At 48.8% G+C, this 467,936-nt stretch overlaps 6 protein-coding genes, 4 long non-coding RNA genes, 5 other non-coding genes and 1 pseudogene across 59 annotated transcripts; 5 read left to right on the top strand and 11 right to left on the bottom strand.

Moving 5' to 3' along the window:
* Nucleotides 1-7,632: 7,632 nt before the first annotated feature.
* Mir23a (microRNA 23a) lies at nucleotides 7,633-7,707 on the top strand. The gene has a single exon (NR_029740.1). It is a non-coding gene; the product is annotated as a microRNA 23a (primary transcript).
* Nucleotides 7,708-7,786: 79 nt separating this feature from the next.
* Mir27a (microRNA 27a) lies at nucleotides 7,787-7,873 on the top strand. Its single transcript, NR_029746.1, has one exon. It is a non-coding gene; the product is annotated as a microRNA 27a (primary transcript).
* A 56-nt stretch (nucleotides 7,874-7,929) lies between these two features.
* Mir24-2 (microRNA 24-2) lies at nucleotides 7,930-8,036 on the top strand. The gene has a single exon (NR_029741.1). It is a non-coding gene; the product is annotated as a microRNA 24-2 (primary transcript).
* Nucleotides 7,940-8,022, bottom strand: Mir3074-2 (microRNA 3074-2). The gene has a single exon (NR_037294.1). It is a non-coding gene; the product is annotated as a microRNA 3074-2 (primary transcript).
* Nucleotides 8,037-10,056: 2,020 nt separating the features above from the next.
* Zswim4 (zinc finger SWIM-type containing 4) lies at nucleotides 10,057-36,157 on the bottom strand. Its single transcript, NM_172503.3, has 14 exons — nucleotides 35,982-36,157; nucleotides 34,018-34,219; nucleotides 29,856-30,212; nucleotides 28,138-28,286; nucleotides 27,907-28,057; nucleotides 25,787-25,954; nucleotides 24,931-25,281; nucleotides 23,258-23,395; nucleotides 22,786-23,040; nucleotides 22,335-22,470; nucleotides 18,941-19,095; nucleotides 16,360-16,523; nucleotides 13,138-13,219; nucleotides 10,057-11,920 (listed from the first exon to the last, which is right to left on the bottom strand). The coding sequence occupies exons 1-14, from the start codon at nucleotides 36,117-36,119 to the stop codon at nucleotides 11,061-11,063; spliced, it is 3,306 nt and encodes a 1,101-aa protein (NP_766091.2). The 5' UTR covers nucleotides 36,120-36,157; the 3' UTR covers nucleotides 10,057-11,060.
* A 9,190-nt stretch (nucleotides 36,158-45,347) lies between these two features.
* Nucleotides 45,348-50,826, bottom strand: D8Ertd738e (DNA segment, Chr 8, ERATO Doi 738, expressed). 2 transcript variants are annotated; one of them, XM_017312495.1, is made up of 4 exons: nucleotides 50,499-50,826; nucleotides 48,731-48,950; nucleotides 48,589-48,644; nucleotides 45,348-45,808 (listed from the first exon to the last, which is right to left on the bottom strand). In XM_017312495.1, exons 2-4 carry the CDS (start codon nucleotides 48,816-48,818, stop codon nucleotides 45,668-45,670), a joined length of 285 nt encoding a protein of 94 aa, XP_017167984.1. In that variant the 5' UTR covers nucleotides 48,819-48,950; nucleotides 50,499-50,826; the 3' UTR covers nucleotides 45,348-45,667. The 2 variants fall into 2 exon arrangements, with proteins under 2 accessions (XP_017167984.1, NP_001007572.1); NM_001007571.2 differs by lacking the exon at nucleotides 50,499-50,826 and having other exon boundaries at nucleotides 45,350-45,808; nucleotides 48,731-48,876.
* On the bottom strand, nucleotides 49,691-56,439 carry Mri1 (methylthioribose-1-phosphate isomerase 1). Its single transcript, NM_026423.4, has 5 exons — nucleotides 56,005-56,439; nucleotides 55,359-55,534; nucleotides 53,291-53,467; nucleotides 52,978-53,202; nucleotides 49,691-50,826 (listed from the first exon to the last, which is right to left on the bottom strand). Exons 1-5 carry the CDS (start codon nucleotides 56,373-56,375, stop codon nucleotides 50,666-50,668), a joined length of 1,110 nt encoding a protein of 369 aa, NP_080699.3. The 5' UTR covers nucleotides 56,376-56,439; the 3' UTR covers nucleotides 49,691-50,665.
* A 442-nt stretch (nucleotides 56,440-56,881) lies between these two features.
* Nucleotides 56,882-69,573, bottom strand: Ccdc130 (coiled-coil domain containing 130). Of its 4 annotated transcripts, none has more exons than NM_026350.3 (10): nucleotides 69,457-69,517; nucleotides 65,951-66,189; nucleotides 63,424-63,477; nucleotides 62,977-63,059; nucleotides 62,108-62,163; nucleotides 60,855-60,915; nucleotides 59,658-59,800; nucleotides 59,409-59,581; nucleotides 58,228-58,366; nucleotides 56,882-58,041 (listed from the first exon to the last, which is right to left on the bottom strand). In NM_026350.3, the coding sequence occupies exons 2-10, from the start codon at nucleotides 65,951-65,953 to the stop codon at nucleotides 57,596-57,598; spliced, it is 1,158 nt and encodes a 385-aa protein (NP_080626.1). In that variant the 5' UTR covers nucleotides 65,954-66,189; nucleotides 69,457-69,517; the 3' UTR covers nucleotides 56,882-57,595. The 4 variants fall into 4 exon arrangements, with proteins under 4 accessions (NP_080626.1, NP_001281210.1, XP_006531379.1 ...); XM_006531316.2 differs by having other exon boundaries at nucleotides 57,410-58,041; nucleotides 62,082-62,163; nucleotides 69,457-69,573; XM_006531315.4 differs by lacking the exon at nucleotides 69,457-69,517 and adding an exon at nucleotides 66,668-67,466 and having other exon boundaries at nucleotides 57,410-58,041.
* On the bottom strand, nucleotides 79,991-80,719 carry Gm18677 (predicted gene, 18677; annotated as a pseudogene).
* On the top strand, nucleotides 137,746-439,366 carry Cacna1a (calcium channel, voltage-dependent, P/Q type, alpha 1A subunit). Of its 34 annotated transcripts, XM_011248285.3 has the most exons (52): nucleotides 137,758-138,176; nucleotides 155,940-156,240; nucleotides 214,759-215,058; nucleotides 260,605-260,710; nucleotides 261,801-261,940; nucleotides 314,078-314,169; nucleotides 317,726-317,878; nucleotides 322,131-322,324; nucleotides 332,509-332,612; nucleotides 335,176-335,291; nucleotides 335,517-335,573; nucleotides 336,548-336,643; nucleotides 343,689-343,898; nucleotides 347,624-347,736; nucleotides 348,572-348,684; nucleotides 348,793-348,924; nucleotides 349,480-349,552; nucleotides 352,128-352,245; nucleotides 352,377-352,444; nucleotides 355,819-355,925; nucleotides 358,131-358,805; nucleotides 365,063-365,508; nucleotides 366,734-366,872; nucleotides 369,018-369,147; nucleotides 370,312-370,371; nucleotides 370,902-371,008; nucleotides 375,398-375,409; nucleotides 378,585-378,684; nucleotides 379,178-379,338; nucleotides 380,329-380,466; nucleotides 382,674-382,875; nucleotides 386,160-386,324; nucleotides 387,864-387,974; nucleotides 393,252-393,335; nucleotides 396,595-396,600; nucleotides 400,504-400,620; nucleotides 400,871-400,936; nucleotides 401,039-401,154; nucleotides 410,713-410,863; nucleotides 411,400-411,527; nucleotides 413,810-413,906; nucleotides 416,907-417,012; nucleotides 428,718-428,825; nucleotides 428,940-429,040; nucleotides 432,322-432,431; nucleotides 432,528-432,666; nucleotides 432,765-432,878; nucleotides 434,664-434,699; nucleotides 435,627-435,813; nucleotides 437,727-437,980; nucleotides 438,353-438,504; nucleotides 438,644-439,366. In XM_011248285.3, exons 2-52 carry the CDS (start codon nucleotides 155,975-155,977, stop codon nucleotides 438,849-438,851), a joined length of 7,284 nt encoding a protein of 2,427 aa, XP_011246587.1. In that variant the 5' UTR covers nucleotides 137,758-138,176; nucleotides 155,940-155,974; the 3' UTR covers nucleotides 438,852-439,366. The 34 variants fall into 34 exon arrangements, 27 of the variants coding, with proteins under 27 accessions (XP_006530672.1, XP_006530668.1, XP_006530651.1 ...); XR_003947221.1 differs by having other exon boundaries at nucleotides 137,757-138,176; nucleotides 434,636-434,699; nucleotides 438,353-439,366; XM_006530588.4 differs by lacking the exon at nucleotides 413,810-413,906 and adding an exon at nucleotides 414,689-414,785 and having other exon boundaries at nucleotides 137,757-138,176; nucleotides 438,353-439,344.
* On the bottom strand, nucleotides 179,564-179,696 carry Gm23626. The gene has a single exon (XR_003947689.1). It is a non-coding gene; the product is annotated as a small nucleolar RNA SNORA9 (small nucleolar RNA).
* On the bottom strand, nucleotides 382,155-387,867 carry Gm32854. Its single transcript, XR_387847.4, has 2 exons — nucleotides 386,505-387,867; nucleotides 382,155-382,860 (listed from the first exon to the last, which is right to left on the bottom strand). It is a non-coding gene; the product is annotated as a predicted gene, 32854 (long non-coding RNA).
* On the bottom strand, nucleotides 406,247-416,422 carry Gm16183. 3 transcript variants are annotated; one of them, XR_003947423.1, is made up of 3 exons: nucleotides 415,318-416,390; nucleotides 411,187-411,571; nucleotides 406,247-410,939 (listed from the first exon to the last, which is right to left on the bottom strand). It is a non-coding gene; the product is annotated as a predicted gene 16183 (long non-coding RNA). The 3 variants fall into 3 exon arrangements; XR_003947421.1 differs by having other exon boundaries at nucleotides 406,247-411,571; nucleotides 415,318-416,422; XR_003947422.1 differs by lacking the exon at nucleotides 415,318-416,390 and adding an exon at nucleotides 414,471-414,501 and having other exon boundaries at nucleotides 406,247-411,571.
* Nucleotides 423,204-438,232, bottom strand: Gm39212. Of its 6 annotated transcripts, none has more exons than XR_003947427.1 (3): nucleotides 437,392-437,727; nucleotides 432,155-436,926; nucleotides 423,204-423,477 (listed from the first exon to the last, which is right to left on the bottom strand). It is a non-coding gene; the product is annotated as a predicted gene, 39212 (long non-coding RNA). The 6 variants fall into 6 exon arrangements; XR_879013.3 differs by lacking the exons at nucleotides 423,204-423,477; nucleotides 437,392-437,727 and adding an exon at nucleotides 438,180-438,232 and having other exon boundaries at nucleotides 430,684-432,317; nucleotides 436,849-436,926; XR_003947425.1 differs by lacking the exon at nucleotides 423,204-423,477 and adding an exon at nucleotides 438,180-438,231 and having other exon boundaries at nucleotides 430,684-436,926; nucleotides 437,392-437,569.
* Nucleotides 439,367-440,907: 1,541 nt separating the features above from the next.
* On the top strand, nucleotides 440,908-442,388 carry Gm39211. Its single transcript, XR_879014.3, has 2 exons — nucleotides 440,908-441,949; nucleotides 442,198-442,388. It is a non-coding gene; the product is annotated as a predicted gene, 39211 (long non-coding RNA).
* Nucleotides 442,389-460,445: 18,057 nt separating this feature from the next.
* Ier2 (immediate early response 2) lies at nucleotides 460,446-461,967 on the bottom strand. Its single transcript, NM_010499.4, has one exon. It carries the CDS (start codon nucleotides 461,864-461,866, stop codon nucleotides 461,201-461,203), a length of 666 nt encoding a protein of 221 aa, NP_034629.3. The 5' UTR covers nucleotides 461,867-461,967; the 3' UTR covers nucleotides 460,446-461,200.
* Nucleotides 461,968-467,936: the final 5,969 nt, after the last annotated feature.

Here is a 467,936-nt window from a genome sequence, read left to right on the forward strand (position 1 = left end):
GTCTCGCCCGCGCGCAGCCCGGCTCCCCTCCCCCGCGGGGAATTGGGGTCCGACTCGGGAGAGACTCGCGGGGCGCGGGCGGCGACAACTTTCCCGCGCGGCCCGGGGAGCAGAGAGGGGGCCGTGACCGCCTGTCCCGGGAGGCAAGCACTGGATCTGGCTGCGGGCGACAGCAGGTAGACTTACGGGGCCGAAGGCCTGACCCCGGCGTGGTGCAGCGCCGAGGCCACAGCCCTTGGTCTTGACGAGAGGCCTGCTGCTGTCTTGTGCTAGCCCCAGGCTGACCTCTAGATTCGCAGGCCACCGAACCCCTCAGCTGTGCGTGACCTTCCAGCCTGCCAGGCCCCACTGACCACTTGAGTGTCTAGGAAGTGCCTTGGCTCCCTGTACCTGTCCCCTTCCCAGCCAGCAGCAGCTGCCCGCCTCTGGCAGGGTGGCCTGAGAAGGTAAGTCTGGGGGCTGGACCACCCTGGCCCCGAGGCTGCCCCAGCCAGCCCAGCTCAAAGCCGGCACGCCCGGCAGGTGCGCAGGCTTCCAGGCGAGGTGATGCGGGCTCACCCTGGCCGCTCACCCACGCACTGTGCCTGGGCCAGCCTGGGCACATGTGTTCACACCACCACAGTGCTGGGAAGGGAGGATCCTTCACTGGGCCCATACCCTGAGGAGCATCATAGCTCTCTGTCCTTGCCGGGGGAGGGGGTCCCCAAGTGCATCCCTAAGACCCCTCGACTGGACAGCCCTTGCTTGAGGACCTAGCAGGGGGCCTTAAAATAGCTGTGGGCCCAGCCCAGGGCTGGCACGCGGCGCATGTGCGTGACAGGGCGTGTCCAGGGGGTCGGGCCTGTCTGAGCTGGCCCGGCCTCTGAGCTTGGCAGATTTTTACTTGCTGGAGAAAGGCAGCCAAGGCAGATGCCCCACGAGGCACCCCCATGCCATGGGCCACCCTATGCCTGTTGTAAGTGGAGGGCAGATGTTCCCAGCAGGCCCCAGCTAGCCCTGTCCTTCTGCACTTCCCTGCAACAGGCCTGTGTGAGACCAGGAGGGGTTCAGTGGAGCACAGGCCAACTTAGAGCTGATGTGGCTGAGGTTGGCATAGGACTCGCTGTGACACTCCTGCCTCAGCTTCCTGAGTGCTGGCATGACAAGATACAGCACCATACCTACCCTGTTCCCATAGCAGCATCGGGCTAGTTACTTTTGTTTTCTGAGTCTGTTGTAACCCAGGCTAGCCTCAAATTTCTGATCCTCCTGTCTCCGCACCTGAGTACTGCACCATCCCTGGCTTCCACAGTCCTGGTGATTGAACTCCGGCCCTGGGCATGCCAGGCGAGCACTCCACTCTTTGAGCTACATCTTTGTCTCCTGTTTAGTTGACAGAGACAGGGTTTCTTGTAGTCTGGGCTAGCCTCAAACTTGCCATGAAACTAACGGCGGACTTGAGCTCCGCATTCTCTTTCCTGCAACTCTCAAGTGCTAGGGTTATGGGCATGGGCCACCAACTCCAGCTCAGGCGGCCTTGTCTTTATGGAGAGAGTGTAGACATTCCTGGGATTGTCTCTGCCGCCTCAGTTTTTCCATCTGTGAATGGGAACTTTTGGAGATGCAGTGGAACAGAGCACACTCTCTAGTCTCCCATAGGGTGCTGAGGTCTCCTCATATCCTGTGTTGAATGTCCTCAGTGGACATGGAGGTGTGTCTTCCTAGCTGGCCATGGGGAAGGATTGAGGGTGGTGGCGTGGGCGTGAGAATTCTTGGGTAGGGAAGGACAGCATCATGCCGGGCATGGCTGAGTCACACTCGAGCGGCGCCTTGCCTCAGGCTGCTGGAGCTAGAACTGGCGCCACCCTGGGTGTGGCTACTGAGCTGTGGCCCTGGGCAGAGCAGGGCTGGGTGGCAGGATGGGCACATGGGCCTTGAGGGACTCGGGGGAGCAAATCTGGGATGCCCGGTGATACCTCCCTTTTGTCTCCTGTGTACATTTGGGGCTCTGGAACCCTAAGCTTTGGGCCTGGGAATAATAATAATTATCGATCTATTAATAAAAGTTTTTGAGGCATGATCTAATGTAATGTAGTCCATGCTGGCCTGGAACTGGATAAGTAGTCCAGGATGTCCTTGAACTGGTCCTTAGGCCTCCACCTCCTGAATGCTAGGCTTACTTGTGTGCACCATGATGAAGGGTTTCTGCTTTAAGATGGGACCTGCTGACTCCATGCTTCCAGCAAAATAGCCAAGCACTCTCTACCCACAGTCAACTTTGGGGGTCGAGACACAGTCTCATTTCATAGCCTACCGCGGTCTTGAACACATGGCAGTCCTCCTGGCTCAGCCTCCTGAATGGTAGACTGACAGAGACGCCTCACAATGCCTGGCTGGTTCCTGGAAGTTTTGCGGAGTTAAGGGAGTGAGCCAAGCCTTCCAGAAGACAGTGGGTGATGGAGGTCAGCGCTCCTATCTCCAGTCCCAGGCCAGGCCAGGACCTGGGATGAACTTCACCCTGGGAGCACTGATTGGCTTGAGGGGAACCCAGCACCGCAAACAGAATGTTAAGGAATAGAGTGGGGGATCTGGTTGTTGGACTGTGTGGCTGGCGGGCAGCGAGGGTGGGACGTGGCTGTCGTCTTTGCCTATTTATACCAAGTGATTCAGCCCTCCCTCACCCCTTCCTGCGCCCCCTCCACTCGCGGCTAGGCACTAGGCCCACCCACTTGCCTATGCCCTGCCCCCCAACCCGGGCGGGTTGTCTGGTTCCTGCGTGGGGACGGACGTGGAGGGCAGGCATCTGTGCCGCAGGTCGGGTTGGCCCCAACCCAGCCGCCCAGCTCCTGGGAAGAGTGGGCCATTAGCGAGCGCTGGTGGCTGGGGCGGGGGCGGAGCTGGGCGGAGACTGCAGCCCTTGGTATTTTCCGATCCTCGCTGCTTCGCGAGAGTGGAAAGTATTTGAGGATCAGGGTTGGGGACGACCGGAGGGCCTCTGCCCTGGTTCTTTCTTGGGGTTCACTGTGGGTCCTCCAGGGATGCCGAGGGCTTGAAGGCTGTGTGTGCTAATTTAACTGACTGGGATACCACAGCCCAAGGCCCCCCGCCCTGTTTCTCAAGCCCTCCAGCTCCAGGACTTCTGTCCCTTTGAGTCTCCCTGTGAGACTAAGAGTCAGTACAGGGTGTCCCAGCTCCTGGACACCTGCGTGGTAATGCCCCCTCCACGCCAGACACAGACCTCTGGTGTGTGTGAGGATGGGAGTGGCCTTGGCTGCAGCCTTGGGCTCTTTGTAGGGGAAACCCCACAGGAAACCAGCCTGGCCAAATGGCCGCCCTTCCCGTTCTGGTCCCTGGGACGAATATGCTGTCTCACTTCCGGAGGTGATTGGGGAGGCTGGTCAGCCTGTGGACCTGGGCTGCCCCCAGAACCCAAAGAGACAGAGGTGGATTGGGGCTGGAGACTGTGTGTGTGTGTGTGTGTGTGTGTGTGTAAGCACGCGTACTGGGGAAGACACATCAGAATATCTCAATCCTTATTCCTCATTCCTCAGACATCGGTGATGCCAGATCTAGACGTTAAATCCACTGTCCTGCCTGTCACTGCCTGATATGACTGAATGCTTCTGTCCTTGATGTCACCCAGGAACTCTTCCAATTATTGGGAAGTAGAGATTTTCTTTTTTTTTAAGACTTATTTTTTTACTTTTGTGTATGTGTTGGGTATGTGCATGTATGTGTAGGTGCCTAAAGGGTCCAGAAGAGGGCGCCACATGTGAGCCGGGAAACCAAATTCAGGTTCTCAGAAAGCAATATGCAGTCTAAACTATTGAGTCATCTTTCCAGCCCTGAACTTGTTTTCTTTTTTTTTTTTTAAGATTTATTATTATATGTAAGTACGCTGTAGCTGTCTTTAGACACTCCAGAAGAGGGTGTTAGATCTCATTACGGATGGTTGTGAGCTACCATGTGGTGGCTAGGATTTGAACTCAGGACCTTCGGAAGGGCAGTCAGTGCTCTTACCCGCTGAGCCATCTCTCTAGCCCTAAACTTATCTTTTTTAGAGTCTCATGTATCCCAGGTTGCCCTCCAGCTTGCTCTGTAGACACATTTCTTGTTTTTATTTTTATTTTGTTTTTCCTAGACAGGCTTTCTCTGTGTAGTCCTGGCTGTCCTGGAACTTCCTCTGTAGACCAGGCTGGCCTTAAACTTCCTGAGACATACCTGCTAATGCCTGCGGAGTGCTGGGAACATGTGTATAAACCACCACACTTCCTTGATATGGTACTGGGGGTGAAGCCAAGCCCAGTCAGTGTGCTAGGCCAGCAGCTGCCATTGAGCCTTACCCCTTGTTGCTTTTTTTTTTTTTAATTAAAAATTATTTCACCGGGTGTGGTGGCGCACACCTTTAATCCTAGCACTTGGGAGGCAGAAACAGGTGGATTTCTGAGTTCGAGGGCAGCCTGGTCTACAAAGTGAGTGCCAAGGACAGCCAGGGCTATAGCCATGGCTACACAAAGAAACCCTGTCTCAAAAAAACAAAACCAAACCAAAACAACAATTATTTCCGTGTGCAGATGTTTTGTCTGCATGTATGTCTGCAGAGTTCAGAAAAAAGTGTCAGGATCCCTAGAACTAAAGTTGGAGATAGTTGTTAGCCACTATGTAGGTGCTGGATATTGAACCTGGAACCCCCGGAAGAGCAGCAAGTGCTGAGCCATCTCTAGCCCTTTCTTTTTGAGACACACCATGTCTTGGTAGCCCAGGCTGGCTTCTAAATTGAGATCTTTTTACCCCTGTCCTAGATATAGGGATTACACGTCTGCAGTCTGCTGTCATGTCACATCATCTCGAGCTCTGAAATGATTCATTTTTGCTTTCTTGCAGACAGAGACTTTGCCACAGAGCACGTGTGTTCTTTGCCCATAGTCAGCCAGCAAAGAAGCTGCATAGCTCACATGCAGGCTGACGAGCTCCAGAACTGAGTGTCCCGTAGCCAAAACCCTTTCCTTCCCTTTCCTCCCCCTCCCCCTTTAAAAAGGGCCTCATATGTAGACCAGGCTGGCCTCAAACTCATATATATCTTCCTGCTTCTGTCTCTTCCTAGCTGGGATCACAGGTATGCACCACTGTAGGGCTTATATAAGACCTGGCCCTGGTGCATGGCATGAAAATTCTACTCTCCTCCCTTTTGTGTGTGTGTGTGTGTGTGTGTGTGTGTGTGTGTGTGTACAGAGTGCAATGTCAAGTGTAGTTTCTCAGGATTGTGTGTGTCTGATGTCCTAAAAGGTGGGAGACATAGAATCTCCTGTAACTGGAGTTACAGATGGTTGTGAGCCACTGTGTAGGTGCAGGGAACTCAACCCAGGTCCTCTGAAAGAGCAACAAATGCTCTTAACCACTGAGCCATCTCTCTAGCTCCAACCTTGTTTTCTCAGAGAAGGTGTCTTACTGGGACATGGAGCTGGTGAGGCGGGCTGGTGGTGAGCCCTAGAGCATCTTGTGGCTTCCCTTCCCCAGCTCTGGAATTACAAGTGTGAATTGCCATACCTGGGGACAACACAAGCCCTTTTGCTTACATGGTGACCACTTTATTGATTGACCTATCACTGAAGACCCTGATGTTTTTTTTTTTTTTTTTAAGATTTATTTATTTATTATATGTAAGTACACTGTAGCTGTCTTCAGACACTCCAGAAGAGGGAGTCAGATCTCGTTACAGATGGTTTTGAGCCACCATGTGGTTGCTGGGATTTGAACTCCGGACCTTCGGAAGAGCAGTCGGGTGCTCTTACCAACTGAGCCATCTCACCAGCCCGACCCTGATGTTTTATAAAGAAGACGTGTGTGTGTGTGTGTGTGTGTGTGTGTGTGTGTGTGTGTGTGTGTTGTCTGGTCTTTGTGCATGACAGTGCAGTACACTCAGAGACCAGAAGAGGGAGTGAAATCCCCAGAAGCTGGAGTTACAGGTAGTTGTGACAGGTGCTGAGATCCAAACTCGGGCCCTCTGCAAGAGCAGTAGCCACTCTTAACCACTGAGTCAGCTCTTTATCTGAAACAAGGTCACTTGTGTCACTATGTAGCCCTGGATGGTCTGAAACTCCCTACACAGACCAAGCTGGCCTTGAACTCTTAGAGATAGTACTGTCCAAGGCCTGGTTCTTGCTTTCCTTTGCCTTTCAAGTGCTGGGACTAACAGTGTGCACCACCATTCTTAAGTTTATTTTTATTGTCTGTTTGTGAATGTTTGCTTACGCGTACGTCTGTGCACCATATGTATGCCTGGTACCCACAGGGGCCAGTGGGGAGCGTTGGAGCTCTTGGGAATGGAGCTATAGATAGCTGTGCTTGTCATGTAGGTTCTGGGAAAGAAACCTGTCATCTCTCCAACATTGAAATTCTTTAAACAATTTTTAAAAATTGTGTGTGTGTGTTCCCAAGTGCAGAGATCAGAGGACAACTTGCAAGGGTCCGTATGCTTTTCTTCTTCGTGGTTCTTGGGTTTGAGCTCAGGGCATTGGGCTCCATAGCAGCTCTGCTCACTTGCTGGATCAGCTTGCTGGCCCCTGAAAACTTTAACTGGCACGCAGGACACTACTCTACATTGGGTAGGCCCCAAATTTTGTGGCTTGCCCTGGTACTGGGTGCTAAATACCTTCTCTGTAAGTTTTCACTGGCCTTCCTAGTAGAAGGTTTGGGGTTTTGTTGTTTTATTTTTGTTTTTCTTCTATTTAAGACTAGGGTCTCAAACTGTAGCCCAGTTAGGCCTAAAACTCATCATGTAGCTTAAGCAGGCTTTTGACTCCATTCTTGGCAACCTTCCTGCCTCAGTTTCCTCAATGCTGAGATAAACGTGAGCCACCAACTGCAACTGTTGTAGTCTGCTTTACAGATGGGGAAACTGAGGCTTGGAAGGCCTAGGGGAAACTTTACTGAGGTGTTATTGTTGGGGTGCATCGGCCTGCTTCTCCTTGCTTGGGCCCTAGGTGGTGTGGGGTGGGGGTGGGGTTATGTCTGAGCTGGCTGGGGAGGAGAGGGCTGAGGTGGGAGGCCCTGGAGTTTCCTCCTGCCCTTCAGGCTTCTAGGAAGTGGCGCCAGCTGGGGTGAGGTCACTTCCTCCCTCCAACCGTCCACCTCCCTCAGCTTCCTCTCCATGGCCCCATTTGGCCTGCTTTGGGCTCAGGGCTGTGGGTGGGGATAGAAGCAGAGTGGGAAGCAGCTGGGAAGGCTCTGCAGCCCCTTTGGCCTTAGGGCTTCAGGCACCTCCCGCTTTGTAGGGCTGGGGTAGAGGCACTGCTGGGTGCCCAGCATCCAGCAGCCTCGCTCCAACCTTCCTACGGATCGATGCTCCTCTTTTTTGGGAATGCTTCTTCCCTCTTGGAAGTAGAGGAGGGCTAGGGTGTGGATCAGCAAGCTGAGTTTAGATTCTGTCCCCAGCACCACTTAAACTGTGTGTGGTGAGGTGTACCTATAATCCTAGACTCCAGAGGTAGAGGCAGGAAGAACTGGTGCATTCGGAAACCTTGTGTTCAGCTATGTGAGACCCAGCCTGGTCAAGATAGGCAGGCAAGCAAGAATGCTCCAATCTCACTGTCTCTTCTTTCTCTCTTTAGGTGCTACACTCCGCTCCCACCTGCTGCCCCCCTCACTGTGCCTCGGACGGCTGGGGTTCCTGGGGATGGGATTTGATGCCAGTCACAAATCACATTGCCAGGGATTTCCAACTGACCCTGTGCTCTGCCTTGGGGGCTCCTGTCGCCAAGGATGTCTGTCTTGGGTACTGGGTAACAGAGAAGCCTATCATGACAACTGGCCTGAGGAGCAGGGCTTAGCTGCTTGTGAGCAAGGTCCACAGCAAAGTCGTGTTCACAGTGGCTAAGTTCCGCCCCCTGGACCCCATCTCCTCAGGCCGCTGCTGCCCACCCTGCTCTGCCTCCTGGCTGGCAGGGCTCTGCCTCTCTCCGGGCTCCGCCTCCCGTGCCTACTGAGCTGAAACAGTTGATTCCAGTGCACTGGCTCAGTTCAGCAGGAACAGGAGTCCAGCCCCCTAGGAGCTGGCAACCCTGCAGAATGTCTGCCGTGAGCAAGACCTGGAAACAATGGGGTAATTAGTCCAACCTAAGCCCCGTTGTCTGCTGGAGGCTCAGCCTCTAAGCCTGCATCTGGGTGTCCACCTTGAGATTTCTGTGGTTCCCCAAAGCAGATAGATGGGCGGGTAACCCTTGCATTAAAAGCCAGTTATGTCCCCTCAGGGCCTGGAAGCCCTTCTTTTCCTAAGTCTGGTGGGGCTCAGGCACCACCCCTTATACATACCATCTTTGAAGTCAGTTACCCAAGAGGAAGCTGCTTTAGGCCCTCTAACGGTTAAATGCCAACTCTCTGCTTCCGGAAGAAGGCACTGACCTGATCCAGTGTGCCTAGCAATCCCATGGGGTCTGCAGCTTTCTGCTGGTGACAGCGAGGCAGGGAGCGAGGTCCACACAGGCCTCAGGATATGAACAGATCCATGCCCCCCCCCCCCATTGGCCTGTTGAAGTAATCTCCAGGCTTGGAAGTTAAAAAGTTGCCTACTACCCACAAATGAGACTGCATGCAGACTAATTGGAACTGGCTGAGTTACACTTCCCAGACCATACAGTGTCCTCTCCCTACTCTGGGCAGGGGCAAATCGAAGCCTGGGTGGAAGAACAGAGTTGAAAGCTTGTATTGAATGTTGTTCTCCAACTAAATAAAAGCTCCACAGCCTCATTCCGTAAGGGCTGACGTCTCTTCATTCCCGCCTCCCACATGTGTGTTGCTGGCTTTTTTCATTTCTCTTGAAACAGCATTTCTGTGTAGACCAGGCTGACCTTGAATCAAACTCCTCCAGTGTCTGGAGTTTGGGAATACCAGCTGCACCACTATATCTACCACACCCTGGGCTCCTAACCTGCATTGCACCTATCCCCAACCTTGCTCCACCTGCTTCTAGGAAGGTGTAAATATAGTTCTGTGGTCAGTAGGTGCTGCGACCTGAAGATCCTGGGATCCTTTGGGGATGGCTTGAACGGGAGGGATAACCCAGACCTGGGGTGTATGAGACCAATCTGTGGTCACCCCAGTTCCATGAGGGAGTATGTTACAAGAATGTACTCTGCCTATGCTGGGATGCACTGACTGGCAAGATGCCAGGGCTTAAGGACGGGCACATATGCGCGCACAGACAGACACGCGCGCATGCACACACACACACACACACACACACACAGGGCTTAAGGACGGGCACATATGCGAGCACAGACAGACACGCGCGCATGCACACACACACGCACGCGCGCGCGCCCGTCTACACACACACACACACACACACACACACACACACACACGCACGCACGCACGCACGCGCGCGCGCCCGTCTGCGCCAGAAGGGCTAAGGGGCGGATCGCCTCTGATCGGCTCCCTGGAGCAAAGGAACGCACCATGAACTATGGCCACACTCATAGTCACAGCCAGCTCCCATAGTGCCCCACAGAGGCAACACACACACACACACAGCTTCCAAGAGAACGGTCCTAAACAATGACCCTGTCAGACACAGCTAAGGACATAAAGAACCGGAGAATGAGAAGAATGCCCAGGCCGTCCGCTGGATGAATCCATCTAAGAACGGGAGTCTCATCCACAGCCCAAAAATGCAATGGGCAGGTCACTGGGGACACAGGCGTCCCCAGCTGCCCTCCGCACCTGGTGAGACCTCCGGAGCTCCGAATGACGTTGTCTGGAGCCAGACGCCCCCTGGTGGTCATTTCCTGCAATGAAGGACAGTGCAATCTGGGTGCATTTTCCAAAAACCTACAGACTCTAGGTTTGGGCGTTTTAAGCCTCCTGACTTGCAGAGATTATGACATGCAGATGGAAAAGCAGTAAAGCCACCAGCAAGAGGTGGCTCTTCGTGTCACCACGATGCCATGAAGAAACCAGCAGCCTCTCCTGTCCCATTCAAGTTGTGCCCAAAAACCGAGATGGAAAATTTTTTGGTTAATTGAGCAGGTGGTAGGTACCCCTGGCCCCGGGTGTTTGTGTTAGCAATGCAACCCAGTCTTGAAGTTAAAAAGAAGTTGTGTTCAATCTTTTTTTTAAAAAAAAAGGAAAAAAAAAGGAAAAGAATACAGTATGGGGTTCAATAAATAAGAAAAAAAGTTACAAAATGATGCCAACTTTTTCCTTAATATACAAGAGAGAAGACAGGTGCGTCTGGGGTGGAGGCTCTCCCTTCTCTTCCTCCCTGGGCCAAGGCCTGGGATACAGGAAGGCCTGTCAGCAGCTGGGACTTGAGAGAGATGCAGACATGGGGAAACTAAGGGAGTGGGGAAACAAATGGAGGTGCAGAGCAAGAGGAAGACAGAACGGGGTCCCTGGCTGTCTGCCTGTGCCTCCCACAACAGGCTGGAGGGCAGCCTGACTCCTGAGTTGTGTATCCAGTTACTAGTGGTGGGGTCTGGCCAGCAGAGAGCTGTCCCCAGCCTACCCTGTGACCTTGGTGCCCAAGAGAAGACAGGCCCTGGCTTGACAAGGGTATTTGGGGGTGAGGTATGTGGCAGAGGCCCAAGACCTCTTAATATCCTTCAGTGGGGTGAGGCATTTGTGCTGGAAAGCTGGGGCTGGGGGCGCAGGGCAGTGGGACAGGAGCCCTGAGCTGTGGAGAGGGGAGAAACACAGTGGGAAGTAACTACCCTGATGTGAAGTGCCTAGGCTCCGGCCAGCTCCGGCTCTGGAGCATCTGCTGCACTGAGTTGGAGGCCTAACTTCACTCTGGCCCAGCCCTTCTCCTGGAAGTCCCAGCTGACCCTGGGAGTCTGGAAGAGCCAGAGCTTGCTTCTTCCGTGTGAGGTGCCCAGGCACATACTCCCTGCAGGGTCTAGTTAGCAGTATGGCTTCGGATCCTCAGATCGCATGTCCCGTTTGTCTGCACACTCCTAGGCACACACCTGGAATGATGTCACCCTCTGCCTCCCACCTCTGTAACTTTACTGCAAGTAGCCATGGGCCTCCTGTTTGAGGAAGGTGGGCCTGGGACACCCATGCTCCCGGCTTTCTGCAGTTCCTCAGCCAAACCGTTCCCGAACCAACAGCATCAACTTCTTCTTTCCCTTGTACGTCTGTTTCAGGTTTTCTAAGAACTGTGCGAACTGGAGGTGCCCGTCTGGTGCCAGAAGGAAGGTCTCTCGAGCTTTGCCCAGGAACTCAATGAAGTCACCATAGTGGCGTGGGCTAATGTGGGTGAGGCGAGAGTGGCTGGTGGTTATGTACGCGGCTACTGCGGCATCCAGAAGCTGACAAAGTGGTGCCCTGTCAGTCCCTAGTGGTTTGGTAGCCCTGCGGGCCCCCAGTGGGCCCAGCCCGGGTGCTGAGAGTGTCCAGCGTCGCAGGATGTCTGAGAGCATGGGTGCACAGTGGATGCTTCGGATGATGAGAGGGACAATGGCCGACAATTCGTGCCGCCCCAGCGAGTGGCTGAGGGAGCAGGCCCACAGCACATCGTTGACTGCAGGGTGGCTGTCTTGGTTGAAGGCAATGCTGAGTTGTGCCAAGGCTAGCGTGGCCAGCTTGTAGGCCCGCAGAGGCAGGCCTCGATGCTCCATATACCGTGCAACCGTGAAGAGGTGGGCGTGGCCGAGGCCACCGGCTGCAGCGTCCAGCACAATCTGGTAGGCAGCCTCAAAGGCCGCGTGGTTCTTCTCACACAGGGTCAGGGCTGGCAAGGCGCAGTTCTGGGGATCCTTCATGGCGCACTGCAGTGCCAAGGTGCGGGCACAAGCCCAGAGCTCCTCTCGCCCAGCTGTATCTAGCTGCAGTCGCAGCAAAGTGGCATGCGTGGTGCCTGTCACTGCCACTATGGTGACCGCCTCCACTGGGGTGAACAAGGAGTACCAGTTCTTCATGATGCTCATCAGCGCTGGTGGGCCTGGGTGTGGGGAGAGGGCAGAGTGTGTATCTGTGCAGCCAGACCCTGCCCTTTCCCTTCCCACCCTACAACCATTGGCTCTGAATCCTCCCAGCTTCATCAGTTTTTTTGTTTTTTGTTTTTTTTTTGGGGGGGGGTGTATGTGAAGGGGTGCAGTTAATCTCACTCTGCAGCCCCACTTGGCCTCAAACTCAGAGATCCAACTACCTTTGCCTCCCAAGAGCTAGGATAACAAGTGTGGGTCATCACGCCCAACTAGTTTTTGTTTGTTTGTTTGTTTGTTTTTGTTTATAAAGACAAGGTCTCATGGGGCTGGAGATGCTTAGTGGTTAAGAGCACTGGCTGCCCTTTCAGAGGCCTTGGGTTTGACTCCTAGCACCCACGTGGTGACTTAAGCCAGTCATAACTCAAAGGGATCATCTGACCTCCACAAGTACACATGTGGCACACAGATATACATGCAGGCAAAACACCCATACATGTAAAATTGATTAATTAAAAAAAAAAAAGACCAGACAAGCTTTCACATAGTCCAGGGTTACCTCAAACTTGCTGTGTAGCTAAGGATCAACTTCTGGTCTTCATGCCTCAACCTCCCAAGTGCCGGGATTAGTCTTGTACCACCATGTCCAGAGAGAACACAGGGCCTGGTGCATGCCAGATCTGCACTCTATCAAATGAACTACACCCAGCCTTCCTTTTCTACTGCCACTGGGAAAGTCAGTCCCTGCTAAGCAACGAGTCTAGCTCCGAGCCATAGCTCTGGCCCAGAGTCTTGAGACAGGGTCTCATTTCTTCCTCAGCCTCCCAGTGCACGGATTCCAGGTGCACTGTCTTGTCTGGATAGGAAATTTCCCCCCTTTTCAAAGGAGCAAGAGTGGTTGGACTGAGTGGATGCCCTGTAGCCTCCCTGGACTCCTAACTAGCTCAGCCTGACCATCACCCCACCTGATGCTCCCTCCCAGGCTGGCCTAGAGCTGGTAACAGGGAAGGAAGGGCCTGCTTTCTTTTGTTTCTATCTGTTTGCTTTGAGGCAGAGTTTTACTATGAAGCCTCAGCTGCTCAGGAACACTCTGTAGGCCAGGCAGGCCTCAGCCTATAGGTTCACCTGCCTCTGCCTCCTGAGTGTTGGGGTTAAAGGGCTGCATAGCATGCCAGGCAGGGCAAGTTTTTCTGGTGCCTGTCTGATTTCCTCACTGGCCCTTCCAGGTACTTACCAATCTCCGTGGCGCAGCTAACCAGCCAGCGAACCATCTCCCTGCGCCGCCAAGTCATGGTGTTCAGTGTCATCCGCATCACCTAGAGGGAAAGGAAAGGAAGGTCCTCAGAGTCCTGCTACAGCTGATGGCTTAGGACCTAGGAGGCTGGAGGCAGAGCTAATGCAGCAGGCCTGGGTGAGCTACCTCTGGCCTCAGTTTCTGGCTCTAAGGAATAGAGATAAAAACACAGACTAGGAGGAGGTGCCGGGAAAGATTAACAGCACTTGCTGCTCAGGCAAAGGGTGGGAGTTTGGTTCCCAGCACCCATGGTAGGCGGCTCATAACCACCTTTAACTCCAGCTCCAGGGTATCCAGTGCCTCTGAGGGCACCCACACACGTATGCACACATCCACACACAGCCCAAGTCGTCTCACACACGTACACACCCTCACAAAATTAAAAATAAAATCCTTAAAACATGAAATGTGGAGTGATGGCAAACAACTTTAGTCTTAGCACTTGGGAGGCAGATGCCAGCAGATATCTGAGTTCGAGACCAGCCTGGTCAACAGAGTGAGTTCCAGGACAGCTAGGGCTACACAGAGAAACCCTGCCTGGAAAAAACAGTGGAGGGAAAAAAAGAACTGTGAAGGTGGCTCAGGTAGTAAAGAACTTGCCATGCTAGCACAGAAACCTGGGTGATCCTTAGTGTCCTTATAAAACAAAATCAGGGGCTAGAGAGATGGCTCAGCGCTTCAAATGCTTAAGTCCTCTTCCCAAGGACTAAGTTCAGTTCCCAGCACCCATGTCCCAACTCTAGCTCCAAGAGATACCCTCTTTCCTGGCTTTCTTATCTGCTTGTACCTGTGCATACTAACACACACACACACACACACACACACACACACACACACACACACACACACACACACACACACACACACACACAAATAAATCTTCAAAAGGAGAATCTATTGCACGGTGGTGCTGTGAAAATGAAGGTGACATGGCTGGGGCTCTCTGCAGTGACACTGACCAGTGCTGCTGGGACCTAAGGCCTCACTAAAGTCATACTTATAACCAACCAACCTGCCTCCCATTCTGGAAAGCTCCACACCTCAAGTCAGAAGATTCTTCCCCGAGTCCCAAGGTGCACGACCTTCAGCCCCTGCCCTGTGAATTGCACCCTAAAGAAACCTCTTACATGTCTGCTTGTCCTGAGGCCCAGCCCTGAATCTGCCTCTGTGAGCCCCCACACTGGTCTCTCCTCTCCAGTCTTGTTGTCCCCTCACTGATCCCTAGAGTTATGAAGTCTGGGAATGCAAGTTGTCCTAGGTTGTCTCTTTGGTTGTGTGTATGTGCCTTAAGTCTACAGTGTGCCTGCATGCGGAGGTCAGACAGCAACCATAGGTGCACTGCTCAGGAGCTAGCCACAGCATTGTTTTTTAACAATTTTTTGGTTTTGGCACATGCCTTTAATCCTTTAATCCTGCCTTTAATCCGGGAAGTTTCTGAGATCGAGGCCAGCCTGGTCTATAAAGTGAGTTCCAGGACAGCCAGGGCTACACACAGAGACCCTGCATTGAACCCCTCTCCTCTAAAATGGTTTTTAATCATGTGTATATGGATGTGAGTATGTGCATGTGTATGCAGGTGCCCTTGGAGGCCAGAGGAGTTGTACCCCCTTAGAATTGGAGTTACAGGTGCTAGAGAGCTGCCAGACATGGGTAGTGGGAACTGAACTTGGGACCTTTGCAAGAGCAACAAGTACTCTCAGTGAGCTAGCTCTCCAGTGCCCATCTTGGTCTTACCTGTTAGGCTGCAATGGTGGATCAGCAAACCCTAGGGCTTTGTCTGTCTCCACCCCCACTCCCCATTGCTGGAATGATAGCTTTTAATTCTTCATATTTTTCTGGGTTTCTCTGTGTAGCCCTGGCTGTCCTCCAACCCAGAGATCCACCTGTCTCTGCCTCCCAAATGCTTTTTAATTATATTTTTAACCTTGGTCTGGGCACCTAATTTTCCTTTCAAGCACTGTACTGACTGAGTCGTCTTGACAACCACTCTCACATGGCTTGGTCTTTCCTGAGACAGGGTCTGTAGCCCATACTGGCTGTGAGCTCAGCCTCCCAGTACTACAGTGGCAGGCGTGCATCACCACGTGAAGCTGTTTGCACGTATTTACTTTGTCTCCAGAACTGTCTGAGGCCTTGTCCTCAGTCCCCATGCCCGGCTAGCCTTGCGAGGACCCCACAGATCTATGCCCTTGACTGCTCACCTATGGACGGCATGAAGACTGCCCTCAGACTTTGCATTGCAGAAAGTGATATTCAGCTATAGCTCTTGCTTACAAGGCTCAACCCCAGGAAGCCCTTCACCTGAACTGCAACACACACACACACACACACACACACACACACACACACACACACCCGCTAGCCTTACTCTATGTCCCAGTCCCAGGGGCGTTCCTTACTGGCTGAGTGTGCTGCATTCACGGTCCTTACTTTGCTTATACTTGATGTGCATAGTGTTCTGCCTCTGTCTATGTCTGTTCCTGCATCTGTGCAGTAGCAGAGGCAGGGAAATGGTACCAGGTCCCCTGATACTGGAGTTATAGCCTGTTGTGAACTGCCATGTGGTACTGGGAATTGAACATGGGTCTTTTGGAAGAGCAATCACTTTAACTGTTGAGACATCTCTCTAGCCTCACGGTTTTTATTTTAACCAATGGCACCAAGAGGCAAAAAAAATTTTTTTTTTCTACTGGGTATGGAATAGAGGACCTAGCACAACCTACTATAGCCCTGCAGTCACACCTGGCATCTGAGCTTGGTTTTTTTTTTTTTTTTTTTTTAAATGAGTTTACTTATTTTTGAGACAGGGTCTCAAATAGCTTAGGCTAGCTTCCAAGTCTCTATGTAGCCAAGGTTGACCCTGAATTTCTGACTCCTGCCTACACCTCCTGAATGCTAGAGCACACCTGGCTTAGGTGGTGCTGAGGCTGGGACCCAGGGCTTAGTGCATGTTAGCAAGTACTCTACCACCATTTTCAGCCCCTCGTGTGGCCCATTCCTCAGCTTCAACCACAGTCCTGGAGATGGGTCCCATTCACGAGCATCAAACCTACAGTGATCTCTTATCGCCTCAACTTTGGTCTATAATAACTTTGCCCCAGGGGCAGGGTCTCCCTCAACCACCGCAGGGCCCGCCCCCTCCTGATGTGTCAGCTGGGGTACCTGCAGGCCGAGCTCCAGCGCGATGCCCAGCAGCACGGTGTCTGGCGGTGCGCTGGCTGGAGTGGCTGTCTTGCAGGCATCCTGTGCCAACTTGAAGAGCAGGGCTGGGGAGTGGATATTTTGCTGGACGGAGCCCAGAACCGCATGCAGCCACTTGGTATCTCCTGGGCAGAAGGAGTAATAGAGGCCACAGTTGGAACAGCAGTAAAGAGAAGCCGAATGACCCCTCACACCAATCCTCACACAGGACCTCCTGTGTATGGCAGGGAACTCAGCAATGCTTCTGCAAAGAGGTAGCTTTAAGAGGCTCCCTAAGTGTTAGCTGTTTCCTGTTTGTACAGCTAGGGGATAGACCTAGTGTGTGTTAACCATCTGCTCTACATGCTGGCTTTGCTCAAATCATCACCAATTCCATCAAGTCTATGCTCCCCCACTATGCTCCAGTCTCACGAGTCTTCTGCTTATCCTAACTTCAGTGTTGGGAACAGAAGCCGGGGCATCACACATTCTAGGTTAGCAGCCCACTCTAAGTCCCACTCCCAGCCCATCCCTGGAGGAGGCTAGGCAGGAACTCTGAGCTGCACCTCCACCCCAGCCAATCATCTCATTCCTCAGATATCACAGCTGTGTTGCAGCCTCAGGGCCTCAGCTTTGGCTATGTCCTTCTGCCTCAAATGTTCTTGAAAGGCAGTGTGGATTAAACTGTGCCCCCTTCTCCTTCCAAATTCTTATGTTGGAAACCCATGATGGGATGGCCTGCTGGGTTAGATGAAGTCAGAGGCCAAGGCCCTGGGAGGGGAACTTTGTTTCCTTCCCTCTCCCACCACCTCTACTAAGTGAGGACAGCGTGTGTAAACCAAGAAGGGAGCCCTCCTGCCAACCGACCCTCTTGCCACCTTAATCTTGGACTTTGGCCTCTTAATCTATGAGAATCACACTTAAGCTGCCCAGCTTGTGTTACTGTGTTACTGCAGCCCAAGCATAGCTCTGCCCTCATATGGGTGTGTGTTTAAGTTCCAGCAGGGAACTGGGAGTGCAGCTCAGTGGCAGAGTGCTGGCCTAGCTTACACAAGACCTGGGTCCCACCCTCAGCACCACAGAAAAGAAGACAAGGCTGCCTGCTTCCGTGTCCCACGTGACACCAGTTCCGTGTCCCACGTGACACCAGTACCCTCTCTTTGTGCATGGTGATCTCCTCCTTGTTTACTGTCTGCCGGCTTTGTGTGTGTTCATGTGAGTGTAGATATGTGTGTATACATGTGTGTGTTCATGTGAGTGTAAATATGTAATGTATACATGTGTGTGTTCATGTGAGTATAGATATGTGTATACACATGTATGGGGAGGCCAGAGTCAAGCTTGAATGTCATCCCTCAGGCACCGCCCACCTTTTAAAAGAACACATTATTTTATTTTTATATGTAAGGGTGTTTTGTCTGGTGCCTGCAGAGTCCAGAAGGATGTGTTGGGTTTCCTAGAATTGGAGTTACAGATGGTTGTGAGCTAACACATAGGTGCTAGAAATTGAACTCTGGTCCTCTATAGGAATAGACAGTGCTCCTAACCACTGAGCCGCCTTTCCACCCATCTCCCTTAGGGCAAGGCTGGCCATCCAGCAGACCCTGAGGGTCCTCTGTCTCACTTTCCCAGTGCTGGGGCAACAAGTGTATGCTACCATACCAGCCTTTTTTATTTTACTTCAGAGCTCTGGCCAGCTTGGGATTTACTATGTAGACCAGGATGACCTCAAACTCACTGAAATATGCCTTCTTCTGCATCTGCCTCCCAAGTGCTGGAATTAAAGGCAGGGCACCTACCCTTATACCCATTGTTTTATGGAATCAGGGGACTGAACCCCAGTCCTCTCTCATGCTGGTGTGGCAAGTGCTTTACCAAATGAGCCATCATCCCCCAGGCCATCTGTGTGTTCCTGTGGTACTGGGGGAGCTCAGGGCTTTACACGTGCTAAGCAGGGTCTCTACTACTAATCCAGGCCCTGGCTAGTTGACTATACATCTTCTTCATAGAACATGGGATTTGGGATAGTTTTGTTACCTGCCACCTGGCAGCACTGGGTCCTCACAGAGCATGTGCAAGCCGTAGTACAGAGGAGACAGTTGGTAAGAGTAGAGCAGGTGTGGCAGAACATGAGGCCAAGGGGTAAGATCGTGAGTCAAGGGCAGTGTGGGCTGCATGGTGTACTGCAGGCAAGCTTGGGACTCATGTGAGACCATGTCTTTCTTAGAAGCAAGCTGGAGAGACAGCTCAGTGGTTATGGGCACTGCTGCACTTGCAGAGGACTGGAGTGTGATCCTAGCCATGTCTAGAACCCACGTTAAAGCTCACAACTGTCTGGAACTCTACCCAAGAGATTTGATGCCTCCATGGCTCCATGATGCACAGACAGACATTCAGGTAAACACCCGTTCACAAAAAGAGAAATGAAACCTAAAGAAGAAAGAAAATTAAAAGCGAAAACAGCAAAGAAGTGAAGGATGAGTGTGGGTAGGAAATGGAAGCAGGAAAAAGAGGGAGTCAGGGGACAGCAGGACCCTAGAAGGATAGCTGTCACTGCCCTCACCTTTGGCAGCCGTCAGCATGGTGGAGGCCAGCTCACACTGGCGGGTCTCCAGGTGGCCAAGGATGAACCACCGGGGGAAGCGGTTACTCATGATGGAGTCCAGTGGGTTGGGGTGAGATTCTCCAGCGGGGAATGTTGTCTCCAGCACAGGCAGCCTGGAGCAGGGGAGAAGAAAACACTGAGTGAGCTGCCACTGCTGCCTGCTGCCCCCATGAGAATCTCCCAGGGAAGGTGATGGGGAAGGGGCAAGGCTCAGTCTGTAGATTCCAGCACGACAAAGGCCCTGGGTTCCATCCCCAGCACCTTATCAAAAGAAGAGCTGGAATTTGACTGGCTACTACCATACAGAGAAGATACACATCCTGATAAGGGTAGGGAGGAAGGGGAACTCGTCGAGCTGCAGTGTCTGAGCTCAGCATTACAGCAGTGCCTAATAAAGCACAGCACCCTGCACTTGAGCCACTGCTCCAAAAACAAACAACAGAGAACAGAAGCTTATGCATGGTTGCCATGTGAGTTAGTGTAACTGTCACAGAAAGCAGAAGTTCTGAAGTTCCTTGGCGACTACAAACAGAAACAACCCCCATACACACACGCACACACACACACACACGCACACACACACACACACACACACACGCACGTATATGATCAACCCAACAAACTCACTGCTGGGCACATGTCCATAGTAAATCAGTATATTAAAGAGGGTGCCTGCTGCATACTGTACCACAATTCACAATGGCCACAATGGGGCGGTCAACACATGTGAACACATGTGTGAACACATGATGAACAGCTACAGAAAACGTAACACCCACATACAAAGGAGTACTATTCAGGCATAGGAAGAATAAAATATCAGCAGGTGCAACTATATGGTGGGAACATTCACTAGGATCAGACAGGCACAGGGAGAAACACCACAGCTCTTCAGTCATGAATAGGAGCTGGAGCAGATGACAAGCCAGGTCTGGTGGCCCACACCTGCCCCACCAGCACTGCAGAGGCTAAGGCTACAAGGTTGTGAGATGGCTCAGCAGTTCAAGTCCTTGCTGCTCTTCCAGAGAACCTGGGTTCAATTCCCAGCACCCACATGGCAGCTCACAACTGCCTAACTCCAGCTTCAGAGCCTCTGACACCCTCACACAGACATGCAGGCAAGACACCAATGCATATAAAGTAAAAATAAATAAATTACTTAAAAAAAGAAACTACTGGGCTGGTGAGATGGCTCAGTGGGTTAGAGCACTGACTGCTCTTCCAAAGGTCCTGAGTTCAAATCCCAGCAATCACATGGTGGCTCACAACCACCTGTAATGAGATCTGACGCCCTCTTCTGGTGCGTCTGAAGTCAGCTACAGTGTACTTATGTATAATAATAAATAAATCTTTTAAGAAAAGAAAAAGAAAAAAAAAACTACTTTAAAAAAAGAGTCTCGGGCTGGTGAGATGGCTCAGTGTGTAAGAGCACCCGACTGTTCTTCCGAAGGTCCAGAGTTCAAATCCCAGCAACCACATGGTGGTTCACAACCATCTGTAACAAGATCTGACGCCCTCTTCTGGAGTGTCTGAAGACAGCTACAGTGTACTTACATATAATAAATAAATAAATCTTTGAAAAAAAAAAAAGAGTCTCAGGCCAGTCTGCACAGTCTGTCACCTTGAAAAAGAGAAAGGGAAAACAATGGGGACATTCTCAAAGGGGGAGACGGGATGCTAACTATTAGAGTTTCTGCTATGGAGTAGGGTGAGAGTTGGAAAAGCTAGATCATAGGTGTCAAATACACATCCATGTCTCTGTCACCGTCCGACTCTAATTACCCATGTTTCCCCACTACCATTCTTTCTTTCTCATCATGTCTCACCTATCTAGTTCTGAGATCCAGTCTTGTTACTCAGCTCAACCTGCTCTGAAACTTGAGATCTTAGACTCAATGTGCTGGGATTACAGACCTGTGTCATCCCACCCAACTATTAAGAAAATGCATTTCAGCCTAGCAGTGGTGGCACACACCTTTAATCCCAGCACTTAGGAGGCAAAGTCAGGTGAGTCTCAGAGTTCAAGGGCAGCCTGGTCTACAGAGCAAGTTCCAGGTCAGCCAGGGCTACACACAGAAACTGGGTCTCAAAAAAACAACAAACAAACAAGACAAGAAAATGTATTTAAGGCTGGGCAGTGGTGGCGCACACCTTTAATCCCAGCACTTGGGAGGCAGAGGCAGGCGGATTTCTGAGTTGGAGGCCTGCCTGGTCTACAAAGTGAGTTCCAGGACAGCCAGGGCTATGCAGAGAAAACCCTGTCTCAAAAAAAAAACAAAGACAAACAAAAGACAGAGCAAGAAAATGTATTTAGCAGCGTGGTGCTGCATGTTTACAATACCAGGTGCAGGCAGAAGAATCGTGAGTTCAAGGTCAGCCTTGGCTATATAGAGAGTTTGTGGCCAGCCTAAGCTACATGACATTCTGCTTCAAACAACCCTCATCAGAGAAGACCAGACATTCAGACGCCCTGGGAATCAGCTGGTTTGTGAGTGGGAGGAGTTGTGTGTAGGTAGTAGATACACTCCCTGTGTTAGCCCCTTCCTCTAGCTGGCTCTACCCACAGGCCCACGGAGAGCTCAGAAGCCACATTTCCTTCACAGACCCTACCATAAAAGGGAAAAGGACACCCTCACTCCTGCAGTGCTCTGGGAACCAGTGTGTTCTCGGGGAGCCAACCAGGTTCTGCAGGCCAGGCCAGGCCAGGTCAGGCCAGTGCCTGGAGCTCCACACAGCCCTTCTGCTCCCTCCACTAGTTTTAAAATTGCCTGCCAGGTCCCCTCAAAGCCCTCATGTGAAGTTGCAGCAGCGTTCTGTCCAAGTCCTTCCTCTTTCTGTTCTCTTCTCCCTACGCCCTGCAGCACCATCTGCATGAGTCCTGTCAGCACCCGGCTCTGCTTTTGCAACCACCAGCACTATCTGGTCTGTTTAGGGCAGCCGCAGTCGCTGAATGATTTAATGCTGCCACTAACCTCTATGTATTTTAAACATGAGTAGAACTATAACTGCTGAAAAAACACCTGTGTCATATGGCCACTGCTGGGCACTGACCCCGACATCCAGGCAACTGTAATACTGCTGAGTCATACCCTCAGTGCATGAAACCAGCTACTCAAAAGTCTCCACTGAGCTTCAGGTAGGCTGAGAAAAAGCCTACACTTTGAGCTTGTTTGGGGTCCCTAGCTGTTAATCATTCTCAAGTTTACTGTATTATACATTTCCATTTAACGGTAACACACACACCCTTCTTCATGACACCCTTCTTCATGAGCCGCGGGAGGCCTCACTCACTAGACTGAGGCCCGGCTTGGAGGTGGGACTCCTAGCCGCTTACTCCTTCTCCCACCCTTACCTCATGGCTCGGAGCGCCAGGCGGAAGGCCAGATCTGGGTCGTGGGGCAGCAGCGCAGTGAACAAGTATCGGGCACAGGTGTGCATGGGTACGCTCTCCCGGAAAATCACTTCTCCAAAGCCGCTGAAAGGGCCTCCTACAGAGACAGGGTGAGTTCATCTGCACTATCCCTGCGCTCCAAATGCAAGTGGAGGCGCGGAAGAAAAGAGGGGTCCCTAGGCAACAGGGTTTAGTGAGGGAGGATGAGGTGCACCTGCTCTAGTCAATAGGGGGAGAACACTTAGCAAAGAGCCAATAGGGCTAGGCCATGGGAGGGGCCAGGATATGGGGCGGGGTTTACAATGTGGTGGTTGACCAGTCATAGCATCTTTAGACCACAGAGTAGTACTTTGAGGCCAGGCGTCAAGGCCTCATACCTAACCCGCAGGGCTGTGCGGGGAAGCCGACGCACCTTCCAGCAGCAGCCCAGCCTGCTTTCGCAGCACTTGCACCAGCCGCTCGTCCAGCTCCACCTCCTCCAGCAGGGCCAGTAGCTGTTCTTCATTGCGCACCACTTTGTCCTGGGCATACAGTCCCTCCGGCAGGGCCCGCTGCTGCCCTAGCCCCAGGAGTGCCACTTCCAGTGCCAGTGCCAAGTAGGACTCTCCAGGGCTCCCGGGCACCAGCACGTGCTGGTAGGCCAGCTTTCGCTTCTCTGGGGCTGAGTCTGGGGAAAACACGTCCACGGCTGCTGAGGACTAGACCTCCCTCCCCCCAGCCCCCCTTGACCCCAAGCTTGGTGACAGAAGTGAAGAGAGGTTCAGAGAGAGTCCCAACTCTCTTAGCCCCCTCACTTCAAGCAATGGCTCCTGGCCTTGATAGGGCAGTATCTGGCCAGCAGAGTTGGGTGCTGGCCCTCCTGCAAGTGTTTTCAGGGTGGGTACCTGGGAAAAGAGAGTGAGGCTCCTCCTCCAGGCGACAGGCCTCCAGCAGTGCCCTGCAGAGGCAGCCAATGGGATCCAGGGGATGGCCCACCCAACCTTCAGTGCTTGTGACACCAGTAGCACCTTTCTGGAGCAGTTCTGCAGATGGGAAGAGGTGTGCTCTACCCACCTATCCACCCAAGCTCTGGAGGCTCCCCTCCCATCCCCACAGCAGTCTCCCAATGCCACGTGCCAGCCTGTGAGCCACCTCATCTTCCTGCAACATGCAAAGCAGTGCTCTCTTTTCCTAGTCCTACCCTACTCCCCATCTCTGCAGCCAAGCTCAAAGGCTTTGAGGGGGCAATATGAAAGTTCAATGATGGACAACTGAATGTTCTGAAGGTCTGCCCGTCCACTGACCTCCACTGACCTTGAAACAATGTACCTTGCCTGAGCTCTGCCTGCGCTATCCCCTGAGGTACCTGGAGATTCCCTCTGACTCCACCACTCGAGCCTGTTCCTCCCTTACACTCTTCAACTTCATCAGCATCTGCCAAGACCTCAGCCAGGGCCTTCCTTCTGTCCCCGGATTAGTCACAGCCTCTCTCCTTCTGTTCAGTGTGACTGGTGTATGTATCTGTGTACACATGGTGTATATGTATGCAAGTGTGCGTGCCCCATGCATGTACTGAGGATAAAGCTCAGGGTTGGGCTCCTCCTCCAGCCACCTATATCTTTTGAGACAGAGGCTCTTCGGTGAAACTTCAGTTCTGGAGCCCGACTTGCTGCCAGCAATGCCCTGTGATCTGCCTGTCTTCAACTCCTAGCACCAGGGGACAGCGACATGCCCAGCTTTTATGTGGGTAACAGGGTAACAAACTCAGAAACCCTCAGATTCTCATGCTTGACAACCAGCACTTTACCTACTAAGCCATTTCCCCAGCTCTGTTTCCATCCATCCATCCATCCATCCATCCATCCATCCATCCATCCATCCATCCATCCATCTATCCATCCATCGAGACAGGGTCTCACATGGTCTAGGTGGGCCTTGACCTCCGACCTTGAGGTTCTGACTCTCTGGCCTCCACTTCCTGAAGGCTAGGCAAGCACTCTACCTAATAAACCAAACCCTTAGCCCACATTTGTGTATTTGAAACACAGCTCAACTTGTTGCCCATGTTTAAAAGTGAGCAAATTCTGTATCAAACAGTTCAATCTCCTAGCTTCTCTATACCCTGCAAAGCATATCTCGGGGGTCATGTAGCAGAAACCTGCCTATTCCAGGGTCTGGAAGCCTCTACATTAACCAGCCTGCTTGCGTAACATGCGGATGAACAGAAAGAATGCCATCAATGTTCTGAGGCAATGGCCCTGTAAGTAGGGTAGCCACGGCAAGGTGCAAACGGAGGCTTGAGAACTGCACATGGATGCTAACAGTTTCACCCGATCCCTCACTCTTGCTTTTTCTGGAGACCGAAGTCTTCAGGCATTGATTGTAACAGTCTTCTACCACAGAACTGCACCTGACCCACTGAGTTCTCCCATTACACAGTGCTTCAGATCCAACAAACAGTGCTTTTTTAATGATAAAGTCCTTTCTGCCTGCGATACCGAGAGTGGGAGCTGGGGCAGCAGTAGCCACACCTCTCATGGGGCTGGCGTGTGCCTCGGGCTCTTGGGTCCCCACTTACCTTTTTTCTGCTGCTTGTAGCTCTCAAGCTGGTGTCGCCTCTGCAGGCGCAGGGTGTTGATTATGGCACACGCCAGCCGCAGAGCCTTGTGGGGATAACCATGGGCCCGCAAAGTATCCACCCGTGCACAGGCAGTAGGGAAAGGTTCGCCCAGCCAGATGGGGTGGCCCTGAGGGTCAAAGGTTGGCTTGTCACTTCCCATACTGCCAGTGAGGGTGGGGCCACAGGAATCACTGGCCAGGATCCTCTGTAGGTGGCTGTCATTCCAGTGCAACTCTCCAGCCTGCAGTGCTCGGCTGAAAACTGTCCTGCGGGGGCTGGCGGCTGTCACCTCTTCTTCATCCTCTGAGCCTGCAGGAGATATGCTCAGTGTGTAATGATGGTGCTGGCAGTCACACTGTGCCAGCTGCTCCCCCCAGGTGCCAACCCCAGGTTCCACCCTAGGCAGGTAATGGATCTGAGTTCTTGAAACAAATCTTCAAGGGGAAAGGGGCTGGCATCTGTCATGGTGCTGCCACACAGGTGGGATGTCTTTTCCTCTTTGCTCTCCCTTCTCTCCTCCATCTTTGCTTCTTCCTGACCTCTCTACTGCCTTTCTTCCGTATCCCTCTTTACTTGCCGCACCCACACTCACAGCATGGCCCCTCACGCTGGGTTCCTGTCCTTTTCCCAGTCCATCTTCTCACTGATCCTTTGCTATCGGGAGGCCTAGTGAGCACCATCGTTACTCCTGCCCCAGGCACTTGCTCCCTCTGGATGGCCCTCTCATCTCTCTCCTGGGACACAGTGCGGTGACAGTAGGCTGAACTAGAGTAAGTGGTGATGGTTTTTGGAAACAGAATAGGCCCCTTCCTACCTGTCCTGGAGGTTAGAGCAGGCTGTAGGCTGGGGATGTCCAAGGAATAGTTGCCTTCTTCCAGTGGGCACACATCTAGCTTGTCCCATGTGCCAAGTAGCTGCAGCCATCCCGACCGCTCATCTGGTTTGCAGTGTGGGCTCAAAATGACACAGACCCACAAAGCCCCTGAAGAGCAGACAGACACTCAGTATCCAGGCCAACATCATTAACACAGGCTGATAAGCAGCTGCTGCAGCCTGGGCATGTGTCCTATCCATGGGTAAAGAAATAAAGTAGGGCCAGTGATAGGGCACAGCGGGTAAAAGTGCTTGCCATCAAGACTGATGACCCACGTTCAGTCCCTCGGACCCCCACACATAAGGAGAGAGCTCCACAAAGCTGCCCCTTGACCTACACATGTGCACTATGGTACAGCCACACATATATATACAATATAAGTAAATATAACTTAGGTCGGGGAACTGAAGTACGGCAGAGAAACTCCACTTGTTCTAGGTCACACTGCATGTGAGCTGCAAGCCAGGACTCACGCCTGCTCAGCTTAGTGTGCTTTTGCATTGTTTCTTTCTCCTTGTCGACGCTGCCTTTTACTATCTAACACAGCGCACAGCAGCCAATGGGCAAAACACTGTACAGACAATAAAGTCAACCCACAGTTTGGCGTTTCTTTCTCTCTTGTGATCTCTCTTCAAGTGACTATCAAGTTAAGATTATCTCTGCTCTTCTTCTGAGGCAGGGTCTTGCTCTGTAGCCCAGGCTAGCTTGGAACTCACCACTTTCCTGTCTCAGACCCCAAGGTACTGTATTATGGGTATTTCCAACTAGCTCTGCCACATTTTCACATTTTTTAATGGTGAGGAAAATATTAAAAAGAAAAAAGATTATTTTGAGATTTGTGCAAATGATACAAAGTTCAAAGAAACAGGAGTAGCTGCAGGTTGTACATGCCTGTAATCAAGCACCCAGGAGGCTAAGCAGAACTGAGCCAGCCTGAGCTATACAGAGCAAGACTGGCTAAAACCAGAAAGTGTCCATAGCTATGTCTTACTGGGATACTTCCCTACGTGTTCTGTAACTGTGTACACACTGGTGCTGGGAACAATCCTGAGGCCTTGTTCCTGACACACAAACATCCAACCATTGGCTGTGCCACACCCAATGTGACAGAGGTCTGGTTGGTTTTCTGCTACACTGGTGGGGCCCAACAAAGCTGAAGACACTATTTAGTTTTGTAAAACTGTGAGCTGTGGCGTAGCCTAAAGTCCTCAGCCCCACATTAGAGGATCCAACATCTGCTGATTCTATCAACCATGGATTGAATTGAAAGGACTTAATAAAAAACAAAAAAATGGTGTCTTTACTGGATAGAAACAGCCATCTTTTTCTTGTTATTATTCTTCAAACAATATGATGACAACTATCTCTGTGGCCCTGATCTTGCACTTTAAGTTAGCTGGAGGTAACTGAGAGAACACCAAGGACCAAGTGAGTCCCAGCTCAGGGTGCAGTACATGCTTAGCAGAACCTGGGGTTCTATCTTCAGCATCAATCAATTGATCAACCAATCCAGCCATCTCTGGTGGTGACCAGTGAGCCCTCCAGCACTTGGGAAGAAAGACCAGGAACTCAGGGTCATCCCTTGCAACACTGTGAGCTTGAGGTCAGCCTGAATCAAAACAAGACAAAACTATACAGAAAGGGTATGTACAAAGTCTCTGTAACACTGGCTGGTTTTACGTCAGGTCCCTGGGCATCCCAGATGTCTGTGCCTTGGAGGATGTGGGACACCATGGGACAAAGCTATGTAGCACTTAACCATCTATGCAAGCATGGATCCTCCCATCCACTCCCCATCCATGAACATATCCATCCACATTTGCTGGAGCATGCATACTATGCAAGCCTGCAACCACTGAGTTATATCCCTAGTCCAAAACATATAACATTAATCATGATCTTCCCTACTGGATATTAATCCCAGGAGAGCCAGACTTTTGTGTTTTGTTCTCTCTGGGAGTTCCAGCACCCAGTAGGTGGCTGGCATGTTGGAAATACTTAATAATGCTAAGTAGAGAAGAGATTTGGGGCACAGATGCTAACATGAATGGGAGCCTCACCCAGCTCATCCCACAGCTGCCGGCACTTGTCTGTCATGCCAGCACCTTGCTGCCGCCACAGGGCCAGGCGAGGGTCCTGCAGGAACTGCTCAGTCATGAGGATTAGCATGCGTGCCCCATTGGAGTCCCGTGCTCGAAGCATCTCCCGCACCTGTGCAGAGACACAAGTGGTAAGAAAGAGAAGTGCATACCAGGCGGGCCCTCTACTCTGCCCAGCCCCAGCCTTGGCACCTTGCTGAACATGGAGCGCAGCTGCTGGCTGGCCCCATAGTGGCCACCATTGGACAGCAGCTGTTTCACCTGCTCTTGGATCTGCTCCTCATCCAGATGCCAACAGTTGGCATCTTCTGTGCCTGCACCCGCTGTGGGATCTGGGGCACCTGCGGGGACAAGAGTAGAGTGTCCACTCTTGCTGTGTCCATTCCTCCAAAGTCCACAATCCATTCCACCATACCAGCAATCCACCTATTAACTCACCACCCATCCATTTGTCCTCTACACACTCATTTATCCAACCATCCATCCCTCCACCATTCTCTTCCATCCACCTAATATTCTACCATGAATACATCTGTCCATCCAGGCATTGGTCCCAAACACTACAAGCCCCTTCGTTCACTTAGTCAGGTACTATGGAAACACTGTTTGTATCCATTCATCTTCCACAAAACATCAGTCACTCATCCATTTCCTCATCCATCATCTTACCAGACACCGCCCATCCGTAGTAAGCCAGTTTCTATCCATCTCCTCATCTCCATACCAGTTCCTCCACACCCACATTCTGTACACAGCCTGGTTCACCAGTCTTGCCTCCAGCCCACCTTCAATGTATGCACTCATCCTATGACTCCACCTGCCCACCATCTGGACTTGTCTCGACACTCAAACTACTTCGCCTTGGATTTATCAACCCATCAGTCATGTTGTGCACTCCTGAGCTACTCTGGTCCACAAACATGCCTCCATCACACCTATCACTGCTCCATGCTCCTCCCAGAACAACTACCTACCAGTCCCCAGCATGCATACCTACTGGTCTGTCTGTCTGTCTGTCTATTTTTTGTTTTTTCGAGGCAGGGTTCTCTGTAGCCCTGGCTGTCCTGGAACTCACTCTGTAGACCAGGCTGGCCTCGAACTCAAAAATCCGCCTGCCTCTGCCTCCCAAGTGCTGGGATTAAAGATGTGCGCAACCACTGCCTGGCTTTTTTTTTTTTTTAAGGAAGGGTCTCACTCTATAGTTCTGGCTGTCCTGGAACTCACTATGTAGATCAGGTTAGCCTCAAACTCAGAGATCCATCCACCTCAGCCTCCTGAGTGCTGGGATTAAAGGTGTGTGCCACTATCCCTGGATACCCACTGGCCTTTCAGAGTCCCATGCAAGCCATCTCTTCCCAGCCACCCTTCCAACGCTTAGTCCCCTCACTGCACTGTACTGATCTACCCATCTGCTTATCCCCATACTCTTCCACGGCACCAGTTCACCCTGGTGATGAATCATAACCTCCTAGAATCCACCCAGCATCCCATGACCCGAGTTAGTTCCCATCCATTACTGTTACCTTTCTACCATTATAGCCAAACAAACCAGCAGCAGACCCCTCCCTTCCAATACCTCCTGGACTGCACACCTCATTCATAACTCAGTGATTCTCATCTTTAAGTCTTTACCCTGGGACTCTGAAACACCTCACCCTGGGACTAACCCTCTGCTCTTTCTCTCCTCCCTCCCTCCCTCCCTCCCTCTCTCTCTCTGAACATGAGACAGGGTGGCACTATGTTTCAATCCACCTTAGCCTCCCCAGTCCTGAGATGACAGGCCAGTGTTACAACTTCCCTGTTTCTAACTGCCCAGGTGCCCTGGGCTCAGGCACCTTAGGATGTGTCTGTCTCTCAGTGTGTCACACCCCCAAAGCAGGGCATCATGGCCCCTCCCTCCCTCTGCTCACCATGAACCAGGTTGATCTCAGAGCCCAGCAGGAGGATCTCGTCAGCAAGACGTTGGGCGGTAGGCAGCACCTCAGTGTGGTGTGCACTGATGAGATACTGCACAAACTTCTGAAGCTGATCCCGGTTCATTTGTGACAGAGTCTCAGAGATGGGCAGCCGCAGCTCCACCTGGCGAGCATGACGGATGCGGTACAATGACAGCGCCACCACGTGGGCACAGTAGAAGAGGTCCCGATTGTCGCAGCCACAGCTCACAGATGTGATCTTGCAGCGGTCAAAGCTGATGGAGACGTGGTAGAGATGCTCTGGCTCTCCTGGGCCCCCAACTTCTCGAATATTCCCACTCAGGTGGAACCCTAAGAAAAAACACACACTGAGGAGACGGGATCGCCCCTGGGCCCCCCACTTCTCTGATGTTCCCACTCAGGTGGAACCCTAAGACAAAACATACACCGAGGAGACTGGATCACCCCAGCAAGACCTTGATGCACAATTCTGCTGAGAAGCCCAGTATGGACCACTTAATCTATTCATGCCTCAGTTTCACCATCTGTGCACACACAGCAACGATGATCTCCACATGCCACTCTAATATCTAGGTGAATTAGTCACAAGCGTTTAGAATGGCTTGATAAAGTTAAATCCAAACTCCTGATCTTAGGCCGGACGTGTTGGCGCATGCATTTAATCTCAGCACTTGGGAGGCAGAGGCAGGTGGATTTCTGAGTTCGATGCCAGCCTGGTCTACAGAGTGAGTTCCAGGACAGCCAGGTCTACACAGAGAAACCCTGTCTTGGAAAAAACAAAAAAAACCACCTGATCTTTTTGGGGGGATGGCCTCAATTGTTCTTCACCTTGTTTATTTACCTTTGGTTTTTTGACACAGGGTTTCTCTGTGTACCCTTGCATGTTCAGGAACAGGCCATTTAGACCAAGCTGGCTTCAAACTCAGAGATGCCTGTCTCTGCCTCCTGAGTGCCAGGATTAAAGTATTAAAGGTGTGAGTAAAGTCCCTAAGTGGTGCTCTGCAAAAGTCATCACAGCAGCAGCTGTCCTAGCCTACAGGCAGGGTAAGGTGCCCCTGACAGGAGCTGTCAAAATGGCGGCTCCTGTTAAAATGGCAGTGCCCCACAGCTCCTCTGCCTGCAGCCATCGGTCACAGGAGCTGTCCACGGTGATGCACCTCCTTTCCCCCTCGGCAGGAGCTCTCCCTCCAGAGCTGCCCACGGTGGACACCTTTCCTGTCTTAGCCTAAGGCTTTCCTGAAACACCACTGCAGGAGCTGTCCACGGTGGCTACATCTTCTCTCCAACCTCCCTAAGCAGCTCCACAGAGATGGCTCCTCAGACAAAGCTGCCTGTGGCCAGGAAGGACTTCCCACCCTAACCCATTGGCCTGGTGCAGTGAAAACGGGGTGAAAAAAAGGCACCAATCCCTGAGCAGGAAACCCCACTAATCCCTGATTTTCCCACACAAACCCACCAATCCTTGAGCAGGAGAACCCACCCAAGCCTGAACAGGAAACCCCACCAATTCCTGAGCTCCCCAAGCTAGACTTGAAACCACCAATCCTCAATCTGGAAACTTCTGCCCTGAAAAGTGCCACCCCCTCAGAAATCCTACAGCCCTGCCCTTTGTTCATTTCCCTGCTGTCTGCTCCTGGGAGCAGAGGGCAGCCATCCCTGGATTCATCTGTCCACACCTGGATCCTACAAGAAATCTCCTTCATGAGGTTTTCTGCCTGGTGTGACTCTCTCATCAGAAGAAACCAAGAAGAAAAGAATTACTGAAGAGAAGCGAAGAAGCAAACAAGTGGAGGAGGGCTGAGGCTCCTGAGTTCCTCAGCTCAGCTGGGGGAACCCCTCCCTCCCCCCACCCTGGTCTCCAGGAACTGCAACACCTCTGCTAAGAAGCATTCCTCTCAGAGCTGTGTGGCTCCTGGGCCCCCATGTCTGAGGATGTCCTTCTGCTGGGACACCTTTTCCCCTTAGAGCTTTATGGTTCCTGGGCTTCTGAGTCCCAGGCTACCCTCCCATCTGAACAGAAACACAGTGAGCAACTTCCCTGGGCCTCCACCTTATTCTCTGAGACAGGTTTTTTTCCTTAAACATGAAGCTAGTCCTTGGCTAGGCTAACCAGCTAGCCACAAAGGTCCTCCCACTCTCAGTGGTGTGTTACAGACATCTAACACTGTACATGGATGCTGAGCAACTGAACTTAGGTCCTCACACTTGGACAGCAGGCACTTTAACAAATGAGCCATCTCCCTTGCTGCTCTGTCCTTATTCTAATGATCAATAAATAGTATTATCAACATAGATACAATGTTTGAAATGCTTTCCCCAGCCCTTGGGTTGCTATGGTTACAACAGCTTCAGAAGCTCTGAACTTCCTAAGAACATGCCAAGGGCCTGTGGCACTTGAGGGCAAGGGGATGATGGAGCAAGCCCTGGGCAGTCCTGGGTGTCTGTCAGGCTCATCCGACTGGTTGGGCAGCCTGATGCAACATGCGTCATGCAAGGCATGGCTTCCTCATACCAGGGGTGCCCATGGGGCCTGTGGCTAGGTTATGCCCAGGAAAAGGGGTACAGAGGCTGCCAGGCAGGGTTACCCTGGCTGAGCCTTGACCAGCTATCATGGAAGGTGAAGGATAAAGTCTGACTCATGTTCTGGCTCCATCACTACTGGTCCTTTTCCATGCTCAATGCTAAGATCTTTCCTCACCTTCCTCCCTATTTCCTAAATCCAGCCTTCTCTGGTCTTTTTCTTTTCTTCTATTTCAGAACTACTGGGCTTACTGCCTGGGGTTCAGAGTCTGTTTTCTCCTCTAGCTCTAATTTTTGCTCTTCAGCCTCACTGAGACCCCCTGATGTATGACAGCAACTCTGAGAGCTGACCTCAGATGTCTGCACTCTCTCCCAGATCTGCTGCCTGAGGTCTGAGCCCGCACCTCATGGCCTGACAACTTGTTTATTTCGTTTTTAACTTAAGTCATTCTCCTCATCAGCACACAGGAGCCATCCACATCCATGGAGTACGGTTCCTCAACACAACACATGACGAGCAGAACAGGCGACTGGCTTTTCCAGCTCTGTTCACAGTGATTACTTCTGTGTTTGGAAGCCTCTAACTTCTTCCTTTTAGTTCTTTATAAAAGACACAGTAAATTTTTGTCACTATAGTCACTCTACTGTTCTGCACGTGGCCTTTGATCACAGTCTCTTCCAGGACATGGTTGCCTAAGCATCACACTCTCTCCCAGCTTCTCCCTGGGTCTAGCTACTGAGGCCTGGGATCATTCTGTTTGTTGCGAGACAGGGTCTCACTATGACGCCTTAGCTGGCCTGGAACTCACAGAGATCCATCTACCTCTGCCTTAGGCATGTGCCTCCACACTAAGACTGTTTTGGTTTTCAGAGCAGGGTTCACTGTTTAGTCCAGGCTGATCATGACCTTGAGTTCTCTGGTCCCAGCCTCCTAAGCACTGAGGTTATAACTGTGTGCCACCACATCTAGTCTTCACATTATTTTCCCCTTGGCTTTGTACACCACTGCTTCGCAGATGCCCTCTGTGTGAGGGCAGGAACTGGCTCTTCCTATGGTCAACCCTCTGGCCCTCCCTGGGACCCTGCTTCCTCGTTTCTCCACATTTTTTTCCATTCATCAGTTCAGCTGCCTGACATTCTTCACCTTCAGTTCATAATCCCGTCTCCAGTCTAAAGCCCACATTCTAGAATTATCAGCCATGTCTCAATCCCTACAGCAAGAGCCAGTCTGGGATCCAGCATGAGCTCCACTGCTCTCCTCTCCCCTTACCTGGGTCCTCTTGCTGATGCCGGGCCTTCTGTACCCCCACTTTCTGGTTCACCTTCCTCTCGCTGAGCCTCCACTATGTTCTAGTCTCTGAAGTCTACTATATCATTATCTTCAGTACTTTTTAGTACTTTTTTATCTGCCTCATTGAAACAGGATCTTACTATGTAAGCTCAGGCTGGCCTCTCCATCTCCTGCCTCTGCCTTCCCAGTGCTGTACCTGGAGAATGCCATGGTATCTCACCTGAGCCTTAGAGCAGGTTCTTGGAAGTTCCCCAGTCCCTGGCCCACCTCTCTCCTCCAGCCTCCCCCATCTCCAAGCCTCCCCAGGGTGGAAGGCTCACTCACCTACTTGTAGCACTCGATCCACAGCCCCACTCTGTAGCAGGTGCAGCCCACGGGTGAATGGTACCCGGGTGTCCTGCTCACCTTCTGGGGGCTGGTAGCCCAGTGATGAGTACATACAGATCTCCCGCTCACTTCGTGGAAAAGACCAGAACACAATGCGCTTCTGAACCGGTTCCGGCACCCGGGAGAACCTTTCCTCCACCTGTGGGGAGTGCTGGTGGGTTAGAAACCTGGGATTGAATCCTGGCTTTGCTGTTTATAAGCAGCACAATCTTGCTGCTTATAAACAGCACCTGACTTCTCTGAGTCTGTCTTCTCAAGTATAAAATAGCAATGTGACAATCAACCATCCTATGGAGATTGGGAAGATAAAATATATATAAGTGAGCCACGAATGGTGGTACACCTTGAAGTCCCAACAACTTGGGAGGCTATACTTGTGTCAACTAGTTCAACACCAGCTTGGATGATACAATGAAACTCCCAGGAACAAAATAGGTTCCAATACAATCATATTTATTTACAACAGTGCCTGGCTCATAGTTAACATTCTAGAAGCTCTTACTGGCAGGTCGCAGGGGTCTGGGGTAAAACCCTCCTCAGCCCAGGCTTTGTGCAGGACAAGAAGAAGTTAGATACACGTGTGAGAAAGACCGAGGACGTGGGTTCCTAGCCTTCCCTCTGCTCAGCCCCTTATGGAGATGGCATCTTCACAGGGACACAAGATGCTGAAACCATAGCACTGGGTCAGTGTCACAGCCTCAGAACGAGCCTGAGGAAGCTGGCATGACAGCTTGAGAACCTGAAGGGGTCAGCATTACTACATCAGAGATGAAGTCAGCTCTTCAGGATCCCTAAACCAAATTGTTCAGACTCCCAACATCAGTTCCACCCTGGGTATTTCTTCCCCTGTTCCTCCCCTGAGGAAAAAAAAAAAAGCCCCTTCTCTAGGAGGGAAGGGCTGACCTGCCATCCCCTGTAGACTCCAAGGAATGGAGCCAGCATTCGAGGCTGTGTTCCAATCTGAGTTGGCTAGTGACTGGCTGGGTGACCTTGGGCAAGTTTCTCAACGTCTCTGTGCCCCAGTTTCCTCAAAGTGAGAACAACTCCACAAGGGCTCCAGAACCTGCCCAGAGTTCTCTTAGCACCTGGCTGGGCCAAGGCAGATCTGTGAGAGTCCTGAAGACAGTTTTACGGTTCTTCTGTGCATGTCACATAGGGTGAACAGCACGGAGGCCCTACCCAAGGTTTCTACGAGAGAAGGGGGAGTCAGTGATTCGGCTCCTGACAGTTGGCAGATGACTAAGGAGGGATTTTCCGGTCATGAATCAGAGCCTGCTCAGTCCACGGTCAGTCCAAACCCATCCATCCTAACTCAGGAAGAGTTGTGAGGCCAAGAACACTCAAAGTCAGACTGAAAGACAGCTGTATGGGACTGAGAGGAGCCTCGGACCCTTCCCATCTTCTTGGGGGACCCTTAGACAGAGAGAGGGGAATTTTTTCTCGGGACACCACTCCACAAGTCACAGAGTAGGGGTTCCAGGAGCCTCTCTGCCTCTGTATCCCAATCTTGGCTCTGGAATAGCTGGAGGGAGGGGGAAGGGGGGAGGAGGGGCACAGAGCCCTTCCCTCAGTGACCCTGCCTCTTGTCCCACAGTCGGGGATCTGGAGAGGACTGGTGGGCTCTGGAGGCTGGAGCAAAGGGATACAGGGGTGTCATGTATAGGCCCTGCAGAGACGGGGGTCTTCTTCCTGGAGGGTGGGACAGGGAAACCCTACGGCAGGAGTGGGGCAGTGTGGGTCTCTGGGCTGGTGTGTCTCTTGAGGAAGAAAAGAGGTCAGAATAGAGACCCGGAGGGTCGCGGGCAGAGAGGCTCGGGGTGCGGGGCCCGGGGTGGCGGTGTGGGGGGCTGGCTGCTGGGGAGGGGGCGAGGTGTGAGGCCTGGGGCAGGCCGGGGCCTTACCTGCTCGAAGGCCCAGCTCTCGGCCACCCGCTTGGCGCTAAGGTCCAACAACGGCTCGGGGCGACTGCGACGGGCCCCGGTCCCGGGCTCGTCCCCCGCGGGGCAGCCCCGGCTGCGCTTGGCCGCCGGGGGCTCCATCCGGCCGAGCCGGCCGGACGACGCGGCCCCTTTAAGACTCTTCACAACAATGAAGCCGTCTTAGCAGCCGCTGCCTCCTCAGACGAGGCCCCGCCCCCACCGCCCTATTTCTCCCTTTCTATTGGCTGTCCTCAAAGACCCGCCTCCAAGATGCCGCTGTTCATTCGACAATCTCCACGTCCGTCTTTTCTGTGCCATCCAATAAGAGGTCGCAAGAAGAGTCGCTGTCCATCACGGGGCGGTATGAGCCAATCAAAATGAGGGAACCCCACGGCTTGGCCTTGTGAGGAGTTTCGGGGAGGTCTCACGTTCATTCACAACATTCCTTCTCCGCCCCTTTGGGCCGGCCCTCTAGCCTGGCGGCTGGGGCTGCGCCTACACACGGCTTTGTTTACGGAGGGTCGCTTCCGGCCGCCTCCCGGCCGGGGTTGACTCTCTCTGAGCTGTAATGACCCTAGAAACTCAATAACCTCTCTGGGCCACTGGTACAGTTTGGATGCTCTAAGAGCCGACCCGGGCCAGCACAGTCCTTCCTAGCAATGCGCTCGCTGTGGGCTGTTAACTTTACGAGTTCCTCTTGAGCTGCGAGCTAAGACACCCCAATCCTTTCTACGTCTGTGGAATGAACATGAAATTGCCCATTTCGACCCATGAGAGTGTTAGTTTCATTAGATTGGACTTAATGCATGTCAAATCCCCCACTTCGAATCGTTTTTTCCCCCTGACTCAGCTTATATTTTCCACAGTGCGGAAGCCACTCACCATCTTCGTCATTTTTCCACACCCCACCCCCATGACCTAAGAGAACCTTGCGTTTTCCTACCGTCGCGGCCTCTCCAGCATCATTTATTCATCTAGTCCAGGATTAGATGGCCCACCACCCTGCACTACCTCTGAACCCCCCCCCCCCTTCTCTCATTATGTAACCCTGGTTAGTCTGATTGGAGATCCTCTTGCCTCATCCTTTAGAGCTCTTTGAGATACCAGGGTAGGGGGGTTGTTAAATGTCTCTCTGAACTCTGAGCTCCAAGGATCAAGTGTACGTCCATGGGGAGACAAGTCAGCACGTGGAACAGCGCCCAGCGTACAGTAGCAGTTCAGACTAAAACCTGCCAACATAGCTGTGATCCCATTTAGTGTTTAGGATCCTCAAAGCAGGAAAAACCCAACCTGGTCCACAGAAGCCGACTAGCCCACTGGTTGCTTTTGGACAGACCCCTCCCCACCGTGGCAACTAACAGTCACTCATAAGTAGCCTGTGAACCCTTGAAACAGGGCTGCTCAAGTGGGGCTCTTTTGTAGGGGGAAGAACACAATGGAGGAACTGGAGAGATGGCTCAGAGGTTAAGAGCACCGGTCAATGGATCCCAGAAGACTTGAGTTTGATTCCTGGAACCTACATGGCACATGATCGCTGTGACTCCAACTCCAAGGGAATCTTACATCCCCGGCGGGACCCTGTCTCAATAACAGCAGTGATGTCTTAGTTTTCTTTGTTTCTTTATTTCCATTTTGTTTTTGTTTTTGTTTTTGTTTTTCGAGACAGGGTTTCTCTGTATAGCCCTGGCTGTTCTGGAACTCAATTTGTAGACGAGACTGGCCTCAAACTCAGAAATCTGCCTGCCTCTGCCTCCTGAGTGCTGGGATTAAAGGTGTGCACCACCATGCCCAGCCCATGTGTGGGTTTTTTTTTTTTTTTTTTTTTTTTTTTTTTTTTTTTGTGATTGGGTTACCTCACTTAGGATGATATTCTCCAGATCCATCCATTTGTCTAAGAATTTCATAAATTCATTGTTTTTAATAGCTGAGTAGTGCTCCATTGCGTAAATGTACCACATTTTCTGTTTATTTGTTTTGTATTGTTGTTTTTAGGCTTTTTAGGGTAAGATGAGTTGAGTTAATGCAGCAGCTATTCACTTTCCTAATGCTGTGGGCCTTTAATACAGTTCATGTTGTGGTGACCCCCCCAACACCATGAATTATTTTTGTTGCTACTTAATAACTCTAATTTTGCTACTGTTATGATATTTTTGGAGATAGAGGTCTGCCAAGGGGGCAGTCACAACACACAGATTGGGAACCACTGGCTTAGAGGGTAAAGGTGATCACCATTAACCGAGAGGATCTGCGTTCAATTCCCGCAACCCACATGGTCGGAGAGAACTGACTCTCACAGGTGTCATCTGATCTACACGTGTGCTGTGGCACATACATGCCTTATCACCATAATAAATATAACGATTTAAAAGCATTTTTAGGGGGGAGGGTATAGGGAACTTTCCGGATAGCATTTGAAATGTAAATAAAGAAAATATCTAATATAAATAAATAAATAAAATTTAAAAAGCACTTTTAGAAAGCCAGGTGTGATGGTGGTCGGCTGGCATCCTGGCACTCTGCAAGCATCCTGAGTTCAGGGGAGCCGAGGATGCATCTTGGGAGCTATTTTGAAACAAAAGAAAACAAAAGAAAAAGAGTGGGTGGGAGAGCGAGAGAGCTCAGAGTTAAGGCACCGACTGCTCTTCCAGAGGACCCTGGTTGAATTCCCACCACCACAATTGCCTATAACTCCAGCTCTAGGGGATGTCTCATCCTCTTCTGGTCTCCAAGGTAACCAGGCATACACACGATGCACAGACATATATGCAGACAAAACACCCATACACATAAAATAAAAATAAATTCTTGGCATGTGCACACATATATACACACCCAGACAGAAAGTAAGAACAATTTAAAAAATCAGAGTTGCTGTCTTGGCTGGGGTGCGTTCTGTGATAGAGTGCTGTCTTTGCTCGCTAGGCCCAGGGTTCCATCCTCCATAACAAAAGAAGGAAGAAGGGGAGGAGGGGTAAGGAGAGGAGGGGAAAAGAGGAGGAAGGGGGATGAAAAGAATGAAATCCCCTAGCCTGGAGGTGGTGGCATATGCCTTTAATCCCAGCACTTAGGAGGCAGAGGCGGGTGGATCTCTGTGAGTTTGAGGCCAGGCTGTTTACAGGACAACCAAGGCTACAAAGAAGGGGAAAAACAAAATCCCCACAGCCTAGCCACAATGACAGTGACAACTACTTTCCATTTCTCTGATGGGAAAACTGAGGCTTAGAGAAACCTGCTTGCCAAGGTCACCCAGCAGGAAGAAGTTGCCTGGAAGGGCTGCAAGCCCCTAGTTTGCAGAGCTAGGGTAGTCAGACAGGGCCTCCATGTGGAACATGCTGGGGCAGAGACAGACCCATGGGAAGGGGTAGCCAGGGTGAGGGAAGGCTGGCGGGGGAGGGGTTAGCGTCTCCCTTCTGAGTGGGCCTTAGGGGCTGGCTACCGGGGAAATTTGTCAGAGTCTCATCATGAAGAGTTATCAAGTGTTCTGCCCATGAAAAATACAGCTTTTATTCAATAATAAGGACAGCTTTTAGAGTTATTTCATTTATTGACACAGGGTCTCAGTGGACCAGGCTGGCCTTGAACTCCCTGTGTTGTTGGGAATGACCCTGAATTTCTGACGTTCTCTTCACATCTGCAGTGCTGTGCTCACAAGCCTGTGCCACCACAGTTTATCCAGTGCTATGGATCTATCCCAGGGGGATTCATCTGCGCATTCTGTCACCTTAACACTCTGCCACCTAAGCTCAACTTTATTCTTTGAGATAAGGTCTGGCTTGGAATTTGTTATATAGTCCAGGCTAGCCCTGAGTTCCTGATGTTCCTGTCCCAGCTTCCCAAGGGCTGAGGTTACAGGTGTATTCCAAAATGCCTGGCTGCTTACTTTCTTTATTCTGTCAGGGTGGATATCGATATTGACAGAATCCCCTCTCACAAGTGAGGCAGCTGGGGAGCAGAAAGGCTGAGTGTTGACCTGACTGGGGTCACAGTAGATGAGGGTCTGAATCTGGGTTCAGAAAACAGGACAGATGATGGAAGTGAGGTCCAGAGAGGCCGGGAAGCTGCCCATGGTCACACAGCAATCCTAGTGTGAAATGGGGGGGGGGGTCAGAATAGATCCAGGAAAGTTGAGGGTGTCCCCCAAAGTCTCAAGACTCATTTCAAACATGCCCCTGTCTTAGGAAAGGTGGTGGCAGTGGTGTTCCAGCATTGGCAGCCCCCGACCCCTGCTGGAGCTGAGGCTCTGGCTTCAGGAAGTCCTAGCCATGTCTACTCAGCACGAGCCATGAGCTCACTGTCTAGGTATCTGGAGCTCCTGACCCTAAACCCAAGTGCTCTCGACCCACAGGCGAAGTAGGGCTGCCCTACAGGCTCAGATGAGGGAGAGGACACAGATGTAGTCTGGGGGACATATCTACCCTGAGGGTTCCCCTGTTCTGCTAGCGACAGCCAGCTGACACAGCCCTGCCAGCAGCAGCAGCAGCAGCTGACGCAGGCTTGCTTGTGGTGGCGCCACAGCTCGGCAGTCCTGCTGGCCAGTTCAGCTTTGTGAAACCTTTTGGAAATATAAGCTCATAGGTAGTGTTGCCAGGAGAAGTTGCATTCCAGACAGGGAAAAAGTTGTGTCTGAAATCTCATTTGATGGTTCCCTAGGCCTAGAGAAGGGGCCTCTAATGGCTAAGGACAGTTCATGACCACACTAAAAAAGCCTTGGTTACTCTAGGTTCCTGCTTTGTCCCACTAGGGTGGAATTCTGGGTCTCCATTTTAAATAGATGGGGCCATGGTGGCTCAGAGAGGTTAAATGACTAGCTGATGTTGTCACACATGCAGCCAAGAGGTGGCTAGACCTGTCTGTCATCACAGCATGAGCTAAGGTAGGGGCATGCCAAGTTTGAAGCCAGCCTGAGCTACTACACACAAGTATCTAGAACACAAGAACAACACACCTTCATGCAGAATTTGAGGTTCAGGAACTATTGGTGTCGTGTAGCAGGGAAATGAGGAGAAAGGTAGCCAGGAGTCCTAAGGGACAGCTGTGCCATCATTCCAGATCCCAGGCCATGGGGCCTTTTGAAGAGGCTCACCAAGCTGGCACCAGAGTCACAGGGCAGTTATTCCTACGGTTTCTTGGCTTGCCTCCAGGCTAATTGGGGGCAAGCCTGGCTGGGTTCCCAGGGCCTCCCAGTGGCCCATAGCCAGGTTCCATGGGTCTCCTGCTTTTCCCTGTTCCATAAAGATGGGTGAAAAGAGGGTACTCCAGGGGCTAGGGAGATAGCTCAGGGGTCAAGAGCACTGGCTGCTCTTTCAAAGGTCAAAGGTTTGATTCTCAGCACTCACACGGTGGCCTACCAATATCTAACTCAGTTCCAGGGGATCAAGACCCTTCTTCTGGCACTAGGGACACATGTGATGGACAGACACATGCAGGTAAAACACTGTCACATTCAGGAAAGTGCACACTCAGGAAAGCTCCTGTGCTTGTGGGTGCTATGTGGCAAGGGCAGCGGCTCAGAGGGGCAAGGTGTGGAAATGTGGAAGGTGAGTGACTCCTGATGAGCTGTGGCTCCCTAGCACTGGGCTTTCCTGCTAGAGCTCACAGCATAGGCTGGTCAGAGGCAGCAGCAGGGCAAGGTAGGTGGTGGGTGGTATGTGGAGGGGCAGAGCAGCTCCCTAGACACTGGACTTTCTCCGCAGGAGACGCTCTCCCTTCTTTTTCTCCCTTGCACACATGCCAGCTCACGGGCCACCCTCTGTGTCAGGTCTAGGAGAGAAGGACCTGAAGGACTTGGCCTCAGCAACAAACCACACAAGAGTGCAGGGCAGCAGGCCTGGCACAGCTTGCTTAGGGAAGCCCTAGGGTTCATCCCCAGAACCTGACCAAACACAAACAAGGTCTGGTGGTGGGTCCAGCACTTTAATCCTTTACATTTCAGCACTGAGAAGGCAGAGAGAGGTGCATCTCTGTAAGTTAGAGACCAGCCAGGTCTACAGAGTGAGTTCCCAGCCAGTGAGGGGCACCCAGTGAGGTCCTGCCCCACCTCAAGTAAAATAAAGAAGCCCCTCAAACCCCACACTTGCTGGTGGCCAGCAAGCTCTCTCCCACTGGACCCCGGCTCTTGGCTTTTGGACAGTCTTAACTCTGCAGCCCAGGCAATCCTGGCAAGCCTTCCACTGCAGGCCATCCTCATGCCTCAGCCTTCTAAGTCAGAGTTTACAGGTGCTCATTACAATTGATGGCTACATTTGGGGGTTGGGGAGTTAAAAACATGTATGTCCAACGAGCCAGCATTATCTCATTTGGCTGCGTGGATGGGCTTGAATCACCATCCCACAGTGCTTGGGTCTCTTCGTTGAACTTACTGAAGTCTTGCTTAGTCATGGGCATACTGCAGGCACCTAGCCTCCCAGACTTCTTTTTTTTTTTTAAGATTTATTTATTCATTATATGTAAGTACATTGTAGCTGTCCTCAGACACTCCAGAAGAGGGAGTCAGATTTCGTTACGGATGGTTGTGAGCCACCATGTGGTTGCCGGGATTTGAACTCTGGACCTTTGGAAGAGCAGTCGGGTGCTCTTACCCACTGAGCCATCTCACCAGCCCCCTCCCAGACTTCTAAGGTGAGGTGGTCTGCAGTCTTCAGGGGGACTCCAGAGGAGCTGTGGACATCAGACATAGGAGCAAACCTACCATAAGAGGATTTCTCACCACTGTCAGCATAGTCTAGTAGAATGTTCACTTCTGTTTAGTTCCAGAACTTTCAGTCAGGCCAGGAGGAAACCCAGTTCACTGTCCATCATGGTGCTCTCCGGAGTCCCAGGCAGCTACTTACCTGTCCTGACCTTCGATAGGACCGTGCCTGCTTATTGTTCTGCACCTGGTTTGTTACAAGGGCAATCTCACAGCATCTTTACTTCTGCTTCCTGAGTGCTGGGAAAAAAAGAGTGCACCGCTAAAGCCATTTTTCATTGGGTGTGTGGGTTGGGGTGGGGGCTCAATTAGCTCAGGCCTGCCTTGAACCATGTGGTGGAGGCTAATCTTAAACTTCTTCAGTTTCCTACATCCACCCTCAGTGCCACATTTACAGGTGTGTAAGCATTACGTCCAACTAACGTTGTTTCCAGGGCTCATCTATGTTGTAGCCTAGATTGGTGCTCTCTCTCTCTCTCTCTCTCTCTCCCTTTCTCTGTTTTGGGACAGGGTCTTTCCACGTAACCCTGGCTAGTTTTGAATTCCTAGAAAACTGCCTGGTTCTGTCTCCCGAGTGCTAGGATTAAAGACATATACTACCACACCTTGCACACTTCAAGTATTTTCAGTGAGTGTTTTCACACATGGAAGTACACCATTTGCATGTAGTGCCCGTGGAGTAGAGGGCTTTTGGAAGGCCAGATCAGGCAGTGGCGACACACTCCTTTAATCCCAGAACTTGTATTGCAGAAGCAGGTGGGTTTCTGAGCTCAAGGCCAACCGGTCTACAGTTCAAGTTCCAGGACAGCGAGGACTACATAGAGATCCCGTCTCAAAAAAACCAACCAAAGACATTGGATCCCCTGTGAGCTGCTGATACCTGTTCCTCTAACTACAGCATGTAACCATGGGGCCAGCCATCTTGCCAACCCTTCATCTCACCTTTATTTACACTTGTGATGTGAATGAGTGCTAGCATGCCCGTGCCATAGTGTAAGAGCAGAGGTCACAGGACCAACTTGCTTTTGGTTCTCTACCATGTGGGCTCGGAGGACTGAACTCAGGTTGTTAAACCTACTGGCAAATTCTTACCCATTCAGCTATTTTTCCAGCCCATTTTTTATGGCTGAAAAATATTCCACTGTGGCTGGAGCAGATTCTTGTCCAGCCCAGCTAATGCAAAGGTAGGTTGTTTCTGCCTTTCTGCTCTGCATCACTCCTCTGCAAGTGTGGGCATCAGGAACTGGCTTTATGGTTGCTGGTCACCTCCAAATCCAGTGATGTCACCCTAGGTGACCATAAAAGGACCCATGTCTGTTGCCATGGCAACCGCCATACATTCCCAGTGTCCATCTGCCTGCCCTTATCTCCTCCATCTTTGTTGCTCCCTTCATCCTTTTCTCCCCCAATAAACCTCTCCCATGGAAGTGTGCTGGCCTGGTATGATGAGCCACCACTCTAACACAACAGTAAGTGCCACCCTAGATACAGCTTCGTGTATCTGGGGTATCCACTAGTTCAGTCAAGCAGACAACTGAGCTTTTGTAGTTTTCAGACAGGGTCTATGTAACCCTGAGTGGACTGAAAACTCCATGTACACCAGGCTGGCCTGGAACTCAGGGCTCAGACTGCCACTACCTCCTGAGTGCTGGAATTAAAGGCGTGCACCACCACGCCCGGTCATCCTATTCTTACTGCCATAAACATCTGAGATCAAGCTAGAGAGCTCAGCAGTTAACAGCTTCCACTTCTCTTTGCACCCATGTAGGGTAGCTCACAGCTGCCTGTAATTCCAACCCTCGATGATGGGGTGCCTCTGGCCTCCTTGGGCACCCATACTTATGAGCACATATACACAAAATTACATAGGCCCTTAGGCATTTAATCTCAGAACTTGGGAGGCAGAGGCAGGGACAGCTTTAAGAGTTTGAGGCCAGTCTGCTCTACACAGGGAGACCCTGTCTGAGAACCAAGCTAAATGCATGGATGAGTGCCTGGGTGCTGTATCCACAATGGGACAGATCTGTTCTTTTAGACCTGTGGTGAGGGTACCAGAAGGGAGGTATGGCAGGAAGCTGCATGCCCGACACTACCCCATCACAATCCAGAGGCGGAGGTATTGACAACCACTTCGAGGCCAGCCTCTCAGGGCACCCTCCACGCTCACAGGATAGCAACTGTGTCCTGGTATGACTAAAATCCACGCTCATAGGACAGCAACTGTGTCCTGCTATAACTAAAACCCAGCAAGTCCTTCCTGTGCTTTCGAAGTACATTGGGTGCATCTCAGGTGCTTGCTTAGCATACACCAAGTGGATCAGAACCCCAGCAGTCAGCTAAGGTGAGTCAGAAGCCAGCCCAGGAACACTAGACAGTCTCAACACTAAATGCTGACCAACACTGGGGCGGTCACTAGTAATTTCTGACCAACACTGGGGTGGTCACTGGTGATCGACAAGTCTCTGCCTCCTTAGTGAGCAAAATGGCTGGGCACAAAGGGGCGGGCCAGCACACAGTCAATGCTTGCCCCAGGGCCACATCACGGAAGATTCCACCTGGTCAAGCACCCTGCATATGACATGATCAACATGTGGTCCAGCAGGTCTGGGACTACAGTGGTGTGAGTCCCTCAAGGACAGGAAAGCACCAAACAGCACACAGCCTCTGTGACACAGCTTTATTGGGTAACACTGGAGCATCCCCAAGTGGCTCTGGATTACTGGTGTGACAGGCTGACATTAGATGACTGGGGTGGGGACCCAGCACCTGGGGGTGAGATTATGCCCACTGAACGGCTGGAGAGACAACAGAGCCACATTTATCATCACACCAGCAGAGGAGGCTGAGCACCCTTCAGCCCTTGGGAGCTAGCCTGGCTTTACCATCACCTGCCCATTGTTCCAGGGGCCACCAGGACTGGAGCAGGGCCCTCTTCCAAGTCCAGCCAGCCTGTGGGGTGACCAGCAAAGTCCCAGTGCCTTCAGGATGGTGTCTTGCCAGGGATGGTGGCTTCTGATTTCTTTGATGCTCCCTTCAGCAGTGCAAGCCTCTTAGGCAGGCTGGAGCTGGCCTTCATTACCACGTCATGCTCAATCTTCTTCCGGATTCCCACTTCCAGGCTCTGTGAGAGGAACACAGCAAGCCCTTATTCTTCCTAGCCCAAACAGACACTGTTCTCTGAACCTTCCTTCTGTTCTCTGTGAACAGCTTCAGACTCAAGATCTTCCTGCCTTGACTCACCCCTGCAGGCCTGTATGCTACCCTGCTCAGGTAAAAAAACCAACCAGATCCTATTCTGTGTCTCTGCTCACACCCATTTTACAGATGGGGAACAGAGGTTCCTGTGTTAAGTAGGCACCAGGGTCCCAAAGCCAGGGGTAATGGTGATAACCCTTTCTGTCTCACACACTTTCCTAGGGCTCCAAGCGAGAGACCACAAGCCAGTTTTAAGTTACTGACTGGCAGTTACCCCACCCATTCCTGCTCTGCCTGAGCTCCTTATGACCATGACAGCTTCATGGGGTGGGCACAGGAGGTCTGAGGAAGACAAAACTGTGTCGGTCATGAGAACACGAGACAAAATACAGCTAATAAAAAAGGTTCCAAGAACCAGGCGTGGTGGCGCACGCCTTTAATCCCAGCACTTGGGAGGCAGAGGCAGGGGCAGGCAGATTTCTGAGTTTGAGGCCAGCCTGGTCTACAAAGTGAGTTCCAGGAGAAACCCTGTCTCGAAAAACCAGAAAAAAACCAAAACAAAACAAACCCCCCAAAAAACAAAAACAAAACAAAAAAAAAAGAAAAAAGAAAAAGAAAAAAGTGGTGTGCTGTGGGAGGAGCTCACTTAGGACCTGAGAGTTGGTACCCACGGAGCAGAGCAAGCTGTTGGGTAATCTATAGACTTTATTAAATTTTTTCTGTACAAGTGTTTTCCCTGCATGCATGTCTGTGTACCACATGTACACAGTGCCAGGAGAGAGCAGAAGAGGGCACTGGAAATCCCCTGGGACTGGAGTTAGGAATGACTGTGACCTGCTTTGTGGGTGCTGGAAACCGGATCAAGGTCTGTGGGAGAGTAGCAGTGATCCTAACCACTCTCCAGCCGCTGACTCTCTAACGTCTAATCAGCTCAAGCCTTCCCACCTGGATCACCAGTTAACTCTGACAATAAAAAGCTAGACGTTGTGTGCACACCCCATATGCCCAGCACCCAGGTGACCAAGATGGGGCAAGTTTAAGCCCAGCCTGGGCTAGAGTCAGATCTTTCAAAAAAGGCTGGAGCTGGGTGTGGTGGTGCATAACTTTAACTCCAGCACTCAGAGAGCAGAGGCAGGAAGACCTCTGTAAATTCATGGCCAGCTAGGGCTAGGTAAGCTGAGACACTATTTTAGGAAAATAGGGGGTAAAGACTGGGCACATGGCTCTGTTAGTAAAGTACATGACTGGTACGCACAAGTCTGAATTTAATCCACAGCACTACATAAACAGGGCTCAGTGGTCCACACCAGTAATAGCAGCACTCTGGAGGCTAGGCTATATAGCTCCATGCTAACCTAGGCCTGTGTGAGGATCTATCTCAAAAGCACAGAAGCAGACAGAACAAGACAACAAAACAGGGCTGGAGGAATGGCTCAGTGCTTAAGAGCACATACTTCTCTCAGAAGACCTTAGTTCTGTACCTAGCACCCAGGTCTGGCTTGTAGCTCATACCATCTGCAATTCCAGATCAGATGCCATCTTCTGGCCTCTGTGGGCATATGCACTCAGGTGCACACACCACACATAATTAAAACATTATTTTGGAGGCTAGAACATCACTCAGCCGTTAAAAGCTCTATCTATCTATCTATCTATCTATCTATCTATCTATCTATCTATCTATCTATCTATCTATCTATCTATCTATCTATCTATCTGCTGTGGTGGACCTTGCTCTATAGACCAAGCTGGCCTTGAACTCAGAGATCTGCCTGCCTCTGCCTCTAGAGTGCTGGGATTAAAGGTCTGGGCTATCACAAAGTTTGGAGCTAAGACAAAAGGATGGACTATCCAGAGACTACCCCACCCGGGGATCCATCCCATAATCAGCCACCAAACCCAGACATTATTGCATATGCCAGAAAGGTTTTGCTGAAGGGACCCTGTAATAGCTGTCTTGTATGAGGCTATGCCAGTGCCTGGCAAATACAGAAGTGGATGCTCACAATCATCTATAAGATGGAACACAGGGCCCCCAATGGAGAAGCTAGAGAAAGCACCCAAGGAGCTGAAGGAGTCTACAACCTTATAGGTGGACCAGCAATATGAACTAACCAGTACCCCCAGAGCTTGTATCTCTAGCTGCATATGTAGCAGAAGATGGCCTAGTCGGCCATCACTGGGAAGAGAGACCCCTTGGTATTGCAAACTTTATATGCCCCAGTACAGCGGAATGCCAGGGCCAAGAAGTGGGAGTGGGTGGGTAGGGGAGCAGGGCGGGGGGAGGGTATAGGGAACTTTCGGGATAACATTTGAAATGTATATAAAGAAAATATCTAATAAAAAAAAAGTCTGGGCTATCACACCCGCCTGACTAAGACCAGGGTTCAGTTCCCAGCACACACATGATGGCTCAAAACCCGTTAATAACTCTAGTTCTAGGGTTTTGGGCATCCTTTTCTAATCTCGTCGGGTACAAGGCACAGACACTTGTGCCACACTCGCGCGCACACTCAGGCTAAATATTCATACACAATAAACAACAACTCGAGGCTATCTGCTGGCAGTCCCTAACGCGCATCTGAAGCGCTCAGAAGCTAAGGGCGGGCCAGGATTCATCCAACTAGCGGAGGACAAAGCCTTGCAGTTGGGAACCCTCTCGGCTGTCCGTCCGTCATCCCGGATCACTTGCATCGCTTCACTCACCTTCTTCAACTTCTGCTGCTGAACAACGCGCGCCTTCTTGGGAGCGATGACTCGACCTGGGGGAGAGACACCAGCCGGTGAGCCTCGGCGGGCCACCTCAAGTCCGCCATCCTCTCTCCCTGCTCCCCACCTCATTCCTTACCGCCTTTCCGAGGCCCGCGGCTCCGCTCCGCCGCGGCAGCCTTGCTTTTAGGTTTCTGCGCCTGGAACTTGCGTTGTCCCTGCGCCATGTTCTACCGCAACCCGGAAGAGGCGGGGCCACGTGCAGAAAAGCGGAAGTCGAAGACGTCATTGGCTACAGTGGGACGCAAAGTCTCAAGGCCTCACCCGACACAGAGCGGCGCACTTAAAGGAACCGCTGTCTAAAAAGTTGGAAGGAAAATTAATTACCATTTTCAGGGGTGGGACCACATTTGTGTATTGTAAAACATGCGCGTTTTAAAAAAATGATTTATTTATTTCATTTATATGAGTACACTGTAGTCTGTCTTCAGACACTCTAGAAGAGGGCATCGGATTCCATTACAGATGTTTGTGAGCCACTATGTGGTTGCTGGGAATTGAACTCAGGACCTCTCCAAGCACAAGCAGTCAGTGCTCTTTTTTATACATAAAACTTCAAATAAAGCTTGGAGTCTGGTAAACGAGGAGCTCGTTTTTGGAGGAAAATTAAAGGAGTGTCAAAAACGTTCAGTAATCATTGGTGATGTGACTTGGTGGGTAAAGATGCTTGCTGCCATGCTTATTTGAGTTTGATCCTGGGTGGTGGCACAGGCATTTAATATCAGCACTTGGGAGGCAGCGAACTGACTCCCATAGATCACTTCCACCAGAATAAACCAGAATAAAGATATCACTAAAAAAAAAAAATCCCTCACATTAATGCATTAATTTTACAGCTGTGCTGGGGACAGAGAGCAGCCTCATATTTTCAGCACAAGAGTTGCCACAGCTATAGACACAGCCCCAACTGTGTTCTTTTTAATTTTAAAAGATTTAAAATATGCACCTGGTGGCTGGGAACATGGCTCAGGGGTAAAGTGCATATTGTTTATGTATGAGAACCTGAGTGGTATCCCCACCATTCGCTGGTGCACACACCTGCTATCCCAGTGCTAAGTTGGCTGAAGCGGGAGGACCCCTGGAGTCTAGCCTGATAGCTGAATTCCAGGTTCACAGACTCTCAAGAATAAAGCAAAGCAGGTTGTAGGGGCTCACACTTTTGACCTTTTGCTCAAGAGGCAGAGGTAGGTGGATCTTTGTGAGTTCTAGGGTAGCCTGGTCCATAGAGCAAGTCCAAGGGCAGCCAGAGCTACAAAGAGACTGCCTTAAAACACAAATATTTATCTTGATTACTGAACTTTGGTGTCTTCTTTTATAGGACTTGTTCTAGCACAGAGGTTTAGTTCCTGGGTCCCAGCTCCCATATGGCAGCTCACAACCACTTGTAATTCCAGTTCCAGGAGATCTGGTACCCTTTTCTGGTCTGGGAGAGCACCAGGGGTTTGCATGTAAAACACTCACACATAAATAAAAGTAAATAGCCAGTAGTGGTGCATGCATTTAATCCCAGCACTTGGGAGACAGAGGCAGGAGGATCTCTGAGTTTGAAGCCAGCCTGATCTACAGATTGTTCCAGGATAGCCAAGGAGACACAGAAAAATCCTGTCTAGAAAAAACAAAACAAAACAAAATAGAATCAACAACAACAAAAAAATTCAAATGTAACTAAGAGAACATCCTGATTATCTCTACTTTTGTTTGTCTGTTTGAATCTGTAGCCCAGGGTAGCCTAAACTCCAAATCTTCCTGCCTGAGCCTCCCAGGTGCTGAGATTACAGGTGTGTGACCGCCACATCTGTCTTTCATCCCATGCATAGATCATTCCAAGGATGAGCCTGGGACGCGACCTTAGGCAGCTTTGCTGTGGATGCTGAAACTCTGCAGAACCTGGCAAACCATATCTGTTCCTGCAGCTGGAAGAGGGAGTGTGGGTGAAGATGAACTTTGGGTAGCCATTTGAGAACTTTATTATAAAACCAGAGGAAGTCAGGGCAGGGCACGGAGGGCCAGCCAGTCACACCCAGGGACTATCTAGGGTCTGTCCCTCTGAGAAGACGGAGGCACTTAGGGCTCCTCGGAGCTCCTCAGGGGCAAAGACACCCAGTTCAGTGATGATGCCACCTGTGATGAGTTCGTGGGGGGTGACATCAAAGGCAGGATTCCAAACCCGGATTCCTGCAGGGGAGAGAGGGCACGTGAGGCTGGGGGTTGGCTCCGAGAACTCCCTGACTGTTGGCATTTGTCCTCACCACAGTAATTCTTAGGCTACAGAGTCCCGAGACTCTAGTGATTCACACATACAATTAATGCAGGGATGCAAGCAGAGGCCAAGAAAGAGCACAGCCTCTTCGTGCTTCCCAGGAAGGCTTCAGCCTTACGGATGGTTTCTACCCAACTCTTGCCTGCCCCTAGGATTTTAAGAATCTCAGAAATCCACCCCAGGACCTTTGCACTGACTCAGACATGGGTGTGCTTTGCTGTTGCATCTGTTTTTCCGGTTCTTGGGATTGGGTGGAGCCCTTCACAGATATTTCAAAAACCAGTTTAGCTGGGCAGTGGTTGCCCACACCTTTAATCTCAGCATTTAGGAGGCAGAGGCAGGCGGATTTCTAAATTCAAGGCCAGCCTGCTCTACAGAGTGAGTTCCAGAACAGCCAGGGCTACACAGAGAAACCCTGTCTCGAAAAACAAACAAACAAACAAACAAAAAAGAAAACCAGTTTAAAAACTGCAATTACTTCTCTAACACAGGGCCATACATGTAGCTTGGGCCTCAAATTTTCTATGTAGCCAAGGCCAGTTATGATGTCCTGGTCTTCCTGTCTCTAGTTCCTGAGTGCTAGGTTTACCAGATGTACCCCACCAAGATTGGCAAACTATTTTTTAATGTCTCTGTTATTGAGATTTTTGTATATGTACACAATGTATTTTGATTGCTTTTAACTTAAAATGTTTTTGATGTGGTTTTGGGGTTAAATCTCAGGTCTTGCACATACTGGCAAGTACTCCATACATATCTGAGTTATACTCTTGGCTGTCTTTAAAATGTTTATTTTGGGATGAAGTTAATATTAATTAGGATGGCTTTGAACTAGCGATCTTTCTGCCTCAACTTCCTGAGCAGCCGCCAGGGCTCAGGGTTTCTGTGTAGCCCTGGCTGTCCTAGAACTCATGCTATCGACCAGGCTGGCCTCGAAGCTCTGCCTCCTTCCACAAATGCTGGGGTTAAAGGGGTGTAATGCTGCCACCATAATCTGGCTCTGAGTTTTGAGATGTGGGGTCTCACTATGTAGCCCAGGCTGATCCTGAACTCTCAGCAGTCCTCCTGCCTCAGCCTCCCCAGTGCCGAGATCACAGGTATGGTGTGTACTACCATCCCTGGCTTTCTATGCAGACATTTGTCCAGGATGAGACTTGTTAGTTGTATGCCTTTCTGACAGGGCATCACTTGGTAGCCCACTCTGCCTGAAACTCACTTGTACCATGTGGTGGTCTTCAACTTGTGTGGCTCCTGCTGCCCGGGCTCCTGAAATGCTGGGATTATAGGTTGCACTACCACACCCAGCATACGTGTGTACGTGTGTACGTGTGTGTGTGTGTGTGTGTGTGTACGTGTGTGTGTGTGTGTGTACGTGTGTGTGTGTGTGTGCTTCGTGTTCTTGCATACAGAACCAAACCTCAGTTTGGTTCCTCAGGAACTGTCTGACTCATGTTTTGAGCAGGGTCTCTCAGTGAGCCTGGGCTCGCTGCCTTCTGTCTCCCCAGTGCTAGGATGACAAACCTGTGCCACCAGACCTAGCTTTTTAAAAAGTTGGTTCTGTGGGGCGGCTGGAGAGATGGCTCATCAGTAAGAGCTGATTGCTCTTCCAGAGGCCCTGAGTTCAATTTCCAGCAACCACATGGTGACTCGAAACCATCTGTAATGGGATCCGAGGCCCTTTTCTCTTATGTCTGACAACAGTTACAGTGTACTTATAAAATAAATAATTCTTTTTTTTTTCTTTTTTGTTTTTTGGTTTTTTTCGAGACAGGGTTTCTCTGTCTAGCTCTGGCTATCCTGGAACTCTGTAGACCAGGCTGGCCTCAAACTCAGAAATCCTCCTGCCTCTGCCTCCCAAGTGCTGGGATTAAAGGCGTGTGCCGCCATTGCCTGGCAAAATAAATAATTATTTAAAAAAAAAAAAAGTTGGTTCTGAGCCCCAAACTCAGGTCCTTTCCCAACTCTCTACCTACTGAGCTCCATCCCTGGCCTCAGTACTATTTACATAGCCTGGCCTTGAATTTAACCTCCATCATCATACCTAGAGTGCCAACCCCACACCTTACCCTGTGCAGCAATCCTGACTCCATTCAGGTCAGTTAGCTCCTGGCTGGGGCGTTCCTCTATGACAATCTCCTTTCCAGTCTCCAGATGGAGGTCACAGGATGAACTGGGGGCAGCCACATAGAAGGGGACACCGTGGTGTTTGGCGACAATGGCCAGCTGATAGGTGCCTATTTTGTTGGCTGTGTCTCCATTGGCAACAACACGGTCAGCTCCCACCACCACGGCTGGGGGTCGGAGGAGAGTTAGGGAGGTCACATACCTGGTTCTGGATGCCCAAGGCATGACCTGCCCCACGGTGCCCAGCCCACTGACCTGACACACCCCGGTGTGCCATGGCAGCCGCCGCCATGCTGTCAGTGATGAGAGTTGCAGGGATCTGCTCGTACACCAGCTCGAAGGCCGTCAGCCGGGCTCCCTGGTTGTAGGGCCGGGTCTCTGTGCAGAAGGTATGCTCCAATCGGCCCATCTCATGCAGTGAGCGGATCACACCTATGGACATACCAGCAGACAAGCAGGGTGGGCCAGCATGTGTGCATGTGTGGTGCACAGCCTTGTCTGTGCCCGACACTCTTCCCACATCTTTTTTTTTTTTTCGAGACAGGGTTTCTCTGTATAGCCCTGGCTGTCCTGGAACTCACTTTGTAGACTAGGCTGGCCTCTAACTCATTAATCCACCTGCCTCTGCCTCCCGAGTGCTGGGATTAAAGGCATGCGCCACCTCGCCCGGCTTTCCCACATCATTTTTACGTCTCCATCCTGACACCCTGAAGCTCCTTGGTCTCACACAGCAACCGCACTGTTCTGATCTTTAGCCCTGGCCTGTCCTCATCATTTAGGACATTTGTCATTGAGACAGGGTCTTGCTATATGGCTCAGGTTAAGCCTTGAAAGATGACCTTCTTTGTCCTAGCCTGCTGAGTGGCCTTTAGCGCCTTCTGTCTGTTTTGCTGGGGATGCAAGGAGCCCATAGCTTTGCATTCTGGAGGCAAGTGCTCTACAGCCACACACACAGCTCCTCGGAGGAGGATTCTCAGTCGTGCTCCACTGCTCACCCATGCCTCTAAGCCCCTTGTCATTCCTCTCTGTATTCTAGGCTGCAGGTGCCTGGTGTCTCTCCCATGGTTCATCACTGTGTTCTCACTCGCTGCAACAGTCAGTAGTTGCTTCATGACTGTTAGTGGAGTCAATAAACGGGGCACAGGAGCTTCTTTCTGAGATTGAGCTCTGACTCTGGCAGACAGCAGAGCTTCTGGGACAACCAAGGGCCAGGAGGAATCTGCTGCCTTGACTCCCAAATTGCTATCTTGTGGCCACTTACTCAGGGGGTGTCACTCTCAGCTCCTCTGTCCTCTGGGAGTTGACACTATGCCCCTTCTGTAGGTATGTGGCGCGGGCCAGGCCAGGCAGGTGACCCGGGGAAGTTTGTAGACTCTGATAGCAGAACTACTTCAATCCATGTGCACAGGGAGGGCCAGGGTTCTAATGCATGGGTTGGACTCCTTGATGTAGCCACCCCTGCAGACAACTCCCCAAGGGTTTCTGTACAGGAGCTGCTATACTGGGAGTAGGAAAAACGAACAAACTAATATGCGGGGCTGGAGAGACTGCTCAGTGGCTAGGAGAACTTGCTGCTCTTACAGAGGACCTGGGTTTGGTTCCCAATACCCACATGGTGGCTCATAATCATCTGTAACTCTAGCTTCAGGGGATCCAAAACCATCTTCTGTCCTCTGGGCACAATGTACATGCATGGTACACATATGCACAGCAGGTATACACAAAATATGATTTGAAAAATCAAAACAAAACTAATATTTACACTTCTGTGGTTGAAGTAGTTTCTTCATTTGAGTTTTGGGGACTAAATCCTGGATTTTGTGTATTCTAAGCTAAGTATGTACTCTTTTAAAGTATTTATTTTTATTTTTAAAGATTTATTTATGTATTTTATGCATATGAATACATCACCGTTGCTGTCTTCAGACACACCAGAAGAAGGCATCAGATCCCATTACAGACGGGTTGTGAGCCACCATGTGGTTGCTGGGAATTGAACTCAGGATTTTTGAAAGAGCAGTCAATGCTCTTTACCACTGAGCCATCTCTCCAGCCCTAGTGTTTATTTTTAATTATGTACATGTGTGTCTCTATGCATGTAAGGGCATGTGCTCGTGGAGGCCAGAAGAGGGTGCTGCAGGTAGTTACTGTGGGTGCTGAGAACTTAATAGGTCTTTGCAAGAGGGGTCCATACTTTTAAGCTGCTGAGCCAGCCCTAGCTAAGCAAGTACTCTTGCCACTGAACTACACCCCCAGCTCCAGTTGCTTTGCCTTGCATCCCATAACATGTCCCATGCCCTAACAATTGAAGGTGCCTCCTCACCTAACGCTGTACCATAGCCAGCAGTGGCCAGAGCACCCGTGTTACAGTGGGTCAGCACGGTCACCTTGCCACCCCTGGGGTTGGTCTGCTCTAGGAGATGGCGGGCTCCCAAGTCCCCGATGCTCCGGTTGTCTTTGAGGTCCTTCTCCAACATATCCTCGGCGAAGCGGATCACTCTGGGGACAGAAGAAGCTCTTAGCACTGTTGGAAGGGAGCTGGCTAACTTTGAAGGGGCCGCCCTTTAAAGGTGAGGTGGGGTTCTGAGAGCCTGAGGACACTTCCACTCTGATCACTAATATAAGTGAGCCAGGAGCTGGGGCTGACGCACAGCAGTAAACAGGAGGAAACCCTTTACCTCTGTGATGATGACGTCATGGTGGGAGAGGCAGTTGATGAACAGGAAGGGGCAGAATCAGGGACAAGGTGTTTTTACAGAAGGGGAGGGGAAGGAGCAGGAACCTGGAGATGAAGTTCTAACTCCAGTGCTTTAATGCTCTAGACTCTAGTCTCAGCCACAGGCAGGAGCCGTACCGGTGCAACAGAAAAGCAGTAAGAACCAAGTGGCTGGACCGGAAGTGGGATGGGAAAGAAAATGGTAGAGAGGAAAGCTGGGCAGAGCACACAAGACTGGTCCAGGATCCCGTACCTTTCCCGCACGGTCTCTTCAGTGGCACCCTCTCGTTCCGCCTCCTGGGCTGCCACTTGACCCAGATCGCGGGCGGCGCGGGCCATGTTGACAGCGGTGGGCCGGGCGGCGACTAAGAGGCGCAGCTGGTCTCGCACGAAGGCCACCAGAGCAGCGAGTCCGGGACCGCCGGCGCCGGCCCGCAGCTCCACGGCCAGGCTGAGGCAGCCGACCAGCGCGATGGCCGGGGCTCCGCGCACCTTCATGGCGCGGATGGCTTCACTAGCCTGCTGCACGGAGCTCAGTGCCTCATAGTGGCAGTGCTCTGGCAGCTGCAGCTGGTCGAGGATCTGCAGCGAGCCGGGCGAGTAGCGGATCGCTTCCAGTGTCATGTTGCCTACCCTGCAGGGCCACGAGGAATCCTGCACAGGCTGCGGGGCGGAGTTGCGTCCTGCCGCGTGCGCATGCGCACGCGCTCCTAGGTTATCGGGCGATTAGCGTCTTCCAGAGTGGCTGTAACTTCTCCCAAGGCCGAGTTCTAGCTCCAAGATGCTTGGTGATGGGGCTATTTTTTTGCCGGAAATCGTCCATCCGTTACTGAAGCGATGACTTGGAACTCTCAGCTCTGCCTATCCACGGCTCACAGACACCCAGCGCTTAATCAGCGTGTCAAACGACCTTCCGTGGGACTACTTTTGTCTCCATTTTTTTAAAAAAAAGCAAGCACCATGAGGGACGTTTATTCTCAGGGCCTGAAGAGATTGCTCAATGGTTAGGCGTGCATTCTGCTCTTGTAGAGGACCAAAGGCTTCACGACTGCCGCTAGTTTTAAAGGATTCAAGGCCCTCTTTCAAACCTCAGTGAGACAACATACTCACAACATGCAAACACACAAAAATAAACCTCAGATTTTAATTCCAGCATTCAGGAGGTAGAGATATATTTGTGAATCTGGCTCCACAATAGTTACAGAACGAGTTCCAGGACAGCCAGGGATACATGAGAAACCCTATTTTAAAGCTGGACCACACCTTGTCTCTATTGCTGGGGTGCCAGGATGACGGTTGTCTGCCCACTATGCCTGGCTGGATTAGGGTGTTTTTGAGGTTGTTTCACAAACATCCCTACTGGCTGGCCACTATGAGTGACCCACACCAGCCCATGACATGGAGTTTGGATGTTCTTCCTGCCTGCCGTTAGCTTTATTTCTCTGGCTCCAGCAGCCTGGCCCTCTTTCAACCTTCCTTATGTAGTCCTTGACACCTCATAAGGGGACGTCACCCCAGGCCGTGGCCAATCTTGGTCAGTATCTCAAACCCTTCATCGGGCTTTGTGGGGCCACACTGCCGTCACAACGATGCAGCAGCATCTGCTTAGTTGGCTGGAAGTGAGGGCAGGGCAGCTACTAGATGAGTTTAGAAACAAGGCAGGGACAAAGAACAGCACTTTAATGCTCAGGTATCAGGGTTACATCAAGGCACAGGCATTCTCACCAAAACCAAATAAATAATAATCTGTATAGGAAGGTAGGTCTGTATCTGGGCTGGCAGCAATGTGCCAGTCCCTAAGGTCTGGACGCGTCATGGCTTCTGGTCCTGGAATTCTGACTCCCTTACTCGCTCTCTGAGTCAGAGTAGTCAGCCACCAGGGAGGCATTGGGGGTGTTGGGGTTCAGCAGGTCCTCCTGGGAGGAACCTAGGGGGAAGGCCTGATCACTACAGTTTCTCTTGGATTCTGATGTCTTGCTGGTCCTGGATGCTTCTGCTGCCTCTTCAAGTGTCTTGCTACCCTGGGTGGTTCCTGGTGGCCTTCTTTGTTCTTCTGACAAGGAGTTGTCTGCTGCACACTGAGGACTTTCTGGAACGTCTCGAGACTTTCTCCTCACTATGCCCAGGTCCCCCACCGTGCCTGTGCTGCTGGGGGGTGGTCTGCGGCCCTGGCACAGCTTCTTCAGGACGCTGCTAGCTTTGCTGCTGCTAGCACTGGGTCCCTGGGCTGAGGGGAACCAAGAGCGGTGGATGATCTCTGTCCGCTTCATTCGCTGCTTGTCCTCATAAGCTGTAGGGAAAAGGGAGCATTGGACAAGGGCCAGAAGTTCAGGGGCAGAGTGGGCACAGAGCACACACCCCTAGTCTTGAGCTTTCTTCCCACCAGTTTAAATAACAGGGGCTCTAGGGACCAAGTGCCTCCAAACCCTACAACCTTTGCTTCCCAAGGACCTCCCAGTCGGGAGCTGGCACTCACAGTCCAGGGTGTGCAACCTTAGCAGGGCAGCCAGCCTGCGGTCATCCTCAGACTCTGGCACAAGAGGGATGGCTAGGCTGGCTTTTGCCTGCAGTGCCTGGTCCTTCTCTTCCTCCTCCTGCATGGCTTTCTTCTTCTCCTGTGGGTGGGTGTGGCACACAGGCAGGGACATCAGAACCCTCCATCCTGAAACCCATAGGTCTCAGTCCAGCCACTGGGTCTGCTTCTGCCTGACTGAAGCAAGGGAAGGGCCCACACAGAACCTGTGATACAAACGTGGCCCCCGTGTGTAGGCTCTCTGAATGTCAGTGTCCTGGATTCATGACAAAAAGATGGACACGTGCCACAACACTACACTTTGATCAGTGATGGGCTGCAGGTGTGACCTACTAGATAAATCATATAAAATCTGATAAAAAAGGTGTGCTGGCCCATGCCTGTGATCCCAGGCAGGGATGAGAATTTAAGGCAATACTTAAGCCTGAAGCATATTGACGATTCTGGGGCCCTAGAATTTTTCCTACTGTTTTATTTGGGGGATGGGAGGGCAAGGTCTCCCTTGGTAACTGAGACAGACCTGGAACTTGAAGTAGTTCCCCTGCCTCAGCTTCCTGAGTGTTGTGGTTAGAAGCATGAACCTCCAGGCCCAGCTTTCTGGTTTTGAGGTTAGTCTCCAACTCCTGGGCTTGGGTGATTTTCCCATTCCAGTCCCCTGAGTAGCTGGAACCACAGGTAGACACCATTGAAACTGGCTCCCTGCTTCTGTCGAAACTTAGCTCCCTCTGTGACAGCTGACAACATGAAGCTTTGGAGAGGCAACTTTGTGAGGGCTCTTTCTGTTTAAGGGGACTTACACAGGAGTGCACAGGGAGCGTGTGTTCCATCTGCCCCTTGATCCAGCAGGAAGCTTAAGGAATGAGATTGGGCGCTCTGTACATGGTCAGTCTGTAGGTGGCTCACTGCTAGATTTCCAGCTTGCACAGAAGTGCATAATATAATTCTAGAATACATTTCCCAGTCTGCGGTATGTTTGCTATAGCATCAGGGAAAGATCTAGGCAGGGCACGACTCCTGTGCTGTACATAGGGAGCATGAAGCCAGTCAAGAAATGACCAGCTTGCAGGTAGGATGCGGGGACACAGGTCTGAGTCTGCTGCTGTTTCCCCTGGGGCTTCCCTCACCCGGAAGTGCCTCCGTAGCATGCTATTCAGAGCGAAGTCATCCTTCCAGGCATTCTGCGCTTCCTGGATGTGGCTGAGTGTGGGGAGGGCCTTCTTCAGTGTGCTGCGGTCAGCCTCACCATGCTCTAGGCGGAACATGGCATCCGTCTCCAGCTTCTCTTTCTTCTCATGCTCTGCAAGGACCAAATAAGTGTGACTCTGGGGAAGCAGCCAGAGGTCGTGTGGGACGGGCAAGCAGATGGTGCTCACCTGTGGTCAGCACCTGCTCGTTGTCTTCCATGTCCCAACGCTCCTCCTTGCGACTGGCACCACTCACGATGACATAGTCACAGTTGGCAGGGTCTGTTTGCATCTCGATGTAGTTGACACAGAGGTGGCATTTCATCCTGAACCTAGAGAGGAACTGGAGTTAGGATGCTGTGGCTCCATCCTGAGACCCCAGAACCACTGCCCACTTCCTTTGGTGTACTACACACTTCCAGAAGTCACTGAGTATCCCTGCTCACATCTGGGCGAACCCTGAGGAAGACACACAGGCTTGCATACAGATGGAGCAACCAAGAGGCTGAAGGTGGGCCTGGAGGCTCAAAGTATAAAGCCTGCTCAGCATGTTCATGTTGGCTCTCACCTCTAGGGTGACAAAATAGCCCAACAGAACTGGTAGGTGTGCTGGCACCCATTTGTGATCCCAGCACTCCCCAGGCTACACAGTAGGACCCTATCTCCACCTACAGTCCATCACCCAGACACGGAAGCTGGCTCTTTCATTCCTTCGTTTGCTCATTCCTCACCTATCTACCCACCTCCCATCCCCCAGTTCACCCACTCACCTCCCCACCAGTTTATTCATCCACATGTCTATCTACCCATCCATTGCCTGCCCATTGGTCCATCTATGCATCCATCTTCAGATCCATCCACCCACCCATCCTCTCCTTGTTCACTTTCCCACTTATCTAGTCACTCACCTAGGCATCCTCACACCCACCCACCTACCCATCTGTTTACTCCTTCCCACTCCCCTCTACTGGTTCTTCTGTGCCAGGCTGGGTGTCAACAGTTGGGAAAGCTGCTAGTAAGACAATCTGCTCCGGGAGGGGCAGGTGTGCCTGGGGTGAGCATGCCCCAGCAAGAAGAGATACCCCACAAGAGGGGACAGCTTTGCAAAAGGGCAGTGTCGGAGCAGCACAGCGATGGAGCCGTTTAGCTTCTGTGTGGAGGGAGCAGAGATTACAAGGTCTGAAGCAGAGTAAGAGAGCCTAAGCTTTTACTGGGGAAGGTGGGAGCCATGAAAGACTGGAGGAGGTTGACAGGCCAGAACGGATAGTTCTACAGACGACGGCTCTAGAGGAAGGTGCTGCGTTCCCTTTCCCTTCAAGACTCCTCTATAGACTCTTTAGCCCGTGAAGCCACGCCTATCCCTGAAGTGCCACCAGATGCGCCTACCTGTAGATTGGAGTCGTGTAATAGTTGCCAACCTTCTTCTTTTCTGCATTGTAGCGCACACCTGAGAGGGCGGGGAGAGAGAGGCTGGGACCATGACACAGCAGCAGCTTTTCTTTGGGTGGGAGACAGACAAACTGCTGTTTGCTGCCTGGGAGGGCAGGTGCCCTGCAAGGGCCCAGAAGCTCACAGTAGGAAAGAATGAAGTTTGGGAGGCACTGGGGTACCTAGGCTATAGGACAGTGTGGACTGAAACAGAAAGGCCCGGTCCACCCTGCTTCCACTGACTCCCAACTGTGTCCCCTAGGCAAGGTGCCTCATCCCTCTGGACCTCTGTCTCCCATTTCGTCAACAGAGATGAGGGTGAAAATGTCGATGGAGAGATGGGTGTGGGGTATGCCCGTGACCCAGCACTCGGGAGACAGAGGCAAGATGGAGTTTGAGGCTTACCTTGATGACACAGCCAGACCCTGTCTCAAATACATACATACATACTACTCGAGTGAATAAGCTCAGCTTTCATTATTCTTTTCAAAACTATCTGATTTTTCCTGGGAGGTAATATAGTCCTATCTTCTGATTGTGAGTGGCAGGTACTGAGCCTGGGTGCTGCCCATGGCATGGCCCGGCTGCTCCTCTCTGGGGCAGCTGCTTTAGCTTGGGCTAGAGGTGGCCATGAGGTGTCTGGGGGTGGTTCAGCTCCCTGTTTTCAGTCCTGGGAACAGGACCCAGGGTCTTAAACCTGCCCAGGGCCCGATCTCTGCCCCAACAGTGCACACCTTAGGTAGGTCTGGGCTGTGGGCCTCTCACTTTCCTTCCCTTCCCACAGCCACCTTGTCTCCCAGATCTCTGCATCTAGGTTGTCATCTTCATTTCCTGGAGCCTAGCTGACCCTGAGGCAGGTCAAAAACACTACAATCTCTGCCCCATAGCCTAGCCTAGCAACAGCATCTGCCCTTGCTTTTCTGCCCTAGTGATGGATCCAAAGAAAATCCCTGCCCTGCCCTTGCCCAGGATCTGGACCTCAGGGCCTAACCTTCTCATTGCTCTCTGGCTTGGGTACCTGCCACCTTCTGATTTGCCCTTGGGATTGGCAACATCTCCAGTGTCTCATAGTACTTGGCACAGAGGGGGCCGAAGGAGTGGGCAGGGCAGGTGGGGTGGGCGACATCACCCACACTCACCCATGCTCACCCATGGCTGCGCTCACCCATGCTCACCCACACTCACCCATGGCGGCGCTCACCCACGCTCACCCATGCCGATGTGGTTCTTACAGCCGTCACACCAGATGTTGTATGGCATTTCAAATCTAAACAAAGACAAGGACTTTTTATTGTTATTTCCTTTAAAAGTTTTTTCCTACGACTTAGCCACTGTGTGTGTGGTGGTCAGAAGACGACTTTCATGAGTTGGTTCCTTCCTTCTACTACATGGCTGTGGGCACTGCACTCAGGATCTCTGGCTTGGCAACACTTCACCCACTGAGCCATTGCTCCCCCACTCCCTTTTTTCTTAAGATGTATTCTGGCTGTTCATGAACTCTTGGACTTGAGTAGCCCTCCTGTCTCAGGCCACCTAGTCCCGGGTAGGCAGGAGTATACACCTGTACAGGCCCTGGCTGGCCACTCTTTCTTCTGGCTCCTTTCCTTCTCTATCACCCTCTGGCTTGGCCACCCAGAGGAAGAGCCTGGCCCAGCCCTGGAGTCAGGATCTGACCAGACAATGGCAAAGAAGGTTCAATGTGTCACGTTTGGTCCTGGCCTTAAGAGCCCTGGCACTTCTGCTTCTTTTGGAGCCATGGTACTGCTGGTCTGCTGGAAGAGAGACCTGCTGTGGAGCAGTCTATCTGTACAGGCCAAGGCCCCACAGGACTAGTCTTCTGCTTCCTGGTACTCATCAATGAAGGAAGACGGCCTCGTCAGGTCCTTCCAAGCCCAGAAGAGGCACCTAGCCTTGTTATCAGTAAAAACTGTTTATTGTTTTGTTATACAGCAATGGCTGACTGATGCAATGTCTACCAGCTTTATGGAATTATAACGTTCCAGCACTGGGTCAATCAATCAGGGGATATAAGATTGATAGAAACTGGAGATCTTGGGAGAAGGGAGGGGTAGTTTCTTACCGGATAACAAGGATGCCTTGTGAGAGCTTCCGAGCCCGTTCTCGAAGTGGGTGGCTGTTGTGGTATCGGTTGAGAGAGCCATGCTGTATGGAAAGGGTGAGTGAAGCCAGGCAGGACCAAGCTGGGTGGCTTACTGCCCTGCTGTCCTACTGCTGGGAGACAATCCTCCCGAGGAGGAGGGGACTCATTCTTACTCCCTACAAGCAACATGGGAGGTGTGGAGGTCTTGGTAAAGTACGCAGCTTGGAGCCAGGGACAGACTGGTCCTTGGTATCTGAAGGAAGCAGTTCCAGGAGCCCCCAGGGACACCAGCATCTCTAGGAATGCTTTCTATGCAATGGCATGGTAATGGGGTAGAGCCTGCACACACCCAGGGGCTTTCGAGTCTTCTCTAGGTGACTTGTGACACTTGGCCCCGAAGCTGTGGGGTTGTGGGGAGCTGCTCACCTTTTCGGGGTTGAAGTCTGGGGGGTAGTACTTGTTCTGGCCTTTCCTTTCACCCTGGAAGCAGAGGGAAGCAAGAGTTGGAGAGGGTCATGCAGGGCCCTAGCGACGTGGTGAAGGTTCCACCTAGTGTCTGATCTACAGTGCAACCCGGATGGTAAACCAATTATTATTAGAGCTTTGGAAAACCCCTTAAGGCAATACACAGTTTTATTGGAGTGGTTACGCGCTCCTGGGGACTGCAGGCAATGGTAAAGAAGTGGGGACGGATGGACGCTGACGATGGTTTGTCTTTTTTTTTTTTTAAATACAACAGGGTTTCTTGTAGCTGAGCTAGCCACAAACTTGCTCTGCCTGTAGCTAAGGCTGGCCTTGATCCTCCTTCCAATGCTGGTATTAGAGACATGTCCCACAACTGGCTTACAGGTTGCTGGGGGTGGACTCCAGACCTTCTGCTAGGCAAGCACACCACCAGCTGAGTTACAGCCCATTTCACTTTGTTTTGAATGAGACAGAACTTCATTCCACAGCCAGGCTGATCGTGACCTCAAAGCAATCCTTCCGCCTCACTTCTGAGAGCTGGCATTACGGGGGTGAGCCACCATGCCCTACTAGCATTTCTCTTAGATTACTCATGAAATATATTTAAAGATTCTCCACTACCCTAAGCTATGGCTGTCAAGCTGGTCTCTAAATCTGGGTTGTGGAAGAAGATCCACTCTGATGTGGTAGCTGTGTCAGGTGTCAGAGGTTTCCATACAACAGGGGTTCAAAGCTAAGGCTTGTTCTTCACAGAAGACTGTCAGTCATCAGGGAGAAATAGCTGACCAGAATGTCTCCCAGCGGAGTGGCATTGCCTATACCACCCCACTCTATAACCAGCCAGGTTCCCATGTCCTCCTCCAGGGTCTAGACCAGTAAACGTGGTCTTTACCCCTCATCAAGGAAACTTATCTTTACAACACAGACCACTATAGAAAACAATAACCCATCAATATACAGGCTGTCCAACTGCAAAACACACAGTCCCACATCCATGGTGCAGCAAACATTGTGGAGGAGGAGGCAGGGAGACTGTAAGGTCCAGAGGATCAGGGACTTTGCTGTGAGACTGTCTCTTAGAGACATCAGAAGATATACTCATGTCTTTTAGTGACATCAGAAGGTATACCCATGAAGTCTTACCCACATGGCTGCCCAAATGTGGGCTGAACAAGAATACCAACCAACATGTCAAAGCGGACAGGGTGAAGACCATTAGGCCGAGGCCTCTACCCTATACAAAGAACCACAGGCAACTGAGGGAAGCTAGGAGCAGGAGAGGCTGCCCTCCCCTGAGAGAAACACACCAACGGGTTGCCCAGTGCCAAATGATAGCCCTGAAAACATACACAAGAGTAATAGTATCTGGATTCAACAGGTTATATTTGGGAATGTATACACAAATTCATATGTGCAGGCAAGAATAGCTGATGACAGAGCAAGGAGGGATAGGTGGGAGAGTTTGGAGGGAAGAAAGGAAGAGAGAAATGTTGTAATTAAAATACAGTTTCAAAACCAAACAACAAAATCCATGGTCAGTGTGGTGGATTAGCCCCCTGGTAAAACACTTGCCTGAGGGCAGCCCTGCCCTGGGAAAAGTCTATCCACACCGTACACGGAGGAAGATGAACACAAGATGCCGAGAGAGAAAGCAGACAGGACAGCATAGTGTGTTACATGCTCACGGCAGGCAGACTCAGCTGGAAGCAGCGGAGTCGCTATCAGTGGTGCTGAGGCAAGAGTGGCTCCTCAGGGATGATGTGAGTAAAGGTGTCAAAGGTGTCCGCGAGCAAGCCTAAGTCCTGAACTTGAAACCCGGGGACCACATGGTGGAAGGAGAGAGCCAATTCCTCCAAACTGACGCCCACATGCATGCACACCTGCTCTACAATAAATAAAGTACATGACTATCTATTTTTAAAAGTTACTGCTTAGCTTAGTTGTACAGGGTCTCCTTTTCAGAGTGACAGCTTCCTAGAGCTACACTGAAGAAGGAAGGGGCAGGGACACACTCACACACTTCACAGCGGCTAATGCAGGGCTGGGGTAGGGGAGGGCTGGGGTAAGGCAGGGCTGGGGTAAGGGAGGGCTGGGGTAAGGGAGGGCTGGGGTAGGGCAGGGCTGGGGTAGGGTAGGGCTTGGGTACAGCTCAGTGGCAGAGCACCCGCCTAGCACTTGCAAGGCCCTGACTTAAATCCCCAACTCTGCAGCAGGGAGGCATCATCTCTGCACTGGGATTGGATCTCTGAGAAAGAAGGGCCAGGAGTTCAAGATCATCCTTAGCTAAATAGCATCAGAAAGGAAGGGAAGCGGGCAGGATGGGAGCAGGATCTCGACAGAGAGGATAGACAGCTTTGTCGGGTGGTAGTTCAAGTTCCCAGCAAAGCTCTGAGACCATGATACCACGATACATAACAATCAATAACTACCACTCAAGAGCCTGGGAGGGACAGGGCTGCCAGGAGTCCAGATATGGGAATCTACTCACCATCTTGGGAGCTGCCTATAGGTCCTCACTAGCAAGGCTGCAACTATGAAATTGGCCTGGTCAACGCATGAAGATGCAGTGAGACGTGCCCTCCTGTGGAGCCTCAGAGGCCGCACACGGCTGTTCTGTAGAGGTGTGGCTGTGTCACTTGGATCTTCCTATTTCTTGAAGTTCACAATACTTCTGAGTTGCAACCTGATGCGGAGCCTACAAAGAGTACAGGAATGTCCAAGGAGAGCCTGGAGGGGAGACAGACAGACATGACAGTTAAGAGAACCATGTGGCACCAGACTCTACACTGGAGTGACCGAGAAGACACAATACAATTGGTGTCCTAACCATTCCCTTAATTCCTACCGCCTGTCCTGCTCCTGCTGCAGAAGCTGCAACGGGCTTTGAAATGTACATTTTAAAATATGAATTCCTGTATGTGCGCACGGCATGGTAAGCACATGGAGGTCAGAGGATAACTCGTAGGAGTCAGTTCTCTCCTTTCCACATTGAACCTTTCATCACTCAGGTTGTAGGCTTGGTGGAAAGCCACCGAGCCATCCCATCGGCCTGATACTTACATACACATACACACACACACACAGATATATATATATGTATATATATACATACATATACTCAGCATCACGATGCCCTGTCTAGTTTATAATCATATCTACAGGCCTTTCTGCCTCCCACGCCTTGCCCTCTGAGGAAGTCTCTTACCCTTCTCCTCTAGCCAAGTTGAGTTCCTGGCTGTCTGCAGAGACCAGGCAAACAGACTGCTCCTGAATTATTGAGACGGACTCGGAGCCTCCAAAGGCTAAGACAGTGCTCTCCCACTGAGTCCCACTTCCCCAGCCCTCACTGGAGGATTCTAGGCAGGGGCCCTAGCACTAAGCTATAGCCCATGCCCTAGATGTACTGTACTGTGGTAGCTTCAGTCATGCCACATCTCACTGCTGTGGTAAATTTCAAACCCAGGACAAATGGCTGAGGCACCTAGTTAACATATCAAATCAGACCTGGTCACCTGGTCCTTCCAGTACCCCTTAGACTCTGTCCCTACACATTAAGGGGTATGGCTGACATATCTTATCCCCTACCCTAAACTTTGCAGCCCAGAGGCTAGGCTGCTCCCCCACAAAGGCTCTCTCTCTATATATATATAAAACCCAGACATTTGAGTTACCCACTCCTTTTTGTATGTCTGCCCACCTGGGTGCTGCACCTTCTCCTCTCTCCCATATGGTCTGGCTCAATCTGGACACGTTGGCACTCTGGGCTCCCCAGATGTCTCTGCCCCTGCTCTCCCTTTTATCTACAATCAACTTTCTGCTTCACTTAGGAGTAACCATGGCCTTTATTCCTTTTCTCTTTCTTCATTTAGTGATCCCGGAGGACTCACAGAGCATCAGAGGCTGATGTTGGCAGGGCATTTGTTTGTGTGGGGCAAAGCTTCAAATGCAAACTGAAGTGCCAGAATTCAGAAACTGCATTTATTTAGGATTTTCTCCACTCTTCTCAGCTGTCTTGAGGATTTTTTATTTTTGTTTGTATCTGTTTTTTTTTTTTTTTTTGAGACAAGGTTTTTCTGTGTAGCCTTAGCCCTGGAACTCGCTCTGTGATCCACCTGCTTCTGCCTCCTAAGCACTGGGATTAAAGGTGTGCATCACCACCTCCAGGGGTAAGGTTTTTAAAAGAGAAATTTATTTTTAAATAGTGTGTGCTTGTGCCCAGAGAGTCTAGGAGAGGACATTAGACTCCCTGGAGCTGGAATTACAGGCAGCCGTTGAGTCACCTGACATGGGGACTGGGAACTGAACTCAGATATTCCAGAAAAGCAGTATGTGCTCTTAACTACTGAGCCATCTCTCCACCCCTAAATTAAAACAAAACATTGTGTGTGTGTGTGTGTCCAGGTGTGACTGTGCCATTGTGTGCAGGTCAGAGGAGGAGTTAACTCTCTCCTTCCCCCACATGGGGGATGGAACTCAGATAGCCAGGCTTGGTGTCAGTGTCTTCACCTACTGAGTCATCATCACACGTCCTGACCCAGATACCTTTGGTGGCCAAGTACTTCAATGCCCAGCCAGGTTTGCGAGGCACAGCTACCTGAGTTTAAATTCAAGCTCCATTCTTTACCAGCTGCGGACCTGGGTCTGACTGTTGTGGAGTGCCTGCTCATCGCCTGTCAGAAGAGAATACAGACCAGGGAGTGATGGTGTATGCCTTTAATCCCAGCATTCGGGGTGTGTGTGTGTGTGTGGAACCAGGAGGGTACACACTGAGTTCGAGACCAGTATGGTCCACAAAGCCAAGTTCCAAGCTAGCCAGAACCAGACAGGAAGACCCTGTCTCAAAAAGCAAAATCAAAACAAACAAAAATTAAAAACAGAGGGAAATGGGAGCGGGAGTGACTCTGGGGTTTGCTATAATGAAAAAGTGTATGGGCTGGTAGTGTGGACACCCAGCTTGAAGTGCTATGTGCTTGGGGTCTGCTTTACAATGTTGAACATGTTTGTTTTGGAGACATGCCTTTCTGTGTAATCCCGGCTGGCCTAGTACTCCAGATCTTCCAGCCTCAGCTTCTGAAGTCTTAAATGGCTAATCACCACAGGTAGTATCACAGCCAGATTACACCCAGTCTGCTCAGGTGGATGCACAGGGGCTCTTCTGTGCCAAGGGTCATTCCTGACCTCAAATGCCACAGCAGACCACAGCTTGGGCATCAATCTCCTCTCTGCTGCTTCCTAGCTGCCTGACTCTGGGCCAGGGGCTACCTGGATCCCAGTTTCTCCATTTGGGGAAAAAAAAAAGTTTTCTAAAGGATTCAGCCGCTGAGACTGCCTTTGGGAGTCATGACAGGTGTTAAGTATTGAGAAGAACAGGCATGGGACAAAGAAAAGTGACAATTTCAAATTTCTCCTACTTACTAACAACTATAAAAAATATTTTTGTTATGTGTATGTGTGTGCAGAAGTGAGTTCAGGTGACCGGAAAGGGTAGAGGGTTGGATTCTCTGGAGATACAGGCAGCTGTGAGCTCTGGGAACTGAACCCTGGTCCTCTGCTAGAGAGCAGGTCAAGTTCTTAACCGCGGAGCCACCTCGCCAGCCCCTTACAAATTACATTTATTTGTTCTGCGTGTGTTGGCAGAGTGTGCAACGAAGTGAGAATGTAGATCAGAGAACAGCCTACAAGAATCGATTCTTTCAACATGCTCAGGGGTCGAACTCTCATGTTGTCAGGTTTGGCCACAAGCGCCACTACCAGCTAAGCCACCTTGCCGGCCCCCAAGCTACTGTTCCCAAGCACTATGTTTCAATTCAGGCTAGGAGGGCTCATCTTCAGCATGAAGACGCCTAGAGGTGCCATTGGCCTAAAACGGAGGCTGGGCCCTGGGAACCCGCTCGCGTCCGCAGATACAGCATCTCCCGTGCCAGGACGCAGTGGTGGGATTGAGGACCTGCCACCCCCGTTGCCGTCGCGGACCGGTCCTCACCCCGTACCTACCTGCCCTCTCCCTGACGTCACGCCTCCACCAGCCCGGAAGCACACCCGGAGCCAGGAACCCGCAGAGCGCCCGCCTCTGCGGCCCAAAAGCGCCTGCGCAAGCTGGAGCGAGGCACTTTCGTCATCTTGATTGGCTGAGGCTATTGCAGACTGACCAATTCAGGCCTGTCTAGCCGTTAGAAGCCCCGCCCACCGGGAGTGGTCCAATTGGAGATGGCTTCCTCCCGGAAGATCTACTTTGGCACCGCCCAGCCCTCCCTGGCGGTTGCGTTTTCGAAGGAGCTGATTCGTCATTTTTAAGCTTTGATTTGACTGACGTTTGAGACCGGTTTTCTTGTATCCCAGTTTGACCCTGCATCTCATTATATTGCTGAAGATGACTCTGAATTTCTGACTCGCCTTGTGATATCCAAGTAGTGGGATTACCAATACAGCCCAGGCTATTTATTTATGGATTTTAAAAAATTATGTTTATGACCAGACGTGGTGGCCAACACCTTTAATCCCAACACTCTGGAGGCAGAGGCAGGTAGTCTACATAATCAAAGGCCTGTCAGGAGTACACTGTCTCAAAAAAATACATATGTATGTGTGTGGGTGAGTGCTAGTGTGCCACGACTGAGGGAAGTAGAGTCAGAGGGATATTTGTAGGTCTCTGGGCAAGTATGTGGTGCATACATATATGCAGCCAAAACACCTGTTCAGGTAAATAAATCTTAAAAGTACAAAGCAATGCCGGACGTGGTGGCTCACGCCTTTAATCCCAGCACTTGGGAGGCAGAGGCAGGTGGATTTCTGAGTTCGAGGCCAGCCTGATCTACAAAGTGAGTTCCAGGACAGTCAGGGCTATACAGAGAAACCCTGTCTCAAAAAACAAAACAAAACAAAAACCCAAAACAAAAAGTACAAAGCAAAGCCGGGGGACGGTGGCACACGCCTTTAATCGCAGCACTAGAGAGGCAGAGGCAGGTGGATCTCTGAATCTACAGAGTGAGTTCCAGGACAGCCAGGGCTACAGAGAGAAACCCTGACTCGAAAAAAATCTGCCCCCCCACCCCCACCAAAAAAGTAGAAAGCAGAAAAAAAGAGGTTTATTCAATGGTGGCACTTTAGAAAGCGATTCGGGGAAGGGACACTCTTAAGTTCTGGTGTGAGATCATGGTTTAAAGGTACAAGGATCTCACATCTAAGCAGTCTTGGTCAAGGTGTGGTCCCGCCCACCATTGACCCACCATTGTCTGGGCTTCAGTCTCATCCTGTAAGTTGGTCTGCAAAACCTAGAACTGGGTGAAATCTCTTTCCAGAAGACTTTCTCTTCCCCCTCTGGCTGGCGCCCTTTCTTTTGCCCACCATGAGATTCCTGGGGAAATTCCCATTTCTTTGGAGTTCATTATTTTATGGTCTGATAGATTGAGAGATGTGGGGACGAGTCTCTCTAGATATCTTCATTTCTGCCAGGTCTATTAAAAAATAAAAGGTTAGTAACATGGAAGATTCTTGAAGGCCCCTGAGCTCAGCTTTATATAAAGAGTCAATGACAGGGCGAGGGGACTCACAGTGTGAGCAGAGACTCTAGGGCCTGCTTTTGAGTCAACCCTTCTTATAAGCAACCCTGACACACACTCCTGTTTATAACCCTGGTAGGATGTCGTTTGTAGGACATCAGACTTCAGTGCAATGGTTACTTTGGTCTGTGTGGGTTCTCTTTCAAGGATGAGTAGATGTCTGTGTGCTGTATCCTCCCAGGAAAAAGTCTGTGGCAGTGAGAGAGGGGGAACCGCGAATTCAGAGATGACTTGGGAGGAGTGAGTTAGCCAGGCATGCATGAAGCTAACCCTCCTGAGGGGAGCATCAGAGGAGGCATTTCCGAAAAGCCGATAAGCCGGCCTTTCCTGTAGGGTGTTAGTGTACTTTATGCTGTAGCAGCAGTAGCAGGGTTCTTGTTATGGGTGTGAGCAACTAAGGCTGAGCTATCAGGAGTTGGAGCGTCCGTGGGAGGAATCCCAGGATGACAGTCTTTGTGTGGTCAGGTCCAGAAAAAGTCCATTTCCCCAAATTCCAAAAGTCAGAGGCACAAATGACTGTTTGTGGTGCCTATTACCACACCAAAGTACATGCTGGCCTCCAGGCTCCCTGAGTACCACAAGTGCCTGTTACACGTGTCCACCCTGGCCCTTATCATCTCTTCCCCAACCCTAAACTCTCCCCAGCTCACAGGCTTCCCCACCCCTAGCCAGTCTTTCTCCTTATAATATTGCTATTTCAGCTATACTCCCAGTCTCCCTCTCTCCCCCGTCTCTCTCCCCCACCTCTTTCTTTCTCTCTGTGTGGGTTTCTATCTCTGTCTTGAGACAATCTGACTCCATGGCAGGCTTCAAATTAGCAGTTAAGGAGAGTAGGCCTAAATCTCTGTCTCCAAGAACTGGCCAATTCCAGGCAAGTCCAGGCCTCAGAAGCTGCCCTGCCACCTGGCCTGGCCTGAGGCAAGGACAATGGGTCAGCAGCAGTTTCCAGACTTCCTCAACAAGTTTCCAGCCCTCACACCCTGGTAATGGAATGTCAGTAGAGACGGACCCAACAGATTAACATGGAGGTCACCTACCCCAAAATTCCCTAATGTGCTTTAAATCAGACCTGAGAGCTCACTTGGTTGTCTCTCTGTCTTGGTAATGGGAGACCCCAGCATGCTAGACTTCTACAGAATAAAACAGTCTTTGCGTTTACGTACTATTTGAGTCCTGGATATCATTCTTTGGTGAATCATGGGCCCTTACAGTCTCTCTGCTCTGCTCCTGCTTCTCTCATGGTCAGGTCCAGTCTATTTTTCTTTCTGCCCTTCTCATCCTCTCATCTCTGCAGTGAAACACTTTCCCTTAACCATAGCATAAAGCACTCATGTTGTCAGTTCCCACAGCACAGGGTGGTAATGCCTGCTTGGTGAGTGGGGTCCACCTTATGAGTTTTGGGATTCCCTGAGAATAGTTAAGTATCCAGGAAAAAAGTTTCCATCTAAGAGTGCATGCCAGGGTTCCCTGCTGCTGCTGTGTGTAGTGAGAAAAGTATCTGAGGCTGAGACAGCAGCCCACTAGGAATCTGCTTGTGTAAAGGCAGAGTTACAAGAGAGGGAGATTTGGCGAGCATCATCCATGCCAGCCTCTGGTTTGGCATGCAAATTAGGTCGCAGCCCTGTTTTGAGTTTCTGTCCTCACTTCCTTTGATAATGAACTAATGATGTGCAAGTGTAAGCCAAATAACCCTTTCCTCCCCAAGTTGCGTTTGGTTCTGGTGTTTTATCACAACAAGAGTAACTGTAACTCAGACAGTCACGGTGTTTATCACAGCAATAGAACCTTTGGCTAAGACAGATGGCTCAGTGGTCATGTGCACTTAGCGCTCTTGCAGAGGGCCTGATTCAGCTTCCAGAACCCATATTAGGCAGCTCCCAACTGACCATAACTCTAGTTCCAAGGGATTTAACACCTTCTGGCCTCTGTGGACACCTGTACACTTGTGGTGACATAAACTCACACAGACACAGACAGATGTACATAAGTCAAAATAAATTAGAAATACTTAAAAACGAAATAAAGCTTAGAAGGGGAGGTTGGTCCGTGTGAGCGGGTCACACTCCATCAGCGCTGCCTCTAAAACTGGAAGCGAGCTGGGATGATGGTGCCTGCCTGACATCAAGAGTCCACCTTTCTCACCAGCCTCATTTTGAAGAAAATTTGGCTTTGCAAAACTTCTTGTTGCCTTTTAATTATTTAATTGGCAAAGAAATTAAACCATTTTCTGCCCCTTTAAATGGCAGCACCACCTCCTCATGTTCCCCTTCTGTTGCTCAGTCTGCTCTGAATCAGCATATGGGTTGTTCTATTGATGGGGGCCAAGCTCTGTGGCCCAGACACTGTCCTGACCCCCGCCCTGAATGTTGCTGCACACAGAACCACATCCTCAATACAGGACTTTGAGGTCAGTGCATTTCAGTCCAGACTACAGCTACTATGTGTCCTTGTTTCAAAACACACCAAGGGACTGAGAGAGGTCAAGATATGCTTGCCAGCACCAGGGGCTCACACCTGCCAGTAGCCCCAGCTCTCATGGGGATCCGACACCCCTGCTTTCTCACAGCATCTACACATATGCACACATGCCCACACAAAGACACAGATACGCATGATTAAATCTAAAACGAGACTATGGTGGCCAGCTTCCTCAGAGACCGCATGGAAGCATCTAGCATGGATCTTAGTAACTTGTGTCTGGCAGAAGCAACGTAAGGAAAGTAGGGCTTTTAATTTTGCGTGACTTGGGTTTTGTTTGCTAGTCTTACTTTTTCAGAAAGGATCTCATTATATAGCCCTGGCTAACCTAGAACTGGCTATGTAACTAGGCAGGAAGTAGGTCACTCAAGGTGTGTCCTTGAAGGGTTTACTTGTCCCTAGTCTCTTCCTTACAGGCCTTTGTGCCTCCTAGCCACCATGAGGTAAACAGCTTTTCTTTGTCGTGTCTTCTGCCATGTCCTGCCTCACTTCAGGCCACAGCAACAAATGACCATGAGCTGCAGCTGCTGCAACAGTGGATCTGAATAAAATGCTACTCCTTTAAGCAGATTTTCTCAGGCATCTGGATACAGTCATGGGAAGTTGATGTTGGGATATGAAATGTTCCCTGCAGGCTCCTGTATTTGAGCACTTGGTTCCCAGCTGTTGGTGCTGCCTGGGCAGGTCATGGAACCTTTAGGGGATGGAAGTGGGTCACTGAGGAAGAGTCTCAGGCTTTATAGCTCATTCCTGCTTCCTGACTGTGGAAGCAATGTGACCAGTCACCACTCTTCTGCTGTGGTAGACTATGTTCCCTCAAGCTGTGAGCCATAATCAGCCCTCATCCTTTAACTTGCTTCCCACTAGGTATTTGGTCACAGCCACAAGAAGAGCAATTAATACAGAAGCCGGCTCAGCAAGGAATTAGGAGCCAGAAGGAATTAGCAGTGTCTTTGTTATTATTTATATTTTCAATTTGTGTGTGGGCAGTTTACCTGCAGCATTTCTGTGTACCACGTGCATGCCTGATGCTCATGGAAGCAGAGGATGATGTCAGATGCCCTGGACCTGGAGTTACAGATGATTGTAAACCACAGTGTGGGTGCTGGGAACTGAACTCAAGTTTAGAAGAGCAGCCAGTGTTCTTAACTGATGAACCATTTTCTCCAGGTCCCCAACTCTATTTTATTTTATTTTTGTATATGCTGTGTGTGTTTGTTGGCACATGTGCTATGATGTGGGTGTGGAGGTCAGAGGAGAACACTCAGGAGATAATCTCTCCATCATTACAGGGCTTCACTAAACCCGCTCCCATTCACGAGAGTCTCTCCCCACAGCTACTCATATTCATTCTCTTTATAACACTACTATTTTTATATGCTTTTTCTTTTGTCTCATCCCCGCTCTCTCTGTCTCTCTCTCCTTCCACCCTCTGTGTGTCTGTCTGTCTGCCTATCTGTCTGTCTGTCTGTCTCTGCTCATGTTTCTCTCATGGACAGTCTTCTGGTCATTTTCAGTCTACTTTCTTTCTCTGTCCTGGATCCTTCTAGATGCCCATGACTGTTCTCTCTCTATCTAGAATAAAAATCTTCCCTTAACCATACATGGTTCATGTCATCAGTTCATATAAATACCTTTCACTACAGCCTCAAATTATAAAGTAAAATATTTTTGGTCACAACTCTAAATAAGCAAGTGAAAGATTTGTTCAATAAACACTTTAACCCGGGAAGTGGTGGCTCATGCCTTTAATCCTAGCACTTGAGGGGTAGAGACAGGAAGATCTCTATGAATTTGAGGTCAGCTTGGTCTACAGAGTGAGTTCCAGGACAGCTAAGACTACACAGAGAAACCCTGTCTCAAAACAACAGCAGAGTAAAAAAATAGCTTTAAGAGATTGAAGTCGCTGGGTGGTGGTGGCACACTTCTTTAATCCCAGCACTCAGGAGGCAGAGGCAGGCAGATTTCTGAGTTCGAGGCCAGCCTGGTCTATAAAGTGAGTTCCAGGAGAGCCAGGGCTATACAGAGAAACTCTTTCTCGAAAAAATCAAGAGAGAGAGAGAGAGAGATTGAAGAAGACATTGGAAGATGGAAAACTCTCCCATACTAGGATTAATATAGTGAAAATGGCCATCTTACCAAAAGCAATCTACAGATTCAGTGCAATCCTCATCAAAATTCCAACACAAGTTTTAAACTTATTGTTCTCTTACATACTACATCCTGACCACAGTTTCCCTTCCCCCTTCCCTATCAGCACCCCCAGCCTCTCCCACAAACCCACTTCTTCTCTGTTTCCCTTCAGAAAAGGGCAGGCCTCCCAGGGACATCAACCAAACACAGCAAAACAAGACTGGACAAGGCAATCCATTAGGAGAAAAAGGGCCCCAAAAGCAGGCAAAAGAGGCAGAGACAGATCCTGCTCCGTTAGGAGTCCCTCAAGAACAGCAAGCTACACAACCATAACACGTAGGCAGAGGTCAGACTCATGCAGGCTTCCTGATTGTCTGTTCAGTGTTTGTCCCTGTGGGGCCTGGTTTGTTGGTGTGCTTTTTTCCCCCGCACTACTTTATTGGGTTCATGCAGGGTCGTGGGTGTATGGGAAAGGGGGAAGTAGGAGAGAGTGCCACCAGAGTTCCCACCAGAGTTCCTGTGCTCTGGGCGGGTAGATGCAGGAGGACTGCCGGATGCTTTCCATGCGGCCCTGGGTGGGCATCTGGCTGTGTTAAGCCACTTACCCCACACAGTGGGTGGTGGTCAAGGGGCAGCCCCAGGGACCAGGTTCTCGGCCTCTGGCGCTGGATACAGTGGAGGAGCTGAGAACAGAATAGGGGCCCTGGGGATCAGGGAAGAGGGCAGAGGGGGAGGGGCTCTCTGGGTGGTTTCCACGCAGGAGTCCTTAGTCCAGTCTGTGGCTGCAGTGTAGGAAGGCCTCCTGGCAGGAGGTTAGACACAGTTTGTTAGGAGAAAGCCTATCACATCGTTCAAGCGGGGCTTGTAGAGCAGACGCAGTCTATGGTTTTAGATCTTTATTGTAGAAAGGCAGGGAAAACGAGAGAAGGTAAAAAGAGAGAGAGACTGGCCATGGGCATGTAGAGAGAGGGGGAAGAGAAAGAGAGAAAAGCTAGAGAGTAAGAAAGGTGAAAGCTAAAGAGAGCAAGGAGGGGCCAAACAGCCCCTCTTATAGTGGGCTTGCTATCTTGCTGTTGCTAGGTAACTGTGTGGAGGAGTCTAGCCAGAAGGCCAAAGCTTGGGACATTGTCTACATGACTGCTAGCCACGAGTCTCTCCTGTGGGAGCTGTGGGGGTGGTAACTTTGACAGGAGCTAGGGGTCCAGGAGACATGGTCGAACGCCTTGCCTTCTGTCCCATGTAGATGGAAATTACCACCACTGGGTCCCACCAGGGTTCAAGACCTCAGCTCGACTGGAGACCAGGCTGTCTGTGCATAGCCCATTGCCTCACAGGTTCATATGTCTACCACCCTTCCAACCCTTATTCTACCCTAATCCATTCTAACCCCCAACACTAGATAGGAGAGAAAGAAGGTTAGAAGAAAAAGGGGGCTTAGATCTCTTTAGACCACTTCCTACTGATAACAGGCATCGAATTTCTTTGGGCAGTGTTGATCTTCTTAGTCAGGATATCCAACTTCTAGTCTCTTTGCTCATGACCACTTGACAAATCACAACAGCAGGAGCAGCAGCATCGAGGAGCAGCAGCCACCCCTGAGGGCACTCCATGCCAGCGCCTCTTGGGGCTCTGGCATTTATAACCTCTGAAAAGTTCCCAAAATTCCAAATGTAAACTTCCAGCAAAACCATGACCCTGCCAAAGCAGGGGATGAAGCAGCCTCTTTTCCACACCTGGGACTAAATCAAAACATATTCACATAATATAACTGGTTTTGCTTGTTTGTTTTTGTTTTGTTTTGTGTTTTTTTTTTTTTTTTTTTTTTTTTTTTAATTTTTGAGACAGGGTTTCTCTGTGTAGCCCTGGCTGTCCTGGAACTCACTTTGTAGACCAGGCTGGCCTTGAACTCAGAAATCCACCTGCCTCAGCCTTCCGAGTGCTGGGATTAAAGGTGTGCGCCACCACACCCGGCTCTGTTTTTTTTGTTTTTTTTTGTTTTTTTTTTTTAATTTAAAGAAACCAAAATTCTCACTGTACTGGTTAGTAGATTCTGCCCAACACATTCTTCACAGATATTGAAAGGACAAATTTCAGCTTCATATGGAAACACAAAAAAAAAAAAACCCCAGGATAGCGAAAAGAACCCTGAGTAATAGAAGAACTGCTGGAGGCATCACCCTCCATCTCAGACTGCACTACAGAGCTATAGTAATACAAACAGCTTGGTTACTGGCATAAAAACAGACAGGTTGGTCAATAGAGTTGAATTGAAGACCTAGTCATAAGTCCACACATCTATAGACACCTGATTTTTGATAAAGAAAACAGAAATAAATACTGAGAAAAACTATCTTCAACAAATGGTGCTGGTCAAACCTCACAGTTGCATGTAGAAGAATCCAGATAGATTCACACTACCTTGCCCAGAACTCAAATTCAAACGGATCAAAGACCTCAAAATGAGGCCAGATACCCTGAGTTTTTTTGTTGTTGTTGTTGTTGTTTTGTTTTGTTTTGTTTTTTTCGAGACAGGGTTTCTCTGTGTAGCCCTGGCTATCCTGGAACTCACTCTGTAGACCAGGCTGGCCTCGAACTTAGAAATCCGCCTGCCTCTGCCTCACGAGTGCTGGGATTAAAGGCGTGTGCCACCACCGCCCAGCTTGATACCCTGAGTTTAATAGAAGAGAAAGTAGGGAGTAGTCTTGAGCTCATTGGTACAGGAAAGAACTTTCTGAACAGGACACTGATACCACAGGCAGTAAGAACTATTAATAAATGGGAACCACATGAAACTGAAAAGCTCCCATATGGCAAAGGACGCTGTAATCCTTCTAAACCAGCAGCTTACAGAATGGAAAAAACCTTCAGCAATTATGCATCCCATAAAGGGTTAATATCCAGAAGAACTAAAAACCAACCAACCAAACAAAAAAACCAAACAAACTAGACCTCAAGGAAACATGTAACTCAATTTAAAATGGTGGACAGAACTAAACAGAGAGTTTGCAAAAGATGAAACACAAATGGCTGATCTCTGAGTTCGAGGCCAGCCTGGTCTACATGGTGAATTCCATGACAGACAGGGCTACACAGAGAAACCCTGTCTTGAAAAAAAAAAATCCCTCTTCCTGAGAACTCTTACAAATTGTGATAAGGGGGGTGAGACACATTCTTCCAGAAGACCTGGGTTCAATTCCCAGTGTTGTAGCTCATCAAAAGACCCTCACTCACACAAAGACCACAGAGACCACCATCGTTGCAAACGCATGAGGATTTTACTTATCCAACATGTTAGGGAACCCCCTCCCAGCATGCAGGCCGGAGGAGAGACCCAGAACAAAGAAAGAACACACTTTTTATACCTTTGTAAGGGCCGGATATAGGCACCAGGGTAGTTTGGCTTATTTTAATTGGCGTAGCCAATAACCTTTTTAGACATTGGTTGGTTTGTATAGGGTGACTCTCATTTTGTCTGTCCTTGAGGTTTTTAGTGTGAGGCGGTGCAGGGGAATTATTAATCTTGTTTTGGAAGCTTAGTAATTTTGACCGTTAAAACTATGTTTCTATATTTGTTTAGTCAGCCAGCTTTTTTTATCTGACTCTGTACTTGTCTTGTTAGTACAGTTTCAAAAGTCCTTTTGAAGGGGGAAGGTACTGGGTAGTCTTGAATTTATTTTGGACATTACACCAGCACCTGTCTGTAACTCTAGTTCTAGGACTCTGGAACTCACACAGACATGCATGCAGTCAAAACACCAATGATCATAAAATACAAACAAAATTTAAAAAAGAAAAATATTGTGGTAAGGATGCTGAAGTGTAGCTCTCCACAATGGATGGAGTGTGGGAAGGGGAGCACAGAACTTTTTAAGGGGCTGCCCAATGGGAGTTTGTCTATGCTCCGGTGAGTATATGGGCAACACAAAGTAGATTTGTGGGTTTCTTTTTTTGGGGGAGAGGGCTGATCACAAGCAGCATGGTGGGGGATAGGCCTGGAAGAACGGGGAAGTGGGTATGAATGGAGTTCATGATGAGAAGTTCCCAAATAATCAATAAAAATATATCAAAGGAAAAAAGAGATTCCCTCTTCTTAATATGTTTCCAGCTTGAATCAATTTGGCATAAAACATTTAAGCACACTGTATTTTTAAAAAATTTTAAAAAGACTAAGTGTGCTGGCTCAGAGATTTAGGCACTTGGGAGGTGGAGACAGGAGGATTGCTCAAATTTTGATGCCACATTGGGCCACATAGTGAGATCTAGACCAGTTTAGACTAGAATGTAAGACTGTCTCAAAACAAAAACCAACAAAACAAGCAACCACTTCTGAGCCTGGAGATGGACGGACGTGAATGTCAGTAGCTCAGGGAGAAAGCTCGGTAACCCAGGTTGGTGAAGGCAGCCACTCACCAGCTGGTGCCCAAAGCACTCAGAACCCCGCCCCGTAGGACTGAGCTCACACAGTCCCAGAGAGGAGTCAGGCACATGGGACTTATCACATGAGTCCTAATCAGTTGCCAGTGGCTGACACAGTAGCCGACAGGATCAAGTTCTGCTAGAATTTACTTCTGTGGTGCCTTCATGGGCGAGACCGGAGATGCCAGACCAGATGTGGAGGTCGTGTCTCCTCCACAGGTTATCCAGTCTGCGTCAGTGTCCAGCGCTCATTGTGGGCTTATAGATGTCCGTGGTTTGGACTTCTTTGGTTGTGTGGAGATCCCAAAAGCTGTAGCATTTCATTTCCCTCACCTGAAAACACCCCAGGGCTGTATTCCCACAGTGCCAGGCAATGATTGCAGTCTATGTGGCTGCAGAGCGAGGGCATGTGAGACAGTATGGGTTTCCAGCTCCATAGCATGTATGCAGGTGGCAGTCTTCCCCAGGTAAAATGAGGAAACGTTCTTCCACAACAAGCTGAAAAGCACTGATGACAGGTCTCACAAGGCTGGTCCTGGGTGAGGACTGACGACGCCACGGTTTTTCACTATCTTTCCTGAGGCTCTATTCATCTTCCCATCCTCAGACATGAGCAGATGGAAAGCAAACTGCACACGGGCCTGCATGGATATGAAGGTCACTGTAGGTCATGTGTGTGAGTGGTTTGTCTACATGTATAGATGTGCACCACATGTGTTGTTGCCTGCAGAGGCCAGAAGAGAACATTACATTTCCTGGAACTGGAGTTACAGGTGGCCGTGAGCTACCTTGGAGATTCTGGGAACGGAACCCAGGTCTTCTGCAACCCAGGTCTTCTGCAAGAACAGCAAGAAGTCTTAACCACTGAGCCATCCCTCCAGCCCCAATGCTGGTACCAAACTCAGATGGTGCTGGGAACCAAACTCAGGTCCTCCTCTGTGTGTGTGTGTGTGTGTGTGTGTGTGTGTGAGAGAGAGAGAGAGAGAGAGAGAGAGAGAGAGAGAGAGAGAGAGAGAGAGAGAGAGAGGGAGAGGAGTCTATGCTTCAGTTTTCCTCAACCACCCCTCGTTTATTTGGTTTCTAAAGTCCTTTGTGTAAACAAAACCTTGAAAGGGACATTTGCTTACAAATCTGCCCCTCTTGTAACAGCAGAAAAGCAGGACACAAAGGATTGTGGTCCACACGTACTTAGTGATACCACTGACTTAGCTTGTGGACATGCGCATGGGAGGAGCACAGATGATTAACAGGAAAGCTCCCTCTCAAATGTAGAAAGACACCTTCCATCAAAGTCGTGGCAGGTTTGGGGGCTCTGCAAGAAGAGAAATCACAAAGGAAGCTTTAGCCCAAAGAGTTCAAAACCCCTGTGCACAACCTCCAAACAAGAATGATGGGGCTGGAGAGATGGCTCAGTGGTTAAGAGCACTGTCTGCTCTGCCAGAGGTCCTGAGTTCAATTTCCAGCAACCACATGGTGGCTCACAGCCATCTGTAATGGGATCTGATGCCCTCCTCTGGCATGTCTAAAGACAGCTACAGTGTACTCATATAAATAAAAATAAATAAATCTTTAAAAAAAAGAAAAAAGAATGATCCTGGGATAGGGAGCTGGCTCAGTCATAGTGCCGGCTGTGCAGCATGAGGTCCTGAGTTCAGACTCCAACCCCATGTGGAAGTTGTGCATGTCAGCATAGATCTGTACCCTGGTGCTGGAAGTGAGGGTAGAGACAGGCAGAACCCTGGAGCTCATTAGCCAGTCATGCCAGCCAATCAGTGAGCTCCAGGCTCAATGAAAGACGCTACCTCAAGAAAATAGGCAGTTGACAAACACCTGGCATGGACTTCTGGCCTGACTACTCACACGTACACACCCCTTGACATGTGTATATATCACACACACACACACACACACACACACACACTGTCTCTGGCTGCTTTTCCGGAGGACCTGGGTTTGATTCCCAGCACCCACATTACACGATGGCTCACCATTGTTTGTAACTTCAGTTCTAGGGGATTCAATGCTCCCTGCAGAGTCCTGACTGGGAGTCTGCATTGAAAGGTTGAAGAGAGGCTGGATGGTGACATCTCTGCACTCAGGGGGCCAACCTGGGCTATACAGTAGGATCCTGATGGAGGCAGAGAGGGTTATCCAACTGCCTCAAGTTCCTGCTTTTTGCAGGCAGGTGGATGCTGGAGAGCACTGAAGGAAGAAGCAACAGCCTTTTGTTAGAAAGAAATCAACCACTGCTAAAGAGCTGATAGGAGCACTTGGGAGAGTCCTAAACTTTAGACATAGTGCATGTGCCTCATGTGTGTGTGTGTGCGTGTGTTTGTGTGTGTGTGTGTGTGTGTGTGCACGTGCCTGTGCTCATGCATCCTGGGTATCAAATCCAGGGACTGGTGCATGCCAAGCAAACGCTCTACCAGCTAAGCTACACTCCCAGCCCATCATAGAGCCTGGGTCTTAATTAATTTTTTCTCATGCACACACTAGGGTGCCTTGTTTTTAAACACCATAATTTCCCACAAACAAGCCCCCTGCCATGGGTGTAAACCACCACTGTAATTTACTTGTTAGAATCAGGCATAATAATGCATTTATCTGAATGGGAACAACAGCTGTATGGAGGTGAAAAGCCAGGGGGTGGTTGCTGAAGGGGTTCAATAATTTATGGCAAACACAGGAATTGGCTCCGTGGGTCAAGAGGACTCCAGGCTCCATCTACCGAATCACATAGCAAAAAGGCATTGTGCTGGCTATCTTCTGTCAGCTTCACACAGCTAAGTGACATCTGGGAATAGGAGACTTGCCTGAGGAAATGCCTACACCAGACTGTAGGAGTCTACTCCCGGGCATTTTCATGGTTAGTGATTGACGTGGGATGCCTCAGGCCCCGTGAGTAGTGTCACTCCTGGGCAGTATGACAAGGCAGGCCTCCAGGAGCAAGCCAGTAAACAGCATTCCTTCATGGCTTCTGCTTTAGTTCCTGTCCCAACTTCTGTTCATGATGGCGGGTCAACTGTAAGATTAAACAAATACTTTACTCCACCATAGCTTTAAGTTGCTGCGTGTAATTTTAAAAATGTGCTTGTTCTTTTTCGAGAGCTTGCTTTTCCCAAGAACCCAGGGAGCTGCGATTACTTTACACCAGCCAATCACCCCACAGCTAGCTCAGCCAGTTGCCAAAGACCTCCCCATGGCTGTGTCCTTTCTCCTGCCCACCTGAGTTGCTGCAGATGAAAAACACCAGACAACCTTAATATTTAAATACTAGCCAGATAACTCAATGGCTAGGCACAGGATCTATTGTTCTAAACTCATCAGCTATCCTATATCAAAATTCCGCAGGTGGCGAAGACCACCACCAGTTCTAGTTGCTCCCAGGCCTTACATGGTTCATGCTCCTCTCCCCAAAGTCTGGCTGAAAAGACCTCTCTCTGTCTCGTCCCCCTCCTCTTCTTCCTGGGACCCAGAAATCGCACCTTTTTTCCTTGGCCCAGGGATTAGCTTCTGTGGAAACCTAACACAGAAATTGGTAGCTGAGAGTGGGCAATTGTTGCAACGGATCTGACTGAATTATTTTGGGATGGCTGTTGAAGTATTTGGAAATTTGGGCCTAAAAAAAGCCGTATTCCAAGTTTAATGACTATTGTGTGGAAGCTTCAAAGATAAGAATGATGAGATAAATCCGTGGAAGTCTGGCTTGTGAAGTTTCAGAGTCTCCCAAAGACTCTCAGGGCTGTTCCTGCAATATGTTTCTTAGGCTGGAAGCCCTGCCCTCCCACGCACAAGCTGAGAAACCCAGTCTGCCCTCCCCCTCCCCCCGCAGCCCCACCCACACAGAGAACAACCCCCATCCCCCACAGACCTGCTTGGAGAAAACTCCAGGCTGACATGTCATCAGTCCTTGTCTCTGCGTTCACGGCAACCCACCCAAGAGTTTTTAGCAGTACGGAAGCTGAAGGACTGAGGGGTAATGACGAGCCGGCAGTGCCTGGAGCCTAATGAGACAAGCTGTACTGAAGATGGAAGAGGCAGAGAAATGGCGGGGCTGAAGCCCTGTGGGAGCCCAGAAGAGTGTGAGTTCCACATGCTGGACACATTAAAGAGTTTATGTATACATCTGGGTTTTGAATTTACTTTGATCTAACTAAAACTGTGCCCTGTTCTTAGACTAAGAATGTATGTAACTGATTTTTTTTTTTAGCTTAATATAGTTGACAGACTTTGAACTTTAAGGAGACATTGAATTTGTAGAGAGAGCTTGGATTTTTAAAGTTATAGAATTTTTTAGAAGGCTGCAGAATTCCAGGACGGCAGCCACACTGGGTTGATTTCACCAACACAGCTGACACTTACAAAAACATTGTGTAAACAAAATAAAGTAACTGTCTAACAGACCTAAGAGGAGAGGGGGTGTGCTGGGAGTGTGGCTGACCACTGCTTCACCTTGTACAAGGCTCTGGGTTCCACACCGGAAGCAGCAAAACAAGCAAACAAAAAGATTGGGTCATATGCTTGTCTGTGGTGCAGGAAATCCTAAGGGCCTGCTGATCTCCTGAAGGTTTATGGGTGCTTCCCCTAAACTTGATATTTTTGGTTCTTTATGCCATGTGACTTTATGGGTGTTTATGTTGATTGGTGTTTTATGCCATGTGACTTTATTAACTAAGATGGCAATGAAGTTATATGGTCCTCACCATCAAGATGATACCATTATGATAGCAGCCAAGTCACAGGGCTGTCTCCATCTTGATGATCTTACTATCCAAGATAGCAACGGAACAAGATTACTTTCCTTAAAAAAAAATTAAGGGCTGGAGAGGTGGCTCAGTTGTTAGGAAGACTTCATGTTCTTGCAGGGGGTCCAGGTTCAGTTTCTAGGTGGCTCACAGCTGTTTACCAGTTCCCAGGGATCTGGTGCCCTCTTCTGGCCTCTATGGGTATCAGGCATGCACACAGTGCACAGACATACACGCAAATAAAACATTCATATGAGTCAGGCAGTGGTGGCGCACACCTTTAATCCCAGCACTCGGGAGGCAGAAGCAGGCAGATTTCTGAGTTCGAGGCCAGCCTGGTCTACAAAGTGAGTTCCAGGACAGCCAGGGCTATACAGAGAAACCCTGTCTCAAAAACAAAAAAACAAAACAAACAAACATGAAAACCCAACCAACAAAGACATTCATATGCATAAAATAAACATTAAAATGAAAGGGATTTTATTTTGCATATCAGATTGTTTGCCTCTGTGTGTGTGTGTGTGTGTGTGTGCGTGTGCGTGTGCGTGTGCACCATATATGTGCCTGATGCTTACAGAAGCCAGAGAGGGCATTAGATCCCCTCTTCTGGCACCACAGATCCATATATATCTGCTCATATACACACATACATGTACATAATACACATACCACACACAATTCACACCATACGAACATATGTACATACACATGCATACAATACATATGTACACATACAAATACAATACTTGACATATACACAAGCCACATATCTCTTTATACACACCATATACACTATAGCATAGATAAACACATCCACACATATAAACATACTCCACACATATGTATATGCACATACACTCAATACCACACACACCACCCATAAACACTACCTGTACTGGCTAGTTTTGTGTCAACTTGACACAGCTGGAGTTATCACAGAGAAAGGAGCTTCAGTTGAGGAAATGCCTCCATGAGATCCAACTGTAAGGCATTTTCTCAATTAGTGATCAAGGGGGAAAGACCCCTTGTGGGTGGGACCATCTCTGGGCTGGTAGTCTTGGTTCTATAAGAGAGCAGGCTGAGCAAGCCAGGGGAAGCAAGCCAGTAAAGAACATCCCTCCATGACCTCTGCATCGGCTCCTGCTTCCTGACCTGCTTGAGTTCCAGTCCTGACTTCCTTGGTGATGAACAGCAGTGTGGAAGTGTAAGCCGAATAAACCCTTTCCTCCCCAACTTGCTTCTTGGTCATGATGTTTGTGCAGGAATAGAAACCCTGACTAAGACAAATTGGTACCAGCAGAGTGGGATATTCCTGTGACAACCTGACCATGTTTTGGGGAGGACTGTGGAAGGACTTTGGAACTTTGGGCTTGAAGATCCATTTGTTGTTAAGAGCTCTGTCAGATGTTGTGTAGGAGCTTGGAAGATAATGTTGAGAACGGTGCAGAAGATGGAGGTCTGGTTTGTGAAATTTCAGAGGGAAAATTAAAGACTCTTTTCAGGGCCATTGCTGCTTTGATTGTGAAGATTCTGTAGTTCTGGTTAGCTGGGGCTGAAGAATCAGCTGTGATTAATAAGATACCAGAACTACCAAAGCAAAAATTTTGCATTACTGGGACTATTGATGCTGGTTAGCTGGAGCTAAGAAATTAGTGGTGATTAAGAAGAGACCAGCATCATTGAGGTGACATCTTCTGGGAAGTGTTTTCTGAAAGAACAAAGAGGCTGTGTTCCAGAGATGGCCAAGGTTGTACTCCTGCTGCAGCGGGACTTGGTAATATGTAAGGGTCACCCAGGTGGTACTGGTTTTGAAGGCATGAAGGGGTCACGCAAAGCAGCTGAGGCTCGGCACTGTGAGAGGCCATGGAAGGCCATTGGTGAAGGTGCAGCCTTAGTTGCAATTGAAGGCCCAGGACTGAAGGGGTCATGCAGTGTTTTGGAGATGCCAGTACCATGAGATGACCACCAAGAGCAGCAGCAGCAGTGGAGTACAGGCATCTGGAGCCTAGAGGATGACGCGTGTGCTACATAGGGCCTGGCTGGAGAAGTGACCCAAGCCCTTGGAGGAGCCCAGAAGATCGTGAGTTGGATCCCAGACATTGGACGGTTGGAGATTGACTTTTGCTTTTGATTGTGACTGTGCCCTGATATTTTCCCTCTTGAAGGAAGAAACTGTTTTAGTGGAGCCCACAGTTAAGAAACTTTTAATTGTAAAAAGACTTTGGATTTTAAAAGAGATGGATATTTTAAAGAGATTGAAATTTTAAGAATATGTAAAGACTGTGGGACGTTTAAAGTTATTTAAGATCTTGGAGATGAATAAGAACTAAGGGTTGAGGCTTACTAGTGATGTTTTTGTGTGTCAAGTTGACAAGGGGTCAATTGTACTGGCTAGTTTTGTGTCAACTTGACACAGCTGGAGTTATCACAGAGAAAGGAACTTCAGTTGAGGAAATGCCTCCATGAGATCCAACTGTAAGGCATTTTCTCAATTAGTGATCAAGGGGGAAAGACCCCTTGTGGGTGGGACCATCTCTGGGCTGGTAGTCTTGGTTCTATAAGAAAGCAGGCTGAGCAAGCCAGGTGAGGCAAGCCAGTAAAGAACATCCCTCCATGGCCTCTGCATCAGCTCTTGCTTCCTGACCTGCTTGAGTTCCAGTCCTGGCTTCCTTTGGTGATGAACAGCAGTGTGGAAGTGTAAGCCAAATAAACCCTTTCCTCCCCAACTTGCTTTTTGGTCATGATGTTTGTGCAGGAATAGAAACCCTGACTAAGACACTACCCAAATAAAAACACCATGTGTATATATATACACGTTGTATGGTGTGTTCCTCTGAATGATAACATTCCCTCCAGCATGCCCCTACACTGGGGTATTGAACACCCTCAGGCCCAAGGGCCTCTCCTCCCACTGATGTCCAACAAGGCCATCCTCTGCCACATATGTGGCCAGTGCCATGGGTCCCTCCATGTGTATTCTTTGGTTGGTGGTCCAGTCCCTGGGAGCCCTGGGGGGTCTGGCCTGTTGACACTGTTGCTTCCTCCATGGGGCTGCAAACTCCCTCAGCTCCTTCAGTCCCTTCTCCAACTCCTCTATCGGGGACCCCTGAGCTCAATCTAATGGTTGGCTGCAAGCATCTGCCTTTGTATTGTCAGGCTCTGGCAGAGCCTCTCAGGAGACAGCCATATCAGCAAGCACTTTCCGGCATTCACCATAACGTCTGGGTTTGGTGACTGTGTATGGGATGGATCCCCAGGTGAGGAAGTCTCTGGATGGCCTTTCCTTCAGTCTCTGCCAGATCATTTTTTTCAGGAAGTTTTTTTTTTTTTTTTTTTTTTTTATTCTCACTTAAAAAGAATTATGATTTATGTGTGGGTCTGTGTACAGATGAGTGCAGTGCCCCAAAAGGCCAGAGGAGGGCACTGGATACCCTGGAGTTGGAGTTATAGGTGGATGTGACCTGCCCAGCATCGGGCTGGGACCCAAATCCATAGCAAGTGTTCTTCTCTAGCCCCCTTTTCACTAAACAAAACAAAACAAAACAAAACAAAAACCCCAAAACCAACAACAACAACAACAAAAATAAAAAACAAACAAACAAACAAACAAAAAAAACCCAACCAATCAAAAACCAAAAATGCCCAAAACACACAATTTTTTTTTGTTCTCTTTTTTTCCCCCACACACAATGCTTTTAATGGGGTGAAATTAATTTACTATTTTAATTTTAAGTTAAATTAATTTTCTTAGTGTGTGTGTGTGTGTCACACATGAGAAGGTGAGAGGACAACTTGTGGGCGTCGACTCTTTTCACTGCGGGGGTCCTAGAGATGGAACTCAGGTCTTCAGGTTTGGTGCAAGCCCCTTTGCTCACCTTTGCCCACCTTGCCTGCCCACATCATTTAAAAAAAATTAAACCTGGGCGGCATTATATATTGAGCGACACCCCAAATCTACATATCTTAGGGGTTCCCAGCACCTGCCAGTACCTCCCCCTGCACTGAGCCTTAACTCGTGGCCTCTAGGTTCATCATACCCCAAGCACAGAGTTAGGTTTTTCAAGATAAGAAGGCAGCACAGATTGGCACTATGGGATGCAGTGAACCATTCCTAACTAGTGTCAACCACTGCAACTGTGCCAGTTCCTGAGAAACAAGACAGTCAGGATCAACAGGGCCCTGTGTCAGAGTGTACACAGTATCAACAGGAAGGACCCTGTGTCAGAGTGTACACAGTCACACAGTCAGGATTAACAGGGCCCTGTGTCAGAGTGTACACAGTCACACAGTATCTACAGGGCCCTGTGTCAGAGTGTACACAGTCACACAGTCAGGATCAACAGGGCCCTGTGTCAGAGTGTACACAGTCACACAGTCAGTATCTACAGGGCCCTGTGTTAGAGTGTACACAGTCACACAGTCAGGATCAACAGGGCCCTGTGTCAGAGTGTACACAGTATCAACAGGAAGGACCCTGTGTCAGAGTGTACACAGTCACACAGTATCAACAGGGCCCTGTGTCAGAGTGTAAACAGTCACACAGTATCAACAGGGCCCTGTGTCAGAGTGTACACAGTCACACAGTCAGGATCAACAAGGCCCTGTGTCAGAGTGTACACAGTCACACAGTCAGGATCAACAAGGCCCTGTGCCAGAGTGTACACAGTATCAACGGGAAGGACCCTGTGTCAGAGTGTACACAGTCACACAGTCAGTATCAACAGGGCTCTTTGTCAGAGTGGTTTTTAAAAAAAGATTAATTTTAATTATGTGTCTGTGTGCATATACGTGTATGTATGCATCCGTGTGCATGCATGTGTGTGTTTGTGTGTGAATTTGATGACAGGCAACAGAACATTGGTTCCTTGACCTCTTCAGCTCTAAGCTATTATTTAAAGCAGAGCTTAAACAAGAGTGTGCTGAGCGGGGGCTGGTGAGATGGCTCAGTGGGTAAGAGCACCCGACTGCTCTTCCGAAGGTCCGGAGTTCAAATCCCAGCAACCACATGGTGGCTCACAACCATCTGTAACAAGATCTGACGCCCTCTTCTGGAGTGTCTGAAGACAGCTACAATGTACTTACATACAATAAATAAATAAATCTTTAAAAAAAAAAGAGTGTGCTGAGCGCCGGGCGTGGCCAGCACTCGGGAGGCAGAGGCAGGCGGATTTCTGAGTTCGAGGCCAGTCTGGTCTACAGTGAGTTCCAGGACAGCCAGGGCTATACAGAGAAACCTTGTCTCGAAAAAAAAAAAAAAGTGTGCTGCTTAGTTCTACAAACATTAAATTCCAGTAAACCCAGCAACTGTGGGTGTGGTGGTGTGCCGTGTGCCAGGAGGATGTATGTGGGCTACATACTCTTTCTCCAAAACCGAAGACTGGAGACAACAGAGCAGAGCATGCCTGTCAGTTCAGGGCCTCGTTGGAGGCTATAGACAGCACACAAGCAACTGAGCTGCAGAGAGTAACACAAACCAGCCAGGTTGGAGGGGCTGGCGCTGTCTGAAGGCTCCCTGCTGGCGCTCTGAGCTATTGTCTCCTGGTCACCAGAACATCCTCCCTGACATAGGCAACAAGGAGGAGGAGGTGAGGAAGCACAAAGAAGCTGGTGACTCAGAGGCCAAGGCAGTGGTCCTGAGAGGGATGGAGTTCCAGGGGTGAGTCAGATGGCCACCAAGGAAAAAAAAAGCAGATGGACCAGATGGCTCAGAAGGTACCGGCACCTGGGGCCAAGAATCCACAGGGGATGAGAGAACGGACTCCTTCAAGGTGTCCTCTGATCTGTATACATAGTGCATTGTGGGATACATGTCCCTCTTCTCTATCCTCTTCTCTGTTTGTCTGTCTGCCTGCCTCTCTATCTCTATCTCTGTCTCTGTTCCCCCCACACAAATGGAATAAAATGTTCAAAAAAATCTATACTGTAATATCAGCAAAACCAGCTTTTTTTCTTATGTCCTCTGTGTTGTTTGCATGTAGTTGTGCTCCTGAAACAAGCACGTCTAAGTTGTATGCTTACCTACGTGACTTAGCCACAAGCCATACACTTCAGTATGCGTTAAACACCAACACTACAAGCAAGTGCCCACAGGCAGAGGCAGCCCTGCCTGGAGAGGTAGCTTCTTCAGGGGCTTGTTGTCAGTGGAGGAAGCTGCCCACAGAATGCCAGCCTTTTCAGACCTTCAGGTTCCTTCCAAAGCATCGTGTATTCTTCCTGCTGCCGCCAGGAGGCGCCCGTGTCTTCATTTGTTAAGAAAAGTAAAATTTAGGAAACAAAAATTACTGCATTAAAAAAACAAAAAACATAAAGACAGAATGGCTCGGAGGGTAAAGGTATCCTGCTGTGAGTCAGGAGACCCAAGTTCCATCTCTGGGACCCACATGGTGGATGGAGAAAACGGACTCCCTGGAGTTATCCATCAATTGCCACACACGGGCTGGAGTATGCATTTATATAGACAGGTGCACACACAAACACAATTAATTTACTATAGAAATTAATTAATTTACAATAGAAATCAGGTGGAGGAAATGTCTCAGTGGGTAAAATGCTTGTTGTGTGATATCGAAGGCCATAGTTTGGATTCTCAGCATGTACACAAGTCCCAGGGGTTTCATGTGATTGCTTGCCTGTAATTCCGGAGCCAGAGGCAGAGCCAGGGGACCCCCAGAGCAAACTGGTTCATCGGATTAATCCCATCGCAAACTCTGGGTTCAAAGTGAGAGACACACCTCAATATATAAGGTGAAGACTGATCAAGGAAGACACCGGGCAGGGGTCTCTGTCTTCCAAATATATGCACACACATGTGTGTGCACCTACACAGAATTGAAAGTGCACACATTCTACATACTCCCACAGGGGGAAAAAATCACACTATTTAAAAGAAGCCTCATGACCTGGTATAGTGGCAAAAGCCTCTTGGTGGATCGCTCCGGAGGCGGGGCGGGAGGACCGTGGAAAGGCCGAGGGCAGCCTGGACTTTGTCCCACAGATGGAGACACAGAAAGCAGGAGCTGAGGCTGTGGCTCAGGGACACAACATCCTGGCTTCCATTCCCAGCACCACATAAACCAGGCATGGCTACCACCCCAGCAGTGGAGGCAGGAGGATTGGGATGGAGGGCATCAAGGACATCTGCAGTATTGTGTGACCAGCATTTCAGCCTAGCTCCAGAACACCTTCATCTGCTTGGAAGGTCAGTGAATTCAAACTGGCCCTGCAGCATGGCGGCCACACAGAAGTTGTTCTGCCTTGTGGTGTAACCTTTTCATTTGATGGCTCTCGTTTGTGTGCAAACTGGGACGGGGACAATGAACTAAATCTCAACTTGCTTGTGTACAGTTTTAAAAAGGTCGTTTCTAATTATGTGAAGGTGTGTGTATGTGTGTGTGTGTTCATGCATGTGTGTGTGTGTGTGTGTTGGTTGGTATGTACACATAAATGCAGGTGTCCCACAGAGGTCTGAAGTGTCAGGTTCCTTGGAGATGGAGTTACAGACTCTTGTGAGCCACCTCAGAAGGCTGCTGGGAACCAAACTAAGTCACATAGAAAAGCAGCCAGTGATTTTAACCGCTGAGCCGTCTCTTCAGCTTCTTGACCTATTAGATAGGCCCTCATGTAGTCCATGATGGCCTTCAAACTTGCTATGTAGAGGAGGATTGCCTTGAACTCCTGATCCTCCTGCCTCTACCTTCAGAGTGCTGAGATGACAGGCCTGGGCTACCTCATGTGGTTTATGCTGTGTTGAGATAGAACCCAGGGCTCTGTGCATGCTGGGTGAGCACTCTGACAACTGAGCCACACCCCAGCTCCTCTTGTTCTTTAAAAAAAAAGTGTTTTTAAAATTTTATGCATATGGGTGTTTTGCTTGCAAGTGCATCTGGGCACCACATGCATGCAGTGGCGTCAGATCCCCTGGATCTAGAGTTGCAGATGATTGTGAGCTGCCAAGTAGGTGCTGGCAGTCAGACCCAAGTCCTCTGGAAGAGCAGTCACTAAGTGGTGAGCATCTGTCCAGTCCCATCTCCTTCACTTCTTAACTGAAAAACATTAGTGTGTTTGTGGGACTTAGTAAAATCTTTTGACACTCGTGTGCTCTCTGGCATGGGGAAATCTGGCTAGTTAACTCACTATTACAGTTTGGAATCGGCATGTCTCCCAGAGCCTCACATCAAAGCTTTGGTTTCCACTGCAGCTTTGTTCAGACCCAGGGCCTTTCCTGTGAGCTCTCTCTATGGGCCTTGGCCGGGTGATGGGACTGCAGGGCTTTGTCTTCATCTGTGGGATCCACCCATGGGTGAGATCGTCATTTGCTGGACTGGTGGGAGGTGGGGATCTAGTCACAGTCAGTGGATCCTTGAGCGTATGCTGTTGGGGACCGTCCCAACCCATCCTCTCGCTCAACCTCCTGGTCAGCACTGAGGTGAACATCTCCTCTCTGCCGCACTGCTCAACTCACCACCAGCCCAGAGTTATAAGGCCACGTGGCCCTGGACTGAGATCTCGAAAACCCCGCTTTTAAACCGTTTCTGCTGTTTGTCACAGTGAAGGCTAACATGCCCATTGTCTGTCACACGGCTCTTTCTTTCTGTCTGGAGCTGGGTTCCAGGACCCCATAGACACTCAGCAGATGCCCACACTTACAAGGAAAAGAGTGACGTTTGCATATAACCTACAAATATCCTCCTGCGGATTTCAATCACCCCAGACTATTTATAATGCCTAATGCAATGCAAATGATCTGTAAATAGTTAGACTGTATTCACTAGGGGACAATGACAAGGAAATCTTGTGTTCAGGACAGATGTGGCTTTTCTGTGTATTTCTGTCCTTGGTTCATTGAATCTGAATCTGTGGAAGATGAGCCTTTGAAGATGGAAGGAAGGTGGTCTGTATGTGTGTGTGGTGTGTAACTTTATTTTTTTCAAACCTTTTAATGAAGGTTCTTTAATACTTTAACCTCTCTTTGTAGCCCACCAGAGGTAGTGGGGAAGAAAGGATACGGGGAAGTGGACCTGTTTAGAAAGGTTCTTTGGAGCAGCTCCCATCTGTGTTGTCTGGGAAACGGCAGTTCAGTTCACAGGTCAGCAATGGCAGCTTGATCCACTCACAAACACTTCACAGATGCACCAGCAGTCCAATTCGTTAGAGTTGGGATAGCAAACGTGAATCAGCAGAGATGGCACAACCTAGCAGAGACAGCCAGGTCTCAGCTTCAGCTCCAGTCACCAGGAGGGACCAGGAGGAACACCAGAAGTTCTTGGCTGTGCCTCTCTCACCAAGACTCAAGACCCAAAAGCTTTGCACAGCTGGCTCTATCAGCAAGCCAAGCTCAGCCTCCATCACTGTCCATCGAGTCCCTTTTATACTCTCTCCAAGCATCTTGTGTCCTCCACAGGTCTTGCCTCAGCACGTGAGTCTGTCTCAGCTGACGTCACTCTGCCAATCAGCCTGAGTCTGTGGAAGAGGCAAGAAACTGTAACACACCACCACAAGTTTTTCAGTGTGTTTCTCTCTATGAAGTCCTGACAAATGCAGCTCAGCTATGAAATGTAAGATGGACCAATACATGCATCATTAGCAAGGAATCCTTTAACACATGTCCTTTCCCATGCTTGCTTTAACAGAACATCATTTCTCCTGTGTCTGCTTCAGTGAAACATTCCTTCATGAGTCTGCCTTAGCCTCTCACCTGTTCATTTCAGCTAAATATTCCTTCACATGTTTGTCCCAGCAAAACACCATCCAACCCACTTTCCAAAGAACCCTTAAGTTTCCACTTCAATGGTGTGTATGTGTGTTTAGTGTGTATGTATGTGTGCTGTATGCATGTGTGTGTTGTGTATGTGTGTGTTGTGTATGTGTGTGTTGTATATATGTGTGTGTCTTATATGTACGTATGTTGCATATATGTGTGTCTTGGATGTATGTGTATGTATGTGTATTGTAAGTATGTACATGGTATGTGTATATGATGTATGTGTAGTGTATATGTGTGTGTGCTGTGTATGTGTGCTGTGTATGTGTGTGGTGTATGTGTAGTGTATATGTGTGTGTGCTGTGTATGTGTGTGGTGTATGTGTGCTGTGTCTGTGTGGTGTGTATGTGTCTGTATGTATAGTGTGTATTGGTTTATGTGGTATGTATGTATGTATGTGTCTGTATATGTATGGTGTATATATGTCTCTGTGTGTGGTGTGTGTGAGAGAACACACAGGTGTTCTGTGGGGTCACAGGACAATTTACAGGAGTTGTTTTTCTCCTTCCAGCCCATGGTTCCAGGGCCTGAAGACAAGTGCCTGTCCTGATGAGCCACCCCACTGGTCCAGAGGAAAATGACTTCATGCCTCCTTTCCCCCCCCTTTCTTTCCCTTTTATGTTTTAAATCCGTATATTTATTTATTTCCATAGTAGGAATTACAAGATGATCAGCCAAGTGTCGGCACAACTGTTTAAAGTGTCATCAGAAAAGTCGGCATTTCCTTTCTTTTCTCATTCTTAGTGGGAGGCTTTTCCTGCTGGCTCTGAGGTGGTGGCTGCTGCTCTCACATTGAGGTTTTGAGAATGGAGAGTGGGAAAGCCCAGCCTGCTTCCCTCCTCAGGATTTGTGTTTTCATTCATAGAGGGGATCCAAATGCTTTCCCTTTCATTGAGCAGGTCTTCTGAGACCTTGCTTTACAGAACGCTGCAAGGTTGTCATATCACAGCATGGCTGGAGTGGAAACCAAGCCATATGTTCATCTCTGGAGGTTCCCTAAAAGGGCCAGCCAGGAGAAAGAGAGGAACCCTTTGCATGTCCCGGTTATCACTTCTGTCACAAGCTCAAACACTAGTGCTCCTTGTAGGACACTCCCTGGTGGAAAGTGATATGTCAGGTATACTCTCCCCTTGTTGATTTGGAATGTACAATTAGAATCTTACTATGTTGCCCAGGCTATCCTGAAACTCACCATCTTCCTGCTTCAGTCCCAGGTACTGGGACTCTGTGTGCGTAACCAGTCATGCCATGGCCACCCCCAGCCCACCCTCGCCCCCAAATGTCTTCATTCTGAGTCAGGAGCTCACTGAGCACCTCAGCCCTCCTCAGCCCTCCTCAGCCCTGCGACATAGTGTACTGCTCGCTGTCTTTTGGAACTCATAGAATGAGTGTACTGCTCGCTGTCTTTTTGGAACTCATAGAATGGGAATCATGGGGGCCAATCGTGGCGATTCACATCTACACTCATGAGACAGAGGCAGGAGGATCACAAAGTCACAAAGTTGATTCTGCCAAGGTTATCTAGTGAGCCCCGCTTTAGTTTTTTTAAATTGAAAGTGTGTGTGTGTGTGTGTGTGTGCTTGTGTGTGCGTGTGCATGTGTGTGTGGGGCATCCAGTAGAATGGAGGTCTTTCTGAGTGATGGTCTGCGGTGTGGAGGTGTGTGAGCCACAGGGAATTCAGGGAAGCATGTTACTCCCTCACTTCTGGGTTAGAGCACTCACCACAGAACAGGAACATTTTCCAGGCTGCTGGGAAGCCTAGCACCTGATCTGAGTCACTCAGAGATGAGGTGGTCAGGCTCCCTCTGCCTACAGAGTCTCACAAATGTGTCCTGTGGCTGTTCTGCCCTTGTTTGAACATCACAGATTGTGTCTTCATAGCGGAGGATAGCTGCACTGCCACTATGTGATCTTGTGTGATACTTTGTGTCAACACAGAGCCTTGGAGTCTTTATCACCTTGGCTTATGAACTAGGGTCCACCATTGACCCCAGCCAGTGGCTGGATTTACTGAGAGGTATGGTAAGCTTGCTGCAGGGGGAGGGGCTGGAAGGAGCTGCAAAGCAGCAACGGGTGGGTGGCATCTTTTGTACCTTGGAAGAGACCAATTTGGTCCGGTCCTTATGTAAATTAGTCATCCAGTTGGGATAAACTTGGTTGGTAAATTTAAATGTGAATGAGAGACTCTGCATCCAGAATTGGTCAAGAAAAGGGCGGAAATATATAGGAAAGCCTGCTGAAGGGGTCAGAAGCTGGATAAAAATCACCACACAATACAGTGTAAGCCCATGAGCTTGGGAACTAAGATCTGCAGCCCCAGAATGCATCACAGCCTGCTACCCACCAGCCTTTGCTCTTTTTGTTTCCTGGCCACTTCTCTCCCTTGGAACTTTCTGTTCAGCTTCTGAGGTTTTGTAGTCTTCCAAACAGAGCAGCCAGCTGGGAAACAAACACACAGACCCGATGTGCAGTGTCGGGGCATTGCACACTCAAACCACAATAGCTTTAAATATCTTCCAGGCCAGAGTAACGTGTAGTGGTACATGCTGTGACTGCAGCATTTGAGAAGTTGAGGCAGGAGGATTGCCATGTGTTCAAAAGCCCAGCCGGGGCTGTATAACAAAATCCTGACTCAAACACACCCCCCCCTAAATAAAAAAAGCCAAATCTCTTCTGTCAGACCTAGGATGTGGCTCAGTGGCAGGATGATTGCTAGCTTGTGTGGACAAGGCCCTACCCTCCATCCCCAACATGGAGAAAAAAGGCCAAGAGTGGTGACATAGGTCTGCAATTCTAGCTCATGGGAAGCTGAGGCAGGACCATCACAAGTTTAAGGCCAGTCTGGGCTTCGTAGCAGACCTTGTCTCAAAAGCAACAATACGGGGTGTGGTTTGAGATAGGTTTGTAGTTAAGAGCTCTTGCTGCTCTCACAGAGGACCTGAGTTAGTTCCCAGCATGTTCTCTGGGTGGCTCAAAGCCACTTGTAAGCCGCAGGGGGTCTTGTTTTAAGTTAGAGCTTCTATTGCTGTGATAAAACACTATGACCAAAAGTAACCTGCCTCACAGTCAATCATCTTAGGGCAGTCAAGGCAGGAACTCAGTCAGGAACACGGAGGTAGAAACCGAAGCAGAGCCGTGAAGGAATGCAGCTTACTGACTTCCTCACTATGGCTTGCTGAGCCTGCTTTTTATATACTGCAGCCACCCGTATCAATCATTAATTAAGAAAATGCCCCCACAGGATGGCCTATAGGCCAATCTTATGAAGATTATTTTTTTCTTGTTGTGGTGCCCTCATCTCAGATCAGTTTAGCTTGTAACAAGTTGACAAAAACAAAACAAAACAGGACAATTGATCCCCTTGTCAACCTGACACAAAAGCACATCACTACTCAACAGCAACCTTTCCTTTCTTGTTTATCCCCAAGATCTCATATTTATCAATATCTCAACATAAAATACACAGCACCTTTCTAAAAAAAGATTTATTTATTTTATTTATATGAGTACACTTGTTGTAGCCCCCGAATTATTGATGCTAACTCTCTGCAGTTAATTGCCCTGCTCCTTGGAAGCCTCACCAAAGAGACTCCAGTGTTGTGTACAGACGGTTTGACTCTTCCTTCTGTGGCAAGCGCAGCACTCTGGCAGCTGGTTTCTGTACTGCATCTCCCAGCAGCAAACCCGTGGCTTCCTCCCCTCTCTAGCCACTCTGAGGAAACCCAGCCTGGCATTAGAATGATACTGTCCATAACCCCCCCTTAATAAAACACCCCAGGGAGCCAGATGCCAGTTTGAGACAGCCTCCCCGCCTTGTGACACCAGAATCTAGCCCTCCTTCCAATAAACTGCCGAGCTCTCCAGGTGCCTGTCCTTGAGACCTTAAAGAAATAACAAACTCAGAGAAGATTAAGGCCCCATGTTTAAATCATGGAGAAAAGGTAATCAGAGGTCACAGACAGTTATGACCAGCCATAAAATTGTCCCTGATAACCCCACAGCAGACACCCATTAATCCCCCTCCCAGCTTCAGTTCCATCCCACCAAATGATTACAGCCCTCCACTCCCCTTCACCCTAAGCATTCAAGGAATTTCTAACTATACTTTATTTAAACCCAATGCTTTCCAGATTCAGCATCGCATGCCAGCATTCACCCTGTGAGTGTGGGGCAAGTGACCCAAGTCTGGACTTGAAGCAATAAAGGCTCTTTGGCAAGTTGCAGTGGACTTCGCAATTCTTGGGCTCATCTGGGTGTCCTGTGGACTCAGAGCATACACACTGTTGCTGTCTTCAGACACGACCAATAGAGGACATTGGATCCCACTACAGATGGTTGTGAGCCACCATGTGGTTACTGGAAATTGAACCTAGGACCTCTGGAAGAGCAGTCAATGCTCTTAACCCCTAAGCCATCTCTCCAGCCCACATATCATCTTTTAAAGTCCCAGTCTTTACAAATTCAACACTTTAGAGGTTCAGTCTCTTTAAAATACCCAAATCCAAAGCATCTCACAAAATTTGAACTTCTCTCTGAAATATCAAAGCTCTCTCAAAAATCCCAAAATCTCACAACTGTGGGTTCCTGTTTAACAAACAAACAAACAAACAAACAAACAAACAAACTTGACCAAGCCAGCTAAGCCAGTCAAAAGAGTCTTGAGGGAGGGAATGAGGATTGAAAAGAAAAAGACAATTAGACAACACTGGAACATGCTATAATGTTATAACATTATACATTCCTGGAAGTGTTCCCAAAAGCTCTCCACACAAACTTAGATACATTCTTACATCAAAAGGGCATGGTCACAATCCAAGCAAAGCAAAGAGTAAACAAGCCCAGTGCTTGACATTCAGTATGCACAGTCCTCTCAACTCCAAAGGGCCTCAACAGTGGTGCTTCTCCAGCTCTGCCGTCCACAGTGTATGCAGCTGTTTCACAGGCTAAGGCTGGCTCCACTCCACAGTGGCCAACAGCCCTCGATGATCATCCTACAGTAATGATGTCTCCAAAATGCTGGGTTCTCCACTGCACTCCAGCTACACCTTCATCAATAGTCTCTCCTGGGCTCTGTTGAGGGATTCTGACCTTGCCACATGGTTCTAAGCCTCATCTTCTCTCCACGAGTCCTTAAATCCTGGAGCTTCTACTGCAACTGATTCTTCTCCTTCACCAGTGGCCTCTTCTGGACTCTCATGGTACCAAGCTTTAACTGTTTGCCATGGTTCCCTCATGGCTTCAAACCCAATACCACCTGGGAAGGAAACTCTTACATTACCAAGTTCAGTTACCAGCATATGATGCAACTTTGGCTCCCTCTGGACCACAGCTTCTATGTGCTTACCTTGAGAAAACACTTCCCAAAAGATATCACCTCAATGATGCTGATCTCTTCTTAATCACAGCCTATTCTTTAGCCCCACCTGACCAGTATTGATTGTCCCAGCACAGCAAAGGTTTAACTTTAGTGGTTCTGATATTTGTCAATCACAGCTGATTCTTCAGCCCCAGAAGACCAGATCACAGGTTTTTAATTCAAAATGCTGAATGGCCCCAATAGTCTTTGAAAACTTCCTTCTGAAACTTCACAAGCCAGACTCCTATCATCTGTACTGCTTTCAGTATTACTATCTCCCAAGGTCCCACAGAAACAGTCCACTGAGTTCTGAGAACTCAATGGCTTTCCCAGCCCAAAGTTGAAATGCCACCAAAATCCTTCTAAAAATACATGGATGACAGAACTATCATAGCAACACCCCACTCCTGATACCAATTTCTGTCTATTTCTTCTGCTTCTTCAGGTGATTTTTCTTTGTGGTCATCTGTTTATTCAATCACTCTATTGGGTCACTATCTAGTTGTACCCAATATTTGCTACTTTGTGGGTTCTTCTTTCCCCATTCTTTATCCTCCTGGTTTCACCTTCTGCCACTAGATAGGAAAGAAAGGGCAGAGGGGAGAGATAGAGAACCGTGCATCTTTCATACTCCAACCAGCCCCCTGGAACAGTCTACAACCCATGTTGCCTATCAGGGCTTAAGCATTTACATACTCTCTGAAAAATTCCAAGAATTCCAAATGTCACACAATTGCAGAAAGTATCTGCAGCTGGCAAAACCATATCCCTGCTAGAGCAGGAAGCAAATCATAGCTGCTTCAAACATTCTGAAGCAGCCCCATATCCCCACACCTGGGATTAAAACAAAAACACATTCTTATAATATTTCTGTGCTTTTTTTTTACAGAAATCAAAGTCCCAGAGTTCTCACTATGGGCTTTGGTGATTGACCCACATGGCCCGGCTGCTGCTTGACAAAGGTTCAGAATAGCCATACAGAGGATCACAGTTCTCCGGCATCGCTTTACTCTCATTTTTGATGACTCCCACTGGAAATTCTTTATGCTTTTTTCCTTTGGAAAATTTTGTATGGGCTTCAGTAGAAGATGTGAGTCCATACAATGGCAATCTTTCTATTCAAAGTAATTCTTTGGAAAAAAAACCACCACTGGGGAACCCTATAGTGTGACAACTCCACCTACTGCTACACAATTGCTGTACTTACTGTTTTTGCTTCAAAGAAAAATACTATAATAAAGTTGATGACCTCTTTCATTGTGGATGTTAAGAAACAGGGATAAAACTGGTTAAAAACAATCTTTGAAAAGATCATACACATCTTGGAATCATTAAATCTGCTTTCAATATTGCCTGTGGCTGAGCTATTATGCAGACACAGAGTAGAACAGGTGTCACATTTTTTTTTCAATAAACTAGCTACACTTTTTCAACCTCAGATGATATCAGTCTGATTCCCTCCCCAACTCCACACTTTCTCTTTGGGGCCTGAACCCCAATGCAGCTGGACTCCAGCAATTAATAAATCAGGAGGATCGTCAAATTGATCACCTAAAACCACTGACTGAGTTATCCTGTTATGATACCGTGGTGGTTTGAATAAACATGGCTCCCATAGGTCCATATGGAGTGATATTATTAGGAGGTGTGGCCTTGTTGGAGTAGGTGTGGTCTTGTTTGAGGAAGTGTATCACTAGAGGATGGGCTTTGAGGTCTCAGAAGCTTAAGCTAAGCTTACTGGCTCATTGTTTCTGCTGTCTTCAGATTAAGATGAGAACTCTCAGCAACTTCTCCAACGCCATATCTGCCTGCATCCTAACATGCTTCTGATCGTGGTGATAATGGGTTAAATCTCTGAACCTGTAAGCTATCCCCAATTAGTGTTTTTCTTTATAAGAGTTGCCATGATCAGGGGCTGGAGAGATGGCTCAGTGGTTAAGAGCACCGTCTGCTCTTCCAGAGGTCCTGAGTTCAATTCCCAGGAACCATATGATGGCTGGCAACCGTCTGTAATGAGATTTGATGCCCTCTTCTGGTGTGCCTGAAGACAGCGAGAGTGTACTCACATACATAAAATAAATAAATCTTTAAAAAAAAAAAAAAGAGTTGCCATGATCATGGTGTCTCTTCAGGGCAGTAGAAACCTAACTAAGAGAAGTGAAAAAAAAAATCCCTGTTATCAAAATTTTCATTAATTTAAAAACCTATTTCCATGCTTTCTGTCACCTTGCCACACTGCATGAACACCATCAGGATCATTTACACATTCTCCTGTTGTAAGAAACTGAGATCCAAGTGGATGTGAACAGACTACTCTACCCTTCTGCTTAATCTTTGGCACTGTTCCCCCCCCTACCCCCCTCAAAAAAGCTTGCTTGATCACTATATAGTTGTCCAAAATATAGACTGTCTTCCATGGCTGGTTCCTGTAGGATCTCCTGTTTGTATAATAAAATCCTTCTGTACATAGTGAATAAGGCAATAATTGTAATACTTTATTTGTACAATGTGGTGGTTTGAATAAGACCTGTCCCCATAGGCTCATATATTTGAATGCTTAGACAGCAGGGAATGGCACTGCTTAGAAGTTTTAGGAGGTATGGCCTTGTTGGGGTAGGTGTGGCCTTGTTGGAGGAAGTGTGTCACTGGGGGTGGGCTTTGAGGTTTCAAATGCTCAACCCAGGCCCAGTGTCTCTCTTTTCCTGCTGTCTGCTGATCCAGATGTAGAACTCCCAGTTACCTCTCCAATTTGCCTATGTGCTGCCGTGCTTCCTGCCGTGGACTGAACCTCTGAATCTCTAAGCCAGCCTTAATTAAATGTTTCCTTTGTAAGAGTTGCCATGGTCATGGTGTCTCTTCCCAGCAACAGAACATTGACTAAGATACACAACTTCAGGTAATTCAAGCCAGCTTGAGGTCATTTCTTGGTATATAAGCTGGTGGCCCAGAGTGTTCTCCAGAAAAATTGCCAAAGTGCCAGCACTTCCTTAAGAAACAACATCCTTTTCTGGTCTCTGCAGGTACCTACACTGTGCACATATATACAAGTGGACACACATGTGCACAGTCATGCATGGATACACACACGTGCACACAGTATGCACATACACACATATGTACACACTGTGCATACATACACAGGCACACACAAAAAAATGAATAAATCTTAAAAGAAATAAAAACCCTGTCTCAAAAAATGTTTTTAAAGGCAGAAAAAACTTGTCCTTGCAGAGCTAAAGCCCCTCACTGGGTGCCGGGTAGATGTTGGCACTGGGCTGCCCATCTGTGGGCACAAGTCTCTGCTTTCATAGGTCCTCAGGCTGGGGTGTTTATAGCAGCAGAAAACAGACCAAGGCAGTCTCTATGGAAAGATGGCTTAGCAGCCCTGGGAGGTGACTGTGAACTTGGGAGAGGACTCGGGCCACATAAGAAGGCAGGCTATTTTTAGCTGGAGCATGTGTGGGTGAGAGGACTCCAAGCAGAAAGAAGAAAAGAGTAGGAACAGAAGCCCAGGGACCCTTTACAGAGTGGAGGATTGGGGTGTGTGTGGACATGTTGAGTAAAAGAGAGGAAAGTGGCTGTCGCACAAGGCTGCCAGACACCAGAGGGCAAAGAAGTCATCCTTCCTAGTTTGTTATTGTTTTGTGGAAGTCACGTATCCCAGGCTGGTCTGACACTTGCTATGTAGCCAAGGATGAATCTCAACTCCTTCTGATCCTCTTGCCCTCACATCTGGCACACTGGGCTCACAGGCGTCTGCCACCATACCCATTATGCAGTGCTGGGCATAGAACTCAAGGCTTCATGCACGCAGAGCAAGAGCTCTGTCCAGTGAGCCACACATCTCAGCTCATGATCCCCCCTTTTTTGTTGCTTGTTTGTTGAGTCTCCTGTAGCCCAGGCTTGCATTGAACTCCTGCCTTCTCTTGCCTCTGCCTTCCAAATACTGGGATTACAGATGTAACCCCTGTGCTTAACCCTTTCTTTGCTTTTAAAAACAGGCTCTCGGGGCCAGTGAGATCGTGAAGAGGGTAAAGGTGCTTATTGCTAAGCCTGGTGACTCAAGTTCAATCTCTGGTAGCTCCATGGTAGAAGAAGAGAACCAGTTCCCACAGGCTGTCCCCTAGCTTCCATTTGTGTGTTCTGGCATGTTCATATATATGCACGGGTTGCTTGGACAGCCCTATTTCTGGCATTTGGCAGTATTCCTTGCCCACTATCTTCAGTACTGCTTGCGCCGTGACCAAGAACATGCCAAGAAGCAACTTAAGGGGCTGGAGAGCCAGCTCAGCAGTTAAGATGCTTGCTGCTCCAGAGGACCTGGGTTCAGTTTCCAGCACCCAAGTCAGGTGGCTCCTAACTGCCTATAACTCCAGCTCCAGAGGTTTGGCCTCTGGCCTCTCAGAATACTTGCACACAAATAGTGCACCTGTACACACACACACACACACACACACACACACACACACACACACACACACACCCCTAAATAAAAATTAAAAGAGAGGAAGGGTTTATTGGCGTTTACAGTCCAAGAAGACATAGTCTGTCATGGAGGGGAAAGTGAGAGGAGCTGGTTACATTGTATCCCATGCAGGTTACATTGTATCCCCATGCAGGGATCAAAGAGTGATCAGGAGGGGCCTAGCAATAAAATAAATAAATTTCAAGACCTTCCAGGAATGTGTTCCCAGGGACATGCTTCCTCCAGGAAGACTCCACTTCCCAAAGGTTCCTCAACTTCTCCAAATAGCACCACATTTGGGACCTGAGTGTCGAAAGAGAGAGTGCCTAAGGGGGACATTTTACATCTAAGCCACAGCACCCTCCACTCTGTCCTGTCCGTATGTCTCCTTTTTCGAGGTCCCTTTCCTCTGGGCCTCATTGGTAGCCCTGGCTGTCCTGGAACTTACTATGTAGACCAAGCTCTAGATCCACTTGCCTTTGTCTTCTGAGTGCTGGGATTAAATGTATGTGCTAACATACCCAGCACTCAAAGACATTTATTTGAAATAGTCAAAACTCCGGGACTGGGCTGAAGTGGAACCTGAAGGGTTCTTTGGAAAGTCAGTTGGATGGTGTTTTGCTGGGGTGAACATGTGAAGGAACATTTCGTTAAAGTGGACACAGGAGAATGACTAAGGCAGACTAGTGAAGGAATGTTTCACTGAAGCAGATACAGGAGAGAGGATGTTCTGCTAAAGGAAGCACACGAAAGGGCACGTGATGAAGGATTCTTTGCTAATAACGCACATGAATTGGTCCACCTTACACTGCTGCATTTGTTGGAACTCTGTCCAGAGAAGTACTCCAAAAAATTTCTAGTGGTGTACTGCAGTTTCTTGCCTACTTCCTTGGATTCAGGCTGATTGGAGGCAAGACCTGTGCTGTGGCAAGGCACGTGGAGGACATGTGATGCTTAAAGGGTATAAATGGACTCCATGGAGAGACAGAGACAGAGCTTGGCTTGTTAGTACAGCTAGCTGTGCAATGCTTGTAGGTCTCTAGTCTTCACTGATCTTTACTTCCCTGAGAGAGGCACAGCAGAGAACTCCTGGTGTTCCTGTTGGTCCCTCCTGCTGACTCAAGCTGAGGCTGAGGCCTGGCTGTCTCTGCTAGGTCATGTCACCGCTGTTGCTAATTCAGCTCTACCAAACTAGATGGCTGGTGTATCCCTGAAATGTTTGTGAGTGGATTGAGCTGCCGCTGCCTGTGAACTGAACTGCCGATTTCCAGACAACACAGATGGGAGTTGCTCCAAAGAACCTCTCTAAAAAAAGGTCCGCTCTCCCCTACCCCACTCCCACCCTGAATCCTTTCTTTTCCACTACCTGGGTGGTGGGCGACAAGGGAGGTTAAAATATTCAAGCTAAGCATTTAAGAACCATTATTTAAAATAAAGTTTGAAAAAATTAGTTAGCCATAGCTCAGTTGGTAAAATGTTTGCCTAAACTGCATGAGGCCTTAGATTCCATCCCCAGGGCCACATGAACTGTGTGTGGTAAAGCATGCCTGTAAAATCTCAGAACTCAGGAGGTGGAGACAGGAAGACTGGAGGCTCAAGGCTATCCTCATCTACATAGGGAGTTCCAGACCAGCCTGGGCTACATGAGACTGTCTCAGAACGGTGTGTGTGTGTGTGTGTGTGTAGTGAAACATCATCAGGTAAAGGGACTTTCCCCTGAGCCTGGTGCTGTAAGTTGGATCTCTGACATCCATATGGTGGAAGGAAAGGACTGACTCTAACAGATTGTCTTTTGTCTCTGTATGCAAACCAGGGCAGACAAGCTCCTCCTCCCCCAAATCAATCAATTAATTAGTATTTTAAGAAGCCCAACATGTTGTTTTTGTATTTTGAGACAGTCTCATACTCTATATTCCAGGCTGGCCTAGAAGTTGCTTCAGTCCTCCAGCTTTTCAAGTTGTGTTAGTTACTTCTGCTGTGATACAACACTATGACCAAGGCAACTTACAGGAAGGAGGAGTTTATTTGGTTCCACAAGGGTTAGAAGCCATGATGGCTGGGGACAACATGGAAGCAGGCATCGTGGCCGAATCCGCAAGCGGAAAGTTCACATCTTGAACCCCAGACACAAAGCAGAGAGTGTAAATGCTCAAAGCCTACTTCCAGTGAGATACTTCCTCAAGCAAGGCCACACCTTCTGGGTCTCCCCAAACATCAGCACCAACACCAGACTAAGTGTTCAAATACAGGAGCCTGTGGGGGACATTCTCATGCAAAACACTATACAAGAGCTGGGATTGTAGGTGTGAGTATGCACATTTGCCTGTTCTCAGCATCCCTACTGGGTGGCTGTACCCCATTCACTGGAATCTCTAGCTCCAGGAGATTGGACACCTTCTTCTGCCTTCTAAGGGCACCTGCATATGAGTGGCAGACACTCATGCAAACACATAAACCCCAGCAATAAACTGTATGACATTTTACTAGCATTTCATTTAGGCTGTGTTCAGACATACAGGAAAGTCACAAGAACAATACTGAGATGACAGACTTGTGGTACCATGCCTGGTTATTGTTGAAAACTCAGGGCCTCTGCCAACTGAGCTATAGTCGGGTATGCTCATGTCTGGTGCCTGCAGAGGCCTGGAGCTGGAGTTACATATAGCTTTAATCTGCCTGATACAGGGATGCTGGATACCAATCTCAGGTCTCTGGAAGCACAGTATGCTTTCTTAATTGTGATACAAACTGACCCACGAGATGTGGAATGGTTGTCAGGGAGCATGCCTGGAGCAAGACTTAGGCCCTGACAAGTCCAAAACCCGAAAATCTCATTCTGAGACAGCAAGAGTAAGGCTCGCTCACCTCCCTGTCTGATGCCACAGTGCTATCCTTGGGACTCCCACCTTCATCACTCTTGATATAGTCACATAGCCTGATGGCCATATTACAAGTTTAACTTCTCTTCTCCCTACAGCAAGCACCTGGAATTCTTCTTTGTGTAAATGAAGCATTCCCAGCACCTCACCCCCAGTCAGTAATGTACACACACCTTGGAAACCCCTACCCACTCCCCAAGGTTTATACAGCCCTTATTTACCCCTGAATAAAGAGAGCTGTAACTCTAAAAACCTCCTCGGAGAAGTCCTCCCCCCCCCCCGCACCCCAGCTTGCACTGGTGCCTGAATACCCCAAGGGCACAAGCTAAGCCAGTCCCCACTTATCTGCTGAGCAACAGGCTTTCTGTCTGTACTGTTTAAGTTTATTGTCACTTGCAGCAGCAGAGCAGGATTTATTGCATCAGAGCAACAGAGGCCACATGGCCTGCAAACCAAAACCTTCTGGCCTTTTACAGAAAACATAAAGCAACCAGTTAAGCCACCAGGAAGCAGTTATAGTGGGACAGGCCTGTGAGTCCCACTTAGGACGCTAAGGCAAGAGAGTGGTAAGTTCAAGGCCAGCCTGGCCAAAGTGAAACTCCAGTTTCAGAATGGCTGTTCCAACTGAACAGAAGTTCATTGAGGTGGATACATTTTGTGTCTGTAATTTCATGCAGTGATTTTTTTAAAATCACAAATTATTTATAATAAAATTTTAATAAACAAAAAAAGGTGTAAAATAAAATAACAAAGTCTATATTGTACCTATTGATGTGTTTATAAACAGGTAAAAATATTTCTATGGAGGTGTGGTGAGGAATGGGGAAAGGGAGTGCTTCAGTGAGCCCATGCTGAGGCAGCCCTTCCCCCTCCCCAGGGACCAGCCACACGGTATAGTATAGAATAGTACTTATTCAAGGCAAGCGGGGAGGTTAAGAGGGTAGTAGAGGCAGAAAAAGGCAGAGGGAGAGAGAGAGAGAGAGAGAGAGAGAGAGAGAGAGAGAGAGAGAGAGAGAGAGAGAGAGAGAGAGAGAGAGAGAGAGAGAGAAGAGGAGTAAAGGCTGGCTATGAGTACATGGAGGGTTGGGCAAGGGAATGGGGGGACAAAAGGGGGAAGGGAAGAGCAAGAGAAGAGCAAGAGACCAAGAGAGCGAGGAGGGGACAAACAGCCCCTTTCATAGTGAGTCAGCCATACCTGGCTGTTGCAAGGTAACTGTGGGGTGGAGCTTAGACAGAATGCTCACATTCCCCTATTTTGGTTTAATTACAAAAGGAAAAATTAGAAAGAGCTGATGGTGGAGCAGGAATAGGGTCATTGTGATCTCTGGCTACTTCATTCTGGCATTGGGGCAACGTGTCTCTAGGGAACCTAAGAGAATGGGAATATTTGTCCAGTCTTAGAGTTGGCTGTTTCCTTGTTGTCCATGGTCTGTGGAGCCATCTGAGGATAGGTCAGAAGGAACAGATCTAATAGAAGTGTCTGTGCCTGTGCCTGTGCCTGTGCCTGTGCCTGTGCCTGTGCCTGTGTGAGTCTGTGCCTGTGCCTGTGCCTGTGCCTGTGCCTGTGCCTGTGCCTGTGCCTGTGCCTGTGCCTGTGCCTGTGCCTGTGCCTGTGCCTGTGCCTGTGCCTGTGCCTGTGCCTGTGTGAGTCTGTGCCTGAGCCTGTGCCTGTGCCTGTGCCTGTGCCTGTGCCTGTGTGAGTCTGTGCCTGAGCCTGTGCCTGTGCCTGTGCCTGTGCCTGTGCCTGTGCCTGTGCCTGTGTGAGTCTGTGCCTGAGCCTGTGCCTGTGCCTGTGCCTGTGCCTGTGCCTGTGCCTGTGTGAGTCTGTGCCTGAGCCTGTGCCTGTGCCTGTGCCTGTGCCTGTGCCTGTGCCTGTGCCTGTGCCTGTGTGAGTCTGTGCCTGAGCCTGTGCCTGTGCCTGTGCCTGTGCCTGTGCCTGTGCCTGTGCCTGTGCCTGTGCCTGTGCCTGTGCGTGTCTGTGTCTGTGTCTGTGAGAGAAGATTGGAGCATCTGTAGGTTGCTTCTCTGGAGCTGTCTTGAATGTAGTAAGTGCTTGGATTTGACAAGATGCTGAAACACACACACATATATTAAAGGTAGAGATTAATTTTTTTTCTTAGATGTACATTTGAAACCCAGAGGAATCCACCCTCAGGAATAGGTAGTAAGTGGGAACTGTAGGCTATTGATTAGCAAATGGACTTATCTGGATGGAGTCTATTTGGTCCATGAGAGGTAGATCTGAGCGGGTTTCCTGTAGCTTATACGTTTACAAAAGAGATAACAACATGGGTTAACAACATGTATAGTCTATAGGAATAGTGTTAGGACTGTGGCATAGCAAGAAGAAGAAATATGAAAAACTTTTAATTAATGGAAACCAAGCTTAGGTAAGGAGGTAACAGATTACATCTATGAAAGCTTTTTCTAGCTGTCAGGTTATAGTTACCTTTATATTTTGATATGCCTAAAATTGCTCAATGATTGGGCCACTTCCTAACCTCCATTTGTCTAATCCACCTCTTTCAGATACCCCAAAGTTATTACTTGCAAGAATCTATATTCCATCTTTGCTGCCCTGGACCCAGTCCCTGTCCCTCAGCTTCTGTGTGGCAGTATGCTCTCTGTCCCGAACCTCCTTCAGCTTGGCGTCTCCTCTCCTTCACCTCTCCTGGCATGGTGGGTCTCCCTCCTCCTTTCCTCTCAGTCCCTCTCCCAGGAATCCCAAAAGTCCCACCTCTGTCTGCCCTGCCCAGTCATCGGCTGCTGGCATCTTTATTTACCAATAAGAACCAACTAAGGGACAGAGTCTCTTAGTGTCTTCCATTTGGACTCTTGCGCAAACAGTTTTGGGGACCCAAATAAACATAATACAAGCAGCATTTGGCCAAACCCACTATATTTTCCCCTTTTTGTCCAATTAAAAAGGCCCATTTCTCTTAGAAATAAGTTGAACACAACTGTAATGATTATGTAAATTATAAGGTATGATGTACACTTAATAGCCAGTCCATCAATTTTGTCAATACAGTACTTTACCATCTATCCTAACTTAAAGAGTTTGCAATTCTGTGCCTGAATTAAGTTGATTTTTAACTTGTATTACCATCTGAAATCCATTCTTTCAAATCTGGAACATGCTAAACAACTTAGGTTCAATTATGAGACTATAGCCAGTCTTCAACATCCACTGGAGATCTGAGAAGGAAGTAAAATTCCCTTTCCCTGCTATGTGACTGCCATCACCAGATGGCTGCCCTCTGACCTCCAGTCTCCTCTCCAGTCACATGGCTTCTGTTTCTTCTCTTTCCAGCTTCTTCCTTCCAGGCAGCTGTGACATTGCAGCTCTCCTTTTTTTTTTTTTTTTTTTTTAAAGATTTATTTATTACATGTAAGTACACTGTAACTGTCTTCAGACACACCAGAAGAGGGCGTCAGATCTCGTTACAGATGGTTGTGAGCCACCATGTGGTTGCTGGGATTTGAACTCTGGACCTTCGGAAGAGCAGTCGGGTGCTCTTACCCGCTGAGCCATCTCACCAGCCCCGCAGCTCTCCTTTTAAATGCTAGTGTTTCCCTCAAGATTCTGTGTGAGTCCATGCTTTGTCTGCTCTTCCAGTTATGCCTATTATGAAATTCTTTTATTAATGAGTCTAACAGGGGACTCTAATTTTCCCAGGATCATATGATGATTCTGTGGGGACTCCCTGAGATTTCCAACACACTTCATTGTCTCTAATTCTTAAGTCAACAGAGAAATAAGCAAGAACAAAAAAACAGTTTCTGCATCCCTGGATGACATCAGGGTCACCACACCTAGCTCTTGTGTTTCTGAACTAGTGAACCCTAAGATGCTTTTGCTCACTTTCAGGATGCGGTTATTTTGTCTGTTTTCTTCCCTGAGAGATCTTTGATACTTCATGAGTGGCTGGCTGGCTGGGTGGGCACATGGGTGAGTGATTGGATGGATGTGTGAGTAGGGGTCTCTCTCTCTCTCCCTCTCCCTCTCTCTCCCTCCCTGCCCCCCCTCTCTCTCTTTGTGTGTGTGTGTGTGTGTGTGTGTGTGAGAGAGAGAGAGAGAGAGAGAGAGAGAGAGAGAGAGAGAGAGAATGAATGAATCAACAAGTGGTTAGATGTACTGTTGGATGGATGGGTGACTGTGCAGGGATGGATAGGTGAGTAGGTGGACAGATGAATGAATGAATGAATTTATAGGTAGATGGATTGGTGCATAGGTGGGTGGTTGTGTGGATGGATGGATGTGTAGGTAGGTGGGTGTTTGAGTGGATTTATATATATATATATTTTTTTTTTTCTCAAAACAGGGTTTATCTGTATAGCTCTGGCTGTCCTGGAACTCACTCTGTAGGCCAGGCTGGCCTCAAACTCAAAAATCCACCTGCCCCTGCCTCCTAGGTGCTGAGATTAAAGGCATGTGCTACTACTGTCTGGCCATTCATTTATATTTATATCATTGCATTCAAGTTAGTAGCTCCTCTATCTCTTCTCTAGAAATTCAACTTTTAGCATCTCTTGAGGATATTGCAGGGATATTCAACAGGCTCTTGAGGTGAGAGTCCCTGGACCGATAGTCACTCATTCCCTCTAAATCCAGCATGACCTCAACTGCACAATATTAAGGCCAGGATAGCTCTGTAATCCTCAATAGCTCCCAGCAACTGGAATATTTTTAGACAGAGATACAAGCGAAGACCTGGCTGAGAACAGGTGTCTGTCCCACTGGCTCAGAACAAAGGGTTTTTTTTTTTGTATCTAAGGACTCAGATCCAGGAAGCAACTGCTCCCCTAATTCAGTTCCCCAATTCTAGATTTCCAGTGCTAGGCAGTTAGTTGTCTGCTTGCTGAGGATTCACGCTGCAGGGGGAACCCAGAAAGCCAGGAAAATGCTTGGAGATCCTTGAATTGTCCTTTAAGCTGTTGGGATGCTGCTAATGGAGATAGCACAGGGCTCTAGGGACCAATTCATTCATTAAATTAACTGTCTCGGGAACTGTCCCAGGTATAGCACTACAGCAGCGTCTCAGGTTGTATTCCTGAGTTTGTGAGATGTTGCACCCACAGTCAGGAAGCAGAGAGATGCATGCTGCTGCTTGCCTCATTTTCTTTGCCTTGCACAGCCCAGGACCCGTGTCCAGGGAGCAGGCCCACTTGCAGATTGGATGGGTCTTCCAACATCAGTGAACATAATGAAGATAAACAACAATCCCCACGCCCACAGGCATGCTCTGATGCCCGTCTTCCAGTGGTTTGGATCCTTTTAGGTTGACAATCTACACCAATATCCATTGTGCCTTATTTAGTTACTAGGGGGTGGGAAAGCCCATGGCGTTGCGTATGCTAAGTAAATACTGTATTACTTGAGTCACACCCCAGTTCAAGGGATTTCTTTATCTCTGTAAGTTAACTTTGTCAGGTCCATGGAGCCATGTATATTTATTGTCTCTTGTTGGGTGACAAAAACGTGTAGTACCATCCATGTGGCCAGGTCTCATCCTTAGGTTTGGTTCACAGATGTCATGGCTGAGTAGGACTGTTGGTTGCCTCTCTCCTTTGGAAGTCTGCATGCTGCCTCTGCTTCCATGAAAGCTAGCCCTCAGGGAGGCAGCATTTCAGGTCAGTTTCAGCTCAAGGTTCTCTGGGCCCTGTTTCTGAAGTGCACGGGGTGTCTGGGTGTATGTCTGTGCATGTGTGTGAGTATCTGTGCATGTGTGTGTGTGCATGTGTGTGGGGGTGATGGACCAAGAGCAGCAGCAAAAAGCTGTATGTTTGAGACATATGTACTCTTGGACATTCCTGGCCAACAACTCAAAAGGGGGCTTCTTATGTGTATAGTGGGAGTTTTGTTGGGTGGTCTTTAGCTCTCAGAGGATGCACAGTTAGCCCAGGTGTGAAAAGTTCATTAAAACTAGATATGCATATATATACACTGAATTTTTGTGTTATAGGTTTTTAAGAAGGGAACACGTAAGGTTCCTTGTAGTCTTTTTTTTTTTAACCCAGCTCATTTCTTCTGTAATTGCTCTCCCTCCCATCTAAGGAGCCCCCCTTCCCATCTCCCTGATCAGATCTCTTGTACCCCGCTATTCCCCTCTCTATTGCCCTGACTCTCTGTGTTGGCCATGGTCCCATTCTACTCTCCTGGGTTCTGTAGTTACTGTAGGCTATGAACTCACATCTGAAGGTTTGAAGCTAGGAGCGTTCAATAAGAGAGTTCATGTGATATTTGTCTCTCTGGGTCTGGGTTTCCTCATTCAATGTGATCTTTTTAAGTTCCACCTGTTTACCTGCGAACTCTAGTTTTCTTTACAGCTGAGTAGTATTCCACAGTGTCTATGGACCACATCTTCATTACCCATTCCCCAGTCATAGGACATCTACGCTGTCTCCAGTGTCCAGCTACTGTGATGAGAACAGCAATGGACATGGCTGAGCAAGCACCCATGGGGTAGGATGTCCAGTCCTTTGGGCAGAAGTCAAGGAGTAGTACAGCTACATCATACAGTAGATTTATTTTTAGCTGTTTTGAGAATTCTCCCCACCGATTTCCATAGCAGCTGTACCAGTTTGCAATCCCCACACAGCCCCCATCATTTATTGTCAGTTGCTCCTTTGTTCTTTTTACTCTGACTAGGATAAGATGAAATCTCAAAGTTGTTTTGATTTTCATTTTCCTAATTACTAGAGATGGTGAACATTTTTTTGAGATATTTCTAAGACATTTTTTCCTCTTCGTTTGAGAACTCTCTATTTGGGTGTGTCTTAGTTACTGTTCTACTGCTGTGAAGAGACACCATGGCCAAACCAACTCTTATAAAAGAGCATTTAATTGGGGACTTACAGTTCAGAGTATTATTGTTACCATGCTGGGAAGGGAAGCACAGTAGTAGACATGGCAGGATGGTGCTGGAGCTGGAACACATCCTGATCTGTAGACAGAGAGGGAGACACTGGGCTTGCCATGGGTTTTTGAAACATCAAAACTCACCCCCAGCTTCCTTCAACGAGGGCACACATACCTCTTAATCCTTCTAATCCTTTCAAATAGAGCCACTTCCTGGTGACTGAACATTCAAATATATGAGTCTACTTGGGGAGGGGCATTCTTTTTTAATATCTTATTTATTTTTATTTTATGTGTTTTGTCTGCATGTATTATGTCTGTGTGAGGGTGTGAGATCTTGTAGTTAAAGACAGGTGTGAGCTACCATGTGAGTGATGGGATTTGAACCTGGGTCCTCTGAAAGAGCAGGCAGTGCTCATTTGGCTTTTTGAGTTCTTTCTACATATTGGATCCTTTCTGTCAGATGTGTGGCTAACAGAGACTCTGACATTCTGTGGGACTCTTCTTCCCCTGGTTGGTTGCTTTTGTAGCTGTGTAGGAGCTTTCTAGTTGCATGTCAACCATTGTCAGTTGTTGGCCTTACTTCTTGGGCAGATGGAGTTCTATTGAGGAAGTTCTTCTTCCATGCCCAAAGCATTTGCAATGTAAGTTCTTGTGGGAAGCCATTCTGGACTCCCTGGCCAGCCAGACGGAAATCTGTGCCAGGTAGTAAACAAGTCCATATTTGGTGGATGGCTCGCCCTTAATCCCTGATTGGCTGAGCAAGCCTGCCTGGTGAGGTGATGTGACCTGTGGTGATTGGTTGAGGCGTGGTTGTGGCTTGAGTGCATAAAAACTCTTGCACCCCGAGGCGTGGGGGATTTGAAGAGAGAAGCTGCCTGAGTAAACTGCTTTAAGAAGAACCGGTGGTTGCGTTTTCCTTGCTGATCGAGTTAGACGCAACAAGTTCTGAGGCTTGAACTCAGGGCCTTGTGAGTGTGAAGTGAATGCTTTATTAGCTGAGCTGTCTCCCTAGCTCATTTTTATTGTTGTAAGATAAAGACTCACTCTGTAACCAAGGCTGTCCTGGAACTCATTATATAGCTCAGGCTAGCCTTGATCCTTCAATAATCCTCCTGCTTCAGTCTGCCTTTGATATTTTTTTCCTATAAAATTGTAACAGTTGCTTTTTTTTTTTTTTTTTTTTTTACCTCTCTGAGAAAATATCTGGCAGGAAGGGATCTCTGGGCTCATGGTCTCCTGAAATGTAGTCACAAGACTGTTGAGTTCCATCTCCAGCCACAGGAGTCGAGTGGCTTGCTCACATCATGGCAGATCAGGAAGCAGAGACATGAATGGACCTTCTTCTTCTTCTTCTTCTTCTTCTTCTTCTTCTTCTTCTTCTTCTTCTTCTTCTTCTTCTTCTTCTTCTTCTTCTTCTTCTTCTTCTTCTTCTTCTTTTTTGGTTTTTTGAGACAGGGTTTCTCCGTGTAGTCCTTGGTGTCCTGGAACTCACTCTGTAGACCAGGCTGGCCTCGAACTCAGAAATCCGCCTGCCTCTGCCTCCCAAGTGCTGGGATTAAAGGCGTGTGCCACCACTGCCCGGCTCTGGTGCTGACTCTTACACGAGACAGAAGAAGCAGGATTTGCATGCTTCACTCCCCAACTATCTGTCCAAGGGGAGTTTTTTGGAAGGCAAAGCCCAGCATCTGACCAGGAGCAAGGGCTCCTTAGAGCAGGAGATAGGTGTCTGGGCCTGCTTTGGAAGGTGCCATGTTTCCTGTCATCTGTTTCCCATAGCACCTGTCTATGAAGCTATCTTGGTTTTGGTTTTCTATTCTTTTCCCTTTTTTCTTCTTCTCTTTCCTTTTCTCCCTCCTCCCTCCCTTTTCCTCATCTCTCCTCTCCTTTCCTCTTCCAGTTTCTGGTCTCACAAAATCCTCAGCCTTCTGAGTAGCCAGCACCCTAGGCACCACCCGCACATCTGACTGGCTTCTATCCTGCGTCTGCCAGATATTTTTCACCCAGAGGCACTTTACATCCCTGGGCATTTAGATCTGGAAAAGTGAGCCCTGCCTCTTCTACTTACCTTCAAGTGGTGATTAGGTCTTTCTAATGACCTGCCCACAGGAACAGAGAGCTCCTGGGCTCCCAGAGGATTCTGGGAGTGTATATTTATCTGCTTCTCTCATGGGAGGCATTTGCTGAGAACCTAACAGCTGCTATTAGGTGGTAATGATCTCAATTCCCTAAGCAACATGGCAATCAACAAACAAGAGCTAGCGGGTTTTCCCTGCCAGTGTTCATAGGGGATGCACTCTGGCTCTCAGTCTCTGCATGCTGAGGACCAGAGGGATTAGACACAGAACCTACTCTGGTCAGGTTAAACCCTTGGATCGAAATCCCTTTGATTTCATCAGAGGGGTGACCAGATTGCATTCTTAGAGTGCTGAGCTTTATAAAAGCACCAGGAAGAAGTCTGTTTTTCTCCACTTAGTAACAGTTTACCTTCTATGTACTAAATGACTGCTGTGCTTTTTCTTTTTCTTCTTCCCCTTCTTCTTCCTTCTCCTCTTCTTCCTTCTCCTCCTCCTTCTTCTTCCTCCTCTTCCTCTTCTTTTTCCTCTTCTTTTCTTCCTCCTCTTCCTCCTCTTCTTTTCCTCCCCCTCTTCTCTTTCTTCCTCTTCTCATCTTTTTCTCCTTCTCTTCTTTCTCCTCTCCTCTTCCTCCTTGACATTGGGGAGCAAGCTAAGGGTTTGGACAGATCCAGCCTAGATTTGGGAGCTGAGAAAAGTTGGAGAGGCCCAGCCTCTGATGGGTTCCTAGTGTCTGGATTGTATAAGAAGACTATAAAGAAGATTACTCTTGGTCAGACTGGTGGACCTCAGAAGCAGAAGACTCCAAGAGTTAACTGTTGTCTTGTGGTTTCTGTTGTCACACAGACTCTGTGTCTTGTCTTGTGGATGTACCTGTCATTATGTATTCTGACTTGAAGGTGACCGGATAGATGAATGACAGGATTAATAGCTCTTCCAAAGGGCACTCCTAAAATGGAAGAGTAATGGTGAACTATGTAAGGACTAGGAAAATAAAGTTGCCAGTCTCCGTATGGACTGTGTGGTGGTTTGAATAGGTATGGCCCCTATAGATTCATGTGTTTGAATGTTTGGCCCATAGGGAGTGGTATGGTTAGGAGGTATTGCCTTGCTGGAGTAGGTAAGGCCTTGTTGGAGGAAGTGTGTATTTGGGCTTAATGGGTTTTGAAGTCTCCTTTGCTCAAGCTCCAACCAGTGTGGAACACAGTCTCCTTTGTTGCTTGCAGATTAAGATGTAGAACTCTCAGCTCCTTCTCCAGCACCATGTCTGCATAGACACCACAAAGATGATAATGGGCTGAATCTCTGAAACTGCAAGCCAACTCCAGTTAAATGTTGTCCTTTATAAGAGTTGCCTTGGTCATGGTGTCTCTTCACAGCAATGGAAACCTTAAGTAAGCCAGAGACAGGGGGTATTGCTGTAATTGGCCTCCCCATACTTTTGTTTAGAGGAATGTGGACTTTGGAATTTTGGATTAGGAAAGCAGTGGGATGCTTTATGGGCTTAATGGACCATTCTAGGAGGAACAGGAAGATATTGGTGCTGAGAGGTGGTTTGAATTTTGGGGACCTGGCTCAAGTGGTGTCAAAGAAGAATTTTAGTATGTGGCCTAGAAACTGTTGTGATATTTTGGCTAAGAATGTGGCTGCTTTTTGCATTTGTCTGAGGCTGATGTGAAGAGTTTTGGATTGCTTGGCAAAGGAAATTTCAAAATAGCCTATTATAGACACTGTTGTGTGGTAACTAATGTTTTTGCAAGCTGAACAAGAAAAAAAAAGTATGGATCAAGGATTAAAGGGGCACCAAGGAGTAGAATGGAGCTAAAATCTTTTACAAGGAGGTAAAGAGATTAAAGATATTAAATGGAATTAAGGGAATGGTGATCTCTGAGCAAGATCCCACCCAGCTAAACTTCCATTTTGTGAAGTGGAATTAAAGAAAAGCTTAGATCTAGGTGTGGTAATACACTCTAATATCAGCATTAGGACCCTTTAATCCCAGCACTCAAAAGACAAAGGAATGCAGATCTCTGAGCTCAGCCTAGTCTACAGAGCAAGTTCCAGGACAGCCAAACTTAGGCAGTGAAGAAAAGAATTGAAACAGAAAGCTGGTGAAGATGTAATTAATCAAGGGACCATGCTCCAGTCCCAGCAAGCAACAGAACTTGGCAGCTTTGGCCACGTGGTTCTTGCTTTAAAATCAAGGATGTAATTTCCCTCTGTGACTAGGAAAAGCCACTAAGCTCAGGAATGTGTCAAGGGTGTCCTTACATGGAGACTCAGAGAGGCCATTGAGTGAAAAGGTTTATGGGATCTCCCCCTGTGACTAAGGAAAGTTGCTGAGGCCAGGTGTCCAATACAGATGTTTCATGGCCCCCATAGACTCATGTGGTTGAATGCTTGGCCTGTGGGGAGTGGCACTATTAGGAGGTGTGGCTTTATTAGAATGCATGTGGCCTTGTTGGAGGAAGTGTGTCACTATGGGGGCAGGCTTTGAAGTCAAGCTCAAGCTCTGACCAGTGTGGAACACAGTCTCTTTTCGTTGCCTGTGGAACAAGATGTAGAATTCACAGTTCTGTAGTCTTTGGTTTTTTCAAAACCTACTTTAAATAATGGTTCTCAAATGCTTTAACCTCCCTTCTAGCCCACCAACCACCAGAGATAGTGGAAAAGAAAGGTTATTAGGATATGGGGACGTAAACCTCTTTGGAGCAAATCCAATCTGCATTGTCTGGATATCAGCAGTTCGGTTCACACAGATCAGCAGTAGCAGCTCCATCCACTGGCAAACACCATTCATGAATCAGCAACAGGTCAATTCAGAAGAAGCTTCGAGGCTCTGCTGTACCCTGTTAGACGGTGTTCCTTAGGGGTGATTTCAGTGTCCAATTGTCAGGATACCAGCAGTCCATTTCAGTAGTGTCAGGAGAGCAAACACCAATCAGCAGCAGTGGCTTCTGCTGGATCAGCATGAGTCATCAGAGATGACCAGGAGCAGCAGGGACACCAGGAGAAGTTCTCTGCCATGACTCTCTCAACAAGGTGAAAATCAGTGAAGACAAGACTTGAGAACAACAAAGTGTTGCAAAACACGCTGTCACTGTCCATTGAGTCCTATTTATACTCCCTCCAGACATCACCTGTTGTCTCTTGGGTCTTGTCTCAGCAAAATACCATGTGAGTCTATATTAGCAAAACTCCACTAGAGTCTATATCAGCTGACATATCCAGAAACTTCTACTTTGCTCTGCCAATAGGCCTGAGTTCACAGAAGCAGCAAGAAGCTGCCAGAACACCACCAGAAGGTTTTTTTGGTGCATTTCTTTCTATGAAGTCACAGCAAATGATGACTAGTAAGGAATGGCAAGGCTTATCAATACCATCAGCATTGTCCACCATCTGTTGGGTTATATTTATACTCCTTAACATCATGTATCCTTTCACATGTTTGCTTTAGCAAAACATCCTTTCACCTGTGTCTGCTTCAGTGAAACGTTCCTTCATGTGTCTGCTTTAGCAAAACATCAAAGAAACCAGAAGTTTCCACTTCACAGTTCCTTCTCCAGCACCATATCTGCTTAGATGCTTCATGCTTCCCACCATGATGATAATGGACTGAATCTCTGAAACTGTAAGCCAGCCCCAATTAAATGTTTTCCTTTATAAGAGTTGCCTTGGTCATGGTGTCTCTTCACAGCAATAGAAACCCTATGATAGACTGTATTCACAAAAAGAACTTCAAATCAGATTTTTTAAATTATAAACTGTTAAAGATTAAGCTTTAATATGTTCAGAACTGTGTTTGTAGTCATGCCAGTACTAAAGTGATTAATTATAGGAAAAACCTTTAGTTAGCCTCCTATATATGTTTTTAAGGTATATCTTAAAGCAAGTATCTAAAAATAATCAAGGGTTGTTTAACTCAGATACACTTAATAGATAATGGCCCTCAAACTTGTCAGAGGTGTGCTGAATATGACATTTAAGATGTTTAAACTCACTATGACAGAGACTCCTGGGTCCTAGCAGTGACCACAAAGTCTCCAAGAAGATAATGGTGCACAACAATAAAGACTCCATCTGGATTGTGGTAACACTAACCATTGGGAAAGACTGCCTCCATGTCTCACCTGCTGCCAGGACCCAGCCCAAACTGTGGACAAGAAGGACACTGGAGAGTTGATGGCCCCATTTTGTCTAGACAAAGTGAGGTCAATCTCCCCAAGTCTACAGGAGGCCAAAGACTGATGCTGTCCTGGTTCCTCTGCCTCCAACTCCATGGACCACAAGAGCCTGGAAAGACTGTCTAGGAAATGGACTAGGAACTGGTCTTTGTCATTGTAAGTGATACAGAGGCCATTTGGATTATACTTCTTGCTTTACTTTATCCTTCTCGGATCTCTGGGCATCGATGGCTAGGCTATCTGCAGCTTTGACAGCTCAGTGACAGAAGGCAAACAGCTCCTTCCTCCAAGACTGCAGCCAACTTGTCAGCACATCTGAAGCTACTAAGAAAAGGCAGACAAGTTTGTCTTGCTCACACACTTCATATTAAAGTATACACAGCTTTTAGGTATAACTTTTCACTGAAGAAACATACCTTGCAATGATTAAATGAAATAATTTTAAATTATTATTAAATTAATTAAATGGAAATAAAAAAGGTTTGAAGTCCATACAATTCCAAGGGTCTAAGAAAAATCTTATAAAATATATAAATGTCTGAGGATATAAAAGCTTAAGTAATTTTTTAGCATCTCAAAAATGATTTAATGTGGGACCGTGAAAGATAGCCTCTTTTCTGGCTGAGCTAGGTTTAAACCCTGGAGACCCAGCAGATAAAACTCTGCAAGGAATGGAAGGAAGGTTACCACACTCCCAGACACTAGGCTTCTGACACAGGTCCCAGCTCCATAAGTCTGTGGCCATGAGTCACATAGGGCAACGCCCCAAGCCCCTGGTACTCTGTCTGGACTCCACCCCCACAGTTACCTGGGGACAACCAGGTATGCTCCTCCCCACAGTTACCTGGCAACAGCCAGATAGGGGCCCACTATAAAAGGAGCTGCTTGCTGCTTGCCTCCTCCTCCCTCTCTCACTCTCACTCTTGCCTCTCTCTCTTGCGCCCACCCCCTTTTTCTTCCTTGGAGACAGGGTTTCTCTGTATAGCCCTGGCTGTCCTGGAACTCACTCTGTAGATCAGGCTGGCCTCGAACTCAGAAATCCGCCTGCCTTTGCCTCCCAAGTGCTGGGATTAAAGGCGTGCACCACCACCGCCCCCCACCCCCGCTTCCTCTTGCTCCCCCCCCTGCATTCCCTTCCCTGCTCTCTCCACGTGGCCATGGCTGGCCTCTACTTCTCTCTCTCTCTCTCTCTCTCTCTCTCTCTCTCTCTCTGTCTCTCTCTCTCTCTCTCTCTCTCTCTCTCTCTGTCTCTCTCTCTCTCTCTCTCTCTCTCTCTCTCTCTCTCTCTCTCTCTCTCTCTCTCTCTCTCTCTCTCTCTCTTTCTCTCTGCCTTTCTACAATAAACACCTTAAAACCATTGACTGCCTCTTCTCATTGGGATCCACCGTGTTGGAGCAATGGATCAGGCCCTTGTCTAAAGAGCCACGTCTAACCTTCTGAGGATGGCCTCTCTGCATTCCCAGACATGGTCAGCCACCAAGCCAAGCCAGCTGTTGAGCAAGACAAGGACTCTTCTCCCTGCGGGACCCAGCTGGAGCTCTCTCCTGCCCCTTTTCCCTTGGGTCCCGGGCTAGAGCCTGCCCGTAAACCCCCCCACTCCCCCCCCCCCCATCTATCAGTGTTTGCGGTGTCCTAGAGCCTGAGAACCTGTGGTCCTTGGCCTCCGTGCAGGCCTGGGGACCCCAAGCCAATCCCAGCAGGTCCACAGGGACCTCAGACTGCGCCTCCCCACCTCCTGGAACAGGGCCCTGTGGCTTCTCACAGCCTGAAGTAAGCCCTGGGAGAGGCGTGGGTGCGCACAATCAAGCTTCCTGCATCCTGCATCCTGCCTCCCGCCTCCATGAGTGACCTTAGCCCTGTGATGGGCTGTCCTGGTGACGGGGGACATTCTAATTCACAATTTAAGAGGTAGAAATATAAGTTGTAAAGGTATAAGAAAATGATGAATATATAAAAAGGCATATGAAAATGGGAAACATTTCAGATTCTTTTCCTTCTTCAATGCTTTTGTTACACTAAGATTTCAAAGGGTCAGAGCTTTAAGATTGATCAACGAAGTTCTGATAAGCTGGTAGAGCACTGACTAAGTTCAAGATTTTAAATCTCCTTTGATTGTTTTCTAAGTACAGACTTAAGGGTGCTTTTCATTGAGCTAAAAACATCTCTATCTAATATATATATTTTTTCTGACTCTCTGGGCAGAGAAAAAATGTTCATGCTTTTTAACCCTAAGCTGTAGTTTTTACTAGGCCTCAGAGGCACGAGTCTACTCCAGCTGTTTTACAGACATCTCTTAGCTGCTTAAAAAAAAAAAAAGTAGATTTCTGTACAGATTAATGTTAATACATGTAAATTTTTTAAACCTCTTTTTGTAAACTAAAAACTCAAGCTTCAAGAAGCCAAAGAAGTCATACAACTTGGATTTACCTGTCACGGATCAGATGGACTCCAGATAATTACAGCCTAAGATTCTACACCTGTCTGTTCCTGAGTGTGGGCTCCTCCTCCTGGCCCCGAGACTCCTCCCCTTCCCCAATTACTAGGACTATAGGCCTGAAATTTCCAGATATAAGCTTTTCCTTTAATTTCCTAAGTTTTAACTTCCGTTTCTTGTCTATATTTGTCTCTGTAGACACCATCCAGGAATCATCTGCGGACTGCAAACTGGTGAACTCTGGACTTGTTGAAAGCTGATATAAACCAGTCCAGCTGATGTGATTGCTTCCTGTCTCTTCAACTGGGTCAGCTAATCAGATGTTTCTGATAAATGCCCTGAGAGGCCAAACCTTGGGACTGAACCCAAGCTGCATCCACGTATCAGGAAAGACTCCATGGCTTGTCCCTGGCCAGCGTTACTTACTAGCTACTTTCTCACAACAGTTAATCAAAAATTAGTCTGATTGTTTCAGATGTACTTTCAGACCATTTGTGATTGTATACAATCTTGCTTCAGAGCACCCGCCTGTTGGCTTACAATAGACATTCAGTTAGATACTTGCCAGGATACCCTTACCCCCCCCCCATTTACTTCCATTCCCTATAAAACCTTGTCCTACTGAGGGTTTGAGCCTGCTCCACCTTCTCGTCCTGCTGTGTCAGGGTTGGGCTGAAGGAGAGCCCAAGCCCAAGCTTGTAATAAAGAGACCCTATTTCTGTTACATCGGAAATGGCTCCTTGGTGGTCTTTTGGGGTTCACGGATGCTTTCTGGCACAACAGCCCCACTGCCCAGCCTTTGACTCACCTTTCAGCTTTCCCGGGTCCTGGCAACAATGCCCTAATGTCAGCTGGACATAGTTACAGAAGAAAGCACACCACTGCTTGTTCCCCCAGCAGGCTGAAATGCTAAGTCAAAAGGAAGTTCCCTGCATAAGAGGCAAATGGCTACTTATAATGATGATTGGCATACCAGGAAAGTGGGCACAGATTTATTAACTGGTAGATTCATTAACTGAAATAGATTTATGATATGATAGGGCACTTGGCCTGCTTTGTGGAGAACAAAGAGGTATTATATGGCTTTAAGAAAAAAAATTATTATTTCTATAAAAACTATTTAGGATTATAATCTGGGTGTACTCAAAGGAACATTACAAAAAGGAGACCTGGGATAAAAGAAATGACTGGTACATCGTCGGTTTTCAGGCTTTTCTTAGATAGTAACTCTGATGCCTTTGGCTCTCTGCATCTGCTAATTACTGTTGGCTCTTTCATCATTGATACAACAACTAAATGATAATTTCTATCTGGGTACGATGAAGCTGGTTGTTAGATCTCATTATAAACAAGTTCCCATCACAGAGCCAAGGATTTAACTCAAGACTCAACTCAAGGGGGGCGGGATGTAAGATTCAAAGTGAACCTGTAAGCTTCACACACACCACCACCACCACCACCACCACTACCATCAAGGACCTGGTAACTCTGTGGAATGCTGAGAGTTCTCATTCTTGGAAAGTAACAAAGCCACATGGGAAGACATGGCGGCTGTATGCTTTTGTCTTTAAAAGCCACTTGCTGGGAAACCAGGGATGGTCCTGACCAAAGTCTATCCTGATTTGTGTTTAATTAAAACTTGCTTCAAAGTTGGCTCACAATTGTGGACCTGATTTTTCTCCTGTGAATCTTAGGATCAACACCACCTGCCATCTTGCTATAGGAGAACTGGGGTTACAGATATCTGCTGTTGTTCCTGGCTTTACCTGTTTAGGTTCTAAGATTCAAAGTCAGGTCCTTAGGCTTGGGCACGAGTCCTTTACAGTGTGGGCCATCTTCCCAGCCCTCTCACTTTCTTCCTTCAAAGAGAGACTTGAACTTGTGATCCTTCTGCCCTCAGGCTCCCTAACACTGGGTCCTCAGTTTCTCCATTCCAGCCTTTCCGGGGGTTGTTTTGTTTTCGATAAGCTCTCTGTAGCATAGTCTGGCATGGACTCCCCCTATCTTCCACCTCCACAGTGTTGTGATTACAGATGCAGCCTCTCAGAACCTCCACTCTTCTTTTCTTTGTTTTATGTTGATTATGGGTATTGAAAAGAACTTCCACAGACTCTGGCGGCATGCACAAGACATACATAGGTTCAAGCCAGGTATGGTCCTGGCACTGAGAGGGGGAGGTGAACACAGGCTCCCACCCCTAACCGAGAAGCTCTTTGTAATTTATACCTGCTGGCAAGTATAAATGTGCCTGCGTGCGTCAACCACACTCTAAGGCAGGCCCTGTGCTCCGTGATAGTGGACCAACATGAAATAAACTCTATGTTTTTTTCTTAATGGGTTTTTTGTGATGTAACCACATTTTAATTAACTCCCCTTTTCAACTAAAACATGTTAGAAGCCAGGGTGGTGGTATACTACATAATATATAGCAGGTACCAGACCAGCCAGGGGTCTTAGCAGGACGTTGGGTTGTATGCACAAGGCCCTTGGTTGAGCACTCAAGGGTCCCAGGCTGCAGCCCAGGATCTTTAAATATCCTTTAAAGGAAGGAAGGAAGGCCTGGTTAATAGAGAAAAAGAACATAAGTTGGATGGTGGTAGGGAGGTGGAGATGGATTAGGTCTGGAAGAAATTCAGGACAAATGGCTGACTGAGGTGTCTATTAACATATCAAAGTGGACACTGACTGCCAGGTTCTCCTAGCATCTTCCAGCATGGCAGGGACCTGTTTCAGAGTCCTGGCTCCCCTGGGCACTTCTCATCCCACCCCTACTCTAAACCTTTCCAGCCCCTAATCTTTGTTTCCCTTCCCCAGCTTCTCTTTCCTGCATAACCTCAGCCATTTTGGCCATGCACTCTCGTGGACCTTCTCGTTTCTTGGGCCTCATTCTCGTTGCCTCTCGGTCCCTCTCTTGGCTCCTGCTCTCCTCTCTTGGCCTTCTTTCTTCTCTTCCTCCGTCACTCTCCCTGTTCTCTCTTTCATGGCCTCATCTATTCTGATGGCCATGATTAGCCTGGACCTTCCAGATCCTTCTTGCTGTTCGCTCCCTAATATCTACAATAAAAACCTTCTCTCCAAACATACCTAGGAGTGGTCATGTCTTCATTTCCATTCAGGGAGAATCTGGGAGGAGTTTGTGGAAGGAAACAACATGATCCAAAGATATTGTCTAAGAATTTTTAAATAAAAAGATAAATGTGTGTGTATCCAAAGCTAACTTCTTAAGCTTTATCTGACTTCTTAAGTTTTCATTTGCCCTAATGTAAGATATGGTATTTTAAAGACCTGCAAAGCTAGGCAAGTTTTCTATCATTGAGCTATAGTCCTAGCTCTCTCTTCTGGGTCTTTGATTAGCTGCACTTGGATTTAGTCATATTACCCTTTATCTCTCTTACTGTCTACTACTTCACGTCTCTTATCTTTTTGTCTCACAGTCAAGGTTATTTCTTTATCTCCTTTTCATGAATTTTTCTCTTAGTTGTGTCTGATCTACCCTCTATCCTTTGAGTTTTGATTTCAGTTTTTGTAAATTCCATTGAAAAAACACTCCATTAATATGTTCCCAAGTTTTACTGATTGTGGTGGTTTGAAAATGCTTGGCCCATGGGAAGTGGCACTATTAGGAAGTGTGGCTTTGTTGGAGGAAGTGTGTCACTGTGCGGGTGGGCTTTGAGGTTTCTATGCTCAAGTTCTTCCCAGTGTGGAAGAGTCTCCTCCTGGCTTCCTTTGGCTTAAGATGTAGAATTCTTGGCTCTTCCTGCACCATGTCAGCCTGGATGCTGCTATGTTTCCCACCATGATGATAATGGACTGAACCTCTGAACCTCTAAGCCAGTCCCAATTAAATGTTGTCCTTTATGAGAGTTGCCTTGGTCATGGCGTTTGTTCACAGCAATGAAAGTCCTAACTAAGATGTTGACCTTTGGTTACCTTTTATTTCTTTGTCTACACTCCACAGCTTTGCAGTGTATCTGTTGCCTCTTGTTTCTGTCAATGGGCCTGTGACTTAGGTTCTGCATTCATGAAGTGCTGTGCCTGTTGTCTTATCTGATCCCTGAGTTTGAATCCTTTCTTCACCACCTATTGTCAATGAAAATTTCACCTCTCTATATCTTCAATTCCCAATTCATAAAATGCGGCCATCGTCATGAGAGTGTTTGGAAGTGTCTTGGTCTACTTTACATGGTTATAAGAAAATACCTGAGTCCAGTAACTTATAGAGAGATGTATTTGACATATAATTCTGGTAGCTGAAGGATCTAAAGAATATGGCTGTGGTGCCCTGGTCTTCCTGGATGTATTACCAGGTTGTGGAGGACTGCAAAGAAAACTGGCCATGTGTGGAAAGAGGTTGTAATGTGGTCACATGAACCAAACTTATAGTGTCAATCAGGACTAAATGAGATTTGTCTTAAAGCTAACTAAATTAATTAATTAATTAATTAAACAAACAGACACATTAATGGTCTGTCTATTGAATATTTATTTGGTTGCTTGTTTGTTTGTTTTTAGACGTATCTTTAGCTCAGGATGACCTGAAACTGAGACAGGCATAGGAGACAGTTTACCTTGGAGCATATTTGGTTTTGTGCTATGCACACATAATGCTCCTATAACAGTGCCCTTGGCAGCCTAGTTCCTTCACCTGCACATGCACACACAGCACTCTCCAAACAATGCACCCAGCAACTCCAGAACCCTCAAGCCCCAGCCTGTATCAGACTACACCACCTCATCTCTAAACAGAGGTATCAGTTTCTACATTCTGGTAAGAATCAAATGTAGATAGACAGCTTAAAGTGTATTCTCAATATATCTGGGGGAGATTCTTGCCTGAATTGGCTTTGGATGCATGGACATTAAGGAAAAATCATGTTCTCTAGTAACATTTTAGAGAGAACCTCTACTTACCATCATGTGCCCCTGCACAATTGCGTGTACAAATGATTAAAATCAGATGCATCATGGGACAGGACATGTCCAGATATAACGTTCTATGTGACTCCTCAATCCCTGTCCACCTTGCTTTTGGAGAGTTGCTCACTGCCCTAGAACTTTCTAGTTGGCTGGGCTGGCCAGCCAGGGCTTCCCCAGAGAGCTGCCTTCTGTGGCTGCAGTGACAGTCTTTAGCTGTGGCCTCTGGGGGGTTGAACCCAGACCTCTGGCTTGTAAAGAGAGCATGTTTGTGACAGAGCTCTCCATAACAGGTCTTACATACTCACTCTATAACCAAGGATGCCCCTGAACTTCTGTTCCTCCTGCTTCCAGATCCCGGGAGCTGGTATGACAGGCCTGCCCTCCCTCCCTATTCCCCCCCCACCCGGTTATTGCAGAACTGGGGATAAAAGCAGGGCCTCATATGTGCTAGGTAAGAACTCTCAAAACTGACTCACATTGTGACCTGTTCTCCAGTGCAAGCTTTTCTTTATTTGACCCATAGGGGTCAAATAAAGCTTATGTTCAAGATGCTGAAATTTAGAACTTAATTATCTACTTACTTTGGGTTTTCAGAGACAGAGACTCACTCTGTAGCCAACATTGGCCTAGAACTCAAAGTCCTCTTGCCTCAGTCTCCTGCACAGTGGGATCACAGGTATCCACCACATGTAATCTGAAGGCTAGACTATAAACATACATTTATGGGGGAAAGATGCCATTCCTCTCCTAACAGCCAATAACCAAGCACCTCAGTAAACTCAGCATTCCCTGGGAGCAGCATGGGGGACAAGGACTCCGCATCACATTCATCTTGTAGACATCAGATGTCACCCCGCCTCAGGAACAAGAGGTAGCCGAGGAGAGGGACAGAAACTCCCCGGTGGGCTAAGGCGAGGTCCTCTAAAGAGGGGCCCTGACCTAGTCATGAAGCTCAGTGACAGGACACAAGGACCGTGTCCTGCCAGCCACACTTCAGCTATATTCTGCTTCTCTACCATATCAACTTCCTGTCGTGCTGGAACCAGCACATGCGAGTCCCTCTAAGCCAGCAGAGCTAACATTTATTTTAGTCTCCAGCCCAATTAGAAGAAAATCGGGATTCCACCTGCTCCCACTTCCCAGTGGAAAACAGTTAGGAGATAAAAATGGAACAATGTCCTAAAGGCATCGAAAAGCTGGGGGATTGTGGGTACATCTGTTTAGGATCCTGATCCATGCAATGCATACATAGCTTAAACCCTATTTATTGAACAATTATAGGCCAAAAATGCTGCCGACACAAACGAGTGTTATTAAACACGGTGGGGCTTGCCAAACAGCCCACAGCAGGAAGACTCAACAGCACACAGCTGAACCTGTAGCAGTTTGTTACGAGCTGAGCGAAAGAGCACAAGAGCGGGAAACTATGGTCAAGTCAAGACAATGGGCAGAATGGCCTTCCAGGACCTTCTAGAAACTTCTCTTGTCAGCAACACCCTTGAGCACTGAGGTGTGGTTCTGCTTGTTGGTCAAGTGTCCTTGTAGCACACCTATTAAACAGTCAGTTTTCCTCTTTAATTTTTTGTTGTTACTGTTTAAATAGTATGTAGCCCTGGCTGTCCTGGAACTCACAGAGATCCACCTGCTTTTACCTCTGAGTGTTGGAACTAAAGGTGTGCGCCACACCCAGCTCAACTGTGTGTGTGTGTGTGTGTGTGTGTATGTGTGTGCGCGCGCGCTCCCACACTCCACAGTGCGTGTGTGGGGCTCAGAGGTCCACTCTGGAGAGGTAGTTTTTATCTTCACCTTGTTCAGGGTCTCATCTCTGCACTGCTCTGGATGGGAGCTCTAGGTGAGTCTCCTGTCTCTGTCCCATCTCACCATGGGAGTGTTAGGCTAATGGACATGGACCACCACCTCTGACTTCTTATGGAGGGAGTGGGGGCTGAAGTCTGATGATCAGGCCTTCAGGACAAGTGTTTCACCTACTGAGCCATCTCACTGATCCAAGATTTTTAATTTATGAACACTATTTTAGTAAACTTAAATGATTTGGTTGTGCTTTGAATGTGTATCCCCAAAGCAGAGGCTAGAAGCTTAGTGTCCAGTGCAATAGTGTTGGGAGGTGGGATCTAATGACAGGTGACAATCACAAGCTCACCATTAGGAGATCAGTGCTAAGCCTGAGTGTCTCTCTGTCTCTCTCTGTCTCTCTCTGTCTCTCTCCATCTGTCTCTGTCTCTCTCCATCTGTCTCTGCCTCTCTCCATCTCTCTTCATCTGTATCTGTCTCTCTCCATCTGTCTCTGTCTCTCTCTGTCTCTCTCCATCTCTCTCCATCTGTCTCTGTCTCTCTCCATCTGTCTCTGTCTCTCTCCATCTCTCTCCATCTGTCTCTGTCTCTCTCCATCCCCGCCTCTCTCTTTAACCTTCTACCATGGCATGATGCAGCAAGAAAACTCTCACTGAGAGTCTGACGACTTTCTTCTCTTTCTCTTTATTAAGTGTGAGCCCCGGGTTCATGGGATGGTGCCATCTACCTTCAGAGTGGGCATTTCCACGTAAGCTAAATCTTGGGAACTCTCCATGGTGATCCTAAATCCAGTCAAGCTGATAATGAAGACCAATCATCTTAAGTCTGTGAATGAAGGAGGCTGGGCTGTGAGCTGCTCGTAGGTGTTGCCCTGGAGCCCACAGAGGATCAGTTCAAGGGACTCATGGTGGCTCATCCACAGGCTCAAGCTGCTCCTATAACATGGTGCAATTCATGCATCGAGTTGATGCATGCTGTTCTGTGTGCTTCCCCACATCTGGGTTGCCTGTAGGAACTACAGAGTCAGTGTGTGTGAGACTGTGGATAAGCATGACTTGAGTTTTAACATTTGTGAGTTACCTGGCCTCCGGCATTTTGTTACAGTAACACTTCGAAGGCTTGGATGTGAATGACCCCACAGGCTCATATGTTTCAATGCTTGGTCCCCAGTTGGTGGAACTGTTTGAGAAGGAGGTATGTCACTAGGGTGGGCTTTGAGGCTTCAAAAACAGGCTCTTTCTCTGTCAACTTGAAGATCAGATATAAGCTCTCAGTTACTGTTCCAATGCCACATCTGCTGCCATGCTTCCTACCATATGGAAATGGACCTTGGAAATTGTAAGCAAGCTCCCAATTAAATGCTTTATTTTAGAAGTTGCCATGGTCACAGTGTCTCCTTGCAGGAATTGGATAGTAACTAAGATGAACAAAACAGACTAAGACAGACATAGTTTCATGACTTCCTAATCTGTTTCACATTTATCCTCAGTATCTAGTTACTCAGATTTCTTGTTTGTTTCAGTTTCTCTGAATGCCAACAAGTTGGGTATGGTTTCTTCTTCCTTTTGTATGTGTGTGTTTCTATGGAATGCCCCTAGGGCTGTGTGCAAGCTAGGCAGGCACACTTTTCTAAAGTTTCTGTGGGAATATCTACAGTTTAAGATTCCTTTTATGGGCTGGAGAGATGGCTCAGCGGTAAAGGGCACTAACTGCTCTTCTGAAGGTCCTGAGTTCAAATCCCAGCAATCACATGGTGGCTCACAACCATCTGTAATGAGATTTGATGCCCTCTTCTGGTGTGTCTGAAGACAGCTACAGTGTACTTAGATATAATAATAAATAAATCTAAAAAAAAAGACTCCTTTTATAAGATGCATGTAAAACAAGTGAAGAAGATTAATTTCATCTGATGTGTGTGCATATTTATCTCTCTCTCCCTGTGTATGTGTGTGTATATATATATATATATATGTGTGTGTGCATGCATGTGAGCCTATATGATAAAGGACAACCTCAAATGTTCTTTCTCAGGAGCCATCCACCTTTTTGTGTTGTTGTTGGCAGGGTTTCTTACTGCCCTAGAGCTTAGCAAGTAGTTTTTGCTGGCTGGCCAGTGAGCTCCCAGTATCTACATGCCTTTGCCTCCCAAACTCTGGGATGACAAGTGCGTTTTAAACTCAGGTTCTCATGATTGCATTATAGACTGAGCCACCCCCCAGGTCTGAACTGATCTCTTTAAGAAAAAATTTTGAGATAGTCTTATTGGGTTGGCTAGCCTTGAGTTTATAATGACCTTCCTGCCTCTGCCTCTAGAATGTTGAGATAAAGGTGTGTGCCACCACTTCTGGTACAACTAAGCCTATTTTAAGAACACTTCCCCCAAACTCTTATGGAGCTATAAACAGTGATTAAGAATTAGCAACATTATTCTCAAACACAGTTTATGGTTGTTCACAGGTAAGTTAGCTGCCACCTGCCATCAAAAAAATCTTTTCTTTACAGCAAGATGGAAATCATAATTGGACACAATGCAGAGATTAAAAGATTGTAGAAAGCCCAGCCCCAGTGAACACATGTGAGCCTGTGTACTGGAGGCTTTCTACAGAGATCTCTGGCCTGGCCATGTGTGACGGTTCAGGCAATATTAACAGACCTGCTGCCTTAGTTAGGATTTTATTGTTGTGAGGAGACACAATGACCATGACAGCTCTTATAAAGAAAACATTTAATTGGGGTTGGCTTACAGTTTCAGAGGTTCAGTCCATTATCATCATGGCAGGCCAGGTCAGGCATGGTGCTGAAGAAGGAGTTGAGAGTTCTATATTTGGATCCTCAGGCAGCTGGAAGGAGACTGAGTCACACCAGGCCTGGCTTGAGCATCTGAAACTCAAAGTCCACCCCCACAGAGACACACTTTCTCCAACAAGGCCACACCCACTCCAGCAAGGCCATACTTCCTAATAATGCCACTCCCTATAACTGTATGGAGGTCATTTTTATTCAAGCCTCCAAACCTGCTAATGTGGAAAGGGGAAAATTTCACTGGGTCCCACCCGTAGATGAGGAACTATAAGCAACTAGTGACTGCAGGCAGAGGGAGAATTAGCGTTTCCAGGGATGGCCTTCTTTATGGTTATCTAATACAAAGTAGTCAGCCCTAACACCACATGTATAAACAACAGAATGGACTCCTCAGGTTGTATTTATATATTTGCATGTACATACATACACACAGACATACGCATATATGTTGTGTAACATAGTGATCACAGAAAAACAAGCTATTAATTTGAGAGGGGGTAATGAGAGGGTTGGAGGGAGTAAAGGAATGGAGGAAAGTGTATAATTCTATTTTAATATGTATTAAAATGATTTGCTAGAGGGGAAAAAGGATGAAGTGAGAGGAAGCATCCTGAGTCCCACTGCATGCCAAGAGGGTGAAGATTGTATTTGCTTCTCGATTAAAGGGAACAGTTCCACCGTCTTCAAAGAATTTATGTGGTGGCTTGAATATGCTTGGCCCACGGGAAGAGGCACCATTAGCAGGTGTGGCCTTGTTGGAGGAAGTATGTCACTGTATAACCAGGCCTTGAGGTTTCCTAGCATTCAAGTTCTGCCCAGCACGGAAGAGGCCCTCCTCCTGTCTGCCTTCAGATCAAGATGTAGAGCTCTGGGCTCCTCCAGGACCATGTCTGCCTGCATGCTGCCATGCTTCCCACCATGATGACAATGGACTGAACCTCTGAAACTGTAAGCCAGTCCCAGTTAAATATTGTCCTTTATAAGAGTTGCCTTGGTCATGGTGTCTCTTCATAGCAGTGGAAACCCTAACAAAGATAATTTGGTTATCTATTTACTTGTTTTTATTTGATACAGGGTTTCTGAGGCTGGACTAGAACTCACTCTGTAGCCCAGGCTGGCTTCAAACTCACAGCAATCCTCTTGTCTCAGACTCCTGAGTGCTGGGACTGCAGGTGTGTGCCACTTTGTCCTGTTTCACCTGCCTTTGTTTTGATTTCCCTCATCCGCACAGTTGCCATGTGATTGGACTTTGCCCAGAACATGTAAGTAGTAATTTGCTTGCTGGATAAATGGCAGAGGTGTTCTCTGGGCGATGGATGCCAGCTGGCATGGCTCCCAGCCAGGGCCTGTGTGTGCAGCTTGGGCTGTCACACTCGGAGCGAGCACTCTCTGCTGCCCACTCCACGCCCCAGAGACCACAAGCAACATAAGTGCTCCCCTCTCCCTGGTGGAGCTCAGGATGCTGTTGCCAGGGGTGGGGATGTACAGTTGAGGAGAGGTTTTTCTTGGAGAACTGTGACACAGGGTTCTCTGGGGAATCTGTTTTCTTTCTTATGTCTGTATTCTTTGGTAGCAAGAAGGGAGTAAAATGAGATGAGCCCATAGCAGGCTAGTAAGAAGGCCCGACTTGCATCTGTAGGGCCCCGAGGAGGAAAACGTTGCCTGTTCCCTTGAGCTGGTGTCTTGCCCTTACTTGGTTCCTGGAAGGCTGAATCCAGAGAACAGCATCAGGCTCTGCTGTTTGTTCCCTGACTGACAATTAGATCATCCAACAGGAGTCTCTCATAGACAAAGAGAGAATGTGGGCAGACCTCAGGTGCTTGCTAAGCCTCCTGTAGTTGTGGTGCCTCTAAGAGAGCTTTATGTATCCTTTTGCCGGGGCCACACCTCTTCCTCTCCTTCTGTGCATTTTTGGAAACTTCTCATTGTTCTTTTAAATTTTGTAGCCTGTCCCTCCAGTGGCCATTACGTCATTTAGCTAACACTGTGTTTGTTGTTAATAGATTTCCTAAGTGCTTCGAAGGCCTGTCACAGTTTTGCATGCTGTCTGCTTTCTATGGACTCTTAGGGAGAGTGGTGCCGGCACGGGCTCAGGCTGTACAGCCTCATCACACACCAGGCACACATGTGCAGCGGCATTACACACCAGGCACACATGTGTTGCTTTTTCATAAGCCTGGAATGGAAATTTGAACATTATCATGTACATACTGCTGACTGTGAAGTTGAGGCATGGAGAGCTTAAGTGGGTTCCTGAAAGGCACAGAGCGGATTTAAGTGTAGGAGCAAAGAATCCAATGCTGGTTTTCTGGATCTAGGCCTGTAACTATTCCTGTTGCTCTGGAGAAAATGGTGAGGACAGTGATAATGAGGATCACCATGATGGTGATGTGGTGATGTTGGCCATAGTGAGATGAAGGTCATGGTGGTGAGTACTACAGTAATGGTGATTGTCATGGTGGTGGTGATGGTGGGGTTAGTGATAATGGTATTGGTGATTGTGGTGATGATGATGGTTGTGATGGTGACAGAATGGTGGCAGCAGTGACACCGATGGGTCTATTGGTCATGAATCTTACATCTAGGCACGACCTTCAAATGTTCTCTGAGTGAATGAAACTCTGCAATCTTCAGGGCAGTGGTGTCCCATGATACCTTGAAAGACCTACACAAGCCCTTGGAACTCAATATCCCCCTGAGACATGCTGCATTTCTGAAACCCCCTTCGCAGACACACCTAGCAACCAAGTCTAGCCAACTGGACAGGAATCTCAGCCCAATCAGGCTGACACCTGACTGAAATGAGCCATCACACCCACGCTCCACGATCAGTGGCTTCAACTGGGCATGGTCACACACCCAGGTCACCCCTGCACCCAGGAGACAGAGGCAGGGGGATCACCAGTTCTCCTCTATCCGAGGCTTCACAGTGAGACTGTGTGGGTTGCTTGGCATATATCCGGTTGGGGTGGAGCCAGGTGGGTGACTACAGGTGCCTTTTGTTTTCTTTGGGGATGCTTGTTCTCAGGGTAGGACAAGAGGACAGGCCATATCCACGGCTCAGGCTGCTCATGTGCCACCAACTAAAGCAAGTCATATGGCCACATCCAAGGCAGACGGCTGGGAAACACGTGCTGCCCCACTGAACTGCAGCAGGGCTCTGTGAACAGGAAGGAGGGGATAACTGGGAGTAATTGTTCACCCTAAAAGACCGCATGAGTTAGAAGAGAGCTGACTCAGGATGCTCTCGTTTGCCCAAAGGAAAATCAGAACTTTTTGACATTTCCAAAGGACTCTTAAGGAAGCCGGGATGGCTATTTATGTTCACAGTGACTCACATGAGTCACATGGCATGAAATAGGAAAATTTGATGCTAATTGTGTAGCCCTGGGGCTCCCTGACTAACAGTGGTAACATCTTGTGTCGTGCGGCCTTTCTCAGTTTGTGGCGCCTCTGACAGCCTTGTCTGACTTTACAGTCAAACAATCCTTCTTGGGACTCCACCCAGTTTTGAACAGGAGATGACACAGGCTTAAGGGACTAGCTCACAGCAACGCAGCCTGTGACTCAGAAAAGCACTTTTTGGGTGTAAATGTTTGCATACCCCAGAGGTCAGCAAACTAAAGACCAGGGACCAAATCTAGAACTATCTCATTTTTAGAAATGCAATTTTTGGTTGAGGGGCATTGATCAGTTGGAAAAGTGCAAGTCTGAGTACCCCAGAACCCACATAAAAGTTGTGTGTGTGTGTGTGTGTGTGTGTGTGTGTGTGTGTGTGTGTTGTGAAGCAACAGCCTGTCATCCTTGGGCTAGGGGCATGGAGGCAGGTGGATCCCTGGGCCTCCCTGGCCAGACAGCTGGTTTGATCAGTGAGTTGCTGGCCAATGAGAGATGCTTTTCTCAAAAGAGGCTGACACATGTATACACTCTGCACACATAGGTGTATGCACACACACATGCACATACATGTATTCCTGCATACATGCACACATATGCACACACACACACATATATAGACCTCCACAGCCTGTGCATGCCATGGTGTGAGTGTGGAGGGCAGAGGACAACCTCAAGAGTCACTCCCTTGGAGTTGTCAAAAAGGCTCCTCTCTACTGTAGGGTCATAGGGATCGAACTCAGGATGTCAGGCTTGGTAGCAAGCTCTTTACCTGATGAGACATTTTGAGTCACCTTTAAACATACACAAGTGAAGCAAAGAATGTAACAACTCTGTCGTGGGGTGCTCCTGCCATGGGATGTTTCTGTCGTGGGGTGCTCCTGCCATGGGGTGCTCCTGTTGTGGGGTGTTCACAGTGTTTTCAGCTGTGTTTTGTTGTTTATGCTTGTTTCTTTCTTTGTGTGTGGGAGATTTTAAAAAAGATTTGTTTTATTTTTGTTTATATGTGTGTATGTCTATGTGTGGGTGGGCACATAAGTGCAGGTGCCCTTAAAGGCCAGAAGAGGGAGTGCTCATGAATTTGGCTGCACGTGTGGAGGTCAGAGAACAAACATCTTGCTGGAGATGAGGGTTGGGGTGAGCCTATTAAATATTAGTCACAGATCCATCCCATGGGTCCCAGGGGTTGAACTCAGGTTGTCAGGTTTGGAGGTAGCACCTTTGTCCATTGAGCCAGCTTGCTGGTCCCTTGCAAGTTCTTATGGGAAATATATAATACTAACAACTTTAAAAAGAAACACAGGAGTCTAGAGTAGCAGTGGATGCCTGTGATCCAAGCACAAGGGAGACTGAGACAGGATGTCAAGTTCTAGGCTAGCCTGGACTACATACATAGCAAGACACTACCTCAAAAACAGGTAAGTAGGATCTGGCTCTGGTGGCACAATCCCTTAATCCTGGCACTGGGAGACAGAGGCAAGTGGGTCTGTGAGTTCAAAGCCATCCTGGTCTATATAGGGAGTTCTAGGACGGCTAGAGCTACATAGTGAGAGCCTGTCTCAATCAATCAATCAGTGGGCACATAAATCACGGGGTGCATTGGTGGGGGTGTGGTAGATTACCTGCCTAGCATTTTCCAAGTCCTGGGTTCCATCTTCTACAAAAAAGAAGAGGATAAGAATTTTTGGTCTAACTTCTCAGCGGCAGACAAGTGTGAAGCCTGCACTTTGTAGCACTGCACAGAAGAAATTGCTTTCTGTTTTTGAGGTCTTCTGTGGTAATATCGCTGTGAGGTCAAAGGAGCGGAAGCCTGTTTTCCAAGGCATATATTAGCAGCTGCACCCTAAATATTGTTTCTCTAAGAGCATGAATAATTTAAGTCGCCACTGGTAAAGGGGACGTAGCTGAATTCTGAGCAGCTTCCTGCCTTCCTGCAGACTCGCCAGGAACAGGTGGAACAGAACGGTTCCGTAAGCGCCACCCCTGCGCTGCTTCTTAGAGCATGCCAGTCCCTCATGCCCTCCCTTCCTTGGAGTTCTGCTTGGCACCGAGAAGTCACTGCGCCGAGTTAAGGGACACAGAAAAATCAAGAAAAAAACTCCTGATTCCCTGCAAGGAGCAATGGGGGAGGCTTGCTCTCAGCTCCTGGTTGGATGGTGCGAGATATTTGGCTGCGGATGATCAGAGAGCTTGGTCAGTCCGACCTTCCCCCAGCTTCAGCGGAGCTCGCCTCTTTCGCGCCACAGCTGGAGCAGCTGCCCTGTTCTGTCCGCACTGGCTTCGGTGCGCAGCTCTTGGTGCCCCACGCAGCGTTTTTATGCACGTTTTTATTCTGGTCCATGGATCTGTGTACCACTCACTGCTTGCAAGCCTGGATGCTGAGGAGGGACCCTCGGGACTCCAGGAGGACTGGCTGTAACAGCTACTAGATCCGATGCAGGTGAGCAGAGCTCCGCAGAGTTGGGTGCCTGGGGTAGGGCATGACGTTCGGTTAGGAGTTCGGTTTTCCTTTTTGTTGCAATAGATCTCCACCTCTCTCTGTGAATAATTTTTCTTTTCAGTTGCTTTCAAATTTAACTTGATTCTTTGGGAAAAAAAACAAACAAACCCAAACCCCTAACATGTCTTTCTTTGGAGAGTCTCTCTTAAAGTGGATGTAAGTGGATAGACTTATTTCTCTCTTCAAAGTAGGGTTTTTTTTTGGGGGGGGGCGGAGGTGTGGTCAGGACCTTGCACATACGAGGAAAGCACTTTGTCATTCAACCACATCTCCAGCCCTTAAATTCCTTTTCTTCTAACTACCCTCAGCTCTGGGTCTGCAGCCTCTGGCGACCAATGTCTTTGCCACCTGCTGGGACACGTGACTGGGCTGTGAGAGTTACTCTTAATTTAAGCCCAGCAGGCAGACAGTCTTTCTCAGCCCAGTCACTCACAGGGCGTCCCTGGGTTGCTGAGAGTCCCTGGCCCAGGTTCCACTCTCTCTGTCGCCACCTGGCCTGTGCGCCCTGGCAGAGCCTAGAGAGAATGGGGTTAGAACTCTCTCTCTCTCTCTCTCTCTCTCTCTCTCTCTCTCTCTCTCTCTCTCTCTCTTTCTCTCTTTCTCCCCTTTTTTGCTCTTTTCCATCCCTGACTCCCCTCTTTCCTTTTTTTCTTTTTATCTGTCAATTTTCTCTTCTTTGAGTCTCTCTCCCTGCTGATAGCCTCATGTACACCTCTGAAGGACCCTGGGCCAGCCCAGGTGGGACTGGGGTGCACAGATACCCAGCAATCTCCTGTCTTTGTTGCAGGGGGGAGGAGCGGGGATGTTCCTGAGACCTGCTCCAAGAAGAAGCCAAACCAAAACGTAACTAGAGCACAGCAGCTTGGGGTAGCAGAAAGAGCTGACAAAACCTTCTTCCTGCACGCCCTGCTCCCATCTCAAGGCCAAAGGCACGTCTGAATAACCCCTACCAGCAGCCCCATCTGGCTCAGAGCTGATGGCTTCACATGGCCTCCTTATGTCCCAGGCACAGAATTTCTGGGGTGACCTCAGGTCACTTGCAGATACTTCAGGTGTGCTTAGCTGCTACAAGCCACTTCCCATTATATGGCCTCAAGCCCCTCCCCTCTCCAATACCCTGCTCCCTGGCTTCAGAGAGACACCCTCCACCCCCCAGCAAGAAGACACACCCCTCCCAGACACCATGTTATCTCTGCTGGTGTCCTACTTCCCCCTAAGATGCATAAAGATGTCATCCTGTGCAGGGGTCACCTTCCCTCCATGCAAGATGGTTTAATTCAATGTCACCTTCTCCCAAAGAGCCCATAATGAGCAACCCTTGAGGTCGGGAGGGAGAGGGTGAATTTGATATTGAAAGAAACGATGGGGCAGTGGCCACCAACGTAGAGTCCTCTGAGCCCTTGGTCACTTTGAGATCTAGCATAGGGTTTACTATTTTATTATTTATTATCATATTTTTTTCTCTGAGACAGGGTTTCCGTGTAGCCTAGGCTGGTCTGGAACTTCAACCTCCTGAATGGTAGCATATTAACTCATGCTACCACTCCTGGCTACTTTTTAAAAATTGTTAGCCTACAAGCTCTGAGGCCCCTTAGGAAGGCTCTATTCTGGGATCTTTCAATCCAGGCTGTCTTCACGGCATGAGACAGCTTAGAGCTGCTGGGCCAACTCACTCTGACCCCTCAGGCAAGGCCAAGCTCATCTTGAAAGAAGATAGGGCTGATTTAACCAGTGGGTGGAGCCACCCTCCTGAGTCCCCACACACTGCCCTGGAAAGTCAGACCTTGGACAGCTGCCCTTTTTTTCTGGGATTCTTGGATCCTGCCAGCCCAGAATGAGAATGGTCCCCAGATTACTAAGATCCTAAGTGTCTCACTGGACAGTCGACCTTGGAGGCCTCACAGTCATAGGTGAGATGGACCATCCACCTACACTTTGGTCCTTTGCTGAGGATGGCAGCTGGGAGGCTGGGAGGCTGGGAGGCTTGAGATGTGTCACCCAACTCCAAAGTACAGGCTGCTTTCAAATCTACTATAGGAGGACCTGTGGCTTGCTTCCTCTCCCTCCCCACCTCCCACCCTCCCTCCCGCCCTCCCTTTGTCTATGTGGTGTATGAGAGTGTGCATGTAGCTGTTGATGCATGTAAATGTATGAAGGTGCATGTGCACATGTGTGCCCATGTATGTGGAGGTCAGTGTCTTCCTCAATTACTCTCTACTTTATTTCTGGAGCTTACAGAGTTTGCCAGGCTGGCTGGCCCTTGAGTTCGAGGGATACAGGTGTCTCTGTCATCCCTGGATGAGATTACGGCTGTGTGCCACTATGCGCATTTTGACTAGATCCTGAGGGATCAGAGGCGGTTCCTCATGCCAGCAAAGTAAGCATTTTACTAGTTGATCCGGTTCCAGTGCACTTCCTCTGTCCTTCCTTCCTTGGAGCTATTAGATCTGGCTTGATTTCTTCTTAAAACTGGTTACAATCCTTGAATACCCATGAGGTGGTATGGCCATCACCCTACGTAGTCTTGGTAATCTCCCATCACTCCAGATAAGAAGCATAGACCCTTGGGTCACTTCCCTCCCCCACCCAGAGCAGCAGCTATTGTCTGCCATTGGTCCTAGAGGTCATGTGCCTTCTGTTTCCTGCATGGAATCCCCACCTTTGTGCCTGGCTCCTCTCATTTCTGCTGTATTTCTTCTTAAGTGCATCCAACAACTGGATTAATTACACATACAAGCAGGGCTTGTGATGGGTAGAGCTAGTTTTCACCTTACGATCTAGAATCACTTGGGAAGAGTCCCAGTGAAGGATTATCCTGATCTGGTTGGCCTGTAAGCATGTTGGTGGGGGGTATCTTGATAACATTCATTAATGTGGGAAAACCCAGCCCACGGTGGGTGGCATTATTCCCTAAGTAGGGGGTCCTGGACTGTATATGTTTAGAAAGGGTGCTAAGCAGGAGTGGGCAATTACTCTCTCTGGACTGTGAATGTGACTGGCTGCTTCAAGCTTCTGCCTTGATTTCCCTGCTGTGCTGAACTGATCCTAAACTGTAAGGCAGCAATTAAACCCGTTGTCTTCTAAGTTGCTTTTGTCTTAGCAACAGAAATGAAGCCAGGACAGGCATGGGAGATGCTCTCAGTTACTACACAGCTTACCCCTCCCTCCTTTTCCCATTATTGTCCCTTGTCCTACATAGACAAGGCTGCACATTAGAAACAGGACCTTGGGGGGCTGGTGAGATGGCTCAGTGGGTAAGAGCACCCGACTGCTCTTCCGAAGGTCCAGAGTTCAAATCCCAGCAACCACATGGTGGCTCACAACCATCCGTAACGAGATCTGACGCCCTCTTCTGGAGTGTCTGAAGACAGCTACAGTGTACTTAAATATAATAAATAAATAAATCTTAAAAAAAAAAAAGAAACAGGACCTTGTTCTGACTCCCGCACAGGGGTACATGCCTGCAATCCTCACACTTAGGAGACAGAAGCAGGATGATTAGGAGCTGAAACTGTAAGCCTTAGCTACCAGGCCAGCCTGGTTTACATAGTGGGTTCTGGGCTGCATGGTAAGGCCTTGTCTCAAACAAAACAACCAACCAACCAACAATGCAAAATCGCTGAGTCCAATCACTGTTGCCCACAAGTACGTAACTATAGGCCCATGCACAGGAGTATGGACATCCTACTGGGGCCCACACCCCAAGAGGAAGCTGACTTTTCTGCTCCCAGCAGCCACTAACTACCAACAGCTCTTTAGCTAGCAGTGGGGCCTCAGGAGCCCCTCTCCCAGTCACCTTGATGTTCAAGGCAGGGCTTTCATGGGTTGTAGTGTGTGGGCTAGGTTGGCCAGCTTGTTTCTGCTTCTCAACTCCCTGGCTACAGCTACAGTCTCCACTCCATCTTTTCTTCCTTCCTTCCTTCCTTCCTTCCTTCCTTCCTTCCTTCCTTCCTTCCTTCCTTCCTTCCTCCCTCCCTCCCTCCCTCCCCTTCCTTTCTTCCTTCTTTCCCTTCTTTCTTTCTTCCTTTCTTTCTGCCTCCCTCCTTCCCTCTCATCTTTCCTCCACCCCTTGCTTTTTCTTTCTTCTTTTTCTTTCTATCTTCATTTCTTTAAGTTTTTTTTTTTAAATGTGGATGAGTGTTTTGCTTGAATCTAAGCCTGTGCACCCCATGAATGCCTGGTGTCAACAGAGGCCAAAAGAGGGTGTTGGATCCCCTGAAACTTGAGTTATAAGTAGCTGTGAGCCATCATGGGTGCTAGAAATTGAACCTGTGTTCTCTACAGCATCTAAGGTTTGATTTTGTTTGCTTCAATTATATGTATATGTGTGTATTAGGGTGGGGTTGTGCACATGGGTACAGTGCCTGAGGAGGGTATTGGATCCTCTGGAGCTGAAGTAACAGGTGGTAGTGAGCTGTTGGGTGTGAGTGCTGGGACCCAAACTCAGTCCCTCTGCAAAAGCAGCGTGCACTCCTAACCACTGAGCCATCTTCCCAGCCCCCAAATCTAGCTTTTCCCTAGAGGTCTGGGGATTGAATTTAGGTTCTCATGCTTGCATAACAAAGTATTTTATTGGCCGAGTCATCTCCCAGCCCTCTTCAAGCTTTCTTCAGGCCCAGACTCAATTTGTTTAAAGTGATCCTAACTTTTGGCAGCTGAGAGAAAAGACAGAGAAAGGAAAAGAGTGGGCTCTAGCAACCCCTTCAATGGTGCACCCACAGTGACCTGACTTCCTACACCAGACCCCACATTCTCAAGTTTCCACCCCTCTACCCACCAATGATGTCATAGCCTCACAATGCACTTACCCCGAGGCCCATCTCTGCTCACAGCCTCACTGGGGACCAATCCTGCAACACATGACCCTTTGGAGATGACTTAGATCCAAACCACAGTGACTGTCAATAACATATTTGTTCAAGACTGGGCACTGTGCTATGTGCCCTTCCTCATAGAGCTTGGGAGGCAGAGACAAGCACATAGCTGTGAATTTAAGGCCAGCCTGGTCTACACACTGAGTCTCTATCTCAAGATTAATAATATAAAAATATTTGTTCAACAAAGGAGCCACCAGTCATCATGACTACCCTAACAAATTAACATGTGACCAATTAACACTTCAGTGGCACACTGAGATGCCATGCCATTGAGCCGAAGGGGCAGGCTGAGTGAACATCTGCTGATGTTAAGCACAGAGGAATCAAATGCTCATGCCCAGCAGAAGGAAGTGCCTCGCCCTGCTGCCTAGAGTGACTGGGAGCACTGCCTGGATGCTGGGGAAGACATATTTGACTCTGTAGACAAGGCTGGCCTGCTTCAGCCTAGAGTTGGGCTTATAGATATGAGCCACCATACCTGGCTTTCTGACACATTTATGTATATATAGAGGAAGCTAGACATCAACCTTGTGTGTCATTTCTGAGACATCACCTGGTTTTGTGGGACAGTCTATCACTGAAACCAGAGCTTCCCCATTCATCTAGGTTGGCTGGCCAGTGACCCCCAGGAGCCCTCCCACCTCATCTCACCGGATCTTTGGTGTTGTAAATCTGTGCCACCATGCCCAGCTTTTCTGTGGGTGCAAGAGACTCAGGTTCTCATGGATGCCTACTGGTCTATCTCCCCAGTCTTCAAAGGCAACTTAAAATTATCTTATCTTTCTATCTTATCCATCTATCTATCTATCTACCTACCTACCTATCTACCCTCTGTCATCTAGTGTGTGTGTGTGTGTGTTTGTGTGTGTATGTGTGTGTATGTGTGTGTGTGGTGTCTATCTATCTATCTATCTATCTATCTATCTATCTATCTATCTATCTATCTATCTATCTATCTATCTACCCTCTGTCATCTAGTGTGTGTGTGTGTGTTTGTGTGTGGTCTACCTATCTATCTACCCTCTGTCATCTAGTTTATGTGTGTATGTGTGTGTGTATGTGTGTGTGGTCTATCTATCTGTCTACCCTCTGTCATCTAGTGTGTGTGTGTGTATGTGCGTGTTTATGTGTGTGTATATATGTGTGTTTGTGTGTGTGTATGTGTGTGTGGTCTATCTATCTGTCTACCCTCTGTCATCTAGTATGTGTGGTGTAGATACACGTGCTGGCATGTGTAGGTGCACATGTGTTTGAATGTCTGTGGATGCCCTCCATTGCTTGCTTCCTCACTAAGCCTGCACCTCACCAGTCAGCTTCTCTCCCTTGCTAGCTTGCTCATTGTTTCCATTGCTCCGCCTCCCAGGGCTGGGATTTCACAGTCACCACATCCACAGAGCTTTTATGTGGAGTTGTGGAGATCTGAAGTCTGGTCTTCATGTTGTGTAGCAAGTATTTTACCTACTGAGCCTCAGACGCAACTTAAAAAGAACCGTTTTAAATCACGCCTGGTCGAATGCTCTGGTGCAGGACTGGAGGAGGCAGAGGTGACTGTACTTCCCCCTTACATATGACTCTATGAAGTATGTGCTGCGGTGTCTACTTTATGGATAAGAAAACAGGCTCAGAGATGTGCAGTGATTTACCAAGAATACACAGCAGGCAGTGACAGGCATTGGCAAAGAGCCCAGGCACAGTGGATTTGAAAAAGGGGATCGCTGTTTGTTCCTGCCCACCCTTGGCTGAGGTTATCCCAGGTGTGTGTCTCCTCATAGCCTCTGAAATGCATCCATGGCTGGGCCTGGCTTCTGTGCTTAGAAGAGGCACAGAAAGGGAGATGCAGGAACAGAGAACCTCCATCTGTAGCCGCCAGCGGCCACGGAGAAGTGGGTACTTGAAAGGAGAGCTGGGGATGGATGGAAAGGACGGACAAAAGAGGAATGAGACCAAGACAGAGTTTCTGATCAAAGCCCAATGTTTAATTCTTAAGTCTGAATTTAAAGGGATGCGGTGGGGGGGGACCCATCCCCACTTTACTAGGATCAGGAAGACAAGCTCAGCTGCTCAGCAGGTAGTGCTTCTTGCCTGAAGCTGCAGAAGACTCTACCCTTCTAGAGCTGATTTAGCCAGCTCAAGGCTGGGGGAAGGGCAGATCCATCCACGCGCAGGCAGCCAGTGGCTGTGGCTTAGGAGACAGTGTGCCTTGAGCTGGATAGAGGTAAAAAGAAGACAGGGCATTCATGGAAGTGACGTTGATTTGTGCCAGGTGAGAGCTTTAGCCCAGTATACAGCAGGTGCTCAATATGTGTTGCTGCTGGGTGGATGGGTGGGAAGAAGGAAAGGAGAACTGGGCAGGATACAGGGGCTCAGATGTCATGAGCAGTCTGGGGTCTCCCTCCTCTCTCTTTCCTGAACTTAGGTCCCATGTGGTGGGGTTACCCATGTACCCATCTGTCCTAGGCACACTGTGACCATACATCTGGCTGGTGACAGGGACATGGATTGAAAGTGCACCAGCTGTGACCAGGTTTCTCCTCACTAGGCACACACTTCAGCTGATTCCTGCTGGCCTCAGCCGGGTGCTCAGCCTTTGCCATCTGGCCTGGCAGTTTGTTTAGCTCTGTCCTCATGGGACTTTTGCCCCAGGCCATGAGTGTGTGCTCATTGACCTGGATTTCATTCGGATTTCCCCCACTTCCACCTTGCTGTATGCTTGTCTGGGCATGAGTTCTACAGTGCCCAAGATGCAGCAGCTGTGCAAACACGAGGACCTACGTTCAGATCCTCAGCACCACATGAAAAGCCAACCATGGCATGTGATTACAGTGCTGTGGCAGATTAGACACAAAGATGGGTGGGGCTGGTTGGCAGTCAGGTTCATGGTCAGTGGGAGGCTCCATCCCCAGGGCAAGCATGAAACACCAGGTTACCCCAGGTCATCCTCTGGCATTTGTATTTAGGAGCACACACACACAGACACACACAGACACATACATAACACACACACACACACACACACACACACACACACACAGCTTAGGTGTACACACAGAATGGGCACACATTTTTTGATCACTTGTTAAGTGTTTATTCACATTAGAAAACTTGTGAATATATATCTGAAACCAAACACGAGGGGCGTGTGTGATGGCGCAGAGAGTAAAGGCACTTGCCACTAAGGCTGAGGATGAGTTTGATGCCTGGAAGCCATGTGGTGAAAGAGAAAATCCTCCCCCCCTAGTTGTCCTGTGGTCTCTACATGCATATCACAGCCCACACATATGTACATACAAATACACACACTCCACTCTTTTGTATTGTGTGTACACATGTGTTCTATGTGCATGCATGTGTTTCATATGGTATATGTACATATATATGTTGTGTGTAGGGTATATGTACATATGTGTGTGATATATGTACACATGTATGTGGTACATGTATATATGTGTTTGGTTTATGAACATATATGGGTTTGTGTATATATATGTGCTGTTTGTGTGTTGTACATACATATGTCTTGTATATGTGTCTTAGATATGTGTGGTACACGTGTGTTATGTGTGGTGTATGTGTGCATGTGTTTCTGTGTATAGTGCATGCACATGCAGAAGCTATGGGGGATCTTGGGCATTCTTCTCTATCTCTCTCCATGTTATCCTTAGAGACAGGGTATCTCACTGAACCTAGAGCTATGATGGAAGTTCGAAGCCCCAGAGAGCCTCCTGTGTCTCCCCATAGCACTAGGTTTACAGGCATTCAGTGACACTCCAGTCTTTTTTGTTTTTTAAGTGAATGCTGGGGATTTGAACTCAGGTCCCTGTGCTTATGCAGCAAGTGCTCTTTCCCACTGAACTGTTTCCCATCTCAGTAAATGCTCTATTTAAAGAACACCTGTGTTGCATTAGTCAGGGTTCTCTAAAGGAATAGAACTGATAGAATGAATATATCTCTGATATGTCAATATATTCTCATATCTATCTATCAATCAAAAAAAGGACTTATCAGACTGGCTTAGTCCAACAGTGGCTGTCTCACTATGGAAAGGCTGAGGACCCAGGAGTTGTTCAGTCCACAAGGCTGGGTGTCTCAGCAGTCCCAGTCTGGTGCCGGAGTCCTCCAAGATTTCTGGAGAGCTCCTCCTGGTCTTTAGTCTACACTGAAATCCTGTAGAAGCTCGTTCTAATACCAGAGAAAGAATGCCCTGGCAACAGGATAGATGAACTTGCCAGCAGGAGTGAGGGCAAGCAGGCAAAAGTCAATGGCTTCCTTTTCCCAAGTTCCCTTTTGTGGGCTGTCACCGTTAAGTGTGGTCCAGACTTAGGGTGGGATTTCCCACCTCAAATAATCCAATTAAGAAAACCCTCCCAGGAGTGCCCAGCTGCTGGGGTTATAGATGATCCTGATGATGCCAACTTGACAACCGAGATCAGCCATTACATGTGTGCTCACTAGACTCCACACTCTCTCCTCAGAGACCCAAGTCTGCAATGCCCCAAGTCTGCAATGCCCCAGGACTGTAACAATATTTATTATATATAAATCCTGGCAGCACATTCCTGCTACATGCCCTAAAGGTTTACATTCCCAAATGAAAGACACACACACACACACACACACACACACACACACACAAAACCTTTATATTTTGATATGCCTTAATCAGCTTAATGACTGGGCCACTTCCTAACCTCCATGTGGTTAATCCACAGCTGGTAATCCTGAGTTATTACTTACTATATCCCATATTCTATCTTGCCTGCCCTGGACCCTGTCAGGCAGCCCTCTTGGGCCACTCTCTCCTGGCTCCTTCACATGGTTGCCATAGCAGCCACACCTCTCTGTCCTACACTCTCCTCAGGCATGGTGGCTCTCCTCTCTTTCTACCTCTCTGTAAATTCTCAAGTACCACCTCTGCCCTGCCCTTGGCTGCAAGCTGCCTCTTCTTCTTCTTCTTCTTCTTCTTCTTCTTCTTCTTCTTCTTCTTCTTCTTCTTCTTCTTCTTCTTCTTCTTCTTCTTCTCCTCCTCCTCCTCCTCCTCCTCCTCCTCCTCCTCCTCCTCCTCCTCCTCCTTCTTCTTCTTCTTCTTCTTCTTCTTCTTCTTCTTCTTCTTCTTCTTCTTCTTCTTCTTCTTCTTCTCCAATCAGAACCAATTGAGGGCAGAGTCCCCCAGTGTCTTACATACAGACACTTGTGTTAGTTTTGGGGAATGTAATTAGCATTCACAATACAAGCAGCTATACAGGAGCATCTGTAAGTTGGCATAAGATCTTATCTTGCAGTTAATGTTTGTCTTCAGATGGTGGAGGACATCCAGCATGTGCCACTCTGAGTATCTGGACAATAAGGGAAGGAGACAAGTCTGCTCCTGTTTGGCACAGATGCCATTTTTCCAAATGTGATCTGAGGTTGACTGTCTAGGAGCAGAACCTGTGGTCATTGTGCATGCACTGCCAGGTGTCAGGGGGTCGCTCTGCACAGACTCAGATGATGAAACACTAGTTTCTGCCAGGAGAGTATTAGTGCTTCAGGGAACTTTAAATTGTGCAGTATTTAAAACAGCAAGTCTCCTCCAGGAATTAATTCATGGTATAGCAGGTGGCAGATCTCTGTACTGCCATTGGCTGCAACATTTGAACAACAACAACAACAATCCAAAAGACTGGCTAGGTGCAGTGGTGAACGGTGTATTACTAGCTGTTCAGGAGGGTGAATCAGAATGGCTCCATCCCAGGAGTTCAAGGCCAGCCAAGCCAACATAGCCAGACTCTAACACACAGAGGGAGGGATGGAGGAAGAGAGAGAGAGCAATTAGGGAGGGAGCAGGGAGAGAAAGAGAATACAGGAGCTGGCCAGGAAGGAATGAAGACAGGACAAACACAGGGATGGGACCCACAGAAAAGCTAGGACAGAGCACACTGGTCTCTGATGGAGAAGCTGCAGCATCCTGGAAGCTTAGGGAGTTTATTATACACAGCGCAACAGGAGCAAAGTGTTTACGGCATACAACTGCATGGGAAGCTAGGGTTATTACATTCATACGCACAAGGAGGCAGGGTTATTATATGAAGGAGACAGGTTTAGCTAATCTCAGTAGAAGCAGTCTGAAGGCTGTCAGCATCTAGGGGGAGAAAAGCTACTATGGGCATTTTCTGTACAGCTGTCAATATTCACACTCAGACCCAAGGAAGCCTTCGCCATCCTTCTGAGCTTCACCCTGGGTAAGCTTTGCCATCTTCCCATGGGTCTGGGGCATTTCAGTCCTGATCATGGGTGTGCCCATATCCACAGCACGCATCCACTCAGGACTTCATTCCCTCAAGGACTCCTCTGCTCCCCACGGAGGGAGAGAGGGGAGGGAGAAAGAGGAGAGAGAAAGTAGGAAGAAAAGAGAGAGTGGAAAACAGAGGAGAGAGGGGATGCCGGTGAGAGCTGGGGGCGGGGAGCAGGAGAGGAATGGGGCTGGAGCAAAGGCTGGACTAAGGCAGTGCAGAGCGTTCGTTGCAGCGAGCACCCTGAATGCCAAGGCGGCTCTCTTGCTCCCACAGCCCTTCTTACCTCCTCGTGGAAGAATGGAGTAGATGCTTCTGCTTTCCCACCACCTTTCAGGAGCATCACACATTCCCAAACAAGCATGTGGAGTCTGCCCTGATGAACCATTAGCTCTCTCAGTCAGTCAGGGTCTGGTCCCCTCCCTGACCCTGTGGTGAAGGACATTCGTCCCTGTGCACGTGGGAAAGAAGAGGCCACAATAGTGGCCCCAGCTCTCCCTATGGTCCAACTCTCCTCTTCCCGAATCTCTGATAGTGTCAGGCTGTAGGCATATCTTCAGGAGCCGTCGGATTGCTGTAGGACACAGGAGGTCCAGACTTGGCAATGGGCATTAGCCCTATCTCAGGCGTGAGCCTCATGTCTGTCATATGGGCAGGTGATGAACCTGACCTATGCCTAGCACACATGGTCTGTCCTGTGAGGCTGTCACATCCACGCTGTATGGCCTCCAGCTTATTTTCTCTCCTTATTGTCTCCTCTCCCATCCAGCTGTCCCTAGGTGAGGCACACCCATGTGCTTTGTCCTTTTGTCTGTTGGGCAAACACAGTTGGTAAGATTTGCACACCTGCTCACCAGGCCTGCAGGTGCCTGGGCCAGCTCCAGCTGGGGAGTATCTGCTGGTGGCCAACGGTTGTTTGTCTCCTGTGTGTACACACAGGACAGCTGTTGCCCAGCTCATGGGGGGGTGGGGTACCCGGTTGACCTTTCTGGAATAGCTTTTCCCAGACATTGAAGGTGCCTTACTCCTGCTTGCACAAATTCCAAACTCCAGGGTCTACCTTTCATAGCCCAAGGTCACTGCCATCTCCGGATCCAGATCACCCTGAAGGCTCAAGACTCTGCACCCTGCCCACCCTCTCTGCTGACAGCTTCCCTGTCTTTGGAGCCAGCCAATCATGGACCGAAACGGTTTTAAAAGGCTGGGATTTGGTTCAATGTGGCAGGATACTGGGTTCTACCACACAGCACAACATAAGTCGGGTGCTTGGGAGACTGGAGGCAGGAGGATCAGGAAATCATGGTCATTTTGAATACATAGTGCGTTCAAGGATAGCTTGGGCTGTTTGAGGCCCCTGTCTCAAATTTGTTTATTATTTATAGATGTGTTTTATAACTTTAAATTATGTATTTGTGTGTGTGTGTGTGTGTGTGTGTGTGTGTGTGTGTGTGTGTGTGAGCGAGCTGGCAGGCATGTGCATGTGTGAATGCAGGTGTCTGCTGAGTGTAGAAGAGGGCCTGGAACTGGAGTTCCAGCAACCACACTCGCCATGGGTGCTGGGAAGAACAGGACTCTTAACCTGTGTGGGCTCTCCTGACGTCGCTTTTATATTTACATGGCATCTGTAGTGGATATGTACACACTTTGTCTCCATCACTCTGCCCTGAACAGTACACACTAGCAGCTATTGGCACACCATCGATGTCAGAATGCAAGTTGTATGTAGCTGCTGCTGACAGACGGCAGGAGGACAAGATTGGGTTTTGTAGAGAGGACTTGAACACCTGTGCCGCAGGACCAGCATGGGTTCGGGAAGCAAGCTCCTGGGGACACTGAGGGACAGCATTTGTATCATGGTCCCTTGGTAATTCTGTAGCTTAAAATGAAAGCCTGCAGGTCCCTCTATAGCTGGTGGTGATGTCCTGGGTGATGGTGTCCTGGGTGATGGTGTCCTGGGTGGTGATGTACTGGGTGATGGTGTACTGGGTGGTGGTGTCCTGGGTGGTGGTGTCCTGGGTGGTGATGTCCTGGGTAGTGATGTCCTGGGTGGTGGTGTCCTGGGTGGTGATGTCCTGGGTGGTGGTGTCCTGGGTGGTGGTGTCCTGGGTGGTGGTGTCCTGGGTGATGATGTCCTGGGTGATGGTGTCCTGGGTGATAATAGGTTGTGTGTCCTTCGGGGTATACCATGTCTCCTTTCTACTGAAGAAGGGTCCAGATGCCCAGTGAGGGCTTGCAAGATGCAATGCACTTTTCTAAGGAGTACTTGTTCCTAGGAATGTTAAGGAACGTTCAGTTTATCTATCATCCACTCCTTTCCCTCCCCTTTTTGCTGGAGACAGAACCTTGCATGTGCTAGGCAAGGGCTCTACCTTTGTGTCATGTCCCTAGCCTCTCACTGGGGGAAATGAGGCAGGCCTTCTGCTACTGAGCCATGATCCCTCTCTCCTCCTCTTTTCTGTTTAACGCAGGAAGAGATAAATACTCCACAGCACACTGCACCTGTGAGAGTCTCATCTGTAAGGGTCAGTAAGGTTAGTTAGCAGGGACAGACCATTCTGTCAGTGACTGGAACATCACAGCGAGGGATCAGTGAGCCTGAGATCTATGCCTTCCGCCCAGTTACACGTCTGCAAAATAGCTGGTGTTTCTTAAAAGAATGGTACTCTTTTTTTTCAAGGACAGTAGGTGCGGGGCAGTGGGCACCAGGAAAATAAAGGGAGTGGGGGGGCGACTTGAGTCCCACCAGAGTTCCAGTGCTCTAGGCGGGTAGATGCGGAAGGGCTGCTGCTTGCTTTGCACGAGGCCCCAGATGAGTGGCTGTGTGAAGCCACTAAACCCCAGCTTGGCGGATGGTGGGGGGTGGGGGCACAGTCCTAGGTTCCAGGTTTTCAGCCTTGGGCATCCCAGACACCTTTGGACTGTGGAAGAGCTGAGAACAGAATAGGAGTCCCAGAGGGCTGCTCAGTCAGCCCCCAGGCCAAAGGGAGGAGAGGAAAGGGGGAAAGGGGGCGCTGGGTGGTTCCCACGAGAGCAAGAGTCTTTGGTCAGGTCCGTGGCTGGAGCATAGGAAGGCCTTCCAGCGGGAGGTTAGACTTGGCTCATTAGAGGAAAGCTATCCCATCATTCAAGCACAGCGGGCCTTGATGAACAGAAACAGTCTATGGTTTTGGAGCTTTATTGTAGAAAGGCAGGGAGAAAGAGAGAAGGTAGAAAGAGAGAGAGGCCAGGCATGGCCACATTGGGGGGGGGGGAATAGAGAGAAGAAGGGCTAGAGAGGAGGAAAGGTGAGAGCTTAAAGAGAGTGAGGAGGGGCCAAGCAGCCCCTCTTATAGTGGGCTGGGCTATTTTGTTGTTGCCAGGTAACTATGGGGAGGAGCATACCTGGCTACAGTCAGGTAACTGTGGGGGTGGAGTCTAGCCAGAATGTCAGGATCTTGGGACATTGTCTGTGTGACTGATAGTCACACACCTCTCCTGTGGGGGATGTGGGGGCAGTAACTTCGACAGGAGCCAGGGGTCCGGGAGACATGATTGAACACCTTCTGTCCCATGTAGGTGGAAATCACCACCCATTGGATCCCCCGGGGTTCAAGACCTATGCTCGACTGGAGACCAGGCTGTCTGTGCACAGCCGACTGCCCCACAAGTAGGAAAGTATTTGGCTCAATCACAAAAGCCTTCAGAGATGCTCACAGTACAGAGGGAGGTTGCAGGTCAGGATCTATTAAACCCTACAAGTTCCAGGATTTGAAAAGAGATTGGAGGGTTCCTGCACTTGTCACACAATTACAATGGAACTTGAGAAAGAGCACAACAGGGAGTAGGGAGGCCTGGCTTCCTGCAGTGGGGACCTTGCGATCGGGCTACTTGCTTCTCTGAGATTATATGTACAGAAAATTCATGGATGCTGGAGTCGCTTGTGTTTGTGTGAGAAACTTCCTAATTGCATTCTTCACTTGTGCCAAATTTCCAGTTGATTCTGAGAACTCTGGGCTTGAAAAAAAAATGCCATGAGAAAGGGTGGATTCCAAGCAGCAAGTATCACATGTCCTGAGAACTAAGAGAAGTCTTCCCTGTGGTCTGTGACACCTTGTAGGCTCCACTCATGTTCTCTGCTCCTCTCTTTGCTCAGTTGTTTTCCTGGGCCTTTGCTTGGTCTTTGAGCAAACCCCACACAGTTCTGCCTCAAGGCCTCTGCTTATACTGTTTCAGGTGGCTGGAAAGCCCTTCCTTCAAATACTGCATGATTTCTGCATCACCTTCAGGCCCCCGCTTGGCGGTCCCCTCCACAGTGGCCTTCTCTGGGCTCTATTTAATATGTTGCTGGATCACCCAACATGTCACATCAACTCTTCATTAAAGGCTAAACTGAATGCCACATGAAATTAGTATATTCAAGTGTAATTCCAAGTACCTTCAAATGGCTATATTTGGAGAAAGAATCTGTTAAATAGGTAATTTATGAGCTGGGGATGTAGTTCAGTTTGATGTAATACTTGCCCAGCATGCACAAGGCATGATAAAACCCTATAATGCTATAATAAACCCTTTCTGCGAGCCCCACATAAAGCCAGATGAGGCAGCACACATCAGTAATCCAGGCTCGGGAGATCACTGCAAGCTGGGCTACATGGTAAGATCGCATCTTAAACAACAGCTTCCCCTGGCCTGCTGGTGTTCTGCACTCACTGTGGAGAAGGACCGACCAGCAGCTTCAACACAGGCCAGGGCACACAGAGCCCCCATGGGCAGGGGAAAGCTTTCAGTGCCCATGGTTGAGTCTGTACTGAACACCCACATGTGATTTTCTTCCTAAACAATAGAGTGTGCCAGCCACATTCACACTCTAGGTGTCCAAGGTCACCTAGAGAGACTTTGGCGTCTGTAGGATTATGTCTCCAGTCTCTGTAAGTCTGTGGTGACAAATAAAAAAAGCCAGGCTGACAGTACAGGCCTGTCTGCCATACCAGCTTTTCAAGAGGCTAAGGCAGGAGAATCACAAGTTTGGGGCCAGCCTGGGCTACAAGAATAAGTTTCATGACAAACTTGGCGAAACAGAAAGTGAAAAAGAGCTGGGAGTCGAGTCCTTGCGTGGTGTGCTCCGACTCTGCCTCCATACTGCAAGTAAATAGAATTAAACCAAGGACAAAGTAACAGATTAAAGAGCTGGCATGGTGGTGCGTATGTATAAGCCTCGCACTGTCCAGGCTCAGGTAGAAGATTGTGAGTTTCAGCCTAGCCTTGGCAGCAAGGTGAGACAGCCTCAAAAATTAGTAAAATAGGGACTGGAGAAATGACTCCGTGGCTAAAGGCTCTGGCTGCTCCTGCAGAGGACTGGAGTTCACACCACACCCACATAGTGGTTAACAATGGGCAGGATCCCATTTCAGGGGATCCAGCACCATCTTCTTACCTCCCAGGGTGTGTACACAGACAATGCACAGACTGCATGGAAAAACACTCGTGCACATAAAAAAACAGCAAAATCGGAAAGGTATAGGATGGCTCTGTGGGTAAAGGCCACTGCTACCAAGCCTGATAGCTTGAGCTCAGTCTCTGGAGCCCAAGGATGGAGGGAGAGAACTGATGCCTACAGCATTGTCCTCTGATCAGTACAGATGGCCCACGGCACACCCATACACCCATCACACACACACAGACACAGACACACACACACAATTTAAATAACAACAAGAAGAAAATAAAGGGCTAGGGGGATAGCTTAGTATATTGGGACCTGAGTTCAATCCCTAGGGTGTGTGTGTCATGTCGGGGGTGGGGGTGGGGGTGGGGACAGAGGCCAGGCATGGTGGTACAAGCTAGAATCATGATGCTGGGGAGGCAGAGACAGGCAGACTAGACTAGGCTCACTGGTCAGCTAGCATAGTCTACTCTATTCCAGGCCAGTGAGAGACTCTGTCTAAAAAACTAAGGTGGTAGCCCCTGAGGAATAGCACCTAATGTTGATCTCTGGCTTCCGCATACATATATGCACATACCAGTGCCCCATGCACACTGCAAACACATGAATATAATAAATAAAACATCGAGACAAAGAAACTAACAGACAGGCTCTCGGTGTGCTTTCTAACTACACAGGAAGCAGATCAGGACCAGCCTCTTGGTCCAGTGCAACTGAGTTTGAACTTGCCATCAGGGATCTGAAGTCCACTGGACGCAGGTCCAGAGCACAGAAAGCAAGGGCTTTAGAGGGTCCACTTTGCAGAAGGGAGCATCTAGATGTGAGAAAGCACCCCTCCCCCACCCCTCCCCACCCCACCCCAGTTCGATCTGGAGCTAGGTAGTTCTATTGCTTAGCATCAGCCACACCCTTGCGCCCTTTCAACCCATGGCCTGTGTTGCCCGGCAACTGCTAGAAGTGTCTTTCCTGCCCCCCAGTTGCCAAGGGAATACTCAATCCTGGCAGCCGGGCCTGGGGCGCTGAACTTCCGGGCGCAGGGTGGGGTGGCCTCTGCTGTTCACACCTGCTCGCGCACAGCCCTGGCCTCCCCTCAGTTTCTCTCACTCTGCTCTCCTTGTCTCCTCTCTCCCTCCAGTTTCCTCTCCTGGGATATCTGAGCGAGGCCCATGGATGCCGAGGGCCTCTTGGGGCTCTGACCCCATGCTTTCTCCCCTCAGTCATGAGCTCCTGCACAGCCCAAGGTACCCAGGCACGGACTGCACCCTGGCAGGCTCATCCAGGACTCTGCATGTCCCGTGGTCACAGCAGATGAGCGGAAGCCTCGAGGGGCCAACTCTGAAACGGCGTGGTGGCGTGGTGGACCACCGGGATGTCATCTTGGCCCACCAGGCGCACAAAATGCACAGCACCCCTCAGGCCAGAAGGAAAGAGTGGGAGTGAGTATTCACGGGGCAGGCTGTAAGGGAGCTGTGCGGGGCTTGTGGGCCAGCCAAGCCTGAACTGGCAAGCTTCAGGGGATAGAATGCGCTGATATGGTGTGGGTGACTCCAGTTGTCCCTTGACAGTCCATCAACCCTCTGCCTTAAGGTTGCCTGGAATACTCTGAACCGGCTTTGTAAAAGACCCGGATCCCTTGTGCGCAGTGGAGCCAGAAAGGACTGGCAGAGGGGACAAGTGCTTTCTCTGGGGACTTGGGTAGGGTGCGGGGAGGTGGGGCATGTTGGGAAAGGCTGGGAAATTCTGCCTTCAGAGGTACTCTGGCCCAGCTGTGAGGGAACGAGCTACGCTGATAGCTAATGGGAAGTGGTTTGGAGAAAGGTTCAACTACAAACAATCCCTTTGCCACTGCATCTCTAAGCGGATTGCTAGGGCTTAATAACATTTTATTTCAAAGGTGTAAAGCTGGGGTGGTTTCCTGGGCTGACACTGATGGCTGTGATGTACCCATGAGTAACAGCAGGAGCCGCTGATGCTAGCAAGACAGGAACCAGTTTAAGTCCCTCAGTCTTCATACCCTGCCATCCCAGGGAGGCTGCGTGTGTGTGGTCACCCTGCTTATCTGCAGCTGCCACTGTTCCTGGAGAAGGGGAAGCCTGTGGGTGCTGATGGGCGGGAACGAATGCAAGGTGGGCCTGAGCACGTCTGGTAGGCTGGATGTGAAGCAGGCCTACTTGAAGTGCCCTCTGAGGTAGTTCCTAAGGTTATGGCTGGATGTGAAGCAGGCCTACTTGACGTGCCCTCTGAGGTAGTTCCTAAGGTTATGGCGACACCTGGTGGTATGTCTGAGCATCTATGGGCGGCGGCAAACTGACCCGCGTTCCTCACCCTTAGGTGTTGCCATGTATCCGGCTTTCCTCCCATGCATGTGTCCACCTGTTCACTCAGTATGTCTACCCATGCATCAGTTACCCCAACCATATGTCTTCCCACGTTCGCCTACTTTGCCTCTCCCTCCTCCACCCACACACTCACTGTCCAACCCATCCAATCCGTCCTTCACTAGTAACCAAAGCACCTAGATTGTGCCTCTCCAGGGCTTCTCCCCACCCTTCCTCTTCGGTCTCTCCGCATTCATGCTCTTCTTGCTTTTTTTTCTCAGAAGCAATGAGACCTTTAAAAGGTTGCAATGAGTATTCGCACAGACTTTCAGCAAGAAGATTCCCCGCCGCTCCCCCCCCCCCCCCCCCCCCCGCCTTTTGGAGACAGGGTTTCTCCGTGTAGTCCTGGCTGTCCTAGAACTTTCTTTGTAGACCAGGCTGGCCTCAAACTCACAGAGATCCTCCTGCTTCTGTCTCCAGAGTGCTGGGATTTAAGGTGTGTGCCACCACCACCTGACTCAGGAAAGAAACTTTTAGGGCCAAGAAAGTGTTTTGTTTTGTTTTTGTTTTTTCTTTTTAAGACTTATTTATTTATTTTATGTATGTGAGTACACTGTAGCTGTACAGATGGTTGTGAGCCTTCATGTGATTGTTGGGAATTTAATTTTTTAGGACCTCTGCTCACTCCAGTCAGCCCTGCTCGCTCAGTCCCTGCTCGTTCCAGACCAAAGATTTATTATTATAAATAAGTAAACTGTAGCTGACTTCAGACACACCAGAAGAGGGCGTCAGATCTCATTGTGGATGGTTGTGAGCTACCATGTGGTTGCTGGGATTTGAACTCAGGACCTTCAGAAAAACAATCCGTGCTCATATCCACTGAGCCATCTCACTAGCCCAAGAAAGTGGTTTTTGTAAAACACATTTTAATAGATTGTATTTATTTTGTGAGCAAGCACTTGGAGAGCGGTGTGGGGTGGTGTGGATGTGGAGGTCAGGTATTCTAGAGTATTCTAGTCAGGTATTCTTCCACTGTTTTCTACTCCTGCCAAGAAGACAATTTTTCAGCACATCCCTGGGTATTTACTTTGTTTATTTATAGATATATTCTGCTAAACATATCATGTGAATTAAAATGGAAATGGGGATATCCATAAAATATATAGTATTTTGAAGAAATTTTGTTTGTTGCTTTTGAGGCAGCAAATTTTCTTTCTATTCTTTTAAAAAAAATTCTTTTTCTCTTTTGTTTTTTTCCTCTCTCTCCCTCCCTCCCCCCCCCCTCTCTCTCTCTCTCTCTCTCTCTCTCTCTCTCTCTCTCTCTCTCTCTCTCTCTTTCTTTTCTCTTTTTTGGAGACAGGGGCACTCTATGTAGGCCTGGCTGTCCTGGAACCTGCTAGGTAGGCCAGGCTGGCCTCAGCCTCACAGAGCGCTGCCTGTGTCTGCTTCCTGCATGCTGAGTTATTGCTGGAAGTGGATCCTGATGCACGGGCAGGTGTTACCTTGTGATCCTGCAGTCTCTGGATTCCAGGCCTGAGTGCCAGGGTTAGCACTGACTGTCAACTTGACAGAATCTAGAGTCACCAGGGAGAAGGGCCTCCCGGGGATTGTCTTGGCTTTGTGGACTGAAATGTAGGGTCCTCCCCCTGCAGATGGCTTCCTTTCTTGACCTTCATGGGTCCCCAAACTGTAAAAAGGAGAAAGCAGACAGAGGGCCAGCACACAGGCCTCAGTCATCCCTCTCTGCTCTTCCCTGGAGGTGCAGTGTGAGTGGCTGCCACAGACTCTGCTGTGGCTTCCCCTGCAGCAAGGCCCTTATGAGCAGGAAGCTTAGAGCAAGCTTTCATTCTCAAATGTCCTCAGAGCACTTGTGGTAACTGGAACGAGACATTGGCTCCAAGTTCAACTGCAGCTAACCTCCTGCTGTGGACTTTGCCTTCCCTCTGGGTTCTTCTTTGTCTTATTCTGGACATGTTCAGTGCAGTATAAGTTGCTGGAACCCCACAAGTCTATGATCACATTCAACACTCACTAGGATCTTCAGGCTCAGGCCACAAGACCATGCCCCCCCCCTTATTTTCTGAGAATTTAAAAGCAAATCTCAGCCCTTAACTGCCTTTATAAACTTCAGTCCATCTCTAACGCACACGACCTGATCTCTTTGGGGGGTGGGGATGTGGGTGATGCTCTGTGCTATGTTTGATCATCAGCTCTGTTTTTATGATGGAGAAGTACACAGAGCACACAGCTGAACAAGCAGTGGCTTCAGAAACATCAAAATCCAGACCCAGATCTGGAAGTGGGTCCCTTATACAGCACTGGCCACTGGCCCTTGAGGCTATTGATCTAGGAGCTCCTAGGAATGGAGTCTCTGAGTAGCCATCGCTCTGACTAGATCGTCTGTGCTGTGGAGTAACCATATCAGGACGTCCTTACTGGCTCTCCCCTCCCCTCTTCCCCTCCTCTCCTTTCCCCTTTCTTCTGCCTCCCAAGTGCTGGGATTGCAGGTGTGTGCTACCAGGCTGGGCTAAAGTTCCCTTCCTTTGTGTGTGGATTTGTCTGCCTCGTGTGTGTGTGTGTGTGTGTGTGTGTGTGTGTGTGTGTGTGTGAAGGTGAACCTCAGGTGTTCTTGTCTGATCAGGAATTTGCCAAGGCTGGTCAGGCAGGGAGCCTCAGGGAGCCCATGACCTCCCAGTGCTGGGATTTCAGGTGTGCACCACTATGCCTGGTCCTCATGTCCGAGAATTGACCACTGAACCATCCTCCCAGTCCATCTTTCTCTTTTAAGGCTGAGTAATATTCCTTTGTATCTCTAGACTGTTGCACCTCTTACCTGCCCACCTAGCAATGGGACTCATGCTGGCTCCCTTCTGTGTATGAAGCCACACTAAGCATGGGTATACAAGTGTCCCCTCGGACACCCCCTTCAGTTCTTTGGAGATTATATTCTAAGTCAGAATTGCTGGAATTTCAGGTTTCACTAAACTTTTCTGTTGTTTAAAGCCCTCTCTGCTCTCCGTTTCCCTTGCTCTTCCCCCGGCATGGTAAGCCCACTCCTGCCATCCCAGCAGCTGGGAAGTGGAGGCAGGAGGATCAGAGATTCAAGATCATCTTCAACTACATAGAAAATTTCAGGCCAGCCTGGTCTGCAGAGCAAAATCCTGTTTTAAAGAAAAACCAAACAAAACCCCCCAAAGACCGGTGCTGTGTCTTGGTGAAGCACTGGCCCAGCTTGTACTAGGTCCTGTGTTCTACCCCAGCACCACAGAAACCCAGGTGTGGTGGGTGATGCAGATCTGTAAGTCCAGCATTGGAGATGCAGAGGTAGGAGTTCTTGGCTACATAGAAAACTGAAGGTCAGCTTGGGCTATGAAATTTTGTCTCAAAAAACAACCCCTCCTCCAACTGAACAAAACCAAACCTCTCTCTAAAAACATAAAGAGATAAAGGGGTTGTTGAGGCAGGCTAAGGGTTTGCTCAGTGGTCATGAACTCTTCCCAATCATAAGGACTGGGGTTCAGATCGCAGCACTCCCCTCAGGTGGCTCACAAATGCCTGTGACTCCAGCTCCAAGGGATCTGGTCTCCAAGGGTATCAGTGAGCACACACACACACACACACACACACACACACACACACACACACACACACACACACACTCACTCACACACTCAAATCCTTTGTAAAATAAAGGAAGGAAAGAAGGAAGGGAGTGAGGAAGAGAGAAAGAAAGAGGGAAGAGAAAGAGAGGGGAGAGGAAGGAGAGGAGTGAGGAGAGAGGAGAAAGAGACCCCCAGTGGGTCCTACAGTGTGTGCCTGGGTTATCTGAGCTGCTTCTGTGGTCCTGTGGCTGAAACTCCCCACCTGGAGTTTCACCTTGGAGCTAAGGAGCAAGGTTAGCCACCTGGGCAATGACTGAGATCCTCCATCATCAGTTCTGGCTACCCTTTGTTGACAAGCAAATTAGATCAGTACTGTTTGGTGTCTCTTAGGATGAGTGGAGTCTCTCCTTCCCTCCTTTTGAGACAGGGTGTCAGTCTACAGCCCAGGCTGGTCTGGCACTGAGTGACCCTCCTGCTTGGTACCCAGTGCTGGGACTGCAGATGTGCCCCCAACGCCTGATTCTGTCTAGTTTTCCCACCACCCTTTGACAGCCTCACTGTGTAGCCCAGGCAGGTCTTAGATCCTCTTACCTCAGCCCCTGGAATGCTGGCATTATATACACAGCCCACCACACTCCACCAGCTCAATAATTTCTTACTCTTACAGGAAACTATAGAAGAAATAGAATCTTGAAACCATATCTGTAAGCTCTTCAAGGATATAGGAATTAATTCTTTTAACGTTTAAAAGTATTTATTTTATATGCATGTCTGTGTGCCATGCTTATTCAAACCCCAGAAGTTCCCAGCAACCACAATGGCAGCTCATAACCATCTGTGACTTTAGCCCCAGGTCCTCTGGAAGAACAACCAGTGGTCCTAATCACTGAGCCATCTTTCCAGATCTCTCTCTCCCCCGCCCCCACTTTTTTCTTAAACTTGCATGGATGGGCTGGGGATAGGAGTGGTGGGGTGCTGGCCTAGCATCCTTGCAGCCTGAGGCTCCATCCCCAGACCCTCCAGAAAGCTCCACTGTTGCTGACTCACTCTCTGTCTAGTGAAGCCTGTGATGGCCACCAGATCCACATGTGCATGGGAGCCTGAATCCACCTGAGCTCACTGAGAAATGAGGGAGAAGCCGGTGAGCTATGATAACTATCACTTTAGACATACCGCAGGGAGCGAATAGCTGAAATCCTTTCTTTTAGCTGTTTTCAGGTGATGTTATTACTAACCTGTGCTGCAGACTCACAGCTTCCAAGGCTGCAGTCCATGCTCACCAGCTTCAGTTTCTGGGCTGTATTTGTGATGAGGCACGTCATGGTGTGTTGCATATGGTGAGGCAGAACTCACTGAGAGGTATTCTGGGAGGAGAGAGGGATCGGGGTTCTAAATCCCTGTTGGGGGTCAATCCCCTGTGACTTCAGTTTCTTCACTAGACCCCACCCCTCACTGGTCCCATCCATCACTCCCGAACACCAGCACGGGCTTCAGCATGTAGCCTTCGGGGCTCATCTCAGCAGTCCAGACTTTAGGAGTTTTATGAGTACTTACCTGGACATTCACGGTCAGTGTGTGGAGATGCATATGACTGCAGATATGTGTATGTTTGCATGCAGGTGTGTGCTGAGCCAGAGGACAACCTTGGTGACCTTCCCCAGGTGCCCAAGGAGGTCACCAGCAGACCTTGCGGTGAGCTCTGCCTCACTTCCCAGAGGGGGGCTTTTTAAAATTTAAGTCTGAGAGACTTAAATTAAAGATTTATTAAATTAAATTAAAGATTTATTTATTTTATTTATATGAGAACACTGTGGCTGTCTTCAGACACTCCAGAAGAGGCATCAGATCCCATTACAGATGGTTGTGAGCCACCACGTGGTTGCTGGGAATTGAACTCAGGACCTCCGGAAGAGCAGTTAGTGTTCTCAACCGCCAGAGCCTTCTCTCCAGCCCGCAGGGAGCGCTCTTAACTATGAGCCTTGTTGGTTTAGCCCCAGCACACACTGCCTGCCACTGCTGGAATTTTACATTGGTTCTCAGGTCCTAAGCTTGTGTAACAAGCGCTTTACTGTGTGAGCTGTCTCCTCAGCATCATCCCCCTTAGTGTTTTTATGAGACACCATTTCCTTACTCCCGGGAACATTTGGCGATAATTTTACCTCAAACAGCGGAACTGTGTGTGTTTGTCTGGCTCCCCGTGTTGAAAAATGCATCCTTTAGAACCTTTTAGGAACTGCGTTTGCGGACCAGTGGTTTAGAACCGCCGGGTTCCCGCTTGAAGGTTCTGTGGCAGACCACCAGGAGGCGCTGTGGTCCACGAGCTGAGCAGGTACCAGGCCTCAGAAGCCGAAAACGCAGATCCCAGGTTGTGTCTCCTGGCCTTTCGCTTCCCAGCTTTAGGGAGCAGTGTTCTGAGACACTGGTCGCAGAGCCCTCAAGACGTCATTTCTCACCATACCAGTCCTCACACAAACCAGTTCTTTTTAAATGCGAAATGAATCTGGTAAAGATCAGTTGCAGGCAGGCTAGCTGGGCTTTATGCACAAGTTTGGAGACCTGAATTCAATTCCTGGAACCTGTGTAAATGTGCCAGGAGCGACACGGTTCCACATTACCGTCTGAACCCTCTCTGCATGCTGTGGCTCAGGTGTGAGAGCACTCACATACACAATAATAATAAAGGAAAAACTTCCAAGATCAATTGCAAGGGATTGTGGCTGTCTTAGTGGCTGGACTCTCGCCTGGCATGTGGACAGAGTTTGAATCCCAGGTCTATCAGGGTCTACGCGGCTGACCCTGAGAGCGGAAAACCTCGTCCTCTCTATGGTCTGGTTTCCTTGTCTGTAAAGTTGAGACAGCGATAGCATCCAGCTCTGGGTGGCAAACATTTCCTTTTGTTCGTGGGTCTATACATGTTTGTGCGTGCAGGCGTGTATACACACGTGAGCATGCATGTGGAGGTCAGAGGTCAATCACAAGCATAATTTCTCAGGAGACCTCCACTCTGGTTTTGTTTTGTTTTGTTTTGTTTTGTTTTGTTTTGTTTTGTTTTAGTTTTTAAAGAAAGGTCTCTCTCTGTAACCCTGGCTGTGCTGTTCACTATGTACACCCGGCCGACCTGAACTCACAGAAATCTACCTGCCTCTGCCTCCTGAGTGTTGAGATTAAAGACATGTGCCATTTATGCCTGGCTTCCACTCTGGTTTTTAACACAAGTCTCTCATTGGGTCCTGGGGCTCATCATTAGGCTAGCTGTCTGCTCTGCAGCCCCAGCAACCCTGGGATCCTCCGGTCTCCCCTCCCCCTCCCCCTCCCCATGCTAGGGATACAAGGCTGCAAGATGTCTGGCTTTTTCCATGGGTCCTGGGGATGAAGCTCAGGTCCTCATGCTCAGAAGGCTTTCCGCACTGATTCTTCTCTGCAGCCTCAGGCGGCAGCTTCTCTACAGTGTGGGCTCAAAGACACTTGGCGTACATTCTCTGTACCAGGCAGAAGGGACAAATGGTCTCAGGGCCTCGTCTCCATAAGGAAAAGAAAAGAGATGAAACCTGGCTTTTAGACAGGACCTGCTTAGGAATCAGAACGCTTTCTTTCTATTCTTTCTTTCTTTTTTTTTTTAAGGGAAGGAAGGTTGAACAATTCTAGCCTAGTTGATATTAAAAAGAAATAGGTCTGGTCCCAGGGCGCTGCTTCTCCAGTGCAGCTGGCTGGCTTGCAGGGCAGAGAGACCCTCTTTTTGTCCTTTGAATAGTGGCCTTGGCTTCAAGCCACAAAGGAAGGTCTACAGAGGCTCTGGGGTGTCCCTCCCCCCCCCCCAGTGCCTGGCAGGCTCTCCATGCTCTATGCTGGCTCCTAAGTGTCTTGCAAGCACATGTCCCTGAAGTCTCCCTCCTGGCATAGGACTTTTGATGTAGGATTCACTTGTGCCTTAGGTCTCAAGTCTATAACAGTGCTGATCCATCCTTCCTCTTTGTGGGGTCCATGAGCTTACGCTGGCCCGTCTCTCCCTGGCTTTCACCACCAGCACAGGACGATTCTGAGCTTACAACGCCTATCACTTAGGTTTTGAGGCAGGGTCTCTGACTGACCTAGAACTTGTTCATGAGGCTGGGCTGGCTGGTTGGTGACCCCAAGGGCTCTGCCTGTCTCCACAGCCCCAGTGCTGAGATTACACACTTGTGCCACCCTGCCTAGCTTTTATAATCATCATTGTTATTATTTTTATTATTACATTTATATTTTTTGTGTTTATGAGGTTGCATATCAGGGTACACATGTGGAGGTTGGGGGACTTTTTGAAGTCATTCTCTCCTTCCATCACGCAGATCCTGGGGTTCAAACTCAGACCCTCAGTTTTGGTAGGCGACTCCTTTATCCGTTGAGCCACCTTGCTAGACCTGACCTGCCTATATATACATGTATGTATGTATGTATGTATGTATGTATGTATGTATGTATGTGAGACTTTTGCCTACATGTGTGTATTTGTACTGAATGCATGCCTGATTTTTGCAGAGGTCAGAAGAGGGCACCAGAAACCCTGGAAAATGGTGTTACTGACGGTTATGAGCCTCTGTGTGGACCTGGGAACTGAACCTGGGTCCTCTGCAAGAGTAGCAAATACTTATAACCTCTGAGCCATTTCTCAAGTTCTTTCATTCCCTTCTAATGTGTATATGTGTATTCCTGTGCATGGATTTGTGCACAAGAATGAGTCCCCAAATAGGCCAGGATAGGTCACTGGATTTCTGGAACTGGAGTTAGATATGCTATGAGCCACACCCTGCATGAGTTTTGGGAACCAAACTCAACATCCTTAGTGTTCGAGCCACTTCTCCAGCTCTGTTGCTTTGTGCTGCTGCCTCTTCCTCCTTCCCCTCCCCTCCTCTTCCTCCTCTTCCTCCTCTTCCTCTTCTTCCTTCTCTTCTTCTTCCTCTTCCTCCTCCTCCTCCTCCTCCTTTTTAAATGTATGTTCTGAATCTCAGACTCATGTCTTCATAAGAATTTTGGCATCTGTGCCCTTTCCCCAGCCGAGGTCACACTTCTGTGTACTTTAACCCATATTCAGTGCCTTACCCTCTCCCACTTATGCTCATCTGAGGCTCTCTCTAGCTCTTCATTTGCAGTTTGGATGTCACAAATCCACTTTGGGGTGAAAACACAGTTCAACACAAACAGATCAAAAGCAAAGCATGCCCAGAGCTTCCTGGGAGCAGAGTAATCCTGGTCTGATTCCAGTATGGATTCTCATTCCTTGAGGTCCAGTGGCTTCCCGTGAGGAAGCACAGTCTAGATGATTGTTCAGATACCGAGATGGTCGCATCCCAGCCAGTAGAGAGCAGTTGCTTTCTTGTGAGAAAGCTCCCTGATCCTTCCAGGTCCCTTGCTGGGTCTCAGATGCATCCAGAGCATCCATATTCTAGAAGTGATGTCATTTGCAGGTATAGGGAAGGGACCCCAGCCACAGATGCTCAACCCCTTTCCAGAATATGATGGCGAATCTACTTAGAACTTGTGTGCCCATCCCAGACACACTAAGGGGACTTCAAGTGACAGGATGCAGCTGAAGTAGAAAGCTGGGCAGGTGAAATCCACACCAGGCCTCATAAGTCCTCCACAGTCCAGGGAAGGCAAGGGATCCCCCCTTCTCTGAATTGATTTCAGATGATTGTAGCAGACAGAAAGAAAGTAATCACATTAAAAGGTGTTTGAAATCCTAGAGCTCTGCAAAAACAAACCAAACAAAACCTAGCAGATTTTTTGTTGTTTTGTTTTGTTTTTGCTCTTATTTCACCCGGTGTGTGTTTAGCACAGGGGCCATTTCCCCTCCTAGATACATTCAATCTCCAGATGGTTGAGTCTGTAGACCCAGAGAGCCAACCATTTTTTAAGTGCATCTTGGATTTCCACATCTGACCAGGTAAGTAGAGCACACGGCTGAGTGGGAAGGCCTGGGACCAGGGTGTGGCTCTGTGGTTACAGAAAGCAGAGCTGCTGCCCTGGCCCTGAGAGTGACTTCTGGGAGAAGCCTCTCTGCTCTACCCTTGAGTTTCATGGGGACCAGGTGACAAGGTGAAGTCACTAAGGATGTGAGAAGCAGAATCATTAGAACCAGCTATGTGTTGGGTTAGGGTATTGCTATGAAGCCAGGCTGTTCTGAAACTCTCTAGCCTTCTGTCTCAGTTTCTGGAGTGTAAAGATGTTGGCCTGTGTCACCATGCCAGGCTACACTGATGGCTCTGACCATGTTTTGAGCCATGAGTACTCTGCAGTCCGGTGAAGTCAAGGGACCCACCTCTCTGAATGATCAAACCAGACGGAGGAAGTCAATCATGTTGAAAGCATTTGAGATCCTGGAGTTGTCACAGACATGTTTCTCTAAGTGCTATGTACAGCAGAGCCGGTGGCAGATCAGAGAGGCCAAAGTAGTGGAAGTGAATGGGCTTTCAGAACCTCTTCTGGGTGACATAAACACTGTCTCTATTGGCAACAAAGTCACAAGGATCCTGCTGATCCCACTGCCACCTGTTGCTTTGAAGTGTCACTGCAGCTAGAAATGGTGAAAGAAAGATGTGAAATTTTTTCCATCCAGATTGCAGACTTTGTAAATTAAAATTAAAATTAAAAATAAAAATTAAAAAAAATACTGGGCATGGTTATACAGGCTATCACCCAGCATTTGGGAGTCTGAGGCAAAAAGATAGAGTGGCAGAGACTAGCCTAGGCTATGTAGACAGGGCTTTATATAAAAACAATCAAACAACCTCCAATAAATAAAGTGACAGGTAAAGAAAGAAGTGAGTTCAGAGGGAACACTGAAATTTCTTGATGGAAGAGGTGGTTAAAAAAAAAAGGAGGAAGCTAGGAGACTATAACAGGTTGGGACACAGCCTGAGAGGGCTCAGAGGTTAGCAGCACTCACTGCTCCTACAGAGGACCCAGGTTCAGTTCCTAGAACCTCTGTCAGTTAGCTCACAATGGCTTGTAGCTTCAGCTCGAGGAAGATCTGATGCCTTTGGCTTCTGGCCTCTTTGAGCACTGAACTTACATGGCATGCATTCACATGGAAACAGAGACACATATAACTAAAAATATAAATAAAAACGGGACTAGAGAGATGCTCAGTGGTTAAAACCACTTGTTGCATCTGTAGACAACCAGGTTCAGCTCCCAGCACCCACATAATGGCTCACAACCATCTGTAACTCCAGTTCCAGGGAATCTGATGCCCTCTTCTGGCCTCTTTGGGCACAAAGTATGCATATGGTGCACAGACTTACATGCAGCCAAAATGAATAAATATTTTATTTATATAAAATGAATAAATATTTTTAAAATTTAAAAATAAGTCTTTTAAGAAAAAGAAACCAGGGGAAAGTCAAAGGGGGCCAAGGGCTAGAGGTTGGGGAAACTGAGGAACAGTGTGGTTATGCCTTTGGGCTTAGGAGCCACAGCACCCAACATCAAGTCTTGATCCAAGTTCACTGCACCCTTGTAATGTTAATGTACTTGCTCACACCCCACTCCTGGTACCAATCGCAGACTCCATTGATTTCTGTGGTACCTTACGGGCTCTTTTCCTCATTTGTGACATTGCATTGCCCACTTTAGAGTGGTGGTGTCAGAATGGAGTGAGCCAATGAGTACCCCCAAAGCACTCAGATCCTAGACCCTCAGTTCCAGGACTCCTGTGAATACCCATGTTGTTCATTAGTTCCTTAGTATTCACTGAAAACAGTTTTAACTTTACTTGAATGGATCAAACAGTCATGCAGAGTTGGGCATTATGATGTGGTGTTTCAATCTGGTGCACAGCACTGGAAAAGTCAAAGGCATTACTGTGTCCATCATCTCCCAAGCTTCACATTGAAAACGAGGCTCTGAATACATCAGGGATCTTCTGTGTCTGTTCTCCCTCCCTCCCTCCTCCCTCCCTTCTTCTTCCCTCCCTCTCTCCCTTCCCTTTTCCCTTTCTTCTTTCTTTTGGATGTGTGTGCTTGTGTGCACATGCACGTGGAGGCCCAGGTATCCTCAGGTTCCTTTTATTAAGCAGGGCTTCCCTCTCATTGTCCTGGACCTTGCCATAGTGAGCCCCAGGACCCTGCCTGTCTCTGCTCCCAGTGTGTACATGCTGAGCAAGCATGTGCTTACACACTGAGCGAGCATGTGCTCACACACTCAGCTATTCTTTGTGTGGGTGCTGGGGCTCTAACTCAGGTCCTTCTGCTTGTGTGGCAAGCACTGCTTTTATTTAAGGCATCTTTCTGACCCCATGAGGAAATCCCTTACTCGCTGTTTTGTTTTTTGAGGCAGGCTTGTGCTTTGTAGCCAAGGCCAACCTCACACTTGTGCCTCCTGAGTGTGGGCTCAGAGGTGTCCAACCCCATGTCTGGCTGCTGTTGTTTGCTTTTGTTGCTTCTCAGAACTGCAAGGGGTGTGAGCTTTCAGTACAGTCCAGTTGAGGCCTGGCTAACCTTCTAACTCCCTCTGCACTCCTCCTCTTTGGATTAACTTTGACTGGCTTCTCCTGCAACCCAGTGAGACACAGTTAATAAAAATTACAGCAAGACTGGCTTCCAAGAGGTGCCTGCCCCTTCCTGCCCCTTCCCATCCTCCATCCTTCCTTCACGTCTTTCCTTCTTTCCTTCTTTCTTTCTTTCTTTCTTTCTTTCTTTCTTTCTTTCTTTCTTTCTTTCTTTCTTTCTTTCTTTCTTTCTTCCTTCCTTCCTTCCTTCCTTCCTTCCTTCCTTCCTTCCTTCCTTCCTTCCTTCCTTCCTTCCTTCCTTCCTTCCTTCCTTCCTTTCTTTCTTTCTTTCTTTCTTTCTTTCTTTCTTTCTTTCTTTCTTTCTTTCTTTTAGAAACAGGTGCCAGTCTGTGGCCCAGGACAACCTGAAAGACACTGATTTAAATCAGACTTACAGCTGTTCTCCTGCCTCAGCATCCTTAGTGCTGGGGTCATGGGCAGAAACACCACATTCAGCTCTGGAATGCTTTCTTTAGAAAACAAACGTCCCTTCCCAGAATCCCTGGAAATTCTTCAGGATCTTACTGGTCCACACCTGGCCATTTGTCTCAGTTAGGGTTTCCATTGCTGTGAAGAGACAGCATGGTCACTGCAACTCTTATAAAGGAAAGTGCTTAACTGAGGGTGAATTACTGTTTAGAGGTTCAGTCCATTATCATTGTGGCAGTGTGCATTTTGATCTGCAAGTAACAGAAGTGACCCCCCTCTCTCCCTCCTCTTTCCCTTTCTTCTTTCTTTTGTGTGTGTATGCATGTGTGCACATGCATGTGGAGGCCCAGGTGTTGTTCTTTTTTCTTTTTTCTTTTTTCTTTAGGGCTTCTTGTTGGTCTGGACCTTGCTCTATAGGCTACGCTAGCTTACTAGTGAGCCTCAGGACCCTGCCTGTATCTGCCCCCAGTATTTACAAGCTGAGCATGTGTTTATACGCTGAATATGTGTTTACACTCTGAGCATGTGTTTACACGCCCAGATGTTCTTGAGCCCAGCAGGCTTGAGCTTCTGAGACCTCAAAGCCCACCCCCAAGAACACACTTCCTCCAATGAAGCCATACCCACTCCAACAAGGCCACACCTCCTATTAGTGCCACTCCCTATAGGCCCATGGGAGCTACTTTCACTAAAACCACCACACCATCCATGAACAAATGGCTAACAATTGCAAGTACCCTGGACTGACTAGGAGGGTGTGGTCTCTGCCCTTTTTTGATGTGAGTTGGAGTTTACACCCCTACGTGAGTGTGGTTCTGAGTGGTGGCCGGGCCTCCTGTCCTGAGATGCTCCTCCACCAACTCCTCTTCCCCTGTGCAGTTCTGAGAAGGTAAAGGGGATGGTGACAGGATTGTGAGTGTGGCATCCAGTGTAGCTGGAAACAGCCATCAGGGCCATGGGCTTCCATGGCTAACCTGGACAACTCCAGGAGGCGCCATTTACACACATGGTGTAGACAAGAGTGTCCTCTGGGGCCTCTCTGAGGAGCAGCTGTGGTAAATGCCTTCCAAGAGTCAGTGTGAACTTAACAGTGGATGCCAAGTGTTAAGCTGCACTCATTTTGCAAACAAGAAAAAGAAAAAGAAAAAGAAAAAGAAAAGGAAAAGGAAAAAGAAAAAGAAAAAGAAAAAGAAAAGGAAAAAGAAAAGGAAAAAGAAAAAGAAAAAGAAAAAGAAAAAGAAAAGGAAAAAGAAAAGGAAAAAGAAAAAGAAAAAGAAAAAGAAAAGGAAAAAGAAAAAGAAAAAGAAAAGGAAAAAGAAAAAGAAAAAGAAAAAGAAAAAGAAAAAGAAAAGAAACAGAGGCTCAGTAGTCTAAGGTCACACAACAATGCAAGTAGATTTCAAATCCAAAAAGCCCCGCCCTGGATCCTGTGCCCTCATCACCTAGGAGCCATTAGTCTCTTGGAGTTGCCCAAACTGTGGTTCAGCTTCTCACATTTCACTTCATGTCTGGGGACTCTTCAACACTGTCAAGCCTGAAAGTCACTGGCTGGGCTAGGGTTGAACACCGCTGCGGGAGCCCAGCTTGAAGTCAGCTTGTTAATGTTAACTAGCATGGACACCCCAACCACTATTGTGAAGGCTGCGGAAAATTCCAGTGACTTGCCAATAGGTCTCCTCTCTTCGGGGTTTTTCTTGGCATGGAGAGAGCAGGTGAAAGTGTGAGCTTCCTTAAAGGATCAGAGGAGGCAGTGTGAACTCTGGGAGGCTCAGTGTAGACAGGGCCAGGACCAGGACTAGGGAGAGAATTCACCGGGGTTCTTGGCTTCTCTGTTCCTGTCTCTTTGTGGTCAGATTTCTGGAACTATGGGAAGCACCGTGGGAACAACATGAAGCAGCTAGAATTTGTTCTGGCTCACGGTTTCTCAGGGCTCAGTCCATGGTCACTTGGTTCTGCTGCTTTGGGTCTGTGGCAAGGTACCGTCTATAAGGTAAGGGCAATGCTTACCAATCAGGGAGTCACAGTCAACCCAACTCATAGCATCCTGAAGCTAGACACCAGCCAGGTCAAGGGCGTCTGGTCAGTACACAAGCTCCCCTTCAGGCTAAACCCACTGGTGAGTTGACACCCCCAGCTGATGCGGTGGCACACAGCTGCCATCCTAGTACTTTGGAGACTGATGGACAGGGTCACAGTCAGTCTGAGTTACATAGTGAGGCCCCCATCTCAAAGAAACCAAGAGCTTGGGCATGGTTTGATGGCAGAGTCCCTGCTTAGATTACTCAACTGAGGACCCGGGGTACGGCACGCAATAGAGCCCCTGTCCAGGATTTCCCAGTGAGAAGCTATGGCCATAGCCTAGTAATAGACTAGCTGGGGGGCAGGGGAGGGGGGCTGAGCCTGTGGCCAGGGGTAGAGCTCCTTTCCAGTATGCATGGAAGTCCACACTGGAAAAACAAGTTAGCTTGTGACTCACCTGAGAGCAGCTGAGACAGTGAATTCACCCATTTTGTCCTCTCTGTTGAGAACTCATCCCTGTGATAATCAAACTTGGCGTTGAGTTCCCTGTGGTTGCTCACCCTAGAGACCTCCTAAGGTGCCCAAATATGTGTTTATTTTCTGGGTCAAGGAGAAGTCCAGCTATGCAAAGCAACAGACAGGGCCCCGGGTGCTCATAGTCTCTACAGAAACAGAACTCTGGACCTAAAGCATGCTATCCAAATGAGGGAGGAAAGGAGCAATGGAGGGAGGGAGAGAAGGAGAGAGTGAAAGACAGACAGACAGACAGACAGACACACACACACACACACACACAGAGAGAGAGAGAGAGAGAGACAGAGAGAGACAGAGACAGAGACAGAGACAGAGACAGAGAGGTACCAAGGTACTGCGCTCAGAGGAATTCATCTTTGAACTTCTACAATGAGGGTTGCAGACCCAAAAAAGCCCCTGTGATAATTTGAAGATACAAGAGCCACAGCACCAGTGATGTGGGGTCTAGTCTAACAACCAGTTTTCCAGAGAACTCATGCTGGCCCAGAAACCTAGCCCACTCCTGGGAGACATCAGGAATTTATGGGCGGAGTCTCACCAGTGCTTCCCTCCCACTTAGAGGCCCCATCACCTCAACACTATTGCGCTGGGGACCAGGCTCCATGAAGAAGGGTAAAACAGACAGGTGGAGCCAAGCAGAGACTCTTAAAGCTTTGGCTGAGATTTTTCCCTGGTCACATGACCGTGCTGCATTGCAAAGGTGGCTGAGAAACCGTCAGCGCCTGTGCCCAGGCTTCAGACTGCCACGGGCAGCTTCCTGAGTGAAGATGACTGATTTGGGACACACTTGACAACCTTTCTCTGTGACGCTTTCCGCCCCGGTGAGGAGCAGCAGGCTCATAGCCTGCCTGTCCTGCCCTCTGGCTGCACCCAAAAAAGCCTTCCTGGCTTGCTCCCCAGGGCAGTGCTGTCCACAGCCCCGGGGCTTGCTGTTCTTCAGCACGGAGACATGGAGAAATCCACCAGTTTTTCCTCCTTTTCTCTTTAGAGGCCACTTTTCTGGATCCGGAAAGCGGCCTAAACCTGCCAACTAGACAGTCCATTCACAGAACACTGCGGCGTTCAGGTGTCCTCTTCAGTCATACATATACATATACATATACATATACATATACATATACATATACATATACATATACATATACATATACATATACATATACATATACATATACATATACATATACATATACATATTCCTTTTTTCAAATCATCTGTGTGTGGCTGTGTGTACACATGCCTGTGGGGGATGGGAGCATGCCGCATGAGTGTTTCTCTTCACCCAGCTTGAGGTAGGGTCTCTTCGGCCCTTGCTTGAGGCTAGCCAGCCTGAGAGCGTCTGAGTGGTTCTCTGGTCTCCGCGTCTCATTTCTGTGGGAACTCTGGGTCTGCAGATGTGCACCACCACATCTGGCTTTTTATGCAAGTTCCGAGGATCCTAAAGAACTGAAATTTCCAGGCCTGCCTTGACCGTGAGCATTTTTACCTCCAGAGCTGCCTTCCAGTCTCCCCACCTTATTTCCTGAGATGGGGTCTCTCTCTGAGCCCACAGCCCTCCGATTCAGCTAGGCTGCTGGCCTAGCTAGCAGAGAGCCCCCTAAAATCCTCCTGCCTCTGCCCCGGATTAGAGCTTGGTGTCTGCGGCCTTGCCCAGCTTTTACAGGCGCGCTGGGGCTTGGCGCTGGGGCTCTGGCTCTGGTCCTTTCTAAGGCAAGCGCTTTACTGACTGAGCACTTTCACAGCCTGACACATTCTAAGTTAGATTATATGTTGAGTTAGCTGTCCTTTCATTGGTGGTGGAGAAAGGTTGTGGGAGGTAAGACCTCGCATGCTTCAGGGCTTTCTTGTTCTCCTCTGGGAGAGGCTGGGGTCCCTCCAGCCCTGGTATGTATACTCAGCCTCTATAACCGCTTCCCCACCCCTCCTTTTTTTTTCTTTTTTTTTGCCTTAGAAGCATTTTTTTCCACTGCTCCAGCATCTTGCCTGCCAGTTCTCCTGAGTTCTCCTCTTCCTCCCCCCAACTCGAAGGCTTTTTCCAAAGCTTTCGGTTCTAAAAGTGCTGAGGCCGCTGCTGTCTCTAGGAGTTCTGCACTCCTGTAGTCACTGGAAGGCAGCCTGCAGAGATGTGCCAGCCCCTCCCCCTCAGGGCAGTCAGCCACCCTGTAAGTGGTAAGCTCTGAAAGCAGCCTTCCTCTAACTAGCCCGTGACTCTTCTGCGACTTACAAACAAACAAACAAACAAACAAACAAATGAAAACCAAAATGAAACAGAAAACCTCATCTTTGACTGTAATCATTTCTGTTTGTTTATTGAGTCAGGGTCTAACTGGTCACCCAGGCTGTTCTTGACCTCGAGGCCCTCCTGGTAGCCTCCCAGACAGTACCAAAGGGAATCAAACTGTACTCCCCATACAAGCCTGCATGGTCAATGCTAAAATCATGCTCATCCCCAGATCTGGAAACTCAGGCACAGAGAGGGTAATTGACTTACCTAAGGTCTCACAGCTAGAGTTGGCCCAGCTACACTTCAGACCCAGCAGTGTGAATCAGGAATTAATAAAGGAATCTTCATCTTGTCTGTCTCCAGGTGCTGGCAGCCTCCAAAACAGGTACCAGTGATCACACGTCCTGCCTTCCATTGGAGGTTCTCGATGATCCTCTTACCACAGCCGAAGTATGGCAGAGGGGAGGTCGGGTTATAAAGGGACACTGCTTTTGTCCCCCTCAGCTTCTGTGCTACTGCTGTGTATTGTATGTGTGTGCACGTCAGGTGTGTGTGCACAGATGGGGATGTATATGTCAGAGAGTACTTTTCCAGAGCCGGATCTCTTCTGTCTGCTGAGGCAGTCTCTCTTGCTTCAGGATGGCTGCCTATGCCTGATTCTTCTGTCTCTTCCCGGCATCTCACTGTGGGAATGCTGGCATTACATGTGCACACCACCTGTCTGTAGCTCTCTCTCTCTTTTTTAAAATGTGGTTTCTAGGGATTGAATTCAAGCTGTCAGCCACCATAACTGGGCTGCCCCTCACTCCAGTCAATCCTACGCCACATCTGTCTGTCTGTCTGTCTGTCTATCTATCTATCTATCTATCTATCATCTGTCTGCCTATCTACTTATCTATCTATCTATCTATCTATCTATCTATCTATCTATCTATCTATCTATCTATCTATTGTCTGTTTATCTATCTATTGTCTGTCTGCCTATCTATCTATCTATCTATCTATCTATCTATCTATCTATCTATCTATCTGTCTATCTGCATGAACCTATGTTCATACACACAAGTGCTGTGGCATGCATGTAGAGGTCAGAGTTCACATTGTGATAGTCAGTTCTATTTTCTCCATGTGGGATCCCTGGATCAAACGTGGGCCATCCAATCCTAAAGGCACTGTGTTGCAGAGGCCTCTCCTCTTCCATCTGCACGGAGATGGGGATCGTGTGTTAAAGCCTGTGTCACCATGTCTAGGGTGAATGACTTGAGACACCTGTTTCAAACTATCTCTGGTGAGAGTTCTATTTAGGACGCTTTTCTCCTGTGTTTTTCCCTGCTCCCCTTTCCTCCTTCCATAGCTCTGTCCTTTCCTGGTCACTTCCCAGGAGGCAGGGTAGCTGGATTGTGAGGGTTCTGAGCAGCTCCACGGCGAGCAGCTGGTGGTGGGGGTGTGAGAAGAATGTGCTAAATTAGAGGTGACTGTGGCTAGCAGTGGATGTAGGAGCTGAGTTGAGGTTCTCCATCAGAACTCCCCTTCCAGACAGATCGCCTCTCTGTACTTCTGACGCTCTGGAGGGTTCAGCCTGGTAGGTGAGCATAGACACAGCTCAGGCAGGGGACGACCACTGCTGGCAAGGGCCACAGCTTCTTCCTCTGTCCCTCCACATGCTTCGACTCCTCTTTAACCAGAGGAGAGATGCTAGACAAAAGCCACAGCCATGGTCTCCACTGCAGGCTCTGCTCTTTCTCTCTCTTTAAAAATAAATTCTCTGTTGGGCATGGTGGCACAGGCCTTTTGAGACAGAGGTAGGCAGATGTCTGAGTTTAAAGCCAACCTGGTATACAGAGTGAGTCCCAGGACAGTCAGGGCTACTATAAATACATACATACATACATACATACATACATACATACATACATACATACATACATACATACATATACACACACAAACAAAAATTTCCTGTGACTGGAGAGACAGTTCAGCAGTTAAGAGCACTAACTGCTCTTCTAGAGGACTGAGGTTCAATTCCCAGTATTAACATGGTGACTCACAGACATTTGTAATTCCATTTTCAGAGGATCTGATGCACTCTTGTGGCCATCATTGGCACCAGGCATGCACAGGCATACACACAGGAAAATACCCTTGTACACCAAATAAAAATAAATAAATCTTAAAATCCCCGTTGGTGGGAGGTGACACTTCACTGGTCGGTCAATTAGTTGTTCATTTGTTCAGTTAGTAGACTGGCTGTTTCCTGGATACTGCTGTGCTCAGGGCCTGGACACAGAGATGAAGGGGCCCAGACAATTATGCCTTGGGAACAAACAGTACAGGCACCACACAAATGAGCCATCTCCAGCAACAACGAATTCTGGAGGAGGAAGGCTGGGCAGGAAGTGGGAGCCACTGGGCTGGTTCTGCAACCAGGAAGGTCATATGAGGGAAAGGCACCCCCAGACAGGTGTGACAGGGAGCTGTGGTGTGTCGGGCTCATGAGTATGTTAGAGAAACATTGCAGGTAGTTGGCACAGCCCTAGGGCACTGGACTAAACGCTTTTTATATCAGAGACAGAACTACGGGAGCTGACTTAGGCTGGCTGCATGGTGGCAAAGGCTATGTAGCTCTGGTGCTTGGAAAGCAGAGGCAGAGGTCATGGGTTGTAGGTCCCCCTGGGGCTCCGCCGTGCCATGCTGATCCAACAACACAGAACAAAGCAACGTAACAGCAACATCTTAATTTTTAAAAGGTAGGAGACATGTGGATTTATTAACTCAAGGAATTTGAAATAGACTTAGGCACAACTGCACCTAGGGTGGGCATAAGTTCAGGTTCCAGGAATAGCTGTATCCAGGAACTGGAGTGATGTCACCAGCCTGTGTTTTAATAAAAGGTATTGGTCCTTGTTCTGGTTTCTAGGATCCTGGTGTACACTCCCGTAAAGCCATGTTCTATAGGACGTGTTCAAGGCTCCTGGTATACACTCCCGTAAAGCCATGTCCTATAGAATGTGCGGTAGGAGATGGGTCATACACTTCTTCTTTTTGCCCTGCACTCTTAGATCAGTCATGGACACTGTCCCAGTTTTTCCGTACCTGCTTTGCATCTTGAAATGGGCGATAGAATTCTCTCATGTGTGATGATGTGTGCATTCATCTACTCACGGGCGGTTCCTGGGGAGGCCATCTTTGCAGAGATGTAAGTGAGTAGGCGGTGAATACCACAGACTGGGGAGGAGGACAGGGTGTGCATACTTAATGTGTGTCAGGCTGGTAAGACAAAAGCATCCTGGGAAGGGGTGGTGGTGGCTGTACACTGATGTGATGGACAGGGACAGCGATGACAGAGGGGTGGGTAGATGGGAGTGCAGCTGAATGAATTGGTGGACAGATGATGGAAACAGAGCAATGGAAAAAAGGATGGACAGACGGATGGATGGATGGATGGATGGATGGATGGATGGATGGATGGATGGATGGATGAACACATAGATAGGTGGGTAGATAATTGGAATAGCTTTTTACCAATGTTCCCGCAGATCTTCCCAGCTGTGCCTTCCTATTTTCAGAGGTATGGCATTACACTTCTCTGGCAGAGGACTCTGGGCCACCCCAGCAAAGCACCTGCACCCCACCTGTTGCCACTTCCTGGTTTCGTGTGTGTCTCTTGGCTCCTGGTCACTTTGCCCAGTCACACACTGCTGTCTGTCCCAGTCCTTCATGTTACTGCTCTTCCTCCCTTCCATGCCTTCCTGCTACCTAGACATGTGATCTCAGACTAATCGTCAACTCCATTTAGGCCTCCGTTTCTTTACCTATAAAATGGGCATGGATGGGACACTTCTTAATCTGATTATAAAAATTCATAGAAAATGTCTTGAATATTTTTGGATAAGATGATGGTGCAAGATATAATTGCTGGGTTTTTTTTTTGTTTTTGTTTTTGTTTTTGTTTTTGTTTTTGTTTTTGTTTTGTTTTGTTTTTGAGACAGGCTGTCCTGGAACTCACTCTGTAAACCAGGATGGGCTCAAACTCAGAAATCCACCTGCCTCTGCCTCTCAAGTGCTGGGATTAACGGCGTGTGCCACCACTACCTAGCATAATTGCTGTTTTTTAATAAGAGGACTCATTATGTAGCACAGGCTGCCCTTGAACTTACAGTCCTCTTGCCTTAGTCCCTTGAGGGCAGGGATGAGTAGTGTGTCTCACCACACTTGGAAACAGTGCTTTTTTCTGTGGAGGTCTCCAGTGAACAGAGCTGGCCCCTTTTGATGGATACACAGATTATTGACAATATCCTCTCATAATGTATGAAGGCGTCCCTTATGTTGTATACTTATGATGCTTCACATATGTCCCTTGTATACAATAGTCTGATTAATAATGTTTATGATGGCTTCAGTGTCACATGGTGTCTTAGTTACTTTTCTATCGCTGTGATGAGACACCATGACCAAGGCAATTTATAGAAGGAAGAGTTTATTTGAGGCTTACAATTTCAGAGGGTCTGTGACCATCATGAGGAATGTCATGTCCGCATGACAGTAGACAGATAGGCACACCTCCTGATCCTTCCCAAATAGTTCCACAGGCTATGGACAAACATGCAAGCCTGTGGGAGCTATTTTGGTTCAAACAACCACATGTGGGAGACGGCACCAGGAGTTGTGTGTGACACACACCTCTGATCCCAGCACCAGGAGAAACTGAGATCATAGAAAAAGCCTATCTTTTTTTTAAAGGATTTATTTATTTCTTTATTCTCATTTCTATTTATTTACTTATTTATTTCACGTATGTCTGTACACCATTGCTGTCTTCAGACACACCAGAAGAGGGCATTGGATCCCCATTACAGATAATTGTGAGCCACCATGGTTGCTGGGAACTGAACTCAGAACCTCTGGAAGAGCAGTCAGTGCTCTTAACTACTGAGCCATCTCTCTAACCCTGGAGTCTCATTTCTTAGTCTCCATTTGTGCATTTCTTCGGTGGAAGTTCCACAAAACAGCCTGATGGTCTCTGAAGTACCATCAAGTCTCTTCTAGCTCTAACACCTTAGGTTTCCTAGATGGCTTGTAATTTATTCATGTGGCAGGTGTCTGCCATATTGTCTGAAATTTCTAGATAACCTTGCTCTGGAGAGAGCAGGGCAAGGCCTCAAACCACTTCAAAATTGTTCTGGCAAGCACTGTAGGAATGCACAGGGTCACTGCAGACCCAAGCATGCTGGGCTTGCTAGGAGATAGATATGTGTGTGTGTGTGTGTGTATGTATACATACATACACACACACACACACACACTGTCGCTGTCTAAAGACGCACCAGAAGAGGGCATCAGATTCCATTAAAGATGGTTGTGAGCCACCATGTGGTTGCTGGGAATTGAACTCAAGACCTCTGGAAGAGCAGTCAGTGCTCTTAACCGCTGAGCGGTCTCTCCAGCCCTGGAAAAAAATCTGTCTTAAAAATTGAAGAAAGAAAGGTAGTGGTAGACTTGGAGATGCTGTGTGGCTGGGGTAGGCTAGAGTGCCCTCAGCTTCTATCAATAGTGGGGACAGTGTATGTGATCATCCACCCTGCCTTTAGAGCATCTTCCCACTCAGCCATCCACTCATCTGCTCATCTATGCAGTTACCCACTTTCCCATCTACCCACCCAGAAAACCCTCTACCTAACTGTCCCCCACCTACCCACCCACCCAATTGCTTATTCATTTTTTCTTTTTGTTTTTGGTTTTTCCAGACAACGTTTCTCTGTTTAGCCCTGGATGTCCTAAAAAGCTACATTGTAGGAGACCCCAGGAGGACTCAACCTCCCCCAGGGAAGGGACAGAATTACTGTGCAGGTCTGGAGACAGGAGAGAATGCAGTGCACTGAGAGAGTCAAAAGGAGTCTTTATTTTTAAGTGTATGTGAGTGTAGCTGAGGCAAATGATGTCTAGTTGGGACATCATCTTCTCGTTATTTGGTGACTCCATTCAGATTTATTTCATATATGTACAAATTTTAAGAAGTGTCTACAGTAATAGGTTTGCGTATGACCCTGCGTTAATTGTCTCTCCCTTGCACACTCTCTTCCTTTCTCTTTCCCTTGTAATCCTCCTAGTCCAGCATCCCCCTGTGTCTCCTTATGACTATATATTTTATATTTTATTTCCCCTTCCTTAGGAGTTCATCCTCTCCCTCCTAGTCCCTTACTCCACCCCTAACCTCTGCGGCTATATGAATGGTGGCATGCTCATCAGAGGCCTGAGAGCTAACACCCACATTTCTGAGGTCTTGATTACCTCACTCAGGATGATTTTTTTTCCTAGCTCCATTCATTTATCTGCAAGTTTTATGACTTTATTTTATTTTTTTTTTAAAAAGCTGAGTAATGTCCATTATGTGACAGTACCACAATTTCCTGATCCATTCATCTGGTACATGCCCAAGAGGACTATAGGCAAGTCTATTTCCAGCCTCCCAGGGGCTGCCGCACAGATGTCCACAGTGTCTGCGCTCTACCAGCAGCGAATGAGTGCTCCTCACACCCCACGTTCTCAGCAGCATGAGCTGTCATTTGTTTTATTGATCTTGGCCACTCTGACTGGTGTAAGATGAAATCTCCAAGTAGCTTTGATTTGTGGTTCCCTATGACTAAGGATGAACGTTTCTTTGTTTCTCAGCCATTTGTGTTGCTTCATTTGAGAGCTCTCTGTTTAGGGCTGTAGCCCGTTTTTAATTCGGGTTATGTGTTTTCTTGTTACGCATTTTTAAAGTTAATTATATATTTCAGATATGAATCCTCTATTGGATGTGTAATTGGTAAAGATCTTTGCCCACTCTGTAGGCTGATGCTTTGTCCAAATGCCAGTGTTCTTTGCCATACAGAAGATTTTCAGTTTCATGAGGTCACATTTATTAATTATTGGTCTTAGTGCCTGTGCTAATAGTGTTCTGTTCAGAAAGCTCTTTCTTGTGCCCATGAGTTCATGATTGTTCACTGCTTTCTCTTTTTATCAGGTTCAGGGTACCTGGCCTTGTGCGGTTGTCCTTTATCCCATTGAAGAATATGCATGGATGTATTTTCATTCTTCTACATGCAGACATTCAGTCTGACCAGCACCATTTGTTGAACATGGTGTCTTTTTTCCCCCTTCATGCATTTTCTTGACTTCTTTGCCAAAATCAGGTGTTCATAGGTATGCAGGTTTATGTCTGAGTCTTCAATTTCATTCCATTGATTAACCTGTCTGCTTTTATGGCAATACCATGCTGTTTTGTTACCATAGCTCTGTGGTATAATTTGAAACAGGGATGGTGATTCCTCCTGCAGCTAATTAATTATTCCATATTTTTGTGTGTTTTCATATGAAGCTGAAAATTGTTCCTTCAATATTTGTGAAGAATTGTGTTGGGATTTTGGTGGGGATTGTGTTGAATCTGTAGACTGATCTTGGTAGGATGGCAATTTTCACCATATTAATCCCACTGATCCATGAGCACGGGAGATCTTTCCATCTTCTGAGATCTTCTTTGATGTCTTAAAGTTTGTCTTATGAGAGTATTTCATTTGCTTGGTTAGAGTTACCCCAAGGCATTTTTGAGGCTATTATAAAAACGTGCTGTTTCCATGATTTCTTCCTCAGACTGTTTGCCATTTGTACATAGGAAGGCTACTGATTTTTTTGTGTGTGTGTATTAATTTTGTATCCTGCTCCTGTTCTGAAAGCATTTATCAGATGTAGAAAGCTTCCTGGTGGAGTGTTTAGAGTCTTTTATGTATAAAATTGTATCATCGGCAAATAGAGATGCTCTGACGTTTTCTGTTCCTATTGTCTCCCTTGATCTCTTTCCGTTGCCTTACATCTCTGGCTAAGGACTGTATTAAATAGGGACGGGCATCCTTGTGTTGGTACTGATTTCAGAGGAAATGCTTTGAGTTTCTCTCTTTTTTGGCTGATGTTGGCTGTGGGCTAGATGTATACTGTATTTATGTTGCTGAGGTATGCCACTTGTATTCATAGTCTTTCTAGGAGTTTTATCACGAAGGGATATTAGATTTTGTCAAAGGTCTTTTCTGTATCAAATGAGATGATTTTGTGTGTGTGTGTGTTTTAACTTATTTATATGGTTAATTACATTTACTGCTTTTCCTATGTTAAACCATCCCTCCATCTCTGGAATGAAGTCTTCTTGATCATGGTGGATGATCTTTTTGATGTGTTTTGGATTATGTTTGCAAGTATTTTATTGAGAATTTTTGCATCTGTGTTCATAAGGGAAATTGGTCTGTAATTCTTTTTCTTTGTTGTGTCTTTGTATAGTTTAGGTATCAGGGTAATTGCAGCCTCTTAAAAAGAATTAGTCAGCCTTACTTTAGTTTCTATTTTGCAGAATAATTTGAGGAGTATTGGCATTAATTCTTCTTTGAAGGTCTGGTTGAATTCTGTGCTAAATTTGTTTGGCCCTGGGCTTTGTTAGTGAGGAGACTTTTAATGACTGCTTCTATTTCTCTAGGGGTTTAGTGGGTCTGTTTAAATTACTTAGCTGATCTCAGTTTAACCTTGGTAGACTATAAATGTCAAGAAGCTCATTCATTTCTTTTAGGCTTTCCAGTTTGGTGGAGTACAGATTTTTAAAGTATGTCCTTAAAATTCTCTGGGTTTTCTTGGTGTCTGCTGTAATTCACACTTCTTTTGCCTCCAATTTTATTGACTTGGATTTTCTTTCTCCACCTTTTAGTTAATTTGGCTAAAGTTTTATCTTCTTTTTTAAAGCATCAACTCTTCACCGCACCATTTATTATTTGTATGCTTTTGTTAGTTTCTATTTTATTTATTTTAGTCCCAAGTTTGACAATTTCTTGCCACTACTCTTTTTGGATGTTATTTCTTCTTTTTGTTCTAGAACTTTTTATGTGTGCCATTAAGTTACTAATATGAGATCTCTCCAATGATCTGTTGTAGGCACTCAGTGCTGGGAACTTGTCACCTAGAACCACCTTCATTGTGTCCCATAGGATTGGATATGCTGTGGTTTTTTTTCATTCAATTCTAAAAAGTCTTAAATTTCCTTCTTAACTTCTGTCTTGACCTATTTTTATTTCAGTAGTAAGTTCAGTTTTCATGAGTTTGTAAACTTTCTGTTGTTTTTGATATCCAGCTTTAATTGATAGGATGCAGGGTGGTTATTTATTTATTTATTTATTTATTTATTTATTTATTTATTTATATATTCATTTTGAGACAGGGTTTCTCTGTATAGCTCTGGATGTCCTGGAACTCACTTTGTAGACCAGGTTGGCCTTGAACTCAGAAATCCACCTGCCTCCCAAGTGCTAGGATTAAAGGCATGCGTCACCACTGCCTGACACAGGGTGGGTTTTTTTTTTTCTCTCCAATTTTTTCATATATGTTGAGACTTGTTTTGTGTTCAAATATGTGGTCAGTTGTGGAGAAAGTTTCATGAGCCGCTGAGAAGGGATATTCTGTGCATTGGAAAGATGCTCTGTAAATATCTGTTAAGTCCATTTGATTGATGATGTTACTTAACTCCAACTGTTTAGTTCTGCTTGGATGACCTATGTATGGTGTGTGGGAGGGATTAAAGGCACCCACTATAACCATGTGAGGGTCAAAGTGTGGTTTTAATTATAGTAGTGTTTCTTTTATGAGCTTGGGTGCCCTTGTGTTTGGTAAAACTGTGATATCATCTTGGTGTATTTCTCATCTGAGGAGTAGGTGATGCACCTTCCTATCTCTTTCAGTTACTTTTGGTTTGATGCAATTTTGTCAGATATTAAAATAGTTCCACCTGGTTGCTTCTTGGGTCTATATGCTTGGATTATCTTTTTCCATTCTTTTATGCTGAGGCATTGTCTGTCCTTGATAGTCACATGTGTTTTTTCTTGGATCCAGCAAAAAAAAAAGGATCCTAGCAAGGAGTGGTGGCACACACCTTGAATCCCAGGACTTGGGAGGCAGAGGCAGGCTGAGCTCTCTCTGTAAGTTTGAGGCCAGCCATCCTGATTTACACGGTGAGTTTCATGACAGCCAGAGTTACATAATGAGACCCTGTATTCAAAAAGCAAAAAGCAAAACAAAGCAAACAAGGAAGAAGAAGAAAAGAAGGAGGAGGAGGAGGAGAAGGAAGAGGAGAAGAAAAAGAAGGGAGAGAGAGAGAGAGAGAGAGAGAGAGAGAGAGAGAGAGAGAGAGAGAGAGAGAGAGAGAGAGAGAGAGAGAGAGAGAGAATTTGTCTTCTAATCCGTTCTGTTAGTCTGTATCTTTTTATTGGGGAATTGAGATAATTAATATTGAGAGTTATCAATGAACAATATTTACTGACGCCTGGTATTTTGTTGTTAGGGTGTGGGTTTCCCCCTCTTTTGATTCACTGGTCTATGATTATTTACTCCTTGTGTCTTCTCATGTGTGCTGAACCCTTCAGATTAAAGTTTTCCTTCCAGCACCTTCTGCAGCTCTGGGTGTATAGATAGAGACTGCTTAAATGTGGTTTTATTGTGGAATGTTGTTCTTCCTTCATCTGTTGTGATTGATAGCTTTGCTGGATATATTAATCTCAGTAGGGATCTGTGGTCTCCTTGAGTGTGTGGAACACCCACCCAGGGCCTTCTGGTTTTCAGAGTCTCTATGGAGAAGTCTGGTGCTATTCTAATGGGACTGCCTTTATATGTTACTTGGCCTTTACCCCCTTCAGTTCTTAATGCTCCCTTTGCTCTGTGTGCTTGGTGTGTTGGTTCTTGTGTGTCTACAGGAGTTTCTTCTCTGGTTCTGTGTAGTTAGCAGGCTGTGTGATTTTTTTGTACCTTGATCTTTAGGATAGGGAAATTTTCTCCTATATTTTGCTGAAAATATTTTCTGTGTCTTTGACCTAGGTTTCACCCCTTTCTTCTATTCCTATTATTCAAAGACTTGGTCTCTTTATAGGACCCCAGGTTTCCTGGATGTTTTGTGTCTGCAATTTTTTAGCTTTAATTTCTCTTTGACCAAACTATCCATTTCTTCTCCCTTGTCTTCAATGTCCAAGATTCCCCCCATGTCTTGTACTCTGTTGGTGAGCCTTGCCTATGAAATTTTTATTTGATTTATTTTAAAGGTTTATCTATTTTGTGTATGTGAGTACATTGTTGCTGTCTTCAGACACTCTGGAAGAGGGTATTGGATCCCATTACAGATGGTTGTAAGTACCATGTGGTCACTGGGAATTGAATTCAGGACCTCTGGAAGAGCAGTCAGTGCTCTTAACCACTGAGCCGTCTCTCCTATCCCCTTTGATTTGATTTCTTAAAGCTTCATTTCCGGTTTTATCTCAGTTTGAGTTGTCCTTAGTGATTCTGTTTCCACTCTTGTGTCTTAAACTGTTTTCATTACTTTGTTCCACTGTTTATGTTTCACAGATCTCATTAATGGATTTATTCATATCCTCTCTAAGATCCTTGAACATATTCATAACAGCTCTTGGGAAGTCCTTGTCTTCTGCTTCAGCTATATTGCACTTCCCAGGGCCTGCTGTAGTAGGGTTGCTGGGTTCTGGTGGGAGCACATTGTCTCAGCTGTTAGTGGTTGTGGTTCTGCACTGGTGTCTAGGTGTCTGGGGCCTGGATGATCGAGGTGATTCTAGGTGTTGTCTTAGCTGGCATGGTTCTGTTCCTTGGGTTCCTTTGCCTTCCCTGATCTTAGGAAAGCGTTGTGACTGTGAGTTGCCTGGTAGAGCGTGCTTCTGCAGGTCAGTGGGTGGCAGAGAGGGATAGAGGTGGGCTAGGAGAAAGGCTGAAAAGGGTGTCAGGAAAGAGCTAAGGGCATCCTGTCCACACAAAGAGATGAGCCAGGGAGTTGGAGGTGTGGTAGGAGGAGGGGATCTAGCAAATCAATTGTTGTAAGGCAAAGAATATACTGGAAAGATAGAGATGACAGGGCCAGGGGGATGCTGGCACTAGGCCAAGTATTGGAGTCTCCAGTGAGTGGAGTTGGGGTGGGGTTGTTTCCGGGCTGAGGGTGAGAATGGACAGATCATAATGGAGATCAGAGAGGATAGTGTGGCTCCTCCACCTGAGTTCTCCAGGTGTGGCCCTGGGGTTCCAAGCGGATCCTCCACCTGAGTTCTCCAGTTATGGCCCTGGGGTTCCAAGCAGAAAGTATTCCTAGGTATTGGGGCTGACACAAAGGAATGGGGTTAGGCTGAAACCAGGGGCGGGGCTGAGAGGGTCCACAGAGAGGAGGGTTAGGAGGTGTGCCTGGGAAATGGAGGGGGTGGGAAGGCCCCTGTGAGTGCTCTGCTACAGGATATGGGGATGGGATTGGAGGGATCGTCATGAAGGGCAGGAAGGAGCTGATTTGTTCTTTCCAACATATCCTTGGGTCCTTTACTTAGTACAAATGACTATTTTTTTTTCCTTTGCCAGCTGAATGCGAGAGAGACATCGAGCAGTTGTATACTAGTTACCAGGCTATTCTTGTTATTATTCAGAATAAGAGCGAGCAGAGACCCTGAATGTAGTCCACCTCTCTGGCACTTCTGGCTTTCTCTGTCTCTTTTTCATCTCCTACACCCCCTACTCCTCCATACCTCCTCCTCTGATGTGGGTTTAGGGCATCATTGTATGTTTGTCTGTGTTTTTGTAGTGCTAGGGGGCAGGGGTTGAACTCAGAACCTTGCACAAAAAAGGTAGTTTTTTCCTGCCCAGCCAACACCCCTAACCTCTCACTGGAGGACTCTAACACTATCCCACACCCCAGCCTTTCGCTGGGGGATTCTAAGCAGGTACTGTACCATGAAGCTCCACCCCTTTGGAACTGGGCTTTTTATGTAGTCTGGTCTAGCCTCTGCCCTCAGCTATCCTAATGCTGGTGGCTATCACAATACCCAGAGGCTATCTCATACCATTTCTGAATTCCTACTATATTCATGAGCTGTTCTAGACACTAGTGATACAGTCTAGAATGAGGTCACCAAGAGCTACAATTAAATTAGAAAAATAAGCAATACATAATTAGTTAACATGGCAATAGTGACGGAAGAATGTGGGGTGGAGTCTAGAAGAGGCCCCTGTGGTAAGGAAACATTCCAGTAGGAAGCTGAAGGAAGTGAGGCAAGGAGACATTGGAAATCTGTGGAAAGAATCCCACAGGGCAAGAGGACAGCAAACATAGAGGCCCGGGGCAGGACTTTGCTTGGTGAGTACAAAGAGAAGCTTTAGCAAATGATTCGAGGCCTTCTGAACTGCAGAAGAACATTGGCCTTTTTCATGCAGCTCTGAGGGTCCTGAGCTGGGGAGGGATGTCAGGGATGCACAAAGTCCCACCTGGGCATGAGAGAAGAGTGGAGACAAGAAGTGAGGAGAAGGGGAAGAGGCAGCTGTGGGGACAGAGGATGGACACAGGCCAGGGGGTCCTGTGGGAATCAGTTCTGGATCTATTCTGAAGACATAGCAGATGCACGTGGCTCATGGTTTGGGTATGGATGTGTGAAGGAGAAAATCCAAACATTCGCCTGAGGAATCTAGTGAGCAGCTAGGGACAGCGCCAGCATCCACTCAGAGGAAAAGGACAGGGCGGGGGAGTGCTGGGTAGGCCGGGAGTCACTCAACACTCAACACGTCCCCCCTGAATTAGAGAATCGCCCCACAGCAACATTCATGAAGAATGGAATGCAAACATCTATTAATAATTATTTGCAAATGCTACATATTAGCCAGTTTAGATAAACTCTGCTCTCTGGGAAGTTTGCCAGGAATAAAACCTCCGACGAACTTTCTGTAGCTATCAAAGCCAGCAAAATGGCATCAGAGAGTCCATTGGTAGACAGGAAAGCTGACTTCCTGTAGGAATCTTTGTCTCTAATTCTGATTCTTCCAGCTGATTCTCCATAAGACCCAGGATCTCCTGGTTGGAATGATAAATATGATAGAGATGAAGGAGGATGGGTGGGAGATAATCAAGATCTGCAGGGTGAGACGCATGTCAGCGAGAACACACTAGGCTGGAACACAGCAACAGTCTGCCTGGAATCCCTTAGTAGTGTTGGAGGTGTGGCTCAGTGGTAGAGCCGCTGCTGAGTATGGGCTAGTATGAGCCCTAGTATGGGCTGGGGGTGTGATTTGGCAGCAGAACACTTCCTGGCATTTTCCAGTCTCTGGGTTCCACTCTCTGCATCACATTCATAAATTTAATATATTATATGAATATATATTTAATGGATGTGATATTTTATTAATATCAAATTTATTAATATCAATTAATTTTATTAATATTGTATATTAATAGAGAAGGTCAGATGTTTTGACTGGCGAGCTACATTTGTACAGATTTAGGTAGGTATTTGGAACTAAGAAGCAAAGGGTTGGACACATCCTGACCCAGGAATTCTGGAAGTGAAACTATACTGGGAACATAATGATACATTGTAGCTGATTGTGGTATCACTTTAAAAAAGGATCTGGGGAGGGGCTGGAAAGACAGCTCAGCAGTTAAGAGCTCTGGTTGCTCTTCAGAGGACCCTGGTTTGGTTCCCAGCATATACCTGGCAGTTCACAACAGTCTGTAACTCCATTTCCAGGGGAATCCAACACCCTTTTCTGGCCTCCATGGGAAACTGCATACACATAGAGTGTGTATGTATGTGTTTATACATATACCATGTATATAATATATGTATGTGTATATATATCTATATATATATCTATATATATCCATCTATCTATATATATATATCTATATATATCTATATATATATATATATATATTTTTTTTTTTTAAACGAAAGGCACTTGTGGGAAACACTGAAGTTTCGCCCAGGGGGAGTGGGTAAACAAAGGATATGAATGGACCTTCAGAAGCTGAGGGCTGAGACAGGGCAGACTGCCTAGTTCACAAAGGCACTAACCACTGTACTTGACTGCCTGAGTTTAATCCTTATGACCCACAAGGTGATAGGAGAGAACAGTTTCCTCCAAGTTGTCCTCTGACTTCTCCCTGTGTGTTGTGGCATGTGCACGCACCCCTTAAATACATACATACATGCATACATACATACATACATATTTTTGGAAGTTGAGATTAGGATATTATGGAAGGAATTGTGCATGTGAGCTCTTCATTCTTGAGTGGTCCGGGCAAGAAGAAACTGCCTGGTTCTGGAATTACAGATGTGCCTCCATTTATGCTCAATCCTAATTTACAGACCTAGAAACATCTTTTCTAACTTTCCTTAGAAGGCCTTTGAGGTCTTTTGATAACCAAGTGTCTTAGTTAGGGTTTCATTGCTGTGAAGAGACACCATGACCAAGGCAACTCTTTTTTTTTTTTTCTTTTTTGGTTTTTCGAGACAGGGTTTCTCTGTGTAGCCCTGGCTGTCCTGGAACTCACTTTGTAGATCAGGCTGGCCTCAAACTAAGAAATCCTCCTGCCTCTGCCTCCCGAGTGCTGGGATTAAAGGCGTGCACCTCCACATGCGGCTCCAAGGCAACTCTTACAAAGACATCATTTAGTTGGGGCTGACTTACAGGTTGAGAGGTTCAGTCCATTATCATCAAGGCATGGCAGCATCCAGGCAGGTGTGGCATAGGAGGAGCTGAGAGTTCTACATCTTGGTCTAAGGGCCACTGGGAGAAGACTGACTTCCAGGTAGCTAGGAGTAGTTCTCTCAAAGCCCAGCCCACAGTGACACACTTCCTCCAGCAAGGCGACACCAATTCTAAAATGGTCACACTTCCTAAATGTGTCACTTCCTGTGGCCAAGCATATTCAAACCACCACCCAAGTCTTTTTGTTTTCTTTTCTGTGGTGCTGGGGATGAACCCAGAATCTTGCTGAACCATTCCCTGAGCCCCTAACTGGGGGATTCCAGGCAGCTGCTCTTTGGCTGAGCCATGCCCCCAGCTAGCCCTTCTTTGTCAAAGCATTCATTGATAATGCTGTCCTCTTTCCGTTCTGTAGCCTAACTGCCCAGTCTTGACCCTTGTTGGGAGGGCACTGCCGTCACTTTTGTTGGCTTTGTACTGCCCACTGGTGGCAATGTTCAATTCTCCTTTTTGCAATTGGTGCCTCCTTTTTAAGGATTGAACTCAGGCAGTCCAGCACAGTGGTAAGTGCTTTTGTGAGCTGGGCAGTCTGCCTTCTCTCAGTTCTCAGCTTCTGTAGGTCCATTCATATCCTTGGTTTACCCATCCCCCTGGGTGAACTATAATATTGTTTCCAAAGGTGCCTTTTGTTTTTAAAGATATTTTGACTTTATGTGTATTTTGTCGGCATGCATATGTTTAATAGATGTGCATATAAATACCTCCAATTGTAAGGTAAGATTTCAAAGAGTCAGAAGCCATCAGAGTTGTAAACATGGGCGCACATGTGGAGTTGTGGCCTCCATAGCAGGGTAGGGAGTTGCTGTGAATACCAGACAGGGCGTGACTGTGGGACAGACGATCCACTCGTTAGTGGGGACCTGGACATTAGAATGAACTTGCTTTCTGGAGTCAGCACCCTGTGGGGATCTAGATGTGAGCCATAGAGCACATTCCTAGGCAGTCAATTGGGGCAATCAGGGCAGTTGGGGGTCTGCCATTGAAGTGACTGTACGGTGTGACTCTGTGTGTGTGTGTGTGTGTGTGTGTGTGTGTGTGTGTGTGTGTGTGTGTGTATTGAGACATAGGTAGCCAGACTGCAGGGGTAGCTTAGCCTGCAGCCTTAGCTCTATCCTAGCATCACGGTGGTGCATTCCAGTCATCCCAGCCCTTGGGCCGTAGAGGCAGGAGGATCAGAAGATCAAGGTCAGCCTTGGCTACATAGTACATGCAAGGCCAACCTGGTCATGAAGCCTTGTCATAAAGAGAAGAGTATGGCTAAGGAAAAATTTAAAAATCTTTAGTGTGTTGGGAAAGGCATAGAAAACCCGTTATACGCCTAAAAACTTAATGTGTATGGGTATTTTATCTGCATATATGTCTGTGCATCAAACTCATGCCAGTACCCACAGAGGCCAGAAGAGGGCGTTAGATCTCCTGGGACTGTAGCTGGTTGTATGCTGCTATATGGGCGCTGGGAATCGACCCTGGGGCCTCTAGAAGAACAGCCAGTGCTCTCAACCATGGAGCCATTTCTCCAGCTCCTCACTAGAATCTTTTAATGTAAAAATTATTTTACTTTTGACAAATATTTAAATCTGAGTTATTTTCATTTTGTGTGTCGGTCTGTCTCTCTCTTCCTATGTGTGTGTGTGTGTGTGTACCTATGAGTGCAGGTCCCTTGGAGAACACAAGAGGGTAAGATCAGCTAGAACCGGTGTTTTAGGTGGTTGTGAGCCACTCTACTTAGGGGCTGGGATCTGAACTGCAGTCCTTTGTCAGAGCAGCAGTTGTCTTAACTACTAAGGCATCTCTTCAGCGTTATATTATAAAGGTCTTAGAGAAAAATTCCAGGGGAAAGGATGTAGCTCAATGGTAGAGGGATGGATTTCTATCCCCACACAGGAAAAAATATACATGTATGTTATGTGTATGTATGCATATATATGTATATGTATATGTATATGTATATGTATATGTATATGTATATGTATATGTATATGTATATGTATATGTATATGTATATGTATATGTATATGTATATGTATATGTATATGTATATGATGTATATGTATATGTATATGTATATGTATATGTATATGTATATGTATATGTATATGTATATGTATATGTATATGTATATGTATATGTATATGATGTATATGTATATGTATATGTATATGTATATGTATATGTATATGTATATGTATATGTATATGTATATGTATATGTATATAATTTACATGAAAAAAATCTCAGACTTCTTTTGGGGAAAAAAGGAGTCACTTTGATGATTAAAAATCACTTTGAAACTGGGTGTGGTGACTCACACTTGTAACCTCAGCATGATAGGCTGATGCAGGAGGATCGCCAGGAGTTTGAGACTTCCCCGGGCTACATACAGAGTTCTAGACCATATTGGACTACAGAGTGAAGTCCAAGAACTAAAGGTACTTTGAGCCAGAGAGCTCAGGAGTCCTGTAACAACTGGACAACGTAGCAGGAAGTGTGTCAGAACAAACGAGGAAGCATGGGCTGAGGAGGGGCCATCAGCACAGGGCCTGCTACACAAGCGTGGGCCTGGAGCTCTGATCCCCAGAGCCCACACACAAGCCACACACAGCAGTGTGAGGCTGTAAACCTCGACCAAGGATAGAACTCTCTGGCTGGGCAGCCTGGTAGAACAGATGAAGTTATTTAAAGGCCTTCTCTCAAACCAGAGGGTGAGCAACTGAGGAAGCTACCCATGGCAGCCTCTGCCCTGAACATGGACCCTCCTCACACAGAATATGTGCCCACCCCCAGATACAGAAACAAACATAAACAAATAGAGTCTGATCACCAGAGAAGGTGTTGGAGACAGTGAATGTCTCTGATACCTAGTCTCTAAGACAGGCGTTCCTGTTTTACACATAAGTACACCAAGACCAGAGAGGTCGTTCGCTTACCCAACATTGCACAGCTCCAGGTCATGCTGCTTTGTAATACAGCTCCGAGCCCAGTTACATCTCTCCCTTGATTCCATCTAAAAGGGGGGAGTTAGGTTTGTTTCTTCTCGATAATTCTTTGAGATGTATTCTTAAGTGGGTGCCTTCGGGGGTAAGCACTTTCCGACACAAAGGCTGAGGCCATGCCAGGGAAGGGAGAAAGAGAAAGACAGAGATGGCATTCACTGCCTGCCTGGGGGGTGGTCCACTCCATTGTGGTCCCTCTGTGAGGTGGCACACACTCAAGTTTGTCTCCACACAGGGCCACACACTCCCTAAAGGAAGCGCTGGCAGCTCTCTTTGCTGTCACTTTGCTTGTCTGTGTCTCTAGCGTGTTGTCCTGCCTGTGTTGGATGGATTTCAGGCACTGCCGGGTCCCGGGATATGGCAGACACACCGCTAAGATGGTCCCCATGAGGTTGGAGCTCATTGACTACCCCGGGGTAGCTGTGTGGGGGAGGGGTGTGCAGGTGCAAACACATGTGTCTGCACACGTGGAGACCAGAAGACAATGTCACCGACCAAGTTTTCATCTGAGACGGGATCTCTTTATGCACCCAGAGCTCCGGATTGTCTAGGCTGTTGTGTCTTGTGTGGCTTTTTCCTGAAAACCTGACTGGGGTGATGAGGGAATGAGAAAGGACAGACACACAGACATGCATTCAGCAAAGCTGGGTGGGCTGGAGCACCAACTACGCGACCCTGAACGGCAGCATTACCAGGAGCTGCACAGAGGAAGGGGTGGACAATCTCCACAGGACGTCTCCACAGTCCAGTAGCCTCAGGAGGAAGACGGGGCTGCTAGTTACTGCACATGCTGGCCAGCGGTCCACAAACGCTCCTTGTAACCAGGGAAGGCTTTGCCATCCTCATGGGTCTGAGGCATCGAGTTCTTGACATGGCTGTGCCGGTGCCAGCATTATCGATTCACTTTGGACATTATTTGGTCTTTACAAGCACACATTCACAGCTTCCTCGGTTTCCTGTCCTGGGCTGAGGCATCCAGAGTCCTCCTATCTGTGCTTCTCCTAATTCTAGGGTTATAGGTGCATGTAGCCACACCCAGCTTTTACGTGCATTCTGGGGAGTCTGAGCTCAGGTCCTCAGACATGGAGGACTGCTGCTTGGGTTGGGTCGGGTCACTCACTTGTCCTAGCAGAGCGGGCTCACCTTAACCATGGCTCCACAGGTGGGATAATTAGTCCTTTAATGAGATACTATTTTTTTCCTCCCCAGAATTCCTGCCCCTGGTACATGAGCTTTACCAACTGCATCCATGTAGCATGTAATGTGTGATTTTTTCAAATTATCCAGCTTCTCCCACGCATGCCCCCTTAACAGTTTGGGGGCCCCCATCAACATTCAGAGTTTCTTTACTCTTTCGCTAAAGTGTCCCTTCGTGCCGAGTGGCTGCTTGCCTGCCCTGTGGCTGACCTCCATGCCAGCTTAAATAGTGTGGTTTTCCCCAGGCAGCAGCTGGGGTGGGCAGTTGTTCTGCCCTGGGGTTTTTCTTTTAAACACTTCCATTTGAGTCCATTCTTAAATTATTTTATTAATGAGGCTAATAATGCCAAGGGGAACCCCAATTTCTAATGCATCCTTTGGTAAGCATGATGAGACCCCAAAATTCTAGCAATAGTGGTGTCTGCAGATTGTATAGTAGGCACCTTTGTTAGCTAAGACAATCTTTAATATAGTTCTATGGGTACAAATGCTGGGTCCTGCATAGTGGGTCACAGATTATTTTACAGCATTTGAGAGGCTGAGGTGGGAGGAGCTTGTGTCATGAGCTAGCATGAGACCCTGTCTCAGAAAAAAAAAGGAGGTAAAAACAAGATTGAGGAGTTTGGGTCAGTGGGTGCTATCAGGTCCTGTGACCTGAGTTTGATCCCCAGGTCTCACACAGTGGAGAGAGAGTGCCAATCTCCACGGTTGTCCCCTGACCTCCACATGCACCCCCATACCCAATACATAAATGTATAAATGCACACAAGCAATACCGTGAAGGTGCTAGCATTGGAGCCAGACTTTCTGGCTTGAGCTTGGGCTCTGTTCCCTGGCTGGGGGAACACAGGCGTTACATAACTCTTCCTGCCTCAGCTGTGATGAGATTCAGTAAGTTGGTATCTGTAAGGTATTGTTTCAGTGACTACCATCAGTAACTTAGTGGCCAAACATAGTTGTTACCACCTGGATAAACTTCCATGCCACCTTTCCTGCTTTGCCTAAGCTATGTCCAGTATTTAAGAAGTCTACACATTACAGGATGCAGCCAGGGAAGCCCCCATGCCAGCTGGCTCTCCCAGTCTCTTTGGGATGGAACCATGCTGAGCTGCAATGCAGGGATTTGAGCTAAAGAATGTGCTGCTGAAGGTGTGGCTAGAGATGAAGCCCTTCTCTGCAATACACAAGACCCTGGCTCTAGTCTGAGCACTGTGAGAGGCAGCGAGAGGGGAGGGGGAAAGAGGGCGGACATTCAACCAAGCCGAGCAGCCCTGTTAATTACTGTTTTGATGAATGTACAACTGGCTTAAGAAATTGGCCTCAGAATGGCATTCACAGCTATAGACAGACAGACAGACAGACAGACAGACAGACAGACAGGAGTGGCCTTAGTTTTCCATTTATAACAAAATGCCTGAGGTAGGAGTGTTCAACAGTCCAGGTTGCTATAATACCTGTAGTAAGCCAAACGTTTCCTGTGTCTATGAAGTAACCAAGCAGCTCCAATGCTTTGAGCCCTAGACTAGAGGAAGAATCTGCCGTCCCTCAATTTCCTCCCCTGCCCCCAACCCCAGGCCTTACCTCCAAAGGCTCCAATGTGTCCCAATAGTGCCTCCTGGGGACTAAGCCATGCTTCTAGATTCAACATTCTAGGTCCACATGAGTTCAGTGCTGTTAGGGGCAGGGAGGGGATATCAGATTCCCAGGAGCAGGAGCTTCTATGTGGTTATGAGCCACTCAGAGTGGGTGCTGGGAACTGAACTCCTCTGCAAAAGTAGCCAGCGCTCTTAAGCACTGAGCCAGCTCTCCATCCACCAGGCTTTTTCTTTCACTGCATACTGGTGAGAGTCCACCTGGGTGCCATGAGCCCTGCCTTAGTTCCCCTCAAGACCAGTGATGCCCATTGACTTCTGGCTAAGGTCTGCTTTTCTTTCCATATATATGGGTCTCAGAGACTGAACTCAGACTCGTCCCAAAACACAGCGGATGCTGTAAGAAGGTCTGAGATCTTCAATGGGTATACTCCGAGGTTGGAGCCTTGGTGTCAACTTTGAAGTTTTGAAAGATCCACAACGTGAGGACTCCCCCACGTTCTGACTCAGGAGAGGCGACACCCCAAAATCACCAACGAGAAACGGTCTTGCTGCAAACTGCAAGAGGATTTTTATTCAAGAGTGCTCTCGGGCCCATGGCCATACACCACGCAGGGGTAGAGGACCGTGGCGCCCTGAGTAGCTGAGTAAGGGGGTATTTAAAGGAAGAAACCACAACTCAAGGAGGTGGGAAGGGTGTTGTTGGAAAATACCAAAAATACCAGTTAAGAGTCACAAGGAAGTTCAAAGTCACAAGTGTCAGGTTATCTCTCAAGACAGTTTCTAAGAACCCCTAACAATCTAAGAGCCCCTAACAATAGCACATTTGCATTGCAGGTTCCAGTAATGGTCAGGGTGACTTTCTTTGAATGAATACTCCTTGAACCCAGGAAGCAGGTGGGTGGAGGAATGTTGCTATCTGTTTTATGATTAGCATACCTTGGAGCATTGAGCCACAAAGATCACATTTCCAAGCCTGGGCCCAAAGGCCTAGAATTCTGTTTTTACTACTCTTTCAGTTTCTGTGGGTTGGGAGCTATGGAAGCTGTCTTCTCACTTAGCCAACACTTCTCTACACATCCCTAGGAGGCGACAGGGACCTTTGCTCTGTGGCATTTCCGTGTAGAGTCAGTCTGCAGGAGTCCCACCATCCAGAGCTCTGCTACTTCCCAGGAGTAAAAAGGCTTGCTCCAGAGGAGCGCTCGCCATCCAAGAGAGAGTTCCAAAGTATTTCCTTTTTACCTGTGTAATCCTATAAGGCAGCTACTAGACATGTGGGGGTGTTCTAAATTTTTCCTTTTAAGAAATACATAAATTATGCTTAATTATATGTGGCTGGAGATGGAGGCTGCCTGCCTGTGCCATGGTGTGTGTGTGTGTGTGTGTGTGTGTGTGTGTGTGTGTGTGTGTGTGTGAGTGCGTGTGCATCAGAGGACAACTTGAGGGTTGGGTTGGTTCTCTCTTTTTTAAACAGTAGTCTCTCTCTCTCTCTCTCTCTCTTTCGAGACAGAGTTTCTCTGTGTAGCCCTGGCTGTCCTGGAACTCACTCTTTAGACCAGGCTGGCCTCAAACTCAGAAGTTTGCCTGCCTCTGACTCCCAAGTGCTGGGATTAATGGTGTGTGCCACTACCACCCGGCCTTGGTTCTCTGTTTACAACATGTTTATCCCAGGAATTGAACTCAGACCATGAGGTCTGCCAGAAAGTACCTTTATCTGCTAAGCTATCTCTCTGGCCCTTTAAAAAATATTTCCTCTTTTTTATCTATCTATCTATCTATCTATCTATCTATCTATCTATCTATCTATCTATCTATCTATCTATCTTCACATTGAGTTTTGAGTAGAAATTTAACTTTTATGACTGAAAAGCCCATTAAGGGCTGAAGAGATACTGAGTGGTTAGGAGTGCTTCCTGCTTGTCTTAGTCAGGGTTTCTATTCCTGCACAAACATCATGACCAAGAAGCAAGTTGGGGAGGAAAGGATTTATTTAGCTTACACTTCCACATTGCTGTTTATCACAAAGGAAGTCAGGACTGAAACTCAAGCAGGTCAGAAAGCAGGAGCTGATGCAGAAGCCTTGGAGGGATGTTACTTACTGGCTTGCTTTCCCTGGCTTGCTCAGCCTGCTCTCTTATAGAACCAAGACTCCCAACCCAGGGATGGCACCATCCACAAGGGAACCTCCCCCCCTTGATCACTAATTGAGAAAATACCTTACAGCTGGATCTCATGGAAGCATTTCCTCAACTGAGGCTCCTTTCTCTGTGACAACTCCAGCTTGTGTCAAGTTGACACACAAAACCAGCCAGTACACTACTCTTGCAGAGGACCTGAGTCCATTTCCTAGCACCCACATAGAGCATACCACAATAGCCTGTAATGCCAGCTCCAGAAGATCCAACGCCCTCTTCTGACCTCCATTGGTACTCCACTCATGTACACATACTAACTTGTAGATACACATACACAGAATCTAAAAATAAATGTAAATAATTTTTCTTTCTCTTTCCTTTCCTTTCCTTTCCTTTCCTTCCCTTCCCTTCCCTTCCCTTCCCTTCCCTTCCCTTCCCTTCCCTTCCCTTCCCTTCCCTTCCCTTCCCTTCCCTTCCCTTCCCTTCCCTTCCCTTCCCTTCCCTTCCCTTCCCTTCCCTTCCCTTCCCTTCCCTTCCCTTCTTTTCTTTTTTCTTTAGGTTTTTCGAGACAGGTTTTCTCTGTGTAGCCCTGGCTGTCCTGGAACCCACTCTGTAGACCAGGCTGGCCTTGAACGCAGAAATTTGCCTGCCTCTGCCTCCCAAGTGCTGGGATTAAAGGCGTGCACCACCACTGCCCGGCTTCTTTCTCTTTTCTTAAATAGTTTTTGAGATTATACTACAATTACATCATTCTCCCCTTTGCTCTCCTCCCTTCAAATCCTCCCATGTACCCCTACTTGTTCTATTTTAAATTCATGGCCTCTTTTTCTTTAATTGCTGTTACACGTATGTGTGTATATACATGCATATGCATTCCTAAATATATCTAAATATATAAATACAACGTACACAGTCTGTATAGTGTCACTTGTGTGTGTCACTTGTGTGTGTCACTTGTGTGTGTCACTTGTGTGTGTCACTTGTGTGTGTCACTTGTGTATGTCACTTGTGTGTGTCACTATGTTTTGTGTGCTGACCATTTGGTATTGGATAGCAAGTTGGTGTTCTCTTCCCTCGGGGAGACAATTTCTTGTGCTCTCAGCTTTCCTTGGTGTCTGTTTTCTTTGTAGGGTTAAGGCCCCACTTCTCCTTTCCACACTAGCATGTCTATTGGTATTGTCTGAAATTTTCTTTAAAAAAAAAACACCCAACAAGACATTTTAAGCCAGGCATAGTGGTACACACCTTTAATCGCAGCACTTGGGAGGCAGAGGCAGGCAGATATTTGTGAGTTCAGGGCCAGCCTGGTCTATATAGTGAGGTACTGCCTCAAATATAAACAAATGAATAAATGCCACAGATTAATTTTGATTAGTTTTGCTTGTGTGCATGTGAGTGAATATGTGTTTTCCTGGCTAGTGTTATATCAGCTTGACACAAGCTCAGGTAATCATTGAGAGGAGGGAACTTTAAGAACCCACCTCTATAAGATCAGACCATACACAAAATATACATTTTCTTAATTAGTGGTCAATAGACCCCTCCCGCTGTGGGTGGTGAAATCCCTGGGCTGGTGTCCTGGGTTCTATAAGAAAGCAGGCTGAGCAAGCCATGAGGAGCAAGTTAGTAAGCAGCACCCTCCATGGCCTCTACACCAGCTCCTGCCTCCAAGATCCTGCCCTGCACGAGTTCCTGTTCTGACCTCCTTCACTGACAAACAGTGATAAGCCTCTTTCCTCCTTAAATTGCTTTGGTCATGGTGTTTCATCACAGCAATTGTAACTCCAACTAAGGCGTGTATGTTCACATGAGTGCATCTACATGAGTGTAAGCCTGCATATTAGAGGTTAGCTCTGAGTGTTGTTCCTCAGTTACTGTCCACTTTGTTTCTTTGAGGCACAGTCTCTCACTAGCCTGGAACTCAGTGAATAGACAAGACTGAGTGGCCACTGTGTCCTGGGAACCTGTCTGCAACGCCCTCCTCCACTCCCCTTCACAGCCACAGCTTTCAGCTGAGATTACAGGTGAACATTGCTATGCCTGGCTTTTTTGTTACATGGGTTGTGGGAATTGAACTTAGGTCTTTGTGCTTTCAAGACAAGTTGCTTTACCAACTGAGCTATCTCTGGAGCCCATGTTAAAATATACTTTTGACTAATAACCCTGTACTAGTGGCTACTGTCTGTGACAGGGCAACATTAAAGACATCCACATTGGTCATTAAATTACATAATTCATCTCCACTGAAAGCTCATTGGTCAGATATAGTCATATGATCCCAGAAAAATCAAAAGTGGGCAAGGACATACTACCTTGACACGTGTCTGCGGTGGAGAACTAGTAGCATTTGGTGAATAGCTCTGATGGCTATGTAAGAGAATAGGTCATTTGGGATCCTTGAAGGAGAAAAACTCTTCTTTTAAGGAGTATTATGGCTTTGATCTGACATGTTCTCAAAAGGACCTTGTGCAGAAGGTCTGATCTTCAGGCTCTGACACTGTTGGGAGGTCATGAAATCTTGAAAAGGAGGAGCCTTTGAAGGAATATTGGGATTCTGACAATTCTTGTCTGTTTCACTTCCTGGACCCTTTAAGCTACTAGCCATTTATGACACACACACTACTGCCTGTGCTTGCACAGACACAAGCCAATCAGGGCAAGTGCTGTCAACTCAAATCCCTGAGACAGTGAGTCAGAATAGGCTTTTCCTCCTTACCTGCTTACTGCCTCAGGTATTTTGTTACAGTACCAGGCACCTGGCCTCTGCAGGAAGGAAAGGGAAAGAAAACCATGGATCTTAAAACATGTCGTTAAATACCTAACAGCAAACGACTGTTTGTAACCCTTGTATGATAATGAAAGTAGTCCTGTGGTATGCAAAAAGACCAACCAACACCAGGTGACATCTTCCCTTTAATGAAAACGATTCATCCTTGCAATCGCTTGTGTCACCACTAACTCCTCTCAGTATGAAGCCGCAAGTCAATTTCCAGTAAAAAAATTTCCCTAGAAGATGCAGGGTTAATAAAGAGCGCTGGAAGCTCTTCCAAAGGACCTGGGTTCAGTTCCTAGCACCCATATAACTCCAGTCCCAGGGGTTCCCTCTCCCTTCTGCAGACACTGCACACTCATAGTGAGAAGACATATGCACAGAATAAAATAAAATAAAACAAAATAAAATATAATGTAATGTAATATAATGTAAAATAATTAGTCTATGAATTTGATAATCTTATTTAGAAACTGTATTTTTAATTCATTTAATATTCTGATCATGTGCTGGTGGTATTTGGAGTTGCACTGTAAGTTATTTGTGTTGTCTACTATTTTGTAACAAATTACCCCAATTTTATCATCTCAAATGGCCAGTCTCTTAGAGCATATGTTGCTGCAGGTCTACTGCTAGGTGTGGCTGTGTGAGTGTCTCTAGTGTGTCAGTGGGCCTTTGGTCTCACCTGGAGACCTGACCCTGGAGGATGTATTCCTGGGCTTCAGCGCGCAGAGCTTGGAAGCTCCTTCTGTCTGTGGGGCTGAGCGTACCAGTTAGTCAGGGATTCCCTGTCAGTGTGTGTGCGTGTGTGCATGTGTGCATGTGTGTGACAGACACAGAGAGACAGACAGACAAGACATACACACACACACACACACACACACACAGAGAGAGAGAGAGAGAGAGAGAGAGAGAGAGAGAATAAGGTTTTGTGAACGCATTTCATAGCTGTCACCTGTCACTGCCACATTCAGCATCATTTATACTTTTAAAGTTTGTGTCTGGATCCCATCCACTGTTAAGGGGATATGATGGTGGACACCTGGACCACAGCACTGAGAAGCCATGGCAGCAGTCACAGAACCCAAGGCCAGCCTGGGCTACTTGGTGAAACCACATCTCAGAAAACAGAGTAAGGAAGTGGGAGATTGACCAGTGGGTTAAAGACCCTTACACCAAGGCTGACAATCGGAGTTCAATCTTGAGGACCCACACAGTGAAAGGAGAGAACTAACTCACTGGAGCCAACCTTCATACGAAATAAAAAAAAAATCAAGCAGGGGCTGGAGAGATGGCTCAGCAGTTAAGAGCACTGACTGCTCTTCCAGAGGTCCTGAGTTCAAATCCCAGCAACCACATGGTGACTCACAACCATCTGTAATGGGACCTAATGTCCTCTCCTGGTGTGTCTGAAGACAGCAATGGTGTACTCATACACATAAAATAAATAAAATTTAAGATATTAAAAAAAATCAAGCAGGAGAATTAGTATGTGGCAGAGAGTTGGGATCACTGGTTGTAACATCAGAAGCTACCTTCCATATTTACAGAGTAGAACTTATTCATTCATTCATTCATTTATTTATTTGAGATAGGGTCTCATGTAGCTCTCAGGCTGGCTTCAAACTCTGTATCTAGCCAAGGATGCCTGCGAGCTCCTGATCCTCCCGTCCCCAGCTCCTTGGTGCTGGGATTGCAGGTGTGGGCATCACTACTTTAGGCTGCAGGGACTCTAAGCAAGAGCTCCACTAGCCGAGACATGCCCAGCCTCCAGAGAAGAATTTGAACGACGTTTAGTTGACAAGTTTTTGTAGAAAGTAAATAGTTTTCTAGTCTTCACATCCAATCCAAAATAGGCCAGAATTGTGCACAAAAGCTGTGTTTATCAAATGATCTATGTACAAGAAATTTACACCTTGCTTTTCTAAAGAACCAAGTTTCAGAAGGAACGCTAAATGTTACTGGAGATTTCTTGGCCAAATGGCCTGGCCAAATGGCCTAGCCAGATCTGCTAAGGGATCTGCCACAGTGGAACATACCCACCCCACCCCTCCAAGAGCCTCTTCTCTTGTGTGCAACAGTCCCAGGCAGACAAATGAAGGGAAGACATATGTGTAGGGGAACTTCCAAACTGCATTGTGAGGTGGCTTACTGGTTAAGAGCACCTGCTGCTCTTGCAGAGGACCCAGATTCAGTTCCCAACACCCACATGGTGGCTCACAACTGCATGGAACTCCAGGGGGAATCTAATACCATCTTCTGGCCTGAAAGGGCAACAGCATTCATGCCTGCATATCCTCTGCCCCCTCCCAATAAAAATAAAACAAGTCTTAAAAATATATGAAATATCATTAATGCTGTTGTTAGGAATGCACAAAAATATGACTGTAAAGCAAGAAAAGGACACAGAGAAGGGGACACATCAAAACTGTTATACTGAAATAAAAATGCACAACAAATCTCAGGAGGATTAAAAGGTGAGTTGGAGCATGGTCTCAAAGAGAAGAATAATTAATTTTAAGGAGACCAAGATGAAAAATAGCAAATAAAAGGGCCTGCTCACTTGTAACAGGGCTGAAGTGACCAGAGAGCCCAGACAGGAAGGAGCCATCAAAGAAACACTTAAGGAAGTTTGTGAAAGTTGAAAGGAAGGTCTGGCTTCTGCACTGAAGATCTTTCTGAGTACTCAAGAGCAGACTGGCTTCTATGCACAGCACAGTAGTAACTGTTTCAGGGCACAGTGGCCAGTGAGACTGAGTAAAAGGACCAGGGACAAGAAGGTTTGAAATGTCCCAACAGTGTGGCTAGGACTGACAACAGAGGGAGCATGGTTTCTAAGTTAAATGCTCTGGGAGTGAAATTCTATATGCAGCCACATTGCTTTTTAAAAAATATTTCTTTTCTTTTAATGTGTGTGTCTGTGTGTGTTGCCCTCAGAGTCCAGAACAGGGTGTCACATCCCCTGGAGCTGGAGATAAAGGCAGTGGGAGCCTCCCGATGTAAGAGTTGGGAATTGAACGTGATTCTCAGGAAGGCAGCTGAGGCTCTTCCACTGTGGTGTCTCTTCAGCCCTAGTCACACTATTTAGGGGCACGAAGAGACTTCCCAGCATACACATCTCTAATGCTCACTTCTGGAGGCAGATTGCAGTTTTCACAGCTGTCTGCATGCTGTTATGTTTTCCCTATTACAATTGCTGCTTTCCCAGAAGAGAGTGACATCCACGCTCTCTTCCCTTGATGAGGTTTTGTGACTCACTGGACAGAACAATCAGAATTGATGCCTCATCACTTCCCAGTGTTAAGTCACAAGGGAGACTGCAGATATTGACTTCTTCCAGGGAGATAGAAAGCTTGGAATTTCTGAACTGGCACTTTCTCCCATTTACCCTGACCTCACAGTGTGAAGGCCCCAAACAGAGAGAGCGTGCAAAGACCGAGAGACTCCAAATCCTACTGTTTGGGCCTTTCTAGGCTCCATGACAGACCTGTGACTGGGGAAGCCTTTTATGTGTAGCTCCCACTGCCATTTGATTATATTGGCATGAGACGGTTAGGGAGCACAACCCAGCTGATTCCCGTTGGTGACTTGAAGCATAAAGTATAACAACTGCTCAGCATTGCTGGGGTTTTACTAAGTTTGAGCTAAGTAGCTAGAAGACCTCTCATGCACCCTTTCTCAGAAAGCTACTGCAGGGTGCACTCCATCACAGTAGGGGAGTAAACTAAGAGAGGAACACAGGGTCCCGAAGGAGATGTGGAGGGAGGGCCTCTCACAGATGACAGAGGGAGAGTCCAAGTACAGGAGGTGAACTAGAGAGGAGACCAGGCCCCAGGGAATCAACGTGGGGGTGGGGGGAGTTCACCATAAAATTAGATGTTAGTGGTAGAGGAAGAAACATTTTAAATTTGGACAAAATGGTTGACCCCAAAGAAGAGTAAAAGAGAAGAAAATGTGGCCATTCTTTCTTCTCCTGAGAATGCCAGCCACCTGGACCTGCTCCATTATGCAATCATGGAGTCTCCCTAACTTAATTTTTACTTAATGTCTGGTTGTAGTGTATGTGTGTGCACAAACTTGTGGGGGGTCACAGGTTGACCTTAGGTGTTCTCCTGTTTTAAAATCTTTATTATTTTAATGTGTGTGGGTATTTTTTCGTATGTATGTCTGTGTACCACGTGTGTGCAGTGCCACAGAGGCCAGAAGAGGTGTTGTGTCCCCTGAAATTATTACTACGAGGAGTTTTGAGGCACCTCGTGGGTGCTGGGAATTGAGCCTATGACTTCTGAAAGAGCAGCCAGTGCTCTTGACTGCTGGGTGTGTCTCTCCAGCCCCTCTGCCTAGTTCTCAAGTGACCGTACCCAGCTTTCTCATGTGTGTGCTAGGGATGTAAACTCAGGTTTGCACTGCAAGCATTTTACTGGCCGGTCCATCTCCCAGCCCCTCTCCTCAACTTTACGAGAGAAGGATGTTGAGCAGATATAGGGTTGGGAAGGACATCAGGGGTTCAGGGAGAAAAGAGAAACCCCTCCTCTTCTGTGGCACAAGCTCAAGTCACACCGACGGTGTGGGTCACCGATGGGCTGAGTCTGGTTAGTGTGCTGGCTTGAGGCATCAGGTTCTCTACTCTGGAATTGTTCCTGGAAACTCCTCGCTACCACATAAATGCTCAGGGGGAAGCAGCCAACCTGTTTCTAAGCTTGTTGAAGGTTAGTGCTTGTCCCTATGGTCTTGGCCTCACATGTCACATATTGCCACCAGTTTGGGGGGCCTGAAAACTGATTCAGCAGATAAAGGTGCTTGTCACTAAGTCTGATGACTTGAGTTTACTTCTCGGGACCAACATGGTGGAAAGAAAGACTCCTGAACAGTTTCCTCCACATGCACACTATGGCACTGCACTCATCCACATTCATACATACATACAAACATATATACACACATACATGCATGAACATACATGCACACATATACACACATACATGCATATACACACATGCATATACATACATGTATACATGCATACACATAGACACACACAATACATACAAGCACACATGCATAAATACACATACATACATACACACATACATGCATGAATGCACACATAAACACATACATATATGCATACATACACACATACATATATATGCATACATACAAACATACATACACACATATACACATTCATAATACACACATACATGTATACACACATATATACATACACACATATACATGCATAAAACACATGCATGCATACATAATACACACACATAAATTTAATGAAAAAGTTAAAGATCAGTTTAAATACAATAGTGACAGGGAACATGATATTTAACACTGGTAATTTCAAGCAGTTAAAAGTATGAAGTTAATTTACAATGTGAAGATGATAAGAGGATGATGGGGCACAGTGACAAGGAAGAGGGTTGCCAGTCTGTGTGACAATCCCCCATGCAACTGCTCATTCCGAGTCCCCAAAGCTCTGTGCTGGTTCCTCTTTATTACTGCACAGGTAGTGCCTTCCTACACACTGCATGTTCCCTCATTCTGTTTATTTATCCCTCATTCTGTCACCATTCAGCTCGGACACACCATCTTGGACTGTGGCTGCAAAATGACTGGGCACGCAGCAGGTGCCCAGGAAGGCAACGAGACATATGCACACAGAACGAGCCGTGTGCACACACAGCTTTCTCTTGCTAACTGTTTGCATTTTCTCTTTTCCTTAAAGTTCAGACCTCCAAAAAGTTGTACAAATAGCACGAAGAATTCCTGCATGTCCTTTGTCCAATGTCTTCAAATGTCAGCCTTTCCTACGTATACTCACTAGCTCTCTCCTTTTCTTTCTTTATCTTCTTGGGCTACTGAGAGATCCAGTGGCCCTTTAACCTTAGAAACAGTTTCCTGAAATAGATCCATCTCTCGAACAAGCACAGAGGAAATGGCCACGCCCAGGAATTAGCATCAATACATCATTACCCAACCTGCCAGGCACCAGCTGTGCCATCTAATGTCCTGTGTGACACCATCAGATTCTTGTGACTGCATCTCCCCTCAGGTTTTTCTTAACTGCGGCGGGTCACTCTGAACTTGCCACATTATCCCTTCCTAAGACACCAGTTCTGGAGCACACCCTTCATTTGACCTTGACTGGAAACAAATCATTCACAGCCTGCGTTCTTGGCAAAGAGATGCAGAGCAGTGTCCACGAGGCTCTGATTTATCCTGCTAACTCTGACTATTTGCTTGTCTGCCAGAACCATATTGCAGGGTCATTTACTAACAAGTGTCAGGCCGGGGCATACCCCAGTAACAGAACCTATACCTAGAAATCCCCAAGTGAGGGGCAGGAATGTGGCTCAGTGGTTAGAGCATCTACCTGGAATCCCCCAGTGAGGGGCAGGGGTGTTGGCTCAGTGGTTAGATCACTGTAGGCATGTTTGGGTCCATAGTCATTTCCAGCCCAGGTTGGAGGCATGTGTGTGGGAACAGCTTTGGCACAGTGCGTGTGTCATTGTTTCTCAGCCTCCTATCCATGCTTTTTAGACATTCCTGATAGTTCTTGTACATTTTCTTGGCAGTTGCCAAAGTACCTGTGCCTATTTACTTTGACAAAAAACAAAACAAAACAACAAAAACACCAAAACAAAACAAAAAACAAAACAACCCCCCCCCAAAGAACAAAAAACAAAAAAATCAAGACCCACCATGCTGTATGGCACCCAGCCCTGAGATGGTTTCAAGCTGTTTCTCTAGTGAGAGGAAGACAGGCTCCTTGGAGATACAACTTGTTCTAGGGCTCAGTGGTAAGGATAATCTTGGAGAGGCATGTCTTGCCTGGAACTAAGAAAGAGGTTAGAAAAGGGGGTGGGGCAACAGCTTGTACTTAAGAGGCCGAGGCTAGAGAATTGCTGAACGTTCAGGGCAACCTCAGACTATGTTGAACTCATTATGTAGACCAGGCTGGCTTCCAACTTAGATCTGTTTCCTTCTGCTTCCAAACACTGGGATTAAAGATGCTTGCCACCACACTCAGATGGCTTTATCACTCTTGCTCTCTACCTCTAAAGACCCTGGAACTTAATATTGGCAGGTATGCAGCCAGAACGACGGAGACCAAATGCCTTGAACTGACCCCTTCCTTCTTGCAGCTCAGTGGCTGGCTGTGCTGGTAATCATGTTAGTGGAATGTGATCTGGGCCTTTCTTGTGAGAAAATTCATTCTAGTGCTCTGTTCAGTCATACAATAGCCACAGCCAGCCATCATCTGACAAGTGGACCCCAGCTGATGGATGGATTCAAGATAGACCCATGGCAGGGTGTGGGGGGTGATGTCTGGCCACCTGCTGTTAAACTCTGTGTGGCTAGGAGGCTAGTCCAAGTCTTTCTCCCTGGTCAACAGCAGTCACTGGTGTTACTGAAGGCCCCAGATCTACCTATAGTAGCCACTTGAGATTCTGTGAGAAATTAATTTCTTCATCTTAAAGAATGTCTCCTTATCTGCAAAATCAATGCACCCAGAGCCCATCACTGTTTAGGGCAACTGAGTTAAATTCTCTGTGGAAAAGAGTTATTATTTTGCTGGGCACGGCACACATCTTTGATCCCAGTATTCTGGTGCAGGACCAGTCAGATTTCTGTGAGCTCAAGACCAGCAGCTTCTGCATAGAGTTTCAGGTCAGCAGGGCTGCACAGTGAGACCCTATCTCAAAACAAACAAAAACGAACATAGAAACAAACTGAAAAGATTGTGGAGAGAGGGGAGTTGGGATCATCCTCTAGGGACTTTACAGAAGGACAGTTAGGTCTGAGGAGATGGCCAGAGGCAGTAAAGGGCTGGAGTTCAATCCCAGAGCCCGTGTAAAAAGCTGAGTGTTTGGTAGTGTGTGCGGCCAATCTCAGCTCTGGGGAGGTGGAGTCAAGGAGGCCCCTGAAGCTTGCTGGCTACCTAGTGAGGTCCAGCCAATGAGAGATGCTATGAAAAACAACATTAAATAATAAAAGTGATAGTTCCTCTGGCACACACAGATGTGCATACACTTACGTGGACACACATGTATGTGCACTTACACATTCATGAACAAGGGCACACACACATGTGCACCCAAACATACATGAACATGGACACACATACACACACACACACACACACACACACACACACACACACACACACACACACACACGAGTTGGGGCTCAGCACTTGTTTGTTGTTGTTGTTTGCTTGTTTGTTTTTTCTTTTTGAAGGCAAAGTCTCATATACCAGGCTAGCCTTGAGCATCTGTCTCCTGAGTGCTGGGATCACATGTGAGCAGCATTACACTGGCTTTATGTAGTGCTGAGGACAGAACCTAGGAGCTTGTGCAGGCTAGGAAAGCACTCTACCAACTAAGCAACACCCCAGCCTGGCATATAAACATTACAACAGCGTAGCCCATGCAGCCCATTTGTCTGCTATGGAGGCATGGGTGGGCGAGGGCCCTGGGGGACAATTTGTTTTTCACCATGGAGGAAGGCTGAGGTTGGTGTTGGGGCCTCCTGGTCAGAGTTGAAGAGGGGAATCCCTACAAATGACCATGAGAAATAGTGTTGCTAAACCAGCACCCAGCAGACTTAGCACCCAGAACCCCGCAGAGATACAGAACATTTTATTGAAGTCTCTCTCTCTCTCTCTCTCCCTCTCTCTCCCCCCCCTCTCTCTCTCACACACACACACACACACACACACACACACACACACACACACCACTGCATACAAGCACCATATGAAGCTCAATTAAATGATTAAGCAACAGGCTGGGAGCATGACCCAGCTGACGGGACACATTCTCAGTATGCAAGAAGCTCTGGGTTCCACCCCAAGAACTGGGCCTGGCAGCTCATATCTGTAACCTCAGCACTCAGGAGGCAGAGGCAGGAAGATCAGAAACTTAAGGCCATCTTTGATTATCTAATGAGTTTAAGGCCAGCCTAGGATACATGAGGTCCTGCTTCAAAAAAGTAAATAAAACACACGAGAGCTCTAAGAAACCAAGCATTCTGCCTTGAGTCCGTGAGTCTCACAGAGAAGAGCCTGAGACAGGACACCAGCTGGGAATTTAAGGACAGTCTGGGCTACATGAGACCCCAGCTCACAAAAAGAGCATTTTTATTTTATTATTAACTTATGGTTACTGTGCATGTATGACACATGTTCATGGTGTGTACACAGGGTGGCACACATGTGGAGGCCAGAGAACAATTTGGGGGGTGGCTTCTCTCCTTCCATCCCTATGTGGAAGGTCCCAGGAAACTGACTCAGGCATTAAGGTGAGTTTTGCAGGGCAAGTGCCTTTGCTGCTCAACCATCTCACTAGCCCAAAGGTTTTTGCTTTTAAATGAACAAACTTTGCAAAATAAACATATTTGTGCAATTGTCATCCACAGAGAGATGTTTGTAAAAGATCCCTCTAGGCCAGTCACTTCCTTACCACCAATGTGGTGGCCACTTCGCCCTCCCAAATGTCAGCAAACTTCTGCTCAGATTTGGACTTTATAGAATAGAAATTACACACAGCTGGGCTGACAAGATGGCTTAGTCAGGAAAGATGCTTGCTGCACACAACTGACTAAATTTGTTTCCCAGGACCCACATGGTAAGAGGAGAAAACCGATTTCAGTTAAGGTTTGCTCTAGACTCTAAAAGTGCATCTCAGCAGGTGCATGCCCGTCACACAGACAGCACCCTTGGGCATGTTCGTCCATGGACTTATGTCCTCTTTCTTCTTAGACAAACACCCAGAAGGGTCAGCAGGATAGCTCATCAGGGAAGGGTGCTTGCTGGGAGAGCGATGTGACCCACATTCTATCCCTGGCACCATGTAAAGGTGGGATGAGGAAGCCAACATCACAAAGTCATCCTCTGGTGCTCGCACACAAACAGCAATGGTAATAAATAAAAGATGCAGATCCGGGCTGAGACACCGCTCTCAGCCTGTTTGGATGTTTAGCACTGACTCTGTTTTCTGAAGTGCATATCAAACTGTCCTCTATGCTGCACAGTGTCAAAGGGTTTTAGACTCATGGCAGTGACTTGAGTAAATTTTCCAACCTTTCCCAGCCTCAGTGCTTATGAGTGGGCTGCTGGGCTTGGGAAGTGGCTCAGTCAGTCCTTGACTTTCAAGCATGAGGACCTGAGTCGGTTCTCCACATCCCACATAGGAAGTAGGGTATGGTACCACACTCCCAGGGCTAGGGAGGCAGAGTCTGGAAGATGTCTCAGGTTCACCCACCAGCTAGCCTTGTCTGCTTGGCAAACTGCAGGTCAGTGAGGAACTGAGGAGTACAATCAGAACAAGACAAAACCTGATGCCAACCTCTGTTCCCCTGTCAGTTAGTCAGTCAGTCAGTCAATCAATCAGTCATCAATCAATACTTTAATTAAAAAGGTGAGTGGAACCTGAGGAACAATATCTAAAGCTGTCCTCTGGCTTCCATGTGCATTTGCACACAGGTGCTTGACTGTGTGTATGTACACACACACACACACACACACACACACACACACACACACACACACACACACAAATGGGGCTACTCTGGAGACCATGTGGAATCTTTATCCCAGGACTCCATCATCCTCCAGATCCACTCTGGTAAAGCAGCTCAAGGGGCTTCAGAAATCCTTGCAGGTGAGGATGAATCTGGGAAAGGTTGGCTCTGCAAGGTGCAGGTCTCCTGGGCTGATTCCTGATATCCTTAGGCAACAGCTTCCTGTTTTGCACTATTGGCCTTTGAGACAGTGAAAGGCAGAACAGGGTCAGATATAAACACCATCGCGGTGTGGTGAGTGCCCTGTACCCCCCGCACAGCTCTGCCCCGTGTGTTACTTATGCCACGCCTGTTGTATCACATTCCTAGTTGTGATTTATTTATATGCTTTGTTGTTTGAGGCAGGATTTGACTAGCTTAACATGTACCCTGGAGCCCAGACTGTGCCTGAACTTACAACAATCCTCCTGCCGCAGCCTCTTGTGCAAGTGGGTGACAGGTGGGTACCACCACCACACCTGGCTTGTTTTGACAAATTAGGAAATCTTAAAATGCACTAAGAGTTTATATACAGACATAACATCACTTTCAAATGTTCCAAATGAACTCAAATGCTGCGTGTGGGCCAAGCAGGCTTTAACTAGCTGAAGATTTGCCTTCTTAGCCTCTCCCCCTCTCCCTTTCACATTCTGCTTTCCAATCCACACATATTTAGGCTTAATGAAATTCATGACAAATCATGATCCCCTGCCTCAGCCTCTGAGTTCTATGATGGCAGACCTGCACCTATAAAAAACCCAGCTTCTTTATTATTAAAACAATTTTAATTGTATTTTTAATTTTGTGTATGTGTATGGAGGTCAGAGCACATCTTGTGATAGTCTGGTTTCTTCCATCATATGGATTCTGGGAATCCAACTCACGTCAGCAGGCTTGGTGGCAAGCCCTTTTATCCAGCGAGCCATCTTGCTGGTCCCCTAAATCCATTCCTTCTTTTAAAAACTTTGTTATTTCATTTTATATGTATGAGTGTTTTGTTTGAGTGCATGCCTGTGCACCACATGCACACCTGGTGCCCAAGGAAGCCAGAAGATGGTGTTGGATTGCCCAGAACTGGAGTTACAGCTGGTTGTAAGTCACCATGTGGGCGCTGGGAATCCAACTGGGGTCCTTTGGAAGAACAGCCTACATTCTACCTTCTAAGCCACCTTTCTAGCTCCCCAAACTATTTCTTGGTACATCTGCTTTAGAAGTTAAGTTTCACATCCTATAATCCTGAAGCTACTACGTGTATAGAGCCTGAAACACTGCCCATACAAAGCCTCAATCCACAAGCAGGCAAGTTCACATGCATATGGTGTCTCAGGCAATGCCGTACTGTGGCCCCAAAAGAAAGAACCCAGATGCCCATTAAAAATAAAAAGAAAGAAAGAAAGAAAAAAGAAAGTGGACAAGCAAATTGTAGACTTTTCTTTATAGAGTATTATACAGCAAAGAAAATGTGTCACCCACAGGTTCTGCAGAATGATGCTTATTATGAGATCAAAAGGAGCAAAGCATAACTCCTGCCGAGGAAGGCATGCCAAGGTCATAAATAAAGCTAAAAGAATTAGCAGAATGCTCAGGCAGAAGTTATACTGGCACTGGCCCCCGTGTAGGCCTGTAGGCGGGTTTCTGGGGAGCTGGCTTCCAGGAGGGTTCATTCGCAGCAATTCCTCAACTTGTTCATTTGTGATTTATGTAGTTTTCTCTGTGTTCATGGAGTTTCCAAATAGGAAGAAAAAAAAAAAAAGCAGGTGGGGTGATCCAAGTGCCTTATAGAGCAGGGGCCAAACCGAGCTAGGCCAGCAGCCCCCGCCTAACACCCTAGGTCTCAGTGAGTGGTCTGCTCCTGGGAGCTCACACGGGGGCTGCCACCAGGATCTCCTATACATTAGCTTGGATTGGCCCCCTGGGACCCACAGCCTTCCTAGAAGTGCCCCAAACCATTCTTCTAGCTCATAAAAACTGTCTTCTGCTCAACAGACCCACATTTGTTCAGCGTCGGCCACCCGCACCAAGTCTCCAGACCAAACCCTCTGGTCTTTTAAGTTTCTTCCTTCCTGTTGGGCACGCCTCGTTCTAGGCAGCGACGCGGACCTCGGGTGGCAAGCAAGGTCCCTTGTGCCGGAGGACTCTGTCCCGACTTCCCCCTGCGCGCCTGGCCGCGCCTGCTCTCGCGCTGGTGATTGGTTGCGCGTGTCGCCGGGTGGGTCTTGCTCTAGGGCGCAGGGCCGCGATCTAGCCCCGGCTCCCGGCCGGGCAGCTCCCTCCTCGCACCCCGCACCTCTTCTTTCAGCGGAGCTGGGGGGAAGGGAGGGAGGCACCCGGGGGTGGGATGCTGCCAGGCTCTGCCGCAGCCCGAACCTCTGCCGAGCGGCGCGCACCGCCCTCCCTCGCTCGTTCGCTCGCTCTCTCGCCTCCTTCCCCCCGTGGGGAATTTTCAAGACTGCGCTGCTGCAATTTCCCCCCGGCCGAGGCTGCGCCGCGCCTGGCTGCGCGCACACACGCTTCCGCGCGCAGAGGAGCCGGCGGCTGCTGAATCAGGAGGAAAACAGATCGGCTTTTTTTCAAAGCCGGGGACCAGCGGCTCCCTGAAGCCTCCGAGCCCCGCCGCGCCCCTGCGCCCCGCTCCTCCGCCCTCTGCTCTCCAGTCGGGTTGAATTTGGGGGAGGGGCTGCAGCGTTTTCAGGAATTTTCTATTCTTTCCAGGTCTAGGAAAGTCAGCAAAACAGACGGACAAATCCTTCGCTGCCACCCTCTTCCTATAGCAAAGACCTGGTTTTGTTTTTTTGTTATTTAATTCTTTTCTTTTTATTTTATTTTATTTTTTTACTAATGGGCCGAGCCCACGCCTTTAGCAAGATGCCAAGCTGACCCGGACCTCGGAGGAATTTGAAGCCAGTCTCTGCGTCCAAGGGAGGGGGGACGTCCTTCGTTTAGACTTCGCGTTTTAAAGGGGGTGTGCATTGGAGCGTTGCTTTAAAAAAAAAAAAAGCTGATCTTTTTACACTATTTTTTTTAACTGATTTTTTTTTAACTGAAAAAAATTTTTTTTCTTCTTCTCCGGAGTGGGTGGCCGGGGATCGCCTGGATCGCGTCCCCGGTTATTTTTGCCGCGCCCCTCCCCCGCGCCCCGCCCCCGCGCCCTCCCCCGCACCCCTCCTCCCGCCCGGGGTCACCGCCTCTGCCGGCATGTCCCGAGCCGCGCTCCCCGGCTCGGCCGGGCCGTCCCGCTCGTGAGCCCCCCGAGCTGAGGCCGGGCGCCGCCGCCCGATGGGCTGGGCCGTGGAGCGTCTCCGCAGTCGCAGGTGCAGCCGCCGTCCCCACAGCCCGGCCAGCCTGAGCAGCGGCGGCGGTGGTGGTGGTGGTGGTGGCGGTGGCCGTGGCTTCCGCAGCGCTCGCCGCAGCAACAGCAGCCGCCGCGTAACCCGAGGCCCTTTGCTCTTTGCAGAATGGCCCGCTTTGGAGACGAGATGCCGGGCCGCTACGGCGCAGGCGGAGGAGGCTCAGGGCCGGCCGCCGGGGTGGTCGTGGGCGCCGCGGGCGGCCGAGGAGCCGGGGGCAGCCGGCAGGGCGGGCAGCCCGGAGCGCAGAGGATGTACAAGCAGTCGATGGCGCAGAGAGCGCGGACCATGGCCCTCTACAACCCCATCCCTGTCCGCCAGAACTGCCTCACGGTCAACCGCTCCCTGTTCCTCTTCAGTGAAGACAACGTGGTGAGAAAATACGCCAAAAAGATCACTGAATGGCCATATCCTTTTGCCCCAGCCCGAGCGGCTGCGCCTCCCCTCCTCCTCTTCTTCCTCCTCTTCTTCTTCCTCCTCCTCCTCCTTTTCCTCCTCCTCTTTTTTCCTCTGCGGGGCTGGGAAAGAGACCTGGGGGCTGATGGGAGCTGGGGGGCTTCTCGGCGGATAGGGGCTGGAGATGGGGGCCCGGTAGCTGAGGGAGGCAGCCTCCAGGCCTGCTGGGCTGCCGCTGCAGAGTGAGCCTGCGAGTAGTTAGGAGGCTTGGGACTGGGGGAGTGAGTGGTTCCTTGTGAAGACCGAAGGTCTGGATCCTGGGTCGGGTCGCGCGGGGACACTGATGGGGGCTCTTCTGATGGGGTCTGACTTCTGATGGAGCCCTAGCTGGGCCAGTGCTTGGACGATTTGGGTTACAGGGTAAGAGAACCCATACATGTCTCCCTCAAATCCTTCGGAATAGTACCCCGATCTCTCAACCCTGGCCTTCCACCCAAGGTGGGATCCTCAGGCCTAGGGTATAGGATACCATGTGGCCTGGCCGTAGAGAAGCCATCCCTCAGTTAGTGGCTCTGGGTGGGCCACCAGCTGCATCTGGGGACTGGTTTTTTTTTTTTTAGTGGTTTGAGGGACACATCATCAGAAGCCCTGTGTGCAACTTCCATTCTCTCCTGTCACAGATCAGAACCCCTTCAGCGTTATTTTTTGGGGTGTAAAGAAACATAATGCCATCCATCTGGTGAGGCCCATGGCCTGGGAAGATTTGAGGTGTGTTGTTTCAGTATGAGGGAAGGCTGAAGGAAGGAAAAGAAGTGGGGACCCTTTGGAGGGCTTTTTGTGGGCTTGGGTTTAGCTTCTCATACACTGGGGACCTGGGTAGGAACACCAGGAGGGTCAGCCTCCATATAGACATCTTGGGCAGGTAGGCAATCCCCCTTCCATGAAAGACCCAGAGAAAAATGGCAAAAAGCCGTTTTTCCTCTGCGGAGACTGATTGCACACACAGTGCCCCTGATTCCATGAAGTCCTCATTTGCTTCCCATAAACCTGGAAGAGGACATGCTTAGCATCTGGGGAGATGCAGGCAGGCGCGGGTGGGTAGAGTTGAGGTTTCTCTGCCGTCTAAGCATGACCCAGATTCCTGGTGTGGGGGGGGGACACACCCTGCTCCCCAGGCTGGCTGGCCACCCTGCCATGCCCAAATGTGCCTCTTGGCTTTTCAGGCTCCAGTCTGTTGAGGGCCAGAATTATCTGGGCTGGTCAGGTCCTTAGAGTTTACAAGGGGTCCATAGCTCCTCTGTAATGGGTGGGGCCCTTCCGGCTCAGGCAGAGCTGGGCTCTCGGAGTTTCTGTTCCAAGAGCACAGAGGGCTGCATTCACTTCTGGGGGCTCCAGATGGTGGTTCCTGGGGCTGTGAAATCAAATCAAGAGAGCAGGAGGTTTCAGAGTACGGGGTTTACTTGGAGGCAGTGAAAATTAGGTGTCAAAGGCCTTTTTTTGAGGAATGTCTCCATAACCACAGTGTTATTGGTGCCAGGATTTTGCCCCTGAATTCCTCCTTGCAAAGGTGGGTCCTGAAGGCTGGCAGTGTGCACTCCCAGGCATTCCAACCCAGTAACATGTTCAGAGGATGTGTGACTTTAGTACACATTCTGGAAAGAGTCGCTGGGGCTTAGAGGATGACAGGGGGTACAAGCACAACTTCAGGTGGCGCTAGGGGCCGCCGTCTTGAGGGAGCAGTCACTGGCCTGATGGGGCTTTCTTGTTGAGATGACTTTCCCCCTCTCTGTAGCCTTAGAAGAGGAGGCAGAAGAGCTGGCGAGCCCCTCAATTGTCCTCAGCTCACCCCTGTCTCTCTTGGATGCTGCAGTTCTGAGAGATGTAGGTGGTGGACCCTCACAGAAGTTATGTTTGGGCTGAGCCCTGGGCACCGTGAGAGCATCCCAACCTTGTTTCTTGGCTAGTTCAGGCCTCATTTGCACTGGGTAGCTTTGGAATGAGTGTGTGCAGTTTCCCGCCCTCTCTGCAGAGCCTCTATTCCCTTTTTGGCCCGAAGAATCAAACACTGTTATACAGCCCCACTCCAGAAGGGAGCGCTTCCCATCCCAGACCCAGCAGTCTCCAAGCCAGGTCATCATGCAGGGAGCTGCTTCCGGGAGGATTGGAGAGGGAGGGACAGAAGACCTGAGGCTGTTCCATCAAGAAATTCAGGCCAGTGGGAGGGAACAACACAGACTTGCCTGGGAGTCAAGATACCACACAGAACATTGACTTTAAAAAGAAAAAAAAAATCCAAATACTATTGGCATTAGGAAAAAAAAATGCTTAAGTAATTTCTCTAAAAAATTTCTTTTAGGGAGGTGAAGACAGAGTCTCATGTAGTCCAGGCTGGCCTCAAACTCTCTATGTGGCTGAGGAGAGTTTGAGTCATGACACCAGCTTTGCTCTGTGTTGGGGCTGAAACCAGGGTCTCACACATGCTCGGCAAGCACTCTAACAGTTGAATGAGCACATTCAGAGTATTTTAGAAAAAAGCCTAAGATGTGTACAGGCAAGCATAAGAGTTGGGGTTGGCACCACTGATGAATGCACACCCTCCAGGCCAAAGGACCTCTGTCTTCCCCTCCCGGATCACATCCGAACAAGATCGGCTGACCCTCTAACCTCCTTTTTATGCCTCATGTAAATGGGACTGGAGCAGTGTTCTTTTGTACCTGACTGCTCTGAGGATACCTTTAAGATGCTTTCTCATGCTGCAATGCATCCAGAATGTCACTGTGTGGTGGCCTCTCGGATGTTTATCATGGGCCTTTAGGGATGATCTCTTCTCCACTTTCTGTTGTTTCCCTCGGAACTGGTCTTGGAGTGGCCTGACCCTACCAGTTTCTAATGTGTGGAGCAGGGCATGCTTTTAGAGGTCAGTTTATAGAGGGTTGTGGGACCATATGAACGGTGGCCATCTTTGCTGTCTGTGGAGGGGGAGGGGTTACAGGACTGTGGAGTTGACTGTGGCCAGGGAATCTTCCTCCCACCTGCAAGTTCCAGTGTGGTCAACTGCTAAGGGTGGAGCCTTGCTTTCTCCTCACTTTGAGACAGTTGGGCCACCTCAGCTCCATCCTCTCTGTCTCCCAGCAGCTCAGGCCACCAGAAGAGGTGTCCTTGCATCCGGGTAAGAAACTCCTAGTACAGTCTATAACCGGCGATGTTCTCTCAGCGAGCTGCCTTGAGCAAGCGGCACACACCTTCACTCGTGGTCCCATTTATTTGAAATCTGGTTAGAATGTAGAAAAGAGGGGCTGTGATGGTCCCCACGGAGCTAGGATCCGTTGAACCCCAACTTTCCTAGAGCATCCCCTCATGCTGCCATCTGCTTCATCAAATGCCAGTGTCATCTTTCCACCCTCCTTATGCTAGTGTGCCTCCCTACTCTGGCTGTGAATTCTGACTCTTCAGTGCTGGGGCTCCGGTTTGTGTCCCTCTCCACACATTGGCCAAGTTTGTAAAACTCAAGAAGGATCCTGGAGTCACCATAACATCAGGGCCTGTGGGCACTGGCTGTTGGCTCTCCTCAGAACCGAGAAGTGTGATAGGACCCCCGAGAGATGCAACAGCCCGTGGTCAGAACATGGCCTGACCTGAAACCTAAAGTGTTCTAGAGAGTTTGACTGAGATGGAGAGATGTTTTGAGCTATAGAGTTTTTCTACTATATGCACTTTCTAGGAGTTTCCAGAGAAGCCATCTGGGAAGTAAGAATTATCCTGGTTTTGCCACTGGGAAGTTTATTCCACAAAGGTATGATCCCTCACTCAAAAACCTCGGAGAACCTGAAGATCTGCCCATCTGGAAGCAAAACCAAAGTGGCTCAGGGTCTATATGGCTTTTTTGGGGTGCTGGCTTGGGACCCAGAATGTCATGCATGCCAGGGAACTCAAGCCCAAGTTCTTGTGCAGTCCACTTGGGTAGGTTTTAAAGCAGAAAAACCAATGTGTTTAATGAAGGTCTGCTGATTCACCCCCACCCTGCCAGGAATACCACAGAGACAGAAGGCCCCGATTTAACTATGGTTTTCGGCTTAGGATTCTCTGACTTAACATGAGGCTGGAGAGAGGGCATACAGGCAATAGGTATTAGAATCGAGATTTTGAATTGTGGTCCTGTCTTTGGGCTAGCAGTGTATGGTCTGTTGTTGGCTTGTCATGCGGGACAGCTAAACAAACAGTAGTGCCAGGTGGCCAGTGATGGCAAGGTGATGGCTGATGTGGGCTGGTTGAGGGGCTGCAGGGTTGATTGGCTGATTTCGGTTTATCTGGTGGTATCAGCGATTCTTCCCGATGTGGCTCCCCAGGAAGGGAAAGAGCATCTGGGTCTTATGCTTGTAGGGCGTCTTCCATTAAAACGATGGTTCCTGTCTGTCATTGGCCTTGGGGAGTGGCTCAGGATGCTGCCTTTCCATCAGGAGCTCTTTCCCCTGTCCCTCTTCTGCTCTGAGACAGGGCATACTATATAACTCATGTTGACTTTGAACTCATGGCCCTGATTGCCTCGGTCTCCAGAGTGCTGGGATTGTATCCAGTGTGCTTCTGGGACGCCTCTGCTGCCAGCTCAGGGCTGTGCTTGGAGTCTCCAGGTCATCCTGTGGTCTCTTCCCTTCCGCTTAGAAAGCAGGTTTGCTGAGGTGTGATCTCTTTGTAACAGGCTCTGTCTTGCGTGTGTATGGTTTGGTGAGTTTTGACAGATGCGTAGACTGCGGAGCCACTGCCCTATTTGACATACAGAACAGCTCCATCTCCCCAAAATATTCCCTGTTCCTCTTCTGAGTCAGCACCTCACATCTCCAGTCCCTTGTGACCTGTGACCTCATCTCCTTTTCTAGGGTTCTTTTTTCTTTTTCTAGAAGGTTCTAGAAATAGAATCGTGCACTAGCTTTTTTTTTTTTTCCTTCAGTGCTACGGATGGAACCCTGAGCTTCCTGCAGAGTAGGCAAGAGCTCCACCATTGAACTACAGCCCCAGGTCTTGACTTTCTGAGGCAGTCTCTCGATCCGCCTGCCTTCATGATCTCCTGCATCCCGTTGCTGGGAGACAGGCAGCACTGGGGTTTCAAAGGCTGGCTTCATCTGGTCTGTAGTAGTCTGAGTATCATTAGCTTATCCTCAACACCGCCCACTAGATCCCTGTCGCACTAGGTAACCCTGGCTTCCCCCAAACTCACTGTGTACACCAGACTGGCCTCAAATGCACAGAGATTCACCAGCCTCTGCCTCTTGAGTGCTGAGATTAAAGGTGTGTGCCACCCCACCCTCTCCCTTTTTAATTGCTGAGTAGTATTCAGTGAATGGGCTACAGTTTGTCCCCTGGGTTCCAACTGAAGGACATTTTGGATGTCTCCAGTGTGGGTGATTATGAAGAGAGCAGCTGTTAATGCCAGCATCCGGGTTTTATTGGGAACACTGTGGAGATATATTTCATTTCTTTTTTGTAAAGGCCCGGGTTTGGGATGGTTGGGTTTCCTGATAGGAGCAGGCTTAATTTTGCAAGAGATGAGATGTCCAAAGTGTCCTCCAGAGTGGACACAGGGAATGGTGCACTGTCTGTGATCCCTCAGACCCTAGATCCTGAACGCCACACCAAGGGATGGCCTCAGGGGTGCAGACCAGACACAGCTTTGTAAGGGACAGTGGTTAGATGCCATAGCTGGGCATGACTGAAGGTGTGCTCAGCAACTCTGTGCTCACACCAGAAGAGGTCCTAGTTTCTGCAGTAGCAAAGAGTCAGGCTCCATCACTCCATTGTCTTCATTACAACAGATCTGTGCTGGCCAAGTCACCTTAAACGTTTGTTGAGTGAGTGCAGGAAGAGTCTGTCTTCACCCACAGGCTCCTCTGCTGCAACATCTGATGTGGCCTTATGCTGATATTTCATGTTCCAGATTTTCAGGGCAGAGGCCTGGGGGCTGTGAATAAGGCTGTTGAGGCAGGGAAGGTCTCCTAAGTGGTGCTTGGGCAGTTGAAAGCAGGGCCTCTGAGATGAAAAGCCTGCCAGGTGCCTGGGTATACACTTTTGTTTGCTGCTGCTCGTAGAATGAACCATGTATGCACTTTCTCTCTGGTGAAGTCACTGCTAGCAGGGCTTACTTTGCCTCGCTCTCATGCAGCTAATATATTTCCAAGAATCATCTCTCTTTTTTTTTAATTTTTTTTTGTTTTTTTGAGACAGGGTTTCTCTGTGTAGCTCTGGCTGTCCTGGAACTCACTTTGTAGACCAGGCTGGCCTCAAACTCAGAAATCCGTCTGCCTCTGCCTCCCAAGTGCTAGGATTAAAGGCGTGCGCCACCACGCCCGGCTCAAGAATCATCTCTTAAGCAAGGGGCCATGAGTCCCAAAGAGGGCAGAGGAGAGAAGAAAACCCTTGAGGGGCTGGAGATGTCACTCAGGTGGTGCTTGCCCAACATGCACAAAGCCCTGGGTTCCATCCCCAGCATTGTAGAAACTATGCATTGTGGTGCACACCTGTGATCCCAGCACCCAGGAGGTTGAGGCAAGAGGATTAGAAGTACTCAGTCATCCTGGGCTACATAGCCAGTTTGAGGCCAGTCTGGGTACATGAGGGTCTGCCTCAGACAGAAACCTCAATAGAACAAAACAATAACCAGAAAATGTCTTGGCATGTGAATAGACCAGCATCGAGTGTTAGATTCCTTGAAGCCACCCAATCTCTGGTTGAGGCCTCAGTTCCTACACTTGGGGTTGTGAGGAAGCAGCTCCAGCTAGCGTATTGAGAGGTTCTTGGTGGGGGGTGCTGCCTAGAAAATGGTTGGCATGTCAAGAACATTCCAAAACGTATGAACAGAATCGTGTGTGCCGACAGGATTGCATGTAGCTGAGGCTGACCCTTGAACTCCTTGCCCTCCCACCTCTGCCTCCCAAATGCTAAGGTAATAATCTTGGGCTTCCATGTAGGTTTCCTGGCGTTGCGTGGCCAAGATGGGCCTGTTAGACAGAAGGCTACTGTTTCTAACATGTCCCTCAAACATTGTGCATCCTTGATCCTTTCTAGAAGCTTTCAGGGAAAGGCAAAAAAAAAAAAAAAAAAAAAAAAAAAAACCAACAAAACAAAACAAAACAAAACAAAGCAAAAAGTCTCACGTCTGCTTGGCCCACTTTTCGATTCCCTTCAGTCTAAGATAAAATTACTTCCCTTCCGCTGCTCAGTCCCTCCCTCTGCTCAGTCCCTCCCTCAGGGGTGACAGGGTGAGGGTTTGAACTGTGTAATTAGCTTGCTGGAGCCTCCCTCCCACCCCTTGTCCTGTCCTTCAGAGCTGGTCAGGAGACCAGCTCAGAATGAGACCAAAGTCTCCAGTGGCTTCTCCGAGCATCCCTGGGTGCGCACTGCAGACCCACCAGAAGAACCTTGCTCAGATCCTGGGTTAGAATTTGGGAGTTTTCTTGGTGTGGAAGACCCACCTATCAGGAGGATCATGAGTTCGAGGTCCGTCTTGGCCTTGTATCAGAAATCCAAACAAAGCAGAGTATGTTAACTGAGCCTCCCCAGACTCCTAGCTCTGTCTCCCTGATTATCTAAGAAAGTGAAAAACTCAAGAAATATTCTTGGGAATTGGGCAAGACAGGCAGACGATGTGAGCTGCCTCCCCCAGTTATCTGCTCTGGGTTTTTGAGGTGCCCATCAGTTCTGGACAGATGAGGATGTTGGTCTCTACAGATGCATTCTTGTCATTTTGGGGTGCTAGGGATTGAACCCAGGACCTCGCATTCTTTGATGTGTGTGTGTGTGTGTGTGTGTGTGTATGTATGTATTCATATGTACTCATGGATGAAGCAGTATAGATATTTTGTTTTCTGAGACATAGTGTCTCATTGGCCTGGAGCTTTCCAAGTAGGACAGGCTGGGTGGCCAATGGGCCCCAGGATCTTTCTGTTTCTACTTCCCCAGTGCTAAAGTGACCAGAACACACCACCATGCTTGACCTTTGATGTGTGTTCTGGGAACTGAACAAATGTCCTTATGCTAGCAAGGCAAACGCCTGGCTGACCAAGCTATCTCTCTGACCCCTATCCCTCATGGTCCCCACCCCTGTGCTAGGTATGAAAACAGGGCCATCCTTACAAATGAATGCTTGCCACCTGCTTTCCCACTGAGTGGCACCCTCAACCCCCCTTTCATCTTCTTTTTCGACAGAGAGTCTTATCATCTTCCTACTTAGCTTCTGAGTGCCGCCAGCTCTTAAAGGTACTTGATGGTTGGCTCAGACCAGCCACCATATTGCTCCCACTCCCTCCCCTGGGACTTATGACGTGGTCTAGCTTGGTCATCCTGCTGAGGAATGCCACTCACATTTCTAGGTGGGCTTCCCATTTTGGGTCTGTCCATTTTATATGAATGACTATTAAATGGACACAAAGACTCTAATCCAAGTATCAGGGCGTGGCCCAGTGGAAGAGCACTTGCTCCATGCACAGGCCCTGACTTTCATCCTTAGCACTTCCTCCAACCCCTAAATCAAGGGAATGGGAACAATGTTGAGACTGAGCCCTGCTCCATGGCAACAAGCAGATTCTGGCCAGTCAAGGCAGAGTTCATCACCTGTATGGTTTCCTGTCCTTAGAGTCTCAGGCATGGGCAGGGCCATGAGGTTTGTATTTGCTGCTGTGAAGCCTCATTGAGAGGAGACTGAGTTGGGAGGGAAGGGGGAGCTAATGCGTAGGTCAGAGCTGAAACAGATAGGTCGGGGCAACCGAGCTGTAGACACTCCTTAGCCCTTACACCTGCTGCCACTGGCTTCTTGTTTGTTCAGTGAGGGCAGGGCTCCTTTGTCCAAGGAACCACAGGAAGGGACATAAGATACACAGGTGGCTTGGACAATCCCATTGTAAAAAGAGTTGGACTCCATGTTCTGAAGATAGATTTAATGCTAATTAACTGTGACCACTCCTCTGTACCTCTGGGGTCTGGATACCTATTATTGCAGCTCCTGATATTACTGTGTGACTCATTTCATTTTGGGGTGATGGGGATGGATTCCAGGGCCTTATGTCAGTGAGCCACACTCCTGAAGTGAGAAAGCTGACTTGTACCAGGCTCTTAAAGGTAGCCAGTCATTGGAATTGAACTAGGAGCCATCATGAGCAAGTTGGGAACTGAACTTGGATTCGGTGCCACCACTGTGCCATCTCTCCAGCCCCTGTGCTCAGTTTCTGAGCCTCGTTTCTGATTAGGTGTAGCACCAAGCCGTTTGCTCTTTCTCTGTCTGCTCCCTTACATCCTGGCCTAGTTCAACTGTTTACATATCCTTGGTGATGTATATTCTGGATATTTCCAGTTTGGTGTGGTTTTATTTCTTTTGCCTTTTGGAGCACTGCTAAAGCGATCCGTGGGTAATTTCTAAGTCAAGAAATGAATGAATTCAGGCTGTTCTCTGAGTCTGTGCATGGGTATCAAGTTTCAGCTAGTGTCAGCTGAGAGCTGTCAGTGTTTAGAGGACACCAGCCACCACATGGGCTAGTTTCGAGCAATCTCTTAGTCCACAAGTGGGTCTTCTGCAAGACTGGATCATTCCGTCAACCCCTTGCCTTCGTGTGTTTGTGGAAACCTGTGGTTTGGACCTTGGTTGTGGCAATGGCTGCACGAAGCACAGGGCAGAGTGGAGGACTTGTGTCCAGCAGTGGCTGTGTCTCAGACCCCACCTCTGAGGGCCACTGGCTGGATGCTCTCAGATGAGTCTCTTGTGCCTTGTCTTCTGCCGCAACTGAGTGTACAAACTAGACATCCCCCTCAGAAGCTTAGTCCTCAGTGCAATAGGGTTGAGAGGTGATTTCTGAAGGGTAGCTAGGTAGAGATGAAGGCGTGGCTCATTTATACAGTTTTGCCCTAGATCCCCCAGTGAGGGGCTGGGGTGTGGCTCAGACATAGCGACTCTGCCTAAAATCATCCGGTGAGAGACAGGGGGTGAGACTTAGTGGTAGAGTCCCTGCCTAGGATCCCCAAGTGAGGGGTTAGGGGTGTGGCTTGTTGTATGGGGTGCTCTGCATACACAGTGGAGACAGAACAGATGACTAGGCCCTGAGGGTCCCGCTTGTGTGAGTGGGTTAATGCTGTTGTCAGGGTACGAGGCTTCCAGGGGCAGGAAGATTCTCCCCAGTTCCCCGGCCTTCTCTGAAGCTTTCTCTCTTGCCTTTCTGATCTCCGCCACGGGCTGATGCAGCGTGGTGACCCTCACAGATGTGCTTTTGACATCAGGCTCCAAAGCTTTGAGAAATGCACTTGTTTTCTTCATACATTACCCAGCATGTGATATTCCATTACAACATCACACAATGGCTGAGGGCATCGTGCAGTCTACATATCAGGCTTTTAGTGGCTCTCTTCTCGGATGACTGACTGACTGCATTAGTTCAGGTGGTGCTTCCTACAGTGGGCAGCACTCAGCATAATGGACTCTTCGCAGGGAGATGGGTGGATGATGGACATATTTGGGCTTCTCTGACCTGATGCTTGGATTAGTGTATGATGCATAGTAGGTGCTCCATGTGTTTCTGTTCTGCTCTGTGCCAAACGCTCCTTCAGCACATCTTATCTTATTGTTTGACGTCTATGCTGGACTCATACACTGTCACTTCAGAACTAAGCCTAAGGGAAGGTAGCTACAGTCTTACTTTCTTTGCCCCAAGTGCTGGAGAAGGAGCCCAGCACTTCCGCACATGCTCTGCGAGTGCTCAGCCTTCGAGCTGTGCACCAGACCTGCTGCCTAGAATCTCTTGGTTCGCAAGCCCAGGCCAGATTTTCCCACCTCTCCACCATCTGTTTGTGTGTTCCTATTCACTCCCTCCCGTTCCCTGTGACCCAATGCCAGACTCACCTCACCCCCGACTGCTCCTCCTTCCTCTCCACATCCTTTCGCTGAAGCCAGCCCTGTCTCTATGAGTGCCTCTTTTCAAGCCATCTGATGCGTCAAAACTGTACAAACAGACCATGTTCCTCAAGGGTTTTGCAAGGCTTCAAGCTGTTTGGGCACTGAACAAACTGGAAAGCATTGGAAAGGTTCGTGGCCTTTGACTACTTTTGCAAGTTTTCTGAATGTGAACTTTTGACATTTCTATCAGTTTTTAATCTCACTGAAGCAGTGTCTGTTTTGGATCATGGCTTGGGGGAAGAAGAGGTTCCGTGAAGTTATGGTGGATGCGTGGGTCAATAGACAGAAAGGACTGTGTCTTAGTTACTTTCTGACCAAGGCAACTTAGAGAAGGAAGTGTTTATTTGGGCTTATGGTTCCAGAGGAATAAGCGTCCATCATGGTGGGAAAACAGCATCAAGCTTCGAGCATCAGGCATGGTGGCAGGAGCAGGGAGCTGAGAGATCACATCTTCAAATATAAACATGAAGTAGAGAGCAAAACTACAAGTAGGGAAGTGGTGTACTTTCTCCAGCAAGGCTGTATCACATGACCTCCCCAAACAGTGTCAAAAACTAGGAACCAAGTGTTCTAATACTGGAGCCCACAGGGGTCATTCTTATTCAAACTACCACAGACAGGTGCATGGATGAATGGATAGATGGATGAATTGATGGATATGGATGGATAGGTATTGGGTGGTCAATGGACAGATGAATGGATAGTTGGATAGATAGGTAGGTGTGTGGACAGGTAGATAAGTGAGTGAACAGGCTGGTTAGGAGATGGATGAGTGGATGGATGGATGGATGAATGATGAATGGGTGGATAGATGGATGGATGGATGAATGAGTGGGTAGATTGATGGACAGATGGATGGATGGATTAGTGTGTGGGTGGACAGATGGATAGATGGATGAGTGGGTGGACAGATGGATGGATGGATGAGTGGGTGGGTAGATGGATGGATGGATGGATGGATGATGAGTGAGTGGATTGGTGGGTAGATGGTAGGGAGTAAGGATTAGTATGTGGATGGATGAGTAGATATAGTGATGAAGGAATCAGATTGGAAGGTGAAAAGGTAAGTAGGAAGGTGGATGGGTATTCATTGAATGTCAGTGCATGGTCTAGGCAAGGTCTGCGCTCGGTCTCTGACATGTGCTCTTATACTAACTTAGGAGCATGCCATTCTCTGCTTCTGCCCTGTCATGCCTTCTCCAGTAACAGCCCACTCTTTTCTGCTGCTCCTGAAATCCAGTAGGCTTGTGTGGTTTTGTCATGCTTCTCTAACTAGGCTGCTCTTGAAGATCAGAACAGGCACCTGCCACTGTTGCACTTGGCACCCCTTCACTATGACATACGTGAGTGCTCAGTTGGTTCAGTGTGGGAAAGGTTAGCAGAGCTGTTGATAGACGTTATTAAAATCTGGAAACATCTCGTCTGTTTGTTTCAGCCGTGGGACTGAAAGTGGAATTCCTTGGCTTTTGCTCTGTGGGTAGAATGGATGACATGAGGCGGTGAGCCAGCTGGGACCATGTCTCCTTCAGGAGGACTAAGGAGATGCCTAGCAGCCAGAACACACAGATTACAGAATCACAAGGGGCCTGGGAAGCATTGCGGCCTGATCCCTGTTGTGTCTCTGGTCCTACGCTCCAATTCTGCCCCTTCATTCCATACCATAGAGCCAGCTCATTTGCATAATGGTGCCCATTCCACCTGTGTCACTCCCTACACGTTTTCCATAGGTAGCTCCTCCCTAGGCCTCCTATTCCAAGAGGCCCAGCTTCTTCACTTATTGAATAGCTAATGTAAGCATGTGAAATCTGTGGGCATTCTCGATGCACAAAGAACTTCCAGGATATTTTGATGTATCTCGTTCCATACTTTTCTATGGATACAGACTTGTGATTACAATTCCCTGTCCTTCTTGGGACACATCATAGCACCATGTCTGGTCAGGCAGGTTATACACTGAATAGAGGTAGCAGATCACACATCAGAGGCATCACATAGCTGTATATTTGTTGATGGAATTTAAGAATCTTGCTCTGACAGATTGAGGATATTATGACAGCTTTTGACGGATGGGCTTAACAACTCGAGAAAGGGGCGTCTTGTTTAAATTCTCACCGTGGTGCTGTATGCCTTGGCAGAAACCCCAGAAAAGAGTTTTGGTAATATCTGGTGATATTCTGCTTGCTGGGGTTTGGGAGCCTCCTGTCACTGCCTCTGAGGTCTGGCTGTTCTAAACAACACTGCAGGGAACATCTTTGTGGTGAGGATCTGTCTGCGGTGCTGGTAAGTTCTCAATGGTCTTGCTGTCTCCAGACCGAAGACCATTGTTACATTGTTACTACTGCCTTTGAATTTGTGGGAGGGGCTCTGAGGCAAGCTGATTGGTGTATTCAAGATGTGGATGACTCAGAGAAGGGGAAGGGCAACAAGGTGGTCCACAAGAAAAGCTACACGTTTGAAGTTGGGGTAATTTTATTTGCCAATGTCTGGAGACATTTTTTGTTGTCATTGATGTAGGTGGCAGGGTGGGATGCTGCTGTTACCCGAGTAAGAGTCAGAAATGCTTTGAGGCACCCCCAAAATTCTCAGGACAGCCCCCCCCCCCAGCAACGAAGTTTCTCAGCCTAGAGAGCTAAGAAAGCAGAGGCAGAAAAACCCTGATGCCCTGGGCTACTTTGAAGGGAGTGGGTGGATTTAGGATTTTTGGGTGACTTAAATTTCATTTACAGCTTTTCTTCCCTGCTGGGTGTCTAAGCCAGTTTTCTGTGAACTTCAGATCTCACACGATCAGCAACAAGCCTGCTACCAGCAGATCCGCTGGTATAAATATAAATGAGGGTGTGGAGGGACGTCTCAGCTGGAGTTAGGAATGTGGGATGTAAGCTGCTGTGGCCTCTCCTCTTGCCGCCTCCTTCTGTTGCCCAGCTCTTAAGTCGTGCCTCACTATCTTTGGGTTCCTGGCTTGGACATCTCTGGTGTGACTTGTGGTTCTGGGGTCCCTTTCTTCTCTCATCAGGGTGCACCTTAGGTATCCCCAGGAGGCAGGTATGGAGCGATGAGGGTTGAGATTTGAGGAGAAGCAAGCCCACTCAGCCAGCCATCTTCTTTTACTGGGCACCTATTTATGTGCCACAGAGAAGGACAAAAAGACAGCAGGGCCTTGTGAGCAGCATAGTTTACTCCCCAGGAAGTGACACAGCCTGTCCTTATTACACTGCCCCATATGCCTTACACCTTTGTCTGTCTGACACAAGTAGGGTCATATGTTGTCTCTGCTTTGAGACTGGGCTTTTCCCCCATCAGTAATGGACAGGAGACCTGAGTGGACATATCTGTTCTCCTGTTTCCTTAGGAAGTGACATGGCTTGCTTATTGTCAACAGTCATCCTATGTCAAAAGTAGAGTTTAGGAGCTGGAAGGCGATTAAGTGCCTGCTTTGCAAAACAAGAGCCTGAGTTTGAATCCTAGCAGCCATGTAAAAAGCCAGGCAAGGTATGGTGTGTGCTTGGAAGGTCCCCAGGGCTTGCTGACAAGCCATCATAGCCTAACCAGTGAGTTCCATGCCACTGAGAGACCCCGTTCAAAACAAGGCAGACAGTGTTCCTGACCTGTGCATGTTTACGAGTGAATAAAATAAATACAGAGGGAGAGGGAGAGGGAGAGGGAGAGGGAGGGGGGAGAGAAGGAAAGGGGGGAGAGGGAGAGGGAGAAGGAGAGGAGAGAAGGAGAGGAGAGAAGGAGAGGAGAGGAGAGGAGGAGGAGGAGGAGGAGGTGGTATTAATGTCCAAATACAATTCTGCTCCAGTTAACAATACACAGAAAGTGGTTTGAATCCCTACTAGATGTTTGTGTAGCCTTGACTCTGTGTCCTCACGAGCAGTCTCTACAAAGGTCTTGGGAGATGAAACTGGGTTGTATAGAAGCTTCTGGTATTTGTGCCTGGCTTTTGAGATTGAGGCTGTCTGTTGTGGTACTGGCTATAGAAGGAAGCACAGTCTGACTACCTATGTTCAAATCCCTGTTCTTCTCCCCAAATGTTAGCCATGCCATTTTGACAAAGTGCCTTTGGCCCTGACGCCCTGTGAAGTGGGTACCCCATGATGCCCCAGATGATGGGATTGTACTGTGGCTCAGGACAAATTGGCACAAAATGGGTGCTGTTCCTGTTACAGGCGAGATGCTAGCTTGGCATACAGTGAAGAGGTACAAATGTTTCTTGTGGCCTGGGGGTGGGGGTGGGGCAACAGCTCCTTTATTTCAACAGCTTCCAGAGTAGAGCAAGCTCTTTCAGCCCCCAATCAGTGTAGTTGTCTCTAAATGGCCAAACAGGATTGCATACTGCACCCCAAACTACAGAACATAGATCATTTAACTGATCCGTTTCCTTCTGGTGTGATATATTGTGTGTAATGGAGCAGAGAGGCTCGGGTGGGCTACAGAAGACTTTGAGTTACTGCCGCATGGCAATGTGGTGACAGTCAGTGTCACACCGGCTTCCTAGAGAGGCAGGAGGCTCACCAGACCCTCATCAGATCCCATACTGCCCACAGCCCCTCTGTGGCATGTGGTCTTGGGAGTCTGAGCAGAGGGGGAGGGTAAATCAATGGTGGTTTCACCCATGATGGGGTAGGGTTTGATGACATGGCTCCCTTGACATCGCCACTGTCCTAGTGCCATTTCTGTTGTTGTGATGAAATGTCATGACCAAAGGCAACTTAGGAAAGAAACGGTTTATTTGGTTCACACTCCCGTGTTCGCGTCCTCACTGAAGGGAAGTCACAGAGGCGGGAGCTTGAGACAGCCGGTCACACCACATGCACAGGCATGAGCGGGGAATGAGATGCACTGTGCTGCCTGCTTGCTAAGCACTCAGCGAGCTTTCTCTACTCACACGTAGCCCAGAGTTCCAGACCTAGGAATGGTGCCACCCACAGTGGGCAGGGCCCTTCTACATGGAATTATAATCAAGAAAACCCCCAAGACATACCCACAGGCCAGCCTGATCTAGACAGTCCCTCAATTGAAATTATCTTCCTAGGTGATTCTAGGATGTATCAAGTTGACAGTTGAAACTAATCCCACAGCTGGGTGGTGGTGATGGTGCAGCCACAGTCCTAGCACTTGAGAGACAGAGGCAAGCAGAACTCTGTGAGTTTGAGACCAGCCTGGTCTACATTGAGTTTCAGGATAGCTAGGGCTTCACGGAGAAAAAAACCAAAAGCCAACCAACCAACCAACAAACAAACCAAAACTGACCAGCACAGCCATGTATGTCCCTGTCAGTCCGAGGATAGACACAGTTTGGCAGGTGGACTTAGACAAAACTTTTCTCTGCCCTCTGTGTCTGAGGGAAATGGATGTTTCTTTCCATTCCCAAGGAAGACTTCTGACATGGATGAAGAGCAGCTGGGCTGTTTTTCTTGCCCCTGATGGTAGTCCTTTCCTCAGACCCTGCCCTTCCGCTTTAAGATTTCACCTGACTACTGGTGCCAACGAAGGACATGAGTGGCTTGTTGCAGATCCACAGGTCTCTTCATGAGGGGCTGTATGAGAAGTGCCTGAAGCCACCATAGTCTTCGTGTCAGTTTCCCAGGCTAGTGAGGTTTTCTGCTCTGTGTACATGGAGGCTTGCAGTAGGCAGCAGAAAAGCCCTGTGGGGACAATGGCAGGTTAGAGACAGAGTCAAGGCCAGCTAGGACTAGGTATATTCCCATCTGTGGTGACCTTTGAGAGCTGCTTAATCTCCTTTGTGATGCTTGGTTTACTGATCTGTAAAATGGGTGGAAGAGGAACTTCCTTGATGGTAGGGTGACAGTTATAGTTTTGGAACACCACATCAAGCTGACAGGTGGTCTCTCTTCATTTCCCCCTTTATGTCACGCTCAGACACACAAATGCAGACACACATCCACAGACAGACAAAATCTCTGCTCCAGGGTTGCTGGCATTCAAGCTGGAGAGGGAGCTGTACCAGGGAACATAAAACCATAAAAAGATGTACTGAGAGTTGAAAACTTAGGGAGGCATCTGGAAGACTTGAAAGTGCTCAGGTCCAGTCAGGTAGTGCATGACAGTCATCCCGGATCTCAAGAGACTGGGAGTGGGCTAAGGAATAGAATGAGGCTTGGAGTCATGAGTTCCAGGCTAAGCTGGGCTATATAGCAACATTGTGATGTATAGTACTTAAAAATATTAAAATGTAACATACAGAACAAATTTGTTTTTTTTGTTTTTAGCAAGAATGTAACAAAAACAGTAGGCAGACCAGCAAGAGAAGGGCAAGTCAGGACAGTGCAACAATGTAACAGAACAGTCCGGATCTTCCAAAGTGCACACGCCCCAGCCCTACCCCAACCCATACAGGGTCTTGGTCTATAGCCCAGAGTGACATTAAATTCATGATCCTGGCCTCAGTATCCCCAGTGTTAGGATTTCACACATGGGCCATCACATCTAGGTTTGTGGTAAGTTGGTCATCTTCCCAGGGGTCTAGGTTGGCAGTGAACTGAGCAGGTGGATGGAAGCTGTAACTGTGGCCATGGGAAAAACCACTCAGTCACCCTGTTCAAGGCAGAAGTCCCTTCTCTATAAACGTGGGGAGCTGATGGCACCTCCCTGCCGGTCTGTGAGGAGGATGAAGTAGCTATTCCAGAGGCTGAGTGGGTTGCCTGGGTACAGCAGCAGGTGCTCCTGTGTATGTGAATGCTTTTTGTCAGTTACAGGACAGGGTCTTGCTGTCTGGAACCTACTATTCACACCAGGCTGGTCTCCAAACTCTCAGAAACCTGCCTGCTTCTGCCTCCGATATTCAGGATTAAGGCATTGTCACCACCCCGCTCCCCCCACCCCACCCCCACCCCTGTGAGCTCATTGTCTTGGCAGCTTTGCAGCTAGCAGTTGGAACAGAGGAAATGTTGCTCTTTAGGAAATAACCTTTGGAAACTTTTTTTAAAAAAAGAATATTGGGATGGGAAGATGATGTCATGCTTAAGAGTGCTCCCTGCTCTTTGTCGAGGACCCAAGGTTGATTCTCAGCACCCATTTTAAGCTACTCAGATCTGTCTATAACTTTAACTCTAGGATGTCAGGTGTGTACACACACGCACACATGCACACTCGTGCATATGCATAATTTTAAATATATAAGAAAGGAAAACAAAAAAGAAAATTGAGGCTGGGCCAGCGAGATAGGTCAGTGGGATAAAGGTACTTTCCCTCCAAGCCAGATGGCCTGGGTTGGTCCCTGGAGCACAGAAAGGTGGAAAGAGAAATGCTTCCGGAAGGTTCTCCTCTGACTCAGTCACTGTTCTGTTGCTGTGAAGAGACGCTATGGCCAAGGCAACTTACAGATGAAAGCATGTGATTGGGGGCTAGCCTACAGTTTTAGAGGGTGAGTTTATGGTCGTCATGGTGGGAAACATGATAACATGATGGCAGACTGCATGGTGCCAGAGCTGTAGATGAGAACTAGCTTACATCTGAACAATAGGGCACGGAGGAGGGGGAGGGGGCAGGGGAGAGAGATAGAGAGAGAGAGAGAGAGGGAGAGAGAGAGAGAGAGAGAGAGAGAGAGAGAGAGAGAGAGAGAGAGAGAGAGAGAGCGCACAAGTGAGTGCACAGGCTTTTGAAACCTCAAAGCCCAACCCCAGTGACACACCTCCTCCAATATGAGCACACGTCCTACTTTCTCAAACAGCCCACCAACTGGAAACCAAACATTCAAATACATGAGTCTACAGGGGACATGCTCATTCAATCCACCACATCCTCTGACCTCAGCATGCATACTGTGGTCACTTGCACCTCCGATAATAAGTGAAAATTGAGAAAACTGAGGAAAATGCATATACCATCAAAAGCACTGATAACCTATCTTTTGTGATACTGGGGACAGAGCACAGAGCCTCATATATGCCAGGCTAGCCCTCACAGCAGACTTTACACATGCCAGGCTAGCCCTCACAGCAGACTTTACACATGCCAGGCTAGCCCTCACAGCAGACTTTACACATGCCAGGCTAGCCCTCACAGCAGACTTTACACATGCCAGGCTAGCCCTCACAGCAGACTTTACACATGCCAGGCTAGCCCTCACAGCAGACTTTACACATGCCAGGCTAGCCCTCACAGCAGACTTTACACATGCCAGGCTAGCCCTCACAGCAGACTTTACACATGCCAGGCTAGCCCTCACAGCAGACTTTACACATGCCAGGCTAGCCCTCACAGCAGACTTTACACATGCCAGGCTAGCCCTCACAGCAGACTTTACACATGCCAGGCTAGCCCTCACAGCAGACTTTACACATGCTGGGCTAGCCCTCACAGCAGGCTTCATTCATGCCGGGCTCACCTCACAGTAGGCTTCATGCATGCTAGTCTAGCCCTCACTGGTAGCATTCATGATACCATGCCACTGTCACCTCTACTGGTCTCTAAGACATTGCCATCACCCCCAGAAGGAGCCTGTGACTGATGAGAAAGTGTACCCTCTCCACTCACTTGTCCTAATTGCCCATGGCGACTGGTATTCATGGACTAGGCCCTAGCTTCACTTTTCTAGTTTGGAGTCCCCTTCTCCGGCAGATGATCTTGACACTCAAGTGGGAATGTGGGGATGCCCAGCTCCCTATCTACCTGTGCCCGTGTCCCCAGAGTGCCCAGGCATCTGGCACTCTCCCCTGTCAGCACCTGGTCCCTACGGCTGTCTCTGCTAATCAGAGCAGCAGGTGCACAGTCAGCCCTCCGGGGTGGCCACAAGCCAGAGGCTTCATCTCGGCCGGATGTCTCCCTGTAAATATTTAATAAACAAGACCTACAACTGGCCATGCTGAGCGTGTTTGATAGTAAAGTTAATGAAGGGGTTAGAGTGACGGGCGGCCACAGTCCCCTCCTGAGCCCAACAGAGGCAGGAGCTGAGAGGTGGCCCTGAGGACAACGGCAACCATTTCTCCTCTTTCTTTAGCACTGTTTTTGGTCACCTCATAAAAATGTGGAGAGGAGGGGGTACACACGAGAACCAGGAAGATAGACAGGGAGGAAGATGGTAATGGGGACAGAGACAGGTGGAGAGGCAGCCAGGGTGGAGGAGATGAGGGGGCTGGAGAGGGGAAGGAAGAGGAGATGCTGAGACATAGAACTCATCCCACTGTCCATTGCCACTTCATTCTGGCTTCTTATTTCCTGTTTTCCCATTTCTAATTTCCTCCCTGCAACTTACCACCCAGACCTTGCCGTATTTCATTTCCCGAGTCTGTCTTATCTTCCACTTTCTGTCCCAACATCTGTCTTCTCTCCCCCTCTTTCTTTGTCTTTTTCGTTTTCATAACCTGGCTCTTGATGTGTGTGTCTTTATGGTGGGTCTATGGGTGATTCATATCCCTCCCCCCTCTCTGAAATGCATAGACACAGGCAGAGGCCAAGGGAAAAGAGAGGCAGAGAGAACAGAGTGGAGCTCTGGCTGCATAGGGATGTAGAAACAAAGAAGAATTTGGCGTGTTTAAACTTTTATTTTTAAGTGTGTGTGTGTGTGTGTGTGTGTGTGTGTGTGTGTGTGTGTGTGTGTGTGTGTGTGTGTGTGCGTGCATGCATGAGTGCAGTTGCCTAAGTAGACCAGAAGAGGTATTGGGCCCCCTGAACTGAAGTGATAGGTAGGTGGAACCACAGGTTGTGTGTACAGTGAACTGAGCATGGTTCCTCTACAAAAGCAATAGGTGCTTTTAGTCCTGAGCTGTCTCTCCAGCCCTGGAGAGAACCATTTCAAGACTAACAGTGGTTTTTGGTCATTTCATTGCCAGAGGTTTTACTAGGCCTCCTGTGCTACTTGTTATCTGGACTTATTACCAAAGCCAAATAGCTCAATGGGTTTGTACTTGGTGTAAATGAAGTTGTGTCATGAGGAAAGAATACACTTGGCATTCTTTAGTTTTGGTGCCTTGACCTCCTCCCCCTACCACACATGCATGCACATATGCACACACACCACCACCACCACCACCACCACCACCACCACCACCACCACCACCACCACCACCACCACCACCATCCTCGTTTCCTATGAGGAAGGGGGTAGCTTGTCTTCTTTGGTAATTCCTGGTGGCTACCAATTGTTTGAGGATCTGGCTGCCTCTGTAGGAAGCTTCAGGGACCTAAGCTGCTAAAGGTTCATGTGATTTGCTGCTCCTACAGAGGGGAGGAGATCATCTTGCATCACTCTCTGCAAGACTTGGTCTCCGCCCCCTCTTTAAAATCTTGTGGCCTTTCTGCTGGCTGGTCGTAGGTGATTTCAGTTTGTCTGTCTTGTGGAACTGCCTCACATCCTGTCCATCTTTCAGGCTTATCTGTATGTGCACATGCTAGAGAGTGTGTGTCTTTCTACATATGGAGCCTGGAGGATGCTCTCCATGCCATCCTCAGGGACACCACCTCCCTCTTTTGAAACTTCTCTCACTGAATCCGGAGCCCTCCAAGTGAGCCAGGCTAACCAACTTAGAAATATCAGGGATCCTCTGTCTGCCCCCACCCCTGGGATTATAATATGATGCCATGGTATCCATGTGGGTTCTGGGTATCAGATTCAACAAGCAGACTCTTATTTGGGTCCTGGAGGTGAAATTCAGGACCTCATGTTTGCACAGACATCCCACCTCCGTATTGAGCCATCTCTTCAGCCCCCTTGTGTTGTGGGAAATATTAAAATAGGGAACCGACACATTCTCGCACTACTACCAGCCACCGATGGGCCACAGGGCTCCCGCCGGGTGATCTCACTCGAGTGCACATGTGCACATGGGGTCTCTTGGCCCGCCAACTCTCCAGCCCTTCGGGGGGCACAGGACTTCTGCTGGGCCATCTCAGCGGTCCCTCTGCCCGCCATCACATCACCTAATTACCTGGTATAATCAAGACTCTTAAAGCTTAATTAACCAATCAGATTTATGTATCAGTAATATCACAATTTGCAAGATGCCAATACAATAATTTCACAGCCAATTGATAATGATAAAAGCTTGATCCCAATATTTCTAACCTTGTGAAAGCATAGCTACTTGTGGCTGGTAAACGTCACATGGGTTCACGTCCACAGCTTTCCTTCCCATCCTACCCTGAGATGCTCCTGTCTCTGCAACTCTCAGCTCTGCCTCCCTTTTCCCTGTCCAATCACAGGCCTCCTCTGCACTAATGTAATTGGAGAAGGAAACTCCTATGACAGCTTTGTCCATTTTTAAGTAGGTTACATATTTTGCTTTTTATTTTTCCATATTGATTCCTAGGTGCTCTTTGTATATTCCGGGAATGACTCTGTCATTCATTATATGCTTCCCTTACTCTCAGCTGCTCAGTTAATAACACTTTATCATTCCATTACAGCTTTCAAAACACTTTCCCGTTATGATGCTTTCTGATTGACAGCTGTTAATTTTAGAATGAGAAATTTAGATTCCCTCCTCCCCTTGGTGGTTGTTGAGTTTCTTACTTGCTAAAGTCATTTCCACTCTTGAGGCCATGAATATGTTTTATATTATTTCTGAAAGTTCCACTGCTTTTCTTTCTCCTTTTCATTGGCATGGGGTTGGCTTTGTCATGGGGACATAGGAAAGCATCTGATCCCTAGTTGTCCCCAGAGAGCTGTCCTGGCCCGTTTGTTAGAAACGTTGTCTGGCCAAAGAGTTCTGCAGGACAACTTCCTTTAAACCTTTTTTTTTTGTAAACATTATTGATTTGGGGGAAGGAGCACATGAACCAGGATGTTAACTCGGAGGAAAGGACAGCCTGTGGGAGTTGGTCCTCTCCTTCCACCGTGTGGGTTCTGAGGAGTGGAACTCAGGTCGCTGGGCTTGGTGGCAGGTGCCTTTGCCTGCTGAGCCTTCTCACCAGTCTCAGACAACCTCTCTGTTTCTTTTATGTTTCTTTCCTTCTGGTCTGATTTTTTTTCCTAAGCCGTTTGCTCTATAACTTTTAAAAAGTTAATTTTTTCTGTGTCTGTGGTGCATGGGGGTTGCAGGGGTCAGAGTAGGATGTTAGGGGTCCTGCCCTGTCGATCTCCACCTTATACCCTAGAGACAGGATATCTCTCTAGAGCTAGATTGGCAGCCAGCAAGCCCCAGAAATCCTAGCTTCTCCACGCCCCACAACACTGGGGTTATGAGCAGCTGCAGCTGTGCTCAGGTTCTTACATCAGTCCTGGGGATTTGAACTCAGGTCTTCATGCTTGCACAGCAAGTGCTCTTGTCCACTGAGCCATCTCTTCAGACTCTGGGGCACCATACTTTTTAAATTACCTTTTTATTTGTTAATTTATTTAGTACTGAATTTATATCTGATACAACATGCATTTGGAGGTCAGAGGATGACTTGTGGTTTCTTCTTATACTGTGTAGGTCCCAGGGATCAAACTCAAGTCACCAGGCTTGATGGCAAGCACCTTTATCTGCTGTGCCAGCCCCTCAAGACATAACATTTTAATGAGCACCTACTATGTAGTGGGCACTGAGCTATAGCAGAGTATTTAATACCACAGTGGTTACTTTTATGATGCTCACAGTTGAACAAGAAGCCTTGCTATTCTCTAGTCACAAGTCCTGCAGGGAAGGGACAAGTCCTGGTTCTCTGAGGGGCAAATAAGGAAGTCTCCATGCTGGGGTGACATGGCTGTACATGTGTGAGACCTTGGGTTCAATCCCTGGCACTGTGCAAATGGATTTATGAACGAGTAAGACGATTTTTCTCTGATGTGGTGGCCCACTGAGTCCTTAATAGGACTCTGCCTGGAAGGGTAAGAAAGATGCTCTGACTGGGGAAAAAGCATGTATGGAGGCCACTGGAGCAGCAGTACACACATGGCCGTGTGTCTGGGAATGGCTCCCACTGGCTGCTGTGTGGAGCACAGTTCAGAACAGGGAACAGTCAGATGCCTTGAAACTCAGCTAAGAACTGATTTCAGGCTTCCAAGTCAAGGCTGTGTGCTGGGGGAGAGGCTGGTGGAGATGCAGGTGAATCGGAGAGCAATCCCGTGGCAGCCTCGCCTGCCCTCCCTCCCTCGCCTTTGGACTCTTCCTTTCCTGGCAAGGTTTTCTGGGTAAGGAAAGCAGCCTGCATTCCTGCCAAGGGTATGCGCTCTGGGGGGATCTCCACAGATGGCCATTGGGATTCTGTTCCCAAGAGGCTCTGGCCAGCCCCTGGCCTTCAGGGCTCCTGGAACCCAGTCAACAGCCTCTGCTGTTAATAACAGAGCTGAGCTGATGGCCTTCCCTTCAGTATCCCTCAGCTTTCATGGTTCCTTCTCAAGCCAAGTGTCGTGCCACCGCAGTTGGCATGGGGTGAGAAAACCAAGTTTTTTCATTGTTTTTGTTTTGGGTTGTGCTGGGAATAAAGTGGAAGGCCTCAGACTTGCGAGGCAGGTGCTACACCACTCAGCTGTGGTTCTGCCCCACTAAGCTTGTTTTTTAAAAATTTAAATATGGTATTCAGAGATGACTTAGCCTTGCTTGCCACCAAGCCTCATGCCCTGAGTTCTAACCTTGGAATCCATGTAATGGAAGGAGAGAGCTGATTCTCGGGTGTTGTCCTCTGACCCCACATGCATACTGTGGCACACGTGTCCCCTCACATGGGCACACACATAAATAAGTGCAGAACAGTGTGTAAAGTTTAGCTCTTCACTGTGTATACAGTTGGCTGAGGTCAGATCGTTAATGTATATAGTTGGTTGTGGTCAGCTCTTCAGTGTGTATGCAGTGGGCTGTGGTCAGCTCTTCAGTGTGTATACAGTTGTCTGTGGTCAGATCTTCAGTGTGTATACAGTTGGCTGTGGCCAGATCTTCAGTGTGTATACAGAAAGCAGATATCAGATATAAATTACTAGCATATTGATCACTAGGAACAGGGAAGCCAGGCAGTGGTGATGCACATCTTTAATCTAAGCACTGGAGAGGCAGAGGCAGGCAGATGTCTGAGTTCGAGGCCAGCCTGGTCTACAGAATGAGTTTCAGGATAGCCTATCTCAAAAGAGAGGGGTGAGGGGAGAAAGAGAGAAAGGAGAGGAAGGGGAGTAGTAATTTTCTAGCCCCGGTTAGCTTACAAATCACAATCCATCCACCTGCCTCATCCTCCTAAGTGTTGGGATGACAGGAGTTGACACAGTGCCTGCTTCTAGCATCTTTTTTCAGGAAACACTCAATTTCCTCTCTTCTAGCTGCTTCAGAAGTAGTAAAGATGGCCTGGTACCTCATGCACACATGCAAGTGTTGCAGCTGATATTTATGCTTGTGTTTATCGTGTGTTCATGAGACCCTGTCATGGCATTCTCGTGGAGGTCAGAGGGCAACTTAGTGTCAATTCTCTCCTTTTACCATGTGAATCCCCAGGGATTGAACTCCGGTCCTCAGGCTTGGTGGCAAGCACCTTTACTCCTAAATGATCATAATGGACCCTATAAATATGTATAATGTAAAATGATACAAGAGGCTGAAGAGATGGCTCAGCAGTTAAGGGCACTGACTGCCCTTTTAGAGGACCTGGAATCAATTCCCAGAACGGCATGGTAGTTCACATCCACAACTCCAGTCCCAGGAGAGACTGCCTGGGTATAGCAAGAACCTTTGTCCGAGTCTCCAGTGTGTGTTAACAGTGCATGGTGGTCAGATCTGGGTCATTAGCAGGTCAGTTATCTCAGCTTTTGATCAGGCAGAGTCTGGCTTCAGGCTTGTCTGATTCCAAGGCATCGTTAGAACATTGTTTCTTTTTACAATTCAGGGTCTAGGCTATCCTGGGACATTCTGTACCTAACAATATCCCCATGAACAACTGATCATTCTGCTCCTACCTCCCAGATGTTGTGATTACAGTTGTGTGCTCCTGGTTTTATGCAGTGCTGGGGATGGAAGCCAGGGTTCTCTGAATACTAGGCAAGCGGTCTAGCAACTGGGCTACCCCTACCCCACCCCACCCATTTCTATTTCTTTACTGTCTTTTTTGTGGTTGCCTCCATTGTAGTGGCTTGACTGCAGTTCCTGCATGTCTGTCTTCTTGTGTAAGGTCCAGAAAGAGGCCTTTGCCTAATGCAGCTGAAGGTGACACCTAAGAATGGCCCCTGGCTGAGCCTAGAAATGAGTCCTAGGCTGAGGCAGGCACCATGGCCACTCCCTCACCTGTGCCAGCAGGTGCAGCTGAGATCTTAACAATGCCTTGGGGTCTGGCTGTGCCAAGTAACTCCTCCCTCTGGCTCCCAGGGTCCATCTAGCACCTATGACAATGGCTGGGACCTTCCCACATCTTTTGTCTCCTGGAAGCCCTGTCTCCACTTCTTCTGTTTTGTGGCTGTCTGATTGTCCCTCCCCTCCAGACAGAACGGAAGAGCAGGCCTTCATTGCCCTTGGCATCTGGCCAGCAGGCTCCCTGTCTCCCTGTCCTCCCCATCCAGCATTACACAGTGAGCTGAGGGCCAGCACCACATCTGCCAGGCTAGTGGGGGGGGGGGGGAGAGAGAAGGAGGGGAGGGAGTGGGGGGTGCTTTTTCCTTATCTGGAGCTGGTTTTCCACACTGTCTCCCAGCTTGGCTGACTCCCACCTCCTCAGCAGTGACAGTTGTCAATGAGTGTCATCTTGCTTGTATTCCGTCCCTACTACTTTAATACTTTTTTAAAATCTGTGGTCAACCATAGTTTAAAATTAGGAAACAGGTCATTCCAGAAGTATTCAATTGCTTGGGTTTTAACCAAACGTAGTTCTAAGTATTATGGTGACAGCTTCCTCTCATTTGTCGATGTAGCTAGTAGTCAGAAATCTAGGATATGAATGGTCTCTGCACATTGTACATGCACACTGTCTACCTGGCAGTTCTTTCCTGCCCATCTAGATTGTCACATGGCTTGTCACATGATTGTCACATGATACTTGTGTTCAAGTAACTGCTACTGAGCAGTGGTCCCCAGGAGTGTCGAAGCTGGCAGTTCATTATGGTGTGTGGCTATAATCCATCTGCCATGCTTGCTGGTCACTTGCTTTGTCTGATTTAGACTCCATTACATATTCATTGGGGTCCCATGGATAAAGGGGGACTGATTTCTGTGTGTCTGTGTGCGTGTGTGGGTGTCTGTTATTCTGTGTGTGTTAGTATGGGTATATGTGTGTATGGGTATGTGTGTTTGGGTGTGCATGAGTGTGTGCACATGTATACATGTGTGTATAGGTACACCATTGTGTGTGTTGGGAGAGAGAGATTGAGTTTGTCTTTCTATCTCTCTCCACCTTATCTTTTATTGAGACGAGGCCTTTCTCTAAAACTGGAACCCGTTGATTTCAGATGGCCACTGAGCCTTAGGGACCCTACTGTCTTCGCCACCCACTCAGGATTGCAGAACCGGGATTACACACACACACACACACACACACACACACACACACACACACACCTCCTTTCCTGTTTCTGGGTTTTGTTTTATTAATGTGGATGCTGGAGATTTGGTCCCAGGTCCTCATGAGCAAGCACTTCATGGACTGAGCTGATTTCTCATCCCCAGAGGGGGACTACTGTGCACAGTGGTGTTACAGTACAGGTGTTGACAGCCTTTCTCTGCCACAGGGTCAAGTGAGGATAGTTAAAGTTCTGTGGATGGACATGGGCCCGTGGATACTGCGCAAATGAACAAGTGTGGCTGTATGCCAATAAAGTTTTATTTGCACAGAAAGGCTAGAAGCTGGGTTTACAGAGGCTTGTAAGGAGGCGTTGGGGTTTATCATCATCACTTTGCTCTTTCGCTGGGCACCTCTCCATCCAGGGCTTTTCTTTCTCCTCTGCCCTTTCTTCTTCTTTCGTTTCTTTATGTCTGTGTCTTACTGTGTCACCCAGGCTGGCTTGGAATTCATGATCCTTCTGCCTCAGCCTATGAAGTGCTGGGATTACACATGTGTGATTCTGTGTTTTGACCTCTTTCCCATCTTCCAAAATCCTTCTTCTTGTCCTTTGTCCTACCTTTCCCAAAGCTGGCAGGCTGCTGGAGCCTGTGCCCTGTGCATGGCAGCCTATCAAGTGTCTGACAGTACAAAGGAAGGAGGTAGCAGGGTCTGCACTTTGTCTTCTGCCTTCCCACCCCAGCTTCTAGTCAAGCTCCAGGGTTTGCCTTTCCTCGCACGCTGCTGGTTTCCCTCACTTGCAGGGCACCCAAGAGCCTCTTGCCTCTACTGTCTCTTCACTGAGCAAGTGTTCCAGAGCTGCCCCAGGGCTTTTACACTACTCCTCCACTCCTCTTCACCTTCCCAGGTCACTACTGAGACGATACATCCTTAGAACCTGCCTTGTATATCATGTGCTCTGTGATCCCTCTCCACTCAACCCCTCATTCCTCTCTGTAACTGTGGACTCCTTAGCTCGTGCGTATCTCTGCTGGCATAAAACCCATGTGGCAGTGACCTCTCTAAGGGCAGATGGCTTCATTGTCTGTGTTCGCTGATGTGGCTTGAACATCCCAGCCCAGTGCAGTGCCTAGGGAATGGTGCTACCCACAGGGGGTGGATCTTTCCACACAACAATCTTCCATTGTCTAACCTTTTCTAGACAGTCCTTCCCTAAGACTTTCTGCCCTGGTCACTGATTCTAGATTGTGTCAAGTGGACACCTAAAGTTGACCATTATACCTGGGGATGAAAAGAAAATGATGATGGAGGTGTCTGTACTTGGATCATGTACATGATGAGGGAGGTGTCTGCCTTCAGACCTTATACATGATGAAGGGGTGTCTAACCTTGGATCGTATATATGATGAGGGAGGGGTCTGATCTTGGATCTTATACTGGTTGGGTTTTGTTAACTCTACACAAACCTAGACATACCTGGGAAGAACTCTTGGAATTGTTTGGTTTTGTTTGAAACAGGGTTTCTCTGTGTAGCTCTGGCTATCCTGGACCTCATTGTAGACCAGGCTGGCCTCAAACTTAGAGACCAGCCTGTCTCTGCCTCCTGAGTGCTGGGATTAAAGATGTACACTACCTCCTGTCTCATGAAAAGAACTCTTAGTTGAGGAATTGCCTTTTGTCAATTTGGGCTGTAGGCAAGTCTGTGGACATTCTCCTGATGAGTGATTGACGTTGGAGGGTCCAGCTCATCATGGGTGCCACCTTGGGTCCTAAGTAGTATAAGAAAGCAGTCTGGAAAAAAAGCCAGCTGAGCAAGCAAGTGAAGCTACTCTCCTCTGTGTCCTCAGTTTCAGTTCTTGCCTCTAGGTTCCTGCTTTCAGTTCCTTCCTTGTCTTCCCTCCAGAATGGACTGTTACCTGGAAGTTTAAGATAAATTAAACCCCCTTTTCTTCCAAGTTGCTTTTAGTAATGACATTTGACACCGTAATAAAAACCTAAGATAGGTCATAAAGAGTGATAGGTCTTTAGAGTGCTAAAGGCTCCACAGTTGCATGATGGGAAGATAGCCAGCCTTCCTTTATGAGTAGTCTTTCTTACATGGACTAGTAACTACTTACAAAGTAAAGGCAGCCCGAGACAGCTGTCAGGGTCCCTGTGGAAGGGCAGAGCATCTTCTCGATTTTCCTGTGCAGTACTGTAAGCTTTGAGGCACTGCCTGGCACACAGTTGGCAAGGCATACACTTCTGTGAGGGTACTAGTGACCTACACTTGCTTTGAGGGGTCTGGGCATTGAGCCACTTAGCAAACAGCCCAAGCAGCAGCCTTGGTGGTGTCTGTTTTCTGTTTCAAAAATGAATAAAAAGTGGTCGTGCTTCCCAGAGTGACAGCATGACCTGTTGGAAGTGGATGTGGGCGAGGGGGATGTCACCATGAGGGAACACGTGTGTCACAGGACACAGACAGGAGTCCCTACCTAATGAGACTGACTGTACCTGAGGAGATATAAGCAACAGAATCACAAAATACATGTTATCTGATGATATGTGCTAAGCAACAAAGAAAACCAATAAATATGTTGTATATTAGGGGCTGGAGAGATGGCTCAGCAGTTAAAAACCCTTGCTTCTTCTTGCAGAGAATCTGGGTTCAGTTCCCAGCACCCGCATGGCAGCTCTCAACTGCCTTGTAACTCCAGTGCTATGGGACCCATTGCCCCCTTCTGGCTTCATTTGGTACCTGCACACTCACAGTTTAACAACAACAACAACAACAACCATAAATCTTTTAAACTGTGTTATATACAGTTTAAAGAGGCAGTAGGTTTTATGTTGCCACCAGTTAGAGAATCATCAAAACAAGCCTAGCATGACTCCACAAAACTTGATAATAAGTTGTTTACTATTTTAAAGATTGTAAGTACAGTCTGTGTCTGTGGGAGGGAAAATGCAGGCGATGGCGGCAGAAGGAGGGTGAGCAGACTGGGCAGAGCCTGTGGCCTTGTGGAGAACCTCTGCTTGGGGTTGCAGCCACCAAGGGAGTACAGAGGGAAGTGGGGCTCAGGAGTTCTTAGTCCTCTAGCCCCCCTGGGAAACACTGTAGTAGAGGAACAGGGGTGAGGGCAGGGGTGAGGGACAGGAGTAAGGGCAGAGGTGAGGGCAGAGACAGGGAAAGAAGGAAGCGACAGTGTTTGTCCACATGGGCAGTCCTGGGAGTCAATCTGATGTGGTTTTTGAGGCCAGCAAGGAGGGCTGCATTCTGATGATCATTAAATCTGAATTGTGGCCAAATGCTTGCAAGTGTTTGCCATTTTAAGGTCTGCCATTGGATGGCGTCCTCCTTGTTCACCGTGTTGTGTAACCACTGTTTCCCGGCAGGCAGCCTCGCAGCATGTTGTTACCCTGACCCCAGGCCCCCTGCCGAAGGCCAGCACCTGCTTCATCCCTTCCCTCCCCTAACCCAGTTCCGGCAGCCATGGACTCCAGGTGTAACTTGATTTGGTCAGTAGTTGGTGAGCACTGATCCCTAGCTGGGGACAGAACGGAAATGGCTGTGCTGAGCTGACAGTCTTGCTTATGGGCTCACCTGGGCTACCTGACTTTGACATCCATTCCCCACTGGCCTGAGCACACAGAGGCCAGCTGGCCTGCATTAACGGTGGGGAGGAACCATTAGAGGGTAGAGACAGGGCCAGCCAACTGCAGTCCACAGTTCTGGGAACTGACCAAATATGACGTCCAGAGTGGGGCAGCGCAGCTGAGGAAGGGCTTGGCAGGCTCTGCGTCTGCATCACTAGAACAGATGCTACAGTGGCCAGAATTTGCTGTACCTTCAGCATGGTGCGGATGGAAGGTTCTGGAGACAGATCTCTGAGTGTGGGGACTTTATCATTGTGCCTCCAATTCTTTATCCCTGTGAATTCTTCCTCAGGAGAGGCAAGGTTCCTTAGTGCTTCCTCCTGTTCACAGGGCGCTGAGGCGGGAGGATCGCAGGCAGCTAGGAGCTTGTGCTTAGTCTGGATGACAGCTTGCTCTGCAAGCACGGAGCCTGTGTTTGGTTCTCCAGCCCTCACATAAAACCCAGGTTCTGTGGCGCGAACCAGTGACCCCAGCACAGTAGGATTCCTGGGACTCAGGGTCAGCCAACCAAGTCAATCGGTGAGCTCCAGGTTCAGGGAGAGACCCTGCCTCACAACATAAGGTGGAGAGCAGAGCCTGGAAAGCAACTGAGAAAGACCGGGACGACAGCGCCTGGCCTCTGCATCTTTAGACGTCTGTCTGTACATGCCAACCCTCCCCCTCCTTGCTTCCTGCACGTTTTCAGTGTGGTTTTGTTTCTAAAGATGAGGCTCCCTTATGCTCCTGTTAGAGGTTTCTATTTCCTTCCATATCTCCCTCCTTCACACTATTATCCTGTTCCTTCTCCCACCTGTCTCCACCTACTATCCAGGTTTTAGCCTCATCCTTAAAAACAGAGAGATGGAGTCAACATACCGCAACCATGGCCCTGGGTTCAGATCTCACCTCTGTCTTCAGCAGAGCTCTGGAAAAGCTGTGTAAGAGGGCATCCTCTCAGGCAGTTTGTACCTCTTGCTTTCCCAAGACAGTGTCTTCAAGTAGCCTGAACTGGCCATGAACTCCTATTGTCCCCAAGGCTGGCCTTGAACTCTCAGTAATCCTCTACTGGCCTCTCCAGTGCTGAGATCAGAGGCATGAAGCACTGAGCCTGGTTGAACTAGCATTTTCCCATCAGAGACTCTCAGCAGCTGCATCCTTAACTCGGGTGTGGCCACATGGTGGGAGCTAGCCAGTGGACAGAGCAGTATGGACTCTGTCTGTACTAAGCTGTACAGCCAGCACATAAGGCCCTGTTCTCTGTCTTTCTGTGCCCTTGGTCACAGATGAATGAGGGTTCCGTCCCGAGTCAGTGCCGGAGGGAGGAGGCATAGCCCCTGCCACACCTGCCACAGGCACACAGCTTCAGCAGGAAGAGAGCCACGGGCTTTCTGCTGCTGCAATCCAGGGCTTGCTTGTTACTGCAGCAGCACGTGGCCTGTGCTGACCACCTGTCTTCTCTTTAGTGACTGGGTGCATGCATTGAAGTTCTGGTTAAGTGTGCCTGGCCTCCATTCCTTTCATTCTGTAGGGCTCTGCTGTCTTTGATTTTTAATCACCTTTAACGTTATCTCCTTCTGAGACCCAGGCTGCAGATCCTTCCCCTGCACCCTCCCTCCTCTTGTTCCGGGCATCCCGCTGAATGGAAGGCAGAGACATCCACTCTGACTCATTTTAGCTCTTCTGCATCCTATCTTCTTTCGGCTTTTGATTATTTTTGAGGCAGGGTCTCACTGTGTAGCTCAGGGTGGCTGGCTTCGAGTTCACAGAGATGACCGTCCTGCCTTCCTAGCATTGGAATTAAAGTGTGCACTACCACGCCCTGCTGGCTTTTCCCTTTGAAGGGGTTTCTGCCTTATTCTAAACTTTCCTCTTCCAGCCAGGATCTTAGACTGGGGGAGGCAGGGGGGTCTCTTTCTCTGCTGTTCCCTGCTGGCTCAGGGCTCTGAGGACTCACTCAGCCCTAGCTGCAAATTAACAAATGGTTCAAATGGCTCAGAGGCACTGCAAGACCAAGACCTTTCCTCTTGTCCACCTAAGCAAGATGTGGGAGTCATGGCAGCCGTTCCTCCCCTTCCTGTAAATGCCCCTCAGCATGGGAAGAGATTCAGTCAGGGTCAGCAGAGACCCAGGAAGAAAAATCTTGGCCTGCAGATGTTCCTGTGGCCCTGGGTCTCATATTGATGAAGCTCCCGGGGCAGCTGCCAGGAGCTCTGGATTAAATCAATAGCATTTGCACAGTGAGCGCTTTTGGGAGTGGGGTGCAGTGTGTTGCTGTATTTTTTTAATGACCAAGCAAGGAGAATCTTCATGCCTCGCAGGGCTGGTGAGGGAAGATCTGGCAGATCCAGATACTTGGGGACAATTCAGCAAGGTTTTGGAGCTTTCTAAAATGTCTGTTTAACTCATGTACAAGTATAAATCAAGATGCTCCCTGCCTCTTCCAGCTTCTAAGGCTGTAGGCAGCCTTTAGCTTGTGGTCCCTAGCTGTCTTCCTATGGCCACCTCTGTCATGACTTGTAGAATGGAAACAGGTGTAGGATTCTGCCTCAACTCTAGCACCACATAACCTTCTCGGTTTCTGACTCAGTTTATATCTGTATATACCCTATTTCCAAATAAGGTCATATCTCAAGGTTCCAGGTAAACCTTAAGTTTCAGGGAAGACTAGTCAGTCTATTACAGCACCAAGACCAAACTGTTCAACTCCCTCTCCATACCTATCTACTAGTGAGGTTGTCACTACATGTAAAATGAGGCAAGGGAGGCATCGTGACACCATCCTCTCTCCCCATGATTCATGCACCCATCAGGCCCAACCAGTGCTGCTTCCAAAGTCAGGATCCATGTCCCCTTACCAGGCACTGCCACCCAAGATCAAACCACCCACTCTTCTACCTGAAATGTCTGTGATAGTCATAGGTACTTATCTATTTGCTGTGACAAATACCTGCTAAGAAGCAGCCTAAGGGAGGGATATGCTTGGGCTCACAGTCTGTTCCATTTCAGCAGAAGACACAGCAGATCTCTATGAACTTGGAAAAGGGCAGTCAGACGTGGGGTGGGCTGTAAAGCCACAAGGTTGACCCCAGTAACCCACCTTCTGTAGCCTCTACCTCTTCCAGGGTCCACAGACTGCCAGAGCAATGTTTCCAGCTGGGGACTGAGTGACTAAATAGGAAGCCTGGGAGGGTGACCAGCTTGTCCCTTAGAACTCAGGTCCTCCAGAAGGAGCCAGAGCACAGTGCTCAGTGTGAGCATCTTGACGCACACATCACAAGTTGCAGAAGTCCCCTAATGTGAAATGCAGAGAGACAAGCATGTAGTGACCAGGCATCAGTAGTGGGCAGAAGGGAAGGGGGCAGAGTCTTGCTGACATCACAATTTTGGACAGCTGGCCTCTGGGACAGCGAGGGACTCAGATTCCATTGTTCTGAGTTACTGGAACCATCAGCTTTCTGTCACTATAGCAAAATGCCCAAGGCAATTAACTTGTGAGGAGGAAAGGTTAATTTTGGCTCATGAGTTTTTTGGTTCCATTTCAGGATTGAATGGATGTGTGTCTTGGGGCCTCTGGTAAAGGAAATGGCTTACATCTGGAGTCAAAAATAAGGAAAGAGAGAGGGCCAGCTGAGTCCACAGTCCCCTTCAAGGGCAGGTCTCCCATGAGTCAACAAGGAAAGAGAGAGGTCTAGCTGAGTCCACAGTCCCCTTCAGGGGCAGGTCTCCCGTGAGCCAGCCTCCTCCACTAGGATCCAACTCTTTCTTTTCTTTTTTTCCTCACTTCCCCCTCCCTCCTTTCCTCTCTTTCCTGCTCCAATTCCTCTTCCCTCTCTATTGTCTCTGTCCCTTGTTCTCCCTATGTAGCCCAGGCTGGTCTGGAGCTCAGGATGCTGATCCTCCTACTTCACCCCGACTAGGCAGGCTATTCCTCTGAAAGATGCCCCTCTTTGTCCGAGCCTACCCTGAAGCTGGGCCTTCATTTGAAGACGTTGCCCAGCTCATGGCCTCCACCCTGAGTGGGCAGCCTTAGAAGATGAAGACAGACATGGTGTGAGTCCCCTGAGAAGACCCTTGGGGACTCAGCCATAACTAGGACCACAGTGGGTAGGCAACAAGGAGGAGACAGTGGGTCTTTCTCTTTCCCTCCAATCTTCTTTGATGTCTCATTGTTCAGACTCACCTGAAGGCAGGGATGCGGGTGTCACCCTGTGGGTGACACTGTTCATCCCAAGCCTGCCCCTCTAGGGCCGCTGAGCAGGATGGTGCACGTGAGAGTCAACCACAGAGAAGCACGAGATTCCCCAGGAGAGGGAAAGGGCAGACTTAAGGACGGAGAGATGATAAATATAGATACACACTCCTTGCTACACAGAGGGATGGCTGGATGATTGGGTGGATGGGTGGATGGTTGGATGGATGGATAGAAGGATAGGTAGATGTGTAGAAGAATGAATGGATGGATGGATGGATGGATGGATGGAAAGAAGGGATAAATTAGACAGATGGTGCAAGAAGATAGGTTCATAGATACACAGGGAAGGAGTAGCTGCCTAGGAGTAAGCCCTTCAGAGTCTTGGTCAAACAAAGAGGAGGGAAAAGGGAAAGTTGGAGATGGAGGCCTGGAAGGTAAGAGAAAAGCAGGAGCAGAAGAAGGAGAGAGACCAAGTGCAGACGAAGCTCATGAGAGCCAGTGTGGAGGTCGCAGCAGCAGGGCCTGGGAGGCTGAGGAGGATGAAGACTGGCCAGCCCAGCAAAGACGGAGGCTAGGTGAGACTGAGCATTAGTGAGTGATAGATGATGGACAGAGGAGAGTTAGATGATGGATTAGGTAAGAAGATGGAGAGTAGATAGCTAGTAGGCTTTACCCACAAGCTGACAGGTGACTAGATGGTTGATGGATTGACAGATGATAGAAAGATAAGCTAGATGGTCAAAGTGTCCTGAGGGTGGACAGCTGATGGTGGCCTCACTGAGGGTGTCCCTGCTGAGAGGAGGTCCCTACTAGGCCAGCACAGGAGGGAGGAGGAAGAGGAGGAGGAGGATGGGGAGGAGGAGGAGGTGGCGGCGGTGGCGGCTGAGGCATGGCCTGGCATGACTGCTTCCTTCTATGAAGGATAGTGGCGTGGGGGTTGGGGCTGAGTCATGGATGGAGCTTGCACCTGTGGGAGAACAGTAGTTTCTCCTGAGGTCACATTCTTGTGGGTCAGTGCTGAGGGTCAGCACTGTCTCTCCCATGTGCACTTGGGGATTCACCAGTGTCCATTCATGGCATAGGGCCCTGTTCAGTGGTGTTAGTCTAAGCAGTTGGTGTTCTTTGGGAATGTTCTGCAGCTAAGACTAACGGGTGCCTTCTGGGGTGGCTGCTGTTAGGGAGGAAGAGGAGACAGGTTGTGGTGTGGGAGGTTTGAAGGGTGGTCGGAAGGCCTGAGAATGGCTCAGTGAGTGGCAGGTCAGGTGATGGCTTGTATTTAAGAGAAACAGCAATGAGGAGAAGGCCGTAACTCCAGGGTAAGATGCTGGGGCAAGGTGCCATGGAGGGAGCTGGAGGCTGGAGAGGCTGGAGGAGACGTGGTTCGTGATGAGAATGGGCTAGAGGAGGAAGTAATATGAAAACTGTCATAGAAAATAGAGGAGTGCTGGGAGCAACTTGGACAGAGTAAGATGAAACAGACCAGACCTGGTGCTTCAGCACTTCAGGTCTTGGTGCTGCCCATGGGGCTTAGGCAGGGATAGGGTGGCCTTACTTTATGTGGAAACCTCTAGACCATATGTATGAGTGTGTATGTGTGTCTGTGGGCAGGGGTGTTGAGTCTCCCGTGTTTCAGCTTTCCTTCCTTCCTTCCTTCCTTCCTTCCTTCCTTCCTTCCTTCCTTCCTTCCTTCCTTCCTTCCTTCCTTCCTTCCTTCCTCCTTCCCTCCTTCCTTCCTTTGTACAGGTGTATTTCATGTTTAATTTCAGATGAAACACATGTGACCATACTGGTCACTTTGGGGGGAGGGGCTGGGGGAGGAGCAGAGCCAGATACATGCTCGGGAAAAACTTGCTCACAAGCTGCTTCCCAGGCTCCTCACACCACTTAATATATTTTACAATTTGCTTGCTTATTTATTTATTTATTTATTTATTTATTTATTTATTTATTTATTGCATGTGTGTGCGTGCATGCATGAAAGTCAGAGTGCAACTTGTGGGCATTGGTTCACTCCTTCCATGAGGTGGGTCCCGGGATTGAACTCACAGGTCAGTCTTGGCTGCAGATGCCTCTGCTCACTAAGCCATCTTGCCAGTGCCATATAAAACCTTATTTTAATGGAAAATATACAGCCTTATAAATTCAGGGGTGATTCATATGAGAATGAGTGTCAGATATACACTCCCTCAGACCCTCCTTCTGTATCTCTGAAAGTCTCTCAAGCACATAGAGATATAGGCAAGTAGTCAGGCCAACTTTGCCAGTAATGGAGACCAGCTGAAGTGCCGGGGGAACGTTAAATAAATGATGAGGCAGCCACTCATAATCTGCAACCTTTTAAAAGAACGGGGCCCATCATACTGCCAGCAGTAATGTGTCCAGGGTGGTGTACAGCCTGGCAAATTGGAGGAGGTTGTTGACGTGGAGTTCTGCAAGGGAAAAATGTGGTCCTTTGTGATTTCGCTGGGCTGGTTGTATTTACTGAGCAGCTGCTGTGTGTCCTGCACTCAGAAAAATGCTAGGGACATGGCCTAGAATGAGCCCAGGTCCTACCCTAGTGGGACTGTTGTTCTAAAGAGGGCAATTGACCTAATCAGACAAGGGATTCAAATAAATGTCGCACTCAGGGCCGAGTGCAGTGCACAGCGGAGTTTTTAGATCAGGCAGCCCAGGCCCCGGAGAAGAGTCCTCCAGGGATGGAGGGGGCAGGGAAAAGGCAAGAAGAGCAAGACTGAGGCCAGGCTGGGCTACAGAATGAGGAGGGAGGGAAAAGGTGAAAGGAGAAAGGGAATGGGAAGGGAGGAGGTGGGGGGTAGAGGGGGAAACGGGGAAAGGGGGAGGGGAGGAGGAGGCAGGAGCAGGAGGAGGGAACAATGCTGGTAACAGCAGTTATTAAACACAATAAATTTCAAAGCTTGGTTGCCATGAGGTGAACCTCACCTCTGTGTACACAGCATAGTCAATGTTCTGGTCTTTGGAGGAACAGGAATAAACAACAGAAGCTGCCCTGACCATTGAGCACTGATGCTGGTTGGCTATTTTTCACAACTCACCATGGAGAAACTGAGGCTCAGACACAGCTAACTTTTACCCCACTCAAAGCCATCTCTGACCTGCAAGCACCTAAAACTCTTTTACTGGGCCCCTTATTTGGGAGGTAAGGGTGGCTGCAGAGACAGTCTTAGTCTATAGCATCGAGGTTAGCCACAAAACTCACAACCCTCCAGGCTCGGCATCCTGAGGAGAAGCTGGGGCCCCCATACCTGTCTCTGCTCTAGGATTTCCCATGCAACATCTTCCTAGTGTTGAATGCACTCAGCGATATCTGCCCTTCAAGGAGACGCTCAGAATGAAAGCCTTGGAATCCCTTGAATAATATGTAACAAATAGCATGGCAAACCAATTTAAATTTAAAAAAAATTTTTTTTTTGAGACAGAGTTTCACTGTGCATTCCTGGCTTGTCAGGGACTTTCTGTGTAGACTAAACTGGCCTGGAACTCACAGAGGTGTAGCCAGCCTCTGCCTGGCAAATGCTGGGGAAGGATTAGTGGCTTGCGTCACCACCACAGATAGCGCCTCATGGTCTTCAAGACGTAATGATTCTCTCTCCCCTTCACCCAGGCCAGATGCTGGACTTACAGAGGCCAAGCCAGGGCTCAGGTGCTGAACTCTTTAGCACACCCTGCCTGCCCTCCCCAGCAGCAGCAGTTGAACTAGGCCCGTTGGCTGCTGGCCATGGTGCTGAATGTCCCTGCCTGCCCTTTCTGAGAGCTCTGCTGGACAGAGGGTGGGAAGCCCTTTTCTAGCTTTGGCTGTGACTGCTGCTGTGAGCTAGAGTTCAAAGCCCGCCTGAGAACTTGAGGCCTTATGGAGTTGATGAGAGAGCTAGGCCAGTCATTCACGGCAGCTCATTTCCAATGAGCTTGTAAGGCATGGCCAGCACACCGTAGTTGACCATTGGGGAATTAGATTGTGAGCTGTGGTTGAGCCATAAAGCATTTGCTAAAGTGTGTTTGGCCTTAGATTATCCCCAGCACCATTAATGAGTGAATTAATAGTAGCAGTTACTTAGATCTTGGATGAAATATCTGTTTGGCTAAGGTTCCAAGGTTGGGTTAGGCATGGTGGAACATAGCTGTGATCCCTGCACTTGAGAGGCTATGGTCAGAACATCATGAGTTCAAAGTCAGCCTAGGTTACATTGCAACACCCTGCCTCAAAAACAAACAAAAATCCAAATAAACCCTCTCTCTGATTTTTTTTTAAAAGTTTATTTACTTACTTTTACATCTTGACCGAAGTTTCCCCTCCCTCTTCTCTTCCCAGTTCCTCCCCACTCCTATCTTTACCACACACACCCCGATCTACTTCTGCTCCATTTCTCTTTAGAAAAGAACAGGTCTCCTATGGACATCAAACAGCCGTGATATATCAAATTGCAATAATATTAGGCACCTCCCCTCCTATTAAGGCTGGAAGAGGCAGCCTAGTAGGAGGAAAGGGTCCCAAGAACAGGCAAAATAGTCAGAGACAGCCCCTGCTCCCACTATTAGGAGTCCCACAAGAAGACCAAGCCACACAGCTGTAACGTATGTGCAGAGGACCTAGTCAGACCCATGCAGGCTCCCTGGTTGGTGCTCCAGTCTCTGTGAGCCCCTGTGAGTCCAGATTTGTTGATCCTCTGGCTTATCTTGACTCCCTCTGATTTTTAAACATAGGCAAAATGATGCTTCGAAGCATGGCAAGCAATGGCTATGCCAGAGGACTCAGTTAGCATCTGTGAGGTGTCATTCTTTCCCAAGCACTGCACAAAGGAGGGAGGGAGGGAGGGAGGGAGGGAGGGAGGGAGGGAGGGAGGGAGGGAGGGAGGGAGGGAGGGAGGGAGGGAAGAGATGCGGGATGTCTCACAATGGGTCTAACTTACTAAAGTGTAGTGACCAAGCTGGTGACCAGGCTTGGGTCATGGCTCAGTGTTACCTCACTTACTGTGTCGGATCATAGGTTCCATCCTCGCTGTAAAACTAAAAAAAAAAAAAAAAATTTGAGTGAATTTAAGTTGTGGACTATGGCATGGTGTGCCCTGAGCCCCACTCTCCTGCCTCTCTTGTGACCTTGACCAATTTTTTAAAAATCTGTTTGAACCCTGATTTCATCCAAAAAGTGGGGTTAAGATCAGAACTCATCTTGCAGGGTGGTGGCAAGGGACCCCAGGGGCACATCCCTGGCTACACTGCCTAGTGCAGTGTCCTGTCAACAGCTGCTGTGGTGGTTGTGCTTTGGATGGGCCTGGGCATCTGCCAGTGCTTCACTCCGTGGTGGTGGTGGTATATGTGCTTATTGTACCATGTACAGGGTTGCAGACACCCAGGGGTCAAAGGCCCTTTGCTCTTCTACTGGAAGAAGAAAGTAGCGGAGGCTGGATATCATGCCATTCCTGTGAGAACTGGTCTTCAGATAGAGCTGACTCATTCTGTGTATTCCCTCAGCATATGCTCCTTATAACCCCCTTCCAGGGACAGGGTTACCTGAGACATCAGACCTCCTTTGAGGCTGGAGCTGAGGTGGAAGGAAGACATCATGGGAACAAACTGGAAGAATAGGGCCTGCTGCTAAGGGCTGGGCACCCACTGGAGTGTCCACTTTGGGAAGTGGTTTTTCTTTGGTGGACTGATTCCCAAAAGACAAAGCCCTGAGAGTTCACACAGCCTGCCTTTCCCCTAAGCAGTTCCTCAGTCCTTTTTCAGAGCCTCCTACCAGGATGCTCTGTGGGCCCTACTGGACCTTTTGAGGAAGCTGAGCACTCGCCTGCAGGGTTGTGTGCTCCCTAGACTTCTGGAGTCTGTGGGGGTGGCAGCTTGGCTTCCCAGCCAACTGCCTTCTCTTCTCCCCACTCCTCACCCTCCTGCCTCCCCCTGGCCTCTTCACTGCCGAGGACTCTAGACATGCTGGCATAATGATTTTCTCTCCAGAGTACCCAGGAAGCAGTGTGGCTAACACGGGCATTGCTCAGCACAGCTGTGAGCGGGGTCCCACAGATCAGGCCCAGGGAGTTGGGCTGCGGAGGCTCCTCTTGCACCCTGTTCCCAGCACAACCTTCCATCTCTGCCTCAGGCTCTTCCCCTCTTCTCATGGCAGGAACTCAGAAGCCATCTTTAATCTTGGTACTCGGTGACTATGATTTCAAAGGGTTTTAAAACTGCTTTTTAGATTTTTAAATTTTTTATGTGTATGAGTATTTTGCTTGAATGTATGTGTGGGTGCCATCTGCATGTCTGGTGCCTTTGGAATTCAGAAGAGAAGGTCAAATCCCCTGGAACTGGAGCTGTAGATGGTTGTGAGCTACCATGTGGGTGTTGGGAATTGAACCTGGAGCAAGAGCAGCAAGTGCTGCCAATCACTGACCTACCTCTCCAGCTCCATAGAAGGCTTAAGAAAATGTGTGTTTGCCTCTGTGAGTGTTCATGCGAGTGGAGGCCAGACAACACCCTTGGGGTCATTGTTAGAAACACTGTCCACCTCCTTTTAGACAGGGTCTCTTTCTAACTTGGGGATCACCAATTCAATCAGACTAGCTATGGAGGAGCCCCAGGAATCCACCTATCCCTGTCTTCTCAGCACTGAGATTATAGGTCTGGCTTCTCACATGGGTTCCAGTCATCGAACTCAGGTCCCCATGCTTGTAGAGCAAGTGCTTTAACCAGCGTCATCTCCTCTGGTCCCAGACTGTACACTTAGCATGTCCCCAGTGGATCGGTTTAAAGGGAAGGGGAAGGGGAAGGGGAGGAGCGGGTGCCAAAAGAAGTTGTCTGGCCTCCACTCACATGAACACTCACAGAGGCAAACACACATTTTCTTAAGCCTTCTATGGAGCTGGAGAGGTAGGTCAGTGATTGGCAGCACTTGCTGCTCTTGCTCCAGGTTCAATTCCCAACAACTCCTAGGTCTCCTCCTCCCTCCCTCTGATGAAATACTCGGTGTCTAGCCAAGGCTTTCATAGGGGAGCCGGACAAACCCATGAACAAAGGAGACCAGAGCAAACCCCTGCCTGTGTCATGCCTGTGTCACAGGGGAGACAATGGACAAGAGGATGACAGAAACCATAGCACTGTCTTAAATACAGTGTGTGGGGAAATTAAGCAGAGACAGAATTGAAGGAAGTAACCCTTGAGAGGAACCAAGGGAGGGAGTCCTGTTGGTATCTGCAAAAAGCATCTCGGGAGTATGAACAGCACATGCAGAGGTCCTTAGCTCAGACACGCCTGGGATGCTTGAAAGCTCTGGGGACATCATGGGAAGCAAAGCAAGAGAGAGAGAGAGAGAGAGAGAGAGAGAGAGAGAGAGAGAGAGAGAGAGCACAGTGGTGGCTCCCGGACCACCATGGAGAGGTCCCCAGCTTTTCTTCTAAATGAGATGAGGCCTATTAAGTTCTCGCACACATTATAACCTGCAGTCTTCTGCTTGCCTGCCCCCCATCCCAACAGTACTCCTGCTTCATTAAGGTGTGGGGTTTCTTCTCAGCTCCCTGACCTGAGTGGGGGAATCTAGGACTCTTGAAATCATCGGGACTCTTGAATGTGGAGGTACAAACTGGGAAGAAAATGAGGAGCCCTCCTCCTGAGAAGACTCAGAGCTCCGAGCCCCTGGTTCCACCCACCCTGAAGTGGAGCAGAGGCTTTCTGAACTGTGTCTGCACATAGCCCCAGAAGCTCCAGAGACGACTCCTTCTGACTCAGCAGGTGGATGCAGGGCTCAGACTGCATCCTTAAAGGGCCATGATGCTTTGTGTGACCAGAGCGTGGGGCATGCTAGCACTGACTCTCATGCTTAGGGCCTGCGAAGTGACAATCGGAAGCGCATGCATCTGGGTTTGACAAAAAGAAAATGAAATCGAGTGTCAGGATCTGAGCTGGGGGTGTGGGTCTGTCATTCTGAGAACTCAGGAGGCTGAGGCAGGAGAATTGTAGTTGTAAGGCTTCCCTGAGCTGCAGTGTGACTCAGAGGCCAGCCTGGGTGACTGCGTGAGATCCTGTCTTGAAATAAAAACTAGAAAGAGGGCTGAGGATGTGACTCAGAGGTAGAGCTCTTGCTTAGCATGCATGAGGCACGGGGTTCCATCCCCAGCGCTTTGAAAACTGACAGATAAATGCAGTGAAGTTTCAAAGAAGGAGTGGGAGTCTCGCTGACCCTCTGCCTGCCTGCTAGGAAGGACTGGGGTCTTGCTGACTCTCTGCCTGCCTGCTAGGAAGGACTGGGGTCTCACTGACCCTCTGCCTGCATGCCAGGGCTTCCTTTCAGACCTGGGGAATTCTGGGTTCTGAAGCCTAGGCAATAGGAACCTTGCTGACACAGCAGTACCTAAACGTGGTGCCAGCTGCTGCTAAGGCACTTCCATGGCAGCCATCTGGGGACAGGAAGCCAAGGAATGCCAGCAGGAGATGGTGGCTCTGAGAAGAAGCAGCCACTCAGGCTGGGCGGGCTGGCTGTGTGAGGATGTGAGTCTCATTCAAATCGCCAGCAAGGGCTTGGCCTCCCTTTCTCTGTGTGCAAATATCAGCTCTTGTTTTCCAAGCTGCAGGGTGAGACAGAGGGGAGTCTGCAGCGCTTTGTTCTGGGGCTAGTCACGGGCACTGAGAGGCAAGAAGCCAGTCACTGATGGGCTCTGAGAAGGTTTTGTTATCTTCCTAAATTGCTGTTTGCAGCTGTGCAGTGAAGCTGAAGCAAAACACAGGAAGGGCCTGGCTTTCCCAAGTCACTTCCTCCTACGTTCACTCTCTCTGCCTTCCCACCTGGAAAATGGGTCCAGGCTTAGCTCCTTCCAACCCTCTAAGGGGTAGACTGATAGCACTTCCAGAATACAGTGGCCTGTGATCCCATCATTTGGGAGGCTGAGGCAGGAGGCTCCTGAGTTTGAGGCTACATGTTAAGCCCCCGCCTCAAACAAAACAAAACAAAACAAAAAATCAAGACAAAACAACAACAAAAGTACGATCAAGATCAAAGGGCACTGAGCCAGTTAACTTTTCAAAGGGAAACTTTTCAAAGGCATTCCATACAGTCACAGTGTCTTGCAACTGTGTATCTAGTTCCTACACAGGAAGGCAGTTCTCCCCATGTGGAATGGGAGGGCACACTGCCTCTGGGGACACGCAGTGTTGCCTTTGGTTTTAGAACCACACATGCTACTCCATATCCCACAGTGCCCAGGACAGCACCAACTCAGGCACTGTGTCAGGCTGGGAACCCACTGTCCCTGTACTCAGAGTGCTGTGACTGCATGGCTAACATCACCTGTTCCCTCTTGCCTTCCAGCTCCAAGGTTTCTAGCTCCATTCACAACGCGACGGACTAGGGTTGCCTCTGAGAGACTGAGCCAGAGAACAGGGTGTGATTTTGCTGTGAACTAGTCTGTGTGTCAAGCCCTCATGTAGGAGCAGCATGTGTCCTCCCAAGTGCTGAGGCCCCATGCGGCCCAGCAGACAGTTCCTGGGGTGAAGGAGAGAGACTGAGGAGACAGATACTGTCAGATCACCTCCTGAGATGCCTGCTCTAAAGCCACCACTAGGTTAAAAAGATTTATTCTAGTTATGAGGCTCAGCCTTTTATACTTTTCATCTCTGGCCGGTTGGATTCGTGGATGCTAGCATAAGCATGCCCTCCACACCATCTAGTGTGCTCTGGGTGCTGAGTTCACCATCTACTGCATCTAGTTCACCATCTAGTGTGCTCTGGGTGCTGAGCTCATTTCGCTTACTGGCTTCTCTGTGAGTCCAGAAACTTTGCTGTCTTCTGCCCTTGGCTCTGTCTGCAGTAGTGGGGAATGCGGGGAATGCTGGGGTGTCTCTCAGCCAATGCAGAGCTCCTGCATTTGTAGTCATGGCTCTGCAGGGGTGGAAAGAATGCAAGGAATGAGTGAAGGCTGGGGCTTGGCATGCTGTGGCCACTGTGCTGTGTGCACAAGATTGGGCCTGTAAACACCATGCCATGGAAGAAAGAGGGGTCACAAGGCTTTGTCCTTCTATGAGGACAAAGTGTGGCAAGTGTGGCAACATCTTTCTCCAGGGGTGTTGTCACTGATGAAGTACCTGTGCTTCTGTGGGCAACCTTAAACTCACTGAGGAAGGGAGGGAGGGAGGCAGAAAGGGAGGGAAAAGAAATCAGAAGAAGGACAAGGGGACTGGGTTAGAAAGGGACACAGAGAGGAGGAGACAAGAAAGGGGAAGGGGCTTGAATATGACCCACACGTGTAGCTAGTACATGCTAATAGAAACTTTTTAAAAAAGTCATTGGTGTAGGCCTGCGAGAGGTAGGGGTGTCCTCCAGCCCGAAAGGGAGGTGACTGTGTGTATGAATGGGGTAGAGATGGGAAAGACTGAGGGACAAGGGGGTGGGCTGGAGATGTTGGGCTGAGTTGCTGGGAGAGGACAGAGTGCTGATCACAAAGCCATTGGAGGTCTGCTCCTTAACCCTCACACTCCCTTCGAGTACATGATCCTGGCCACCATCATTGCTAACTGCATCGTCCTGGCCCTGGAGCAGCACCTCCCTGATGATGACAAGACACCCATGTCTGAGCGGCTGGTGAGCAATGAGGTGGAAGGGGTCTGGGTCCCTGGGCTGAGACATGTGTGGGAGAAAGGCTGCTTTGCACCATCATCAGTGACCTGGGAGCATGGAAGCCCTTACTGCCCAACCCCACCCTGGGGACATGGAAGCCCTTACCACCCAACCCCACCTGGAAACCCAGCAGACCTGGTATACACCAGGGCACAGTGACCTTCGCACTGTGAAGACATCATGCTCAATCCAAATTCTGTTTCCTGTTTCATGCAGAGACACAAAATTTTCATGAAAAAGTGATACATAAGTATCAAACAGAGCAGTTAGCCACTGTGAACTTAGTCCTCAAATTCAGTCACTGGGATCCCATTCTGCACACTTCCTTGACCTTAGTTTTCCTCCATTCTCATCTTCCTCAGCAGAAGTATAGGACACATCCACAGTTGACAACCATGTCCTTATATCTGCATAACTAGAAGTGCAGACATCTCGTGTTGCCATAAGAATGTTTTTTATACCCAGCACAAGTACCACCAAATCCTCAGAATCAGTCAGTATCTAGAGATCTATCATTGTCTCAGTTACATAATTTTAGGGTTGTTTTGCTCTACTAATAGTCAAATACAGATTTGGCTTGTTTATTTATTGCCTATTTGTTATTTTTGCTATACTTAGGATGAACCCAGATCCCTACATATGCTAGGCCAGCTCTCTAACACTGAGCCATGGCTTTGCCCTGTACTAGGGGATTCTACACTAGGGCTTTATTCCTGGAGTACACACACCCTCAGCTTCTCACTAGTGGATTCTAGGCCAGGTTCTACTGCTGAGTAGTGCCCTCTTGGCCTTCATAGTCTTCACCAAGGCAACAGCCACATCTCTAACTGTGGGAGATTGGTACTCCTAACCCAGGGAGTAGGTTGTTCTTAGCATTCTTTCATTGTGACACAGTATCTGAGGTAGCTCACCTTGCAGAATGTGTTCCTTTGGAGTTAGTTTCAGAGGTCTCAGCCTTTGGTGACTAGGCCCATTGGAAAGGGGAGATGGGCACACATCTACGGGTGTGCTTCATACTGCTTATGTCACTGACAATGCTGTCTCTCCCTTCCAGGATGACACGGAACCATACTTCATTGGAATCTTCTGTTTTGAGGCTGGAATTAAGATCGTGGCTCTTGGCTTTGCCTTCCACAAAGGCTCCTACCTGAGGAATGGCTGGAACGTCATGGACTTTGTCGTGGTGCTAACAGGGTAGGCGACTGCATCATATTCTTTAGTGTGTTTTTCCCAAGGATATCAAGCAGTGGTTAGTTTCATGGCATGTGTGGTCAGGCTGGACTTGGAGACCTGTGCCCAGTGTTCGTTAGCACACTCTGTCTCCTACCTACCACCTCTGTGTCTTCACCCTTCATAGCAGAGAGTGCTGTTGAATAGAATTGAAACAATGGCCTGTTGTAGCTGGCAGCTTCTACAGTGCATCGTGGATATGGCCATGTATACCTCCCTATAACCCAGGAGGGCAGAAGATGCTGCTATTCCCAACCCACTGGCCAAGACAGAGAAGCACCCTCCATCTGCTGAGCAGTGAGGCTGGCATTTAAACCTACAAACCAAGGGCCTGAGAACTCCTTTGCTTGGTGATGTAGTAACTGTTCATGGTGCTGGCCATTGAGGATTATTGGCTGCATGGACTATGGTTTGGACTTTGGCAGGTTGTGCTTGTGTTTTTAAGGGAGTTTCTGATGTGAATGCAAGGAATGAGCTGTGGCTGACAAGCAAATGTATATACACTTCCCATCTCAACACATGGTTCTGAACTAGGAATGACTTCTACCTAATAGCAGTTTGTTGCTCATTGAAGGTCAAAGCTGGTGTTTTCTGATTGGCAGTTTTGTCTCCCCTGGTTATCGACAGCCTAGAGCCCTCTCTGTATTGTAGCTCTTTACTGTCAAGCTGCAGTTTGTCCAAACTCTGTGTCTATTCACCATAAATCACAGAAGGCAAATGAACATGGGGATGCTGGGAGCGTTTGTGGGCTGGAAAGGACTTGGATCTTGTCCTCCTCTGTTCGTATCCCAGGGGGTGAGGCTGTGGTAGAGGTCTTGCCTTCCATGAAGCCCTGGATTTGATTTCCATCACTGCAAGATGGACGCAAGTGTGTGTTGACTAGAAGTCAGTCACAGCAGCTGGGAAATGTGAGCTTGTGCTTAGAAACAAGTGGAGATGGGCTTGGGGTTCTTTCACTCTGTTGTTGGGATAAAAAACTATCTGACTGAAAGCAACTAGAAGAGAAATGGATTTATTCTGCAGTACTTCCAGGACATAGCTATCACTGAGGGACATCAAAGCAGGAACTCGAAGCAGAAACCATGAAGGAACACTGCTTGCAGGCTTGCTCAGTCTCTGGTGCATGTTCAGCTAGCTCTTTCTTACAGTGTACGACCACCTGCCTGGGGAATGAAGCCACCCTACTACATCAGTTAACAATCAACAGTGCTGCATTGAACGCCTACAAGCCAGTGCAGTCTAGGCAGACCTCAGTTGAGAGGTGACTCTGGGCTGTGTAAAGTTGGAACAGCTAACCAGGACAGTTACTATGTAGCCAACCTTGGTAGAGACTCCAAGGACTCCTTTTAGACCCCAGAGTGCACCTGGAAGTCTTGTAATGACTGGTGGGGGGGCTCTCTCTGCCCTTCTCCTGTTCTTCTCTGGGTCACTCAGATGCTCAGTCCTGAGACCCCTCCTCCCTGGACACCCTCTTCACCTCTCTTTCCTATGGGCATGTTGTTGTTCCCAGTGGCTCTCCAGGTTTTGCTGCCACCCCAGATCTTGTTGCTTTTGCCGCATGTCTCACATCCTGAGTACTTTCTTCATCACAATAACAAAATGCCTGACATAACTCACCTCAAGGAGGAAGGTTTTATTTTGGCTGACGGGATCAGAGACTTCATCCCAAGGTAGTGCTCTGTGCTCTTGGACAGCACAGTGCACTGGCAGGTGCTTGTGTGGAGGCTCCTCTACACTCTCTGTAGCCTGGAAAAGACAGGCAGATGGGGGACTGCAAGGTGGTCCTAGAGACCCACTTTTCCCAGACAGGTCCCATCTCTCAATAATGCCAGCACAGTAAGACTCCATCAAGGGGTGAGTCTGTTGATTAGGCCAGAGTCGGCATCTGGTTGTCACTGGAGATGTGCCTGTTTTTTCTCCTATTCGTTTGTGTGTGCATCTGTGTGTAGGTGTAAGACTGTGTTTGTGTGTGTGAATGTCTATGTTACCAGTGTATATGATAAGGGTATGTAGGTGTGCATGTACAGGTGTGTGTGGATATGAGTGGGTATATGTTTTGGTGTGTGTAGGTGTGAGTGTGTACATTGAATGTGTGAGGGCATGTAGGTGTGTGGTGCAAGTGTATGTGTGTGTACATTTGGTGTTTTGTTTTGTTGAGACAGGGTTTCTCTGTGTAGCTCTGGCTGTCCTGGAACTCACCCTGTAGACCAGGTTGGCCTCAAACTCAGACATCTGCCTCCCTAGTGCTGGGATTAAAGGCATACACCACCACAGACTGGTACAAGTGCATATATTTGTAAACATGCATGTCGATGTGTGTAGGTGTGTGTCTGTATTGTGAGGATGTATAGGAGAGTGTGTGTGGATGTATATATGTAGGTATGTGTGTAGGTGTAAATGTGTATAGTTCGAGTGTGTTTAGGTGTGGCTGTATGTTTCTGCACCTGTGTGCACAGGGCTGTGAGGCCAAGGTTCAGCCTTGGGCCTGGTTCTTTAAGCATAACTCACCTTGTGTTCTGAGAGGATCTCTCTGGCCTAGCTAATCAAGTAGTTTAAGCTAGCTGGCCAGAGAGTCCCAGGCAACCTCTTGCAAAAATGTTTTTTAAAGAGGCAGTTTTTCTTTGTCCCAGGCTAGCTCCCAAATGATAGAGATAGAGACTATAAGATTTATTTGATAAGCTTTATAACACAATAACTGGGTAGCTAATAATATATTCTAATACTCTAGAATACTCTGGCTACCTCCCAGCCTAAATCCCCATTTTAATATTGGTCTGCCTCTCTGGGCTTCGGGTGTTTCTCCATTTTGTCTCTCTGGACTCCTTACTCGTGACAAATCCTCTCTTCCTCTTCTCTCTCCCCTTCCTCTGGCTGGCAGCAGCCATATTCTTTCTTCTGCCAGGCATTGTCTGATCAGCTTTTATTGACAAGTCAGAACAATGTTTACACAATCTTGAAACAGGAAATACTTGGACTAAGACGACAATGCTCTGTCTGGATTGCAACGAGATATCAGGACAGAGAAACCAGCATTTGATTAATACAAGGATAATCTTTACACAGTGCACAATAACATTATGCCTACATCCTCCTGGCTCCATCTCCCTGGCACTGGGATTGCAACCACATCCAGATTTTATGTGGGTTGTGGGGATCTGACCTCAGGTCTTTGTTTGTGCAGCAAGCACTTTACTTACTAGACGTCCACCCGTCCTCCTGTATGTGTCGTAATGGACCTAATCCCAGAGCTGCCCACCTATGCTAGCTGGCTGGGCTCATCCCCCTGAGATCTGGAACCAAACCACCATCACTGCCACATTACCTTTGTTTCAAGGCCCTGTCTCTCCTTAGAGGAATTCTCCCATCTGAGCCTGTGTCTGGTGTGACTGATGTGTTGCAGGGTCTTGGGTGGGATCTCAGAGTTCTTGGGTTTGCGGAGGGCAAGCTGTTCTTCATGTTAAGGCTTGTGGCTTGGGCCCTTGGCAGGCTCTTGATACTTGACATAGAATCAGATACTTTTCCCTTCTGTTGCTAGGAAACTCATCTTTAAACAACCCAGTGGTCCAGGTGTGTTAATAAAAATGTATAGCAGGGACTGGGGAGATGCTTGGTGGTTAAAAGCACTTGCTGTCTACAGGGGACTTGTGTTTGGTTCTCCACATCCGTACCAGATGAGTGTTGTTATCCACTCCCAATTTTGCCACAGGGTGATTTGTGTCTGTGTGTATCTGTGTATATATGTTGTTTGTATTTGTGTGTGTGTTTGTGTGGTCTGTATGTATATGTGTATGTATACATGTGTTTGTATGTGTGATGTGCGTGTGTGTTTATACATGTTTATGTGTAGGGTGTGTGGTTTATGTGTGGTGAACAGTGTGGGTGAATGCATCTTTGGTCTGTAGTCTTTGACTCTGTGAGCATGTGTGTGTGCACATGTTTTGCTAATCTGTATTTCTTTCTGATTTGGGGACCTCCCTACTGCCCAGCCTCAGATGCTTCTCCTCCTACTCCCTGTACCTGCCTCGTTCTCATTTTCTTTCCCATCTGTACAGCCCACCTCCCTATTTTTCTTGCTTGTTTATCTGATCAGCATGCTTCCTTGTTGTCTGGTAACTTTTCTTAACTCAGGTCCAGTGCTCCCATCCCATCCCTGGGTCTTGCTGGGGCTCTGTCTGCTGAGCTGTGCAGGAGAAACCCCGCAGAGCCAGCCCTCTACCCTGTCAGCAGTGGTGATTCAGTGCTAAATTCTGCCTTGGAGAGAGAGGGACTTGGGGATGGATTGGGCACTGAGACAAGTGGTGGCTTTAATGAGCTTTTGCTGATTAGCTGGCTGTCTTCCATTCCTGAGAGGCCTGCAGTGTTCAGTCAGCAACTGGGTCTTGTGGACAGTCAGGGCTTTTTGCCTTTGTCTTGTGTGAGGTTTGGTGGGAAGTATCTTAACCATAGATTTGTTGGCTTTGGGGGCATTTATTGAAATTCTGAGGATTAAAACAAAAACATGCAGGATGGACATTTAAGAAATGTGAATGAAAAAAGGGAAAGAAAGAGAATTCTCTTTTTGGGATAATGGTGGCGCATGCCTTTACCCCCAGCATGCAGGAGGCAGAGGCAGACAGATCTCTGAGTTGGAGGCCAGCCTGGTCTATAGAGTGAGTTCCAGGACAATCAGGACTACACAGAGAAACCCTGCCTCATGAAAAGAAAGAAAAAAGGAAAAAAAAAAGAAAGAAAGAAGTATGGAATGAGGTTATGTATGTTCTGAGATGATGGAGTTCTTACTGTGATGTTCAGGGAAACAAATGATATAAACAGATGATGGGTGGATGTATGTATGTATGTGTGTGTGTATGTGCGTATGGATGGATGGATGGGTGGATGATGGATGGATGATTAATGAATGTATCCATGCATGGATGGGTGGGTGGGTGGGTAGGTGGGTGGATGGATGCATGGAATGGGTAGGTGGGTGGATGCATAGATGGATGGCAACAGATGGCAGATGGAGGATAGATGGATAATAGATGGATAGAAGATAGGTTGTTAGAAAGATAAATGATGGATATAGATGGTAACATATGAGATAGACAAAAGCAGGTAGTTGGGCAGGTGTGTATGTCTGCATGTGTGCACATGCATGTATGTGTTCACATGTGTCTCTGTGTGCATGCATTTGCGACACATGCAGTGTGCATACACATGTCTCTGTGTATATGTGGAGGCCAGCAGTTGATGCCCAATATTCCCCCCCCCAAGTGTCTGCACCTCTATTTTAATGAGACAAGGCCTCTCACAGAACCTAGCGCTCACTGGCCCACCAGCACTGGGGTCACAGGCACACACTGCCACACCTAGCTTTTTATGAGGGTGCTGGGGATCCAAACTCAGATCCCCAGGCCTGTGCAGCAAGCATTCTACCCACTGACCATCTCCCTAGCCCCTAGGTAAGTTATTAGATAAATAGATAAATGATTGAGTTGCAGATCTGATGATAGACACATGATTGATAGACTAATGGAACAGTAGGGCATTGCATAATAGATGACAGTCTGGTGACCTAGCATGGTCACATGGTCACCTCAGCTGGGACCACATGGCAGGAAGAGAACTGAATGCCCCATGTTATCCTCTGACCTACACATGCATGCACACACATGCATGTGCACACACTTATACACATGTATGCATGCACACACTAGTGCACACATACAAAGTGAATAAACAAATAGATAAGGTTTTTTGGGTTTTTTTTTTGGTTGTTTTTTTTTGTTTTTTTTTTTTTGTTTTTTGGTTTTTTTTTTGATTTTTTTTTTTTGTAAGACAAGACTACGTACAGACTTTAGCAGATAAGAGATAAAGCAGCCAGGCGTGGTGGCGCACGCCTTTGATCCTAGCATTCGGGAGGGAGAGGCAGGTGGATTTCTGAGTTCGAGGCCAGCCTGGTCTACAAAGTGAGTTCCAGGACAGCCAGGGCTATACAGAGAAACCCTGTCTCGAAAAACCAAAAGAAAAAAGAAACAACAACAACAACAACAAAAAAGAGATAAAGCAGTGTTTGGTAGTCACAGGCCTAGTGGCAAACCTCATATAGTAGATGGTCAGTGAAACAAGTAATTATGTATTTGTAATGTGGTAATACATTTGACAATCGATTATTCTAGAATACACTTCAGGAGATGGGTGCCATTCTCTGATGGAAATAGATCATCCAGAGTGCTGGGCTCAGTTTCAATGTGGCTTTATGCAAGTTACTTATTCTCAGTGAGTCACAGCATGTGGGACCGTGGCTCGGGGCTCATGTACCAACTTAGAAATCACCAGTGAGGGGCTGGGAGCTTGGCTCTGTGAGAGGCAGATGGATCATTTGCCAGTCATCAGCAAGGCCCTGGGTTTTGTCCCCAGTGCTTGGGAGCATGTGTAAGATCGTGGGTTCTGTCCATGGTGCTGCAAACAAAAAAAAAATCAGAAAGAAAGAAAACTCATAGAGAATTCCAACTCCTTTATTCTTTTTGCGTCTACTTAAGGAATAGATCTATAGGCATCAAAGGAGTGGGACCAAGTCATAAACCTCTAATGTTGATTCCTTTTGTTCAGTTGAGGAAACACATAGTGAGCCCACTCCTTCTTTTCACGTTTGTTGTGGCTGCCCTGAGACACCTGCACATATAAACAGCATCTTGAAACCAACAACAAATAGCCATCATGCTGAAGTACAAGTTGCTTTCTGTGTGTGTGATTTTTATCTGCAATTATTTCTGTCCAATCAGAGTGCCACATGGCTTCCATGCTGTACAATAAATGCTATGAACCCTTCTTGATCCACGCCAACTGATAAGAGCATTGATCTTTCCAAGTGGTGGGCTGTGATGAGATTTATTGATATTTGTGTATTTGTGCTCAGTTCTTGTAGAGTAGTGTCAATGTTGGCCCAGGATGTGGCCACCCTAGTTATGCCTGTAATCTCCAAGTGCCTTCTGTGTGCCAGGCATTACATTAACAGTTTTGTGCCCAGTGTTGCCTTTTGGCCTCCCAAGCCTTTCACAGAGAGATGTGTCAGAGAGAGGAAGCTGCTTGTAACAGTCCCTGCAGCTCCTTGGGACTTCAGTCACTGCTAGGAAGCCATCCTGAGCCAGTGTCACATGAGCCCAAGTTAGGCTCTGACTCAGATCTGTGTTTAACCCAATAGCCCTGTGAACGGGTTGCACGTTTCTTTTCTGTTGTTTGTTGGGGTGGTACCAGGGTTTCGTGTATCCTACACAGACATTCTACCACTGAGCTACATCCCAACCCTACTTTACTTTGGGATCGCCTCATTTGGTCTTGAGCTCTGGTAGTCAAGGCTAGAGTTGAACTTGCATTTCTCCTCCCAGAAGCCTATGGCCCATGCCTGGTATTAGCTACAGAGTTGATGCTAAAAAATCTCAGGTGGTGTCAGTATAGCCTGTCTATGTGTGAACTGTTAAGTTTTCCCCATTTCACAGGTAGAGAAACTGATGCTGTCCAGTCACCACCCGACAGTGGTGGATTTAAACCAAGGCAGCTTGCTCCATTCTGAGTCTTACATGCTTTCCTCCAAAGTCAAAGGGTTCACAGATGTCAGCTTGAAGCAGAGCGCTCTGGAAGAGGAAGTCCAGGGATTCTTTTATGTATTTGCCGTATTTGGGTTGCATAGAGACGAGGGAGTAAATGGACAAATGATATTACAGAGGGGCTAATGAGAGGCTTCCAGCAGGGGACAGTGCGTCCTGACAAACCTGATGACCTGGGTTCCATCCTCAGGACTCCTGTGGGGGAAAGAAAGAACAAATTCCTGCAGATTGTCCTCTGACCTCCATAGATGCACCATCGTACACTGTGCCTCACCCCCATTACACACTAACTATAATAAATTTTTAAAATATATTTTACTAGAAATGAAAGGTTGGTGTGAGCCAGGGGTGAAAACATGGGCTTTAATGTCATGGGAGAGGGCGGTGATGACTGTGGGCCTTGCCCTCACTCTGGGTCTTTGTTTTATTATGAGAAGAAGTGTAATATAGTGTCTACCTTCTCGAGCTGTGGCAGGAATCAGAAGAATTCAGGAAATGGCACATGGCATTGAATCAAGTCCCTGGGCCTTCATGAGTGAGCACTGGAGGATTGTAAGGGGAACTCTGCACAGTGGGTGGCAAAGCTCTGCATGCCTTATTCAAACCACAGGAGTTTGGGCAGCCTTCCTTTTCCATGTGCCACTTTGTAAGGCGAGGGCCTTACTGTGAATATTTGTCAGTCCAGCTCCCAGGAAGCTGAGACAGGAGGAACCTGACTTTGACACCAGGATAGGTCATACCCAGGCAAGCTACCGTCTTGCTGACCATAACACTTCCATGTCCTTCATCTACATCTCTCCAGCATCATACAGTCTGGACAGCCCATGTGCCTGATGCCTAACCATTCACAGGACTAGCTCATGAACTGAATAGTATGCGCACATGCTCCTCCTGCCCAGGGAGGGGACTGGGACTTTAACAGAACAAGAACTACTTCCCAAACTAATCCTGGCTGTGGGGTTTTCTTGCCAAAGTGTCAGGTTAACTGATAGGGAAAGCTGGAAGAAGCCGTTTCAGCACGCTGGACAGCACCATGGCTTCTGCCTAGGGAGGACCTGACAGGGGCTGGTGACCTTGCTCAGCCTTGAGCTGGCTTGCCCATCTCCTCTGTGGGACTGGAGAAGACGTTGTTGTCTGTCTGTCTACAGGGCTGGGGCTTTCCTCCTGAACTTCTGTGTTAAATGCCAGTATGCCTCACTTGGAGCATCTGGCCAGTGTCCCTGCGGTTTGCCGGCAGTGATTTCTCTCCTCTCCCCAGGGCAGGGAGGCAGCTGAGGCAGACACAGGAAATAGTGGAACAGGAAGGAAGAGGGGTTGTTGACTGGGCAAGGTTGCCATGCCAGGGACTCTGTGCACTGTCACAGTCAGAGGTGCTGGGAAGCTGGTGACCTTCTCTCGTTGTGGGAAGGATCTAGTCCTGACTCAGAGACAGAAGGCGCTCACCTGGGGGCAGGGCTGTGGTTCCAAGGCCTATCTGAGGTTGGGAGAGGTCTAGGAAATGAAAATCACCGTCATCTCTTTCTCCTCCCTCCTCCCTTCCCTCTTCCTCCCCATCTTCCTCATCTTTCTTTTCCCTTTTTCCTCTTCCTCCTCTCTCCCCCCTCCTCCCCTTCCTTCTCTTCCTCTCCTCTCACCTCTTTCTTCTCCTCCACTCCCTCCCATCCTCCATCTCTAGGCGTGTAACCCACTGTGTGGACTCTTGGAGACATGTAAGCTGCATAGAGCCACTACATTGTTTTTTCACATTCCCCCTTGGTTTCACAGCCCCCCTTGGTAGCACAGGCTGGCCTCTAGATTGTGATCTTCCTTCCTTCTCCTCTGGAGCAGCTGAGACAAAAGGTGGACAACACCCTGTGAGCTTTCTCCTTCTTTAGCCAAGCTAGGCATGGAACCTGGGATGCCAGGCATACAGCCACGCCTCAGTCCCAGATGCACATCACCCTGGGAAGCTTGGGCTCTATCTGCACTGTCTCCTTTGGAAGACACAGGTGTGAGTTATTTGTTGTCGTGACTGGAAGCATCTTTAAAGACTAAGCCTTAGTACATAATATTCTGACAGCAAAAGCCCACAGGACGCTCCCCCACCCCAGTTCCTGCTCCAGGTTATGGCTGATGTTTGTGATGAGTTGAGTTATTACAAGCAGAAAGCCAAATATGGGGTTTTAGATTTGAGGGGCTGGGTGTGTGTGGCAGTAGAGTGTCTGCCTAGATTCCCCAGCGAGGGGCAATGGTAGAGCTACTGCCTAGAATTCCTAGTGAGGGCTGTGCTGTGGCTCAGTGGTAGGATTTTTTTTTTTTTGGTCTATCAAGTATAAGACTTTAGGTTTCATCTCAAGAAGGTGAAAGAAAATAAAAACAAAATCTGAGCTAGGTGTGATTATTACACTTATAATCTCGGCACTTGGGAGGCTTAGGTATGAAGATCATGGGTGTTCACACACAAACATTTATAGTAACACTGGAGCACGCAGATATGACACCTGCTGAAATGAGACTGGATGTCAAAGTCACACGTGTGCCCCTGTCGTGCCTGTCTCCCCACTGCATAAGGATCAAAACAGGGGAGAGAAGCTAAGATGTTCTTTGAGCCTCACAGATTGGCAGTGGGCATGACCTGGGGTTTAAATGGGCAGCTTTGGCAGCCACATTCTTTCTCCTTGTGCTCAATAAGTAGAGGAAAAGTTGCTGTTTGGCATCTGACCGGACATAGGAGTGAAGACCTGTATCCCAGACATCAGTTGCCTGCCCTGGCCTGCAACAGCAGCCATCAGGCGCAGAACTATCCAGGACAGCTCAGCTGAATACGGACAGCTGGCTCTGTGCAGGGACTTTTGGGCTTGATGTGGCCCCCCCAGCTTGACAGTTCTCCTAAGCTTAGGGTCATCTGGGGACTGTGGACAGAGTCCAAGCAAATAGAAATCAGGTTGGGCCAGCCCCCACCCAAGGCCCTCAGTGCAGACTTGGTTTGTGTTTTCTGGGAGTCTGTCTCTAGCAAGAGACTGGTTTTCCTCTTTTCCCCTCTTCTCCTCCTCTTCTCTCTTTCTTTTTTGGTGCAGATCTCATATAGCCCAGGCTGGCCTTGAACTAGTTACAAAGTCAAAGGTGACCATGAATCCCCAATTCTGGAACGCCAGGCATGTGGCAATATGCTCAAATTACTTGCCTGCTTGATAGACTGACAGAAGTCACTCTTCACAGCTTTAGCTAAACAGACATTCTCCTGCCTCAGTCTCCTGTTTGCTGAGGTCAGCGTGTGTGCTACCATGCCTAGTTTGACCATCGCATATATTCACAGATTCAGTGATCCAAGCTTACACAGAGGTTGACGAAGCTGAGCCTGAACTAAGTTGTCATCTAACACGCCATTTTTTTGTGTGACAAGGGAGACATTTCTCATCCCTTCTCCTGGCAATTTTGAACTGTGCTGACCTTCACTGTGGCCCAGGTGCAGAGCAGAGCTCCAAAGGCATTCTCAGATCAGGTGGAATGTCCCTGACAGCAGCCCTGTGTGGCTTCACTGTCCCTGTCTGGCCTGACTAGACTGACCTCCATTAGATTTCACACCTAAGAGAGAAGTGTGCTACTCCCTTCCTTGTGATACTCCCTTCCTTGAGCTACTCCTCTCCTTGTGATACTCCCTTCCTTCTGCTACTCCCTTCCTTGTGCTGTTCCCCTCCTTGTGTTACTCTCTTCCTTGTGCTGTTCCCATCCTTGTGCTACTCTCTTCCTTGTGATACTCCCATCCTTGTGATACTCCTTTCCTTGTGATACTCCCTTCCTTGTGATACTCTCCTCCTTCTTGTTTTCTTGTCGTTCCCTTCCCAGCATCTCCAATCTTCTCTGCCTCTCCAGGCCCTCCACTGGCTTTCTACTACACCTCAGTTGGGGAACCCAGGATCTCTTGCATATGCTTGGCAGGCTCTAGGAATGGAAGCCCAGGGCCTTGCAGGCACCATGTTTCCAGCCTCGAGGCCTTACTCTGTCCTTATTCCCGACCCCCTCTATTTTGTTAATTTCGTCTCCCTACATGGCATGTACTCCTCTTTGGCTTGGAGTCCAACCCTGGCCCACCTGCCTAGACCTGCCTAGATCCACCACTAGACCCATTCTGCCCTTAACTTTCACTTTGTTACCTAACAACCTCATGAGGAAGCCTGAGAGCTCAGCCCACCTCCCACTCTTTCCTTCCTAAGACTGTTGTATACATAGCCAGTAGAGGGCACTAGTGAGCACCAGGGTTATAATGGCCCAAGTGGTCCCCATGCAGTCCCCAGGCCCAGGCCCTCAGCACTCCTGCTCCCCCCCCCACCCCCAATCTCCTTGTCTTCATCTCCTGTCACTCTCCTTGGTCACTGAGATCCAGTCACAGCTGTCAGCTCCCCCTGCCTTTGGGCCTTTGCTCTGAACCATCACTGCCCAACTCTGTTCACCCCACCCCTGATGAGCGTCTGTCAGACCATATTTTGTGTATGTGCCTGTGTTGGGGGGAATGGTGACTGTATGTGGGCCACCGTTGATGTGAGGTGTCTTTTCAGTTGCTCCTCACTGTGTTTTTTGAGACAGGGTCCCTCACTGGAGCCAGTGTGGGGTCGCAGCTGTGCACCTCTGAGCCTGGCTTTTCACATTCATTCTGGGCATCAGAGTCAGGCCTTCATGCTTGTGTGGTAACCACACAGTGGCAGAGTTGTCTCTCCAGCCTCTATATTTATCTTTTCTCTTGGCCATTCACCTCCTTCAGAATGTCAACCTGGGAAAGGCAGGGACTTTCATGTGATTCAGGAATGTGTCTCAGAGCCCAGAGCCCAGCCTAGCAAAGCAGATGCTAAAAAAAAAAAACCAAAAACAAAAAACAAAAAAAACAAAAAAACAAAAAAAAAAACCAAAAACAACAAAAAAAAACAAAACCAAAAAACTCTCAGCATGGATGCTTAAAACAAACTACTGCAGAAGCATCAACCTTGCAGGCAACAGCCCAGCCCTGCCGCACCCCTGTGCCTCTACACAACCACCTCATTATTCTTCCTTTTGAAAAAAAATAGTTGTAGTAAAATACACACAACAGCTCAGGGTGTGATTCATCTGGCATGCAGGAGGCCCTGGGTTTCATCCCCAGCACTGCATAAATCAGGCGTGGTGGCTTGCTCCTGCGATCCCCTGCAAGGAGGAGCAGAAAGGCAAAAAGGTCAGGGGTTGAAAGTCCCCAGCACTTGGGAGGCAGGGGCAGGCAGATTACTGAGTTCAAGGCCAGCCTGGTCTACAGAGTGAGTTCCAGGATAGCCAGGGCTATACAGAGAAACCCAGCACTTGGGAGGCAGGGGCAGGCAGATTTCTGAGTTCAAGGCCAGCCTGGTCTACAGAGTGAGTTCCAGGATAGCCAGGGCTATACAGAGAAACCCTGTCTCGAAAAAGAAAGAAAGGAAGGAAGGAAGGAAGGAAGGAAGGAAGGAAGGAAGGAAGGAAGGAAGGAAGGAAGGTAGGTAGGAAGGTAGGTAGGTCATCCTTGGTTTGATTTCTAGGCCAGCCTGAGCTGCATGAGACCCTGTCTTTTAAAAAAAAAATCAACCCCTCACAGAGTGTGAGCTTTCCCATCCCCACCACTTCACAGTGTGTTTTGGGGGAAGTTCCCACCCTCATCTCCACAGCCTTGTTGGTACAGTTCCAAACCAGGTCTCTACTACACAGTGAACCCATTCCCTCTCAATCCCCTAGACATTTCAAACCACCTTGATGTTCTGATCTTTGGGACTGTGTCAGCTGTGAAGACTTGGTGGGTGCAGGGACACCATGCTTCTGTGGGGGCCAGGAACTGCCCCTTCTAAGGCTAGGAGCCACCTTTCTCACTACACTACTGCTGGGAGCATGGGTACCCCAGGATTTGAGCCTCTGATTCTGATTCCTTGGGTGGTTCGTCCAGGGGAAGAATGTGAACCACGGTGTTTCCTTCCTAAAAAGTGAGACAGTTCAGTGGATAAAATGCTTGCCATGAGAGAGGGGGAGACAGTGGGAGTTATCCAGAGCTAATATAAAAGCTGTGTGGGTGCGACCACCTGCCTGTAACTTTGGGAGAGGGGTTAAAGGGGGAATCCCTAGGAGATGTTGGCTGGAGCTCTGGGTTCAATCAAAGGCCGATGTCTCAGTGAAGCAGGTGGAACAGTTGAGGAATAGACACAACTTTAACTGTGGGCTCTGTTCAGGGTCATCGGCTAAAGCTTTCCTCAGACACTTTTTGACTAGCACACTGATTTCAGTATGGCGTGCCTGTCATGCATATGGCATTATGGTGAGTCGGCTCTTTGCTGCTGCATCTTACCCAACTCCCTTTCCACTTTCCTGACAGCACCCCTTTCTCTCATGTCTATTTCCTCCTCCTCTGAGTCCATATCTGAGAGAAAACAGCCCTCACTCGACTTTCTAAGGCTGGTGTCTTTCCTGAATGGGATTATCTCCAGTTCTATCCAGTTTCGTGCCAGTGACATACTTTTGTTCTTTATGGCTAAATAACACTTCTGTGCGTAGAGGTCACAATTCCTTTGCCCATCTATTGATAGGGATCTAATCTGGTTTCATAGCTTGCCTATTTGTAACAGTGTGGCAATGAACGTGGTTTTTCGAGTGACTCTGGGCTTTGCTGACCTAGAGTCCTTTGATATAGACACTTAGAAGTGCTATACCCTAGTCATGTGCATGCGCATGTGTGTGTGCATGTGTTGCCCTGGCTAACCTTAATCTCTCCATGTAGCCCAGGCTGGCCTTAAACTTGTGACTCTTCTGCCTCAGATGCGATCACAGGATTGTGATATCTACCTGGCTTCCACCCTGACCTCCATGGTGGCTAATGGGGGGGGAGGAGGCAGAGTGGCATGGGGAGGGGGGGTTGCTCTCTCACCTGCCACGATGAGGCTTCCCCTCTGCCTCACTCCAGCATTTGTTCTTGGTTTTCTTTTTCCCTGGTGGTGTTTGTTTTCTGGCTGTGGACTTTTGACTTGCTTTTCTCTGATGGCCAAGGATATGGAACACTGTGCGCATTCATTGGCCATTTGTGGGTGTGCGTTCTTTAAACACGGAGGAGGGAGATGTGAGACAGTCCTCCCTCCCTTCTGGTGCCTCCAAAAGCACTCCTTGCCTTAAGAAGTGAAGTGGCTGGGGGCAGGGAGGCTCCTGATGTATCTGAGACAATATTCCAAATGTGAGGAGCTGGAGAAGCCAGGACAGGTGCCCTGGGGACCAGGAGGGGGGGAATTAATTTTAGAGTGGAGGAGTCTGAAAAAGAGATGGATATGAGTGGGGGAGGGAGAGACTGAGGCTGCAGGGGCTCCAGAAATGGCAGAAGTGCTGGGCAATGCCAAAGCGGGGGACCCTGGTAGGGGTGGGTTGTGAGTCTAAGATAGGAGCCCTGAGTCATGGTGACACTGAGTTAGCACTGAAGAGTGGGACTGAAAGCTCTGCTCTTGTCTCTGTGGACTGAGCAGGGATGATGAGGCACTGGACCCTGTGTATTCCCCTGTATGAGATGGGGATGATCCATGCAGAGGATTCTGGCTTTTCTCTCACTGGCTATAGGGCCTCTTTGAACCTCAGTTTTCTTTTCTGTAAAATGGGACCATGCTCTCTAGACTCCCAGTGTTCTCTTGTCAATGCCAGATGGTGCCCTGTGCCCCAGGGGGCTTGGACCCAGGACACCTGAGTGAATGTGCTTCCCTCTGCTGTGATGTTTGGGGGTGATTTCGTCAGATATAAAAATTCCTAGAATCTCAACTATTCAGGAGACTGGGGCAGACGGATTGCAAGTTCAAGGCCAGACTGAGCCAGAGAGAGACAGAGACAGAGAGACAGACCTTGTCTAAAAAGTAAAACTGGTGGCCATCAAGATGGCCCAATGGTAGTATAGGCACTTGTCACCAAGCCTCACAGGACAATGCCTGAGATCCCTATGGTGGAAGGAGAGAAATGACTCCCAAAAGCTGTCCTCTGACCTCCATGTACACACACTGTGGGAAGTACCTTTTGAACGTAAAAGAAAGATGCAAGCGTACGTAAAGGGGTTCGCGCAACCATAATGCTGGAAACTTGCCAGGGGAAAAGTGGCCATACTGTGAGCCCTGTGGAGTAGGAGTTGCTGGAGAGCTTGGAGCCCCTGCTAGAGTGAGCCACGATCATCACTCGACTATGGTGTTCTGGTCCTGTTTCTGCAACACTGTCACCTACGTGACAGTGTTGGTTTTTATGTCCTATTTGAGGGACCAACTGGTCAGACTCACCAAGAGCTAACCTTCCACCTTTAAAAAAAGAAATTAGGAATGAAAAGGGGGCTTTTCTCCCCATTCCCCTCTTCCTTCAGGACCACAGGACACACCTGCTGCTGCTGCTGCTGCTGCTGCTGCTGCTGCTGCTGCTGCTGCTGCTGCTGCTGCTGCTGCTCTGAGCATGTGGCCCTTGCTCACAGTTTTGTTTAGTGCATTTAGACAGATGTGAGCATCTTGCAGAGTGAATGTCCTGTCATAGTGATTAGACACTGGTGGCTGAGGTTGAACTGCTGTGTGGTAGAGCTGTGCTTGAACCCAGAGGCTAGGTCCTGTGTGTCACAGTCCCTTGAGTATACCTCATTCAGTCTTTCCAGCAGCTTCATAAGGGTGTTTCTTCATGGTGTCCATTTTATGCAGAACACGAGACTGAAAAGTTTAGCAACTTGTCGGAGATGTTACAGCCAAGAACTCTGGTATGAAAATTCGTCATATCCTTGGATCTTGTACCCAGCCATTGGTGGCTTCAGTGGGGAAGGTCTGGTGCGTGGTGCATAGGTTCCTGTGTATATGGGTTTATGGAATCCAGTGTCACCCCCCCCCCCAGTCACTCTCCACTTTATCCTTTGAGGCAGAATCTCTCTGAACTTGGAGCTCACTGTTTGGCTGTGCTGACTGGCTATAGAACCCCAGAGATCCTCAGGTGTCTTCCTTAGTCCTGGGGTCCAAGTCCAGCTTTTTCTATGCGTGCCAGGGATCTGAACCCCGTTCCTCATGTTTGCACTGCAGCTCCCCGCCCAGAAGGTGCCATTTGCTGAGGCTGTCCTTCAGAGTGTTTTCTCTGCTTCTGTGTGCAGATACTACACCCCAGGCCCCTGCGCTCTAGTGAGCATCAGGCCCTAATCAGGTAATGGGAGGTAGCTGCTTTAGTGAGGGAATTGCTGTGTCCCCTCAGGCACTACTGCATGTGTGCAAATGCAGCACAAAGTGTCTTTCTCCTGCAGGGAGCTTCAGGCAAATTATACTCTCTCCTAAATATTTGCCAAGGAAAAATAGCAAGTGGGAAAGAAATCCTGAGACCTGGGCAAGCTAGAAGTATCCTTTCCTTGGGCATCAAGTGGATGGAGATGTGGCTGTGGCTGTGGCTGGGCTCTGACCCAGTGCATGCATGGTTGCAGTCTGTGTCCCAGCTAACAGGACAGCGGCTCGGTGTGTACCTCTGTTTACTCGTTTGTCAAATCAAGAGAAAAACAGTGCCTGTTTCTCTCCCATTCCAAAGTCCCAGCTCCAGCTGTGTCTCCGCCTCTGGCCACACCTGTTTCCAGCTCCAATTCAGCGTCTCCCCTCCTACAGGTCAGCTGCCACTCTGACCCTGGTCCATCTTTTGTAGTGATGTCATAGCCTGGGGTGGGGACCATCAGCTGCATGGATGTGGTTTTGAACTGGTGGCCCTCGACTGGGAAGGACATTATAGGTCATGTGGAAGCGCCGCTGGCTTGTACTTATGAAAGGCTAACACCCCGGGGTAACAATGGCTAAGTTAGTGAGTACTTGCCTCAAAACCATGAGGGCTGAAGTTCCAATCTCCAGCACCCAGGTGAAAAGCTGGTAGAGCAAGGTGCAGCATACCTGTAATCCCGTGCCGGGTAGGGAGGGGCAGGAGGTTCCCCGGGTCTCGTTGGCTTAGCCATTCTCACCAAAATGGTGAGCTCCAGGTTCAGTGAGAGACCTTACCTCAGAGGCTCCTGAAGAACGGCACCTGCAGTTACTACCCCATACACACATGTATTCTTTTTTACAAAAGGATTTGTAATATAATATTCTTACTAATTTCTTTGAGAACTTCATAATAATGTATTTTTTATATTCAGCTCCCACCTCTCCTCTTAACTCCTTCCAGATCCACCCCCACCTCCCCTCCACTCCCAGCTTCTTGTACTTTTTCTTGCAGTTGTTTAAATAGCCTGAGGAATCGAATTTATGCTGCTCACATACTCCTGGGTATAGGGCCATTCACTGGAGTGTGTCCACCTACCAGGGGCCACACTCTTTTTAAAAGTGGCTTTTCCTTCCCCAGAATCCTTCAGGAGCCTATAGCTCCTCAGTTAGGAGCTCATGAAACCTTCCCTCATTCAGGTTTGAATCTCGGCACTGGTTTTGTACAGATCTTGACCACAGCTGCTGTGAGTTCCTGAGCACAGAGGTCCTGTCCTGTCCAGAAGACACTGTAGCCCAGCCCTCCCCAGCCCTCAGCTCTCACAGTCTTTCTGCCTCTTCCTCCATAGTCCCTGAGCCTTGGGAAGGGTGCGATCCTGAATTCCCATTTGTGGCTGAGTGTTCATGTCCATTTAACAAAATAATAGTCATATTATAGGTTCACCCTTGGAGCTCGTCCCTAGTCACAGGTCCTTGGCCAGCTTTACAATGATATTTTGTAAAAGGGCTGGCGGTACTTTCCCCCACTAATCTAAGATGAATATTGCAAGTGTTTTGTGGGGTTGCTTCACCCACATTGGAGAATAGCTTTGTAGATAGGAGTTTTCAAGCAGTCACTATACTGCATAAACATTTTATTATATGTCTGTTTTTTATGAGACCAGGTCTTTATATATAGACTTGACTGTCCCAACACTCACTATGTAGACCAAGCTGGCTCCAAACTCAGAGATTGTCTCTGCTTCCCAGTGCTGGGATTCAAGTGTGAGCCGTTATACCTGTGCTCAAACATTTTAAGCACATATGGATGATGCTGCAGACCTGCGACCCCAGCACGCCGCAGGCTGGAACAAGAGGATCACAAGTCCAGGACAGCCTGGGCTACATAGTGAGATTTGTCTTTTAAAATATACTCGGGGGTTGATCCTCAGGATCCAATCAAAAATCCAGTTGTGGGGTCTGGAGAGGGGGCTCAGTGTTTAGGAGCACTGGCTGTTCTTCCTGAGGACAAGTGTTCAGTTCCCAGCACCCACGTTAGGCAGCTCACAGCTCTGTAACTCTAGTTCCAGGGGATCTGATGCCCTCTTCTGTCCTCTGTAGAAACTACATGCAGGCAAAACATTCACAATGTTGACAAAAAGCCAAGTGTAGCTCTGCACCCCTGCGGTCATGCCCCTGGGAGCTAGAGATAGGATCTCTGGGACTCACTGGGCAGCCAGCCTAGCCAAGTAGGCAGGCACCACATTCAACGAAAGATCATTTCTCAGAATAATCCTGTGGAGAGTCATTGGGGAAGCCCCTGATGCCCGTTTCTGACCTCACATGCACCCATTTGCACACACATACCTAAACAGCACGAAGATGGCTGTTCTGTAACCAGTGTGAACAAGATCAGTCTCCAAAGTCAGAGGTGCATCTGCCGGCTCTGGTCTCCACCAGCTCCTTGGCTTGCATCTTCTTGCTGTTGGGTGTCTCGTTCTGTTAGGTGGCGCTTGTTTTGCCTGAGGCTGGAGGGAGTGATTTGGAGCCTATGAGGAAGAGGTATACTCTGTGTAGGACTCACATGTTGCTGCGATTTCTGACTCCAATAAGCTCATAAAACACACACACAATCCAGTTATAATTGTAAGCTCTATGCCCAGATTGGGCAGATCCAACACTACACTAACTTATTCCCCAGCTATGAGACCCCCTTGCTACTTTGCCATTTTTCCTGGCCGTGTGGTTCTGCTCCATCATGGCTTCTTCGTCCTCCTCTTCTGTCTTTTCTCTTTCCTTCTTGTCCTCTTCCCCTCTACCTGCCCCTACTCTCAAACATCCAGGTCCACCTTTCCCCTCCACCTTCCAATCACAGTCTCTAGCCCTACTGACCAGTTAAAATGGGGAGAAGGTTCACATGAGATCACCTGAGTACATAATGGACTGCTTATTGGGGGGACCCCTCTTGAGGACGCAGAATTAACATCAGAATACAAACAACATCAGGCCAACCCACAACACACACATTTTTCCAGGTACCCAGAGCATCTTAGGTTTGGCGCTAGCTATGAATCTCGGTCACTGAGAGCTGCAGAGGCCCCAGTGCAGATGAGATTTCTTGAGCTTCTCTATTGCTATCTTAGAGTCCATGGGGGAGGGTGGAACTAAGTGTATTCTGGGTCTCTTATATAACGCCATGGCCTGTTGGAGTCCCATCTGATTTGTGGGGTCTCCTGGACTTGCCTCAGCCCCAGGAGGCTCTCTATCAGAATAGTGCACTTTCTAGGTTAAGTAGGTGGCCTCCAGCACTGGGCTTTCGTGTTCCAGTTGCCAGTTAGAAGTGCCTGGCTTCACTTCTCTTTAGGAGCAGATAATTTACTCTGAAATCTTCTGTGTTTTAGGGCTTCTGCAAGATGGGATCCAGATATTTGTGCATGGCTAGACATGGCTTTTAGTGAGAGGGTCAACTGGGCTGCCTGGCTGAGTCCCAGCCTGGGCCACAGTCCTTCAGTTTGTCCAGTGGAGGTAGAAAGCAGGCAGTGGGAGCCAGGCTGAGTCTGGGGCACAGCCCACAGAGCGGGGTGATGTAGCTTTCTTTGGGTAGCCTTGGCAAACCACCAGAAGCGTAGTCACTCCAGGCTGAGTTTATGAAAGAAAGACTGTGGTCAGTCTGGCCTACGCCGATTGTACTTGCAACATGCAAGCTACACCTCTATGAACAGTGGGATACTGAGACTGCAGATATGCTGGGCTGTGTGATGGAACTAGGTAGCTTTCATGGGGGTGGGTGCTTGAAGTCTCCCCAAAATCACAGGTGCATGGCAACCCTAACTGTAGCAACGGCAGTGCCCATGGTGCAGAATGGATCTTTTTAATAAGCCCCACCATCTGATTGAAATCTTGCACTTTAATTAACATCTTCTCAGTCCTGCTCCAACCCCAGGTACTGTTCCACACTCTGTTCCTCCAAGCATCTTTTAAAATAATACCCAGAGCCTGGAGATACTCTGTGGATAAGATCACTTGCTCTGCATGTGTATGGACCTGAGTTCAAATCCCAACATCCATGTAAAACGCCAGGCATGCCCGACACACCTGTAACTTCAGTACTGAGTGGGTGGAGACAAGAGGATGGTGGCTACCAGCCTAGCTCCAGGTTCAGAGAGCCACTGAATGAATGACTGTGGAATGAAGATGCCAACCCACACGGCTCACACCAGGGCCACTCAGGGGAGGACTGAGCCTTGGACTAGCCATACAACAGTAGACTTCTAATTCATACTACAGAGTGTGTGTTGAGCACGTGCATAGGAAGCATAGGAACTGAGAGGAGAGACTGAGTGGACAGGAACGCTGTGCTCTGGAGGAGCTGCCAGTCAGAGACAGAGACATCAGTGGGGGGTGGGGGGACTGGCCAGGGTCCGAGAATCTCGGGGAGTAAGGCACAGAGGGATGGAGCAGAACACCCAGCATCCTTATCCAGCCTCCAGGCAAGTGAGTGCTCCCATACGCATGGTGCACACAACCACAAGCACAGTAACACCCCTAGAGCCAGAGTGTGCAGTGTGCAGTGTGCAGTGTGCAGTGTTCAACTTCCTGAGACCAGCTTACTTCCCAACGCAGATGTCATCGAAGGCCATCATGCTGCTTTAATGACAACATGGCTCTTTAGCAACATTCTTTCTGATTTGATTTGATTTAGGGGGACAGTGCCTTTTCTTTTTTTTTTAATCCCAGGCTTCCCTCTGTCTCCTGGATTTGGGGTGACAGTCACTCGCCTGCCAATCATGACAGCTCATTTAAAATCACTGCCCCATGACTTCCTTTACCAGGAAAACTCAGAGACTTCGTAACTTCAAACCCAGACGCTCCTTCCATTCACATTCTGACAGACTTGGCACTAAAATCAGGCCGCTGACCTGACCCCGTCCCCTGCAGGCTCTGGAGACACCGTCCTTCTGCCTCCTCCAGCTCTGGTGGCTCCAGATCACGACGGCTTGTAGTCATAGCCACCAAATTGTGCTTTATGTCTCGCGTGCTCCTGTCTCTCTCTGAGACTCCCTTTCTACCTGACCTAAGGACAACTGTGGCCATGTTTAGGGTCCTTCAGAGCGTCCAGGCTCATCTGTTTAGATGCCTGAGGCACATCCACTGAGACCCATTTCAAAAGCAGCAAACCTTCAGCTCCAGGTGCAGCCATGTCTTCCCACTTTCAGTCCACTCACCCTGAAGGCTCATTGGTTTGGGCCTCCAGTCTCGAGGGTCTCCTCCTTTTGCATCAAACACCTGAAACTTCTTGCCCCACCATACCCTGTGAAACCTCTAGACTTCTAGGTCTAGATTTTTTTAAGTTTAAAATTTTGTTTGTTTATGTGTGTGTGTTTGCACATGCCTTGTCAGAGGCCAACTTATAGGAGTCAGGTCTCTCCTTCTACCATGTGGATCCCAGGGATAGAACTCAGGCTATCGGGCTTGGCGGTGGGCACCTTTACCTGCTGAGCTATCTCGCTGGCAGAAAACCTGGCAGTCTGGTCTCAAACAACCCATCACCATTATAAGAAAATTTTTGTACATCAATTTCTTTCTATTTGTGGGCAAACCCTTTGAGAAATTGAGAGAGGTTCAGAAAGTCACATCAGAGCACACAGAATAGGTAGTGTGTTCTCTCACGTCTGGATGGAATTATAATGTGTGTGTGTGTGTGTGTGTGTGTGTGTGTGTGTGTGTGTGTGTGTGTGTGTGCGTGCGTGCATGCACAGAGGCCAGAGGAGGACATTGGGTTCCCTGTGCTTTTTGGCTCTGTCACCAGTAAGTGGTAGAGCCAAGACTCAAGCCCACATGGCCCAACTTCAGGTTCATGTTATAAAATTCACCAGACGATCACAAAGGTAGCGTGAGTTTCCACTGTGTCAGGATTGGGGCAGAAGGAAAAAAAATAGGACCAGAAAGTCAGGCCCTGCCTTCCACTTGAGGTCTCAGATGCTCAGGAGACTGAGGCAAGGTTGCTTGGGGTCAGCCTGGGCAACATAGTTGAGACCCTGTTTCTCCCCCATAGTCTTAAAAACACAAAAGAGAAGATATGGGAAGAGCCAGTGACGGGGCTGACCATGGGTGTCCTCGAGTTCACAGATGTGGTGAGCTCCTTTTAAGAGCTCTGTGGACTTACTAGAGAAGCCTTTCGTGTCCCCAGAAAACCTGAGATTCAACAAAAGGCTAAGAGGGAGGAGGGATGCAGAGGGAAGAGGGTGGCTGCCAGGTAGAAGAGCTTCGCTGCCACCACGTGTGCTGAGTGTGGACTGTGCTGGATAGTCATCACTACCCAACTCAGAGTCCACAGCTACTCTCCTGCTGGTGCCCTGGGGCACACAGATCCTAGGCATGACAGCCTTTACTGCCCATCCCTGTGCAGCCAAGTGGAAAGCCCCTAGGAGCCAGCACCAGGCATAGGCAGCAAGCACCATGAGTACCAGGCCCCTGCCTCCCTCCGGATGCCAATGTGAGCTGACAGATGGACGGCTGGCTGCCAGCCAGGGGCCAATGAGTTCTTGGCAGTTGCTTTCTGACCTGGACAGGCGGCTGCCACCTCCTGGAACAACGAGCTGTTCTCCTGGTGACAATCCTACTTGAAAGGCCACGAGCTTTGAAGAGTCCCCAAGGCATTTTTGGAGCTGTGTGCACTGTGCAATTTGGTCACCACCAGTTTCACACATGGAAGTTACATTTCTTTGATCTTGACTTAATTGTGGTGAAATATGCGAGATATAAAATTGGGGGCTAGTGAGATTCGCCCGTGTGTGGTGCTTGCAAACAAGCTTGATGACCCAAGTTCTATTCCTGGGACCTCCTGCTGGAAAGAGAGAACACACAACCCTACAGACTGTCCCTGACCTCCACACATGCACCATGGAACACATACATGTACACACACATATGAATAAATAAGTATAACTTTTAGAGTGTGTGTGTGTGTGTGTGTGTGTTTCTGTGTGAGTGCATTTGCTTGAAACCAAAGATTCGCACATGCTAGGTAGGTGTTCTTCTATTGAACCACACTCCCAGGCCCTCACTTGGGTTTTCCAGGCAGCTGCTATACTGCTGAGTAGCACCCTAACTCTTGACCACCCTAATGTGGAGTTCAGTGAGAAGCACTACACAGTATTCCTCTCTATAGCATCTTCATCTTCCCAAATGGGGAGAGTTTATCCCAATCAAACATTCAGTCTCCAGACCCCAGTCCCCAGTGACCACATCCTATTAGGATACCCAGCCAGATATTAAGTTCTAATGCTTAAGTTTGGGGTCCACAGCATCCACCCCATCCTGATCGTATTCTCACTTTCCCTGCTGGTTATAGTCAGACCCCCCTGAAAATTCTAAGACCTGCCTCTGTCCTCGGGTGTCCCAAAATTGATTTGGAAAAGACCCCAGTGAGAAAATGGCTGACCTTGGGAAGCATCTCAGCACTCTACCCCTCCCTCTTCCCCCCTTCACCCTCTCCCTCTCTCTCTCTCACTTCTTCCTTTCTTCCTCATCTCTTTCCCTCTTCCCCTTCTCCCTCTCACTTCCTCCTCCCTCTCTCCCTCTTTCTCCCTCTCTCCCCTCCTCTCTTCTTTCTCTCTCTCCCTCTCTCTCCCTCCTTCTCCCTCTCTTCCTCTCTTCCTCTGTCCCTCCTCTTTCCCTCTTCCTCCTCTTTCTTCCTCCTCTTCCTCCTTCCCCCTCTTTTCCCTCCTCCCTCTTCTCCCCCACTTCTCTCTCCCTCTGCCCTCCCTGTCAACACAAGTATGATCCCCACACCCATCTCCTCTTCCCCATCTGAGCTTAGTGGTGCACCTGGCATCTTGCGGCAGTGTGTGGCAGTGACCACGCTAACACATGGAGCTTAAGTGACCATGGAGTGTGTGGTCCTGATTGGAGGGGCAGAAAACTGTTCAGAGCCAGAGGATGGAACATATCCTACAAGACAATGGAGTTGAGTTCACTGCCACTGTGGCTTCCTGAGTCCCTCAGCACTTCATCGTGCATGGAGCCAAGGGCCTGAGACCTCACCTCTCCCCAAGACACTACTGCTTGCTACTATTTGTGGGATTCACGTGTCCTTCAGTGGTGTAGCCATTGGTAAGTTGCACTGGAACCAGTAAATATCCTCCAAGCCATGCTGGGGAAGAAACTAACTAAACTCATTGGCCACACACAGAGAGGGACCAGCAAGCAGAGAGAAGGGAATCAGCAGGAGGGGAGAGAGGGGAGAGCTGGATGAAAATAACTAAAATCCATGGTATGAGACTCTCAAACATCATGTGTTAAAGGGTGGGAGAACTGAGGATGTGTTTAATGATAGAGTGCTTTCTCATATACATAAGGCCCTAAGTTCAGATCAGAGAGAGAGAGAGGGAGGGAGGGAGGGAGGGAGTGAGAGAGAGAGAGAGAATGGATGCTTGGGACTAGAAATATTTTGGATTTCTGAGTCTTGCATTTCAGGCTGGTGGATTGAGGATGTTCAGGCTGTAACTTCATCTTAAAGTTCTTTTGAAAAGTCGGTGAAGGGCTGGAGAGCTGGCTCAGCCGTTGAGAGCATTTGCTGCTCCTGCAGAGGACCGAGGTTCAGTTTCCCGCACACAGCATACATTTCGCAGACACACACATAAATGGCAATTGAAAACCTAAAAGTAGATGAAACAGAAGAATCTTGAAAGGAGAAAGATCCATGCGTCTTCTGTATGTACTGTCTCCATGACAGTCACATCTCTCTTGTATGTGTCTCCATGACAGTTGTGTGTCTCCTGTATGTGCTGTTTCCATGACAGTCGTGTGTCTCCTGTAGGTACTGTCTCCATGGGAACACCTCTGCCTGTCAGTGCTCCTGTCAGTGGGTCTGCAGGGCTGAACTGACTGTGATGGCTGGAACTACTCACCCCACATCTTAGTGACTTACAGATATAATATATTTTTACCGGGTTCCATGGTCCAAACAAACATGATTGGGCTCAGCTCCACCTGTCACACCGGGCTCCAGGCTCTGTCCATCTTGAGGCTTCGTCGACGGAGCTGTGGGATCTTCCACTGGATCCTCCACAGATGTCAATAATTAAGGGAAACCGTGGAAGGAAAGCCTTAGAGAAAGTTTTAGTGCATAGGGTCCGGGGGAGGTGATGCAGAGGGTAGAATGGTTGCCTACAATCATGAGGGCCAGAGTTTGGATTCCTAGAGCGAGTGTAAAAGTTGGGCGTGGTGATGTATCTGTAACTCCACACTGAGGAGGCAGATGGGGGTGTCCCTGGGGCTCACCGGCTATCCAGCCAGTCTAGCCAATCAGTGAACTCCAGGTTCAGTGAGAGACCTGGTCTCAGAAAAGAAAGTGGAGCCAGATACAATGCCTTCAGTCCTAGCATGCAGGAATCAGAGGAGCTCTGAGTTTGAAGCCAGCCTGGTCTACATGAGCTCCAGGCTAACCAGGGCTACATGGTGAAACCCTGTCTCAAATATTTATATATGCATATATAGAACAGAAGAAGAATATAGAAAGACCCCTGACATAAACCTTGGGCCTCCACATGCATAGAGAGGCACACATGTGCACACACACTTGAACATGTATGTATACAAGGCACACACAGAAACAAAACAAGAAAACGTTTTAGGTTGCAGGTTATACTACTTTCTCCCATGGCTCATTGGCCAGATTTAATCCCGTGACCCTGTCTAGATGATAAGAGTGTGAGAAAATACATTCTAGCCAAGTGCCAGGGCCCTGAGAACATAGACATGTGGAACAGATGGCCAGTCCATGCTGTGACCACAGCTGGCCTCCCTAGAGGTACATGGCCAGCTACCTGGCACAGACTGGGTCATGGTGCAGCACAGGTGGCCCCCACACAGCACACAGAGCCCAGGCCTGTTCCCTCTCTACTGTGGCAACATGGCATCCACCTGTTGCCAGACCGGGGGCTTTGAAGTCATCTTGGCCACCTCACCCTCCTTGAATTGTTAGTCACAAAATCCACTTTTGGGCACACCCACTGTTTGTCTCCATCTAATGCCTGTCCCTGGCAGATGATGATACCTATCATCTGTATCACTGTGGTCAGCATCCCCTTAGGCTCTGCATCCCACCTGCTCCGAATTCCTGCCAATTGAATACCCTGGCTCCTCTCCTCTTCCTCCTCCTCCTCCTCCTCCTCCTCCTCCTCCTCCTCCTCCTCCTCCTCCTCCTTCCTACCTCCTTCTCCCCACTTCTGGCTTTTGTGATGGGGGTTTCACCATGTGGCCCAAGTTGGCTTTGAATTCAGTATCCTCTGTCTTGGCCTTCTGAGTAGTGAGGTAGCCAGCTTTCACCATCCTGTCTGCTCCAACCAAATCATTTTTGTCACTTCTCACTTTGGTGATGCCCACAGAAGCCATCTCCAAGCTCTGCTGTGTCTGGAGAACCCTTTCTAGCAGATGAATCCTACTTTCCATTATTGACTGGAGAATGATCTCAGACTGCCAGAGAGTTCGAAGAGAGGAAGAGCCCTTACCCCTCTTACTCCCTCCCACCCCTGCCTTGGTCTCATGTGTGCCATGTGCTTCATCCCCCACAAGGCTCCTCCCCAACTGAGGCTCCTCCCCCATTGAAGCACACCTTCCCCTGGCCTCTTGTGTTACCTTAGCTTAGCCTTCCAAACTGAGAAACTGAGCAAGTGAGACGGCTCATTTGGGTAACGGCGCATGCCACCAGGTAGGTGACCTGAATTTGATGGCTGAGACTCACATGGTGGAAGGAGAAAACTGATTTTACACGTTGTTCTCTGACCTCCACACATGTGCTGGGTGAACATGCATAGAAGTAAATGTACATTTAAATCTAAAGAAACTAAGACATCAATGTGGCCACATTACTATTCAATGCACCTCTAAAATGCTCTTTGAATCTAAGTGTGAAAAGCAAAAGAGTGGTGTTTTGAGGTAGAAAACAACTTTCTAGAAGTTTCCCTGTGCCCATTTCACACCTGGCTCCCTGTGCATCAGTCGGTCCATGATTGTCCTTGGAGTAAAGCAGTTGAACTCACAAACTTTTAAGATGGTGGCTCTCAACCTTCCTGATGCTGTGACGGTCTAATACAGTTTTCCATGTCGTGATGACCCTCAACCATAAAATTATTTTCATTGCTACTTCATAACTGTAATTTTGCTTCTGTGATAAATCATAATGTCTGTGTCTTCTGGTGGTCTTAGATGACCCCTGTGAAAGGGTCAGTTGACCCAAAGCAGATCATGACCCACAGGTTGAGAAACACTGCTCTAAGACCAAAGACAAACCCTGTCCTGGCCACATTGTCCCTTTTTCCACTCACTGACTTTCTTAGTTAGGGTTTTACTGCTGTGAACAGACACCATGACCAAGGCAAGTCTTATAAAGGACAACATTTAATTGGGGCTGACTTACAGGTTCAGAGGTTCAGTCCATCATCATCAAGGTGGGAGCAGGGTAGCAGCCAGGCAGGCATGGTTCAGGAGGAGCTGAGAGTTCTACATCTTCATCTGCAAGGCTCCTAGTAGAAGACTGACTTCCAGGCAGTTAGGATAAGGGTCTTAAAACCCACACCCACAATGACACACCTTTTCCAACAAGGCCAGACCTCCTAATAGTGCCACTCCCTGGGCCAAGTATATACAAACCATCACACTGGCCTTCCTTCCCATTTGGGCTCTCTCCTTTAGCCATTCAGCATATATTCTTTTTGAGCATATACTGTATTGCTGGCAGTTTCTCCAGGTGCTGGGGCACTCTATGGATGGGTTTGTAGTACTCAACTAAATTGAGTATCTAGCAGAAGGGAACTGGGTCGGGGATGATAAATGTAATGAGATATATAGTCATTAACTCATGATCGGCAGTGGGAGCAAAAGAAAACCAAGAAGAAGCTGAGGGGCTTGAGAAAGATCTCCCGGGGGGGTGCAGTTTTTCTTCCTCCTTTGGTGAAGGGTGAGGGAGCAGGGTGTTAGTCATGAAGGATGGGGCTGGTAGGGATAGTACCCTAAACCAGTATGTCATGTCCCATCAGAGCAGACAGAAGAGTGGTTGGCATCTGTGTAGAAATCACAAGGCCTGCAGATGACATGGGTGTTGACTTTAAGAGAAAGAGGAGACAGGTGGATCTCTGTGAATTCAAAGCCAGCCTGATCTACACAGCATTGAGTTCTAGCCCAAGGCCACACACGACATACACAGTAGGCTGTGTCCTAAAAATAAAGGCTCACTTGTGCGATGGCGGACCCAAGATGTCACTTCACAAGTATGAGTCTCTACACCAGCCACTCTCCTAGTACTCTCCACCCAACCTTTCTGTCTCCTGATACCTAGAAGGTACAGGCGGAGAGCATGTGCGGCTTAGGGAAGTGTCTGCTTCAGTGCAGTTATTCCACGCACATAGAAGAGCTTGCTGCGACTCATCCCTCCTAGGCAAGACCAGCACCTCTATCCTAATTGCCAACGCACTCCTGAGAACTCACTTTTAGGAGCAGGGCTGGGAACTGGGCGTCTTCTTTCATCTCCTGCTGCTGAGTGTTCAGGACAGTCAGGGAACGGATGGCCACAGCTGGGAAGGAAGCTTGGACTGACCGCTGAGCATCCCCTAGTAAATTTGGTGAAGATGACTCTGTGTATTCTTGTACAAATAGATCTTCTGTCACTCACAAAAAAAGAAGCTGTAGAGAAAGAGAAGCTGGAGATGGCTCAGGCACAAGTCTCTGCCACTCAAGTGAGGATCTCAGTGCCCTTCAGCACCACACAGAAGCCAGATGGGGCTGAAGAGCTGGCTCGGGGGTTAAGAACATTTGCTGTTCTTGCAGAGGACATGGGTTCAGTTCCCAGCCACCCATATGGTGGCTCACAAACATCTATAATTCCACTCCTAGGGGATCTAAGGACAAGGACAATGCATACATGTGGTGCCTATAAACTCATGCAAGTACATATATACACATAAAAAATAACTTGAGTGTGGTGGCGCACACTTTTGATCCCAGCACTCAGAAGACAAAGGCAGGTAGATCTCTTGTGAGTTTGAGGCTAGCCTGGTCTGCATAGGGAGTTTAAGACCAGCTGGAGTGGCAGAGTAAAATCCTGCCTCAAAATAAACAAACGATATTTTAGAAGAGGAAGGGGAGAAAGGGGGAGAAGAAGGGGAAGGAGAGGGAGGAAGAGGAGAAGGAAGAGGAGGAGGAGGAGGAGGGGAGGAGGAGGAGGAGGAGGAGGAGGAGGAGGAGGAGGAGGAGAAGAAGAAGAAGAAGAAGAAGAAGAAGAAGAAGAAGAAGAAGAAGAAGAAGAAGAAGAAGAGAGGAGGAGGAGGAGGGGAGGAGAAGAAGAAGAGGAGGAGAAGGAGGAGGGGGGAGGAGGAGGAGGAGGAGGAGGAGGAGAAGAAGAAGAAGAAGAAGAAGAAGAAGAAGAAGAAGAAGAAGAAGAAGAAGAAGAAGAAGAAGAAGAAGAAGAAGAGAGGAGGAGAGGAGGAGGAGGAGAAGGAGGAGGAGGAGGAGGAGGAGGAGGAGAAGGAGAAGGAGAAGAAGAAGAAGACCATGACGACCACGAAAGGTGTGGGTGGCACATGAATGTACCACCAGTGTTGGGGAAGTTGTGACAGGTGGATCCCTGGAGTTCAGGGGCTGGCCAGTATAGCTGAATTGGCGAGCTCCAGGCTGAGAGGCCCTGCCTTAGAAACAGCAGAATGTCCTGCTTCTCTGGAACCATACCAAAGGTTGACCCCACACACACATCCACCTACACACATGCACAGAAAAACCCTCAGAGTCTAATTTTAAGTTTTTGTCAAGGACTGAGAGAGTAAAATGGGTTGTTAACTGCAGAAGAAATGGGATCCACACATTTGCTTTCTTCTTTTTCTTGGAGGGGAGACAGGTTCTCATGAAGCCTACGCTGACTTTGAATTCACTATGTAGCCCACGTTGGCCTTGAACTCACTAATGTAGCTGGGGACAACCTTTGATCCTGTCCTCTTTCTGGGATCATAGGTGAATACTTCCATATCCAGTTTTAATGGGGCTAGGGGCAAACCTAGAGCCTTGTGCATAGGAGGCAAGTACTCTACCAAGGAGCCACCTCCCCAGTTCTTGGCTGCTTTTTCTTGTTAGTTTGTCCATTTTATGGTAGGGACTCACTGTGTAGCACAGGCTGTCCTGAAACTCACAATCCCCCTGCATAAATACAGGCAGGCACTACATACCCAAGACTTCACAGGAGTCACACCTCAGTGAACAAGAAAGACATTTAGTATACTAGAAAACATACTGACTTCCACTATTTTAGGAAAATACCTGAGGACAGGTCACTTATAAAAAGTGGAGGTTTACCAAACTCCTCTTTCTGGAGACGTCAGAGTCTCAGATCATGCTGCTGGCAATGACAATGGTTTCTTGCCACATCTGAACATGGCAGAAGACCCATAGTGACCCAGACTCATCCTGCCCGTTCCAGTCCCTCTTCCTTTTCCTGTAACACCTTCATTGGGGGCCTGAACACCAGGATATCATCTATCCCTAATTACTCTCAAAGGCCATGAACAAACACATTTGGGGACCAAGTTCTCAACCCGTGAGTTTTATGGAACACACAAAAACACCAGAGTAAAGAAGAAGGTTTAAGTGCCGGTGAGAGTTTGCTCAGCAAGTAGAGACGGGAAAGGAGGTTCTTTTGGTGCGGAGTGGATCAGGGTGTGTCAGTAGATTACGTTCTGATGTGTCTGTGCTTTATACCTGTAGGACAGGTTTAACATACTGAATAGTTACTGGTAAACTTGTCCTGTGCTGAGCATTGTACCAGCCACCAGAGACACAGACATCAGGAACAGCCATGAGTCTAGGCAACTCGTGCTGGTTGAAGGACACCTTTCTCAGATGTTAAGACAGACTGATTGCCCTGGCAAGGTGGTGGGATGCAGTGGTAATCCCAGCTCTTGGGAGATGGGTATCTATGTGAGTTCCAGGCCAGAACTACATAGTAAGGCCCTGTCTCAAAGAAGAAAAAAATCTTGACTAGTGGCTATTGACCTGCCAGTGTCCCTCCACCAGGTCCTCTTCCTCTCGAAGGGTTAGTCTTTAGCTCCCCAAATCTCAGCCCAGAACCCTCTTACCACCACCAACCATCACTTCTTACCATAATTTAATCCCATCATTCAGGAAAGCCAAGTTCCCAAGCCTCAAGATTGTATCAATGAACCAGTCTCCATGGCAATAGTCATGAATGAGCCCAGCAAGGTAACCTGGGAGATGGCAACATGAATGAGATGTGGCCCGTTGCCATGGAGATGTGCCGGATGGAAAAGCCCCAGCTAGCAGGAACACGTCACGGGGCTGGAACAGTCAGTGTGAAGTTGGTGTATCTATTTTCAACCTAGAGTTACAAAAATACATTTTCATAAAGATCACGATCCAACTCCTCCCTCCTCCCTCCACCCTCCTCCCACCTGTGTGTGCACCCTTCCCACCACTCAGCCGAGGCTCACAGGCATCCTTCCACCCCCTCAAGGACACCTTGTGGGAGCAGCCTTCATTGCTTCCCTGGGATGCGGTGGTACTTCTTGGACCCCTGACTCTTTGTTTGGAGAACCAACTGTGTCTTCTAAATCCATGAGTGAATTTGGGAAGAACGTTGTAATTTTTAGGGTAACAACCACAAGTCAGGGGCTGGAGAGATGGCTAACATGATGACCTGAGTTTGGGTCCCTAGAACCCATGTCCAAGACATGACACACACCGCTGTAATCCCAGTGCTTCTGTGGCAAAATAGGACTTAGAGACAGGGCGCCTCCCGGAAGCTCACAGGCCAGCTGGCCTGGTATGGGGAAGTGGGGAATCAGAGACCCTGCGTCAAACAAGGTGGGAGGGAGAACCAACACCAGAGGTTGATCTTTGACCTAATACCTGCACTTTGGCACCCACACAGCCAGAACACACACACACACACACACACACACACACACACTCACACACACACTCACACACACAGACACACATACACACACACACACACACACACACTCACACACACACACACATACACACACACACACACACACACACACACACACACACACACACACACACACACACCACAACGGGCCCAAAGAGTTGGTCAGTGGTTAAGAGCACTTGCTAGTCTTCCAGAGATTCAGATCCCAGCACCCACAGAAGTCCTAGGACCCCAGCTCCAGGCAATCAAACACCCGTTTCTGGTGTCCTTGGGAAACTTTACTTAGGTGCATAAACCCACATACATAATTGAAAAGTAAAAGTCGTCTTTTAAGCCGGGAGTGGTGGCGTATGCCTGTAATCCCAGCACTTAGGAGGCAGAGGCACATGGATTTCTAAATTCGAGGCCAGCCTGGTCTACAGTGTGAGTTCCAGGACAGCCAGGACTGCACTGTTTCAAAAAAACAAAAAACAAAAAAAAGACAAACAAACAAACAAACAAACAAAAAGTCGTCTTTTAGAGAGAAGAGGGAGGCTAACTAGAAAGCAGTTAGTCTGCACAAAGACCTCACTGGGCAGATCAGTTCCCATCGGTCAGCTGCAAGGCAGCACGTGCCACAGTGGCACAGTCAACAGCCACACTGTTGACAAAGACACTCTGACCCCAGAGGAGGACTCCTGGGAGCAGGACTCAAGGCTTAAGGCGTCTGGAAGGCCGCACCTCAGCTCCCATCCCGTGTCTTCCCTTGCTCGTGTTCACATGCTCATTCCTTCAACTGTATTTATCAGGGGTTTCAGCAAAGGGCTGGGAGTAACACAGATTGTGTAGACTGGGCTGTGAAAGAAACTCGGTTCACCTATCACTTGTGCTATCTTAAGAGGTTGAAGTCAGGGAACAAACAGGCTCTGGATTCAGTGCCTGGGAGGCTAAGGCAAGAGGATTTGAGGCCAGCCTAGGCTATGCAGTGAGATTGGAAAACCAATCACATCTAATCATATTTTTTAAATGAAGAAGGAAGAAAGGAAGGGGAAAGGAGGGGGAAAGAAGGAAGGAAGGAAGGAAGGAAGGAAGGAAGGAAGGAAGGAAGGAAGGAAGGAAGGAAGGAAGGAGGGAGGAAGGGAGGGAGGAGAGAGAAGCAAATCTATAGTTGCTAACAGCATTTTTAGGTCACCTACTGTGCACACACACGGTTCTAAATTTTTGTTGTTGTTGTTTTTCTAATTCCTCTGTGTAGCCCTGGCTGTCCTGGAGCTCACTCTGTAGACCAGGCTAGCCTTGAACTCAGAGATCCAACTGCCTCTGCCTCCCGAGTGCAGGGGATTAAAAGCGTGAGCCAACCAGCATCTGGTCTCTAAAATAAATTATGAGTTTGCTTGACTGTGCTGGCAAGCTCATGACAGGGAATGTATGCATCATGCTTCTTTGATATAGATGCAGATATGGTCATTACCTCATCCAGGATGAACAGTTAAGTGGGGAAAAAGACAATGTTCAGAGTATGGCTACCGCCTGTTTGTAAATGCAGAGACTATCTATCCAGAAGTCTCCGTAAAGAACTTCGGAATTATGAGCTGGGTGTAGTGGTTCACACCTGTCATCCCAGCACTAGAGAGGCTAAGGCTGGAGGATGGCTGTTAATCTGGGGCCAGCCTGGAAGACAGGAGCCTTATCTTGAAAAAAAAAATCTAACCCAGCCTGGGATGAGGACCAGTCAGTAGAGTGCTCACCTGCCAACACGAGGCCTGAGTTCCATCCCCAGCAACAACAATAGACCAGGCATGGTGGTGCACACTGTAACCCCAGAATTCCAAAGGTTCAGGCAGGAGGGCCATTCTCAAGCCTAGCCTGGGCTACATGAGATCCTGTCTGAAGAAAAGCCACACACAACTCCCAAAAGTGGAAACATGTTTGTCTGAGCAGAAGGCCTCTGAGGTGTGCAGAGGAAACACTTCTGTAGCCACACTTGGTTGCCCTGAGTTTTGTGTCATCTCTGTGGGGTTTTGCCCTCAGCGTAGAGCAGCATGCCCCTTGGATGCTAGGTGCCCTGGATTCCTGAACAGTGCTGGTGGTGAGGCCTGGTTCTTTGACGGTAGTGTGAGAGTGTGCTGTAGGGGGCAGGGGCACCAGGCGGCTGGGACACTAGATTTATACAGAAAACAGTATGTGTGCTCTCCTGTGCTACGCTCAAACTGGTGTGTGTCCTGCGTGTGTCAGGTCCCGAGAGAAGCAAATGGAAGGGAAATCCCTGAAGGCCTTGGGGACCAGACAATGCTTGAGGGACGCTGGCTGTGTCTGAAAGCCCAGAGGAGCCACAGAAGGATCTGGGCCAACGTCCATGAAGTCAGATCATGTTAAAAGCCCTCATTTTGTCAGACTTTTTGTGAGCATTAAAATGGGTGCGAATGTGTAAAGCTCAGAATGTTCCAGAACATTCCAGAAGAGAAGCACTGAGTACAAATCAGCATTGACCATAATGAGTCACCTCACAACATTTCAGCCAGTGATGAGGTTTGCATACGATGGGATTGGTCCCATGAGGGTGTTGATACTACTTAAATATTCCTACCTGGCTGGGGTGGGGTTCAGCAACAAAGCCTGCCTTGAGTGTGAGGGACTTCAATTATATCTCAGTGCCTGGGGAGGAAGGAGAAAGGAAAAGATGGAGCTACAGTTAGTAGGGAGGCTGAAGCAGGAGGATTGAAAGTATTGGGAGCTAATGAAATCCTGTCTTAAAATACTAAGTATCAAAACGACTGACTGGGAGCTAGTTTTGTCTGCACAAATCTGTAACTCGGAGACTCAGGAGGCAGAGGCAGGGCAGGGGTGGTAGTGCACGCCTGTAATCTCAGTAGCTTGGGAGGCTGGAACAGGATTGAGAGTCCAAGGCCAACATCCTGGGTGTCAGGCTACCCTGTGGGAGCACGGTCATTGTGAGGAGGCAGAGGCAGGAAGATCATGAGTTTCAGGGTAGCCTGGGGTACATGAAGCCGACTCAGAATCAGAGGGAGAAGCTGGGGTGTAACTCAATGGTAGAGCACGTACCTAGCTTACACAAGCCCGGAACTCAGTTCTTAGTAAGAATGGGCTTCCTTAGGCCTAGTAACTTCTTAATCCTCTGACACTGGTGTGCTCCAGCCTCACTGCTCATACATCGGTCATACATGTGGTACTCTGACACATCACCATAGTAACAGAGTTTGCTTCTGGCTCGCATATTTACCGAATACATTAGCCTTCTATCCGAGTCACAAAATACCCCAGATAACCAAGGTACGAAGAAGAAAAGTTTATTGAAGTTCACAGTTTTGGAAGTTTCTGGTAAGACAGGAGATCATGGAAGGTGGAGCATGACCAGGTCCCTCATAGCCACTAGGAAGAAGAGAGAAGGAAGGAGGAGGCTGGGGGGGGAGGTCAGTATTGCACAGTTCCTGGTGCCCACGCCTCCTCCCACCAGGGCCCCCCACCTCCTGGAGGTTTTACCACCTCTCCTGCTGCCAACATGCAGATTGGCGCTTCTGCTCGGTGAGATCCCAGACCAAGCCCATCTTCCCTCCATCAGAAAGGAGGCTCCCCCAGCTCAATGGCCAGATTGTGGGATGAGTGGATAAAAGAATCCCAGAGACATCTCAGGGCAGGTCTCACTGAGGGAATGGTTGCGTTGTCTGGTCAGAAGGGAAAAAGGGCTCTCAGCAGGTACATCACTGTCCATTTAAAAACCTTATCAAGGACCTTTGAGAATGTGCTGGCTAAAACTAGCCACATGGACAGGTACAGCCAAAGATCTCTCCGCACGTGGGGGTGGCCCACATGGAGGTGGAAGGACAACTTGGTAAGAGTTGGGGTCTCTCCTTCTGCCATGTGGGTCTCAGAGTCTAAATTCCAGTCACCAGGCTTCGCACCGTGCACGAGAGAGCTGTGGGTTTTTCCTGTCTGGCTGTGCATGGGATCCAGGGCCTCACCTAGGCTAGCAGGCTCTCTGCCACCGAGCCACACTCCCAGCCTTAGAAACCAACTTCAGTTTTATTACATGTGTGTTCTCTGTGTGTACCAGCCAGGCATTGACAAAGGGCGTCTTCTTAGATCCCTCTCTCCTTGTTTGTTAAGACAGGGTCTCTTAAAGCATCTGTTACTCACCTAGCTAGGGCCGGCTGGACAGCAAGCTCGGACATTCATTTGTCTGTGTCTCATGAGTGCTGGACTTACAGACCCACATCACTACTGTGGCTTTTCACAGGGTGCTGGGGACCCAAACTTAGGTTCCGATGCTTGCAAGAAAGACCTTTTAACCCACTGAGCCATCTCCCCAGCCCAGAAATCACATTTGTTACAAGTTTTTAAATTACATCACTGTGTGGTGTGTGTGTGTGTGTGTGTGTGTGTGTGTGTGTGTGTGTGTGTGTGTGTATACACTCACGTGTGCCTATGTCATGATGCACATGGTACACATGCAGTCAGAGTATGCTTTGTCTCTGTCAGTCTCCTCTTTCTACCATGTGGGTTCCTTCCAGGGATGGAACTCAGGTCATCAGATTTGGCAGCAGGCACCTTCACCCACTGAGCCATGCCCCTAGTCCCTCAGAAATCACCTTCCGCCGGGCGTGGTGGTGCACTCCTTTAATCCCAGCACTCGGGAGGCAGAGGCAGGCAGATTTCTGAGTTCGAAGCCAGCCTGGTCTACAAAGTGAGTTCCAGGACAGCCAGGGCTATACAGAGAAACCCTGTCTCAAAAAACAAACAAAAAAAAAAAGAAGAAGAGGAAGAAGAAGAAAGAGAGAGAGAGAGAGAGAGACAGAGAGAGAGAGAGAGAGAAAGAAAAAGAAAGAAAGAAAGAAAGAAAGAAAGAAAGAAAGAAAGAAAGAAAGAAAGAAAGAAAGAAAGAAAAGAAATCACCTTCTAAAATGTGATTGGTGATGGGTACGATGAGGTGAAGTGGGGTGTGGCTCCACACAGCCATGCAGGGTCCCTCGGATGGAGGCTGCACCTCCTCCAAAATGTGGCTTGAAGCTTGGGACTAAGAACTGCATTCATCAGGCAGGAGGGGAGAAGAGAGAACTTAGTGGTGGTTGTGGGCAGGGGCAGGCTCCTGTGGGTCCAGCTGTACCACAGACGTGGGGTTCCTTTCCATCCCCCTGCAGCAGGGAGTGCCAGGCTGCCACTGTGTCTTCGCTTGAGCCCTTTGTGTGCACGGGCTCCACCTCTGCCACTTCAACCAGCAGAAGTGAAAAATGTCACAAGGGAAAAGCCCAGCTCCAGCCCAGCAAGATGGCTCAGTGGGTTAAGGTGCTTGCTGCTAAACCTAATGACCTGAGTTCACTTCTGGGATATAAATGGTAGGAAGAGAGAATCAACTCCTGCAAGGTGTCCTGATGTGTGTATGTGCACATGCACATGCGCATACACACACACACACACACACACACACACACACACACACACACACACACACACACACTTAATGCATGTCTTGAGTATGTGGTCGTCTGAGACTCAGCTCTCAGTAGGGTATGTCTTTCTACCTTCCCAGGGACAGGGTGAAGCAGGACCTATTGGACTGTTGTCCCTCTGCACTGGCTGTTGACGGGTACCATGTGTGTCCACCCCCAACCCCCATTCCTGTTTACTTTTTACCTTAAAACAGAATTTTACTAAGTCATCCGAGGTTGGCCTTGAACTTTGCTCAGTCAGCCTTTGAATTTGTGATCCTCCTGCCTCCAATTCTCAAGTAGGAGTAGCTCAGACTATAGGCCTGTACCACCAGTCCCAGCTTGGGTACCGTGTCATGAAGCCCCACCCCCACCCCCACCCCCGAGATCAGCACTTCCGGAATATTCTTCCCACCTAGTGGTGGTCACTTCCTGTTGCTCGCTACAGAACAGGGCTATCACACAGAAATCTAAAGAGACTAATGGGCTTTGGGGATGGTATGGAGTAGGGAGATGAGAGTTGACATCTGCTTCTTAGGGGTGCCTTAATAAAGAGCCTGCCATCCTTGAAGTGGGCAAGACCCAAAGTGCCAAAGCTCCTCGGAAAAGCTGGGCAGACATGAGAATCGCTGTGCTCAGCACAGGGCTGGCTAACAGACCTTGAGGGAGGGGCTAGGAAACTATTTTTTGCTAACCCAAGAACTAAAGCAGCTCTCGCTGACGACGCTTCTCAGGCAGAGCCGCACACCTCTCTCCCTTCTCTTCCCCATTTTCTGATCTGTACTTTGCTGACTCATGCCTTAGAGCTGGAAGGAGGGGGAGCCAGACTGGCTCATTGACCTTTTTTCCCCCTCTCTTTAGTGACTCAGCTGTGATTCACATTTTAATTAATGTGTGGTGGGGGTGGGGCCTGCAGGGACCAGGGACAGTCTATCCAGTTGCACCTTACCCCGGTTCGGGTACAAGAATCAGACCTGAAAGAAGTGGGTGGCCCGAATGTACTATGAATCCCTCCTGATTCTGGGCCCCCACTGGGACGCCAAGATCCAGGGCAAGTGAATCTCTACGCAGAGCTGCAGTTTGGAAAGTTAGTCTGAGGTCAGGATGGAACCAGGCCGGAGCTCTCCTGGGACAGCTAAGGATCATGGGAATGTGCTGTCATTTCCTGGGCTGCTTTTTGGCTAGCAGCTGGGGTCCTCATCTGGCCTCCTTCCTCTGGGCTGGAAACTTGTCAGAGCCAATCACAGGCAGCTTTACTCAGAAAAAGAGAATGATAACAGCCAATCACAGTCAGCTTTGCTCAGAGAATGAGAAAAGTCCCATTTGGCCGCTCCCTGGGTCTGATCAGCACTTTTCCTGAACAATCAAGTGTAAGCCTCACTCCTTATACCAGGAGGAATACTTTTTATATCCTTCTCCATCCTCCTGAGAAGGAAACTGAGGCTGGGTTTCCAGTGGGGACAATTGAGAAAAAATAGGGACGGAAGGAGCTGGGGATGGCTCAGTTGATAAAGTGCTTGCTGGGTAAACATAAAGACCTGCGTTCCATCCTGTTCGTGTGCAAGTGACCGTGTGTGTGTGTGTGTGTGTGTGTGTGCACACGCGCGCGTGTGCGCTTCTGGCTCTCTCTGTCTGCCAACACACACAGGTCTTGGAGGTCAAAGGATAGCTTGGGTCCTCAGGCCTGGCACCTTTTCCCACAGAGCCCATCTTTTTTACTGGATGGGTAATGTTCCACTGTACACAGGAAACACAGTTCCATGAGGTGTATTCTAGATTTGCTGCAGTTTTCTTCATACTGAGGTAGGACCCAGGCTCTTTTGTCCTTTTGGCTCTGCGCCCTCAGCCCACAGCGCCATCTCCCTGTCCCTCTGTAGTCATCTACAAGCAAGAGGAAAAGCGTCCAAAAGCACTGAGAAGTGTTTCTGTCCTGGACAGAAAGCAGTCCACAGCATATCCCACCCCAAACTGCCAGCACTTCCAGCTCAGCATCCAGGAGACGGGGAAAGACCCAGCCTCTGCCAGGCCCTCCCTGGGGCACCCACTTCACACCCTAACCTCTGGTCAGGGGCAGCTGGATTCTCTTGTTCCCCACAGAAAATGAGGCAGTCTGAAGCAAAGCTCAGTTTACTGAGGAAAAGGTTTTTAAATGTTTACATTTATTTATTGTGCACATGTATATACACGTGTGTGTGTGTGTGTGTGTGTGTGTGTGTGCATCCATTTATACTTGTGTGTGGAGGTCAGAGGACATATTGTGGGAGCTGGTTCTCCCTTTCTACTGTATGGGGCCCTGGGGATTGAGCTCAGGACACCAGGCTGGGCAGTGGGGACAGTCACCTGCTGAGCCGTCATGCCAGCCTCAGCATTGTCTTGGTACAGACATCCATGCACACTTATGAAAGAAAGGACAGTTGTACACCTGGGAGTATTTTGGTGGCCTTTGAAGTTACATTGCTAAAAGGCTTTGAAATATCTTAGTGTTCTGTTTGCATCTAAGGAACTTATCTAGAGTGAGGTGGTTTATGAGGGGCCCTGGCTAAGACCACTTGCTGAGGTAAGATTGTACATCAAAGGGTATCCAAGGACTCTGTCTTAGTCAGGATTCTCCAGAGGAACAGAACTTATAGACTTAGAAAATGGAGAGAGAGGGGGGAGGAGGGATTTATTAAAATGGCTTACACAATGTGGTTCAGCTAATCAGCAATGGCTAGCTATGAACTGAAGGTTCGAGAACCCAGTAGTTGTTCATTCCACTAGGCTGGATGTCTCAGCCAGTCGTCCGTATACACTGGAACACTGAAGAAGTAGAATCTAATGCCAGAGAAGTGATGGACTTACTAGCAAGGCGAGAGAATGCAGGCAAAGAGCAGGTTTCCGTCTTCTATGCCCTGTGTATAGGCTGCCAGCAGAAGATGTGGCCCAGATTAGAGGTGACTCTTCCTACCTCACATGACCTGGATTATATGTGTGTCTTCCCACGTGAAAGATCTGAATTAGAAGTGGGTCTTCCCACTTCAAATGATTCAGTGAAGAGAAAAAAAATTCTCACAGGGGCGTCCAACACTTTGGGGTTTTAGTTCATCCCAGATATAGTCAAGTTGACAACCAAGAATAGCCATGGCAGACTCCCTTCTGCCCACAGGTCAAAGAACATGTTTTTCCTTGACTGGGACAGGGCTCTCAAAAGTATATATATATATATATATATATATTTTTTTTTTTTGAATTCTATGAGTGCATGTGTTTAGAAATGTGTGTGAGTGCAGGTGCCTGTGGAGGCCAGAAGAGAGCGTCAGATCCTCAGGGGCAGGAGTTACAGGTGATCGTGAGCTGATCTGTGGGTGCTGGGAACCCAGCACAGGTCCTCAGCCGAGCTATGAGCACTGTTAGCTGCTAAGCCATCTTTCCAAACCCTGAACATGTTGTTTAATCCTCTAGTGAGATGCGAAAAGAGTTACGGTAACTCAGATGTACTTTAACTGAGCAGGGGCTCCTGTTACTCTGATATCCTTACTTGAAATGACTCTTGAAAAGGAGAAACTGGGGATAGGTCCCTTGGGAAATGCGTGTGAGGGCCTGGGTTCAATCCCCAGCATCACTTAAAGAACCTGGAATTTCAGAGAGCATCTCTACCCCCGCGCTGGGAAAGCTTGCCGGCTAGCTAGTCTCGCCCGTCAGTGGGTGCCAGTGTGAGTGAAGGTCTCGAGCTTGGCCTCAGGCTCCTTTCTCCTCTGAGCCACCCTGCCTGCCTCAGTGCATCATTAACTCCCAGGGACCGCAAGCAGGTTCTGGAGTGAGAGGCCCCTCCCTGTCTCAGGCCATGTCACCTCCTTATATTCCCTATCAGATCATTTTAAAGAAACATAATTTTCTACCTCCTCCTCCTCTGTGTTTGGTGCCTTCTGCCTAAAAATCTGCTCTTGGCTGAATAGCTGTACCCTTAGGGAACTGCGGAGCCAGCCCTGATTCCCAGTGCTGTAAGCCCTGGAGGACTTTGGCAGATAGCAACAAGAAACAGACAAGGCTATCGAGGTCTCTGGAGGGAAATCAGTCCTCTATCCTGGAGACTCGGGGAAGGCCCAACCCTGCAGAAGGGACTGAGGTCAGGAAGGGAATAGGGAAGCATTGCCCTCCCTGGATGTCCTCCTAATACCTTCCCTAGCCAGACACAAACAAAAGATGCAGCCCCAGCACCTACCCTTAGATGAACCCAACCGGGAACAGAGCAGAGCATTCTGGGAGTATAGTCCAGACACTTACCTGTGTCCAAACCCAAGGTCGGAAGCAGAGATGCCATCCCAGCACCTACCTTTAGGCAAACCGAAGCAGAAAGCAAAGTATTATGAGGTTTGTAGTCCGTGTGGTTCCACCACACAACACAGCTGACTGGAGAATGGATGTAGGGTGTCACAGCCACACCCCAGCTGTGAACAAGTATTGCCTCTGCCGAATTCTCTAACCTTAACTGCAGAATCGCACACTACATGCACTGATCCATTTTCATTGCTATGATCAAACACTCGAGGTTGAGCAGTTTCTAAAGGCAACAGATTCTTTGGTTCTGAGTTTGTATACCAAGCTGAGCTCTGGCAAGGGCCCCCAGAACTGCTGCACACAGTTGGTTGGCATACTAGGGTATGACTGAGGAGAGGTTATATGGAGATAGCAGACAAGAGAAATCCCTGGTCTTGCTGTTTTATACAGCCCTCTTGGAAAAGTTAAGGAGTGTCCCATGAGAACTGTGACCTCCCACTAGGCTCTGCTTTTTTTAAAGGTTTCATTACCACCTATTGTCCCTAATGTACGCTGACTTGGATGGTGTGGGATAACAGGACGTGTGGGCATCCCATTTCTTTGGGTGTTTCTGTGTGTATTGGAGCCCTTCGGTTCCTTAAGGCTCTGCCAAATGTCTATGAATATAGTTGTCCCTTTCTTTCTCTCTTCTTTCTCTGGGGTGTGTGTGTTTGAGACAGGGTCTCACTCTGCCATTCATGCCTGCTTTGAACTCCACTAGTACTACATTCAAACCTGTCCCTGTCATTGAGAGCTTCCCTCTACACTGTGTCCCCTATAGATCCTAGCCCCTCTTGATGCTAGCCTCTGTGTAGAAGGCATACCCCGCCTGCCTGACTGGCTTACAGCATTATCTCACCACCACCACTTCACTTCCACGCTTATCAGACTCCTGGGAGCCTCGAGCTTCATCCATACTGTGCAGCCTTAGTAATCCCGGCACTGTATTACAACTGCAGGGCTGCTTCCTCCCAGCTTCTGGGTAGTGGTTTGAATATGCTTGCCCCAGGGCGTGGCACTATTTGGAGGTATGGCCCTGTGGGAGGAAGTGTGTCACTGTGGAGGTAGGCTTTAAGATCCTGGTCCTAGCTGCCTGGAAGCCAGTATTCTGGTAGCAGCCTCCTGCACCATGCCTGCCTGGATGCTGCCATGCTCCCACCTTGAGATAATGGACTGAACCTCTGAACCTGTAAGCCAGCCCCAATTAAATGTTATCCTTATAAGAGTTACCTTGGTTATATTGTCTGTTCACAGCAGTAAAACCCTAACTAAGACACCCTGGCCCTTCTTACTTAAGAAAACTCTGCTTTGAGAGGCTCAGAAACTGTCCCCAAAGAAAAACAAATCCTTTAGTTTGCCTAGTTAATTTAGAAGACAAGGGGAAAGAAGTATTCTCTGCATGTGGGTGCAGTGCTCCGGTGGGTGAGCAGTCAGAGCTGCCACAGAGTGACGCTGAGGAACAAGGAACAGGCCTCACGGCACCAGGAACCTCAAGACTATGAGCTCTGAACCGGAGTGAAAGTACAGAGCTGTCGTCCCGCCCTTTGGGAGGCTGAGGTGGGAGCATCCTGAGCTCATAAGTTGTGGTGCTCATGTGGAAGCATGCGCATCCTCCTCAGACGTTAGATCATCCTTAGAAGAGGCCCAGCACCTGACACTATGGAGTGCTGCAGGCACTTGGGTGGTCTCTGCATCATCCGAGTGACATGTCTGCCTTTGGGCTTTTTAAAACAGCCTCAAGCCCTAGTTGCTGAGAACCACAGGTTTAAACCCAGGGAGACAGAGGATCAGTTTAGCCCTGTGGAGTTAGTTCCAGGCCTGCTCTCCAGGAGCAGATGCCCATAGTGGCTCCTCTGCAGGGCATGCTCGGAGGCTGCCCAGAGTCCAGGCAGGGTCTACCCTCAAGTTTGGAAAAGGACATCTGTAGGACCCAGGCCTAGTGAAAGCTCCAGACAGCCTGCCCGTTGCTCCTTCTAGACATCACTTCAGGCATGGTTCTGGGTAGAAACAGACAGCAGCACATGATAGCTAACTTCATCCCATGCATATCAGTTACAAATATATACTGTCAGAGGGCAGCACGTGATTTGCAAGGACACATTCCAGCAGGACTGAATTAAACTCAACATTGATTGCCTAACAAGGCAGAATTATAAAAATAGAGTCGAAGGGACCAGGAGCATGGCTCGGCAGCAGAGGGCCAGCCTCTAGAGTCAGCCAGTGAGGGAATGTGAATGCCGCTGGGTGATGGCATCCTGGATTCCATCTTCCCCAAACTGCACAAACTAGTAGCTGTCAAATCTTGGCTAGGAGCTGAAATACAACTGACACTTGGGTGAACGACCGAGAGAGGTGCCCTGCTCAAGGCCAAGGTGAAGCAGTTCTGTTTTCCTGATTAGTTTAACTCTGAAGGTTCTTTTTTTAAAAAAAGTGATTTTCAAGACAGTCTTCCCAAAGAGGGGGAAAGGCCAGGTGTCTCTCTCCATCTGCACCACTAAACCTGCTACCTGAGTGTGGTAACGTCAGAGAAGTTCAGCACTGAAGGATCAGAAACTCAAGACCAGGGCCAGTTGCCTTTCTATGCCCAAGGTGACACTTGCTGCCATTGTCCTCACAGGGCAGAGAGTGGAGAACGCCTCTTCACCTGAGCTCTTTTCCTGACATGGTCTCACAATGTAGCCCTGGCTGGCCTACAATTCACAGATCTGCCAACCTCAGCCTCCCAAATGCTTGTGTTCAAGGTGTGCGACACACATCCCATCTACCATTGAGCGCTCTATGAAGACCTATCTATCCATCCACTAAGGTGCTTTCTTCCTGGTTTAACCCCCTTTCCTGGGAAGACCAGGTTCCAGCAGACATGTTTCTTGGGTTCTGTGTATAGCAGAAGGTGGATTTGTACAACCCCAGATGACTGAGAGACAGCCCTGCTCCCAGGTTTCACCTTGGTAGCACTTGTGAATCTTAGAAGCATGGGTCTCGTGTAGGCTGGGATAGGGAGTCACAGAATCTTCCATCATCGCCAGAGCTTTCCACGCTCACGGCCTCTTCATCCCACTCTCTCGGCTGACAGCCTCACTGATCACCCCAAGCCCCAGGCCCAAGACTGCCCACACGCTTCTCTCCTTATTCACAAGGGCATGGCAGTCACGGCCTCTGTTAATACTTACTGATGCGGACGGGAACATGCCGCACAAACCCAAGGTCCTGAGTTCAGATCCTCAGAACTCATGCAAATGGCAGGTGTGCCAGCTCCCAGTCTGATGATGTGAACAAGGTAGATGAGAGATGGAAAATGAGATCAGCCTCTGGCCTCCACCTGCACGCACATGCAATCACACCACGTTGGGGGGGGGGAGGGGTAAGGGGGCGGATGGCAGAAGAAGAAATTCGTGCTTACATACTTCCAACCAGCAGAGAACGTGATACTCCTCCCCACCCACAGCCACACCCCGGTGGAAGCTGATCCCGAAAGAATTTAGCTGCAATAGCATAATGAATGAGATGAAGACGAGGCAGCAGACATCGTTCCAGAGGCTCACACACAGCCCAGAAATCCCCTCCCCCCCAAAAGAGAAGTAGTTACCATCTCCAGTTCACTCAGGAAACTGAGGCCCAGAGGGATGAGATGAGTTGTCCAAGGCTACACAACTGGTGATTAGAACAGTTTGGATCTGGACCCTTTGAGACCCTCATTACAGAAAGTATGGAGGACACTTGATTGTAGGGTTGGATCTTTAGCATGGCCACACCCGTATGAAGTCTTTCCAGCTTCCTGATCGTTCTTCACTTTAGGGATTTTTTTTGGTCTCCCTATGGTCAACAACACTTCCAAAATGTCTTCCAGTCATCACATCAAGACACAAGGCCAACAACCACAGACAGGAAGAGAAAGGGCTGTTTCCTGACGTTTGACTCTTCTCCAGGAGAAACTCTTTCCCGGAAATACCCAGCAAACTGACTTGGGCTCTGGTATCATGTAACTAGGTCATATGACCAGCACACCCATAGCAAGGCATGCTCTGCCACCAAGAGAGAGTGGGAAGTCCTTGAGTGGTTCATGTAGCCCATGAGTCTTTGCTTTAAACTTCCGGGCCTCCCGTCTCTCCTAGAGGAGAGTCTGTTATCGTCTAATATCTCCACAGTTGTGTATCTTTACCTCTCCATCATTTGTGCATTCAACAAACACTTGCTGAGAACTTAATGTTTGTCAAACTTACCTTGAGGTGCTGATGGGCACCCCGGTCCCTCCAGAGTGGCCGTGCAGGAGCACCACTGTCCACGGTGCCCATGGGTGGCTGTGGTGCTCCACATGTGACCACTCTAGCTGAATTTTTTGTTTCTTTGTTTAATTTCAGTCAGTTTAGATGCATATTTAAAAGCTGTAGGGAAGCTCTACCACTCCAGCACTTGGAGGGACAGAATCAGCCTGAGCTCTCATAAGCAATGAGTGCTTTCATAAACCCATAGTAAGTCGGGCCGCTGGTTACCTATGGGCAGCCCTGCTCCTGGATGCCACAGGGCCTGCCGTTGGAGTCCTTCTGAGATGTGTAAATGCATGTACCCAGGGACTGGCTGCTCTTGCAGAGGACTCCGTGCCCACGTTGGACAGCTCACAACTGCCTTTAACTCCAGCTACTGGTGATCCACTGCCCTCCTCTGGCTGCCACAGGTGGACAGCTCACAACTGCCTTTAACTCCAGCTACTGGTGATCCACTGCCCTCCTCTGGCTGCCACAGGCAACTACATTCACATGCGTCTGTACAACCAAACACACACACACACACACACACACACACACACACACACACACACGTACGCACATACACATGATTAAAAATAAAACAAATCTTAAATAAACCCATGTACTCAAGTCTGTCCTGAGAGCTCTCTCTTCTCACAGCAGTTAGAAACCTGGTCTTGGGGGTGGCTGCCCTTGGTCTTCTGAGTCCTGCTGGTGCTGCTCTGAACCCCAGTGACGTCCTCCTCAGAGACCCTGGCTCTTGGCCCCCGGGGATGCCGCTGTCTTCCACTTGGACTTTCCTCCCTCCTCCCACGTCTGTATCCTCATCCTCTCCTCTGCTCTTCCTATGGCGTCCTCCAGAGGCCTGAGGTGGCCAGCCCTCGCTGCATGCCTGCTTTGTACTTAGTGTTTCTTCTCCAGGGGTCCCTTTTCTACTGCTCCTGTCTGCTTGGGGACACTCGGGAGCCTGTCACCCTGTCCCCTGTCATGCTGTACCACTCACCCACAAAGTATTTAGGAAGCAGAAGATGCTTCGGGACAGAGGAAAGGTGTCTGTCCTCTGAGAGAGGAAGTGGGGTGCTGCTTTGCGCACAGATGCATCTCAGTTTGGACCAGGATTTGAAATGCAGCGAGGTGAAGAAGAGAGGCAAGGGAGCCACAGTGTTCCTGACACCTGAAAGAAGAGAGTCGGCTCTGGGAGCAGTGAAGACTGAGCTAAGCAAACTCTCATGGTTGTGCTACAGGATTCTCTTAGAAGTCTCACACACAGTGGAAGTGTGTGTGTGTGTGTGTGTGTGTGAGAGAGAGAGAGAGAGAGAGAGAGAGAGAGAGAGAAAGAGACAGACAGAGAGAGAGGAATGTATGTATGTGTGCATATATATGTACACACATGCGTGTATGTGTGTGTGTGAGTGCATGCTTATATGTGTGTGTGAGTGTGTGTGAGAGAGACAGAGAGAGAATGTATGTATGTGTGAGTGCATATGTATGTGTTTTTGTGTGTGTGCATATGTATATACACACATATGTGTGAGTGTGAGTGTTTGTGTGTGTGTGTGTATTTCTTTGGTTGTTTTGTTTTTGAAGCAGGATCTCACTATATAGACCAACCTGGCCTGGAATTTACAGAGATCCACCTGTCTCTGCCCCAAGAGCGGGGATTAAAGGCCTAGCCACCGTGCCTGGCTCTACGGGAAGGCCTTTAACACAGACACCTCCAGTTCAGCCTGCCTTCCTTCAAGTCCTGATATCCCCATGAGCCTCCTCCTTCCTTGTCTTTCCTATCTCCATTGGTACCAGCTCTTTGACCCACACCAAACCCTGGCGTCACCTTAGTCTTTCCCTTTCCCACACAACGCTTACTCCCTGGTCAGATGCTCGGGGGAATTGGAACTCCTCACCACCAGGCTCTCCCGTCAGCTGTTCACTGTGGCGCTCCCTGAAAGCCTGGTACCTAAGTTTCTGTGGAATGAACAAACGAGTGTCTTTTGTTCTCCACCGCGACCCTCCCCCATCCAAGTAGTCTCTTGAAGGTCAGGCTCTGCAGGGTGGGAGTGTGAGGCTGTTCACACCTATGGTCCTGAGTTCGAGTTCCTTCTTGGTGTGACTAAGATCTTTGGTGTGACACTGATTTCTGCGAGTCTTGGCATCCTCCTCTGTAAAATGGGCCGTGAGCGACTGGCAGCCTCGGATGCAGGCCGGATGCAGCGCACCCAGGCAGGCTCCCTGATGCACAGCGTTAATGGCAGCTATATATAAACCAGGGCCTCCTTTGTACTCCCACCGCCTCTGCCCTACTTCTAGCCCTCATTACACCGGCCGCTCTCACAGCTCCTTCCTCACTCGGGCTTCATCGCCACCAATCTGTCCTCTCAGCTGTCAAGCTTGTCTTCCCCTTGCCAGCCCTAATCATGTCCCTCCTCTGCTCCACAACCTCCTGTGACTCTCACTGTCCACAGGGCAAGACACTCCCGATAGTCCCCAGGTCACAGCCTCCTGATTTCTACACTTCCAATTCCTGCCATCCTTCTGGGGAAGTGGGCAAGGGGACCGGAGCTCCAACCTCTTGGGAGTCAGTTGAAGTCATGCTGGGTGTGAGAGAGGCCAGTGCTGGTGCTGTTCTGAGGCCTGGGCCAGCTAAGGCCAAGGTCTCACAGTGTAGTGAGTTCATCTGGGGCAGCTCTGGGGCCTGGGTCTGAGAGTTTGTGACTGCGCCCTGGATCTGAGCTCCCTGGCTCTGTGCTCTGCTGTTGGGGGCCTCCATTTCCCAGTTTCCTGCCTCCTAATTCAGGAGCCACAGAGGACCTTTCACTTGGATCTGTGTGCCATCCTTGGGCTAATTGCATATCTAACACCAGCCCTGGCCATGCCCAGTTCCTATCACCAGCCCACCCTCAGGTTCTGGCCTTGCCCCACCCTGGTATTTGTTTCGTTTGTTCATTTGTATGTTTTAGTTCCAGGGTAGCCTTGAACTCCTTTTGTGTCTTTGAAGAATGATGATAAGTTGGGGGAGGGGGTTGGAGCAGAATGAGCAGAGTCTGAGGGTGGGTGAGGGAAAGGATGGGGCCAATGGCGCAGGGCTTTGGAGAGCAGCAGGAGGACTCAGCTTTTGCTGAGGAAGGTCTAAGAAGACAAGAGACATGATGGGGGTGCTGTGACAGTACAATCCCAGCTGGGTACAGTGTCCTATGTCTGTGGTCCCAGCCCCTGGGAGGCTGCGGCAGAATGATCACAGGTTTAAAGCCAGCATGGGTTACAAGTGAGAACCTGTCCCAAAGAGCCAAGGGTCAAAGGTGTATCTCAGCAGCAGGGGGCTTGCTCAGCATGGCTGTGGCCTTGGAGTCAGTACTACAAGCAACAATGATTAGTACTGGTATGTTAGAGCTGGGGATCTAGCCTGGAGGCTGAGTGTGTGTGACTGGGAGTGGTGGTTCATACCCATTATCCCAGTACATAAGGGGAGGCAGGAAAGCTGGTCCCAGTTCAGGACCAACATGGGCTGCAAAGTAAAACCTTGCCTTAAACATATGTATGTTGTACAAATATATATATATATATATATATATATATATATATACACACACATATATATATGTATATATATACACACACACATATGTATGTATATATGTATACACACACACATATATATATACACACATATATGTGTGTATATGTATGTATGTATATATGTGTATATAAATAATTTAAGATGTGTGTATATATACATATATATATAAAGACCTCCCCTTTAAATTTTATATATATAAAATTTAAGACGTGTGTGTGTGTGTGTGTGTGTGTGTGTAGAGGTGCATCTCCTTAATCTCATCATGCCTCATGCAGTAGCAAGAAAGAAATCCCGTGTCAAACAAGAGCAAAGACAAAGGCAGGCATCTGAAGGTTGTCCCCTAACCTACATATGCAGCCCGGGGCAGTGCGTGCCCATACACACAATCCACAGGAGGATACATGCAGGTTTGACATAAATAGCACGCCATTCCATAGAAGGAATGTGGGCTCCTTGCCTCATTATGGCATTGGGTCATCCTGGAAGCATTCACTGTGGATAACAGAGAATGGTTGAACTTTGAATAGAAGATGGTAACTATATTGTGGAATTAACGTTACCTGTTCCTTTTATTTGTTTAATATGGAAGCATTAAATATATTTGTTTAATGTGGAAAAGTTAGGTTTCTATTGGACAGTGCTGGTCTGTTCTCTTCTCCCTCCACTTGAGATGAAAGACATTGCCTTGTGGATGTTAGACAAACACTCTGACACTGAGCCACACCCCTACCCTCACTGGGGGATTCTAGGCAGGTGCTCTACCCCTGAGTCACACCCAGCCCCTCACTTGGGGATTCTAGGCAGGAACTCTACCCCATGATCCACACCTATCCCAACCTGGATAAGAGCACTGGGGTGCTGCCCCCAAGTGGTAAGGAGCTGTACTGGTGTAAATGCCACCACTTCCCTTACAACCCTCCCTTCCCCAGTCTGCCCCCCTCTCTCACGCATTTTTTCTCCTCGGTACACATCACTCTGACATTTGATGTGTTTACTGGGTTCTCTCAGCTTTCTCAACACACAAAGACCCTTAGCTCCTCTGTGCATGCTAAGCAACAGCTCTGTCTGCACAGAGAGAGGAGAGTGAGGCTCAGAAATAGAGTGGTGCCTGACAGGGGAAATCTGAAGAAGCCCAAAGAAAACTGCAACGTTGGGGTGAGCCAGGCATGGTTGGAATCCCAACAGTCAGGAGGCTGTACTACGAGAACGGCACAGCTCAGGCCTGCGCTGTATAGTAAGATTCTGTCTTCGTGTGTGTGTGTGTGTGTGTGTGTGTGTGTGTGTAGACTGAGACAGAAGGAATTCTATGAGTTCAGTAACAGCCTGGGCTACATAATAAGTATGCTACATTGTGATACTGTCATATATATGTATTTGCACTGTGGGGTGGTTCATGCTTTTAATCCTAGCACTCGGAAGGCAGAGTCTGCAGGAGGCTCTGTATGAGTTCACTCCAGACCTGTCAAAACTACACAGTGACATAGTGTCTCAGAAAAGTGTGTACAAACACACTTAATCTTTATCATATATAAAACAAGCATTTTGTGGAGAAAGAGAAAAGAGAACTGGGTGTCACTGGCTGTCTCTGCTCTTCATGTACCCCAGGCTAGCTGGCCCATGGGCATCTTGGGACTAGAGGTATGTCCCCTCTCTGTGGGTACACATATGCACTCATATATCACACACACATGAAAAAGGGGGGATAATAAGTCACCTCTCGTTCCAAAGGACAGGAACCATCACTGTCACTCAGTGGGAGATAGAACTGAGCTGATGCTGAAGCTGTCTAATCCCCAGCTGAGGTACAACCCCACTCACCTGCCCTGACCCCAGCTTCTGTGTCTTACTGTCATTTTCTCTTGTAGCATCTTGGCCACTGTCGGGACGGAGTTTGACCTACGGACACTGAGGGCGGTTCGTGTGCTGCGGCCACTCAAGCTGGTGTCTGGAATCCCAAGTGCGTGAGTCTCCATCCTTCTAGAAGATTCTGCTTAGCCCCCCCCCATTCCCATCAGGGCATGCTCCCCATAGGGGTCCCAGGAACCAGGTCTATGTGGTCTCTGGAAGCAGACCAGAGGCCACACCTATTTATTGAGCACCTACAGTCTGCCAGGAGTCATGTTCTGCACATGGCTTCTTTAGCACCCAGAACCTATTATAGAAACTATTTTATAAGTGGGCACAGAGAGAGACTCGGGATGGCTGAATAGTTGGATTAGGGTCAGATTAAAGAGAAGGGGCTGAGTGAGAATTAGTCTTGCCTGGGTGGTAACCCTGTGATAGTGACTGATGGCAGTTAGTACCTGTGAATGGAGCACTGCACAGAGAGCCTCCAATGCTCTCGTTTTGCCACTGTACTCAATCAGTGGATATCCATTGCACAGATGAGAAGGGTGAGGCTCAGAGGAGTTCTTGACAGGCGGGTAGAATGAACACAGGGTCTGTGCACATTCTCCTGCACACTTGGTCTCCAGGGATGTCTGGGCTTCACGACATGGGGCAGGCTGTGGCACAGGCTCAGGATTCTGTCCCCAACATTCAAGCCAGACCAGATGCCGCCAGAGGGCTATTTCTAATCCATGTCCTCACCTGATAGAAATCAGAAAGCAGTTACTCTGGGTAGCTGAAGGATAGTTCTGCTCAAAGAATACTTACCACAATTGTGAGGAACTGAGTTTGGTCACAAAGAACCCTTGCAAAAGCAAACAAACAAACAAACAAAAAACAGCTGGGTATGGTGGTGACGTCTGTAATTCTGGTACTGGGAAGGTGGAGACTGAGGCTCCCTGGAGCTCACAGCCAGTGGGTCTAGCTGAATCAAGGAATACCAGGTTTATGAGATTCAAGGCAGATACCTGACACCTGTGCGCGCGCGCGCGCGCACACACACACACACGTACGCACACACGCTCATGCACAGAGCGGGGGGTGGAAATAAGTACCACACTGCCCCTGCACTATGTTCCACATATTGGCATCATTGACCTGAGTGACTCCCATCCAGATCTGAAGAGGTTTCTCTGGTGGGCTGATGTCTCTCAGTACTTGCCTCGCCATGGCTTCCCCCTCAGCACCATAAGAAAGTTCAAAATTAAAAAGATTTCCCAGCTGACTTCCAGCACATTTATTTTACAGGGAAAAGGAGCCCATAGCCAGGCTCTGGGAGCCCAGCAGGCATCTGTGTCCCATTAAATTAAGAGCAGGTGACAAGCCAGTACTAAGGAGCTGGTGTTACTCTCCCTGGTGGATAGGGCGAGGGAGACATTTGCTAGGATGAAGGGAGAGAACAAGAAGGTAAAGTGGCCTGCAGGCCTGCTTTCCATCCTTGGTCCCCATATGGAAAGCCCTGCATCCTATGAGTCATCCTTTGACCTGCATGTGTTCACTGTGATACACACACTCACACACTAGATAGATAGAAAAAGAAAGAAAGAAAGAAAGAAAGAAAGAAAGAAAGAAAGAAAGAAAGAAAGAAAGAAAGAAAGAAAAGATAGATAGATAGATAGATAGATAGATAGATAGATAGATAGATAGATAGATAGATAGATAGATAGATAGATGTAAAGGTGAGTTAGAGAGTTGGCCCACTGGTTAGTAGCATTGGCTGCTCTTCCAGAGGCCCAGGTTCAGTTCCCAGCATCCACATAGCAGCTCACAACTCCCGTTTTGGGAGTTCTGACACCCTCACACAGACAACCATGTAGGCAAAACACCAATGCACATTTTAAAAAGTCATTAAAGTTGGGCAGTAGTGGTGCATGTCTCTAGTCCCAGTACTTAAAAGGCAAAGGCAGGCAGATCTCTGTGAGTTCAAGGCTAGTCTGATCCACAGAGCTAGTTCCAGGACAGCCAAGGCTACACAAAGAAATCCTGTCTTGAAAAGCTAAATAATAATAATAACAATAATAACAAAAACACCTACCTGTGAAGAGCACAAGGAAGAGCCCCCTTACATAATCTGCCCAGTGTCCGTGGGCTCCCCACTCACAGGTTCAGGGGCTGAAACAGTCATGGGTGAACAGCCTGTCTGATCCAAGCACATGGCTTTCTTGACTTTGTCCCTGAACACCACAGTCTAAAAATTATTTACATAGTGTTAACAGTGTATGAGGTGTTAAGAGAAGAAGCTGGGTGCCGTGGCTCATGCCATTGATCCCAGCACTAGAGAAGCAGAAGCAGGCAGATTTCTGTGAACTTGAGGCCAATCTGGTCTACATAGAGAGTTCCAGGACAGTAAGGGCTACAGAGAGAAAACGTGTCTCAAAAGAAAAAAAAAGTTATCTCAAGATATTTAGGTGACACAGGAAGACATGTGTAGACTCTGCAAACAGCATCCACTTTATAGAGCAGACGCAGGTGTCCGCAGATACTCCTGTCTACGGGACCTCTGGATACTGCGCAGTCTGTGTACGGCACGGAGACTGTGGTCAGAATTTGGCCTGCTTCACAGGAAGTTAGAGTCTCAATCTTCTAGCTTGCAATGAGGGAAAAGGTGGGGGGGGGATTCAGGGAAAAGTTGTTGTAACATTTCTTGAGTTTTAGGGCTGTGGTGGGCTACAACATAGCTCAGTTGGTAAAGCACTTAACAGAAGCACTGATGATAACGGGACTTCGCTCCCTAAGACCCACAAAAGAGTAGAGAATGGACTCCAGGAAGTTTTCCTCTGACCTCTACAGATAACCACAATAATTAATTAAATTATCAAAACACTTAGAATCATGGAACTCTTCACATAGGATGAAATTTTAAGCATCTTTAGTTTTTAACCCCCTTCTGTCTCACAAAATACCTAAAATATCTATGGCTGTATCATCTAGTGAGGTAAAGACACTGATGGTGGGTCTGTGAGGATAAGGGCTTGCCTGGGCCCTGATCTGATGTTCACATCTGGATCCTCCACACCTAGCCCACCACAGCCCCCAGGGACCACCTGACCCCAGTGTCATCCTTCTCAACTGAGCTGCTCAGAACAGGGAAGCTTGTATGGGTAGTGCCTAGTAGCCTGGGCCAGGCTCACACAAGTGCAAATGCTTGACTTTGCTGTCTCTTGAGCCCACAGAGAAATCAAATATCCCTGAGCCCCACTTCCCAATCTGCTGCCTGCCTGGCTCATGGCCACAAGCTGATGAGTTTATTGGGAATCTAGTTCTTTGGAGTTGAGAGTTGAGGTGCTGGCTGCAGGCCTATACAGTCTTGCTGGTAACCCCGGGGAGGTTTTGGATGAAGGGAAAATGGGGCTCTTTTGGCTTGGGGCAATTTAGGGAAACAGCACCCCCTTTTGGAAGGAAGCTACTGAACAGCCCAGAAAATGGCTTAGAAAGCCCTGGCTAGCCACCCTTTGGGCCCTAAAACTCCTCAAAGTAGATAATAAATATCTTTAAAGTTTTATAACCAAAAAGGCCTTTCCTGGGGGGCTGTGACCACCTCCCTCTCTGCCAGCCCCACACTGGGCTCCATGGGTGGCACTTGGCGGGGTGCTTGCTTACAGACCGGCCTCTCTGTGTCTCCACAGGTTTACAAGTCGTCCTGAAGTCAATCATGAAGGCGATGATCCCTCTGCTGCAGATCGGCCTCCTCCTGTTTTTTGCAATCCTTATTTTTGCAATCATAGGGTTAGAATTTTATATGGGGAAATTTCATACCACCTGCTTTGAAGAGGGGACAGGTAGGTCCGAGGTGTTGGATGTGAGGTTTTCCTCAGGGGACAAAGCTCCAGAAAGGACAGACAAGGACATTGGTCCTCCCAACCCCAGGGCAGCTGAGACTCGGCACTGCGACTACACAGCAGAGGGCCTGCTTGCAGTCCACAGAAACAAAGCTGTGTGTTAGCTAGGGATGCGTGCCTGTATTCCCAGAATTTGGGAGGCAGAAGCAGGTGGATCTCTGAGTTGGAGGCCAGCCAGTTTGCAGGCTAGTTCCAGGACAGCCAGCACTACACTTGACAAAAAGAAAAGAAGAAGAAAAGGAAGGCTGTTGGGGGATTGAGGTCTTGCCGAACATGCACGAAACCCTGGATACATCCCCAGCATAGCTAAACTGCCTACAGGAAAGACACCAGCCACAACTGCCTCTGATACCTCAATTGCAGCTGCAGCGTTGGGTTTGGGGTACCCTGGAAGGCAACCCAGGGGACAAGTCGTTTGTTTAAGAATGATCCCTGAGATACCCCTAGAAGTTGGGCTGAGGGTGTGCTCTTGAGCGGTTTTCCCCATGAACACAGGAAATGCTACAGTGTCTGGAAACAGCAGAGATGCCCTTCCATCACAGGCAGGAGGGCAGGGCAAGGCAACAGAGTATGAACAAGAGATGGCCCTGCCCTTCTCCCTTAGAACCCAGCACCTGACAGGTCAGGTCCCAGGCAGTGGGAACCCTGCCTGATAGGATCCTGGCTTCTTCAGTCAGAACCCAGCACCAGCAGGTGCTGCCTGCCTGCCCAATCAGAGCCCTGTGCCCCATTGTGCTTTGGTTAACCCTTAGGAGGCTGTGTCCAGAGGGAGCTGTGGTTTGGGTCCCACAGAGATCAGCATGAAGGTGCAGCTTGGGCTCAAGTCCGAGCAAATACAGAAGGCATAGGCTGCATCCACATTTGGACCAGATGCATCCCGGTCCGATCCCAGATTCTCCAGAATTGAGCTGCCTGGTGTCCCAGAATGAAGAAGAGCCAAACAAGAAGATGGTGCCTGTGTTTCAGGACTTGAACCACCTACCCCAGAGCAGACAGCCTAGGTTTCCAGAGCCAGAGAAAGAGTGAACCCATGGGCAGAGAGGTGTGGGACCTTTTCAGGAAAGGCAGCCAGGGAAGAATAGTGTGTACAGAAGTGGCCTTGTCCCAGCTCCACGCACCCACCCCAAGCAGGTCCACAGAGACAATGCCCTGGCCTGGTCCCAGCTGGGAAGGCTGTTCTAGAAGCCTCGGGACTTCACTTCTTCCTCCTCCTGCTCCTTCTTTCCCAGGCTTGTGAAGTTCTCTCAATACGGAATGGCCTAATTATTTCTTTCTCCAAAGAAGAAGGTGTTAATTGAGGCAGATCTATTTCTGCACCTGGCCTCACCCAGGCGGAAGACAGAGAGAGTGTGTGTGTCTGTCAGCCATACACAGAACCACCCAGACTTAGGGCTCAGGAACTTAGGCTGTATGAGCTTTCTGGGGTGTTTTTGTTTTTGTTTTGTTTTCCATCCAGGGCTGGCTGGGGTCCCAGTGGGGTTGTGGGGGGACAGATGTAGGTGGAGCCATGGAGGACAGCAGCCTGGATTCGGGAGGCGATCCAAAGAGCTCCCGATTAAGACTGTAAGATGTGTGAGTAAGAGACAGATATATACAGACGCCCCGGCAGCAGGCTAATTTTAAAATATATTTATAGCTGAATTTCTCCGACTCCGGATGGCTGTGTTTCTCGAATCAACCCTGGGAGTGCTTGGCGGACGGCTAGGGTTGAGGGGGCTGGGGTCGAGCACACCTCTGGATGCTGTTGCTAAAGATAGGTGGTTCCCAGCCACAGGCGCGGGGAGCCCACTTCCTGTCACCCACAGCCATCCCACACATTCACAGACTCCAAGACAAAGTGGAATGCTTCCTGTTTTCTAAGAGTTTTCAGAATCCTGGATGAACAAGACCCTGGTTTGCAGACTTTTCTAGGCAGGGAGGCCAAGTGCTCCCCGCTCACAGGAAAAATAAGGGCAGGAGGACCCCAGAATTACTGGGTATACATAGAGAGCTTCACATAAGCCAGATTTGGGTTGTAAGTGGGGTAGAAAAAGTTCTAGAGACAATGATGATCTTCCCAGTAGGGCCTCTGTAGAGTTTCTCTTCCTGCCCTGAGTCTTAAGCTTTAAAGATCCCACTCTCCTATCTGAACTGTGTCCGAGCAATCTACCATCCAAGCTAGAAGCAACGCCTTTTTTTTTCTTTTTGCCTTTGTCTGCTTTATCATTTGTTGTGCTTTTAATTTTTTTTTTTATTTTCAGTTGGTTTGGTCTTTGTCTCACTGTATAGCCCAGGCTAGCCTGAAACCAGTCATCTTTCAACCTCCTGGGTGCAGGGGTGGCAGGTGTGAGCCACTCACTACCCCTAGCACATATCCTTTTGTTGGTGGGATGCATACCGTCTGCCTTCCCTGCATGGCAGTTGGCGTAGGTTCAGTAAAGCCAGCTGCACACAGGAAATGGATTTCTGTCAAGTGGAAACTGGAGCTTTTAGAGACTTGGCAGTTGTTATTGTTGTTTGTTTGTTTGTTTGTTTTCAAACATGTCTTTTGTTTGGTTTTTTTTTTTTAAGCCTTCTCAAACTAGCCATCTCATCCCTGGGGGGTGTAGCAGGAGGTTTTCCAAGATTCAGAACTACACAGTGGTTTTGTGGCCAGGTTGAGCCAGGTGTTAGCTGTGGGGACACCATGCCTCCTGTTCACTTCAATATGAAAGGATTTGAATGTGACCTGTACAGTCCGCTCCTCCATGCAGGCTTCTTTGGCTCTGTGCTAAGCAGGATCCCTTGGCATTCCTGGTGTGTCACAATAATTACCTTACCCTCAGGTAAGGGTGGGAACTGTGTGCACCTGTGCCTCTCTCCAGGGCCCCATGCATGTCATAAAGAAAAACACTCAGCATGGCTCGAGAAGCACACCCAGATGACATGCATTTCATGGTGCCCTGCTCTGACCATGCTGTGGATCACAGACCACATCTCAGTTGTTAAAGACTGCAAAGATGCAGCATAGATTGCTGGGTCCCATGGCTGCCAATGAAGCCCAGAAGGAAAGAGCTACAAGCACTTGAAAACCAGGAGGCTTCTGTTCTGTTTGCAGATGAGACTCCCTGGTGTGGGGGATTGTTCTTACAGTAGTCTAGGGAGTGGTCTGAGTGTAGGGGGCCTGGACATGAGCAAGGCTGGCCCAGGATCACTTGATGTTGTAATCAGTGATAGCACATGGGAAGTCATCTCTGTCTCCTCTCTCTCTCTCTCTCTCTCTCTCTCTCTCTCTCTCTCTCTCTCTCTCTCTCTCTCTCTCTCTCTCTCTCTCTCTCATTTTTCCCCCTCAGAGAAATATTTCTTAGTTACCCATTGGTCAAAGGAGAAATAATAGTGGAAACTGGGAATTGTCTTAGTTAGGGTTTTATTGCTGTGAAGAGACATCATGACCTCGGCAACTCTTACAAAGGAAAATATTTAATTGGGGCTGACTTACAGTTCAGAGGTTCAGTCCATTATCATCATGGTGGAAGCATGGCAACATGCAGGCAGAAATAGTGCTGGAGAGGGAGCTGAGAGTTCTACATCTGGATCAGTAGGCAGCAGGAAGAGAAAGAGACACTAGGCCCTGCTTGAGCTTCTAAAACCTCCAAGCCCACCCTGAGTGACATGCTTCTTCCAACAAGGCCACACCTCCCAATAGTGCCACTCCCTGGTGACCAAGCATTCAAACACAAGAATCTATAGGGACAATTGCTATTCACACCACCATAGGGATTATTTTCACAATAATGAAGAATGACCATGACATTGTTTCTGAGATGCAGTCAAAGCTACTCTGGAAGGACAACTTGTAGTCTTAAAGAAAAAGATTCAGTTTCAACAGGTTAAGAAAAGAACAGAGGCTAGGTGGTGGTGGCACACACCTTTGATCCCAGCACTCAGGAAGCCGAAGCAGGGAGAGTTCAAGGATAGGCTGGTCTACAGAGCAAGTTTTAGGACAGCCAAGACAATACAGAGAAACCCTGTCTCAGAAAAGAAAGAAAAGGAAAGAGAGTTAAACTGGTAGAAAACAGGAAAAAACAAATGAGCGTTGAAATATGTAGTGATGCGGACAGTAGTTAAGAGATCTAAAACCAAACGCTGATGTCATCTCATCCCAGTTACTATGGTTTCCCATCCTCAGTTGGTTTTCCCTTCTCCCCTTTACTCTCCACTATGTCCTTCCTAGACGACATCCAGGGTGAGTCGCCAGCTCCGTGTGGGACAGAGGAGCCTGCCCGCACCTGCCCCAACGGGACCAAATGTCAGCCGTACTGGGAAGGGCCCAACAACGGCATCACTCAGTTCGACAACATCCTGTTTGCTGTGCTCACTGTTTTCCAGTGCATCACCATGGAAGGCTGGACTGATCTCCTCTACAATGTAAGTGCTGCTGGAACACACACAGGGGCAGGGGGAGGGGATCCCTGAGCTGGGGACAACACCTTTCCTGGTAGTCTTTGAAAGTCCCAGGAAGCCAAGCTGTGGACTTCTAACTGGTACATAGGCACTACTTCCTATTGGTACCTCAGCTGTGTGTTAAGTTTGGTTTCAGTGTGTAATCCTGAATTCAGTATTCCCTACCCCCATTAGGTAGCCACCAACTGAGAGAGGAGCCAGGTTGTGGTCACAGACCATGGCTGGCTCACCAGTTCTATAACACATAACCGACACCCAGATTCTAGAAGCACAGAGTGTATTTGATTTAGTCACTTTGAAGTGTGTACACTTGGAAAGCATCTCACCTGAAAAGGTACCTGTCCTGCCTTCAGCTTTAGTCACAATTCTTCACCTCTCGTCCACGAGCCCTTCTGTGGCTTGGCATATCTTCCTGCCGCTCATTTACACCAGTGGAGTCATCCCTCAGCAGCCGTGGGTCATTGGTTATAGAGCCCCTGTGACACCACGGTCCCAGGTGAAATGGGGTGGAACCTGAACAGCTCCCCATGTTCTCTAAATCATTTTGTGCCAACCTCTGCTACATGGATACTATAGGTGTGGTTCATGCTGTGTAGCTCAGGGAGCATCGGTAAGAGGTGTTCTGAGTGAGCTTGGTGCAGTTGTGTGTCATTTTCTGACTACAGAGATGGAAGACAGACTGCATGAGGAGAACCAGATCTGTTGCTTGGGCTGGGGAGATGGTTCAGTAGATAAAGTGCTTGTCTCATAAGTGTGAAGACCAGGTGTGAATCTTCACATGAATGCCAAGTGGGCAGAGCACTGCCTGTAACTGCAGTGCTCAGGAAACAGAGATGGGATTCCTAGGCAAGCTGGCTGACTAGACTAACCAAAGCTGTTATGAGCTTGACCATCACATAGCTTCAGAAGGACCTCACCAGGCCAAACAGTTCCATGTAAGGTTTATTGGAAGAGAGAGGGACAAGGTGATGGTGGAAAGAGAAGGGGGGAAGAGAGAGAGAGATGGGGGGATTTCTTTATATATAGATGATGATGTAATCAGAGTAATGGTAGGAGGTGAGCCAAATGGATTCTGGGAATATGGTGGCTGTTGCCTTGGCAACAGGTGTGCGGGTCCCACCTATGTGATGTCATGGGCTTTGGAGGTCCTGATACCAAAAATCTCCAAGTTCAAGTTTGAGACCCTGTTCAAAACTGGAAGACACACAGTCTCAACATCTGTATCACACACAGGCATGTGACATGTGACATGTGCATGTGGCATGTGACATGTGCACATGCACACTACACACACTACACACAGATTCTTTTCATCTGTGTTGTTCATCCTAGTGCCATAGGTCACACCCTACACTTTTTTCCATCACTCCTTCTCTCTCCTGACATCATAATCTAGAATGTTCTATGTGGCAAGACAGAGTTCTTACTCTTTGTACAGCAGCATAGTGTTGCATTGTGTTGCTGCCCACAGTTTATCTGCTCAGTCCCTTAGAAAGACATGTCAGGATTGCCCCCACCACCAAAATCAGGTACTCTGCAACCATGATCCCTGTCACACTGTGGGTTTTCCATGCTTTTGTAAATGCAGATGGAGTCTGGAGGATCTACCTCCCTAAAGAGGGATTACAGGGTCAAAAGTGAAATTATGATGAAGAGATGAGCAGATGGCTCAAATGGGAAAATATTGCCACACAAGTATGAGAACTTGTGTTTGACCCACAGAATCCATGCAAAAATACTGGGCATAGTAGCTTGCTCTTGTAATGCCAGTGCTGGGAAGGTGGAGGCAGGAGGACCCCTTGTATTTACTGACGGGCCAGCCTAATCTAATCATCAAGCTCCAGGCCAGTGAGAGACTCTGCCTTAAAAATAAAAAGGTGAACAGCACCTGTAGAGCAATACCCAAAGTTGTTCTGCGTCCTACACATGCACATACATACATACATACATACATACATATATATGCATATACATACATACACATGAATACACAGACACACACAAGTACACATGCAAGTGATACACATATGCATACACATCTAATAAGTGCATGTGTTTATACATATATACACATGCACATACACACATACAAATACATGCATACACACGCATATACAGTCATGTATGCACATATAAACACAGCAAGATGAAGGACAGAGCCAATATTGCAATTCTCATAGTTTTAAAGCAGATTTGTGAGTTGAATGTGGTGGCTCAGAGCTGTCATTCAGGCACTGGGGAACCTGAGATAGGAGGGTTGATAGCTTGAGATCAGGTTGAACCTCTCAGTAAGACACTATCTCAAAACAAGACAAAAGAGGGCTAGAGAGATGGCCCACACGTTAAAAGTCCATACTGCTTTTGCAGAGCACCTGGGTTTCCAGCACCCACACTAGGTAGCTCACAACTGCCTATAGCTGCAAGGGATCTGATGCCCTCTAATCTGGTCTCCAAGGGAACACATAAGATAAGATAGAAACAAAACAAAAAAAGTTTAGATAAGATAAGATAAGATAAGAAAGACAGACAGACAGACAGACAGACAGACAGATAGATAGATAGATAGATAGATAGATAGCTTTTTTCTAAAATAATTATGGAGCATCAACAGCCAGCTGTTGCAGCAAGTCATGTGGCAGTGGGTCATGTAGGTCTTTTGATTTCATGGCATTACCAAGTTTCAAAGACTTTGTGTAGCTCTCTGAGACTTACTGGCTTTCACAGTGGCACCTGCAGATACTTCAGTTGGAAAGTGATAGTTTAGCAAGTAACTAAAATTCTCAACCTCTATTGGGTGGCTCAACCCAATACTTCCTTGTTGCCCAGTGTTTGTGATTCAAAAACAGCCTAGCTTTTGGGGCTGGAGAGATAACTTAATGGTTAAGAGCACATACTTCTCTTCCTGAGAACCTGGGTTCAATTCCCCTTAACCCATACCAGGTGACTTACAATTGCCTATATAACTCTTACACTTCTGACCTCTGACCTCTGTGGGCACTTGCATTTATGTGCACATATTACACACACACACACACACACACACACACACACACACACACACTTACTTAAAATAATAAAAATCTTTTTAAAAAACAAACAAACAAACAACCCCAGCCTATATATTGTGCTGATCATGTCATGTCTATAATCCTAGTACTCAGGAACCAGAGGTGGGTAGATCTCTGAATTTGGGAACAGTTTGTTCTACACAGTAAGCTGCAAACAAGCAAGCCGAAGCAAGACCCTGTCCTAGAAAACAAAACAACAAAAACAAAATAAAAAAACAACAGCCTTGTTAAGGTGTGTTTTTTGTGGTTTTGTTACTATCTTCTAGATGAGAAACAGACTTAAGAGAGGGAGGTCAGTCTACTGAGTCTCCCAGACAGTTGCCACAGAACAGGGTTGATTCTAATCCAACACTGGGCAATATTCTTGCAGCCAGCCCTCTCTGTGTTATTCCCCATATCTGTTTCTTTTATATATTAACTTGCATATGTATTCTCTGTCTCTCCTATCTCTCCTCTCCTCTTTGCCCTTCTCTTCCTCAGCCTCCTCCTCTTCCCCCTGTTTTCTTTCCTTCCTCCTCTCTGTGTTTGTCCCCATGAGCCTCTTTTACTGCATCTTTTTCCTTTGGTTGTCCAAAGAAACAGCAAAACCATTTACTTTCTGCTAATATACTCACACCTAATGATCACAAGCAGCAGGGATGAATCTGTGGCCTAAGCCTTTTCTCATTCACAGATGCTCATTCCATTTCAAATCAAGTGGCTCTGGGTGACTCATTCGTTCACCCAACAAGTATTCTTTGAGTGCCTACTGTGTGCAGCATCTTGTGAATGCCTACATTAGCAACACCTCCTGTGTGGTGACATTTCAGGACACTGAGGAGTTGGCATGCTAGCGGGTAAAACTGATAAGTGTTAAATCAAAGACAGTGGGCAAAAACTATTTTATGCTCAGTGTGGGTCACACAGACAGAGCCGGGCTACACATCAGTCCAGTTTCACTTTACCAAAGTTCAATCAATAAGGCACTTGCCTCGCTAGCAGGAGGACCTGAATCTGATCCCTAGGGAAGCTTCCTCATGCCTGTAACCCCAGAACTGTGAAGGCAGAGGATGGATGGTACCCATTGCTCCCCTCACCCAGCCACACACATGAACATGCATACACACATATCAGAGAAAGCATATAGACATGGTGCATTTGCATTTAAGATGGCGTGAAAGAGTCGTATGAGCTGAGGGAAATGAAGCCATCAAAGATCACAGACAATCCAAGGATAGGTGGAAATCCTCCTGCAAAGACCTAGCAGGAGAGTGGAGCCCGTGGGTCTTCCTCAGAGGACAACCCAGGAAGGTGGAAAGCCTAGGACAGAAGCCCTGAGGCAGGAGTGTCCTGGACAATGTGACGAACACTGAAGCTGCAGAGAAGGTGGAGGGACCCAGTGAAAGAGAGGGACCAAGGAAGCCAAGGCAGTAACAGGCCTTACAGGACCACAGACTCAAGAACTGATTGACCAAGCTGACACAGTACTGAGAGGGGATGGGAAAGAATGCCCCCCAAAAAAGTAACATTCAGGCAGGAACCAATAAGCATAAACTGTGTGGCCTTTGGCCTCCTTCAAAGTCAGTACCAAACCTTAACTTTTTCATGGTCAAATCTACTTCATCTTCATCTCAGAATCTGTGGAGTTGATTGTTTTCTTAAATTGAGGGGTTTGGGGCAATTAGGTTTTTGGGTTTTTTTAAAAAAACATTTTCTCTATTTTGGAAGGGTGGTGTGTTGGTTGGTTCTTTGGTTCTTTTTTTTTTTTTTTTTTTTCTGAATGAGCCAGGCTCAAAAAAAAAAAAAAAAAAAAAAAAAGTACCTAAAGATTTCTCAGGGATTCAAGCATTAATTTGCCTGAAGAGTGTTTGTGAGAGCTCACTACGCTCCGGGCGCCACACTAGGACTCAGCACTGCTGACGATGAGTCAGACTCCTCAGGTTCTTGTGATCAACATGAGACACGGTGCTCAGTGCAGCCAGAAGTGAAGCGGGTTCAAAGCAATTTGAAAGCAGAATGGCAGGTTAGCCCGTTTGGCTGCCCATCTGTGTGATGTGGAACAGTTAACACTTCCTGGGAAAATCAACAGATGGCTGGTCACTCTAGACAGGGAACCCATGACAAGCCAAAGGAGAGATCCCACCAGAGTCCCGTCTAGCAAACCAACAAACTTACTGGGGTTACTCATAAGTGTGGAGATACAGAAATGTGTCTGACAGAGGGTTACTACGGAAGCAAAGACAAGATATGATGGTGAGCATTGTCAGTGTGACAGGACATCACCCAGGGGGCATACCTCTAGCCACACTTGGAAAGGACCATCTTGGTTAGGTTCCCTGAGGAAGAAAGACCTTCAGTGGCTACCAAGGGGAACAAACCATTCCAGAGGAAGGAGAAACAAAGGCACACATGTCTCTCTGCTTCCTGGCGGCAGTGTGGCAGCTGCTTCAAGCCCCTGCTGCCTTGACACCCACACCATGAGGAACTGTACTGCTGACATTTGAGCTCAGACACACGTGCCCCTTGAGCTGCTTCTTTTGGGTTTTTACCCCAGCAGTTGCTTTCGTGTAACATGTTGCCCAAAACAGATGCTGTGTTGAAGATGTGGTCCTAGCTGAGAGACTGAGATGCAGGCCCCCTCAAGGGGTTCATCTGTGGGTGAACTTACACCTGGGTAGACAATGCAAATCAGAGCTTAGGTGAGGAAGCAGGGCACAGGGCTGTGTCTCTAAAGGACCTGTCCTTTCCCCGTCCCCTCTTCCAACAAGATAAGTGACTTAAAACAACAGAAACCTGTTCTGTCCTAGCTCTGGAGGCCAAAGGACCATGGCTAAGATGTCAGCAGGGTTGTGTGATCGCTCAGACACCCACACCTGAATGGGATCCTTTCCGGTCTCCTCCCCAGCTAACAGCCTTCCATCCCTGTCTTCACCTCCCCCTTGTTCAGTCCTTCCATGTGTGTCTGTCTCTGTGTCCTGACTGACCCCTTTTTAAGAGGACACTGGTCACACGGTTAGGGCCTGCCCTGATGACTGCATCTAGACATGGTAACACGTGCAGAGACTCCAGGTATCACTCATAGGATCTGGGAGATCTGGCTTAGACACCTTCACAGGACACTCCATGGGGCAAAGGACAGTGAGCATGTGAGTCTGCCTCTCTAGGTCTCAGTTTCCCACCTGAGAGGACAAATGAATGAATATACACTGTCCTGGAATTCACAAGAAGATCTTAGTCAGTTTCAATAAGTCCAAATTTCACACATGACTGTCCCAAAGCCCTGCCACAGAGTTCAGTGTAGACAAGTGCAACTGAGGAGAAGAGTAACCTTGTCATGAAGGGGTCTCTTACCACCCCTCCACCACCCCACTTTGTCCCCATATGAGCCACCCCATGTGACAGCCCAGAGCCCTTCTTCTAGCTGCCTGCTTCTGGCTCTGGCTCCCAGGCTAAATTTAGCCTGAGGAACTCGAACAAGAAGCTCTTGGCTCCACAGAGCTGTGCTGCCTTCTGTCCAGCGCATCTCAGCGACTTCATTCTTTCTTCAGAATCTTTCTGAAGCCCTGGGATGTGTGGGCAGAACAAAGGTGTGAGCTGGGCTTTCTCGGTCAGCCATCTTCTCCAGAACCCTGTCTGTACCCATGATTAAAAGTGAATTTTTGTTTTAATTATTTGAGTACACACCTTAACAGTAAATGTAGTTATCTAATTATGTTTTCTCATATCGCAGAAGATGGAACCCAGCGTCTTATGCATGCTGGTCTACTGCTGAGCCACACTCCCAAGCCCTGTCTTAATTTTTTTATTTTTTGAGACAGGATCTCACTGTGCAATCTGTCTTGCCTGGAGTTCAGTATGTAGACAAGGCTGGGATTAAAGACACTTGGTTAGATTTTGAGACAGTCTGTTCTCCCTGGGTTAATCTTGCAATCCTAGGCTCAAGTCATCCTGCCTCAGCTTCCTATGTAGCTGGGGTCACAAGTATCTTTACACAATAGTTAACCTTTTCATGCTGTGTCTGGATACAGGATGAATTATCCTGTCGTGTGACACTCTTCATGGAGAGTTGTAAACAAACATCTACCCACTTCAGATAGGGAACCAATGTATGGATACCACCAAATTTGGTGAAGCAATAAGTTTTACCTGGGTTAGTTAAAGAGCAAAAATGGCTCAAAGACAGCTACATCACCAAAGCCCATTCCACAATGGAGAAAACTCCCAAAAGCTGAACCTTGAAGACCTGGAGTACACTACACCTGCAGCGAGGTCAGCAGCCATCTCTCAGTGGCTCAGTGGTCTGAGTCTTTCCCAAGTTACTTGACTGGACTCTGCTTTTTCCAGGCAGATCTGCTGCTAAACAGCTCAGCTTGTCTGAAAGTCTCTCAGCAGCCCTTACTAATAGTCACTTGGGAGGGAGGAGCCTAATGAATCTGGTCAGTTTCAGGGACTTCCTAAAGCTTTTGAGTTGTTTACTTCCTGAATTTAAGGTGGTTCCCTGCAAGATGTAATCGTTCACCTCCCCTTAGAATGTTCTGTGTCTTACTAAAAGAACTAAAGTGCCTAGTTCTCAGAGGAAATTACTATACAACATGTATATACCATGTCTGATTATGGAGTCACACATGCATGCTGTCTGTGTGTAGAGATTTTTTTTCACTTGGTATTATTGTGGTACAGGTTCCTGTGGCAGCCCACCATCAGATAAAATCCCACTCCTGTATAGTACAATCCTCCTGATGGTAGTACTCAAGCTTGTTCCCAGCTTTGAGCATTCTTCTGGTGTTCACTGTGAACATTCCTGTGCATGCCTAGAGTGAACATGGGTTCATATTTCAATCAGGTAACATCTGGGAGTGGTGTGGCTAAGGCTTGGCAATGGACAAATTAGTTTCAGTAGAAATTATTGAATTAATTCTCAGAGAAGCTGTGCTCTATCCTCTCAAAGCTTACATTATCTTGGTATGATGGTGTCTGGCCCTCATCCCAGGAAGGGGAATAAGGGATTTGAAGTCAGCCTGAGCAACATTCTGATACCATACCCAAGAGAAAATATGGGTATGCAGCTCCGTTATACAGTACTTGTGTCATATGCACAAGGCACTATGATTCATCCCCATCAACACAAAGCAAACAAATAGCAACAAATCGTAGTGAAAAATCTTATCACCACCAGTGACTCAAATGTGGCTTGATTTGGAAATAGTCATTATGCGTGTAATTCGTTACACTGGGATCAGTAGGTAGATGACCCTAAACCAATATGACCAATTGTAGTGACAATTCTGGAATTTGGGTTTCTTTTAAAAAACACAGAAATATTATAAGAATGTGCTTTTGTTTTAGTATGGGGCTGCTTTGGACTGGCTGCAACAGCTAACTATGATTTGCCTCATGTTCCAGCCGAGGCATGGTTTTGTCAGTGGAAGATAGTTTCTACAATTGCATCATGTTTGGAATTCTGGGAAATTTTGAGAAGGTATATAAATGCTAGGGCAAAAGGTAGAGTGGGTGGTTGTTGGTCATTCAGGGGGTAGGTTGCAGTTTACTAGTCATTGTGCTCAAAGAAGAAACAGGAAAAATAAATTAGATTCAAAGATCTCTATCTCTATTTCTCCCCTCTATCCTTCTTTATCTCCTATCTAGTGATAGGGGTAAAACCAGGGAGAATAAAGGGTGGACAAAAGAAGAACACACAAAGTAACAAAAACCAGCTACAACTGATGTTTTTATTGAAACGGTAAATACAGCCACAAATGCACATAGGAAGCAGACCATGTTAAGATGAAGGCAGAGTTGGAGGTGACGTGACACAGTATGGTTGTAAATACACCAGAGGCCTGGAGAGAGACAGGAAACACATTTTCCTCCAATCTTCAGAAGAATCAACCATGTCCATAAATTGACCTTAAAGTTTCACCCTACAGAACTGTAAGATAGATTTCCATTTTTTAAGCTATCCAATTTGTGACTTTTGTTACAGCAGCTTCAGGACCCTAATATGCTGTAGTGTCTTTGTGTCAGCATGACCTGAAAGTCCCAGTGGTTCCACAGCTTCACTAGAGACTGGTGATGTCAATCTTTCGCATTTTAGCTTTCCTCCTATAGTATTTATGCTTACTTCTAAAGGTGAGCTTTTAAAGCCACACTTAAGAACCCTGCATTTTCCAATTGCCCCAGGTGATCAACCACTGGGACTTTCCTAGACTGTAGGAGAATCTTCTCCAGCACACAGGTCAGGCCCACAGATTTGGACATTCAAAATGCACATCTGGCTCTCCGTGACTCTGGGCTGGTTGTTTGTCATTCTCAGCCTCCATTCTAGCTTTTAAAATGCAATGGTGATTATGCAGGGCCTCAAGAAACAGAAATAGTGAATTAAATGTAGGTGAATGCATTTAGAAGGACAGGCACGTAGTAAATACTCTCTTAATACTCTTACCAATCACCTCTACAGCCAACTCTTCCCTCTCCCTTTCATCTCCCTCCTTCCGTTCCTACTTCAATATTTGTCTCCATCTTTCATTATCCTCTTTCAGTTTTCTGTTCTCCATTTTAAGAGTATTCTATTTGTGGACTACTTCTCCCTGCAGAATTAGCTGGGCACTTCCTAGGGATGGTTTTGTGTTGTGGCCAGGCCATGAGAGTCTGAGGCCATTCTCTAAGGGGAAATGATGACTATGTAGAAACAAATGTGGGAACTGGGGATTCATTCCTTTCTCCATTTCTGTGATGTGTGTGTGTGTGTGTGTGTGTGTGTGTGTGTGTGTGTGTGTGTGTGTGTGTGTGTATGTGTGTGTCCTTCTCATTTCAGACTCAGGTCCAAAATCATCTTAGGCATTGCCTTGGCTCCCAGATGCCTTAAGAACTGTGTGTGACATGAGACAGCTTTGTCCTCTGGTGGTATCTTGGTGATAGCCCCCAAACATCTAAGCCTTACCTTCCATGCCCCTCGCTTGGCTTCCAGAGTGCCAGGATTCTGCAAGTCTAGAACATTTGACACAGAATCACAGAGGGCATGAAGCTAACCCTACTGCTCCTCGTCAGTCCCACCTGGGTCCCACTCCAGTCTCATATGGTTTCCCTCTTTGTGCTCTGCAGAGCAACGATGCCTCAGGGAACACTTGGAACTGGTTGTACTTCATCCCCCTCATCATCATCGGCTCCTTTTTTATGCTGAACCTTGTTCTGGGTGTGCTGTCTGGGTAAGTCTGCTACTCCACTCTCCATCCCACTCTTTCTAATGAAGAAACTTCCTTCCTGGTTTCAGTCAGCAAGATTCTCGTTAGCAAGCCACAGGCAGCTGCATAAACTGTAAACTGCCTGAGGCAGCCAATGAAGAAGCCCTTGTGGGTTTTCTTGTCCATCTATAATAAACATCTATAATAAACTGAACACTTTGGAAGACTGGAGAGATGGCTCAGTGTTTGAGAACGCTGGCTGTTCATCCAAAGGACCCAGGTCAATTCACAGCACCCACATGGCTGCCTGACAACTGTCTGAAACTCTGGATGTGGGAATTTAAGACTTTCTTCTGGTTTCTTTGGGTACAACATACCCATGGTATGCAGACATGCATGCAGGCAGAACATCTATACATATGAAATAAAAGTAAAGAAATATAAGAAAGAATAATTTAAAAATAACAATACTTTGGGTTCCTCCTTTCCTGTCTTTCAAATAAGCACAGCACTCAAGCCATGTGGGGTGGCACTGGTCTCTGGTCCCAGCATAGGAGGCTAAGGCAGGAGAATCCTGAGCCCCAACTTGTCCTGGGCTTCAGAGCAAAACCCTGTCTCAAAAAAATAAAATATGGGGCTGAAGAAATGGCTCAGCAGTTAAGAGCACTGGCTGCTCTTCCAGGGAACCAAGGTTAATCCTCATGGCAGACAATAACTATCTGTAACTCTAGTTCCAGGGTGTCCAACAACCTCTTCTGATCTCCAGACACCAGACACACACATGGTGCACAGACATACATGTAAGCAAAACACCCATATATGTTAAATGCAGATAAATAAATATTTTAATTAGATTAAATAAATAAATAAATAACAAAGTATGAAGCTGTGGATAGTGATGCACACATATAATGCCCGTACTCAGGAAGTTGAGGCAGGAGGATTGCCACAAGTCTACTTCATAATCAGTTCCAGGCCAAGCTGGGTTACAGGGTGAGACCCTATCTCATAAGAACAAAACACCAACAACAAATACATACATACATACACACACACACATACACGCACGCACGCACATGCACACACACACACCAAAATCAAAACTGCATTTTCCTTGGAGCTGGAGAGACTGCTCTCCAGTTAAGCATGCTTACTGCTAGGCTGGTCTGCTGATGAACATCTTTGATCCCAGAACTCTGGAAGCAAAGGCAAGTAGATCTCTGGAAGTTCCATGCCAGACCACTCTACATAGTAAAACCCTGTCTCACTAAAAGAGAGGGGGCCGATAGATAATTCAGCAGTTAAGAGCACTTGCTGTTCTTGCAGAGGACATGGGTTTGGTTCCCAGCACCCATATGATAGTTCACAACCATCCAGAACCAGTTCCAAGGGGTCTGGTGCCCTATTCTGACCTCCAGCACCAGGCACATACATACATACATGCAGGCAAAGCACTTGTACACATATAATCTATCCAAGAGAAAAAGGAGTGATGAGTGCAATTGCAGAGAACCCAAGTTTGTTGCCAAACATTGGGCCACTTATCAACCACCTGTAGCTCCACCTGTAGGGAATTTGGCATCCTCTTCTAGACTCCAAGAGCACCTGAACAAACATAGCATACACACACACACACACACACACACACACACACACACACACACAATTATAATAAGCATTTTAAATTCATTTTCCTAACACAAATGATCACCAAATCCCCAAAATTACTTTAATTTTTTTAAAAAAAGTTAATTATAAATGGACTTCATAATTCTCACCAAAGAAGTCTGGGGCGCATAATGTAGCTTGGGGCTTCCAGCAGTAACCCCAGGTACTTTCAGGTTTCCACTCTGCCATCCTTCTCCAAGGAATCTGCTGGCAGATAGTTCGTGTCTCAAGATGACTGCCTGATACTCACAAGGTGGCACCCCCATGATCCAAGCAGGAAGAGGCAAAGCCTGTAAGGAAAGAGGATTGCTGCAGGGAGAGAAGGTGGAAGTGGTAGTAGCCAGGTGTACTGGGGGTGTCAGTCAAACATGTGGCAACCATCGCTGGCTCAGCTTCAAGCCCTTGAGTGCTGGCTTTTGCCTTTCTGATCCAGTTGAGACACTGAGAATTGTGTGCACTGTCAGAAATACCCAGCCTTTACGATTAGGACTCCCTCCTGAGAGACTCCCTTCTAGGTTGAGAACCACTGCCTTTCACTGAACCCCCAAACACACATTGCCTCTAGAAATTTTCCTAACCACAGAATCTGATTTTGGTTTGGTTTGGTTGGGGGAAAATCAGTAGGATGGGTTTTTTGTTGTTGTTTTGTTCACTTTTTTTTTCAGTTTGTTTTTAAGACAGGGTCTCGTGTAGCCCAGGCTGGTCTAAATCTAGCCAGGCATGACCTTGAGCTTGTGATTCTCCTGCCTCTATCTTCTGAGGGCTGGGATAACAGGCTTGCACCACCATGTGCCGGTTGTGCTATGCTGGAGAAGGACCCAGGGCTCTATGCTTGATAGACATGTAGTTACTGGGTGGGCATGTATTTACTGGCTGAGCCCCATCACCATCAACTCCTGGCTTCTCTGTGATTCTGCAGGGAGTTTGCCAAAGAAAGGGAACGTGTGGAGAACCGGAGAGCTTTTCTGAAGCTCAGAAGACAACAGCAGATTGAACGTGAGCTCAATGGATACATGGAGTGGATCTCAAAAGCAGGTGAGGTCCTTTCATCCTGAGTTCCAGGGGTGGACATCCCAAGCCACGGACAGCCCAGAGTCACACCTGCAAGGGAAGTTGATGGTGGGAAAAGAAAGAGGCTCCAAGTTGCTAGCCCCAGAGATTAGCAGCAAGAGTCTAAAATAGAGCAGGGGACCTGTGGTGCACAGCTGTAGCCCCTGGAAAGTCCTTCAGGCAGGGCCTTAACTCTGCTCTTCTCCTCAGAAGAGGTGATTCTTGCGGAGGACGAGACAGACGTGGAGCAGAGGCACCCTTTTGATGGTAACTGTTCTGAGCCCAGCATGAAGGGGAATCCCAGGGGAGTGGGGTTGGCTGGAGCTGGGCACACGGAACTGGTTCTAGAGGGTATGCTAGGCCAGAGCAGGAAGAGATGTGAGGCAGGGCTGTGCAAGGAAAATTGAATAATTGAGTCATGGGCTTCTGGAAGGGATTTCAGAACCTCCTGAGGTGAGTGGGTCCATTCCTGACTTCCCCCCCTTATTCTTTGAATCATGTGCACTGTGGCCAAAGCTTTTCTCGTCTATAAAATGGACATAATATGGTTGGTGAAATGGCTCAGTGGATGAAGGCATTTGTGCCCAAGCTTAATGATCTTAGTTCCATTCCCAGAACACACACACCACACACACACACACACACACACACACACACACACACACACACACACACTGTCCTTGACTAATATGGTCCATTCCAACCAGCCAGGTCCCCAAAGCTCAGCTGCTTCCTAGATCCCAGCCATACCCAGTGGTGGAAGCAGTAGACAAACAGGACTGAAGAAATGGCTCCGTAATTAAGAGTACTAGCTGCTCTTCCAAGCACCTGAGTTAAATTCCCAGCACTCACATGGTGGATCACAACTTTTTATAACTTCAATCCCAAGGAATCTGGCGCCTCCTTCTGGCCTCTGTGTGCACTGCACACGTGCTGCATAGACAACACAGGCAAAACACCCATACACATAAAATAATAATCGTTAACTAAAGTAAATAATAAAAACAGAACAAATTGAAACTAGTGTTTCTGAGCCTGGACTGTGGACTCAAGCTGAACAGTACTAGTCTTTTCTGGACTCCTTAAAGCAGAGCCACCTCACCTTCCCCAGCGGTAGCTTGTATGTGTGTAGAGTGTAGTGTGTAGAGTGGCATGCTGTGGCATGGCAGTACAGGTGTACAGTGCGCAGGACATCCTGGCATAAAAGGGTAACACCGTCCTCTCTCGCCATGTTTCCCTTGTTGGAGCTCTTCGGAGAGCTACTCTGAAGAAAAGCAAGACAGACCTGCTCAACCCTGAGGAGGCCGAGGACCAGCTGGCTGACATCGCGTCTGTGGGTAAGTCCCTCTCTCTGCACCAGTCACTGCCCATCACCCAGGAATGGGAGACTGAGCCCCAGGGGCCAGGTGGCTGGGTGTGGGCCTTAAACTGCTTCTCACCCTGTCAGAGTGGGGCTTGCATCGTGATGAGAACATCGACCCTCCCTTGGCCTTCCAGTTTATTTGGATTTTTGGACGTGTTTCGTTTTTTCATACCTGGCTGGATCCTGTCCACTAATGCCATTGTAGTATCTCAACTAAATGAGCCCCGTGAATCTCTTTTAAAGGTGTACTTGTTTCCATATTTTAGGTATATGAGCACTCCATTTGCCTGTGTGGCTGCTTGACAGAAGTGGGCACCAGGCAGAAGAGAGCATCAAATCCCAGTGCTCTTAACCACTGAGCCATCTCTCCAGCTCCCACAGATCTCTTTATTGTAGGTGTAAATCCAAACTTTACTCATTTATATCCAGCTCCAGTCAGAGAGCAGGCTCCCAGTTATCTTGGCTAAGTCCACTACAGCCGAGTGCCCTACTCCCAAATACTGGCATAGCAGGGCATGGTGGCACATACCTTTCTCTCAGCACTCCAGAGGCAAAGGCAGCTGCAGCTGTGAGTTCGAGGGCAGCATGCACTACATAAGGAGCTCCCAACCAGCCATGAGACCCTGTTTCAAAAACAAACAAATGTAGCACAGCAAAAGTCCTCTGTACCTGAACTGTTTCCCACTCCAGGTGTTTCCAGATTTGGGGATATTTCCATATACACCAGGTGGTATCTTAGGCACGGAACCAAAGTCTAAAACCAATCTTCATTTATCTCTCAGACACAGAGCCTTAAAGGTAACCTTAGACTCCTTTAAAAACACTTTTGTGTGATCAGGTGTGGTGGTGCATGTATTTAGTCCCATGACATGGGTCTCTGAGTTCCAGGATAATAAGAGTTACATGGTAAAACTCTGTCTAAAAATGGTATTAATAATAACAATAACAATAATTAATCGATGTTGTTGAAAGGAGAGAACTGACTCTCACAGGCTGTCCCCAGACCTCCACACTCACTGAATGTTACACACCAACACACAATAAATAAATTACCTTGTAATTTTAAAACACAATTTTGTTCAGGAAATAATGCAGATTTTTAGAGTTTTTTTTATTTATTATTTTGTTGTGTGTGATATATCGGGGACAGTCCCACATGCCACAATAGTGTTGTGAATGTCAAAGGACAAGTCTGGAGTTCTGAAGCACTTTAGCCTTCTTTCCACACTTGGTGTTGTCTGGTGTGCAAAGGTTTGACACTGGGAGCACGCTGCCCTTAGATGTTCAGATTCGGAACGTCCGTCTGGGGTCACTGGCTAATGAATTGAGAATGAGTACTGGGTTCAGCACAAGACAGAGGCAGGGTTCCCATCATGTGAAAGTTCTCGCCCCACGAGAATACACATTAAATGGAGATTTGGGGCTGAGGGGATGGCTCAGTCAAGAAAGTGCTTGCCTCAAAAGCACAAACACCTAGTCAAAGTGCTAGGACAGAGTGGAGGACATTTGTAGTCCCAGTACTGACAGGAGACTCACTGGACAGCCAGCCTAGCTTAACCAGTGAACTCCAGGCCAGTGAGAGACCCCAACACAAAGGGATGTGGGTGGTATCCCGAGGATGCTATTACCTCAGGCTGTCCTACAGCCTCTATGCAGACATCTGCCCACACAGACACTAACATGGACACAAAAGCACACGCGTGCGCGCGAACACACACACACACACACTAAACAAAACTAAAGGGAGTAGCAAGATGGATTGGTAGATAAAGGTGCTTGCTGCCAATCTTGACCTGAGTTGGATTCCCCAGGACCCACATGGTCAGAGAAGGCTTCTCGGAGGAGATGCCAGTTGGGTTGAGAGCAGAAGGCGAGCACTGGGGACACTGGGAGGAGCAATGGGTGCCAATGCATACACACCCCTCTAAGATCGCCCACGACCATCTTTCCTCTCTGGAGTGACTCTACAGAGGATGTCTGCCTCCTAGCCAGTCACTCTGAGTAGGAACCCTGCTGTGCACATTCACAGTGCCTCCCCACACCCTATGGGTGTGCTCCCGGGGATAATTACAGGATCAAAGCTATGAATGACTTCCCAGCTCCTTACTCTCTAAGCCACTGAATAACAGGACACTCATTCATGAACTTTTAAGGGACACAGACTCTCACTGGTCCCCACCCTGGCTCTTGCACATTCCCTTCGCCAGTTAAGGATGCTTGTAATGCTATTTTGAAGCTTGCTTTCCACTTCTGGCTGAAGCACGCTTTTGTTTATAGTGACAGTTACTTCCGTTTCTATTTGTGGGTGCACCTGGTCATGTCCTCTGGGTAGGTTCTGCAGAGGTCTGTTTCTTCTTCATGTATTCAGTCAGCATTGGCCTTGAGGACTCACTCTAGAGTTTTTCTCTCTGCATCCTCCTCCCCTCCCCTTCCTCCCCCTCCCCCTCTTCCTCCCTCTCCTCCTCCTCTTCCTTTTTTTTTCTTCTACTCACATAGTCTCCCTGTGTAATTCTGACTGTCTTAGATCTCACAGAGATCTACCTGCCTCTGCCTCTATAGTGCTGGCATTTAAGGTGTTCACCATGCCTGGCCATCTACTACCCCCAAACCCCGATAGACAATGGAGAGGCTACTCTTGCAGAGGACCAGAGTCCCAGCACTCACGTGGTGGCTACCATCACCTGTGACTCCAGCTCTAGTGGGATCAGACATTCTTTTCTGGCCGCCCCAGGTACACATGCAGACAACACTCATACACATAAAGTAAGAGTAAATTTGGCCAGATGTGGAGGCTTTAATCCCAGCACTCCAGAGGCAGAAGTCGGTAGATCTCTATTAGTTTGAGGCTGGCCTGGTCTACATAGAGATCCAGGTCAGCCAAGGCTACATAAAACAAAAACAAAAACAAAAACAAAAACAAAACAACAACAACAACGTGTGTGTGTGTGTGTGTGTGTGTGTGTGTGTGTGTGTGTGTTTTAGGCATGCACGTGTGGAAGCCAGAAGACAACTGTGGGTCCTAAAGATTAAACTCAAGTCATCAGGCTCAGAGGCAAGCCCCTTCAGCCACTGTGCCCATCTTGCAAGCCCCACTTTTTTCTTTGTTTATCTTAACCAGCATGCACCTTTGTCCCTGTTGTTGTGTACTTGGGAACCCAAGTTGAGAGCTAGTGAATTAGATGGGTGTTCACTCCTGGTGAGTTTCTGGTCTTCATCTTTCATTCTGACAGACATGAAAACTTGATCCAACCCCATGCTGACAAGGATGAGGGGAAACTGAGACTCTCAGATGCTCTTGGTGGGGGCATAAATCTATGATGCTCCTGTTTGTTTATGATATATCACTTGGCATTATTTGGTTATAGATCAATTTCTTGGCCTACTGTCTATGCAACTTTTATTATTTGTTTTCTTGCCTTGGTGGAGCTGAGGGCACAGCCAGGTGACTGACTGCCTTGGGAGTCCACTCGTCTACTCAGCTCTAAATTCAGCTCCTTCGCCTACTGTTAATCCTCTGGCAGAATTGCTTCTAATGTTTGAATAAGTAACTGCAAAGGCCAGAGTGGGGAATCACAGGAGCATTTGCTGCGAATGCACAAGGCACTGGGTCCTACTCTTAGCATCCTAAAGCCAAACCATTTTAAAAGTCAGTGAGGGCTGAGGGGATAGCTTAGGGGGTAAAGCCTTACCTTGCAAGTGTGAGGACTTGCATTTGAATCTCAGAGCCCATGGAAAGCTAGAGTCAGTAGCATGTGTTTGCAGCTCTAGCACATCAGTGAGATAGAAGGCAAAGACAGATGCATTGTAAGAAACTTAAAGACCAGCTAACTAGCATCAATCAACAAAAAAGAGCCAATTTCAATGGGACACACTCTAAAACACATACTCTAATACCAGAAGGCAGAGGCAGATGGATCTTTTGTGCGTTCAAGACCACACTGGTATACTGAGCTCCAGGCCAGTCAGGGCTACATAGTAAGAGCCTGTCTCAAATAAACAATAAACAAAAACCCTTTGCAAACAAGGTAGAAGGTGAGGATGGCATCTAAAGGTGTCCTCCATATTTGTACCATGGGTGTGAATGCATATACAAGTGTCACTTCATATACACAGAAAATTTTCTAAAGAAAAGATGCCTTTCAACTTTTTAAATGGACCCCAAACACAGTCTGTAGTTTGATATCCCATGGTAGGTTTCACCCAGACAGCCAATCTGCTCAACCACTAAGGAGGAGACCCCGTGCTAACCACTAGCTTCCTAGATTGCCCAGAAGGGATATCTGAGATCCCAGAGCTCTGAGAAGGAAACTCTACGGTTGTTTCTTCACTGGCCCCACAGTGCTGTGAATCCCCGAGCAGGGTTTCTCACATTGAGGAGCTGACTGTGCGTCGAGGAAGGGGACCTGGGCTGGGATAAAATGTCTGCTAGAAGGACAAGTTCCTTCATTGTAAGATGTGGTCAGACAACGTGTAACAGTGTGTTACATACTTTTAAATGGCTAGGGAAGCAGGGAAGATGGCTTGGTGGCTAGAGTGCTGCCCGTGAAAGCCTGGGAGCTGAGTCTCATCCTCCGGCATCCATGTACAGAGTCGGGTGTAATGGTGCGTGCTAATAGTCACAATCTGGAGAAGATGGACACAGGTGTGTCCCTGAGGCTCTCCGGCTAGGCAGTCTAACCTAGAAGGCAAGTTCCAAACCTGGACTCAAAAAAAAATGTGGATGGTACCTGAAGACCTCTGGCTTCCACATGCACATATGCACATGGGTGCACACAGGTAGAGGCAGGCGGATTTCTGAGTTCGAGGCCAGCTTGGTCTACAGAGTGAGTTCCAGGACAGCCAGGGCTATACAGAGAAACCCTGCCTTGGAAAGAAAAAAAAAAGAACTCAAAATCATGTAAGTTTGCACATGTGTATGAGTGCACGTGCACACATACACAAACACCTGCACACACGCACACACACACAAGCCGAGAGACAAAAGAAAATCATGTGGGTGTATTGCTTTCCTATCACTCACACACATCTGAGGTCATCAACTTGTAAGGAGGGAAGGGTGGTTCCAGCTCATAGCTGGGAGGTTTCTGTCGACTTTCACTCATTTCTGTCCCCTTTGTGTGGCAGAAGCAGCTGCTTCCGTCATAGCAGCAGGGAGCAGAGAAGGGGGTCAGAAGTCAGGGCGGGAACTCAAGGCAGATGCTGCATGGGCCATGGAAAGGTGCTGCTTACTGGCTTGCTTCCTCTGGCTTGCTCAGCCTGCTTTCTTATAAACCCCAGGACCACCTGCTCAGTGATAGCGTCGCCCACAGTGGGCTGGGCCCTCCCTCCCACACCAATCTCTAAGAAAATGCCCCCACAGGCTTGCCTACAGGCCAATCTTATGGAGACATTTTTCTCAACTAAGATTCCCTCTTCCCAGATAAGTCTACATTTGTCAAATTGACCGAAAACCAACCAGCACATCCCTCTAGGCCCATCTCATAGTGTCTGTCACCTCCCATTTACGCTAAGAGGCTGGTAGCATTTAAGATGCAAACCATAACCGTAAAGTAATACACATGGTAACTGGCACAAGCTAGCCGCGCTACAGTGTAGACGACATGCTGCAGTGTAGACAATGCTTCAGACCGCCTGCAGAGGCTGCAGACAGCACAATAGCAGGAATGCTCACTGCCCTTGTAAGACTGGCTCCATTCCCAGCACCTACATAGGAAAGTTCACAACAGTCTAGCTCTAGTGTATCTGACATCCTCTGCTGGCCTGTGTGGGCACACACACACACACACACACACACACACACACACACACACACATATACACATACATGCACATGCACATACACAAATGTACATAAAAATAGTAAACTCCAATTATGTAATCCACAATTATCTTCAATTTGTATCTACTTGTATAAAATGTAATTTTAAAAAAATTTAGATGTAATTATTTTTTAAAGGTGGGGGCCATGGCTCAGTAATACTGTGCATGCTTACTGTGTACAAGGCTCTGAGTTCCAATCTTGACACTGTCAAAAAAGTAAAGAAACAAAGGAATAATTAAGACACAGATATAGAGCATGTGAGAAGCGGGAGGCCTCTGTGGTAGAGGTCTCCATCACGTATTACGTTTGGGGCCTGCAGAGATGCTTGAGGTTTTAAAGCACAGGGTGGACCCGAATTCATTTCCCATACCCACACCAGGTCGCCATGGCCGCCAGTAACCCTAGTCTTCTTCTGGCCTCACGAGCATCTGTACACACCTGGCATGCTCGCGCACACACAAACATAAACACATGCCACATGAGAATAAAAACTTATTTTTAAATATTTGAAAATTACTATATCCCATTTACATAAAATAAATGTCTAATGTATATGGTGTGTATACGTCCACGTGTGTGCAGGTGTGTGCACCCTGCCACTGAGTCCTGCTGTGTCACTCACATGAGATCTGACCTCTCAACCAGCCTGAAGCTCACTGACTAGCCTAGGCTGGCTGGCCAGTGAGTCCCCTGTCACAAGCACTGGGATTACAAGTGTCCTCCACTCGGTCCAGGTTTGGTGTGAGTTTTAGGGTTGAACTTGGATCTTTGTGGTTTGGGGACAAGCACTTACTGACTGAGCCATCATCCCTTGGCCCCAAATATCTGTTTAACATGTTTTTTCCTTGAGTGGCAGCTTTCACGTGGGTGGGAATTCTGCCTCCTTCTTGTCCCCAGCTCTGTGCCTAGTAAGAGCAGCTCCCCTGTGACCCTCCCCCAACTGAGTGTCCCTAATCTGAACATCTAAAAAGCAACAAGCTCCAAACGGCCACTTAATGCTGCAAGTGGGAAGGACCACATTGTGCACTTGGGAAACCCAGGGTCCTGTCATCCCTCAGCCTGGGGGGAGGGGGGCTTTGGAGCATGTGACTCCCAAACTGGGGATTTTCAGCAGAGCACCCTGTTCCCTCGTGCCCTCATGTGGCTTCCTCACTGAGAACCATCCTGGGTCCCACCCTCTCCATCCTTTCCCTGACAGGGTCTCCCTTCGCCAGAGCCAGCATCAAAAGTGCCAAGCTGGAGAACTCGACTTTTTTTCACAAGAAGGAGAGAAGAATGCGTTTCTACATCCGCCGCATGGTCAAAACTCAGGCCTTCTACTGGACCGTGCTCAGTCTGGTAGCCCTCAACACGCTGTGCGTCGCCATTGTCCACTACAACCAGCCCGAGTGGCTCTCCGACTTCCTCTGTGAGTGCGGCTCTCAGACAGTTGCTCTCTGCCGGCTTCTTTGGCCCTTCCCAAGCCTGTGGCCATGTCTGCAGCTGAGACAGGGGCCATGCAGCTGCTGCCACAAATGGTGCTTGTGTTAGACTGGTGTTAGCAGGAGACCCAAGGCAGCTAAGGGAACGAAGGTGGAAGGGTTCTGGAGTTCACAGTTTGTCAGGGTCAAGGGCATGATACCTCCTGCTTCGGCTTAGCCCTGGCAGATTCACCAGGCAAATGATACAGGTTTGGAAGGAATGTGTTGCAGAACCTGTGGTCACACCTACAGCAAGGGAGTTGAGACAGACACACAGACAGTCAGATAGATAGATATCAAAAGAAGAAAGGAGATAGGAACTGGCTAGATGGCTCAGTGCATAAAGCCTGGAAACCTGGATTGATTTTCAGAGCCCATGAGACAGAAAGAGAAACTGGATTCCCAAAAGCCCTCTGACTCCACAGGAGCACTGTGGCACAGGCATACACACACATACATATATACACATGCACACTCATACACACACACATGCATGCACACACACAGTAGTAAAACAAAAAGAAGAAACACAGAAAGTTAGAGGAAGGCAGAGATAGATATAATTGCAAGGACAGAGACAGAAAGATATAGGCAGGTCAGACAGACAGACTCAGGGTAAGATAGACAGGCAGCAAGGACAGCGTTCCCACTGTATAGTCCGGCCTCCTATGACACAAACCTTTGAAAGGGACACAGAACACAGCCAGCCTTGCCCAGCTTGTCTTTCTCTCAGTCCTGAGAGTCCATAGCCAGAAGTCAGGCTGCTGTTTCTAAGTGAGACACAGGAATGCTGATGAAATGCAGGTGGAGGTGACAGGAGACAGAGCACGAGAGAGCCATACAGAGCCGGTGTGTTTAACCCTGCCAGCATGGCTCAGAATGTCCATGTGATAAGCACTTTCAAGTCAGGAACCTTAGAAGTGCATGTGTCCTGCAGATAATGACGGCCTCTCTCTCTCTCCTCTTCCTAGTACTGGAGCTGAAACTCTGGGGTTTACACATAGTAAGCAGAGGGGGGCTCTAACCACTGAGCCACACCCAAAACCCACACTAGGGGATTCTAGGCCCCTGACCCCCACCCACTTCTTTGTTCAAACATCTCCTTCTCTCTCTTCTCTCTTCCTGTTCCTTCTGCCTCCCATCTACCCAGGGCTCAGTTTTAGAAGCCCCTTCTAACACACGTGGGCACTTCTAGCTTTCTTGGGCCAAGCCAGGACCCTCATGGGGTTTGTCCTCTGGACTCTACCCAGGATTTGCCTAAATTGAGCATGGGCGTTGGAAGGTGGGATTCCCCCAGGCCTGGAAAAAAACTCTAAGGAATCATAGAAAAGGGTGTGGGCCTGACCAGGGTGTGGACCCCCTGGCTCTCCCCTCGAGCTCCCTTGAGAACTATTCAATCTTTTATGCCTCCCAAAGTCGGTCTGACCTGTTTGCTGCCCTTGTTCAGAAGTGGCCTAGCACAGCTATAAGGGATAGTCATGCCTTTGACCTAGAAAGGCCCAAATTGTATTTCAGAGGACTGATTCCTTGGACCTTCATGGTCCCCAGGCCTGTTGTCTGACCCCCACAGGACACCTCAAGGGGACTGTTCTGTATCTGAGCCTGACCTGCTTCCAGGCTGCCTAATTGCGTCTGGTCCCTCCGGAGCCGTGCAAACAAGGGCTCGTTATTTCTCAATATGACCTCTCCTTGTACACTGTTCTTACTTGCCTATTTTCCTCCACTAATCATCTTGCAGTCTGTCCTGGTTATGGAAACAGGGGATTAGGGCTTCCTGCCTGGAGGCCTTGGTATGTAGACATAGTTTAGTTAACCCCGTTTTCCAGTTACGAAAAAAGACAGAGAGGTGAAGGAACTTTTCCCAGGTCACAGGATGAATATAAAGGATGAATCCAGGATTTGAACCCAGGCAATTGTACTCCTAAGTCCAAGTTGTGTCTAATGGTGGAGTCTGTAAAGTCTCGATGCCTGTCCTACCCTGTAGATCCAGACTTTAATCCACTGATCAGAGGTCTTCAGTCCTAAAGCAATCTGTAAGCAACAAAGGATGAAACAGTGTGGCTGGAAGATGTAGCTCAGTTTAAGAGAAATACAGACCAGAGCAAGAGGGCCCTTAGAATCAGTGAAATGAGTGCCCAGGTCTCGGAGTCTCTGTGTGAACCTGGTAGAGGGCTCTCCAAGGCTCTGGTGTTGTGTGTTACTAACTCCCTTGTTTCCATGGTAACTAAGGAGCAAGCATCTCGGAGACTTCTGTCCTCATAGAGCTACCCTACTGAGTCTCAGAGGGGCTGGATGTTATGGGCATATCTGCTTCCCTAGCTACTTTGTCCTCAATACAAAGAGTTTCTCCCAAAAATAAGGAGCTTCTGAGAATCCTACAAATCAAGGGAAGTCTTGACAAGAAATGACAATGAGAGATATTTAGAAATCAATTCAAAGCACCTCCCTAAGCATAAGCTAGCTCGGGCTCTTGACAATCATCTTATAGTTAATCTACACTACTGTAACAAAACACCTGAGGCTGGGTAAGTGAAAAACTACAGACATTTTCTTTCTTGAATTTCTGGAGCCTAGGATGTCTACATATGGCATTCAGGGAGGCTTGGCTGTCTACTGGGAAGTTGTTCTCTGCCCTCAATGCTGTGTCCTCTGGAAAGGATCAATGAAAGCCAGAAGATGAACAACCACATCAAGCCTCTTCATAGGCGCATCTGGTGCTGTTCACGGGGCTGGCTCTAAGACTCCATTCCCTTCAGCCATCTCCCAGCAGCTTTATACATCATAGGGACTGCTTCCTTGAGGAATACCTTTCAGTGTGGGTTTTAGAGGCCAGGTGTGGTGGCACACACCTTTAATCCCAACACCAGGGAGGCAGAGGAGGCAGATCCCTGTGAGTTTGAGACCAGCCTGGTCTACAGAAAAATGCCAAGACTAGGTAGTGAGACCCTGTATCGCAGATTTCCAGAAAGGAGCACAGGCATTCAAACCATGGCAGTTGTCCAACAGAACTGGCTCTGGAGCCATCATTAGGACGTTTGTAGACATTACTTCCTTTTGCTTGCTGTTTTGTTTTGTTGGCTGCAGTGCAGGAATGGAGCCCAGGGTTTTACACAGCTGGGCTGGTGCTCGACCACTGAACTCTCCGTTGGGGAATTCTAGGTGGAGGCTCTACCACTAAGTCACACCCCCAGGGCCTCACTGGGGGATTCTAGGCTGGCTTTCTGCTGCTGATTCAAGGTCTCTGCCTCTCACTGTCTAGTTTCAGGCAGGCATTCCACATATGTTTGGCTGTACTCAAAATCCAGCTAGTCCCTCACGAAATGTAATTAGCCACACAGGGATCCATCAGTCAACACAAAGACTTGGTCCTTAGCATTATCCCACACCCAACTTTCCCCATCCGACCCAGGTAAGAACTGTTCACTGAATACACATTGGGTTTTCTCTCACTCTTTTAAGACTGGCCTACATTTGGATGGTTGTTGGGAGATTGGGGACAGTTGGTCCTATTCTGTTGCAGAAGAGAAGCTGAAGCCATGGAAAAGAATCTGTGCATAGCCCTTGGCCGTGACTGTCTCCTCTTCCTCCCTGACTGCCAGGGAGACACAAGAGAAAAGGCAGAGGCACGGGACCTCCCCACAGCCTAAACCACGCTTCTTCCTTTCCCTTCCAGACTATGCAGAATTCATTTTCTTAGGACTCTTTATGTCCGAAATGTTTATAAAAATGTACGGGCTCGGGACGCGGCCTTACTTCCACTCTTCCTTCAACTGCTTTGACTGTGGGGTGAGTACTGAGCTTTCTCGGACCCTTGCTCTGCGTCTCACCAGAGATGGTTGATACCTGGGGACCCTAGCACCTGAGTCTGGGACAGAATTGTGAGCCAAGGGTAACTTGGGCTGCCTTTCAGTAACAAAATGATGATGGTGGTGGTGGTGGTAGTGGTGGTGGTGGCAGTGGTGGTGGTGGCAGCAGCGGTGGCGTTGGCAGCAATGGTGATAGTGATGGTGATGGTGGTGGTGATGATGATGATGATGATGAGGTCACCTCTGGATGTATGGTGAGTTGGGAAAGGAGGAGAGGGGCAATGAGGACACACAGTTGCTGTCACCAAGTTGAGACAGCTTAAGCTGTCTTAGGAAAGGAAAGATAGGGAACCCAGTAGTTCTGCAGTGAGTAAAGAGTGGAACTTATTTCTATTGTAAATCTCAAGGCAGCCAGGCAGTGGTGGTGCACGCCTTTAATCCCAGCACTTGGGAGGCAGAGGCAGACGGATTTCTGAGTTTAAGGCCAGCCTGGGCTACAGTGTGAGTTTCAGGGAAGTCCTACACAGAGAAACCCTGTCTCAGAAACAAACACAAAAACAAAACCTGCCAGAAACAACATAAAGGAAGAGGGAATTTTGACCCCTAGTGACAGAGGTCCTCCGGCCAGACCCCCCGTCTTAACAGCTTCATAGATTTCCAATAAGCAGCCTAACTCTGAGGGGGCCTGTGGAGGTTTCCACGGGCCCCCATAGACACCATCTTGTGCCCCTGAGGGGTGGACGTGGCTCAAGCCCTGGGAAGGGGTCGGAGTCCTGAGGCCGGCCGTGACCTTGAGACCGAGCTCTCTGCCACAGGTCATCATTGGGAGCATCTTTGAAGTCATCTGGGCTGTCATCAAACCTGGTACATCCTTTGGAATCAGTGTGTTACGAGCTCTCAGGTTATTGCGAATTTTCAAAGTCACAAAGTAAGTCTTTGAGGTTTCTTAGCACTCTGACCAGGGGATGAGGAGGGAGGGCACCCTGCCCCACCCGCATATCCCTGATCCGACCCCCTCTTTGGCTTCTGTCGGCAGGTACTGGGCATCTCTCAGAAACCTGGTTGTCTCCCTCCTCAACTCCATGAAGTCCATCATAAGTCTGTTGTTCCTCCTTTTCCTGTTCATCGTTGTCTTTGCCCTCCTGGGGATGCAGCTGTTCGGTGGCCAGTAAGTACTGCCCTCATCTGGGACTTCTCACCCAGAGCTCCTACTCAGCTTCCATCACACGCACGCGCGCACACACACACACACACACACACACACACACACATATACACACACACACACGCACATATACAGACACACACATACACACATGGAGATACACACACACACGCATATACACACATGCACAAATACACATGCACACATGTACATGTACAGACACACAGACATGCACATGTACAGACACACACAGGCATGCACACACACATGCACAGATGCACACGCACACATGCACTGCACAACTACACTCACACACATGCATATGCACACACACACACACATATGCACACACATGCACACCCTGACCCCTTTGAGCTGACCATCATCTCGTGACTGCCCTCAGGACACAAATGGTCATATAGGGTAGCAGGCTTCTGGGTACCAGATACAGGATCTTCCTGGGACACAGAGATACTCTAGATGTTACCATGGAAACCAGAAGCTGAACCAGGACTTCAGAGAAGGAGGGCTAACATAAAATGTCCTTGCTTTCTGCAGATTTAATTTTGATGAGGGGACTCCGCCCACCAACTTCGACACTTTTCCAGCAGCAATAATGACTGTGTTTCAGGTATGAGCTCCTCGGCCCTGATTCAGGCTCCTAAACATGGACAGGGGCTTCCCAGCAGCCAGGAGCATCCCTGAATTCCTCCATTTCTTCCCTTTCCCCGCTGTTTTGGAATGCTTGTTTTCATTGTTGCTGGAGATGTGGCTCAGTGCTAGAGCTTTTATTTAATATGTTATGAGACCCCGGATTCCAGCCTAAGTACAGCCAAACACAATGCACAAACACAAAGAAAAAGCATATAGGCTGCCATACAGGGCCACACAGGAAAGCACCCGGGCCAGTCGAGGTACAGAAGAGCCTTGCTTGAGGTTTCCCTGCGAAGGTGAAGTGGACTGTCTGCCCCACGCTGGAAGGACTGGAAGGAGGTGTCAGGGGAAGCTGATCTCCATCAGAAGAACAATCACTCAATTCTTCCCCATGTCCAGGAATTGGCTTCCCTAAGATAAGACATCCCTCCAGGGCTCCAGGTTCTTAAGTATCAGAATGCAACCAGCAAAGTTGGCTAGGCATGACGCACATTGGACTATTGTCCCAGGACATGGAGGCTGGGGCAAGAGGATGTAAGGTCATCCTCAGTTTACAATGAGTTTGGGGTCAGCCTGGGCTACATGAGACACTGAGGAAGAGAAAAGAAAGACAGATAGAAAGACATAAGGGGGGGGGGAGGAAGGAAGAAGGGAAGCCAAAATGAAAAGAGAGCCCAGGGTAATGTCACACACCTGTAATCCTAACACTCAGGAGGCTGAGACTGGAGGAACTCCAGTTCAAGGTCAGGCTATGAGATCCCACCCAAAACAAGACAAAACAAAAAGGGAAAGGCCTGGTTGATACCTCTACCCATCTTCGAAGCAGGAGTCTCCACGTGTTCCAGGACAAGACGGCTTGCTTCCTTCACTGAGGCTTGGAGAGTGGCCGATCAGAGATCTCTAACATACTCAGATTGAGGTTTTTTCTTTGGGAGAGAACAGACTATGTAGAGAATATGGCCTCCATCCTTCCTTTTCTTAAAAAGCTGGCAGTTTCTAAATGCGACTGCCAGGCTGGCTTGAGAGAAGACAGCTGTGAAGCAACACCCAGAGCCAGAGAGCAGATGATTGGCAGGCCCAAGCTCCTCCCAGGACAGGGACAGTGTCTGCAGACTCTGTTGATGGTCTGCAGACCCCGATGATTGTCACAGACCCTGTTGATTGATTGTCTGCAGACCCTGCTGATTGATTGTCTGCAGACCCTGCTGATGGTCATACCTATTTGGGGTAAGCAGATGACATTGGCATCTGGTTATCAGAGGCCAGGGATGTTCAGCACTGGGCAGGCATGGGTTGCTCCTCCCAGAGAATGACCCACCCTGGACCAGCAGTGCCAGGCTGAGAAGCCTGGCCATAGCAGAGGAGTTCTTTCCTATTTCCTTTATCCTCAGGAGACTGTAAATAGAAGGAAAGAAACTGGGGTAGTGGTTTTTTGTTTTGTTTTGTTTTGTTGTTTTCATTTTAAAAGACAGGAGGGCTGGGTATGGTGATATAGGCCTTTAATCCCTAGTCTACATAGTGGGACCCTGACAATAGATAGATAGGTAGGTATGTAGGTAGACAGACAGACAGACAGACAGACAGGCAGGCAGGCAGATCAATGACATGTCTCAGTAGGCAAACATGATTATCCCCAAGTCTGACAAGTTGAGTCCTATCTCTGGTGCTCATGTGGTAGAAGGAGAGAACGGACTCGTACATATTGTCTTCTGGTCTTCACACTAACACTATGGCATGTGTGTGTGTGTGTGAGAGAGAGAGAGAGACAGACAGACAGACAGACAGACAGAGAATCTCATATAGCCCAGGCTAGCCTCATGCTAGCTGTATAGCTAAGGCTGTCCTTCAACTCATTCTCATGCCCACCTCCCCAGTGCTGGTATGGCAGGCTTGTGCCACCATGCCTGGTTTATGTGGTCCTGGGGATAGAAATCCTGACTTTGTACATGTTAAACACATGCTCTACACTTGCTACATCTTCTGAGCTACATCCCCAAACCTCTGTCTTCCTCTTCCTTCTCTTCTTCCTCTTCCTTCTTCCTCTTCCTCCTCCTTCTCTCCCTCCTCCTCCTCCAAGCCGGAATACAGGCTTCACCCTCTTGACCCCATGTCACCCCAGGTACTTCTTAGAAGGTCCAATAACCATTGGCAAATGTGAGCTAGGCAGGCACTCTGCCACCCAGCTCCATCCCCAGAATCGGTGCCTTTTTAAATTGTTGTTTGCTGTTAGAGACAGGGTCTCGCTAAATTGCCAAATACCAACTCACTCTGAGCTGAGCTTCTGCCTTGGAGCTTGACAGGGACCCATTTAGTCCAGAGCTAACACTTGTGTCACATCAGAAAAGACGGGTCACCAAAAGCCTTGAGACACCCATATCCCCTATTTCCCACAGCCAAGCTGAGAACCCCCAGCCACAGGCACAGAGATAGAAGTTCACAAGGGCTCCAGAAGACCTGGGCTGGGGTTGGGCTGACAGACATGGCCGAAGCTGTGGCTCCAATGAGCTGGTGGCTGAGAGGGGCTTGGCTGTGTGTTTGTCCCTATCTTTCAGATCCTGACTGGCGAGGATTGGAATGAGGTCATGTATGATGGGATCAAGTCTCAGGGGGGCGTGCAGGGCGGCATGGTGTTCTCCATCTACTTCATCGTCCTCACCCTCTTCGGGAACTGTATCCTTCGTGGGCACCAGGGACAGACTGGGTGTGGGTGGAGCAGGCGGGACCCAAATGCCCAGGCTCCACCAGCCCCACCAGGCCGTGAGCTTCCTTCCATCAGCTGCTTTCCCTGACTCGACATACAGACACCCTGCTGAACGTGTTCTTGGCCATCGCAGTGGACAACCTGGCCAATGCCCAGGAGCTCACCAAGGTGGAGGGCACAGTAACCACCTGCTCATGGCAGATCATGACAGCAGGGTTTGGAGGGATGTGGGGGCTGGGTCAGGGCTCTTGCTGGGGATGGGAGCACTGGGCACCTCTCCTGGAGCCATGCCATCCCTGATCAAGATAGTTTGTAGCCCAGAAGGGGAAGGGGACAGTAAGGTGGCTTCTGAGGACAGATATTGAGCCTGCACCCAAAGGCTTGAGGAATAAGGACTTTCAGGATAATGGGCACTGCTGCCAGCCAAAGGATGGGGCAAGGAGTGACTTGGTAGGGCCTCTGGCAGAGCTGGAGCTAGCAAGGCTCAGACACAGTGACAAGGGTTGCCCCTTCCCCCAAATCACCCTCCTTCTGACTTCCACAGGGAGCATGCCAGGGGACAGTTGATAGGAGGTTCGAGACAAGGTGCACAGGTTACCTGGCTGGGAAGACAGGGTGGGTCTGCAGGCTTATGTTTCCACCTGTGACCCTGTGCTGAGGAACTAGCCAGATGGAATGCCCTCAGGCTGGCCTTCCAAGGGACAACAGTACAGAGCTGTGGTCCAGGTGCCAGGCTCCACTCCAGTCCTCCTTCGGAGAAGGGGAAACTGAGGGTCAGAAAGAAAAGATCCATGGTCGCAGATGGTATGGCCACTACTTAAAGCATCATGCAGCCAGCGTGGTGGTGTGTGACTGAGCACAGAACTGAGGTAGGAGGATTGAAAGTTTAAGACGCGTGCCACATAAAGAACCTGTGTTCCCTCAAAAAAAAAAAAAAAAAGATATGCATGTGTGTGTGTGTGTGTGTGTGTGTGTGTGTGTGTGTGTGTATACACACACACACACACACACACCACATGTGGGAAAGCCAAGGCCAGGGAAGGTAGATGCCAGTGCCATACACCAGGAACTGCAAGAGCAAAGATGGAGCCCTACAAAGGGCAGAGAAGAGCTGGGGCAGGAACTCGGGAAGAAAAGTCACCGGGTGAGATGAAGCCCAGGTTTCATTCCTACTCAGTGACGCTGAATTATCTGGGGACAAGCTGGCATCACGTGCCCCTCAAGGCATCCTCCGGCATCCTAAGTGTCCTCAGGTCCATGCCAGTCAGGCCTGGGGGAGGAAACCCTGCTTTCTGCAAAGCAGCTCACGCCCCCTGGTGGCTGTGAACAGAGCAGCCAGATTATGGGCTGCGCAGAAAACCCTGGACAAGGTGGTGATGAGTGGGGCCCATGTGCCAGAGCTGGGCTCATCGGCCTTGGAGGAGAAAACATAGAGAAACCGCAGTTTGTGCAGTCTTGAGGTGTCAGGGACAGAGACCATCTTTCCTGCAGCCACGGCTGGCTCTGCAGAATTAACACACAATGCTTGCAGGCAGAGTCTTCCTCCCAGCCCCGGAGCCCCTCCCCAGTGCCTCAGAACCCAGGACTGCAAGGCTACAGGGGTAGGGGCTGCCAAGCTTCCATCTGTTTGCCCTGGCAGGAGGGAGGGAGAATTTCCCAGCCCCACCTCCGGCAGGGAAAAGCGGAAGTCTCCCACCCCAGGCACAAAGCCAAGAGTTCAGCCACCATGAAGCTGGCTGGCATGTGTCACCACAGTCCGATCCAGCCATGAGCTCATCCAAGACACAGGAGGCTGGCATGGGAAGACAGGCCAGCTACACTCCAAAGTGAAGGCAGCCATCCCCCTGCAGACCCCCGTCTTCCCCTTCATCCACTGTACATGTGGCTCACACCATTGTAATCCCCAAGCAAAGGAAGGGACTTGTTTGAGCTACATTTTACAGATACCATGCCTCATCCGTAATCATGGATTGACTACCAACAGTGAGCACAGGCTCGAAGCCAGGGAGAGTACGGTGAGCAAGACAGACAGACAGACAACAGTCCCTGCCCTGGGAGGACAGGATTCAGGTTGTAGAGGCAGGCCAGAAATCAGATGCATTTTTAAAAGCACTGTTTGTTAGTGCTGAAGGGAATAGTGCAGTGGGTTGAGTCAGGGAGTCCTGGAAGCTTGGTCATGAAGAAGAGACACAGAGAAATGGAGAGATTTTACTGAGGGTCACACAGCAATAAGTGGTTATGGCTGGGATTTTCACCCTGGCTGAATCTGAACCTTGTGGTTTTCTCCACTGCACACGAGACAATTAAACCTGAATGTGCTTCACACCCACCCAGCTGCCGGCTGAAAGTGTAGATCCCGAAGGCAGCCCTGGGTCTGCAGGTGCTGCCGGGGCCGGGAAACATTCGTTTTCAGTGTGGCTGAGACCAATGTTCCAACCACCTGGGTCTAAAAGATGCTGGACACGGTGCCTGACATCAGGGAACCCTGTCTCCTGTCACTGACAGTGATTAAGGTGCAGGTTACTTCTGTTCCAGGGGAGCTTAGAAAGTGGGGGCAGTCCCCATAGCTTCTCTTATTGGTGGGTTTGGTTTTATCTCTTTCCTCCTTGTTTTTTCTTTGTCTTTCCATTGATGGGTTTTTCTTTTCTTTCTCTCTCCCTCTCTCTCTCTCTCTCTCTCTCTCTCTCTCTTCCTTTCTTTCAATTTTTTTGTTTTTTTTTAACAAAGAGTCTCAATTTGTAGCCCTAGCTGACCTTGAACTCACTATGTAGACCAGGCTAGCCTCAAACTCACAGAGAACTTCCTGCCTCTACCTCCTGAGCATTAGGATTAATGGCGTTCATCACCTGCACCACACTGGGCAACTGAGGGCTTTTCTGCGACATAGTGAAATGACTTTAAGTCCCCAACCACCTAGGCCATGAATTGAAACCATAAGCCAACCCCTCTCTCCCCATCTTCCCACAGTTGGGGCTGCGGATAGATCTTATAAACCCCAGACTGCCTTTGGGCTGTTGACAGTTGGGGAACCTACGGCTCTGCCTCTGGGGATGTCGAAGGGAGCGGATTCTGAGCACTTAAACGACCTGTAAAGCACAGAACACCTACAGACACAGGGCTGGGAGTGCAGCTCAGGGACAGAGCTCTGTTCCAGCTAGCATAAAACCTGAAACACAGTTGGGGGAACAGAGGCAGGGTAGCCAGGCATGCGTGCATGTGCCTGTTATTCTAGTACTGGGGAGGCTGGGCTGAGACCATCTCAAGTTCCAAACCAGCTTGGGCTACCAAGGTTAATAAGCTAGCAAGCCAGCATGACCACACGGGAATGGCAGTATACTTCACCACCCAGTCTGACGGGGGTGGGGGGTGGGGTGGGGGGCTTGGTTCTAACTGGTGAAGGTCCAAGCTGAAGTTACTTCTCAGTACTTCACTTTTGCCCCAGCTGGCAGCGAGGTGGGAAATCCCCCCCTGGAGGTGGGAAGTGCCCCCCACCCCCGCCAGGCCCTTTGTTCTTGTGAACAAGAATCCCACTTACCTTCCAGGATGAGCAAGAAGAGGAAGAGGCAGCCAATCAGAAGCTGGCTCTACAGAAAGCCAAGGAGGTAGCAGAAGTGAGTCCCCTGTCTGCAGCCAACATGTCCATAGCCGTGTAAGTATCCCCAAGCCTTAAGCGCCACCCAGGCAAGGATGTGGGGAGAGTTAGCGTGGCCCCTAACTGCTGAGCCTGGGAGAGGTCGGCACCTTTGCTTTCTCGTCCCCTTTCACTCTGTATTTAATGAACACCTACAATGAGCCTGGTCCTGTTGTAACTGCTGGGAAGGCAGCATCCATGTCAGGGAGGGGCACTGTTGTGTAGCTGTTCAAGTCAGAGAAATAATAAATAATAAGCAAGACAAGTAAGTAAATTATACCCTGTGGAACCTCCAGGAAGCATCTGGGAAGGGGCAGGGAGCTGAGGAGTGCAGAACTTGAGCCAGGCTTCACTGCAGCCCCACAGATGTGACTTTATAGCCAGGGGTGCTGGCACATGCCTCATTCGAGATAGAGACAGGCAGATCTGTGTGAGTTCAAGAACAGCCAGGTCCAGACTAGGCATAGTGAGATGCTGTCTCCAGAAAACAAACTTGTTAGGAAAGGTGTCTTCATTAGGGTTTTACTGCTGTGAGCAGACACCATGAACAAGACAACTCTTATAAGGACAACTAATTAATTGGGGCTGGCTTACAGGTTCAGAGGTTCAGTCCATTATCATCAAGACAGGAACATGGCAGCATCCAGGCAGGCATGGTACAGGAGGATGGAGAGTTCTACATCTTCATCAAAGACTGCTAGCAGAATACTGACTTCCAGGCAGCTAGGATGAAGTTCTTAAAGTCCACACCCACAGTGACATAGCTACTCCAACAAGGCCTCACTTCCAAATAGTGCCTTCTGGGCCAAGCATATTCAAAGCATGACAAAAGGCCTTGCCTAAAAAGAAACAAATTTTGAAGGAAATGAGAGAGGAGGCAAGGCTCGGAGGCAGGGGTGTTCCAGGAATGGGAAAGAGACTAGCATGGCTGAAAAAGAGTGAGTGAGAGACAGACTTAGAGGAAAATGTAGGGAAGGGAACAGAATAGGCAAGGCTAGACCACAGGAAAAACTTGTGCTTGGGCTCCAAGAGTTGTTGTTCCCCAGTTAAGTTACAGCCAGAGAGAGTTCTTGAGCAGTGGAGGTTTAAGACCAGACTCAGATACCCTCTAATTATTCTTGTGGTAATAGAATGTAGTGGGGTGGGGATCTTATGTGTACCTGAAGGTCAGACTCAAGAACCTGGGCTGGCTCAGGCAAAAGAGATGACTGGGCAAGGTCATGGGTGCAGCTGCGATTCAAGACAGATTCTAAGGGAAGAGCAGACACTTCACTGGTGAATCAGAGGCAGTGACTTGGAAAGTGTCTTAGTTAAAGGGAGGCTCAGGAACACCCACATTCAGAGCCACATCTCTGCTGATGGCTAGTGGGAGTGGCTATGGCAGGGCAAAGGCATGCACAGCCAACTGCTTTCCTCCAGGGGTGCCCATGACTCGAACCTGCACACCCCAGCTGCTCACCACCCAGAAGAAAAGGATCGGAGATGGCTTCATGTGCTGCCATTTAAATTGTGTGTTTGTTCGTTTGTTGGATTGTTCTTTCATTCATTCTGGCACTGGGGATGGAACCCAGGGATTCATTTGTGGTAGGCAGGCAAGGCCTCCGTCACTGAGCCACACAACCAGCCCCTCACTGGTAGAATCTTGAACTCTGGTAGTGTGACAATGGGAGCCTGTAGTGAGGCAGGGTATTTTAATGAAAACCCAAACTGCACAGCTCAAGGTGCTGGAGAAGCCGAGAGAAAGAAGGTGCCAAGGGCGGCCCAATATCCCGTTCAGAGGCAGTTCTTCATAACCTAACTTCCTCCAAGTAGACCCTGCCCCCTAAAGTGTGCCACTTCGCGTTAGCCCATGTGTCTATAAGTCCATCAATGGACCAATCACACACCTGTCTTCTTATCAGTGAAGGTGTGAAACTGGCCTAGAGAGAGTCCAAGAGAAAGGGCCGGTAAAATGGCTCGGGAGAGGGGTAAAGAATCTTGGCACCAAGTCCTACAACCTGAATTCAGACTCTTAATAGTGGAAGAGAACCGATTGCAGATAGTTGCTCTGACATTCACACACCTGCGGTGGCCATATGCAAACACATACATCAAAGTTATAAAAGTTGAAAGAATCCACTGGAGTTGCGGGGGGGGGGGGTTGTTGTCAACACCTTCGTTATCCGACCACCTTCACACACAGCTGCAGCGCACGGCAAGCAGCCTCCCCTCCTTGCCTTGCAGGAAGGAGCAGCAGAAGAACCAGAAGCCTACCAAGTCGGTGTGGGAGCAGCGCACCAGCGAGATGCGCAAGCAGAACCTGCTGGCCAGCCGCGAGGCGCTGTACGGGGACGCGGCTGAGCGCTGGCCCACCCCCTACGCGCGCCCGCTGCGGCCCGACGTGAAGACTCACTTGGACCGGCCGCTTGTGGTGGACCCGCAGGAGAACCGTAACAACAACACCAACAAGAGCCGTGCGCCAGAAGCGCTGCGCCCGACCGCGCGGCCCCGCGAAAGCGCGCGCGACCCCGACGCGCGGCGCGCCTGGCCCGGCAGCCCTGAGCGCGCCCCTGGACGAGAGGGCCCGTATGGGCGCGAGAGCGAGCCTCAGCAGCGCGAGCACGCGCCGCCCCGCGAGCACGCACCCTGGGACGCGGACACCGAGCGCGCCAAAGCCGGGGACGCGCCCCGCCGCCACACGCACCGACCTGTGGCGGAGGGCGAGCCTCGCCGCCACCGCGCCCGCCGCCGGCCCGGGGACGAACCCGACGACAGGCCAGAGCGCAGGCCACGTCCCCGCGACGCCACTAGGCCGGCCCGCGCTGCAGACGGCGAAGGCGACGATGGGGAGCGCAAGCGGCGACACCGACACGGGCCGCCGGCCCACGACGACAGGGAGCGCAGACACCGACGCAGAAAGTGAGTGGGCTCCGGGAGGGAACTGGGTGCCCAGATGGACCTCCAACTCACTCCAGACCGAGTTCTCAGTATCTCGGGTGACAGTCACCAGACCAAGCATACCAGAAGTCATGGGGATGAACCCAGTAGCCATAGTCCCAGTTAGCAGATGGGGAAACAGATGCAATTCAGTGCTGGGATGGATGGATGTAGGGCCTCATTTTCTAAACAAGAATCTACAGCAGAGCCAGCCCCTCACTGGGGAATTCTAGGCCGGCCCACTACCACTGAACTACATCCCATCTTAACATATAAAGTCTGGGCTATAGGACTAACAAATTGTGTGCCTTGCACGTGCGCTGGGGAAAGCCTGTAGTCTCCACCAGGTTCGTATAGCTTTTCATTGCTTGCTGCTTACTCGTGAGCTAATGTACTCTAAGCCTCAGTGTTTCCATCTGTATATTGGACTCCCCCAAATGACAGAATCATTGCTAGAATTAAACAAGTGAACTCTGCCAAGGCTCGAATGGACACGAGTGGGTGTAAAGCACTCGAGATTCAGCACCTGCAGCTGCCATTTTGCCAGTCCTTTGCTTATTTGATGGTGTCCCTGGGGACAGCTGAAAAGCCACTCTGCCCTGAGGTATCTTCTGTGACAGCACCCTACCTAAATCAGTAGTGGCTTTCTCTTACCCTTTCATAACATTTTGCAGTGTTTCATAGAAGACCCTGAAGTGACACTCCACAGAGAGGCCTAGGGACTTCTATGTTGATAGAGACATCTGTCTACCTGTTATAAAGCGTGGTGTCACTCCTATGATCCTAGTACTTGGGAGGTGGGACAGGAGGATATGAACTTCAGGGCCAGCCTTGGCTACATAGTGAGTTTGAGGCCATCCTGGGCTACGATGCTATTATTATTATTATTATTATTATTATTATTATTATTAACATCCTCTTGATCCACCTTTGTATTGTTATGAGAGTATCATACTGATTTTTTTGATATACAAAATCTGACCCAGGTCTATGGGAAAGGGGCATTTGTACAACCTGTAAGAGTCAGCTTTCTCCTTGCCCTGTGTGGGTTCTGCGGTGTCAGGCGTCTCACAGCCTAGGCAGCACAACTTGTGACTAGGCAGGACTCAAGGGCAGCCATGAGACTCTGTTCTAACAGGAGCTGGCCAGTACAGGTTCCAGGGTCACACACTGAGAAGTGGGATTCCCAACCAAATGGGAGCTTATACAAGGGTCTGGTCGTGTATGTCGGCTGTGTTTTAGCCCAGGCTGTGAAATCCAACCAGTACCTGCAGACAGTGGGGGCTCTACAGAGCATTTGACTTCATCCGTTTCCATAGCTATAACCAAATACCTGAGGTCAGGTTACTTATAAAAAGTGGAAGTTTCTCCAACTTGTCTGGTGACCACAGAGTCAAACACACCAACGTAACGCCAGCCGCTCTGAGGGCTTCTTGCTGCATCAGACATGATGAGGGCCTCCCGTGGTGACCCAGAGCTGTCATGCCAGCTCCAGTCTCTTCTCACTCTTATAATGCCACCATGGGGCGCATCCTCCCCCCGCCCTTGAGGTCTTATCTAACCGCAACTACTACCCAGAACTCTGAAAACCATCATCAGACAAATTTAGAGATTAAGGTTCCCAGTACCTGAGTTTGTGTAGATAAGGCAAACATTAAAACCAGAGCAGAAACACTAAAAAATATGACCAAGATGCGTCAGGCCTACAAGGAAAGCATCTAGAGAAATGTGGAGTGGCAGTCAAGGGCAGTATATGCTAAGGTCCTGGGGTCGATCAGAAGACAGCCAGCTTGCAAGCCAGTGAGGAGAGGGGGCAAAGGGTCAGTGACAGGCTAAGAGGACTAAGGAGCAATTGAGGTGTGAAGAGAAGGAGTGTCCTTGTGTTGTGTCTGCTACTGCTGTATTGAGGAGGGAAACCATGAGGACACATGGTCATCCCTAACAGTGCTCCAGGAGGTGGGCTTCTGTTGTTCTGAGATAGAATCTCATAAGACCCAGGCTGGCCTTGAACTCACAGTGTAGCCAAAGCCAGCCTTGAACTCCTGCTTCTTCCTCCCAAGTGCTGGAATTACAAGAGCGCACTTAACCACGTCTATTTTTTTTTTTTTTTGGTATTGAGATGGAACGCAGGCTTTGCTCACACTAGGCAAGTTCTCTTATCAGCTGAACCACACCCCAGTCCTTCACGAGGAGTTTTTGAAAGTCTCTAAATGTTGACTGTCAGTCACACCATGAGCAGAGCCTGAAATGCAGGGACTCTGCATACTCCTGCCTATCACTGCCTGGCTGTGTGACTTTTAGAAGGTCACTGTATCTCTCTGGTCCTTATTGAGTCATCTGCAAATAGGGTTGAACAATAGACTAAAATGTACAGGTTTAGGGGCTAGTGAGATGGCTCAGTGGGTAAGAGCACCGGACTGCTCTTCTGAAGGTCTGGAGTTCAAATCCCAGCATGGTTGTGAGCCATCCGTAACGAGATCTGACTCCCTCTTCTGGAGTGTCTGAAGACAGCTACAGTGTACTTACATTAATAAATAAAAAAAATCTTTAAAAAAAAAGTACAGGTTTAAAAGGATGACTACATATAAACTGTGTTGCGTGATGCCGAGCCTCAGCAAGTACTCAGTAAATGTCAGCATGGGTGGAATTAGTAGCTGTCCTAAGTTCAAGCCACCTTGGGTGTCTTTAGTGGTCATGCTGAGGCCCTCTGGGATACCAAAATCGACACATGTTTGGGCTCCATCTATAAAACAGCGTAGTGTCTCATGGAACCCACACTTACCCTCTGTGGACTTCAGATCGTCTCCAGGTGCCTTAGAACACCTGATGCAATGCACCTGCAGGCAGCTATTACTGTTTTTCTAAACAAATATTTAGAAAGCAGTGGCCATTTAACTAATAACAGTAGGTTCCCCACTAGGGCCTATGGCCTCCACACCCATCAGGTTCACAGTGCCGGGTCTGAGTTCCTTCCTGTGGAGTAGCCGCACATTCAGTCATTAAGCAGTTGGCTGTCTCCACATTCATGCCACTATTGCTCCTGTGAGAGCACCGTTGTAGTATGCAGGGACCAGCCCTGGGTAAGACCATTGGTATATTCTGGGGTTTGATGGTGGTGATGGTTTGGGAGTTGTTTGTTTGTTTGTTTGTCTGAGGGGTTTTGTTTTGAGACAAGGTCTCTCTGTGTAGCCCTAGTTGTCACTCTGTAAACCAGGCTGGCCTCAAACTCAGAAATCCACCTGGCTCTGCTGGATTAATCCAAGTGCTGGGATTAACAGTGTACTCCACCACTGCCCAGAGGGATACTCTGTTAGGAAAGAGACACAGGGGGACAGTCTGTATATTGGGGCAAACACGGTTGGTTGGTTGGTTGGTTGGTTGGTTGGTTGGTTGGTTGGTGGGTGGGTTGTTGAGGTGTTGGTATTTTCAGTCTGGGGCTGGAGAGAGGGCTCAACACTTGAGCACTTCCCACTTGCACAGCAGACCCAGGTTCAGTTTCCTATACCCACATGGTTGACTCGCAACCTTCTGTAACTCCAGTTCCAGGGAATCCGATGCTCTCTTATGGTGTCCAGGGATCCTAGGCACCCATTGCCACCCAGACATACATACATGCCCTAACAGATGTACATAAAATAAAAATAAATACTGTTAAAACCTCATCTAGTCTACAGTCAGTTCAGTCCATAGATACAGAATCTATAATATGAAAGGATGAATTATAGTAAGAATTTGTCAACTGGCCAGGCATGATGGTATACACCCAGCACTCAGGAGGCAGAGGCAGGTGGATCTCTGTGAGTTAGGGATCAGTCTGGTCTACATAGTGAGTTCCAGGACAGCCAGGGCCGTATAGAACTTGTCTCAGAAACAACAAAAGACTTTATCAAGTGTTTTAGCATTATGTGAGTTCCCAGCCAATCAATGTGCACAGACCAGATTAACAATACTGAAGTCTCTCCTTGAAAGACATCAAAAGCCTTAGAGCTGGATATAGTGGTGCTTGCCTAGAAACCTGCACCCAGGAAGCTGAGGCAGGAGGATTGCTATGAGCTTGGAGCCCCCTTGGACTACAGAGTAAAGTGCTATTGAAAAGCTTCTGTTTCAAGGGTCATTTTTATTCTATGTCAGAGTGCTGGGCACTCCTGTGAGCGCCTGCCCTTCTTTTCCCTTCCCTTGGGGCTTTGCTCTGGCCGTTTCTGCAGCCCTGCCCCATGGGTTTCATTGTCTGGGATGTTGATTATGTCATTTATGTTCTTTTTATTCCCAGTCCCATTTCTACACTCCCCTCCCTCTTCCCCTTTGAGACATGGATCACCAGAACACTACGCCCGCATCGTGCAGTAGTTGCTAGGCTCTGGTTCCCCCCTGCAGGGCAGCTGAACCTGATGTTACCCCAAGGTGGCCAAAGTGAGGCACATGCCCCTGACTCCTGGTACAGACCTGTGAGCCACCAAACATCAGCCATTCCTAGGACTTGTCTCCTGACCATTTGCATCAGCTGTGCAGCCTAGATCCAGCTGCATCTGTCACCATGGCAACCCACTCCTCACTAGTACAAGGAGAGGGTTGCTGCAGTTCTGAGTTTCCTGCCTTGCTCTGCTTGTGTGGCCCCTCACACAGTCCTCAACACCTCCACTCCATGCACCCCAAATTGTTCACTGCTTGTTTCCTTTGCTGAGTGATGCTGAAGTTAAAGGTTTCTAGATAGGACCAGATTCCAGATCAGTCCCATCCAAGCTGGTTCATGTAAGACAAATGTCCTCTCCTCTCTGCCTCAGTTTCCTGCTCTGTTGAATGGAGCTGATCCTTTTATCCATCTGGTGCTGTGTTAATGCAGGAAGTCTTCAGGGTGCGGAAAGTGTTCAGTGAAGGGGGCTACTCTAATGATTGCCTCCAGATGGTCTAGGATAGTCTCCTGGTCTCAGCAGAGTATACCCCAAGGGAGAAATCATGGAAGCTGAAAGTGGGGCCACAGCCAGCTGCCTCTCCTAGGCATGGTGGGACAGGGCCCAACTTTTGAATCTTCCTTGAAGACACTTAAGGATTAAAGTTAACTGGAACTTGAACTGGGTATGGTGGCACACACCTTTGATCCCAGCACTTGGAAGGCAGAGGCAGTTGGAGCTCTGTGAGTCTGAGGCTAGCCTGGTCTACATAATGAGTTCTAGGACAGTTCTATAGCTAGTCAGAGCTATATTGTAAGACTCTGTCTCAAAAAAAAAAAAAGCAAACAAACAAACAAAACCAAGCCAGGTGGTGGCAGTGCAGGACTTTGGTCCTAACTTTTATGAGGCAAAGGCAGGCAGATCTCTGGGTTAGAAGCTATCCTGGTGTACAAAGCAAGTTCCAGGATAGTCAGGACTACACAGAGAAACTAAATAGATAGATGATATACAGAAAGACAGACAGGTAGATAGATGATTGATGGATAGATAGATGATAGATTAGATAGGTAGATGATTGAAGATAGATAGATTGATAGATGGATGATAGGTGATTGATGAATAGATGGATAGATAGATAGATAGATAGATAGATAGATAGATAGATAGATAGATAGATGATTGATAGATGATTGATGGATAGGTGATAGATTGATTGGTGATTGGTTTATTGATTGATATTTAGATGACTGATGGATAGATAGATAAATAATCGATAGATGATTGGTGGGTAGATAGATGGTTGATAGGTAGATGGATAGATAATTGATAGATAATTTTTAGATAGATGACTGATGGAGAGAGAGGAAGAGAGAGAGAGAGAGAGAGAGAGAGAGAGAGAGAGAGAGAGAGAGAGAGAGAGAGAGAGAGAGATAAACTGAAAATTTATGATTGGCTCTGCACGTTGGGCCAACAACAACAAAAAACCAGTAGTACCAGGGGTGTGAGCTAGAATCCTTAGTGCGGGGAGTGGGTGTGACTCAGTGTTAGAATTCTCCCACAGAGTAAGTGAGCCCTGGGTCCTCCCCAGCACTACAAAGAGTTCATGGAGTGTGTTCCCTTTCATCTCAAGAGCTCATAGCTGCTTGGGCAGCCTGGAGAAGAGCAGCTCTCTGTGAAGTGTACAATCAGGAAATAGTTATTTTCCTTTCTTTTCAGGGTGGGCAAAGCTTGGAGCCTTGTGGGTAATAGAACTGGGTATTGCCACATACCGTTCCTGCACTGTGCTGTGGCGCTGGGTAGGTCGCAGCCGCCCTGCTAATCCTAACATTCTTCCACTTTGACCCTCTTTAGAGAGAACCAGGGCTCTGGGGTCCCCGTGTCTGGTCCCAACTTGTCCACCACCAGGCCAATCCAGCAGGACCTGGGCCGCCAGGACCTGCCGCTGGCTGAGGATCTTGACAACATGAAGAATAACAAGCTGGCCACCGGGGAACCTGCCAGTCCCCACGACAGCCTGGGCCACAGCGGCCTTCCCCCCAGCCCCGCCAAAATCGGGAACAGCACCAACCCTGGTCCCGCCTTGGCCACCAATCCCCAGAACGCTGCCAGCCGCAGGACGCCCAACAATCCGGGCAACCCGTCCAACCCCGGCCCCCCCAAGACTCCCGAGAACAGCCTTATCGTCACCAACCCCAGCAGCACCCAGCCCAACTCAGCGAAGACTGCCAGGAAACCCGAGCACATGGCGGTGGAGATCCCCCCAGCCTGCCCGCCCCTCAACCACACCGTGGTCCAAGGTGAGGAGCCCCGCCAGGGCGTGCCTGGACCTTTTCCTCCGTAGTGTGTGCTCACTGGCTGCTCTCTGCACCCTGCCTTCCCTCCACAGAGCCCAACTGCCACAGTGGAGAGAGGAATCCACAAATGGGAACTGGGGGTCTGGGGACAGCTTGAAGGGTTAGGTCCACCATTGCTGTCCAAGACATGCCACACAGCTCGAAGAATCTTCTGTAAACGGTCCAGTGGCTCAATAAGAGTGGGAGGGGTGGGGTCTGGCTCAACTGGTAGAGTATTTGCCTAGCACACACTCCAGCACCACAGACAACCTTCAGTTAAGGTGGGCGGAAGCAGAAAGTTCACGAGTTTAAGGCCACCCTTAACTAAATGCTGAATTTAAGGCCAGCCTAGACCCCATCTCTGTTGTTAAACACAACGCTGATGTCTGTCCATCCCGAAGGTTTGTGTTTTCTGGTGTTATCACTGCAGCACACACTTCAGAAGGTTTGCATGCACCTCTTCAATCTTGGCAGTCAGAAGTCTCACACACCAGTGTGGCCCGTTCGGATCCACCTCGCTTATCTATCACCTGGGGCTCTGGCCCCTCAAAACAAGATGGCACAGATTCCTGTAGGGAGCCAGTCAGAATTTGGCTGTGGGTTGTTATGTTTTGAGATAGCATCTCACAGTGTAGCCTCAAACGGGAAGTGATCCTCCAGCCTCTTTTTCTCCAAAGCAAGGAATACAGCAGTGTGCTGTCGCACCTGCCTTCACATCGGTGCGTCTTGACAGTGCACTAAAGTTCAGAGGCTCAGCCCACAAACAATCTACACAGAACGTGAGAGCCTGCCCAGGAGGGAGGAGCCACAGTCAGGACTGGGTGCTCTCACAGACGTCTGAGTTTTCTATTCTATGAACCAGGGTTGTGGGCAGCTGCCCCATGCCGGTCCCAGACATCAGAAAACTCTAAAGGAACGGGGTCTCCATTACCCTATAGAGTGCTTGCCCAGTTCAACACCAGCTCTGCAGTTTCCCAGCTGTGTGACCTTAGACTAGTCGCTTCACTTCTCTGTGCCTAGATTCCCTCCTCTGTCAGGTGGAGCTCATGGCCACCAACATCCCAGGGTCAGGTGATGCCTGGCATACAAGAAGCTTTTTCTCAAACGTCTTGTGCTTAGTGTCAGCTCCAGATATGACCAGGAACCTAGAGCTTTGTGGGAAAACTCGTGTTGGTTCTTGTCCCAACAGTAAACAAAAACGCCAACCCAGACCCACTGCCAAAGAAAGAGGAAGAGAAGAAAGAGGAAGAGGAGGCAGACCCCGGGGAGGACGGCCCAAAGCCCATGCCGCCCTACAGCTCCATGTTCATCCTCTCCACCACCAACCCGTGAGTGTGGGAGCTGGAGTGGGGCCAACTCCTCTGCGTGGGGGCGGGGTTAGCGCCTACGCATGCGTGGGAGCGCCGTGGGGGCAGAGTGCAGTGCCCCCGCGTGGGGGCAGGGTGTAGCGCTCCTGCTTGGGGTGCGGGGGTGTAGGGTGTAACTCCTCTGCGTGGGGGCGGGGTGAAGCCCCCTGTGTGGGAGCAGAACAAACAGTGTGAAATAGAACTCCTTGGCCCCAGCCTTCCGAAGCTGAAAACATAATTCTGTTTCTAACCACTGCACCACCAAAAAGGCTGTGGGGTCCTGCATGTCAGCTTTTTTCTGAAGTTCAATTTTGATCCTTTACTAAAGAAATGTTTAAGTGGCACCTAATGTCAGGTACGGTTCAAAGTGCTTTATAATTAAAAAAACAAAAACAAAAACAAAAACAAAACAACTTGAGACTAGCCTCTTAGAATAGGTACAATAAGAACGGGTGAAGCTTGAGCCAGAACGGGCTGCTCGTAACAGGTCCAGGTTTAGTTTGGGTGGACGGTGCTGGAGATGGACTCTGGCTTTGTGAACCCCGGGCAAGCACTCTACCCACTAATCCCACAGCCCCAGATGCTTTTCTGTTGGCAGTGATGGGGTTTGGGTTTGGGTTTGGTTTTATCGTTGTTGCGTGTATGTATGATGTATGTTTGCCTTGGCTCCCGTGTGGCGGTCAGAAGACCCTGGAGTCGTTCCCCTTCCATGTTCATGTGGGTTCAGGTGACTGAACGCTGGGCACCAGGTTTGCAGGGCAAGGGCCTTTACATCTTACTGACCCCTGGGTTTTGTTTTGTTTTCCATATGTGTTGTTGTAAAGTAAAAATTTTCCTTTCCCCAGCCTCTGCTCCTTGAATGACAACACAGAGACGAATTTTTTTTGGGGGGGGGGGGTTCGAGACAGGGTTTCTCTGTGTAGCCCTGGATGTCCTGGAACTCACTCTGTAGACCAGGCTGGCCTTGAACTCAGAAATTCGCCTGCCTCTGCCTCCCAAGTGCTAGGATTAAAGGCGTGTGCCACCACACCTGGCGATTATTTATTAATAAATGTCTTGGCCATGAGCGTTGCTCATTCCCCAACTGGCTCGTAACTTATGTGACACATTCAAACTGTGTCTTCCACATACTTGATTACTTCTCCTTCAGTCCCCGCCCACGTCTTCCTTCGGGTCTCCTTAGTGGCTCCCTCAGCAACCCCTTTTATTATCTCCCTGTTTCCCAGAATCCTCTCTCCTCCTGCCAGTGTCCCACCTACTATTTCCTGCTTCAGTTCATTGGCTGTAGGCTTTTTTTATTGATAGGTGTTGCTTATAAGAGATTCTTCCTACATGTTGTTGATGTTGTGTTTGCATGTGTGTTTTGTTTTGGGTGTGTTTGATTTGTTAGTGTGTCTATTCTGGGGGAGGGGTGTGTGTGATTTGTCCTGTGTGTGTTTTGTTCTGTATGTGTTCTGTATGTATGATTTGATTTCAGAACAGATCGTACTCTGGCCACACTGACCACACCGGGCTTAAACTCATTGCGCAGTCTAGATTGTCTTGAGCTCTTTGTGATTCCGCTGCCAGAGCTTCGAGCATGCTTGGATTACAGATAGGAGCCACCACACTTGACTCCTCTTTGTAGACCCTAGAATACTTTACACATGAACCCCTGGCCTTGAGATTGCTCAGTGGATTGAAGCACTTGTTGCTGAGACTCCCAACCTGAGTTCAGTCCCCAGGACCCACAGAATCAACTCCCACAAGCTATCCTCTGAGCCGCACAGGCGAGCTTTGGCCCAATCCCCACCTAACACACACCAATAAATAAATGTAATTAAAAGAATACACATAAGTGAAGTCTTTCCATGTCCTGCAGAATCATTCGTAGTAGTGATCCCCCCTGACTCGGGAAGCAAAGTTTTCCAGGAGAGCAGAAACTCTTCCAAGGGTAATATAAGTGTCTCTCAGGTGGCTGAAGTCTTTCAGCTGCACTGGACTATAAGACACAGCCAGTGCCCCATTGAGAGTCGCTGACAGATGGCTAGGGTGGGGCAGTGGAATTGAACATCCCGGTGGAACCCTCAGTGGTGAGAGGACAGGAAGGACCCATGAACTGCGATCTGAGTACCCCTCTGCCCTCAGCCTTCGCCGGCTGTGCCATTACATCCTGAACCTGCGCTACTTCGAGATGTGCATCCTCATGGTCATTGCCATGAGCAGCATCGCTCTGGCCGCCGAGGACCCGGTGCAGCCCAACGCACCCCGCAACAATGTAAGTCTTGGTTTTGTTTCCGAACTGAAACAACAGATTCCACAGACGCGCTTTCTCTGAGCCACGCCCCCAGCCCCTCACTGGGAGTTTCTAGGCAGGAGCCCGACCCCTGAGCCACACCCACAGCCCCTCGCTGGGGAAGTCTAGGCAGGAGCCCTACATCTTGAGCCACATGCCCAGCTTCTAGGTAACGTTTTGACGAGCGACAAGGAAGGCATCACTAGAGAAATATTTGACCCATGCCGTAAAGGAGGAGAGCGGGAATCAGATGAGCTCTAGGAAATGAGCAAGTACAACCGCGAGCATCCATGAGGCAGGAAAGTAGTGAGGCAGATGCTTCAGGGCGTGACTCAAACGGTCATGCACACACCTCCAAATACGACTTAGGGGTTTGGAGTGCATGGCCCAGCAGGTTTCTTATCCTAAGGGAGGATTAAGCCCTCCTTATCTATGCAGGACTGTATGCGGAAATTGTATGATTTAGGTGATCATACCACCCTCTGCTGGTCATGTTGAGAAATTACCAGCCTTGAACCTAGCACTCCCCCCCACACACACACACACAAACACACATACACACACACACACACACACACACACACACACACACACACACACACACACACACATGTATGTCCCAGATGACTCCAGAAGCTACAGGCAGGGACAAAAGCCATTGCAAATCCATGCAGAAACAACTAAACCTCAGCTCTGGACAGGACAGTTGGGTGAGGAAGGGAGGGTCGATCTACCCAGACCGAGTGGTACCCTCAGAGGGAAAGAGCAAGACGACCAGGTGGCCCCAGACTTTAGAAGATGCTCCTGGAAACGGGAGACTAGAGCAAGGACACTGGCCATTCAACCCCATCACCCCAAGGACAATCACCCCCAAGGTGGGGTGGACTCTCCAAGGCCCTCTTAGTCCACAAGGGGCCTGGAGTACATGAAGAAGAGTCTTAGTGACCATGGAGGCCGGGGGGGTGGGGGTGGGAGTGCTGCCCATCTTTGATCCTGCCTAGGCGTGGCTCCAGACCACTGGGTGGAAGCTCTACTTCTGAGAGGTTTTCAGGGTGGTCCTCAATCCCAGTAGGCTACTGGTAGGTTTCCCAGGAATCCATTCCTGGTCAAGCCTATGATTGGATCTCTTGCCTTTTATTCCTGCAGGTGCTGCGATATTTTGACTATGTTTTTACAGGCGTGTTTACCTTTGAGATGGTGATCAAGGTAAGAACAGAAGTGGGAGGCTTCCACAGGTCTTCCTTGGGATGAGGGGCGTTTGACAGACAGGTGTAGGGGGAGAGAGGAGGGGGTGAAATCAGGGAACTAAGACTTGGCAGTGACTGGGAGGACTTTGGTGTACACACCAAGAAGGGGAGAGTCATGGAGGAGGGCTCTAGGCAGAAGAGAGACTCTGCTTGAGTCCTCTCAAGTACAGTCTCAAAGCTGTCTGCTGACCGATGAGGAGATTGTCAGGAACCAAGTCAGCCATGGTAAGGGCAGGAACCACAGGCCACCAAGGAGGAATTAAGAGATGGACAGATTCTTGCAACATTGCTGATACATGACCTACTGTTGGGTTCAAAGACAGGCTTCAGCCTGTCAAGTCAGGCTCCTTTTCCTCAGAGGCCTATCTTCCTAGATATGAGCTCCTGCCCACCACCCCTGCCCATCCCCCCTGCCCACCCCTCCTGTCTCGGCTGGGTGCTGTCCTAGGGGAGGCTGAGGGCCCTGAGCACGCTTTCCTCTCACCTCAGATGATCGACCTGGGCCTCGTCTTGCATCAGGGGGCCTATTTCCGTGACCTATGGAACATTCTGGACTTCATAGTGGTCAGTGGGGCCCTGGTGGCCTTTGCCTTCACGTAAGTCTCCATGCAAGCCCCCTCCCCAGCTCTGGTCTGAGTCCCACTGCCAGATGTGGGTCTTATTCTGGGGTTCAGAGATGGGAAGGAGAGCTGTGGGCCAGCGGGGGGTTCTGTCCCAGTGGAGCTGCAGCTGGCTTTGTGCATGTCATCACCATCAAGGAAGGACGGAAGGAAGGAAGCAGAGCGCCTTCCACTCCTCCCACAGCAAGGCGGTGGCCTCTTGCTGTGCTGCTTTCTGTACTCTTGCTGGGGACATCTCATCTCCCTCCCCATGTTGTCTCTTTGGGGTGCCCCTGAAAAGACAATCAGAAATCAAGTGTGCATGAGAGTCCCATCCCACCTGTGCCCCAGGGCTCCTCGCCATACAGCTAGTGGTCTCCTTCTATGGCTCTCCCCTCCCAAGGCTCCTAGGATCCTCTGCCCTCAGCAAGGTCATGTACCTTGGCACCACTCCACAATGGCACCCTGGCTATAGATGGCAGTTTTAAATATGGCTCCCAATTTCTGAGTAACCATTCAAAAATGGCAAACACTTCAAGATGGCACCCAAGTTCTGAGTTATATTGCAAGACAGCGCTCTCTTCACAGTGGTACCAGAAAGCGGAACGGCCACTCTAAGATGACCCATGAATTCTTAATGTCATTCCAAGATGATATCTAGGGTTTAGTGGCCATTCCAAGATGGCACCTAGGTTCTAGATAGCCATTCCAAAATGACTCCTTAGGTCTAAGCAGGCATCCCAAAATGGAGTCCAAATTCTTGAGAGCTATTTCAAGATGGTTCTTGGGCAGCAAGCAGCCATCCTAAGATGGCAGCTGAGTTCCAGGGAGCCATTTCAATCACACTCAAGGGGTAAAAAGCCATTCCAAGATGTTAACTGAAATCTGGCCATCATTCCAAGATGGCACATAAGTTCAGAATGTTCACTCCAGAGAACATTGCATCCACCTAGCATGGTATCTAGTGTTTTGGTGGCCATTCTCAAAGGCACATGATCTCTGCCATCCAAGTTTCTAGGCAGCTATTCCAAGATGGTGCCCAAGGTTGGGCTCTCCCTGAGATGGAGCCCAGTTTAGGTCTCGTCAGAGAGGGATCCCAAGATCCCTGTCAGCATGCGCCACAGTGCAGTCTCTGACAGCGGACATCAACATCAGGGACAGGCCTAGCTTGCTCCTAGTCCAGAAATCCATCTTGGGAACATAGGTTGTGCCTGTCCCATGAGTCATTCCCAGAAAGGAAGGTCTTCCGGGAACCTTGACCCACCTCATCCGGCACAGAAGCCTGGGGGATTCTTTGGGTTGTCTTACTGCTGGCTCCCCAGCAGGTATGGCCTCTCAGTCAGCTCTTTCACTTGCCAGTAAGTGCATGCTCCATCACAGAGGGCCTGCACTGTTGCCCATTCCCAGGCGAAGGGCTGCAGTAGGCCCTACCACGCTGCTCCCTGGGACACAGCGAGCTGTGGTTATGGAGGTCATGAGTTGTTTCTGTAGCCTGGAAGCCTGATTTGACCAGACTCCCGGCCCTCTTGCCCTCTTCTCTACTCTTCCGTCTGTCTCTGTCTCTCTGACTCTCTCTCTCTCTCTCTCTCTCTCTCTCTCTCTCTCTCTCTCTCTCTCTCTCTCTCTCTCTCTCTCTCTGTGTCTCACCACCACCACCACCCCAGTCAACCTGTATTCTCTTCTCTTCACTTTTTTTCCCTTTTTCTGGTCCTGGGGTTAAAGCCAGGGGCATTTACATGAGATCTGAGCTCTAGAGTCAAGTTTTTAATGTTCTCATGAATTCTATACAGACATTATGCTACCCTGTGCTCCTAGAATCCCTGTGTGTAGCTCTTTCCCCCAACTCCTATACAGAAGAAGGTCAGATGGGGACATCCACATGCCTGTGCAGGCTGGCAGTTCTAACAGAAACCAGCATTGGAAGCATGAGCCAAGGATTCTCTAGGAATCTTAGAAGAGCTTGCCATTGTGGATATTTCAATGGGATGGGAGAGGAGATACACGGACCCCTACCATGCCCCCACCTCACTACCAAGAATCTCCTTGGTCCTGCTGCTTCTCACCAAAGACTGGACTTGCAGCTCAGCTCAAGCTGGCAAGCACCTTGGTTAAGCCACTCCTGCATACCCAATAGCAAAATGGATGCCAGTTGCTACTTGCTTCCCAAGAGGAGTTTCAGAGCCCTCCCTCCCTTGCCCCATAATCCCTAGCAGCAGGCTTTTGATCTCTTGTACATGGAGCGTCTCAACTTGTGAAGTCTTTGCTTGGTGTCTCCTTGTTGATGTCATGGTAGAGCGTCAGCTTGCTGTTTTTCTCTCTCCGTTGTCTGTCCCATGAGCCTCTCTGCTCATAGACAAGGTGGGAAACCCCAGCAGCAGTGCAAGGTACCTCCAGCTGGGTGTGGTAGCAAGTGTTTGTAGTCCTGCCCCTTGAGAGGTCGAAGCAGGAGCATTGTTGCTTCTAAAGCCAGCCTCAGGTATGGAACTCTTGTCTCAGAAAAAGAAGGAAAGAGGAGGGAGCTCCCTGAGTCTGGAAACCTCTGTGTTCCCTGGTTTCCCATGCAGCAAGTGTAACAGCCCGAATGAGAGGAAGTACCTTGAGCGCATCATCCAGGGTAGTGATCCCCATTCCACAGATGAGAAACTGAGGCTGAGGCAGGGGATACGGAGAATGAAATCTTGACCTGTCCTACTGGGAGGTCTGGGAGGCCAAGAAGCAGGAAGGAGAGGGAGCGAGGCTGCTCCCTTCTTGGATCAGAGGGATTGAGGCAAGGGCCCTGTCTGTCTGCCTGTGCTCTCCCAGCAATGATCCTGCCCTCCTCCTCCTCGTCACCCACATCTGTATGTGTGATCTGTGTGGGTGTGCATACACGTGCGCTCCATCCACTCACCGTGCTCCATCTCCCATGCGCCATCATTAACAAGCCATCTCACAGTCTGTCACCATGAGGGACATCATGCCTAGTGCCCATGCTTTGGGGTAGCCAGCTGACACCTCACAGCAACTGCTAGATCATGATCTCACACTCACTGCCAAGAGTCTATCTGGCGGTGGCACCCTTCCCCCCTCCCCCAGGGCAGGTCCTTCAGCCCTGCAGAGCTGGCAGAGTGTACCTTGGTCAAGCCGCTCCTGCACCCTCAGACCACACTCCCAACAACCAAAGAAGAGACCCTCAAGCAACACCCTCAAAACAGCTCTGCCCCAAAGGAAGGAAGACCCAACCTCAAAATGCATGCACGTGGGTTTGATTCCCAGTCTGCCCATTTCTGGCTGTGTGCCCTTGAGGAAGTCACTCTCCCTGTCTGGGGGTCCGATGTCTCATCTGGGAAATGGGCCCAATGGTGCCATCCTCCTGCAGGTAAATGCAGTGACTCATGACTCAGCAGCACGTTAGGCAAAGTCCAGCTAGGGACAGAGCTCAGTGACAGTGCTGCCCTGATGTTCAGGAACTCTGGATTCCTAAAAAGATGCTGCAGACGCCAGTGACACTGGAAGCATCTCTAACCCCCATGGGGAAGGACCTGTAGACTTCCAGGTCTGAGAGCCCTGAGCTCTGCAGAGATATTTATCTGTAGATTTATCTGTAGACATTAGGCCGTTCAGTTGAAAGAAGGAAGTGGCTAAGCATGACGGACATAATGCCTGGAATCACAGCTCCTTGCGAGGCTGAGACAGGATCACAAGGTCAGGAACTGGCAGGAAATTTAACAAGACCCTATCTCAAAATAGAAAGTAAATGAAGTCTGGAGGCATGGCTCAGGGTTAGAGCCCCTGCCTAGAATCCCCCAGTGAGGGCCTGAGCATGGTTCTATAGCAGAGTGTTGACCTAGCATCTGTGAGATCCTGGATTCCATCATCAACAACTCTAGTTCCAGAAAGCTTCACCCACCAGACACACACACACACACACACCTGTATCCCAGCTACTCAGAAGTTTAAGGCAGAAAGATCAGTTTTTCAGGCCAACCTGAGCTACATCTTGACATGAGTCACTAGGTGGAGGCTACCAATACCAACATGAAGCATCTTGAAGTCAAGCCCATTTTCCAGATGAGGCTTGTTGGCAGTCAGGGCAGCATTCAAACCTCTGTCCTTTTCCCCACAAAACTCTCCCACAGCAAGCTGGGCCCCCATGGCAGGATGGCTGCAGGAAGCAATCCTGCTCTTGGCAGTGACTGAGTGGCTAGTTCACCCCAGGGCTCCTTGGTATTTGCCTTTGTGAGCTGCTCTCAGGGCCATGTCCTGCCCAGTACAGAGATTGAGAAGGGGCTGGCTCCCATGGTCCCCTCGGGGTCCCAGAGCCCGGCCTATGTGTGTCTGTGCGTGTCCTGTGTTCTCTCTGAGGCCACTCACGATTTGTCTCTCCTTCCGACGCCACCTCACCAGGAGCAGTACACGGTAAAGTGCCCCCCCCCCTCTCTCTCTCTCTCTCTCTCTCTCTCTCTCTGTCTCGTCTTCCGTGCCCCATTTGCAGCCGTGTTGGTTCTGGCCTCCTTTTTCTGTGGCCTTTGTTCTTGCTGGTGTCCTGTTGCTAACCATGACCAGAGCCTGCCTCCCAAGGGTGGAGGAGCCACAAGAGATCACAGCTTCACCTGCCACTGTGACCCACCAGCGCTTACCTAGAACAAAAGGGCCAGGGAATATTCCTCCTCACATGTGATATCAACAGGGCCAAGGGGCTGGGGAGAGGGTCACCAGAGCAGCTGAGGCGTGGAAAGCAGGCTTTCTGGAGAGAAGGCAGCCATCACTCTATGAGGAGTGAGCATCTGCCTAGCAGATCTTTCTGAGGCATGGACTCAGTGATTTACACACTGTGTCCCTGCCTCCAAAACAGTAAAGAGATATAGATGTAAATAGAAGTTGGTGTTCTTCCTTAATATATAACAAGCACTTAGAAATAAGAAAAACTGGTCTAATGATCAGTAAACAAAGGATATAATAAGCAGAAACATCAGAGCTGGGTGTTGTGGCGCACATCTTTAATCCCAGCCGGGACCCAGGAGGCAGAGGCAAGTGGATTTCTCAGTTTGAGGTCAGCCTGGTATACATAGTTCTAGACCCAGCCGTGCTACACAAAGAGACCCTTTCTCCAAACAAAAAAGACTCCTTAGTTGGTAAATTGACATACGAACGTGAGGACCTGAGTTCAGTCTCTAGAGCCCATTTAAAAAGTCTGATGTAAGCCAATCTTGGTGGCACACACCTTTAATCCCAGCACTCGGGAGGCAGAGGCAGGCAAATCTCTGAGTTCCAGGCCAGCCTGGTCTACAGAGTGAGTTCCAGGACAGCCAGGGCTACACAGAGAAACCCTGTCTCGAAAAACAAAATAACAACAATAAATAAATAAATAAAAAGTCTGATGTGGCGGCATACACATAGAAGTCCAGCACTGGGGATGGAGGGGCTGGTCCTTGGGACCACTGGTCAGCCTGTCCTACTGGGTGAAGCCATAGGCCAGTGAGATGCTGCCTCAACAGATAACATGAGTGCCACCTCAGGTTGACTTGTGGCCTCCACATACATACACAGGTACCTGTACACATCTTCACAGACACATGCACATGCTGCGAGAGTATACACACACACACACACACACACACACACACACACACACACACACACTCAAACACACTCACCAATATGGCTGGAAGCAGCAACCGCACACAGCCCCAGCCAGCTTGTCTCACCATGCCAGGAAATGGTGCTCTCCACCAGAAGCCCTGGTGCCGGGAAGATCTGGATTGGGCATTAACCAATAGGGACACATTTGTCCCTTGGACTGCAGCCTTGGTCCATTTGCATGTCCTGAGACTTCACACCAGCTGTGAGTCAGATAGCTCACAGAGCCAAAATTAAAGAGAACACACCGAAGAATTCATCACAAGTTGGGCCTCTGAGGGGTTTCTATCTAGGCCTGACATCTGATCTCTCTGGAATAGTACCAAGCTGACAGAGCCCATAGCTTTCTAGGGAGGCACCAAGAAAGGGAGGAGAGCAGCTAAGTGGATGTTGCAGTGCTGTGCAAAGCCAGACAGTAGGCACACCCATCATTCCAGCACTCAGGAGCATGAGGTCAGAGGACCTCAAAGCCAACATGGACTACATGGTGAAACATTGTCTTAAGGAGAGATGGCTAAGTTGGTGAAGGCTCCTGCTACCAAGCCTGACAACCTGAGTTCAACTCTAGGGATCCATATGGTGAAACCAAAGAACAGATTCCCAAATGTTGTCCTCTGACATGCATGCTGTGACACACACATGCTCACAAAATTAACAAAGGTTTTCTAGCTAGCCCGACAATGGTGGTGCACACCTTTAACCCAGTACTAAGGAGGCAGAGGGAGGCAGATCTCTGAGACCAGCCTGATCTATAGAGTGTTCTCCAAGACAGCCAGAGCTACACAGAGAAAGACACAAAAGAGATTTTTGAGTGGGCATGGTGGTGTGCACCTTTTAACCCTGCACTCAGGAGAAGAAAAAGCATAAGATCTCTGGATGCAAGGCTAACCTGGTCTACATAGTGTGTTTCAGGGTTAGCCAGCCAGGCCAGACTGTCTCCAAAAGCAAAAAGAGGAGAAAAAAATCAATTAAAAAAAGCAAACACACACACACATACACACTAATAATAAAATTTTTAAAAAACGGGGATTGTTGGTGGTGCAGCCATCAGTGGGATAGGCTAGGTTGAAGGTGACCTCAGCCAAGCAAAGGTCTGCCTTGCTCTTGAGCTGACATTCAGGAAGGATCCTCAGTAGAAGGAAGGAGTGGTGACCAGTATGTACGAAAAGATAAAGTAGATGTGCGAAGTCTGAGTAAAAAGGTCCCAGTGAACGGGGGGTACTTGAGACAGCACCCTCTGGGACTTGAGCATGAAGCCAGCAGACAAACATGACTCTGGGATTTGTGTTTGGGCCCTGGGTGGGGGTGGGAGCCATTATCTTCAAGCTCTTGATGGCCTAGGTAGCTAAGAGCTCTGTGTCTTTGGAGTCTTCGTGGTTAAGTCCACAGGTCCTACTTTTTACCACCAAGGTAGGTAGGGACCTTGGAGACTGGAGCAGCAGCCGTGCCTGAGATCATGTTGGTATTTGAAAGGACTGGCCCCTAGTTACTTCTGTCCTTCAGCCTAGGGAACATGGGACTGGGGAAGCATTCTGAAGCCTTCAGAAGGAGGGTGGGTCTCATCTCACAGTTCACCAACCTCCCAGGCCTTTGATTTGCTACAAAGAGCAGTGGAAGCATTGGTGCAGACAGTTGCACACAGTGCTGCACACCTCCAATCCCAGAACTGAAGAGGAAGATGAAGGAAGAGCCAGCCATTGCTTCCTAGAAAGACTGTAAGACATTGTCTCAAAAGAACTAATTAAAAACAAAAATCCTCAGTGCAGAGGCAGGGTCTTCAACAAACTATGAGAACAGGATCCCTCAAAGTGATCAGGTTTCCAGGGCAAAACTAGACCATCCATCAGCCCATCAGGTCCAGCCAAGGGGGACCATGTGGGGTTGTGGGCCCCTCCTTCCCAGGCTGACTTCTGCTTTGTCTCTTCCCTTCCCCGACCCTAACATCCCTCAACAGTGGCAATAGCAAAGGAAAGGACATTAACACCATTAAGTCTCTCCGAGTCCTCCGGGTGCTACGACCTCTAAAGACCATCAAGCGGCTGCCAAAGCTGAAGGTGAGACTGGGGTCTGGAGAGAGGGTCCTGGAGCTGGCCACCCACAGACAAAAAAGGTTGTACAGTGCTCCATACACAACACTGAGAAACATAGTGGTGTGCACCTGGGACCCAGCACTCAGGGGCTGGGGAAAGACAACCCCAGGTCTGGTCAGCCTGGGTCCTTTGGGGACCCGTCTCAATACTATGTTGAAAGAGATGCTGACTGCCTCATAGACTTTATGTGTGGGTGTAGTTGCTATGTTTGTCCAGAAGGTGGCAGCAAAGGGGATTGGCTGGCAGACCCTGCCCCAGGTCAGGATTCCTTTTGCTAGGTCAGGGCGGAGAAAGGCAGAGCCGGAGCTATTTAAAACAAGCAGAGGGCTGGGATGTATCTCAGTTGGCAGAACTCTTGCCTAGTGTACCAGAAGCACTGGGTTCCATACCAATGTTTTCAGCTCACCCAACCCCACCACCACGCCCTCCCCGCCTCACACCCCTCCTCCTGCCGCAGGCCGTGTTTGACTGCGTGGTGAACTCGCTCAAGAACGTCTTCAACATCCTCATTGTGTACATGCTGTTCATGTTCATCTTCGCTGTGGTAGCCGTGCAGCTCTTCAAGGGCAAGTTCTTCCACTGCACGGACGAGTCCAAGGAGTTCGAGAGAGACTGTCGGTGGGTGGGACACGCGGCAGGGGAGGCGGGGTCCAGGGCCCACAGTCACACACTGAGGCAGAGCGGTAACTCCGGGTCAGCTTGGATTTTTAGAGTCAGGTGGGGTATACCTAGGAACCTCAGCACTCAGAAGGCTGAGGCAGGAGGATCACCCTGAGTTTTGAGACCAAGCTGGGTTAAGGAGTGAGCACTTGTCACACACACACACAAAAAAGTAAAATAAAATAAAAAGCGGTGCCAGCGATTGGGTGTGCTGGGTGTGCACAGCAGCAAGGCACAGGCCCAATCCCCTCCCCTCCCCGGCATGGAAAACAGTAACAAGGGAGACGTCTAAGACTGGGTGATGTGAGGCCCAGGAGGCTAAGATGTTAAGATGGGGAGCCCCAGCCCAGCCTGCCTCCCAGAGAAGCCCTGTGCCATAAAAGAAGAGCGAATGAGAAAGTTTGAGAACCTGGGTTTGCCCCTTCAGACCTGGTTAACGTTCTAGTCTCCCAGTGGCTTCGTCAAGGGGGTACTGACCACAGATCCATAGTCCCTCCTTGGGTTGTATCCAAGCTGCCCTGTTCAGATGCTCCCTGGACACAGTGGCACAGGCCTGTCACGCACTGCTTGGGACACTGAGGCAGGAAGAGTTTCTCCATCAGCCTGGGCTACTTCAGGAGGCCAGAGCTTCTCCATCAGCCTGGGCTACTTCAGGAGACCAGAGCTTCTCCATCAGCCTGGGCTACTTCAGGAGACCCTGCCATACCAAAAGGATCTTAGAGTCTTGGGTGGTATTTGAACTCACTACTTCCTGTTCTGAAAGGTGTAAGGACCCTGAAATAGGGTGTCCCCGTGTTTGCCTCTCCGTCCTGCCTGTGTCCCCCATACCTACACTCAAGCCAGGGTCTCGGCTCCCCCAGGGTCACTGCCGTGCACCCACCTCCAGGCAGCACACGTGGCCTTAGGGAGGTGGTGGCGCCCTGCTGACTAACCAGCTCTCTGTGACAGAGGCAAGTACCTCCTGTACGAGAAGAACGAAGTGAAGGCCCGGGACCGCGAGTGGAAGAAGTACGAGTTCCACTACGACAACGTGCTCTGGGCTCTGCTCACACTTTTCACAGTGTCCACAGGAGAGGGCTGGCCACAGTGAGTAGCAAGGGTCAGGGACCCAGGGAACAGGGGAGCGGGGATGGGGGAGAACAGGGGTGTCAAAGCTTGGCCTGTGCCCAAGGTTGTTACCATGATGTGCTCTCACAGTTTAGGGGTGGCCCCGTGGGTCATGGGTGGCACTCTTAAGCTGAACTCCAGCCTCGCTGTTGGGAAGCTCAGGTCCCCCCCGCCGCCCCCCCAGCAGCACAAATGTGAACACAGACTTGAAAGCAAGCAAGCGGCAGCCTTTCTGGACGTGGTGACCACGCCTTTAACCCCAGAATCCCCAGAGGCAGAGGCAGGGGGGTGTCTCTGTGAGCTTGAGGCCACAACAAGCTCCAGGCCATCCAGGGCTGCACAGTGAGACTCAAAACAACAGGGGGCTGAGGGGTGTCTCTGACAGGACTATGCATACTCAGAAGACACCGGTTGGCTTTCCCACCCTCAGGTCAGGCTTGCAAACACCTGCACGGACTCCTAGGGATCCGGGCCTCTAAACTCTGAGGGAACTGCACGTGTGTACATATACTCGCACATACACATAATTTAAAATAAAATAAGATTAAAGGGCTAGAGAGATGGCTCAGCAGTTAAGAGCATTGACTGTTCTTCCGGAGGTCCTGAGTTCAATTCCCACCAGCCACATGGTGGCTCACAACCATCTGTAATGGGACTTGATGTCTTCTTCTGGTGTGTCTGAAGACAGCAACCATGTACTCACATACATAAAATAAATAAATCCTTTTTAAAAATTAAATAAATAGGGGCTGGAGAGATGGCTTAGCGGTTAAGAGCACTGACTGCTCTTCCACAGGTCCTGAGTTCAAATCCCAGCAACCACATGGTGGCTCACAACCATCCTAACAAGATCTGACACCCTCTTCTGGAGTGTCTGAAGACAGCTACAGTGTACTTACATATAATAAATAAATAAATATTTTTAAAATTAAATAAATAAATGAATGAATGAATGAATGAATGAATGAATGAATGAATAAAATAGTCTTGGGGCTGGAGGGATAGGTCAGTTCCTAACATACCTGAGTTTGAATTCTAGCACCCATATAGCAACCAGACATGAGGCATACTTCTCTAACCCCAACACTACTGGGCAGAAACAGGGAGATTCCAGGAGCTCCAGGGCTGTCCAGCTCAGGTTCAGTGAGAGACCTCTATTTTCAAAATTAAGACAAAGTCAGTGAGATAGCGAGCTCAGCAGGCAAAGAGGCACACACAGAAGGAAAGAACCAACTCTCAAAAGTTGTCCTCTGACCTACACACACACACACACACACACACAGCAGGCATGCACACAGAAATAAATGAATGTAAATTTCGGGACTCGCTCACTTACTTGCTGTTCTAAGAGAAGACCTGAACAGTTCCCAGTACCCAAGTCTGGTCACTCACAGCCACCTGTAGCTCCAGCTTCAGTGGATTCAACCTCCTTTACTGGCCTCTGTGGTAACCTGCTCTCAGATGCACCATAATTGAAAATATTCACATAATTGAAGATAAAAAAAAAACTCAGAGCCACACAAATGATTTGTCCAAACAAGGTACATGCTCTCCATGATGAACAAACACATTTATCACATCTGCTATACCAAGGCACTGCTTAGACACCGAACGGTTTCTTTGATTAGAGGCTATTTACAGAGCAAAAGGCAGCCATGAACACTGCATTCACCAGACACAAAACTTTTATTCTGTAGCGCTGGGAACCCAGGGCCTCACATGTTCAAGGCACTGAGCCCCACCAAGAGAATGTTTGAGCAGTGTGCATTCTGAGCCCATACAGAGCTGTTCTGACCACACTTTGTGCACATTGCTCCTGAACCTCCTTCCCATCTATGCCATTTCTGCTTAAATACCCCACATGGACTGGTGCCTGCTTCCAAAAATTCCTACCTCATCTGTCACCACAAACCTAGCTTTAGATACCAATGTGAACATTTCTTTCTGAGTCTCTCCAAACGGCTGAATGTCAGTTTCCTTCTGTGCAAAGTGGAGCCAGAAATGACCTCCCCAAAGGCTACTGGGAAAAGATGTGAAAAGCTGAGCATTCTCAGGCACACGGTCAACCCCATGCTTGCAGAGTCACTGACTGAGTTTATTTCTTCTCCATCTCTTGTTCCCCGGCTCCTGTGCCTCTGCCCTCCCCATCCTCTCTATCGCTCCTGTCTCCTTCCCACACTTCACAGGGTCCTCAAGCACTCAGTGGATGCTACTTTTGAGAACCAGGGCCCCAGCCCCGGGTACCGCATGGAGATGTCCATCTTCTACGTGGTGTACTTTGTAGTGTTTCCCTTCTTCTTTGTCAATATCTTCGTGGCCTTGATCATCATCACCTTTCAGGAGCAGGGAGACAAGATGATGGAAGAGTACAGCCTGGAGAAAAATGAGGTACCGCTGGCTAGTTGTGTTCCCTGTTTACAAACTGGTACAAAACCCACATTCTTTCTCTCTCTCTCTCTCTCTCTCTCTCTCTCTCTCTCTCTCTCTCTCTCTCTCTCTCTCTCACACACACACACACACACACACACACACACACGCACACGCACACGCACACGCACACGTACTGCAAGAAACCTGAATGAAAACAAATAAAAAGTGATACATGACTGCCTCTAGGTATGAAGAAAGAAGAGGTTTATTGTAGATAAAAGGAGAGCATAGGCCAGAGAAGGGACATCTGGGAGAGTCCAGAGTAAACATGACCCTACATGAGGAGATGGGGGGTGGGGGGGAAGGGAGAGGAGCTGCCAAGCCTGGACCAAGAAACTGGCCAAGAGGGTAAAGGGTAGCCCAAAAGACCGGGTTACCAAAATGGCTGGATTATATAGGGAAAGGCAGCTGGGGGAAGGGCAGCCCAGCCTTTGGGCTGAAAAAGTTTAGGGTAAGCCAAAGTTTACGGAAAGCCAACCATACCTTGTAATAGGTAGGGACTGAGGGATGCTGGGAGAACCTCGAAATCAAGTCTACTTTGGTATGTTAATGGACACTTCAGATAGCCGTTTGTCTCAGGTTTGAGACCTAACAAAACCAACTTGTGGAAAAAATTGAGAACACAACAACAGCAAATGTTCCTGAGAGGGTACAGTCTGCAGGATAGCTCTCCTTTGGATTTCCAGGGAGAAAAAAATGCAGACATCAGTTATCAGGAGGATATATCAGTCAGTCTGAAGCATGTTGTGCTGCAATAACAAGCAGCCCCGTGTATCTACAGAGGGGCTGATTTCTTGATCATGCTTCATATCCAGTTCAGTAGTCCTGTCCATTCTTTCTTTATTCTTATTGACCAATCTAGCACACAATCTTCTTCCAAGATACTTCAGAGCAAAGGGTAGTATGCCTGTGATCTAGCCCTTGGTTCTTCTCAGAGGGACTATATGACTTTCTCTAAGGACATATAAACAGATATCTGTTTAGTCCAGTGCACCAAAGACAAAACAAGAGACAGTTCCACCCAGGTCTAGCAGTATGATCCAGTGAGTTTATTGCCATCACTAGAGAAACATGGGTGATGAGTTACGATAGCTGTACCCATTCTTAGAACTCCCTATACAGTTTGCAGGCAGCTCCATGGAAAGTCTCTTCCCCAGCAGGTTTTTATTACATGCATAACATTGTGGAGAAGCCTACTGAATATAACTTTGTGAGCTTCCTTAGTCATGTGAGTTTCCTGAGCTGAGCCTTGTCAGTTTCCTGAACTTCCTGAGTCATGTGAGTTTCCTGAGTTTCCTTAGCTATATGAGTTTCCTGAGTTTCCTGAGTTTTCCTCTTTGCTTAAGGAGGGAGTGAGTTTTTATAGGAAAGAGCTACATATAACTACACACCTTCCTCTGGCTCTTACTTTTTTTTCTGCCTCCTCTTCAGCAGTGTTGTCTGAGCCTTGGATCTGGTGATAAAGATGCCTATTTCCCTCCATTTATAGCTGAACATTGAAACACTTTGCCACAAACAGCCACATGTTCTCTGAAATTTGACCAACTTTGAATCTCTGCAATAACCACTACCACTCAGAACAACAAAAAAAAAGAAGTGTGTGCCTGGCAATGGTGGTGCATTCCTTTAAATCCAGTACTCAGGAGTATAAAAACACCCCTCTCTCTCATCTGCTGTTCCTGCTGCCAGACCAGCTCCCTGGTTCCAGCAGGGGGCACCAAGGCTATCACTTCCCCTTCAGCCACACTGACTACTAAAGGAACCCATGCTGAATGAGTCTATCCTTGAGTGCAGGGTATGAGAGAAGTAAACACAGCTTTCTCTGAGGGGACAGCTGCTTACCCTGAAGACGTGACTAGTCTCTTCCACCCATACTGCCTGTCACTCTCTCCTCCTCCCTTCAGTGAACTGTTGCCCGGGGTGTAAAGTAAAGTCCTACAAGTTCTCCAAAGCACTGAATTTGGCCTCCTTAGTTTTCTTTCAGAACTCACCTCAGTGCTTCCCAAAGTTGCCTTCAAGTTGTCTCAACTGCTTGCAGCACTTTGCAAACCTGATTTACATGCTAGTGTGAGTCATTAAAAAATATACCAGAGCCTCTCCTACCTCATAAAGACCAGTAAAGCTCTGAACTGTGAGCACAGCCCTATGTGGCCTACTCAGCAAAGGCTGTCACATGCCCAGTTCCCTCCGTAACGCCTTTTCCTTCTGGATCATGTTCCAGTCCTGATATCCATGGAGACCTCAACTGGTTATAACCAAATCCCTCATGGATCTTTTTTTCTTCCGAGACAGGGTTACTCTGTGTAGCCCTGGCTGTCCTGGAACTCACTTTGTAGACCAGGCTGGCCTCGAACTCACAAATCTGCCTGCCTCTGCCTCCCAAGTGTGGGATTAAAGGCGTGCTCCACCACTGCTTAGACCCTCATGGCTCTCTGTAAGCCAGTCCCTTATGACTTCAGGCCCTGTAGCCTTTGTAGGTCTGTAGCTCAGTTCTGCCTCCACAGCACCTGGACTGACAGATGCCAGCAGCTCCTGGGTCCCAGAGCCTCCCTCACGGGCCAGGAGAAGCAAAGGACTCAAAGAGAAAGAATAATTTATCTGGCCACAGTGGCAAGTACCCAGAAGGTGGAGCAAGGGGATCACTGTTTTGAAGCCAGCATGGGCTACAGAGGGACATCCTGTCTCAAAAGGAGAGGCAGCTGCTCTGCAGTCGACTCCTTGCTGGAAGTCCTGAAAGCCCTGGGCTCCTGTCCCAAGCACCATAGAAACTCATCATGATCACATAGGCAGCTTGGAACCAGGCTGGGCTACATAAAATCCTGAGGATGGGGCGGGGGGGTGGGGAATATGGGGATATGGGGGTATGGGGGGAAAGGAGGGAGGGAAGGAGAGAGAATGTAAAGAGGGAGCTGTGGGGCCTGAAGAGCACTGCTTCACAGTGTGCTTTCCTCAGCTGTGCCTCAAGCCCAGCCTTTCAGAAGTGGTTTTCCACATCTGCAAGCTAGTACTGTAGATAACTTCTTACAAGGAAGATTCCAAGAGAAGCAGGGAGGTGTGGTGACTTCCCGATTTGGAATAGACATAGAACTGTCAGGTTTTATAAGGGGCCTTCAAGGACTGCAGGGATCCCATCTAGGCCCAGCACAACAAGGGATCTGGACAACTGCACCAGGAGGGAGGCTATAAATGGCTGGCATCCCTCCCTGCTGTGGACCCCTCTCATGCCCTGACATCTCCCACAGAGGGCCTGCATCGACTTTGCCATCAGTGCCAAGCCGCTGACCAGGCACATGCCCCAGAACAAGCAGAGCTTCCAGTATCGAATGTGGCAGTTCGTCGTGTCCCCACCCTTTGAGTACACCATCATGGCCATGATCGCTCTCAACACCATCGTGCTAATGATGAAGGTGAGCCCCACCACCCTCCCAATGTAAGACCCACGCACAGCATCCCAGCCAGACCACACTCTGCCACTGAGCCTTCACTGTTCCACCTTCTGCCTGCCATGCCAGCTCCTTCCTTCCTCCCAGCTACTTAAACTCAGCCTGGGGCTGGGCTCTGCAGTTCTCTGATATTGCCCCACATACCTCCATCTCACATGGTTGCACACTCCACAGTCCCACCAGTCTGCACTCCTTGGGAGTCAGATGCCTGGCTTTTTGAGCGCAGCCGGAGCCTCAAGGAGAGGAGGAGACACCCTCCTTGAAGGTGTGCCGGGTGGAACATGAGAACAGATCAGAGGGGGACTTCCAGAGCTTCAAGGGTCCTAGCCCTACATGGGGGTCCTAAGCAGGGACGCTACCTCTGAGCCATGTCCTCAGCCACTGGAGATACTAGGCAAGAGCCCCACCTCTGAGCCACACCCCCAGCCCTCTATGAGGTCATCACTATACCACTTCCAGGCCTTCCTCTCTTTTTAAAAATGCCTGTGCGTTATTTGACGGATAGTGGCCTGGAGATTACCAAAAACAATAAGGGTGCCAATCAGGAGACTCAGCCAGCATGGGCGCACACAGCCATCATCCCAGCGACTTGGAGAGTCACAAATACACCATCAGCCTTGACACTTTAGTAAAACCCTGTCTCAAAAATAAAAATAAGGTAAAGAGATGGCAAGATGGCTCAGTAATAAAGCTACTTGCACCAAGCCTAGTGACCTGAGTTCAATTCCTGGGTCCCACATGTTGGAAGGAGAGAACCAACTCCTGCAAGCTGTCCTCTGACCCCCACATGGATGCATGTGTTCATACACACGTAACAGCTAAATAATATGCAACTAAAATCTAAAAACTAAAGCCTGAGGAAGGATGTGGCTCGGTGGTAAGTGCCCTTGTTTGGCATCCATTAGGCCCTAGGCTCCATTACTAGCATCAAACAATAAGTAAAAATGAGGAGGGCGCAGGAGATGGCTCAGTGGTTAAGAAACCTGACTTCCAGAGGGCCTGAGTTTAGTTCCCGGTACTATGTCAGGGAGCTTGTGACTGCCTGTATCTCCACGCTAGAGGACCTGTAAGTTTTCTGGCTTCCACAGGCATTTACACACATGATACAGATACACCCATAACACATATACATAAACATGTATGCCCATAGGCACACACACAAAAGTAAATATATCTACACAAACTCTTTTAATTGACAAGAAAGCTTGGCTGCATTATCGTGAAGATGCTTTATGGTAAATTAATTGCTCAGCATATCAGGGGATAAAGATTGCTGCAAATAAAGGCACGAGCTGTGGCTCATGGCATTTTGTGCAATGGCAGCACTTGGGAAGGCTGAGCTGGGAGGATTGCTGTCATTCTGAGGCCAGCCAGTGTTACAGGGAGACGCTATCTCAGGGCCCAGGCCTTTGCTGCTGTCGCCCTCTCTGGGCTCTGAGATCAGACCTGCAGCCTGGCTCTCAGCCAAGCCGCTGACTTCTCTGCCTGTCCTTGTCCCTCTAGTTCTACGGAGCCTCGGTGGCCTATGAAAACGCCCTTCGCGTGTTCAACATTGTCTTCACCTCCCTCTTCTCTCTCGAATGTGTGCTCAAAGTCATGGCTTTTGGGATTCTGGTACGTGGGGCCTGAGGGTAGTGGGTGGGGGGAGTACACAGGGTCCAGGGTGCGGGAGGTGTGTGCTCTGGGCCCCAAGACCTCGTCCCCAGCAAAAGTCTACACCCCACCTGCACAGCCTCAGGCCGACCTAGGAGTAGCAGGGAGACCCAATCTAGATTTCCCTTGGGTGAGTGGTGTGTGGATTCAGCTGTCCTCCAGATGACCTGGTCACGGGTACTGATGTCAGGAAACCACGACCACAGAGGACAAGTCCCCAGTATTCACAGCGGCCAGGCCTGTCTCTCCAGCGTTTGGGAGGCTGAGGCAGGAGGCTTGGGAATTCAAGGCCAGCCTAGGGCAGAGTAATGCTTGTCAGAAGAAAAGACAGAAAGGAAGGAAGGGAGGTGGAAAGAGGAAGTAAATAAAGAAGACAGTTGTGACCACAGCCCAGGAGATCTCAGGACACCCAAGTGGAATCCCCAAGATCGGAGGTCCGTCAGTCTGGCCTGTACCACTGCACTCAAACCACCGTCTTCTTACTTTTCATCCTGGTCTTTAGTGAATTTTATTTACATGTATTGGTGTTTTGCCTGCTGTATGTCTGTGTTCCACCCGTGTGCTTGGTGCCCTTGGAGGCCAGAAGAGGTCAACAAATCCCCGGAGAGTAGAATTGAGCTTCCATGAAAGAACTGGGAATTGAACCCGGGTCCTATAAAAGCAGCCAGTGCTAACTGCTGAGCCATCTCTATCCCCTCCTTTTCATTTTAAGACAGGGCTTCACTAAGTTACCCAGTCGAAAAGATGAGCAACAGCTCAGTCAGCAGCACGGGGACTCAGTCCCCAGATCCTTTATAAGAGGCTGGGTATCCTGGCATGCACTGTGGTCCTAGCACTGGGGAAGGGGAGGAAGGAGGCCCCTGTGGCTCCCTGGACTGACAAGGAGACCAGTGGGAGGGACCTCATCTCAAAGGTGACCGACAGCATTCCTGAACATGACTCTTGAATTTGTCCTCTGACCTACATACACACACACACACACAAAGAATATATACATATCTATACTCGGGAACATGCACACACACACATGTGAAAAGAAGAAGGCAGGCTGGACTTGCCTTGACTGTATTCTGCCTAGTGCTGGCTTTGAACTTGTAGTCTCTGTGGGTTGCCTCCCAAGTGCTGGGATGAGAGCCTTATACAGTCAGGCACGCCTATGACACATATTCTGAAATTATCTCTTTTACCCAAATCCATTTCTTTTTCTTTCAAAAGTTTATCATGGTCTACTAATTTAAATTTGTCTAGGCTGGTGACGTAGTCTGAGGCACCCAGATCCTGAAAGGAATCAGTGGGTGGGGTGAGGCGCCATGAGGTTGGAAGGGAAATGTCACGCCCATATTTCCCACCAGCTACTGACTGAACTGAGTGGAAACGCTTTCCTCCATCTTGACGAGTTCCTCAGGTTCCCATTGCTGTGACAAAAGACCTAGGCTATCCAACTTAAGCTGAGAAGGTTTATCTGCGGTTCAAAGTTTCAAAGGTTTCACCCCATATCACTTCAGCCTTTGGCCTGTAGGGAGGCCACTGGCCATGGGAGAGAATGTTACAAAGCAGGACACCCACTTCGTGGCGTTTGGGAAGCCAAGAGCAAGGTAAAACCTTGCCCTAGTGGCCTGCCTCCCTCCCATGACAACCTACCTCCTCCCAGTGAACATGCTACCTAGCCTCTGTCCTGTAAGTCTCTGGTACAGCCTCTCCCAAACTCATGACATATTTCTGATCCCATCCATTTGACACAGAAATATTAGGTGTTTTCAAACCAGGCCTGGTAGCATGCACCCCTCAACACCATGAAGGCTGAAGTGGGAGGATTATAAGTTCAAGACCAGCTTGGTTCATGTAGTGAGCTCGGGCCAGCCAAGGCTAGATAGCAAGACAACGCCAAAGGAAGGAAGGAAGGAAGAAAGAAAGGAGGGAGGGAGAGATGGAGGGAAGGGAGGGAAGGAAGAAAAGGGGGGAGGAAGGGAGGGAGGGAGGGAGGGAAGGAAGAGAGGAGGAAGGAAGGGGGAGGGAGGGAGGGAAGGAAGAGAAGAAGGAAGTAAGGAGGGGGAGGAAGGGAGGAGGGAAGGAAGGAGGGAGGGAGGAAAGAAGGAGGGAAGAAGGAAGAGGAAAAGAAAGAGAGGAAGAAAGAGAGGAAAAGAAAGAAGAAATTAGCTATTTTATAGGATTTTAGAAGGCTCACAGGTACCTTGAAATTTAGCTTGTGTTAATGATTGTTTCAGAATGCTGATGGTTAGTCAAGCTGTGAGATGCACACTGGAAATTTAAGTCTTGAGAGGCTGAGGCAGTAGAATCAGGAGGAATTCAAGGCCAGCCTAGGCTCTATGAGACCCTGTCCCTCTAAAAAATACTATTATGCACAGTGGTGTGATGGCGTGGCTGTGCTCACCTTTAATCCCAGCACTCTGGAGACAGAGGAGGTGGATCTCTCTGAGTGTGAGACCAGCCTGGTCTGTATATTGAGCTCCAGACCAGCCAAGCAGCCAAAGCTACATAGGGAACCACTGTCTCTAAAAAAAAAAACAAACACAACCCCAGCAGCAGTGATGGGGGGAGCAGAAGGGAGGGGCTTCCGTACACAACCCAAGTCCCACTCCCTGAATGAAAAACAGAAAAGAAATAGAAAAGGAAAGGACATGACTTCTCCTAGATATGGCGGAAGAGAAAGTTTCTTGTAACTAAAAATCAGAGTATAACCGGGGGCAGAAATGCCTGGGGGAGTCCAGAGAGAATGTCGACAGACTGAGCCGGACCAAGTGAGGAGAGACAGAGAGGGAGAGCAAAAGACGCTGCTGACCAAGAGGGGCACCCTGGGCCAAGAGAGTAGACAGAGCAAAAGAGGACAGATAACCCAAATGGCTGGGTACAGGGAAGGGCAGCCTAACCCCTCTGAGTGGATACCAGATACCTTGGTGTCTTTGCACTCATTGGTACTTTTGAGAAAGCAGAGATGGAACACTGGCTTCCAGAACTAGGAAAAGACACCCTCTTCTCAGCCAGTCTTCCACTGTGTGAGGCTAACGCTTCATGCACCTTTACAGAGAGCATAAAGTTCTCCAGGTGACATTCAGATGACAGAAAGAGCCTGGGCTTGAGATCTGTGGCCAAACACCTAGAAGTTGTCTCCATTGGGGATTCCTCAGAAGCAGGGTCTGAGATGAGGACTGAATGCAAGGAATCTACCAGGAAGGTGACTCCCAAAGGGACCGGAGGGGAGACTCATCAGGGAAGGGACACTACTAGAACCATGGAGAATGCCTTAGCAATGCCACCAGCGGCTGCATTTCCACCGGAGGCCTCGAGGTGGCAGCAAAGTGTAGAGATCCCAGGGGAGGAAGGTGAAGTATTGGGCATCCCGCAGCTCTCAATCAAGAACTGCTGTCAGTCCCTGAGCCCAGGGAAAGTAAAGAAAGCCTGTGGTGACAATGCTGGGAAAGGTGGGTCCAGATACCAGAAGTGCCAGCGGGTCCCGATTTCCCTCCAGGCAGGGCTCACCAGCACTCACCTGTGGAGCACCTCCTGAACGTCAGACTCGTCAGACTCACGCTGCACATCGTCATTATCTGATGACCCAGGAGCTCCCAGCTCTGGGGCCTTCCCTGTAAGGCAGACAGACGGACTGCCTGGAGGTCAGAGTAAACACTGCTCACTTCTGTATGAGAGGCCCTCGAGATTTGAGGCTATGACTGTTGACAAAGAACAGGGGATAAGAGTGCCGCCTAATAATACTCTCTTGAGCCAGTTCAGAGCTTGGGGCGTGTGTCAGTCAGGAGAGAGGGCGGTAACAAGCATCCCCTGAGCTGTGGCTTTATCAACAGGCTTTTGTCTCAGTCTCCAGGGAGGTGTTTTGTCTCCTACTTACTTGGAGACCCAGCCACCGCTTGGAATGTCCAGTTCTATAAGGTCAGGGCCCGGAATATGGCTCAGTTTAGAAAGTGTTTGCTGTACACAAATGGGAACCTGAGCTTGGTCCCCAGTACCCACATCAAGCCACTCACAACTGCCTGGAACTCCAGCTGCAGGGGGTCAGACACGCACATATACACAGGATTCCATTTTTAAAAATCACATAAAAGCCAAGCATGGTGGTACGCATCTGTAATTCCACCAGGGAGGCAGAGTCAGGAGGACCCTGCGTGGGGGCCTAACTGAATCAGTGAGGGCCAGGTGAGTGGGAGACCCTGTCTCAAAAAAACAAGATGGTTGTCTCATGAGGAATGACTCCTGAAGTTGACCTCTAGCCTTCAACCCCATGTGGACATGTATATGCAACAGAGACAGACAGACAGACAGACAGACAGACAGACAGACAGACAGACAGAGAAGCAGAGACAGACAGAGTGGGAGAGAGCCTGTGTGTGTGTGTGTGTGTGTGTGTGTGTGTGTGTGTGTGTGTAAGTGTGGGTGTGTGGTGTATGGTGGGTGTGTGGTGTGGGTGTGGTGTGGGTGTGGTGTGGGTGTGGGTGTGTGTTTAGAGGGCCTCCCGTTGGCCAGCAGCAGTAGCTTTGCTCACAGCCCCTTCAGCAGCCTTGAAGCCCCTGGTGCAATGTCCTCTCTTGCCCTTCTCACCAATACCAGGAAATAGAGGCACAGAGAGGTTAAGTCCTTTACCCACAGCCACACAGCTCTGATAGTAGACATGAGATCTGAACTCAGAGGCTGCCCACTTAGACAGTGGCATTAAACATAGGGGGGTCTTGCAAGCAGACTCTGGGCTCCCCTGAGCCTGGTTTCAAATACTGACTCTACCTGCACCTTTGCTGCGGTTTGCTGCTGTCCACAGCAGGAGAGCCTGTTCACATTACAATGTCTTGAGCTGGAGAGATGGCTCAGCAGCTAAGAGAGCACTGGCTGTTCTTCCAGAGGATCCACACGGTGGCTCACAGCCGTTTGTAACTCCAGCTCCAGGGCATCTGACACCCTCACACAGACATGCAGACAAACCATTGCAAACCAACATTACAGTGTCCCTCAGTCATCACCCCCAGCCTCTTCTGTGAGGAATTTAGTGATATCCTGGGGGCTTGGGGAACTTTGAGGAATGCTCAAAAGATGGGCCCAGCAGAGCAGGGGCAGGTCCCTGAATCTCCTCTGGGGCAAGCCATCAAAGATGAAGGTTTGAGAGGAAACCTGACCCACACAGTTACCATGTCCTAATACGCCCCTTTCTGGCCTTGCGAGATGAGGGCATAGAGCCCTCTGTTGGCATCTTTGTCTTGTGGGTCCCTATTCTAGAATTATTTCCGCGATGCCTGGAACATCTTCGACTTTGTGACTGTTCTGGGCAGCATCACAGACATCCTCGTCACCGAGTTTGGGGTAAGTCTCCTGCCAGCTTCTCTCTGGGTGACTCGGGGCTGCACTAGTGGGAGGCAACAGTTGCTGGCAGGCACAGTGGCCAGCTGGTAGCATAGAGGGAGAACATCAGAGGCACAGCCTGAGACAGGAGTGAGGGTGAAGTTTTTCTGGGTGGTAATTTGGGGGTACGAAAACAGTTTTTAAGGTTTCAGTGAAGAGGGGAGAGAGGTATGTCCAAAGCTGGGACATAGGGCCAAGGCAGAGCAGTGTGCCTCTCTGCCTGGTGGCTGGTGAATTGTGAATAGTGTTACCAGTTCACTACATTGAGAGCTCATGCCTTTAAAGACAAATAGAACTGAATTCCTGATCCAACCGGACCACGAATTGTGGTCCACTGCCCCCTGCTGGCCATGGTGGGGATAGCACTTTCAAGACCTTAGGCTAGTCTCTGGAATAAGCAGCCCTCCACCAGCCCCAGGCAATGCAAATAAGGAAAGTGGGGAGAGAGGAGTACCTGAGCTTTCAGACTACATTGTAATTATCCCTTTTTAGGTAAATCTAAGAGTCCCCAGAGTCCCCTCCCAAACCTTGTCCTTGGCCATGAGCCAGTGACCCCTGACTTGGGAACCCTCAGGAGACTAAGGAGACCATAGGAGATCCTCCCAGGGGACCAGAAACAAAAAGCTACTCATCGATGCCCAGCGTCAGTGATGGTGTGGATTGTCCCCACACACCCCCCAATGACAATGGAAATAATAATAACTGGACTGGGGGTGTGGCCTAGCGGCAGAGTCCTGGCTTGGCTTGTGTGAGGCCCTGGGTTGGTCTCCTACCCCCAAAACAAAATAAAACAAAGACAAAAAAACAAAACATCAACAAAACACCCACAGAGAATGTGTGCCAAGCACCTCAGATGAGCTGTCTCCCACTGAGAAACTTGATCAGAGCACAGGAGAATTGTCTCAAAGGGTTAGACTGGATTGTCCAAGAGGGTGAGGGCTCAAGGGCTCTGGGAGGAAAGAGCTGGACAAAGGTCGGAGTAGCAGCCAGCAGAGAGCTCTGGAGAGAGGTCCTGTCTACCCGTCCTCTCCCACCAGAGCCCCTGGCTGACCCAAGAGAAATGGGGGGAGAAAATTCGCCCTGCATGGGACTCACTCCACATAGCAGGAAACTGACACCCAACACCAGGAGGCAAGCACTCACATAAGGCTCTGGAAACCCCAGAACAGATGTGACCATTTTCCCATTCCTCCTGCAAGGCTGGCACTTCTGGGACCTTCAGATGGGAGGGTCAGGACAGCTTAAGACAATGTCCGTTTAGGTTCAGTTTGAGAGGAGCTGCCTGCTTCCCAGTAGAGCAAGTGAAGTTGGTTAAAACTCCCAGTTGCGCGAGGACAGTGGTGGCACATGCCTTTAATCCCGGCACTTGGGAGGCAGAGGCAGGTGGATTTCTGAATTCGAGGCCAGCCTGGTCTACAGAGTTAGTTCCAGGACAGTCAGGGCTACACAGAGAAACCCTGTCTCGAAAAACAAAAACAAAAACAAAACAAAACAAAAAAACCCTCCCAGTTGCCAGTAAGACATCCTTAGGTCTAGATCCCACTGCTTATAGCCTGTAAGATAGCGGCACCTAGAGGCCAATTCGGAGACATCAGGACCATTACCGAAGCCAAACAGCCCTCCCAGTCACCCAGTTGCTCTGGTCATATCACCCCTTTGCAGCAGGGATGATGCCTGCCACCAACTTCCTCAATTCCATTACCTGACTCACACTCATCCAGACTTTGATCAGGCACACGTGGGTGTAGAGACAGAACGAAAAGAGCCAGACGAAGCAGCAAGCACGGAGAGTACCTGACCCAGAGGGCTCTCAGCTTTAGACAGGACTGTAGAGAATAACAGGTAGGAGCCATTAAGATGACTCTGTGGGCTAAGATGCCTGCTCCCGAGCCTGGCTACCTGTCTTAAGCTACCTTTCTATTATTGTGAAGAGACACCATGACCAAGACAACTTAACAAAAGAAAGCATTTAACTGAGGGCTCATGGTTCCAGAAGGGAATAGAGTCTGTGACCATCATGTCAGGGAACAGGGGAAGGGAGGGGCCAGGGAGGGAGGGAGCGAGCAGGAGCTACCTGGAAATGACATGAAATTTTGGAACCTCAAATCTCTCCCAGGGACGCACCCCCAGTGAGGCCGCTCCTCCTAATCCTTCCCAAGCAGTTCCACCAATTGGAGACAAAGTAGTCAAATATATAGCCTATGGGGGGCCATGCTCACTCAAATGACCTGAGTTCAATCCCTGGGACCTACACAGGCACACTAAATAAATAAATAAAATGTAATCTTAAAAAATTAAAGGAAATGAGCTGGGAGGGCAATTCAGTGGCAGAGCCCTGCCTACAACCCTACAGTGAGGGCTTAGGGACATGGGTGTGTGGTGGAGCACACACCTTAAACCCTCCCCTCCCCACTGTGAGGACCTGTGGGTGTGGCTCAGTGGTAGAGCTCTGGTTTTGCTTGTGGGAGACTCTGCACCTAGCCATAGTAGTACGCACACAAAAACCCCCTCCTGAAGTGCTTGGCACAGAACCTACCACAAAATCACCAATGACTTACCTCCCAGTGGTTATTGTTATTCCTATTGTTATTGTCCCATGAGTGTACCTTGATGTCAAACTGCCCTAAGACACTGCCACTTTGAGGGAAGGATTGGGGAGGGGGTACCTATGACCTGTCCTCACCCTGCACCAGGTGCTGGTAGCTCCTGTCTGGGACCCAGGTAAGGCCCCCATCCTTGAGGCTAGAGCCAAGCTGAGTTGGGAGAGCAGGAGGGCAGTTAGCTCCCTGGGACTTGAGGGGCTGAGATGGTAGCTTAACCCTGGGCTTTAATGACATGCCCAGAAGTGGCCGGGGGCGGGTTTGCCCATGCGCGATGGATAATGACTGTGTTTCTTGTCTTGTCTCTTTCCATGCCTGCTGTTTAAACTGTATATTGGCGCAACGCCGTCTGAAAAACTCATCCAATCAAAATGCACTATGAAATCCATTTGTTCACCCATGACGTGGTCTGTGTGTCCATACACCAATGACTTACCTCCCAACCCACCGCCACCGCCACCGCCACCGCCACCCCACTCCCCGCCCGGGAACCGAAACCCATTGGTTTTTTGGCACTGGTTACAAATCCACCTAAAAATATTAAATTAAAAAACGCTGAATCGCCTCCCCAACTGCCCCCGCCCGCCCGCTCCCCCTCCATCTTCAACATCCGCATCTAGAATCCGGTTGGTGTTACTTCTTTCTGAAGTGTAAATGCCTTACATTAACTGTGACTGCACTGCATGCCCACCAGCTTTCCTGTGGATGCCTGCGCACTGCATTCCCCAGCCACCCCACCTCTGTCTGTCTCCCACCCTCTTTCCCGCCCCTTTCCTAGGCCTCCCTCTGGTTGGTTTTATTAGATTCCGGATTGGAGCTTCTGCTCCAATGGGTCTGTGTCCTTTGCAAGAAAGGAATACTCTCCCCCCACTAGGACCCCAGGGTGGACCCAATCCTCCCTCCACTAGGACCCCAGGGTGGACCCAATTCCCCATCTCACTCACATCCCGTATGCCCTGATCCACCCTAGAACTGACATGGCGGTGTCATAGAGCTGTGATCTCAACATTCAGGAGGTTAAGACTAGCAGATTGCAGTTTGAGCCCAGCCAGGTCTATATAGTAAGATCCAGTCCAGCCAGAACTACAGTAACCGTGACCCAAATAAAGAATGAACAAGCAAAGACATCCAATATTAACCTCCAGATCTCACAAGTACATGCACATGCACACACACACACACACCACATGCACACACGCATTCGAGAGCTCTTTTGTGTACCACACCTATGCCCACTGCATTTCTTGCCCCCCTTCACCAACCTTCAATTGCTGTGACCCTGCCCCCATCTCTGCCCTTCTGCCCCCTCTCCCTGGAGATACTCTGGAGGCCCTCCAGTGGTATGCCCTCAGTAAACATGCATTCATCCACCTGATACCAATGGGTCCCTGTAAGGTGCTACTGATAAAGGGGCAAATAGTAGCCCCCAGTGCTTCCCTGCTTGGCGACCGTTAGTAGGGGGAGGCAGTCTTTGGACCCCAGTTCCACTTGCAACTTTAAGTGCACTGCTGGAAGAACAGCCAACGTTAGCAAGGCACTCCAGGCTCCCAGCCTGTGGCCAGGAAGAGGATGCAGAGGTCAAGGTCTGCAAGTGAGAGGGACTTGGGTACAGTAGGTGTGGGGTTGGGGGGAGCTGGGCAACTGGGCTTCATCCTGAGTAGGAAGAAGACCTGAGAGGATTTGAACCAGGTGCACTTCTGGGACTGATTAGACAAGATTGCTGGAAGCAGGTGCAGGAAGCCCTTATGGGAGGTGATGTGGGGAGGGGAGCAGAGGATGGTAGAGGGGCCTTCTTCAGGGCCTGGGGAAGGGTAGGACTGGGTGTCTCTGGATAGCTAGAGATGGAAGTTAGGAGTGGGAGGAGGTCAGGGGTTATGCGGAGAACACCCCTAGCCAGTTTGAATCTGAGCCACTCCAGCAGAGCTCCAGTTAGGGGCCTGGAGCTTGACAGAAGGGCAGGCAGGGAAGCAGGTCGGCAGGTAGCAAAGACTTGGAATCTGGGGTGAATGGTGCCCCGTGTCTTCTACAAACCCAAAGGACACCTGCCCCTGAGCATGTCACTGGGGAGAGTACAAGGACCAGGATCCCACACACCTGAGCCTGCATCTTCCACTGCTGCTCAGCTTAGCCCTGGAGCACAGGGTAGGGTCTGAGTAGTAAGAGGATGCCTCTTGGGAGTTGTGTGTGCTAGCAGGACTCCATGCAGACTCAGGAAGAGCCGGAAGAGCAGATAGGCCTGAGACCCCTGACTTCTCCGGTCCCCGCCCCTCCTCCCTTATGTGTGTGCGTGCTCAGCAGCTGCTAGATCCCTGCTTCTGCATGTGCCAGTTTGCCCTCGGCCCCACACTGCTCCCAGGAACCCCTGCCTCTGCATGTCTGGCCGAGCCCACATGTTATGATCCACCCCATGGAAGGGATGGCTTGTTCTCCGGGGGGTTGAGGGAGAGGGTGGGGAATACTTCTTGGTTAGTGGTCCCATCCCCAGGAAAGCTTGGTGGCCAGGCAAGACCAGGCATCAGGTCAGCGGGGCACGGTGGGTGACTCTTAGCTAGGTTTGCAGGCTTATGTGAGACTTTTGGAACAGGCTCACAACAGTTGGGCCTAAGAGTGTCCTGATGTAGGAGCCCAAGGCTATTCCCCATCCCAGAAGCCCAAAGGCCAAGTCTTTTGCCCCAGAGGCCTCTTACCAGGCTCCGAAATTCTTCAATATCCAGTCACTGCCTCTCTGCTTCCAAGCCAGAGCTAGCTAGCTCATGGCAAAGACCCAGTAAAAGGATGCCTCTGGGAAGGAGGCTAAATATAGCCAAAGACAAAGCATAGTGATGACCCCCCTTTCATCCCAGCACTTGGAAGTCTGAGGCAGGAGGATCTCAAATTCAAGACCAGACTGAACCATAGCATGACCCCCTTGCAATAAAAAAATAATTCATTATGCAAATAGGGACACTTGAAATTCCGAAGAATGCTCTTGTCAGGGCCGCTTATCCATGCACCTCCAGTCATTAGGCCTCATTCGGTCTTGCCCTATGATGTGTCTCCAGGACTCCTACAGATCTTAAGACTGGGGCACCAGAAAGCTCCCTTCTAGCCAGAGACCCCATTCCCTCCTGCCTCCTGCCTGCTGGTCGTAACCATGTGGTCCCCAGGCAGAAAACTCACAATGCTCTGTGGGCCAATCACCAGAGAGCCCGGGAAACTGGAGAGCATATAGCCAGACTCCAGGGGACAGCTACGAGAGGCCTGGGGGAGCCAAAAATCCAGATCGGTGGGCAACGTCCAAATTTAAAATTAGCAACTTTGTATTTAAAAACAAAACCACTTAGGCCCAACAAATTACTTTCATTGGCTATATTGGGTCATTTGCCACCCATCACCAACCTCCGCTGATGCCCCCCTGGAGAGTCCTGGGCCTTGCCCACAGTTTCCAGCCACTGTCTCTCTTCACTAACAGCCTGGGAGGGAGGCCAGAGGCAGTGACTAGACCTGGGTTTGGAGGACAGGCAGGGCCCACCTAGGGAAGTCCAGGGGCCAAGAATAGCCTCATCTCCCCACCCGCAGCAGCGGCCCCTTGGTAGGCCCTGGGCTGATCAGAGCTCACTCGCCCTGGGAGCTGAGACCTTCCTGCTTCCCGCAGGCCTGGTCCCGAGACACCACCCAGCCCCAGAAGCTGAGAAGCCATCCCTGAGAGGGGGGAAAAGGGCCCCTAATGCATCTTCTCCGACTCAGCGGGCAGCGAGGACTCACCCTGCAGCCGAACAGCCCCAGCTCCCTCCCGTCCTCCCCATTCCCGCTCGCCAAGGGGGTAAGAAAAGATGCCCTTCCGCTTCTCCCCATTGGCTCCAGCCGCTGCTCCTCTGGGCCGTGGGGTGAGGTCAGGGCGGGCAGGAGCGGGTGGGCAGCTCGGCAGGGCAGGGCAGGGCAGGGTGCCCGGTGAGTCCCAGGACAGATGCATTTCTGGCCCCGAGCGTAACATGCCCTCGGAACCGCACTTGCCCCCTAGGCCTGCGTGTGCTGGTGCCCTTCCCCCACCCCGCCCGTGTCTGTGCTTTGTACTCTTGTGCTGGGTTCTGCAACTTGACCCGCTTGTGTCCTATCGTCTCAGTGCATTTGGTTGTTGGGAGAAATAAAAACCATCTCGATTTTTTTCCTGATTGGATGATTCGGATGTATTTTCTTTTCTGTGCTCTTTTGTTATTTCCTCCTGGACCCTGTTCCTTTCTTTTCCTCCCCCTTCCCACACCTTTTCCCCACTTGTGAGTGGGCCTGGCTGGGTGGGCTTAAGCTTTTGAGTTGATATCTCTTCCCTCCCCTAACCCCCTCCTCTCCCTCACTCCTTTTTTATTTATTTATTTTTTGAGTTCCCCTCTGCTCCATTGCATTAACGGTGCTTTCTCTCCTCTCCCTCCTCATTTGGGGTGTGGCTTGCTTTTTTCCTATTGGTTGGCTTCATGTAGGGGCCTCTGTGAGTGTTGAATACTCTAAGCTCCTCAGGGTGGGTGGAAGGTCACCTTTCTTCCTCATCTCCTCAGAATAACTTCATCAACCTGAGCTTTCTCCGCCTCTTCCGTGCTGCCAGACTCATCAAACTCCTCCGCCAGGGTTACACCATCCGCATTCTCCTCTGGACTTTCGTGCAGTCCTTCAAGGTGAGACACAGCCGCCGCTACTGCTGCCGGCCCGTCCCGGGCCAGAACAGACCTCCTAGCTCCGGGTAAAATGGGGAAACCACACTGAAAGTGCTTCTGTAATCGTCTGATGTCTACACCCAGCGTCTACAGAGCTCTGAAGGCCCTGTCCCGAAGCCCTGTAGCCTGGGGCACGTGATCACCTGACCCAGTTCAGAAGGCTCTGGGCAAGTCGCGTGGCGCCCTTTCTCACTGCCTTCCTTCCCTCCAGGCCCTACCTTATGTCTGTCTGCTGATCGCCATGCTCTTCTTCATCTACGCCATCATCGGGATGCAGGTGACCCCGCACCCGTGGGTACCAGGGCTGCGGGAGGGATCCTGCGTCAAAGGGAGCCAGGGTGGCTGTGACTGCCCTCATGGTCACCCTCCAACTCCGCAGGTGTTTGGCAACATCGGCATTGACGGGGAAGACGAGGACAGCGACGAGGATGAATTCCAAATCACGGAGCACAATAACTTCCGGACCTTCTTCCAAGCGCTCATGCTTCTCTTCCGGTGAGGGGCGTGGGGGAATTGTCCTTCCGTTTAGGTTGGGTTCAGACCTGTCTTCATTCTGTGTGTTCATTACTCTTCTGCCTGAGAATATGATCCCTCTGACTCTCCAGTTGGGGTGAAGTTAAGTACTGCCCAAATCTCCGTCCCTTCTTCCCAGCAGTGCTTTCTTTAGGACAAGGATCTGGGACAGAGTACAAGCTTAGAAGGAATGTCACTGGTGTTACCTAGTTGAATCCTCCTGATCAGCTTTTGAGATGGGAGTCCTTCTGAGACCATCTTACATATGCTAGAAACAAAGAATAATCCCTGACCCGCAAAGGACACACTAACAAAACAAGACAGTTCTTTTCATAAAAAGCACGCAATAAGACTCAAATGATTTAGCCAAGGTAGCTTCTCTCTTTTATCCCTGACATAGATATTGACTGTATTTCATACCATTGGTGGCAGCCACTTCAAAAGCTGATGTGATTAGCCAGTTGGTGCAAGGGGACAAGGAAAAATCAGAAAACATAAGCTCTTGCTGGGCTAACTACTTTTAATAGAAGGGGGGAAAGTGTGTCTTATAATCCCCACTCTGTTATACTCCCTCCCCAGCTTTGCCAGCATTAATTGACCATTTGAAGTTTCTAATAGCAGTAAGCCATTGTTATAATAAGTTATGGATTAAGCATGGTCCAAGGTAAGCCCACCTTTCTAGAGAAAGTCCCTTAACCATTTGATTGACCTGGCCCAAGTGCAATGTGAGATTTTCACCCTAGATAGAAAGAGGAAGGTTGCCGGGCAGTGGTGGTGCATGCCTTTAATCCCAGCACTTGGGAGGCAGAGGCAGGAGGATTTCTGAGTTCCAGGTCAGCCAGGGTTACACAGAGAAACCCTGCCTCAAAAAAACAAAAGGAGGGGGGGGAGGAAGAGGAAGAAGAAGAAGAAGAGGGAGAGGGAGAAGAAGAAGAAGAAGAAGAAGAAGAAGAAGAAGAAGAAGAAGAAGAAGAAGAAGAAGGAGGAGGAGGAGGAGGAGGAGGAGGAGGAGGAGGAGGAGGAGGAGGAGGAGGAGGAAGAGGAGGAGGAGGAGGAGGAGGAAAAGATGATGATGATGATGGTGGTTGGTGGTGGTGGTGGTGGTGGTGCTGCTGCTGCTGCTGGAGAGATGACTCAGCAGTTAAGAGCACTGACTGTTCTTCCAAAGATCCTGAGTTCAAATCCCAGCAACCACATGGTGGCTCACAACTATCTGTAATGAGATCTGATGCTCTCTTCTGGGGTGTCTGAAGACAACTACAGTGTACTTACATATAATAAATAAATAAGCCTTTAAAAAAGAAGAGGAGGAGGAGGAGAAGAGGTCTATTCTCTTGACCAGGAGTTTTGTCTCAACAGGCATTTACTGCTTAACTCAGTTTGGGTCTCCATTGCTGTGATGAAACACCATGACCAAAAGCAAGAATGAGGAAGAAAGGGCTTCGTGTCAGAGGCCATCGTTGAAGGAAGTCAGGACAGGAACCCAAACAGGACAGGAGCTGCTGCCATCTTAGTTAGGGTCACTATTGCTGTGATGAACCACCACGACCAAAGCAGCTTGGGGAGGAAAGGGTTAACCCAGCTTACACTTACACATCACTGTTCATCACTGGAGGCAGGAGCTCATGCAGAGGCCATGGAGAGGTGTTGCTCACTGGCTTGCTCTCTGGCTTGTCCATTCTGCTTTTGACCCATGGACCGCCAGTCAAGGGATATAACACCATCCACAATGGACTGGGCCCTCCTCCATCAATCACTAATTAAGAAAATGGCCTACAGATAGCTATTATGAAGGCATTTTTTCTTTTTTTATATAAATATATTTGTTTTCTTTCTTTTCTCCTCCCTCCTCTCTTCCCAGCTCCTCCCCACCACCTCCCCTCCGCACATCCACTCCTTCAGTAAAGAGCAAGCCTCTCGAGAATATCAACTAAATATGGGATATCAAGTTGCAGTAACACTAGGCACTTCCCCTCATATCAAGGCTAGACAAGGCAACCTAGTATGAGGAAAAGGGTCCCAAAAGTAGGCAAAGAGTCAGAGACTCTTTGCTGCTCCCACTGTTAGGAGTCCCATAGGAAGACCAAGCTACACAACTGTATCATACATGCAGAGGGCCTAGTCAGTCCCATGCAGGCTCCCTAGTTGCCAGTTGAGTCTCTGTAAACCCCTGTGAACCCCGGTTGGTTGATTCTGTGGGTCTTCTTGTGGTGTCTTTGACCCGCTCTGGCTCCTGCAATCCTCTCCATCTTCTGCAGGATTCCCCAGGCTCTGCCTAATGTCAGCCCGTGGGTTTCCGTTTCCATCAGTTGGCTGGGTGAAGCCTCTCTGATAACAACTGGGCTAGGCACCAATCTATGAGTATAGCAGAATATCATTAGGAATCATTTTCTATCCTAGAAGGCTGTCCAGCCTTTGGTTCCTAGCTTTCCAGGCAGTGTCAGGGGTGGGCTCCCTCTTCTGGCATTGGTCTCAAGCTGGACCAGTCATTGATCCAGGTCCTCCTGGATTTATTGGCTGCTCCTGTAATTTCTCCCCTTTATTCCAGCACACCTCGTATATAGATAGGTCATGGGTTTTATGGCTGGGTTGGTGTTACAGTCTTTCCACTGGAAGTCTTGCCTGGTTACAGGAGATGGCCAGTTCAGGCTCTGTATCCCCCTTTGCTAGAAGTCTTGGGTAGGGTCACCCTCATCAGTTCCTCAGAGTTTCCTTTCACTAGATTTCTAGCTCATCCCAGAGATGCCCACCACATTCCAGTTGCTTCTCCCAGTATTTTCTCCCTCTGTCCTCCCCACATCTGACCCCTCCTGTTCCCTTATCTACCTCTGATCCCCATCCACCTGCGATATCCATCCTGTCCCCCCTTCACAGGGAGGGAGATTCATGTATCCACCCCCACCCCCGGCCCTCCTTGTTACTTAGCTTCTCTGAGTCTGTGTGTTGTAGCATGGTTATCCTGCACTTGACAGCTAATATCCACTTACAAGTGAGTACATACCATGTCTGTCATTCTAGGCCTGGGGTAATGGAGGTATTTTCTTAAATTGATGTTCCCTCCTCTCAGGGGACATTAGCTTGTATCAAGTTGACATGAAACTATCCAGAAGAATGCTACTTTATTATTCTCTCTGCTGAATTGGTAACCCTAGGACCATTTTGGAAACTGATCAAAGATTAGAGCCCCCAAGACACTTCGACATATGTCTTAGTTAGGGTTTCCATTGCTTGAACAAAACACCGTGACCAAAAAAAAGCAAGTTGGGGAGGGAAGAGTTTATTTGGTTTACACTTCCAGATCGTAGTCCATCATGGAAGGAAGTCAGGACAGGAAATCAAGCAGGGCAGAAACCTAGAGGCAGGAGCTGATGTAGAGGCCATGGATGGGTGCTGCTGACTGGTTCACTGCCCCTGGCTTGCTCAGTCTGTTTTCTTATTGAAGCCAGGACCACCAGCCCAGGCATGACACCACACACAAAGGACTGGGCCCTACTCCACTGATCACTAATTAAGAAAATGCTTTTTGTTTTCTAATTTTTTTTTTAGCCCTGGCTGTCCTGGAACTTTGTAGACCAGGCTGGCCTCAAACTCAAAAATCTGCCTGCCTCTGCCTCCCAAGTGCTGGGATTAAAGGCGTGTGCCACCACCACCCGGCTAAGAAAATGCTTTACAGCTGCATCTCATGGAGTCATTTTCTCGATAGAGGTTCCCTCCTCTCAGATAACTCTAGTGTCAAGTTGACATCAGACTAGCCAGCACAGCATAACTAGTCTTTAATGAAGGATGGGGCTGCTAAGAAACACAAGGATAGTTTTGGCTTTTAGCCAACAAAAACAACAAAAGAAAATGTGTTTATGTTGGGGTCTTTTTACCCTAAACTCCTGTTCTTACCTGCCCCAGAGGAGCTAACCCTAAATGCTATTGTGATTTTGTGGCAACCACCAATCTGGCTCCTGCCAGCTGTATTGACAGTATCAAGTGTAGTAGTTTTGGGCTACCCATCCAGAGAGCTCTACTGTCAGACGTAGGGAGGGAAAGGACCTTTGTGTGAGGAAAGAGATGTAAGGGAGAAGTAAAAGCAGAAGAGATCAACCTAGGCAGGAATCAGAAACCAGAAGCCATGTCCAGATCCAAGTCCCTTAGAATCTATCACGGGGCACACAGGGGACTGGGCTCATCCTCACTTCTCTCATGGCCTTCACGGCCTGGTTCAACAGTGATGAACCCCCCAGGTCTATTTTCAGGCAGTATATCTTATAGTATAACCGTATCATTAGCTGTTGGGTTGACTAGAATCACAGGATGAGGTCCCTCCCAGATGGCTCTAGAAAAAGGAAACACCTTTAATGCCAGCACCCAGGAGACAAAGGCAGAGGCAGGTGGATCTCTGAGTTCAAGGCCAGCCTGGCCTACAAAGCAAGTTCCCTGTCTCAAAGAAAGAGAAAGAAAGAAAGAAAGAGAGAGAGAGAGAGAGAGAGAGAGAGAGAGAGAGAGAGAGAGAAAGAGAGAGAACTTGAGAGATGGCTCAGCAGTTAAGAACACTGGCTGCTCTCCCAGAGAGCCTGGGTTCAATTCCCAGACTCTCACTGGCAGCTCACAACTCTACTTCCAGGGGATCTGCCACCCTCACAGACATACACGTAAGCAAAACACCAATGCACACAAAATAAAAAGAAATAAATCATTTAAAGCAAACAGGAAGGCCTGAGCAGCACTCTCTCTCTTTCTCTTTCCTTCTTTCTTTATTGCTTGCTTGCTTGCTTGCTTGCTTCCTTCCTTCCTTCCTTCCTTCCTTCCTTCCTTCTTTGAAACAGGGTCTCACCATGTAGCTCTAGCTACATCGACAAGGCTGGCTTTGAACTCAGATCAGTCTGCCTCTGCCTTCCGAGTGCTGGGACTAAAGGCGTGCGCTATTATGTCAGCACAACATCTGAGTGCAACCCCTTGCTCTTCTGTTATATTTTCTTGTTGGACAGCTAAGACCATGTGGATGGCCAGAATTGATCACTTTTTTTGTTTCTTTTTTTTTTTTAATGCTGTCAAGCCCAGTGAAGGGTCTGCTCCTCACGGTCCACTCGGGTTTAAGAGGGACCGCTGGCTCCTTTGGTGGTAGCTCCATCTATGTGAGGACAGGTCAGAGGCCTTGCTTGAACAGGACTTCACTGGAAGCCTGGAGACTCTATATGGTGACTCCTCTTTGTAGGCAGGACACTGGTTAGAGTCACTGGGTGAGTCTCTGTGGCCTCCCTGAACAAGAGAGCAAGTGTCTCCCCTAGAGTTACAGGACACCCATAGTACCCTGGAATCTAGGGGATATTGTCTTTTGATCCACACCCATATAGGCCTCCAAGAATGGCTGTTGACTGCCCAGAAGGGCAGATACAGCAGTTGGGAACTTAACTACTGTGTTTGCATTTTTCCTCTGCCACATTCTTATCTGTAGCCTAGTTCCCATTCCCACGAGACATGTGGGACATGCTAACTACTCAGCCAAGTGTCTGTTGGCTCAAGGAACATCCTACACACAGCCAGGATTAAGAATCAGACATCTAGCCGGGCATGGTGGCGCACGCCTTTAATCCCAGCACTTGGGTCCAGAGGCAGGCAGATTTCTGAGTTCGAGGCCAGCCTGGTCTACAAAGTGAGTTCCAGGACAGCCAGGGCTACACAGAGAAACCCTGTCTCGAAAAACCAAAAAAAAAAAAAAAAAAAAAAAAGAATCAGACATCTAGCTAGACCTGTTTAATCCCAGCACTTGGGAGGCAGAGGCAGGCAGAGCTTGAGTTTGAGGCTTATCTGTCTACAGGCTTTCTCTTTAGTCTTCCCTGCCTTTATACCCCAGTTCCTCCCCAAGATATCAAGGCCAAGTACAGTTAGAGCAGAACTGCACACAGCTGACTGGGAGGAGGGGCGGATACTCAACGAGGGTCCAGTGACCCTGCCACGCCCTCCTCTGTGTAGGAACATCAACAGTCAGCAACTCCAGATTTATTTATTTATTTATTTATTTGTGTGTGGGTGTGTGTGCACATGTACGCCAAATGTATGCAGTAGTCCTCAGAGGTGAATGTAGGAGTCAGCCCTGTTGGTGTTCTGACTGAGCGCTGCAGGATGTATTGAGGCCTCCCTTGTAGCAAGGAGATCCTCCTCTGCTGGACTGGACTCTGAACAGCCTCGAAGAAGCCCATTTACTGATTGTTACACAAAAGGCCTTTTATCAAGTCAACATATCGAAACCTCTTGTCTGATCTAAGAATTGTCTGAAGGAACCATTACCTAAGCAATTATCAGCCGTTACAGGAAGTCCTGGTTTGTCAGAAGTGTCTTACAACTGAGGTCATGCAAAAGCTCTGAAATTCCCAAGGAAGACCAACCCCATAAATCCTAAGTAACAATTACTGATAATTTACAAAAGATTGTTACAAGGACTAAGTGGCCATCACTCCAGAGTAAATGCTCGGGGCAATGGCTCTTCTAAAATTCCACTCCAGGCCACCTAGAACTGGAGTTATTGTAGGCTGCCTGTGTGGGGGCAAAGAACCAAACTCTGGTGTCCTGCAAGAGCAGCAGGCTCTTTTTCTTTGTTACTTCTTGAGATTATAACATATTCCCATCATTTCCCCATTCCCTCTCCTTCCTTCAAATCCTCCCCATGCCCTTCCTTACTCTCTTTTAAATTTATGGCCTCTTTTTTTTTCATCAATTGTCGTTATTTACATAAATATATGTAAGTACCGCCTACTCAGCCTGTATAATTTCCTTGTGTGGGTGTAGAGCATGTGGTGTTGGATAACCTGTGGATGTGCACTTGCCTGGAGGAGACTCTTTCTCATGTTCTCAGCATCCCTTAGCTGCCTGTGGCTCTCTGTACAGGGCTGAAGCCTCCCCCATGGCCTGCACTATCCACGGGTAGCCTGCCTATTGTGGTTGTCCTTAGCGAATCCTCTTGGCTGCTGAGCTGCCTCTGTAGCCCCTGACGCCCCTTCATGACCAGACACAGCTAGTCTCAAAAAGATGACAGTTGTTTGCCTTAGAGGGAGGTACTGTACACCACCTTCAAAGAAGAAAGCCCAATCTAAACTACACACTCAGTGCAAATAACAACAATACCATTATGGACCTAGTGGTGCCCACCTTTAATCTCAGCACTCAGGAGACAGTGGCAGGTGGATCTTTGTAAGTTTGAAGCCAGATCTACAGAACCACTTCCAGAACAGCCTGGGCTACCCAGAGAAATCCTTTCTTGAAAACCAAAAGTGAAACAAAACAATGTATTCAAATAGTTAATCCTGATTTAAAACCCTGGTAGTCCTGTGCGGCACTTTTACCCAGTTAGAAAAGCAGCCACCTGGGGTCATGGGGCCTACAGAAGTATCAGCTCTAAGTATACAATGTGACTGTTTTCCTTCCTTCCCCCAACCCCAATCCATGACCTCCCAGGTTCTCTAGGGACCATGTGGAGAGTGAAGAAGGGAGAATCCCTGCCCAGAGGGAGTGGCAGAAAGCAAGCTAAACGGAGGTTCATCTCTCCCCAGTCCACCAGGGTAGGAGTATAGTGAATGGAGTAAGGGGGGGGGGCAGCAAAAACCAGGTTCCTGGTCTGGGACTGTGTTTCCTGTCTTTTTCTTGGAGCTCAGTCTGACCTGCTTGTTTCCCATTCTTGTCCTCATCTCCACCCACACCCCTAAGGAGGAGATTTTCTCACATCCAAATTGAGAGTCCTTTAGAGCCACTTAGGGGTACAAACCCTAGTGTCCCAACGACGACGGCCAACTGTGATGTGTACTTTTCCTGGGCCCCTTCTAGTCTTACCTGAGACCCTTTGGGAGCCACCACAACACACCAGATGTGTCTCCCAAGGAAGGGAGTCTGAACACTCCCCCAGACGGGTTTGAAATTCCAGACAAGCCCCCCAATTGTTAGAAACAAAGAACACTCCGTGTTCCACAAAGGAACACACCAGCAATGCAAACGCAGCTGGACAAGACAATTCATTTGTTTGTTTGTTTGTTTGTTTGTTGAGACAGGGTTTCTCTGTGTAGCCCTGGATGTCGTGGAACTCACTTTGTAGACTAGGCTGGCCTCGAACTCAGAAATCCGCCTGCCTCTGACTCCCGTGTACTGGGATTAAAGGCAAGCGCCACCACACCTGGCAAGACAATTCTTTTTTGTACAAAGTATGAGCCAAAACCCAAACCAGTCTATCAAGCACACTGGGACCAAGATGGCTTCTGTCTTTTATCCCTGCCATAGGTAGTGACAGCATCCCATTGGTCGGAGCTTGGCTTCACAATCTGATGTGACTGGCTAGTTGGCACAAAGACCACAGTTCAGTAAAGATAAATGCCTTGCCCAGCCAACTTCTGATTTAGAAAAAGTTTCTTCCACATTTAAGGAAATGAGACCTGTGGAGTCAGATGTTTGGGGTTTTTTTGGCTTTTATGTTTGTTTGGTTGGTTGGTTGGTTTGGTTTGGGTTTTTTTGTTTCTTTGTTTTTGAGTCAGGTTTTCTCTGTGTAGTCCTGAGTGTTCTGGAAATCGCTCTGTAGACAGATTAGCCTCAAACTCAAGCTCTGCCTGCCTCTGCTGTCCAAGCGCTAGGATTAAAGTCATGTGCCACCAGGTCTAGCTAGATGTCTGGTTCTTAATCCTGGCTGCATGTAGGATGTTTCTTGAGCCAACAGACACTTGGCTGAATAGTTAGCATGTCCCACATGTCTCGTGGGAACTAGACTATAGCTAAGAATGTGGCAGAGGAAAAATACAAACACTGCCCTGTAGAGCTTACAGTCTCTAGAGGAACACCGCTGGTTAGCTAATTACTGAGACTGTTAAAGTGAATAAGACAAGGCTCAGAGAAAGAGGGAAACAGGCTGGTGGTGCTCACCTGCAGTCTTGGCACACAGAAGATGCAGGCAGGAGGACTAAGAACTTGAGACCAGCCTAGGCTACATAATAAGACCCTGTAAAAGAGAGAGATCCTGGGAGGGACATCTAGGCAGAACACATAGCCAGAGCAGACTCCCTGAGGCAGGACCATGCCTGATATGCTTGAGTCTGACACACCAGAAGCAGCAGCCTGGAGACAGAGCATTATGAGATGGGACCATGGAGAGAAGAAAGTTTTTGAATCACACAGGTGTCCCCAGACATCCCAGCCCCACCACTTCAGTGCTTGCTTTATTTTTCTTACATGCATAGAGTTTTAGTGGGTGTGGGTGCACCTGTCATGGCACATAGGCAGAGATCAAGGACAACTTGTGGGAGTCACTTCTCCCCTTTTTATAATGTGGGTCCCAAGGATCAAATTCAGGTGAGCAAGCCTTGTACCGAGGTACCTCACTGATGCCTCCCCGAGGACATTTAAGGCATAACCAGGCTTGAACATGGCACTTTGAGCACCTAGGGAAAGAAGATAGTCCTCTGGGCCTTGAGCCCACCCGTGACTGGCTAGCCCAGAGCCTCAGTCCTTACCCCTCTAGGGAGGCAGTAGTGTCCATCTGGGGCCAGAGCCCAGGTCACTGACGCTGCGTATCCTCAGGAGCGCCACAGGAGAAGCGTGGCACAACATCATGCTCTCCTGCCTCAGCGGGAAGCCGTGCGATAAGAACTCTGGGATCCTCACGGCAGACTGCGGCAACGAGTTCGCGTACTTCTACTTTGTCTCGTTCATCTTCCTGTGCTCGTTTCTGGTGAGTCTGCACACGCGGAGGGCCATGTCTTCACCCCTGGCACTGATTCAAGCCAATGAATCCCTAGAAAATGGGACTGGAGTAGAAGACTTGCTCACCCCCTGCCACTGACATTGTCTCCCATGTGGTGACATCTGGATGGTGGCTGTGGTCTGCGCAGTATAGGATCTTAAGGAACACTGCCACTCCCTTACTCTGAGCCAGTAGCAAACACTGCCTCCTGCAGAGAATCTGAATTTGGCCATGGTGGGAGAATTTGGACCATAGCAGGCGCTGGCTTTGCCCCACCACCACCACCACCACCCACCTCACAAAGCCCTTACCTCTGACTGTGCCTTCTCTCAGGCTTTGCCTCTGTGTGTGTCCATCCATCTCTCCCTGCTTTGTCATTAGCTTCCACTCTCATTGGCCTTGTGAATGGGTATCTTTTATGTCTGTTTCCTTTCATCTGGTCTCTTCCTCTTTCCCTTGGGTCTCCGTGTCCCTGTTCCTGCCCCTACCCCTACGGTCTCCTCTCTACTCCCATTGGCCCCCAGATGCTGAATCTCTTTGTCGCTGTCATCATGGACAACTTCGAGTACCTCACCCGAGATTCTTCCATCCTGGGCCCCCATCACTTGGATGAATACGTGCGTGTCTGGGCAGAGTATGACCCTGCTGCCTGGTAAGGAACTGTCTCAGATCTTCTGGCTGTATTGTCACCTCCTCCTGAAACGGGGACAAGAATGAAATCAGGTCATAGGTGTGGAACACTGAGTCCTAGGATCTCAGCAGGGACCTCATGAGTGAGTCCAGGGTAGAAATCATGACTTTCTCATGAGTGAATCCAGGGTAAGAGTCATGACTTTCTCACTACCCAAGGTCGGGCACTTTCCACCCTTTGTCCAAGCCCAAGCCTTTCTAGATGGAGGTAGTCAACTATGAAGATTTTCTAGGATCCCCGACCCCCACAACTCCTCTGGTCTCTTATGGTTAGGCCTCTGGGTGATAGCCTACATTAAGGACCCCTGGGCTTTATTCACCAGGGAGTACAGGCGCAACACTGGCCCACCTTGGCACATGCCCTAGGGTCAGAGTGGCAGAATCAAGTTCAAACCTTAGAGCAGGCCCAAACATCTTGACACATGTGAGCAATCCCAGCACTCAAAAGGCTGACGCAGAAGAATCAGGAGTGAAAGGCCATCCTGGGCAACAAGTGATTTTGTTTTAAAAACAATCAAAGCAAACCAGGCATGGTGGCACACAGCTTTCATCCCAGAAAACAGGAGGCAGAGGCAGATGGATCTTTGAATTTGAGGCCAACATAATCTACACAGTGCTTTCTAGGCCAGCCAAAACTACATAATATATGAGACTGTTTCAAATAAAAAGCTGGGCATGTGGCACACAGAGAGTTTCAGGATAGTCAGGGCTACACATAGAAACTCTGTTTCAAAACCCAATGCTGATGAGAAGAAGAAGAAGAAGAAGAAGAAGAAGAAGAAGAAGAAGAAGAAGAAGAAGAAGAAGAAGAAGAAGAAGAAGAAGAAGAAGAAGAAGAAGAAGAAGAAGAAGAAGAAGAAGAAGCAGCTGCATACAAAAAGAGGCAAGCATGGTGGTATACAACTACAAACCCAGCTTTTAGAAAACTGAGGCAGAAAGATCAGGAGTTTGAGGGCCATTAGCCCCCACTTCCAAATAAAATTTTTGGGCAAGCAAGATGGCTCAGTGTGTAAAGGCACTTGCTGCCTAGCCTGCCGACCTGAGTCCAATCACCAGCATCCACGCACATGATGAGAAGCCACTCCCACACATTGTTCTCTCTCTCTCTCTCTCTCTCTCTCTCTCTCACACACACACACACACACACACACACACACACACACACACAGAGTGTAATTTCTTAATTTAAAAATGGGTCTGGAGATACAGCTCCGTGGTGAAAAACACTTGAAGCCCTTGCAGAGAACCTGGGTTCAGTGTCTTAGAGTCCAGCCCCAGGGGATCTTATGACCTCTTCTGGCCTCTGTAGGCACCCACACACATGTACATACGTAAACAGTACATTTCTTATTAAAATAAAAAATGTCAAGGTCTAAGAATGTGGCTGGGTGGCAGACTCTTGCCTAGCCTATTTGAGGCCCTTAGTCCCATCTCCCACACCTGGAAAAATAAAATAAAAGCCTTCAGGCACGTCCCTCAGGGAGGTCCCACAGGCAGATCACACAGGACCGAGGGAGGGGAGCTTGCATCCTACTGATGAAGGCAAGATTGAGTTTCCCTATCTCACAGAGACTCCCAGCACACCGTGCACTAACTCACAGGAGATCACACACCTCTTAGACTCCGTGGAGTGTACCGAGGCAGTACCTCCAAAGTGGCAGAACAAAGATTCTAGCTCATTCTGGGCACAGGGATGAAGGAGTGTTGGTGGGTGGGGTCCCCAGTGGTCTGTGCTCTGCTTCCATTGGTCTCAGCTGTGGAGGAGAGACCCACAAGAAAATGCAGAGAGCTATCGGTCTGTCTCTCCGATGGCAGCAGCCCCAGCCCTCATGAGTTGGAGAGGCTCGGGCAAGGCATGTTGCTGGGACTGGTTTGGGGGCCTTTTTTAACTTTTCCTTTTTGATTTTAGGTCACTACGGTGGGATGCTGTCCCTTCCTCTAGGCCACATACCCACCCACATCAGTGTAGCCTATGTAAATGAGAAAGGAAATAGATGCACAAAGGAGCCCTGGGTAGAAAGGCCACTGCCTAGAACCTCCAGCGCCCATGCCCCATAAAAACCTCTGTCCCTAAGGGCAGGTGCATAAACGTCTGTAAATGCATCCAAGCCTTTACCGTCCCAGGTTCCCACTCCTTCAAATGAGGAGGTCTCAGCCTCATCTCCCTGGTCTCACTGTGCTTGGGAAGCCCTTTTCATGGGGACCAACCCAGGACCTCCACTAACCCCTCTCTTCTCCTTTCAGCGGCCGCATTCACTATAAGGACATGTACAGTTTATTGCGAGTAATATCGCCCCCTCTCGGCTTAGGCAAGAAATGTCCTCATAGGGTTGCTTGCAAGGTTTGATTTCCACTAAAACCTGCTAGCATCGGTTGAATGAGTGTGGCTTGGGGTCTTCCATATATATATTTCATATATATATATTTCTCAAAAACAGAGCCATCTCTCTCTCTCTCTTGCATTAAACTAGCAAACTCTTAGCCTCCAGAATGCGGCCATGCAGACTCCACGACGCATGGGACACGCCTCCCTGTTCCTTCTGAACACCTGTGCTTGCTCGTAGCTGCAGCTGCCATCCCGTGGTCTCAATGACACCCCCAAATCAGATGCATCCCTTGGGGGAGTTGTAATTTTGCATTTCCCTCTCCCAACTCCCTCCTCCCCACTCCCCACTCCTGAAGCCTCCAGCCCTCTTCCCAACGGCCATGCCCTGCCCTAGCTCCTCACCCAGGCCCCCTCAGAGACCAGCCTCAGCCAAACCAGACACTCGGCCCCTAAACAGTAAGACCCTGCAGCTCTGCACCTAGCTGAGCCACAGCTTGGAGCCCAAGTGGAATCTGACTGTTTCTCTTTTCTCTCTCTCTCTGCCTGCTTGTAAGCAGTGAAATAATCATTTTTAATTACCTTTTCTTCCATTTTTCTCCTCTTTTCCATTTATTTAATATATCCATTTTATTGTCCTCTGCCTCTTTCTCTATTTTTTCGGCTCGTGTGGTTTTTTTTTTCTTTTTTCTTTTTTCTTTTTTTTTCTTCTTTTTCTGTTTCTTCTCCGCCTTTCCCCTCACCCTTTTTTGTTCTCTGCCCCACCCACCCGTCCTGTTTTTTGTTTTTGGTGCTGCCAGGGGTCGCATGCCTTACCCGGACATGTATCAGATGCTGAGACACATGTCCCCGCCCCTGGGTCTGGGGAAGAAGTGCCCGGCCAGAGTGGCTTACAAGGTAGTCTATCTTTGCCAACACCGATGTCCCAGAGCTGGGGATTTTTCGGTGGTGACTACAACACCCAACGAGTCTTCTGCCAACATTCCTCTTCTTTTTTTTCTTTTTTTCTTTTCTCGAGTAACTGAGTCATGAGCGTCCCTCGACTCTCAGCAGCGCGCTGTGTCCTTTCTGATGAGTGTCTGCGTGTTTTGAGACTCCATTATGGCCGACAAGCCACGGGGAGGGGGAGGGAGCACTACAATCCCCCTAGTACCCACATGACCACCCTTGGGAAGCCAAATTGTATGTCTCTGCCCATCCAAAAACATGCCCCGCCCCTCCCCAGGCCCAGGCCAGACTGTGTTCTGTGCCTTGAGCCCTAGGCCCTGGCCTCCCCACCCACATCTGAAGCTGACCTCTGACTTAGGGCCCTGGAGATCTGACACCTCTCACAGCTGAGTTTCCCCTTCCCCTCCCCCCAACCCCGCCCTGAAGTTGTCTTCCCAGCCCTGAATCATGCCACCCATCTACCCAAGATGCCCCAACATACCTCTCCACTCCATTGTTTCAGAGCAAGCAGGAGGGCTGCAGCCGCCCCAACCCCGAACGTGGTGCACCAATCAGGCCTTGCACGCTGCCTTGGAGGGGCCTGGGGGTGGGAGGGGCGTATGCCAGCTGAGGGAGCGAGGAGATTGCTGCTCCTCTAGACTTCTGTCCTGGAATCTCCCCCGGCCCTGGAGGACATCTGCTCCCTCAGTTCATCCTCGAGATGGCCAGGGATGACCTTCAAACCCCATGCCCCAGAAGTGACTCCGTAGCCCAGCCTTCCCCCCCACCTATGTCCCCTTCTCCCTCCCGTACTACCCCAATGATGTGGCAGTTTCCCTCTCAGATTTCAGCCTCTCCCCACAAGTGTCCCTCTTGTCCGTCCGTGCCCCCACCCCCAGCCCCCAGCCCCCAGCCCCATCCTGATCTCTGGAAACCAACGTGCTCCCTGAGGCACCTTTGTGTACATTTAAAGTAGAGTGTTTTCAGAACACTGCTGGGAAAGTGTGCTACAGAGAATACACTTTCCTGCTGCGCAGTCTGTGGTTTCCTAGCAAAGAGCCCTTTGTGCAGTGCACACCGGCCCAAGTGTGCACACTGCCCTCCTTTCTGTTCATTGCCTCAGTCACTGCCCTATTCCAACATCCCACTTCCTACCCTACCCCTGGCTTACTGGCTCCCACTCTCTGAATCCCCTGGTGAGCCCCAGACTTGCCCTTAACATCTCCCCAAGCCAATGGCACATCGAAGCCCAACATTTCCCCCTCCCCAAGCCACCAAGCAAGACAGAACCCCTGTCTGGGACACAGAATTCCTTTCCTGGGCCTCAGGAATGCCCCTCGCCCCCTTTCCCTGCTACTGCACAGACAGCCATGATCCGGCAAGCCCCGACAGTCACTTCCCACGGAGCTATGAATGAGTCTCGAGATTCCGTCTGCATGTGCCCGTTTGTACCGCTCTGTGTAGGCCTCGCTGCATGTCCACCAGGGCCTGCGTGGGGAGGTGCCTGCCGCTTCTGAGGATGGAATGGTGCGGCTGGGTGCCTACCATCTGCCCGTTCTGGGCCGAGCAGGGGGTGGGGGCGGGGAGCGGCGGCTGTGGCCGTGGACCCCACCTCGAGGCTGCTGCACGCACATGCTGCTGACATCTGCCTTCTGCTCTTTCTCTTTGGGTGGACGTGAGAGGGAGCCTCCGAGAAGAACTCTGAGGCAGGGCAAGAACCTGGGGAAGGAACTCCGGACCCCTGGACCTCAGGTCCCACAGGCAGTGTTCAAAACAAAAACAAACAAATAATTGGGCTAAAAATGGTGGCAGGTCCTGGCGTCCCAGCTACTCAGGAAGCCAAGGCAGGAGGAAGACTTTGTCTTCAAAAAAAGAAAGGATGGCAAGGTAGGGACAGCAGCGTAGAAAGCCCTGGATTCATTTGCAGCTCCATGCAGGGGAAATGAGAGATTCTGCGCTGACTTCGGTGATCATAGAGGGAGTTGCCCCAACTTCAGAGTTCTTCCTGGGGCTTCCTGGGTCAGGTGAACTTGGCTTACAAGGTACTGGTAGAGCCTAAGAATGACTGTCTTCACCCGGGGTTTCCTATAGAGACTCCTGCGGATGGACCTGCCGGTAGCAGATGACAACACAGTTCACTTCAACTCCACCCTGATGGCTCTGATCCGAACCGCCCTTGATATCAAAATTGCCAAGGGTAAGGCAAGCCGCCGACCTGAGGGGGTGGGGTGGGGTGGGGGAATAGATGATGCTTTGGAGGGGGAAGCAGAAGACCAGAACCCTCCCTGGTCGGTTGTCATGGGGACCGCTGTTCTTAACTAGTTCTTCATTCTTGCATCTGGGAAAAGATTTAGTGCACAGATCAGGTGTGCCAGACACCCCTCCAACCAAAGGGATGAGAGGTTTACACGTACAAAAAAAAAAAGACCACTCCAGTCTCTGATGTAGGTGGTACCATGAGGTGTGTGGACACAGAAGGGAAAGGACCCCCAGGCTGAGAGCAGCCTGTGTGCAAAAGCCCTGAGAGGTGGGAATGAACGCAGCAAGGAGAAGGAATCACACGGGGCCCTGCTGAGCTGACCCATGTCACACCGGAATGATGTCTCCTAGTCCATGGAGACAACCCAGTGGGAAGAGGGACGTTAGGGCCTGCGTTAGCCTAACTTTTAATACTGTCATGAACTAGCTGGGACCAGGTGCTTTATGAAGAAGAGACAGGATGGCGAGATGGCCCAGTGAGTAAAAGCACTTGCATCCAATTCTGGCTAACCTATGACCTGAGTTCAGTTGTTAAGAGCTGTTTTCACCCATCCATGTGTACGATGTGGCATACACAACCTGCCCCCAACACACACACACACTGGAATAAATGTAATTTTTAAAAAATCTCCAAGAGTCCTGGTTGCTCTCAAGAGACTCTATAATCAAATTTTTCAGCCAGACAGCTCAGCTAAGGTCAGAGCCTTCTCCTCTCTAGGATCTGTTACCTTTCTTTGAGACAGAATTTTGTTTATGTGGAGATTAGAAAAGAGAGTAAAAGGAGAGGAGAGACTCGTGTGGGCAGCTGAGGAGAGTTTCACTCCTCAGGCTCCGTCTTCAGAGCACCCTCTATCCCTCTCTTATCTACTTCCTGACATTCCCTCCCTCTCCTTTTTATTTTTTAAATTAATTAATTATTTTTTTGATTTTGGGGGACAGGATTTCTCTGTGTAGCCCTGGCTGTCTTGGCACTTGCTCTGTAGACCAGGCTGGCCTCGAACTCAAAGATCTGCCTGCCCCTGCTTCCCAAGTGCTGGGAGTGGCATCTGCCCCCTCTTTTTAAAGGTTGATATGATCTCTAGGACCCTTCGCGTCTTCTGAATGAGCGATTTCATCATTTCTTGATGCTTTTCGCCTCCAGCTAAGCGGGCTATGCAGTTCTCTCATGGTTTTCAGTTCTGTTGCTGGTTTATTTCAGTGCTGACAAAAGACTTTTAGGGATAGGAGCAGCGCAGTGATGGTGCACACCTTTAGTTCCAGCACTTGGGAAGCAGAGGCAGGCAGATCTCTGTGAGTTTAAGGCCAGCTGGTCTACAGAGTGAGTTCCAAGACAGCCAGGGCTACACAGAGAAATAGAGAAACCCTTAAAAAAATGCCCTTTGAATTAGCAAATACTAAACAAAACCAGCAAAGATACCAAGTGACCATTTGTTTCCAACCAGTTTCTTCTCATTTGAATTTGTGTTTTAGTATCTTTTAGCATCTTTTTGTTTTGTGTCTTCTTAGTATCATTTGTTTGTTTGTTTTCCAGACAGGAATTCACATAGTCCGAGCTGAGCTTGAATTTGCTGTGTAGTTAAGGTTGACTTTGAACTTCAAGTGTTGGGATCACAAGTGTGCACAACCACACGCTGTTTATAAAGTCCTAGGGAGGAATGGACCAGGACTTGGTGTGCACCAGGCAGGCACTCTACCAACTGAACATCCCCTTCCCTCTCTTTTGTATTGCTTTATTTTTTAAACATTTTTAAAAAGATCCACTTATTGTTATTTTATGTGTATGAATTGGTGCTTGAATGTAGGCCTGTACACCATATGTGTGCCTAGTGTCAGAGGAAGTCAGGTGCCTGAGGAATTGGAGTTACAGGTAGTTGTGCGTTGCCCAGTATAGGTGCTAGGAACCAAAACTGGGTCCTTTGCAGGAGCTTTAAGTGTGCATAACCACTGAGCAATCTATCCGGCTCCCTCCCCTCTTTGTTTCTTCCTGACAGTTTCACATTCTATGTTAACTGGTAGAATCTCTTTCTTTCTTTCTTTCTTTCTTTCTTTCTTTCTTTCTTTCTTTCTTTCTTTCTTTCTTTCTTTCTTTCTTTCTTTTTTTCTTTCTTTCTGTCTCTGTCTGTCTGTCTGTCTGTCTGTCTGTCTCTGTCTCTCTGTGTCTCTGTCTGTCTGCCTGCCTCTCTCTCTCTCTCTCTCTCTCTCTCTCTCTCTCTCTCTCTCTCTCTCTCTCTGACAGGCTCTTACTCTGCAGCCCTAGATGGCTTGGAGCTCGATCTTGTACCCCCAGGCTAGCCTTAACTCACAGAGATCCACCAGACAGTGGTGCTGTATGCCTTTACTCTCAGTATTACAGAGAAAAAAGCAGGCAGATTTCTGTGAGTTTGAGGCCAGCCTGGTCTACAGAGCAAGTTCCAGAGCTACACAAAGAAACCCTATCTCAAAAAAACAAAACAACAACAAAACCCTCACAGAGATGTGACTGGTGTTGCTTCTTGAGTGCTGGCATTAAAGACATGGCCACCACATCCAGCTGGACTTTGAATCAGGTTGTCCTTGCTGCTATTGCTCATTTATTTGTCTCGGTCTCTGTGTAGCTCTGGCTATCTTAGAACTCACAGCTGGACTCGACTGGCAGAGGTCCACCTGCCTATGCCTTCTGAGATTAAAGGCATGGCCACCATGCTCTGCTGGCCACTCCAGGTCTCTGTCTGAGGTCACCTCCTCTCATGGTCTTAGGTCTGTCTTTCATGCTGGTAGAAATATAAAGGGGCAAGGGGCTGGCTGAGTGGTCACCTCTGCGGTACATTCACAGCCAACCCTGGAAGATCCCTTCCAAGCCAGGAATTCATGTGTTGTCTTGGGCTCTTCCATGAGGCTGCTGCCAGCTGTGGAGTAGTCTCCAACACCTTCACCCTGCAGTCTTCAGAGAGCTCACAGCTCTTCTAGGTGGCATTGGCATAATGAGGCTCTCAGATGCAGTGTAAACTGAAAAGAGCAATGATAAAGGGCATAGTAGGTTGAGTGCTAGCGAAGGGGCTGACCTGTGACATGGACACCCAGGAACCACTTGGACACAATGGGAGGCAGCCTTACAGCTGTCCTTGTCACCATGGTAAATGACCCCAAGACAAGAACTTGGAGGAGACGGGGTTAACTTTGGTTCACAATTTCAGATGGATACAATCCCCTGCAAGGTAGGGAGACAGGATCACAGGAGCAGAAGCCTGGGCCAATCACATCCCCAGCCAGGAAGCTGAGAGCTACCCAACCCCAGCAGCCTACCTTCTCTAAAAGGGTCCAGCTTGAAAAAGTTCCACAACCTACCCAAAGAGCGCCACCAGCTGGCCACCAAGTGTGCAAACATCTGGGAGTCATTCCACCCTCACACCACAACAGAGAACACCCAACAACCATGCATGATAAACCATCGGACTGTGGCTGGAGAGAGCGCCCAGCCTTTAGGGCACTGGCTGCTCTTCCAGAGACTAGGTTTCAATTCCCAGCAACCACGTACTGACTCACAACTTCTGTAGCCCCAGTCCCAGGGGATCTAGTGCTTTCTTCTGGCCTCTGTGTGGACAGACATACATACATGCAAAATACCTATACACGGGGCTGGTGAGATGGCTCAGTGGGTAAGAGCACCCGACTGCTCTTCCGAAGGTCCGAAGTTCAAATCCCAGCAACCACATGGTGGCTCACAACCATCCATAATGAGATCTGATGACCTCTTCTGGTGCGTCTGAAGACAGCTACAGTGTACTTACATATAATTTAAAAAAATAACAAAAACAAAAACATACACATAAAATTTAAAACAAACAAAATATAATAAATGCCAAGGCTTTATCGGGTAATCAAAATGACATTAAATCAAGTGTCACGGAGGAGGTGAGTGATGTGGCCAGACAGAACTGAACACAGCACAGGATAATTTGGGCTGTTGATCTGCAGCATTCCAACTCTCCCCAGTCCTGTTCATCTGTAACTCTCCAGCACAAGTTTGACATTTTCAGGAAACTTCCGTTCATAGGGGACACACTCCAACCTACTCCATACCATAGCCGGCCACATAATCCAAGTGAAGTCAGACTGGCAGCTTAGCCTGAGACTCTGACAGGATCCCTCCCAAGTGGATGTGGACTGTGAAGGAGAGGAGATCCAGAGAAGGCAGGAGGCAGATGAGGGCACAGAAAGGAAGCAGGCACTGGAGAGGAGCCGTCAGACTTTCTGAGACAAAGAGCCGGAGCTGAGAGATCCTAAGTGCTGTTATCCTAGTCCCTTGGCAAGCTGAGGCAGGAAAATCACAAGTTCAAGATTAGCCTAGGCTACAGAGTAGCCTTGTCCAGCTTGGTATCTCTTAAAATAAGACAACTAGGGCGGGGGTGGGGGGAAGAGGGAGATGGCTCAGCTGTTAAGAGCACTGACTGCTCTTCCAGAGGTCCTGAGTTTAATTCCCATCAAACACATGGTGGCTCACGACCATCTGTAATGGGATCCGATGCCCTCTTCTGGTGTGTCAGGGATGGTGTTAGTCACATACAATAAATAAATAAACAAATATTTAAGAGGCGGGGAGGGAGAACTGGGGTATAGTTCAGTGATGGAGAGCTTCCAGCATGTTCCAGACCCTCAGTCCCATCCCTAAAACAGCAAAAAAAATGAAAATCTTTCCCCTGGACACCAAGCCCAAGGTCCCTTCCATCACTGCAGGAGACTTAGAAAAGGTGACTAAGGAGGAAGATAGACTCTGGGGCAGAGTATGCACCTTAAAAATCACACAAAACAGAGTAGCCAGGCAGGTATGCTGTCTCAGTACTTAAGAGGCTGAGACAGGAAGATCATGGTTCAAGGCCAGCCTGGACTAGAGGGGGGGGGGAAACTATCAGGAGGAGAAAAAGAGACCAGGACTACAGGAGTAGCAAGAGGAGTCACAAGACTAGGAAAAAAGCCCCTCCCTTGCCTGGCACCCTGAGGGCTGTAGATCACAGGGCAAGTCTTACTTGGTAGGCATCTAGTTGTGGGTCACTGTTTAGGACCCAGGTGCCCCACTCCATCATTGCTGCCTGGCTCAGCCCATGGGAGCAGAAGCCAGTGTTTGTTTTTTATCGTCAATTGAGGACGGCCACACCCTACAGACTCAAACTGCCCACTCCCCTGGCATTACTCTGAGCCTTGGCTTTCGCCTCTGTGAACTTTGGGGGATTTCTTTTTTAATCAAGAGCTGTGCCACATACAAAATACAAGTTTCGTGACTTAAAAACACAAGCATTGTGGCAGGGGAGATTGAATAAAAAGCATTTTCCCTGCCAGGGTAAGGACCTGAAAATCGCAAGCAGGCAGACTCGCATGCACACATGGGCGTGCACACATGAGTGTGCACACACAACCTACAGCATTACTGCATGTGCCTGGAACTCCTGTGTTTTAACGCCTTTAATCCCAGCCCTCGGGAGGCAAAGGCAGGCGGATTTCTGAGTTCGTGGCCAGCCTGGTCTACAGAGTGAGTTCCAGGACAGCCAGGGCTACATAGAGAAACCCTGTCTCGAAAAAAACAAAACAAAACAAAACAAAACAACTCCTGTATTTTAGGTTCAGAGAGAGGCCCTCTCTCCAGACAGTAAAACAGGGAGCAAGTAGATAGGGGCACCTGCTCCAGCCTCTGCATGTGATATGGGGGCCACACATGTGCACAGAGGACATACCACACAGAAATACACAAAGCCCTAAGGCTGACGACCTGAGTTTGATCCCATGGGAAAAAAAGGATGGGCTTCCACAGGTTTTCTCTGACATCCATAAAAGCCACACATACACACACACACACACACACACACACACACACACACACACACACACACACACACACACACACACACACACACACACACACACACACACACACACACACATACACACACACACATACACACACACACACACACACACACTCACACAATAAATAAATGTAATCAATTTGATTGAGGTTCAGCCTATATTAAATAAAACATATTTTTAAAAAAATTTTAGGCTGAGCATTAGTAGCACACACCTTTAATTCCAGCTCTTGGGAGGCAGAAGCTGGCAGATCTCTATGAGTTCAAGGCCAGCCTAGTCTGTAGAGTGAGTTCCAGCCAAAGCTACACAGAAAAATTCTGTCTTGAAAGAAATTTTTTTTTTCAGCACAGGCAGGTTACATGGACCTATGTTTAGTGTCCCACAAGGCCAAAGTCAAGGTCAACCATGCAGGCTCTTTTCTGAAGACTCCAGGGGAGAATCTGTTCCCAGCCCTGTCTGCACATGAGCATTGCTTGGTTCTGCCACAATGGCACTGAAGATGAGAAGGGCAGTCTGGGAGATGTGGGCCTGTGAATCCTAGGCCATCTGTGGCTCCATGATAACCCTGTCAAAACACAAAAACAAACAAACAAAAACAACGTTAGAGTGCCAAGAGCAATGGCTCAGCAGTTAAGAGCACTTGCTGCTCTTGTGGAAGACCCAGGTTTGGGTCAAACTTGTAACTCCAGTTCCAGAGGATCTCACACCATCTTCTGGCTTCCATGAGCACCAGAAATTTACATGGTGCACATGCATACAAGCAGACAAACAAATAATCTACACAAAATATAAATAAATAAAACCGTTCTTTAAAAAGAAAAGTGAGGAAGGAGCAGTGGCCCAGGCCTCTGGTGTCCTCGTTTGGGAGGTTAAGGCAGGTGGATCTCTGAATTTCAGGCCAGCCAGGGCTACATAGCAAGATCTTCTTTAAAACATAAAAATAAAGCCAGGTGCATGCCTTTAATCCCAGCACTTCACTTCGGAGGCAAAGGAAGGATCTTTGTGAGTTCGAGGCCAGCCTGGTCCACAGAGTGAGTTCCAGCACAGCCAGGGCTACACAGAGAAATCCTGTCTCACGAAACCAAAAAAAAATAAAATAAAATGTAAAGAGATGGTAGGTCCCTAGGTATGCCTCTTGAGATGTGAGAGGCAGCCACACATCTTTAAAGGAAGAGCAGTCATTGCAGAGATAACAGCTTGTTCAAGGGGCCTGAGGCAGGGTCATGTGTATCTAAGGAACTACACAGAGGTCAGCATGACTGAACCATCATAGGGGGAGGAAGAGAGAAGGCACCAGGAGCTGGAGAACAACTTAGTCAGTAAAGTGACTGTGGGCCAAGCCTAAGGACTGGAGTTCAAATCCTCAGCACCTGTATAGAAACTGTCTGTGCACATCTGTAAACACAGCTCTGGAAAAGAGACAAGTGGATCCTTAGGGCTCACACTACAGCCAGTCTAGACAAATCGATGAGCTCTGGGCTCATTGAGAGACCCTGTCCCAGAAAGTGAGGAGATGGATCAGTGGGCAAAGGGGCTGTCACCAGGTCTGATGATCAGAGTCCAGCCTCCCCAAGCCATATAGTGAAAAAGAGCAAACCAGCTCTGGTCATCAGGCATGTGCCACCTGCCCCTCCTGGGTAGATCAGGCTGGCCTCAGACTTAGAGATTCACCTGCCTCTGCCTCGAAAGCACTGGCACTGAAGGTGTGAACCACCATTCCCGACAATTTTTATTTGTTTATTTGATATATATATGGCTGTTTTGTATGGGTGTATGTCTATGCATCATGTGTGTGCTTGATGCCTGCAGATGCTGGAAGAGGGGGCAAGTCCCTTGTGTTCCTGGAGCTTGAGTTACGGATAGTTGTAGTCTTGAGAACAGAACTTGGGTCTTTGGCAAAAGTAGTGTGTCTGTCTTTGTGACCATGGAGCCTTCCCCCCAGACCTTAACTAGCTTTCTCTCTCTTTTTTTTTTTGTTTGTTTATTATATGTAAGTACACTGTAGCTGTCTTCAGACACTCCAGAAGAGGGCATCAGATTTCATTACGGATGGTTGTGAGCCACCATGTGGTTGTTGGGATTTGAACTCAGGACCTTTGGAAGAGCAGTCGGCGCTCTTAACCGCTGAGCCATCTCACCAGCCCAACTTTCTCTCTTTTTTATTAATTGTATATATATATGTGTCTTTTGTTTGCATGTATGTGGACCATCTGCATATAGAGGTCAGAAGAGGATGCCAGCTCCCCTAGGCCTGGAATTACAGATAGTTGTGAGCTGCCGTGTGGGTGCAGGAGTTGAAACCAGGTCCTCTGCAAGAGCACCAAGAGTACTTGACCACTGAGCCAGCTTGCCGCCCAGTCCTTAGCTAGCTTCCTTGTAGTCTCGGACCACCTGCCCAGGGGATCCATCTGCCCTCAGTGGTTTGAGACCTTTTTCATAGTTGACAGTTAAAATAAATCCCCACAGACATGCCCCAGGCCAGTCATCATTGGTAATCCCTCAGCTGAGACTCACTCTTCATGGGATTCTAGCTAGACTGTATCAAATTGACAAAGTTAACCAGGACACTAAAGAAGAGATACACCACTGAGCCACACCATCAAGCCTGCAGTGTCTGGAACTCAGTCCTGCTCCATAGGTGGATGGAGGTGGAGGCAAGGGACCACACAGGTGCAGTCATGATGAAGAAGGCTGTCACTGTAACAGTCCCAAGGTTTCCATGGCTCAAACCAAAATGGGTCATTTCCCTGTTGTCTGCCTCCTATTTGTGAATTGGGGCTGTGTTGATCAGAGCCCCTTAAAGACAGGCCTGAGGAAGCTAGGTGCCAGGGCACGCAGTGGTGAGACCAGAACTGGAAATGCTGAGACCAAAGGATAGTGAGTTCCAGGCCAGCCTGGCTGTTTAGTGACACCCTGCCTCAAAACCCTAAAGAGAAGATAAGCTTGGAAAAGGCTCACTGGCCCTCCTGTCCCCAACCTTTGGGTGACAAAGTGAAAGGAACATGGTGCGTCCCCATACTGTTATGAATCAAGTGGCAGGTCCCTGTGCTCACGTTTCAGTCTTGAAGGACCACATCATGATCCTGTCATTCCAACCTGAGCCCCAGTGACTCCCATGGCTAGGATGAAGGACTAGAGACCTGCTATAACAAAGGTCACATTTCATGGCAGGGGAACTAGGGTGGAGATGGCTGGCAGCCTCTGTCACTGAATTTCTTGTCTGAGTTCCATTGTTAGTGACATACCCCAAACTGGATATGATTTAACAAAGTCCCAGACCATGAGGCACACCCATCCACTCATGACAGCACAGAGTGCATATGGGGGCAGAGGGAGCCTGCTGGTCCCTTCTTTCTTTTTAAAGCTACGAGGATCTAATCACAGAGATGCTATCACAGTTAGACCTACTCATGCCCCTGCCTCTCAACACTACTTTAAATACAACAATATGAAGTAACCAGTACCCCCGGAGCTCGTGTCTCTAGCTGCATATGTATCAGAAGATGGCCTAGTCGACCGTCAGTGGAAAGAGAGGCCCATAGGTCGTGCAAACTTTATATGCCTCAGTACAGGGGAACGCCAGGGCCAAGAAGTGGGAGTGGGTGGGTAGGGGAGTTGGGGGGAGGGTATGGGGGACTTTTGGGATTGCATTGGAAATGTAAATGAGGAAAATAGCTAATTAAAAAAAATATCCCCCTTCCTTTTTCTGATACTGGCATTAGAACCCAAGGCCGTACATGCTAGGCAAGTATCTGATTTTTAGTTTGTATTTATTTATTTTGGGTGCTGGAGAAGGAAGCCAGGGATCTGTGTATGTAAATCAAACACTTTACCTACTGAGCTGCATCCCCAGCCCTTCCTTTTGAGACAGGCTCTCACTAAGGCCAACTTTGAACTCATTTGTAATTCTGTAATTCATTCATTTCCCACGCCCTCTCCCTCTCCTCCCTCCTTCTCTCTCTCTCTCTCTGTGTGTGTGTGTGTGTGTGTGTGTGTGTGTGTGTGTGTGTGTGTGTGTGTATGTGTTATGTATGTGCTGTATATAAACATGAACATCCAGGTATACTCACCCATGAGTGAATGTGCCAAGACCAGAGAAAAGATGTCAGGTATCCTGCCCTGTTGCTTGCCCTCTTGCTCATGTTTGAACTGTGATTTGGGAAGTCCAAGCATGTAAGACCACATGCACTCACCAAAGGGGCCTGGGCAGCAGGGGCATCCAGCCACATCTCAGGACCTCTGCCCTCCAGTGCTGATATCCAGCCATGCACAGCTCTCTCCATGGCCCTCTTGCACGCACAGCACATTCTCCTGCCAACTAAGCCATCTCCTTAGCCTCAGGCCTGAACATTCAATCTCCCTGCCCCAGCCTCCCTAGTGCTGTAAACAAGAGGTTAACAACAGTAAGTTTTGTTTTTACAGTTTTTGTGTAGTGGAGGCTGGCCTAGAACTTCTGACCCTCCTGCTTCCATCTCCTGGTGCTGAGTTTATAGGTGTGTGCCAACGTGCCCAGCTCTGTCTATTCCAATAACAGCTGGTGTGTGGCTCAGCAGTGGAGGACTTTTCTAGCATGCATTAGTCCTGAATTCAGGTCCCAGCACACCAAATGAATGAATAAATAAATAAATAAGAAGATAAAAATTTTAAATCAGTGGCTGGGGCACCTGCAGGAGGCCAGGCAAAGCTGTTAACTTGAATCCGACACCTGGATCCCATGTCCATGTGGTGGAAAGAGAAAACTCACTCCTCAAGTGACCTCTGCCTTCCACATGTCCACACACATGCACACACACATGCACAAGCACACAAATAAATGTTATTTTAAAAGTTTACAAAAGGGAAAAAAGACCAGGGGCTGACAGACAGCTCAGTCGGTAAGGTGCTTGCCGTACATTGAGGGGTCCTTCTTTCAGCCCACTAGATCTGCACGTGGCATTGAATAGTTAGAGACGAATAAATCTCTGAGGCCCAGTTTCCAGCCACCCTAGCCTAGTTCGTGAATTTAAGGCCAGTGAGAAATCCTCTTTCAACAAACAAGGTAGATGGAATGACAGCCAAATCTCACCTCTGACCTCCACATGAAGGCACACAAGTAAACATGCACATTCATACACACACACACACACACACACGCACACTATATATATATATATATATATATATATATATATATATATATATATATATATATAGTGTGTGTGTGTATACATACATATTTTTTTCTTTAAAAAAAAAACTACCTACAATAGGGCCATTTGTTACAATGATGGAGTATACTACAACCTGACTGATACATTTCCTGGTTCCAACTATCAGCTGCCTCAAACATGGAACAAGGGTGCCATTTTAGACATTATTGGTGTGGTTCAGTGGTGTAGCTCTTGCCTAGTATATAGTATATGCAGGGTCCTGGGTTCTATCCCCAGCACCCAAAGTAACCCCCTCTCAAAACTCTGATGCGTTGCAACCCATTCATGGATTTGACCTCCACCCTGAGTCAAGAGAACAAAGCCACAACACTGTTGCAGGAATGGCCTGGAGGTGCTGTCCCAAAGCAGGGCACATATACACTGCCTGGATTAGCAAACAGCCAGGTGGGGCAAATGCTGTGACTGTCATCCTGATGTTTTTCACTGATGGGGAAACTGAGGCAGTGGGGCCAACCCTAGGAATGCAGTTGGAAATGGATCCTGGCCCTTGTAATGTCTCTAACCAGGCCTGTGGGGCCTGGCAGTGGCCCCACAGTGGCACCACCCCCAGGTCACCTCTGTAAGGCGCTCACCCCCATCTCTCTCCACGTTGCAGGTGGAGCTGACAAGCAGCAGATGGATGCAGAGCTTCGCAAGGAGATGATGGCCATTTGGCCCAACCTGTCTCAGAAGACCCTGGATCTGCTGGTCACACCTCACAAGTGTAAGAACAAACCCAGGGAGGGGCAGGCAGGCAGAGCCTCGGGGAGCTGGGGGGGGGGAGGCGGAGCCTCGGGGAGGAGGCAAAGCTAGGTGAGAGCTTCCCTGTCTTCCACAGCCACGGACCTGACAGTGGGTAAGATCTACGCAGCCATGATGATCATGGAGTATTACCGGCAGAGCAAGGCCAAGAAACTGCAGGCCATGCGAGAGGAGCAGGTACTCCCATTGCTGGGGGTGCCCGGAATGGGGTCTGGGGTCGGTCTGTCTTTGTGGGAACCAGTTGGAATAAGAAGTGTGGTGAGGCTGGGCCATTGCAGAAACACATACCTCCTAATGTTCAGTCACCAACAGGTGCTGGGCATCTGCCTGTGGCAGTCACTGTTTCATCTGCCTGGGGCAATCACTGGTTCAGACCCTGGCCTGGGTGCCTGCCCTGAAGTGGCTTACATCCCAGCTGGGGAGATGCTAACAGCCTCAGATGACTAAGACAGTTTCACAGTGGCAAATTGTGCCGCTATGGAGAAAGCAGAGCCAACTATAGAGAGCAATAGAGCCAGGATGTATAGTGTGATATGGACGGTCAAGGTCACCCTCCCTGAGGAGGTGAGAACTGAACAAAGAGCTGAGGTGAAAGGGGAAGGGACTGGAGACATGACTCAGCAGTTCGAACAAGTGCCTGGGTTCAGTTCCCTGCACCTGCACCTGCACCTAGTGCCTCACGACTGCCTGTAACTCCAGTTCCAGGGGATCTGAGTCCCCCTTCTGGCCTCTGTGGTCACCTGATCATGTGTGGCACACACATACACCACACAGGCCTACTACACACATACACATAAAATAGTAAGATAAATACTTTTGCCGGGTGGTGGTGGCCTGCACCTTTAATCCCAGCACTCAGGAGGCAGAGGCAGGCAGATTTCTGAGTTCGAGGCCAGCCTGGTCTACAGAGTGAGTTCCAGGATAGCCAGGGCTACACAAAGAAACCCTGTCTCGAAGAACCCAAAAAAAAAAAAAAAAAAAAAAAAAAGATAAATACTTTTGTAAAGTGAACTGGAGACCAGGTATCATGGTGCACACCTTTAACTTAGAAGGCCAAGAAAGACAGATCTCTATGAGTTTGAGGTCAGCCTGTTCTACAGACCACATAGGGAGCTCTAGGCCAAACCAAGTATAGTATAGTAAGAATCTGGAGGGGAGAGAGGGGGCGGGGGGGGGGGGAGGAAGGAGGAGGAGGAGAAGGAGGAGGAGAGCTACCTCAGCAGTTAAGAGCACCAGATAAATGCTCTTACAGAGGATCCCTGTTCAGTTCCCAGCACCCACATAGTGACCTACAGCTGTCTGTGACCCCAGTTTCTGGGGTCCTCAGGCATCAGGCACATATACGTACATGCAGGCAGAAGACTCATACACATAATAAAACATTTTAAAAAAGAAAAGATCAAGCATGGTGGCACATTGCCTTTGATCCCAACACTGGGGAGGGAGGGCAGAGGCAAGCAGATCCCTAGTGAGTTCAAGCTCAACCAGATGGAAAGAAAGAAATGGAGGAGTTTGCTGGGCAATGGTGGTGCCCACCTTTAATCCCAGCATTCGGGAGGCAGAGGCAGGTGGATTTCTGAGTTTGAGGCCAGCCTGGTCTACAAAATGAGTTCCAGGACAGCCAGGGCTACACAGAGAAACCCTGTCTCAAAAAACCGAAAAAAAAAAAAAAGGAAAGGAAAGAAAAAAAGAAATGGAGGAGTTAATATCCAGGGGAAAACATTTCTTGTGTGACAAAACTTATCCTGAAAAGACATGATACTCACCCCTGATATGATAGGTTTTCCACCTTAGAACAAAGTACAGATACCACCAAAGTCCAACGTGGTGAACCATGAGTTTTATTTGGATTACTTAAGAAGCAGAAATGACTCAAAGACAGTGCATCACCAAAACTAACCCCAGCATAGGTGACAGTTCACAAAAGCTGGTAAACCGGAGCATATTGCACAGCCTGTATGCAGCTCAGTAGGTTGGAGAGGGTCCTTCCCAAGTGACTCAGTTGGTCTAAACTGAGGCAGTTCTGCTAGACTCTGTTTTTCTAGCAGCTGTCTTAACACAGGATCTTCAGAGCAGCTTGATTCCTCTGAGTGAGACTCTCAGCAGTCTTTACTGCTTACTCGGGCAAGGAGGGGCTAGGTGAATCTGCTCAGTTTCAGGGACTTCCTTCAGCTACTTAGAGTTGTTTACCTTGTGCCTTAAAGAATTTCCCTGCAGGAAGGAATATTTCAATCTGAAAAGAATCTGTTACACAACAGCATTCCAGGCAGAGAGAACAGCCTTACAAAGGCCCTGAGGCTGGACCTCAGTGATGAGTTTAGGAAGTCCTGAAGAGGTCAAGGTCACAGAACACATTAATGCCTAGCAGTGGTGGTGCACGCCTTTAATCCCAGTACTTGGGAGGCAGAGGCAGGCGGATTTCTGAGTTCGAGGCCAGCCTGGTCTACAAAGTGAGTTCCAGGACAGCCAGGGCTATACAGAGAAACCCTGTCTCGAAAAACCAAGAAAGAAAAAAAAAAAAAAAAAAAAACCAGAACACAGTAAATAGAAAAGTGGGAGGAGATAAGAGCAGGGAATGTACAGGGCTAAACCCTGACCCTGGAGACTGCAGGTGGGGCGGAACTCCAACTTTTATTCCAAATGACCTGGGAGCAGAAGAGGGGTCTTATGTATAGGAAGGATAGTCTACTGGACACCCTCTGGTGGCTGGCTGTGCATGGGAAAATGGCACAGAGAGGTTTCTGTACTGATTAAAGGTGTGGGATGTGGAAGCTGAATATTGGTAAAGGATAGGTGATAAATGGTTTAGTTCTGAATAAATTTGGCTGTAAGATTTATATATATATAAATATATGTATATATAAATATATGCATATATGTATATGTATATATGAGAATGACTATACACACACATACATATATATCTTGATTGCCTGGGTCTCCAGCATGAACTTTGTAGATGACAACATTGTGTTCCAATGTCAAAAGCTGGATAGGGTCTCAAGAAATAGTTCAGTGGGTAAAGTTTCTTATCTTTGAATGAAACCTGAGTTCCATTCTCCGTCACGTGTACACAAAACATGTGTGGCACAGAAAATAAATAAATTTAAAGTAAAAGCTACAAATTTTTTTTTTTTAATTTGGGCACTCAGGAAGCAGAGGCAGGCAGACCTCTGTGAGTTCCAGGACAGCCTGTTCTACACAGGGAGTTCCAGAGCAGCCAGGACTACATGGAGAGTCCTCAAAAGAACAAACAAAAACTGAGTAAATTAGCAGACAGAGCAGACCCACCTGTGTGTAAGTGAGGGAAGAAGGACTTGTGAGGTTGAGGGTGTGGTAGCATACGTTCCTAAAACAAGGTCCTGGGCTCAGCTCCCAGCACACAGGCTCGGCCTCAGCTTCCAGTGGGTGATCGCTCTGTCCAGCCCTCCGTGCACACTGCTTTCTTATCTTCCTAGAACCGGACACCACTCATGTTCCAGCGCATGGAGCCTCCATCACCAACACAGGAGGGAGGACCCAGCCAGAATGCCCTTCCCTCCACTCAGCTGGACCCAGGAGGAGGCCTGTGAGTATCCAGATGAACAATTGTGGACAGGTGACAGGCCCCAGGTTCCAAAGCCCAGAGGATGCACACCCTTTCTGGCCTCTGGCCTCTGTGCAGGATGGCTCACGAAGGCGGCATGAAGGAGAGCCCGTCCTGGGTGACCCAGCGGGCCCAAGAGATGTTCCAGAAGACTGGCACCTGGAGCCCAGAGCGAGGGCCACCCATCGACATGCCTAACAGCCAGCCCAACTCCCAGGTGCTGCTTCCCCCTACCGCAGGCTGGGTGGTTCAGGCAGAAAGGGTTCTCCCATACAGAGGCTCCAGACTCACCCTACCCCACCCTCTGCCTGACAGTCTGTGGAGATGCGAGAAATGGGTACTGATGGCTACTCAGACAGCGAACACTACCTCCCCATGGAAGGCCAGACCAGGGCCGCCTCCATGCCCCGCCTCCCAGCAGAGAACCAGGTGAGAGCTTGCAGGATTCTGGGCTGCCCCACACAAGTTACTGAGGATCTTATACCTCTCCCTTGGGGACCCCAGCCTGGGTGGGACCATCTGTAGCTTCGTGGGTGGGTTAGGGTGGAGACCACCCTTTCCTGACTCCTTCAGAGCCTGGTCCTCCTAACCGCTCTCTGACAAAAGCCAGAGAGAGATGGAGCACCTTGAGGCACATGGTAGTCAGTGCCAAATGGCTTCTGTCTGCCCTATTTGAGAGCACAAAGGGGCGGAGTGGGCTCGGAAGGGGTGGGTCCAGCTCTGGTGAGAGATGCCTTTGGGAATGCCTGCTTCAGCAGCATGAGGCGTCTCACACACCCAGGAGGCTGAGGAAAGAGGAATTCCAGGGCAGCTTAGGCTATAGACCTGGATCACCTCTCAAACAAGCAACACGACTTACATCTATAATCCTGCCACTTGGAAAGTGGAAACAGGAAGATTGGGAGTTCACAGTCAGACACTGCTCTATAGCTAGTTCGAGGCCAGCCTCTCACTGTGTGAGATCCTGACTCAAAACAAAACTAAAGAATCCTGACTAGTAGCTAGAGAAGTGGCTCACTGGGTAAGAGCATGCGCTGCTCTTGCAGAAGACCTGACTGAATTCCAGCACATGCCGGTTCACAGCCTCCTGTAACCAGAGCTCCAGGGACCCAGTGCCCTCTCCTCGCCTTCTCAAGCACCTACACACAGGTGCACAAACTCACACACATGTACACAAATAATAAACTAATTAAAAAAAAAAAAGAAAACTAGAATCCTAACTCCACAGCTGGAGAGTGGAGCTCATGGTATCCCCCTGCTTAGCATGGGCGGACCTGGTGCACTTCACACACATACCACTTACATGCAATACATACATACATGCACATGCATCCGTGTGTTCCCAGTGTTAACAGGCATGTCCGTGTGCACGCACATGGCCTGCTGCCTTCAGGAATAGAGCATGTCTGAAGAATCACAAAGCAGAGTCTGGGTGTTCCTGGGATGGCTGTCACATGTCTGGGAGGGTTGGGGGGTTGGGTGTGTACATGGTATGTGTGTCTCAGTGTGGCTGCTTCTCTTAGCTACTCCAGCCCCTTATAGGGAAGGCAAGATCCCCATGGGGACAGAGAAACAAGCATGCCTGGCTACTGCGCAATCGCAATGCAATCGGGAATGGGGATAAAGCCCAGGCTGCTACTGAGGACAAGAAGAAAGGGCAGGAGGAGGGGGGCAGCGGGAGGGGGCAGGCATGTCTGGCTGGGGCAGCTTGCCCTGCATTATGTAGCAGATTCGCTGTGTCTGGCTGGGTCATCATGGCCCAAGGGCCTGGCCTCTGGCTGTTGTGACCTTGGGGTGCATGTAGCTGCCCCATCCCTTCTGTCAGGCCTGGCCTGCTGGTCCCAAAACAGAGATGAGCCAAGCTGGGCTGAAGGCCACCTGGAAGCTTTGAGCTGAAGCTGGGGCGAGGCGGGGGAGGGGTGCTGGGCCGCAGTGCATCGCATGAAATGGGCCAGGAGCCTGTGGCCTTGCTGTCCCATCTGTCAGTCTCGTGTCTCTGCCATCTGTCTGTCTCCTGTCTCTTCTGTGCCTGTTGTGGGGGACAGCCAGCGGGGTCCTGGAGCACCCCCTCATCCGACACCACTGACACCGAGTTTTAACCTCTCTACCCTCCACCTCCTGCATGGACCACCCACTCACCATCCTTTCTGCCTTTTATATTTATTTCCTTCTTTCTGTTTTTTCTGTGTGCGCCATCCTGTGGGGCTGGGACAGAGGAGAAGGGGCCGGCCACGTGGAAATGACCTCAGTGTATGTACCGCGCCCGGCCAGCTCGGCTCCAGCCCCTCTCCCTCCCTGCCCTGTCTGTGACAGCTCCCACCATCTCCCACTACCCTCCACCCTACCCTTTCGTTCCAGATCCCACCCTAGCCCCACCTTGTGTGTTGGAGGAGCCCCTTCCTTGTGTGTTGTGTCCTGTGTGTGCAAGGGGCCACACGGCACCCCACATCGTCTTCAGAGCCTCCAAGAGGCCGACCTGCCCACCCTGCCCATTTCTTGCGGGTCTGTTCCTCCAGTTCAACCAGTGACCACTGGCCTACTGCCTCAGGTCCCTTAGCTCCTGCCTTGGGCTGGGTCCTGCACATCAGAGTTGGAGCAGGCCTGGTCCAGTTGGCCCTGTCTTCCTTCTTCTGCCTGCTACAGAGAGACCTGAAGACTGTCCATGGCAGAGCAAGAGCAAGGATTCTGGGACAGTAAATGCAGACTCAGAATGGTCTCCAGCACCTCCACTGCTAGGGCAGGCCAAGCTGGGCCTGAGGGATAGGGACCAGAGGTGGGGATGGGCGTGAGGGGCAAGAGAGTTGGGCCAAGGAGAAGCAGGGCTCCCAGGTCTGCACTCTGCAAACTGAGTATGCTTCTTGTCAGTCAGCCAGCCTGAACACCAGGGCCTCCTGGAGAGCAGGGCGAGGGGTTAGCCAGGGCCTTCTGGCCAAAGTCCAGCACATACCCTAAGAAGCCACAACATTCCTGTCACTGGACTCAAGTATCCGTAGGGCTCCACCCCTGCAGCCAGCAAGCCAGACACTCAAACCCACCACTGCACCTCTGGACATAATCCCTGGATGCTCACACACTCTGATTCTGTCACCAGTCAGCCAGGTGGGCTGCAGGGCTGGAAGGAGCAGGCCATGAAAATGCTGGCCATTAACTCTGCCCACGCCTGTGCCCCTCCCCCAGACCATCTCTGATACCAGCCCCATGAAGCGCTCAGCCTCTGTGCTGGGACCCAAAGCCCGGCGACTGGATGACTACTCACTAGAGCGGGTACCGCCTGAGGAGAACCAACGGTACCACCAACGTCGCCGGGACCGTGGCCACCGCACCTCTGAGCGCTCTCTGGGCCGATACACTGATGTGGACACAGGTAGGCTACCACAGGACCCAGAACAGATCCATAAAGAAATAGAAGGAGGGGGAGGGGGATGCCAAAAAAGGGAGAAGCTGGGAGAGAGAGGGTTAGGACCTGGAGTTGGAGGCCAACCAGGATACATAGTAAGACCCAGATTCAAAAAGAAAGGAGCTGGGCATGGTGACGCACGCACTCAGGAGGCAGAGTTAGGGGGATCTCTGAGTTCAAGGGCAGCCCAGTCTATGGAGCAAGTTCCAGGAAAGCTGGAGCTACACAGAGAAACCCTGTCTTGAAAAAAAGGGGGGGCTGGAGAGATGGCTCATCAAGTTAAGAGCACTGGATATTCTCCCACAGGTCCTGAGTTCAAGTCTCAGCAACCACATGGGAGCTCACAACCATCAGTAATGGGATTCAATGCCCTCTCTGGAATGCACCATACATACACACAGATACATACAGACCACTCATAAATACATAAAAATTAAAAGAAAAACCAGGAAGAGAGGAAGGGAAGAAGGGAGGGAAGCAAGCAGGTTGGGTGCAAGTGGGTGATGTCTCTGGGGCCTGACTTAGGATCACCAGCTCCATGGACAAAGCCAGCTATGGCAGTGCATATCTGAGAAAGCAGAAACAGGTGGGTCCCTGACCTAGCTCACAGGCTAACTAGCCTAAGCCCCTCAGTGACTTCCAGGCTAGTGTGAGGAGCTGTCTTTGAACAAAATAAGGTAGAGCCTGGAAAGGCTCAAAAGGTAGGGCAAGCACCACCTAAGCAGAGGACCTGAGTTTGTAAGAGCCACAGACGGTGGAGTAATGCACATCTGTGATCCCAGCCCAGGCGAGATGGGAGATGGGGACAGGAGAGTCCCCAGTAGCCCTGGGACCAGGTAGCATGGCAGATAAAGCAGGTAACAAGAGACCCTGTCTCAAACAAGGTAAAAGATACGTGTCAACACCCGATAGTCCCAAACCCCATATGCACCTTGTGACATTTGCACCCACACTCATGTACCCACATCATACACACCAAAAATAAGTAAACAAAAGACTTACTTAGTTTGAGACAAGATCTCACTAAGTGCTCCTTGGCCTGGAACTCACAGAGGTTCTCCTGCCTTTAGCTCTGGAATGCTAGAATTAAAGGCAAGCCTCGGCTGTTGATTTGGTTAGGGATTTTTGTTGGTTGTCCCCCACCCCCACCCCCCACCCCCAGACAGGGTTTTTCTGTGTAGCCCTGGCTGTCCTGGAACTCACTCTGTAGACCAGGCTGGCCTCAAACTCAGAGGATCTGCCTGCCTTTGCTTCCCTAGTGCTGGGATTTAAGGTGTGTGGCACCATGGCCAGCTGTGTTTTAATTTTTTTTAATTCGTGTGCTAGTTCGAGTGCATGATGAATGCAGGTGGCCCCAGAGCCAGAAGAGGGTGTTGGATCTCCTGGGCCTAGAGCAGTTGAGCTGCCAGACATGTGTGCAGGAAATTGAATTTAGGTCCTCTGCAAGTGTAGCACACCCTCTTAACCCCTGAGCCATGACTGCAACCCCCTTTCTGCAATTAAAGCAAAAGTAAGGCGAGCAGTTCCCAAGGTTAACTAACGTACAAAGTCTTAAGTTGGTCGTATTCAACACTAAGAAAAGGGATGGACCAAGCAAGATAGCTTAGCCTGTAAAGGCATTTGCTGCCAAGCCCGACGACTTGAGTTTGATTCCTGGAACCCATGAGGTGGAAGGTCACACTTTCAGATGATGCCACGAGGGATGGGGTGGGGGGTGCTCTAGCTGAAAAGAAATGTAAAAATAAAGAGGTGGAGGTGTGACTAGGAAGGAAACCAGGGGCTGCTGCCTGGGGACACTCCAGGCCCTACCTCTCCAAACTTCCCCCTTCTCTCTGTGGCCCCTTCTTCCTCCCTCACCATCGTCTCCACTCCCCACTCAGGTTTGGGGACAGATCTGAGCATGACCACCCAATCGGGTGACCTGCCCTCCAAAGATCGGGACCAGGACCGGGGCCGACCCAAGGACCGGAAGCATCGGCCACACCACCACCACCACCACCATCATCATCATCCCCCGGCCCCCGACCGGGATCGCTACGCACAGGAGCGGCCGGACACCGGCCGGGCGCGGGCCCGGGAGCAGCGCTGGTCCCGCTCGCCCAGCGAAGGTCGGGAGCACACGACACACAGACAGGTGCGTGTGGCAGGCCCAGACTGACCAGAAGGGGGTGGGGGGGGGAGAGTGGGGCCGCAGTGGGTGGGATGGGTGGGGGCGGGCCTGGGAGGCGCCCGGGGCGGGGCGCGGGTAGCCCGCCACTCTTGCTTTTCCCCTTGGCCCGGCTTCCCTGCGACTCGTGTCCTGCGGACGCCTGTGAGTGACTTCGGAAACTTACGAAGCTCGTTTCTCGTTTCTCTCCTCACTGTTGTGTTGGTTTGCCCGTCCCCCCTCCCCGCCTCTCCGTCCCGCCGCCCGCCCGCCCGCCCTTCCGTCTGTGTGTCCCCGTGTGCTCCTGGTTGGTCCGTGGTATCTTTGCTTTTGATTTCCTTTGTTTCGATTTTCGTGTAGGGCAGTAGTTCCGTCAGTGGAAGCCCAGCCCCCTCTACGTCCGGCACCAGCACGCCGCGGCGCGGCCGCCGCCAGCTCCCCCAGACCCCCTGCACCCCGCGGCCGCTTGTGTCCTACTCGCCCGCTCCGCGCAGGCCTGCGGCGCGCAGGATGGCGGGTCCCGCAGCGCCCCCTGGCGGCTCGCCGCGGGGTTGCCGCCGTGCGCCGCGCTGGCCTGCGCATGCGCCTGAGGGCCCGCGGCCGCGCGGTGCCGACTACACCGAGCCCGACAGCCCGCGCGAGCCGCCAGGGGGCGCGCACGATCCCGCGCCGCGGTCGCCCAGGACTCCGCGCGCCGCGGGCTGCGCGTCACCGCGCCACGGCCGCAGGCTGCCCAATGGTTACTACGCGGGGCACGGCGCGCCGCGGCCGCGCACAGCCCGCAGGGGCGCGCACGACGCGTACAGCGAGAGCGAGGACGACTGGTGCTAAGCCGCCCCGCCCCCCGCAGCGCCCGTAAAGTGCGGGCGCACTGCAAATGATAAACAATAACGTTTTTAAAAAAGAAAACCCGGGAGAAAAACAAAAATAGCTTCTATTGATGAGTTTTATCATCTCGATTGAATCTTTCGTTTTCCCGGTGAATGAAACCGAGGTGGCTGCAAGCCGGAAGGACGGCTGCACGCCCCACACACTTCTCAGACCCACGGGAGTGCTTGCGGGCCACGCCAAACTTATTACTGCCTGCAGAGATCAACTACAAGAAAACAACACTAACAGTTTTTAAAAGGACAAAAAAAAATTGAGAAAAGTTTTTTTTCTGATATTTGGTCCTGCTTGAAATAACAAAAGAAAAAAGAAAAAATTACCACCATCACTGATTCCCTTGCTTCTTTTTTTCCTTTATCTTTTTAAAAATTTTTTTTCCTTTTTTTCCTATCTTGTTTGAAAAACGTGGGCTTGGGACTGTGAAATATTGCATGACATTAAAAAGAACAAAAAAATAATAAAAACGAAAAAACTTGAATCCACGGACTTCTGAACTAGAGTGGTCTTTGTCCCTTGACCAAGATGCCTTGCAAGTTACTCTTGGGAAACAGAGGGAAGGCAGTTTGTTAGCTCCCAGAGGAACAGCGCTGGGGCATCGCTCTGAAACAGAGCCCACGGCCCTGTGTTCACAGTGCAGGGCACCTGTGGCTCCTTGAAAGGATACTTTCACAGGGCAGGGCTCTTCAGTTCAATTCACCTCAGCCCTGGAGAAATTCGGAGGGTGGGGGGGGGGGTCAAACATCTGAACAGTGTGAAAGGGTGACGGGGTCTCGTCAAAGCATGAGTGCTGTCATGATTGTTTTTTAGAGATTTATTGTTTATGTCTATGTGGCTTTTGGCATATGTGAAAGTGCCTTCTGAAGCCAGAAGAGGGTGTCAGATCCCTGAGCCCTCTAACCTGGCTACTGGAAACTGAGTCCAGGTCCTTTGAAAGGGCAGACTATGTTCTTAATTTCTGAGCCACCTCTCCAGCCTCTCCCCCCCCCCCGCCCCCACTCCCAGTCCCCAGTGCTGTCCTCCGTCTTCACCAGGACTCTTACACAGGGATGGCCCCCTCACCCTACCTCGTCCAGCATAATTGTCTACATACCTGCTGCAACCAACAAGTTAGCCACACCCAGTGCAGGTTCTAAGAGCCCAGCCCCTCAGTCTCCCAGGTCTTTACCTCCCACTTTGCCTGTTTGGAAAATACTCTGTGAATATGGTCTGTATCTATAAAACCAAAGTAAGATTAGGTGAGAGGAAAGGCCAGGTGCCCCTTTCAAGTTAAAGATCAGTTCTCTGGCCTGATAGGACAACCTCTGGTTGTATATGCCTGGAGTGTGTATGGTATATGTGCATGTGCGTATCTATAGGGGTGCATGCATATGAATTGTGTGAAAGGGGCTGGTGAGATGGCTCAGTGGGTAAGAGCACCCGACTGTTCTTCCAAAGGTCCGGAGTTCAAATCCCAGCAACCACATGGTGGCTCACAACCATCAGTAACAAGATCTGACGCCCTCTTCTGGAGTGTCTGAAGACAGCTACAGTGTACTTACATATAATCAATAAATAAAAAAAATAATAATAAAAAAAGAATTGTGTGAAGGCCACACAGGTTGATAACTACCTGTCTTCTTTTATTGTTAGCCACCTCTTGTGGTTTGTGAAAAAGAGCCTATGTAGCCTTGGCTGTACTGGAACTCACAATGTAGACCAGGCTGACTTCCAATTCAGAGACTGCCTCTGCCTCTGCCTCCCCAGTGCTGGGGGTCAAACTGTCATTAGACTGAGGGGTTGTCATTACCACCCAGCCGTGACATCATATTTTCCAAATGTCACTGGCTTTGTAACCTTTAGTTTGTGATTTAACCTGTGCCCCTATTTCTATTCAGTAAAATGGAAATAATAGAATGAGACACAGTGTGTTTTTTCTTTTTTATGATGTACAAAGTATGGGACCTCTGTGTTCTGATAAAGCTTTTTTTTTTTTTTTTTTTTTTTTTTTTTTTTTTTTTAATGAAAGCAGGCAGCTAGTGTGGGAGGGCTGTTGATATGGCTCAACAGATAGAGCTCTGGCTGCTCTTGCAGAGGATACGGGTTCCATTCCCAGCACCCACACAGTAGTTCACAGCCTTCTCCAAGTCCAGTCCCCTCTTCTGGCCTGTGAAGGCACTGTATGCTTGTGATACACAGAAATACAAGCACACACACATACACAATACATTTTTTAAAAAATAAGTAAGTAAGGAGCTGGAGAGATGGCTCAGAGGTTAAGAGCACTGGCTGCTCTTCCAGAGGTCCTGAGTTCAATTCCCAGCAGCCACATGTTGGTTCACACACATCTGTAATGGGATCTAATGCCCTCTTCTGGCCTGCAGGCAGAACACTGCATACAAAATAAATTTTTTTTTAAAAAAATAGTAAGTAAATGTAGGTCAAGAACCTGGGCTGATGCAACATGTTCATGATCTTAGCTACTCAAAGGCTGGAGTAGGGAGATCCTTTAAATTTAGAAATTCAAGAGTTTGAGGCCAGCCTAGTCTAGAGAGTGAGTTCCAGGACAGCCAGGGCTACTCAGAGAAGCCCTTGTCTTGAAAAGACAACAATCAGAGTGCATTAAATGTGGTCCATAGCTGCAGGGCTGTGCTGAAAGCTGCCCTCCCTCAGAAGCAAAGAAAGAAGCCAGCGGCCACTACACCACGTCCTCGTTACCTTTTCATCCTTCCTGGGAGACAGGCAGCTGCTCAGTTCTGTAAATGAGAACTCGGAAAGGAGCCTCGGTGTGGCTGCACTCCTCTCGCCGAGCAAAGCCTTCCTGCCTGCTCTGAACCATAGCCCGAACATGCTTGCAGTTGCTACAGACGCCTTGGACCTCCCAAGCAGACAGAGGGCCAACCCTGAAACGGCAGGATGAAGCTGGCAGACGGAACTGCCTTGTCACACTGGGCCCTCCAAACTGCATGTGCATGTCTGCAGTTGAGGCGGTCCAGAGGTACCTCTCTTTAAAGACACCAGGCCAGCAACACCATGTTTTGGCTGCCAGCTACAGTTTGGCCTCCCCAGGACCTGGATGTCTACAGAGTGGAGGTGTGTATGACACTGGGTCACCCAGGCTCCTGCTCTTATCCACCTGTCCCACATCACACAGCTGTACTTTGGCCCGGAAATACACCTGCCTGAGATTCTCCCTCCTTCCTCCTAGACTGCATAGTCACAGTGCATCCCCTAACTGGAAGCCTGAGATATCCCCACATCCAGAGCCAGAGTCTATTCCTGCCTCCCAGATCTCTTCCTTTGCCCCCGTGTCTGAGATTTTCTGCTATCCTCTGTTCCAGCCCAATGCCAATAGGCTCCATGGACGGCTCAGGAGAGCCAGCACACGGACAGACAGACACCTGGGGTTCCTGGAGGCATGAAGAGGACAAACAGGAAAGTTGACATTTAATGAGGACAGGACACCTGTTGCACAAGAATGTGCTTAATGTCATTGAACCGTCCTAACAATGATTAAAATGTTCACATCCTTTCACATGTGTTTATTTACAGATGTGTGTGTTGATGTTCCCATGCTAGAACAGGTATGTGAAAGTCAAAGGACACCTCATGGGAGTCAGTTTTCTCCTCCCGAGGATGTCCAATGGATTCAGCTCAGGCTGTCAGTCTTAGTGGCAAGGGTCTCTACTCTACTCCATCTTGTCCACTCCTAAAATTAGCCAATTTTATGAGATGAAGTTTTATTGTTTGGGCTTGGGTTTAGCAGTGAGAACTGAATCAAGAGCCTCCATGTTAAACAAGTATCGCACCCCTCCCCGTAGCACCCCTCCCCATGGGCCTTCAGCTGTCAATCTCCTTGCCACTTCCTAAACAGCCAAGGTTACAGACACCAGCAGACAGCTGTGAGGTATGATTTAAAGCATAACAAAAAGTTCACTAAAGGTAGGTGTAGGGGCACATTCTTGTCATCTCAATACTTGAGAAGGAAGAAGAAGGAAGAATTCAAGGTCATTCTTGGCTACACAGCAAGTTTGAGGCCAGCCTGGACTACATGAGAACCTGTCAAAAAAAAAAAAAAAAAAAAAAAAAAAGCAGACCTGGGCACGACTGACGATACGTTACACCTTTAATCTCAGTACTCAAGAGGCAGAGGCGGGCAGATCTCTTTTATTTGGAGGCCAGCCTGGTCTCCAAAGCAAGTTCCAGGACAGCCAGAGCCACATCTCAGAAAACAAAATTAAATACAAACAAACAATAAAACCTTACTGGGGGTCTAACTATAATGATGCATGCCTGTAATCCTAGCCCGTGGGAAGTTTAGAAAGGAGGATAATCCCTGCGAAGTTACTCAGGGATGCCCACCAACACATTGGGTAAGCACACTCTGTCCTGGACTACATGCAAGAGTAAGAGTTGGAAGAGTCTCAGACTCAAAGCCAAGGTCACTTAGTGAAGCTGTTTCAAAGGTAGAAGAAATGGGGTGGATGAGATATAAAGACAAAATTTGCCACCGAGCCTGGTGACCTGAGTTCAAACCCCAGGAACTCATGGTAAACAGTGAAACTGACCCCTGTCCTCTGGCCTCCAGATGTGCCCATACACATACACACAATAAACAGGTTTTTAAAATATGGTTATAGGGGCTGGTGAGATGGCTCAGTGGGTAAGAGCACCCGACTGCTCTTCCAAAGGTCTGGAGTTCAAATCCCAGCAACCACATGGTGGCTCACAACCATCCTAACGAGAGATCTGATGCCCTCTTCTGGAGTGTCTGAAGACAGCTACAGTGTACTTACATATAATAAATAAATAAATCTTTAAAAAAATATATGGTTATAAAGAAGACACATGGGGACTGGATAGATGGCTCGGTAGTTAATAGCTCATGCAGAGAATCTGGGTTCAGTTTCTAGCACTTACATGGTGGCTCACAGATGCCTATAAAATCCAGGTTTGTTTGGTTTTTTTCGGAGGGGGGGGCGGGGGGGAGCTGGGAGGTGGGGAGGAGTCTGATGCCCTCTTCTGGCCTTCTTGGGCACCAGACTCCCCACAGGTGCAGAGACATACATGCAGACAAAACACACATACACATTAAATAATTAATATAATTAATGTTTTAAAAAGGTGTGGGGAGGTAAATTGACACAGTCTGTAATCTCAGCACTAGAAAGGCAGAGACGAGGCTAACCTCCTTCACAAAGTGTCTCAATAATAAATACAAAATTATGGATTTTATGTAGTCCTCATAAGACAAGAGTGTGCAAACAAAATAATGCATTCCAAAGTCTGGCCAACCTGAGGTGGAGCTCAGCCCATGGTTGAGGTCCTGGGTGCTGCGGGACTCGAGCAACAGGAATGGAGACTGGGCACACTGGTGCCCTGTGGTGATCACTACTGCGCAGCTGCAGAGGGGGGCCAGTGTGAGGACCCAAGTGGGCTAGCGTGAGGACCCCACTGAAAGACTGGTGCCCACCCAGACAACTCAGCTACAGCAGAGACTGTGCGGGAGGGTCCCCAGGTCATGGCTGGCCTGGCCAAAATAGCTAGACCATTGGCTCAGGAAGAGAAAAGCGCTAGGCGTGGGGCGCCTGGAAAGGAAAAAGACTTGGGAAGGAGCCGGGTCAAAGAGGGAGAAGATAAGAGCAGAAAAGCAAATCGGGCTGAGAATGCGGTGGTGCCGTGGTCTGCTTTTCCAAAGCCTGGGCTTCAGTTCTCAGCATCTAATAATGAACAGGATACAGGTCGGTACCCCAGTGACCCCACCTTTGACTTTCTAACAAGCCTGAGGCCAACCTAGGCCTGGCCTAGATAGATGAGATCCTGTCTCTAAAATAATAATGATGATGATGATGTGTCAGGCAGCAAAGAAACTGGGAACAAGGCTCACTCAGTGCCCTAAACCTCTCCAGCCCAGGCTCTGGGCTTCCTTTCCCCCAGGTCTTCTCTTATAGAAACCAGTCATTTCAGCCATATGCTTTCTTGGCCTCTTGGTCCTCCGCTCCTCTCTTGGTCAGTTTGCTCTCTCTCCTCTCTCTTTCTTTTTCTTCTCTGTTAGCTCTTCTTCCCTCTCATGCTCTCTCCACCCCTGGCCCAGTCTGGACCCTTCTAGATGCCTCTGGGCTGTTCTCTCTCTCATATCTACAATAACACCCTTCTCCATCATCCCTGGGAATGGCCAGGGCCCCATTTTCATTCAATAAATAAATCTGTCTTGGCAATCTCTTCCCACGATGCTTGGAAAACACTATGGCTTTGTTGTCATCACATGGTGGGTGGGTAAAACACTGCCCGCCACTCTACCCCAACCTCTGGAGACATTTTTGGTTGCCGTAGTAGGGGAAGAAGATCCACCTGCCTCTGTCTCCAGGTTCTGGGATTAAATGTGTGTGCCGCAACCACCCAGTGTCAAGATTTTATACTATGGCCCAGGCTGGCCTTCAGAGTGCATCCTCCTGTCCTGGTGCTGGATTCACAAGGGAATTACCCACAAAAGTCAGCACACATCACAAGCACAAGGCAGAGGTAACTGTGTGCAAATATATAATCCCATAATTTGGAAAGTAGAAACAGAGGGATCTGGAACTCAAAGTCTTCTTGCATTCATGGTAATTTGAAGGCCATCTTGCCTGCATGAAAACCTGACTCCCCCAGCTAAAACAAAGTCAGGCAGGGTATCTCACCTAATAGGGTAATTCTAGCACTAGGAATTCAGAAGCAAGGGGATCACTTAGAATAGAGAACAAGCCAACCTACATGACCAGACCTTGTCTCAAAACAAACCAGCGACCAGATTTAAAACCGCATGCCTTTAATCCCAGCACACGGGAGAAGAGGCAGGCAGTGATTTGTATCCAGGTTGGTCTACAGCGTGAGTTCAGGACAGCCAGGCCTATGTAGAGAGAATGCCATGTCAAAAACAAAAACAAAACAAGGGATAGAGAGATCGTTTGGTGGGTAAGAGCACTTGTTTAGGGGCTGGAGACATGTCTCTGAGGTCAAGAATGCTGGCTGCCCTTCCACAGGACCTGGGTTCAATTCTCAATACCTACTCATAACTGCATGTAACTCTAGTTTCAAAGGATCTGACACGTTCACACAAGCATACATGCAAGCAAAATACCAGTGCCACATAAAATACAAATAAATTATTTAATACGAAAAAAACAAAGGGCCCTTGTTGTCTCTGCAGAAGACCTGGGTTCAGTTCCAGGACCCACAGTGTAGCAACCAACCGGCTGTAACTCTAATTTCACATCCCTCTTTTGGCCTCCGAGAGTACTGCAGGCACACAGTCCACATATGTGCAGGCAAAAACCCGCATATATAATAATAAATTAATCTTTAAAGCAAACTGAATCCCTTACATTATTCTAGGCTTTCTTGTTGACATTTAGGGGAGATGGGCTCTATTTTCTGGGTCTGTCAGAAAGAGACCATCACTCCATGCACCGGACAAAACAAACCCGTGCGTGCTTCTATTCCAAAGGGCACACTACTCACAAACACGAATGGCAGGCACCCGGGACAGCAAGTGTACTTGGTTTTTATTCAAATGCCGTTGTTGACTTATGTCTGGAGGAAAACCCCAAGCACCCTAAAAGGGTAGGTCTAAAGTGATAATCTTGTCTCAGGTCACGTTGGACTGTGGACACTTTGAGCACTCACTCTTCATGAAGCTCTTAAAGGCTTTCTGTCGCCACGTAATCTCACCTCTGGCTCCCTGGGGACACGTTCCTAGCCTCCAGACGGCGCCAGTCCCTATTGGAATGCACTGGTTATGCCTCTCAAAGCCCATATTAGCATCCCTGCCCTCCACACTCACTCCTCTACCCTAGCCCCTCCCCCACGCCGTGCTGCTCCAGTTCAGCTTCCCGCCCTGCTTTTTACTCCTCCTCTCTATAACCCGCATGATTTCCAGGCCCGGCTTCTCTATTCTGGCCATGCCCAATCTGCTTCTTTTTCTCTCTGATCTGGCTTCTTCCAGATGCCGCTGGCTCTTCTCTCGCTCTTATCTATAGTAAAAAAGTAAAAACATACCCTAGTCATGGAGCAGCCAATTATCACGGTTTATTTTGCATCCTTGCTTACAGTGAATGGCATGGCGTCGTTTTTCCATTGGCTGAAGCTCAACCTCACGGTCTCTCATGATTGGCCAACTTTAAATGATGAGCCAAAGAAATTAAGGAAATCTAAGAGGAGGGAGCTTTTCAGTCACTTAACAAAAGTAAACAAAAGTTTTGCTAGTGTAGAGATTTAAATATTTGCATAAAGGTTTTACAAGGTGAAAAGAAAAGCATTTGAATTTTTTATTTATTTATCATAATTAATTTTTATTAGCATATATTAATTATGCAAAGTATGGGTTTCATTATGACAGTTTCATATACATATTTGTGATACACTTATACTCACCCTCATTATCTTCTCTTTCTCCGTTCCCCACCCCATTCCTTGTCTCTAATAGTTTATCTTCTATTCTTCTCTGTCTCTATAGTTCTCTCTTCCCTCCTTCCTCTCCCCATCTCAGTCTACATCACACATGGGAGAAAACACACACAAAATTTGTCTTTCTGAGTCTGGCAATTATTTCTCCTAAACGATCATCTTTATTTCCATCCTTTTCTTTTTATCTATTTATTTGTTTGTTTATTTATTTATTTATTATATGTAAGTACACTGTAGCTGTCTTCAGACGCACCAGAAGAGGGCATCAGATCTCATTATGGGTGGTTGTGAGCCACCATGTGGTTGCTGGGATTTGAACTCTGGACCTCCGGAAGAGCAGTCGGGTGCTCTTACCCACTGAGCCATCTCACCAGCCCCCCATCCTTTTCTTTCTTTCTTTCTTTCTTTCTTTCTTTCTTTCTTTCTTTCTTTCTTTCTTTCTTTCTTTCTTTTTTTTTTTTTTTTTGTGCAAATGTTGTAATTTCATTTTCCTTCATGGCTGAATAAACCCAAGAAAGACTTTAGACTGTGATTCTGAAAACCCCCTGGATGTGACCACGGTGAGCCATTTCATGAGATGACTGAGAAGGCGTGAGGTTTGACTTGCAGTTGCCCTACCCATCTCTTCAGTGAACCTCAGTTACATCATCTGTAGGATGGGGCTTGGAGGGGCTCATCTTCTTGGGCTGATGATAGGTATAAGGCCAATGACCTTCAAAGAACCTCAGGAAGGCTGAGGAGCTCTTAGTTCTATACTGATTTTGAGTGCTGTGTTTCTGGTTCTGAGCAGGTCTGACCGACTACTGTTTTGGGTCTAGGTGATACCCATGAAAGATTCTTCTGGCTTCTCCGTATAATGGCCATGGATTTCCGAGCATCTCCTCTGTTTTGGTTTACATTCTGTGTACCATTTTACTCTTTGTCACTCTCCTATGTTCATCCTGTGTTCTGATCGGAGTACTTCAGAGTCTTATCATGTAGACGTGCCTGGGGTCAGGGCACATCTTTGTTGAGTCTGGCTTGAGTGAGCTAGATACCTTGAAGTTACATGATAATTCAGAGGTTCAGTTCATTACCAGCATGGCAGGAAGCATGGCAGCGTGCAGGCAGACATGGTGCTGGAGAAGGTTCTACATGTGGATCAGCAGGCAGTAGGAAGGACATTTGAATTTCTTATCTGAAAAGTTTTGCGGGGCAGTGGTGGCTCACGCCTTTAATTCCAGCATTTGGGAGGCAGAGGCAGGTGAATTTCTGAGTTCGAGGCCAGCCTGATCTACAGAGTGAGTTCCAGAACAGCCAGGACTACACAGAGAAACCCATCTCAGAAAACCAAAAAAAAAAAAAAAAAAAAAGTTTTGCTGATGGCTCAATGGTTAAGAGCACTGACTGCTCTTCCAGAGGTTCTGAGTTCAATTCCCAGCAACCACATGGTGGCTCACAACCATCTGTAATAAGATCTGACGCCCTCTTCTGGTGTGTCTGAATACAGCTACAGTGTAGTCATATAAATAAAATATATAAATATTTAAAAAGAATTTTTTTTTTTTTTTTTTTTTTTTTTTTTTTTTGCTGAGCCAGGGCATGCTGGCACATGCCTTTAAGCCCAGCAGGCAGGAGGCAGAGGCAGGCAGATCTTTGTGAGTTCCAGGCCAACCTGGTCTACATAGGAAGTTCCAGAACTACCCAGAGAAGCCCTGTCTCAGAGTGAGCGGGGCCAACCTGAGTGAGGTTCCCAACAACCACACGAAGGCTCACAATCATCTGTACTCATATATACATAAAATAAATAAATCTTTAAAGAAAATAAAAAGAAGTTCAGTAAAGATGGGGAGTGGGAGAGAGAGGGAGAAGAGGAGGGAGAGGGGAGGGGGAAGAGGAGGGAGAGGGAGAAGAGGGGGAAAAGGGGAGGAGGAAGGGAGAGAGGGGAGAAAAGGGAAAGGGGAAGAGAAAAAGAGAGACAAGAGGGGTAGGGGAAGGAGATGGGAAAGGGGAAGAGGGGGAAGGGGGAGAGAGGAGGGTTAAGGGAAGGGAGGGGGAAAGGGAGAGTGGGAGAACATTCCAGAAGCTGTCTGTAAGGTCAGTCTTCCACAGTACCTTAGGACTCTGGCTACCTAGTGGCTCTGATGCCCCTCCCAGCATGTGACCCTGGAGGTTAAGAGTCCCAGGAGTCCTACCCCACCCTAGTCAGAAAGCTGCAGCTCCACAGGGGACTCATTCACTGTAATTGCAAGCTTATAGCAGTTCCTGGTACCAAGAGGCAAGGTCCAAGGGGAAAGGGTGTTCAACGACCTTCAGGTAACCTGCGGTCAGGAGGGGGCAGGCCTCCGGCAAGTGTACAGTCTCTCAGGTCTAATGGGACAAACAAATGCCTTTGGGGATGGCCTGTGTGGCAGGCCAGGGCTGGGTTGCTCCTAGACACCACTCAGGAATGAGAGGTTCTGCAGCCTCTCTATCCCTTTTGTTTTGTGAGGCCCAGGCTGACCAAGGACTCACTATGTAGTAGATCTTGAAGCCTTGGGCTGCCTGCCTATACCTCCCAAGTGTAGAAATACTGTTACAGGCCTTCCTACCATGACTCCAGGCTTTTCTTTTTTAAAAAAGATTAATTGATTTTTAGCTTTATGTGCATGGGTCGTTTGCCTCTATGAATGTCTGTGTGTGCCTGCAGAGAGCGGAAAAGAGGTCGTTTGCCTCTATGAATGTCTGTGTGTGCCTGCAGAGAGCAGAAAAGAGGTCGTTTGCCTCTATGAATGTCTGTGTGTGCCTGCAGAGAGCGGAAAAGAGGTCGTTTGCCTCTATGAATGTCTGGATCCTCTGGAACTAGAGTTACAGACAGTTGTTAGTCACCGTGGAGATGCTGGAAATCACATCTCGGCTCTTTGGAAGAGCAGTTAGTGCTTATTTATTTATTTATTTACTTATTATTATTATTACTATTACTACAACTACTTTTTTTTTCCTTTTTTCTGTTTTGTTTTTTTCTTTCTTTAATTAATTTTGTCTCTTTGTCTGCTGTCCTCAGCAGAGTCAGTTCGGTTGTACTCAGACAACACTCAACAAACAAATACCTTTGTCCTCTTTGGGCCCGTGGGCTTGTGTGTACACAAATTGGCCTCTTGGGAGTCACCCTGTGGAAACTAAGGTACTCAGGGGAGGAATCTAAGCAAGAAAGTGGAGAGTGAGAGAAAGAAGGCAGAGGCAGTCTGGAGCATCTGAGGGATTTCCTGTCCTGAGAGGACTCGGGGCAACCACATCAGCCTGCAGAGGAGCTGGCAGCCAGTGCCCTGTCCATACCACACACACAGAGGACAGAAAGAAGTGTGCTGAGCTAGTACTTACTCCCCATGTGCCTGTGAAATGGGGCTAATGTGGTGGTTCCAGCCTGAAATTGCAGCAACTGGGGGGTGGGGGGGCTGCTATGGTAAAAGGAATGTTGGAATTTAAGGCCTGGGCACCTGTGAGAGACCCAGTCTCAAAAAAAACAGAAAGAAGGCTGGGCGGTGGTGGCACACACCTTTAATCCCAGCACTTGTTAGGCAGAGGCAGGCAGATTTCTAAGTTCAAGTCCAGCCTGGTCTATAGAGTGAGTTCCAGGACAGCCAGGGCTACACAGAGAAACCCTGTCTCAAAAAAACCAAAAATAGAGTTGGTGAGATGGCTCAGTGGGTAAGAGCACCCGACTGCTCTTCCGGAGGTCCGGAGTTCAAATCCCAGCAACCACATGGTGGCTCACAACCATCTGTAACAAGATCTGATGCCCTCTTCTGGAGTGTCTGAAGACAGCTACAGTGAACTTACATATAATAAATAAATAAATCTTTAAAAAAAGAAAAAAACCAAAAATAAATAAATAAATAAATAAATGAAAAGAAAAACAGAAATGTTTCTCTGGTCACTGACCTCCAGTGTATTGTATTTTGTTATTTTTGTTTTTGTTGTTAGTGGCTGTTGTTTAACTTTTTTTTTTTTTTTTACCATTTTATCATATTGTGTAAATGTTTTGCCTGTATGCATGTTTGTGTACCATGTTTTTTTTTTAAAAAAGATTAATTTATTTTATGTATATGAGTGCTTTATCTACATGCATACCTGTCATGCCAGAAGAGGGCATTAGATCCCATTATGCATGGTTGAGAGCCACCATGTGGTTGCTGGGAATTGAACTCAGGACCTCTGGAAGAGCAGCCAGCACTCTTAACTGCTGAGTCATCTTCCCAGACCCCGGGTCCCAGGCCCCATGTACCATATTCTTGACTGGTGCCCTCAGACTCAGAAGAGGATATTGAATCCCCTGGAACTGGAGTTTCCTGGTCAATCGAGAGTGTTTCCTATTGGACCCTTCTCTACAAGAGTAACAAATAATCTAAGCCACTGAGACATCTCTCCTGCTGATTTTTTTTTTTTTTTTTTGAAACAGGGTTTCTCTGTGTAGTCCTGGCTGTCCTGGAACTCGCTCTGTAGACCAGGCTGACCTCGAACTCAGAAATCTGCCTGCCTCTGCCTCCCAAGTGCTGGGATTAAAGGCGTGCGCCACCACGCCCGGCCTGATTTTTTTTTTTTTTAAGATTTATTTATTTATTATATGTAAGTACACTGTAGCTGTCTTCAGACACACCAGAAGAGGGCATCAGATCTCATTATGGATGGTTGTGAGCCACCATGTGGTTGCAGGGATTTGAACTCAGGACCTTTGGAAGAGCAGTCAGTGCTCTTAACCGCCGAGCCATCTCTCCAGCCCCCTGATTTTTTTTTTAAAGATTTATTTATCGCTATATGTAAATTCACTGTAGCTGTCTTCAGACTCACCAGAAGAGGTCGTCAGATCTCATTATAGATGGTTTTGAGCCACCATATGGTTGCTGGGAATTGAACTCAGGAAGAGCAGTCAGGTCTCTTAACCGCTGAGCCATCTCTCCAGCCCGTTTTGTTTTGTTTTGTTTTAAACAGGTCTCCTTTATGTAGCTGTGAAAAGGCCAGTTTAGGAAATTTGGGAAGGTCATAAAACACTTGCCCCTCCAGAAGGAAGAGGCTAATTAACATTTCTCAGACCACCGGGTGGAACTGACCTGCGGGTGGGGACACATTCCTCAGGACCGACTGCTGCCCTCCTTCAGACAAGGGAAGTCCTTGTCACCTCATTCCCTAAAGACCAATCAGTTTAAAGGGTGCACTGTTCCGCCAATCATACTGTGCCTAGTTGCTGATGCTCCATTCCGCCCCTGGAAACCATATAAAAACTCGCTGTACGGGTGCTGGGGATTGCCTTCTCCTTGAGTCTGGGACAACCCCAGTGCACTGGAACAATAAATTCCTCTTGCTGTTTGCATGGCTCTCTGCTCCACTTGGCCACTCTGGGGGTTCCTGGTAAGCTAAGGCTCCACGGAGTCTTACAGCTGGTACTACTAGACTGGAACTTGCTCTATAGATGACAACAGTTTTGCTTGCCTGCCTCTGCCTCAGAAATACTGGGATTAAAGTGTTGGTATCTCTTGTGGCTGGCTAATGGTAGAGAGATTTCTCCCCCAGCACTGGGAAAAGAGAGAAGGAAAGAACAGTGTTTTCTGAGAGATAGATTGTTGTTGACAAGATCTCATCCTGTAGCTGTTAGAAATATTATTACAGTCCTCTCTCAGTATGAGGGTGATTAGATTTCGTTGTAGTTGCAGATAAGCAGGTGCTGCTACAGCCCCTCGCTCCTCCAGCTGGCAGCTGCTTGTCTCAGGACTCAGAGTCAGAAAATTACAGGGGATATATGCTCATGACTGAACCCTAAATTGTTCACTGGATGAGGCTTTGTGTCCTAGTCAGTGAGATGGATAGAAGGGGACAGGAATTTCTGGACACCAGACTATATTTATTTTACAGGCGTTTAAGTCAAGATCTCACTATGTAGCATTGACTGGATTGGAACTGGCTCTGAAGATCAGGCTGGCCTAAAATTTAGAGATTCACCTGTCTCTGTCTCCTGAGTGGCACCACTGTGCCTCAATAAATAGAATTTTATCATTTATTTATTTATTTCTTTTTTTTTAAAGATTTATTTATTATTATATGTAAGTACACTGAAGCTGTCTTCAGACACTCCAGAAGAGGGAGTCGGATCTCATTACGGATGGCTGTGAGCCACCATGTGGTTGCTGGGATTTGAACTCTGGACCTTCGGAAGAGCAGTCGGGTGCTCTTACCCACTGAGCCATCTCACCAGCCCCTTACTTATTTATTTATTCATGTATTTATTTATTCATGTATGTATTTATTTATTTTTTGGTTTTTCGAGACAGGTTTTCTCTGTATAGCCCTGGCTGTCCTGGAACTCACTTTGTAGACCAGGCTGGCCTCGAACTCAGAAATCCACCTCCCTCTGCCTCCCGAGTGCTGGATTAAAGGCGTGTGCCACCATGCCCGGCTATTTATTTATTTTTGAGACAAGGTCTCTATTATGCAGTTCTGGCTGATCTGGAACTTGCTATGTAGACCAGACTGGTCTTAAACTCATAGAGATCTACTGTGCTGGGATTTTCAAATCATATGCCTATATGTGTCTGTGGGTAGGTTTTTGCAGGCTGTGTAGGTAACCTCGGGGCCCAGAAGAGGGCGACAGACAGATCCCCCTGGAGCTAGAGTTACAGACCGTTTTGGGCTAGCAAGTGACCCCAGCGCATGCCCTCTAGGAGAGCATCTGATGTCCCTCCCCAAGCCATCTTTGGAATCCCTGCTGGCCTTTTGTTCATAAACTGTCTTGGTTTCTCTCTCTAACCTGTGTACTTGGACCTGGGACACAAGAACCTAGATACTTGCCCTTCATGTAGCCTGCAACACTGAGCTTGTATGGATGTGTCACCACTGGGCTTGATGTGTCGTCACCCCTGCCGGCTAAAGTAATAAGGACCAGAACAGCCCCATCAGGCACGTCTCTTTTCCCCTGCCTCAAATTTTCCTGTACTTAATCCTAAAATTTGCTGGGCCTGGTGGCTCATGTCTATAATCTCAGATAAATTTAGGGTTCTAGGTAATTAAATCCCTTCTCCACATGTGGTCACTGTGCAAAGCACCCAGAGACTAGAGAAGTAGAGTGCCCTCCTCTATCACTCTGGCCTTGTTTTCTTGCAACAGTATCACAAGAACTTGAAGCTAGGCTGGCTACCAGTCAGCCCCAGAGATCATCCTGCCTTTTTTTTTTCCCCAGATATACCCTGTTTTTTACATTGTGCTGGGATTTGAACTCATATCAGTATGCTTGCACACTAAGCACGATGGACCGTCTCTAAACCCCTACTCATTAGTTTAATTGGCATATTGAGACAGGTGGCTGAGCCTGGCCTTTTGCAAATAAAAGGTCCCGATTTTTTGCACTAAAACTCAGGCTACAAATCCAGCCCTGTGCATGCACTTGCGTGATTTGCATTCCTGCTCCAAGCTAGGAAGGCAATCCAGTTAACCCAGGACACCTTTGTCCTGAACACTTTCACAAACTAAATATGGAAGAGCACCCTCCACTCCCCAAAGAGGCCAGGGCTTGGAGGGGCTCCCCAAGGGTTAACAGGATACAACTGGCGCCCCACTGGCCAGCCACAGAGGTCTTATTGTTCTCCAGTCTGTCCCCTCCCCCTCTTCCTGGAAGACCCTCCCAGGAGCCCCTTCAAAGGGGCCCGGCGCTCTCTCTAGTCCAACCCTTGGGGAGGGCAAACAGGAAAAGGAAACTCGGCAGCCTGGAGTGGGCTTGGGGAGGCGGGGATGGGGCTTGGGGGGGGGGGGCATGGCTGTCACTTCAGGGTCCTAGGGAGCTGATGAGTTGGAGGAGCACTCTCTCAGTTCCCATCTGGAAGCCAGAAGGTTTTGGTCTGTGGCTTTCAGGTACCTGGGAGAACCTGTCTTCCTTCCCCCACCATACATTTGTGGGTCCGAAAGCTTCGCGCATCCTCTTCGGTCTGACTTCAGATCTTTGCTTCAGACATTTGGAAGCCTTTTCAAATCTGCTGACTCGGTGGGGTGGTCTGGGCTCGTGGGTGGGCTCAGGAAAAGAACTGCGAGCGTCTCTGGGAGCCCCCCAGAGACCCGCAGGGCTAGGGCGAGCAGCTGGCGGCCAGATGTGAGTGGACAGACTGGGGTGGAAATTAATTGGTGCCAGTTGGGTGGCGGCGGGCTGGAAAGGCAGGGCCCTGGGGGAGGGGTCGCCAAGTGCCCAGATTCTTAGCCGGGAGGAGGGGTGACTTTGAGGCCCACAGGCCAGGAAACTGAAGGCTGTAGGGAAAAGGGGGTGCAGGAAGGGGCCGTGAACTGAGAAGTAGGCTCCTGGAAGGACCTGGCAGAAGCAGGACATATGTGGCTTTTGCTTCTCTGTTTACGATTTTAAGGAGACCCAAGCTCAGCTTAACAGGCAACTGGGTAAACTCTAAGAGGGAGTGTGGAAGCAGCCTTCCTCAGAGTCAGACGAGACATTCTGGAATTATCCAGATACAGGCAGAAGCGTTAGCAGACTTCAAAGCAACGTGAGGCATCTGAGCCTCACGCTCCTGCAAGCTAGTGCATTCCACCTTTGGCTGCCCAGGGCCTCCAGGTCCTTCTTCCCGCGCTGCAACAGAGCCCACTCTCGGGACCTTGTGGCGTGCTGGCAAGTGGGGAATCCCCGGGCCGTCGCGGAGGCAGAAGCCAGGAGTTCCCAGAAGAAGCAAGTTACTGCACGCAGGAGCGAAGTCTGCAGGTCCCACCCTGACTCTGATTGACGTAATCGGGCCCCCTAGACTTGGTCGGCTAGGCTAGTGAGCTCCGGAACTCCGCCTCTGACTCGTTTCCTCGCCGAGTCAAGTCCTGGCTCCACCCTGCGAACTGCTAAGCCAGGTTCTGCAGTCTCCCTGCCTCAGGGCAGTGCCAGAGTCCAAGAGCCCTGGAAACCGGTCTGGACACTTCCTGCTTCAGACTAGTCATGGCCTGTGGCCTGCCCCTCCCAGGGAAGCTGACCTGGATGCTACCTGTCCATTGAGACGTGTAGGGGTGGGGGAGCTATGTCTGTTCCTTGGTATATTGCATGTAGACCCTCCTAGGGCCTCAATTTACTCCTTTCTTAAGAAAAAAAAAAAAAAAAAAGAACAGTAACAGATGGGCAGTGGTGGCACATGCCTTTAGCCCCTGCACTTGGGAGGCAGAGACAGGTTACATAGACCTTGTCTCAGAAACAAAACAAACAAACTTCTAGGAGCTGGGAGAGATAAGAGTGCAGCTTTTACTGCTACTGATAAGGACAAGTGTTTGCCTTACATTTTATTTCACTTCAGGGGATCTGATGTCTCTTCTGACTTGAGAACTCTGGCAAGTGCACAGTGCACATGTATACTCTTAGGCACATATATACACATGAAACAATAATAACTGAAATGAATGTCAGACTCTTGTGTGGTGATTGCTTACCACTAATCCTAGCTAACTAGGAAAGCTGAGGCAGAAGGAACCAGGGTTCAGGGCCTGTTTATGCTACATGGTGGTTCAGAGTCACCCTGGACAATTTAGTAAGCCAAGATCTCAAAAAAGTAAAATAAAATAAGGTGTCTGGAGGTGTACTTTGAATGTGGGGAGTCCTGGGTTCTATCCGTGGCATCTCAATGAACTGAGAGGGGGCCGAACATGTCAAAGGATAAAGGGCTTACCTAGTATGCATGGTCTTGGTCACAGGAGCTGGCATTCCTTCTCTGCTCCGCCCAACTGTTACCTAGCAACAGCCAGGTAGGCCTGGCTTGCTATAAAAGGGATTGGTTGTCCTCTCCCTCTCTGACTCTCTACCCCTTTTCTCTCTCCCCCCTCTCTCCACGTGTTTCTGGAGAATACCTCTGTCTCTCTCTGTCTCTCTCCTCTGTCCCCTCTCTTTCCTACCTCTATTCCCTTCTTAACCCTGCTTCCCATGCCCCTAAAGCTAGTACCCTGGTGGGGGAATGGGATGACTTAGCATGGGCCCACTGAGGCACCCCCTCCCACCACACCATACCGTGCTCTACAAAACATAGCCTTAACTTTATAAAACACATCACTTAGGAAGCGGAGGCAGTGAGAAAGAAGAAAAGAAGTTGAATTTCATCCTCAGCTACATAGTGAATTTGAGGCCACGCTGGGCCACATGACACCATACTTCAAATACAAAACAAAAGGACTTCAGAATTGAGAGCAGTAGCCAACTTAAAAGCTGCCAAGGTTGCCTGATTTCTGTGAGGTCAAGGCCAGCTTGATCTATATAGGAATTCCATGTCAGCTGGAGCTACACAGTGAGGTCTTTTTTTCCAAAAAAAAAAAAAAAAAAAAAAACAATTGCCACAAGAAAAACACCAAACAAATTAGAGTGGCCCGTGTCTTTAATCCCAGAAGTCAAAAGGTATAGTCATACTGATCTCTGTGACTTAATAGCTTGAGACCTGATTTCCAAAAACAAAACACAACAGCAAGCACCCAAGAAAACCAAAAGGACAAATCCTTTTTTTTTCCGAGACAGGGTTTCTCTGTGTATCCTTGGCTGTCCTGGAACTCACTCTGTAGACTAGGCTGGCTTCGAACTCCTACCTCTGCCTAACTTGTGAAGCAGGCGGATTTCTAAGTTCAAGGCCAGCATGGTCTACAGAGTGAGTTCCAGGACAGCTAGGGCTGCACAGAGAGAAACCCTATCTCAAAAAAATCAAAACAAACAAACAAAAGGATTTAAAAGCAGACATTTATACAGACACTTGAACACTCATGCCTGTAGCACATTCTCAATCAATATTTAGGTCGCAGTAGAGATGACCTAAATATTCACCAGCAGGTAGATGGGTAATGAATGTGGACCTTATACATAAGAGTACTATGAAGATACAGGAGAAGTAAGTGATTCTTTCATGTACTACAGCATTGATGAACCTGGCAGACATGATTCAGACAGGAAGAAGCCTGACATAAGCCAGTTACATGGTGAGTGCTTCCATTCTCTTGAGCTGTCTACAACAGGCAAGACACAAAGTAGACTCTCGGTGGCTGAAGGCTGGGGAGAGGAAGGAAAGAGTGTTATCTGGGTTAGGAGACTTTGAAACAGTAATGGTAGTGATTCTATCCATTTAGAATTGCACAATTTGGATTTGAGTGGAGATGGGTCAGTCAACAGTGTTTGCATATTGGTGGGCCTGCATCCCAGTCCCATTCCTAGACAGAGCACTTTAATCAAGGGAGGCAGAAGCCCCAGCTCAGGGTCATCCATCCTAAAGTTGTAGAATAGCCTGGGGCACAGGAGACAGTATTTCCCAGTATGCACACATACACCTCCACAGTAAATACAAAGAGTCTCTATTGAAACCCAAGAGCTGATTCCAGACCTTGTATACACTGTTTTGGATTTTTTTTTTTTTTTTTTTAAGATGGAACCCGGGCTTCAGCGCCTCCCTTATCAGCACTGCTGGCTTCTGATTCAAGGCTGTTTATTGATTCAGTAATTTTTCCCAGGACGCTTTGGAAGCTAGCAGTTCTTCTCAAACTGTAAGCTTTACCCACCCATCATTCCCTCAGTAATAAGGTGTCTTCGAGGTCCCACGGAATCTAAGTTGGCTTCAAACTATAGAGTTAAGAATGATCTTAAACTTCCGGGGGGGGGGAGCGCACCACATCCACCCTATTTAATTCTGTTTAATTATGAGACAGATTCGTGTGTAGCCCGGGCTGGACTTGAATTTACTAATCCTCCTGCTTCAGCTTCTCAAGTGCTGGGAGTCCAGGCTGTGACTGTGACAGTTTTTCATGTAGCTCATCACCCCTGCGAGAATGCGTGCAGGAGCTGAAGACTTGCTTTCAGTCCTCATCCTACAGTGACTGCGGCACCGGAAGTCCTGGTATGGGTTGAACAAACCACCTCCCTGGGAAGGAAGGGCCCCACGGTTCCTGGGACAGGATGTACACCGAGGCCCCCTCCCTAGCCACCAGGGACTTCCCAGGCCTGGCCACGTTTCTGTGTCCAAGTTCCACGAGAACTCGAGCGTCTAGACAAAGTGGGCAGCGCTAGGGATCTTCCACGTTTTCAAGAAAATATCAGTTCTGGTAGAGGCTCGGCTGGGTCTCCTGGGAGTGCAGAACCCTTACTTTCTAGGAGGGAGAAGCTGGGGGCTGGGACTTTCTAGGAGCAATCCCCTCCCTCCAGCTCTCCGCCCTAGGGTCAAAAGAGGCCGGAGGAGGCGGGGACTGCTGTCGGGCGCTTTCCTTGAGCTTCCTGCACCTGCGGTTCCTTTGTCCTTAGAGCCTGGAGCTCCCTCCTACCCTCGTTCCCAGGTTATGCCTAAAGCATGTCGGAAACCAAAGTGAGAGAAATTCTCTCTGGTTGGATAACCCGCAGCTGGATGGGAAAGTAGCCTGGCTTCTTGGAGAGCCACGTGCCTCTGCTTTCCTCTTTCTGGGATTTAAAGGTGCGCAGCACCCTGCCCGATTTAAAAAACCAAAAAACATTTAGGGACTTGCTGTTTCTTGAGCTGGTCTACCCACGAAACCCCGTTGAATTAAACGTGAAACACCAGCGTTAACACTGTTAAAACCTAAGTGTTCTGAGGAAGCGGTTTATAGGTTCATTTATTTCGTTTTTTTACGAGATAGGGTTTCTTGTGTAGCCTTGGCTGTCCTGGAACTCGTTCTGTAGACCAGGATGGCCTCGAACCTTCTACTTCTGCCTCCCCAGTGATAGCATTGAGGGCTTTAGGCATTATGCTCGTCTTAGGGATATTTCATAGACAGGTAACTTAAGTTAGCACTCAATTATCTGCCTGAGCCACACTAAAGAAATCGTGTAAGGGGCTGAACGCAGGTTCAAAGTTCAGTCACCGCCACTCTACCCGTGGGGGCCCTACGCAATTCCGGTCGAGGGGGAGAAACGCCATCATTTAAAATTCCTCAGCTCTTCTTGAAACACTGCACCCAATACCCCCCTCCCCAATTGTAAACTAAGCTTTCCACACACTATTCCCCCAGAGTTTGTTAATTTCTAAGGCACTCCCAAATTACAGGGCTAGCTTAAGCAGGTAAACTTGTGGCAAAGAAATGGGGCCCGGCCTCCCTCTGGCTCCGCACCCAGTCAAACCAGTTCCGGAGGCTTAGGGAGCGGCTGACCCCTTAACCCCACCCCTCCCCCACCAGGGAAGCAAGCCAGACAAGCCGCGCGTTTTACACCGATGGTCTTTATTTTCCTAGCTGACATTGTAAAACTCCAGGTAGTTGCTAATTAAACAACCCACCGTGGGAAAAGTAAACAGACTTTCTTAAACACGCTGGTAAAAAAAAAATTTTCTTTCCTGCCCGAAGAAGCTGTGTCTACGGCAGCAACTACGACCAGCGGCCCACCCGTCCCGCGGTGGTCCACGCCAGGCGATCATCTAGGTTGACCAGTCCCGGGGTCTCCAGCCACTTCAACTCTGATCGCAGATTTGATTGGTTCAGTTCAGGCTCACCCACAGCAGCCTGTGGGGGCGAGGTGACTCAAGTCACTTCCCAGTCCCTAGGGCGGGTCCACACCCTGGCCTCCTCCCAGGCCCCACACCCACGCAAGGCAACAGGAAGCACCCGCGTCTGTCCCATGACGCAACTCTGACCGCTTGCACAAGCGTGCCCACTTGTAGGGGCCGAAACGCGAATGGTAGTGAAACGGCCTTGAAAGGGCAGCCTGGCCCCTAGAGAGTTCGACCCTGAGATTCAAGATCTAGGTGTCCCTTCTCCAAGCCAAGGAAGGGACAGTCCTTTAATAGCACCTATGGACGCACGTCTGGGAGAAGGCGCCCGCGCCCCTCGCTCCTCAGTCCTTCCCCTGGCCTCTCGGCAGCTCGGGCCGCGGCTCTTCTTCACGGCCCCCGCCGGCCTTCGCCTCGGGTGTGCGTTCTCCGCTCCGGTGGCGCCGCTCGAAAGAAGCCACCAGAGCTCTCAGAAGGCCACCACAGCTCGCACCAGCACGTTGAGCATATTGTCGGCCGGGCGGCAGGCTGGCTTGGCCTCGCACGTGGGGGGCGTCGGCGGGGGCACGGCGGGTCCACAGTTCAGGAGACTGGAGAAGCGCCTTTGGAGGACGCGGGCGAGGTTAGGGAAGGCACCTTCGCTTTGTGCCGGAGGAAGCTGCAGGCGATCGGGAACCTCCGACGTCGCCTCCCCCTCCACCTCTTCTAGACGGGCCTTCTTGCTTGGTACCAGTCCGGCATCACTACCGTCGCTCAAATCGCTGCTGCTCCGGCGCTTGCGGCTGACTCTAGCGGGGGGCGGGTCACAGAGCGCAGGGGTCTCCTGGACTCGCAGCACTTCCTCTTGCGTATCCATGGGCTCCGGAGGCTGCACGGCTTCGGGGGACGCTACTTCCACTGCAACTTCGGCTTCCCGCGGCGGGTGCAGGCGAGGGTCAAGAGCCCTGCGGGATGGCGGGAACTCGGGCTGGTGGGCTTCTACCTTGGCTGAGAGGTAGACCTCTCGAGCGCTGCGCATAACGAGGGACAGCTGCAGACTCCGGTGGAGTCGCAAGCCACCTCGCTGCATGCGAGAGTGGTACATCTTCCATACCGACAGAGTCATGATGCGCTGCGCTTCTTTCTGTACTTCCATGCTTGTTCGACGAGAGTAGTTAAGTCGAGAATGGGTTAAGACGGGCGGTGCAGCCCAGACGACAAGCTTACAGCAGCAGGTACTCTGCTAGACGTTCGGGCGAGGGCAGCAAGCCGGAGCCTTTTAATATACTGAGAGTGACGTCACTGCAACACCACGCCCAACCAGAGGGCCTCATCCGGGCTTTCCACAGTGGCTAGCGAGTCCTTAAAGCAATAGGGATAAATTTACGCCTCGAAGGAAAAAGGACTTAACTACTGCAAGGAAGAACTTCCCCACTGCACCTTAAGACACTAGGTTCTGGGTTCTCAGAGTCACCAACGGGCCAGAGGATGAGGCCCACCAACGAGACGGATAGTGGGCGGTAATCTGACTGCAGTGGGGAAAACCCGGGACCGGGGTACATTCCCCGAGGGCACCGTTCATCTTGCCTACCAGCCTGCTAATTAATATTTTTTGAACAGTAAAAACGCTGCTACTTATTAAGCAGTTACTACACGCCAGTTACTACAGTGTTGAACTTTCTCTTTTTATTCAATGTCTCTGATCTCTCACCTCCACTCCATAGAAGATACAGTTTTCCAGGTGAGAAATAGGCAGCCACCTGACCAATATTTACTAAACGAATGATTATATGATTATACTATGGCGAAAGGATCAACTAAAGCCTGCAGCCCTTCTATCTCCACCTTTCTGGACATGGGTGGAAAGTGGGCACGGACACTGTACCCCGTAACCACAGATATCCACCACCTCACGACTGCTCTTTACTTTCAGCGTTAAAGATCTCCCAGTTTTCCGCAACCCAGTGGCATGGAAGTCCCAATGTCCATAGGGCCTGCGATCTTCCCTTGTCAATAGAGCAGTTTTCTGCCTTCATGCCCTCGTGAACGGAATTACTCCAAGAAAGACAGATATCTGGGTCGAGATGGCACAGTGGGTGGAGCCACTTGTTGCCAAGCCTAACGAACTCAGTTCGATTCCCGGTCCCACCGGTCCCACGCCGTACAAGAGAACAGACTTCTATACGATGTCTCACACACACACACACACACACACACACACACACACACACACACACACACACACACACACACACACACAGTAACAAAGAAAAGAAAAAAAGAAGTCGGTTCCACTTTGCATCACTTCCCAAGAAAAACTTGCTTCTAGTTGCAGAAGGGAGAAAAATTCAAATAACCCCTTTCATTTGCTGTGCAGGCCCTTTAAGAAACACCCCCTGCCAGCGGGCAGACTTCCCGCCACTGCAGCCGGCCGACTTCCCTGGCTAAATTTGGATGTAATGACGTAGGTTGGCGCCGCGAACCACTTCCGGATGCCCATATAAGAACAAGGGCAGCCGGTCTTAGCCCGAGGAGAGGGCTTCCGGGGCGGGGCCCCTTCCATCGGCGAGCACGCCCCTCCAATCCAGCCCTCAGGAGCCTAACTAAGTGTTGTCTCGGGTCGTTCGAGTCTGTTTGGTGCTACAGTTCTTTGGACAGTCTGCACGGCGTCCCGGAGAGAACTCGATGTTTCCTTCTCTCATGCTCTCACACGCTGCGGCACCGTCATGCGGGATGAGTCCGGGTGGAGTGAGATTCGCACCCTGTGGAGTTACGGAAAAACATCTTCGAAACCCTCCTGCACTCACATATGTAGAGGACAAAGTACTCAGTTCTTGGGCTGTTCTTTCTTCCCGTCTTCCTGGGGAAACTACCCGTGTACTCAGTGTTGGCGGCACGTCCCTTTACCTGCTGAGCCACCTTGCTGGCCTTTTATTAATTTTTTTTTTTTGAAACAAGATATCACCTTTATAGTTTCAGCTGTCCTGCACTGCTTCTGAGTGTTTTTTCTTTCTTTCTCCTTCTTTTCTCCTTTTTTTCTTTTTGTATTTTACCTGCTTGCATGCCTGTGCCAGAGGAGGGCATCGGATCTCCGGACATTGGGTCAGTTATGTGGGCGCTGGGAATCGAACCTGTGTTCTCTGAGAACAGCAATCATATTTTGTTTGTTTTGAGACAGGGTCTCACTATGTAGCTCTAGCTGTCCTAGGACTCATTTTGTAGACAAGGCTGGCCTCTGCCTCCCTAGTGCTAGGATTAAAAGCGTGAGCCACCGTGCTCAGCTACAACCGCTGAGCTAGCTAATTAATGTATTCCGTATCCCGCTGTCATCCCATAAGAGTTACACAAAAGCAAGATTATTGACATTGGCTAAAAAGGAAACTGAGGTTCCACAGTTGAGGTCCGACCCAGTTTTGTAGTAGGCTGCCAGTATGTGTATGCCCACAACCAAGATGGCCGAGGTGCAGGCGGAAGTCCACACGCTTTGGCCCTCTAGCGCCGCTCTTTCTTTTTTGGCGGTCGGGCTCTCGATGGTGGCATCCCTGGCGCGAAGGTGGCACCATGTATCGCTTTCTGCTAGGGAACAAGTTAGTCTGCTCCTGCTGGTTGGGGGTTCGAGCTGCGGGGAGGAGGGGATGATGATGTGTCTCTCTAGGATCCTTTGTAGTCCGAGGGTGAGTGACGGTGTCGGGGAAGGGGTGGAAGGGAGCCGTCTCGTAGCTAGTCAGTGCCAAGGTGTAGGCCACCCAGTGCGTGGGTCTCCCTGTAATGGAGTGAAAGGGTATTTGTTGGGATGTCTGGATCTCGGTTGGTTTGGGACCTCTGCCTGGAGTCGTGCTCCAGCAGTGAAGTGCAGAAAGCTGTGAATATGGTCTGTGGGCTGCGCCAGCGCTGGTGCGAGCCCCTGCAGGGAGACTCTGTAGTGGTCGGAAAGAGCTCGACTGAGCTGCGGAATAGCCTGAGTAGCATCATTGGGACCTCTGCGACTTGGAAGAAACGACTATATCCTGGAGCTTTAGAGAGGTGGCAAGGCAGAGCCTGTGGCCACGGTAAGGGGTTGTGGGAGCCAGCCCTTTAAAGAAGCTGTTCAACTTAGAAGTGTTGAAGTCTGGAGGAATGTGCACGCTGGGGGAAGTTTGTACGTCTCTGGCCTTGATTCTTGACTCAGCACATGGCATAGTGGAAGGCAATCCAGGCAAATTCAAGCCCCCTATTGGGGACCTGATGTTTCACAGAAAGGTGTTCACAGAGAGCATGTGGGAAACAGTACAGGTGAAGTCCGAATAGGATATATTGGGAGATTAGGGTATCTTGTGAAGCTGGGTACAGGTGTGTTTGTTTCTGAGACAGGGTTTCACTGTAACCTGGCTGGACTGGAATAAGAGATTCACCTGCCTCTGCCTCTTCCGCGCTGGGATTAAATCATGCCATACCACATTTAGCTTGTGTTAAGATCTCTAGACTCTTTTTTTTTTTTCTTTTTTGGTTTTTTGAGACAGGGTTTTTCTGTATCTGTATAGCCCTGGCTGTCCTGGAACTCTGTAGACCAGGCTGGCCTCGAACTCAGAAATCTGCCTGCCTCTGCCTCTGCCTCCCGAGTGCTGGGATTAAGGCATGTGTCACCACCGCCTCTTTACACTTAAGGTCTTAGTGCATAAAACCATTTGGAAGTAAAGGATGTACTTGCTGTCTCAGCAATGCTCTTGAGCAGTTGTTAACCACAATGCATGTGGGTCATCTAGAGATAAGGAGAGTCTATGGTCAACTGGGCATGGTGGTTTATACCTCTAATTCCAGCATCCAGGAGGGTGAGGCAGGAGGATTGCAGAGTTCCAAAGCTATTGTGGTCTACATAGCAAGTTCCATGCCATTCAGGACTACATGGTGAAACCCTATCCCAAACAAAATTCATGGTGAGGTGGCTAATGCTTGTAATTCAGGAACCTGAGGCTGATGCAGGAGGCCCAGATGAGTTTTACATTTACTTGTTTATATAGTTTGTGTGTGGGGGGGGTGGGGGGTGGGAGTGGGGGTGGTCAAGGGACATCTTAGGAGAACTGATTTTCTCCTTACACAATGGATCCCAGAGATTCACCTCAGGTTGTTAGGCTTGGTGTCGGTGTCCTTACCTTGGAGCCATCTTCATAGCTCGGTGGCACACACCTTTCTCTGAGTTTGAGGCCAGTCTGGTCTACAGATGAACTTCCAGGACAGATAGAGCTACAGAGAAACCCTCAGAAAACAAAAGAACTCCCACATCTTGTCCCCCAACATCATGTCCCGTGAAGTTGTACCATCAAATACCCTCCACTCCAGGCATACCTCATAGCCCTACCAACTAAATAAAATACAGTAAGGTCTTGCAGAAATAGTAACAGGACCTAGCCCAAGGTCAACTCCAGCCATCCAACCTTCAGTATCAGGGACTAGATCCCCTGGCTTCATAACACCTCCTCCACCTGAGAAGCAGAGGGGCTCTGGGATATTACAAGGGACCAGGAATGTCCAGAAGACCTCCCCCTTGCAGTTTCTCTGGGCACAAGGTTTCAGAGTTTTAAGTCTTGATCCAGGCTGTGGATCACTCTGTAGCCATAGTGGCTGTGGACTCGAGCAATCCTCTTGCCTCAGCCTTCCACATGCTGTATACCATGCCTGGTTCAGTTGATAGAATGCTTGCTTAGCATGTTTTAAGCCACAGGCTTGATTCTTACTAGTTCATAATAGGGTGTGGTGGTCTATAACTGATATCCTAACACTCAGGAGGTAGAGGCAGGAGGAACAGAAGTTGAAGGTCATCTTTAGCTATGTAAGGAGTCTGAGAATGCAAGACTCTGTCTTAAAAATAAACAAACAAAAAAAATCTCAAAGCCTAAATGAAGTGTGATTGTACACATAGAATTAAAAACTAGAATTAAAAACCAAAACCAGCCGGGCATGGTGGCACACGCCTTTAATCCCAGCACTCAGGAGGCAGAGGCAGGCGGATTTCTGAGTTCGAGGCCAGTCTGGTCTACAAAGTGAGTTCCAGGACAGCCAGGGCTATGCAGAGAAACCCTGTCTCGAAAACCCAAAAAACAAACAAACAAACCCAAAACCAGGTTAAGTGGTAGACACTTATAACCCCATGTAATGGAAGACTAAGGTTAAGGTGGGAATATTTTAAGTTGAAGGCTAGACTATAGATTGCCATTAACATGGAAGGACTGGTGCAGTAGTATCCGGGGTAAAGTGCCTTGTCATGTGAGTGTATATATACACACAAGGTAAATGTTGTAAAGACAATAAAGAGAACCAAGGTGTGTCAATAGTTCCTGTTGTTAAGTCCTATTCTAGGTGTTCTTTTCGATTTAATACTCCCCACTCCAACCCTGGGAACGAGGTGTATGTCTCTCTTAAGCTGGGTGGCATTTCTCTTTAAGAAGCAGAGGCAGAGGTTCCGAGTTCCAGGACAGCCAGGGATACACAGTAAGATCATGTCTCAAAATAAACCAGCAAACCATGAGGAAACGGAAGCATGCTGAGTGGAATGGCCCCCTTGTTGGTGGCAGGTCTGAGCCCACACCAGTCTGTATTATAGTCACTCCACCCTGTCTGCTACAAACTCATCTGGGTCTGCCTTGAGTCAGTGCCCTGCCCTGATTTTGCCAGCTGCTCAGAAACCTCAGTGTGCTCTTGCTACTTGAAGAGCAAGCCACCCAGCAGGTTTGTGGATGGGGAGGTGTGGCAGGGTGAGGTGAAAACCCTCAGGTATGTTAGCTGCTGTTCCTCCAATTCAGCAGTTGATCATGGACCATCAGGATAACAGCTGAAAATGGTATCTGAGAGCATCCAGGTTCAGAAAAACATCAGGTCATGTAAGACCAGGGCTTGGTGCCCTTGACTTCTCTGGTGCACAGGGGCTACCATTTCACCATGGTATTGGTAGCATGCTGGATGTCTTTTACTCATGAACTGGAGAGATCAGATAGTCTCAGATGGACTGAGTCCTCAGGAAGATGGAAGTGTCCCACATGACGAGTGGTAAGTTCTTTTTGGGTAGGTAAAGGGAAGAAGCTGGTACTGTGCCTCCTTGACTTTTGGCAAACAACAGTGGTCTGCCATTGTGGTGGTCCTGGGTCTACTACTCTATGGCCTGGACTGTCCTGCCTACTGAAAAGGGGGAATGGAGTGTGGGGAACTGACCCAAGGCTGTCTTCCAGAGTTAGTGGGACCTTTGGGCCTTGGGC

The sequence above is a fragment of the Mus musculus genome, chromosome 8 (assembly GCF_000001635.26).
Source record: "Mus musculus strain C57BL/6J chromosome 8, GRCm38.p6 C57BL/6J".
NCBI classification, from domain to species: Eukaryota; Metazoa; Chordata; class Mammalia; order Rodentia; family Muridae; genus Mus; species Mus musculus.

Coding starts and splice junctions, on each gene's coding strand:
- Zswim4 (NM_172503.3), bottom strand. CDS start 36,119: ATGGAGCCCCCGGCGGCCAAGCGCAGCCGGGGCTGCCCCGCGGGGGAC. Junction 25,955..27,906: donor GCAGCTGTGGGATGAGCTGG/GTGAGGCTCCCA, acceptor TCTGCTCTTCAG/GGGCTTTGTGGGTCTGTGTC. Junction 11,921..13,137: donor TAGCTGCGCCACGGAGATTG/GTAAGTACCTGG, acceptor CCCCACACCCAG/GCCCACCAGCGCTGATGAGC.
- Cacna1a (XM_006530588.4), top strand. CDS start 155,975: ATGCCGAGGGCCTCTTGGGGCTCTGACCCCATGCTTTCTCCCCTCAGT. Junction 370,372..370,901: donor CCTTTGAGATGGTGATCAAG/GTAAGAACAGAA, acceptor CTCTCACCTCAG/ATGATCGACCTGGGCCTCGT. Junction 379,339..380,328: donor GAGTTCGAGAGAGACTGTCG/GTGGGTGGGACA, acceptor TCTCTGTGACAG/AGGCAAGTACCTCCTGTACG.
- D8Ertd738e (XM_017312495.1), bottom strand. CDS start 48,818: ATGGCGCAGGGACAACGCAAGTTCCAGGCGCAGAAACCTAAAAGCAAG. Junction 48,645..48,730: donor CCGCGGGCCTCGGAAAGGCG/GTAAGGAATGAG, acceptor TCTCTCCCCCAG/GTCGAGTCATCGCTCCCAAG. Junction 45,809..48,588: donor AGCAGCAGAAGTTGAAGAAG/GTGAGTGAAGCG, acceptor TTCCTCTCACAG/AGCCTGGAAGTGGGAATCCG.
- Ccdc130 (NM_026350.3), bottom strand. Junction 59,801..60,854: donor TACACGACTCCAATCTACAG/GTAGGCGCATCT, acceptor GTTCCTCTCTAG/GTTCAGGATGAAATGCCACC. Junction 58,042..58,227: donor AAGGTTGCACACCCTGGACT/GTGAGTGCCAGC, acceptor TTTTCCCTACAG/CTTATGAGGACAAGCAGCGA.
- Ier2 (NM_010499.4), bottom strand. CDS start 461,866: ATGGAAGTACAGAAAGAAGCGCAGCGCATCATGACTCTGTCGGTATGG.
- Mri1 (NM_026423.4), bottom strand. CDS start 56,375: ATGACACTGGAAGCGATCCGCTACTCGCCCGGCTCGCTGCAGATCCTC. Junction 53,468..55,358: donor TGGCTATGGTACAGCGTTAG/GTGAGGAGGCAC, acceptor GTATGTCCATAG/GTGTGATCCGCTCACTGCAT. Junction 50,827..52,977: donor AGTCAGGATTGCTGCACAGG/GTAAGGTGTGGG, acceptor TCTCCCCTGCAG/GAATCCGGGTTTGGAATCCT.